Below are 576,716 nucleotides of genomic sequence, written 5' to 3' on the forward strand. Positions count from 1 at the left end.
CATGTCTCTGATCATCCATTTCCCGTGCTACTTCAGGAGAGCGACAGACGCTAATTTGCTCTAATAAATACAATGAGGCGCCACGAGTCACCTCAGTCCTAAGTGGTTACATCTCAACATTGTTTAACTCATAAGATCAGTGGACACTTTCCGAGCCCATAAAATTTTAGCCTTCTAGGGTCATTGGATAAAAAGTGGGCCTTGTAAACAAACCCATGAAAAATGGTCTGATGCTTGCTGAATTTTGCACCATGATCAGCAAACCTTGCCCCTTCAGGAGATGCCAAACCAGGAGGGATAGATATGTTCCCTTTTAAACTGCCAAGGGGATTTAAATGTCAACATCCAGTTATTTTAAGTTATGGCCATTGTAGCTATCCATGTTAAAAGACAAGATTTTTTGGTTTAATGCTAACATTTATGTTGCATCATTAGATTAGATCTGCTCTGTAGGCATCTCCTTATCTTGAGCATCTCCCCTGCCTTGTGCTTTATGCTCTGTGTTATGAACTGTAAATGTGTGTCCTCCCAAAAATCTTAGGTAGAACTTTTCAGCCCCCATATGATGGTATTGGAACTGGGGCCTTTGGGAGGTAGTTAGGTCATGAGTCCTTAGGAGTGGGATGGATCCCTTTATAAAAGGAGACACTAGAGAGATGTCTGCCTGCTGTGTGAAAAAAGAATCTGGCCATCTGCAGGCCAGGAAGTGGTTGTTCACTAGACACTGGATCTCTTAGCACCTTGATCTTAGACTTCTCAGCCTCCAGAACTGTATGAAATAAACATTGTTTAAGCCACCCAGTCTACAGTAATTTGCTATAGCAGCCTGAGATGCTCTATACTTGTGGAAGTGCTTGAACTTTAGCTGCTGGTTCCGTCTCTGCTGGGACCTCCTTCCTACCCCATTCACTTGGATGATTTAAATCCTCCCATCAGTGTGAGTATCACTGCCTCTTGGGACCTTCCCAGGCTGAACAACTAACCAGAACTGAAGAGCAAAGACCAAAACACTAGTGTAGGTTATGAATTTGCCAACTTGGAAATGGATTGGGCATTGTTGTTGTTGATCAGTGGCTAAGTTGTGTCTGACTCTTTGCAACCCTAGGGACTGCAGCATGCCAGACTCTTCTGTCCTCCACTATCTCCCAGAGTTTGCTCAAATTCATGTCTATTGAGTCGGTGATGCTACCTAACCATCTCATCCTCTGCCACATGTAAAACAGAAAAAACTGACTCAGGTTGGCTACCTGGGAGCCCAGATTTCACCCAGGGAAAGGCTCTGGGCCCTGAGCCTTACTGACAAAGAGGAGACTTGAAGACTCAGACAATGCTGACATCATGTCTTGTCTCCTACTCTGCTTAGCAACAAACAGCTTGCACCTCAAACTTCTCTCATTTTCTTGCTGCGTTTCTAAGTCTTTGCTTGACTTCTCTGCATCTCTCATTTTCAATCCATACCCAACTCTGGCATCTCTAGATCAAGATTGTCTGTTTCCTTGTCAGGCATCTCCTAGACTCAGGATTCGAAGCTTTGTGATTAGCTCAACTTTGCCAGAAGGCTTGGACAGCGTTTGCAGTATTCTCCATACCAAGGTCTCCTGGCCAGTCTCTGGTGATAAGGCACTGACTATATCACAAAGCAACTCCACGTACAGAAGCGATTTTAAATGGGAGATTTCCTTGTTCAAGTCTGAATCTGTCTCCCTGGGACTTTTCTAAGTCCTTGGGATTTGTTGAGTGAAGCTATCCAGAAAAAGGAACAGAATTAAGTTTGTTTCTTGTCTCACATGACAGCCCTGTGTGGATTTGAAGGCAGTGCTCTCAGGTCTGCACACTTTCAGCTTAAACATCCCAAGGCCTGTGAACTGTTCCCCATGTCTGTCATTCCTTCCCCATCTGAGTCACTACTCTCTTTAGACGTGTCTCCTTAAAGGGTGCTGCCCAGAAACGAGCCCACCACTTCAGCTATCCAGGGAGGATAGAGCCAGCCCAGCTCTTGTTCTGATCCTGGTGCTCTTGCTAATGCACTCCAGGAGCAGATGAACCCTCTGGCAGTCATGCTGCCCTCCTAGTTTCTACTGAACTTGCAGATAACTAACATTCCTGCCGTCTCTGCGTGTGCTGTTGCTAAGCCACATCTCCCTCTCCCATCCTTCTGTGTCTTGAGATAAGAGTAATCATTTAAGCATTCTGTTTATCTTTCATGATGAGAATGTGGGCCCAGCATTCCTGCTTGGTGAGATCTTTGGCCACCTGGTTTAGTTAACACAAGTTTGTGTGCCTGACACACAGTGGGCCAAACAAACGGAAATGCTGGAGTTGCCAGGTAAGGCGGTGGTGGGGGTGGGGGCAGTGTCTCAGGGTAAACAATCAGATCATGCACAATTCTGTTTGGCTGATGGTAAGGGAATAGGGTGGTGTTACAGGGTATAAGCCTCCCTAGGATCCAGGAGGCCAGGGGCTGTGGGCTCCTGGCAATCAAGTAGTTAACATCTTCCCTTTGGTGGGAGGTTTTCACATTTGCAAAACATCAGAGGAAGTTTGCTTCAAGTAGTATTATCCTAGTGCCTCAGAGAGGAGTTAAAGCAGAGGATACAGGGAAGGCCTGTCCCAAGATGGCCCCATAGGGTCCTGCAGGGTTACTGTTTTGCTGTGATTCCTTCATACCTTCTCTGATTTGAAGGGCAGGCCATGTCTGTCTTCCTGTGGGAAATGTGCAGGGTCTCAGACTGAGCAGCTTTGGCTACATTCTTTGAAATACACGTTGGGTCCAATTCTTCATGCCAGTAAAGCACCATCTGACTAAACCATCATCAGCCTGCATTTTTCCACCTTAATAATAGCAGTAAGGCAATATTTAAGGAACTTCTTCTATGTGCCTAGCCTCTGCTAGGAACCAGCCTTTTAGCAGCCAATTCTTGCCACAGCATTCTAATAGCTTTCAATATTATATATAATATATATAACCTCTGAGCCACCAGGGCAGACCCCAATATATATAATATTATATATTAAATATAATAATAGCTTTTATTATCATTTTTTTTCAGATGTGGAAACTGAGAATCAGGGAGTTTGAATACTTATTCAAAGTCACACAGCTAGTGTGGAGTGGGTCCATGACTTAACCATGACACCCATGCCCATGCTCTTAACCACTATACTATACCATCTGTTTTCTGAAAGCCAGTCTTTCCCAATTCAATTTTATTTCACATAATAAGTACATTTGGGCTTCCCAGGTGGCACTAGTGGTAAAGAACCCACCTGCCAATGCAGGAGATGCAAGAGACGCAGATTCGATCCCTGGGTCAGGAAGATCCCCTGGAGGAGGGCGTGGCCACCCACTCCAGTATTCTTGCCCAGAGAATCCCATGGACAGAGGAGCCTGGTGGGCTACAGTCCATGGGGTCGCAAAGAGTCGGACACAACTTAAGTGACTGAGCACGTTAAGTACATTCGTTGAGGCAGAGGGAAAAGATCAACAAATCTAAGGCAGAAGCATGTCTGATGTGTTCCAGATATTGTAAGAATACCAGCGTGGCTGAAACTGTGTGGGAAAGTGAGAAAGTGTGGCAGATATTTCAGAGAGGTCTTTGGGGCCTTAATGATGTAAGGATTGGTTAGGAATTTGACTTGTACTTTGACCGACATGAGAAACTCAGGGAGTTTTGAGCAGGGTGCTGACATGACTTGGATTATATGTTTAGAAAACCTCATCTGGCTGCTGTCTATGTTGTGAGTAGAGAGGGTGGAAGACATGAGCAAAGGGCTGGGGAGCTCAGTGGAGAAGGTTGTATTTTGGAGAATGGACTTGGAGGGGGAGGTCTGATAAGGCTATTTTCTCAGAGAAGACCCAAAGGAGATATGTTTTAATACGTTTCAATCAGAAATGCAACTTAATTCCTATCTATGAGAGATTTCAATTAAATCAGTTTTATTTAGCTTTTAGTTCACAAAGGATAACACTCTAGAATTAATAAATTCTCTTGTCTTGGGAGTACTTTTTCCCTGGGTCACTAGATGGCACTTGTGAGTACTTCTCATTTCAAGAACATTTACTCCAACTGCATGTACACTAGATGGCGCTGGAGTCATTCCCCCCCAAGGCTGCCTTGCTCCTGGTGTATGTTGACATAGAAACTTGGTTACCTCTTGTACACAAAGATTTCTGAGAAATTCGTCAATATTCCGTTCTGGTAAAACAATCCATTCTGACTACTTTTCTGTGCAGTGTTGAATCATACATACCTACTGAGGCGAATCTGAATCAAATTCACTGTTTAACTTAGATCCAGTTTATCTGCTCATAGACTGAGGAGGAGCCCCCAGCCACAGGCTCAGCTTTGTCACTGAAATTAGAGATCCTGGCCTAAGCTGAAAGTTGAGGTGGTTTTTCCTGTCTGAGGTCAGCAGTGTGATCTTAGGTAAGGTGTTTGCTTCCATACAGTTAAAAATCTCCTTGATGAAATGTCTCTGAAAGCCAGAAAACAGAATCTTGATTTCCTCACTTCTGCTAACAGTCATCTTTTTTTGTTTGTTTTTCAGGGATGGTCATTTATTTTCTAAGGAAAAAAATATTAGAGGCCACTGGTCTCCTCTTTTCCTCATGCTCAGTTCTAACTTTGTGTTTCTGTAGTTAAGATATACAACCTCAAGTGGTCCTTGAAATAGGAATGCATTCTCTATTCACAGTTTACCTTTCAAAGTGAAACTGACCAAAATGTTTTATACCCAGTCTCATCCTTTTAGCACTCAAATGTAACCCAAATTTCCTCTGGAGTTCTTCTGAAAAGAAGACCGGACTAAAAATTCATAAGACCTGAATTTAGGTTGGATCTTGCTCCTTATGAGTTGTGTCCTTGACTTGAAACATTTATTTGAGTTTCACTTTCCTCATCTGTAAAATGGGAGAATAGTTATAAATTACTGGCAGCTGCAGCATGCTCTTCCATATCCAGACTGCATGCTGATGAGAGTCTCTCTCTTTTTCTCTTAGGCTTCAGAAGCACTGCATCTCCTATGGCTAAGAAACACAGTGTCTGTTCTGAGAGACCACACTCTAAGAGTGCAAAAATTCACACATACACACACACACAACAACAACAACAACTTTCCTCGTGAGAGAGGAGAACAATGCAATTATAACCTCTCAATTTTGGAGTTTCCATAGCATGTTTGTATATCTTATTGTTTTGATTCTCCCCAAAATCCAGTGTGGGAGAAGGCATGAAGCCATCACAAGTCCTGTTTTACAGATGATGTATGTGAGTTTGGGGTTTACCAGGTGGCGTAGTGGCATGGAATCTGCGTGCCAGTGCAGGAGACGCAGGTTTGATCCTTGGCTCAGAAAGATCCCCTGGAGGAGGAAATGGCAACCCACTCAAGTATTCTTGCCTGGGAAATTACATGGACAGGGGAGCCTGGTGGGTTATGGTCCATGGGGTTGCAAAGAGTCGGATATGACTGAGCACACATGTGAGTTTTAGAAAAGTGAAGGGCTTAGCTCAAGGTCACAAGTTCCTGGGCCGTGAGCAAGGATGTAAGCCCAGGACTCTGTGAGTCCTGTGCCTCTGGGGACCCACTTGACTAATGCTGGCTCGTGTAGTTAATGCTGAGCAACGGGTCTTCAAACATTTGCCCTTTTTTTTTCAGGCATTTGACCTAATCCACACAGAAGGGGAAAACTGGTTGTCTAAGGTCACATAAAGAATCACATAAATAGAAAATTGAAGAAAAACTGAAATCCATCTAATTTCAATCCATGTTTATAACAAAACACCCCTCTTTGTAGTTAAGAGCCAACCCCTTAAAAAAAAGAGAGAGGTCTTTGTTCTTCTCAGAAGAACCAAATACATTTCCAAATGTTGTGCCCTTTATTAAAATCTTAGGTATAAAAAGCAAGAAATGTTTTCACTTAAAAAACAAAGCTCTCCCTTGATGTTGAGCAAATGGGAATCCTTTGATTCAGTACAAAATTTCTATTCTAGGTATGGTTACGTGTTTTTTTTTTTTTTTTTTTAAAGAAATAAAAATGAAAAACATTCAATGCTTTTAAATACCACCTTTCTCTTTCTCAGTTTGCTTGCTTATTATTAATACAATTTGAATGGATTCTTGCTTTGACATGGAAGTTTATTTTTAAAAGAACCATGGATCATCTGTTACTATAGCAATAATTTCTCACTCTGAAGCTATTTAATCTTAAAGCAACATGGGATTTTAAATGTCATGGTGGTCTGTATTTAGCATGACTGCAGTGCTTGACTCTACCAATAATTAAGGTGTTTGTGATGAAGAGAAACGGAACTTATGGGTTTGTTGTTTATTTTAGATTTTCTTACGGTGTCCCTCACCTAGGCATTCTCAGCAGTGGGGAGCCATTTTCATGGATGGTCAGCACAGGTGCCTATGATGCTGGCAACACAGGGTAGTGACCGCTGTGTGCGACCACAGCTCTTTGCATACTAGGCCACTTTGGAGAGCCAGAACTGGCCATGTACCACCTTCTAATGCAAACAGGTGCCACCAAGTAGAACAGTCAGTGTGTGGCAGAAGTCACCTCTGCTTTAGCAGGCTCTGAAGCCAGCATCTGGGAAAGGGCAGTCTTTCACCACGAGTAGACACCAAATTTTTTGGACATTGCTTTGGAGGAGGAACCCCTGCTGTGAGATGCAGTTCACGCAGTTTGGCATAGCTGTTACCAGCTTGTGCTTAGGTTCAAAGCCAGCTTACGTGTTCTTCCTGGTGTGACCTGCCTATGACTTGGTCTTCAAGTACCAGGATCAGCTGCCTGTAATAAAATATACCCCAAATAAATAGAAACATAAGTAAATAAATAAAAACATAAATAAATTTTATTCACCTGAAACGAGAACTTCAATAGAAATACAACCTAAATTAAATCCATCAAAGATTCATAGATCTGGATGGTATTCTTTCCTTCTGTTTCTGAGAAAAACCTCTAACATGAGCTCTAGGGACCTGTGGACTTGACCATACTAGTGTCTTGCCTACCTTTTCCTTCTTACTCTCCCTGCTCTAGCCATACCAAAGTTATTTTAATTCTTCAAATAGTCACGCTCTTTGTTGCTTCAGGGCCTGTAGACGTGCTGATCCCTTGCCTGTAATCTCGCCCATTCTTCCCATCTCTATTGCCATTTTCACCCAGCTGATGTGTTGTTTAGCTCTCAGTTCAAGGCCATTTCCTTAGAGAAGATTTCCCCAGATGAGGTGAGACTCCTCTGTATGCACTCCCATGGCACTCTGTGTTCACTATGACATAAAACTCATAAGCGTTGAGATTGTTCATCCACTGTCTATCCCCTTGGCTAGACTGAATTCAGTGATGTCAGGAATCTGTCTTGTTTCTCATGGTATTTCCCGTGTCTAGTTTAGATAGGCAATTAAATATTTGTTGGATTAATGAATGAATTACAGGAAGCTTTCATAGTAGAAAATCAAGGCTGCTTTGTTTTGGGGCTCAAAACCCTATTTTGAGATAAGCTACCTCTGTAACTGGCAGAGGCCATTTTAAATGTGCCACAGAGTTACTCCTGGTGAGCTGGGGAAAGGAATGCAAGCGATTTTTAACACAGAGATCAAAATGTAAACATACACATGTCGGCTATTTCCTCCAGATAATCTGTTTGAGAAGAGGCCTTTAGATCTTGTGATATATTATTTGTCCTTTGAGTGAAGATTTTTTACTCCTAAGAAGACTCAAAGTCTTAAATTCATACATGGATTCTTTCAACAAATTTCCATTTTTCTCAGAAATAAGGTGTGACTAGTAAACAATGGGACCAGTTATCTTATGTGACTCATAAGGTGACTGTTTAATGAGAGGCCTGGAGATTTTATTTTGCTGCTCATTTTAAAAGTTATTGTACAATCCAGACTTGTTGATGGACTTTGTGAATGAGGCAAGTGTCACTCAAGTATCTCATGCTTGCGTTGCATGTTTTCATAAAAGACATGTCAGGCTCCTGGACTACCTGACCCAGGCAAGTGGGATCTAAGGAGCAAACAGGATTCATCAATGAGGCTTGTGTGCTGCTCTTAGCCCTGCCTTGTGACCCTGTTTCTGCCCTCTTTACAGCCCATACCATACATGTTGAACTTTCTTCCTGGTAGGTGGGGGGTATGTTTTGCCCTGTCTAGATTCTATTTAATTCGTGTATGTTGAGCACAGTGACAAATCTTTTGCTAAGCACAGAGATTAAGGAAACTGAGACTATATAGGAAAACTACAGGGAAGTTACAGTCAGGGGAAAGCTGGTTAAGACATCCAAATAATTACCATAAACTAAATCAGAGATACCAAAGGAACATTTCAGGCAAAGATGGGCTCGATAAAGGACAGAAATGGTATGGACCTAACAGAAGCAGAAGATTTTAAGAAGAGATGGCAAGAATACACAAAAGAACTGTACAAAAAAGAGCTTCACGACCCAGAAAATCACGATGGTGTGATCACTGACCTAGAGCCAGACATCCTGGAATGTGAAGTCAAGTGGGCCTTAGAAAGCATCACTACGAACAAAGCTAGTGGAGGTGATAGAATTCCAGTTGAGCTATTCCAAATCCTGAAAGATGATGCTGTGAAAGTGCTGCATTCAATATGCCAGCAAGTATGGAAAACTCAGCAGTGGCCACAGGACTGGAAAAGGTCAGTTTTCATTCCAATCCCAAAGAAAGGCAATGCCAAAGAATGCTCAAACTACCGCACAATTGCATTCATCTCACACGCTAGTAAAGTAATGCTCAAAATTCTCCAAGCCAGGCTTCAGCAATATGTGAACCGTGAACTTCCTGATGTTCAAGCTGGTTTTAGAAAAGGCAGAGGAACCAGAGATCAAACTGCCAACATCCGCTGGGTCATGGAAAAAGCAAGAAAGTTCCAGAAAAACATCTATTTCTGCTTTATTGACTATGCCAAAGCCTTTGACTGTGTGGATCACAATAAACTGTGGAAAATTCTTCAAGAGATGGGAATACCAGATCACCTGATCTACCTCTTGAGAAATCTGTATGCAGGTCAGGAAGTAACAGTTAGAACTGGACATGGAACAACAGACTGGTTCCAAATAGGAAAATGAGTACGTCAAGGCTGTATATTGTCACCCTGTTTATTTAACTTATATGCAGAGTACATCATGAGAAACGCTGGACTGGAAGAAGCACAAGCTGGAATCAAGATTGCCGGGAGAAATATCAATAACCTTAGATATGCAGATGCCACCACCCTTATGGCAGAAAGTCAAGAGGAACTAAAGGGCCTCTTGATGAAAGTGAGAGTGGAGAGTCAAAAAGTTGGCTTAAAGCTCAACATTCAGAAAACGAAGATCATGGCATCTGGTCCCATCACTTCATGGGAAATAGATGGGGAAACAGTGGAAACAGTGTCAGACTTTATTTTTCTGGGCTCCAAAATCACTGCAGATGGTGACTGCAGCCATGAAATTAAAAGATGCTTACTCCTTGGAAGGAAGGTTATGACCAACCTAGATAGCATATTCAAAAGCAGAGACATTGCTTTGCCAACAAAGGTTCGTCTAGTCAAGGCTATGGTTTTTCCGGTGGTCATGTATGGATGTGAGAGTTGGACTGTGAAGAAGGCTGAGCGTTGAGGAATTGATGCTTTTGAACTGTGATGTTGGCAAAACTCTTGAGAGTCCCTTGGACTGCAAGGAGATCCAACCAGTCCATTCTGAAGGAGATCAGCCCTGGGATTTCTTTGGAAGGAATGATGCTGAATCTGAAACTCCAGTACTTTGGCCACCTCATAGGAAGAGTTGACTCATTGGAAAAGACTCTGATGCTGGGAGGGATTGGGGGCAGGAGGAGAAGGGGATGACAGAGGATGAGATGGCTGGATGGCATCACTGACTCGATGGACGTGAGCCTGAGTGAACTCCGGGAGTTGGTGATGGACAGGGAGGCCTGGCGTGCTGTAATTCATGGGGTTGTAAAGAGTCGGACACGACTGAGCGACTGATCTGATCTGATTGTGAAAAGTGCAATGATCCTTATACATGCAAGATTGTTCATCCACTGTCTATCCCCTTGGCTAGACTGAATTCAGTGATGTCAGGAATCTGTCTTGTTTCTCATGGTATTTCCAGTGTCTAGTTTAGATAGGCAATTAAATATTTGTTGGATTAATGAATGAATAGGAAGGATTTACTTCCCTTAAGGAGTTCACATGACAACATGTGCATGTACTGTAACAGGCACAAGTGTGAAGCAGGGTGCCTCAGAATCTGGAATGCAAGAGAGAAGGGTTGCCTGAAGCATGACACATCACCTTGGGGTGACAGCTTTCCCTGATGGCTCATGATGGCATCCAGAGACTGTGTTTGTTTCCTACTGCTTCTGTAACAAACTACCACTAACTTAGTGACTAAAGCAACACAAATTGTTTCTCTTTCATTTTGGGAGGTCAGAAGTTTTAAATCAAGGTCTAAGTAGGGCAGTATTTCTTCTGAGTTTATCAGAGGAAAATCTGTTCTGTTACCTTTTTTTAGCTTCTAGAGGCTACCTGTATTCCTTGGTTTGCAGGTTTCCTTCCTCACATTATTCCAGTCTCTGGCTTCTGTCTTCACATCTCCTGCTTCTCTGACCTTCCTATCTCCTCCTTGTAAGGACCTTGTGATGACATCTGGCTCACATAGAAAATCTAGTATAAGCTCCCCATCTCATGGTCCTTCATGTAATCATGTCTGCAGAGTCCTTTTTGCCATATGAGGTAAGGTCCAGGATCCAGAGCTCGCAGCACAGACATCTGTGGGGGTCGTTATTCTGTCTACCACAGGAACAACAGTGATGAGAAGAGAAAGAACAAGAAGGAAGCTATGTCAGTCTTTCTTCAGCTCATCAATCAATTGAATAAAAATCATTGTTGGTGACTCTTCCAAATATTTTCTCTTTTTATTTTTACTTCAAAATTCCCTACTTTTTTGAAACCTGTGTCATAAGGCTATACTACTCACTTCAATGGACATGAGTTTGAGTAAACTCCGGGAGTTGGTGATGGACAGGGAGGCCTGGCATGCTGCAGTCCATGGGGTCACAAAGAGTTGGACACGACTGAGCGACTGAACTGACTGACTGACCCACTTCATCTCCTTGTTGATGTCATCTGCCCACATCCTGATCACCACCACACCTCCCCCATTAAGACTTTAGTACCTGGTTCACTGTATTCCTCTTTATTCCTGTCATTTTTGCTGGCATGACCTGTCCAATACTCTGGCCTTCCAGTTGAGTGACCTTGTTGCCACTGATCATTTCCCTCAAGCCCAAATTAGCCACAAAGTTCCTGTCTACGATTCTGAAATTCCAATTTCAAGTATATCATTCTCTAATCATTTCCTCTTATTCTTCTGGCTTGCTGACTGCAATTCTTTCACTGATAATACTTCATTTACCCTTTCTCTTTATTTGTCTTCCCCATCCTGACCTCAAGTATCTCTTTACCCATTATATTTTGTGAGCCATCTTTATACACATCCATTTACTTAAGTACTAATTGAGTCATCTTTATTTACATCCATATCTTTAAGTACTAATTGAGCAACTACTATGTGCTTGTCTGGGATATAGTGATGAGGAAAATAAAGATCTTGGACTCATAAAACTTACATTTTAGATAACATATAATCACTCCCATATATTAATAACTGTCCATAACTCCCTCACACCATTTCTGATATTTTGATTTTAAACATCCTTTTCTAATTGAGACCTCCATTCTATTAATGCTCACCATTTTCTATCACTACTCTTTGCTACACATTCATCTTTTTGCTCCTGAAATAGCATGTATGTACTGTAGATTATATTTTACAATTATGGCATGTATGTACTGTAGATTATATTTTAAAATTAAATTGTAAAGAGAAACTAAACCAGGAATATTTAACTATCCAGTTCTTGTTTTATTATCATTTTTAGACTATCTACAATTTATTGTCTATACTATAAGAAAAATAGGACAGCAATAATGATAAATGGTGATAAACACACCCTCAGACTCAGAGTGGGGAATACAACTGCTGGTCTGTTTACTGTCTCCATGGTTTTGTCCTTTCCAGAATGTCACATCAGTGGAACCATAGTTTGTAGCCTTTTCACATTGGTGTCTTTCACTTAGTAGTATGTGTGTAAGGTTCTTCCATGTCTTTTATGGCTTGATGACTCATTCCTTTAAGTGCTGAAGGATATTACATTGTCTGGATGTACCACAGTTCATGCATACATTGACTGAAGGACATTTTGATCACTCTTAAGTTTGGTCAATTATGTGTAGAGCAGCTATAAGCATCCATGTGCAGACTTTTGTGTTGACATAAGTTCCCAATACATTTGTGTAAATACCCGAGGAACATGACTTCTGGATTGTATGGTAAGAGTATGCTTAGTTTTGTAAGAAATTTCCAAACTGTCTTTCAAAGTGGAACATTTTGCATTCCCATCAGTAACAGAAGAAGCTCTCCATTGCTTCACATTCTAACCAGATTTGGTATTGTCACTATTTTGGATTTTAGAAATGGGTCTGTCTAGACAAACTCCAGTACTTGGCCACCTCATGCGAAGTGTTGACTCATTGGAAAAGACTCTGATGCTGGGAGGGATTGGGGGCAGGAGGAGAAGGGGACGACAGAGGATGAGATGGCTGGATGGCATCACTGACTCGAAGGAGGTGAGTTTGAGTGAACTCCAGGAGTTGGTGATGGACAGAGAGGCCTGGCATGCTGCAATTCATGGGGTTGCAGAGTCAGACACCACTGAGTGACTGAACTGAACTGAACTGAACTGAGTCAAAGCTATGGTTTTTCCAGTAGTCATGTATGGATGTGAGAGTTGGACTATAAAAAAGCTAAGCACCGAGGAATTGATGCTTTTGAACTGTGGTGTTGGAGAAGACTCTTGAGTGTCCCTTGGACTGCAAGGAGATCAAACCAGTCCATCCTAAAGGAAATCAGTACTGAATATTCCTTGGAAGGACTGATGTTGAAGCTGAAACTCCAATACTTTGGCCACCTGATGCAAAGAACTGACTCATTTGAAAAGACCCTGATGCTGGGAAAGATTGAAGGCAGGAGGAGAAGGGGACGACAGAGGATGAGATGGTTGGATGGCATCACTGACTCAATGGACATGAGTTTGAGTGAACTCCAGGAGTTGGTGATGGACTGGGAAGCCTGACGTGCTGCAGTCCATGGGGTCGCAAAGAGTCAGACACGACTGAGCACCTGAACTGAATAGGCATTTAGTGATGTCTCACCATTTTGAGACATTTCCTAATGACATATGATCTTGAACATCTTTTCAAATGCTTATTTGCCATTGTTCCTTGATGAGGTGTGTGTTCTGATATTTTGCCCATTATTTTAGCTGAATAGTTTATATACTTATTGTTGAGTTTTAAGAGGTTTTTTTTTTTTTTCCTGTTATAGTTATCAGTCATTTATCAGGTAAATGTTCTGCTAAGATTTTTCTCCCAGTCCAGGGCTTGTCATTTCATTCTCTTAGCAGTGTCTTTCAGCAAAGAGAAGCTTTTAATTTTAATGAATTTCAACTTATCAGTTTTTCTTTCCTGGATCATGTTTTTGGTGTTAAACATAAAAAGTCATTGCCAGACTAAGGTCACCTAGATTTGCTCCTATGTGATCTTCTAGGAGTTTTATAGTTTTGCTTTTTATACTTAGGTCTATAAATCTCCTTGACTTAATTTTTGTGTAGGGTGTAAGGGTCTAGACTTTCTCTTTTTTTTGTAACTAGAAATTTATCTCTTTATTTTTTAATGTTAATTTATTTATTTTAATTGGAGGCTAATTACTTTACAATATTATATTGGCTTTGCCATACATCAACATAAATCCACCATGGGTGTACATGTATTCCCCGTCCTGGACCCTCCTCCCACCTCCCTCCCCATCCCATCCCTCTGGGTCATCCCAGTGCACCAGCCCAGAGCATCCTGTATCATGCATCAAATCTGGACTGGCGATTCATTTCACATATGATATTATACACATTTCAATGCCATTCCCCCAAATCATCCCACCCTCACCCTCTCCCACAGAGTCCAAAAGACTGTTCTCTACATCTGGGTCTTTTTTGCTGTCTCACATACAGGGTTATTGTTACCATCTTTCTAAATTCCATATATATGCTACTCCTGCTTTCTTTTCATCTCTGTTTGCATGGAATATCTTTTTTCCAGCCCTTCAGTTTCAGTTTGTATGTGTCCCTTGTTTTGAGGTGGGTCTCTTACAGACAGCATATCTAGGGGTCTTGTTTTTGTATCCATTCAGCCAGTCTTTGTCTTTTGGTTGGGGCATTCAACCCATTTACATTTAAGGTAATTATTGATAACTATGATCCCGTTGCCATTTACTTTATTGTTTTGGGTTCGAGTTTATACACCCTTTTTGTGTTTCCTGTCTAGGGAAGATCCTTTAACATTTTTTGGAAAGCTGGTTTGGTGGTGCTGAATTCTCTCAGCTTTTGCTTGTCTGTAAAGCTTTTGATTTCTCCTTCATATTTGAATGAGATCCTTGCTGGGTACAGTAATCTGGGCTGTAGGTTATTTTCTTTCATCACTTTAAGTATGTCCTGCCATTCCCTCCTGGCTTGAAGAGTTTCTATTGAAAGATCAGCTGGCATCCTTATGGGAATCCCCTTGTGTGTTATTTGTTGTTTTTCCCTTGCTGCTTTTAATATTTGTTCTTAGTGTTTGATCTCTGTTAATTTGATTAATATGTGTCTTGGGGTGTTTCACCTTGGGTTTATCCTATTTGGGACTCTCTGGGTTTCTTGGACTTGGGTGATTATTTCCTTCCCCATTTTAGGGCAGTTTTCAACTATTATCTCCTCAAGTATTTTCTCATGATCTTTCTTTTTATCTTCTTCTTTTGGGACTCCTATGATTCGAATGTTGGGGCATTTAACATTGTCCCAGAGGTCTCTGAGATTGTCCTCATTTCTTTTAATTCATTTTTCTTTTTTCCTCTCTGATTAATTTATTTCTACCATTCTATCTTCTACCTCACTAATCCTATTTTCTGCCTCCGTTATTCTATGTGTTCCCTCCAGAGTGTTTTGATCTCATTTATTGCTGCTGCTGCTGCTACTAAGTTGCTTCAGTTGTGTCCGACTCTGTGTGACCCCATAGACGGCAGCCCACCAGGCTCCCCCGTCCCTGGGATTCTCCAGGCAAGAACACTGGAGTGGGTTGTCATTTCCTTCTCCAAAGCATGAAAGTGAAAAGTGAAAGTCAAGTCGCTCAGTCGTGTCCGACCCCATGGACTGCAGCCTACCAGGCTCCTCCGCCCATGGGATTTTCCAGGCAAGAGTACTGGAGTGGGGTGCCATTGCCTTCTCCGTCATTTATTGCATTCTTCATTATATATTGACTCTTTTTTTATTTCTTCTAGGTCCTTGTTAAACCTTTCTTGCATCTTCTCAGTCGGTGTCTCCAGCCTATTTATCTGTGATTCCATTTTGTTTTCAAGATTTTGGATCATTTTCACTATCATTATTCGGAATTCTTTATCAGGTAGATTCTCTATCTCTTCCTCTTCTGTTTGGTTTGGTGGGCATTTTTCCTGTTCCTTTACCTGTTGGGTATTCCTCTGTCTCTTCATCTTGTTTATATTGCTGTGTTTGGGGTGGCCTTTCTGTATTCTGACAGTTTGTGGAGTTCTCTTTATTGTGAAGTTTCCTTGCTGTGGGTGGGGTTGTATGGGTGGCTTGTCAAGGTTTCCTGGTTAGGGAAGCTTGTGTCAGTGTTTTGGTGGGTGGAGCTGGATTTCTTCTCTCTGGAGTATAGACTTTTTTTTTTTTTTTTGCATGTGGATGTCTAGTTGTTCCAGCACCATTTGTTGAAAAGACTCATTTTTCCATTGAATTGCTTTTGCCTTTTTGTCAAAGATTAGTTGACTATATTTGTGTGGGTTCTCTATGCTGTTATATTGAGATATTTGTCTATTCTTTCACCAGTACTATACAGTCTTGATTACTGTAACATTATAGTAAGTCTTCAAGTTGGACAGAGTCTGTCCTCCAACTTCTTCAAAATTATGTTGGCTACTGTGGATCTTTTGCCTTTCCAAATAAACTTTAGAATAAATATCCAGAAAGTAACTTGCAGGAATTTTGATTGGGATTGCATGCATCTATAGATCAGTTTGGGAAAACTGACACCTTAGCAATATTGAATCTTCCTATCCATGAACATGTATTATATCTCCATTTATTAAATTTTTAAAACTTTGTTCGTCAGAATTTTCCCATTATAGATCTTGTACTTTTGTTGTTGTTGTTGTTAGAGATATACCTAACACTTTTATTTCTTGGGTATCAATGCTGTTGTTGTTGTTCAGGTGCTAAGTTGTGTCCAACTCTTTGTGACCCCATGGACTGCAACACACCAGGCCCCCCGTCCCTCACCATCTCCTGGGTGTCAATAGTGGTTCAATATTTGTGAATAAAAAAAGCATCACATTAATATAAGATGTTAATAATAGAACTCTGTGCAGGAGAAGAGTAATTTTAGAGGGGAAGATAGTGGGAATAATGAATATGGTTATATCTTACATTTCATAGGATTTTTTTAAGGTTTAAGACCTCAATAACATAGATTTTACTGTGTGGTCAAATAGATGATTTTATGCAATTTCCAAGATGACCCTGGTCAGCATTACTGTCTGTATTTGTAGAGAAGGAAACCTGATGGTAGACAACTTGTGTGTTCAGTAAGGGTGAATCTGATACCCCTTTTGTGAAGGAGTACCTGAGGGGACTGTCAATTTATCAGGGCTACTAAAACACTAAAAGATGGAATCAACACTATAAAAAAATTCATTTTGAGTTGGCAGGCAGGATCGTATTACACTGAAGTTTAGTATTAAATTTTAAGCTTTGTACTTAAGCTAATGATTACTTACTGTGAATGGAAAAATTTGTAGCTGAGTCAGATCAGATTTCTCTTTGATGGGCTGTGAACACAGGAAACAGGGCTTTGCACATGGCACTAGTGGTAAAGAACCTGCCTGCCAATGCAGGAGACCTAAGATACCCAGGTTCAATCCCTGGGCCGGGAAGATCCCCTGGAGAAGGGCATGGCAACCCACTCCAGTATTCTTGTCTAGAATCCCATGGACAGAGGAGCCTGACAGGCTATAGTTCATGGGGTCACAAAGAGTTGGACATGACTGAAGCAACTTAGCCCTGATGCTGCTCCTCTATTCCATACTCTATCCCTAAAGACAAGGATACAATCTTAACAACTACAATCTCTTTGCATTATATTTTGACTACTGAATTAACATTTTTCTCCATTCTATCATTTTCTTCCAATTTTTTATATCATCCAAAGTGTGTTTCTGAAGTATGTTCACAAGTACTAAATCTATATGATCGACCCTTGAATAATGCGGGGTTTAATAGTATATAACTTATAGTCAGCCCTTGGTTTTTAGTATCTGCCATTCCTCAAGCAGCCATGGACTGTGTAGGACTGTAGTATTCACTCTTGATAAGTGTCTGCATATAATTGGACCTGTGCAATTCAAACCTGCTCTTGTTCAAGGGTCAGTTGTACAATTTACTCCATTGAGCAAAGCATACCATTAGTGTAGTACATTGTGGCTGATGGAGTAAGTTATTTTGTTTCTCCTCTTTAACAACAACAGCCTTATTTGCTTGTAGAATTTCAATGTGTTTTATTTATCATCATAGAGTGTAGGCCAATTTTATAACCTTTGCTGCTGCTGCTGCCAAGTCGCTTCAGTCGTATCCGACTCTGCACGACCCCATAGATGGCAGCCCACTAGGCTCCCCCGTCCCTGGGATTCTCCAGGCAAGAACACTGGAGTGGGTTGCCATTTCCTTCTCCAATGCATGAAAGTGAAAAGTGAAAGTGAAGTCACTCAGTCGTGTCCGACTCCCAGCGACCCCATGGACTATAGCCCACCAGGCTCCTCCACACATGGGATTCTCCAGGCAAGAGTACTGGAATGGGGTGCCATTGCTCTTAGTACATGACTATTACATGTAGGGCAATCCATCTTTAAGTAGGGATCACTTACTCTAAAATTAATACTAGGTAGTTTTCTCTGAATGAAAAGTGTCTTATAATTTAAATAAACATCACATTTAAAATGAAGAGACATGTATAGTAAACAGCAATACTTGGGCTTGAAATATGTCTTGAGGCATCAAATTTCATGTTGATAGAATCATAAACCTGATGGAAATGTCAGGGATGGTTTAGTCAAAGTTTCTTATTTTACACTTATGGGAAGGGAATACTATAGAGAGTAAGTGGACTGCCACCTTTCTCTCCCCATCTCTCTCTTCCTTCCCTCCTTCCTGCCCTCCCTCCTTCCCTTCTTCCTTCTGCCTGGACATCACAGCTGGAGGTTCTGATTTAATTGTTGCAGGTTGGGAGTGGGGTAGGGGAGGACATTGTTTTTACAGGAAGCTTGCGTGTGATTAGTCTATGCAGAGAGCTGGCGATCCTGTGTGGTTTCTGGTGGGCTGCATCTCTTGTCTAGTTTTCTGTGTGTTTACATGACTGGGTAGCAGGAACAGGCTGAAGGTATCAGTAAGGAAACTTCCCTACAGCCAGTGCACTTCCATTAATGTTTTCCTAAGCTCAACTGGGATCTTAACAAGCTGTAGCTGAGTCCCTTCATTTTTACTGCTTTCTGTTTTTAATTCTAAGTTCAAGAGCAGTTACAGTTGGGTGGGGATGGCATGAAACTTAGGGGGAAAAAAGTGCCTGTCAAATTGAATATGGTGCTTTGCTATTTCCCAGATGTTTTGAGTTTGGTTTTGAGAATAACATCCCTCTGGGAGATCTGAAGAACACTATGACAAGATGAAATCTCAGTGAATCAGAGCTTTGTATCTTCTTGTTCAAATATTTTCTTGGAAACCACTTAATTAGAAATAATCTTTATTTTCTGACTTAATCCATGAGGAAAGTGGGACTCAGTGGAAATCCATGAGGAAAGTGGGGGTCATTGGAAACCTATTTTTGGGTCGTTTTGCTAAGTTTTCACCATGCTGTGTCCAGGAAATATCTAAGGGACATATTAATGTAAGCATTTATTGGTCTGAAAGTTCTGAGTATCACAAAGTGGGCGATAGTAGAGAGAAGATAGAAGGCAAGGTACACTCCCTAAGCTATGGAACAACACGCTGAGCAGAATGCTTTATTGCAGTTTTGGAGCATCTGCCTTGTCTCCTTTGTATTTACCCTACCACTTGCACAACAAACAAGCAGGCACACATGCATGTTCCTTGCCTTCTCCAGTCCTGTTCTCAATAAGTCCTGATAAGAAAAGAGCTTATACATCTCAACAGCCTCTGCTTCCTTATCTTGTCTGTCTGGGAAGTCTGAGGAATAGAGGTAGTTTCCCAAAATGAGGGTTAGGGCTCCAGTCAGCAGTGTATTCTTGTCCTCTCTTTTCCCTCCCTATATTCACCTCTGTTACCAAGTACATTTGGGCCAGGGAAAGCCCTGAGTCATTCACCCTCCTGCATGGCTGGGTCCTATTTGGGACTAATCTGGCTTCTGGCAGCCACTTTCCTCAGAAATGGATCCTACCTTCCCCACACTGGCCTTTGGGCTGGTACCTGCCACGTGTCAACAGGCCTATAGATGAGGTGGGAAGCACTGTGTGGTGTCTGAACATAGACTGTTCTGTTAATCCCCTGCTTTTGTCCCTACTCCTTCACTGGAATGCAAACAGAAGTGGCCATGCCTGTGTTATGACAGAACCTCCATACCCATCAGATCAAGGGGCCAGCCTCGGTCTCCTCTGTATCTCACTTGTCTCTTTCTCTGCCCTCCCTCACTCTACCAGCTGTGTGGGTGCCATGAAGCCTGAGTCTTTCTGAGCCCCCTTGCATGATACGAGGGAAGGAGTAGATGGCCTGGCTTACCTGGGCTAACCTCTGTTACCTAGCACTTAAGTTCATCACTCTGAGCTTGCTACGCTCTGGCCTATGGGAAACCTTGTGTATCAAGTTCAAACCTTTCAGATCTTTGATTTTCCATTGTGTTTGGATCCTTTGAGTTAACTTTTAGTCCTAGGGAAGGCTCCCTTGTCCCAATCTCCCCACTACCTGCAGGCCTGGGCACTGAAAAGTTGGCCTATTACCTTATAGGCAAAAATGGAACCAGTCTTTGTTCCCAGCCACTACCAATCACCACCAAACCAGTCTGGTTTTCCTGGATCAGGAATTTGAAATGTTGATATTATGTATAAACACATATAAATCTCTCTTTAGTTATTCTTTCCCCTTGATCCATGTGATTTTTATTCTTAAACTGTTTTCCTCATAAGATTCATAGGTTATAATATGTTTTGTATGTGCATTTATATTTTAGCAAAATACCAAAAATGCCTTTGGCTTCTAGATGTTATATAAGGAAAACATGCGATGTTATGACTGTTTCATTTTTATCCCCTTCTTGCTAAAGCTATTTTTCCTTTAGAAACTCATAGCAAGAGTGAGCAGCTGGGGAAGGAGGAGATCTGCTACTGATAAAGAATATTCCCAAGATCTTTCCAATACTGTTTATTTGCTTTGAAATAAATGTGCAAATCAGTTGCATTTAACTATTGCATAGTGGCTAAAAATCCATAATTTCACACTGGGTTGAGCCATCTGCTACACACTGAGCCTGTTCTTTTCTCAGGTCCCTGTGAATAGTTGAGAGTCATTATAAGATGACACATGAAAGAGGAGGGCACTTCATCAGAGAAGTTGGTTTGAAGAAGTTATTTCTGAACCATGATAGCTTTAACCAAAAAGGAGAGACAGAGAAGGGGAGGAGAGGTGAAACCTTATTTGTTGTTTTGTGTAATTATGTTCAGTTCAGAGGAAAGGGCCAAGACACTTCTTTTACAGTGAGAGACCCCTTCAAGGGCCTGGGAGAAGGCTCTTGCCTAACACTTGGAAATGAATTGTCTGAGGAGACACACATGCTGACAAAGCAAGAGACTTTATTGAAAAGGAGCATTCAAAGGGAGAGCAGCAAGGTAAGGGAACCCAGAACTCCTCTGTCACATGGCTCAGTCTTAGGTTTTATGATGGTGGGTTTAGCTTTCTAGGTAGCATCTGGGCAATCATCTAGTGTCCATATTTGGTCTGACTGAGGACCCTTCCTTGTGGCACATGGCTTCTTTTAGTCAAGATGTTTTTTTTTTTTTTTAAAAGATGTTTTCCAGTGCGAGAGTTTCTGAGGTTGGCAGGACATATTATGGGCTGCTGTCTCCTCCCTCTTTTTGGCCCCTCCCAAATTCCTCTGGTCAGTTTTGGCGGCAGCTGTTGCAACTCATCAGTACCTTGTTCCTTATCAAGACCTCCTGTTGTGAGACAACTCATGCAAATTGTTATTATTGTTATTATCATGCCTGTCCAGGGAGTGTAGTTTTAGTCATTGGTTCCCTAATACTGCTATCCAATGTACTAAGCAAATGTTCTTGATCTGCACGCAATATGGTTAATATTGGTTGCACGTGGCCACTAAATACTTGAAACGTGGCTAGCGTGACTGAGGGATTTATTTTAAGTCCCTCATTTAAGTCCATGCATTTGAAGTATCCAGTGGCTAAGAGTTTGAGGATTGGATTCCAGAGTGAGCAGCTCTTTGACTGCAGTGAGCGTCTCTGCCTGCACATACTTCAAGGCTGGGGATTTTCTGCACTACTGGCCTCCTCCATTGCTAGTACTTCTTGGGTTATTAGTCCATTTCATTTTTACTTCCTATGGATTCCTATTCACCATATTTGTTCAACAAATCTGTTCTAATGCATAGAGTATTGTAACATGTGCTATTTTTGAAGATAGGCAACTTTTATTCAGAATGACATTTACAGAGACTTTATTTTATTATTATTATTTTACTTTACAATATTGTACTGGTTTTGCCATACATCAACATGAATCTGCCATGGGTGTACACATGTTCCCCATCCTGAACCCCCCTTCCATCTCCCTCCCCATACCATCCCTCCAGGTCATCCCAGTGCACCAGCCCCGAGCATCTTGTATCATGCATTGAACCTGGACTGGTGATTATTAAATACATTTAATTTCCTCCTACTAAGTAACTTGTTTGGTGTGAACATGTGATTCTCATGTCACTGAGCATATAGACATGAGGAAGAGGTATAAACAGAGAGAATAAGTAGAGAGATATTTTTAATTTACCAAGATCTGGCTACCAGTATCTCATTTATTGCTGTTTACATTTTTATCATCAGATGTAAATGCTTGCTCAGTTGTATCCAACTCTTTGTGACCCATGAGCTGTAGCCCACCAGGCTCCTCTGTCCATGGGATTTCCCATGCAAGAATATTGGAGTCAGTTGCCATTTCCTTCTCCAGGGGATCTTCCTGACCCAGGAATCAAACCTGAGGCTTCTGTGGCTCCTGCATTGGCAGGCAGATTCTTTACCACTGAGCCAACTGGGAAGCCATCATCAGATAAGGTAAATCGACAAATCCAAGGCCTGTCATGGGTCATGGAGACATCTCATACAGCTCTAGATGTTTCTAGAATGTTTCTTTTCTCCTTACCATTTCCCATCCTCACTTCTTTTCCCACAATTGGCTACTTAGCCTCTTCCAGGAGTTTCAGTGGCAGGAACTCCTTCTCTCTGCTTCCTGAAGCTGTCCATTCCACTGTTAGTTGACTTCCATCCTTGGAAAATTCCTTATAGTGTGACACAATGTGCTTTCAGCCATGTTTCTACTTTTGGGATAACACAAGTACATCTAATTCTATTTCCTTGTATCAGTCCTCCAAGTCTTTGAAGATAAAAGTATTTTTACATATAATTTATGGATTTATTTCCAATTAATTTATTCATGAGAGAAAAGTGAAAGTGTTAGCCCCTCAGTTGTGTCTGACTCTTTGTGACCCCATGGACTGTAGCCCACCAGGTTCCTCTGTCCATGGAATTCTCTAGGCATGAATACTGAAGTGAGTAGCCATTTCTTTCTCCAGGGGATATTCCTGACCCAGGGATCAAACCCAGGTCTCTTGCATTGCAGGGAGATTCTTTACCATCTGAACACCAGGGAAGCCCCAAATTTTTTCATGCCAGAGTTTAAAATATCCTCACTTTCCTGTCCTGATTATCTTGAGCTGGACATATACTAGTTTGTCAATGGTATATTTGAGGTAATACTCAAAACTGAAACAGACATTCTGGTGAGATTTTATCAATAACAGAGTTGAGCAGAAGTCACACTAGATACTACACCTTTATTGATAAAGTTTGATTACTTTTGCTTTTTTATTTTTTAAAAAACAGAACCACAGCAATAATCATATTGATGATATAGTCAGCTAACGGGCCATATTGTCTTTACCATGAGTATTGAGTCATATCTTGCCTGCATTAGTATAGTTGTATTTGGGTGACCAAGTGCAGAACTTTATATTAACCTATCTTGATAACTTTGATGCATGTGGTAGATACTGGAATGCATTGCTAGATCTGTCTTCAGAGAAGAACTTGTTTCTCCTTCTGTTATGAATGTTGGTGTCAATGACCCTTAGCTGTTAGAAATCTTTGGAGATGGCCTCAGCTAAAGAAATCTACCTTGTCAAGATCACACTTGCTTTTAGGGGCAGCCTCCATCTACTGACTGACTGACTCAGGGTTAGAAAGAGCATTCCTTCAGTTTGAGGCCACTTTTCAGGACCATCACAGGTCCATTGCTCCGTCTAGGGAGTCAGCTAGACCTTCACTGGGACTATATCATATATCAGTTTCTTCTTCTACTAAGCCCTGGTTCCTTTCCTCTCATAGGTTTTGATCTCAAGAGCCCTCCCTAATACATCTCCTGCCTGCTCATTTCTAGCTCAGAGTCTGCCTCAGCTTCAGAGAACCCTGTTTGCACTCACATATTATTCCAATCTGAGCAGAAAATTCATTTTATATCCTGCATCTGTCATCAAAGGAATCAGATATTCTATTTTTCAGATATGATTCCTTTCCTGAGGTCCAGAACTATACGTGAAGCTCTTTATTGGATCCATCTACCTATATGTGTCACAGGCATCTCATTATTCCCACTATCTTCCTCTCTAAACTTACTCTTCTTACTACATCAACTCAGTCACCCACACTAGCAATCCTACTCTCCTCTCCCTCAGCCTAAATATTCAAAGATTCCTTCCGCCCTTTGCCATTTCCCTAATTCAAGCCCATATCACCCGCCACTTAACACTACTGTAAGAGCCTACTCCCTGGCCTCCTGTGTCACCCATCTTACCTCATGATATACCACCTCTTTTCATGTGACCACCAGAGAATCTTTCCACAACAGAGGTCTAATCATGCTACCCTCTGATTTAAAAACTTAGATGTCCTTTCCCCTACTCCCTTGTTTAAAGGATCAAGTGGACACTCCATTGGCTGCCCTTCAAGCCTTTTACCCATCCTTTCTCTCTTTCCTGTTTCATCTGCTTCTGTTGTCTTCATGTGTACTCTAGTCATAAACATTCTCCCAAAACTTTTTTCTCTACTCACTTTCATGGACAAATTCAACATGCTGGTGAATTGCTCTTGTCTCCCAGTAGACTATGAACTCCTTGTATGCTTGTATATGCTTGCTTTCAGGCTGTCTTTCCAACAATGTCTGACACATTGTGGTTCCACCGTGTCCCCAGTACAGTGCACAGGTACTTGGGTATGTCCCACAGGCTCTTGGGTATGTCCCTTCCATAGAGTTGAACCTTGGGCTCAAACTTAGCAGCTAAGAAAAGGTATTGAAACCTTATCATGACCAGGTCAGTCACAAATGTGTATGCATAGGCCTCTTTTAAGTACTTTTCCAATGGTTTGATGAGTGAATCTGAGAGGTTTGAACTTTTTATATCTAGTTGATAACTAAACTTGTGTGCCTTAGACTAAGATGTCATGGTAGATTAAAAGTGCATTTATGTAGAGAATGTTTTAGGTTTTAAGATTCTTAGAATTGTTTGGAGGGGAGAGGAAGAAAAAAAATACAAGTTGCCCAAGTAGTTTAATGAAATATAAAGCATGTTTTTCCCTGAGAGACACATGTAACCACATTTTTCTCTTAGAAGGCAAATGTCAGATTTAGATAGTGTTTCTTGGTTTGGATTTAGCATAAGGTACAAGTTCCAAGGGAAATAGATGAGGAAACAGTGGAAACAGTGTCAGACTTTATTTTTTGGGCTCCAAAATCACTGCAGATGGTGACTGCAGTCATGAAATTAAAAGACACTTACTCCTTGAAAGGAAAGTTATGACCAACCTAGATAGCATATTGAAAAGCAGAGATATTACTTTGCCAACAAAGGTCCGTCTAGTCAAGGCTATGGTTTTTCCAGCGGTCATGTATGGATGTGAAAGTTGGACTGTGAAGAAGGCTGAGCGCTGAAGAATTAATGCTTTTGAACTGTGGTGTTGGAGAAGACTCTTGAGAGTCCCTTGGACTACAAGGAGATCCAACCAGTCTATTCTGAAGGAGATCAGCCCTGGGATTTCTTTGGAAGGAATGATGGCCACCTCATGTGAAGAGTTGACTCATTGGAAAAGACTCTGATGCTTGGAGGGATTGGGGGCAGGAGGAGAAGGGGACGGCAGAGGATGAGATGGCTGGATGGCATCACCGACTCAATGGACGTGAGTCTGAGTGAACTCCAGGAGTTGGTGATGCACAGGGAGGCCTGGTGTGCTGCGATTCATGGGGTCGCAATGAGTTGGACACGACTGAGTGACTGAACTGAACTGAACTGAACAAGTTCCAAGGTAGTGATTCTGTGAAATTACTGGAATGAAGTGAGAGTTTTGTGTCTTCAATCTGGTAAACAAATGGACAGACTCAAAATCCTCCCAAATGACCCAGATGGGAATGCTGAGCTGAAATCAGGTGAAGGAAACTTATAAAAAAATAAATTCTGAATTTAATTTAGAAACATTATTATAAATAGAGGAGAGTTGACTTGGAAGTGGTTTATATGAAAATGAATTAAATATTTTTGTAATCCAACAGTTCGATGTGAATGTTAAAATGGGGATGTGATCCCTGCAAAGTCTAGATCACAGAATAAATAGCTAACCAATGTTTTATTGATTCAAACGTGCCAGGAATACTGTATTCACATTTAAAGGGAGCAATGGCAAATTAGGATGCCTCTGAAGGAAGGAGAGCTGGATGGGGAAGGCTTTGCTTTCAACTCAGAAAAGTTAAAACAGTAAAAATACAAAACTGGCGAAGAGGTAACTGTTATCATTGGAAACATGATAATGTAGAAGGACCAAGCACTGGGTTATATCAGTTGGCAATAAAACTTTGTAGAAGCTAAAGAAGGACAATTTTGGATCAAACTGAGACTTTATATTCTGTCTAAAGATATCCCAAAGCACAGGGTCTTTCGCTTTGTGGCAATGAGTTTATATCATTTGAAGCAAGCAAATTAAGGCTCTGTGGCATCTAGGAAGGCTGTTGAAAGGACCAGATGCGAAGTGGGACCAGATGGCAACCACGAGTCCTTTTAGTTTTCAGTTTAAGATGGTATGAACTCACCCAGTGTCAGAATGCATCACTACATATTGATGTGTTCTTGAAGAAGGTCATTTGGAGTCTCAGCTATTTTTAAAATTAAATTATGTTATATAATATCTCTTAATTTTTTAAACATTTAAATTTATATTTGAAAGAGCACAGTCCAGGTTCGATGCATGATACTGGATGCTTGGGGCTGGTGCACTGGGACAACCCAAAAGGATGGTGTGGGGAGGGAGGAGGGAGGAGGGTTCAGGATGGGGAGCACGTGTATATCTGTGGTGGATTCATTTTGATATTTGGCAAAACTAATACAATTATGTAAAGTTTAAAAATAAAATAAAATTAAAAAAATAAAATAAAAAAATAAATAAAAATAAATAAAAGCATAAAAAAAAAGAAAGAGCACATAGAGTGTGAATAATCTTTCACAGAAGTTAAGAGAAAGCTCTTTGTTCTTGTCCTGATTGTACCACTTGCTAGCTTTGTATAAACCACTTTGCTTCTCTGAGAATTAGTTGTTTTTCCTTTCACCATCAAATATGACTAAAAATAGTGCATAAATTATGGGTAGCTGTAACGATGAAATGAAACATAAAGCACTCAGGTCAGTGCCTTACATATAGTAAGGATTCAGTAAAGGGTAATTATTGTTATTGTGTTGTTGTTATTATTGCTTTTTTCTCTATATATTGGAGCTTAAACCAAAAATGTCTCCTCTCTCTTGAAATAATGGAGACTTTTTGCTCTTTGCTCATAACATAATAAGGCTTCCTTTGTGATTGCATCTTGTAATTATTTGATAAGTTATTCTTATTAAGTCTATGGGCAGTTTCAAACTTTAATTCGTTCATTTTTATTTGCAACATAAAGAATAACACAATTCATGAGGCAACAGATGAAAAACGTTATCACTTTTTGAATAATACATTCAGTTAAAAATTAAATGATTTAAAATATAATTGCTTCTGGAAATGACTTTATGAGCAGTGGAAGGATTTATTGGAGGAATGAAAAATAAAGCAATTGCAAAAAGCGTGGTTTGATTCCTTACCATGGCTTCATATGAAACACTCAGTTATTGCCCTGCTTTTTAGAATGTGGTTGCTTTGATAATAGTAAACAGCAGGGTTCTATTGTCTAGTTATAGATTTTGAAGTATGGTTAGTACGTGTTTATGTTGGTGGAGTTAGGATTCAAATGTAAGTTAATCTTTTCTCGAATGGAAACAAAATAAATTGTATATAAAAATTGTTTTTATTTGTTTAAAGAGATCTTGCTAATAATAAAAATGTTCTCATCTGTTAAGTCATGATGCTTTCTTCATGGGGTAATCATTTCAGTTCAGTCACTCAGTCGTGTCCAACTCATTGCGACCCCATGAATCGTAGCACGCCAGGTCTCCCAGTCCATCAACAATTCCCAGAGTTCACCCAAACTCATGTACATCAAGTCAGTGATGCCGTCCAGCCATCTCATCCTCTGTCGTCCCCTTTTCCTCCTGTCCCCAATCCTTCCCAGCATCAGGGTCTTTTCCTATGAGTCAACTCTTCGCATGAGGTGGCCAAAGTACTGGAGTTTCAGCCTCAGCATCACTCCTACCAATAAACACCCAGGACTGTTCTCCTTTAGGATGGACTGATTGGATCTCCTTTCAGTCCAAGGGACTCTCAAGAGTCTTCTCCAACACCACAGTTCAAAAGAATCAATTCTTCAGCACTCAGCTTTCTTCACAATCCAACTCTCACATCCATACATGACTACTGGAAAAACCATAGCCTTGACTAGACAGACCTTTGTTGGCAAAGTAATGTTTCTGCTTTTGAATATGCTATCTAGGTTGGTCATAACTTTCCTTCCAAGGAGTAAGCGTCTTTTAATTTCATGGCTGCAGTCACCATCTGCAGTGACTTTGGAGCCCCCAAAATTAAGTCTGACACTGTTTCCACTGTTTCCCTATCTATTTGCCATGAAGTGATGGGACCAGATGTCATGATTTTCATTTTCTGAATGTTGAGGTTTAAGCCAACTTTTTCACTCTCCTCTTTCACTTTCATCAAGAGGCTTTTGAGTTCCTCTTCACTTTCTGCCATAAGGGTGGTGTCATCTGCATATCTGAGGTTATTGATATTTCTCCCGGCAATCTTGATTCCAGCTTGTGCTTCTTCCAGCCCAGCCTTTCTCGTGATGTACTCGGCATATAAGTTAAATAAGCAGGGTGACAATATACAGCCTTGATGTACTCCTTTTCCTATTTGGAACCATTCTGTTATTCCATGTCCAGTTCTAACTGTTGCTTCCTGACCTGCATATAGGTTTCACAAGAGGCAGGTGAGGTGGTCTTTTTTTCCCATTTCGTGAAGAATTTTCCACAGTTTATTGTGATCCACATGGTCAATGGCTTTGGCATAGTCAATAAAGCAGAAATACATGTTTTTCTGGAACTCTCTTGCTTTTTCGATGATCTATCGATGTTGGCAATTTGATCTCTGGTTCCTCTGCCTTTTCTAAAACCAACTTGAACATCTGGAAGTTCACGGTTCACGTATTGCTGAAGCCTGGCTTGGAGAATTTTGAGCATTACTTTACTAGCGTGTGAGATGAGTGCAATTGTGCAGTAGTTTGAGCATTCTTTGGCAGTGCCTTTCTTTGGGATTGGAATGAAAACTGACGTTTTCCAGTCCTGTGGCCACTGCTGAGTTTTCCAAATTTGCTGGCATATTGAGTACAGCCCTTTCACAGCATCATCTTTCAGGATCTGAAATAGCTCAACTGGAATTCCATCACCTCCACTAGCTTTGTTCGTAGTGATGCTTCCTAAGGCCTACTTGGCTTCACATTCCAGGATGTCTGGCTCTAGGTGAGTGATCACAGCATCATGATTATCTGGGTTGTGAAGCTCTTTTTTGTACAGTTCTTCTGTGTATTCTTACCACCTCTTCTTAATATCTTCTGCTTCTGTTAGGTCCATACCATTTCTGTCCTTTATTGTGCCCATCTTTGCATGAAATGTTCCCTTGGTATCTCTAATTTTCTTGAAGAGATCTCTAGTCTTTCCCATTCTATTGTTTTCCTCTATTTCTTTGCATTGATCACTGAGGGAGGCTTTCTTATCTCTCCTTGCTATTCTTTGGAACTCTGCATTCAAATGGGTATATCTCCTTTTCTCCTTTGATTTTCACTTCTCTTCTTTTCACAGCTATTTGTAAGGCCTCCTCATACAGCATTTTGCTTTTTTCCATTTCTTTTCCATGGGGATGGTCTTGATCCCTGTCTCCTGTACAATGTCATGAACCTCTGTCCATAGTTCATCAGGCACTCTATCTATCAGATCTAGTCCCTTAAATCTATTCCTCACTTCCCCTGTATAATCATAAGGGATTTGATTTAGGTCATACCTGAATGGTCTAGTGGTTTCCCCTACTTTCTTCAATTTAAGTCTGAATTTGGCAATAAGGTGTTCATGATCTGAGCCACAGTCATCTCCCAGTCTTGGTTTTGCTGACTGTATAGAGCTTCTCCATCTTTGGCTGCAAAGAATATAATCAATCTGACTTCAGTGTTGACCATCTGGTGATGTCCATGTGTAGAATCTTCTCTTGTGCTGTTGGAAGAGCATGTTTGCTATGACCAGTGCATTATCTTGGCAAAACTCTATTAGCCTTTGCCCTGCTTCATTCTGTACTCCAAGGCCAAATTTGCCTGTTATTCCAGGTGTTTCTTGATTTGCTACTTTTGCCTTCCAGTCCCCTATAATGCAAAGGACATCTTTTTGGGTGTTAGTTCTAAAAGATCTTGTGGGTCCTTATAGAACCTTTCAACTTCAGCTTCTTCAGCGTTACTGGTTGGGGCATAAGCTTGGATCACCATGGGATTGAATGGTTTGCCTTGGAAATGAACAGAGATCATTCTGTCATTTTTGAGATTGCATCCAAGTACTGCATTTCAGACTCTTTTGTTGACCATGATGGCTACTCCGTTTCTTCTAAGGGATTCCTGCCCACAGTAATAGATATAATGGTCATCTGAGTTTAATTCACCCATTCCAGTCCATTTTATTTCACTGATTCCTAGAATGTCGATGTTCACTCTTGCCATCTCCTATTTTACCACTTCCAATTTGCCTTGATTCATGGACCTAACATTCCAGGTTCCTATTCAATATTGCTCTTTATAGCATCAGACCTTGCTTCTGTCACCAGACACATCCACAAATGGGTATTGTTTTTGCTTTGGCTCTATCCCTTCATTCTTTCTGGAGTTATTTCTCCACTGATCTCCAGTAGCATATTGGGCACCTACTGATCTGTGGAGTTCCTCTTTCAGTGTTCTTTTTGCCTTTTCTTACTGTTCATGGTGTTCTCAAGGCAAGAATACTGAAGTGGTTTTCCATCCCCTTCTCCAGTGGATCACATTCTGTCAGACTTCTCCACCATGACCCATCCATCTTGGGTGGCCCCACACGGCATGGCTTAGTTTCATTGAGTTAGACAAGGGTGTGGTCCATGTGATCAGATTGGCTAGTTTTCTGTGATTATGGTTTCATTGTGTCTGCCTTCTGATGCCCTCTCACAACACCTACCCTCTTACTTGGGTTTCTCTTACGTTGTACCTGAGGTATCTCTTCACGGCTGCTCCAGCAAAGCATAACCGTTGCTGCTTATCTTGGAGGAGGTCACCCATCATGGGGTAATAGTAATATGTAAAGAAGTGTATATGACATAAAAATTTTTATAAACAGAAAATTTAGATTAAGTAGTTTTTAATACATTTATTTCAGAAGTACTTGAATCCTTAAATATGAAAATGTTCAATGGGAAACTCCAAGAGAGGTATTTCCAAACTCACTTGATCATGGTTCCATTTTTTCTTTACTGGATCATCTTGAGTGATTAGTTCTGTGGATTTCTTTGTCAAAGACCCTCACTTTGTAGAGGCGATCTAGACTTTGTCAATATCAGCTAGCAATTTAGTGGAAAAGACAAAATTAGAATGCAAGTATTTTCCACTCATGGTCTAGTGTTCTTTCTTCTTGAAAATGTTAAATCCTTGATTTGACTATTTTCTTGGAAATCACTGGTTACTGGTTAATTCATCTTTATTTCTGCCAAATAGGGAAATTAATTGTATATCAGGATCTTATTCCATAAAACAAAGGCAGTGACCAAGGGCTCCCTTTTGAAGCATCAATGAATAAAACTTTTTCGGTTGAAATGTCTCCTTGGTGAAGATTTTCCTTTCTTGACTGTGTCCTGCAGGTATCCTTGGCTTTACTGTATTGACAAAGCAATTGTCTGGTTCATTTTGACACAATTTATTCATAAATGTAATTACATATGTTGATCTGTGCATTTATATAGCTAGATACAGAGACAGATATAATTTTACAAGTTGGGATTATATTTTACTGGCTGTTTTTAGTAGGTATTAGATTAAATTCTCTTTGATTAACAGAGAAGTAAACAGTGTTAACTCCCTAAACTTCAAATAAATATTGCTTCTCTAAAAGAGTTATTGGATTCTATAACCTCTATCTTGAGATAATAAAAACATTATGAAAAACAACGAGGGGTTTAAATTCTTATTTTTAAAACTACATGTGTGGTAGGTTGCCTGTAAGGTGGCCCCCAATGATTTTATTTTTGCATAGTTGAAATTTTTAGCATTTTTACAATGTCAGAGATTTTTTTTCTTTCTTTTATCTTTTTTGTTCTGTTCTGTAACCATAGTTCTCTCAGATATGGAGCCATAAGAGTGTCTCCCCACTCTTGTTTATGACTACCTTACTTTCAGTGGTTCATTTTCCAATGCCCTTTCTGTTATTCTTAGCCTGTCTGAGAGGAGGGAAAACCCACAGAACCCTGCAGATGATGGCAACTCTGAACAAATAATTTCACAGTTTTTATGGAAATACAAAAAACCTCGAATAGCCAAAGCAATCTTGAGAAAGAAGAATGGAACTGGAGGAATCAGCCTGCCTGACTTCGGGCTCTACTACAAAGCCACAGTCATCAAGACAGTATGGTACTGGCACAAAGACAGAAATATAGATCAATGGAACAAAATAGAAAGCCCAGAGATAAATGCATGCACATATGGACACCTTATCTTTGACAAAGGAGGCAAGAATATACAATGGAGAAAAGACAGTCTCTTCAAAAAGTGGTGCTGGGAAAACTGGTCAACCACTTGTAAAAGAATGAAACTAGAACATTTTCTAACACCATACACAAAAATAAACTCAAAATGGATTAAAGATCTAAATGTAAGACCAGAAACTATAAAACTCCTAGAGGAGAACATAGGCAAAACACTCCGACATAAATCACAGCAGAACCTCTATGACCCTCCTCCCAGAGTAATGGAAATAAAAGCAAAAATAAACAAATGTGCCCTAATTAAACTTAAAAGCTTTAGCAAAATGAAGGATAGTATAAGCAAGGTCTAAAGACAGCCTTCAGAATCTGAGAAAATTATAGCAAACGAAGCAACTGCAAAGAATTAATCTCAAAAATATACAAGCAACTCCTGCAGCTCAATTCCATGAAAATAAAGAACTGAATCACAAAATGGGCCAAAGAACTAAACAGACATTTCTCCAAAGAAGACATACAAATGGCTAACAAACACATGAAAAGATGCTCAACATCACTCATTATCAGAGAAATGCAAATCAAAACTACAATGGGTACCATCTCACACCAGTCAGAATAGCTGCTATCCAAAAGTCTACAAACAATAAATGCTGGAGAGGCTGTGGAGAAAAAGGATCCCTCTTATGCTATTGGTGGGAATGCAAACTAGTACAGCCACTATGGAGAACAATGTGGAGAATCCTTAAAAAAACTGGAAATAGGATTGCCATATGACCTAGCAATCCCACTGCTGGGCATACACACCAAGGAAACCAGAATTGAAACATGTGTACCCCTATGTTCATCGCTGCACTGTTTACAGTAGGCTGGACATGGAAGCAACCTACATGTCCATCAGCAGATGAATGGATAAGAAAGCTGTGGTACATATACACAATGGAGTATTACTCAAGTATGAAAAATAATGCATTTGAATCAGTTCTAATGAAGTGAAAAAAACTGGAGCCTATTATGCAGAGTGAAGTAAGTCAGAAAGAAAAAAACAATACAGTATATTAATGCATATATATGGAATTTAGAAATATGGTAACAATGACCCAGTATGTGAGACAGCAAAAGAGGCACAGATATAAAGAACAGACTTTTGGACTCTGGGAGAAGGTGAGGGTGGGATGATTTGAGAAAATAGCATTGAAATATGTATATTATCATATGTGAAATAGATTGCCAGTCCAGGTTCAATGCATGAGACAGGGTGTTCAGGGCTGGTGCACTGGGAGGACCCTGAGGGATGGGGTGGGGAGGGAGGTGGGAGAGAGTGTCAGGATGGGGAACACATGTACACCCAATGGCTGATTTCTGTGAATGTGTGGCAAAAACCACCACAACATTTTAAGGTAAGTAGCCTCCAATTAAAATAAATTTTAAAAAGTAAAAAAAAAATAAAAATAAAAAGGGAGGGGTGAACTCATTTGGGGTTTGACCCATTTAACATAAAAAGAAAGAAACAAGCAACTTGTTGAGGCATTTAGTCCACCTAAGAAATAGAGAATCCATCTGACCACAGTGTATAGTATGTGAAAGTGGCTTCATACAATAATATAAGCAGGAAGTTTCTGATCAAAATGGAAGCATAGATCATTTTTAAAATTCTCACATGAGAGCATCTTCAAACACACATAAAATTTTCTTATATTTTTAAATTAGAGATTTTTGTACATATGTGAATGCTGGTCTCTGGTTGCTTTTTCTGAGTCATAAATGAATCATTGAACATGAATCATAATAATTAACAAATCTATTTCCAGTGATATTTTGGTGTTTGTTTCTTACTCTCAGTGTTGCCTTAGAAATTACTGGAATACAATTGTTATGAAAATCCTGAGGAAAGGAGCTGGATTTTTTGGAGTAATTTTGTTTGTTTCTGTAATAATAGCTATCAGCCCATTGCATTTACACAATGCTGTATAGAACATTCAAGTCTGCTGTCTTTTTTGATTATCATTGCAAAATTGTGAGGCAAATAGATCAGATATTCTTCTTCTCATTTTATAGACATGCAAATTGAGATTCTAAAAGATCACACTGTTCAGAAAACTTTTAGTTCCAAATCCAACACACACTCATAACTGTGAAAAGGAATTTATTGGTTCGGGGTATGCAGGAAGGATGGATGTGTCTGGTCTCAGGATCTAATGTATCCAGGGTTGCATGTGGCCATTGATCTCTCTTTTGCTCCTTAGCTAGCTCAGCTTCAGTCTGCATGTTGCCCTTTTTCTCTGTTTTCTCCAACTGCCTAGGGACATGGTTCCCAGCAGCATGGGAGATAAATAAATAAATAAACTTTTTTCAAATCCAATGGGGAAAACAAAGCCTACTAGCGCTGACATGCTCAGCACCAACTCTGGAAATCCCAAAGATTCTGGGTGGCTTGGCTTGGGGTATATGCCATTTTTTGGATCAAAGTTCACACTCAAGGAGATACAGGATTTTGATAAACCTGGTCTAGGTCAGATAGACACACATCTGACAAGGGGAGCAAGGTCTGTGACAAGAGAAGACAAAGCCACAGAAACCACAGAGGGTAAATAATGGCTCAAAATATTTTTATCCTTGGTTTAGTCTTTCTTCCCAGCATGCCATGCTGTTGTATGCTGCTTTTGTTCTCCAGAAGGTTTCATCTTAGAAGGAATTGGATTCAGAATACACAAAGGTCCCACTCACTTATTTTCTTTAATATTTTAATTGTGAAATGGTTATAGATCTTTTGGAAACTGCAAAAATAGTATATTGAAGTCCCATGTATCTTTCATCCAACTTCTCCCAATAGTGTTGTTGTTCAGTCACCAAGTTGTGTCCAACTGTTTGTGACCCCATGGTCTGCAGCATTTTGGGTTCCTCTGTCCTCCGCTATCTCCAAGAGTTTGCTAAAATTCATGTCCATTGAATTGGTGATGCCATCCAACCATCTTGTCCTCTGTTGTCCCCTTCTCCCCCTGCCCTCAATCTTTCCTCGCATCGGGGTCTTTTCCAATGAGTTGGCTCTTCACATCAGGTGGCCAAAGTATTGGTGCTTCAGCTTTAGCATCAGTCCTTCCAATGAATATTCAGGGTTGATTTCCTTTAGTATTGACTGGTTTGATCTCCTTGATGTCCAAGGGACTCTCACGAGTCTTCTCCAGCACTACAGTTTGAAAGCATCAATTATTTGGCATTCAGGCTTCTTTATAATCCAGCTCTCATATCCATACATGACTACTGGAAAAACCATAGCTTTGACTATAAGAGCCTTGCAAAGTGATGTCTCTGCTTTTTAATATGCTGTTGAGGTTGGTCATAGCTTTTCTTCCAAGGAGAAAGCATCTTTTAATTTCATGGCTGTAGTCACCATCTGCAGTGATTTTGGAGCCCAAGAAAATAATTTCTGTCAATGCTTCCATTTTTTCCCCATCTATTTTCCATTAAGTGATGGGACTGGATGCCATGATCTTAATTTTTTGAATGCTGAGTTTTAAGCCAGGTTTTCACTCTCCTCTTTCATCCTCATCAAGAGGCTCTTTAGTTCGTCTTCACTTTCTGCCATTAGAGTGCTGTTATCTGCATATCTGAAGTTGTTGATATTTCTCTGGGAAATATTGATTCCAGCTTGTGATTCATCCAGCCTAGCATTTTTTGTGATGTACTGTGTAGATAAAGTAAATAATCAGGGTGACAATATATAGCCTTTCCCAATTTTAACCAGTCTGTTTTTTCATGTCCAGTTCTAACTGTTTCTTCTTCGCCTGCATACAGCTTTCTCAGGAGGCAGGTAAGGTGATCTGGTATTCCCACCTCTTTTATAATTTTCTGCAGTTTGTTGTGTTCCACACAGTCAAAGGGTTTAGTGTAGTCAATGAAGCAGAAGTAGATGTTTTTCTGGAAATCCCTTGCTTTCTCCATGATCCAGTAAATGTTGGCAATTTGATCTCTGGTTCCTCTGCTTTTTCTAAATCTAGCTTGTACACCTGCAGGTTCTTTGTTCACATACTGCTGAAGCCTAGCTTTAAGGATTTTGAGTATAACCTTGCTAGCATGCAACATGAGTAACATGCTACCCAATGGTAAAATCTTGCATAATGATAGTACAATATCAAAGTGAATAAACTGAGTTTACTTGGGCTTCTCTGGTGGCTCAGGAAGTAAAAAATCTGTATTCAATGCAAGAGTCCCAAGTTTTATCCTTGGGTCAGGCAGATCCCCAGGAGAAGAGTTTATTCAGGTTGTGTCACTTTTACATGGATTCCTGTCTGTGTAGCTTTATGGAATTTTGTCTCTTATGAAGATTTATGTAACTACCACCACAATCAAGATACAGAACTGTATCATCACCACAAAGATTTCCTTTATGTTAATCCTTTATATTCATACTTGAATCCCTCCACTCCATCACTAATGCCTGGCAACCAGTAATGTCTTCTCCATCTCTGTACTTTTCTCATTTGAGAGTGACATGTAAATGAACTCATATAGTATGTGACCTTTGAGATTGGCTCTGTGCACTCAGCATAGGTACATTCAAGTTGTTGAGTGTATCTGTAAGCTCTTATTTTTTACGGCTCAGAAGTATTCCATTGTATGGATAAGATCAGATAAGATCAACGCTCAGTCGTGTCCGACTCTTTGCAACCCCATGCATCACAGCACGCCAGGCCTCCCTGTCCATCACCAACTCCTGGAGTTCACTCAGACTCATGTCCATTGAATCAGTGATGCCATCCAGCCATCTCATCCTCTGTCGTCCCCTTTTCCTCCTGCCCCCAATCCCTCCCAGCATCAGAGTCTTTTCCAATGAGTCAACTCTTTGCATGAGGTGGCCAAAGTACTGGAGTTTCAGCTTTAGCATCATTCCTTCCAAAGAAATCTCAGGACTGATCTCCTTCAGAGTGGACTGGTTGGATCTCCCTGCAGCCCAAGGGACTCTCAAGAGTCTTCTCCAACACCACACTTCAAAAGCATCAATTCTTTGGTGCTCAGCCTTCTTCACAGTCCAACTCCCACATCCATACATGACCACAGGAAAAACCATAGCCTTGATTAGACAAACATTTGTTGGCAAAGGAATGTCTCTGCTTTTGAATATGCTATCTAGGCTGGCCATAACTTTCCTTCCAAGGAGTAAGCGTCTTTTAATTTCATGGCTGCAGTCACCATCTGCAGTGATTTTGGAGCCCCCCCAAAAATAAAGTCTGACACTGTTTCCACTATTTCCCCATCTATTTCCCATGAAGTGATGGGACCAGATGCCATGATCTTCATTTTCTGAATGTTGAGCTTTAAGCCAACTTTTTCACTCTCCACTTTCACTTTCATCAAGAGGCTTTTGAGTTCCTCTTCACTTTCTGCCATAAGGGTGGTGTCATCTGCATATCTGAGGTTATTGATATTTCTCCCAGCAATGTTGATTCCAGTTTGTGTTTCTTCCAGTCCAGCGTTTCTCATGATGTACTCGGCATGTAAGTTAAATAAGCAGGGTGACAATATACAGCCTTGATGTACTCCTTTTCCTATTTGGAACTAGTCTGTTGTTCCATGTCCAGTTCTAACTGTTGCTTCCTGACCTGCATACAGATTTCTCAAGAGGCAGATCAGGTGGTCTGGTATTCCCATCTCTTGAAGAATTTTCCACAGTTTATTGTGATCCACACAGTCAAAGGCTTTGGCATAGTCAATAAAGCAGAAATAGATGTTTATCTGGAACTTTCTTGCTTTTTCCATGATCCAGCAGATGTTGACAATTTGATCTCTGGTTCCTCTGCCTTTTCTAAAACCAGCTTGAACATCAGGAAGTTCACGGTTTGCATATTGCTGAAGCCTGGCTTGGAGAATTTTAAGCATTACTTTACTAGCGTGTGAGATGAGTGCAATTGTGCGGTAGTTTGAGCATTCTTTGGCACTGCCTTTTTTGGGGATTGGAATAAAAACTGACCTTTTCCAGTCCTGTGGCCACTGCTGAGTTTTCCAAATTTGCTGGCATATTGAGTACAGCACTTTCACAGCATCATCTTTCAGGATTTGGAATAGCTCAACTGGAATTCTATCACCTCCACTAGCTTTGTTCATAGTGATGCTTTCTAAGGCCCACCTGACTTCACATTCAAGGATGTCTGGCTCTAGGTCAGTGATCACACCATTGTGATTATCTGGGTCGTGAAGATCTTTTTTGTACAGTTTTTCTGTGTATTCTTGCCATCTCTTCTTAATATCTTCTGCTTCTATTAGGTCTATACCATTTCCGTCCTTTATCGAGCCCATCATAAAGATTTTATTTTATATCTTTAAAACATGTTATTTTATATCTTTATTTGATTTAATCTTTTTCCCACTGAAGGACAACTGGGCCTTATTTCCAGTTTTCAGCTGTTACAAATAAAGCTGTTAAAAACATTTGTGTACATAGTTTTATGTAGGCATGGATTGTCATTTTCTGGAGCACTTGCTCAAGACTGTAATTGCTGGGTCATATGGTAAGCACATCTTTAGTTTGTTTTTTTTTTTTAACATCTTTAGTTTTGTAAGAGACTGAAAAACTATTTCCCAGAGTGGCTGAATCATTTTACACCTGTAATGGATGAGTGATCCAGTGTCTTTATAGCCTTACCAGGATTTGATGTCCTTACTATTTTTTATTTTAGTCATTCTGAAGGTATAATGATATCTCACTGTGGTTTTATTTGCATTTCCCTGTTGATATTGAACATCTTTTCATGTGCTTCTTTCCCATCTCTATATTCTCTTCACTGAAATGTCTGTCCCTTGTTCCTATCTTTTGTCCATTTTATAAATGGATTTTTTAGTTGAATTTTGAGTTCTTTATATATTCTAGAAAGGCATCATATCTAGATATGTGGTTTAGAAATAATTTTCCCCAGTATGGAGCTTGTATTTTCATCCCTTTAACAGGGTCTTCTGTACATCAAAAGGTTTTAATTTTGATGAAGTCTAATTTACCCATTTTTTACTTTATGTGGCTGGCTTTTGGTGTCATCTCTAAGAACTCTTGGTTTAGACCCACGTCCTGAAGATTTTCTCCTATGAGTTTTTCTAAAAGTTTTATAGTTTTACATTTAGGTCTATGATTCATTTTTAGTTAATTTTGTATAAAGTGCAAGTTTTAGGTAGAGGGTTTTTCCTTCTATGGGCTTCCCTGGTGGCTCAGATGGTAAAGAATCTGCCTGCAGTGAGGGAGACCTAGGTTTGATCTCTGGATTGGGAAGATCCCCTGGAGAAGGGAACGGCTACCTACTTCAGTATTCTAGCCTAGATAATTTCAAATTCCATGGACTGTACAATTCATGGGGTAACAAAGAGTCAGATATGACTGAGTTACTCTTTCACTTTCACTTTGGGCTTCCCTTGTGGCTCAGCTGGTAAAGAATCCACCTGCAATGCAGGAGACCTGAGTTCCATCCCTGGATTGGGAAGATCCCCTGGAGAAGGGAAAGGCTACCCACTCTAGTATTCTGGCCTAGAGAATTCCATGAACTGTACAGTACATGGGGTCACAAAGAGTTGGACACTTTTACTTTCACTTTCATCACTGATTTCCCAGAAATTATTTACACAAACATAATACTCGATGATTTCAGTATCTTGTTGGTGCTTCAGACAGTCCTGGGCTGAGTGTAGAAGCTCAGTAAATGCTTGGATAAGGAAGCAGAAAGTTCTGGATTTGAATTTCCCACTCATTTGGGGGACTTTGAACAAGTCACTTAAGTCTGTTTCCTCATACATGGAATTGGATAACAATTCATACTTTGTCTCTCTCACAGAAGATCAAAAAATAATATATGTAGAAGTTTCTTTCAGCAATGAAAAACTTTTTAAAATGTGAAGTACTTAAATACCTCTAGGATGATCATGGATTTTATTAGTAAGCATAATAGAATACTGCTGTAACCCAAGTGTTTGTGGCTGCCTCCCTAGCTGTCCCTCATTTTTAAATGGGCAGCATTCCTTGGCTACAGGAGCAATCACAAGGTTTGGCTTTATTTACTCTTTTGTTTCCTACCTTTTCTGTCTTTTTGAGGTAGCTGTCTGTCAATCACCACCTGGAACTCTGACCTGCCATTTCCTTGTCCTTTATATAAGCTGGGGCCTTCTCCCCTGGAGCCTGGAAGAAGATAATATCCAAGACTAACACAACTGATGATATACGTTTGGAACTCCAGGGTACTACCACAGAAATTTTACTATCAATTGAGCAAATTTGTGTTAATGTTCATCGTGGTGCAAACATTCCCTTCCATTTTCCATGAATATTTCATCTTGAATGAGCACTTGAGAACTTCCTTCTCCTCCTCTGTGGTCTTTTTACCACCCTCCCTTCTCCCGTCTGCCCCCTCCCCCCTCCAGCCCCCCCTGCAAATCTTGACTTCATCCACAGGGGGGAAGCACCAAATCCTTGAAGTCCTATGAGATATGAGAACTTCCAATGATATAATGGAACTTCTTTGAAACATCTACGCTGACTATCCTTCCTCCAGAAATGCACTCAACACTCCCTATTCTATTACCCTGTTTTATTTTTTCTCAACACTGGTCACTATTTGATGATACATACATATTTGTTGTCTGTCTCCCCTACTAGAAGGTCTGCTTCATGAAAAGGAAGGATTTGGCCTGCTTTTGTTCACAGCCAAATTCCCAGAACTTTGAACACGGAATGTGCTAAATATTTTTTCAATGAATAATTTTCGAGTGAGCTCTTTGTAAGAAAATATTTGATCATCTTTTATCTCCTGGTTTATTTCATAGCAAAATCATATCTCATAGTTTAACTAGTTTAGTTTATATGCCAACAAAGTTCCTGTCTCTTTATTCTACCCTGAATTCCTCTTTCCTTATGAGGTGTGTGGAGCATAGAAAGGAAAGGATGAGGAGGAAGGAAAATCCTGTCCTGCCAGGAGACACTTTTGGTGGAAGTGAGATGGGAAGCAAGGACACTGTGATCAGGAGACTCAGGGATAATAATGAGATAATAGATTTCTACCCTTGAGAGGCAAGACAGCTGTGAACATAATAAACACATATAAAACTATGCAGCAGAAAATGACTATAAGTAATTAGTGGTGAGTGGCTTATTAATCAGGGAAAAAGACAAATGAAAAGAGGCTTGAAGATATTGCTGGGGAGGAACAGATACCAAATCTATGGCCCTTGTGGTCAGGGTATGGGACCTGCTAGACAGGGAGAGGCAGGTTTATGCAAGGACGATTTGGCTCCCTTCACAAAATGCATTATTCTTTCTCATAAATGCCTTCACTGTGTTAATAATGCTACTGATCACAATAATGATTGTAAAAGCTAACACTGAAGGTCTTCTTTGGACCAGTCACTGTGCTAAGTGCGTTGTATGTATTTGGTCTCATCATCATTACAAACCTGTGAGGTAACAGTCACTATAATTTCTGTTTTGCTATAGAGAAAACTAAGGCAAAATAACATGCCAGAGATAGTCATAAGCTCCTTCCAGCCAGTTAGGTTCATCGTACTTAATTTTGGTGGGGAAAATGGAATGCATTTTGATATGTAGAAGGATGTGATTATGATTTTAATGCATCAAAAAATTCCTCTAAGTCAGCAGAGCAGCTCTGAGAGACAGATCTTTTCACCTAGATTTTCCAGTAGTCTGGTAACCACGTCTGCATGGGCATCAGCATTTAAAGACCACTAAAGAAATTTCTGTATACAGTCTGCTCCTTGCTCTTGGTTAGACACCACAGCTTTCATGCTTGTCTCTTCATTTGTTGGATACCTTGCTATTATCAACACTATCCCTTATTCACTAACAAGACAGGCCCAGCTGAAGAGATATTGTGAAGGTGGTTGTGAGTCCACACTTTGCAGACACTTTCATTTCTTTCATTCATGCAGTAAATATCTACTGAGCACCTAGTATGTGCTGAGTACTCTCTGAGGTGCTGGGGGTATCCAGGGAACCAGAGTTCCTGGTTCCAGGAACCAGGGAACCAGGTTGCCAAGATTCCACCTCTCATGAAACTTTGGTTCTAAGGAGGGGAGAGAGAAAGAAGCCCTCAAAAGAGACACTGATGTATAGATCAGTCTTATGGACTCTGTGGGAGAGGGAGAGGGTGGGGAGATTTGGGAGAATGGCATTGAAACATGTATAATATCATGTATGAAACAAGTCGCCAGTCCAGGTTCGATGCATGATACTGGATGCTTGGGGCTGGTGCACTGGGACCACCCAGAGGGAGGGTATGGGGAGGGAGGAGGGAGGAGGGTTCAGAATGGGGAACACAGGTATACCTGTGGCGGATTCATTTCGATATTTGGCAAAACTAATACAATATTGTAAAGTTTAAAAATAAAATAAAATTTAAAAAAAAGAAAAGAAAAAGGGTAACAAATGACCTTTCAGAGTCAATGATCAGTAAGCTGAATCCTGAAAGATGAGAAAGGAAGAGAGTTGGAGAAAAAGTGTTCCAGAAAGAGGGGCTATCTCACATTGCTGTTTGAGACATTGCAATGGTGTCTTCCCAAAAGAGAAGTCTCAGTTCCTTAGTGTGAGACTCAGATGTCTTCAGGATCATACTCTTGCTTGCGTCTCCAGTCAGTCTTCTGTGTTGATGATGTTTTGCACCTTGCTGCCATTGCATATATTGTGTCCACAGCCCTGAATTCCTTTGCCAAATCTGCTTCTTGATAATCTGATATTGATCTTTCAAGGCTTGGATCGAGGGTCAGGTTCTTTTATGTCCTCAGGTAGAACTGATCACCTCCTCTTTTGTGATACCACTATATATAGCTCAATTGGTAAAGAATCCACCTGCAATGCAGCAGACCTGGGTTTGATCCCTGGATTGGGAAGATCCCTTGGAGAAGGGAAAGGCTACCCACTCTAGTATTCTGGCCTAGAGAATTCCATGGACTGTATAGTCCATGGGATCACAAGCAGTTGGACATGACTGAGCAACTTTCACACATATTTGGTAACTAGAGCTGTGTTAGCACTTGTCACACTGTAGTGCCTTCATCTATTATCATCAGACTTGTGTTCAGGATCTGACTTTGTCTCTTCCTCTCTGTGATCATCAGCTTTCTTGGCAGTAGACCTCCACCAGTGGTAGTCAGTATGGTTATTCATAATGTGGACAATCTGTTACAAGGCTCCAAGACTCTGCTTCATATTCCCATAGAATGTAGGAGTTGATCAGTAGCTTACATTCCTTGTATAATAAGCCAGAATGGAATTCCACAGAACCGGAAGGGACCTTGCTCTTGGTTTTTAAACTGCGCTTACAGAAATTTGGTGAGTCTCTCAGAGATATTTCTGGGGCTAAATTGGAAGAAATCTGGGCTGCTACCTTGCTTTACTCAGAGCTTTGGTTTATATATTTTTAATCTCAGTTATTAACTAAGTTTCCATGAGATTCACCTGTATTAAAAAAAAAATTCAACTATTTTTAAGAGTTTCAGTCATTCATCTCATCCAAAAGCTAATGGTAAAGAACCCGCCTGCAAATTCAGGAGACTTAAGAGATGTGAGTTTGATCCCTGGTTAAGGAAGATCCCCTGGAGGAGGACATGGCAACCCACTCCAGTATTTTTGCCTGGAGAATCCCATGGACAGAGGAGTCTAGCGTGCTACAGTCCATAGGGTCTCAGAGAGTCAGACATGACTGAAATGACTTAGTACACATGCACACAACTGGTTAGGGATAGTTCTCAAATCCAAGTCTTTCAGCTCCCACAAAGCCCTCAAGATAGGACTCAAACCTGTGGTTTTGAGATTCCAGGTCTTACTTTGTACAGAATGAGCAGACCAAGCCTCTGCAGAGAATTCACTGGAATCATAAGACTGCATGCTTTGTTTTCTCTTTAGAATTTGAAATTCCTGATTATCTACTAACAAATTCCAAAACAAATGTGCTTGATCTGTTCTTCACGTGCAAAGATATTTACACCAGAGAAGGAGCCAATGCATCAGCCAGTAGAAACTGCTGACTCATGGGTACCCTTTGAATGAGAGTACGAATAAGGTTGCCCAAGGCACACAAGTCTGGTTCATGCCAGAGGGAGAAGGGTGCTTCTTTTGGTCCTTGCTTTTTGTATCAATCAGCCTACCCATTGATATTTTGTGTGAACTGGGTTTGAATATGAAACCATCACTTTGTATTTTTCATGTTTGTAAAACTTTTCACTGTCCTCTTTCTTTCTCTTAAGCTAGAAGTTATTTTTATTTATCCCAGGGTGTTGGATATGATGATTGTCCCAGTTGCAAGTTTTACAGAGTCTATGTTTTAACTGAAGATTTGAAAGCTTAATTGCTAGTACCTTTTGTGTTAAAGTCCACGTGTTTGCTCTAAATAGCAAGAAGTGATTAACTGAGTCATTACGGCAACTGTTGCCTTATTCAGTGTCCGAGAAAGCTGAATGGAATGCTTGAGGTGAAAACTAACCACATTTATTTTACCTTTCACAGCACATGTGCACGTGTGTTTTCCAAGCAAATGAGTCTGCAGTACAAATTTGCAAACGATATGAGACTGGAAGAAATTTCTAAGGCTTTAGGAATGCGCAAGATCTTGACAGTTTAGGAGGAATGGCCAATTCCAACAAAATAATGAAGAAAATATGTCCACCTTGCCCCTGGCTCCACAAATCAACTTGATAGGAAAGATGCACTTTAAAATGAGAATTTTAGTTGGTCATAAATTCAGTGAGTCAATCTTAGCTACAGTAATAGAAGCATACAATCTGGAACAGAAGAAGTGATCATACTGATGTCCTTGTGCTGGGTGGACTTCCTCCTTCAGTCCTATGTGTAACCAGGCCCAGAAGTGGCTTGTTCTCTTTTGTTTTACTTGTTTGTTTTGGGAATGTGTTTGCTTGTTTGTTTTGGCCTCCTATACTATATCACCTTCAATGACCCCCTTTCCCTACGTCTCCCTGCAATCTTTGTTTTGGAGACTAGACATTTTCTCAGTCTTCCACAATGTGCTGTATACAGATAGTGTTTCTGACTGGAGCCCTTTCTTTCAACCAGATTGCCACCCAGAAATCCGGAGCAACATTTTTAAGGGGATATTGACATACCTGTAAAGGTTCAAGCCCTTGTCCTGGGAGGAACAGTTTGGAGAATTGGTAATGGTTAATCTGAGGGGAAATGGCATGCGAGTAGAGGCACTTGAGAGGCATGGATCTGAGAGACTTCCTTAGTCAGGGCTGCCCTACTTGGCGCTGGGTCTACGTGTCCTTATCACCTTGTCAGTAGTGAGAAGGTCCAAGACAGAGACTGTAGACGGCAGTGTCGGGTACGTGCATCTGCTGCTGCTGCTAAGTCACTTCAGTCGTGTCCGACTCTGTGTGACCCCATAGATGGCAGCCCACCAGGCTCCCCCGTCCCTGGGATTCTCCAGGCAAGAACACTGGAGTAGGTTGCCATTTCCTTCTCCAATGCATGAAAGGGAAAAGTGAAATTGAAGTCGCTCAGTCGTATCCGACTTGTAGCGACCCCATGGACTGCAGCCCACCAGGCTCCTCCATCTATAGGATTTTCCAGGCAGGAGTACTTGAGTGGGGTGCCATTGCCTTTTCCAGTAGGTGCATCTAGTCCTGGTATAAGTGTAACTGACGATGGTTTCACCTCAGTATTGTATACATCCTGCAATGGAAGGGAGGCAGTTGGAGTCACAGGTAACTAAAAGAATGTAATTCCAATGGGGATTAGTTAAAATATGGGGAGAGCAGTATTTTTACTGCAAATAGGGGAATAGTGGTTCCACGGGCTCTCATGTCTATCTTAAAGAGTTGATATCAAATGATTCTGCTGATAATATAAAACTTAAAAGGACTGATAATGTAAATAACACCTAGCACAATATTTGCCATGTAAAGTAAAGTAATGCTCAAAATTCTCCAAGCCAGGCTTCAGCAATATGTGAACTGTGAACTTCCTGATGTTCAAGTTGGTTTTAGAAAAGGCAGAGGAACCAGAGATCAAATTGCCAACATCCGCTGGATCATGGAAAAAGCAAGAAAGTTCCAGATAAACATCTATTTCTGCTTTATTGACTATGCCAAAGCCTTTGACTGTGTGGATCACAATCAACTGTGGAAAATTCTGAAAGAGATGGGAATACCAGATGACCTGATCTGCCTCTTGAGAAATCTGTATGCAGGTCAGGAAGCAACATATAGAACTGGACATGGAACAACAGACTGGTTCCAAATAGGAAAAGGAGTTCGTCAAGGCTGTATATTGTCACCCTGCTTATTTAACTTATATGCAGAGTACATCATGAGAAATGCTGGACTGGAAGAAACACAAGCTGGAATCAACATTGCTGGGAGAAATATCAATAACCTCAGATATGCAGATGACACCACCCTTATGGCAAAAAGTGAAGAGGAACTCAAAAGCCTCTTGATGAAAGTGAAAGTGGAGAGTGAAAAAGTTGGCGTAAAGCTCAACATTCAGAAAACGAAGATCATGGCATCCGGTCCCATCACTTCATGGGAAATAGATGGGGAAACAGTGGAAACAGTGTCAGACTTTATTTTTCTGGGCTCCAAAATCACTGCAGATGGTGACTGCAGCCATGAAATTAAAAGATGCTTACTCCTTGGAAGGAAAGTTATGACCAACCTAGATAGCATATTCAAAAGCAGAGACATTACTTTGCCAACAAATGTCTGTTTAGTCAAGGCTATGGTTTTTCCTGTGGTCATGTATGGATGTGAGAGTTGGACTTTGAAGAAGGCTGAGCACTGAAGAATTGATGCTTTTGAAGTGTGGTGTTGGAGAAGACTCTTGAGAGTCCCCTGGACTGCAAGGAGATCCAACCAGTCCATTCTGAAGGAGATCAGCCCTGGGATTTCTTTGGAAGGAGTGGTGCTGAGGCTGAAACTCCAGTACTTTGGCCACCTCATGCGAAGAGTTGACTCATTGGAAAAGACCTTGATGCTAGGAGGGATTGGGGGCAGGAGGAGAAGGGGACGGCAGAGGATGAAATGGCTGGATGGCATCACTGACTCAATGGACGTGAGTCTGGGTGAACTCCAGGAGTTGGTGATGGACAGGGAGGCCTGGCATGCTGCAGTTTATGGGGTCGCAAAGAGTCGGACATGACTGAGTGACTGAACTGAACTGAACTGAACATGCTAAAAAGTTGATTGTCATCACTGTGGTTATTATTATTATTGAGCGTGAACTTATATTTAAAGCCTATGAGCAGCTGCAGGTGTGAACTTCATTTCTGCTAGTGCTCTCTGAGCCTTCTGATCTGGCTTCTCTCTTTCATGGTCCTGTCTCTGACCCCTCATGTCTGTGGCTGCATCTGACCATGGTCCAGCTGGACAGAATGGTTTCAGTGTGGGAACATTCTCAGTCTATTTGTATTTGCACAAAGTTCTATCCTTAAAGTACACAGATCTCCTGACTCTATTTCATAGAGTTTGCTGATTGCATTTCTAATGCTGTCCCCTTGCTTATTTTTATTCTTAAATTGCAAGTGCATACATGCATATGATGCTTCTCTGCTGTGCTAATTCCCTTTTAAAGCTCCAGAATGCCTTCCATGAATGTACTGGAATGTGTCCTGCTTTTGTGCAGAGGGAGATTTTGTAGTCAAAACGTCATGGTTTTAGGCAAGAAAAGAATTTCCCCTGTGCTCAAGACTTCTGGGAACACAGTCACTTATTACTCATTCTTTTCTCAGGATACTTCCTAGCTATTAGGACAAATATCTCCACAGCAAACATAACATCAAAGGAACTGTCTGGCCCAGTATTTTACTGTTTCATATCTACTGTGTATACGTTGCAACAGTTATTCCTAAGGATCTAAATTCTGTGGCTTGGTTTCATTTTTAGATAAATTGAATGCTTTTTCCCCTGACCTAGAAATGGAAGGACAAATATCTATCTATAAGCCAAAAGCAGATTATAATGAGCCAGACCATAAGAGACAAATGACCCTGTTATCTGTGTATGAGTAGGAGCTACTTAACATTAACTTGGACAAAATAAATCATTTAAGCCCTTTATTTTAAAAAGTTGCATGTCCATTTGTTAAGTTCCATTGACTGTATTTTGTTGCTATTTTATCCTGCAAAAAACAGCCCAAAGTGGTTTTGTTTAGAGCCAGATTATCTACAAGAATATTATGGATTTTTTCCTTCTTATACCATTGTCTTTTTAGCTCTTTTCTTTATAAAAAATATTAACAGTACAAAAAAAATCCAAAAAAGGGGGGAAAATCGCCCCCAAATCCCATAATGCCCTTACTCAACAGTAACCATTATGGAAATTTTAAGTTTTTCTAGTCATCACTCTCTCTCTGGCTCTTTCTCTCTATTATTATTATATATATGCATGTGTATATTTTCTTTATATTTGTCATATTCATTAAGATTGTCATATACTATATATGTTAGTTTTCCATATTTGGGACTATGCTATGAACACTTTGTGATATCATGAATTACTCATTTAGTATTTCATTGTGAACGTTTCCCCATGTCATTAATATAATTTTATGACATACTTTTAAATGATTTCATGATATTCCATTAAAAATTTTATGGAATTTTATTTAACATCTTTATAACTGTAGGACGTGAGATTATTTCTAATTCGTTACTCTTATAAGTAATGTTGTGAAGGAAAACCTGGTAAATATACCTTTGTACAACTAGATCTCTTTATTTACCTAGCATGGATTCTTAGAAATAGATTAGGTGAAATGCCATGAACATTTTTCAGGCTCTTGATATTCACTCATTCTTTTACTCATTCACTTTTTCATTTCCCACATATTGAGAATCTCTTATATGCCTGGCTCTCTTGAAGGGGTTGAGTATATAGCAGTGGATTAAAAAAAAAAAGTTCTATCCTCATGGAGCTGACATTCTAGTGAGGGAAGTCATACAATTAAAAAAATATATATATATACATATATGCATATAAGATGTCAGGTGGTAATGTGTGATATGGAGAAAAGTAATACAGGGTGATAGAATGAGGAGCTCTGGGGTTGGGCATGGGTAGAATGACTATTTTTATAAAATAGTCAGGGAAGATCTTCCTACTGAGGTGACATTTGAAGGAGGAGCTGAAGGATAGGAAGGGAAGGAGGCACTTACATATCCAGAGAAGAACATTCCTATTCCCATCTGTGAGAACGGCCAGCATGTAAGCCAGGGGCCATCTAAGGTCCTGAGGAATTACAAGAAGTTATTGTGGCTGGAGAAGAGTGAGTGGGGAGAGAGCCACAGCCCACATGGCCAGGATGGTAGAGGGAAGGGAGACAAGATCATGTAGAGTCTCTTTTTTATGTAGTATCTCACAGGCCTTTTTTGCCTTTGGCTTTGACTCACAGGAGATAGGAAGTCATTGGAAGATTTTGAGCAGAGAAGAGATAATATCTGACTTATGTTTTAAAGTATAAACAAATTGCCCTCCAAAATGATTGTACTGATTTTTACCCCTCACTGGTAGCATGTCAGAGGTCTTTCCTGACAATAGATGTGGTCATTAAAAAAAAGGAACCAAAAAACTTCATTATTTATTTGACAAAAATTATTTGAGTACCTGTCATGTGCCAGACACCATGATAAGTACTGCATCAGTTCAGTCAGTTCAGTCACTCAGTTGTGTCTGACTCTTTGCGACCCCATGAATTGCAGCACGCCAGGCCTCCCTGTCCATCACCAACTCCTGGAATTCACTCAGACTCACGTCCATCGAGTCAGTGATGCCATCCAGCCATCTCATCCTCTGTCGTCCCCTTTTCCTCCTGCCCCCAATCCCTCCCAGCATCAGAGTCTTTTCCAATGAGTCAACTCTTTGCATGAGGTGGCCAAAGTAGATATTGGTAAATAAATGCTTTTAATCTTGTGGAATTTTTTGTTCAGTGGGGTAGACATAAAATAAACAAACGCATATATTAAGGTATGTGCTATGCAGTACAGTGTGCTGCAATTGTGAAAAATATGTGTGCCCTATTGAAGGTGTGTTGCTGCTGCTAAGTCGCTTCAGTCATGTCAGACTCTGTGTGACCCCATAAACGGCAGCCCACCAGGCTCCCCTGTCCCTGGGATTCTCCAGGCAAGAACACTGGAGTGGGTTGCCATTTCCTTCTCCAATGCATGAAAGTGAAGTTGCTTAGTCGTGTCCAACTCCTAGCGACCCCATAGTGTGCAGCCTACCAGGCTCCTCCGTCCATGGAATTTTCCAGGCAAGAGTACTGGAATGGCGTGCCATTGCCTTCTCTGATTGAAGGTGTGTGTGTTTATTTAAATAAGGGAGTTAGGGAAGTTCTCTCTGAGGAGGTGGCATTTATTTGTCATTCAGTTGCAAAGTTGTGTACAGCTCTTTGTGACCCCACAGACTATAGCACACCGGGCTCTTCGGTCCTCCATTATTTCCCAAAGACTGCTCAAGTTCATGTCTTTTGAGTGGATATTTCTATCTAAACATCTCATGCTCTGCCACCTGCTTCTCCATTTAAGCAGGGAGTTAAAAAGTAAGAAGGGATCAGTCAGGTAAAGAACAAGAGAAAGATAAATCCAGAAAAGAGAAAAAGTGATTTTGTTTGTTTTTATTACTTACAAGGTAGAAAGTAGTGTTATGTACTTGTTGGCCATTTGCATTTCTTTTTTGGTGCAATTTTGGTTTGTATCCTTTACCACTTTTCTTTGAGTAGTAGTCACTCTTTTCTTATTGGCTTGTAAAACAACAATAAGGACATTAACAATTGTTTTCTCTTATCTGCCATATTTGTTGTGATTTGTCCAAGTTGATTTCTTTTTTTGCTTCTACTTTTGTCTCCAACATGTTTGATTAAGTTTGGTTGATAAATCTGGCAACCCTAAGTGTATAGGGTCCATTTTAGGGTTCTGTATTCTGTCTTGTTCATCAGTTAGTCAGTCCAAGAACAGATATCTATGAAAGTATACTTACCTTTGAAAAGTCAACTTTGTGCATACGTGGCTGATTCATATAGATGTATGGCAAAAACCACTACAGTACTGTAATTAGTCTCCAATTAATATTAATTAATTAAAGTCAACTCTGGACTCCTCATTCTTTGCTTCAAATTTTTCTTATTCTCTAATATTCTTCACATGAATTTCAATCTTTTATGAGAACTTTAGTTAGTTAGTTCAGTCACTCAGTTGTGTCTGACTCTTTGCAACCCCATGAATAGCAGCACGCCAGGCCTCCCTGTCCATCACCAACTCCTGGAGTTCACTCAGACTCATGTCCATCAAGTCAGTGATGCCATCCAGCCATCTCATCGTCTGTCATCCCCTTCTCCTCCTGCCCCCAATTCCTCAAAGCATCAGGGTCTTTTCCAATGAGTCAACTCTTTGCATGAGGTGGCCAAGTACTGCAGTTTCAGCTTCAGCATCAGTCCTTCCAATGAATACCCAGGACTGATTTCCTTTAGGATGGACTGGTTGGATCTCCTTGCAGTCCAAGGGACTCTCAAGAGTCTTCTCCAACACCACACTTCAAAAGCATCAATTCTTCAGTGCTCAGCTTTCTTCACAGTCCAACTCTCAAATTCATACATGACCACTGGAAAAACAATAGCCTTGATTAGACAGACCTTTGTTGCCAAAGTAATATCTCTGCTTTTCAATGTGTTATCTAGGTTGGTCATAACTTTCCTTCCAAGGAGTAAGCGTCTTTTAATTTCATGGCTACAGTCACCATCTGCAGTGATTTTGGAGCCCCCCAAAAATAAAGTCTGACACTGTTTCCACTGTTTCCCCATCTATCTGCCATGAAGTGATGGGACCAGATGCCATGATCTTCGTTTTCTGAATGTTGAGCTTTAAGCCAACTTTTTCACTCTCCTCTTTCATTTTCATCAAGAGGCTTTTTAGTTCCTCTTCACTTTCTGCCATAAGGGTGGTGTCATCTGCATATCTGAGGTTATTGATATTTCTCCCAGCAGTCTTGATTCCAGCTTGTACTTCTTCCAGTCCAGCGTTTCTCATGATGTACTCTGCATATAAGTTAAATAAGCAGGGTGACAATATACAGCCTTGATGTACTCCTTTTCCTATTTGGAACCAGTCTGTTGTTCCATGTCCAGTTCTAAATGTTGCTTTCTGACCTGCATATAGGTTTCACAAGAGGCAGGTCAGGTGGTCTGGTATTCCCATCTCTTTCAGAATTTTACACAGTTTACTGTGATCCACACAGTCAAAGGCTTTGGCATAGTCAATAAAGCAGAAATAGATGTTTTTCTGGAACTCTCTTGCTTTTTCCATGATCCAGCAGATGTTGGCAATTTGATCTCTGGTTCCTCTGCTTTTTCTAAAACCAGCTTGAACATCTGTAAGTTCACAGTTCACATACTGCTGAATCCTGGCTGCCATAATTTTGAGCATTACTTTACTAGTGTGTGAGATGAGTGCAATTGTGTGGTAGTTTGAGCATTCTTTGGCATTTCCTTTCTTTGGGATTGGAATGAAAACTGACCTTTTCCAGTCCTCAGCCACTGCTGAGTTTTCCAAATTTGCTGGCATATTGAGTACAACCCGTTCACAGCATCATCTTTCAGGATTTGAAATAGCTCAACTGGAATTCCATCACCTCCACTAGCTTTGTTTGTAGTGATGCTTTCTAAGGCCCACTTGACTTCACATTCCAGGATGTCTGGCTCTAGGTGAGTGATCACACCATCATGATCATCTGGGTCGTGAAGCTCTTTTTTGTACAGTTTTTCTGTGTATTCTTGCCACCTCTTCTTAATATCTTCTGCTTCTGTTAGGTCCATACCATTTCTGTCCTTTATTGTGCCCATCTTTGCATGAAATGTTCCATTGGTATCTGTAATTTTCTTGAAGAAATCTCTAGTCTTTCCCATTCTGTTGTTTTCCTCTATTTCTTTACATTGATTGCTGAGGAAGGCTTTCTTAACTCTCCTTGCTATTCTTTGGAACTCTGCATTCAGATGCTTATATCTTTCCTTTTCTCTTTTGCTTTTTGCTTCTTTTCTTTTCACAGCTATTTGTAAGGCCTCCTCAGACAGCCATTTTGCTTATTTGCATTTCTTTTCCATGGGGATGGTCTTGATCCCTGTCTCCTGTACAATGTCACGAACCTCTGTCCATAGTTCATCAGGCACTCTGTCTATCAGATCTAGTCCCTTAAATCTATTTCTCACTTCCACTGTATAGTCATAAGGGATTGATTTAGGTCATACCTGAATGGTCTAGTGGTTTTCCCTACTTTCTTCAATTTCAGTCTGAATTTGGCAATAAGGTGTTCATGATCTGAGCCACAGTCATCTCCCAGTCTTGTTTTTGCTGACTGTATAGAGCTTCTCCATCTCTGGCTGCAAAGAATATAATCAGTCTGATTTCTGTGTTGACCATCTGGTGATGTCCATGTGTAGAGTCTTCTCTTGTGTTGTTGAAAGAGGGTGTTTGCTATGACCAGTGCATTTTCTTGGCAAAACTCTATTAGCCTTTGCCCTACTTCATTCTGTACTCCAAGGCCAAATTTGCCTGTTACTCCAGGCATTTCTTGCCTTCCTACTTTTTCATTCCAGTCCTCTATAATGAAAAGGACATCTTTTTTGGCTGTTAGTTCTAAAAGGTCTTGTAGGTCTTCATAGAACTGTTCAACTTCAGCTTCTTCAGTGTTACTGGTTGGGGCATAAGCTTGGATTACCTTGATATTGAATGGTTTGCCTTGGAAACAAACAGAGATCATTCTGTGGTTTTTGAGATTGCATCCAAGTACTGCATTTCAGACTCTTTTGTTGACCATGATGGCTACTCCATTTCTTCTAAGGGATTCTTGCCCTCAGTAGTAGATATAATGGTCATCTGAGTTAAATTCACCCATTCCAGTCCATTTTAGTTCGCTGATTCCTAGAATGTTGACATTCACTCTTGCCATCTCCTGTTTGACCACTTCCAGTTTGCCTTGATTCATGGACCTGACATTCCAGGTTCCTATGCAATATTGCTCTTTACAGCATGGGACCTTGCTTCTATCACCAGTCACATCCACAGCTGGGTATTATTTCTGCTTTGGCTCCATCCCTTCATTCTTTCTGGAGTTATTTCTCCACTCATCTCCAATAGCATATTGGGCACCTACCGACCCAGGGAGTCCCCTTTCAGTATCGTATCATTTTGCCTTTTCATACTGTTCATGGGGTTCTCAAGGCAAGAATACTGAAGTGGTTTGCCATTCCCTTCTCCAGTGGACCACATTCTGTCAGACCTCTCCACCATGACCATCCCGTCTTGGGTGGCCCCACACGGCATGTCTTAGTTTCATTGAGTTAGACAAGGCTGTGGTTTATTAAGGGCTTAAGCTATGATTGTGTTAAGTGTGTTAGTCACTCAGTCATGCCCGACTCTTTGCGACCCCATGGACTGTAGCCCACCAGGCTCCTATGTCCATGTGATTTTCCAGGCAAGGATACTGGAGTGCGTTGCCATTTCCTTCTTCAGGGGATCTTCCCAACCCAGGGATCAAACCCAGGTCTCCTATACTGCAGGCAGATTCTTTTCCGACTGAGCTACAAGGAAAGCCCCTATCACCACATGATTGTGTTAAACCTATGAATAATTAAGGGGAAAATTGATAGTTTTTCTGTATTAATTCTTCACATCCAGAAATATAATGTCTTCCCATTTATTCAAATGTGTTATACTGTCAGCAAAATTTAATATTATCTTTATACGGATCCCATGTTTAAATTTAGGCTACTGTGAGTGGAATCTTTATATTTTTATCAAATGCAAATATGATCATATTACCCCCTGCATTATCATTGAAAACATTCTGATATATTTTCTTATCATTTTTTAGTCTTTTATTTGGTAATATATATTTATGTAGCTTTGGTTATTTCCAGTTTACCAGTTTTAAGAATAATGTTATGATTATATATTTTCTTTTTATTTCTAACAGTTTCTTCATCTTAATATCTGTGACTGTTCTTTTCATTAGTGAACTATGACCTTTCTTTTCTCAATTTTTGTTCTATGTTCTGTTTGTCTGAATTTAATATTATCAAACCTACTTAAAATTTCCTTGCATTTACCTGACAAGTCTTTGCCCTTTCTTTTATTTTAGCATTTATTCTAGTTTTAATATGTAAATAGTAGCTATTGGAACATGTTGATTGAAAAATATAATAATGAATAACAAAATAAAATGCAATAAAAAATGCACAGATCTATGTCAGTCCTGAGAAGAACAATTCAAGAAGTCTATCAGAGTTTCTGGAATTGATGTGTTTGCCTATTTGGGAACTTCTCTCAGCATGTGACATAATTTCCATTTATAGAATTGAACATTGAAACTGCTAGCCAAAATTTTAGGACAGATTGTCCTCAAAGGTAAGATGTATTTGATGAACAAGTGCATTAGCTTAATCTGATTGAAATGGCAAACTGTATATTTATGGTACTGTAGAGAGGCAAGTATAGTTGATAACTTAAAAATCCAAATCATGTTATATGGAGTTCCGAGATTTCCCTCCTTTGATGTGACCTCAGTGGACTATGGTGAAGTTTGGTGACTCTATAGTAGCCAAAGCCAATCCCTCCTCATTTCCCCTCTATCCATGTGGGATGAGAGCAGACTACTAGGCCCCTTTGATCTTTTTGTTTTTTTCAACTGAGCTGGCACTTTCTTCTGCCCTCAGGTTTCCCTGAGGAAAAATGTCAGCAGCTTACTGACATTGTCCAGACTTTTGACCATCATGAGTTCTGTTACCTCTTCTTACCACCCAAACTAAGGAATACTTCCCCTTTGGGTTTCCTTGTACCATTTCTCTTCTACTATTCAGGTCATTCATTCTTCAGGTTCACTTTCAGGCTCTTCTTTTTTATCTGTCAACTCTGAAATACTCAGCACTCTCCTCCTCTATCTACACTCTTAAGAGGATCTCAGGTACACCCATGTCATCACATACACTTATATGCAGATGACTCACAAATGAGAGTAAAGAAAGGCAGGGGGAGATTAGTTCAACAACATTTTTATAGTATCTTACAATGACATTCATTAAACAATCACATTGTGCCAGGCATGGGGCTAAAAGCCTTCCTGGCATCATCTAATTAAATCCTCATAAAATTCTATAGGATGGCATATTATGCTATACTACACAATGGCATCACCAACTCAATGGACATGAGTCTGAGCAAGCTCTGGGAGATGGTGAAGGACAGGGAACTCTGGCGTGCTGTAGTCCATGGGGTTGCAAATAGCCGGACATGACTAGTAAATGAACAACACTATACTCCTCTTTTTCTCTGTTGCCCTTCCATTTATACTAGATCACAATTCCTTCTCAAATAGATTGTTTCAGCAGTTCTCCCCACCAATTACATTACCAATTTGAATCTCATGTATTCTTTATAATACCAGTATGCTGCAGTTTCTCTAATCTTGAGAGAAGAATCCTCTTTCCATACGTCCTTCCTCCTGGCACCTCATATCTCTGCCTTTTCTCAACAAAGCTCTTCCAAAGAGTATTTCCATTTGCTGTTTCCAATTCATTTCCCTTTTTCACTTGAACCCACACCAGTCAGGTTTTTACACCCACTATTTTGATGAAACTACTATTTTCAAGATCAGGGTTTAAATTAAAGCTGCTAAATCCAATGGTCAGTTATTAGCCCTCATCTTATTTGAACTATAAGTACTAGTGTATGAAGCTCATGGACTTCCCTGGTGGCTCAGCAGTAAAGAATCCCTCTGCAATTCAGGAGCCACAGGAGACATGTGTTCGATCCCTGGTTGGGGAAGATCCCCTGGAAGAGGGCATGGCAGCCCACTCCAGCATTCTTGTCTGGAGGATCCCATGGACAGAGGAGCCTGGCCGGCTACAGTCCATGGGGTCACAAAGAGTCAGACATGGCTGAAGTGACTTAGCATGCAAACATACAAAGCTCATCCCTCCCTCCGTGCCACAACACTTCCTTGGCTTCACTTTCACTAGTTATCTTGCTTGCTTATTATCTTACTGGCTTCTCCTCAATCCCGTTTGCTGACTACTTTTCCTTTTCATGAACTCTAAAGGTGGTAGTAGCTAAGGGTCCAGTTCAGTTCTTGGATATCTTTCTCTTTCCACATTTACTCATTAAGTTGATGTATTAGTTTGTTAGAGCTGCTGTCACAAAGTGTCACAGACTAGGTGACTTAAACAACAGAAATTTGTTGTCTCACAATCCTGGAGGTTAGAAATCAACCCTGTCAGCAGGGTTGGTTCTTCCTGAGGGCTCTGAGGGCAAGATCTGTTCCAGGTCTCTCTCCTGGACTTGTAGATGGTACCTTCATGTTTACATGGTGTTCTCCATGTGTGTGTGTGTGTCTGTGTGTGTGTGTGTGTTCAAATTTCTCCTTTTTCTAAGGACAGCAGTCCTAATGGAATAGAGTCGCCCTAATGACCTCATTTTAAATTAATTATCTCTGTAAATGCCCTATCTTCAAATAGGGTTACATTCTTAAGTACTGGAGGTTAGGATTTTAACATAAGAATTTGAGGGGAGGGGACAGAATTCACCTGTTGCTTTCATTAAATAATTTGACTTTTGGTACCATCCTAGATTATGTCTCCACTCTGTGTCCCTGCCATCCATTCCATCTGCCTATTCTATCATCTTGGATATCTAATAGACATCTCAGGTTTAATATGACTATATCAATCACTGTTCTCTGTACCCCACTCTCTGATGAAAATGCCCCCTCCTCCCTAGCCTTCTCCACTTGTTCACTTTTCTCTCTTGATAGTCAACATCAAATCCCACAGCAAATGCCATCTGTCCCATAGTCAGAATGTATCCGGAGTCTGATCACTTCCCACTATATCTCCTGCTCCCAACCTTATCCAAGTCACCATCTGCTTCCATCTCAATGAATGAAGAGAGCCTCTTTGTAGGTCTGTCCACTTCATCCCTCACTCTCTATGGCGGAGTCTAATCAAAGAAGCCATGGTTATTTCTTTAGACATAAGTCGGATCATGTCAGTTTCCTGCTTTCACCGCTCCGCTGCCTTCCCTTACAAGGGCTGACCAGATGCTCCATGATATTGGACCCCAGCTGCCCTTCTGACCTTACGTGCTGCCACACTTCCCTCTACTTGCTCTCCTCCAGCTACACAGATATTTTACTGTTCCTCAAACAGGCAAGCTCTCACATTAAGACCTTTGTACTAGTCCTTGCCTCTGCCTGGAATGTTTTTCTCCCATTTAACAGCATAGTTTGGTCTGATATCTCCCTCAAATCTTTACTCAAATACCACTTTCACAGTAAGACCTTTCCTGGTCTCCCTGTTTACAATTTTAAAGCCTCTTCCACCTCCCTAGTGCTTTCTATATCCCTGCCCTGCTTTTTTTCCCCACCACATGTACCATCATCTGATGAACAATATAATTTATTTTTATTGTCAGTTTCTATCTACAAAAACATCACTAACTCCCTTTGTCTAGAGGTTTATAGGTACAAATGTGCTTGATTTAAAGAAACCTAACTGGACTCACTTTTTCTTCACCCAACAGTCATTGCATGTGTTGTTTTCTGTGCCAGATGTTGTGCTGAACAGTAGGGACATGAGGATGAGAACATTAAGAGCTTTGTCCTTGTCCTTGAGGGAATCATAGTCTAATCAGGGAGAAAGGAGTCTTAGTTTTCCCAGAGGGAGTGACACATGGTCGTGTAAGTGGCAAATACCACTGCTCTGAAAAGGCTGTTCATAACAAACCAAGAAATAATCAGTCACCAAGTCAGACCCAAATGTGCCCTTCCCTAAGGCTCCTCTGACTTTGGGATTTTTCTGTATCTATAAAAATAGCACATGTTCATCTTCACAACATCTCTGATTTATATGCTTGTGAAGTCATAACTATGATTATTTATGCAAATGAAATTAATTGCAAACTTCATCAGAGTCTTTATTTAGTGTTTGGGAGACTAGGCCTCTGAACTACTATGGGGCTTCTCATTTTCAGTAGAATTCATGTCTAATTTCAAATGCAAGAAGAGAGCTGCTATCTGAAGGAATCCTGCTGTGAGATTTTTTTTTCTAAGCAAAGTCTTTTTATTTCAAAGTGAATAATCTCTCCCAATGTATCTTCTTTGTGTGGTTTGGGAAAAAAAATCAGTGCATGAACTTTTAATACATGGGATTTTGAATTTGTACATGGCATAGTTGAAGAATCCCTGGACTCAGCCTTTGCCTGAGTATTGCAACTTATTGATTTTGTGATGTTGAACAGTTTTTTTGTTGTTGTTGTTGTTATTTTTTTTCCACTTGTATCTCAGTCTCCCACTTTACTAAGCAAAGAACTGCACTCCTTGTTTCCGAAGGATATTTGCCATTCATAGAAACTGTGATTCTATTAGTCTTTGGTATCCTTGCTTTTTCCAAATACTTGATCGACCTCTGCCTACATCCTTGGTTAACAGTGAATTCTCACTGCATCCTGTGAATATAGAACCTAATTTCTTCCCTGTGGAAGCTACATACATTATGTCGAAGTACAGCCAAATTTTACTTCTATTTCTCTCATTTGTTACCAATTGCATGAGATTTTAGAATTTCTCCTTATGAACAGGACTTTGTTTCCCTTGCTATTATTTTTTAGTGTATTCATCAGGAATATAAAGGAATGATAATATACAATTTTATATATTTAATGCATTTGTTTCTTCCCGCATAAAACCCATGGGAAGTGATTTACCAAATCACTTTTCTGGGTGTTTAATTCTATTCCATTGATCTGTATATCTGTTTATCTGCTCATACCATGCTGTTTTGAGTACTATAGTTTAGAGAGGATTTTTTTAATCCAGTTTTAATTTTTTTAGAGAGGATTTTTTTATAGGCACTTACTTATGCCCTAAACACAGTATTTACAAATATTAACCCACTTTTAATCCTCATTTATACCCATGAGGAAACCAAAGCACCAAGGATTTAAGCAGTTTGTCCAAAGTCATGGAACGTTTAATGGGTAAAGCTAACACTTTGACTTAGGTAGTCTAGTCAGGATTGCTTTTACCCCGTACAGTCAACCAAGGAAGGTGCCTAAGTTCACACAGCCACTCCATTGGGGAACCTGAATTTCTATCTTTCCTTTACCTAAGTATCTACCAATCTGCATAACTGAGTGGGTTCACGCCTACATGTTGCCAGACTCCAAAGACACTATACGTTTGTTCTTCTGTGTCACCAAATGCCATGATCTTTCTGCATTTTGCAGTTCATATTAGGAAGTTAAATTATATTTCTTATCTATTTATGTGAAGTAACATCAGTTTATAATATTATACAAGCCATAGTACACAAAACAGCATGGTATGGGCAGAAAAACAGACATACAAATCAATGGAATAGAGTTAAACACCCAGAAATAAACCCCCACACACATATTGACAATTAATATAGAACAAAGGAGCAAAGAACATACAATGGAGAAAGGATAGTATCTTCAATAAATGGTGTTGGAAAAAATGGACAACCACACGCAAAAGAATGAAACTAGACTGCTATCTTACACCATTTACAAAAATCTAAATGGGTTAAAGGGTTGAATGTAAGACCTGAAACCATAAAACTCCTAGAAGAAAACATAGGAAATACACTCTTTGACATTGGTCTTAGCAAGATTTTCCTGCTATGTCTTCTCAGGAAGGAAAACAAAAGCAAAATAGACAAATGGGAGTACATCAAATTAAGAAGCTTCTGCACAGCAAAGCAACAAAATGAAAAGACAGCCTACCAAACAGGAGATTGATTTGCAAATTATATACCTGCTAAGGGGTTAATATCCAAAAAATACAAAGAACTCATACAACACAACAAAATAAAAAACAACTCGATTGAAAAATGGGTAACGTATTTACATGTCTTATTTGGAAAAAATGTCTATTATTTTTCCAAATAAGACATACAAATGGCCAACCAGCACATGAAAAGATGTTTAATATTACTGTTCAGTTCAGTTCAGTTCAGTCGCTCAGTCGTGTCCGACTCTGTGATCCCATGAATCGCAGCACGCCAGGCCTCCCTGTCCATCACCAACTCCCGGAGTTCACTGAGACTCACATCCATTAAGTCAGTGATGCTATCCAGCCATCTCATTCTCTGTCGTCCCCTTCTCCTCCTGCCCCAGTCCCTCTAAGCATCAGGGTCTTTTCCATGAGTCAGCTCTTTGCATCAGGTGGCCAAAGTATTAGAGTTTCAGCTTCAGCATCAGTCCTTCCAATGAATATTCAGGACTGATTTCCTTCAGGATAGACTGGTTGGATCTCCTTGTAGTCCAAGGGACTCTCAAGAGTCTTCTCCAACACCAGAGTTCAAAAGCATCAGTTATTCGGTTCTCAGCTGTCTTTATAGTCCAACTATCACATCCATACATGACTACTGGAAAAACCATAGCTTTGACTAGACAGACCTTTGTTGGCAAAGTAATGTCTCTGCTTTTTAACATGCTGTCTACGTTGGTCATTACTTTCCTTCCAAGGAGCAAGTGTGTTTTAATTTCATGGTTGCAGTCACTTTGGAATGACTTTGGAGTGACTTTGCAGTGACATCTGCAGTGACTTTGGAGCCCCCCAAAATAAAGTCTGCCACTGTTTCCACTGTTTCCTCATCTAATTGCCATGAAGTAATGGGACCAGATGCCATGATTTTAGTTTTCAAAATGTTGAGTTTTAAGCCAACTTTTTCACTCTCTTCTTTCACTTTCATCAAGAGGCTCTTTAATTCTTTGCTTTCTGCCATAAGGGTGATGTCATCTGCATATCTGAGATTATTGATATTTCTCCCAGCAATCTTGACTCCAGCTTGTGCTTCATCCAGTCCAGCATTTCTCATGATGTACTCTGCATATAAGTTAAATAAGCAGGGTGACAAAATACAGCCTTGACATACTCCTTTCCCTATTTGGAACCAGTCTGTTGTTCCATGTCCAGTTCTAAATGTTGTTTCTTGACCTGTGTACAGATTTCTCAGGAGGCAGGTCAGGTGGTCTAGTATTTCCATCTCTTTCAGAATTTTCCACAGTTTGTTGTGATCCACATAGTCAAAGGCTTTGGTGTAGTCAATAAAGCAGAAGTAGATGTTATTCTGGAACTCTCTTGCTTTTTCAATGATCCAATGGATATTGTCAATTTGATCTCTGGTTCCTCTGCCTTTTCTAAAACCAGCTTGAATGTCTGGAAGTTCACGGTTCACATACTGTTGAAGCCTGGCTTGGAGAAGTTTGAGCATTACTTTGCTAGTGTGTGAGATGAGTGTGACTGTGCGGTAGTTTGAACATTCTTTGGCATTGCCTTTCTTTGGGATTGGAATGAAAACTGACCTTTTCCAGTCCTGTGGCCACTGCTGAGTTTTCCAAATTTGTTGGCATATTGAGTGCAGCAATTTCACAGCATCATCTTTCAGGATTTGGAATAGCTCAACTGGAATTTTATCACCTCCACTAGCTTTGTTCATGGTGATGCTTTCTAAGGCCCACTTGACTTCACATTCCAGGATGTCTGGCTCTAGCTCAGTGTGTGATCACACCATCGTGATTATCTGTGTCATAAAGAGCTTTTTTGTATAGTTCTTCTGTGCATTCCTGCCACCTGTTCTTAATATCTTCTGCTTCTGTTAGGTCCATACCATTTCTGTACTTTACTGTGCCCATCTTTGCATGAAATGTTCCCTTGGTATCTCTAATTTTCTTGGAGAGATCTCTAGTCTTTTCCATTCTATTGTTTACCTCTCTTTCTTTGCATTGATCACTGAGGAAGGTTTTATTATCTCTCCTCGCTATTCTTTGGAACTCTGCATTCAAATGGATATACCTTTCCCTTTCTCCTTTGCCTTTAGCTTCTCTTCTTTTCACAGCTATTTTTAAGGCCTCCTCAGAAAACCACTTTGCCTGTTTGCATTCTTTTTCTTGCAGATGGTCTTGATCCCTGCCTCCTGTATAATGTCCGGAACCTCCGTCCATAGTTCTTCAGGCACTCTGTCTATCAGATCTAGTCCCTTAAATCTATTTGCCACTTCCACTGTATAATCGTAAGTGACTTGATTTAGGTCATACCTGAATTGTCTAGTGGTTTTTCCTACTTTCTTCAATTTAAGTCTGAATTTGGCAATAAGGAGTTCATGATCTGAGCCAAAGTCAGCTCCCGGTCTTGTTTTTGCTGACTGTATAGAGCTTCTCCATCTTTGGCTGCGAGAATATCATCAATCTGATTTCGGTATTGACCATCTTTGATTTCGATATTGACCATCTGGCGATGTCCATGTGTAGAGTCTTCTCTTGTGTTATTGGAAGAGGGTGTTTGCTATGACCAGTACATTCTATTGGCAAAACTCTATTAGCCTTTGCCCTGCTTCATTCTATACTCCCTGATTAGCAACTTTTTGAATCTGCCCTCAGGACCCAGGGAATGTCTAGGAAGCTGAATGAAGCCTATTTCCTACAAAAAGTAATTGGGAATACAGATAGGATGTGTACCCAGGAGGGCCCCAAGTGTCCTCCTCAGTTTCAAGGTTATTCTAGAAAGATAAACTAGTATTATGAATTTTGCTCATGACTGAAAATACATGATTGTGAAATACAGATGACTTTTGCAGGGTGTTGAGGATATGTTGGAACCGACCACTTGTGTGGCTTCTTTGGAGCTTCTTTTTCCTCACCTGAAATGAGGAAGATGAACTAAATCACCCTAAGGAACTTTCTGACTCTAATGCTCTTTGGTTAGTCATATCTAGGAAAGTCAGAAAAGGGAGCTATGACTTCGCTATATTCCAAGGGAGCGATTATATGAAAGTGGCACTTGTTTTGGAATAATTTGTTAGAAACGCACTTAGAGTTTGTACAATTCTATTAAAAGCTGTTAATGGAATTATTATTCTGATAATAAGCTGTTATTAGTTCTCAGTATTAATGATATTCATTGCAGCACAAGATTAATCCAGTACTAAAAATTTAAGCTCTCACTTTGAATATAAGGGCCCTTTTCAATGTGATAAGAATGCAGTGATTAAGAATAACACTGTAAGAAAAGATGTCTTTTTAGAATGGAAGAAAATGTGCTTGTGTGTTTTTTTCACAACACTGAGGAAAAACAATTTTGCTTTGTCCTGTAATCAGGAACTTTTAATAAGCAATCTTAACTTGCTCAATGAACTAGAATCTGAGCTTTTGTAATCAGTTCCTTGGTTAAACCAGCTGAATTATAATTGATTACTTCTATAACTTGTTTAAATTTTGTTGTTTTTATTCATCACTGATTTATCATTTGCAGTCTAAGTACTGAGTTTGAAGTGTGATGTTCTTTTATTAAAATACTTTTGTTAAAGACTCAAATGTTTTCTGGCACATCATATTTGTCCCTTCACTGTTGAACATGGCTGCTCTGGCAGCTCTTGGCAAGCCTGCTCAACCACATGTGACCTGTACTGAAGTGCTTTTCATGGAATGTATCATTCATTAATACCATTATCATTAGGGTGAGTTTGATGAGGGTCGGGGAGTTAAAGAGAGTTGCTAGTATTTTACAGGCTGTACCATTGCTTCATTATCAGTTTGATTAGGATGTGAACATTTCATTTATTTTGGTACCTCAACAATTATATGTTAAGGTTTATAAATATCCATTGTGCTTTCAAAAAAACTGTACTAATAATACCAATTAACTATATTTCATAATTTTTAATACAAATAGATTTCAAATATGTTATCTCATTGAATTACAAATACATTAGCTCACTGAATCTTCATAAGAGCCCTACAAATTGCTTGCTTTATATTACAGCTGTAGACAATAAGTCTCAGAACCAAGACTGCACAGGTAGAAAATGGCAGTCTCAGCTTGTTTAATGCAAGACACACCTTTCATACCACATTGCCCCCCACATGGGCAGAGGGCAGTGGTGAGTTTTAGGACTGTCCATTCATTAATCTCTTTCTTCTTGGTAATAAAATCAACTGACTCAAGACTTTTCTAAATAGGTTAACTTTGCATTTAGCTTTCTCTTTAAAAATGTTCACAAGGTTATTTAACTTTTTAATGTTGCATGGCATTTTAGCTTCATAAAAATGGCTTCAATCTCATTTAACGACTCCTAAGCCATTCATAGACTAATTACCAGTCATGGATGTTCTCTCTGAGCTACGGTCTTTCTAGTATGATGAATGCTCATCTCTACTAGGTTGAATGGATTCTAAATGAAGCGATTAATTTAAAAAATCAATTAGTATGGATGGCAAATATTGTACTCACAACAACCTCTAGTTTTGAGTAGCCCCCCTTGTATAGAGGTGGTTGTGTGGCAATTGAGGTGAACAGGGAGGAACCCATGCCAAGGGAACAACTCCTAGGGCACACTAACTGTTCTTTTTCTGGGTGGGGGCAGGGGGCAGTTGGGAAGGGATTTTCTCAGAGCTAACAACTTTCTCTTCCCTTGCCCACTGAGGAATGACCGCCCTTGACTTGTTGGCTCAGTTGGCCAATGATCAGATTCTGTGAAGGGATATGTATTATACTGAGTACCTCCCTGTCTTGTTCTCCCATTGTAAGTTAGAGAATCAGAAAGTAAAAGTTCCTCACTGGGTATACACTAATCTCTGTATAGAAACTTGCCCAAAACTCTGAACTTAAGGTCTGTCAGCCTCAGGATATTTTGGAAATGAACAAGATGTCAAAGTCAATTACATGGAGATAATTAACTTGGGCTTATTTTCTTCTGACCTTAACTTGTTAGTTTTGCAAGCTAATTGATAGCTCTAGTTAAATTAACTAGATTTCTCTAGTGGAACTAGTAAACTTTCTGATAGCGGACTTGGTTGATGCAGTTCAGGGGTGGGTAACATCCTTGTTTTTCATGTTTAAAGACACCACAAGTTTTAGTTTGTCCTGTTTTCATACTTACTGATGATTGAGTCTATTTATGTGTTTTCATCCTCAAAATTACCCCAGCATGGGTGATAAATTATATAGTTATCCTATTTGTTATTTTTCTTTTACTGCCTATAACTTGAAATAGACATGGGTACACTGACCTTCCAGGTAGGCTATAATTATTTATATATACCCTATTTTCTGAGATCCTCAAGCAGAGGTGCTGACCAGGAAGAGATGTATATGTGCAGTCAGCTTTATTATAAATGATTATTGAAATAGTTTTCTAGGGCTTCTCTAACAAAGGACCACAGTCTGGATGGCTTAACCAAAATTTATTGTGTCGCATTTCTGGAGGACAGAAGTGTGAAATCAAGGTGTGTCAGCAGGGTTGGTTCCTGCTGAGGGCCGTGAGTGAAGGATCTGCTCCAGGCCTCTCTCCTTGGCTTGCAGGTGTGTTCATATGCTCTTCTTCCTGTGTGTGCACATGGTGTACTTTCTGTATACATTCTCCTTGTCTCCACTTTTACCCTTATTTTATGGTCACCAGTCATATTGGTGACCTTATTTTAACTTTTTATTTATGTCTCCAAATACGATCACATTCTGAAGTATTGCGGATTAAGATTTCAGTATATGAATTGGTGGGACAATTGAAACCATAGAAATTATTATTTATAAAATATGTACCAGAAAATAGTTGATAAGGATCACTCCATTTAAATAAAGAAACATACTTATAAATAGCTTCTATCTCAGGCTGATTTTACAGTTGAGGGACCTATGGCTCAATGAGGTGACTCACCCAAAAACATATAGCTACTAAGTTGGGGCACCTGAGGATGAACTCAGAGCTTTGAGCTTTAGTCACTGTGCTCTGCAGCTCCTGTCACACACAGAGCCTGCTCTGAGATGGTGCAATGCTGGGGCTTGGGAAAGAATTTAGACTCCCCAATCTTTCCCTTATTGAGTTCAGTTCAGTTGCTCAGTCATGTCCGACTCTTTGCAACTCCATGGACTACAGCACACCAGGCCTCCCTGTCCATCACCAACTCCCGGGGTTTACCCAAACTCATGTCCACTGAGTCAGTGATGCCATCCAACCATCTCATCCTCTGTCATCCACTTCTCTTCCTGCCTTCAATCTTTCCCAGCATCAGGGTCTTTTCCAATGAGTCAGCTCTTCGCATCAGGTGGCCAAAGTATTAGAGTTTCAGCTTCAGCATCAGTCCTTCCAATGAATATTCAGGACTGATTTCCATTAGGATGGACTGGTTGGATCTCCTTGGAGTCAAAGGGACTCTCAAGAGTCTTCTCCAACACCACAGTTCAAAAGCATCAATTCTTTGGCACTCAGCTTTCTTTATAGTCCAACTCTCACATCCATACATGACTACTGAAAAAACCACAGCCTTGACTAGACAGACCTTTGTTGGCAAAGTAATGTCTCTGATTTTTAATATGCTGTCTAGGTTGGTCATATCTTTCTTTCCAAGGAATAAGTGTCTTTCACTTTCATGGCTACAGTAACCATCTGCAGTGATTTTGGAGCCCACTGTTTCCCCATATATTTGTCATGAAGTGATGGGACCAGATGACATGATCTTAGTTTTCTGAATATTGAGTTTTAAGCCAACTTTTTCACTCTCTTCTTTCACTGTCATCAAGAGGCTTTATAGTTCTTCTTCACTTTCTGCCATAAGGGTGGTGTCATCTGCATATCTGAGGTTGTTGATATTTCTCCCAGCAATCTTGATTCCAGCTTGTGCTTCATCCAGTCCAGCATTTCTCATGATATACTCGGCATATAAGTTAAATAAGCAGTGTGACAATATACAACCTTGATGTACTCCTTTTCCTATTTGGAACCAGTCTGTTGTTTCATGTCCAATTTTAACTCTTGTTTCCTGACCTACATACAGATTTCTCAAAAGGCAGGTCAGGTAGTCTGGTATTCCCACCTCTTGAAGAATTTTCCACAGTTGATTGTGATCCACACAGTCAAAGGCTTTGGCATAGTCAATAAAGCAGAAATAGATGTTTTTTCTGGAACTCTCTTGCTTTTTCCATGATCCAGCGGATGTTGGCAATTTGATCTCTGGTTCCTTTGCCTTTTCTAAAACCAGCTTGAACATCAGGAAGTTCACGGTTCACATATTGGGAATCTTACGAAAAGGGGTTGAGGGAGAGGTCACACTGATTTAAATGTCTAGTAATGTTTAAGTGGAGAGTGGGAGGAAAGATTGAGTGCATGATGAGATGGTTGGATGACATCACCGACTCAGTGGACATGAGTTTGAGCACACTCTGGGGGATGGTGAAGGACAGGGAAGCCTGGCATGCTGCAGTCCATGGGGTTGCAAAGAGTCGGACATGACTTTGCAGCTTAACGATACCAGAAGGAAACTGGGCTCCTGGAAGTTGGGGGGTGAGTGGTAAAGAGAAAAGAATCCCTTGCATGAGGAAATGACACAGAAAGGGGGCTATATATATGTGCACAGGTGTTTCTAGAATCTACTCCTACTGTTGCTGCCTCCCTGTTTCCCTAGAAGGAATATTTCATATAGACTCTATACCCTAAAGTGAGTAGGAGATTTAGGGACCAGAAGTCTTGTTTTTGGCTTATGGAGTGAGGGTGAGAGTGAAGGGGAAGGACAGGATCAGACTAGTACGTGTCATCAACGGCATGGCTTCCAGTAGAACCCATAATACATGGTCACTTGTGAGGCCACTCGACAATGATTGAACCTGTCACTTTAATTTCTGTGTGGCATATGGCCGGGTAGAAATATGTGTTAATTGAAAATAATTTTCCCTTGTGATTTAGGGGAGTTCTATTCCTGTTTTCAGGATACTATAAGGGAGCTGTTTTTTTAAAATATGTATTTGCTTCATAATGCCTCTTATTCCTCTGGAAATAAGTCTCTTTTCTAACATTGAGAGATGCTCTTCAGTAGAATGGTGACCATTCTTCCTTTGGGCCGGCAGACCTTAGCAATACAGTCAAGAGCCATTTGAAATATGGAAATTGTTCAGGTTTCTCACTGACTATAGAACCTGAGGAAGATTTACAAGGTTCTAGCTGAGAGACAGATGATGTGACATCTGTCCCTATGTTGCCACAATGCTCTCTGACTTAGGCGGCACTGATTTTCCTCTGCTTTTCCATTTGCCATGCAGGCTTCATCAATTGGATGAGCGTATATAAAACTAGCCAAGCGAACATTGCTGTTGTGATCTTTTGACCTTTGGCCTTTTGATTTTTCAGCTTTATTTCTCCTTGATAGAGAGGCAGAGCAGGCTGACATCATTAAGTGAAGTCTGAGAAAGCATGTTTGCACAGTCTTTCATAAAACTCTGTGCCAGTCCTAAGGGGAAAAACATACAGAGAATTCAGTCTTTTCCAGAAAGATATTACAGATCAGATAGGTGCTAAAAAAAGTGATGAAGTTCACAGTCATCTGAGCATACAGCTGGTCTCTGAAGACTCTTGAGAGGAGAGTGCCTTTAACAACTATTTGTAAACAATAAGATGAAACGCTCATATTTGAATAAATCTTTACAGGTTTTGCATCATTTTCATTTTTACTGTTCAGTTAATGCCTTTAAAAGCTATGTGAGCCTGGCAGAGTGGATGTCATTATTTGGGTGCTTAGAGATGAGACATATTGGAACGTTAGCATCGTTGGGTGGTAAGGAAGTAGAGGAAGGTGGTATGAGTTGAGATATAGTCTGGGGAGGGTATGACCAATTCAGTTGCAGAGTTGCCCACAGGGCATGGCTTCCTTGGGCTTTTGTCAACATCTGAGCCTAGCAAGTTCCAAGAGTTGGTGATGGACAGGGAAGCCTGATGTGCTGCGATCCATGGGGTCGCAAAGAGTCAGGCATGACTGAGCGACTGAACTGAACTGAGCCTAACACGGATGCTTTTTATGGGAGCCCTATCTGGTGAATAAACCATTGGAGTGGGGGATTTTAAGTGTTAATAAGAATCCAGTAGGAAGGAAGATGGTCCTGACTTATCAGAGTGGGCCTTAGAGAAGTACTAGGAAGAAGGTTAGTGGAGGAGGGATGCTCAGGATTCAGTAGAGCAGGCAGATTCAGAGGACCAGCATCACAGTTTATTGCTTGGCAGAGAAAATGAGACAGAGTTCTGCTCGTAATGATTGAGGCATACAGATGTAAAAGCTCATCCCTGGCACACTGAGCCCTGAATTGACGAGGAGATCACTTTCCAGATTCCACCAGTGAACAGGCTTGAGGCTGTCACCACACATGGGCTTGGCTTAGATTGGACCAGGAATTAATGTAGGATTAAATCTGTAGGTAAGGTTCAATTGTGACTCTGCTTGAAAGGGATTGTGGAAAGCAAATAGCAGGAATGTGAGGAAGGAATTAACAACCACCATTCTTCCCATTGGAGAAGGAAATGGCAACCTACCAGTGTTCTTGCCTGGAGAATTCCATGGACAGAGGAGCCTGGCAGGCTCCAGTTCATGGGGTTGCGAAGAGTTGGACATGACTTAGCGACTAAACCACCACCATTCTTCCCATTGTATGGAAACCCAAGCATGCCAGAGTTATGATCAGAAAACAGCCCATAAGATAGGCCAAGCACACATTTTTGGTTTCTTCTGTTCTTTCTTCTATATGCTATGGGAAGGCCTAAGGAAAAGCAGAAAGGCTTTACTGGTATTTTACACATTAAGCCGCAGGTATAGTTCCAGCATTAGGACAGCCGGCTCAGTGGTGAGGTAGAAGATTGGAAGTGAAAGAGAAGAAAAGTAGGCTGTGTCACAGAAAGAGAGGACAACCAGTGGGATGCTGGGAGACCTGAGAAGCTTGGTATATACTTAAAAATCCTTGCAGCAATTGCTTGTTTCAGTAAAATCTGATATATTTATCTGTTTTAGATTTTCTAGGAGTTTCCCTTAGCTTAGCACCTTGCTACTAAGATAGATGGCATAACAATGCCTTTGTTTTCTATATTCACTTATTCATTGTATATATTAGATCATTGTTATATATTTATTGCATACATAGAAATTATTTGGACAAATTAGAGAAGATCAAATGTACACTCATCTAAATTCTCATAAGATAAGGTGAACTAAAGTGTCTACAGAAGAGGGAATCAGGCCATGAGGATAAGCCCAGTGTGTTCTCGTGAGTAGAAATGTGCAGTCAGTGTTTTTCCAAAAACCTGGAGGTGGAAAACATCGAGATGATTACAAGTGTCTAAAATCCACAGCCAAAGGTTCCATGTGCTCAAGAATCAGTGAAGTGATGGACTCCAAGGCATGGAATACGCCTTGCCTGTGGTTCTACAGCGCTTGTTTGGTTCTGCTTTACATTGGTTCTTAACATGTCTGCTTCCTTTACTAGAGGAAAAGTTTCTCAAAGATAGGGATGAGGTCTTATTTCATTTCCTGTTTTTATAGCATATAGCAGCGTTCTGAACATAGTAGAAGCTAAATAGCTTAATGGATTTAAAATTAAGGTAACCTGGAAAATGGAAATATCTATGATAGTACTTTTATTTCAAAGATGGTTCTATTCTAATCTGAAAAGAGTCAAGTATTTAGAATCATATCCCCAGAAAGAAGGAATATAAATGAATATGTGGTATAATAAAAATACAACTAATGTAGCAGGCAAGAACACCTGGGTTCTTGTTCTAACTCCATTGACCATTTACTATATGATTCTGGGTGAGAACCTTCTCCATGAGCCTCTCTTATCCTTGTCTTCAAAATGAGCCCATTTAGTTCATCATTCCTGTGTTCCCTTCCTATTTAACAACCGGAATCCAAAATGTAAAGCAATGTGGAAAATGCACCAAGATGTTGAGTCTCGCTGTTCTTTGAGTCATATGATAGTGTTTTTCTGATTAGTGAGCCATACAAGTTCATTTCAGAGAATAGAAAATTGTAGAAAACAAACAAAATAAAAATAATCCTACCACCCATGGATAACCACAGTGGGCATTTTGGGGTATTTCCTTGTATTTGTTACTGTGTTGGGGGCAGGGGCAGAAAAAAGAGGAAGAGGAGGAAAGGGAGGGGAGGAGAGGGAAGAAGGAGACAAAAGAGAATGAAGACAGATTTGCGTTTATGCTTGGTATGCTTTAGTCACTTAGCATTACATTTTGAACATTTTTTATACCGTTAAATATTACTAGAGAAGTGATTTTTAGTGGTTGAATTACATTTCATTAATAGGCATCATAATTTATTTTACCAATTCCCTGTTATAATGTGATGCACTTCTTTTAACATCAGATCAGATCAGATGAGTCGCTCAGTCGTGTCTGACTCTTTGCGACCCCATGAATCGCAGCACGCCAGGCCTCCCTGTCCATCACCAACTCCCGGAGTTCACTCAGACTCACATCCATCCAGTCGGTGATGCCATCCAGCCATCTCATCCTCTGTCATCCCCTTCTCCTCTTGCCCCCAATCCCTCCCAGCATCAGGGTCTTTTCCAATGAGTCAACTCTTCGCATGAGGTGGCCAAAGTACTGGAGTTTCGACTTTAGCATCATTCCTTCCAAAGAAATCCCAGGGCTGATCTCCTTCAGAATGGACTGGTTGGATCTCCTTGCAGTCCAAGGGACTCTCAAGAGCCTTTTCCAACACCACACTTCAAAAGCATCAATTCTTCGGTGCTCAGCCTTCACAGTACAACTCTCACATCCATACATGACCACCGGAAAACCATAGCCTTGACCAGACGAACCTTTGTTGGCAAAGTAATGTCTCTGCTTTTGAATATGCTATCTAGGTTGGTCATAACTTGCCTTCCAAGGAGTAAGCGTTTTAATTTCATGGCTGCAGTCACTATCTGCAGTGATTTTGGAGCCCAGAAAAATAAAGTCTGACACTGTTTCCACTGTTTCCCCATCTATTTCCCATGAAGTGATGGGACCGGATGCCATGATCTTCATTTTCTGAATGTTGAGCTTTAAGCCAACTTTTTCACTCTCCACTTTCACTTTCATCAAGAGGCTTTTGAGTTCCTCTTCACTTTCTGCCATAAGGGTGGTGTCATCTGCATATCTGAGGTTATTGATATTTCTCCTGGCAATCTTGATGCCAGCTTGTGCTTCTTCCAGCCCAGCGTTTCTCATGATGTACTCTGCATAGAAGTTAAATAAGCAGGGTGACAATATACAGCCTTGACGAACTCCTTTTCCTATTTGGAACCAGTCTGTTGTTCCATGTCCAGTTGTAACTGTTGCTTCCTGACCTGCATACAGGTTTCTCAAGAGGCAGGTCAGGTGGTCTGGTATTCCCATCTCTTTCAGATCTTTACAAATCTTAGCCTATTTTCTTATGATAAATTGATAGCCTCTGAACTTTTTGCCTGTTATCTGATATCTGTGGCCAAGTTATTCTATAGGAAATTGTGCAGTTTATGCTGCCACCAGGAGCCCACGAGAGGACCATCTCAATATACTGCCTGCATGGAGTTTATCCTTATGTTTTATAACTTTGAAGTTTTGGTAGATGAACCTATTTCATTATTTTAATTTCATTATATTCCCAAAGTACTGATGAGGTAGAATATTTTCTATGGTGTTTATTGGATAAGTACATGTTTTCTTGTGACTTGTCTACTTGATCACTTTGCCCGTATTTTGGGGGGTGGGGTGGGAGTTGTCATTTTTCTTTTCTTGATTTGTAAAAGTTTTTTGTCTACTAAAGATACTAACTCTCTCTATATAATATTTTATAAATATTGACATTTTATCATTTATCATATTTTATCATTTGCCTTCTTTTTTTGAATGATTTTTTTCATGCATAAGCTTTATATTTTCAGATAGCCAAATCTATTAATCTTTGTCTTTAATTTTTTTTCTTTAGTGTTCTGCTTAGAAATGTCTTTCTTGCACCAAGATTTTATAAAAAAAAATGTAGCTATTTCTTCTCCTTTGCAGGGGGGATGGTGGGAGGAAGAGAATAGATACCCATGCTTGCTTTGTGATTGTGGGTGTCTAAAGTGAATGCATTTTTATTGTTTTTAATCAAGTAATTTTTTCCTTTATTGTCTTTGTTTTGTAGACACAGCTGTAAGATGGGAAAATTTATAAGTATTTTAATAAAATTGTGCAAGCCTATTTGATTCTAGTTCAGTGTAATCCCTCAGGTATTTTATTTTCTTTGCCAGTTGTATTTTATCTTATTTTTAATCAATATTTTAAAATATAGAACTTGTGTTGAACTTCTTTAAATCTAATTTTTCCTGTATAAGATTTCACACACAGATCACTTCTTTTTTCTTTTACACTGATATTCCAAAACCTATGAACAAGGATTTGGGGGAATTGGAACCAAGCATTGAGCTCTCTATATTAAGTAGACACTTGAAGAGCATGAGCTTTTTATCCTATGAACCTCTTAAAATAATAAATGAACAGATGAACTTAACCCTTTAGCCTAATCTTTTCTTGCTCCATGGCGCCACCCTGTGGCTTGAACCTGATCAGATTACTCCCCCTTTCCTCTGCCTCATAACCATTTCTGTCCTTTATCGAGCCCATCTTTGCATGAAATGTTCCCTTGGTATCTCTAATTTTCTTGAAGAGATTTCTAGTCTTTCCCATTCTGTTGTTTTCCTCTATTTCTTTGCATTTATTGCTGAGGAAGGCTTTCTTATCCCTTCTTGCTATTCTTTGGAACTCTGCATTCAGATGCTTATATCTTCCTTTTCTCCTTTGCTTTTCATTTTTCTTCTTTTCACAGCTATTTGTAAGGCCTCCACAGACAGCCATTTTGCTTTTTTGCATTTCTTTGTCTTGAGGATGGTCTTGATCCCTGTCTCCTGTACAATGTCACGAAGCTCAGTCCGTAGTTCATCAGGCACTCTATCTATCAGATCTAGGTCCTTAAATCTATTTCTCACTTCCACTGTATAGTCATAAGGGACTTGATTTAGGTCATACCTGAATGGTCTAGTGGTTTTCCCTACTTTCTTCAATTTAAGTCTGAATTTGGCAATAAGGAGTTCATGATCTGAGCCACAGTCAGCTCCTGGTCTTGTTTTTGTTGACTATATAGAGCTTCTCCATCTTTGGCTGCAAAGAACATAATCAATCTGATTTCGGTGTTGACCATCTGCTGATGTCCACGTGTAGAGTCTTCTCTTGTGTTGTTGGAAGAGGGTGTTTGCTATGACCAGTGCATTTTCTTGGCAAAACTCTATTAGTCTCTGCCCTGCTTCATTCCATATTCCAAGGCCAAATTTGCCTATTACTCCAGGTGTTTCTTGACTTCCTACTTTTGCATTCCAGTCCCCTATAATGAAAAGGACATCTTTTTTGGGTTTTAGTTCTAAAAGGTCTTGTAGGTCTTCATAGAACTGTTCAACTTCAGCTTCTTCAGCGTTACTGGTGGGGCATAGACTTGGATTACTGTGATATTGAATGGTTTGCTTTGGAAACGAACAGAGTTCATTCTGTCGTTTTTGAGATTGCATCCAAGTACTGCATTTTGGACTCTTTTGTTGACCATGATGGCTACTCCATTTCTTCTGAGGGATTCCTGCCGACAGTAAAAGATCTTCATGACCCAGATAATCAAGATGGTGTGATCATTGACCTAGAGCCAGACATCCTGGAATGTGAAGTCAAGTGGGCCTTAGTAAGCATCACTATGAACAAAGCTGGTGGAAGTGATGGAATTCCAGTTGAGCTGTTTGAAATCCTGAAAGATGATGCTGTGAAAGTGCTGCACTCAATATGCCAGCAAATATGGAAAACTCAGCAGTGGCCACAGGACTGGAAAAGGTCAGTTTTTATTCTAATCCCAAAGAAAGGCAATGCCAAAGAATGCTCAAACTACTGCACAGTTGCACTCATCTCACACGCTAGTAAAGTAATGGTCAAAATTCTCCAAGCCAGGCTTCAGCAATACGTGAACCATGAACTTCCAGTTGTTCAAGCTGGTTTTTGAAAAGGCAGATGAACCAGAGACCAAATTGCCAACATCCACTGGATCATCGAAAAAGCAAGAAAGTTCCAGAAAAACATCTATTTCTGCTTTATTGACTATGCGAAAGCCTTTGACTGTGTGGATCACAAGAAACTGTGGAACAGTCTTCAGGAGATGGGAATACCAGACCACCTGACCTGCCTCTTGAGAAATTTGTATGCAGGTCAGGAAGCAACAGTTAGAACTGGACATGGAACAATAGACTGGTTCCAAATAGGAAAAGGAGTACATCAAGGCTGTATATTGTCACCCTGCTTATTTAACTTCTATACAGAGTACATCATGAGAAATGCTGGACTAGAAGAAGCACAAGCTGGAATCAAGATTGCCAGGAGAAATATCAATAACCTCAGATATGGAGATGACACCACCCTTATGGCAGAAAGTCAAGAGGAATTAAAAAGCATCTTGATGAAGGTGAAAGAGGAGAGTGAAAAAGTTGGCTTAAAACTCAACATTCAAATAACGAAGGTCATGGCATCTGGTCCTATCACTTCATGGGAAATAGATGGGAAAACAGTGGAAACAGTGTCAGACTTTGTTTCTTCGGGCTCCAAAATCACTGCAGATGGTGACTGTAGCCATGAAATTAAAAGACGCTTACTCCTTGGAAGGCAAGTTATGACCAACCTAGACAGCATATTGAAAAGCAGAGACATTACTTTTCCAACAAATGTCCATCTAGTCAAGGCTATGGTTTTTCCAGTGGTCATGTATGGATGTGAGAGTTGAACTATAAAGAAGGCTGAGCGCCAAAGAATTGATGCTTTTGAAGTGTGGTGTTGGAAAAGGCTCTTGAGAGTCCCTTGGACTGCAAGGAGATCCAACCAGTCCATTCTGAAGATCAGCCCTGGGATTTCTTTGGAAGGAATGATGGTAAAGCTGAAACTCCAGTACTTTGGCCACCTCATGCGAAGGGTTGACTCATTGGAAAGGACTCTGATGCTGGGAGGGATTGGGGGCAGGAGGAGAAGGGGATGACAGAGGATGACATGGCTGGATGGCATCATTGACTCAATGGATGTGAGTCTGAGTGAACTCTGGGAGTTGGTGATGGACAGGGAGGACTGGTGTGCTGCGATTCATGGGGTCGCAAAGAGTGGGACATGACTGAGTTACTGAACTGAACTGAACTGAATCTGCTTTAGTTAGTGTACCAAATCAAATGTTAATCTCATCCAGAAACACTATCAAAGACACAACCAAAAAAATGTTTAAATATGTGGGCACCCTATGCTTAGTCAAGATGATACATAAAATTGACCATCACAGTGGGAAATAAAAGAATATTTAGAACCTCTTGCTTCAAATTGCAAGCAAAATCTGTTCTAGATAGCGGTTTCATTCATATAACCTCAAAAGAACTTGCAGGGTTTTTTTACAGGTACATTTTTGTCTTTGAGAAAGTGCCGTGATGTCTGATGAGACATGAGATATCATCTTTGTTAAATTCCCCATCAATTTGTGTGGCAGATACTTCCTAGAATAATTTCTGCCCAGTGCTGATGACTGAGTCATTGTCAGTTTGATTAGGTATATTTCTTTTGACGTAAATGTACTTTGGTGACATTTAAAATAGAATGAACATTATTCTGGGCAAGAGAACCAAGCAATAAATTTCTTGTGCTTTGCAACTCTGAGCCTTCTCAAGGTAGTATACCTTCAAATTCAAACATATGGGTGGTATAAGTTTATATTCTCCAACAATTCATTTTTCATACTTATTTCTTTATTTCATTATTTTTTTGGCTTTCAAAAGAAGCAGAGTTATAGTATAGGGCTCTGTAGTCCTCTGAGCCACATCCACAGTTACATATTTCCACTTAGAGTCTTAAGCCAATTTTTTAAAAGCTAAAACTGGTTAAGCTTAAGTTGCCATCTGAGTGCAGTGTCCTTTATGGCATCAGCATGGTAGCTCCAGAAGGCATAGTACAACACTGCAATGATGCTTATAGCAAGATTCCCACGGGTAAGAGAACAGGGTTAGAACACAAATTCCATAATGTGTGCTTCACAGGTTGGGTTAACTTAAAAGTCTCTGTGCCTTGAATTATTTTTATCTATAAAAGGTATTACCAGATGTCCCAACCACACTGAATGGTTTTGTAAAGAAAAACCAGCCTCTTGAAAAGCTGACATTATTATATACGATTACATGATTGAGTAGAGCTCTTCAGGCTTTAGAGAGCCTTTCTCCAGATGCCTTTCTATCTTTGCATGTCACTGTGGTGTGGTGAGTCAGGGCTTGTAATAATATGAGCAATTTGAGAGTCAGAAAGGTCATATGATTAGTTACTGGCACAGCCAGGACCTGGGCCAACATCTGATCAAGACCCTTACACTTTTCACTATATGTTTTTAGAGGAAAATATGTTTGAGTGTATGTGTGAATATCTGTGCGTGTCTGAGTATGTAAACCTGTGTGCATGTAACCATGTGTGTACATATTATAGATTTGTGTGTGTATGTTCAGGTGCTTGCACGTGTAAGTGTGCATGAGTACATGAGTGTTCACTGTACACGTGTGCATCTTTTTGAAAATGTGCATGTGGTTGTGGAATGTGTGTATATGGTTGCATGCAAGAGTATGTGAATATATGCATATTTGTGTAAGTATACATATGTGTGTGTTTTCTAGGAAAATCCCCGGTGGTCCTGGACAGTTTATTGGATGCTTTCATGTTACTGCATTGATTGCATTTGGCTGAATGTAAGGAAAAACAAAACCAAACTCAAAACCCTCACAAAGGTCATGCCACTTAAGGGCTTTACTTCCTCACATAATAAAGAATATGGAAGTAGTCCAGGCCTGAGGCCTGGTACAACTGCTCCAGAAGCCATGTTGTTCCTGGTTTTTGTGCTCTGCTCTCCCTAGCAAATGGACATGGGAATGGTTCAGGAGGGAATAAGTTCTTGAATGTCAGGAAATATAGGATGCTTGCACAGTTTGCAATCCAAAGTGATGGGTGGAGAGCATATGGGGCTTAGGAGGAACACAGTAAGCACCTGCAAATGAAAGGAGCACTGTAGCTTAGGATGTGGACCTTAGAGTAGGACATAAGCGTGAATCCTGCCTCGCAGTAACTAGCTGGCAAACTTTGGACAAGAGACACAAGCACTTGTAACACTGATTTCCTAATTTTAAAAAGTAGAGATAATCATAGTTGTCTCAGAAGATTGTTCTGGGTATCAAGTGAGGTAATGCATCTGAAGCTCCAAGAAGGACATCTGACAGGGAGTAGGGCATTACCTATCACCATGGATTTTCCTATTTTACAAACTTGTGGTTTTAAATGGTCGCTCTGGCTCATGTAAGAAAGGTAAACATTCATTATTCTGCTCCTTAGGCACTGAATCCTGAAAGCCTTCCATTCTGCTTTTAAAACAGCATAGAGCCACGTTGACCCACATTAACTCCAAGGCCAAGATGTATGCCATAGAAAGGTATTTCATGACTCCTCAGGGACAATTAGTTTACTAATTTGTTAAAGATCCATCCATCATTTTATAGAGATTTAAATTTCACAAAGGAAACCAACATGCCAATGAGGGCATTCATGTATCACAATGTGTGGAGCAGAGATTAAATGAACAATTTCTTGTTTGCTTTTTGATTCCCATGATGAGAGAAGTCAGGTGCCTTTATTTTCTGATAGCCACTTTTCCAGGCTGGACAGTAACAGTAGTGTGGTGAGCTCACTACTTTAAAAAAGCCCTGCAGAGGCCTCAGGGTTGCAACTGCATGGCCAGAGACAGGGCTGGCAAACCACCACCACAGTCCTTTCCTGAGGCCACAATAACAGGTTCCCAGAAGTCACAGAATATGGAGCTATGCAATAGACACACTGTGCTTTGTTTCACCTGTATTGGCCATTTTACCTTTCCTATATGCTCAGAGTTGTGTTAAACCAACAGCCAGAGACAGTAATTGTGGAGACTCTGGAAACTCTTCCCTAAAGAGAAGTGAAAGTCGCTTAGTTGTGTCTGATTCTTTGTGAACCCATGGACTATAGAGCTCATGGAATTCTCCAGGCCAGAATACTGGAGTGGGTAGCCTATCCCTTCTCCAGTGGATCTTCCTGACCCAGGACTTGACCTGTGGTCTCCTGCTTTGCAGGCAGGTTCTTTACCAACTGAGCTAATGGCCACCATTGATCTTAACTGAAAAAGTAACCTGCATGCTGACAGTGCCTGCTGCTGCTGCTGCTAAGTCACTTCAGTCGTGTCTGACTCTGTGTGACCCCATAGACGGCAGCCCACCAGGCTCCCCCGTCCCTGGGATTCTCCAGGCAAGAACACTGGAGTGAGTTGCCATTTCCTTCTCCAATGCATTAAAGTGAAAAGTGAAAGTGAAGTCGCTCAGTTGTGTCCGACCCTTAGCGACCCCATGGACTGCAGCCTACCAGGCTCCTCCATCCATGGGATTTTCCAGGCAAGAGTACTGGAGTGGGGTGCCATTGCCTTCTCCCTGACAGTGCCTAATCCGTATTTAATCTGGATAATTTGGTTGGTTGCTTGCAGTTTGAAAAGCTCCTTTAAATAGATGTTATGTTACTATAAAGAAGACTAGATATTAAGTGAATATTGAAAATAAGTACTGGCAATGCATATATCTCTCCTAGTAGCTTTATCATTTAAAAGGATGATAAATATTTACAGTCCACATTGATAGGAATTTCTCAGAATTAAAATGCATAGAACAGAGAACCACTGGAATATAAATTGATCAGATTATTTATTAGGTAAAATTCACCTCTGTGATGGCAGGGAATGAATCTGTCTTTTTCAATACTCTATCCTTGTTGCCTGGCCCAGTGCCTGGCACATGGTAGGCAGGGTTCAATAACTATGTATTAGCTGAATGAATAAATAACTTAAGCTTGGTGGAGAAAAATGTCAGATCCTACTGTTGTGGCATTTTGATTTCTCTATAAAGAGAAAAATCACATTTATCATCAATAAACACCTGATTAGGTATAGCCATATAAATCTATTTTTTTCCCTCTGGATGCTCAGTTCTTGACTCCAGTGTCTTGGCAGAGAAGAACTCTGACTAATTTCTCCTCCTCAGATATTCTGCAAGACAATCTAAGGCATTTTTTCAATTCATTCCTCTTCACCTCCTATATTTAATGTCACTAAGTCCTCCAGTTCCACTTAAGAAATCTCTACTATGTAAAACCTTGTCTCTCTCCCATCTGCCATTGCCTTAGGTCAGGCAGTCATTTCTCACCTAAATATATGTTTAAAATATACATAAATTAATGAACAATATTTTAACCAGACTTTCGGCCTCCAGTCTCTCTTCCTTCTAAACTACCATCAATGCAGCAGATAATCATGTTGATATTTGACTAAATTATTTTTAACTAGATGCAGAATTCTACCAGGTAAGACTATATAACATGTTACCATTCTGTTCAGTTCACTTCAGTTGCTCAGTTGTGTCCGAGTCTTTGTGACCCCATGAACTGCAGCACTCCAGGCCTCCCTGTCCATCACCAACTCCCGGAGTTCACCCAAACTCATGTCCATTGAGTCAGTGATACCATCTAACCATGTCATCCTCTGTCGTCCCCTTCTCCTCCTGCCTTCAATCTTTCCCAGCATCAGGGTCTTTTCAAATGAGTCAGCTCTTTTGACTCATCAGGTGGCCAAAATATTGGAGTTTCAGCTTCAACATCAGTCCTTCCAGTGAACACCCAGGACTGATCTCCTTTAGGATGGACTGGTTGGATCTCCTTGCTGTCCAAGGGACTCTCAAGAGTCTTCTCCAACACCACAGTTCAAAAGCATCAATTTTTTGATGCTCAGCTTTCTTTATAGTCCAACTCTCACATCCATACATGACTACTGGAAAAACCATAGCCTTGACTAGATGGACCTTTCTTGACAAAGTAATGTCTCTGCTTTTTAATATTCTGTTTAGGTTGGTCATAACTTTCCTGCCAAGGAGACGCTTACCATTAGTTAAAAGTTTTAAATAAATTGGCTCCAAGTTACCTTTTCAGTGGCAGTTTCTAGCATTTATTTCCAGGCTTTTTTCCAAATCTTTGAGCCTTTTCATACTCTTTGCCCCGTCAGGGTCCTGACACATGCTGATTTCTTATTATTGGATTCTTCCTTCTTCAGCTAGCTGATGGTTACTTACTACTAAGTGTTCAAAATTACTCAAGCCTTAACTAAGCCCTCTATTCTAGATTAGACTGTCCTGCTATAGAACCCTGTAATGTTCTGAACTACTTTGTAACACTCAAAATGCTTCTACTAACTTATTCAGTATCTGTCTTCTTTGCTAAATTGTAAAGGGACCATATTTGTCTTGTTTCTCCCTATGTTCCCTGTAAGAAATATGGTATTGGCAAATAGTGGGTACTCGAAATATATTTGTTGAATGAATGAATGTTAGCTGACATATGAGCACATAATTCACTGCTATGACTTGGTGAGTTGTTGAAGTATAGTTGTGATTTTCAATGTTGTGTTTATTTCCACTGTACAGCAAAGTGATTCAGTTATCCATATATATTTACATTTTTAAAATATTCTTTGCCATTAGGGTTTATCACAGAATATGAAATATAGTCCCATCTGCTATATAGTAGGACCTTGTTGTCTATCCATTCTATATATAATAGTTTGCATCCACAAATCCCTAACTCCACTCCATCCCTCTAACCCCCTTGGCAACCACAAGTTCATTATCTGTGTCTGTGAGTCTGTTTCTGTTTCATAGATAAGCTCATTTGTGTCATATTTTAGATTCTACATATAAGTGATATCATCTCGTATTTGTCTGTGGTTTTCTGACTTACTACACTTAGTATGATAATCTCTAGTTCCATCGATGTTGCTGCAAATGGTATTATTTCATCCTTTTTATGGCTGAGTAGTATTTCATTGTGGAGAAGGCAATGGCACCCCACTCCAGTACTCTTGCCTGGAAAATCCCATGGGCGGAGGAGCCCGGTAGGCTGCAGTCCATGGGGTCGTGAAGAGTTGGACACGACTGAGCGACTTCACTTTCACTTTTCACTTTCATGCATTGGAGAGGGAAATGGCAAGCCACTCCAGTGTTCTTGCCTGGAGAATCCCAGGGATGGGGAGCCTGGTGGGCTGCCGTCTGTGGGGTCACACACAGTCTGACACGACTGAAGCAACTTAGCAGCAGAAGCAACAGTATTTCATTGTAGAGAAGGCAATGGCACCCCACTCCAGTACTCTTGCCTGAAAAATCATATGGATGGAGGAGCCTGGTAGGCTGCAGTCCATGGGGTTGCTGAGGGTTGGACATGACTGAGTGACTTCACTTTCACTTTTCACTTTCATGCATTGGAGAAGGAAATGGCAACCCACTCCAGTGTTCTTGCCTGGAGAATCCCAGGGACTGGGGAGCCTGGTGGGCTGCCATCTGTGGGGTCGCACAGAGTTGGACACGACTGAAGTGACTTAGCAGCAGCAGTATTTCATTGTATATATGTACCATATCTTCTTTATCCATTCATCTGTCAATAGACATTTAGGTTGCTTCCATATCTTGGGTATTGTGAATAGTGCTGCTGTGAACACTGGGGTGCATGTATGTTTTTAAATTTTGAATTATAGTTTTGTCCAGATATATGCTCAGGAGTGGGGTTGCTGGATCATATGGCAACTCTATGTTTAGTTTGTTAAGGAACTTCCATACTGTTCTGCATAGTGACTGCACCAATTTACATTCCCACAGTATAGGAGGGTTCCCTTTTCTCCAGCATTTGATATTTGTAGATTTTTTGATGATGGCCATTCTGACTGGTGTGAGGTGATCCCTCATTGTAGTGTTGATTTGCATTTCCCTAATTATTAGCAATGTTGAACATCTTTTCATGTGCCTGTTGGCCATCTGTATGTCTTCTTTGGAGAAATGTGTGTTTCGTTTTTTTTACCAGTTTTTCTATTGGGTTGTATTTTTGTTGCTTTCAAGTTGTATGAACTGTTCAAATATTTTGGAGATTAAGCCCTTGTGGCATCATTTGCAAATATTTTGTCCTAGTCTGTAGGTTGTCTTTTCATTTTACCTATGGTTTCCTTTGCTGTGCAAAAGCTTGTAAGTTTGATTAGGTACCATTTGTTTATTTTTGCTTTTATTTCTATTGTTTATTTTTGTTTTTATTTCTATTGCCTAGGAAGACTGACCTAAGAACACATTTGTATTATTTGTGTCAGAGAATGTTTTGCTTATGTTCTCTTCTAGGAGTTTCATGGTGTCATGTCATATGTTTAAGTTTTTAAGCCATTTTGAGTTTATATTTGTGTATGGTGTGAGGGTGTGTTCTAACTTCATTGATTTACATGTGGGTGTGGTGACTTTTTAAATACAATATCCACATAAAATCCATATCCAATCTACCTGAAATATTCCCTAATTTTCCACTGAAATATTATGAGTATTTATTCTGCCCTAATCACATGCCAGTAACTGTGCTAGATGATGGAGATATAAAGACAGGTATATAGAGCCTCACATGAAGGAGTACAGGTGTAATTAAGAGACACAGACAGCTGAATGAATTATATAATTATCTGTGATGAGCACACTAATAGAATTTACTATAAAACATAGTAGTAGCACAAAAGAAGGATTATGTAATTATGAATACTGGTGGTGGGGTGACAGTGAAGAAGGAAGTTCAAGGAAGGTGTCACTAAAATGGTGATGCTTGATTTGATTCTTAAGGGCTCATTAGGTGTTCACTATGTGGATAAGTCGGAGAAGGCAATGGCACCCCACTCCAGTACTCTTGCCTGGAAAATCCCATTGACGGAGGAGCCTGGTAGGCTACAGTCCATGGGGTCGCTAAGAGTCGGGCACGACTGAGCGACTTCCCTTTCACTTTTCACTTTCATGCATCGGAGAAGGAAATGGCAACCCACTCTAGTGTTCTTGCCTGGAGAATCCCAGGGACAGAGGAGCCTAGTGGGATGCCGTCTCTGGGGTCGCACAGAGTAGGACACAACTGAAGCGACTTAGTAGCAGCAGCAGCAGCACATGGATAAGTAGAGGAGCATATTGTCCCAAAGAAGAAATAGCTTGTGGGATGGTGTCATAGCTTGGTTTTCCTGGGAATCAAACTCTGAGCTGGAGTTTAGTGTGCAGGCTATTTATTAAGGAGTACCCTTGGGTTCAGTACTTATGAAAGGAAGGAGAAGAAGCAGGACTGATCAGAGACAGAAGTCCACGCGTGATATAGGTCTTGGAGGATACCACAAGGACCTCAGAATCTGAGATGGTTTTACAGCGTTGTGACTTGTCCCCTTTTGGGCCAAAAAGTCCGTGTCTTTTTGCTCTTGCATTGGTCATTAGATGTGAATTGCCCCTGGGAAAGGGTGTGACCTTGGGCAAACAAGGGTGTGACCTAGCTCTCTGCAGCTGAGGCAGTCCTTCAAAGATCTGCCCCTTGAGGGCTGTCCACTGAAGAATTCCCATCAGTTGAGGCAAGAAGTACTTCCTTGAAGAGGGATCTGGGTGTATCATCTATGGTACATCTTATGTACCAAAAGGAAGATCTTATATTCCATCTATGTACCATCTTCAGTTCAGTTCAGTTCAGTCACTGAGTCGTGTCCAGCTTTTGAGACCCCATGGACTGCAGTATGCCAGGCTTCCCTGTCCATCACAAACTCCCGGAGCTTACTCAAACTCATGTCCATCGAGTTGGTGATGCCATCCAACCATCTCATCCTCTGTCGTTCCCTTCTCCTCCTGCCTTCAATCTTTCCCAGCATTGGGGTTTTTTCCAATGAGTCAGCTCTTCGCATCAGGTGGCCAAAGTATTGGAGTTTCAGCTTCAACATCAGTCCTTCCAATGAATATTCAGGACTGATTTCCTTTAGGATGGACTGGTTGGATCTCCTTGCAGTCCACAGGACTCTCAAAAGTCTTCTCCAACATCACATCTTCCTTAGATGTACTCATATAAGGAAGAGTAAAAGAGCATTGCAAGTTTAGAAGCCAGAAAGTAATTGCCTTTTTTTCTTATTATGGGGGCATAAGGTTATAATGTTAGACTGATGGCAAAAGATGATGTTGGTGAGATGAGTAGGAGCCAGATACTGATGATAAGTTATGCAGTTTCAACAAGCAGAGAGACAAGCAAATGTAAATTCCTGAAACAAGAATAAAATTTTCATATATTAGGGAAAGAAAGAAGGTACATTTAGGCAAAGATGATGACATTAGAGCAGTGGCAGTGGGGATAGAGGAGAGGTAATTGAATCAAGACATGGTAAGCAAGTAGAAATTGAAGAATATGTTGATTAATTGAATGCATATGTTTTGGGAGATTGATAAGGAGAAAGGAGTTTTTGAGAATGATGCATGGTTTTTAACTGGAACATTAGGCAGTGAATGGTTCTATTAACCAAGATAGGCAAAGGGGAAGAACAGATCTGAATAGGGGGTGAAGGAGGTACTGAGCCTAGGGGTAGACAGGTAGATTTGAAGTTATCTGTTATAACTTGAGGTTACTCATGGGAGCTGTTCTGTGGGGAGATGGGTATGAGATCTAGAAACATAGTCGATAGAGCTGAAGTCGTACATTTGGGATCTTTAGCACATACATGATAACTGAAGCTATGGTACCATATGAGAAAGAAGATCTGAGGGTTGAGGATTGAAGGGAAGAACCCCAACTCATAGATGATGGTCAAGGAATAAACTTGTTACAACCCCAGAAGGGTTGAAAGTAGATCATGGGACTTAATGAATGAAAGCAAAACAGTTTGTTCTTACAGCTTAACCAACAAGGTAAACATCAGCATAGTTGTCCAGTTTCCCATGCTTCTGAGCCCCTCAGGGTAATGTGAGAGGCCCAGAGAGATGCTAGGTACATGGTAGGTTCCACTGCACCATAGCTGAGGAAACCAGGGCCAAGGACTCATCACATTTTGAACAAGAAGCAAACATTGTAGCAAGCAGTAAACAAGCCAAGCTAGTAACACTTTCTCAGGGAGTGAGCACTTACACAGTAGTCACGCTGTGGTTGCCTTGACCTACATAGCTGCACATGTGACTAGCCACAGAAACAACTTAGTATTGGGAGACTCATAGCCTTGCAGTTTGGCTGGTGGTGAGCTGCCTCTCCCTGAAGGGATGGATGTGATTTCGTTTGACCCTCACGGAAACAAGCAGGTAGGCAGAATATGGATCTATGCCCCATATACAAAGGAGAAAATAGCTCCTTAGAAAGGAAACCTGGCTTTTCCTTCTCCAACATATGAAAAAGCCAGGACTGAAACCCAGGTCTTCTGACTTCTGTATAAACTTTTCTTGGTACTTAACCTGATAAGCATGACTCACCATTGGGAATTCAAGGCTCTGCCCAAGTTTGGAGCCCTCTGAAGTGTGTCTGATAGAGATGGGAATGGCCTTGTGAGTGTTTTTTATACTTTGGAATTCAATTCACTCCAGTGCAATTTCCCAGCAAGTGATATTCCCAAAGCCAACTCAGAATCCTGTGGGGACAATGCTCAAGGTTAACAAGAGGTGAATCCAAAAGGAATGAGCATTTCTATCTTGTATACACTTGCCCTTCCAATTTCCCAGAGCTTCCTCTACTGTGATTTCTGGTAATTGTATTAGAAAGTAACACTACACAGCTTCTCACTGAAGGCAATTAACAGTTTAATTAAACTTGAATTCATTAACTCGTGTAGATTTTTACAAAATCACCTTGCTGAAGCCTGCAGAGTGTGCCCTAATGACCCATGAACAAGCCACACATATAGTCTTAAAATTCAGTGGTGAATTTTATAAATAAACTCTGCAGTAAATGCAGTGGCTGGGCTGAAATATGTCATCTTGTGCTCTTTTAAAAGGTGCTTAATTTTTTTTAATGGAAAGTGCAATTTAGCTGACAGTCATCTCTTTGCTGCTGCATTGGAATAAAGTAGATTTAAAGGCATGGAGTAGAATGTACTGTAAAAAGTGGGTCTTTATGCAGAAAGGAATAAAATAGAAAATGTAAGGAACCCACAGGAAACTGAAGATTTGACTGTGAATATTGATGAAGGTGTTTGATTATTGACTTCTTTCATTGTTGTGACAGAGTGTTGGTAACGGTGGACAGTGTGTTAAGCAGGAAAAGTAGTTCAGGTAGAATGGAAATATCTTGATTGAAGAAGAGGTCATAAGGGGATCTATGATGATCAAATGAAGTTACATTGATGTTGGAATTGATATCTGGTTGGCACTAGACGAATGGATGAAGACCCATGCTAAATCCTGCAAACCAGACTGGTCCACTGATGCAGAATAGGGGAGATCTATAAACTAGGCCATAGTAAAAGTATTGGAAAGCAAGTTGAATGTCAGAGAAGTCAGATATGAGAACTCATGGAGATAAGAGTCAGCATCAGGCTGGTGCCATGGTGGGCAGGTAGAACTGGGTTTGGTCACAAAAAGACAAAAACCCATTAAAAGATCCAGCATTCAAGCTTGCAGGGGTTTAGGGTAGGGGTGGGGGGCAGAATAATTAAGACTTCATGTTTAGCTGGCTAGCTATTGGATATATGCCGAAAGTAGGAATGGGTTGTTGGAGGGGATGAGTAATCCCATATCTGTGGATGGGAAGAATTCAACTAGATCCAATGTTCAATTCTAAGTCTCTTCTAATATGACCTCTCATTACCTCTTCCTTGATAGGTCCCTTTTATTGCACCATTTTTCTTGGTTTTTCCTTTACCTCTCCAGCTTCTCCTTTTCTGTCTCCTTTACTGGCTAATCTTGACTCTTGCTTCACTTGTAGATATTAATGGTTCTCAAAGCTCTGTCATAAGCTTTTTCTTGTTCTCTCCTTATTCTCTGTGCTAGTCTCACACTTTCAATTCAATCTACAGATAGTTGATTCCCATATATATGTTGGAGAAGACAATGGCAACCCACTCCAGTACTCTTGCCTGGAAAATCCCATGGACGGAGGAGCCTGGTAGGCTACAGTCCATGGGGTCGCTAAGAGTCGGACACGACTGAGCGACTTCACTTTCACTTTTCACTTTCATGCATTGGAGAAGGAAATGCCAACCCACTCCAGTGTTTTTGCCTGGAGAATCCCAGTGATGGGGGAGCCTGATGGGCTGCTGTCTATAGGGTTGCCCAGAGTCAGACACGACTGAAGTGACTTAGCAGCAGCATATATATGTATCTATCTATCTATATATATAGCTATATCTTCAATTCAAATATGTCTTGAGATTTAACCCAGTGTTTCTCACAGTTGCTTTGAAAACTTGAATAATATGTTTATTCTTTTAAAAGAAAGATAATTTATACAGATGCCCAAGCACTGAGTTTGATTATTCTTCTTTGTTGAGTTTAATTATTTTTATATTCTTCTTATAAGAATTCTTCAAAGGTATAAATCCTATGTGTTTTCCTTATAATTAAATCTAAAATGATATTTCAAATTAAATATAGTAAAAACTATAAAATCATAGCTGAATGTGACAGATAATCTTGTTTCGTTAAAAATAAGTCACTTCCTTCATTGTGGATATGGTGTTGACTGCTAAAGGACAGATTTTTTTTGTCTTTAATTCAGCATGCCTATGCCTACACTATGTGCTCTGGGATGACTCAAGTATGTCACAATACTTCTTTTTTTAAACGATGGTGAAACTTTAAAAATTATATATAATAGACTTCCATGATATCAGTTGGCCTTCACTTGGCTTGAATGTACCATTTATTGTTAATTCCATTCCACTAGTTGATTACAAATGCTTATTTATATTTATAGCTTTTTACAGAAAATTTTAACCATCACAGTGAAAACAGAATAAAAAAATAATAATTAAAAGATCCTTGAGAATATGTCTATGGACCCCCACCTTGATATTGAGTACCTCACTTTCAAGTTTCATGGGAAAGTTAAAGTCTAAACTAAACTCATCATTTTCTTCTACTTCAGTCATGTCTTTACCCTACGTAAGCATATCTCATAAGTATCTCAGCAGTAGGTACCACCTGATTTATCTAGTCATAGAAGTGAGAAAATAGATTCATCCTTGACTCCATCCTTCTCTCTGCCATCTACAGAGAATAAAATACAGGTTTTGCTGAGCATATCTTCTAAACATCTCTAGAATTTACCTGACTACTGTTGCTCTATTTCATGGCATCAAAATATATTCTGTCTGGTTTCCTTGTTTGTAAAAACCTAGATGGTAAATTGGATCTTTAACCAAGTCTTACTCAAAATTGGTAGGCTGGGTGTTTGGGCAATTACTTTTTAGGATTTTTATTGACTAACTCATGGAAAGTACACTGCATGGACTTTGTAAGCCAGTGAACTTCTTGGTTGATTTGCTGCTGTTTTTTAGTTTATGAGCAATTGGCTTCACTCCAATGACTGAGCTACAGAAGAAACTACCATTTATTATCTCAGAGGAATATTTAAGTCACTTATTTCACAGTCAAAAAGCTTTGGGCAAATGAACTTGTTTAAGCAGAAGAGATTACTCTTGTAAAAAAAAAAAAAATATGGTCCTAAAGCATTAGGTCTTAAGGCACCTAAAGGTTTTCCACTTTATTCTGTATGTTTAGATGCAGTCTGCTTTTACTGGGGGAGGTGAGGATGGGTATAGTGAGAATGGAAGAAGGCTTGAGAGAATAGCTTAGGAAACCCATAATTTGCTCTGAGAATCTCTATGCTTTTTTACATGTTGTTTACCCACTCTTTCATAGTACCTGGAATATAGAAGACACTCGAATATTTGTTGAATGAAAGAATTCTCAACTCATCATTGCCCATATATACCCCACTGGCCCTGGAATCTAGTGAAAGACAAAATCAGAAAGGAATAGAATGCTAGGGGTGGCATAGACTTTCAGGAGTATCTAGTGCAAGAGTTTTTATGCTGTGTTCTATGGACTTAATGATATTCTCTTGCTCTCTCTTCCACCAGAGCAGAAACTCCTCAATTGGTTTTATATACTAGGGTTCCTCACAAGATTTTTGGTGGGGGGGATATTTTTGACATTAAAAAAACTAAAAGTGGAGCTTTTTCTTTTAAGTTCAGTTTAGTCCAAGCCCATCATTTGGCAGATAAGGAAACTGAGGCCTAAATGGAGGAACATATTTTTTCAAAGTACATAAACTGGAGTTTCAGTTCTAACCTTCCACCTCCAGAAAACAGGAGGAAGGTTCCAGGATCTTGGAAATTTGTTGCATACATTTCCTTACACTACCTTTGCTGAAAGTTTCAGAGTGATAATAATATCAAATCCTAGAATGGCTGAATTGGAAGAGATGAAGTAATCTAATTCAAAAGTTTTTACACTTTTCCCCACCCCCAAGAGTAATGAAAATAAAACAAAAATAAATGGGACCTAATTAAACTTAAAAGCTTTTGCCCAGCAAAGGAAACCATAAATAAGGAGAAAAGACAATCCTCAGGATGGGAAAAAATATTTGCAAATGAAGAAACTGACAAGGGATTAATCTCTAAAATAAACAGATAGCTTATGCAGCTCAATATCAAAAAAACAAGCAACCCAATCAAAAAATAGGTGGAAGACCTAAATAGATATTTCTCCAATGAAGACACACAGATGGCCAACAAACACATGAAAATATGCTCAATATCACTAATTGTTAGAGAAATGCAAATCAAAACTACAATAAAGTATCACCTCACACCAGTCAGAATGGCTATCATCAAAAAAAAAATCTACAACAATAAATTCTGGAGAGGGTGTGGAGAAAAGGGAAACCTCTTACACAGTTGGTGATGATATAAATTGAAGCACCACTATGGAGAACAGTATGGAGATCCCTTAAAAAACTAAAAATAGAGCTATCATATGACCCAGTAATCCCACTCCTAGGCAAATATCCAGAGAAAACCATAATCCAAAAAGATACATGCACCCCAATGTTCATTGCAGCACTATTTACAATAGCCAGGACATGGAAGCAACCTAAATGCCCATCAACATAGGAATATATAAAAAAGATGTGGTACATATATACATTGGAATATTACTCAACCATAAAAAGTAAAAATTGTGCCATTTGTAGAAACATGGATGGATCTAGAGACTGTCATACAGACTGAAGTAAGTCAGAAAGAGAAGAACAAACATTGCATAATATTACTTGTATGTGAAATCTAGAAAAATGATACAGATGAACTTATTTGCAAAGCAGAAATAGAGATACAGATATAGAGAACAAACATATGGGTACCAAAAGGTTAAGACGGGGTGGGATGAATTGGGAGATTGGTATTGACATATATACACTACTAATATACCACTATATATAAACTAGGCTTCCCTGGTGGCTCAGTGATAAAGAATCTTCCTCCAATGCAGAAGACCTGGGTTTGATCCCTGGTTTGGGAAGATCCCCTAGAGAAGGGAATAGCAACCCACTCCATTATTCTTGCCTGGAGAATTCCATGGACAGAGGAGCCTGGAGGGCAATAGTCTATGGTCGCAAAGAGTCTGGCATGACTGAGTGACTAACACTTTCACTTTCATAAAATAGGTAACTAATGAGAACCTGCTGCATAGCACAGGAATGTCTACTTGGTGTTCTGTGGTGACCTAAATGGGAAGGAAATCCAAGAGAGGAGATATATGTATATGTGCAACGGATTTGCCTTGTTGTACAGTAGAAACTAAAACAACATTGTAAAGCAACTATACTGGAATAGAAATTGATAAATAAAAAAAGTTTTTTTTTACATTTAGGCAGAAAAAAAGTCTTCATTCACATGAAATATTACATAGAAGCCTATTGTTTTAACATTCTTTTGATATTCAATAAACATTTGTTGAACACTGTTCTAAGGTCTGCAGATATAGTATTAACAAGACATGCTCTTTACTTTCATGAAGGTCACATTCTGTGAGTAGAGGAGAAAGCTATTAAACAACGAAACTAATAAACAAAAAGTGTAATCTGACAGAGGAAATAGAGGTAGACTTTAGTAATAAACCAATCATTGGAAATAAATCAAGAATCCAAGTCAGATACTGTGAAAGTAGTATGTGGTTTCCAAATTATTTTACTGCTTCTGTATTTCATCATGTTAATGAAATACCAGAGATCCAAATTGTATGCTGCTAAATGGTGATAAAAGCTTCCCTGGTGGATCAGACCTTAAAGAATCTGCCTGCAATGCAAGAGACCTGTGTTCAATCCCTAGGTTGGGAAGATCCCCTGGAGGAGGGTATGGCAACCCACTCCAGTATTCTTGCCTGGAGAATCCCAAGGACAGAGGAGCCTAGTGGGCTACAGTCCATAGGGTTGCCAAGAGTTGGAGATTGAAGTGACATAGCATGCAAATGGTGATAAAGAGGAATGTTTGGGTAAAGCACTGGTTTCTTTCTTATGAGGAAAAATAAGCTAGTTTTAAAAAGTGTACATAGCTTTTTCAGTTAGCTTAAATCTGTAATTAAAATTGTGATACATGATACAAAGGAAACAAAGAAGGTGCCATGATAGAGGATACCTGAGGCTGTGGCTATGGATAAAGGCTGGTGAGGGACAGTGCCCCATGTACACTTGTGTGGACTGGCACTATACACAGGTGCTCAGCTGAAGGGCAAAGTGAGAGCTGACACTGAGTTTAAACTCTGCTTGTCAGCTTAGTGCCCTGTGTCAGGTGGCATTTGCTTTGAGTTAGGGTCACCTTTTGCTTCCTCCAAAGGTACTGCCTGTTCTCCAAGGCCTGAGCCTGCAGGGATGAACCCATCCAAGAGGCAACTTTGCTCTGATTTACAGAAACAGGCTACATAAGGGAGCTACAGCACTGATCAGGAAAGATCTCTCTGAAGAGGTAGCATTTGAGATTTGACTTAGAAAGATAAGAAGAAGTCCACATGAAGATCTGTACTTGAGGTAGAAGGAACAGCAAGAGTTGCCAGGTTGCTGTTGAGTGGGCATTTGCCTGGTCTATTGAGAAACAGTAAATAGACTAATGTGGCTAGAAGAAGCAATAATGAAATTAGAGAAGTGATGAAGGGCAGCATTCTAAGCCATTGCACTTTGAGTTGGATGGGATATTATTGGAGGTTTATAATCAGAGCTGCTGTGGTTAAAGTGTTTAACCCCAATGGTGTGCTGCTCAGTGTTTAACAAACTACAATCTGGTTGCTTATTTTTTTGATGTAAATACCCCTATCATGGCTGTTTTCACATCACTAAATGTAGAGTTGAGAAGACATGGTAACAATTGGCATGGAGTGGTCTGGGCCAGTTGGAGCACCTCAATTTGCAGACGTGAAAACTGTGGAGATCAGTATGGTCAGATCAGAGAGGACCTAGCTTCCCAAGATAAGGGGTATAGACTTCATCCTGTAGAAAGCCCACGAATGGCCCAGGAAGCCATTGGTGAATCTTAAGCACAGAGAGCATGGCTAAATTTGTGCTTTGCAAAGTCTTGGGGTATAAATTAAGGGTAGTACCTGTGTTATACTCATAAATGAGAAATATGTATAGAGATATTAAATATCTTATAGCAATGGGTTTTGAAGAGAATATTGGCAAAACCAAAACCCATGAGTCAGTGACAATACTGAAATCTGAAGCCAGCTTTGCCAAATATTCCTTTTGATAAAGCATCAATAAGTGGAAAATAGGGAAAATATTGATTTTCTTTCTTGATCTGAGATGTTTAACAGAACAACAGTAAAAGGACATGTGGGAGAGTGGTGCTGACAACACAAAAGTATGCCTCTTGTCGACAGTCCAATAAAAATGTCACTATTGAAAATGGGTGACTCTCGAAAGCTGAATCATCTCCAAGAATTTTGAAACAGTGGAGAAGTTGGAATTAAAACAGAATTACTAATTGTACCTCTGTGTCCCTCTAGAAGGATAAACAAATGTCTGAGGATTGACACTCATAGTCCCATTAATAAACTATTTAACTTCACTAAAATATGCCTTAATTGCACAAGACAACAGTGTATAATCAACCTGACAGTGGAAATAGAGGCAGACTTTAGTAACAAAGTAATTATTTGAAATACATCGGATGAAAGTCAGACTGTAGTTAATTTATTGAAAATAGTATGTGATCTCCAAATTATTTTACAACTTCTATATTTCATTATGCTAACAATTAAATACCAGAATTCCAAGTTGCGTGTTGCTAAGTGGTATTAAGGAATGAGAAGTGTTTGGATAAAATGTTGGGTTCTTTGTCATGAGAAAAAATATGTGAGTTTAAAATTTATACATGGTTTCTTCAGTTGGCTTAAACCAGTATCAGGAGGCTTCTTAAACAAGGTGAAATTTGTCATTTCTTTTGGAACACAACCAAGAAGAACTAATTAGCAGGAAAAGTTTTCCCCTGCAGGCTGCAAAATTAGTCTTGAGGTCAAAATAAATGATAATGAGAAAGTTGGGTTATTAAGTCTAAGCATAGTTTCCAAAGGATAAATATAAAAGGTCACTGAATAGAATATTATCATAGGGAAGTTTCAGCTTGCAGATTGAGATTTAGTGAATATAGGTTGCTGAATTTTTAACAAATTTGCATCATATATATTTCCTTCATCTCTACTGAATCATTAAATTAGAAAATATAAGCTCCCAAGACATTTTAATATGAGTGTTGAATTCAATATGTGCTGGTGACTTAATTTTTCAATAGCAAACTGTGGGCTTATTTTCTCAAGAAATCATATTCTGGTTTAAATACTGAAGTACTTCCTGTAATTTTTATTCAGTGAGAAGGAAGCATAATTCTTTCTGCCTTCTGTTTGACTTGCATTCATATATTCCACAAATATTTATTGAGCATCTATTTTGTGCACAGTAGTGTGGCAGGCCGGAGAAGGCGATGGCACCCCACTCCAGTACTCTTGCCTGGAAAATCCCATGGACGGAGGAGCCTGCTAGGCTGCAGTCCATGGGGCCGCTGGAAGTCAGCTACGACTGAGCGACTTCACTTTCACTTTTCACTTTCATGCATTGGAGAGGGAAATGGCAACCCACTCCAGTGTTCTTGCCTGGAGAATCCCGGGGATGGGGGAGCCTGGTGGGCTGCCGTCTATGGGGTCGCACAGAGTCGGACACGACTGAAGTGACTTAGCATAGCATAGCATAGCATAATGTGGCAGGCACTGTGCTAAATGCATCAATGTATCCATTAAGAATGTAGCTTGGTTGGGGAAATAAAGTACATTCTTCAATTTGCATATCACAAGATGAAATGTTTCAAGTATCATGTGAGAAGTACAAATACCATACTCTGTGACCCCAAAGGACGAAGATACTACTAACTGGGACAAAAGTGAAGGCTTCTAAATTAAGATTGGAACACATGAAAATGAATGGTGGGAATGCATGCCAGGTAGAAGGAGTAAGTTTAAACAAAGACTTGGCACTGAGGAAATACAGAATGCATATAAGGAGAATGTAATTCAATGAAGCTGAGATGTGTATCAAGAAGAGTAATGGGAAATGAGGTAAAAATAGCTTTGTTAGTTAATTCATTCATCAACAAGTATTTGTTGAGAACCACCTATGTGCCAGGGACTGGTCTGGACAGTGGTGATGTAAGAGTGGATAAAGCAGTCTTTAATCTCATGTAATGTTGCAAAGTTCCTTGGATGCTAAATATAGAATTTTCATAGCCTGCAGGCAAGAGGATTATCAAAAGTAGTATGGCAGCAACATGATCATAACTTTTCATGAAAAAAAGTATTTTACAAAGCTACTAGAAATGTGTTTTCACTAGTAGAAACTGCTAGAAAACCTGTGCTATTCCCAGTTAATGCTTAAAAAAATAAAACAACTGGAATAATAACCTTTGTATGGAATATTACATTTTAAAGAATATATTTCACATCTATTATCTCACTTGTTCCTTCCATCAACCCCATGACCTCAGATGTCTTCATTATTTCCAGTTTATAGATGAGGCCTAGAGACAAAGTGACTTTCTGATAATCATACAGCTTTAATTAAGTATCCGAGCAGGATATGAAAACAAATATTCTGTCATTCCAAATCCCCTACTATTTTTTAGTCTTCAGCCTCAATAGACTCAAAGGCCCCCAAAATAATCTTCCCATGCATATTTTTTCCTTTCTCGTTTTCTATCACGTTACTCTCACACTAGATGCAATGAAACACTAAAAAGATTATTATGGGCATAGATTTCTGAAAATCTTTTCAACTGTCAGTTTGGATTTAAATGAAAAATAGTGTTGTGGGAATCATACGAGCGCATCACAAGGCTAGATCCCAGCTGCCTTATTAATGCTGATTGCTGACTTCTAGTGGGGTGATGTGTATGCTGTTTTACAACATTTCTGGATTGGTGTGGGTGAATCTACCAAGATCCCTTGTTGGCCTTCTTTTTCTCCCCCTTGAAGATCCTCCATAGAGATTTCATAGATCTTTCAAAAAGGTGACTTCTTTCAAGGGTAAAGCAACATTTATCTTTCATGGAGTGCAGGAATGGCATTTCCCTTGAGAAGAGCTATATTGATTATTTATTAGGGTTTTATCCCAGTGGTGCTGAGGTGGAGGGAGACTACAAAGGAGAATCAGGGTTCGGACAGCCATTTGGAAAGTTAAAAGGCAGCAACAACCTGCTCATGAATTTTTCTTGCTGATATAACATTTGCATTAAATGGCACAGGTATCTAGTCAATTGTATAACAGCTCCATCAAAGAGGTCTTTTGGCAGCACAAAGGTAAATCCTTCTGTAACAAATATTCTCTGCATGGCTCCATTGGTAACTATGGGGAGCCATTCCATATACTGGGATGCATGATCTTGTTGAATTCTCATAACTGCTTTATGAAAGAATTGGCATTATCCCCTGTATTGTTGGTGTGTGATTCTTGCTAAACACACCCTCTGCCTTTGCCCAAGCTGCTTATTATTCTGGGAATAACCTACTCCACCTTGTCTGTCTACTGAACTCTCTCTAAACGTTGATGTGTTCCCCACCCTGTGACTCTTTCCCTTGTCATATACTCTAGTCATTCTTTTCATAACCTTGTGCCTGGCTCCGGGCTAGGCATTTGGGATACAATAGAGCATAAAGTAGACAAAAAGTGATTACTGAGATGTTTTATAGTGAGGAGAGACAATATGCCAAAAGAAAATGTAAGACCTGCAGACTGATCAGTTTCAGTGCCCCGAAGAAAAGAATGCAGGGTAATGTAATACACGAGGAGGATGGGGGTGGTGGCTATGTGGTCAGGGAAGCTTCCCCCTGCCTCTGTTTCACTATCTTTCACTTGTTTTCTTCACTGTTCTTGACTCCACCTGTCAGTTTTCTTGTCTTCTCTCCTTAAGAGCCTGTAGACTTCTGGGCCATATGGGTGATTCCCATTTGCGAAGTTTCCCATCTTTGAATCCACTGGTGCAGCAGAACACTTGAGAAATACTTGTCGAAGTGACTTGAGGACACTTAGGCCATGAGCAGTCAAGTAACTTGCCTAAAGTTACACCACTACAGATGTAGACATCACAGTCTGAACCTGGTGCTGCTGACTCCGGATGCAGTATTCTTTCCCCCATATTGCAGCCTTCTTTATGTCCTTTCCCTGACCCCTAAGCCCCTACGTGATCTATACCACTACCACAGTCAACCCCCAGCTCTGACTTTGTCTCCTACTCTTCCCTCACTCTGCACAAACCTACCATCTGCCTTGCTGTTCTGTGAGTAGGCCATGCATGCTCCCACCTCTGGTGTGTTTACCTGTCTTCCTTGCCTGCAATGCCCTTTCTCCAGTGTTCTTTTCCTATACAGGACACTGGCCAACTTCCTTGCCTCCTTCATGTCCTCACCTAAATACCAACTTCCCAGTGAGGGGTCATCCTCTGTTGCCCCCTTCTCCTCCTGCCCTTAATCTTTCTCAGAATCAGGATCTTTCCGAGATGGTTGGATGGCATCACTGACTCAATGGACATGAGTTTGAACAAGCTCCGGGAAATGGTGAAGGACTGGGAAGCCTGGCCTCCTGCAGTCCATGGGGTCACAAAGAGTTGGACATCACTGAGCGACTGAAAAACAAAAGGAAGGGTAGGATCTTGTTATGTTTTATTTAACATTGTATCTTAAGGTCCTAGAACATAATAGTCTAGTAACTGTTGAATGAACTTTGAACAAATTTATGTTTAATCAGATATGGCTTATACATTCAAAAGCAATCCCTTCCTGTAGAAATTCAATAAAGAGAGCAAGCAAAGGTCATGCTGTATTACCACTGGTCCTTTGATGCTATAGCACCTATGCTAAGCATAGCATAGTTCTGGGGCTTGAGTGGGTAACAGGAAACGTGGTATATTCTTCAGAGTAAGTGGGTGAAAGTTGCTTAGTCGTGCCCGACTCTTTGCGAGTGTATAGTCACATGGACTGTATAGTCCATGGGATTCTCCAGGCCAGAATACTGGAGTGGGTAGCCTTTCCCTTCTCCAGGAGATCTTCCCAACCCAGGGATCGAACCCAAGTCTCCTGCACTGCAGGCTGATTCTTTACCAACTGAGCCACAAGGGAAGCCCAGGGTAAAATGCCTTATTTATATTTGCTGGATCTCTCTCCACTTGAGCATCAGGATAAAGCTTGTATGTCTGGCCAACTTCTACCTACTCTTCTGTTAGCACTTTGCTAGGCACACTGAACAGATGTGTTCATAAACTGTTCAGTGTACAGGTTCACAAACAATTAGCAATTGGGCATTTGCTGGGTTCTCTTCTAATACCTTTCAGAGTCTTTCCTCTAAAAGAATATCAGTACTTCATTCTCCAACTGGTCATGAATTTGTTCTGGACTTCCTTCCATTAGACATGGGGTAATAATGGGAGCGATGGGCTCTCTTTAAAATGACCCTTCTCTGCCTATTAATTTTACTTTTCTACTTATCCATGGAAGTCCTGCATCCTATAGCAAAATAGTGACCAAGATAGGCTCTCTTCAACTTGGCAAGCAAAGGATCTTCCAGAGCCAAATTGTATTTAAATAAATAGATCCTGACTTCTTAGCTCTTTGCTCATAATACTTCATTTGTTTTTCTGGGTGTTTTTAGAGGTCATCCAAATTTTATTTAAGTGCTTCGGCAGCATAAAAATTACTTCAAAATGAAATTTTGAAACATTCAGTTCAGTTCAGTCGCTCAGTGTCCAACTCTTTGTGACCCCCATGAATTGCAGCACGCCAGGCATTTTCAAATATGATGTTTTGGTGGTATGCTTTGTAATCTTCATTTATTTTTCAGAATTTGTCCTAGAACAAAGGGCTTTGAGGACATGGTCACTAAATTCAAATTAGGTACAATGAAATCTGACTTCTCTGGAAGTTTAGTAGCTGAAGCTCTGCCTGCTCATTTTTACCACACAGTCCAGTTGTATCCGGCCCCTCCTGCCATTTCCACACAGTTAGCTCATGCCAGCCTAGTTCCCTATCTTGCATAATTCTACAGAAGTCTAGTTCCCTTACACAAGACACGCAACATCACAGGAGATCACACAGCCATACTAAATCTCATTCCTTCAGATATATATTGAGGCAATAGGCTCTTTGTCACGTGACTGAGCTACATTCTGATGCACAAACACTCCCCTGTACTGTCATACTCAGGCCCCCCATGTGGCAATCTAGCCCAGTTTTCCCCACAGACACACAAATACACACTCTCCCTAGGGCTTGAAACTTTCCTCTTTCCCTTATAAGAGTCTCATCTATGATAGAAGGTGCAAGCCCTTCTTTAGATTGATAGTGTAGAAAATGATGGACAGAAGAGAAGTGAGTGAAGCACATTAGAGAAATACTAGGGAAAAAAAAGGTGGGGGATAATTGTTCATTTATTAGTTAATATCTACAGCATAGCAATGACCATTAAAATGCACAGAATCTGAGCAGTTAAGTAAGCACTTACTTTGTTTACTAAATATATCTCTTAGATTATGGTATTTTTTTAAAAAGGATATGAATTTCTTTGAGGTAATGATCAAAACTTCCTTCAGTAGCAAGTGTCTTTAAGTCATATACCACATTTAAATATGTGTAAAGAAAACACAGTAAGACTGAATTATTCTGAGAGCTACGTAGAGAAATAATTGTGAAGTTCCGTGGAGAGTTTACCATGATTAATCAATATAGTACTGATAGATACTTGTGTGGAATTACCTAGGGCTGGGGAAAGAACTAGCCAATAGCATCAGAGATTTATAGGCTGCCACATTTCTGACAAATACACTCATTTTTTCTGTTCTTTAAAAGCTATCTCTGGAATTCTGTGAAAAAGATATTTTGGTGAATGTTTTTATATATCTCTGAGAAAACAACAGAAATGGGAGTGGGAGCAGAGGAAATTGTACTGTTTAGAACGTATTACAATTTAGAATCTCATTATTTTTTCCAGGTTTATTGACCTATAATTGACATATAACATTGTGTAGGTTTAAGGTGTACAACGTGATGCTTGATACTTATATATTACAAAGTGATGACCACAGTAAGATTAGTTAACACACCCAGCACTTCACATAGTTACCCTTTGTGTGTGTATATGTGTATGTTTGGTGAGAGCATTTAAGATCTATTCTCATCAGTTCATTTCAGTCACTTAGTCATGTCCGACTCTTTGTGACCCCATGAACCGCAGCACATCAGGCCTCCCTGTCTATCACCAGCTCCCGGAGTCTACCCAAACTCATGTCCATTGAGTTGGTGATGCCATCCAACCATCTCATACTCTGTCGTCCCCTTCTCCTCCTGCCTTCAATCTTTCCCAGCATCAGGGTCTTTTCAAATGAGTCAGCTCTTCGCATCAGGTGGCCAAAGTATTGGAGTTTCAGCTTCAACATCAGTCCTTCCAATGAACACTCAGGACTGATCTCCTTTAGGATGGACTGGTTGGATCTCCTTGCAGTTCAAGGGATTCTCAAGAGTCTTCTCCAACACCACAATTCAAAAGCATCAGTTCTTCGGCACTCAGCTTTCTTTATAGTCCAACTCTGGGGACTATATATAGTCCACATCCATACATGACTACTGGAAAAACCATAGCTTTGACTAGATGAACCTTTGTTGGCAATGTAATGTCTCTGCTTTTTAATATGCTGTCTAGGTTGGTCATAACTTTCCTTCCAAGGAGTGAGTGTCTTTTAATTTCATGGCTACAGTCACCATCTGCAGTGATTTTGGAGCCCAAAAAAATAAAATCAGCCACTGTTTCCTCTGTTTCCCCATCTATTTGCCACTCTCATACTGACTTTCAGTTATAGAATTCATATTGTTAATTATAGCCAGCATGCTGTACATTAGATCCCCAGTATTTATCCATTTGTAGTGGAAGTCTGTATTCTTTGATCAACGTTTTCCCATTTCCCCCACTCCCAGCCCAGGGCAACCACTAATTTACTGTTTCTGTGGGTTTGGCTTTTTTAGGCTCCACATATAATTGAGGTCAGATTTTCCTGGTGGCTCAGAGGGTAAAGAATCCACCTGCAATGTGGGAGACCTGGGTTTGATCCCTGGGTTGGGAAGATCCCTTGGAGGAGGGCATGGCAACCCAATCCAGTATTCTGGCCTGAATAAGCCCATGGACAGAGGAGCCTAGAGAGCTATAGTCCATAGTGTTGCAAAGAGTCAGACACGACTGAGTGACTAAGTACACAGAACAGGACAAGAGGTTCCCAGCAGTTTGTGGGTGGGCTTCTTGATGGGATTGGTGATGTACTTAGTAGGATCCACTTCCCTTTAGTGCCTTCTGAGAGAGTCCTATCTGCCTGTCTTGTAGCTTCTTTGCAACCCCAGCCTTGCAGCTCCGGACTCATCCAATGGATAGGGCCAGAGGGAAAAGGGCCTATGGCAGCATCCCGTGCAGCTGGGAAGCCAGGCACTAACTCACAGGCCCCCACATTCCCCTTCATCACAGCTGAAAGCATTTCTGGGCATTGAGCTGTGCTGCCTTGATAGAGGGGTGGTGCGAGTCAGGTCAAGCTGCTCCTCTTACCCTCTTCCCCGCATCCCAACTCGGATAGTTTTTTTTTTTTTTTCTCCAATGAGGTGCTGGAGCTTTTCCTCTGGGAACCTTGACTTCCACAAAGGCTTCCTCATCTGTGCACAAGTGCCTGAGACCATGCTCTCCAGCAGCTCCGGGACCACGACCAGAAGGGCCCAAAGGGTCCACAACCAAGACCAGGTCTGTATACCCGTTACCCTACGAATGGGTTGGCAAGACTCCTCCCAGGGCCCTTGGCCTTCAGTGGTGGATCCCACAGCTCCCACAGAGGCACTTTCATCCAGGGATGGGGACAAATTGTTGTCCAGGGGAAGGCTCAGCTATGTTGCTGGTGGCATTTTTAAATCTCCATTTGGAAGTTGGAAGGTAGCTTCAGGCCTTCCTTTTGGAGAAGGAAGGGGCAGCTACAGATGCCCCGAGTCACTGCTCCAGTGTTTCCCTCAGCTTTAAAGAGCATTCTAACCAGAAAGCAAGTACCCAGCGTGACTTGCTTTACTGGGGATGTTTCTTACCGCACTGTGAAAATTAGTGTAGTTCCCCTGTGTCCATGCCAAGAATCCAGGCTGGTGGAAGAAAAAATAAGTTGGGCTAGAGAATCTTGATGGAATTCCATGACTGAGTTAAATTCTTATTCTGCCTTTTACTTCCATGGTCAATGAGAAGTAACTGGATACTCTTTGCTTTTTGTACCGTTTCATTTTCATTTTTAATTTTCTAAAATATATACTGTTTATATATATGTATACAAAAGCTTTCATGCTTGATAAAGAGTTGAGAAAGAACAACAAAGAGATGGATAAATTGGAAAATGTAGACTAAATGAAATGGGAGCACTGAATAAAATAGAAAAAAATGAAACAAATTAGATAAAGTAATTGCATATGTTCTTCCCAAACTCTACTACTTCTGGGTTGTTAACCTGATTGCTAAACTCAAAGCCTTCTTCTGGTAACTATGGATGGTTTCAAATAAGTAAAAATAATATGGAACAGGCAGGTTTGAAATTATTGGGGGGAAACTTTAGAGATCATGGAGAATGTTGAGAAGAATTGAAGGAGAAAGGGAAATATGCAAGTATATGCATATCCAATGTCTGCTTCTGAGAAAGATGCAAGGCACTATACAGAGAAGTATACGTTTTCTAAGAGGAGAGATCTGATCTTTGGCTAAAACATGTAAACCAAGTGGTAGAAGGAATGGAGTATGTTAAAAAAAAACTGTGTCTGAGGATAGCTCTCATGAAACACAGATCTAAACTTAAGATCTGTAACAAATTGGAAAACATGCATCATGTAGTTATCCTTATTTTCGTATAAGAAGTATATGAGTGAATTAGGTAAAATGAATGTTTTGCTTTCCACAAACTCCAGGACGATTTTGTCAAGAGGGCTTGGGGGGATTGTTAGTAGTGATGCGGTTGGGTATTCCCCTGTGCAGGGACTTGCATGCTGCCTAGGACAGCCGAGGGCGAAGACATTTTGTAGTTCGATAATGTTGACTTTTTTAGTGCCAGAGGGATGTGACCTAGGTATTGTTAAATATGCCAGCAAAAAAAAAAATGCATGTTTCTAAAAAAAAAATGCACTTCTAAGGGTTTATATTTTTTCTAGTATAGCAACCAATAAGTAATCATTTCATTAATAATTATGCTAAATAGGGCTGAGGTTAGGCTATCTCTTGCTGCTGAATGAATATATAGCCAAATGTATAATGGCCTGATTAAAATATAGATTCGTTTCTTGCTCGTTTAAAAATGTAAAAGAATGTTTCTGGTTGGGGAAGTTGATTCTTCTACAATCGTTCCAGGCTGGCAAAGACTTTGCTGTCATTATACTTGGCCACCTTCGTCTCCATGGTAATTTTCATTCAAATCAGCTGAAACGGGGATGGAGCATGAATACACTTGAGAGATTCTAATGCAGCAGGAATTAATATAGCACCCTTATTTCCTCTCACAGTTTGTTGGCTAGATCTCATTTGTATAACCACAGTTGATACAATGAGATTAGGAAATATAATCTATCATTGTGTGAATTGTTAACAGTTTCTGTGATGTTTGCCATCCTGGTTGAAATATTCCTTTGGATCCTTCTCACACATAGCACACACTGAGACCTCTTTAAGTGAGACAGCCTGAAATCTCACAGTCACTAAATCTTGCTTAATCAGATCCTGACATACTTATGTTTTGTATGTGTGTGTGCATGTTCAACTGCGTCCAACTCAGTGACCCCATGGACTGTAGCCTGCCAGGCTCCTCTCTCAGATTTCCCAGGCAAGAATACTGGAGTGGGTTGTTATTCCCTTCTCCAGGGGATCTTCCCAACCCAGGAATCGAACCCAAGTCTCCTGTGTCTCCTGCATTGGCAGGCAGATTTTTTACCACTGTCCCACCTGGGAACTACCTATGACTTAAAAAGACAAGCTGAATTATCAGCACCTCTACCTCATGGTACCCAATATAGAATGGTGGGATAGATTCAACGCAATCCCTATCAAGCTACCAACAGTATTCTTCACAGAGCTAGAACAAATAATTTCACAATTTGTATGGAAATACAAAAAACCTCGAATAGCCAAAGCGATCTTGAGAAAGAAGAATGGAACTGGAGGAATCAACTTACCTGACTTCAGGCTCTACTACAAAGCCACAGTTATCAAGACAGTATGGTACTGGCACAAAGACAGAAATATTGATCAATGGAATAAAATAGAAAGCCCAGAGATAAATCCACGCACATATGGACACCTTATCTTCGACAAAGGAGGCAAGAATATACAATGGATTAAAGACAATCTCTTTAACAAGTGGTGCTGGGAAATCTGGTCAACCACTTGTAAAAGAATGAAACTGGACCACTTTCTAACACCATACACAAAAATAAACTCAAAATGGATTAAAGATCTAAACGTAAGACCAGAAACTATAAAACTCCTAGAGGAGAACATAGGCAAAACACTCTCCGACATACATCACAGCAGGATCCTCTATGACCCACCTCCCAGAATATTGGAAATAAAAGCAAAAATAAACAAATGGGACCTAATTAACCTTAAAAGCTTCTGCACATCAAAGGAAACTATTAGCAAGGTGAAAAGACAGCCTTCAGAATGGGAGAAAATAATAGCAAATGAAGCAACCGACAAACAACTAATCTCAAAAATATACAAGCAACTCCTACAGCTCAACTCCAGAAAAATAAACGACCCAATCAAAAAATGGGCCAAAGAACTAAATAGTCATTTCTCCAAAAAAGACATACAGATGGCTAACAAACACATGAAAAGATGCTCAACATCACTCATTATCAGAGAAATGCAAATCAAAACCACTATGAGGTACCATTTCACACCAGTCAGAATGGCTGCGATCCAAAAGTCTACAAATAATAAATGCTGGAGAGGGTGTGGAGAAAAGGGAACCCTCTTACACTGTTGGTGGGAATGCAAACTAGTACAGCCACTATGGAGAACAGTGTGGAGATTCCTTAAAAAACTGGAAATAGAACTGCCTTATGATCCAGCAATCCCACTGCTGGGCATACACACTGAGGAAACCAGAAGGGAAAGAGACACGTGTACCCCAATGTTCATCGCAGCACTGTTTGTAATAGCCAAGACGTGGAAGCAACCTAGATGTCCATCAGCAGATGAATGGATAAGAAAGCTGTGGTACATATACACAATGGAGTATTACTCAGCCATTAAAAAGAATACATTTGAATCAGTTCTAATGAGGTGGATGAAACTGGAGCCTATTATACAGAGTGAAGTAAGCCAGAAGGAAAAACATAAATACAGTATACTAACGCATATATATGGAATTTAGAAAGATGGTAACAATAACCCGGTGTACGAGACAGCAAAAGAGACACTGATGTATAGAACAGTCTTATGGACTCTGTGGGAGAGGGAGAGGGTGGGAAGATGTGGGAGAATGGCAGTGAAACATGTAAAATATCATGTAGGAAACGAGTTGCCAGTCCAGGTTCGATGCATGATGCTGGATGCTTGGGGCTGGTGCACTGGGACGGCCCAGAGGGATGGTATGGGGAGGGAGGAGGGAGGAGGGTTCGGGATGGGGAACACATGTATACCTGTGGCGGATTCATTTTGATATTTGGCAAAACTAATACAATTATGTAAAGTTTAAAAATAAAATAAAATTGGAAGAATAAAAAAAAAAAAAAAAAAAAAAAAGAATGGTGGGATAGGGCAGCCCAATAAGAAATCCCGTTCAGACAGGGAAAATTGGGAAACATGCCAGAATCCCTGATCTAGAGCAGTAACGGGATTCTACTGGGCAAATACTGTATCATTTCCCTGCCATGGTAGTGAAGAAACTTTTGTGATAAGCCCTTACTTCTGCTTTCTCAGAGGAATTCCTTCTTTCTGTTACTCTCAGTGGCCCCTGGTTATCCATACATTCTGCAGTGTTCTTTATTGCTCATTCTTCTTCATTGCCACATCTGAAGTGAGTGAGAAAGAAATGAACAGCCCTGACAGCTGACAGCTGGTAGCAGGCCTAGTAACTAAATTTAGGCCATGGTGTTTACTGCTAAATAGCTAGGCCATGGTGTTCCCTGCTGAAATAAACAATTCCATACAATATCAACAATATTTGAAAAGAGATCACTCTGTGACCTTGATGAAATAAGAGGAAAAAACAAGACCACTCAGTTATCAGGACCAAACACAGACAAAAATCCAGAACACTACATAACCACAAAAAATAATTAAACTCTTCTCATTCTGGGTAATATAACGGCTTTACCAATGGCAAATCTAGCCCCAAATCATTCCTTCTACTTCCTGGATAAAGCATATGATCCTAAATTACAGAATTGTCCTTATTACCTGATAGCACTCAATCCAGAACAGACCCCCATTTATTTAAATTCTCCCTAAAATTATTCAGCACAAGCCCAAACGTTTCCATCTGCTAAATACTGAATTGTCCCTCCACCCCCCAAATTTGCAATCATAACCTCCCACACCTCAGAATGTAACCATAATTGGAGGTCCTGTATTTGAAGAGGTGATTGATACTAGTCGAATTAGATTAGGGCCTACTCTAAAGATCTCATTTCAACTGAGATCTGAGCTAAGTTTTCCCAGGCAAGAATACTGGAGTGGGTTGCCTCTCCATGAAATGAGATCTTTAGAGTGGGCCCTAAATCTGGTCTGACCAGTATCTTTAGGAAAGAGGAGATTAAGACTCAGACAGCAGACATGAGAGCACAGCCATGAGTAAGATAGGTAGAGAGGTGCTGGAAGAAACCAAACCTGCTGACACCTTGATCTCAGACTTCAAGCCTCCAGAACTTTGAGAAATATATTTCTGTGAAGCTGTCCTGTCTGCGGTACTTGTTATGGTAGCTGTAACAAACATGACTCCTCCTTCCTGTGGCAGCCAGTGATTGCTCTTGGTGTGTAGGCTTTCCTGTTGCAAGTTAGAAAACCTAACTTTGACTATAGGAATTTCCCTCGTGGTCTTTGGAACTGGACTTTATTGTGAATGTGGAGGGGACATTCTCTCTTTGGGAAAGGTACAGGTTTTGCAATATGCTTCTTTCTGGTACCAATTTGGGGGTCAGTTATTTTTTCAGACTATATGCACACTTTTGGAAATTTATTATATATATATATATATATGATAGTATCTTAACATATACTTTATCCTACAGAATAAAGGGAAAAAGTGAGTTGGCTCATGGGTAGATACTTATAGACAGTAACATTTAAGGAATCCCTCTGATTCTGAATCAGTGTCACAGGCAAGATAGTTTTTTTTTTTTTTTTTTTCCTCTGCCAGTAAAATAAACAAAAAACAAACAAAATTTTGTGTAATATCCTCGGATGCTGCAGTTCAGAGGGATTCTCTTCCATGACTCAGCTGAGGCCAGCAGAGTTGGTATTAACAATTGAGTGTAGCAGACGGAAGGCAGACGGTGGAGGGCAGTGGGAAAGAAGCTGGCTGTTCATGTCTGCCTATGAGTGGTAGGATAGCCCTGGTGAGGGATTTTACAGAGCAGCCAAGACCAGCATTTTCATAGGACAGTGGCAGACTGAGTTGATACTGGGGCTGTTTGTGTGCCCAACCTAAAAGATGGGAACCCAAGTCAAAGCTGGAATTCATACTCAGGCACGTCATGGCTTATCAAGTAGTAGCCAGGCCCCAAGGGAGTGTACAGGAGCCAGTTTACTTTGGTAACCATTCATGGCTCATCTTGTGGCCAAGAGAAGATTTGAAGGCCTTGGCCTGGTTTCTGAGTCTTGTCCTTCTGCTTCCTAAGGCGACAAGACCTTGACTTAACCCTGAGTTAGTGCCAGATGCTTTAGACCAAACCCATAAGAAGCTTGGTGTCTGTGGAAGAGGTTAGTCCCATTCCATTGTTAAAGTGCCGAAAAGGACGGATGCTGCCATTCCATTTTCCTTGTGTTTTCTGGATGTTCAGAAATCACCCATGAGGACATACATGAATTTCATTAGATACTATAAGTTCCAAGGATCTACTGTACATGGTAACTATAATTATACTATATCATATACTTGAAATTTGCTGAGAGGTAGATCTTAAACCTTATTATGACAAAAAGTTAACCATATGAGGTGATGTATGTGTTAATGAATTTGACTGTGGTGATTCTCTCACAATGTATACATGCTACTAAGTCCAAGCTTCTTCTGATCCCCTAGAGAACCGTCTTACTGAGGCCTGGCTGCTTGTTTCTTTTTCTTTTTTTTTTTTAATTTAATTTTAAATTGATAGATACTTACTTTACAATACTGTGATTGTTTCTGCCAGTTTCTTTTGTATTAATGGAACAAAGGGGGAGCCAAAGAGGTAAAGTAAAAAGGCCCTGCGTGCTAAGTCTATTCAGTCATGTCCCACTCTTTGTGACCCCATGGACTGTAACCTGCCAGGTTCTTTTGGCCATGGGATTCTCCAGGCAAGAATAATATGTAATATATGGCTGATTCATGTTGAGGTTTGACAGAGAACAAAATCTGTAAAGCAATTATCCCTCACTTAAAAAATAAATAAATATTAAAAAAAATTGTAAAAAAGAATACTAGAGTGAGTTGCTGTTTCCTTCTCCAGGAAATCTTCCCAACCTAGGGATTGAACCCTAGTTTCCTGTTTGGCAGATGGATTCTTTACCACTGACCACCTGGGAATTATGGTTATAAAATGCATTTCTGTGATAATTGATGGTTTTGAACATCTTTTCATGTGATTGTTGGCAATTTATTTATGTTTGTGAAACAACAGTGAAAATATGTTCCTAATTTTTATGGAGGTGTTTATCTTCCCTTTTTTGAGTTATAAGAATGCTCTGTGTATTCTGGATATACTATAAATATTTCTTCCTAATCTGTTGTCTTCTTGAAGAGATGTCTAGTCTTTCTAATTCTATTGTTTTCCTCTATTTCTTTGCATTGATCCTTGAGGAAGGTTTTCTTACCTCTCCTTGCTATTCTTTGGACCCCTGCATTCAAATGGGTATATATTTCCTTTTCTCCTTTGCCTTTCGCTTCTCTACTTTTCTTAGCTATTTGTAAGGCCTCCTCAGACAACCATTTTGCCTTTTTGCATTTCTTTTTCTTGTGGATGGTCTTGATCACTGCCTCCTGTACAATGTCAGGAACCTCTGTCCATAGATCTTCAGGCACTCTATCAGATCTAATCACTTGAATCTATTTGTCACTTCCACAGTATAATCATAAGGGATTTGATTTAGGTTATACCTGAATGGTTTAGTGGTTCAAAATAAAGGACAGAAATGGTATGGACCTAACAGAAGCAGAAGATATTAAGAAGAGGTGGCAAAAATACACAGAAGAACTACACAAAAAACATCTTCATGACTCAGATAATCATGATGGTGTGATCACTCACCTAGAGCCAGGCATCCTGGAAAGTGAAGTCAAGTAGGCCTTAGGAAGCATCACTACAAACAAAGCTAGTGGAGGTGATGGAATTCCAGTTGAGCTACTTCAAATCCAAAAAGATGATGCTGTGAAAGTGCTGCACTCAATATGCCAGCAAATTTGGAAAACTCAGCAGTGGCCACAGGACTGGAAAAGGTCCGTTTTCATTCCAATCCCAAAGAAAGGCAATGCCAAAGAATGCTCAAACTACCACACAAGTGTACTCATCTCACACTCTAGCAAAATATTGCTTAAAATTCTCCAAGCCAGGCTTCAGCAGTATGTGAACAGTGAACTAACTTCCAGATGTTCAACCTGGATTTAGAAAAGGCAGAGGAACCAGATATCAAATTGCCATCATCTGCTGGATCATCGAAAAAGCAGTAGAGTTCCAGAGAAACATCTACTTCTGCTTTATTGACTATACCAAAGCCTTTGACCGTGTGCATCACAACAAACTGGAAAATTCTGCAAGAGATGGAAATACCAGACCACCTGACCTGCCTCTTGAGAAATCTGTATGCAGGTCAGGAAGCAACAGTTAGAGCTGGACATGGAACAACAGACTGGTTCCAAATAGGAAAAGGAGTACATCAAGGCTGTATATTACTACCCTGCTTATTTAACTTATATGCAGAGTACATCATGTGAAATGTACCGATGTACTTCATTTGGGCTGGATGAAGCACAAGCTGGAATCAAGTTTGCCTGGAGGAAATATCAATTACTGTAGATGACACCACACTTAAAGCAGAAAGCAAAGAAGTAAAGAACCTCTTGATGAAACTGAAAGAGGAGCGTGAAAAAGTTGGCTTAAAACTCAACATTCAGAAAACTAAGATCATGGCATCTGGTCCCATCACTTCATGGCAAATAGATGGGGAAACAGTGGAAACAGTTACAGACTTTATTTTTGGGGGGCTCCAAAGTCACTGCAGATGGTGACTGCAGCCATGAAATTAAAAGATACTTGTTCCTTGGAAGAAAAGTTATGACCAACCTAGACAGCATATTAAAAAGCAGAGACATTACTTTGTCAGCAAAGGTCCGTCTAGTCAAGGCTATGGTTTTTCCAGTAGTCATGTATGGATGTGAGAGTTGGAATATAAAGAAATCTGAGTGCTGAAGAATTGATGCTTTTGAACTGTGGTGTTGGAGAAGACTCGAGAATCCCTTGGACTGCTAGGAGATCCAACCAGTCCATCCTGAAGGGTATCAGTCCTGAATATTTATTGGAAGGACTGGTGCTGAAGCTGAAACTTCAATACTTTGGCCACCTGATGCAAAGAACCGACTCACTGGAAAAGCGCCTGATGCTGGGAAAGATTGAAGGCGGGAGGAGAAGGGGACGACAGAGGATGAGATGGTTGGATGGCATCACCGACTGAATGGACGTGAGTCTGAGTAAACTCTAGGAGTTGGTGATGGACAGGGAGGCCTGGCATGCTGCAGTCCATGGGGTTGTAAAGAGTCGGACACGACTGAGCGACTGAACTGAATCTGTTGTATAACCACCCAGGAATTGAACCCATGTCTGCTGCATTGTTGGCAGATTCTTAACTGGCTGAGCCATCACAGAAGCCTCATAAGCTGTTGTTGCAAATATCTCTTGGTTTCAGGCGGGGGAAGTGATATGTTAATTTATAGCCTGTAGCCATTCACAAGTGGGCTGGGTCAGGATGTTTCCTGTGAGTTAAACAAAGTTATTTTAGTTTAACCTTTACGCAAGGGGGCTTCCCTGGTGTTTCAGACTGTAAAGAAGGTGCCTGCAATACAGGAGGCCTTGGTTTGATCCCTCAGTCAGGAAGATGCCCTGGAGAAGGAAATGGCTCCAGTATTCTTGCCTGGAGAATTCCTTGGACAGAAGAGTCTAGAGGGCCACAGTCAATAGGGTCAGAAGGAGTGACTAACACTCAGTCATGGGGGGCAGGGTTCCTGGAGATGGGTCATTATGCTATAGGTGGCTTTCCTTTAGCTATTAACTCAAATAGCAAAAACAATAGAAAACAAAGGGTAAACTAAAAGAAACATCTGCTTTACGGAAGTTTGTTGTTTTCTGCCAAATATCAACTTGAGTCAGCCATAGGTATACATATGTCCCCTCCCTCTTGAACCTCCCTCCCATCTCCCTCCCCATCCCACCCCTCTAGGTTGTTACAGAACCCCTGTTTGATTTCCCTGAGTCATACTCCAAGTTCCCATTGGCTATTTACTTTACGTTATCCTTCAATTAAAAAAAAAAATTTAAAAGCAATAAAATACATTAAAAAATAAGGAAAAAAAGAAACAGATCTAATATGAAGTCGAATTTGTTTTTCCTTATCACATACATATGGGCTTCACAGGTGGCACTAGTGGTGAAGAATCCACCTGCCAAAGCAGGAGAATAAGAGATGCTGGTTTACCCTGGGTCAGGAAGATCCCCTGGAGGACTGCATAGGAACCCACTCCAGTATACTTGGCTAAAGAATTGCATGGACAGAGGAGCTTGGGTCACAAAGAGTTGGACATGACTCAAGCAACTTAGCATGCATTATATACATATATCAAATCATAATGTTGTATACTTTAAATACATTCAGTTTTGTTAAATATATCTCAATAAAGCTGGAAAAATTTGTAATTATTTTGTTTATAAACTGGCAGTAATGGCCCTCACTATTCTGTACCTAAGTGCTTCTATTTTAGTTGATGATGATTCAGTTCAGTTAAGTCACTCAGTCGTGTCCGACTCTTTGCGACCCCATGAATCTCAGCACACCAGGCCTCCCTGTCCATCACCAGCTCCTGGAGTTCGCTCATACTCATGTCCATCGAGTCAGTGATGCCATCCAGCCATCTCATTCTCTGTCATCCCCTTCTCCTCCTGCCCCCAATCCCTCCAAGCCTCAGAGTCTTTTCCAATGAGTCAACTCTTCGCATGATGTCGCCAAAGTACTGGAGTTTCAGCTTTAGTTAGTATCATTCCTTCCAAAGAGCACTCAGGGCTGATCTCCTTCAGAATGGACTGGTTGGATCTCCTTGCAGTCCAAGGGACTCTCAAGAGTCTTCTGCAACACCACAGTTCAAAAGCATCAATTCTTTGGTGCTCAGCTTTCTTCACAGTCCAACTCTCACATCCATACATGACCACTGGAAAAACCATGGACTTGATTAGATGGACCTTTGTTGGCAAAGTAATGTCTCTGCTTTTGAATATGCTATCTAGGGTGCTCATAACTTTCCTTCCAAGGAGTAAGCGCCTTTTAATTTCATGGCTGCAGTCACCATCTGCAGTGATTTTGGAGCCAAAAAAATAAAGTCAGCTACTGTTTCCCCATCTATTTCCCATGAAGTGATGGGACCAGATGCCATGATCTTCATTTTCTGAATGTTGAGTTTTAAGCCAACTTTTTCACTCTCCTCTTTCACTTTCATCAAGAGGCTTTTGAGTTCCTCTTCACTTTCTGCCATAAGGGTGATGTCATCTCCATATCTGAGGTTATTGATATTTCTCCTGGCAATCTTGATTCCAGCTTGTGCTTCTTCCAGCCCAGCGTTTCTCATGATATACTCTGCATGTAAGTTAAATAAGCAGGATGACAATATACAGCCTTGACGTACTTCTTTTCCTATTTGGAACCAGTCTGTTGTTCCATGTCCAGTTCTAACTGCCACTTCCTGACCTGCATATAGGTTTCTCAAGAGGCAGGTCAGGTGGTCTTGTATTCCCATCTCTTTCAGAATTTTCCACAGTTTATTGTGATCCACACAGTCAAAGGCTTTGGCATAGTCAATAAAGCAGAAATAGATCTTTTTCTGGAACTGTCTTGCTTTTTCGATGATCTAGCGGATGTTGGCAATTTGATCTCTGGTTCCTCTGCCTTTTCTAAAACCAGCTTGAACGTCTGGAATTTCACGGTTCACGTACTATTGAAGCCTGGCTTGGAGAAGTTTGAGCATTACTTTGCTAGCGTGTGAGATGAGTGTAATTGTGTGGTAGTTTGAACATTCTTTGGCATTTCCTTTCTTTGGGATTGGAATGAAAACTGACCTTTTCCAGTCCTGTGGCCACTGCTGAGTTTTCCAAATTTGCTGGCATACTGAGTGCAGCACTTTCACAGCATCATCTTTCAGGATTTGAAATAGCTCCACTGGAATTCCATCACCTCCACTAGCTTTGTTCATAGTGATGCTTTCTAAGGCCCACTTGACTTCACATTCCAGGATGTCTGGCTCTAGGTGAGTAATCACACCATTGTGATTATCTGGGTTGTGAAGATCTTTTTCATACAGTTCTTTTGTGTATTCTTGCCACCTCTTCCTAATATCTTCTGCTGCTTTTAGGTCTATACCATTTCTGTCCTTTATCGAGCCCATCTTTGCATGAAATGTTCCCTTGGTATCTCTAATTTTCTTGAAGAGATCTCTAGTCTTTCCTATTCTGTTGTTTTCCTCTATTTCTTTGCATTGATTGCTGAGGAAGGCTTTCTTTTCTCTCCTTGCTATTCTTTGGAACTCTGCATTCAGATGCTTATATCTTTCCTTTTCTCCTTTGCTTTTTCCATAAAATATTAGGTTCATTTTTATATTTATCTTTGTATTTTCACATTAAAAGAAAAATGAAAACATTCTTCATAAAAGCTTTTATATTAATTTAGGTTTATGATTCATGCAGTGGTAGCTTCTTTTTTAGTTGATGATAATCACTGTTATTTTTATGGACTTACTATGTGCCATGCACTCTATAAATTTTATGTGTATGATATTATTTAATCATTAAGAGTCAGACTAGCATATTTTGGGGAGTATAAAATTTAGTAAAAGTGCTTAGATCAACATCCTAGATTCATCACTTACAAACTGTGCAGACTCCAGGCCTAGTTTTCAAGCACTGTAGATAGCACTGGGATTAACAAGAGGCATAGAACCTGATCATTGACCTTTTGGAGCTCACAGACTAGTCGAGGTATTCAGTCTAGCACAGGGGTAGGTAAACTATGGTTGCATTCACTAAATCCAGCCAGGTGCCTTTTGTTATAAATAAAGTTTTATTAGAACACAATCATGCCCATTTGTATACATATTGCCTATGATTGTTTCGATGCTACAGTGGCAGAGCTGAGTAGTTGTTACAGACAGTCATGTGGCTTACAAAGCCTACAGTATTTACTATCTGACCCTTTACAGAAAAAATTTTTTTTTTTTTGTCAAACCTTGCTCTGGTGCAGTGGTTTCAGGTCATCGTTCTAATGCATACCAATTAGTCCACTCTTTGCATGAGGTGGCCAAAGTATTGGAGTTTCAGCTTTAGGATCAGTCCTTCCAATGAACACCCAGGACTGATCACCTTTAGAATGGACTGGTTGGATCTCCTTGCAGTCCAAGGGACTTTCAAGAGTCCCTTTACAGAAAAAAAAAAATTTTTTTTTTTTTGTCAAACCTTGCTCCGGTGCAGTGGTTTCAGGTCATCATTCTAATGCATACCAGTGAACAACACAGGTTTAGTGTCAGACAGACGTGAGTTCAAAAAAGAGCTTGGCAACTTTATGCAACCATGTGACCTTGAACAAGTTCCTCTCAGTCCTTCAATTACCTCATCTGAAAATGAAGATGATAATAATACCTACCTTATTGGACAGTGTGAAGATGTGAGGGTGAAATGAGGTAGGCCATGTGAAGAATTTAGCACAGTGTCTGGCACGTAGTAAGAGCTCATTTATCTGGTATTATTACTGTTGTTGATGTTGTGAGCTCCTTACTGGAAGCTCACTACCTTTGCTAGATTGGTAAGTTGTGGGTGGGGAGGGATATCAGATAAAGTGATATTGGAATTTTGAATGTGAGACAGATTAATAGAAGCCACTGACAGGCTAAAAAGTTTCCATTGAAACATATGAGTAACAGGGAGGCATTGAAAGCTGATAAACAGTGGGAGAGACGAGCGTGGTAAAAAAATGCTGCTTGGGGAAGATTTTATGTATCTTCTTCTTTCTTTTTTCCCCACAGCATTTTCCTTATTCACACAGTATGATTTACTATTTATTATGCATATTTTTCATTGTCTAGCTCTTCAGTTCAGTCACTCAGTTGTGTCTGACTTTTTGCAACCCCATGGACTGTAGCACGCCGGGCCTCCTTGTCCATCACCAACTTCCTGAGCTTGCTCAAACTCATGTCTATCTCCTATGGCTAGATTTTTGGTTCCATGGGACCAGGGATCATTGTTTTGATTACTAATATATCCCAGGCACCTAGGCCAGTGCCTGATATGTACAAGGCTCTCAGTAACTGTTGAATGTATTTGGCCAGCAATGTGTACAAGGAGCATGATGCAGGAATATCACTTAGGAGATCAGTGTGCTCACCAGTAAGTGTGAGAGCATGGGTAGTAACTTAGGGTAGTGGCAATGATCATGGAAAGATAAGGATAACAGTGTTTTGTTTCAAGATATTTTCGGGACTTAGTAACTAATGACCAAGAAGAGTCAAGGAAAAGTTTGTCAAAGTAACATGTTTTTTTCTCTGAAAAAATTATACATATATAAAGTATTACACCTGGTTGGGTCCTCAGATCAGTTAACAGGTATAGTTTGGCAACAGGGAAATCCATATGTGAGGGGAAATACAATGGTGGCAAATACCTCCTACTGTTTTTTTTTTTTTTTTTTTTTTAATAAAATGAACCACCCAGTATCTTGTCCTGAAAGCATGTAGGGATGAACTAGTTCTAGCCTCTTACCTGTATCTGAATTGTTATGATTTCTATTACAACCTAGCCAGTTTTACTGCTTCAGTATAGTTTTGTGTGTCTTGTAGTCCTGATGCCTTGTTTAGTTTTGGTATAATTCTTATTCCTGTTTCTCTAAAGACTTCATAAATATACATTAAATTGCTAGTGCATAAAGATGCTGCTGCTAAGTCACTTCAGTTGTGTCTGACTCTGTGTGACCTCGTAGATGGCAGCCCACCAGGTTCCCCCGTCCCTGGGATTTTCCAGGGAAGAGTACTGGAGTGGGGTGCCATTGCCTTCTCTGGCATAAAGATGCTACGGATATTTAATTGCTTAAAATTTTCTGACGAAAATGCTCTTTTTGAAGAACTCTCTCCTTTAGGACCTAGGGTGAGTGGAAGTGTTGTCTAGAATGGTATATTTCTGTATCAGTCATTGTCTTGTGCCTTCCTTCCATGGTTCCAATTTTCAATGGTAGATCAACAAGTCTGGCTGCTGCTTGTTATGGATATGAATCAGATTCCCCTTTTAGCATTTTGTGACCCCCTTTATCATCTTATTCCCCTGAGGAGAGCAGTCCCATTCAATTCAGCATACCACAGGTTCCTGAATGAATGCACCCTTGTCATTTTGAAAATGCCATTGTCATTTTGAAGCATCTCTCAAGTTTCTTTATTTTGCTACAGGACAAGGGACAAAAGTGATTATGGTATAAAATGTAATTTATTGTTTCTAAAACTTAAGTTGCAAACCAAGGCAGAAGCCATGAGAGGACAAGAAAAAGAAGCAGAATGGTCAGCTGTTCTACAGTAAAAGGAAATATCTGCAAGACACTGTATTGCAAAAAATGGAAGATACTTGTTATTGAGAATTTTCAGGCAGATTTTCAGCTAGTACCATGCACTTACTAAACATGCACTTAGGTTGACTTAGTTGAGGAAGAAGCACATTGAAGATTTCCTCCATCTGGTGCCTTTCAGGCTCTTGCAGCCTGGCATTGCTAGAGGAGAGATACGGAAGGATGGCTAACGCTCTGGAATCAGACAGTCCTGGATCAGATCCTAGCTCTGCCACTTGTAATGTGACTCTGAAAAAGTCCTGCATCTTTCTAAGGCTCAGATTTTATATCTGTGAATTGAAGACCATACCAACTTCTCAAAGTTCCTGTGAAGATTAGAATAGATAATCCAGGTAGATGACTTTGCACCTTGTAAATCTATACTGTACTTATTATTACACGGAGTTTTTGCTTCTGCCCAAACCAGAAAGCTAATGTTTTTTTCCCTTCTCATATCATCAGGTTTCAAGGACACCACTCTCTCTGACCACATAGTTTCCTATGCTTGGTGGAATTTTCACCATCTTTTCATTTAAGACCTATTTTTAGATCCAGTGACACCCCACTAAAAATTATGCCCACATATGATGCCCACAATTAATTTTTGCTGGTACTATTTATTTAGGACCTAGCTGATAGTATCTGTGTCATAAGCAACTATCTTACATTACTTTCCTAGAACTGTAAATTGTAAGGCCCTTGAGGGCAGAAACTACATCATATTTAATTCTGGAGCCCAGATTCCTAGCATGGTACATGTCTTTCCAGATGCTCTATAATGTTTTTATTTATTTATCTGCACTGGCTCTTAGTTGCAACATGTAGAAACTTAGATCTTCATTGTGGCATGTGTGTGCACTCATGCTAAGTGGCTTCAATCATGTCTGACTCTTTGCGACCCTATGGACCATAGCTCACCAGGCTCCTCTGTCCATGGAATTCTCCAGGGAAGAATGTTGGAGTGGGTTGCCACGTCCTTCTCCAGGGGATCTTTCTGACCCAGGGATCGAACCCGCGTTTCTTATATCTCCTGCACTGACAGGAAGGTTCTTTACCATTAGCACCATGTGGGAAGCCCCTGTGGTGGCATGCGGGACCTTTAATTGTGGCATGTAAGATCTTTTTGTTGTGGCATGCAAACTCTTAGTTGCAGTGTGTAGTATCTAGTTCCCCAAGCAGGGGTCAAACTTGGATCCCCTGCATTGAGAGTGTGGAGTCTTAGTTCCTGGACCACCAGGGAAGTGCCTCTATAGTGTTTTTGAAAAGTGAAAGTGAAGTTGCTCAGTCGTGTCTGACTCTTTGCGACCCCCATGGACTGTAGCCTACAAGGTTCCTCCATCCATGGAATTTTCCAGGCAAGAGTACTGGAGTGGGTTGCCATTTCCTTCTCCAGGGGATCTTCCCCACCCAGGGATCGAACCCGGGTCTCCTGCATTGCACAGATGTTTTTACCATCTGAGCCACGAGGGAAGCATTAGGTGGTAGCAATTGTGATGTTGGTGAAAGCTAACCGTAGCATCACAAGTTGAGCATCAGCCTGTATATTCACAGTATTTGGGGGTATTAGTATGTTTTCAGCAGACCTGGGTTAAATCCAGGATTTTCTACTTCCTATCTTTATGACTTTGGATAAGGCATTTCACCTCTATACATCACCATAAGGATTAAATGAGTTAAAATGTTTAAAGTACTTAGAATACCCAAAACATAGGAATGACAAAGCAGTTTTTAAAAAAATTATTTTATACAGACATACACATTCCTTTCGATATTCTTTTCCATTATGGTTTATCACAGGGTGTTAACTATGTTGTAGTTCCTTGTGCTATACAGTAGGACCTTATTGTTTATCTATATCTAATGGTTTACATCTGCCAACCCCAAACGCCTAATCCAAAATCTCCATCTTTCCTCTCCCTCAGCAACCACAAGTATGATCCCTATGATGGTGAGTCTGTTTCTATTTCATAGAATATTTCTTCTGTGTCATGTTTTAGATTCCACATATCAGTTCAGTTCAGTTCAGTTGCTCAGTTGTGTCCAACTCTTTGCGACCCCATGGACAGCAGCATGCCAGGCTTCCTTGTCCATTACCAACTCCTGGAGCTTATTCAAACACATGTCCATCAAGTTGGTGATCGATGAACCATCTCATACTCTGTCACCCCCTTCTCCTCCTGCCTTCAATCTTTCCCAGCATCAGGGTCTTTTCAAATGAGTCAGTTCTTCGCATCAGGTGGCCAAAATATTGGAGTTTCAGCTTCAGCATCAGTCCTTCCAATGAACACCCAGGACTGATTTCCTTTAAGATGGACTGGTTGGATCTCCTTGCAGTCCAAGGGACTCTCAAGAGTCTTATCCAACACCACAGTTCAAGAGCATCAGTTCTTCAACACTCAGCTTTCTTTATAGTCCAAATATCACATCCATCCATGACTACTGGAAAAACCATAGCCTTGACTACACAGACCTTTGTTGGCAAAGTAATGTCTTTGCTTTTTAATATGCTATCTAGGTTGGTCATAGGTTTTCTTTCAAGAAGCAAGCATCTTTCAATTTCATGGCTGCAGTCACCATCTGCAGTCATTTTGGAGCCCAAGAAAATAAAGTCTGTAACTGTTTCTATTGTTTCCCCATCTATTTGCCATGAAGTGATGGGACCAGATGCCATGATCTTAGTTTTCTGAATGTTGAGCTTTCACTTTCATTAAAAGGCTGTTCAGTTCTTCTTCACTTTCTGCCATAAGGGTGGTGTCATCTGCATATCTGAGGTTATTGGTATTTCTCCTGGTGGTCTTGATTCCAGCTTGTGCTTCATCCAGTCCAGCATTTCTCATGATATACTCTGCATATAAGTTAAATAAGCAGGGTGACAGTATACAGCCTTTACGTACTCCTTTCCTGATTTGGAACCAGTTTGTTGTTCCAGTTCTAACTGTTGCTTCTTGACCTTCATACAGATTTCCCAGGAGGCAGGTCAGGTGGTCTGGTATTCTCATCTCTTGAAGAATTTTCCACAGTTTGTGGTGATCCACACAGTCAAAGGTTTTGGCATAGTCAATGAAACAGAAGTAGATATTTTTCTGGAACTCTCTTGCTTTTTTGATGATCCAACAGATGTTGGCAATTTGATCTCTGGTTCCTTTGCCTTTTCTAAATTCAGCTTGAACATCTGGAAGTTCATGGTTCACATACTGTTGAACCATGGCTTGGAGAAGCCTGGCTTGGAGAATTTTGAGCATTACTTTGCTAGTGTGTGTGATGAGTGTAATTGTTCAGTAGTTCAAACATTCTTTGGCATTGCCTTTCTTTGGGATTGGAATGAAAACTGACCTTTTCCAGTCCTGTGGCCACTGCTGAGTTTTCCAAATTTGCTGGCATATTGAGTGCAACCCGTTCACAGCATCATCTTTCAGGATTTGAAATAGCTCAACTGGAATTCCATCACCTCCACTAGCTTTGTTTGTAGTGATGCTTCCTAAGGCCTACTTGACTTCGCATTCCAGGATGTCTGGCTCTAGGTGAGTGATGACACTATCATGGTTATCTGGGTCATGAAAATCTTTTAAAATAATTATTCTGTGTATTCTTGCCACCTCTTCTCTATATCTTCTGCTTCTTTTAGGTCCATACCATTTCTGTCCTTTATTGAGCCCATCTTTGCATGAAACGTTCCCTTGGTATCTCTAATTTTCTTGAGATCTCTAGTCTTTCCTATTCTATTTTTTCCTTGTATTTCTTTGCACTGATCACTGAAGAAGGCTTTCTTATCTCTCTTGCTATTCTTTGGAACTCTGCCTTCAAATGGGTATAGCTTTCCTTTTTTCCTTTGCCTTTCATGTCCTTTCTTTTCTCAGCTATTTGAAAGACCTCCTCAGACACTGTTTTGCTTTTTTGCATTTCTTTTTCTTGGGGATGGTCTTGATCAGTGCCTCCTGTACAATGTCACGAACCTTAGTCCATAGTTCTTCAGGCACTCTATCAGTTCTAATCCTTTGAATTTATTTGTCACTTTCACTGTATAATTGTAAGGGATATGATTTAGGTCATACCTGAATGGTCTAGTGGTTTTCCCTACTTCAATTTAAGTCTGAATTTGGCAATAAGGAGTTCATGATCTGAGCCACAGTCAGCTTCCAGTCTTGTTTTTGCTTGGTGTATAGAGCTTCCCATCTTTGGCTGCAAAGAATATAACCAATCTGATTTTGGTATGACCATCTGGTGATGTCCATGTGTAGAGTCTTCTGTTGTGTTGCAGATGTAAGCGATCTCATGCTATAGTTGTCTTTCTTTTTCTGACTATGTCACTTAGTATGATAATGTCTAGGTCCATCCATGTTGCTGTAAATGGCATTATTTCATTCTTTTTTATGGCTAAGTAATATTCCATCATGTATATTAATATATACCACATCTTCTCTACCCATTCATTTGTAGATGGATGTTTAGATTACTTCCATGTCTTGGCTATTGTAAATAGTGCTGTTATGAACATTGAGGTGCATGTATCTTTTAGTGTTTTTTGGGTATATAGCCAGGAGTATAATTGCTAGGTCATATGGTGGGTCTATTTTTTAGTTTTCTGAGGAAACTGTATGCTTTTCCATAGTGTCTGGACCAAATTTCCATTCCTACTAACAGTGTACAAGGGTTTCTTTTTATCCAGATTGTTGTCAACTTTTGTTATTTGTAGATTTTTTTTGACAGGTGTAAGAAGATATCTGATTGTGGTTTTGATTTGCCTTTCTTAATAATTAGCAATGTTGAATATCTTTTCATGTGCCTGTTAGCAATATACATATATGCACACACACTTAGTGTGCTCTTCATTCCTTCTAGTGCATTTCTTATTTTAGTTATTGATTTCTTCCTTTCTAGTTCTTATTAAAATTCTCACTCTGTTCATCCATTCTTCTTCTTAGCTGAATGAATATCTTTATGATCATTACCTTGGACATTGGTACATTGTCCATGGTAATGGACATTGGGTACATTGTTTATCCATTTCATTTAGTTCTCTTTCTTAGGTTGGGTATTGCTCCTTTGTTTGGAACATATTCTTTTGTCTCCTCATTTTGCCTGATTCTCTTCATTTATTTCTGTGTATAAAGTAGGTTGGTTACATTTCCTGATCTTGGAGAAGTGAGCTGGTGTAGGAGACATCCTATGGGTCCCAGCAGCTTGTTACCTTGTGGTCATCAGAGTTAGATGTATCAGACGTGTGTCCTGTGTGGGATATGCGCACTTTTGTTGTGCTTAGGCAGACAGTTGTGGGTACAGTTGTAGACAGTGCTGGCCCCTGATCCAGCTGGCTATGAAGGGTACCTTGTGCATTTTCTGCGGCACACTGGTGGACATGGTCAGTCCTCTGCATAGCTGGTTATGTGGCATGGTACTACTACATGACTGCTATGGCCCCTATACGCAGGGTAGGCTTCCTGTGGGGCTAACTGTGTGACCTAGAAGTCTGTGACTATACTATAGTCCACTGTTTGGGGGGTGGCAAGCCCTCTGTGCTAAAAATAAGCTAGAGAAAAGAAAAGTGAAGTCACTCAGTCGTGTCCAACTCTTTGTGACCCCATGGACTGTAGCCTACCAGGCTTCTCCGTCCATGGGATTTTCCAGGCAAGAGTACTGGAATGGGTTGCCATTTTTTCTGCAAGCTAGAGAAAGGATGCCAATATGGTGCTTGCCAGTGCTGGTGTCATTGTTGTAGAACAAGATTCTACAAATGGCTACCACCAGTGTCTAAATCCCCAGGGGAGTCCCAGCTGTCTTTTCCCTCTTGGGGATACTCTTCATGATCAGCAAGTGTTTGTGACTCAGGAACCATTCAAACTCCTGAGCTGAGGCTTGGACCATGGGAGATCTTGTGTGTGCCCTTTTAGGGTGGAGTCTCTGTTTCCTATAGCCTTCCATCTCTCCTGAATGTAAGCCCAGCTGGTTTCTAAAGACAGACATTCTGGGGGCTCATCTTCCCAGTGCAGGACCCCCAGGAGGGGGCTCAGACATCTGGCTTTTGGGGGAGGACCTATACAGTTGTGTGATCCCTCTTGCTCTTGTGTCACCAAACTAGGGGTATGAGTCCTCACTAGACTGCTTCTCTGCCCCTCCTACCCATCTTGTTGTGGCTTCCTCTTTATTTAGCTGTAGAAAATACTTTCTTCTAGTGTTAATGACATTCTCATATGTACATCTCTCTGTAAGTGATTGTGATTTTGGTGTGCCTATAGGAGAAAGTATACAAAGGATCTTTGTATCCTTACCATCTTGAGCCACCTTTATTTTGCAGAAGTTTTTTTTTTAACTTGATACAGTTCCAGTAATTGATTTCTGCTTATGTTGCATATGCTTTTGGTTTCATATCCAGAAAATCATTGCCAAGACCAATGAGCTTATCCCCTGTGTTTTCTTTTAGGAGTTTTATGGTTTTAAGTCTTACATATAACTCCTTAATCCACTTTGAGTTAATTTTGTGAGTGGTGAAATAGAGGTCCACTTTCTCTCTCTCTGTCTTTTTTTTTTTTTTTTCGCATGTGAGTATCTAGTTTTCTTAGTAATATTTACTGAAGAGACTATCCTGTCCTCACTGAGTATTCCTGGCTTCCTTGCTTAGTATCAGTTGTCTACATATGCATGGGTTTATTTCTTTGTTCTTGATTCTATTCAGTTTATCTATGTATTTGTTTTTGCCAGTACCATTGAATTGTTGTTTTTTTTTTTACAATAACAGAATTATCTGAAAAAGAAATAAAATCATCCCATTTACCATAGTATCAAAAACAATAAAATACTTAGGAATAAATTCACCAAGGAAGTGAAAGATCTATACTCCAAAAACTATAAGACATTGATGAAAGAAATTGAAGATACAAATAAATGGAAAGATGTTGGCATGTTCATGAACTGGAAGGGTTACTACTATTAAAAATACTCATACTACCCAAAAGCTTCTACAGATTCAATGCAGTCCCTATCCAAATTTTAATGGAACAACAAAAGACCTTATAACCAAAGCAATTTTGAGAAAGAACAAAACTAGAGGTATCAACTTGTTGATTTCAAAGTATATTACAAAGTAATAAATAAAACAATATCAGCAGTATTTCTTTGTGTATATACACCACAATTTCTTTATCCATTCACCAGATGGTTGGCACTTGGACTGTTCATAAATTTTGGATGTAATGAACAGTGGTGTTATGAGCATACTTGTACAAGTCATTATGTGAAAATATATTTTTATTTCTCTTGGATGGATACCTAGGAGTAGATTCCTGTTTCATCTAAGAGTGTATGTTAAACTTTTAAATAAACTGCCAAACCACTTCCCAAATGTCTGAAACCATTCTACAGTCCCACCAGCAATGTGTGAGTGACTCTGTTTCTGCATATCCATACCAAATTTTGATTGTCTTTTCATTTTATTTATACTATTGGGCATGTAGTTGTATCACAGTGTCATTGATGTGTATTTCCTTATTGACTAATCATTTTGAGCGTCTATACAAGTGCTTATTTGCCATTTTTATATTTTCTTTTCAAAAGTACCCATTCAAGTGTTTTGTTTAGCATTGGGCTGTGTTGACTTATTAGTGAGTTGTAAGACTCCTCTATATATAGTGGATAGAAGTCTCTTATCAGATATGTGTTTTGCAAATATTTTGCTATGGGCTTTCATTTAAAAATGGTTTTCATTTTACAAACACTGTTTTGAAGAGCTGAAGTTTTCTTTTTGATAAGGTCCCATTTATCAATTTTTCTTTTGTTTATGCTTTTTGAGTCTTATTTAATTATGTCATGCAGAATCACATTCTTCTTTTATGTTTCTTCGGAAATGTAAAGTTTCAGTTAACTTTATTATCTTTTGTGGAAATTGATATGAGGAGCTGGTTGTGATTTATATTGATTTTCTATTTGTCTGTCAAGAGTTTGACTACTGTGTTTCTAGTTGTGATTCTCTTTGTGAATACTAGGCAGAGGGTCCACTGAACTTCTTGGATCTTTTAAATTGATGGATTTTTAAAAAGTAAAATGTAAGAGTTTTCGCCATTCTTTCTTCAGATATATTTATGCATCCCCCCCATTTTTCATTCTGAGACTTTTGTTACACATAGGTGGCATGCTTTACATTGTCTCATAGAACTCTGATGCTCTGTTCACTTGTTCTTTGGCTTTTAAAGATCTTTTAAAAATGGAGTAATTTTCTTTATCTACCTTTAAGTTGGGGCTTCCCTGGTGACTCAATGGTAAGGAATCTGCCTGCCAATGCAGGAGACACTGGTTCAGTCTCTAATCCAGGAAAGATCCCTTGGAGAAGGAAATGGAAACCCACTCCAGTATTCTTACCTGGAGAATCCCACTGACAGAGGAGCCTGGTAGGCTATAGTCCATGGGGTCGCAAAGAGTTGGACACGCCTGAGCAACTAACCTCTTCACCTTCAAGTTTACTGTCTTTATTCTGCAAACTCAAATCTTCAGTTGAATCCATGTAGTGATTCTTTCATGTAAGTTATTGTACTTTTAAAATCTTGAATTTCCATTTTGTTCTTTTTTAAAAAATTTTAATTCCTCTGTTGTGGTTTCAGATTTTTAAACTCACTGTTACCACATTATCCTTTAGATAATTAAACATGTTTTCTTCAATCCTTTAAGCATATTTATAACAGCTGTTTTGAGGCTACTGCTAAACTCAACATCTAGGTGTGGTCAACTGTTAACTGTTTCTCTCCTAAACTCTGGGTCACACTTCTTGTGTGCTTGTTGAGTAATTTTTGGTTGAAATATATTATTTTATATAATATAGCATCTCTGGTTTCTTTTTTTTTCTAGTTTTTAAAAATCATGTTTGTGTTTTTGTTTTTGTGTAACTTGCTTGGATTACTGTGAGGTCGGTCTCCTGCCCCTGTGTAGCCCCTAATATCTCAAGTATGTTTTCATTTTTCCTGTTTAAAAATTCTTATGTATATATTTTTAGTCTGACTTCTTAGGGGTTGTGCCTATACATAAATAGGGTAGTCATCAACCTTCAACTGGGGAAGAGTTAGTCCTCAGATACTTTGAGCCCATTAGACCTCCATCTATTTGCATACAGAGCTGTGTCATTTCAGAAATGCAATTCAAAGTTGCATTCAATTCCCAAGTTTCCCTTGGCTTTCATTTTTTTTTTTTTTAATGGTTTCTTCTGGATCTCCCCTGTTCATCTAGGGTTGTGTGAAAGCCAATCTCAGCGTGTCATGGCTCTTGAATTTCTAGGATCACCCCCTTAATTTTTTTTTCTTACCTATTCACCCTGAATCATTTTAGCATGGCTGGGCTTATAAGGCCCTGGGCATTTCCTTTGTGCTCTGACGTGACTCTGTCACTTTAAGCCAACCAAGCCTTCAATTATCTGCATTACTCCCTCACCCACCACAAAGCAATTTGAGTTCACCACCACTGTTTGCAAAGGTGCTATTTGTGTTGTCAGTCTCAAATCACTGAACTACACTCAGATAGCTGAGTGGAGATCGTATGGATGGGAGGAACTCAAAACAGGCAGTCTGTAGATTCACAGTAGATCATTGCCATTTTCACCCTATGTTGTTTGGGTTTTCCAGAACATATGTTTCTCAATGTGTTTGGCTGTGCTCAGTTTCCTATGTCTCAAAATAGTATGAAAAAATTAAAAAAATATTTATACTTGTTTTCTGCAAAAAGGGATCATTCTACTTTCTTGCCTTGGTATTAACATAAGTCCCACTCCTGTGGTTGACTGTGATTATGAATTTAGTTTGTTTTTAAAATATTATAGTTTTATATATCTATTTTTTTCAATGAGCTCTGGAAGTATTATATTTTGTTTCAAAACTTTATTTCATCTTGGTTGTCAAAATTATTAACATGGAGTTTTTTATAGTTTTCAGTTTTTTTTTTTTCATGCGACCATACTTATTTTTATTTATTATTTTTTTTTTTAATTTTTTTTTTTTTAAATTTTATTTTATTTTTAAACTTTACATAATTGTATTAGTTTTGCCAAATATCAAAATGAATCCACCACAGGTATACATGTGTTCCCCATCCTGAACCCTCCTCCCTCCTCCCTCCCCATACCATCCCTCTGGGTCGTCCCAGTGCACTAGCCCCAAGCATCCAGTATCGTGCATCGAACCTGGACTGGCAACTCGTTTCTTACATGATATTTTACATGTTACAATGTCATTCTCCCAAATCTTCCCACCCTCTCCCTCTCCCACAGAGTCCATAAGACTGTTCTATACATCAGTGTCACTTTTGCTGTCTCGTACACAGGGTTATTGTTACCATCTTTCTAAATTCCATATATATGCGTTAGAATACTGTATTTATGTTTTTCCTTCTGGCTTACTTCACTCTGTATAATAGGCTCCAGTTTCATCCACCTCATTAGAACTGATTCAAATGTATTCTTTTTAATGGCTGAGTAATACTCCATTGTGTATATGTACCACAGCTTTCTTATCCATTCATCTGCTGATGGACATCTAGGTTGCTTCCATGTCTTGGCTATTATAAACAGTGCTGCGATGAACATTGGGGTACACGTGTCTCTTTCCCTTCTGGTTTCCTCAGTGTGTATGCCCAGCAGTGGGATTGCTGGATCATAAGGCAGTTCTATTTCCAGTTTTTTAAGGAATCTCCACACTGTTCTCCATAGTGGCTGTACTAGTTTGCATTCCCACCAACAGTGTAAGAGGGTTCCCTTTTCTCCACACCCTCTCCAGCATTTATTATTTGTAGACTTTTGGATCGCAGCCATTCTGACTGGTGTGAAATGGTACCTCATAGTGGTTTTGATTTGCATTTCTCTGATAATGAGTGATGTTGAGCATCTTTTCATGTGTTTGTTAGCCATCTGTATGTCTTTTTTGGAGCAATGTCTATTTAGTTCTTTGGCCCATTTTTTGATTGGGTCGTTTATTTTTCTGGAGTTGAGCTGTAGGAGTTGCTTGTATATTTTTGAGATTAGTTGTTTGTCGGTTGCTTCATTTGCTATTATTTTCTCCCATTCTGAAGGCTGTCTTTTCACCTTGCTAATAGTTTCCTTTGATGTGCAGAAGCTTTTAAGGTTAATTAGGTCCCATTTGTTTATTTTTGTTTTTATTTCCAATATTCTGGGAGGTGGGTCATAGAGGATCCTGCTGTGATGTATGTCGGAGAGTGTTTTGCCTATGTTCTCCTCTAGGAGTTTTATAGTTTCTGGTCTTATGTTTAGATCTTTAATCCATTTTGAGTTTATTTTTGTGTATGGTGTTAGAAAGTGGTCCAGTTTCATTCTTTTACAAGTGGTTGACCAGATTTCCCAGCACCACTTGTTAAAGAGATTGTCTTTAATCCATTGTATATTCTTGCCTCCTTTGTCGAAGATAAGGTGTCCATATGTGCGTGGATTTATCTCTGGGCTTTCTATTTTATTCCATTGATCAATATTTCTGTCTTTGTGCCAGTACCATACTGTCTTGATAACTGTGGCTTTGTAGTAGAGCCTGAAGTCAGGTAGGTTGATTCCTCCTGTTCCATTCTTCTTTCTCAAGATCGCTTTGGCTATTCGAGGTTTTTTGAATTTCCATACAAATTGTGAAGTTATTTGTTCTAGCTCTGTGAAGAATACTGTTGGTAGCTTGATAGGGATTGCGTTGAATCTATAAATTGCTTTGGGTAGTATACTCATTTTCACTATATTGATTCTTCCAATCCATGAACATGGTATATTTCTCCATCTATTAGTGTCCTCTTTGATTTCGAATCATAGGGGTTCCAGAAGAAGAAGACAAAAAGAAAGACCATGAGAAAATACTTGAGGAGATAATAGTGGAAAACTTCCCTAAAATGGGGAAGGAAATAATCACCCAAGTCCAAGAAACCCAGAGAGTACCAAAAAAGGATAAACCCAAGGCGAAACACCCCAAGACACATATTAATCAAATTAACAAAGATCAAACACAAAGAACAAATATTAAAAGCAGCAAGGGAAAAACAACAAATAACACACAAGGGAATTCCCATAAGGATAACAGCTGATCTTTCAATAGAAACTCTTCAAGCCAGGAGGGAATGGCAAGACATACTTAAAATGATGAAAGAAAATAACCTACAGCCCAGATTATTGTACCCAGCAAGGATCTCATTCAAGTATGAAGGAGAAATCAAAAGCTTTTCAGACAAGCAAAAGCTGAGAGAATTCTGCACCACCAAACCAGCTCTCCAACACATACTAAAGGATATTCTCTAGACAGGAAACACAAAAACGGTGTATAAACTCGAACCCAAAACAATAAAGTAAATGGCAACGGGATCATACTTATCAGTAATTACCTTAAACATAAATGGGTTGAATGCCCCAACCAAAAGACAAAGACTGGCTGAATGGATACAAAAACAAGACCCCTACATATGTTGTCTACAAGAGACCCACCTCAAAACAGGGGACACATACAGACTGAAAGTGAAGGGCTGGAAAAATATTTTCCATGCAAATAGGGACCAAAAGAAAGCAGGAGTAGCAATACTCATATCAGATAAAATAGACTTTAAAACAAAGGCTGTGAAAAGAGACAAAGAAGGTCACTACATAATGATCAAAGGATCAATCCAAGAAGAAGATATAACAATTATAAATATATATGCACCCAACACGGGAGCACCACAGTACGTAAGACAACTGCTAACAAGTATGAAAGGAGAAATTAACAATAACACAATAATAGTGGGAGACTTTAATACCCCACTTACACCTATGGATAGATCAACTAAACAGAAAATTAACAAGGAAACACAAACTTTAAACGATACAATAGACCAGTTAGACCTAATTGATATCTATAGGTCATTTCATCCCAAAACAATGAATTTCACCTTTTTCTCAAGCGCACATGGAACCTTCTCCAGGATAGATCACATCCTGGGCCATAAAGCTAGCCTTGGTAAATTCAAAAAGATAGAAATCATTCCAAGCATTTTTTCTGACCACAATGCAGTAAGATTAGATCTCAATTACAGGAGAAAAACTATTAAAAATTCCAACATATGGAGGCTGAACAACACGCTGCTGAATAACCAACAAATCACAGAAGAAATCAAAAAAGAAATCAAAATTTGCATAGAAACGAATGAAAATGAAAACACAACAACCCAAAACCTGTGGGACACGGTAAAAGCAGTCCTAAGGGGAAAGTTCATAGCAATACAGGCACACCTCAAGAAACAAGAAAAAAGTCAAATAAATAACCTAACTCTACACCTAAAGCAACTAGAAAAGGAAGAAATGAAGAACCCCAGGGTTAGTAGAAGGAAAGAAATCTTAAAAATTAGAGCAGAAATAAATGCAAAAGAAACAAAAGAGACCATAGCAAAAATCAACAAAACCAAAAGCTGGTTCTTTGAAAGGATAAATAAAATTGACAAACCATTAGCCAGACTCATCAAGAAACAAAGGGAGAAAAATCAAATCAACAAAATTAGAAACGAAAATGGAGAGATCACAACAGACAACACAGAAATACAAAGGATCATAAGAGACTACTATCAACAATTATATGCCAATAAAATGGACAACGTGGAAGAAATGGACAAATTCTTAGAAAAGTACAACTTTCCAAAACTGGACCAGGAAGAAATAGAAAATCTTAACAGACCCATCACAAGCATGGAAATTGAAACTGTAATCAAAAATCTTCCAGCAAACAAAAGCCCCGGTCCAGACGGCTTCACAGCTGAATTCTACCAAAAATTTAGAGAAGAGCTAACATCTATCCTGCTCAAACTCTTCCAGAAAATTGCAGAGGAAGGTAAACTTCCAAACTCATTCTATGAGGCCACCATCACCCTAATACCAAAACCTGACAAAGATCCCATACTTATTTTTAATGGATTCACTGAGGTATGCTATGCTATGCTAAGTCACTTCAGTCGTGTCCGACTCTGTGCGACCCCATAAATGGCAGCTCACCAGGCTCCCCGTCCCTGAGATTCTCCAGGCAAGAACACTGGAGTGGGTTGCCATTTCCTTCTCCAGTGCATGAAAGTGAAAAGTGAAAGTGAAGTCGCTCAGTCGTGTCACTGAGGTATAATTGACCCAAAAAATGGTACACATTTAAATATACAAACTGATAAGTTTTGACATTTATTTACTCATGAAACTGTCAGTACAGTACATCCATCCCCCTTACAGGTTTTCATGTGTCATTTGATAAATTGCTCTCTGCTGTTGTCTCCAGGCCCCACCATCCCCAGACAATGGCTGATCTGTATTCTGTGAAATTTTTAGTTTAGATTGGTCTGAAATTTTTAGAACTGTACATACATTGGATCATATAGCTCTACCCTTTTCTGTATGGCTCCTTTCAGATAGAGTAATTTCAGATTCACTGGTGTTAATTCCCATGAGGCAAGGGTGGAGTGATTTGAGAAGATAGCACTGACAAATGTATATTACCACATGTAAAGTAGATGACCAGTTCAAGTTCGATGCATAAAGCAGGACACTTAAAACTGGTGCTCAGGGACAACCCGGGGGGATGGGGTGAGGAGGGAGGTGGGAGGGGGCTTCAGGATGGGGGACACATGTGCACCCATGGCTGATTAATGTCGATGTATGGCAAAAACCACCACAATATTGTAAAGTAATTAGCCTCCAATTAAAATAAATTAATATATTTTTTAAAACAGTGAAAGTATTAGTCATTCGGTCGTATCTAACTCTTTGCAACCCCATAGACATAGAGAGCCTGCCAGGCTCCTCTGTCCATGGGATTCTCCAAGCAAGAATGCTGGAGTGGGTTGCCATTTTCTTCTCCAGGGAATCTTCCCCACCCGGGGATCGAGCCCTGTCTTCTGCACTGCAGGCACATTCTTTACCATCTGAGCCACCAGGGAAGCCTGTATTAATTCCCATATCAGATAGTAAATTCCTCTTAAATGCTGAGCAGTATTTTATTATATGGATATAGTGCAGTGTGGTTACCAATTACTTGATGGACATTTGGCTTGGTTTCATTTTTTTTTAATTTATTTGTTTTAATTGGAGGCTAATTACTTTACAATATTGTATTTTTTTGATCCTTACAAACAGCTGCCATGAACATTTTTGTACAGGTTCTTGAATGGATGTTGCTGTTTGGTAAATACCCAGTAGTGGGTTGCCTAGATCATATGGTAGATGGATGTTTAAGCTTTTAAGAAACTGTTACACTCTTTTCCAAAGTGTTTGTACCTTTTAGTATACCTATCAGCTGAGTATTAGAATTTCAGTTCCTCCATATCCTTGCTAAAATCGGCAGTCTTTTTTTTTTTTTTTTTCCTTTTTGGCCATGTCACAAGGCATGTGAGATCTTAGTTCTCTGACAAGGAATGGAACCCATGTCCCGTGCAATGCAAGTGTAAAGTCTTAACCACTGGACTGCCAGGGAAGTCCCATGGTCAGTCTTTTAAATTTTAGCTCTTATAAATGTGTGTATCATTATTTCACTATGTTTTTAACTTGCATTCCTTAGACTAATGATGTTGAACATCTTTTATTTCTTATCCTTTTATGCCTTTTTTTCCAACACGCCTTTTCAAATCTTTTGTCCTTTTTTTTTTTTTTTTTTAGTGGCTTGCCTTCTTATTGCAAAGTTTTGGGAGTTCTTTATGTATTTTGAAAACAAGTTCTTTATTAAATGTGTGTTTTACAGATATTTTTCTTTCAACTTGTTTATCTGAAGTCTTTCAAGAGTATCATTCAAAGAACACAAGTTTTAGTATTGAAGACATTCAGTTGGTGATTTTTTTTCTTTTGAGTTGTGCTTCTGATGTATTTAAGAAATATTTGCCTAACCCTGGGTTTCATCTTTTCTTCTAGAAGTTTTGTAGTTTTATAATTTTGACTATAGGTATGTGATCTATTTTGAGTTAATCTTTATATATGATGTGAAATATGGATTTAAATGCTTTCTTTGGTGCTTATGGATATTCACTTGTTTCAGCACCATTTTCTAAAAATAAAGTTTCTTCTACTGAACTGTTTTTGCACCTCTGTTAAAAGTCAGTTGGCCGTAAATGTATTATCCATTTCTGAATTCTGTCTTCTGATATATTGATATTAGTATATCTTTACACCATTAACACAATGTGTTCATTACTGTAGCTTTAAAATAAGCCTTGAAATCAAGTTCTCCAACTTTGTCCTTTTTCAAAGTTATTTTGAAGTAATTAAAGGTATTTTGCATTTTCATGTAGCTATTAGAATTAATTTATTAATTTCTACTGAAAAAAAGCCTGGTATCATTTTGACTGAGATTACGTTAACCTTATAGATAAATTTGAGAATAACTGACAGCTCAATAATACCGAGTCTTCTGATTCATATCTCTCCATTTACTTAGATCTTTAGTTTCTCTGAGCAAATTTTATAGGTTTCAGTGTCTAGGTCTTCTTGCACAGTTTTCATTAGATTTATCTTTAAATTTCATATTTTTGATTATATAATAGTCATTTCAAATTAGTTTTTCAACTGTTGAATATTTCAATTGATTATTTAATTAAATTTTTTTTTTCTTGTGTCATTGTGCTATCTAGTACACCAGTTCAGTGATGAACGCTAACGGTGAGAACAGAAATCCTTGGCACATCCTGGATATTAGGAGCAAGCTGTTCAGTGTGTCACCTCAAAGTAATATATTAGTTGTGGTTTTTTCACAGATGCCCTTTATCAGGTTAGGTAGTCTCTTTCTCGGAGAAGGCAATGGCACCCCACTCCAGTACTTTTGCCTAGAAAATCCCATGGATGGAAGAGCATGGTAGGCTACAGTCCATGGGGTTGCTACAGCTGGACACGACTGAGCAACTTCCCTTTCACTTTTCACTTTCATGCATTGGAGAAGGAAATGGCAACCCACTCCAATGTTCTTGCCTGGAGAATCCCAGGGATGGGGAAGCCTGGTGGGCTGCCGTCTATGGGGTCGCACAGAGTTGGACACGACTGAAGTGACTTAGCAGCAGTCTCTTTCTATTTCTAATTTAATGAGAGATTTTTAACTGGAAAGGATGTTGGATTTTTTCAAATGTGTGTTGTATATCAAGATGATCTTGTGGGTTTTCTTCTTGGGTTTGTTAATATGTGAATTACATTAACTTTCAAATGCTAAAGCAATTTTGCATTTCTAAGATAAACTCCTCTTGTTTATGACATTTAATCCTTTCCTATTTTGGATTTGTTAAAACTTTGTTGTTTTTTTTTTTTTTGTACATAGGTCCATGAAGTGTATTCATTTGTATTTTTAAGTTATCTTTGTCTGGTTTTGGTACCAAGGTACTGCAGGCCTTAGGTAAAGAGTTTGGAACTACTCAATTTTCTGAGTTCATGTAGAACTTTATGTAAAGCTGCTATGGTTTATTCCTTAAATGTTAATATTCATCAGTATAGTTATCTGGGTCATTGTGAGAAGGATTTTTACTACTACAGTTGATCCTTGAACAACATAGGATTGAATTGTGCAGGTCCATTTATATGGGGATTGTTTTATGTGTGTGCTACAGTACTACATTTCTATGGTTGGTTGAATCCATGAATGTGGAACCACAGATACAGGGAAGTAACTGTTAAGTTCCATGTGGATTTTCAGCTGCACAGAGGGTTGGTGCCCCAGCTCCCTCATTGTTCAAGGGTCAACTATGATTCAATATATTCAGTAGATATAGATATCTGTTTCTTAAGTGATTTTTATTCACCTGTAGTTTTCAAGGAATTTGATAATTTCAACTAGTTTGTGAAATTTCTTATCATAAAGTTATTTATAACACTCCATGCTTATATTTTTAATATTTGTGGAATCTATACTTATGTCACCTTTCTCACTCCTGATGTAAGGTGATTAACTGTATCTTCCTTGTTTTTTCCTGGTCAGTCTCACTAGAGAATTTATTGATTTTATTGCCTTTTCTCGAAGATTTAGCCTTTGGTTTCTTCTTTTTTCTATTGTATTTTCTATTTTCTCTCATATTTATTTCCATAATAATGACTATTTCATTTTTTCCTGCTTACTTTGGGTTTAATTTACTCTTTGTTTTCATTCTAGTTTCCCTTCCCCACCCGTTTTATTAAGATAAACTGACATACAACATTAAGGTGTCTTAGTATTTCTTAATGTGAACATTCAGGTCATTGGTTTGCAACCTTTCTTTATTTTTAATATAAGCATTTAGAATTAAGAATTTCCCCAAATGTTGCTTTACCAAAATCCCAAACATTTTGATGGACAGTATTTTAATTTTCATCCACTTTAAAGTAATTCATTTTTCCTGTGACTTCTTTGTTCCAGAGATTATTTAGGTTTTAATTATCTCTAAATATTTAATTTTCTAGAAATCTTTGTTATTGACTTTTAATTTTATTCCTTTGTGGTCAGAGACTATGACGTGTGTGTCTTGAATCCATTTAAGTCTGTTGAGGTTTGTTTTATGGCCCAGTATATGATTTATATTTATGAGTGTATCCTATGTACTTGAAGAGTATGACTTTTGCCATTGTTGGGCTGACTGTTCTATAGATGTCAGTTAAGCCACTTACATGACTTTGCCATTCAGATTTTCCATACTCTCATTTCTCTTTCTGTTTACTTTCTGTCCAATGTGATCTTTTTCAAACTTCCTGGTGTGGAAGATTAAATCATTAATTTTAAAACTTTCTTCTTTGTTAATGAAGGACTTACTGCTTTACATTTTTATATAAATACTGCTTTACCTGCCTGCTACAAATTTTACTTTATTTTGTTTTCATCTTCCTTTAGTTCAAAATAATTTCTGATTTACTGTGTGATTTCTTATTTGGGCTATGAGTTATTTAGTGGTACATTGTTTAATTTATTAATATATACTTATTTTCTTGATTTCTTTCTGTTATTAAGTTCTAATTTAGTTTTATTTTAGTCACAGAACAGCATATGATTTCTTTCCTATTTTATAAATAGTGTCATATAAATGCCAAATAAGTTAGGTTGGTAACTTGTTCAATTTTTTTTTTCTCTAGTAAAGACCACAGTAATGGTATATTACTGGTGTAATGGTAATGAAATAAAATTATTTGTATATCTTCACAAATAAGTCAGATTAAATTCTATACATCCAGTTATGTTTATTACCCATTATGGTTGTGCTTGTAAGGAAATCATATCATATTTTTCTCTGCTTTTATTTATCTTCTTAATCTATGTTGAATGGGGAGGGAGAGAAGAAAGACGGGAAGGGTTGGAAAAAGAGAAAGAACAAGAGAGCATGAGGAGGGAGGGAGGGAGAAAGGAAGAAATGGGGAGAAAAATAATTTTGCTCTGTTTTCATGTACCACCCACTTTCTGACTCCTAAATATCCTCCAGCTCAGACTTGTGTACCTACCCTGACATCTCTACATTTATTTTATTTTTTTAAAATTTTAATTGGAGGCTAATTACTTTACAATATTGTGGTGTTTTTTTGCCATACATTCACATGAATCAGCTATGGGTGTACATGTGTTCCCCATCCTGACCCTCCCTCCCTCTTCCCTCCCCATCCCATCGCTCAGGGTCATGCCAGTGCACCAGCTGTGAACACCCTGCCTCATGCATTGAACCTGGACTGGTGATCTATTTCACATATGATAATATACATGTTTCTTTTATGTAGTCATTGATTTGCTAGTTCCCGATTACTGTTCTTGGTAGTAGAACTCATGAACACCAGTGCACAGCTGCCTTTTCTCTCAGCAATAATTCTCACTACTTAAGGATGTCACTCTTGCTGTTATATCTTATCTGGTACATCAGTGTTACCAGTTCTGCTGGATCATTTTAATTATGGCTACTTAAGGGCCTTTGAATTTACTCTTCCTTGTTATACCCTGCCCCTATTCTTTGCATACAGTGTAGTGGTAGAGCACATAGGCTTGGGAATGAAAATACTTACATTTGAATCTTGTCTGTACTTCCTCATCTTGTCAAGTTACTTAACTTTCTTGGTACTTCAGTTTCTTCATCTGTAAAATGAAAATAATGATAATACTTTCTTTGTAGGGATGCTATGACATTATATAAGTTAACATTTGTGAAGTGCTTAGAAATATGCCTGACACTAGTAAGAAAAAATGTTAGCTTATAAGTAGCTCAAATTTCATCTCCATAGCCCTGATGCTCTGCTTAAACATCCATCCAGTCATTCTAAATCACATTATTCTGCATATTTAAATCCAACTGTGTATTATAATCTATAATCATTTTGTTATTGTCTATTTCCATACCATCGTACCTCTTCCACAAACACAGACGAAAATTATCAACATGAAGACAGCTACTTAGTCTACTTTAATCGATTGTGTATTCCCAGTGTCTAGAAGCATCTGGCACATCAGTTCAGTTCAGTCGCTCAGTCGTGTCTGACTCTTTGCAACCCCATGAATCGTAGCACGCCAGGCCTCCCTGTCCATCACCAAATCCCGGAGTTCACCCTAACTCACGTCCATCGAGTTGGTGATGCCATCCAGCCATCTCACCCTCTGTCATCCCCTTCTCCTCCTGCCCCCAATCCCTGCCAGCATCAGAGTCTTTTCCAATGAGTCAACTCTTCGCATGAGGTGGCCAAAATATTGGAGTTTCAGCTTTAGCATCAGTCCTTCCAATGAACACCCAGGACTGATCTCCTTTAGAATGGACTGGTTGGATCTCCTTGCAGTCCAAGCACATAGTAGGTGTTAAGTAAAATTTGCTCAGCCAATAAAACATATTAAATGAATCCATGGTATTTTTTAAAAATCAGCCCTCTAGTGGTAGCATAAGTGATGCATAGCCCTTTTACAATAAATTTATTAATTTCAATAGATTGTTTATATTTACCCACTTTCCAAAGTAATTTTGTTTTACAAGAAAGTACTCAGGTACAAGGGAAAAGGTGGGAGAACCAAAAAAAAACCTGATTTAATATAATTGAGGGCTGCATGTGGTTCTTAATGCAGAAAAGAGGTGAGGATGTAAAAGAACAACGACATTTTGTTAGCATTGTACTGGGTGTCATAATAGGTATCTTGTATAAATTATACCATGCAATTTCCACAACAACCCTCTTAAGCAGACTCTTATCTCTACTTTGCAACTGAGGATAGTGACACTTAGGCAAAAAGAAGGGTATTTCATAGCCATTACTGATGAAAAGTAACCATGCCAAGCTGCAGATGGTAAACTTTGTCTGGTTTCTCTTAGAGAAATTTGTCACATGAATGCTTATATGTAAAGAACAGTGAACAGTACAATGGGTAGTTTCTTCCATTGTAGTCTTACAGAACATTCTGAGATGTTATTCAAGTGATCGTTTCTTATATATTGGCCTTTGATAGCAACATAATAACAAGGACAAATTGTTATTTGACAACAATAAAAATGAGGGAAAAGCAGTTATAAATAACAAGATGAAAGTGTTTCTAAAGGGAAGTAAAATATGGTGGTCGAGATACAGAACTTTTTGATTGTATAATTTCATGTAAGAATAGTTTGCTGAATCTCAACTAATATTACATTAGATTGGTAGCCTCAAATGTCAATTATCTCATTTTTTTTCATTTTTACAAAAGTAACACAACTTTTACCTTTATGTAGAACATTTGCAAATAGAGACATTTTTAAGAAAAACATGTTCCCCATATTCCTGCTTCCTATAAATTGTAGTTCTTTAACATTTTATGTTTCTTTCCAGATATTTTTCTTTTCTAATTGCATTTCTCTGTATGTGGATGCTTGTATTTATACACACTAAAAAATGGCATTCAGGATTCCTATTTATAGCCAAGTGGGAGACTAGATACTCTGAACTATCCTCCTGTGGCAAAACAACTAAAAATAGTAGATAAAGTATTTTTAAAAGCATATTTTAAGTTGCGTCACTAAACTCACAAGAAAATTAAGCAAAATCCTTAAAAGAGAGAAAGGAAATGAAATTGGGAATCCAGGAAGATAAATGAGCACTGAAACTATGTTTTTTTTTTTCCCCCAAAGGATATCTATCAAACCTTATGACTTTGAGCTTCTTAATAATGGCTACTCTCATGGGCAGGTAACCATGCATCTAGTGTGCCGACGGTACACGTGTGCATGCTCAGTCATATACAACTCTTTGCAACCCCATGGACTATAGCCTGCCTGGCTACTCTGTCCATGAAATTTTCCAGGCAAGAATACTGGAGAGGGTTGACATGCCCTTCTCCAGGGGATCTTCTGAACCCAGGAATCGAGCTCATCTTCCATATCTCCTGTGCTGGTAGGCTGATTCTTTTATCACTGGGCCACCTGGGAAGCTCCATGCTGAAGGTAGTCTTGGTTTATTCATATTGTTAGTACATAATTATTAATAGCATCCTTTTTCACTTATAAAAGTATCCTGGTCTGGGTAATAATTTATATTGTTGCCCTAGGCATGGGCTGCAGAGGAGAAAGATGCCTTCACAGACATGAAATCTTAACACTATCTCAGTGTAAGTCAGGATATAAGTAGAGAAAGCACAAATAAGTCCCTAAAATATGGTTACAAACACTGGGGAGATACAGACACCTCTAAACATACATAATTCAGATGCCATTTGGGATAAGACTGAAAAATCGTATACCACTTGCTAACCTCTTTGTGTCTCATATGACAGAGTTGATGTTCACAGTATTGAAACCAGTGATTTTAAAATGTTATTTGAAAAAGCTGAGTTAGATTTGCTATTAGTTTAAGAATATAAGGGTGTGTAACAAAGCTTCCTGAAAACATAATTTGATAGTAAAAAGGTTAATGCTTAAGTCCCTCTTAAGCATTAAGCAACAGTACGTGAACGGTGAACGTCAAGATGTTCAAGCTGGATTTAGAAAAGACAGAGGAACCAGAGATCAAATTGCCAACATCCGCTGGATTATCAAAAAAGCAACAGAGTTCCAGAAAAACATCTACTTCTGCTTTATTGACTATGCCAAAGCCTTTGACTGTGTGGATCACAACAAACTGTGGAAAATTCTTCGAGATGGGAATACCAGACCACCTGACATGCATCTTTTTTTTTTTTTTTTTTTATTTTTTTTATTCTTCCAATTTTATTTTATTTTTAAACTTTACATAATTGTATTAGTTTTGCCAAATATCAAAATGAATCCACCACAGGTATACATGTGTTCCCCATCCCGAACCCTCCTCCCTCCTCCCTCCCCATACCATCCCTCTGGGCCGTCCCAGTGCACCAGCCCCAAGCATCCAGCATCGTGCATCGAACCTGGACTGGCAACTCGTTTCCTACATGATATTTTACATGTTTCATTGCCATTCTCCCAAATCTTCCCACCCTCTCCCTCTCCCACCTTGAGAAATCTGTATGCAGGTCAAGAAGCAACAATTAGAACTGGGCATGGAACAACAGACTGGTTCAAAATTGGGAAAGGAGTACATCAATGCTGTATATTGTCACCCTGCTTATTTAACTTATATGTAGAGTACATAATGCAAAATGCTGGGCTGGACGAAGCACAAGCTGGAATCAAGATTGCTGGGAGAAATATCAATCTCAGATACGCAGATGACACCACCCTTATGGCAGAAAGTGAAGAAGAACTAAGGAGCCTTTTGATGAAAGTGAAAAAGGAGAGTGGAAAAGTTGGCTTAAAACTCAACATTCAGAAAACTAAGATCATGGCATCTGGTCCCATCACTTCATGGCAAATAGATGGGGAAACAATGGAAACAGTGAGAGACTTTATTTTGAGGGGCTCCAAAATCACTGCAGATGGTGACTGCAGCCATGAAATTAAAAGACGCTTGCTCCTTGGAAGAAAAGCTATGACCACCTAGACAGCATATTAAAAAGCAGAGACATTACCAACAAAGGTCCATCTAGTCAAAGCTATGGTTTTTCCAGTAGTCATGTAGGGATGTGAGAGTTGGACCGTGAAGAAATCTAAGCACCAAAGAATTGATGCTTTTGAACTGTGGTGTTGGAGAAGACTCTTGAGAATCCTTTGGACTGCAAGGAGATCAAACCAGTCAATCCTAAAGGAAATCAGTCCTGAATATTCATTGGAGGGACTGATGTTGAAGCTGAAACTCCAATACACTGGCCACCTGATGGGAAGAACCGACTCCTTGGAAAAAACCCTGATGCTGGGAAAGATTGAAGGCAGGAGGAGAAGGGGATGACAGAGGATGAGATGGTTGGATGGCATCATCAACACAATGGATGTGAGTTTGAGTAGGCTCTGGGAGTTGGTGATAGACAGGTAAGTGTGACGTGCTGCAGTCCATGGGGTCACAAAGAATCGGACACGACTGAGCGACTGAAGTGAACTAAGTCCATCTGGAAAATAAAAATGAATTTGATATCTAAACCTTCACTGATGCAAGCTAGATACAAATAAGTGTAATATATGGCAGGAGCTCCATCCATTGTGATGTTCAGAACCACCACACGAGGTTCACCTCTCTGTCCACTTTTGTTTCTTGCATTTTCCCTGGGAATAGTATTGGAAAGGCTTAATAGGTCGATGGAAAAACAGTTATCTGGCAGTAACCAATGGAAAGTAGATTAGACTTCCTGTTCATGCTATTATTTTTCTTCTTTCTCCTGCATTCTGCTGTGTAAAAGTCTATGAAAGTCACAGAACATTAGGGTTAAAAGGAACTTTCTTTTGTATACTTTTCTTGAGGGTATAGAAACTGATCAGATACAATCCTTAGTGGCTCAGATGGTAAAGAATCTGCCTGCAGTGTAGGAGACCCGGATTTGATCCCCGGGTCAGGAAGATCACCTGGAGAAGGAAATGGCAACCCACTCCACTATGATTGCCTAGAGAATCCCATGGACAGAAGAGCCTAGCAGGCTACAGTCCATAGGATCTCATAGAGTCTGACACGACTGAAGAGACTTAGCACACAGTCTTTGATATAGCTTTGTAGATTTTTTTTTTTAACTTCAGAGGAGGAAAGGGAAATTGGGAAGATTTCTAGCCAACTATCGAGTCACAGTTTCTACAGAAGCAATAATTTTATTCCCATAACTAGTTAAAATTAACAACTGTAACTCTAAAAAGACGAATTTCCATGATTAAAAATATAACACCTATGTCTAGATCACAGTAATATACTAGTTGTAAGTAGATATAATTTAAAAACTGATTATTAAAACCTATAACATCTATTTTTAAGGAAAATGTCAATTATTTTAGAAAATAAATAAAGTATAATGAATTGATGCTTTTGAACTGTGGTGTTGGAGAAGACTCTTGAGAGTCCCTTGGACTGCAAGGAGATCCAACCAGTCTATTCTGAAGGAGATCAGCCCTGGGATTTCTTTGGAAGGAATGATGCTGAAGCTGAAACTCCAGTACTTTGGCCACCTCATGCGAAGATTTGACTCATTGGAAAAGACTCTGATGCTGGGAGGGATTGGGGGCAAGAGGAGAAGCGGACGACAGAGGATGAGATGGCTGGATGGCATCACTGACTCAATGGACGTGAATCTGGGTGAACTCCGGGAGTTGGTGATGGACAGGGAGGCCTGGCATGCTGCGATTCATGGGGTCGCAAAGAGTCGGACATGACTGAGCGACTGATCTGATCTGATCTGATCTGATTAGATATTATAGGTTGCATGTAGATTTACTTTCACAATTTCAACCTACGAATAAAAATACTTTATACTGATTTTAAAATTTTATATAATTTTTTTCAATTTTACTGTTTCACTAATTGTCCTTCAGAATTACTCTTGGTAATGGCTCAATTAAATTTAAATTTCAATTATTTAAATTTAATGAATAAGTTTAAATTATTCCCTTTTTCATAGCATTTAGTTTCTCTAATTTTTGATTCTCATGATTAATATTGAAGTAAACATTCTATGCATAAATCTTTGAGTGTATCTGATGATGTTTTTAAGCTATAGTAGAGGTGAAATGGAGAATTTGGGATTGCGTTTCATAGGATTCAGATAGGATGCAAAATACTCAAATCCTGCCCTGCCAGTCGTCTTCTCCATGCAGTATCCAAGAGTGCCATGTATGGAGGGAGCAATGACAAGTAGGTACCATTTCAGAGATTTTTCTGGTAAGAGTGAGTTTGAGCTTCTGGCTCAAATTCAAAGCTTATGAAGACCTTCTCTCTCCTAAGTCCAAATCCAAACATCTCCAACAGCCAACTACTCAACCTGAGTTGATGGACACATCAATTTATAACCATTTATAGCCACACCTATCTACCTATTCCCATTTCAAGCCACTAGCAGCCATGGATTTCATCTCCATTTCTAAACTTTTGTCAATTTTAGAATGTTATATAAACTGAATCATATAAGTTGTAGCTTTTTAAGATGGGTCTTTTTCAATCGGCATAATCCCTCTAAGATCCATGTAAGTTTTTGCACATATAAATAGTTCGTTTCATTTTATTGCTGAGTGGTATTCCATGGTGGGGCTTCTCAGGTGGTAAAGAACCCACCTGCCAGTGCAGCAGATATAAGACACGCAGGTTTGATCCATGGGTCAGGAAGATCCCCTGGAGGAGGGCATGGCAACCCACTCCAATTATTCTTGCCTGGAGAACCTCATGGACAGAGGAGCCTGGTAGGCTACAGTCCATAGTGTCACAAAGAATCAAACATGACTGAAGCGACTTAGCATACATTCCATGGTACGGATATAACACAGTTTGTTTAACTAGTCATCTATTGAGGAATGTTTTGGTTCCAGGTTTTGACTGTTACAAATACAGCTGCTATAACATTCTTGTACACAATTTTATGTGGACATGAATTTTGATTTCTCTGGGGTATAGGCCCAAAAGCACAATTGCTAAGTTGTAAGGTTAACTCACATTTAGTTTTGTGAGAAAGAGTTTCCAGAGTGACTGTAACATTTTACATTCCCAGCACCAGTGTATGAATAATCCAGTATCTCTGCATCTTCATCAGTAGTTGGTGTTCTCATTGTTTTTTCTTGTAACCATTCAAATAGGTCTGTTTTAGGGTTATTTATTTTTATTACATGAATTTCATTCTATTTTGTGCCTGTTATTCTGTTAGAGGATGGATTTTTTTAATTTATTAAGAGCAATTTCTTTATGAAGTACATTAACACATCACCTGTTTTTGGAAAGTTTTTATAAATTAGTTATTTTCCTTAAAAATTTTTTGGCATACTAAAATATTAAACTTTTAGGTAATCCAATTTTTCCTTTGCCTTGCAAATTATTTTATTACTTTTATGTTTAGGAAGTTGTCTACTGAAAGATTAGTCACCTGTATATTCACTTTTAAGTTTTGTTGTTTTACATTTAAATTTTTGACTTATCTAGAATTTATATATTTCATATATAGGTTAAAGAACTCTCATGCATCATTTGCTGTGTAAATAATTATTTAAAAACTAGTTGAATAGTTGTTTTCTCATTGGTATATGCTATTTTCTTTATCACTTGCTCCATTTTTATTTAGACTTGATTTTGTTTTGCTTATGTCTATGAAATTCTATCAATCTGCCCATCAATTCTTGTGCCAGGACCATTTAGCTGGGATTTTGGCAATAACTTGCTAGCAGTCAAATTAAGACTGGGTTCCTGGAGCTTAGATATTCTATATAAATCACTGGAAGTGGGGCCATATGCTTTTGTAACCAAATGCCAAATGTCAGAATTTTCTTGTTATGAAAATGTAGGGACCTGACTTACTCATATTATGTAGGAAACTCTGATTGTGCTTCCTAAGAGGCTCTGCTCTGGAATTGTGTACTTTCAATCAGGTATCCAGGATACTTGGCAGTAATTCCCACCTCTTCCTTCAACTAGATCCAAATAGCCCAGGGTCATTCAGGCCTCTTGGAACAGCCTTGGATGTCCAGTAATTCCCCTTGATAGATCTTAACTTTAATCTTAACTCTCATTTATACTTTCACAGTATTTTAACATTTGTAGAGGAGTCTTTTAAGGAAATGAATGGAGTATACTCAGGTCAGTGCATTATAAGCAATGGAATCTGTCTCAGGTTCCCAGAATTGCACTCTGTAAAGGAGTGAAGATCTATCACCAACCGATAGTTTAAGAAATAATTCACCAGAGGGTGGAAAAGGACTTCAGTTCCTTCTGAAGGTATAATAAGGTTTCAGAGTCTATTCTATGGATTTACAAGTGTTTATGCAGAACCTTTGTCATTTTATTTATTTTCTCTCTTTTCAAGAAGACACTCTGAAAGTAAATCTTAGACTAAGTACCAGTTTCAGTTTCATTTCACAAGTACCACAGTATAAACAGGGATATTTTTGGAAGTGAATAACATACAACCCAACTCAAAATTGGTTATATAATGAGAGGAATTTGTAGAGTCATATAACTGGAAAATTCAGAGAAACTATGAGCTTTGGATAGTGTAATTCAATGACCAAACAGGATCAATGACCAAACCAGCCCCTAGTTTATTTTAGTTTTCCATGGTGTTAATATCATGCTAAGGCCAGTTACTGGAGAAGGCAATGGCACCCCACTCCAGTACTCTTGCCTGGAAAATCCCATGGACGGAGGAGCGTGGTAGGCTGCAGTCCATGGGGTTGCTGGGAGTCGGACATGACTGAGCGACTTCACTTTCACTTTTCACTTTCATGCATTGGAGAAGGAAATGACAACCCACTCCAGTGTTCTTGCCTGGAGAATCCCAGGGACAGGGGAGCCTGGTGGGCTGCTGTCTCTGGGGTCGCACAGAGTCGGACACGACTAAAGTGACTTAGCAGCAGCAGCGGTAAGGCCAGTTACTCCTGATGTCACAGGAGGTTGTGAGCAATCCCCTAGGAATATGTTTCCTTATACAGGAGAGAATGAATGTGTCTTACCATTCCCAGTGATATTGTGTTCAGGTACTTGGAAAATACTAATGTATTTAAGCCATTCAGAATTCACCTCCGGAAGTTGGGACTAAGGTTAATCCTGTACAAAATCACCTGGTAGAGCAAGTTCAGGATCCTGTTACCATGAAGGAGAGGAGATGGATGCTGGGCAGCAAACCAAAGTTGTCTGTTACACCCATTATTCAGCACTTTAGAGACAGTTTGTAAAAGAGCCTCTGAAGGATGATTTGTATTAATACAGCTGGCTGTTCTAGTTGAACCCTGTAGAGACTCTGAATACTCCTGGATCTCAATTAACAACAAATGCATATTTATTGACTCTGTACTACATGCCAAGCAGTTTCCTGCCATTGCACATATCCTGGGAAGAATAAAAGGGATTGTTTCTCATCAGAATACTGGGTTTACAGGGGTAAAATTTGCAAAATTTGTGCAAAATCCACTCTGTATAGATGAATCCTTTATTGGATAACTTGGTATGTGGTCAGCACAAAGGCAGCTGGGCTGCTCCAACTGCTCCTTCTCCTCAAGCCATAGTTGTTTATTGACTGGTGCTGCTAACAAAAATTAAATACAGAGGGAAAATATTAAAAGCTGCAAAGGAAAAGCAACAAATAACATACAGAGGAATCCCCATAAGGTTATCAGCCTATTTTTCAGCAGAAACTCTGCGGGACAGAAAAAAGTGGCAAGATATATTTAAAGTGATGAAAGGGAAAAACCTACAACCAGGATTACTCTATCCAGCAAGGTTCTCATTCAAATTTGATGGAGAAGCTAACAGCTTTGCTGCTGCTGCTGCTAAGTCGCTTCAGTTGTGTCCAACTCTGTGCGACCCCATAGACGGCCGCCCACCAGGCTCCCCCGTCCCTGGGATTCTCCAGGCAAGAACACTGGAGCGGGTTGCCATTTCCTTCTCCAATGCCTGAAAGTGAAAGTGAAGTTGCTCAGTCGTGTCTGACTCCCAGCGACCCCATGGACTGCAGCCTACCAGGCTTCTCCATCCATGGGATTTTCCAGGCAAGAGTACTAGAGTGGAGTGCCATCGCCTTCTCTGGCTAAAAGCTTTACAGACAAGCAAAAACTAAGATAATTCAGCACCACCAAACCAGGTTTACAACAAATGCTAAAGAAACTTCTTTATGTGGGAAACACAAGAGAAGAAAAAAGCCTAAAAAACAAACATAAAACAATTAAGAAAATGGTAATAGGAAGGAAATGGCAACCCACTCCAGTACTCTTGCCTGGAGAATCCCAGGGATGGAGGAGCCTGGTCGGCTGCAGTCTATGGGGTCGCACAGAGTTGGACACGACTGACGCGACTTAGCAGCAGCAGCAACAATAGGAACATATACATATCAATAATTATCTTAAATGTAAATGGATTAAATGCTTCAACCAAAAGATACAGAATGGCTGGCTGGATACAGAAATAATACCCATATATATAAGACCATGTGTGTGTGTGTGTGTGTGTGTGTGTATACACACACACACATATACATATATATATACATATAGCCCTACAAGAGCCCACTTCAAACCTAGGAACACATACAGACTGAAAGTGAAGGGATGGAAAAAGATATTCCCTGAAGTAGAAATACTCATATCAGAAAAAAATAGACTTTAAGGAGTATTAGACAAGACAAGGGAGGATACTACACAGTGAAAAGTCAAAGTTGCTCAGTTGTGTCCGACTCTTTGCAACACTATGAACTGTAGCCTGTCAGGCTTTTCCATGGAATTCTTTAGGCAAGAATACTGGAGTGGGTAGCCATTCCCTTCTCCAGGGGATCCTCCCAACTCAGGGATCAAACCCAGGTCTACCACATTGCAGGAAAATACTTTACCATCTAAGCCACCAGGGAAGCCCACTACACAGTGATCAAGGGATCAATCCAAGAAGAAAATATAACAGTTGTAAATATTTATGCACCCAACATAGGAGCAACTCAATACATAAAGAAAATGCTAACAGCCGTAAAAGGGGAAATCAACAGTAACACAATAATAGCAGGGGACTTTAACACTTCAATTATACCAATGGACAGGTCATCCAGACAAAACTAAGGAAGCATAAGCTTTAAATGATACATTAGACCAGGTGTAACTAATTGATTTCTGCAGGTCATTCCATCCAAAAGCAGAATACACTCTTTTCTCAAGTGCATATACAACATTCTCCAAGATGGATCACATCTTGGGTCACAAATGCTAATCACATTTTGAACATCAGGAGATTTTACTTTCCAGATGCACTGTTTATCTGACTAAACATGTTGTTAATTCCCATCAAGCCCTAGCAGCTTCACATCTTTGAGAACCTTTGTCTTTTTTAAGCAGATTGGACATTTTAAGAGCTATAGGAAAAAAAAAAAAGGTTTAAGCACAAAGACTTAAACAGATGATTTTCTCCAGTGATTTTTGTTTTCTTTCATATACTTAACAGGCTTATTGAATATTATTAAAAGAAAAACAAGAAGAAAAGATAAGGATATGGTCCATCCAAATCTTGGGAAAAATTAAATGAAAAATCAAATCCAGGTGTTTTTTTTTTTTTTTTTTTTTGTAATTTTAGTACAAGAGCATAGTGTTGATGTCCATCAATATGTCTGTCAGTCTTTATTATATGTGGCTATCCATAATGTAGTTGGGGGTTCCTAGGTAGCTCAGTGGTAAAGAATCTGCCTACCACTGAAGGAGGCTACCAGTGAAGGAGGCTTAGGAGACAAGCATTCAATTGTCCACAGGGTCGCAAAGAGTCATACATGACTAAGCACACACCACAATAATGTAGTTGGACGTGCAAAAGTAATCTGTGAGACATTTGAAGTGACTGAATTAGTTTGACTTTTCAAAATAAGCCCTGTGAGGCTTATTTCTTCCAGGTAACTTGTAGTCTTGAAGTAGCTTTGGCTCAAAATGTAAATTCACCCGCAGTGGTGTTGCAAACTCTCTAAATGGTAGATCATGTTTGTCCACACTTCAGTAAGCATTTTCTATCATTTTTTTTCAGATAGAAGATTTATTCAGTATCATCAACTTGGAAACATAAAAAATCTAAGGAAATTTATGACCTATAAATTTCTTTATTAGGTAAATAATCAACAAAAATGCACACATATGGTCACTAAATGACATGTGCAAGAAAGTTCATAGCAATTCTATTTATAATAACCCCAAAGTGGAAACAATCCAAATGTCCATCAAGAGTAGACTGGATAAACACATAGTCAGACTATACCAGACAACATTGAGAAGGAATAATCTACAGATTTTCAGAGCAATGTGGAGAAATTTCAAAGCATAATTTTGAGCAAAAGGAATCATCAAGGAGAAAGCATATAGTGTCTGATAACATTTATACAGAAAACACAGCAGAAACTTACCTATGCTGTTAAAAATTCAGGAGGGTAGTGATCTTTGGAAGAGTTGTAACCAACAGGGCATGAAGGGAGCTACCAGAGGCTAGTATGTTATATTCCTTCATCTATGTGATGGTTGTGGGTGCATTTGGTTAATGAAGAGTCATTGACTACTTAATATTTGTATAACTTATGTGTGTACATGTATTTCAATAAAAAATAATGAGAAATGGAAAAAGCCTCAAAGGAAAGTAATTTAAATTAATAACTTTAAAAATGATCATCCTTTGGAGTGGTGCCTTGTACCTGACTGAGGTTATAATGAATCCACCATGAAGTGATCCTTGTAACAAAGTTTTCTTTGATATATGCATTTCATTAGGTTTATCTCTTTTTAGGGTGAATTTGGTATGACTGTCTACTGGTGTCCAGGCTTGCCTTTGGAGCCTTACAAGGAATTCACTGGTGATCTTTTGGTTGATAATTGGAAATCTTCTCTGTTATTTTAAAGATATCACTAACAATTGAAGGGCTTTTTGGTTAGAAGTTTTCCATCTCAGGCATAACTGCATGGGGCTTAATTCTCAAGGACTTCCTGTAGAGAACTTCATTATTAGGAGGGCCTTTATACAGGGTGCCTTCTAGGGCCTGCAGCGTCTCTCCCAAAAGGTCTCCTTCCCTGTCAATCCTTGGATTCTGCTCTTGCAGTCAGAATATGTTACCCCAGCTCACAGTAGGACGGGGGCACAAACATGAACATAGTAGACATTACAAAGAATATATTTCTCTTTTCTCAACCAAATCTGTAGGAACTTCAGACTCCTCAAATTCATCCTACAGTGTTTTATCCTCGTGGGGAAGAAGGTCTCATGTACATTTATTTATCACTTCCTTCAACTTCTACATGGCATTTGTCACTTTCCTCTGATACTAAAGGTACCTCTGTTGGGTTTCTATTTCTTGCCTCTCCATATCTCATATTATTACTGGCCAGTCTTATTAGCTGCTTAGTTCACTGTGTGTCATGCTCTAAATGGCTGCACCCCACCTGTGTTATTTCTGTTCCCTAAGCTAATAATAGCAAGAGGAACATGTGTGTCACTTATTGAGCTCATGCTAATGAGTGGCCGTCTAAACTAAGCTCTTTAAATGGATTATCTCATTTGAATTTTATGACTACCTTCTGAGGAAGACACTCCTCATATCCCTGTTTTATAGATGAGAAAATGGATACACAAAGGCATTATATAACGTCCCAATTCACGCAGCTTGTAGGGAGTAGAACCAGGATATGAACCCGGGTCTGTCTCTCACAAAGCCCAAGCTCAACCCCTAATCTAAGGAATTTCTGAAAAAAAAAAAAAAAAAAAAAAAGGAGGAATTTGAATTGCCACTGTTTTTGACAGCTAAGAGACATAGTGTGCATTGTATTCAGAAGCGTTCCTTCAGTGACTGGACCATCACCTTTTGGCTAGATATTGCCTCTGTTCTTCCCTTGTAGTATGGCCTTTTCTAAGAGTGCCTCAGTCCTCTATGAAAAGCAGCTCTTTGCCCAGGCATGTTTGATCCTAAGCTTATTTTTATATATATTTACAGTATGTAGTTTTGTCACAAGTTCTTTATTTTAAACTATTTCGTTTTACTAGGTGATATTGTTAGTATATCATTTTAGCTAATGATGAATTTTACTTGTTTGTTCTCCAACTTTCTAGGTTTTGATTTATTTGCATGTAATAGTGTTTGTTTTATAGCATATTTAAACTTTTTTCTCTTCAAGTGTGGCCTCTAATCTCTTGGTAGGCACTATGTTATTGCTCAGTTGTGTCCGACTCTTTGTGGCCCCGTGGACTGCAGCACGCCAAGCTTCCTTGTCCATCACCATCTCCCAGAGCTTGCTCAAACTCAGGTCCATTGAGTCAGTGATGCCATCCAATGATCATCATTTGTCATCCCCTTCTCCTCCTGCCTTCAATCTTTCCCAGCATCAGGGTCTTTTCCAATGAGTCAGTTCTTTGCATCAGGTGGCCAAAGTATTGGAGCTTCACCTTCAGCATCAGTCTTTCCAATGAATATTCAGGGTTGATTTCCTTTAGGATTGACTGGTTTGATCTCCTTGCAGTCCAAGGGACTCTCAAGGGTCTTCTCCAACACCACAGTTCAAAAGCATCAATTCTTTGGCACTCAGCCTTCTTTATGGTCCAACTCTCACATTCACACATGACTACTGGAAAAACTATAGATTTGACTATACAGCCTTTTGTTGGCAAAGTTATATCTCAGCTTTTTAATATGCTGTCTAGGTTTGTCATAGCTTTTCTTCCAAGGAGCAAGCATCTTTTAATTTCATGCCTGCAGTCACCATCTGCAGTGATTTTGGAGCCTAAGAAAATAAAGTCTGTCCCTGTTTCAATTGTTTCCCCATCTATTTGCCATGAAGTGATAGGACTGGATGCCACGATGTTCATTTTTTAAATGTTGAATTTTAAGCCAGCTTTCTCACTGTCATCTTTCACTTTCATCAAGAGGCTCTTTAGTTCTTCACTTTCTGCCATAACTGTGGTGTTATCTGCATAGCTGAGGTTATTGATATTTCTCCTGGCAATCTTGATTCCAGATTGATCCATCCAGCCTGGCATTTCACATGATGTACTCTGCATATAAATTAAGGGTAACAATATACAGCCTTGATGCACTCTTTTCCCAGTGTTGAACCAGTACATTGTTCCATGTCTGATTTAACTGTGGCTTCTTGGTCTGCCTACAGATTTCTCAGGAGGCAGGTAAGGTGGTTTGGTATTCCCATCTCCTTAAGAATTTTCCACAGTTTGTTGTGATCTACACACTCGAAGGCCTTAGCATAGTTAGTGAAGCAGAATTAGATGTTTTTCTGGAATTCTCTTGCTTTTGCTTTGATCTAGCGGATGTTGCCGATTTGATCTCTGGTTCCTCTGCCTTTTCTGAATCCAGCTTTTACACCTGGAATTTCTCGGTTCACATACTGTTGAAGCCTAGCTTGAAGGATTTTGAGCATAACCTTGTTAGCCTGGGAAATGAGCATAATTGTATGGTAGTTTGAACATTCTTTGTCACTGCCCTTCTTTGGGATTGGAATGAAAACGTTTCTACTGCTGAGTTTTCCAAATTTGCTGGCATTTTGATTGCTGCACTTTAACAGCATCACCTTTGAGGTTTTGAAATAGCTCAGGTGGAATTCCATCACCTCCACTAGCTTTGTTCATAGGGATGCTTCCTAAGGCCCTTCATAGTGGTAGGTCCTATAAAGTCTCTTCAAAACCATTATTTCCACTTAGCATTTCATGTTTGAGCATTGGTTTTAAATACTTTTATTTCTTTTAGTTTTTATCTTGTTATCTTTGTTGTTTTCTGTTATAAAAGCATATTTTAATCTCACTAATAGCACAGCCTCTCTATCTTTCGTACTTAAGGGGGTGGGAGCTGGCCATGGAGATCTGTGTGGGATGGGAGTACAGTGGAGGTTTGTGTGTGTGCTTGTGCTCAGTCCAGTCTGTTCCCAGATATTAGAGATCCAGCTCCATAAGCTCACTTTGTCATGGTTCTCCTTTTACAAAGGGACTTTTTAAATTTCAGAGTAGTTGTGATAGTCCAATAGTAATGGTAGTTGTAGTAATAGTAACAGTAGCATCAACTATAATTTACAAAGCATCAGTACGCTAGGCATGGATCTAGGTGCTTTACTTCCACATCTTATTTCATTTCCCTATAAACCTATAAGTAGGCATTTTATTCATAAGAAGTTTAACTCCAAGAGATTAAGTCATTTGTAGAGCCTAGATTTGAATCTGATAGTGGTGGTTTAGTCACTAAGTCATGTCCGACTCTTGCAACCCCAGGGACTGTAGCCCACCAGGCTCCCCTGCCCATGGGATTTTTCAGGCAAGAATACTGGAGTGGGTTGCTATTTCCTTCTCTAGGGATCTTCCCGACCCATGTCACCTGCATTGCAGGTGGATTCTTTACCACTGAGCTACCAAAGAAGCCCATCTAGATCTGTCTAAATTCTAAAACCTTCGCTTCTGTTATGGTCTCCTGCACACAGATGCCTTGGGGAAAACAGAATGCCTAAAACCAGAGGAGATGGAGGACTTCCCAGGGTGCTCCCCGACCTGAATTTATTTAGTTCTTCCTGCAAAGGGAACCCTCCCCATCCCAACCAGACAGCTGGCTATGTTGTCGTGCAGGACCAAAGACCTTTCCAGACGAGCTGACACAAGGATCTGGTCTTCATGGGGACAAAGCAGCCTCTGGATGAAAGTCTGTCACCTTGGCTTGCTTCCCTACTTCCAGTCTGGCTCATATCAGCTGCTTCTGGGTATTCAAAAGCCCCTGTAGGCAGGCTTTCATCCCGGCTGTTTTATCAAGGCAGTGTATCAGTTTTGCCTCTCTGCTAATGAGCACTAGAAGTAGCTGTCCTCAGCAAATTCTGTTTCTTTCTGCAGACAGACCTGCTGAAGCCCTGAATGTTATCCTCTGTTTTCTCTCCTGGTTATTTAAACACTTTAAAATAGCTATAGGAAGAACACAGTGGCAAATATCCAACATCACCTCCTATTCACCACTCAGGATCAAGTTTACTTGTGCAACCAGAGTAACCAGTACCAGCTGCTGTGCAACTCATTCTTAAAGTTCCTTTTACATGAAGCCATTTAAGATTACTTAACCAAGCTATCAACCCTCATCTGCCTAGCTAAGACTTTATTTAAAAAATATAAACTTTGTTTATTTTTCTCTTTCAAAGTTTAAAAACCTATTCAGATATAACACAATGACTGCTTTTCTTTGCAGCTATTGGAAATTTCTCTAAAAGATTTGCAAGTGCGTTTTGTACTTGTTTGTAAAAGTTAGATTTGCTATCCTAAGTAGATGACTGAAAAAAGTACTAATATTGACAAGAGAGCATAAACATACAAGGTGGTGGTTTAAAAATGTTGACTTACTAGGGGAGGTAGAAAGGATCATTGGGAAAACCACAGTGCTGGAGATCAGAAAATCTGCTGTCCTAATGACCAAGCATGAGATATTGGACATGTCACCTTACCTAAATATCAGTCTTCCCCTTACTTAAATGAAGGTGGGGGGAATGAGACTAGATGGTCCTTTCGTTTCTAAGAGTCTTTATATATCATCTGGCAGAGGGAGACACCAGCCCCAACTCCCAAATGACAGGAGTACAGAAGAGTGGATTGGAACGGAGAGACAGTTGCTTAATGTGATAGTTATAAATTTATTTTCTCTCTTATCTGAATCCACACTTCTTTGCCTTCCTTTGTGTTACTGGAATTGGACTCAGTTCAGTTCAGTTGCTCAGTCGTGTCCAGCTCTTTGCTACCCCATGGACAGCAGCACGCCAGTCTTCCCTGTCCTTCACCAACTCCCGGAGCCTGCTCAAACTCGTGTCCATTGAGTCGGTGATGCCCTCCAACCATCTCATCCTCTGTCATCCCATTCTCCTCCTGCCTTCAGTCTTTCCTGGCATCAGGGTCTTTTCAAATGCGTCAGTTCTTCTCATCAGGTGGCCAAAGTATTGGAGTTTCAGTTTTGGCATCAGTCCTTCCAATGAATATTCAGGACTGATTTCCTTTAGAACGGATTGGTTTGATCTTGCAGTTCAAGGGACTCTCAAGAGTCTTCTCCAACACCACAGTTCAAAAGCATCAATCCTTCGGCGCTCAGCTTTCTTTATAGTCCAACTCGCACCTGGAATTGGACTATGCAGATGTTTTTCCTGTGCCAGCTGACTTGTTGCTAGGTTATACCAATAGAGGGCGCTAGAGGAACACCGCTGGACTAGAGAAGGAGGAAGCCTTTCTGCGTGCGGTTTTACCTTTGGGATTAATGTCAGCATGCTGATAGTGTTAACTTTAGTAGACTTCACTGTTGAGCAGTGGCCCAGTTCTTCTGGTATGGTTCTTTGCCACCACAGTGGCACTCGTCACAGTTCAGCTATGGCCCGTGCTTTCCAGCTGGTTTCTACTCCATCCAGTGATGGATTGCCCAGAGACTGAGATGTAGCTTTTGGCCTCTGGCAAGTGTTCCTGCACTGGCATACTGTGTATTTCTGGAGAAGTCATATCCCTCCTGTCAGATGTCTGAATCTAGCCTTGGGGAAGGCTTCTTTTAAATTTCTCAATTCTTTCTTGCTCCGTCTTCCTCAACCCTAGAGTCTCTTATACCTCTTCTAGAAGTTAACCATGTTTAACTACTTAACAATTCTTCATAATTCTCTTAATGGAAGTATTGGTATGGTTTCTATGTGTCATCTGAATGGACCCTGACTGATAACATTTAATAACTGGCACAGCAAGCAGTACACACACACACACACACGGGTGGCTTAGGACAGAGGTCAAAATAAACTGAACAATAAGACCTTTGGAGGAGGGAATAGAAAAAAAAAAAAAGGTGTCAGAGAAGAACATGAAAAATGTTACTTTCATACGTAGAATCTGCCCTATTTACAGCTGGGCTGGCTCTATTGGTAAAGGGGATGTGACTGAGTATGGAAGAGAGCTTAGGAAAATAAAACTAATAAAAACATGTTTATTGAGTTCCAAAACACTGACTTCAAAACAATTAAATTAATAAAGTAGTTTCACTCTTTTTTTAACTCAATGAAAGTCTTTAAAAATTAAATTGTTTTTAACTCATGATTTGTTAACTCAATAAATGTAGTTTTCAATTTAATTGCTTTTGAAGTTACTGTTTTTGAATGTAATAAAAGTTAAAATTTTTTCCCTTTTATTATCTTACTTGTTTTAAAGGCTCTCAATCAAGCTTTTCTCTCTACTTAACCCCAAAGAACAATTTGCAAAGTATCAGTGCCCTGCAGGGAACCAGGGATGCTGCCTGTAAGGAGTAACCCCACAAAGCTGTGAAATAACAGTGAGGAGACTAAATGCCATCTATAGGCAGATATTTCAAGCTTCCAGGTACTCTCTTGGTCATTCTCATGTATAGTACTTTTCCCACTGTCATTCTTGAATGATGACATTGTATCAGATTTTGCTGGAAAAGTAAAACCGTCAGAGGCATAGCTCATTTTCCTACTATCAGGCCTATAAAAATACTTACCATCTGTAGCTATGTCCCTTTTTTCCTTCTGCTACAACAGAAAAAGATGACTTTCTCATATCAAAGGCTGACTTCGCTACTTGCTCTCTGAATCCCATCCTCATTTGCTTTCTCAAGGCCTTATTGAGTCAATTATCAACCCATGTTTCTTTGCTTTATTATTTTCATTATTATAAAAATTATGTTTTTATGATAAAAATAATACATAAAAGACACATTTCTTGTCTCTGTTTTAATCTCAGATGCAGTATTGAACCTCGTCTTTTTGCCCCTACCCCCACTAAAATTGTTGAGTCAAAATCACAAACACATTCCTTGTCACAAACCCACAGGACACATCTCAGTCCCATTTTACTCAATCTTTGAAATAATTTGTCAGGTTGACCAGTCTTTACTTGAAACATGATTCATTCTTGACTTCTTTAACACAATACTCTCCTGATTATCTCACTGAATATGTAACCTCAGTCCCTTTGCTGGCAGTTTCTTGTCTAAATATTGGGGTTCTTCAGGGTTCAGTTCTAGAATCTTTTTTTTCCTTTACATTCTTTCCTGAAATGATTTCATCAATTACAATAGATATATATAAAACTATTATGGCTGAATTGTGACCCCCAAGAGTCTTAAGTTAAAGTCTTAATCATCAGTATGTGACTGTAGTTGGAGGTAGGTCTTTTAAGAGGTGTTGAACAAAACATATAAAATTTACGTATTATTAATATATCACCAGGATGAATTTTCTATATCCTCTTTTTCTCCATTTCCATCGTCAATATTCTTAGTGGAAAGGTATTTTACTTGTAACATTATATTAGCTCTGTACTTTCTCTTCCTCTTTCCATTCTTGCCTGCCTTCCAGTCATTCTCCATGCCATAGCCAGAGTGTTATACATGGAATATTTGTCTCCGCTCAAAGTTCCTATGTTGAAGCCTAACTCCTAAGGTGATGGTATTAAGAGGTGGGGTCTTTGGGAGGTGATGATGTCATGAGGGATGTCCTCATGAGTGTGATCAGTTCAGTTCAGTCGCTCAGTTGTGTCCAACTCTTTGCGACCCCAGGAACCGCAGCACACCAGGCCTCCCTGTCCATCACCAACTCCCGGAGTCCACCCAAACCCATGTCCATTAAGTCAGTGATGTCATGCAGCCATCTCATCCTCTGCTGTCCCCTTCTCCTCCTGCTCTCCATCTTTCCCATCATCAGGGTCTTTTCAAATGAGTAAGCACTTCACATCAGGTGGTCAAAGTATTGGAGCTTCAGCTTCAACATCAGTCCTTCCAATGAACACCAGAACTGATCTCCTTTAGGATGGACTGGTTGGATCTCCTTACAATCCAAGGGACTCTCAAGAGTCTTTTCCAACACCACAGTTCAAAACCATCAATTATTCAGTGCTCAGCTGTCTTTATAGTCCAGCTCTCACATCCATACGTGACCAATGAAAAAACCATAGCCTTGACTAGATGGACCTTTGTAGGCAAAGTAATATCTCTGATTTTTAATATGCTGCCTAGGTTGGTCATAACTTTCCTTCCAAGGAGTAAGCACCTTTTAATTTCATGGCTGCAATCACCATCTGCAGTGATTTTGGAGCCCAGAAAAATAAAGTCAGCCACTGTTTCTACTGTTTCCCCATCTATTTCCCATGAAGTGATGGGACCGGATGCCATGATCTTAGTTTTCTGAATGTTGAGCTTTAAGCCAACTTTTTCTCTCTCCTCTTTCACTTTCATCAAGAGGCTCTTTAGTTCTTCACTTTCTGCCATAACCGTGGTGTCATCTGCATATCTGAGGTGTTGAACAAATATTTCTCCCGGAAATCTTGATTCCAGCTTGTGCTTCCTCCAACCCAGCGTTTCTCATGATGTTCTCTGCATAGAAGTTAAATAAGCAGGGTGACAATATACAGCCTTGATGTACTCCTTTTGGTACTTGGAACCAGTCTGTTGTTCCATGTCCAGTTCTAACTGTTGCTTCCTGACCTGCATATAGGTTTCTCAAGAGGCAGGTCAGGTGGTCTGGTATGCCCATCTCTTTCAGACTTTTCCTCAGTTTATTGTGATCCACACAGTGAAAGGCTTTGGCATAGTCAATAAAGCAGAAATAGATGTCTTTCTGGAACTCTCTTGCTTTTTCAGTGATCCAGCTATGTTGGCAATTTGGTCTCTGGTTCCTCTGCCTTTTCTAAAACTGCTTGAACATCTCAAAGTTCACTGTCCAGGTATTGCTGAAGCCTTGCTTGGAGAATTTTAAGCATTACTTTACTAGCCTGTGAGGTGAGTGCGATTGTGCAGTGGTTTGAGCATTCTTTGGCAGTGCCTTTCTTTGGGATTGGAATGAAAACTGACCTTTTCCAGTCCTGTGGCCACTGCTGAGTTTTCCAAATTTGCTGGCATATTGAGTGCAGCACTTTCACAGCATCATCTTTCAGGATTTGAAATAGCTCAACTGGGATTACATCACCTCCACTAGCTTTGTTCGTAGTGATGTTTCCTAAGGCCCACTTGACTTCACATTCCAGGATGTCTGGCTCTAGCTGAGTGTGAGTGATCACACCATCATGATTATCTGGGTTGTGAAGATCTTTTTATACAGTCTTCTGTGTATTCTTCCACCTCTTCTTAATATCTTCTGCTTCTGTTAGGTTCCTACCATTTCTGTCCTTTATTGAGCCCATCTTTGCATGAAATGTTCCTTTGGTATCTCCACTTTTCTTTAAGAGATCTCTAGTCTTTCCCATTCTATTCTTTTCATCTGTTTCTTTGCATTGATCACTGAGGAAGGCTTTCTTATCTCTCCTTGCTATTCTTTGAAATTCTGCATTCAAATGGGTATATCTTTCCTTTTCTCCTTTGCTTTTCACTTCCCTTCTTTTCACAGCTATTTGTAAGGCCTCCTCAGACAGCCATTTTGCTCTTTTGCATTTCTTTTTCTTGAGGATGGTCTTGATCCCTGTCTCCTGTACAGTGTCACGAACCTCTGTCCATACTTCATCAGGCACTCTGTCTATCAGATCTAGTCCCTTAAATCTATTTCTCACTTCCATTGTTTAGTCATAAGGGATTTGATTTAGGTCATACCTGGTTTTTCCAGTGGTCATGTATGGATGTAAGAGTTGGACTGTGAAGAAAGCTGAGCACTGGAAAATTGATGCTTTTGAACTGTGGTATTGGAGAAGACTCTTGAGAGTCCCATGGACTGCAAGGAGATCCAACCAGTCCATTCTAAAGAGATCAGTCCTGGGTGTTCTTTGAAAGGAATGATGCTGAAGCTGAAACTCCAGTACTTTGGCTACCTCATGCGAAGAGTTGACTCATTGGAAAAGACTCTGATGCTGGGATGGGTTGAGGCCAGGAGGAGAAGGGGACGACAGAGGATGAGATGGCTGGATGGCATCACTGACTTGATGGATGTGAGTCTGAGTGAACTCCGGGAGTTGGTGATGGACAGGGAGGCCTGGCGTGCTGCAATTCATGGGGTCGCAAAGAGTCAGACACGACTGAGTGACTGAACTGAACTGAATGGTCTAGTGGTTTTCTCCTCTTTCTTCAATTTCAGTCTGAATTTGGCAATAAGGAGTTCATGGTCTGAGCCACAGTCAGCTCCCGGTCTTGTTTTTGCGGACTGTATAGAGCTTCTCCGTGTTTGGCTGCAAAGAATATAATCAATATGATTTCAGTGTCAACCATCTGGTGATGTCCATGTGTAGAGTCTTCTCTTGTGTTGTTGGAAGAGGGTGTTTGCTATGACCAGTGCGTTCTCTTGGCAGAACTCTATTAGCCTTTGCCCTGCTTCATTCTGTACTCCAAGGCCAAGTTTGCCTATTACTCAAGGTGTTTCTTGACTTCCTACTTTTGCATTCCAGTCCCCTGTAATGAAAAGCACATCTTTTTTGGGTGTTAGTTCTAGAAGTTTTTGTAGGTCTTCATAGAACTTTTCAACTTCACCTTCTTCAGTGTTACTGGTTGAGGCATAGACTTGGATTACTGTTATATTGAATGGTTTGCCTTGGAAACGAACAGAGATCATTCTGTTGTTTTTGAGATTGCATCCAAGTACTGCATTTCAGACTCTTTTGTTGACTATGATGGCTACTCCATTTCTTCTAAGGGATTTGTTCCCACAGTAGTAGATATAATGGTCATCTGAGTTAAATTCACCTATTCCAGTCCATCTTAGTTCGCTGATTCCTAGAATGTTGGTGTTCATTCTTGTCATCTCTTGTTTGACCACTTCCAATTTGCCTTGATTCATGGACCTAACATTCCAGGTTCCTATGCAATATTGCTCTTTACAGCATCGAACCTTGCTTCTATCATCAGTCCCATCCACAACTGGGTGATGTTTTTGCTTTGGCTCCATCCCTTCATTCTTTCTGGAGTTATTTCTCCACTGATCTCCAGTAGCATATTGGGCGCCTACTGATCTGGGGAGTTCATCTTTCAGTGTTCTGTGTTTTTGTCTTTTTATACTGTTCATGGGGTTCTCAAGGCAAGAATACTGAAGTGGTTTGCCATTCCCTTTTCCAGTGGACCACGTTCTGTCAGACCTCTCCACCATGACCCATCTGTCTTGGATGTCCCCACACAGCATGGCTTAGTTTCCTTGAGTTAGACAAGCTGTAGTCCATGTGATCAGATGGGCTAGTTGTCTGTGATTGTAGTTTCAGTCTGTCTGCCCTTGGATGTCCTCTCTCAGTGCCTACCGTCTCACTTGTGTTTCTCTTACCTTGGATGTGAGGTATCTCTTCACGGCTGCTCCAGCAAAGTGCAGCTGCTGCTCCTTACCTCAGACGTGGGCTAGCTTCTCTCTGCCACTGCCCCTGACCTCGGATGTGGGGTAGCTCCTCTTGGCCACGCTTGTGCACCACCGTGATGTGTATGAGTGTGATTAGTGCTCTTATAATGAGGCCCCTCCTGCCATGTGAGGTTGTAGTGAAAAGATAGTCTGGAATACTGAAGAGCTTTCTCACCAGACACCAAATCAGCCAGTGCCCTGGTCTTGGATGTCCCAGCCCCCAGAACTGTGAGCGATAAATGTTTGCTGTTTATAATCCACTACTTTGTGGTACTTTTGTATGTTATAGCAGCCTGAACAGACTAAAATAAAGTCATCTTTAGAAATATAAATATGATCTTGGTACTAAACTTCATAAAGTTCTCTAATGGTTTCTATCTAACTTGGAATAAAATTCCAACTTTTAATCTGGCTCCTTGCCTCTCTCTCTCTTTTTTCTTTTAAAACCAGTCTCCCTCTTACCTACAGAGCTCTAGCTAACTTGGTCTATTTTCAGTTTCTTGAATATGCTAAACTCTTTTCTGCTTCAAGACTTATCATGTTTCATCTCCTTGAAATGCTCTTTCTGCCATTTCTTGCATGGCTTGTTACTTTTATTAATGATAATCTCTTCAGAGAGGCTATTCATGATTGTAATATCTAAATAGACTTTGCTCTGTTGTCATTCTTATAAATACCCTTATTTACTTCCTTTGTAGCATGTGTTCAGTCTTACAATTATTTTAATTGTCAACACACTTGGTTATTGTCTAGTATCTCAACTTTCAGTCTTACAATTATTTTAATTGTCAACACACTTGGTTATTGTCTGATATCTCAACTAGAATGTAATTATGAGGTCAGGATTCATGCCTCTATTATGTTCTTCTTTGTCTCCAGAATCAAGAAATATTAACAATATTTGATGAAGGAATGAATGCCTTTCTTTTTTGCCTCTTTAGCTTGACTGTTTTCTAATTTGTGAGCCTTGATCCTTGATGTCTCCTCAACTGTGCTTAACTCCCTTTACTGTACTTTCTTTTCTGCTCCATATATACTTCTCAGAGTCCAATTTACAGCTATTTGAGTTCAGCCTGTTAACTTCAATCTAGGCCATAGGCAGCCTACTTGTTAGATGGTTGTCCTCTGTTATGTTTGATCCTCAACTGGTAAAATAAGCCTTACCCCCATAAAAGGAGGTGGAAATAGTGATTAACCCAAGACTAGAATTTTATTATTCTTGAACTTTGAGAGAAAAGAGTTATGCTGATCTGGGATACTCTCATTTTGAAACATCTTGATTCTTGATTCTGAGAATGCTAGGAGTCAACCAAGGGACAACATTGAGAGAGGGGAGTTTGTGCTAGTGACCCAGTAATGTCCTCCAAATTTGCGTAAGACTGCGCAGGAACATTCAGGACATTTTAACATTCTCTCATACAAAGCATGTGAGAAATAGTTAATATTAACAATAAAACAAAACGGGATTCAAAAATTCTTGATTCGGTTTTATTTTCCTATGAAGGACAACTACAGTATCTAATTAGTTTACAATTTTGTTACATGATCTACTTTGACGTTAGCAAAGGGGTTGAAGGGGCCAAAAGAATAATTACTCCACCCCTTTTCCTATTTGCTACTTCAGAAATATTTACTGTTTCATTAATAATCAAAGAAATGCCAATGGAAATAGCTAAGATTCAGTAATTAATTCATTTCAAAAATGTTTATTAAATACCAATTACACATCAGATAATAGGGGTATAACACTGAGAAATACCCTATTCCTGTTCACAAGGATTTTAGATTCTACTGGGAGAGATAGGTAGGTATCACCACATGCCTACAAAAGGTAAAACTCATGCAACTCTACAGTGAGGCCTAATAAATCAAATATGCAAATTTTTCAGGTAGTTTAGAAGTTGTCACAATCTTGTCAAGATTCAATGTTTGGTAATAAGCAGTTCAAAGGACATGAATAGATAGATATTCTCAGACCCAGAAATCCCATTTTTGAAAATGTAGCTCAAGAAAGTAACTCAAAAGGGGGAAAACAAGATTCTTATGTACAAAGATATTTATAGCTGCTCAGTGTACAACAAATTGGAAATAAAATTGCTATGTTGGGGGAATTGTTAAAAGGGTAATAATGTCTTAGCTGTAATTTTCATAGTAAACATATCTGGAGACTAGGATTAAAGCAAAATTAGTTTATCTGGGAGGTGAAAGTGATATCAGAAGGAAACTAGGGAAGTGAGACAGGGAAGCAAAGAAGGTCAGTAAAGCTTTCATTATCAAGGCATCCACAACTGAGAGTGAGACAGCTCCATGGGAAAAATATGAAAATGAGATCATATACTTTAGAATCATACTGCTTGTGGCATGCTGATTCCCAAGAATCCTAGGTTGGGCCCTGTTCCAAGATGGTGGTAATTCTTCATCACTTCCCACTGGCCCTGAGCATGGCCAGAATGGCTTTTAGTGGTTGGGGATGGGGTGGAGGAAATCCCTCAGATGCAGATACAGGCACTTATCCATAGTCTGGAGCACACTGAAAGATCAGCAAGTATAACAGTGCAGTGACATAATGTATTGCCATTAAATGAGAAAAATGAGTAAGCCATGTGCATATTTAGAAACAGAAAAAGTTGTCAAACAGCACAATACTATCATTCAGTGTCTATAACCATGCAAAAACTAGTTATGTCATTAGAATACATAGACTCTTATGAAACAGTACTGTTAAACTGAGACCATTTATATATATATTGTAAAGATATCTATAGACTTTATTTTTTTGGGCTCCAAAATCACTGCAGATGGTGACTGCAGCCATGAAATGAAAAGATGCTTGCTCCTTGGAAGAAAAGTTATGACCAACCTAGACAGCATATTAAAAAGTAGAGACATTTCTCCAAAGAAGACATACAGATGACTAACAAACATATGAAAAGATGCTCAACATCACTCATTATCAGAGAAATGCAAATCAAAACCACAATGAGGTACCATTTCACACCAGTCAGAATGGCTGCTATCCAAAAGTCTACAAGCAATAAATACTGGAGAGGGTGTGGAGAAAAGGGAACCCTCTTACACTGTTGGTGGGAATGCAAACTAGTACAGCCACTATGGAGAATAGTGTGGAGATTCCTTAAAAAACTGGAAATAGAACTGTTGTATGATCCAGAAATGCCACTACTGGGCATACACATCAAGGAAAGCAGAATTGAAAGAGACACGTGTACTCCAATGTTCATTGCAGCACTGTTTATAATAGCCAGGACGTGGAAGAACCCTAAATGTCCATCAGCAGACGAATGGATAAGAAAGCTGTGGTACATATACACAATGGAGTATAACTCAGCCATTAAAAAGAATACATTTGAATCAGTTCCAGTGAGGTGGATGAAACTGGAGCCTATTATACAGAGTGAAGTAAGCCAGGAAGAAAAACACCAATACTAACACATATATATGGAATTTAGAAAGATTATAACGATAACCCTGTATGCAAGACAGCAAAAGAGACACAGATATATAGAACAGTCTTACAGACTCTGTGGGAGAAGGCAAGGGTGGGATGATATGGGAGAATGGCATTGAAACATGTATATTATCATATGTGAAACGAATCACCAGTCCAGGTTCAATGCATGAGACAGGGTTCTCGGGGCTGCTGCACTGGGATGACTCAGAGATATGGTACGGGGAGGGAGGTGGGAGGGGGGTTCAGGATGGGGAACACATGTACACCCATGGTGGACTCATGTCAATGTATGGCAAAACCAATACAATATTGTAAAGTAAAATAAATAAAACTGAAAAAAATAAAAAATAGAGACATTACTTTGCCAACAAAGGTCTGTCTAGTCAAAGCTATGGTTTTTCCAGTAGTCATGTGTGGATGTGAGAGTTGGACTATAAAGAAATCTGAGCGCCGAAGAATTGATGCTTTTGAACTGTGGTATTGGAGAAGACTCTTGAGAGTCGCTTGGACTGCAAGGAGATCCAACCAGTCCATCCTAAAGGAAATCAGTCCTGAATATTCATTGGAAGGACTGATGCTGAAGCTGAAACTCCAATATTGTTGCCACTTGATGTGATGAACTGACTCATGTGAAAAGACCCTGATGCTGGGAAAGATTGAAGGCAGGAGGAGAAGGGGACGACAGAGGATGAGATGGTTGGATGGCATCACAGACTCAACAGAGTAAACTCTGGGAGTTGGTGATGGACAGGGAGGCCTGGCATGCTGCAGTCCATGGGGTCACACAGAGTCGGACATGAGTGAGTGACTGAACTGAACTGAAAGATAGCTAGTGAATAAAAATGATCTAATGTTAACAGAATGACTCTTAGATTAGAATCAATAAATTGGTGCCATTTAAATGCTAGCCATAGTGATGGCAAGGTACAGATACAATAGGTCTAACACAAGTGGAATCAGTGGAACTTTCTGACACCTTGGATTTGGTAAGGGAAGGAGAAAAAGTCATCAGAGATGATCTGAATATTTGTGGCTAATCAAATGGAAGGATGGTGGCAACTTGAATAGTGCTGGAAAAGTCAGGAGGAAGATCTTGCATTAGGGTAGAAGACTGGAGAAGGTGAAAGTCTGTGATGTTCTTTGGAGTATTTCTAAATATTGCGTTAAGTTTGGGGAGGCTAGAGATATTCACTGTGGATACCATTTTTGAAATGTAGAGAAAATTGGAAAAAATTTCCAAATAAAACGCACAACCCCCCCAAAAGTCCTGAAATGATACATGAGGAGGGAAAATGGTCCCTTTCAAAGGGAGTGGTTTTCTCCTTAATCATTCTAAACTTTTTTCCTTAACTTTCTTCTGTCCAATGGAGATTAGGAAGACAATCTTTGGTAATTAATTTTAACAATACAAGTTTTAATGAAAGGAGATAAAACACTCGAGGAGGCAATATAATTAGTGGATACTGTTAGCTTATAAATTTTATACTTATCGGAACATGAACATTTATTGCCTGGCTCCTTGGCTGGCATTAATCTCATCTTGTATCTCTGGACTTTTGCCATGTCTTAGTTTCAACAGAGCCGGAATATCTGCTCCTTGATTGTCTCTGATAAAAGGATGAAAGCAGAGATAATTATAGGAACCACTTTGTCACTACTTCCACAGTTTGACTTCAGATGCTCTAGACATTGACATAAGTACGCTGCAGTGTTTTATTGACCTCAATTAACAAGAAAGCAGCATTTCTTTTATTTGTGCCATTAATATGGGCAAGGATAAGAAAAGTGTAATAAATTTCTAATTTAAATTTGGAACCAATAAAGGGAGAAAGTTTGACTTGTACATGTTTGCAGTTCTGTGAGTCATGGCCAATTTTTTAAACATAAGCCATCTGCCAGCATAATACTTTTAATGATACATTTACTTGAAATTCTTTTCACGTGCTCCCCTGAGTCCCTATACCCAAACAGATCAGAAAGAGTATTTGGCTCAGGCATTGGGGCTTCTATGATCTACTGTCTCCACTGATTTGAGTTAACAATAACTTTCATCACTCAGTGTGTCTTCTCAGGGGCTAATATTCCATTTATCTTATCTCTTTTTAAAGGATCTTTGATATTATCTAACATTAGTTCCCAAACTTTGTTGGCCACTGTGTTTGTATTTTGCTGGAAAGTTGTATTTTTTACAGGAGGTAATAAGTGACCATCTGATGTTTTGAATCTTATCAACAGTAATATTTTGGTGGCAGTCTAAATAGAATGAAAACTTGATTTTCACAGAAGGGTTCACAGAGCTTCAGCTTTTTAGGCTATTTCTCAGAGTCATCTAGTGATTTCCCTTTGCTGTCATTTTTGTTTATTTTTCTGTCTGGATTTATTTTTCCCTAATTACTTCTGGATCAGAATATCTACAATATGCTTCATTTCTTTGTTTTGTTCTTACCAGTTCTTTATTTATAAACTTCATGTTGTCTCCAGTATTTGGAGAATAATATACCTCTTGTATTTTTCTTTTAAAATTTTCAGTGTTTTCAATACTTAGCATGAGACTTGTTTAATACCTCTCTTCAGACTCCTTTTGAAGTCCCAGAAGACTGTTTCAATATAGGTTCATTTAGTTATTCAGCAAATATTCAGTAAGGGCCTACTCTTTACTAGATTCAGTAGTATTAACAGTCACACATGACTGAAGTGACTTGGCAGCAGCAGCAGAAATAGAAATAGATGACCAAGGCACACATTCAATCCCCTGGGAGCAGCAAAATATAGTGGTTAAGGGCAGAGATTTCTGAGTCAAGCTTGGGTTTCAGTTTCAACTATGATGGTTAATGTCAACGTGGCTCCGTTCCACGGTGCCCAGTCCTTTGGTCAAACACCAGTCTATATGTTACTGTGAAGGTTTTTTTAAAAGATGTAGTTAATGTTTAAATCAGTTGACTTTGAGTAAAACAAATTATCTTGCATAAAGTAGGTGAGTCCCATCCAGTAGTTGAAAGGCTCAAGAGTAAATTGTAGTGTTCCCCAAAGAACAAGTTGTTCTGCCCTAGGAATAAAGAAGTTCTGCCTGAATTTTCAGACTGCTGCTCTGTGGAATTCAGATTCAAGACTGTGTCATCAACTCTGACCCAAATTTCCAGTCTGCTGGCTCACTCTATAGGTTTTGGACTTGCTAACTCCCACAATCATGTCAGCCAATTCCTTAAATCTCTCTCTCTCTCGATACATAGATATACATAAATATGTTATATCGCTATCCATATAAATATTTTACAATTGTATCCATATTCTATTGGTTCTGTTTCTCTGGAGAATTCTATTGTAACAGCTCTTTTATTTACTGATTAGACTGATGACTTTGCCTGTCTGAGCCCCAGTTTCTTTTTTGTTAAGTGGGTTTTAATGAGGATTAAATTGAAAGTGAAGTTGCTCAGTCACGTCTGACTCTTAGTGACCCCATGGACTGCAGCCTACCAGGTTCCTCCATCCATGGGATTTTCCAGGCAAGAGTACTGGAGTGGGGTGCCATTGCCTTCTCTGAAATGAGTCAATATATGTGAAAGCATATATTATCATAGTGAAAGTAGTGTTAGTCGCTCAGTTGTCTCTGACTCTTTGAGACCCCATGGACTATATAGCCTGACAGGCTCCTCTGTCCATGGAATTCTTCAGGCAAGAATCTTGGAGTGGGTTGCCATTTCCTCCTCTTGGGAAATCTTCCTGTTCCAGGGATTGAAGTCCGTTCTTCTATATTACAGGCAGATTCTTTACTATGTGAGCCACCAGGGAAGCCCATATGTTACCATACCTGGAACATGCAGTAAATGCTGAACAAAAGGTAACTGTAGCTTCATAAGTTGCTTAATGTGTGAAGGGTCAGATGTGATCCACAGTGCTAAGAGATGCAAAGGAGTGCTAGGAGTTAACAAGAGGATAATTATCTAAGACTGGGACGATCCTGATTAGGAAAGGCTTTCTGAAGGAATTAATACTTGAGGTGAGTCTGAAAGATTGAATAGAAAGACTCATTCATGTAACTGAATTATTTTGGAGAACACAGGGTGCATTTATTTTAGGCTCAACTCAGTGACAGGCAGAGAAGGCAATGGCAACCCACTCTAGTACTCTTGCCTGGAAAATCCCATGGGCAGAGGAGCCTGGTAGGCTGCAGTCCATGTGATCACGAAGAGTTGGACATGACTGAGTGTCTTCACTTTCACTTTTCACTTTCCTGCATTGGAGAAGAACATGGCAACCCACTCCAGTATTCTTGCCTGGAGAATTCCATGGAGAGAGGAGCCTGGTGGGCTGCCGTCTATGGGGTCTCACAGAGTCAGACATGACTGAAGTGACTTAGCAGCAGCAGCAGCAGTAGCAGCAATGACAGGCATCAAGACAATAAAGGTAAATGATATACAGACATTAGGTTCAGAATGACAAAAATGAAGAAGTTCTGCTGTGCTTAGTCACTCAGTTGTGTCCAACTCTTTGCAACCCTGTGGACTGTAGCCCGCAAGGCTCCTCTGTCCATGGGGATCCTTCAGGCAAGAATGCTGGAGTGGGTTGTCATTCCCTCCTCCAGGGGATTTTCCCAACCCAGGGATCGAATCCAGGTCTCCCACATTGCAGGCAGATTCCTTACCCTGTGAGCCATCAGGGAAGCCCAAGCTTAGAATAAACAGAGATCCAATCACTCTGGCAGAACCAAGACTTGTGGAGAGAAATCCAGGTACTGTAACTGACTCTTGAGATGGCATATGGCTTTTTAGCTGCCACGCATTAGAAATATTGCTCTCCTTGTAGTTGTGCCTGAGTCATAGAATCTGGGTCTAAATGATTTAATTCCAATTACAGAGCAAGGAAAGAGGTAAGAGTGGAGGGGAGGTGTGCATTGCATAAGCTTATCTTATGCAATAAGATAATAATCACAATAATAATCACAAAGCAACTTAATTTTTCATTTTTACCTTCTACTGAATCTTTAATAGGTGAATTCTTTTTCCACCTGGAGGAAAACTCAGTGCCACTATCTTTCTGATCATTCTTAGATAAATTTAAAAAAAGCTATTACTTTTATATATCAAGTTCACTTCAGTCACTCAGTCGTGTCCAACTTTTTGTGGCTCCATGGGCTGCAGCACTCCAGGTTTCCCTGTCCATCACCAACTCCCAGAGCATGCTCAAACTCATGTGCATTGACTCGGTGATGTCATCCAACCCTCTCATCCTCTGTCATCCTCTTCTCCTGCCTTCAATCTTTCCCAGAATCAGAGTCTTTTCCAATGAGTCAATTCTTTGCATCAGGTGGCCAAAGTATTGGAGCTTCAGCTTCGTCATCAGTCCTTCCAATGAATAGTCAGGACTGATTTCCTTTAGGATTGACTGGTTTCATCTCTTTGAAGTCCAAGAGACTCTAAAAAGTCACATCCATACTGGAAAAACCATAGCGTTGGCTAGACGAACTTTTGTCGGCAAAGTAACGTCTCAGTTTTTTAATGTGCTCTCTAGGTTGGCCACAGCTTTTCTTCCAAGGAGCAAGCATATTTTAATTTCATGGCTGCATTCACCATTTGCAGTGGTTTTGGAGCCCCCCAAAATAAAATTTCTCACTGTTTCCATTGTTTCCCCATCTATTTGCCATGAAGTGATGGGAATAGATGCCATGATCTTAGTTTTCTGAATGTTGAGTTTTAAGCCAACTTTTCTGCTCTCCTTTTTCACTTTCATCAGGAGGCTCTTTAGTTCCTCTTCACTTTCTGCCATAAGGGTGGTGTCATCTGCGTATCTGAGGTTCTTGATATTTCTCCCAGCAATCTTGATTCCAGCTTGTGCTCCATCCAGCCAGGCATTTCGCATGATGTACACGGCATATAAGTTAAATAAGCCTTGATGTACTCCTTTCCCAATTTGGAACCAGTCTGTTGTTCCATGTCCAGTTCTAACTGTTGCTTCTTGACCAGCATACAGATTTCTCAGGAGGCAGGTAAGGTGGTCTGGTATTCCAATCTCTAAGAATTTCCCACAGTTTGTTGTGATCTACAGTCAAATGCTGTGTCGCTCACTTGTTTATATATCAAACACTGTATCAATTCAGAAATTAGAATAAACCAACATTTCAAAGTTTAAATCTAGGGCTTTTTCAGCTCCCTTTGCTAGGGTTTTGTAGTAGAAAGTCTACAGTCATAGAAAGAGGGTGTAGTAAGCTTCATTTCTTTCTTTTTCACCTCCTTCCTTGAGGTTGGGGGTACATTGGCGAGAGCAATGAGGGGAAAAGACAAGTTCTTACTTGATGGACTTGATATGTTATCTAAACATAGGGTATGTGGGACCTTGGTTTATATCAGAGGTGACGTTACAAATAGCTCAGGGTAAACTATATTTTACTTAATACATGGAGAAAAAACATTTGGTCTTTCATGTGAAAAAGAATTAGGTTCCTTCATTAAACCAAAATTTCAGACAGATTAAAGAATTAACATGAAAGAAATAAGGAAAATATGTGAGAATATCTTAATGTCAATTTGTATATTATCTATTAATTTCTTATAACACGTTGCCCCAAATTCAGATACTTAAAGCAGTAATATTGTTATCTCCATCTGTTGTTAGGTCAGGAATTATGGGCATGCCTTAGCTCAGTTCTCTGTTTCAGTATCTCTCATGGGCTGTTGGCTGGGACTACAGTAATCTGAAGTTACCTCTAGAAAGTTCCACTTCCTAGCCATTCACATGATTTTTGGCAGGACTGAGTTCCTCACATGTTGTTGGACTGAAGCTTCTGTTATTCTTCAGCTGTTACTTGAAGGCTGCTTTCAGTCCTTTGCCACATGGGCCTCTCGTGTACAATATCTTGTTTCATCAAAGCAAGCAAATCAATAAAGCAGGAGATAGAATGCCAGAGAGAGAGGGAGAGAGGGAGAATATATACTCCTGAGCAAATGAGCAAGTGAGAGAATGCTATCAAATAGAAGCCAATTTTTTTTTTTATCAAATATTTATGGAAGTGATGGGCCTCCCTGGTGGCTCAGACAGTAAACAATCCACCTGCAATGCAGGAGACCTGGGTTCGATCCATGGGTCACGAAAACCCCCTGGAGGAGGAAATGTCAACCCACTACAGTAAATTCTGGGGATAGAGGAACCTGATGGGCTACAGTCCATGGGGTCGCAAAGAGTTGGACATGACTGAGTGACTAACGCTTTCACTTTCACTATGGAAGTGACATCCAAAGCTTGAAATAACAAAGGAAAAGACTGATATATTTGACTACATCAGAATTATAAATGAAATGAATACATGCCATAAAATGGAGAAGATATTTCCCACAAATTATAAGAAAAAGGAAAATAATCAAAATAGAAACAAATGGGCAATACACATGAATGAAAATTTACAGAACATAGACTAGCCAACAAACATAGTATGGCATTGTGATCAACTTCACCAGTAATTGGAAAAATACAAATTAAAACAGCAATGAGATTCCAGTTACACCATGAAATCAGCAAAAAAAAAAAAAAAAAAATTAATCGACATATGATACTACATGATGGTGTAGGGAACCAGGCAACTTGATACACTGCTGGTGTAGAATTAAACTGTTAAAACCACTTTCCAGAACAATTTGTAATATGTAATAGAATTGAAGGTGATAATCTGTAGCCCACAAATTTCACTTTTATATATTTGTTATTGAAAAACTCTAAACTGAAGTAAAATTTTAAGTAATCAAAAGTATCAATAGCATCCTTAATAAGGAAACAAGTAAGTTCTGATAGATTCCTAGTGCACAGAAGTTAAAAGAATGAACTAGATATTATATGCGATAAATCTGGATTTTGAATGAAATAAGTTACAGAACACCATTCACACAGATTAAAAATAAACATGAACATATACATATAGTGGTTGTTGATGCAAACATATTGCAAAAGTGTGAAAAACAAATGAGTACACAACAAATCAAGATAGTGATTGCATCTGAGGAGGAAGTTGGTGTTTAATCAGTAGTTCAGTTCAGTCGCTCAGTCGTGTCCGACTCTTTGCGACCCCATGAATTGCAGCACGCCAGGCCTCCCTGTCCATCACCAACTCCTGAAGTTCACTCAGACTCATGTCCATTGAGTCAGTATGATACAAAATGTTTCAGTGTTTGTTTCAAATGTTAATTCCTTAAAAGATCTATGGCAAATATTCCAACATATTGGTCAAAGTCAGAGAGTCAGATACAACTGAGCAACTGAACAACAACAACTTGGTCAAATAGGTTACTTTATGTTACATTAACAGATATTGAAGAAATTTCATTGGTTTAATCCATGGAAGACTCCCCCATTACCCACCCCCCACCTCCGCCCCAAATCTGACACCAGTCTTCTGCAGGTTGGCAGCTCTCCGAGGCTGGTGCTCTTCAGAGGCTCAGGGACTCCAGCTGCTTCCACATTGGAAGTACTCCATATCAAACTTGGGATGTGAAACATCACTACCGAGGGATAGGAGTAGGTACAAGCAGCATACCAGCTCTTAATGACCTTCTTTAAAATCAGTACCTGACACTTCCATCGGAGAAGGCAATGGCACCCCACTCCAGTACCCTTGCCTGTAAAATCCCATGGACGGAGGAGCCTGGAAGGCTGCAGTCCAATGGGTTGCTGAGGGTTGGACACAACTGAGCAACTTCACTTTTACTTTTCACTTTCATGCATTGGAGAAGGAAATGGCCACCCACTCCAGTGTTCTTGCCTGGAGAATCCCAGGGACGGGGGAGCCTGGTGGGCTTCCATTTATGGGGTCACACAGAGTTGGACACAACTGAAGTGACTTAGCAGTAGCAATAGTCTCTCTGTCATGACTGTTCATTTGGGGTGATAGGAACATAGATTTGTTCTGCATTTTTATTTATTTCAGCTTTGTTAAGATATAGTTGACAAATAAAATTGTAAGATAATTTAAAGTGTCAGTTCATTTCAGTCGCTCAGTCATGTCCGACTCTTTGCAACCCCATGAATCGCAGCACGCCAGGCCTCCCTGTCCATCACCAACTCCCGGAGTTCACTCAAACTCACATCCATCTAGTCAGTGATGCCATCCACCCATCTCATCCTCTGTCGTCCCCTTCTCCTCCTGCCCCCAATCCCTCCCAGCATCAGAGTCTTTTCCAATGAGTCAACACTTCACATGAGGTGGCCAAAGTACTGGAGTTTCAGCTGTAGCATTATTCCTTCCAAAGAACACCCAAGGCTGATCTCCTTTAGAATGGACTGGTTGGATCTCCTTGCAGTCCAAGGGACTCTCAAGAGTCTTCTCCAACACCACAGTTCAAAAGCATCAATTCGTTGGTGCTCAGCTTTCTTCACAGTCTGACTCTCGCATCCATACATAACCACTGGAAAAACCATAGCCTTGACTAGATGGACTTTTGTTGGCAAAGTAATGTCTCTGCTTTTGAATATGCTATCTAGGTTGCTCATAACTTTCCTTCCAAGGAGTAAGCGTCTTTTAATTTCATGGTTGCAGTCACCATCTGCAGTGATTTTGGAGCCCAAAAAAATTAAGTCTGACACTGTTTCCACTCTTTCCCTATCTATTTGCCATGAAGTGATGGGAACAGATGCCATGATCTTAGTTTTCTGAATGTTCAGCTTTAGGCCAACTTTTTCACTCTCCTCTTTCACTTTCATCAAGAGGCTTTTTAGTTCCTCTTCACTTTCTGCCATAAGGGTGGTGTCATCTGTATATCTGAGGTTATTGATATTTCTCCTGGCAATCTTGGTTCTAGCATGTGCTTCTTCCAGCCCAGCATTTCTCATGATGTACTCTGCATATAAGTTAAATAAGCAGGGTGACAATATACAGCATTGATGTACTTCTTTTCCTATTTGGAACCAGTCTGTTGTTCCATGTCCAGTTGTAACTGTTGCTTCCTGACCTGCATATAGGTTTCTCAAGAGGCAGGTTAGGTTGTCTGGTATTCCCATCTCTTTCAGAATTTTCCACAGTTTATTGTGATCCACATAGTCAAAGGCTTTGGCATAGTCGATAAAGCAGAAAAGATGTTTTTCTGGAACTCTCTTGCTTTTTCCATGACCCAGCAGATGTTGGCAATTTGATCTCTGGTTCCTCTGCCTTTTCTAAAATCAGCTTGAACATCTGCAAGGAAGTTCACGGTTCACGTATTGCTGAAGCCTGGCTTGGAGAATTTTGAGCATTACTTTACTAGTGTGTGAGATGAGTGCAATTGTGCAGTAGTTTGAGCATTCTTTGGCATTGTCTTTCTTTGGGATTGGAATGAAAACTGACCTTTTCCAGTCCTGTGGCCACTGCTGAGTTTTCCAAATTTGCTGGCATATTGAGTGCAGCACTTTCACAGCATCATCTTTCAGGATTTGAAATAGCTCACCTGGAATCCCATCACCTCCACTAGCTTTGTTCGTAGTGATGCTTTCTACGGCCCACTTGACTTCACATTCCAGGATGTCTGGCTCTAGGTGAGTGATCATACCATTGTGATTATCTTGGTCATGAAGATCTTTTTTTGTACAGTTCTTCTATTTATTCTTGCCATCTCTTCTTAATATCTTCTGCTTCTGTTAGGTCCATACCATTGCTGTCCTTTTTCGAGCCCATCTTTGCATGAAATGTTCCCTTGGTAGCTCTAATTTTCTTAAAGAGATCTCTAGTCTTTCCCATTCTGTTGTTTTCCTCTATTTCTTTGCATTGATCGCTGAGGAAGGCTTTCTTATCTCTCCTTACTAGTCTTTGGAACTCTGCATTCAGATGCTTATATCTTTCCTTTTCTCCTTTGCTTTTCACTTCTCTTCTTTTCACGGCTATTTGTAAGTACATTGTGATAATTTGATGTACATAAACATCATGTGAGGATTCCTTCCATTTAGTTAAACAACACATCCATCACTGCACGTATTTCTTTTTTTGATGTCAACATTTAAGTTCTACTCATTTTACAAATTTAAATTATATATATGGTGTTATCAGTCATATTCACGATGCTATTCAGTAAATCCTCAGACCGTATTTAGCTTATAGCTTGCATTTTAAAACATTTTCTTTGCTTTGTTTTTCAGTGTTTTAAAAAATCCTGACCTAGACAAAAAATGGGGAGCATATGAATACTCTGTACCATTGTTCAACAATAGATTCCCACATGTTAACATTACTTGTATATAAGTGGATTTTGAGTCAAATAAGTTTGAGTAATGCTGGGCAAAATAGGGCAAGCTTCTTTTCTATAGGACTTCCCAGAGCTTTTAATGAATTCTGCTGAGCATTATCTATGTGATTTTATTTTTTGTTTAGTTTGCCTTTTTTGTTCCTTGAAAAAGTTTTAGTATGTGTGTTTTATAGAAGTCTAGTTTTAAAATATTGCTTACATTGAAATGCAATTCACATTGAATGCTGACAGAAGCCCAGGAATCAGAAGATACGGGCTTGAGACCTGGCTCAGTTCTATCAGTGAAACACTGAGTGTAGGAAGAATTTTAGAGCTGAAAAGCATCTTATTATATCTGACTTATTTTTGATATAACTGTAAGGGAAGAATGGAAAAGTCTACATAAACATTATGTATAAAGGGTCAGTTTCTTCCTATAGTTTGTTAACAACAGCAATAAGAACCTGATATAAGCTTTGTGAGGTAGATCACCTTCTTTAACAGTTTTCTTTAATGTGTATCATTAAGTTTCAATACAAGATAATAATTAATTTGAAGCTAAAGTATAAGACTCTTAAGTGTGTATTGGAGTATGCATACAAAGAAACAAGTTTGATGAAAGTATGCCATAGCAGAAACAGAATTGATTAGAAAAAGAAAACACAAACAAAATTGGGTATTATCCTGCTGCTATCACAGAAATCTGATGTAAACATACACAAATCACTTCCTGTCACTTGGCTGAAGGTTATCTATTTGTAAAACGATTTCAGACTCATCTGAATCTAATGTATTCATAGTCTATACCTGAACAGGATTTAGTTAAGTCATTAAAAAATCTTGTATGTGAATATTAATCACTATCTAGCACTGACCTTGACATATTTTTAGTTTCTCTCTCTGAGAGGATATAAATGAAACTGAAGAAGAGATTTGGGAAGTGCATAGAGGAAAAGCATTTGGGATAAGGGAAGAAAGCGACTTCTCATATTCCATTTCTCTAGTTTGCAAAGGCAAAATAAAATTTCCAGCTCAGTAATTCTGTTTAGTATTGATAGACTATGAAATTAATCCCAGCAGAACTATATTCCACAAACCGAGCTACCCAAACTTTATGTACAATAATAAATTGGTGATGGGATCTCAAAAGAATACTATAGAATCGATAATTTCAGTGATGTAGCTTTATTCTTAAATCCCAGAGCTAGTCATGAAGTTAAAATATTTATATGAATATATTTTGAGTCGCATAAGTACAGTGCTCTTTTTTAGACCATCCAATCCATACATAAGGGATGTTGGGTAACATTAAAAGAACTCATATCATCTTTTATCATCTTGATTTCATCCTGAAGTGTTAAATCATTTGGCATTCATTCTTGGCTTTTAAAGGACTTGAAATATTGTGACCAGCAGAATCTACTGCAATCTATATTTTAATTTTGGATACATGCTATTATATATGAAAAAAATCAATTAGGTGAGTATTTGCTTAAGACAAAGTGTAACTACAGAGTATATACATATAATATATGCACTTTAGTAGGACTTCTTTCTAAAATTGCTAATAAATCTATCAACATGTAAATGGTGAGCTCATGTAAAGTATGTCCCAGACATCTCTGCACCCTCAGCAAAGGGTGGAGGTTCAGTGAAAGAGTTCCATGTTGTTCTGAGTGTTTTTCAAAAGCACAACATTATGCTGCCCATCCTGTAAACTGCGTAGTCAGTAAATTCAAAGGTACCTATTTTAAAAAGCACACCACAATATAGTTGGAGATAAAAGAGCTCTTAAGCATTGCTTTATTGAGCACTTAATATCTGCTAGTGAAACTCTTATGATGATAAGCAAATGTGAAACTATGAGGTGGACAGTAGAGCATTGAAAAGACTGGAGCTTACCCGCAGAAGGGTGGATTCATAGCAAGTACACACCATTGTGTCACATAAAATTATTCCACTTCATAATATTTGTGTAAATTGATCATTGCACATTGATCATTGACATTATTATTTGATCATTAAACATAATTTGAATAGCTGTTATATTCAACATAATGTTAATGCCAAGTGTATTTATGCCATTTCAATATTTGGGGGAAAAAAACTACTAATCTGTGTATTATATAGAACCTTCTTTATTTAGAAGGTTCAATTATCCAGAATAATAGATATTCTAAGTATTCAAATAGTTTCATATAGACACAGTCATAAGATTCTGTGATGTATATTTCATTTATTTTTATTCATTTATTCAGTATTTATTTATAGTTTTCCCATAAAAGTCATTGAATTTAGCAATATGTTAGCTGCAAGCAACAGCTATTTAACAGGTACTATGCGACCCATTCCAGGAGGGCATGGCAACCCACTCCAGCATTCTTGCCCATGGCCAAAAGACCCTGGTGGGCCACAGTCTATGGGGTCGCAAAGAGCTGGACATGACTGAAGCGACTTAGCTCACACACATGCACACATGTGTTAAATCTGCTCCTGGTCTAATGCAGAGAATTTACAGACATCAGTATATACACAGTGCCAGTCAACTGATTGAACTTACTGATAGAACAGAATGTGATGGCCGAATGGAACCTTAGAATCTCTGAATCTGAGATGAATCTGAATCTCTTACATATTCCAGTTTTACAGAGGAGGAACCTGAGGCCCACAGAAAAGTAACTGAGCCAAGATCATGTAGTAAGATAGGATCTTAGCTAGGTCTCTGATTTCTTGACTTCCAGGCCACTGTGATTTTTTTTTCCTTTTCATATACCCGGCTGTTTCCATAGTTATATGTTTCCTCGTAGTCTTCTTAATTAGCCTTTCTTTAACATTGTGTCCACACAATCCAAGAAAACGCTAAAATGCAGGGATACGATTTTGACCTTGAACATTTGAATTCTCTTTGGCTAATACAGTGGATGGGTAGAAGGACGTGTTGGGAAACGGTTCTTTGTGACTGTTTCATGACTCTGAATGGTTGCTGTCCTCTGATTCTTTGCAGTCCAGTTAAGAATGTTTGTATAAGGAGAAATTGTAGGATAGAAAAGCTTAGCGACCACTCCCTCCAAGGAGACAGTGGAGGGTAATAAAGATAAAGACTTCTTCCTTTTCCCAGATATGTGCTTGCCCAGGATTAATATGAGGTTGCATTCTCTCCAGAAAGAGAGGCTCAGCAGCGGCCCTCCATAAGACCAGAGTCTCCTTAGTTGGTGCTTCCTCTCCTTTGATGCGACTTGCTGTACATGCCAGTGCCATCTGACCCTCACTTTGTTACCCCAGGAGGATGTGGGCTCAGGAAGCTGGTGCTAAGGCGCTACTCTGACTGCGTCTGGTGTAATAAATGGCCTTTGTCTCTGATCCAGAGGTCTTGTTTCAAGTATATAGGCTAATTTGTTAGTTTGCAAGTAAGATAAAAGTTTCAATCTTCCAAGTTTCTAACTTGGCAGGCAAGAGGATGGTAAACTGTCTGAGTACTCAAATTAGTTCATGTTGTAATGAAATACACTATAATTACCCATGAGAACACAAGTGTTTCTGGGTTGTAGAACTGTCAGATACTTCCCCATTAATCACTAACAAATATTTTGAATTGCAGTATGTAGTTGTCTGTATTCAATTGCATAGTTTAGACACCAAAGTGTTCCTTGGGGACAAACGAAACAAAGTGGTGCTCTTTGAATTTATGTCTCTGGCATTCTAACTTAAGCGTGGAGTCATTTAATTTTTACCAGTGGCAAAATTACTTTCTGTACAAATGGACCTTAGAGATCAGTAGTCCAACCTGCTCATATTTAAACTTTCAAATTTGTAATTGATGGAAGTCTAAATTTTCCAACTTTTGTTGGGACCAGATGGTTGGAATGAAACACATTTAGAGCACATCTACTGTACAAATTAAAATCTATGAAAGTATTTCTAGAATCGCTATTGTAGTTTGAGTTAATGTCAACCACACAATTAACCAGGATGAGCACTATTTATTCTCAAAACTACCCTGTGGTGTAAGCAGCATTCTCACCATTTTGCAAAGGAGAAAATCCAGAATCAGAGTGGTTAGCAAGGACAGAAAATGTTAGTAAATAGAAAAGCTAGATTCAAGCACAGGTCTTCTAGGTCCACATTCTCTTAATTTGAACACTCGCCTTTCTTATTAACCTATGAATAAAAAATGAAAACTTTATAGGCATTATGGTATAATGGAAGTAACTCATTATTGCAGTCTGAAGGCCTACTTTTGAGTACTGATTTTTCCATGTAATATTTTTTTCTTAATTTGTGGAAGTCATTTGAAGAATGTGGAGGGTAAAGAGTTTATGGCACTAGAAGTAAATCACAGTCTCGGAACTAGTGTCTGGGTCCTGACTCCTAGTTCAATGTACTTACTATACCATGTTACTTACATTTACAACAGTTCAGATATGATGTGTGGTATTTTGTGTCTTCAAATTCCATCTACTTGCATTTCTAGCACAGAAAGTAGAAGGGAAATTCCAATCTAAGAGAAGAATTCTCCCAATACAGCTGGTAAAAGAACATAAAATTTTAGTCAAAGAAGGCCTGATATTTATTATTTGCAGAGGATAGCGATATTTTATTTTTGCAAATGATATCTGCATCCTTGAACTTATCATTTGATTTGGGGACAATTGGCTAGATTGTATTACACATACATATTTGAGTAATTTTTCAAATTCATTCCTAATTATTTTTCATACCTTTTTGTAGATCACTTAATTTACAGATAATTTCTTTTCTGTGATATTTTCCAACAACTTAATTTAAAGATAATTGTTTCCCATTTAGAACAAATGTACTTTGATCTCAGGAGAATAGGGTATTGGCTTCATAAAACTTGTTCCCATTTGAATTTGAAATGCAAACACACTGAAGTTATAAATATTCAGATATGAGTTGGATACATGCCTTATTTAAAACTCAAAATATAATAGATATAATCACACATAAGGATGTTCAATTCCTTTCCATGGAGATTTTCATTGCAGACAATAACAATGGATTTTATGTGTATATATATACAATTTTATATGTTTACACACACACACACACACACACACACACACACACACATGCACACAAAAGGTATAGTCCTGGGTAGGTACAAGCAGGTTTTAAGACCAAGGAAAATTTAGGTAAAAATATGAGTAAGATCCATTTGCTGCCTCAGAAATCACAGATAGCCAGGGAGAGAGGCCTGTAAATAATTCAAATACAAAATTAAAAGTGAAGATCCTTGAATTGTAGGCCAATGAGCAATTACGATCAACCCAAGGTTTGTGGCTCAGATGGTAAAGCGTCTGTCTACAATGCGGGAGAACCGGGTTTGATCCCTGGGTTGGGAAGATCCCCTGGAGAAGGAAATGGCAATCCACTCCAGCACTCTTACCTGGAAACTCCCATGGACAGAGGAGCCTGGTAGGCTACAGTCCATGGGGTCGCAAAGAGTTGGACACGACCAAGTGACTTCACTTTCACTTTCAAGGTTTGTAAGCAGCAAAGTAACATGATCAGGTTTATATTAAAAAAAAAAAATTCTTTGGTGGCTGATTGTGAGGTAGAGAGAAATGGCATTCAGGACATTGAGTTAGCATGACAGCGCCAAAGTCCAGGTAAGAGAGAACCTATAGGTGTGCCGATGTATCTGAATGTGGTGTCCGGGACAAGGACAGGTTTTTTATAAATTTCTTTCTATATTGAAGTATAGTTGATTTATAATGTATTAATTTCTAATGTACAGCAAAGTCACTCAGTTTTATACAAATATATACATTCTTTTTTATATTCTTTTATACTATAGGTTATTACAAGATATTGAATATAGTTTCCTGTGCTGTACAGTAGGTGCTTGTTGTTTATCCATTCTCTATATGTTTTGCTTCTGCTAATCCCAAACTCTCAATCCTTCCTTCCCCCTTGGCAACCACAACTCTGTTCTCTATGTCTGTGAGTCTGATTCTATTTTGTAGATGGGTTCATTTGTGTCATATTTTAGATTCCACATATTAGTGATATAATGTGGTGTTTGTCTTTCTCAAGGAAAGGGATTCTTTTTCCTGCTGGACAGATTACATCTGGAGCTTACATCATATATCTGGGTATGACAATTTAAGAGATACACTGGAAGTGTGCCTAAAGCATGGGTAACAATGAGCACATGCTTTTAGGGGCTGGACAAGTAACACAGATGAGGATGATTCATTCTAGAGCCCTGTTCAAGAAAAATAGTTTTGTGATAACTTTCTATTCTGAATCTCTCTGACTCTTTTGTAAATTTTTAGCTTAGCATGAAGAACCAGTTTAAAAAAACTGTCAAAAGTATAAGGATAAATGGAGACTCCATTAATAGAGATTATTACCTAGCAGTATTGAGTCATTTGAAATAGTCTTAAAATAGGGATTAGGAGCTTGAGCCCTGGTCTGCCAATTACTCAGTTGTGTGACCTTGGGTAAGTCACTAAGATTCTCTGGGTCTCAGGTTCATTATTAATAGAATGGGCAGTTTTTACAAGTCTAGCATTCTTATATTTTAATGTACCTTTGCATTATCTGGGGACTTTGTTAAAAATGCAAATTCACTGACCTTGTTGCCAGAGATTCTAATACAGTGAACATGTTACAAACAAGTAAATCTGTTACAAAAGGATTTGTGGATTTCTCTGCATTTGGATGGTTGGATTTTAAAAATTAGCTCTGATTCTTCAATCAGTAATTAACTGTTTTTATTTGCAACAGAACTACACCTTGTCTTTCAGGCACAGTTTTGAATGATCTATTTCTAGCTTTCCAGTTTTGCTCTTCTGTTCATTTTTTCTTTTACTTCATCCTGGGAACAATGGAATGGGAAGATTTTAAGAGTAAAAATCAGGGGAGAATGGTATTTTCTTACTGACTGTGACCATATTGCTTTTCCCTTCCTCACCTCCTAACACAGAGAATTTTAGAAAATTAAACAATGGAGAGAACTTCTCTACCCTAGTTATGCAACTGATTTGGTCTGCTCTCAGTTCAGTTCAGTTCAGTCACTTAGTTGTGTCCTTCTCTTTGCGACCCCATGAATCGCAGCACGCCAAGCCTCCCTGTCCATCACCAACTCCCGGAGTTCACTCAAACTCATGTCCATCGAGTCGGTGATGCTATCCAGCCATCTCATCCTCTGTCCTCCCCTTTTCCTCCTGCCCCCGACCCCTCCCAGCATCAGAGTCTTTTCTAATGAGTCAGTTCTTCGCATGAGGTGGCCAAAGTACTGGAGCTTCAGCTTTAGCATCATTCCCTCCAAAGAACACCCAGGGCTGATCTCCTTCAGAATGGAGTGGTTGGATCGCCTTGCAGTCCAAGGGACTCTCAGGAGTCCTCTCCAACACCACAGTTCAAAAGCATCAATTCTTCATCGCTCAGCTTTCTTTACAGTCCAACTCTCATATCCATACATGACCACTGGAAAAACCATAGCCTTGACTAGATGGACCTTTGTTGGCAAAGTAATGTCTCTGCTTTTCAATATGCTATCTAGGTTGGTCAAAACTTTTCTTCCAAGGAGAAAGCATCTTTTAATTTCATGGCTGCAGTCACCATCTGCAGTGATCCCAATTGCAGACATATATTTTATCACTCATAAAATTGTCTGCCTACAGTGCAGGAGACCCAGGTTCAATCCCTGGTTTGGGAAGATCCCCTGGAGAAAGAAATGGCAACTCACTCCAGTATCCTTGCCTGGAGAATCCCATGGACAGAGGAGCCTGTCAGGCTGCAGTCCATGGGGTCACAAAGAGTCAGATACGGCTGAGCAACTTCACTTTCACTTTCTTTCATGGAAATATAGGCTAGTCCTCAGCTCACTCAGCAATACAAGGGCAAAGGAATGACATCAGAGTGACAGAGAAGTTTAGGATCCTCCCAGAAACTACCTATAGATCTGCCTTTGTGTAGTGGCAAGAGAGTATCTGTGTTTTCAACTATGAAATATTGGTCAGTGAGAATTTGATTCAAGTTAAGAGATTGCTTTGGTGTCGGTAATTATGTCAATTTCATTACAATCATATTTACATTAGTATTGGCACTTTCATTTCCAACTTATCTTTATGACATGATAAAGGCACACACAGTCAAAACATTGAGAAAATGGCATCAAGAGGTATTGCTGTATAATATATAAAACATCCCTAGCTTCTGAAGTATCATTTTATTCAGCTAAAGCATTCTCTATATTTCTTTGTCGTATCAGGCACTGTTCAATAGAAACATAATCTGAACCACACTTGCAAACCATATACGTAGATTTAAGTTTTCTGGTACTGGTACTACCTTAAATTGGTACTACATTAAACAAGTAAAAAGAAATATGAATTTTGAAAATGTATTTTATTTGCCACAGTTTATTTGAAACGTTTCAAGTGTTGAAACTACATGTGGCTAGTGGCTGAGGCATTGGGTGGCACAGTTCTAATCAGTTACCTGTGATTTTTCAATCCTTTGTCACCAGCTCACTGTATTCCTGTCCATCCCTAGTTTGATCATGGTCCTAGCAGACTTCACTATCCATGTCTCTTGGTCTCTCTCTTCATCCTTAATAATGTGTTGTTCTTCCCCTCCGTCTCAGTCCCCTATCATTTCTGTGGACCCACCATGGTCCTGTTATCACTGATAACTTCTAATGTGGGTGTTGTTTTGATACATGTGTAGTGTGAAATGATGATCACAGTCAAGCTAATTTACATATCCATCAGCACACAATATTTGCTTTTTATCCTTTTTTTTTTTTAAGTGAAAACACTTAATATCTACCCTCTTAGCAAATTTCAAGTCAAGCATACAGTATTGTTAACTGTAGTCGCTGTGCTGTACCTTAGGTCTCCAGAACTCATTCATCCTGTGTAACTGAAACTTTGTACCTTTTAGTATCTCCTCATTCCCCCATTTTCTCAATCATCTTTTAAACTGTATTAAATTTTGTTCAGTTTTTTAAATGCACTAGGCTCTCTCTGGCCTCACAGCCTTCACCATACAATTTCTCTATCTAGAACATTCCTTTCCCTCTTCGCACAGGTTGTGGTTAAACATCACTATGAGAAGCTTCCTTTCCTCATCCCCAATCTCTGAGTGATTAAGTGAATAATAGTCTCTCAGTTGTGTCTGACTCTTTGTGACCCCATGAACTGGAGCCCACCAGGCTCCTCTGTCCATGGAATTCTCCAGGCAAGAATACTGGAGTGGGTTGCCATTTCCTTCTCCACCCCACCCCCCAACCTTTCTCTAGACTGGGCCAGTCTCTCCTGTCTTCTGTCACAAGCACTTTATACAGCTCCTGTTATAGCACTTATCACAAGGTATTTATTGTAGCTGCTTTTTGAGCTGATGTATTCTGTGCTAGACCATTGGCACTATGAAGACAAGGATTGTGTCAATAATATTATCCATGCAACTTTCCTTCATAGCAGTTTACACTATTACTATAAATTTATCTGAGATTTTTCTTTTAGGAAATGGTTGTTATAGATTGTAAGTTTCCTACAGGCAGGAACCATGTTGTTTTGTTGACTGTTGCATTCCTGATGCATAGAATGGCACCAGGTATATTATAGATGCCACATAGAGGACTTTTAAAGGGATGGATGGATAGACTGTATAAAACCAAACTGCATTGGTTGGTTTGCAGATGTACTACTGTGTGATAGATTGAAATACTTGTTTGCTAGCTACTATAGGGAAGTGGGAATAAGCATCTGAATGTATACTGGTTGAAAGTTCAGTTTATGTAGAATTGTAACATATAAAGACTGACGTCTAACTGTAGTACTGCAGTATTCACTTTTTGAGTGTTTGTCATGCACCCAGTAACATATTGGGCACCTACTGACCTGGGGAGTTTGTCTTTCAATATCCTATCATTTTGCCTTTTCATACTGTTCATGGGGTTCTCAAGGCAAGAATACTGAAGTGGTTTGCCATTCCCTTCTCCAGTGGACTGCATTCTGTCAAATCTCTCCACTGTGAACCTCCCGTCTTGGGTTGCCCCACGGACATGGCTTAGTTTCATTGAGTTAGACAAGGCTGTGATCCTAGTGTGATTAGATTGACTAGTTTTCTGTGAGTGTGGTTTCAGTGTGTTTGCCCTCTGATGCCCTCTTGCAACACCTACCATCTTACTTGGGTTTCTCTTACCTTGGGCGTGGGGTAGCTCTTCACGGCTGCTCCAGCCAAGCGCAGCCATTGCTCCTTACCTTGGACGAGGGGTATCTCCTCCCATGCTGTAAAGAGCAATATTGCATAGGAACCTGGAATGTCAGGTCCATGAATCAAGGCAAATTGGAAGTGGTCAAACAAGAGATGGCAAGAGTGAATGTCGACATTCTAGGAATTAGCAAACTGAAATGGACTGGAATGGATGAATTTAACTCAGATGACCATTATATCTACTACTGAGGGCAGGAATCCCTCAGAAGAAATGGAGTGGCCATCATGGTCAACAAAAGAGTCCGAAATGCAGTACTTGGATGCAATCTCAAAAACGATAGAATGATCTCTGTTCGTTTCCAAGGCAAACAATTCAATATCACAGTAATCCAAGTCTACGCCCCAACCAGTAACGCTGAAGAAGCTGAAGTTGAACGGTTCTATGAAGACCTACAAGACCTTTTAGAACTAACACCCAAAAAAGATGTCCTTTTCATTATAGGGGACTGGAATGCAGAGGTAGGAAGTCAAGAAACACCTGGAGTAACAGGCAAATTTGGTCTTGGAATAAGGAATGAAACAGGGCAAAGACTGATAGAGTTTTGCCAAGAAAATGCACTGGTCATAACAAACACCCTCTTCCAACAACAAAAGAGAAGACTCTATACATGGACATCACCAGATGTTTAACACTGAAATCAGATTGATTATATTCTTTGCAGCCAAAGATGGAGAAGCTCTATACAGTCAGCAAAAACAAGACCAGGAGCTGACTGTGGCTCAGGCCATGAACTCCTTATTGCCAAATTCAGACTTAAATTGAAGAAAGTAGGGAAAACTACTAGACCATTCAGGTATGACCTAAATCAAATCCCTTATGATTTTACAGTGGAAGTGAGAAATAGATTTAAGGGACTAGATCTGATAGAGTGCCTGATGAACTATGGAATGAGGTTCGTGACATTGTCCAGGAGACAGGGATCAAGACCATTCCCATAGAAAAGAAATGCAAAAAAGCAAAATGGCTGTTTGGGGAGCCCTTACAAATAGCTGTGAAAAGAAGAGAAGCGAAAAGGAAAGATATAAACATCTGAATGCAGAGTTCCAAAGAATAGCAAGAAGAGATAAGAAAGCCTTCTTCAGCAATCAATGCAAAGAAATAGACGAAAACAACAGAATGGGAAAGACTAGGGATCTCTTCAAGAAAATCAGAGATACCAAAGGAACATTTCATGCAAAGGTGAGCTTGATAAAGGACAGAAATTGTATGGACCTAACAGAAGCAGAACATATTAAGAAGAGATGGCAAGAATACACGAAGAACTGTAGAAAAAAGATCTTTACGACCCAGATAATCACGGTGGTGTGATCACTGACCTAGAGCCAGACATCCTGGAATGTGAAGTCAGGTGGGCCTTAGAAAGCATCACTATGAACAAAGCTAGTGGAGGTGATGGGATTCCAGTTGAGCTATTCCAAATCCGGAAAGATGATGCTGTGAAAGTGCTGCACTCAATATGCCAGCAAATTTGGAAAACTCAGCAGTGGCCACAGGACTGGAAAAGGTCAGTTTTCATTCTAATCCCAAAGAAAGGCAATGCCAAAGAATGCTCAAACTACTGCACAATTGCACTCATCTCACACGCTAGTAAAGTAATGCTCAAAATTCTCCAAGACAGGCTTCAGCAATATGTGAACCGTGAACTTCCCGATGTTCAAGCTGGTTTTAGAAAAGGCAGAGGAACGAGAGATCAAATTGCCAACATCCACTGGATCATCGAAAAAGCAAGAGAGTTCCAGAAAAACATCTATTTCTGCTTTATTGACTATACCAAAGCCTTTGACTGCGTGGATCACAATAAACTCTGGAAAATTCTGAAAGAGATGGGAATATCAGAACACCTGATCTGCCTCTTGAGAAATTTGTATGCAGGTCAGGAAGCAACAGTTAGAAGTGGACATGGAATAACAGACTGGTTCCAAATACGAAAAGGAGTTCATCAAGGCTGTATATTGTCACCCTGCTTATTTAACTTATATGCAGAGTACATCATGAGAAACGCTGGACTGGAAGAAGCACAAGCTGGAATCAAGATTGCCGGGAGAAATATCAATAACCTCAGATATGCAGATGACACCACCCTTATGGCAGAAAGTGAAGAGGAACTAAAAAGCCTCTTGATGAAAGTGAAAGTGGAGAGTGAAAAAGTTGGCTTAAAGCTCAACATTCAGATAACGAAGATCATGGCATCTGGTCCCACCACTTCATGGGAAATAGATGGGGAAACAGTGGAAACAGTGTCAGACTTTATTTTTCTGGGCTCCAAAATCACTGCAGATGGTGACTGCAGCCATGAAATTAAAAGACACTTACTCCTTGGAAGGAAAGTTATGACCAACCTAGAAAGTATATTAAAAGTGGAGACATTACTTTGTCAACAAAGGTCCATCTAGTCAAGTCTATGGTTTTTCCAGTGGTCATGTATGGATGTGAGAGTTGGACTATAAAGAAGGCTGAGCGCCGAAGAATTGATGCTTTTGAACTGTCGTGTTGGAGAAGACTCTTGAGAGTCCCTTAGACTGCAAGGAGATCCAACCAGTCCATCCTAAAGGAGATCAGTCCTGGGTGTTCATTGGAAGAACTGTTGTTGAAGCTGAAACTCCAATACTTTGGCCACCTAATGTGAAGAGCTGACTCATTTGAAAAGACCTTGATGCTGCGAAAGATTAAGGGCAAGAGGAGAAGTGGATGACAGAGGATGAGATGGTTGGATGGCATCACCAACTTGATGGACATGGGTTTGGGTGGACCCCGGGAGTTGGTGATGGACAGGGAGGCCTCGTGTGCTGCAGTTCGTGGGGTCACAAAGAGTTGGACATGACTGAGCAACTGAACTCATACTGTATTATGCGCTTCATTCTATTGTTACAAACAAAATTTATAACATGTAAGGAGCTGGTTCAAGTCATATATATAATCACTAATGGTTTATTTTAAATAAAATTAAAAGAAAAATGACAGATTTTGAACTTGTATGAAAATGGTTCAGAAGTAATCTATGAACTAAAAGAATTGTTTAAAAGGAATCTTCAATCATACAGGAAAGATATGTTTAATTTAAAAAATCAGTAAAATGTATTCTCAAATTTTGGAGAGATGAATAAAATATAAGAGAACATATTTATTTATCCCTCATCAGTCATGGTGAACTTTTCTCTCCCCCAAGATGCCATTTTATCTTATATACTTGTTGTAATAGCACTTATCATAGTCAGCTCTATATCAATTCTCTCTATATATAGAATTATTTAGGTTCATGTCTGGCATGTCCTTGAATATAGAATGTCATAAAAGCATTATCTCTTATATATTACTACCAGATACTGCAGCTGCACGTTCACATAAGAGCATAGGAGAGAAGGCAGTTAAAAATAAATAGGAAAGGAAAAAAATATATATGCTTTAAAACTGGTTGGTATACTGCTAAATTATAGCATTAGCAAAGTAAAGACATAAATATCATCATGAGCATGTACCAGTGGTATAAAGTGAGGCCAAATTCTGTGACTCATCTCCTCAGCTCTGTGTTTATAGGCTTTACATTGAGCTTTCCCTAAAACCTAACATCCTCCACCAAGGAGGTATAACTCAATTACGAGTTCTTGTTAGCATGTAAGATTGAGATTATCAAAAATTTTAGAATGAATTCTACTTCAGTCAGATTGATGGACTTGATATTCTTAAGAATTCTTCCAATAAAATAAAAATAGATTATGGATAAATTAAAACAAACTATCTGTTAAAACACCACCATGTTTCATGAAAGCAATGAAAGCCTCTAAGGGTTCAGAAAGGAGACTAATGAAACAGAAAATCAGTGAACCAAAACATCTAAAGGTGAGTGATAAGCAAATATGAAACTTAGAGTTGCTCTGTGAGCAAAAGTCAATTGTAGTTTTGGATCTGAGACTGCCCCATCTTCTCCTTGCCCCTGCAATATGCCAGAGAGGAAAGATTTCTGCATTCATTCTACATCACTGAAGAAGTCTAAGTGTCATAGTGGCAGAGGTGCCTAAGTATTCCTTGTCTTCTGATAAAAGGACATACCAGTTCTCTTTGGAGGAAAGCAACTCCCATTTAGATCTTCAGTGTTCTGACCAGTTAAATTCAGTCAAAATAAAGCAGCACCAAAAACATGAATTAATTGATCATGAGTGAGAATTAAAAAAAAAAACACACAATTAAAAATCCCTAAAAGTTTTAGACTTTGTATCTATAAGGACTCCCGATATATAATGTAAAGTCATGATTTAAGCAATGTTTAAAGACATAAAAACTGAATGCAGTAAAATTGACAATCAGTGAGAGAGTATACAAGATGACCAGCAGATTTGAAAAAGAACAAAAGAGAATTCTTAGTAATAAAATATCTTTGCAAAATGTTTGGAGATTGGCTTCTAACAGCTCTAGTTGTTTATGGTGATGCTGTGTGAGGCTGAGGAAGTGGTTATTAGATGCATTGTTTCCAGGAATTTCTGGATAATGGATAAAGCAGGAGTACCCAGCTAGAGTGTGGTCCACCCCACCTTTCTGAGGAAGGTGAATGGATATTCTTAACTTACCTAACTTCTTTACAACTCACTATTTGATCTTTTATGACCCACTTAACCTCTGTCTCCCTGTTTCATTTTTAAAGATTGAGGGTAAATCAAGAGCACATATATAACAATAAATAAAATGCATTAAAATAAAGTGCAGTACATTTTTATATGCAGATTAATCTTTTAAAAAATTGGCAATATCTACTATAGAATGGTGTAATTTTGTGATCAGTGAATAAAATACATTCACGATCATAATTTTACAATTTATATTTATAAATTTGGCTTTGTAATTTAACCTTGTGAAATTACTTATGGAATTCTTATGAATTTGAAAAATATTGTCTGGACTTTTTTTTTTTTTTTTAACATAACAGCCATAGCACAACCAAAGATTTACTTAACTGCTGAAGTATGAAAGAAAATGCTTCCTTTGAGTCTTCTCTAAACTCCAACATTTGCAGTTGTCTTTCCCCTAGAAAAGTAAATACTGATGGCTGGCAGTAAAACTTCCTTATTAAATTACAGTGATTAGTTTATGTTTTGTCAGATTTAACAATACCCGGTGAGAGAACATGAACCTAATTTACAGAAAGACTGAGAGATTTATGGACCATAGAGGCAAATTAGAATTAATATGATTCACATTTATAAATTAAAATTTGATCTACTTCTCCATAGCTTATTGTCTTCTGAAACCCTATATACATAATCAAAATAAGAATTGGGACCAGTGGATTTTAATCATGTGCTAAGTTAGCTAAGGATATTTAGTAGAAGATAATTCAGGCTGTAAGAGCCTGACTTTCTGCCATTCTCATCCTCACATTTAGTAAAGCTCTAAATTTTGCGTATCTTCTTCCTATGGTATCTTTTATGTTTATCTCTTCCTTCCCATCTCCACCTTTGTATAGATCCTTATCCCCTCACATTATGTGTTTTGCAGTTGTCTTTTGAATCACCTCCTTGCTTCTGAGATCCAAAGTACTGTTTCTGACCCTGTTCCTTACTTATTCCTGTTGAAATCAATGGTTGCCTTTCACAATATACAATCCTTCATCTGCTTCTGGTGTCTTCTATACTCCCTATCCTTCCAAGTTCGGTATTAGAATATTTCTGCTGCCCTCTCAGGTATTTAGATATCTCTCTTTGTCTGTAGGTAGACACTTTTCCCAAAAGCCATGCAATTTTCTTCCTCTCAAAATAGTAATATGGTACCACCCACCTTAAGGGTTTATTTTTCATTCACGATATTTTACATGACTTACAGTGTTGTTTCTCCAGATTCTGGACTCATGTTACATGAGAAGAACTTTTGTTGTTTTTCAGTCACTAAGTCATGTCTGAGACTCTTTGCGACTCCATAGACTGCAGCACGCCAGGCTCCTCCTCCACCATGTCCTGGAGTTTGCTCAAATTCATGTCCATTGAGACCTCGTGGACTGTAGCCCACCAGGCTCCTCTGTTCATGGGATTTCCCAGGCAAGAATACTGAAGTGGGTCACCATTTCCTTCTTCAGAGGATTTTCCCAACCCAGGTATTGAACCTGTGTCTCTTGCATTGGCAGGTGGATTCTTTACTGCTGAGCCACCAGGAAAGCCACGAGAAAAACTTTATACCTGTTTTATAATTCTTTTGGTGCATAATTTTCTCTTCTTGTTTTCTGGGTGGCTTTCATACATAATATTACAAACCACATGATATTGGCTTTTATAACTCTTTCTCCTCTAGATAGTTTTCTTCCTTTTTTCCTAGATCCATTTTATTTCTACAAACACTTCTTGTTCTCTACTGTATTTGAGGATAAGTATTTATTCTCCTAGTTTGTTTTGTTTCTGCTCTAGTGTCCTGTGTTGAAATTATAGTATCCATTTGGGTAAACATGCACAGAGCATATAGTATGTCCATTATTATAGAGTGTTCAGTATCCTTGCAGCATGTATATATAGATTTCTTTTTCTGTACTTACTATTTCCTGAAAGCACCATATAAGGATATATTAATCTTTTCATGTGAACTAAATTGCCAGCCTCTTTGTCAGCCTTATAAGTTCATACAATGTAAGCCGTTTTTCTAATATGCATTACACTTCTTTTCTTTTTTTTAATTTTATTTTATTTGACTTTACAATAATGTATTGGTTTTGCCATATATCAAAATGAATCTGCCACAGGTAACATGTGTTCCCCATCCTGAACCGTCTTCCTTCCTCCCTCCCCATACCATCCCTCTGGATTTTCAATGGGAAAGTATTAACGTGAGAATATGCTACATTAAAAGACTACTCAGTTAATTACAGCTATGTCTTCCAGTGCTATGCTGGCCTTACATATAATAGGCATTCAAATATTTTCTGAATGAAAGTGATATTTATATGTTTTTATGTTCTCAAAAAAAAAAAAGAGTGTTATCATGGGTTATACTCAGTGTTGTCCTAATGTTTTAGAGTCTTTCTTTGGAGATACTAAGCTCTCCATCTTTGAGATATTCACACTTACATTTGGTTGATCACATGATAAAGACTTTAGAACATCCAAGAGTGATTACTCTAGAGCAGAGGTTAATAAGCTATGTTGCACAGATCAAATCTGACCTGCTACTTGCTATCAGGTAAATAAAATTGTAAATAAAATTCTGTCAGAATACAGTCATGTTCAATTGTTTCAGAATTATCTATGTCTGCTTCCATGTTATATTGGTGCAAGTTAAATAGTATGAACAGAAAAAACCTAAAATATCTGCCATTTAGCCCTTTACAGAAAAAAGTTTGCTGACCCTTTTTCTAGACTAATATTGAGATGCTGTTGATACTGGTGTTTAATGTAAAATAATGTCGTAAGAAAGTAAGTCCCTTAATATATAAACTTCTTTGGCCGTAAAAATGTATATGTCCCACAGTGCTTTGTCCTTTATAGTCTAAGCAATAGTTCTTAACTGAGGGTATGCTAACATCTTGAAATTTTATTCACATTTTTTGTTTGTATATGTATATATGCATTCCTGTGGAGAGGGCCCACAATTATCATTATCAAATTACCCATGCTATCTGTGTGTGATAAAAAATGTCACTACTGCATATATTTCTTTTTATGATTATTATAAGATCTCATGTTAAAATTTGACAATGCCTATGATGACTTTCCCCCCATGTTGGTCACCTCTAACTTCTACATTGTTTAACCTGAATGCTTTGTTTCTACCAGACTATCAAACTGCTATAAGAAAATACAGACATAGCATGGCATTGTCAGATTCTAAATGTTGCATTCCTGTTGTCAACTTTTCTTCTTGAAGAAGAGTAAGTGTGAATACTGAAGAGAGCTCAGGGAGAAGTTCTTTTTGCAGAAACCATTTTATTGAGGTATGATTGACATGTAAAAAGCTGTGCATATTTAATGTATATGACTTGATACATTGGGGCTTCCATTGTGGCTCAGCTGGTAAAGAATCTGCCCGGCAATGTGGGAGACCTGGGTTCGATCCCTGGGTTGGGTAGATCCCCTGGAGAAGGGAAAGGCTACCCACTCCAGTATTCTGGCCCAGCGAATTCTGTGGACTATATAGTCCATGGGGTTGCAAAGAGTCATACGTGACTGAGTGACTTTGACTTTGGCTTTTGATGTACTTCTAAAAACATCACCACCACCAAGACTCTAGACATATCCATCACCTCCCAAAGATACCTCCTGTCCCTGATGATAATGATGTGTGTTAAGGACACTTAAGATCTACCTTCTCAACCAATTTTAAGTAAACAACTCAGTTTTGTTAGCTATAGGTACTGTGCTGCTTAGTAGTTCTCTAAAACTTCCTTCTAGTTTCCTAAAAACCTGTCCTGAAAGCAAAGCAATTACTGGAAAGGGATTTTATAAGGAAAAATGAATGTGTGTCAGCAAATTCTGTTTCCTTTTCCTTATGGACTTGCAACTATACAACATTTCCCATCCTCGCCATAATCAGTTGGAAACATTTGATTGAATTCTGAAAGATGGAGTGTAGACTGAAGTGATAGACCTCACATTCAGGGCTGGCTCCAGAACACTTCTGTGTGATCTTCTGTGCACTATTCCATTTTTAGACTGGGTAAATGGGATTTTTTTAGGCCTTAAGGGACAGTGCAGTCACTCTTTGGAAGAAGCTTTGATTCTTTATTGACTGTGTGGATCATACCACCATAGTTACTTTTGGAACTGTTTATTACCACCATGAATCTAGACTGACTACTTCAGGGACAGACTAATACACCAATCAGACTGTGAAGAATTGTCTCAATGCTTTTTTTTAAAAAGAAAAGATCTATAGTACTATTGAGGGGCCAGGAAGGCATTCAGTTGTTAAAAGGGCTGAATCACCCCCTTCTTTTTAACTACTTGATTATGATATTGACAGATTTTAAAACAGCCTTTACTAATACAATCATTAGCATATTTTTTTCTAAGCCAGAGACCATCTTTTCTTTAGTATATATTGAACTCGTTGTGTTTCCTCTGGCTAATATCCAGGTCATAAAAAAATATGAAATTTTATTTGTAAACAACTGAGGGTAGATATGGAGTTTCCCAGGTGGCATAGTGGTTAAGAATCTACCTGCCAATGTAGGAGATGCAAGAGATATGGGTTCAATCCCTGGGTCAGGAAGATCCCCTAGAGGAGGAAATGGCAACCCACTCCAGCATGCTTGCCTTGAAAATTCCATGGACAGAGGAGCCTGACAGGCCACAGTCCACGGGGTCACAAAGAGTCAGATATGACTGAGTACACAGGGAGGGTAGACCGACATCAAGGTAAACTCACATATGAATCTTTCTAGGCCAATGAAAATAGCAAAATAAAAGGAAAGTTAAATTAGAAACACTTGAATGAAAAACAAAAACCTAAAACTCAGCTTATGATCCCATAGGCAGACCTGAGTTCATTTTCTCTAAGGAAGAACTCCTGCTGACCATCCATAAATCTATGAGAATAGAGTTTTTAATAACACTTTCCCTCTTAAATAACCGTGGCAATTCCTTCACTAGGCTGAAGAGGAAGTATCTAGGGTCAAATTAGAGATCTCTTATAAAATGGCAAACTTTTCACATTTCTTTAGAGGAAACAGTAAACCCAAAGGTTGGGGTCAGTTTCAGCATACCTTCCTTTTCTGAAGAAAATGTCTTTATGTGTATGTCCACGTGTACACATAAGAGGACATGCATGGGCATTCATGTGTCGTCTCAATCCTACCAAATCCTACAGGAAGAAAAAAGCTATTCAGAAGAGTATGCAGCTAAGAATTGCAGGAGTTTGGCTTGCTAACCTGAAAAGATGGAACATCATATAAACTGTAAACACAGCAAGCGTCTTTTTAGCCTGTGAAATCATAACTTACTTTAACTACAGTGGAGCTTTCCCTTATTCCTCTCTTTAAGTATTCTTTTCTGGGCAGTGCAGGCTGCTGCTGATTTTCTGCTCAGCTCAGTTCAATCACTCAGTCATGTCCGACTCTTTGTGACCCCATGAACTACAGCACGCCATGCCTGCCTGTCCATCACCAACTCCTGGAGTCCACCCAAACCAATGTCCATTAAGTCGGTGATGCCATCCAACCATCTCATCCTCTGTCATCCCCTTCTCCTCCTGCCCTCAATCTTTCCCAGCATCAGGGTCTTTTCAAATGAGTCAGCTCTTCGCATCAGGTGGCCAAAGTATTGGAGTTTCAGCTTCAACATCAGTCCTTCCAATGAACACCCAGGACTGATCTCCTTTAGGATGGACTGGTTGGATCTCCTTGAGTCCAAAGAACTCTCGAGAGTCTTCTCCAACACCACAGTTCAAAAGCATCAATTCTTCAGTGCTCAGCTTTCTTTATAGTCCAACTCTCACATCCATACATGACCACTGGAAAAACCATAGCCTTGACTAGATGGACCTTTGTTGACAGAGTAATGTCTCTGCTTTTTAATATGCTGTCTAGGTTGGTCATAACTGTCCTTCCAAGGAGTAAGAGTCTTTTAATTTCATGGCTGCAATCACCATTGGCAGTGATTTTGGAGCCCAGAAAAATAAAGTCAGCCACTGTTTCCACTGTTTCCCCATCTATTTGCCATGAAGTGATGGGAACAGATGCCATAATCTTAGTTTTCTGAATGTTGAGTTTAAGCCAACTTTTTCCCTCTCTTCTTTTACTTTCATCAAGAGAATCTTTAGTTATTCTTCACTTTCTGCCATAAGGGTGGTGTCATCTGCATATCTGAGGTTATTGATATTTCTCCCAGCAATCTTGATTCCAGCTTGTGCTTCCTTCAGCCCAGCGTTTCTCATGATGTACTCTGCAAATAATTTAAATAAGCAGGGTGACAATATACAGCCTTGATGTACTCCTTTACCTATTCCAAACCAGTCTGTTGTTCCATGTCCAGTTCTAACTGTCACTTCCTGACCTGCATACAGGTTTCTCAAGAGGCAGGTCAAGTGGTCTTGTATTCCCATCTCTTTCAGAATTTTTCAGTTTATTGTGATCCACACAGTCAAAGGCTTTGGCATAGTCAATAAAGCAGAAAAGATGTTTTTCTGAAACTCTTGCTTTTTCTATGATCCAGTGGATATTGGCAGTTTGATCTCTGGTTCCTCTGCCTTTTTCTGAAACCAGTTTGAACATCGGGAAGTTCACGGCTCACGTATTGCTGAAGCCTGGCTTGGAGAATTTTGAGCATTACTTTACTAGCATGTGAGATGAGTGCAATTGTGCAGTAGTTTGAGCATTCTTTGGCATTTCCTTTCTTTGGGATTGGAATAAAAATAGAACTTCTCCAGTCCTGTGGCCACTGCTGAGTTTTCCAAATTTGCTGGCATATTGAGTGCAGCACTTTCACAGCATCATCTTTCAGGATTTGGAATAATTCAACTGGAATTCCATCACCTCCACTAGCTTTGTTCGTAGTGATGCTTCCTAAGCCCCACTTGACTTCACATTCCAGGATGTCTGGCTCTAGCTGAGTGTGAGTGATCACACCATTGTGTTTATCTGGGTCTTGAAGCTCTTTTTTGTACAGTTCTTCTGTGTATTCTTGCCACCTCTTCTTAGTATCTTCTGCTTCTGTTAGGACCATACCATTTCTGACCTTTATTGTGCCCATGTTTGCATGAAATGTTCCCTTGGTATCTCTAATTTTCTTGAAGAGATCTCTAGTCTTTCCTATTCTATTGTTTTCCTCTATTTCTTTGCACTGATCACTGAGTAAGGCTTTCTTTTCTCTCCTTGTTATTCTTTGGAACTCTGCATTCAAATGTGTATATCTTTCCTTTTCTCCTTTGCTTTCCACTTCTCTTCTTTTCATAGCTATTTGTAAGGCCTCCTCAGACAGCCATTTTGCTTTTTTGCATTTCTTTTTCTTGAGGATGGTCTTGATTTCTGTCTCCTGTACAATGTCACGAACCTCAGTCCATAGTTCATCAGGCACTCTGTCTATCAGATCTAGTCCCTTAAATCTATTTCTCTCTTTCACTGTATAATAATAAGGGATTTGATTTAGGTCATACCTGAATGGTCTAGTAGTTTTCCCCACTTTCTTCAATTTAAGTCTGAATTTGGCAATGAGTTCATGATCTGAGCCACAGTCAGCTCCTGGTCTTGTTTTTGCTGCCTGTATAGAGCTTCTCCATCTTTGGCTGCAAAGAATATAATCAATCTGATTTTGGTGTTGACCATCTGGTTATGTCCATGTCTAAAGTGTACTCTTGTGTTGTTGAAAGATGGTGTTTGCTATGACCAGTGCATATTCTTGGCAGAACTCTATTAGCCTTTGCCCTGCTTCATTCTGTACTCCAAGGCCAAGTTTGCCTGTTACTCCAGGTGTTTCTTGACTTCCTACTTTTGCATTCCAGTCCCCTATAATGAAAAGGACATCTTTTTTGGGTGTTAGGTCTAGAAGGCCTTGTAGGTCTTCATAGAACCATTCAACTTCAGCTTCTTCAGTGTTATTGGTTGGGGCATAGATTTGGATTACTCTGATATTGAATGATTTGCCTTGGAAACGAACTAGATCATTGTGTCGTTTTTGAGATTGCATCCAAGTACTGCATTTTGGACTCTTTTGTTGACCTTGATGGCTACTCCATTTCTTCTAAGGGATTCCTGCCCACAGTAGTAGATATAATGGTCCTCTGAGTTAAATTTACCCATTCCAGTCCATTTCTGTTCACTGATTCCTGGAATGTCGATGTTCACTCTTGCCATCTCCTGTTTGACCACTTCCAATTTGCCTTGATTCATGGAACTAACATTCCAGGTTCCTATGCAATATTGCTCTTCACAGCATCGAACCTTGCCTCTATCACTAGTCCCATCCACAACTGTGTGTTTTGTTGCTTTGGCTCCATCCCTTCATTCTTTCTGGAGTTATTTCTCCACTGAACTCAAGTAGCATATTGGGCACCTACCGACCTAGGGAGTTCATCTTTCAGTGTCCTATCTTTTTGCCTTTTCATACTGTTCATGGGATTCTCAAGGCAATGAGTTTCTGGTCATGTGAGTATTAAATGCTGAGGCGCTGCCTTGGAGTTGGCATTGTGATCAATCACAGCCTTACCTTGTAGAGCTTCTTCCCCACCTTGGTGACAGGACCTATATCTTTCAACACATATTGTTTTTAAAATCTTAGGGTCTGGCCTCTAAAATAAAATATGCTAATAGCCATTCTTTACCTTTTCTTCTTTTTTTCACTTCTCCTTTCCCAAAGAAAACACACAAAGTTCACAAAGCAACAGCAGTCTTAATCCCGTTTTGTGGGGGTAGGGCGGGGTGCCAGGGATGGAACTCTGCCTGATTAAGTGGTCATGTGATAAACAGCACAGTTTCTTTGTGTCTCTCAAAGGAATTTTTCATTAGACTGTGTACCCTTCCTAACTTTCTAGCCTTACCTCTGCCACTAAGCTGATGGTGACCTGTTACACTAAATAATTGTGAATTACTGCCACAAAAATATTTTCATGTGTGGCATATGTTTGTCCTAAAGTGGATCCACCCTGCCATCACTCCTCCAAATTCTCCTCCTCTCTAGCAACCAGCCTTCCTTCAAGTCAATGTTGAAATGTCCCTATCCACTGTGAAGTCTCTTTCCAGCCACCAAACACAGATGGTTATCCTCCTGTTGGTGTTCCCAGACTATGTAGTACATACCCTTTACTATTACGGTTATCTCACTTTATACTCGTTTGTTAATATGTTAGTCTCCTCCATAGGACCTTGAGGTCCTCAAGGGCAGAGAACACATCCTGTTCATTTATACAGCACCTAGTCCAAGCCTGGTATGTGCAGAGTAGTCGTCAGCAAATATGTACTGAAAAAATTTAAAAGTATCTCATTTCTGCAATTAATCAGCACAGTATAATAGTTTAGAGTAGGGACTTGGAGATGGACTGTCCAAGATTCAAATCCTAGCCTTTTTTGCATATCAGTCTTGTGACCTTGGGCAAGTTATTTACCTTCTCTGTTTAGTTATCTGTAAAACAGGGATGCAAATAGTACCTGCCTAATGGAATTGTTGAGTAGATCCAATGAAGAAATGGATATAAGATGCAATAACGTGTCTGAAACACTATATCTTTAACAGATGTCTGTTTTCTTACTTTCAAAGCTCCTTCCTCCGTGTCTCTCTTAACAAACCAAAACTGCTGCTGCTGCTGCTGCTAAGTCACTTCAGTTGTATCTGACTCTGTGCGACCCCATAGAAGGCAGCCCACCAAGCTTCCCCGTCCCTGGGATTCTCCAGGCAAGAACACTGGAGTGGGTTGCCATTTCCTTCTCCAGTGCATGAAAGTGAAAAGTGAAAGTGAAGTTGCTCAGTCATGTCCGACTCTTCGAAACCCCATGGACTGCAGCCTACCAGGGTCCTCCGTCCATGGGATTTTCTAGGCAAAAGTACTGGAGTGGGGTGCCATTGCCTTCTCCAACCAAAACTGCTTAGGGACTAGGAAGAGACTTTTTCCCCACCAGGCACAAGTCCCAGTCTGAAATAGGGAACAAATTTATATTGAATGAATATTCACCAGTACTTATGTCCTTTGTGATAGATGAAACTATGCAGTATTCTATTTATGTTCAACTACAAATTAAACCAAAGTTCATCAAATTTTCCCTTTTTCTGCAATTACAGAGGAAAGGGAGATGTGGGGTCAATTTAAAGACCCCACATAAAACCTTTAACCCCAACTTCCTGGTCAATTTCAAGATAAATTGTTGCATGTTATGCATGGGCCTATTCCATTTTTAAGAACATGTAAAATATCATGTAAGAAACGAGTTGCCAGTCCAGGTTCGATGCACGATACTGGATGCTTGGGGCTAGTGCACTGGGACGACCCAGAGGGATGGTATGGGGAGGGACGAGGGAGGAGGGTTCAGGATGGGGAACACATGTATACCTGTGGTGGATTCATTTCGATATTTGGCAAAACTAATACAATTATGTAAAGTTTAAAAATAAAATAAAATTAAAAAAAAAATAAAAGCACACACACACACACAAAAAGAATTCTTTTGCAGTGTTTTTCTTTAGATATGCATATACCCAGGAACAAGTGCAGGTTAACAGCTTGTATTTAAAGGCCAGTATGAATCAGAGAAGCCAATGGCAACCCACTACAGTACTCTTGCCTGGAAATTCCCATGGACGGAGGAGCCTGGTAGGCTGCAGTCCATGGGATCCTGAAGAGTCAGACACGACTGAGCGCCTTCACTTTCACTTTTCACTTTCATGCATTGGAGAAGGAAATGGCAACCCACTCCAGCGTTCTTGCCTGGAGAATCCCAAGGACGGAGGAGCCTGGTAGGCTGCCGTCTGCAGGGTCACACAGAGTCGGACACGACTGAAGCGACTTAGCAGCATGAATCAAAAAACCTAGTAGAATCTTGTTAACTTTCAAAAAATTATTTGAAGAATATCTTGTCATACTAATAAAACTATAATAACCCTTTATATTCTTCATATTACTCAGCAAATTGTATCTTTTCATACAAACTCTTTGTCCTTGAAAATAGGTTATTACCGCAAAGCAAACTCTAGGTTTCCAAGGCAGATAACTTTCCTGAGATATGTTTTAGATCATCACAGGCTGTCTTTGTTCTGTTCTTGTCTACACTTTTCAAAGAGTTAGAAATATCTACAATGTATTTGACACAGTTACAGCTGCCTTTAAAAAATGTTTCCTATCTGGTTGATGTAAAACAATATGACCAATGAGTTGGGTGGGGGGTGTGGATAGAAAGCAGACTGTACGCTTTAGAATCTCCAGAATATTGCTGTAATATAGTGATTATAGTAATACACACACATACATACACATACATATTATAGCCTGCCTGTCATAAGGTAAACGTTATTTTTAGTCAATAGGAATTCAACTCAAATAACCAAGGTTGCAAACAACCTTAGTGAACTTGAGTAGGGATCTACAAAGAAAGTTTATATTTTTATTTATGAATTTATTAACATTTTCTTTCAAAATATTTTATAATATTTTAGGAGAAAGTTTTCAGCTTCCAGTCTTACTAAATACTCTATTAAGAAACATGTGCCTACATTCACCTTTTTGAAGCAAGTCAAATCAAGCAAGTCATCTGAAGTCATTTTATTTCTGTAGGAAATCATGTGCTTTGACAGTTGTGCAGGAGGGAGGAAATGTGGTAAATTATGAATTTTAATAGCTATAGAATAGCAGGAACCTTGGGCTTTCCCAGGTGGCATAGTGGTTAAGAATCTGTCTGGCAGTGTAGAAGATTCAAGAGATATGGGTTTGATCCCTGGGTTGGGTAGATCCCCCAGAGGAGGAAATGGCAACCCACTCCAGTATTCTTGCCTGGGAAAGCCCATGGACAAGGGAGTCTGGTGGGCTACAGTCCATGCATGGGGTCACAAAGAGTCAGACATAACTGAGCACACAGGGACCTTGCCTGTATTTTTTTCAGTGATACATATTTAGAGCCTAGGGTAGGGCATGACACATATTAGGTGCTTAATAAGTATTTGTTGGATGAATGGATGAATATTTATCTAATTGTAAGACCCGTAGAGGACCATGGCATAAATTTTGGAAAATATAGAAATTACCCATAATGTCATCCATAATTCAGCCACTCAGGAGTGGTAATATATATATTTTTTTTATATTTGCCTTTGTTATATTCTTTTGGCTTCGAGAAAAATGAAGTCTTCTAATCCAACACAAAGTAGTCTCTTAATAGGAGTCTCTCATGGTGTCTCAAGGAGCTTGTGGTCTTTCATGTCTGCCTCTTTCTCTACCATTCCCTTGCTTCTTTCTGTAGACTTGTTTTTTTCCCCTGTGTTTCCTTATCAGTGTGTAATTGTGAGATGCCTTCCCTGCCCCCACCTCCCTATGCTATGCTATGCTATGCTAAGTCACTTCAGTCATGTCTGACTCTGTGTGACCCCATAGACGGCAGCCCACCAGGCTCCCCTGTCCCAGGGATTCTCCAGGCAAGAACACTGGAGTGGGTTGCCATTTCCTTCAACAATGCATGAAAGTGGAAAGTGAAAGTGAAGTTGCTCAGTCATCTCCGACTCTTAGCGACCCCATGGACTGCAGCCTACCAGGCTCCACTGTCCGTGGGATTTTCCAGGCAAAAGTACTGGAGTTGGGTGCCGTTGCCCACCTCCCTAGGACAACCTATTTCAGATAGATCAATTTAAGTGACTGCCATCATTTGATTCTGTTCTTTGTCTCTTAAGACCCAGGAGAAAAACTTTGCTACTTGGCCAGTTAGTAGATGACCTCCCTCTAGGGCACCTAAGCACTTACCTCTGTCCCATTCTGATCAACTGGAAGATTGTGGGTATTTTGCAGGATTTTGAGGTGTATTTAAGGACCTACCTAATAGACATTCAGTGAATTTAAGTTCTGTGAGATCAGTAACTGCACCTTTCACCATTTCTGATGCATAAAATTAGTTGCTCAGTCATGTCCAACTCTTTGCGATCCCATGAACCTCTGGGCCTACCAGGCCCATGAACCTCTGGGCCTACCAGGCCCCTCTGTCCATGGAATTCTCCAGGCAAGAGTACTAGAGTGGATTGCCCTATTCCTTCTCCAGGGGATCTTCCTAACCCAGGGATTGAACCCACATCTCCTGCCTTGAAGGCAGATTCTTTACCATCTGAGCCACCAGGGAAGCTTGTTTGATAGGTAGTTAATAAGCGAATGATGAATAGACAAATCAAATAAAGGGCATAAAGGTGGGAATCCTGGAAGCCATTTTTAATTGAGATATAATTGATACACAACATTGTGAAAGTTTAAGGTAGACAGTGTTGGTTTGATACACTTATCTATTGTAATAGGATTATGATAAAGGAAATAGGAAAGAGGTCATGGTGTGTACATGGAGAAGGAATCAGTTCAATTCTGTCACTCAGTCGTGTCCAACTCTTTGCGACCTCATGTATTACAGCACTCTAGGCTTCCCTGCCCATCACCAACTCCCAGAGCTTGCTCAAATTCATGTCCATTGAATTGGTGATGCCATCCAACCATCTCATCCTCTGTCATCCCCTTCTCCTCCTGCCTTCAATCTTTCCCAGCATCAGGGTCTTTTCTAGTGGATCAGTTCTTTGCATCACGTGGCTGAAGTAATGGTGCTTCAGCATCAACCTTCCAATGAAAATTGAGGACTGATTTCCTTTAGGAGTGACTGCAGCCATGAAATTAAAAGATGCTTACTCCTTGGAAGGAAAGGTATGACCAACCTAGACAGAATATTAAAAAGCAGAGACATTACTTTACCAACAAAGGTCTGTCTAGTCAAAGCTATTGTTTTTTCCAGTAGTCATGTATGGATGTGAGAGTTGGACTATAAAGAAAGCTGAGCACATAAGAATTGATGCTTTTGAACTGCGGTGTTGGAGAAGACTCTTGAGAGTCCTTTGGACTGCAAGGAGATCCAACCAGTCCATCCTAAAGGAGATCAATCCTTGGTGTTCATTGAAAGGACTGATGTTGAAGCTGAAACTCTAATACTTTGGCCACCTGATGTGAAGAGCTGACTCATTTGAAAAGACCCTGATGCTGGGAAAGATTGAGGGCAGGAGGAGAAGGGGACAACAGAGGATGAGATGGTTGGATGGCATCACCGACTCAGTGGACATTGGTTTGGGTGAACTCTGGGAGTTGGTGATGGACAGGGAGGCCTGCTGAGCTGTGGTCCAGGGGGTCACAAAGAGTCAGACATGACTGAGCAACTGAACTGAACTGGACTGAAAGGAGATCAAATCAGTCAATCCTAAAGGAAATCAGTCCTTCCAATGAACATTCAGGACTGAAGAGAATGAAGTTTTGACCAAAGGATAAAGTGGGCTGAGAAGTAGAAAGAGGCCACATTGTTTATGACTTTGAATTTCAGTCTAAACAGTTACTATTTTATTTCATAGGCAAAACTTTTGCACAAATAAGTGACGTAGTCACTTTTGAATTTCAGGACAAGTCCATCCATCAAGGTGCACTATGGTAGATGTGTTTAGGAGACATGGATATGGGTGTATTAGAAGGAACTGGGAAGGAGAGCTTGCAAGTAGCAAGTTCTTAGCTGCTCAGAATTTTCAACACACCTATTTATATTAGCTTCCGGTCAAGTTTATCCTATTGCCTGTGGAGTCCTTTTTTATTGTTGTTGTTTAAAGCTACTCCTGACATTTTCTCTTTTGATCTCTGTAAGTGCATAGATATTTACTGAGGTGAGAATGAACTGATTCCCTAGTGTTTGCTAATTATAATCATGTGTCAGCCAGGGCCAGAACACAGGGCTTCTATGGGGATTTGCTGCAGCATTAGCAAGCTATTGGTATTCAGAATACTCCGTTTGCTAGAACATTTAAAATTAAGTTTAAAAATATTTGTCTGTTGCTGCATTTAAATGTTTTAATTGTCTTAAATGCTTAAGAGTCTGAATACCAAAGTGCCTGGAGAACATTTGCATGGAATGGTAAATAAAACATATCCCCCCTACTGTGATTCATGGCAATCAGGTAAAGTTGCTTTGTTTGTTTGTACATTACCAGAAAAATGGGATGTGATCCCACAATGGTGCTACCAAATAGTGTCCAAGGACTATCATTTTTCTAAATCCAGCATGGAAAGGCAGACCTCCATATTTTCATTAAATTATTCTGTGAATCAGAAGCCACTCTTTTCAGTTCTACAATCAATTAACACCTGCCATTGTAAGGATTTGTGCTAGGAGAGATAAGCTAATGGAGTAGGAAATGGCAGCCCACTCCAGTATTCTTGCCTGGAAAATCCCATGGACAGACAAGCCTGGCCAATTACAGTCATGGGATTGCAAAGAGTTGGACATGACTGAGCATGCATGCACAGATAAGCTAAAGAGCAAGGCTGCTCAGTCTCCACAGTACCGACATTTCCTGTTGAGATAATATTTTTTAATTTTGGGATTGTCCTGTACACTACAGGCTACTTAGCAGCATCCATGTTCTCTTCCAAGTGGATGCCCTTAGTGACCCTCACATACTCAGTTGTTAATAACCAACAATATCTCTACACATTGTTAAATGTCCCTTGAGCCACAAATCACCCCTTGGTTGAGAACCACTGGTATAGAGTCTAGTATAAAGCACAGTTCTTATCCCCAAGTAGCTTACAATCAAGCCATTTTATGACCCAGATTTTAGAATCAAGAAACCTCAGGTTTGAATCTTCACCTTGCCAGTTACTTGTCATGTAACCTTAGCTAAGTTACTAAACTTCTCCGAGAAGAAGAAGATGCACTGTATTTACCTTTAAGGGCATTTAAGGAAATACTACTTAATTTGCAGAGTCATTGTGTAGATTATAGAAAAGTAAAGAATGTTATGAATAGCATCTGCTAAAATGGCTGCTAAAGTGTTCAAGACCAACTGTGCTTATTGCTGGGTTTTACTGCTTTCTACCTGGCCTCAATGAGATCCTTTTTCCAATTTAAGGCTGATGCCTCGTGTATGCACTGGTCCCTACCCCTTCCTGCTTTCTCAGTAATCTGATTTCATGATTTGTCTCTTCAACATTGCTTTTTCCCTTACAGATGGACTCTGGTCAGAGAGAGAAAATTATAACTATTAAATGAGATTATACCTGTGAATCATGTAATCAAAGAGGAATCTGCCAATAAACTGGAAAACCTAGGTCAGGCCAAAATGCTACTGATGAATCACATTTATTTTGAGGATTGGTAAAGGTTTAACATTGCATGTTGGCAACTTAAGAAGCTTTCATATTTCTCCCACTGTGACATATTCCATTCTTGTTTTCTCTTTATTACTAAGAGAATATAATTCAATTAATTAAATAAAGAATAACCAAGTTATATTAGGGGCTAGGTCATGCTGTGGTAACAAACAACCTAAATATCTCAGTGACTTAAAGTTTATCTCTTGCTCCTGCTCTTGGCTTTATCAGATGTTCAATTCCACACTGTCCTCACTCAGGAATCCAGATAGATGGGCTCTTTACTCTTTAGAACACCATGTCTCATCCTACCAGCAGGAAGGGAACATGGTGATTTGTTCATGATCTCTTTAAACAGGGGTTGGCATCTATAGTCTGCAGGCCAAATTTGATCCACCATCTGATTTATTAGAATACAGCTACCCTTGTTTATCTATATATTGTCTAGGACTGCTTTTGCACTATAAGGGCAGAATTGAATAGCATACACCTATAACGACAGATTGTGTGTGGCCCAGAAAGCCCAAGTACAGACTGTCTGGTTCTGTGCAGAATAAAATTTGCCACACCTGTCTTAAAGGGTTCTTCCCAGAAGTAAACATACCATAATTAATCACATTCTACTTATCCTAAGAAGTCATGTGGCCATCCCTACCAACATTTCATGCAAAAGAAGAGCCTAGTCTTGATCATTTACCTTCCAGTACCCCAAGGGTGTAGTTGTCTCTATCTTGCTCTCTTCAGACTCAGGGATACGTCTAAGAGATTTACCTGCAAGATGAATCATATTAATAATAAAATCTGTTGTATCTTTTCAATGGATGCCACTGATAGAATAAATCAGAAGTTGCTCTTACAATTAGGCAGGTAGAAAACAAGTTTCATATTTGGGAGTGGTATACTTAAATTACAAAAACTATCAGTTCTTCCTCTAATTTTAATTGTAGTACTTAGTTATGTGTGACAGATACTCTTGGTTGCCAACATGATGACCATTTCCCCTTCCTTCCTTGCTTGTAGAAGTATGGGTTTGTTAGGGCAGCACCTTCCCTTCTTCCCTGTGTTATTCCTGGCTTCCTGCCTCAAAGCTGCAGCAGTTATTTTGTGACCATGAAGCAACAAATCAGGGGACAAAAGGTTCACATACTAAAGGGTAAAGAGTAGAAATATGGAAGGAAAATGGGTTCCTAATGGTATAATTGAACTGCCAGACTGACTCTGGAATCACCAACTTTCAGACATCTTGGTGAGAAAATGTTTCCATTGTTTAAGCCCCATTAAATTGGGTATTTCCTAACTTTTAGCCGCCCAAATCCAAAGTCATAAATTGTGCCCTTGGACATACAAGTATTTAACTATTTTTAGTCTCCAGTCTTGACGCCTTTATTGGTAAAATAGAGATAATTATATGTCTTTCTGAGGATGAATTTCTATAACGTATGTGTATAAGAATGGCTCCACCACGGCACCCTGGCTACCTTGCATGTCTCCACAGTTTGACCTGAATCTTGGCAGAACACCTCACAGTCCTCTTACATGGCAAGATGGAAGTCTTGTGAAGATTGTCACAATCTGTTTCTCATCCTCTTCCCTGTTTTGCAAGAGGCTCCAGATAGTATGAAAGGTTTCCATAAGGCAGTTTATCATCTTTCTCTCTCTGGTTATAATGAATACAGGGCTTTCCACTTCACTTTACCCTTTAAGGTACAGCTCCAAGCTCTTGTGTCATTAATTCTACAAAGCACTTTGTATAATTAATGTTGGTTTACATTAATTAATTCATTAATTCATTAATTAATGCTGTTGCTCATTTACAACAGCAAACCAACATATGAGTCATCTGTCATCAGATCCCTCTGATACAGTGTCATCTTGAGGGTCCAAGGACATGTGAAAGGTGATACCATGCTGATTTTGCTTTTGCTCTCTCTGAAAGTAATAAAGTGAATCCATTTCTGCCGTTTATCTCCTTACTGGTCAAATCTATGGAACTGTGGCAAGCCAACCTAGTAGCTGTTGCATTTATGGATGCTTGCTTGGCTGAGAGCAAGGACTCGGTAAATGTTAGTGAAACATTACAGTAATGATGTTGTGGTTGTTTAGTCACTAAAGTCATGTCCGACTCTGCGACCCCATGGGCTGTAGCCTAGAAGGCTTCTCTGTCCATGGAATTTATCAGGTAAGAATATTGGAGTGGGTTGCCATTTCCTTCTCCAAGGCATCTTCCAGACCCAGGGATTGAACCCATGTCTTCTGCTTGGGAGGCAGATTCTTTACCACTGATCTACCTGGGAAGCAGCAGTATAGTAATACTAATAGCATTATTATAATTATAATAATAATTAATATTATAATCATGTTTCTGAACCTGAGGGTTTTTTTTTTTTTTTACATAAAATGGAGATTACATGAGAAAGAATTAACATTAAGCTCTTAAAGTGTCATTTGCATATAAAATAGTATTAATAACTATTTCCTCAGGTCACTGAAGACATTGTTTTTATTCATAGTTTTGATTTATGATATAAGGATATTATAAATATTAATCTCTATAGTATTTATTGTAGAAAATTATTCGATTGTCCAGAGAACCCCAAATCATGTGTCTTCCGACTAGAGGCAGATTGAGAGGTTTTATCACAACTATTGGCCTTGTCTTCTGACATCAGCAATATACACATGTCCTAGTTTGTTGAGATTCAGTTCATTCACTCAGTCCTGTCCTACTCTGCGACTCCATGGACTGCACCATGCCAGGCTTCCCTGTCCATCACCAACTCCCAGATCTTATTCAAACTAATGTCCATAGAGTCAGCGATGCCATCCAACCATCTCATCCTCTGTCATCCCCTTCTCCTCCTGCCTTCAATCTTTCCCAGCATCAAGGTTTTTTCCAATGAGTCAGTTCTTCACATCAGGTGGCCAAAGTATTGGAGCTTAAGCTTCAGCATCAGTCCTTCCAATGAATATTCATGACTGATTTCCTTTAGGATTGACTAGTGTGATCTCCTTGCAGTCCGAGGGACTCTCAAGAATCTTCTCCAACACCACAGGGTTCAAAAGCATCAATTCTTCGGCACCCAGATTTCCTTGTGGTCAAACTCTCAAAACTTATCCAGTCCTGTGGCCACTGCTGTGTTTTCCAAATTTGCTGGCATACTGAGTGCAGCACTTTCACAACATCATCTTTTAGGATTTGAAATAGCTCAACTGGAATTCCATCACTTCCACTAGCTTTGTTCATAGTGATGCTTTCTAAGGCCTACTTGACTTCACATTCCAGGATGTCTGGCTCTAGGTGAGTGATCACACCATCGTGGTTATCTAGGTAATTAAGAATCTGCCTGCAATGCAGGATACCCAGGTTCAATTCCTGGGTTGGGAAGATCCTCTGGATAAGGAAATGGCAACCCATTCCAGTATTCTTGCCTGGAGAATCCCATGGACGGAGGAGTCTGGAAGGCTGTAGTTCATGGGATCACAAGAGTTGGATACAACTTAGCAACTAAAGGGAGGGAGGGAGGGAGAGAGGGAGGGAGGGAGGGGGAGAGAGAGAGAGAGAGAGAGAATCTTTTTTGTATAGTTCTTCTGTGTATTCTTGCCACCTCTTCTTAATATCTTCTGCTTCTATTAGGTCCATACTGTTTTTGTCCTTTTTTGTGCCCATCTTTGCATGAAATTCCCTTGATATCTCTAATTTTCTTGAACAGATCTCTAGTCTTTCCCATTCTATTATTTTCCTATATTTCTTTGCATTGATCATTGAGGAAGGCTTTCTTATCTTTCCTTGCTATTCTTTGGAACTCTGCATTCAAATAAGTATGTCTTTCCTTTAGCTTCTCTTCTTTTCTCAGCTATTTGTAAGCCTACTCAGACAACCATTTTGCCTTTTTACATTTCTTTTTCTTAGGGATGGTCTTGATCACTGCCTCCTGTACAATGTCAGGGACCTCCATCCATAGTTCATCAGGCACTCTATCTATCAGATCTAACCCCTTGAATCTGTTTTTCGCTTCCACTGTATAATCGTATGGGATTTGATTTAGGTCATATCTGAATAGTCTAGTGGTTTTCCCTACTTTCTTCAATCTAAATCTGAATTTGGCAATAAGGAGTTCCTGATCTGAGCCACAGTCAGCTCCTGGTCTTGTTTTTGCCGACTGTATAGAGATTCTCCATCTTTGGCTGCAAAGAATATAATCAATCTGATTTTGGTATTGACCATCTGGTGATGTCCATATGTCTCTTTCAAAAGTGACTATTTATCAGTGTAACGAAGAAGGTGAAGGATGAAACCAAGTGAATATCCATGGGAAGAACATTTCAGGCACAGGAAATGGTGGATGAAAATATTGAGATGAGAGTGTGTTTGACATGTCCAAGAACAGTTGGCAAGATCAGTGGAGCTGGAAAGGAGTGAATAAGAAGGAAATGGTATGAGACAAGGTCAAGGAGGTAGCAAAGGGCCAGAGCAAGTAGGGCCTTTATGTCCTTGGGATAGTGTTACCTTTGACTCTGAATAAAATGAGAAGGCATTGGAGGGTATTAAGCAGGATATTGAAGTAATCTGACTGACCTTTTAGAAGGATTATCCTTGATACTTTGTGGAGAAAAGGGTACTGTGGAGAAAATGCCTACTATAGGGTAGGTAGGGCAGACTCAGTGGAGTTTTGTTTGTTTGTTTGCTTTTTAATATAGAAGATGTCATAGCATGTTTTTTATGCTTTGAGAATGTATGACATTCTTTGTAATTTTTCAACTGTCTTAATCCATCTTTCATCTTTTTATTTAGCTAACCAGAGCATGAAGACTTGAGTTTTTACATTCACAGATGTGTAGTTTTCTTTCCTGTGTTTTATTCCTTCTTAATTTCTTCCAGCAATTTAAACATACTAATTTGGTTGGTTGTTTTCTGATTCTTCATCTTGTAGGCTTGATTATATATGTGTTTTATAAATGTGAGTTGTGAGTTTCTGTTTAGCTTGGAGTTGTAGAAATCTCAAGAGCATTGGCTTGAGGATGTTTCCATTCTTGGAGAATTTGCATTTGCTTCTACTAATTACCCTAGGGTCAAAACAAAACTAATCTTCACTCCTTTAAGTTAATTGTTAGCTTGGAGTTTCACAAAACTTGCTAGAATTTCCCATTCAAAGACCACAGACTTTCTTTTTCTTGTTTTGCCTATAGTAGGCTTTTTATTAAGAGAGTCTGGACTTGGAAGGATCTTGGGTCTCATTTCTCACCTCGTGTGTATATAAATCCTGGTTTTCTGTTCTTTCATATTTCTCTATCCAAATGTCTTGCTAACTGAAAAGTACATATATAACTATAGTGCAATTTTAGATTAGTACTTTGTTTTTCAGATTCTTTGCGTGTCTGCCATGTTAAATTAATAACAGGTAGCACTTTCTGAGTGTGGATTATGTAACTGACACAGATCTCAGCTTTTTAACATGCTTTATCTCATTTGTACACCTAACAAAATTATGGTGAGGCAGTATTATTTTCTCCATTTTAGAAGCTGGGAATTTGGGAGATGAGACAAAAATAACTTGACTGAGTTTAACAGCCTATAACTGAAATTTTGTTAATTTTTTTCTTTTATTAGGTTGTAATGAAATCTATTGGTTGCTTATTGCTTTTAATAGTTTTATTAGTGATAACTGGCCTATAATAAACTGCTCATACTTACAGTGTATAATAAGTTTTGACACACACATTCACCCACATGTAACAATAACCATAATCCAGAAAACGAACGTATGTTTCACCACAATAAGTGTTACTGTGTCACTTTAATAATGATTCCCTACCATCTTCTCTAACTCCTGCCTTTCTTCAGGCAACCCATCATGTGCTATCTGGCCTTAGAGATTTGTTTTTATTTCTAAGAATTTATCGGCTCAGTTCAGTTGCTCCGTCATGTCCGACTCTTTGCGACCCCATGAATCGCAGCATGCCAGGCCTCCCTGTCCATCACCAACTCCCTGAGTTCACTCAGACTCACGTCCATCGAGTCAGTGATGCCATCCAGCCATCTCATCCTCTGTCGTCCCCTTCTCCTCCTGCCCCCAATCCCTCCCAGCATCAGAGTCTTTTCCAATGAGTCAACTCTTCGCATGAGGTGGCCAAAGTACTGGAGTTTCAGCTTTAGCATCATTCCTTCCAAAGAAATCCCAGGGCTGATCTCCTTCAGAATGGACTGGTTGGATCTCCTGGCAGTCCAAGGGACTCTCAAGAGTCTTCTCCAACACCACAGTTTAAAAGCATCAATTCTTCGGCGTTCAGCGTTCTTCACAGTCCAACTCTCACATCCATACATGACCACTGGAAAAACCATAGCCTTGACTAGATGGACCTTTGTTGACAAAGTAATGTCTCTGCTTTTCAATATGCTATCTAGGTTGGTCATAACTTTTCTTCCAAGGAGTAAGCGTCTTTTAATTTCATGGCTGCAGTCACCATCTGCAGTGATTCTGGAGCCCCCAAAAATAAAGTCTGACACTGTTTCCACTGTTTCCCCATCTATTTCCCATGAAGTGATGGGACCGGATGCCATGATCTTCGTTTTCTGAATGTTGAGCTTTAAGCCAACTTTTTCACTCTCCTCTTTCACTTTCATCAATAGGCTTTTTAGTTCCTCTTCACTTTCTGCCATAAGGGTGGTGTCATCTGCATATCTGAGGTTATTGATATTTCTCCCAGCAATCTTGATTCCAGCTTGTGCTTCTTCCAGTTCTGCATTTCTCATGATGTACTCTGAATATAAATAAGCAGGGTGACAATATACAGCCTTGACATACTCCTTTTCCTATTTAGAATCAGTCTGTTGTTCCATGTCCAGTTTGAACTGTTGCTTCCTGACCTGCATACAAATTTGTCAAGAGGCAGGTCAGGTGGTCTGGTATTCCCATCTCTTTCAGAATTTTCAAGAGTTTTTTGTGATCCACACAGTCAAAGGCTTTGGCATAGTCAATAAAGCAGAAATACATGTTTTTCTGGAACTGTCTTGCTTTTTTGATGCTCTAGTGGATGTTAGTGATTTGATCTCTGGTTCCTCTGCCTTTTCTAAAACCAGCTTGAACATATGGAAGTTCACAGTTCACGTATTGCTGAAGCCTGGCTTGGAGAATTTTGAGCATTACTTTACTACCGTGTGAGATGAGTGCAATTGTGCAGTAGTTTGAGCATTCTTTGGCATTTGCCTTTCCTTGGGATTGGAATGAAAACTGACCTTTTCCAGTCCTGTGGCCACTGCTGAGTTTTCCAAATTTGCTGGCATATTGAGTGCAGCACTTTCACATCATCATCTTTCAGGATTTGAAATAGCTCACCTGGAATTCCATCACCTCCACTATCTTTGTTCATAGTGATGCTTTCTAAGGCCCACTTGACTTCACATTCCAGGATATCTGGCTCTAGGTGAGTTATCACACCATCATGATTATCTAGTTCATGAAGATCTTTTTTGTACAGTTGTTCTGTGCATTCTTGCCACCTCTTCTTAATATCTTCTGCTTCTGTTAGGTCCATACCATTTCTGTCCTTTCTCGAGCCCATCTTTGCATGAAATGTTCCCTTGGTATCTCTAATGACCCAGCAATCCCACTGCTGGGCATGCACTCCAAGGAAACCAGAATTGAAAGAGACACATATACCCCAATGTTCATTGCAGCACTGTTTTTAATAGCCAGGACATGGAAGCAACCTAGATGTCCATCAGCAGATGAATGCATAAGAAAGCTGTGGTACATATACATAATAGAATATTACTCAGCCATTAAAAAGAATACATTTGAATCAGTTCTAATGAGGTGGATGAAACTGGAGCCTACTATACAGAGTGAAGTAAGCCAGAAAGATAAACACCAATACAGTATACTAACACATATATATGAAATTTAGAAAAATGGTGACAATAACCCTGTATGCGAGACATTAAAAGAGACACAGATGTATTGAACAGTTTTTTGGACTCTGTGGGAGAGGGCGGGATGATATGGGAGAATGGCATTGAAACATGTAAATTATGTGAAACAAATCGCCAGTCCAGGTTCAATGCATGAGACAGCGTGCTTGGGGCTTGTGCACTGGGATGACCCAGAGGGATGGGATGGGGAGGGAGGTGGGAGGGGTGTTCAGGATGGGGAACACATGTACACCCATGGTAGATTCAAGTCAATGTATGGCAAAACCAATATAATATTGTAAAGTAAAATAAATGAATAAATAAAAATGAAAAAGATATTTAAATCTTCATAAAATAAAGAGTTTTGAATTAAACATAATTCAAAAATGTTTAATTCATTATACAACTTGTTTTTTAAATTTCATTATGCAATCTATTACTGATGTCATCCCATATTGCAAAATATTTGTGATTCTTTCATTAAAAAGTAATAAAAAATAGAGCTTCAAAGCTATCACTAAATACTAATAGTTAACAAATGTTCTAAATATATTACTTACTTTAAAGGTCACAAGAACCCAGTGAGATGAATATTATCATCTCAAATTTACATAGAAGGAACTAAATTTCAGAGATGACATATATTTAAAAAAGACTGAAATCAGTGTGATTTGCCCAAGGCCCCTGAGTCAGAATTGGGATAAGATTTAAAAAAAATTTTTTTTGGTTCAGGGAATTCCCTGGTCGTCCAATGGTTAGGACTCAGTGCTATCATTGCCATAAGAGTGGGTTTAATTCTTTGTCAGGGATAAAGTCCATTTGGCGGCGCGCCGCGCGGGGGCTTCTGGGAGGGGCGGCCTCGGCCAATCAGGAAGCGCGGACGAGCGGAGCGAGAAGCGGCGGCCGCGTTCTCCAGCCGGGACCTGCGAGGGGGATACGGCTGCTGCTGCGCCTTTAAAGATTTATTTAAAAAAAAAAAAAATCCTTTGTCAGGAAAATAAGATTCTGCAGGCGGCTTTGTGTGACCAAAAAATTAAATAAACAAATAAAGATTTTTAGTTCAGTGCCTTTTTCATACAAAAAAAAAAAAAAAAAGATCTTCACTGAGCTACTATGAGCCAAAAGAATAAATTCCAAAGAAGTGTTAAATAATGAATTAGAGTTTATAAAATAAAAAACTGAGTGTGATTTTGTCTATCTAGACTTGCTCTCTCATTTACGTAGTATTTATTAGATGCTCTCCACCATCAGTGTTTATTAGAAGCTCTCCACTTAGAGAAAAATCTTGTATTTTCACTTTTAAATACAACCTTAAGTGTTGCTTGCCATTCTTTAGTTTTCCGTTCCCTCCTATTTAGAAAGCTGTGAGACAACAGCGAGTCATATTACATTAGAATTTCCAAGGAGGAGGTGTCTAGGCAACAGAATGGAAAATAAATGAAGGACTATATCTAACTGTCTTTTTGCTGCTCTCAACCTATAATTTACTTTAACATGGCTATTTATCATGAAGATACCTATGCAATGGATTTAACAGGCAAGGATAACCAATAATGGCTTAGTGAATGCATGTTCTTTTGTGTATTTAGAGCTGTGTATTCAGCTAGAAAGTGTGCTGCTCTCTACACATCGATTTTTTATGTGCATTCATGTATACATGTGTATACAAGTATGTGTGCTCTTCTATAGCAATGATATTAAAATATCATTGGTGTTTTTCCAGCTATTATAAATACTTTCCACCCTCGTGTTTTTGCAGCTATTATAAATATTCTCATTCAATCCTTTAAATGTGATTAATTACAAAATAGGAAACCGAGGCCAACATTACTAATCTGTGTACATCTGTTATGTTCCAGATAGAGTATCAGTCCCTGAGCCGAACAAATTCTTTATTGTACAATCCACCCAGTGGACCCCATGAAGTAGATTATTATTATCTCTATTTAACTCACAAGGAAAACATGACTCATAGAGGTTAAGGAATTTTCCTGGTATCTCCTGACTAGTTATTTGACAAGTTTGGATTAAATACAGATGTGCATGCCCCCAAAGTTTGTATTAATGCATACTCACATGACTCTTCATAGATCATGAAATAGTAAATAGTGGTGCTGGAACTCTAACCACATGTGCTGATGACTTGACAAGATACAATATTAGATCTCTTATTAAATGACAATATCACTTTGAGAAAAAATGAATTTAAAATTGCTGGTTTAAAAGCATTTTTTTAGGTTTAAATTATTTTGAATGTAACCGTTAAAGTGTTACAACTGGATTTCAAGGGAAAGCTTTAGTTAAAATCACCACATGCACCCCTCAATCTACTTTGGCTCACTAAGTGTTAAACAAATGTTGACTTTGGGTTTGGAATTATTTAATTGGAGGTTAAATAAGGTTCTTCTTTTAGGAATGTCTATTGAGCTCTTCCATTGTGGCTGCATGTATTAGATGTTCTATGCTCAAAAGTGATCATTTAATGTTATAGTCCATGATATAATTTTAAATGTAAACCATTAATTTGAATGAATAATAATGTAAATTACTTAAATTGATGAAATTATGTTACACAACCATTCTCCATGATTGACATAAATTAACCATTTATCACTGAAGTAAACACCATACTACTGCTATAGGTGTTGAATTGTGCTGATGAGATTTTATTTTCCTCTAATCATTAGTTTTATCTGCATATGTACCCATTGCACTTTTCAAACAGATACTACTGTAATTATGCAGAAATCAACTGCTGCTTTAAAGTAGGTGCTTATTTTGAGGAAAGCTTAATGTTATGATCTTTCCTTTAATTGAAGCATTAAAGTAATATTTGGTGAATACACACAATGGAAAATTTAGCAGCTATTATAAAGAATTTCAATGACATGAAAAAATGAAGAAAGATGAAATTCAGAATACAAAACTGTGTTTTCAGGTTGATCTCAGCCTAGTTGTTCAGTCACTGAGTCGTGTCTAACTCTTTGCAACCCCATGGACTAAAGTGTGCCAGGCTTCCCAGTCTGTCACCAACTCCCGGAGCTTGCTCAAACTCATGTCCATTTAGTTGGTGATGCCATACAACTATTTCCTCCTCTGTTGTCCCCTTCTCCTTCTGCCTTCAATCTTTCCCAGCATCAGGGTCTTTTCCAATTAGTCAGTTTTTCTTGTCAGGTGGCCAAAGTATTGAGCCTCAGCTTCAGCATCAGTCCTCTCACTGAATATTCAGGACTAATTTCCTTTTGGATTGACTGGTTTGATCTCCTTGCAGTCCAAGGGACTCTTAAGTGTGTTCTCCAACACCACAGTTCAAAAGCATCAATTCTTTGGTGCTCATGATTATACAAATAATTTAAACTCATTCCATACATTTTATGCTTGTATATTTTCTGCAGGAACACGAATCATCCATATGTTGACTTCTCTTTCTTGTCTTTACCCACTTCTGTAATCTTTCCTCTTTTTGTATTCTTTTCTGTGTAATATTCCTCTGTAGCCCACCAGGCTCCTCTGTCTATGGGATTTCCTAGGCAAGAATACTGGAGTAGGTTGCCATTTCCTTCTCCAGGGCACCTTTCTGATCCAGGGATCAAACTTGGGTCTCTTGCACTGGCAGGCATATTTTTTACTGCTGAGCCACCTGGGAAGCCCAAAATGTCTAAAAGGTACTGAATAAATATGGGTTAAAAGAATGAATTTTAAATTCAGCTCAGTGGTAAAGTTCATTGGCATATGTTTGACTCCAACTGTTTCTCTTTTCCTGCTTCCAGTAGAAAAGAGGCCCTCCAATTTGGGCTTTCCAGGTGGTGCTAGTGATAAAGAACCCCCCTACCAATGCAGAAGACATAAAAGATGTGGGTTCCATCTCGGGCTTGGAAAAATCCCCTAGAGGGGAGGACATGGCAACCCACTCCAGTATTCTTGCCTGGAGAATCCCATGGACAAAGTAGCCTGGCTGGCTACAGTCCATAGTTTTGCATAGGGTCAGACACGACTGAAGTGACTTAGCACACTTCAGATTTGGCAAATAATAAAGTAATGATAAATAAAATAATAAATTAAAGTTTTCTCATTTCTTCTCAGCTATACCAAAAATATTGGGGAACAGTTTCATAAAATCTGAGATAGAATCTGTCACAAGAACTGTGTCCTTCCCCTTAAACTTACTCCCTTGTCCTGTTGATTTCATCATGGATTATTTCAAATATTTAAAGGTGTGATCATCCTGATACTGTTTAAACTGTTCCAAATTATAGAAGGAGAATGAGAGCTGCCAATATTCTTTCGGAAATTGGAAAAATGCTAAGACTCAAAAAATAGTAGACAAGAAGATCCTAGAAGATTTAAATATATAAATCCTAAATGTAAAATATTAATGAGAGAATCCACTTGTGCATTAAAAGATTAATTTACTACAACTCAACAAGATTTATTCAGAATGTAGGGATTACTTGATACTAGAAAAGTATTAATATGTTTGTGTAATTCACCATATTAATAGGCCAATTCAGATTTTTTTCATTGTTGATAACCATGCATAGATGGACACTTCCTTAACATGTTTAGTTGTGAAATATTGACAAAGGTCTCATCAAAAAGAGGAATGAGGCAATAATGCCAAGTATCACCTTTTCCTGAAAGTTCTATAAGTACTAGTCAGTGCAAATAGTTAATACATGGGAGAATAAAATAACAGGTAAACCTATTAGGAAGGAGAGCAAGAAATAAGTATCATATACAGATGATAGGACTATATACTATTAATAATCCAAAATATAAATCAACTGAAACATTGCTGACAAAAGGAACAAACTGGTTGATCACAAAGTTAATATATGAAAATCAATAACTTTCCTAAATACAAATGGCCACTATTAGAAAATACAATGGAAGGACAGGTTCTCTTTTCCATAGCAGCAGAGTGATAAAATAAAAAGGAATAATATCAATACAAATTAACCTGTAGAGAAATCACAGCTCACAATGGATTTTCAAATAAAAATTCAGCAAAAATAAAACCACTTGGAAATTTTGAAGCTCTTTTTATGTGATTCTTAGAACAAAGCAGAAACCCAAACCTTAATCTTTGACTTTATAGGAAATCATAGGAATTAATCACACTGCAGTTTAAACCAGAGAGAATGTGAAAAATTCTATAGAGAAAAATCAATAACTTTAAAAGTTCTTATTTTAATACAAGAAGACTTGAAAATAAATTAAGCATGCAATTCAAGAAGTTAGGAAAAAATAAATTTAAGGATAGCAAGAAGTAATATTTGAAAAATATATCAGAGCAATTGATTAAATTGAATTATCAATAGAATAAAATTGTGGGATCATTAAATAAAAGGAGATCCTTTTATTTGAAAAGAGATTTGAAAATAACAGGAAAAGGCAAATTAACGAATGAGTTTAAAAATACAATAAAAAAGAGAAGAGATATATAAGATCTGATATTTTTAAAGGTCAGTATTGTAACCACAAATAAAATATGATAATAACTATGTACTATTTTAGGGTAATATATTTGAAAGCTCTGATTAAAAAGGTTGTTTTCTCAACAAATATATATTACCAAAAATGGTGCAGGAGACTTTCAACCAAGGTCATCCTATAAGCCTGTGCTTTTGTTTTCTACTCTGCTTCAAGTCCATATTCCTATAGAAATATTTTTTTATGGAATCATATTTTTAAAAATTTATCACTTTTTTAAATGACATAATGTAAATTGGATATATAAAAGTTCAATGGAATGTCACCACTATTCATATAGATTAATTTAAGAATTAATAAAAAGCAGGGAGTTTCTCTTAATGACATTAGAAGTCTAAGTAAATGGAGACAAACTGTTGAGGTGTAAAATTTTAACATGAAGGTAAAAGTCAATAACAACATTCTCTGTAATATACACTGTTAAAAAAACGACCAAGCTTGCAAATTTTATTTTTCTAATATCTCTACAGAGATAGTCTCCAGTTTGGAATTGTGTAAAGTATCTTTTGTCTTGAGTTTTCCATTTTGTAGTAGAGATTTGGAACATTTAGTTATCCTATTTTATCATTTAAAGGATACATATTTTTATTTTTATTTCCTATTTCCCCATTACATTAGCCCTGCTGTGAATGTGCATACACTCTTTGGAGTTTATGCTTTGTTGAGATGGATTAATCATATTAACTTAGGCTCCCAGAGAGCAGTTTTACTTTTGTTAATAAATATTATGTGTTCTAGATCTCAGACCCAAGGAATTTCTCTTCAAATGTGTTTTCTTGAGCTCTGTTCCTTTTATGTCATAAAAGAAACCCATCTCTTTATTTCCAAGTTTTCTTTTCACTTCTGTCTCAAATTGTGACTTGTACACACACAGAGTAAATCTTAAAAGTTATTATTGAATCTAAAGGATCAAGAAGGTCTGTTTATTTTCTGTTATATTTCTTATTAGGGTACAAATTTTAGAAACTTGCAACTAATCACAAAATAATAAAAACAGAACAATCTCAGTTTTCTGGAAACGTAAACAGTCTTTAATGTTTTTTCAACACCTCCCTCTCCACACACACATAAAGGCTATTTTAATGGACTTAATGGATAAAATAATTGAATATTTGTTCTCACCATCATCCATGCAATATCAACATACCTATTCAAATATATATGTACTCTAACTTCAAATAACATCCCATTTAGTAGCAAAAATTCATAAGCATATAATACAGAGACTGGTAGACAAATAATTTTTCCATAAATATGTGCACATTTAATCCCTGGAACCTATAAATCTGTTAATTTACATGACAAAAGGGACTTCGTATATGTGGAATCATACATGTGTATGTTTTAATGAATGGATATAATTAAAGTTATGGACTTTAAGACAGACTACCTAGATTATCCATGTGGGTCCAGTCTTATTCACATGAGCCCTTAAAAGGAGAGAATTTTCCTTTAGTGGAGACAAGAGATGAAAAAAGTCAGAGAGATTCTAAATATCAGGACCTGATCCACTTTGAAAGTAGTGGGAAAAGGCCACAAGCCAAGGTTTGTGATTGGTCTCCAGAAGCTAAGAACGAATCCTAGTCAACAGCTAGCTTTGAAACCACGACCTCAGTTCCTCAAACACAATATAAGAAATCGGATTTTCCCAACAGCTTCAGTGCACATGAAAGCCAAATCTATCCCCTAGGCCCACAGGAGGAGACACAGATGTGCTGACACCTCCATTTTAGCTTAGTGAGGCCCAAGCCAAACTTGCATCATGCAGAAAAGAAAAAGTGAAAGTTGTTTACTCGTGTCTGACTCTTGGTTACCCCATGGACTATACAGTCCATGGAATTCTCCAGGCCAGAATACTGGAGTGGGTAGCCTTTCCCTTCTCCAAGAGATCTTGCCAACCCAGGAATTGAACCCTGGTCTCTTGCATTGCTGGCAGAGTCTTTACCAGCTGAGCTGCTAGAGAAACCCTGTGACATAATCACTGGGTATTAGTTTAAGCTAATTTGTTACAGCAGCAATAGAGAACTCATCTCTGCAACATCCTTTCACAATTCTATGAAAAACAACAGCAAACAGCACAGTTAGCATATTTTTGCACTGAATAAGAAGTGCTTTGCTCGTCTCCTGGAGTTCTGTGATGTGCGTATGCTGGTCATTGTACCCTTAGAAAGGCAGGAAGTGGGGACAGGCTATCAGCTACAAGCCCGAAGTGGAAGAGGCATTTCAGTGTTTACTAGCCTCTCATTTACCCCATGTACTCAGATTAAGAGTATATTTACTGGTGTTCTTGCCCCAGAGCCAGATATTTAGAATATTTAATGTCAGCTCTTATAATTATGATGTTTTCACTTTGAGTCATTGGATTAAGTTTCAGCTTGCTACCATTTAGAATTAGCAACACTTTTGTTTCTTATCCTTTCTGGTTCTCACAATAACTTTGGGAGGAGAGGTCAGATGGATGGTCATCTTCGTTTAAAGATGAAAAAAGTAAGGGGCAGATAGATTACATGTTTTGTAGAGGGTCACAGAAACTGTAAGTGTGAGAGCAAGGATTTAAACTGCCTCCTAAGATGATTCAGTGGTCTGTTCTCCCTTAGGAAAGAGTTTACAAAGCCCTAGAGAAGGCTGCCTGGATTTCACAGTAATCTGGATTGAACCAGGTTGCTTTCCCCGCTCCTTTTCTTTTTCATGCTTTATCCATTAATCTTTTATCAATCATTTTAATTAAAGTTTTAACCCCTTCCCAAATGCACAGCTTCACATTTTCTGAAGGGAAAAACAGAAAGAAGTGTTCCTTTCTGAATTTTTTGATTAGTACTGAAAGCACATTTGACTGTCACTAAAAAGGTTCTCTAAAGAAAAGTGCTCCTCTTTGAATACCACTGTAAATATTCTTGGTGTCTTAATGTTTGTATTATTTATTATTAGATATGTGTGCTTTCTAGGAGGAAATATTAGAGAGTATATCTATATCAGGGTCCTAATTTTTATCAGGGCATCGAGGAGAGTTTCTTGAGGAAATGACCATTAAGGTGAGATATGAAGAATGAATGGGAGTTAGTCATGTGAGGAACAGAGAAAAGAAAGAAAGGCAGTGGCTTTGAGCATAGTGACTGAAGTGCAAGCTGAGGCCCAGAGGCAGGGAGACACTAGAGCTTGTAGAGTCTTATTGTCCATGTTAAGGACATTAGATTCTATCCTGAGAACAGGCATTTGTTGAAGGGTTTTAAGCCAGGGCAATGATACAGTTCAGTCTGTTTTTAAAAAGTTCCTCTCACTATTATGTAAATAGTGCTTTAGAAGAAAACTTGAGAAATCAAGGATGCCATTTAGATTTTTGGATTAGTGCATATGTGCTTAAGTTGCTTTGGTTGTGTCTGACTCTGCAACCCTATGGACTGTATCCCAGGTTTCCCTGGTGGCTCAGCTGGTAAACAATACGCCTGCAATGCAGGAGACCTGGCTTCAATCCAGTATTCTGGCCTGGAGAATTCCATGAACGGTATAGTCCTGCCAGGTTCCTCTGTCCATGGGATTCTCCAGGCCAGAATACTGGAGTGGGTTGCCATACCCTCTTCCAGGGGATTTTCCTGAACAAGAGATCAAACCTGCATCTCTTACGTCTTCTGCATTGTCAGGCAGGTTCTTTACCACTAGTGCCACCTGGACCACTAGAGAAATCAAAGATGGCACTAGATTTTGGCTTGAGCAATTGGATGGATAGAGGTATAATGTATTGAAATGAGGAGGACTGGAAGAGGAGCAGGATGGCAGAGAAAATGGAATTATGAACATGAAGTTTTGAGTTATCTGTAAGACTTCTATGTAGAAATGCCAAGTAATCAGTTGTATATGCAAAGTTGAATTCCAAGCTAGAATTAAAAATGTAGGATCATATGTGTGTATATATATATATATATTGTACTAGACAATTTGGGCATGAATGATATAGACTAGATAGAGAATATGAGATGAAAAGGCCTATGGGAGAAAGTAATTCCACACACAGAAAGGTCAGTTGTCAATTTTATTAGCAATTCTGAAATCACCAAAGCCATGAACTATATTTTAAAAACTTAATTGTAAGTAAAACTTGGACTGATCTTAACATATTTAGTGACAAAATCTAGCTAGCACTTATGTGAGTCTTTCAATGGCCTCTTTGTCTAACATGTAATCATTTAAATTTGGATGTGGTTTTCAACCTGAATATTGCTATGTCTGATTAGAGGCTACTGCTCCAAACCCACTAGGTTATTAGGTAATATGTTATATGTAATATATGCTCTGTGTTACTTCCTGATATCTAATATTTGATTTCTGTACATCTTGTCCTAAGTGAATTAGATAACTTACCTGTACTGTAGCATGTGCTAATGTATAGAAAGCCCGAAGAACGTGGCATGTGTCTGGGGCAAAATGTGAAATGGTCATAAAAGAAGCTGAAAATATAGGAATAGGAAAGGCCATGCAGATCTTTGTACATCATATTAAGAAATGTGATACTTAGATTAAATCTAGTGATACTTTTTGTATAGTTTTTATAGATAAATTTTTATTCCTATTGTGTAATCAGTGAACCTGAAACTCAGACAGGGTTACTAACTTGCCCAGTGCTACACGGCTAATAAATGGTTGGTTTCTCATTTAGGGCAAATAATTCTAGAGATCTCAATCTTAACTATAACACTGTAGTGCATAATAATCAGTGTGGATTGGCAAATATTTTACCTGTTATGAACAGTATATTTGTGTGTGTATATGCATGTTTATTTGCTACTTTTTTTTTTTTACACATTTAGTGAGGCATAATTTGCAAACAAATAATTGTATATGTTCTGCCATGAAACAGTCATAATAGTCTAGGTAATGAAGAGTTTGATCACCCACACTCTATACCCATCTCAGGGTAATCACAAGATCAGTTTTTATTACTGTAGATTAGTTTATACTTTTTAGAGCATTTTATAGATGGAATAATAATATATATAAAGGAATAAACCATATATATGTGTGTGTATACATATATAATTTCTTTTTATTGCTGAGTGGTATTCCATTCTCTGCATATATTGTAGTTTATCTCTTCACTTGTTGATGGACATTGCTTCCCCCCCACCCCAGTTTTTAGTCATAAAGTAAAGCTGGTGTGAATACTTATGCACAGACTTTGTATGGCTATATGTTTTCAGGTTTGTTTATTTGTTTTTTTTTTTTTAATTAAACACTTCGAGGTGAAATGGCAAGTTTGCACGGTAGATGTATGTTTAATTTCATAAACAAGCAAACAAACTAAAAATGTTTTGCAAAGAGATTTGATCACTAGTATTTTCCACTGCTCCACCCTCACAAACAATGTCAGTCTTTTTGGTTTTACCATTGTAAAGTTGTGTAGTGGTATATTGTTGTGGTTTACTTTGTATTTCTATGATAATTAATGATGTTTAATGTCTTTTCATGTGTTTATTGGCCATTTGTCTGTCTTTCATGAAGCACTTATTTAAATATTTTGCTGTTTTTATTGGAATGTTTGTTTTCTTATTACTGAGTTGTAGAAATCCTATTTTAAATGTTTGCTTCAGGGTTTAGGCTCAGATTTAATGGGTGGTTCAAGTATAATTTTAATTTTCTGAACATTTGCTACATTGTGTTGGACTTGTACTAAGCACAGATACTTTAGGGTTAATGCTGAGCCTTGTGTGGCTCCATGTACACTTAAGGGTTTCTGTTTTTCTGGATCTATCTCCTTTATTTTTTCCTTGCTCTCTATCTTGCTGAGTTTCCTTTACTTGGTTCATCTGGAAAGTTGGTATGATTTCTATTGGAGTTTTGGTTGCCAGCCCAGTCCTTGAATAAGGTCTGTCTTTAGAGTAAAGTTGAAGGAGAAGGGAGGAGGAGGAGAGGGGAGGGAAGAAAGAGAGGAGAGAGAGATCTCTACAGAGATCACCTCTCCAAGTTTTAACCTGTCTTCATAATCCACCTAGTTGATCTTTGTGCTCTGTATATGATAGTCTTTTTAAAGACAGAACTGAGAGATGACATTGGCCTGGACTAGAGTTGTGGTAGTAAAGTTGGAGAGTAATTCAGAGATGTAAAAAATATTTAGGAAATAAAATCAAATGTTGAATGCATTTTTTAATATCATATTGTTGCATTTTATTGGAATAAATGAAACACTGGAGGAATTCTAATTGGGGAAAGGGCAGATCAAGTGTTACATTTTAAATACTATAAATGTGGGATACTGATGGTAGAATAATATTTTGAAATATTAACCATCGGTTCCCTTCACATACACTTTCTTTACCTATTACTTGTCTGAACTCAGATAGCTGGGCTTACTGCCCCCATCATGAAATCATTATTGCATCCTAAGAAACACTAAGAAAAAGAAATGGACAAAGTTCATCCTGAGACTTCCAAATAAACTTCTGAAGATATAACTTTGAAAGGAAGCACTTTTGGATTGCCATAGCCTGAGACTTCCAACTTATAAGAATTGAGGTTCTAGATTTAAAAGTTGGTATAGAAGAATGTCTTTCAGATTACAGTACCACTGCTGAATCACAACTAATTGTTCCTGCCTTAGAACAAGGATCCTCCCAAATGGGGAGAAGGGCAATTTTTATGGTAAAGAAAGAGAGATGTAATGTTTCAGATTACAGTACCACTGCTGAATCACAACTAATTGTTCCTGCCTTAGGACAAGGATCCTCCCAAATGGGGAGAAGGGCAATTTTTATGGTAAAGAAAGAGAGATGTAATGTCTGGGAGGGAACTCCAAGACATATTCCAGTCCACTGGGTTTAGTTCTAATATAAGTACTAATAGAAATCCCCCTAAAGTTTGGGGGAATCTTAAAAGTGAGGGGGCTTGAGTGTTAATTCACATCCTGTTATCTCGGAATGGTATAAGTCTTATGGATTTCCAGACAAGCCTGAAATAAGACACTGACAGCTGGCTGAAATAGACAGTGCTCTCTTGGTTATGATAAAATGATACAATAGAGTTTATATGACTGGATACAAGAGGAGATGTATCTCAGTATTTGTAGAGGCCCAGTAAATGGCCAGCCCACTCTTCCATATGTCATGATAATAGGTAAGCGTTCTGGAACTGAGATATCATGCTAGGGAGAAGAAAAGGAGGAATGGATAAAATGACAACTTATTGTTTTTAAACCTAAAATGACTGAGAAATCCTTTAAATACTTGAATTTACCTGAAACTGCTATATAGGGTTTTCTGCTATTGAGTTAATAGTTTCTTAAGATAAAATAATTTTTTTAAATTTTATTTTATTTTTAAACTTTACATAATTGTATTAGTTTTGCCAAATATCAAAATGAATCCGCCACAGGTATACATGTGTTCCCCATCCTAAACCCTCCTCCCTCCTCCCTCCTCCCTCCCCATACCATCCCTCTGGGTTGTCCCAGTGCACTAGCCCCAAGCATCCAGTATCGTGCATCGAACCTGGACTGGCAACTCGTTTCTTACATGATATTTTACATGTTTCAATGTCATTCTCCCAAATCTTCCCACCCTCTCCCTCTCCCACAGAGTCCATAAGACTGTTCTATACATCAGTGTCTCTTTTGCTGTCTCATACACCGGGTTATTGTTACCTTTAAATAGATAAGAATAGCCATGTCTGATTTCATCAGTAAGTGTTATAATAACTGATAAATGTCAGTTAAGTCAGTTCAGTCACACAATTGTGTCCAACTCTTTGCGACCCCATGGACTCCAGCATGCCATGTCCATCATTAACTCCTGGAGCTTACTCAAACTCATGTCCATTGAGTTGGTGATGCCATCCAACCATCTCATCCTCTGTCATCCCCTTCTCCTCCTGCTTTTGTCTTTCCCAGCATTAGGGTTTTTTTCCACTGAGTCAGTTCTTCACATCAGGTGGGTGGTGTATTTAAATGTTTATAGTACAATTGCTCGGAGAAGGCAATGGCACCCCACTCCAGTACTCTTGCCTGGAAAATCCCATGGGTGGAGTAGCCTGGTAGGCTGCAGTCCATAGGGTCACTAAGAGTTGGACATGACTGAGTGACTTCACTTTCACTTTTCACTCTCATGCATTGGATAAGGAAATGGCAACCCACTCCACTGTTCTTGCCTGGAGAATCCCAGGGATGGGGGAGCCTGGTGGGCTGCTGTCTCTGGGGTCGCACAGAGTCAGACAAGACTGAAGCGACTTAGCAGCAGCAGCAGCAGCAGTACAATTGCTACTGTGGATGGTGACTTCAGCCACAAAATTAAAAGATGCTTGCTCCTTGGGAAAAAAGCTATGACAGACCTAGACTGCATATTAAAAAGCAGAGACATCATTTTGCCAACAAAGTTCCATATAGTCAAAGCTATGTTTGTTTGTTTTTTTCCAGTAGTCATGTATGGATGTGAGAACTGGACCATAAAGAAGGCTGAGCACTGAAGAATTGATGCTTTTGAATTCTTAAGAGTCCCTTGGACTGCAAGGAGATCCAACCAGTCAATTCTAAAGGAAATCAACCCTGAATATTTATTGGAAGGACTGATGCTGAAGCTCCAATATTTTGGCCACCTGATGTGAAGAGCCAACTCATTGGAAAAGGCCATTAGGCTGCAAAAGATTGAGGGCAAGAGAAGGGTACAACAGAGGATGGGATGGTAGGATGGCATCAGTGGACATGTGTGAGCAATCTCTGGGAGATGGTGAAGGACGGGGAAGCAGACATGCTACAGTCCATGGGGTCACACACAACTTAGTGACTGAACAACAATTGCTGCATCAATATGTGTGTGTGTATGAAATTTAGTCTCCTGGATACCATACTGGGGCTGGAATGATATGATAACCATCCTTACATTGTAAAGAGCAAGTGGCCATGGAATTTTTGCTAATAAGGATAACAAAGGCTCATTTCAAAGTTAACCTGAGAAAGAGGAATGAACCAAGGAGCATCTCATACCTAGCTTAATTTAAGCCTTTTTCATGATTTATTCATTACTTTATGTCTTTACTTTGAAAAATAATATCAGTCATTTCACAAGAAAACCCCACAGATTTCTTTTAAATCTCTAAGATTTTAATATAATACATTTAAAAATCAAGAAATTATGTGAAGGGGAGGCAGGATCAAGCTGTGGTGTTTTTTTTTTTTTTTTTTTTTTTAGTATTTTGTAGTTAATATGTCATCAGTGGGAAGGTTAGTTTCTACACAGATTAAATAGTCATATAAAAACTAGAGTCTGTTTAGCAAAGTCTTTAATATGTATTAATGTCTGAGAAGCACTTCAGGTATATTAAAAATTCTTAATCTTAGTTTCACATAAAAATCATCTGAGGAGATTTTTAGAAATTCTAATCCTCAGGATGCATCCCAGACCAATTAAATCAAACTTTTAAATTAAGGGATCCAATTATTGGTATATTTTAAATATTCCCATTTGGTTCCATTATATAGTCAAATTTGAGGGGCACTCCCTTTACAGTATCTTAACATATCTGTTGCCTCAGAAGATTTATGTGAAGGGGACCAAAATATCACCCCAAAATATGCCTCATTGGCATAAGGATTATTTTAGGCTGATTATTTTTAAGAAACAGCAGACATAGGAAAAACTCTGAAAACTTAGTAGAAGCTATTCTTTTGTAAGAGATATTTGCATTTATAAGGAAAATCTCCATTTGTAAGGGTGTCTCCCTTGCTGTACTAGGAAGAGAAAGTAGACTTTACATTTCTAGAATCTCTTGTTAATGCAGAGGTCAAGGACTTAAATCTGCATAACAGCCTTTACTCTTGTTTACTGTGCTCTTCTGATCACCTCCTAAAACTGGGCCCCCTTCCCACAGCCCCCAACATCTTGTTTTGTCTCTAGCTGGAAATGGTATTTAAGATGATGACTTGGACTGTTTCAGAAATTATCAGTTTTCTTGGGTCTTTCCCATGTGTACAGGAGTGAAAAATGTTATTAAAATTCTGTTTTTCTCCTGTTAATCTGACTCTTTATTATAGGGAGGTCTCAGCCAAGAACCTAGAAAAGTAGAGTGAAAATTATCTTTCCATTTCCATATATGACAGAGTTCTATCTGTAAATTAAGAAGCAGTTATCGGAGAGTTAATTTGTCTAGATGACTGGAAAGTAATTATTTAAAAAAATTATTTTATTGAAGTATAATAGATTTATGTTAATTTCTGCTGTACAGCCAAGTGATTCAGTTATACATATGTGTATACACACACACACACACACACACATATATTCTTTTTCATAACTTTTCCATTATGTTTTATCACAGAATGTTGAATATAGTTCCATGGACCTCATTGTTTATCCATTGTATATATTATAGTTTGCATCTGCTAATCCCAAACTCCCAATCCATCCCTCCCCTATCCCTGCTCTCCTCCTTGGCAACCAGGAGTCTGTTCTCTATGTCCACGAATCTGTTTCTAAAAATAAAGAATGCTTCATGAATTAGCCTGTCATCCTTGTGCAGGGGCCATGCTAATTTTCTTTGTATTGTTCCAGTTTTTAGTACATGTGTTGCCAAAGCAAGCAATTGCTGAAAAATGATTCTCAATCTAGAACATTATTTCACAAATACTGTGTGGTCCAGTGACCACCTGCATAAGAATTTTCCATGCCTATAAAATCCAAATACTGGGGTCTTATCTCAAACCAAAGCAACCAAAATCTTTTGGAGTAGAGTTCAGAAAAGGAAATTTTTAAAAGTTGTACTAGGTAAATCATACATACACTAAAATCTGAGTGGTCAAAGTTGTGCTTTACTGTGGAAATAAATGAGCTTGGATTGTATTTTTATATTCCATGAGATCTACCCTACATTTTTACACTGCTGGATGAGATCTTTAACAATTACCTTATAAATTTGCTTTGTAGCAAGTTATGAATTGTGAGCCTGCTCAAACTGTTGGACTTGTCTGCAAGCTAATAATGTGGTGATTTATTTAATGATTTGCTCATCTGTTTGGATGCTGATGTCTTTTTATCTGTAAGATTGTGCCAGCTGGTTCTGACTAGGAATTATTACATGAAATGCTTTGTTTGTGTTGGAATGTCATTATATTAATGATATTTAGTTATGTTTATTAGCACTTCATATTTTATATGTGAACATGTTCTGCAGAATTACTAGTATTTCAAAGGCTTCAAGTATAATTTGAGTACTTATTAATTTAAAATTTGACACCTCTAATTGAGTTAATATGTTGGCTTTTATTTTGACTCCTAGTATTGAGGCAAATAGTGACTTTTTTCTTGAACTATTCATTCTGTTCCCCTGAAGCACGTAGTATACCAGGTATTTCTGAAGAAAAGATGGGTTTGTCAGGCGAGTGTATTCTCCTAGGTTCTGTCTTGTCCCAACAAAAATTTGAAGCGACAGATGTTACAGCCCTCCTCACGTCATAGCTCTTGGACAGACCCTGTTATAGCTCTCGGGTCTTGGACAGACTGTTATAGCTTTTAGACAGATCAGTGTTACAGCTCCATGTTACAGCTCTATTTTATTTAGAAAATAGCAGGAAAATCCATCCTTGAGGCGTGAGGGCAGGCTGACCCAAAGACACGAAGAGAAGAGAGTGGGGGAATGTGCCAGCATGCAGGAGAGAGAGAGAGAACCCTGGGCCTTTGGCTCCTCTTTGTATATATTTTTTCCTCCCCCTGGGCCTGCGCTATGTAAATTGGGTTAGCCAGGAGTGCTGTTTTTTCTACCTGAGGTCCTCATTCTGATCCTCGGACCTTCCTTTGTTCTACTTTTGTGGGCTTTTCCCTTTCTTATCTTTTAGCCACTGCTATTCTGGACTCCTGTTTCCTATTCTATCCAACAAGTTTATTTAAGGTCAGCAGAGAATTGTACCTCAAAGTCTGTAACCATGGTGAGCCATGTGCAAGTTCCTGCATGACAAGGAAAGGAGAAGAGGAAGTTGGGAGGGATAGAGTAAACACAGAATCCATGGCTTTTCGTTGGCTGAGTCCTTGCCTGCAAAGAAGAATCTTTGTGTTGGGCTCTGCTGTCAACACAGGATCAGAGAGCTCCCCTTTCCCATCTACCAGCTCTATTTAATTGATATTTCTATTTATTAATATTTTATAATTCATTATATGAACTTTTACTGAGCAAATATTAGAGGTACAAAGAAAAGAATAGATATAGATTTATCTCTCAAGGAAATTATTGATCATCTCCCCAACCAGCTTTTAAGCTCAAGGAGAATAGAAACTATGTAATGTTCATCAGCACTTGGCATATTGCCTGAAACATTGAGAGTGATCTAGATATAATTGTTGAATAAAAGGATGAACAGTAATGAAAATAATATAGGTATAAATGATAGTGATCACTTCTTAAATAATATGGTCTGTGCTTTAAGAGAGACACATATACTACCCAAAGAAGATTCAAGAAGGGTAAAAATTATTTCAGAGTAGAAGGGCCATGAAAGATTTTGTTCAGAGATAATATATGAATTGGACCTCGAAGGTAAAAGAACCTCTTCTCACCTACTCTTTTATTTCTCCTTAAGGAAGGTGATGTGACTTATCTTACTAATGAGCTTTGGGGATAAGGAACAGAGTATATATGTTAGGGGAAGCACACTTACTGAAACCACCCACCCTGGCCAGGCACCATAGCATGAGTGGTTTTATGACCAGAGGTCCTAGTAAGGAACATGGAACTAATGAGCCTCTACCAACCGGAAGAGTTTGGGAAAGGTCAAAAGGAGATACCACATGTCTCACCACCAGGAAGGACTCTTGAGTCAGAATGATTGGCTAAAGACAACCGGGAAACTAATTCCATCACCATAAACTGCTCCCCCTCCTCCCCCTTCTTCTTTAAACCTAGCTTCCTTTCCTCCCTTTGAAATCTTTGAAGACCTGAGATATTTTTAATTACTCTGTTAGTACTTGGATCTGATGTTCTGTGTTTCTATAGGAGGTTTTCTGAGAGGCTGTATTATATTTAAGGGAGTGTCTGATAAGGACTGCCAGGTCTATGTGTGTGTTTTAACTCTATGTTCTGTGTTGTGATTTTTGATGACCATTTTGCTTTGGCCACCATTTGGTTTAGACCTGCCACCATTTTGTTAGAACTTGATTTTCTTTCCCTGTGCCTTGAGACTAGGACTCTAGCTCTGCTCTCAGGAACATTTACTATAGACCATCTCTAACTCCTGAGACTGAGGAAAAATGGGGAAAAGCCTTTAAATATTTTATTTATTCCAACTGTTTTTTATAAACTAGTAAACTTTATATTGTAATGTCTAACTCATGACTAAGCTTAGAAAATGAAGCTAGATCTTGCGTTGTGTCTGTATGTCTTTGTCTCTGGGTAATATTTTTGAGATTAATTTGTAAATAAGCTCTATTTAATTGACTTAAAGAAAAGCGAGACAGCAAAAGAGACACAGAATTATAGAACAGTCTTTTGGACTCTGTGGTGGGGGGGAACGATTTGGGAGAATGGCATTAAAACATGTATAATATCATATAAGAAATGAATCACCAGTCCAGGTTCGATGCAGGATACAGGAAGCTTGGGGATGGTGCACTGGGATGACCCAGAGGGATGGTATGGGGAGGGAGGAGGGAGGGGGGTTCAGGATGGGGAACACATGTACACCTGTGGCGGATGCATGTTGATGTATGGCAAAACCAATACAATATTGTAAAGTAAAAGAAAAGAAAAAAAAGAAAAGTAAGTAGTTACAAATCAAATAACTCTAAATTAAGCAATAAATTCCAGGTTCATGTGAACTGAGAAATATTCAGTTAAATACCTGATATTAATGTTTGTTGACCTGTCTAGACAGGTCAGACCTAATGTAGACATGTCTTAGAGTAGTTAACATTAAGTAGAATATTTTCATTGTACCTAGGTTTAATATAAGTTAAATATCATCATATCTGTTACAAGTTTGTCAACAGGAAAATTACCTTGAGTGAAGAAACTTCTAAAAAAAATGTAAATGAGATACGAGCTTCTAGATAAACTCTATTACGAATAATTATGCTTTAAGAATATCTGTCTAAAATAATCTCTCCAGATTGGGTTAACTTGAATTTCTAAGTGTTGTGCTAAACTAAGTGTTGGAAGTCTATTGAATAGTTAGGTCATTTCCAAATAAGATTTTGAAACATTTACTACTAAATACTAATTTCCTTTTATAGAAAAACTAAAGAGATTTGGGACTATAAATGAATAATGTTTGGTGCCATCCTAAAATGTTCTAAGAAAGCAAGGGTTTTAGAAATTATCACTGGTATTTATGCTCACCAATCTATAAAATGCTAATATAAAGTTCTTGGTTGCTAAAGGAAAGTAGGAAGTGTGTTTTTAGTAAAAAAAAAAAAAAAAAAAGTATGAAAAAATACTAAAAAGAGTTATACATGATCAGGATTTTCTAAAATTGGATTACAATTAGTTAGATAAATGGATTTTGTTAGGAATGACACAGGCATAGAAAAACTGGTTAGAGCCCACTAGGTCCAAGACGGTGGAGTCTTTCACTAGACTTTGAGCCTCAGTATAGATGCCCATTGTGACATATAAAGCTAAATGATACACCCATTGATATTGACTAAATCTGATCAAATGTTCTAAACCCTTTTAATTGATTTTTTTTGACAAAACTTCCTAAATCGAATTCTTTTGAAGTTCCTTTGATCTCTAGCTCACTTTGGGGTGCTTCAGTGGGCCCCTGAAACATCCCAAAGAGAGATATTAAACTAATTGTGTTTATTTGGTTGGTTAAATTACATGACAAATATTATCAAATGAGTAATAAACCCTCTCATGTTATAATGTATGGTAAATATTACTAATATAGATATCCTAGAAATTCTTAATTCTGATATGTCCTGATATTCTAATGGAAAGCCTGATGACTTCACACAAGTTAACAAAGGACTTAATGAACCAGCGAATATGCTTATAACTTTTATGGTTTCTATCTGAAAAATTATGGATTTGAATCTTATGTTTTCCAGGAGTAGGGAAAACCTTCCTCTCAAACTAATTATGACAATAATTTGGTAAAATTATACATTATAAACAAAACAACTATATTTTCTATCTGACTCCTCCAGAAATTGGAAATTCTTAGGTTTCCAGTGAGTTTATCAAATGACTTAGGAAGGTTATCTCACTAACAGGTACAAAAATCTCAAGGAATTTTTGAGACTTTAAAAAGGGAAGAATTCACCTAGATTTGTTAGATGAAATCTGTGATAAGCCTTTGGTGTGAGTTTCCCAGTTGAGTTCAGTTCAGTCTCTCAGTCATGTCCGACTCTTTGCAACCCCATGCACCTACAGCACGCCAGGCCTCCCTGTCCATCACCAACTACCAGAGTTTATTCAAACTCATGTCCATGAATCAGTGATGCTATCCAACCATCTCATCCTTTGTCATCCCCTTCTCCTCCCACCTTCAATCTTTCCCAGAATCTGGGTCTTTTCAAATGAGTCAGTTCTCTGCATCAGGTGGCCAAAGTATTGGAGTTTCAGCTTCAGCATCAGTCCTTCCAATGAATGTTCAGTACTGATTTCCTTTAGGATGAACTGGTTAGATCTCCTTGCATTTCAAGGGACTCTCAAGAGTCTTCTCCAACACCACAGTTTAAAAGCATCAATTCTTTGGTGCTCAGCTTTCTTTATAGTCCAGCTCTCACATCCATATATGACTACTGGAAAAACCATAGCTTTGACTAGATGGACCTTTGTTGGCAAAGTAACATCTCTGATTTTTAATATGATTTCTAGGTTGTAATTTTTCTTCCAAGGAGCAAGCATCTTTTAATTTCATGGATGCAGTCACCATCTGCAGTGATTTTGGAGCCCAAGAAAATGAAGTCTGTCACTGTTTCCCCATATTATTTGCCATGAAGTGATGGGACCAGATGCCATGATCTTAGTTTTCTGAATGTTGAGTTTTAAGTCAACTTTTTCACTCTCCTCTTTCACTTTCATCAAGAGGCTCTTTAGTTCTTCTTCGTTTCTGCCATAAGGGTGGTGTCATCTGCATATCTGAGGTTATTGATATTTCTCCCTGCAATCCTGATTCCACCTTGTGCTTCATCCAGCCCAGCGTTTCTCATAATGTTCTCTACATGTAAGTTAAATAAGCAGGGTGACAATATACAGCCTTGACGTACTCCTTTCCCTATTTAGACCTAGTCTGTTGTTTCATGCCCAGTTCTAACTGTTGCTTCTTGACCTGCATACAGATTTCTCAAGAGGCAGGTCAAGTGGTCTGGTATTCTCATGTCTTGAAGAATTTTCCAGAGTTTATTGTGATCCACACAGTCAAAGGCTTTGGCATAGTCAATAAAGCAGAAATAGATGTTTTTCTGGAATTCTTGCTTTTTCAATGATCCAACAGATGTTGGCAATTTGATCTCTGGTTCCTCTGCCTTTTCTAAATGCAGGTTGAACATCTGGAAGTTCATGGTTCACGTACTGTTGAAGCCTGGCTTGGAGAATTTTGAGCATTACTTTTACTAGCATGTGAGATGAGTAAATTGTGTGGTAGTTTGAGCATTCTTTGGCATTGCCTTTCTTTGGGATTGGAATGAAAACTGGCCTTTTCCAGTCCTGTGGCCACTGCTGAGTTTTCCAAATTTGCTGGCATACTGAGTGCAGCACTTTCACAACATCATCTTTTAGGATTTGAAATAGCTCAACTGGAATTCCATCATGTCCTCTAGCTTTGTTCATAGTGATGGTTCCTAAGGCCCACTTGACTTCACATTTCAGAGCTTTCCAGCCCTGTTTTATTTTAAAATTTCAGTCTGAGTATCTATAAATATTTCAGCAAAATAAAGAGTCTGTGATCAACTATGGTTATATAAATCGTCAGGCCAAAATCTATAAGAGCAGACCTGCCAACAAACTAGCCTTAATTTTGATATATTTGATAAAAAATAGGGTAATTTTAGATATAAAAAGATGCTTCAATAAATGTTAAATCCCAGTTTGCTAATGGAGGTCGGAATATAGTAAGACTCATTTCTTGGATAGTTCTTTGCTGTTCTGCGATATTAATGTACAATTTAGTTGAATTCTTAAAGAACACCTTAAGTTTATTTCTGAAGCTTATCTCAGTAACCTGTCTTTGGATTAAGATCAGATGCCTCATGACCTGTAACCAGGACTGGAAAGAGACATAATTTAAGGGACTGTCTCCAACCTAGATGGAAGGACTTTTTTTTTAAATTAGATACTCTTAACTAGCTCATGCAAAATGCAACAGAAGGGAAATTGACTGTTAGATTAATTCCCACTTCCAAAGGCCCCTAAACTGGACTGGTCTATAGAGAAGAGAGCTGACATGATCTCACCTTAAAATGATGCTCAAACAGAGGAGAAACTACACTACACCAGGATGAGAAGACGATGACATCACAGGTAGACAGTTTGCCCAAGATGCTGGACCTGATTCTTATGATCATTTATAATGTTTTCTTGACTTCTTAGACCTTTACATATAAATCAAATTCTTTTCTATCATAGGCCTGATTCTATGCTAGTTTTAGAAATCAATCCAATTTTTAGCTTTGTGGCCAATTACCTGTGTCTATTTCTGGGTTACCTTGGTAAATTTCTCTACTACAAGGCTCTAACTGGTTGGCCCTGAGAAAATTTACTTTAAAAAAAATCATAGTCATATTCAGGTCACTATTGATATTACTAGATGGGGTCCCCTCACTGGGCCAATTAATAATGCGTGCTCTGACTCCGGCCATAAATTTGATCTTTCTTCTATTATTCAAGCTCAATCAGAGCAATAAGCAACGTTTCAACAAAGGAGGAAAAAAATCTCCCACAATTATGGGATGGATTTATATAGATAACACCAGGCTATGGTAATTTAGGTTTAAAGTCTCCTCTATGTTGGAAACAATTAAATCATACTAAGAATAATCAGTCTAGTAACACTAGAAAACTGGGTATGTGCCTTATAGACAGTGCCAATATATAATTTCTCTGGAAGATAAAGATTTGTACAGAGTAGACTAAGTCAGATGACCTGGGATATACTGGGCTACATCTAATGGAACCTCTTAAGTCTTACCTGTGACTTTACTAGTACTGCTGGATATGTTATTTGTATTTCACCTGTTTTACAAAATTGCTGTTTTTTACACTGCCAAATGTGTGACTGGGGCCTCTGATAAAATAATATATAGTTCCATATGAGATCAATGATGGTAACAGTGTAACTCTAGATATGGGAAGAAGCAACAATAGGGAATGTTTTCCTGGACCAAGAGGCTAGTAAGACAGATGGTCCAGAGAATTTTGGATACTGTTTCATGGCCTAGTCCAGTAACAGCACATTGAGAGGCCTGTCAACAAAATTTTTGCCAAACTTGACAATGGACATTCTCACAACCATGGGATAAAATGGTCATGAAATGCCTCCTCTCAAAATCATGGTCAAGTTTTTGAGCAAAAAGGGGCTCTGCCAACTAAAAACTGACAGTTGCCATCTACATCTACAAAGATTAAATCATGGCCACTGCAACTGCTGACCTTCAACTCCCTTGAAAGGAGTTCAGGGTGAAAATCAAGAATGAGGCACTCTGTGCTCTGGGAAAAAACTGGCAGAACAGGCCTGCAGATAGTTAGATCTTTTCAGGAGAAGATTTTATGAGTCCCAATTCTTGCATCTTCTCATACCTAGAAGAAACAATGATGTCATTATTGGTGACATTCTGCTTTGGCTATTAAGGAAACTCTTACTATTAAAAGTCAAAATAGAGTAGCTGTGGTTCAGACATCCTGGGAAATAGATGATACTATGGGTGTAATTTCAGACTAGACCTTGTATTGCTAAACACTTGAGTTTTCTGAGTCATGTCAGGCTTGGATGCCACCATTCTCAAAACAATGTCTGCTGGAAGCTAGTAACTGCAACCTTACTTTTTACAAAACTCGGCAACTGCCTACCTGGCTGCTGCTGCTGCTAAGTCGCTTCAGTCGTGTCCGACTCTGTGAGACCCCATAGTCAGAAGCCCACCAGGCTCCCCTGTCCTAGGGATTCTTCAGGCAAGAACACTGGAGTGGGTTGCCATTTCCTTCTCCAATGCATGCAAGTGAAAAGTGAAAGTGAAGTCCCTCAGTCGTGTCCGACTCTTAGCGACCCCATGGACTGCAGCCCACCAGGCTCCTCCGTCCATGGGATTTTCCAGGCAAGAGTACTGGAGTGGGGTGCCTTCTCCGTACCTGGCTACAGGTCTCCCCAAAGTGCCAGGTCCAGACTGGGTTTCAAGCCTATTCTTCTAAAAAGAAATGAGATTTATTTTGTCTATTAAAATTCCAGTTATCACTCCTCCAACTACTTCTAATTGGGTCTGTTACACCAAAATGGCAGACCAAGGGACTGAGATTTTAATCATATAAGACTCAGATCTAGGACTTGCAACTCAGAAATACTTCCAACTCAGTGTCTATTCTCCAAGCTGAGGCAGTCCTATGCCCCATTTTGACAGGAAGTTATCACAGTCATAGTGACATAGTCCCCTAAATTAAAACGGAACAGGACTCTGTGGGGCTCTGGAGTAGAGATCTGTTCTGTGTTCTCCATTTCTTGTCTGTAGGATATAGGCTTCATTCAGCCTCCTTGACCTTCCCTAAGTTCCAAAGGGTGGATTCAACCAATTGCTAATCAGGGAAGGGAGGGTATACAGAAACAGAGGAGAAACAATCAAATGGTGGTACAGCCTTGAGACAGGGTCCTGGTTCCTACTAAAAAAAAAAAAAATGCATAATAATGTCTTTGAGTTCTTCTACAGAACTGGAGCCCCCATCCAGGTGGAGGATGGTAACTTCAGACTGAACACAAGATTCCTGGAACACAGCTCTGTTGCCTCGCCACCAACCGAAAAAAAAAAAAAAAAGTCACAAACCCTACAACCCTTACCCAAATGTTGCCTCCTGTTTCTAGGGACCAGAGATGACCCTCCTATTAGGTCTCCTGTTTGGCCCCTGTCTATTTCATCTCTGAGAGGAGCCAACAGGTTCAAGCTAAATTGCTGTTATTACAAGGGTGAGTGCTGGTTTCAGGCAAAAATTACCTTGACTTAGATCAAGTAGAGAGAGACTTTTGCTCTGCTAGGCAGGCCTACACCTAAGCACAGCAGGAAGAAGTTACAGAAGAAAGAGACCTCCACCCCAATTCCCAAGAAGTATCTTGAGTATGAAGTCTCTTAGGGGGAAGTTGTTAGGGGAAGTACACTGATTGAAACTGCCCACCCTGGCCAGGCACCATAGTAACTATTTGCATGAGTTGCTTTAGGATAGGAGGTCCTGGTAAGGAACACAGAACTAATAAGCCTCCACCAACTGGAAGAGTTCGGGAAATGTCAAAAAAGGGATACAACAGAATCCTTCTCTCTGGCATCCATCTTGGCTGAACAAGGTATGTACCACCAGGAGGGACTCTGAGCCAGAATGATTGGGTAAAGACAACCTAATCCCATCACCATAAAACCCAAGACTGCAAGCGGCTGGCAGAGCTGTTCTCCTGGATTCCCTTACCCTACTGCTCTCCACCCAGAAGCCCTTTCCCAGTAAAACCTCTTGCTTTGTCAGCATATGTGTCTCCTTGGACAATTCATTTCTGAGTGTTAGACAAGAGCCCAGTTTCGGGCACTGGAAGGGGTCTGCCTTCCTGCAACATATATATAGATGTTGACTAAAAAAATGCATAACCTAAAAGCTGAGAATTATGTTTTATTTTTTTGCTCAAAACAGAGAACTTAAGCCTGGGACACAGCCTCTCAGATAGCTCTGTGAGAGTGCTTTGAAGAGGTTAGGGAGGAGACGGGATATATAGAAGTTTTTGTAACAAAGACCAGGAAGTTGGAACATCAAAAGATTAATGTTAAAGAAGACTGAACCTCTCAAGTGAATGATTTTAGTGCTTTTCTAGCTATAGGAAGATGCAAAAGTCTGGGGCTCATTGAAATCATTTCTTTGATATGCACCTCCACTATCTGGGGCCAGTTTCCTGTGTTTCTTCATCCTGAGGGTCCTCTGGAACATTGTTGGGCTGCAGTGACTGACTGCCTGATGGCGGCACATCCTGTTTCTATTGGGAGTTTGAGTTCTCTCTCAAGGTTCACTGTGTGAGGCGGCTATAATGTGATGGCTTGATGGCTGTAACATCCTTTGTTTACCGACAGGGCAGGCAACATGTTTTTCATTAACATAGATTTCTTTTCTCCTCTCCCCTTACTGTTATTGGTAGTGTAGGGAAGAAAAAATAATTTTCTCTCTCCCTTTCTAGGTTCTTGGCTGAGACTCCACTGTAAAAAAACAATAACAGGAAACAGAAGCAAAACAAACAGAAGTTTAATAACAAGTATAATTCCAGTACACATGAGAGAGACCCAGGAAAACTGAGTAATGCCCCACATGACTCAAGCTGCCAGCTTAAGCATGAACTTCAGCTAGAAACAAAAGTTGTTGGCGTGGGAGCCAGCTATGATAGGCTATCAAATAACGCACAGGAAAGGAAATCAGTCCTGGGTGTTCATTGGAAGGACTGATGTTGAAGCTGAAGCTCCAATATTTTGGCCACCTGATGCGAAGAGTTGACTCATTTGAAAAAACCCTGATATTGGGAAAGATTGAAGGCAGGAGGAGAAGGGGATTACAGAGGGTGAGATGGTTAGATGGCATCACCGACTCAATAGACATGAGTTTGGGTAAACTCTGGGAGTTAGTGATGGACAGGGAGGCCTGGTGTGCTGCAGTTGATGGAGTCGCAAAGAGTCGGACACATTGAGCAACTGAACTGAACTGAAACAAGGGTAAATTTGTTATGCAGATTGAAGTCTCTGTCTTCCCTTTGATAAGTTTCTAGAGATGTAATCAACCCCTCTTTCTAGTACAGAGAGGGAGACAGGCTTACAAATGGATATTTCCCTTATTAAAGCAAAATGTCCATTACAAAAGGGTACTTGAATTCAGTTTTCAAAACTTTTCTTGTGGCTGCTGTTTCTTAAAAATAATCAGTTGAGGATAATGCTAATGCCAAAGAGATATATTTTGGGGTGACATATTCTGCTCCCTTTCAGTAGTAAGGCTGGATCTAGAGAGGGGAAACTGTATCATGTTTTTCCATGCCAAAAATTTTACATGATGCTTTTTGTAAGAATAAGCCTACAATTATCCATTGCTGCCTAGGACTGACTGGGTAAGTCTGCCTAATTCTAGAGTAGAGTATTAGGAAGCCCATTGTTGTTAAATATCTAAGCCTGATTCTTCCATATTAGTGTAACTGATTAGAGTTAATTTTGACTCCATACTGGATCTGCTTCTGTGACTGTAATGGTTATCTTGCTGCTTTTGTTATTATAGGTATAAATAATGGCCTGCCTAAAGGAGCCCTGCCTGACCCTTGGGCTAAGGTGCCTTTGTTTAGCTCACAGGGAGATAGCCTAACCCTGCCCACCTGTGAAGGACAGTGACATTCTTGAGTTCTTTGTGGGAGAAATTGACACTGCTTGTCTGCTGCTTGCTGGCTTGGCTCAGAAATTCACATCTGGTTGGGGCTGGAATCACAGATAGCTGTGGCATCCTTGTTTATTGGTATGGCATGAGATACTCCATTTCACACCACCTGTGAAATGGCTGTAAGAAAGCAAAACTAGCACATACCCCTGCCTGTGGCTTGCCACTCTAGGTGATGTTTGCAATAATTCAATGGTTTTTCCACTTTGTTTCCTTACCTCCTCCCATCTCTGATCCATAAAAGAAACTGGCATCTAGGCCATGACAAGATGGTTATTTTGAGATGTTAGTCTGTATTCTTCTGGGTCAGCTGGCTTTCAAAATGAAGTTGTATTCCTCACCTCAAAACTTTATCTCGCAGATTTATTGGCTTATCTTGCAGCAAGCACAGCAAGCTTGGACTTGGTAACATTAGTAGTATTACTTCTTTGTTATTCATCTATTTACTCCTTGGCCTCTTTCAATTATTGGTTGAGGAGTTATTGGCATGTGGAAAGTAGGAATGCCACACTGGCTCCCTAAAGCATAAACTATTACTATGTCTACTCTATGCCTGAAACTATGCAGTGATTAATGTGTACTTTTGCTCAGTCTTAATAACAATTCTATAGAGGCTACTAATAATTATTTTCTTTTTACATTTGAAGAAATTGATTTCATAGGAATTAGATCACTCATCCAAGGTCATACATCCATTTAAGTGATGAGCCTGGGGCTAAAACCAAAATATGTCTGGCTCTGATATATTATACAGCAAGAGTAGGGGTGAATGGCACCACTGACCATAGGCAAAGATTCAGAAAAATGTGAAAAAAATGATTTTAGGTTAAATAATTCAATTTTGTTATGCATCAGTTCAGTTTCTCAGTCATGTCTGACTCTTTGTGACCCCATGGACTGCAGCACACCAGGCTTCCCTGTCCATCACCAACTCCTGGAGCTTACTCAAACTCATCTCCATAGAGTTGGTGATGCCATCCAACCATCTCATCCCCTGTCATCCCCTTCGCCTCCCGCCTTCAATCTTTGCCAGTATCAGGGTCTTTTCCAATGAGTCAATTCTCCGCATCAGGTGGCCAAATTATTGGAGTTTCAGCTTCAGCATCAGCCCTTCCAATGAATATTCAGGACTAATTTCCTTTAGGATTGACTGGTTGGATCTCCTTGCAGTCCAAAGGACTCTCAAGAGTCTTCTCCAGCACCACAGTTCAAAAGCATCAATTCTTGGCTCTCAGCTTTCTTTATAGTCCAACTGTCATATCCATGCATGACTACTGGAAAAATCATAGCTTTGACTAGGCAGACCCATGTCGGCAAAGTAATATCTTTGGTTTTTAATATGCTGTCTAGTTTTGTCATAGCTTTTCTTCCAAGGAGCGGTTCAGTTCAGTCACTTGGTCATGTCCGACTCTTTGTGACCCCATGGACTGCAGCACGCCAGGCCTCCCTGTCTATCACCAACTCCTGGAGTTTACTCAAACTCATGTCCATTGAGTCAGTGATGTCATCCAACCATCTCATCCGCTGTTGTCCCGTTCTCCTCCTGCCTTCAATCTTTCCCAGCATTAGGGTCTTTTCAAATGAGTCCAAGGACCAAGGGTCTTTTAATTTCCTGGCTGCAGTCACCATCTTTGGCGACGTTGGAGCCCAAGAAAATAAAAGGAAATAGCAATAACCTCAGATATGCAGATGACACCACCCTTATGGCAGAAAGCAAAGAGGAACTAAAGAGCCTCCTGATGAAAGTGAAAGAGGAGAGTGAAAAAGCTTGCTTAAAACTCGACATTCAGAAAATGTAGAGCATGGCATGTGGTCCCATCACTTCATGGCAAATAGATGGGGAAACAATGGAAACAATGAGAGACTTGTTTGTGCATATGATCTGAATAGGTAGGCTATGGGCACATGGTTGAATTCTCTGTGTAATATACATATAATTGAACATAAAAGACTAAAAAGTTTTTTTTTTTTAAGAAATAAAACAAAAATGACTAGCACCATACATAGAAAGTTTTGAGTTAGAGTTAATGTTATTTGGTGGGGGATATAGGGTGGATGGATTATTGATATCATGACAGAGAGGGTAATAATTGTGTAAATTATTTCAGAATAGGGACTCTTCCATTTACCTTTCAAATTGGAAGATGTTATTTTCCATGATAAAGGAAATGAAAGTCTATGAAACTTCTCCCACTGTACCACCAGAACGTGATTTATAGTAAGGCATATCTAGACAGCTAGAGGTAGTTCCATGAAATATTTACAGAATTGAAGGAAAATTAATTTGTTCATTGGGATGGTAGTCAGGAATTTCTTAAAACTTTGAAATAAATTTTCCTTGAGTTAAATTAGGTAAGTTTCATGTAATAGCAAGATGAAAAATGTCCTTTTAGATTTAATCAATGATAGTGGCATATTGAAAGATACTGATTTAAAAATATAAAGTACAGAGGAATAAAGTCAGGACTAGCATGGAAAGAAGTTTATGCCCATTTTCAGTAGAGATTTTGCCCATAGTTGCCACTCCAGTACTCTTGCCTGGAAAAGCACATGGATGGAGGAGCCTGGTAGGCTGCAGTCCATGGGGTCAGGAAGAGTCAGACACGGCTGAGCGACTTCCCTTTCACTTTTCACTTTCATGCATTGGAGAAGGAAATGGCAACCCACTCCAGTGTTCTTGCCTGGAGAATCCCTAGGACGGGGGAGCCTGGTGGGCTTCCGACTACGGGGTCGCACAGAGTTGGACACGACTGAAGCGACTTAGCAGCACCATAGTTAGGAGTGGAGAGCTTGGTCTTGAATAGTATAAATTATACCTTGCCTTGATCCTGATCACACTTAATCTCTTGATCAGGAGTGGATTCAGTTCTTTTCAGCTAATCTTTGTTGTTGTCTTTATAATCTCTGAAAAGGAAAACAAACAAACAACAATCAGATCAGATCAGATCAGATCAGTCACTCAGTCATGTCGGACTCTTTGCGACCCCATGAATCGCAGCACGCCAGGCCTCCCTGTCCATCACCAACTCCCGGAGTTCACTGAGACTCACATCCATCGAGTCAGTGATGCCATCCAGCCATCTCATCCTCTGTCATCCCCTTCTCCTCTTGCCCCTAATCCCTCCCAGCATCAGAGACTTTTCCAATGAGTCAACTCTGCATGAGGTGGCCAAAGTACTGGAGTTTCAGCTTTAGCATCATTCCTTCCAAAGAAATCTCAGGGCTGATCTCCTTCAGAATGGACTGGTTGGATCTCCTTGCAGTCCAAGGGACTCTCAAGAGTCTTCTCCAACACCACAGTTCAAAAGCATCAATTCTTCAGTGCTCAGCCTTCTCCACAGTCCAACTCCCACATCCATACATGACCACAGGAAAAACCACAGCCTTGACTAGACGGACCTTTTTTTTAATTTTATTTTATTTTTAAACTTTACATAATTGTATTAGTTTTGCCAAATATCAAAATGAATCCATCTGGCAAAGTAATGTCTCTGCTTCTGAATGTGCTATCTAGGTTGGTCATAACTTTCCTTCCAAGGAGTAAGAGTCTTTTAATTTCATGGCTGCAGTCACCATCTGCAGTGATTTTGGAGCCCAGAAAAATAAAGTCTAATGCTGTTTCCACTGTTTCCCCATCTATTTCCCATGAAGTGATGGGACCAGATGCCATGGTCTTCATTTTCTGAATGTTGAGCTTTAAGCCAACTTTCTCACTGTCCTCTTTCACTTTCATCAAGAGGTTTTTTAGTTCGTCTTCACTTTCTGCCATAAGGGTGGTGTCATCTGCATATCTGAGGTTATTGATATTTCTCCTGGCAATCTTGATTCCAGCTTGTGTTTCTTCCAGTCCAGCGTTTCTCATGATGTACTCTGCATATAAGTTAAATAAACAGGGAGACAATATACAGCCTTGACGTACTCCTTTTCCTATTTGGGACCAGTCTGTTGTTCCATGTCCAGTTCTAACTGTTGCTTCCTGACCTGCATCAAATTTCTCAAGAGGCAGATCAGATGGTCTGGTATTCCCATCTCTTTCAGAATTTTCCACAGTTTATTGTGATCCACGCAGTCAAAGGCTTTGGAATAGTCAATAAAGCAGAAATAGATGTTTATCTGGAACTTTCTTGCTTTTTCCATGATCCAGCAGATGTTGGCAATTTGATCTCTCGTTCCTCTGCCTTTTCTAAAACCAGTTTGAACATCAGGAAGTTAACGGTTCACATATTGCTGAAGCCTGGCTTGGAGAATTTTGAGCATTACTTTACTAGCATGTGAGATGAGTGCAATTGTGTGGTAGTTTGAGCATTCTTTGGCATTGCCTTTCTTTGGGATTGGAATGAAAACTGACCTTTTCCAGTCCTGTGGCCACTGCTGAGTTTTCCAAATTTGCTGGCATATTGAGTACAGCACTTTCACAGCATCATCTTTCAGGATTTGGAATAGCTCAACTGGAATTCCATCACCTCCACTAGCTTTGTTAGTAGTGATGCGCTCTAAGGCCCACTTGACTTCACATTCCAGGATGTCTGGCTCTAGGTCAGTGATCACACCATTGTGATTATCTGGGTCGTGAAGATCTTTTTTGTACAGTTCTTCTGTGTATTCTTGCCATCTCTTCTTAATATCTTCTGCTTCTGTTAGGTCCATTCCATTTCTGTCCTTTATCGAGCACATCTTTGCACGAAATATTCCTTTGGTATCTCTGATTTTCTTGAAGAGATCTCTAGTCTTTCCCATTCTGTTGTTTTCCTCTATTTCTTTGCATTGATCGCTGAAGAAGGCTTTCTTATCTCTTCTTGCTATTCTTTGGAGCTCTGCATTCAGATGTTTATATCTTTCCTTTTCTCCTTAGCTTTTCGTTTCTCTTCTTTCCCAGCTATTTGTAAGGCCTCCCCAGACAGCCATTTTGCTTTTTTGCATTTACTTGTCTAAGAGATCATTAGAACTGGGCATGTATAGCAAGCAATTAGAAATAGTATTTTGGTAGACTCATAGATAGATCAAGAAAGCTGAACCACTCCAGACTGGTAACATAATAAGAATTCTTTTTAGCAGCTTAGTGCAAAATGTCTTGTAAGGTCTTTGGCTTTACAAAATATAATCATTATCATAACTATAACTCATGTAATAAAACTAAAGCATTTTAAAAGTATTATCACATTCATATATCATTTTATAAAGATGGCTTATTCTTATAGGTTTTAATCTAGTATATAACATGAACAATGATAACAATTTATACAGAACAGTTTCAATCTGAATATGGTAATTTTTGACTTAATAAAACTTCAGGTTATAAAAATACCAAAAGTAGGTCAGAAAGAGACATAGGTGCCTTATTTAGAGAAATGTAAACACATTTAATTGTTTGTTTTTCCTGCTATTTCAGTTACTGATATAATAAATACAAAATGCATCCAATTACACCACAATGGGATTAAATCTGGAAAGTTTCTATGTTGCAGGATTTAACATATCAACCCTATAAGCTTTCAATTTTCAAAAGCATAATCCATATTACCTGAAATGAATGTTAGCAATAGTATTTGGCAAAACATATTATAAGGAAATTGAATTTTTATGAGTATATATAAAAAAGGCAAGAGAGTTCCAGAAAAATATCTATTTCTGCTTTATTGACTATACCAAAGCCTTTGACTGTGTGGATCACAATAAACTGTGGAAAATTCTGAAAGAGATGGGAATACCAGACCACCTGATCTGCCTCTTGAGAAATTTGATGCAGGTCAGGAAGCAACAGTTAGAACTGGACATGGAACAACAAACAGACTGGTTCCAAATAGGAAAAGGAGTATGTCAAGGCTGTATATTGTCACCCTGCTTATTTAACTTCTATGTAGAGTACATCATGAGAAATGCTGGGCTGGAAGAAACACAAGCTGGGATCAAGATTGCTGGCAGAAAGTGAAGAGGAACTAAAAAGCCTCTTGATGAAAGTGAAAGAGGAGAGTGGGAAAAGTTGGCTTAAAGCTCAACATTCAGAAAACGAAGATCATGGCATCTGGTCCCATCACTTCATGGGAAATAGATGGGGAAACAGTGGCTGACTTTATTTTTCTGGGCTCCAAAATCACTGCAGATGGTGATTGCAGCCATGAAATTAAAAGACACTTACTCCTTAGAAGGAAAGTTATGACCGACCTAGATAGCATATTCAAAAGCAGAGACATTACTTTGCCAACAAAGGTCCATCTAGTCAAGGCTATGGTTTTTCCAGTGGTCATGTATGGATGTGAGAGTTGGACTGTGAAGAAGGCTGAGCACTGAAGAATTGATGCTTTTGCACTGTGGTGTTGGAGAAGACTCTTGAGAGTCCCTTGGACTGCAAGGAGATCCAAACAGTCCATTCTGAAGGAGATCAGTCCTGGGTGTTCTTTGGAAGGACTGATGCTGAGGCTGAAATTCCAATACTCTGACCACCTCATGCGAAGAGTTGACTCATTGGAAAAGACCCTGATGCTGGGAGGGATTGGGGGCAGGAGAAGAAGGGGATGACAGAGGATGAGATGGCTAGATGGCATCACCAACTTGATGCACATGAGTTTGGGTGAACTCAGGGAGGCCTGGCATGCTGCGATTCTTGGGGTTCACAAAGAGTCGGACACGATTGAGCGACTGAACTGAACTGATGATATTTATAAAATTCTATATTTTATATGAAATACTGAAAAAATCTTAATGATTTCACTTGTAAGGAAAGAAATAAAAATGTTACTGAGAGTTTGAAACTCCACCATATTTGAAAAGTTTCTGTTGACTTTAGCAATATGAAGACCATCAGTTAACTTAGCCAGAGCCATTGTAGTAGAGTGGGCAGAAATTGGACTGAATGGTTTGAGGAATAAATGGAAAATGAAGAAGAAGAGGAGGCAGTAATTGTAAACAGATTTTGAAAAGTTGTCAGTGAATGAGGAGAGAGATAAGGTATTTTATCTAAAGAAATTAAATCAATGAGGGGAGGGTTTTTTTTAAATTTTTTATTATTAACACTTTAGAGACTGGAATATGTTTTCATGTATTTGGGAAGATAAAATTCTATCCCAATGTGTTTATCTGCTCATCACTTGATAAATATTTGCCTTTTTCTTCCAGTTTCTGGTGACTATTGTTAACTGTTGTAAATATTTACATACATGAATTTGTATGGGAATAGAGCAAATAAAAGTGTAAAAGTTGCTCTTCTTATCTGTTTCCACTCTTTTTTTTTTTTTTTTTTTAATGTTCTTCATGTCATTACCAGAGAAGGCAATGGCACCCCACTCCAATACTCTTGCCTGGAAAATCCCATGGACGGAGGAGCCTGGTGGACCACAGTCCATGGGATCACTAAGAGTCGGACACAACTGAGCGACTTCACTTTCACTTTTCACTTTTATGCATTGGAGAAGGAAATGGCAGCCCACTCCAGTATTCTTGCCTGGAGAATCCCAGGGACAGGGGAGCCTAGTGGGCTGCCGCCTCTGGGGTCCCACAGAGTTGGACACGACTGAAGTGACTTAGCAGCAGCAGCAGCAGCAGCATGTCATTACAAGCCATTGGTTAATTTCTAGAGTTACTTAAAATTGGCTTTCAACCTCTTTACTTTTTTTTGTATGACTGTACTATATTTTTAAACTTTTTACTTTATTTTGCATTATAGTCGATTAACAATGTTGTGATAGTTTCACATGTAAAGCAAAGTGATTCATACTTATATGTATGCATGTGGCTATCAATTTCTTTTTTGTCAATATTCTTACTTCTGTTATGGATGAGTGGCTTTACAGAGTTTCAGCCATTTTTGTTTAATAAGTGCAACTTGGATGTCTACAAGCCTTCCATTCATTTCTAGAGTTTGAAAACTGTTGATTCTGCACTTTTTGCCAGTTTTTTCATTCATTTTATGGAGAATGGAATCTTTGAAGGTTCTTATTCTACTATATTTGCTAGTAACCTAGCCTTTACTTATTTTTTTTTTTCTGCCCCTTATCTATCTCCTTCTACAATTACATTAATTTTAGACCGTTACATATTCCCCTATACATCTCTCAGGCACTGTTCATATTTTTAAATTATTCTTTCTGTCTCTGGTTTAGGCTTAATAGTTTCTTTTGTCATGTCTTTAGGTTCAGTTGCTTCTTTTCTGTCTTGAAAGTGAAGTCGCTCAGTCGTGTCCGACTCCTTGCGACCCCATGGACTGTGTAGCCCACCAGGCTCCTCCGTCCATGGGATTCTCCAGGCAAGAATACTGGAGTGGGTTGCCATTTCCTTCTCCAGGGGAATCTTCCAGACCCAGGGATCAAACCCAGGTCTCCCACATTGCAGGCAGACGCTTTAACCTCTGAGCCACCAGGGAAGCTGTCTTACCTATCATTAAATCCAGACAATAAATTTTTCCTTTCAATATTGTATTCTGAGACTCTTGGAATTAAATTTTCTTTCTTTAATATCAATATATTAATATCAGTTACTATTAATGTTTACACTTTAACTTCTTGTGCATTGTTATAATAACTGTTTTAGTCTTCCTGTTGTTTTTATCATCTCTTTCATATCTGAGTTTGTTTCTAATGACTTACTTTTCTCCTTGTAACGAGTATGTTTTTCTGCTTCTTAATATGTCTAGGAACTTTTTGTTGTGTGTTAGACATTGCCATTTTACATTGTTGAGTGTCTCGATTTTCACATCTTTGTAAAAGAGTGTTAATATTTACTTTTTGGCAGCTTTTTGAGTTACTTGCAGACTTTCTTGGCTCTTCAGAAGCTGGTGTTTGGGCTTTCTTATATCATAAGACCCTGGAAGTGGTCTCTACTTAGTGCTATGAGTATTCAACACAGTCTCTTCATTCTGCCTGGTTGGATCTCAGAAGTCTCCCTGTCCTACATAAACTCTAGGAATTATTAAGCTTACCAATACCCAGGATGTGTTATTTGATCTCTTGGAGTTTCATGCTATACATGCACAGATTAATATTCAGTCATAAACGTAACAGCATCACTTTGCAGAAATCTGCAGTTCTTTCTGCATATGTCTTGCCTCTGTAGTTGTCTGCTCTGTTATTGCTAGATGTTTGATCCTCCCCAAACTCTGATCTTTGCTTCCTTAAATCAGCAAGACCACTACTTTAAACTTTATTTCTCTATCTCATGTTCTGTGGTCCAGAAATGCCTCCAGGTGTACACCTGTGGTGGCCTTTGTGCTCAGTTCACCTGTTTTCCTTATTTTGGAGGTCGCAGTCTTAAACTGATCGTTGTCCACGATCTGAAAACAATTGTGTCATATACTTTGTCCAGTTTTCTAGCTTCACATCAGAAGAAGTCTAGCATCAGTTAATCTGTCATTGCAAGTAGAGAATAGAACCCTCTTTGTAATTGACACATTTCTTCTGGAAAGCTCACATGTATCTTTCTTCAGCCTTGAAGTTCAGTAATTTCTTCCTGATAGGTTCTCATACTGAATGTTCTGTACCATTCACGCCCCCACCCCGAGATACAGTGTATCATTTTTCCCTGCATATTCAGGCCTTTGTTCTCCTTGATGTGTCTTGCTTCGTTCATCTTGCTTCATTCCTCAGGAGTGTGAGGTGGAAATCTTTTGTCTGGTTTTCAGGTATTGCTTTTAATATTATAAAATCCATTTTGTCTTTTGCTGTTATTTAGAATAATTTATTCATGCTTTATCTTTAGGCCTAACTGTATTTTCTATAAAGTTTATGTATAATTATGTTGTTTCTAATATGATCTTATACCTATACTGTTTAGATCTTTTCCATTTATTTTCTAGGTTCTACTAGTTTTTCATCTTCATCGTCATGTAATCTAAGTTTTGAACTTTAATTCTTATTGATGTTCTTTTTGTCTTATATAATTCATGCTATTAAAAATTTTTTTTCTTGAGAAAGTGAAGAAATAATTGTCTGAACCTGGATTCTGAGTCCTTGGATAATTTTTCTTATGATGTGTTGTTCACTGACATTTTGCTCATGTTTAATTCCTTCTTTTAATTAAACAAATAAGTTTTTAAGTTTCTTTGCATAGTTTAATATTTATTTTTTTGTTCAATATTATTATTTGTATTTTATTAAGTCAACCATATTTTAGTGGTGATGGCAGAGATAGTGATGTAGGAATACCAATATTTTTGATAAGGGTTTATTTCCTAGGCCAACTTCTTACCATGGATATCTGTCTTTTTCCCTAGTGTCATGGCTTCTCTCAGTTACTGGTATTCAAGTGAATGCTCCTTCATAGAAAATCCCTTATGCCATGGGCTCTCTGTTGTAGGCTTCAGTTCAGTTCAGTTCAGTCACTCAGTCGTGTCTGACTCTTTGCGACCCCATGAATTGCAGCACGTTGTAGGCTGAAATGATTATTGCTTTCCTTCTGTATTTATTCGATTTCCCCTCTGGCAGTCTCAGCTGGTTATAAGGTTAGATCATAGATAAGCATATTATATCAATATGGTTTCTTCTTCAAGTCCATATTTCATACCATTCTGCATATTTGCAGAAGTATTCTCTGTCTCTCCAGTTGTTTGTCCATCTTTCTCAGTCCAGTTACTCAAAAGCATTATTGAATATAATGCTGCTGCTGCTGCTAAGTGGCTTCAGTCATGTCCAACTCTGTGCAACTGCAGAGACAGCAGCCCACTAGGCTCCTCTGTCCCTGGGATTCTCCAGGCAAGAATACTGGAGTGGGTTGCCATTTCCTTTTCCAATGCATGAAAGTGAAAAGTGAAAGTGAAGTCGCTCAGTCGTGCCCGACTCTTAGCGACCCCATGGACTGCAGCCTACCAGGCTCCTCCATCCATGGGATTTTTCAGGCAAGAGTACTGGAGTGGGGTGCCATTGTCTTCTCTGGAATATAATGTTAAGTAGCATTAATTACTTTGGACAAACTCTGACTCCTTTTCAAGGTGTAAAAAGGTATGTACTTTATATCTGAATCTTCTCTTGTTTGCCTTATATTTCATAGTGTTTTGTAGACATATTTCAAATTTGTATGTTTTGGTTGTGGTCATTTCCTTATGGCTTTGAAGATAGATCCATCCCATGCCCAACACACACACTCACACTCTACTTTGTTCTTATGCTATTGAAGGGTTTTAAGACACAGTAGAACAGTGGGTTTCCCAGGTAGCTTAGTGGTAAAGAATTTGCCTGCCAATGCATGAGACACAGGAGATATGGATTTGATCCCTGGGACTGGAAGCTCCCCTTGTGGATGGCATGGCAACTCACTTCAGTATTCTTGCCTGGGAAATCCCATGGATAGAGCAGACTGGAGGGCTACAGTCCATGGGGTTGCAAAGAGTTGGGCGTAAATTAGCGACTGAGCACACATGTACACAAGTAGAACAGTAAGGCAACATTACTCTTCACATTTTAAATGGAGAAATTGTATTAATTTTAATAGGATTTCTAGTAGAATAAACAGCTTATTATTTAAGGAGGATTCATTATAGTCTATTTTATAGAAAAAAATTACAGTATATTTTTGTACTAGTCTACCACTAAAACAATAACCCGAAATCTATGTAGCAGATTCTTAAGAGCTTAGTTTCAAAACCAATAATTAAAGACTTTTGCTGGCAAAATTTCCCTCTCTTCCCTCTCTTGTTTAGCTGAAGGTAATTAATTAGATGTCCCATAATCCCTTACTCTCATGTGATCCTTGGACCAGAAGCATAGATTTCCCTGGAGATAGTGTACAAAATAGATAATGTCAGACCTTCTGAATCAGGATTTGCATTTTAACTATAGTCAACCAGTTTCCTTGATGTGAGTACTCTCACCGTGGCTAATTTCGAGCTAAAAATGTGGTGTCACTGAATGTGGAATTGCAGAGAGGTGAATAATCTATTCCTTCATGCCTTTATAAGCTGCCTGTAGGGCACCACTGCTGAGACTGTATTTATTGCTGTTGCTATTGTGTAAACACAAGCTGTCTTACCGAGTTTCATGATAGTTGGGGTCTTTTTGGATGTGCTTCTTTTGCTATTCTGTATCTTGGTTAAATGAAATAAGATGGAGTATTAAGACAGAATTGAACCTTGGAAAACTCTCTCTCCTTATCCATTTGACCTATACTAATTATATCTTAACATTTTATTTTATAATTGAAAGTTGTCATATATCTAGATTTTTGCTTTAAGTAAATAATATATAATATTTTGTCTTCCAAATAGAGAATGTTTTTCTTTTTTTCTAATGCATTTTAAACTTTACTACTTGGTATAATCATTTGGATACTCTTAGAGGACAGTGTGAGTATTTTGCCCTCCAAAATGGCTGACTTGGACAAGGTCATAAAGCAAATGGAGACAAAACAAATGAGAAACCGTAACTCCAGTTTTCCTGCATTCTAGTCATGAGAGTAGTTTGTGTCAAAGACATTTTAATGTAGAGAATGATAAATGGAATTTCTCAGAAACTATAGTTGACCCTCTTATGGATCTAAAATTCCTGGGCATTTTGAAACCGATTCATTGGCAAGTAACATTATGCATTATTGAACCTAACTGAGAAAGGTTAGATAACCAAACTTACCACTGTTGTCTCTGCTTTCCTTATTAAGTCTAAGATTGATCCAAGAAAATCAGTTTGGTATTTTTCTCTTATAGACATCAGCAACTTTGTTCATTATACATATGATGAAAGAGAAAAGTTAAACAAATTATTCAAGTAAATATAGTTATTTAGTAAATTGTAGAGCTATGTTATGGAGAAGGCAATGGCACCCCACTCCAGCACTCTTGCCTGGAAAATCCCATGGACGGAGGAGCCTGGTGGGTCGCAGTCCATGGGGTCGCTAAGAGTCGGACACGACTGAGCGACTTCACTTTCACTTTTTACTTTCATGCACTGGAGAAGGAAATGGCAACCCACTCCAGTGTTCTTGCCCGGACAATCCTAGGGATGGGGGAGCCTGGTGGGCTGCCGTCTATGGGGTCACACAGAGTCAGACATGACTGAAGTGACTTAGCAGCAACAGCAGCAGAGCCATGTTAAAATCTGGTTCCACTGGAATACTAAACCCATGTTTTTCTTTATTACATTGTACTTTATATGTTTAATGTCCTTTGTTTCTTATATTATAATGAGTATGAATTTTTTAACTACTCATACTTTTGAGGAAGTTGATCAAATAGCAACAGTGTGCAGTTACAGTTCAAAAATGTATCAATAAAGACTGTTCCAGTCTTGTTATTTGTAAAATATTCTCAGCTACCCACAATTACAAAAACATTTTACTTATAGAATAGATAAATTTATAGAAACAGAAAGTAGATTAGAGGTTTCCAGGGGCTGGGTGGAGGGGGAAATGGGGAGTTGCTGTTTAATAATTATGAAGTTTCTATCTAGGGGTGATGAAAAAATTTTGAAAATAAATAGTAGTGATGGTTTCATAACGTTGTGGATGTACTTAATGCCACTAAATGATACACTTCAAGTAGTTTCAATGGTAAATTTTATGTTACGTATACTTTACTACATTTTAAAAAAAACATTAAAACAGACATAAAGTCTCAAAAACACAAAAATTGACATAGTCATCATGGTACCTGTATTTATGGAGAAGAATCATCTTTGGAAATGCTCCAAATTACTTTTTCATAACCTAGAGATTCTAAGAGAATGTTCTGATTTTTAACAAACACAGCTAATGCTAGTAATAGTTTCTATATTTGAATGGACTTTTATAATTAAAGAGAAATTATATTAAATTATAGTGAGAATATTAATTTGTGTATGTTTTATTGACTCTCTTGGTAAGCTCAGTGACAAGAGAGATCACTGCTGCTGAAAAACCATCGACAGGAGAATGTTGGATCCCACCAGAAAAAGATAACGCTGCATCCAAGGGCAAAGAAGCCCCAACAAGAAGGTAGGAGGGGCGAAATCGCGTTTAGAATCTAACCCTATACCCTTCAGAGATGCTTGGAGGGCTCAAACAAAACCTTGTGTGCAGCAGGACCCAGAGACTAGCCCCACCGTAGAGCCACCAAGCAGAAGACCCACAAACTGGCGAGCAATCATATCAAATAAGTTCTCACACTGTTGCAAAAGTTCTAGGATCATATATGTTTTATTAGCTATTGCATTTATAACAGTTGGCCTAGGACCAAGGACAGAGTTGACACTAAAAAACATGTGTTTTCTGCCTATCTGCTTAGGATTCCTTTTAGAAGATGTGGACATGAATAATAAAAGTGAATAACTTTATAACAAAAATCTACATAGATAATGCTTATGTATTTTTTCTGATGTAGGTGAATGGTATTCTGTAGATATAGGCCAATAATAGTTCATATTTCCATTTAAAGTGAACTGTATAGTGCATAGTCAAAACAGTGGTTCTCTAATGAGAAGATTTACTATGTACACCTCCTTAAAATGGCACTTTACAGGGATTGAGATAAAGATCTCAACATCCTTCTGCATCTTCTGAAAGCTGAGAACTCCCTGAAGTTATTAGAGCAGTAAATGGATACTCCTCTACTAGTCATGAATATTCTGGAGCGATGCCTATCCACTAGTGAATATTTTTGAATTCTTTTTGCTTTGCATGTTCAAAAACAATATATTTTGCTTAAAATACTGATTTTTGATTATGTGTATCTTATAAAATTTTCCTCCTGACCTTGAGATTTTCTTGGTTAAAACAGTCATCCAGAGCTCTAAGAACTAAAGCATATTTTATTTTGAGTTTTTACCATAAGTGGCAATTTAATACACTCACTCTGGATTCTTCTGCCTCCATGGCATAGTGATTTGGTTTTAGGAAACAATGACACAGCTGCAGTGGATTGAGCTCAGAGCTTGTTAAGTCTTTGTCTTATGAATTGGGTCAGAAAAAATGTTTGGTCTGAGTATACTGAAAATTTAAAAGATGTATAAATGCATTTAGAGATTCATTTCTCTTTAACAATTCCCTGGAGTCTTTAAGAAAGACATATCATCTTAGAATCCTTGAAAGTTTAAAATAATATGAATAGGATCAGAATAATTCTTTCTCAAGTGCAGGCTGGCAATGGAAGAATATAAGGTGAATTCAGTTCAGTTCAGTCGATCAGTAGTGTCCAACTCTTTGTGACCCCATGAAGTGCAACATGCCAGGCTTCCCTGTCCATCACCAACTCCCGGAGCTTACTCAAACTCATGTCCATTGAGTTGGTGATGCCAACCAGCCATCTCATCCTCTGTCATCCCCTTCTCCTCCCACCTTCAATCTTTCCCAGTATCAGGGTCTTTCCCAATGAATCAGTTCTTTGCATTAGGTGGCCAAAGTATTGGAGTTTCAGCTTCAGCATCAGTCCTTCCAATGAATGTTCAGGACTGATTTCCTTTAGGATTGACGGGTTGGATCTCCTTGCAATCCAAGGGATTCTCAAGGGCCTTCTCCAACACCACAGTTCAAAAGCATTAGTTCTTCGTCACTCAGCTTTCTTTGTGGTCCAACTCTCACATCCATACATGACTACTGGAAAAACCATAGGTTTGACTGGACGGACCTTTGTTAGCAAAGTAATGTCTCTGCTTTTTAATATGCTGTCTAGGTGCATTAAGATGATAAAATATAGCCAGCATATATAGCCAGGGCTTCCCTGGTGGCTCAGCTGGTAAAGAATCTACCTGCAATGCAGGAAACTTGGATTTGATCCCTGGGTTGGTAAATCCCCTGCAGGAGGGCATGGCTACCCACTTCAGTATTCTGCCCTGGGGAATTCCATGGACTATTCCATGGGGTCACAAAGAGTCGGACACGACTGAGCGACTTTCACACAAAATGATAAAATATAGCCAGCATAGTATTTAGAGCTTAAAGAGCTCACAAAGATGATCTTGTTAAATTGATCAGCATGTGTAGAGGGGCAGATTCTTGCCTAAAGTTGCACAGTGAGTCAACAGCAGAACCAGTCTTTGAACCTAGTAAAATTGGTTCCCATATGGTGTGCATGTATACTCAGTTGCTCAGTCATGCCCAACTCTTTGCCACCCCATGGACTGTAGCCTGCAAGGCTCCTCTGTCCATGGGATTCTCCAGGCAGGAATAGTGGAGTGGGTTCCCCAGGTGATCTTCCCAACCCAGGGAGCAAACCCAGGTCTCCTGCATTGCAGGCAGATTCTTTACCAACTGAGTTAGGAGGGAAGCCCCTTAAGTAAGATTGATACTGTTACTTCCTGAATCTGCTCCCAAATACACTGCACACTAAATAGGATGAAAATTCAAAGTAAATTGCTTCTGAAAACTACAGTGCTTCATTGGGTGATTAATTACCACCTGGAAACTTTAACTATGTCCTAAATCAGAAGCCTTGTGCTTCACAAGTTTATAAAATCATTAGCCATTGAATTTAAAATAGGAGTGATAAGTAAAAGTCTTATTTTTTTTAGCAACTTGAAGATGTATGTAAAAGATAGCATCTAAGAAGTTTTATAACCATTAGAAATGTTTTATCAGTATTTTCACTTTTCTTTTTACTTTAAAAACATTTGCATGCTCAACAGTCTGGACTAGTCTCAGATTGCCAGATAAAATATAGGGCACTTAGTTAAATTAGAAACAAGGGATATGTATTCTTTTGGTATAAGTACCCAAATATTGTATGGAACATGTTTATATTAAAAATAATTTGTTTTTCATTTGAAATTCAAATCTGATTGGAGGTGCTTTTCTTTTCTTATTTTTTTGTGGTAAATCTGGCAACTCTAGACTGGTCAGAAAGGTAAAGCATTGCCTACATGTCCTTTTGTTTTGACAACTGGGGTGAAACCATAGGGAACATGCATAAGCACCTCCATTTTATCTTAGCAGTTATATAAAAAAGAAAATTCAGAAATAATAAGTGCATTTCACATACTCATATCTTATTAAACTATATATATAGATCACATATTATACATTTTTTTATCAGTCATGTTGTCAGGATGCATGTTTAACTACATATTGAAGTCACTGTGTCTTCAGTGTGTTAAGATCTTCAAACATGATCATGCATTAAACAAGTACTTTTCAAGCAATCACGATGAGTCAGAATTCACTGTGTTCAGTCAAATGTGAGTTTAAACAGAATAACAAATAATTGTTTTCTGTCTGCTTCCAGTGAATTATATGCCAAGAAAAGGGCAGGAAAAGGCACTGATGCTAAAGCAGTGATTGGCAACCCTGTCTTCACAATGGAATCACCAGGAGAACTTTAAATTACATGTGTGGGTCCCACCCTCAGATATTCTTATTTAATTGATTGGAGATTTATCCTGAGCACTGGGAATTTTTGAAAGCTCCTCCAAATGCTTCTAAATATGTACCCACGCTTTCCTAAATTAGTGGTTCTCAAACTTGTTTGCACCTTTAATGACCTAGGGAATCTTTAGGTAAATACTTGAATGATCAGACCACACCATAGACCAATTAAATAAAAAAGGGAGGAAGGTTAAGAATCAGGCTTCAGTATTTTAAATCTCCTCACATTTATTCCAGTATAGAGCCAAATTATAAAAACCACTGCTTTACAGGATTTGTGTACATGTTACACATCTCTCTTGGAGAAGGAAATGGCAACCCCCTCCAGTATTCTTGCCTGAAGAATTCTACTGGACAAAGGAGCCTGGCAGGCTACAGGGCTATAGTCCATGTGGTTGTAAAGAGTTGGACATGACTGAGCAACTATCACTCACTCACTACACATCTCTCTAAGAACAGGACTTTGAGTATTTGCCTTATTAAAATTTAAGAGAAATTAAAGACAGAGCTATAAGAGGTAATGGTGATATTCGTTCTTTCAAAGAGCTGTCTGCTATGTGAGCATCATAAGAGGAAAAAGAAAATAGGAAAGACAATGACAAAACATCAAGCATATACTTGAGACTTGCCTATGGAACTCTCTGCCATAGCTGGAAATCCATTTGGCTTCTGGGTTGCATTTTGGTGTATGAATTTTCCTGCACCAGGATGACTAAAATTTCCAAACTGAATGATCAACACACAAGTTTTGGAACACACACATAAAAACCTGCTGCTTCACCGAGTACTGAAAACCCTGCAGTTAGCTGTTTTCTGTCATGCATACGTGGCTGAACCAGCTCTGTGAGCTAGTCAGGTGTGCTTCATGAACCACAGAAAATTGTGGAAGCCCACAAGTAGGACTTCTGAATCTTTATGGTTGCATCAGTTTAAATGGATGGATTTGTTTTACCTTGAGCCATTATATCAAGTACCATCAATTTTGTAATTCAAATAGCTCTCATTTATATATATTAATGCACATTAATTTCTTAATTCATTTCTACCTATATGACCAGATAATAACTACCATAAAGGATTGGCGTGGGAATGTGGGTGCAATGGAAAGAGCCCTAGATCAGGATTCAAACAAAGTCATTTAGTTCTTGCTCTATCCAGTATTAAATATATCACTTCATTTTCTGAGCCTCAGCTTCTTTATTGTTCGAATGAGTGCAATACTTGGCTTCAGCCTCATAGAGTTGCTGTGTGAATCAAATTAGTTTGGTATGTCGTTTTTTGTGAGATAGCTGACAAGAAAAATCTAACAGCAGCAGGAAGAGCCAATGGAGAATTTGTGGACTTAGACGTGCCAGTTGAGATGGTACAAGTTCTGTGGGAACTGACCTAGGATAAGGTGCATTTTTTCAGGCAAGTGAAAGAAGTCATTCACTGGCAGAAGTTAGGGGCCAGAGGTTGCAGAAGGGACTAGAAGTTGAGAAGAATAGAAACATTGAATCATCTTTTCCTGATCTCTAGGAATGTAAGCTTTTTGAGTGAGGTTACCTGGAAGTATATAGGATATTGTTGGTTCACAGCCTCGTGAGTTCCCTGGGTGAAGTTCAGAACTGGACCCCATATAGACAGGGCAGAGACTGAAGAGAGAGGCAGACCACTCCATGTTTGTACCTGGCAGTGTTAATAAGCTAGAGAATTTATGTGGTGCCTGAAAGACAAGTACATCTGTGCATCTGCCCACCAGAATCTTAAAAGATTATATAGAGGTCTTCATGGGGTTCAGTCATGTATACAGTGCAGGTGGCCTCAATACTCTACTCTCTGAAGGCTGTGTCCTTGAAGTAACTCCTAGTGTGGGAACAGTGGGTAGAATGTACATTCCAAGGACAGGGAAAGGGATAAACAGCCCACAATTGCCTTTATCCAGCTCTAGGATCCTCTCAATGACCTCTAACAGATACACAGTTAATTTAAATTTGATTTAAAAAATAAAAGTTGTAGCATATTTAAGTCCAAACATTGTTAGGGAAATATACTAAGTCTACTAAAAATCGCTTCTTTATCTGACATTCAATTTTGTGTATCCTGTATTTTTATTTGCTAAATCTAGCAACCCTAATCTTGAGGGTCTTGAGATTGTCAGCTTTGCTTCTTCTCTCAGTCATTGTGGAGGAGATTGTTTCAGATATTGGTTTCTTGCTACCTGCCTCACGGTAGTGTTGACGGATAGTGTCAATATGATTGGATGTATAGATCTTGCATGGTCTGTACAAGGAGTTTCATAGTTAGGCATTTTCATCCCCACTTTACATATTAGGAAACTGAAAATCAGAATGATTAGAATGTTTGTCCAAGTTTTTATGTCTAATTAGTGGAATATTAGGTAATTAGTCACCATCACATTCCACATGCAGTGTTATTTCAACATGGCCCCAGCTGTCTCTTGCACTGATTAGGTCTTAGCACTTTAGGTTTCTTTTTAAAAATTGATGGTTTTATTAAGGTTTAGTTGATTTATATAAGTTGCAGATATACAACATAGTGATTCAAAATTTTTAAGGGTTATACTGAATCTATAGTTACTATAAAATATTGGTTATATTCTCTGTGTGATACAATATATCCTTATAGCTTATTTATTTTATACATAGTATTTTGTACCTCTTAATCCCCTACCCCTATCTTGCTCCTTATTCTTTCCCTCTCTCTACTGGTAACCAGGAGTTTGTTCTCTATATCTGTGGGTCTGTTTCTATTTTGTTATATTCACTTGTTTGTTTTAGTTTTAGATTCCACATGTAAGTGATACTGTTATAGTATTTGTCTTTCTCTTTTCTCACTCAGCATAATAATCTTGAAGACTATGTTGTTGCAAATGGCAACATTTCACTATTTTTTATGACTATGTAGTAGTCTGTTGTATATATGTATCACATCTTTTCTATGCATCCATCTGTTGAAGGAAACACTTAAGTTGCTTCCATATCTTGGCTACTGTAAGAATTACAAATAATGCTGTTAAGAACATTGGGATGCATATATCTTTTTGAATTAATGTTTTCATTTTGGATATGTACTGAGGAGTGGAATTTCTGGGTCATATTATTGTCCTATTTTTAGTTTATTAATGAATTTCCATACTGTTTGGCTGCTTTGCATTATCATTAAGAGTATACAAGGCTTCCCTTTTCTGCACATCCTTGCCAACATATGTTATAATATTTATGGTCATTTTGATGATAGCCATCCTGACATCTGTGAGGTGATATCTCATTGTGGTTTTGATTTGTATTTCTCTGATGATTAACAATGTTAAGCATCTTTCTGTATGACTGTTAGCCATCTTTTCCAAAGAAGGCTGTCTGTCTTCTTTGGAAAAATGTCTATTAAGACCTGCCCATTTTTTAATTGGGTTGCTTGTTTTTTTTTTTTTTTTTTTTTTAATGAGTTGTGTGAGCTGGTTTTTTTTTAATATTAAGCTTTTCATCAGTCATATTATTTGCAAATATTTCCCCCCATTCAGTAGCTTGTCTTTTAATTTTTGTCAGTGTTTTACTTTGCTGTGCAAAAGCTTTTACATTTAATTAGGTCCCATTTATTTATTTTTGCTTTTGTTACCTTTGCCTTAGGGAGAAAGATCTGACAAAGTATTGTTATGCTTTATGACAAGTGTCCCCACCCCTGTTTTCTTCTAGGATTTTATGATTGCATTTAGGTGTTTAATCCATTTTGAATTTGTATATGGTGTGAGGAAATGTTATAATCTCATTCTTTTACATGTAGCTGTTCTGTTTTCCCAGAACCATTTACTGAAGAGACTGTCTTTTCTCCATTGCATGTTCTTGCCCCCTTTGTCATAAATTAATTAACCATAAGTGTGAGAGTTTTTTTCTGGGCTCTCTATTCTGTTCCATTGATTTGTGTATCTGTTTTTGTTCCTATACCATACTGTTTTGATTACTATGTGTGTGCTTAGTCATTCAGTCTTGTCTGACTCTTTGTGATCCAATGGACTGCAGCCCACCAGTCTCCTCTGTCCATGGGGATTCTCCAGGCAAGAATACTGGAGTGGGTTGCCATGCCCCACTTCAGGCGATCTTCCAGTCCCAGGATTGAACCCAGGTCTCCTGCATTGCAGACGGATTCTTTACCAACTGAGAGACCAGGGAAGCCCTTTGATTACTGTGGCTTTGTATTTGAGTCTAAAATCAAGGAGCATGATTCCTCCAGTTTTTTTTTTTTTTTTTTTTTTTTTCATTTTCAAGATTGTTTAGGCTACTTGGAATCTTTTGTGTTTCAATACAAATTGTAGTTTTTTTTTCTAATACAGAATTAGAAAAATACAGAAAAATGCTATTGGTAATTTGATAGGGATTGCATTGAATCTTCAGATTTCCTTGGGTAGTAGAGTATTACAACTTGCTTAGCAAGTCGGGTAATGGACACTGCCAAAATAATGGAAAGAAAATTATAAAATTGAGTGAACAGATTTAATTGTTAAATGCAACTGTATGTGTTCATCTTTTTTGAATGGAGAAACTTACAATTAGTAAACTCTTTTTATGTGCTCTGCAGTTTTCATATATGTCTCATTTATTTTTTATAAACATTGTACCTTGAAAGTATTATAATGATCATTTAATAGGTGACAAAACTGTGCTCTGAAATACTAAGTATCTTACTCAAAGTCACATTGCTGGTTAGTCACCTATGTTTGGTTTATAATCTAGCTATAGCTTATCCCCTGTATGAGTGACCCTGGCCTCCCCACAGTATAATAACCATTTTCTATTGCCACATATCCTGAATTATTTCTCATCATTCTACAACGCATTTTTTAAAATGAACTTGGAAGTTGTCTTGAAACCAGAGGGTGAATATAGAAAAAAAATCCAAAGGATTGTACTGAAGCATTTTATTTTCTCACTCATGCCCAGAGAGACAGACTTTCTAGGAATTCCCTATCATAAAACAAATAAATATATTAATATTTCTATTTTATAGTTTACTAACATAAATGAATCAATGAGTCATGTAAGGAAACTTTGTAAGTATCAGAGATGGTATTAGAGATCAGTAGTCAAAGGATGGACTATTTAACGTGTGGCGTTTGAACAATTAGTTTCAAGGTAATTGAAAAAAACCTAAAATCCAATCCTTACTTCACACCATACACAATAATAAATTCCAAATGAATTAAAGACCTAATTGTGAATCAAAAACTTTAAACATGTTTAAACTGTGTCATAAAACATTTGCATGATCTTGTGGGAAACAAGATTTCTTTTAAAAGATTTATTTAAAATGAAAATGATATCAAGATTTAAAACATTCATGGGACAAAAAAAAGGTATCATGAAAAATTTAAAAGACAAAGGACATATTAGGAGAGGATATTTCCAACATAAACAATAGAGAAAGGAACAGAACGCAGTATAGCAAAATAATACCTGTCACATTCTAGGTCATAGATACATAGATGTTTGCTATAGTAGTCAAGCTTGACTGACAAAGGTGTGTCTAGTCAAAGCTATGGTTTTTCCAGAAGTCATGTATGGATGTGAGAGTTGGAACATAATTCTTTGGTGCCAAAGATTTAATGGTAGAGAATTTTCATGCTGGAGAAGACTCTTGAGAGTCCCTTGGACAGAAAGGAGATCATACCAGTCAATCCTAAAGGAAATCAACCCTGAGTATTCATTGGAGGGTCTGATGCTGAAGCTCCAACCCTTTGGCCACCTGATACGAAGAGCTGACTCATTGGAAAAGACCTTGATGCTGGGAAAGATTGAAATGGCAAAAGGAGAAGGGGGCGGCATAGCATGAGATGGTTAGATAGCATCACTGACTTAATGGACATGAATTTCAGCAAACTCTGGGAGATAATGGAGGATAGAGGAGCCTGGCATGCTGTGGTCCATGGGGTCACAAAGAGTAAGACAAGACTTAGTGACTGAACAGCAAGGAACATAGTAGTCTCTGTAGTTTTTGCATTGTTACCTTTTTCTTTCTTTCTTTTTTTTTTTTTGCCAAATTGAAAAAAACATCTTGAATCTCAGAGGTGTTTGTGAATTGTGTAAGACAAGCAAGGTAAGGAAATATATGACTCTGCAAAGGTAAATTCACATGCAATTGAAAAGGCTAATTACATTGACAGAAGAGCAAAGTATTCTAAATGGGCCTAAGGAGATTTTTGAGTCTTTTTCTTTGTGAAACATTATTGATTAATCCTTTGCAGTGTTCAGAAGGGGTTCATTATAAGCAATTGTTTTCACTAACTCTTACTTCCATCTCTGAATTTCAAAATATGCTGGAGTACTATTCTCTTTGCATCTGTAGGTTGATAACTAACTTATAGCAGACACTAAGACATGATTTCTTTGTCTTCACAGTATTACCAGATGATAACCCCTGCTCAAAGGAAGATGTGGTTAATTAGTGTTTTTTCCACCTTATTTCTAGAATTGATGGTTATGGTAATTGGTGGCACGCTGGTTTTCTGGGTATCTGGTGGAGTGAGATTTCAGAAGATCTAGGGTAATACTGATTGAGTTCTTAAAGAGGGCTTTTTATGAGAGCCCTCTGGAAATTTAAGGGCTTCCCTGATGGCTCAGATGGTAAAAAAAACCACCTGCAACGCAGGAGACACTGGTTTTATCCCTGGGTTGGGAAGATCCCTTAGAGAAGAGAATGGCAACCCACTCCAGTATTCTCACCTGGAGAATTCCATGGACAGAGGAGACTGGCAGGCTACAGTCCATGGGGTCGCAAATGGTCGGACATGACTGAGCGACTAACACTTTCATTTTCCCTAGATTTCAATGAACTATGTGAAACATAATGCTTAATATTTACTAAGGATTTTTGCAGTGTTGGAATTCTCAACTTGTTAATATACAATTCAAGACTTCTCAGAGAGGAAACCTAAATGATTGAATGCTGAGTGTTAGTGAAAAGCAACAGACACTCTAGGTTGGGTGTAAGGTGACTTGAGTGTTAACAGTAGGCCTGCCTCTAACTATCTCTGAGAATTGAAATCAGGTACTTCCCCAATGTGGGGAATCAGTCAGTTTCTCTATCTGTATATCGACAAGGATGGACTAATAAGAGATCACAAGTTGGCACTAAGAGCACAGTTTAGCTCGTAGGGAGGATTTATTTGATGTAGACAGGAGCAGCTTCTGTCACAGCTGATTGCTTCCTTATCCTGCAAATACTTTTCTTCCCTTTAACTTCTAAGGTACCACACTCCGATTTCCTAGGTTTCACTAGCACTTCCTTCTTAGTCTCCTTTGTTGGAAGTCACCTAAGACTAGTCCTTGGATCTCTTATCTGTTTGCTGCTGCTGCTAAGTCACTTCAGTCGTGTCCGACTCTGTGTGACCCCATAGACGTCAGCCCACCAGCCTCCCCCATCCCTGGGATTCTCCAGGCAAGAACACTGGAGTGGGTTGCCATTTCCTTCTCCAGTGCAGGAAAGTGAAAAGTGAAAGTGAAGTAGCTCAGTCGTGTCTCTTAGCGACCCCATGGACTGCAGCCCACCAGGCTCCTCCATCCATGGGATTTTCCAGGCAAGAGTACTGGAGTGGGATGCCATTGCCTTCTCCCTCTTATCTGTTTACATAGCATAAATTCTACTCACCCCCTTGTGAGTGTTGTCCAATGTCATGGTTTTAAAACCATATATTTATTGAGAATGCCCAAATATATATCTTCAGCCTTGACGGCCTCCCTGAATTCCAGATCCAATTGCCTACTTTATATGTTTGCTTTTATGTCTAATATATTGCTTAAAATCAACACAACTAAATCTGAACTCTCATTTCCCATTCGTCCTGTACTTTAATCTACTCTTCAATCTGCCTCCTCCATACTCATTAAAGAAAACTCCGTTCTTCTATTGCTCATGCCAAATAAATACCTTGGCATCATCATTGATCCTCTCTTTGTCTAATACCCCTTGCCTAATGCAAATCTTGTTGGCCCTAACTTAAAAATATGTTCATAATGTATTAAGCAGTAAGAAGCCTTACACTGAAGAGCCATTGAGGGAGCAGAATCCCAACTGCAAAAACCAGGGACATCAGGGTCAAAGGAAAGAGACAGTTGATATAAACAGTGGGGAAAGAGAACCAAGAGATTAGTGAAAAAATATGGTCATTTAGTTTGAACACTTTGCAGAAATCAAAGAAAGGGAACTTTATAACCATGAAGCAGGAAAATGTAGTATTCTAACCCACCCCAGCCCCCTAAAAGTTTAGGAAAATGAATCTCACATAAAAACAATCAAAAGTTATCAGGAAAGGCTACTATACCAGTGAATAATTTTAAAAATAGACTTATTCTATTTTTAAAGCAGAATAATATACTACAGGCAAGGAAAGCATTTGTAGAAAGACAGACCCACAAAGCAAAATGTGTTATCTAATATTTCAAAACAGGTTAAAAGGGATTGACAAAATAACATAAAATATGAAAGAACAATATAAATTTGAATTAAACTCAGGATGATGTGATTTTGCCAAGAAATAATTATAAATAAAAGTCATTTCAGAAATAAAGATTAAATTAGAAGGATTACAAGCACAAGTAAGTATAGAATGATGCTTTTAAGAGAAATAAAATGTGAGAAGTATAAATTTAAAAAATAAATTAAGAAAAAGATGAAAAGAATTCAAGAGAAGGTTTAGCTGGTTTGTTTTGAGAGTCAATAGGACCCAGACTGTTCTATTTTTTTAGACCTTACAACAGGCTCTTTACATCCACCCACAAAATGGATTGTGCGAAAAAATCCCTTCCAGTTTCAGCTGCTGTTCTCAAATAGACCCTGCATATTTTCCAAGAAATTTTAGGATTTGCCTGTTCTTACATAATCTTAGCTATTCTTAGCAAGGGAGCCCCTCACTTTATTCTGTTTCTTCTTAGCTTGATGTAAAATTATTGCCTCATATTTCTTTTCTTGAATTTTTAAAATTAGTTTTGCCATTGTCTTGTGGTTTAAAGTACTGCCGTTGACAATATTCATATAATAGGATTCCCCAAGGAAAAATTAAAGCAATTTAAAAATAAATTCTAAAAAATATAATGCAATAAAACTTTTATGAAATAAAAATATCTTAATACTGTATTAGGAAGGGTACAAAACAGACCTGGGAAAAGTAAACTGGAACAACAAACAAAGAAGTATATGCAGTAAAACTGTGGAATTTTAAAGGAGAAAAATAGAAATAACCTCTTGGGCATCTAGGCAAAAATATTTAGTCCCTTAAGAGAAAAGGAAAATCAGATTCTCATTCAGACTTTTTCAAGCCAAACTTACCTTGAAAAAAGTTGAGGGCCAAGGAAAAAAGTGTCAGAAATCAAGAGCAAACAAAAGTCAGGAGATTATCAGAGCATGCAGATAAAAATATGAAGCTGCTCATCAGAATTGTCTGCCCTGGAATTGATGAAGATAAACACTTAGACATGGGTTCACATTGTGCATTTTTTGAGAGTTGCCTTTGTGGTGAAAATAATTATTCTGAATTTCTGGGATGTACATTCCTGTATGACCAGTAGACTCTAACCACTGTATCAACTCATGGCCTCAGAGAAGGCCCAGGGCAGAAAACAAAGATTTTTGTCTGCTTGATAAAGTGTCAAGATGAAGTGAGTCAAAGTCCTCAAGAAATTTCCACAGCAACTGTTCCTTGGATCTGAGTTGACACCCAAAGGACAGAAGAGGAATCTGAGATACCATGTCAAGCATCACATGGGTCTCTATGAGAAGAGATCTCCTATGTGTTGCTAGGGCCTGTTCCTAGAAAACATAACAGGATCCTAGTACTGAATTTTCCACCTTAAAGATTCATGTCTCAAGGAGCCATTCTCATCTTTAGCCTGGCTAAGACTCCCCAACACTGAAAGAAACCTGGATTATAGAGTGTTATAGATAGAAAGATTCCCCTTCTTTCCATTCTATCCTACATCTTTTTTTTTTCCATATCTAATCCATTCCTTTCAGCTCCATCTCTTTTTATTGAGGCCCTTATTATGCTCTGTTTTCTTTTCTTGGGAAGAAGTTTTATAGTGTGAAGTTTAAGTCTATATCTACTGAATTAAGATGTCTGTGGGTTCCTCTTCTGACTTTACCATATACTTAGCAGCTTGGCAAATTACCTAAGCTCTCTGTCACCCAGTTTATTTTTCTGTAAAATAAGGATAATGATAGTTATTATGAAGCATAAATGAGAGAAGATATGCAAAGTACTCAATATATGTTAGCTTTTCTTATCAGCAGAAGTAGTAGTGGTAAAGTTAACTTTATGGGTGTGTTTCTATGTGTAAATCCAGTTAACATCTTTCAGATCTTAATTGACCTTTCAGTAAATTATGGTAAACTTTCACATAACTCTTGGTATCTATGACTCACACACATTTTTAATTTTCTTTTTGCTTTTCTGGGTGCTTTCCCCCCCTTCTTCCTATTCTCCTTTATAGGGTCATTTTTCACTCCCTGGTGTTTAAATGTTAGCATTCCTTGGAGCTCTGTTCTAGGCCCTCTTCTTAGTCCACCCTCTTCCTAGGTGAGATGACTAGGAGTCTCATTCTTGAAAAAATGCCTTCAGTTCAATTCAGTTGCTCAGTCGTGTCTGACTCTTTGTGACCCCATGGAATGCATCATGCCAGGGCTCCCTGTCCATCACCAGCTCCCAGAGTTTACTCAAACTCATGCCCATTGAGCCAGTGATGCCATCCAACCATCTCCTCCTCTGTTGACCACTTCTCCTCCCACTTTCAATCTTTCCCAGGTTCAAGGTCTTTTCCAATGAGTCAATTCTTTGCATCAGCTGGCCAAACTATTGGAGTTTCAGCTTCAGCATCAGTCCTTCCAATGAGTATTCAGTACTGATTTCCTTTAGGAATGACTGGTTGGATCTCCTTGCTCTCCAAGGGACTCTCAAGAGTCTTCTCCAATACCACAGTTCAAAAGAATCAATGCTTTGGTGCTCAGCTTTCTTTATAGTTCAAATTTCACATCCATACATGACTATTGGAAAAACCATAGCCTTGACTAGACGGACCTTTGTAGGTAAAGTAATATCTCTGATTTTTAATATGCTGTCTAGGTTGGTCACAACTTTTCTTCCTAGGAGCAAGCATCTTTTCATTTCATGGCTGCAGTCACCATCTGCAGTGATGTTGGAGCCCAAGAAAATAAAGTCTGTCACTGTTTCCATTGTTTCCCCATCTATTTGCCATGGAGTGATGGGACCAGATGCCATGATCTTAGTTTTCTGAATGTTGAATTTTAAGTCAACTTTTTCACTCTCCTCTTTCACTTTCATCAAGAGGCTCTTTAGTTCTTCACTTTCTGCCATAAAGGTGGTGTCATCTCAGTATCTGAGGTTGTTGATATTTCTCCCAGCAATCTTGATTCCAGCTTGTGCTTCTTCCAGCCCAGCATTTCTCATGATGTACTCTGCATATAAGTTAAATAAGCAGGGTGACAATATACAGCCTTGACGTACTCCTTTTCCTATTTGGAACCAGTCTGTTGTTCCATGTCCAGTTCTAACTGTTGCTTCCTGACCTGCATACAGATTTCTCAAGAGGCAGGTCAGGTGGTCTGGTATTCCCATCTCTTAAAGAATTTTCCACAGTTTGTTGTGATCCACACAGCCAAAGGCTTTGGTATAGTCAATAAAACAGAAGTTGATGTTTTTCTGGAACTCTCTTGCTTTTTCGATGATCTAGCCTTCAAATAAATAGTTCTAGACCAGAACCCTTTTCTGTTCAAGATCAATATTTAGATGTTATCGACCTGAAACACTTAGCCTGCCAGTTATTTCTCCAGCAGAAATTAGTTTATTCAGGATCAGCAGATAATTGCAATTGAATATCTGCAGCAATATCAAGCCACAAAAAATGTTATTGACAAAAAATTAAATGAATAAAAATTATAAGCCACACACAAATCCCCACAGGGCAAGGGAAGGAGGAGAATACTTTAAAAAATGGGGAAAAAGACAGGGACAGGAGAGGAAGTTTGGAGAGCTGTAGTAAGCAAAGAGTCTGTGACTTGTCATGGGGCTGAGTCCTTGACGGGAAAGAAGAATCTTTTTGTTGCTGTTGTTGGGCTCTGCTATCATTGCAGGATGTGAGAGCTCCCCTTTCTGGTCTCCCAACTCTACTTAATTAAAGTTTCCATTTATTAATATTTTACAGTGCTTCCCTTGTGGCTCAGCTGGTAAAGAATCCACCTGCAATGTGGGAGACCTGGATTCGATCCCTGGGTTAGAAAGATCCCCTGGAGAAGGGAAAGACTACCCACTCCAGTATTCTGGCCTGGAAAATTCCATGGACAGTCCATGGGTTTGCAAAGAGTAGGACACGACTAAGCAACTTTCAAACACTACAATGCTTATTACTCATTCTCACTTGGATATCTCCCAGACATCTCAACCTAAACATGTCCAAAATTGAACCCATCTTTCCACCAAACACATCAATTTCTACAAATGTAACCATGATCCATCTAGTTGTTGTTCAGTCACTCAGTTGTATCCAACTCTTTGCTACCCCATGGACTGCAGCATGCCAGGCTTCCCTGTCCTTCATCATCTCCCAGAGTTTGCTCAAACTCATGTCCATTGAGTCGGTGATGCCACCCAACCATCTCATCCTCTGTTGTCCCCTTCTCCTCCTGCCTTCAATTGTTCCCAGCATCAGGGTGTTTTCCAATGAGTCGGCTCTTCACCTCTGGTGGCCAAACTATTGGAACTTCAGCATCAGTCCTTCCAATGAATAGTCAAGGTTGATTTCCTTTAGGATGGACTGGTTTGACCTCCTTGCAGCCCAAGGGACTCAACAGTCTTCTCTAGCACTACAGTTGGAAGGCATCAATTCTTCGGTGCTCATCCTTTTTTATTGTCCAGCTCTCACGTTTATACATGACTACTGGAAAATCTAGTTATACAAGTCAAAAACCTAAACTGAATAGCAAGCCTAAACTAAACTAAATAACAAGCCAAAAACCTAAACTAAAAACATCAGTCAAAAGCCTAAAGATAATCCTTGATCCATACTTCTCCCCTCATCCCCACATATTATCCATCATGCTACTGCTGCTAAGTCACTTCAGTCGTGTCCGACTCTGTGTGACCCCATAGACGGCAGCCCACCAGGCTCCCCCGTCCCTGGGATTCTTCAGGTAAGAACACTGGGGTGGGTTGCCATTTCCTTCTCCAATGCCTGAAAGTGAAAAGTGAAAGTGAAGTCACTCAGTCGTGTCCGACCCTCAGCGACCCCGTGGACTGCAGCCTTCCAGGCTCCTCCATCCATGGGATTTTCCAGGCAGGAGTACTGGAGTGGGGTGCCATTGCCTTCTCCGATTATCCATCATAATGCCTTATCTATTCTACCTTTATAAAAGCTAGAATCTTACCAGTCTGTAGAATTTGCTACCAACCTGATTCAAGTCACCATCATTTCTGATGTTTTTATTAGCCTTCTACCTGGTATTTGCTTCCCATGCTTATCCCTTCTTTGCAATCTAGTTTCATAGCACACATGCAATTTATTTCATTGTACTTTGTAACAAATTCACAAGTTCTCTGCATCACTTGGACCATTCTTGTGTCTTTAGGGTCTTCTCTTGTCTTCAGGTTCTTCCTTTGTCTCTAAACTCATTTACTTCATTAATGTTTCATGCTTATTTCTGACTTCTTCACCTTTATAGATGATTTCTGTTCTGCTTGGAATGTTTTGTTCACTCTTATTCCACCCATGTTTGCTCAACTACTCACCCTTTAGTTCTCGATTAAATATCACTTTTAACAAAAAGCCTTCTTTGACCTCTCAGACCAGATTAACTCCCTCTATTTTGTGCTCCCATAAAACCTCAAATTTCATTCTCAATATTATCTTCACAATTGAAATAAATTATTGATATAATTATTTAATGAGCCTACAGCTTGAGAAGTAGTAAAGAAATTATAGTTATCATCATCATCATATTTTGAGTAATTTTGTTTGAAGGGAAGAGTTGTTAGCTATTCATAATTTTTGATTTTGGAATAGAGAAAAATATGGAAAATGGGGCTCATAGGCATGTGGAGACAGGGAAAACTTTCTAACCACAGCCTTGTTCCTGGCATATAGATTGTCACTAATTAGTTCTCTCTCTAAGGGTACATATTAAAGCATGTAATAGGTAAATTAGAAGCAGCCAGGTCATTATCTTCAAAGGGAAAAGATTAGTTTTCTGCTCTGCAAAGGCTTATGGTATAATAGTTAAAAAGAGTAGTGATCAGAATAATTGGCATCACTCCTTTGAGAGTGCCTATATGTGAATATGGATCCCTGCACAAGCCCAAGAATGAGTATCTTCAAACTTTGCTTCGACTTTGATTAAACTGTCTTAAGGGCCAGTCATATAAAATAGATCAGATGATTTCACTGTCATATACAGTAAACCTAGAGTGTGTTTTGCCTCTTTGTAGATTTGTTCCACAGCCTACAAAACTGCCGGGATTGTAGAGCAAAACCTGATCAGACAAACCCTGCTCATTTCCAGCATAGTGCAAAGAAACTCTCCAGCTGTGAACAAGGAAGTTGAGACCAAGGCTGCAAATGCAAACACTGTAACAATGAAGGGCTTGCCAAAACTCTGCTGTACTTCTCTTTCATTTTGCTGCTGTTCATTAACAAGTTATTTCTAGTTCATGAAGAATTTTATTTTTGAAAACATCAGTAGATTAAAAGGAATTAAATTCTAAGTAATATAAATCAAAAATCATTTTATAAAAATCAAGTTTAAAAGAAATACAAAAATGCTTACTGTAGGTTACTGAGGTCAACCATTGCTTAGAGTTTGCTTCAGTTCAGTTCAGTCACTCAGTCATGTCCGACTCTTTGCAACCCCATGAATTGCAGCACACAAGGCCTCCTTGTCCATCACCAATTCCCAGAGATCACTCAAACTCATGTCCATCGAGTCAGTGATGCTATCCAGCCATCTCATCCTCTGTCGTTCCCTTCTCCTCCTGCCCCCAATCCCTCCCAGCATCAGGGTTTTTCCAACGAGTCAACTCTTCCCATGAGGTGGCCAAAGTATTGGAGTTTCAGCTGTAGCATCAGTCCTCCAATGAACATCCAGGACTGATCTCCTTTATGGTGGACTGGTTGGATCTCCTTGCAGTCCAAGGGACTCTCAAGAGTCTTCTCCAACACCATAGTTCAAAAGCATCAGTTCTTTGGTGCTTAGCTTTCTTCACAGTCCAACTCTCACATCCATACATGACCACTGGAAAAACCATAGCCTTGACTAGACGGACCTTTGTTGGCAAAGTAATGTCTCTGCTTTTGAATATGCTATCTAGGTTGGTCATAACTTTCCTTCCAAGGAGTAAGCCTCTTTTAATTTCATGGCTGCAGTCACCATCTGCAGTGATTTTGGAGCCCAAAAAAATAAAGTCTGACACTGTTTCCACTGTTTCCCCATCTATTTGCCATGAAGTGATGGGACCAGATGCCATGATCTTCGTTTTCTGAATGTTGAGCTTTAAGCCAACTTCTTCACTCTCCTCTTTCACTTTCATCAAGAGGCTTTTTAGTTCTTCTTCACTTTCTACCATAAGGGTGGTGTCATCTGCATATCTGAGGTTATTGATATTTCTCCCGGCAATCTTGATTTCAGCTTGTGCTTCTTCCAGGCCAGCGTTTCTCATGATGTACTCTGCATATAAGTAGAGTTCAGTATACTATGTCTTTCCCTCTTCTGTCTGATATGATTTATCTGTCTCTGCAATGCCACAGAACTTACTGTGTCCATGATGTAATGAATCCTCAACACAGGATATCTTGTGAAATTTTGTGTCACTCATGTGCATATGTCTATAGTCAGAACACTACTGAAGTGCTCTTTTAAAATGAACTTTTTATTGAGATAATTATAGATCCATGTTGGTTGTAAGAAATACAACAGAGAGATTCCTGTATACTTTGCTGGGTTTACATGAGTGGTAATAGTTTGCAAAACTATAGTATGATAAAACAACCAGGAAATCTATATTGATAGAGACCCTATTTAGACTTTCTGTTTTGGGTGTACTTTGTGTGTATGCGTGTGTGTGAAGTTCTTTACAATTTTATCATTATCTGGTAGGTTCACATATATCTGCTACTATAATAAAAACACTGAATAATTCCAGCATCACAAGGATTCCTTATTTTGCCCTTTCATAACCTTAATACCACCCTCTTTCATGCCACGCCAAAACCTAATCCCTAACCCCTAGTTCACAATCTCATCCACTAACCTGTCTGCTGTCATCTAGTGTGTCACCTTTGGGAATTGGTTTTTATTCACTCAGCATTAATTTCCCTGAACATTCATCCAGGTTTCCATGTGTTATCAGTAGCTTAGTCCTTTCTACTGGTGAGGGGTACTCCATGGCATGGATGTATTACTGTTTGTTTGACCAATCATTTGTTGAAGGATATCTAGGATGATTCCAGGTTTTGTGGAATCATGTTTTCCTGTGAACATGTTTTCATTTCTCTGGTATCAATGCCTAGAAATGCAATTAATGTTTACTTTAAAAAAAAAAAAAAACTGCCAAACTGCTTTCCAGAGTGGCTATACCATTTTACATTCCCATAGGCAATGTATGATATGGTTTCTCCATAACCTTGCTAGCATTTGATTTCACTATTTTTTTCCAAGCCATTGTGGCATGTCTTGATATTGTATTAGTATTTTAATTTGCAATTCATTTACAGCTAATAATTTTTATTATCTTTTCATGTACTTATTTGATGGCTATGGATCCTTTTTGGTAAAATGTCTGTTTATGTATTTTTCAAAATTTTTTTCTTTAATTCTGAGTACTTTATGTATTCTGTATATGAGTTGAATATATAGTTTGCTAATATATTCTCCTACTTTATAGCTTATATTTTAATCTTCTTCAAATGAACTTTCAGAGAAAAAATTAATTTTTTAAGAAACTTGATGAAAAGCATTTTATGAGGTAAAATTTTGGTTTTTTTCCCTTTTATTGATTGATCTTGATGTTGAGCCTATGAACTCTTTGCTGTGCCCTAAATCGCAAAGATTTCTCCTATACTATTTTACCCCAGAATTTTACAGTTTTTTCCAAGCCAGGCTTCAGCAATACATGAACCGTGAACTTCCAGATGTTCAAATTGGTTTTAAAAAAGGCAGAGGAACCAGAGATCAAATTGCCAACATCTGCTGGATCATCAAAAAAGGAAGAGAGTTAAGAGAGTTCCAGAAAAACATCTATTTCTGCTTTATTGACTATGCCAAAGCCTTTGACTGTGTTCAGTTCAGTTCAGTCGCGTCCGACTCTTTGCAACCCCATGAATCACAGCACGCCAGGCCTCCCTGTCCATCACCAACTCCCGGAGTTCACTCAGACTCACGTCCATCGAATCAGTGATGCCATCCAGCCATCTCATCCTCTGTCATCCCCTTCTCCTCCTGCCCCCAATCCCTCCCAGCATCAGAGCCTTTTCCAATGAGTCAACTCTTCGCATGAGGTGGCCAAAGTACTGGAGTTTCAGCTTTAGCATCATTCCTTCCAAAGAAATGCCAGGGCTGATCTCCTTCAGAATGGACTGGTTGGATCTCCTTCTGTGTGGATCACAATAAACTGTGGAAAATTCTGAAAGAGATGGGAATATCAAACCACCTGACCTGCCTCTTGAGAAACCTGTATGCAGGTCAGGAAGCAACAGTTAGAACTAGACATGGAACAACAGACTGGTTCCAAATAGGAAAAGGAGTTTGTCAAGGCTGTATATTGTCACCCTGCTTATTTAACTTATATGCAGAGTACATCATGAGAAACGCTGGGCTGGAAGAAGCCCAAGCTGAAATCAAGATTGCTGGGAGAAATATCAATAACCTCAGATATGCAGATGACACCACCCTTATGGCACAAAGTGAAGAGGAACTCAAAAGCCTCTTGATGAAAGTGAAAGAGGAGAGTGAAAAAGTTGGCTTAAAGCTCAACATTCAGAAAACAAAGATCATGGCATCTGGTCCCATCACTTCATGGGAAATAGATGGGGAAACAGTGTCAGACTTTATTTTTTTGGGCTCCAAAATCACTGCAGATGGTGATTTCAGCCATGAAATTAAAAGACACTTACTCCTTGGAAGGAATAATGTTTACTTTAAAATGTTTTACTTTAATGTTTACTTAAAAAAAAAAAAATGCCAAACTGCTTTCCAGAGTGGCTATACCATTTTATATTCCCATAGGCAATGTATGATATGGTTAAGGCAAAGTTATGACCAGCCCAGATAGCATGTTCAAAAGCAGAGACATTACTTTGCCAACAAAGGTCCATCTAATCAAGGCTATGGTTTTTCCAGTGGTCATGTATGGATGTGAGAGTTGGACTGTGAAAAAAGCTGAGCACCAAAGAATTGATGCTTTTGAACTGTGGTGTTGGAGAAGACTCTTGAGAGTCCCTTGGACTGCAAGGAGATCCAACCAGTCCATTCTAAAGGAGATCTGAGTGTTCTTTGGAAGGACTGATGCTAAAGCTGAAACTCCAATACTTTGGCCACCTCATGCGAAGAGTTGACTCATTGGAAAAGACCCTGATGCTGGGAGGGATTGGGGCCAGGAGGAGAACGGGACGACAGAGGATGAGATGGCTGGATGGCATCACTGACTTGATGGACATGAGTTTGAGTGAACTCAGGGAGTTGGTGATGGACAGGGAGGCCTGGTGTGCTGCAGTTCATGGGTCACAAAGAGTTGGACACGACTGAGCGACTCAACTGACTGACTGAACTGATTATACATTTTACCCTTGTGAGTTAACTGTGTGAGGCATAGGTCATTTGGGGTGTGATGGTTAATGCATGTCCAATTGCTCTAGGACCATTTGTTGAAATGAACTGCATTGCTTTTGCAACTTTGCCTAAAATTAGTTGGGCAAGTTTTTGTAGGTTTATTTCTGGATTCTCTGTCCTATTCCATTGAGACATGTGTCTGTCCCTCTATAAATGTACTGTTTTGATTATTGTAGCTATGTGGTAAGCTTTAAAATATGAGGGACTGATTCTTCCTAGTTTATTCTTTTTTATCAATATTTTTTAGATGTTAGACAGCCTTTACATTTCTGCATAAGTTTTCAAATAATATTCTGTGTATATATAAAGAATCTTTATTTGGTTTTGATAAGGATTACATTAAGCCTATAAATAACTGAGGAAATGTATCTTTACTATGTTTTCTTTCAATCCATAATCATGATCTGCCTCTCCATTTATTCAGGTTTTCTTTTATTTATTTCATTAACATTTGTGATTTTTAGCATATGGATTTTGTACATGTTTTATTAAGTATTTTTATAAGTATCATTTAAAAAATTTCAATTTCCATATGCCCATTGTTGGTATATAAAAATATGATTAATTTTTATGTCTTTATCTTGTATCCTGCACCTCTGCTAAAATCATTTTTTACTTCTAGGAGTTTTTGGGTTTTTTTAGATTACTTGGGATTTTCTCTGTTGACAGTTGTCATTTGCAAACAGAGATTATTTAATTTTTCCCTTTCTAATTTGTTTGCCTTTTATTTATTTTTCTTGCATAATTTCACTGGCCAAAACTTACTGTTATGTTGAGTAAAAGTGGTGAGAGCTGACATGTTTGCTGCATTCCCAATTTTAAGGGAAAATTATCCAGTGTCTTACCATCGCTGCTGCTGCTGCTACTAAGTTGCTTCAGTCGTGTCCGACTCTGTACGACTCCATAGACGGCCGCCCACCAGGCTCCCCTGTCCCTGGGATTCTCAAGGCAAGAACACTGGAGTGGGTTGCCATTTCCTTCTCCAATGCATAAGAGTGCAAAGTGAAAGTTAAGTCACTCAGTTGTGTCCGACTCTCAGCGACCCCATGGACTGTAGCCCACCAGGCTCCTCCATCCATGGGATTTTCCAGGCAAGAGTACTGGAGTGGGGTGCCATTGCCTTCTCCGGTCTTACCATTAAGTTACTAGCAATATTTTGTAGATGGTCTTTATCAAGTTGAGGTAATTCCCCTCTAATCCTACCTTGATGATTCTTTTTAATGAATGTGTGCTCTAGGTTTTTTTCCATTATTTTTCTATATCTATTTATATGATTATATAATTTTTCTTCTTTTTATTATTAATATGGTAGATTATAATAGTTAATTTTAAATGCTGAACCAAACTTGCAAATCTAGAATGAGTGCATTTTGTCACAGTTATGGTATATAATTATTTTCATATATACATATTTTTATACAAATATTTTTATATTTTATGCTAGACTTTATATGTTAATATTTTGTTGAGTGTTGTTGAATGTAAGATCATGATATCATGAGCTCTATTGGTATGTAGTTTTCCTTTGTTTCTTTTTTTTTTTTGGTACTATTTTTATCTGGTTTTGGTTTTGGGTAATATGGTGTTCATAAAATGAGTTGGAATGAAAATTCTTTTTTAATGATGGAAAATGACATAATCTGATTTTTGAAATAATAGTTCTGAAAATGGGATGGAGGTTGGACAAAAATAGAATATGGTATTATGGAATCTAATTGAAATGTACTAAGTAAAAACAAGGAATGATGGCTGTACATAACTAACACTTATAGAAATTAGGAAGAGAAAACTAAATATATGAGGTGTATAACTTTGGAACATGGATATTTCAAAAGAGGATGGAGAAAAGTAAAACCAATGAAGTCCACTAAGATGGAAGCACTGGTATTATTTATCTATTATCTGACAGTATTACCACAAACAATCCCTTAAATAACACAGTTTTTCTCTCACTGTTTTTTGTGAGTCAGGAATCTGGGCATCACTTAGCTAGGTCCTCTGCTTCAGGATTTCACAAGACTGAAATCACAGTTTCAGCTGGGGCTGTGGTCTTATCTGAGGCTCAACTGAAAAAGGATTTACCTCCAAGCTCTTGTTATTGGTGAGATTCAGTTTTCTATAAATACTGTTGGACTGAGGATCTCATTTTTCTTGATAGCTGTTAGCTGGAGGTCAAATTCAACTCCTTCAGTCATGGGATTCCTGAACATAGGCACTTGTTCCATCAAAGTTAGCAAGTGAGAGAATCTTCTAACTACACAGATGCCACCTTTCTGTTTAGCGTAATCCCAGAAGTGGACTAGCATCACTTTCACTATATTCCTTTGGTCAGAATCAAGTCGTAGGGCTCAGCTACACTCAAAAAGAAGACATCATAAAAAGGCCTGACTACCAAAGGCAGTGACAACTAGGGGTCATCCCTTACTTTCACATTCACAGTCAGTTAAGAGGAAAATCAGGAGAGTTTTATCTGATAGATGAGAGTGGCCCCAAAATTGAGACAGTGGGGTAGAAAAATAAAGTAGTGATAAACAGTAATGATAAACAGTAGTGATAAAAGTAGTGATAAACAGTAACAGATAAACAGCTGGAAATGTCACACTAACAACCTCTTTGTATGCCACTGGGGAATCAAAGTCAATAAAATATTTTCTGGGACAGCATGGTACATGGAAGATTACATGTATAAATGCCTAGGGCAAGGCTTTGTACCCAGTAGATTTTCTTTAAATACTTGATTCAGAAGTGTATGAAAATGAATCAGTGAGTAAACAAATCACTGAAATTACAGAAGTCTGGAGTTCATGCAAGAAGCATAACTGGTATTCATCAGTAAAAGCACTTGAGAATCACATTGATGGCATGCATACAATGCTCAGTCACTCAGTCATGTCCAACCCTTTGCGACTCTATGAGTTGTAGCCCACCAGGCTCCTCTGTCCTTGACATTTCCCAGGCAAAAACGCTGGAGTGGGTTGCTGTTTTCTCCTCCAGGGAATCTTCCTGACCCAGGGATCAAACTCTTGTCTCCTGCATTGACAGCCAGATTCTTTTCCACTGGGTCACCTGGGAAGCCCGAAGTTGATGGCATATTGCATTAAAAGGGATGAAAATATTATTCAAAATAAAGATTGTTATCTTCATGGAAAATTATTTCTTCTGACAACCAACTAATCAATGGATAAAATCTATTAAAGGAGAACATCAAGTACATACCCAGTTGGAAATATCTGAACGTAAAAATTATAAATGCATGGGGCTATTAAGAATCTCTCATCCATTAGAGGTAATGCATTGTAATTTCCTATGTAATTCCAAAGAATTAGATGAACATTTCCTATTTCCAAGTACAGATATATTCTCAGCTATAATCCAGTTTCTTTGAATGTACTGAGAGTTGGTTGGTATTAATCTGAAGCCCTTTGTTAAGTAAATTTATTACTCTGTTTACACTTTCTGTCAAAAACAACCAAACAAAAAACCCCCTAAGTTTCTAACTTTGTCTCTTCAACTGAAGGAAGAAATCAACTATAATTAAGATTCTTGTGCCTTCTCTTACTGACTTACATGTTACCACATAATGACACATAATCCATTATCATTGGTTGAGTTGCCTTTCATTTTATCAAATCAACAAATATTTAATGATAACTCTATCATGTGTAATTCACCATAACAGCTTTGAGTAAATTTTCCTCAATTTTCTAATACTCTCCTCTCTTCTGAAGGGTGTTTAAGTTTGATTTGGGGAAACTTAGCAGGATAAATAAGCCTTTATATAAAGCTTTGAACTGATGTGTATGTATCTACAACAGTGTTCCCATGGTATGTCTCAAAAAGAATTTACAAACTCTTTTTAAAAATAAGAGGCAATAAAGTTTGCTGCTGCTGCTGCTAAGGCGCTTCAGTCATGTCAACTCTGTGTGACCCCATAGACAGCAGCCCACCAGGCTCGCCTGTCCCTGGGATTCTCCAGGCAAGAACACTGGAGTGGGTTGCCATTTCCTTCTCCAATGCATGAAAGTGAAAAGTGAAAGTGAAGATGCTCAGTCATGTCTGACTCTCTGCAACTCCATGAACCGCAGCACTCCAGGCCTCCCTGTCCATCACCAACTCCCGGAGTTCACCCAAACCCATGTCCATTGAGTCGGTGATGCCATCCAACCATCTCATCCTCTGTCATCCCCTTCTCCACCTGCCCTCAATCCTTCCCAGCATCAGGGTCTTTTAAAATGAGTCAACTCTTCGCATGAGGTGGCCTAAGTATTGGAGTTTCAGCTTCAAAATCAGTCCTTCGAATGAGCACCCAGGACTGATCTCCTTTAGGATGGACTGGTTGGATCTCCTTGTAGTCCAAGGGACTCTCAAGAGTCTTCTCCAACACCACAGTTCAAAAGCATCAATTCTTTGGCGCTCATAGAGATAATTTATATTGCTACTAAATATCTACATAACATATATAACCAAATAAGAAAGCTGCAGATGAAAATAACCTAAATTCAAATAATGCTATTTGGAGCAGTTTTGGCCTCCCTGGTAGCTCAGCTGGTAAAGAATCTCCCTGCAATGTGGGAGAACTGGGTTTGATCCCTGGGTTGGGAAGATGCCCTGGAGAAGGGAACGGCTACCAACTCCAGTATTCTGGCCTGGAGAATTCCATTGACTATATATGTCCGTGGGGTTGCAAAGAGTCAGACATGACTGAGTGACTTTCACTTTCACTGTTACAGAGAACAATGCCTCCATTTACATTGTCGGTATTTTTTTCCTGCATATATGCACTGACTCTGACTATCTGTCTATTTTTGTCAATGAATTATAATAGAAATGAATTTCAGATAATAAAATCATAAACATCTGGGCTTTGCAGCACATAATCTGCTGAGTTTTGAATATGAAATGATTTTGATTTCCTTTCTAATAATAAAAAGAAGGAGGATATCATGAGGTAATTTATGGTATTGTGCTACTAAGAAAGAAAGAGTCTCATTTGTACCATTGTTTACAATCTCCTTTATGGCCATCTACTGTTCTATGTTGAAGGAAGGGATATGGTGAACTTGAAATCTGAGTTATGTCAGTTTCTAGGACAGTGCTTGGTGTATGATAGGCACTAAGTAATATTTGATGAATGAATGAATAAATTGCAATGAATAGAATTTCATGATCAAATGTGAGAACCCACTTCAGGCAGGTACTGAGTATTAGCATTATCTTAAAATAATTTTACTAGGCACTGACTTGAAAAATCTGGAAATTGACAAAGCTGCTAACAAAATTGGCCCTTTCTCACAAGCAGGTAGAGAGAAGCAAAAGAAAGAAAAAAACTGTGTACAATCTTTTGTATACAATCCAGAAAAACTGTATACAATCCTAGTGCCAAGGCAGGTGGGTGAGAAGGTCCAGACTATGATGGTATAATCTAGATCTAGTTTAGATGGAGGGTGGTGGAGTAGGAGAGACAGGATTACAGTCTGGCAGGGGAGACATATAATCAAGCAATCCAAATACATAACATTTTCAAGAACCCCCCAGTGCTGCTAGTGGTAAAGAATTCACCTGCAATGCAAGAGATACAAGAGTTGCAGATATGATCCATGGATTGGCAAGATCCCCTGGAGGAGGGCATGGCAACTCACTCCAGTATTCTTGCCTGGAGAATCCCATGGACAGAAGAGCCTGACAGGCTACAGTCCATAGGGGTGCAAAGATTCGGACATGACTGAGCGCACACCCAGTTGTAGGTATAGCTTTGTATTATCACCTATACTTTGCATGTTAGCATTCAAGAAATATTTGCTAAAAAAATAAATCAGAGGAGTTTGAGAGAAGTGGATGATCTTGTGAAGGTCAAGGATAACAATAAGAGGAATATTAGATTTCAAGGATGACCAAAAATCTTTGTCTATACAACTGAGTATAGAAGTGAATTCACAGAAAGTATATTGAAGAACTAAAGGGCATAAGAAGTGGATATCTTGCAAACAAAAGAGACTGTTTCATGGAGAGGATCAAAATCAACATATTGTCTGAGGTACCAGTGAGGTGAGGAGAGAATTAGGAGGTCTGAATTGCAAAGGAGTATCTAGTCCCAAGTTTGGTTAGTGGATGATATGGAAATTGTTTGTTCACAGAGATTTATTAGGAATTCTTCTTATCTATTTACAGTGCAAGTGCTTAATGCTGAAAGGGTATCATATAATACATGTTATCAATTACAGTTCTAAATATAGCATTGTAATAAGAGGACTCTGATTTGCATCACTGCAGATGGTGACTGCATCCATGAAATTAAAAGACTCTTACTCCTTGGAAGGAAAGTTATGACCGACCTAGATAACGTATTCAAAAGCAGAGATGTTACTTTGCCAACAAAGGTCCATCTAGTCAAGGCTATGGTTTTTCCTGTGGTCATGTATGGATGTGAGAGTTGGACTGTGAAGAAGGCTGAGTGCGAAAGAATTGATGCTTTTGAACTGTGGTGTTGGAGAAGACTCTTGAGAGTCCCTTGGACTGCAAGGAGATCCAACCAGTCCATTCTGAAGGAGATCAGCCTTGGGATTTCTTTGGAGGGAATGATGCTGAAGCTGAAACTCCAGTACTTTGGCCACCTCATGCGAAGAGCTGACTCATTGGAAAAGACTCTGATGCTTGGAGGGATTGGGGGCAGGAGGAGAAGGGGATGACAGAGGATGAGATGGCTGGATGGCATCACTGACTCGATGGACGTGAGTCTGAGTGAACTCCGGGAGTTGGTGATGGACAGGGAGGCCTGGCGTGCTGCGATTCATGGGGTTGCAAAGAGTCAGACACGACTGAGTGACTGAACTGAACTGAACTGAAAAGTTTAGGAAAATGTATATGTGACTTCCTAATGCAAATTATGCAGGAAGATTCATGAAAATGTGCACGAGTAGATTTACAACATAAGCATGTTTCTATTGTTTCTTTATTCAATCTCAACAGTTGTTTTCTGTTTATAAAGAGAATCTTTTGAGATTTCTGACTTTAACTAGTAGTATTCCAAATAATCACATTTGGGAAAATAAGCAGTATGGTACAAATGGTACAGTATGGTACAAATCAGTGGGATTTTGACCAGACAGACCAGGTGTTAAATTTTTTCACTACCTGATATGTAGTGATGAATAAGTTACTTAGTGAACTTCAGTTTCCTCACTTGAAAATCACATCAATAATAGCATGTAATATGATATTGAATATTTGACTGTTGATTCGTAGGTAGACACTCAGGAATATGGTGATGCATTTCGCAATAAATCCTTGCCTAATCAGAGTCTCCGGTTATTTAGGAGACAGGTATTACAAAGATCATCATCTTTCTAGATGATCCTGGTACAGGAGGAAAGAAAATCAATAGGATGTACTGGGCCTTGGGTGTTCGAACATGTGACTTTGAGAAATGATCAGATTAGCTGCACCAGTAGAGTTTCAAGGTAGTCAGTGGTAGGTTGTTGGGGAGATGATCTTGAATTGAGATGCCAGCTGTAAGACTGGCACATGGGACAGAGAAGAAGGGTTCAGGATAGTATGAAGAATACTGATAGTCTTACAGAGGCTAGCTATTGAAGAATTTTCTCTTCCTTTATTTCTTTTGACTTTGCATCTCTGCTTTTTTTTTAAGCTATCTGTGTGTCCTTAGTGACTATAATTTATACTGTTTATACTATGTATTAAGCACTGCTATAGGCACTTTACAAGTTATATAGTACTTATGCCTATCACAGAAAAGGGAAAAGCCTATCACAGAAAAGGGAAAGATAATATCTCTCCCTTGGGCACTGGCAGCAGCAGTCCTGGGAAGCAGGACTTCCTTAGACTGTTGGCCTAAGCCCTTTTGGAGGTTGCCTTTTAACCCTACCATAGACCCTGTAGACTCCAGGACAAACAACTAAAAGGGAGGGAGCACAGCCCCACCAATCAGCATAAAATTGGATTAAAGATATATTGAGCATGGCCTTGCCTACCAGAGCAAGACCCAGTTTTCCCCACAGCCAGTCCCTCCTATCAGGAAGCTTGCACAAGTCTCTTCTCCTCCAGAGGGCAGAGAGAGGAAGCAAGAACACAGTGCCACAGCCTCCATAATGAAAAACACAAGCTAACCAAAATGATCATGTGGATCACAGCCTTGTGTAATTCAGTGAGGCTATAGAGCCATGTCATTCAGGGCTACTTAAGATGGATGGATCATGGTGGAGAGTTCTAACAAAATGTGGGCCACCAGAGAAGGGAATGGCAAACCACTGCAGTATTTTTGCCTTGAGAACCTCATGAACAGTATGAAAAGACAGAATAATATGACACTGAAAGATGAACTCTCTAAGTTCAAAGGTGTCCAATATGCAACTGGGGAAGAGTGGAGAAATAGCTCTGGAAAGAATGAAGAGGGTGGGCCAAAGCAGAAATGATGCTCAGTTGTGGACATGTCTGGTAGTGAAAGCAAAGTTTGATGCTGTAAAGAAAAATATTGCATAGGAACCTGGAATGTTAGGTCCATGAATCAAGGTAAATTGGTCAAGCAGGGAGACGGCAAGAGTAAACATCAACATTTTAGGAATCAGTGAACTAAAATGGATAGGAATGGGCAAATTTAATTCAGATGACCAGTATATCTACTACTATGGGCAAGAATCCCTTAGAAGAAATGGAGTAGCCCTCATAGTCAACAAGAGAATCCAAAAAGTGGTACTTGGGTGTAATATCAGAAACAATGGAATGATCTGGTTCATTTTCAAGGCAAACCATTCAACATCACAGTAATCTAAGTCTATGCCCCAACCAAACATGCTGAAGAAGCTGAAGTTGAACTGTTCTACGAAGACCTTCAAGACTTTCTAGAATTAAAACCCATAAAAGATGTCCTTTTCATTATAGGGGACTGGAATGCAAAAGTAGGAAGTCAGGGATACCTGGAGTAAGAGGCAGCTTTGGCCTTGGAGTACAAATTGAAGCAGGGCAACAGAATTTTGCCAAGAGAATGCACTGGTCATAGCAAACACCCTCTTCCAACAATACAAGAGACAGCCTTACACATGGACATCACTAGATGGTAAATACCAAAATCAGATTGATTATATTCTTTGCAGCCAGAGATGGAGAAGTAAAATCAAGTCAGGAAAAAAAGGCTGGGTGCTGACTGGCTCAGATCATGTGCTCCTTATGGAAAATTCAGGCTTAAATCGAATAAAGTATGGAAAACTACTAGACCATTCAGGTATGACCTAAATCAAATCCCTTATGATTATACAGTGGAAGTGACAAATAGATTTAAGGGATTAGATCTGATAGACAGAGTGCCTGAAGAACTATGAACAGAAGTTCACAACATTGTACATGAGGTGGTGACCAAAACCATCCAAAGAAAACAAAATTCCAGAAAGCAAAATGGTTGTCTGAGGAGGCCTTACAAATAGCTGAGAAAAGAAGAAAAGCAAAGGCAAAGGAGATAGGGAGAGATATACCCAACTGAATGCAGAGTTACAGAGAATAGCAAGTGGAGATAAGAAAGCCTTCTTAAGTGAAAAATGTAAAGAAATGGAAAAAATAGAATGGGAAAGACTAGAGGTCTCTTCAATAAAATTGGAGATACCAAGGGAGCATTTCATGCAAAGGTGGGCACAATAAATGACAGAAATGTCAAGGACCTAAAAGAAGCAGAAGAGAATAAGAAGAGGAGGCAAGAATATACTGAAGAACTATACAAAAAAGGCATAATGTCCCAGATAACCGCAATGGTGTGATTCCCTCACCTAGAGCCAGATATCCTAGAGTGTGAAATCAAGTGGTCCTTAGGAAGCATTACAATGAACAAAGCTAGTGGAGTTGATAGAATTCCAGTTGAGCTATTTCAAATCCTCAAAGATGATGCTGTGAAAATGCTGCACTCAATATGCTGGCAAATTTGGAAAACTCAGCAGTAGACACAGGACAGGAAAAGGGCAGTTTTCATTCTAATCCAAAAGAAAGGCAATGCCAAAGAATGCTCAAACTACCGTAAAGTTGTGCTTATTTCACATGCTAGCCATGTAATGCTCAAAATCCTTCACGACTGAATGACTTTCACTTTGGGAGATAGTGAAGGACAGGGAAACCTGGCATGCTGCAGTCCATGTGATCACAAAGAATCGAACATGACTTAGTGACTGAACAACAACAGCTGTTCTTGTTGCAATTAAAATGCAATTAATTCCATCACTTTTACCCTAGTTTTTTATTTATTATTGATGTATGTAGTCATAGTTTAAAAGACTATTATCCTTTCCTTTTTGAAAATAGGTTCAGGAAAACTGTCACTATTTGCAGATGACATGACATTCTACATAGAAAATTATAAAGGTGCTACCAGAAAGCTACTAGAGCTCTTCAATGAATTCTATTAATTTGCATGATGCAAAAATAATATACAGAAATTTGTTGCATTTCTATACACCAACCATTTAATGTCAGAAAAAGAAATTAAAGAAACCATCCCATTTATCATCGCTTTAAAAAGAATAAAATGACCATTCTACCCAAGGAAATCTACAGATTCAATCTAATCCCTATCAAAATACCAGTGACATTTTTCACTGAACTGGAATAAGAAATTTTAAAAGTTTGAATGAAACACAAAAGACCCCAAGTAGCTATAAAAATATTGTTACTGGCACAAAAACAGACAAATAGATCAAGTTTCTCATTTTTAATCAGAAATGTCTAGCTTTATGAATTTATTCAACAGTTAATTACAAAGAAAACTTTATTTCTTTAATGGATTTTTTTTTAATTTTTTAAAAATTTATTTATTTTAATTGGAGGCTAATTACTTTACAATATTGTAGTGGTTTTTACCATACATTGACATGAATCAGCCTTGGGTGTACATGTGTTCCCCATCCTGAACCCCCCTCCATCCCCATCCCATCCCATCCCTCAGGGTCATCCCAGTGTGCTGGCCCTGAGCACCCTGTCTCATGCATCAAACCTGGACTGGTGATCTATTTCACATATGATAATATACATGTTCCAATGCTATTCTCTGAAATTATCCCCCCTTCGCCTTCTCCCACAGAGTCCAAAAGTCTGTTCTTTACATCTGTGTCTCTTTTGGTGTCTCGCATATAGGGTCATCGTTATCATCTTTCTAAATTCCATATATATGTGTTAATATACTGTATTGGTGTTTTTCTTTCTGACTTACTTCACTCTGTATAATAGGCTCCAGTTTCATTAATGAATATTTATTGACTGTTACTCTCTGGCAGGCATTTTGGTGGTAGGCTCTAGGAATATAGCAGTGAACTAAATCAAGCCTCTGCCCTCATGAGGTTTGTATTCTACAACTATTAAATATTTCCATTCAAGGAATCCTTTTCACTCAAATGTTAGTGGCAAAGAATTTGATGAAATTCTTTGATTTAATGATTATTTTAAATGTAATTATTTTGAAAAGCCTGTTTATTTTGTTTGCTCTTTGTAGTCATCATTTATCAGGAAGATATTCCCTTCTATTCATAGTTTGCTAAGGAATTAATCATGAATAGGGGCTGATTTTTTCAAATACTTTTCTCCATTAATTTAAATAATTATCCAGTTTTTCTTATTTTTTTATGAAGTAAATTATATCAATATTTGAATGTTACACCAGCTGTGCATTCATGGAACACACTCCACTGAGCTATAATGTATTATGCTTTTATATTGCTAGGTTGGTTTGCCAAAAAAATTGTTTCTAAAGATAGTTGTGTTGATGTTTATGAGAAATATTGTTTGTAGTTTGTTTTTCCTTCTGAGGCACATGTCTGGTTTTAGAACCAAGATATGATGGCCTGAAAAATGTAGAATTGCCAGTGGACACATGTGGATTCTGTTTAATTAGAAGATGTATATTAAGAGATTTGTAGCAAAGAGTATTAGTAGGAGATTATAATTATGTATTAATGAATATGAGTACATATAATTATATAATAAATGGCAAATATATAAATGATGTTTTATGTATATATCAACATAAAATCAAACAATGAAGCAATTGAAAGTGAAATCAAACAGGAATACATACACACACATGTGAAAAGAAGGAAGAAATGAAGAAGGAAAGGAAGGAAGGAATATTTATTAAATTTAAAATAAACCTTGTGGCTTATTCTGAGTTGCCTGAACGATAAACTATCTGTGACTCCAGGTTTCTCCTTCTCTGAGCCATACTGGTTGCATTGAAGTTCAGTGCTTAATGAGGAAAATAAGCTGTATCACCCTAAGAAACCCAAGTTGTTTAAAGTCTGGAGAGCTGGAATTCCCATATAGCTCCTATATAAAGCTGGCATCTTAAAACAGGCTGCCTTGTGCCTAGGGGGTTGTTTGTAACCCATTTGACAAGGTCATGTTGTTTCTCTGCCTCGAAGAGGGGACAGCAACTTCACTCATGCTGTGTGTCCAACAGGATCAGACCCTGACCTATGTTTTTGTGTGGTAATGGAATAATGGTGGGTTTGTAATTTATCATTTCTTATTGATTCAGTTCTTGAAATGTTTACTTCTCCCTAATAATTCCTTAACTCTTGCTGTTTGATATTTTGGAATATGTCCTGAGCTTTCTTCAGTGACAGGTGGTAACTACAAGTGGATCAAACATGTTCTTCTCTGTATTACCTTCACCTACTACCAAAAGACCACTTGCTCTTCCCTTCTGGTAAGTTTGTGCACTCAGCGGCCTATATCTTCCCTTCCTCTTTTCTCTTCATTATTACTGCAAGAAACTTATACCCCTTACCCTAAAAAAGCTCTCACTAAGGTCAACAATGATGGAAGGATATTTTAATTCTGTTACCAAACAAATCCCAGCTCTTAGGAGCCAGAGTCCTGGTGGTATTAGTCTTGTATGGATCTAAGAGTTTATGGCCAATGTTGTATGAATGACTATGGAAGAGATTAACATAAGTAGTTTTGTAACTCATGAAATACAATTTAACTAATATGGTGACCATTTTCAAATTAAATTATCAAAATCCTTTGTCTACATTGTGTATTATCTGTGGGTAATATAATTGGATATTTCCAAAAATGCTAGGCCAGGTTTTGTCCTTCTTTATAAATTTCATCCTTACCAGTTTCCAACACAATTTCTAGCTCACTATACAATAATTAAAATTCCATGGCCAAGAGGCACATGAAAAAATGCTCAATATCACTAATTATTAGAGAAATGCAAATCAAAACTATGATGAGGTATCACCTCACACCAGAGTGGCCATCATCAAAAAGTCTATAATAAATGCTGTAGAGGGTGTGGAGAAAAGGGAACCTTCGTACACTGTTAGTGGGAATGTAAACTGGTAGAGCCACTATAGAGAACAGTATGGAGATTCCTCAAAAAACTAGGAATAAAACTACCATATGACCCAACAGTCCCACTACTGGCATATATCTGTAGAATAATCTAATTCAGAAAGAAACATGCACCCCTATGTTTATAGCAGCTATTTACAGTAGCCAAGACGTGGAAGGAACCTAAATATCTAATGACAGAGGAATGGATAAAGAAGATGTGGTACATGTATACAATGGAATATTACTCAGCCATAAAATGAATGAAATAATGCCATTTGCAGCAACATGAATGTACCTAGAGATTATGGTATCCAGTAATACAGAGAAAGACAAATATCATATGATATCACTTATATATGGAATCTAAAAAAAAATGAAACAAACTTATTTACAAACCATAAATAGACTCACAGACATAGAAAACAAACTTATGGTTACCAAAGGGGCTAGAAGGGAGGGGGAGAGAGAGAAATTAGGAGTTTGGGATTAACATATACACACTACTATATATAAAATAGGTGAACAATAAGGACCTACCACAATAAGTATACCACAGGGAATTCAATATCTTATGATAACCTATGATGGAAAAAAATCTGAAATATATATACATATATATGTGTGTGTATACATATAAATGAATCACTTTGCTGTACACTTGAAACTAGCACATTGTAAATTAACCATACCTCAATATAAAAAAACAAAAATCCAGCTTAGTGATCCAGATTCTATGGAACCTCCTAACTTCCGATTTGCTGTAGTAATACATGGTCAGGGAAAGTGATGTGTGATTTAATGTAATAAAATTTGTTACGTGCATCTTCATTCCCCATGAGATATCAAATGACACATTTCAGTGATTTAAGAAGCTATGACATCACAGACGTTTCTTTTTCTCACTTATGTGAAGTGACTGTTTTTCATATTTTACTGTGTAAGCAACGAAGCTTGTTCATGTGATTCTTTATTCTCATGTTCACAATATAGCACTGTAAACACTAGTTAATAGCATAGGTATAAACATACTGCCACTTACATTGTAAAAGATTATTGTCATAATCCATTCACTACTACCTCAACTTGTTCTTTGGCCAAATACAAATATAAAGCTGCTTATTTTTGTGTTCCATTTATATTTTTTACAACATGGTTTAAATCATTATATCCTAAGTTTCAGGGCCTATGTGATATATTTGCAATTTTGCCATATTCATATTTTACCGCTACTAGTATTTACTTCTTACTTTTTATATCAAATTCTTTTTGTGCTTGGTTTCTTCCTGAGAAATAATATCCCTGAAGACAAAGGTTTTATGTATTGATTAGTTTTTTCTAATGTCCATTCAAATACAGCATAGTTATTAGCCTACACTGCTTGTCAACATGCCAATCAAAATCATTTCACACATACCCAATGATCAGTTAATTACCACTTTGAAAAAAACAGGTTATGAAACCATTGTCAAATCTAAATATATTCCTTTCGTGCACACATACCTCAGGCCATATGCCAATACATGTATGGACACACTCATATACACACAAAGACATACAACTACATATACATATTAATGAAACAGACCTTTCCTTGATAATTTTGTTTTCCTTTTTGTATTTGGGTTTTATGTAGAAATTCAGAATTAACATAACAAGCTTCAATTTAAAAACAGTGAAACCATGATGGTATTAATGTAAATGACTTGATTTACAGTAAGCTTTTCTAAAAAACAGCATTTAGCAAATGAGAATTAGCATTCCTGTTGCAATTGCAATCACTACTTTGCAATTTGCTAAAGAATTAGTACTTTTTACTAGCAGGTGTTAATTTGTAAATAAAATGAAAATTCATGAGATCCTTGAATTACCTAGAGTCAGGGTCTTTCTAGTACAGAAATCTTCCCATGGAATGAGTTTTCATAAAAATTATTGACAGATTTGGAGAATAAATTCCTGTTTTTGTCATTTCTGAACTGGAGTTTGTAATTTTTTACTTTTCTATGGAGTGATTATGATGATATCTGTGTGAGAAACATTAACCTTCAGAGACAAACCAAGGCTTGATTTCTAAATAGGAAAAAATGCTCAGTGGTGGTGCTGGTCTAGTATTATACTTCTGAAATTACCACTGACAAACTGTAGACTTAAAAAGATAAATTTTTGTGTATCATCATGTAATTTCACACTAAATGAAAATAGTGTTAATTGGAGGGTAAACGAAAAGAAGTTCAAAGCTGTTAGATTCAGAATAAAACCAGATAGGGTTGTAGAGGCTAGGGAATGAGGATTTTATGAATCAATTGGTCGTAGGTTGGTCAGGGCTTGAGAATTCCCCTTAGCTTTTACTGTGGTTGTAGTGTTCTGTGGCCACTGAGTGGCTCACTAGATGGCTGTTGAATGAAAGAATTATAGGAAAAGGTATTTAGCTGGCCCATGATAGAGTGAAATGTGCACAATTAGATGATACAACAGTTCTCCAAAGTCATAATCACACAAAAAGCATAAAGACAAAGTAACATTCACTTTATTAGGCTTAAGTAATTGAGACATCTGTTTAGAACATTAAACATTAAAATAGTAAAATGCAGGTGATGATTGACATTCTTATGTGAAATTGGGTTTTCTGGTCAAAACATGACAGCATTCATATTCATTTCTATTGTCTTCCCCTTTCATTTACTTTATGTATGCCTTTCAAAGCCTTTTCAACTAAAGAGATTACAGTGAATTCAATGATAAACAATTTTTTTTTTTAACATGGTGGGTTGAGCCCTGTAACTTCCAAGAGACCTAGCTGTGGAACTCTTAAGAGACTGTGCTTATAGGAAAAGTGTATAACCTTAGAGAATATTATTGTACACTAATCATCCTCTTCAAACATTTGTGATACAACTTTGCAATTAAACGGTACTTTTCTTTTTTCCCCAAAAAAGCTTGACTGTAAGAACATGTATGTGCTCAGTCGTGTTCGACTATTTGCAACCCGTGGATTATAGCCTGCTAGGCTCCTCTGTCCATGGGATTCTCCAGGCAAGAATACTGGAGTTAGTTGCCATTTCTTCCTCCAGGGGATCTTCCCAACCCAGGGATTGAACCCGAGTTTCCTGCTTGGCAGGCAGATTCTTTACCACTGAGCCACCTGGGAATTCTGCATTTCTGTGATAATTGATGGTTTTGACCATCTTTTCGTGTGATTGTTGGCAATTTATGTTTGTGAAACAACAGTGAAACTTATTTCCTAATTTTTATTGAGGTGTTTATCTTCTCTTTTTTGAGTTGTAAGAATGATCTGTGTATTCTGGATATACTATAAATGTTTCTTCCTAATTTGTGGTCTAACCCCTTTTTTCTAATGATATTTTTAAATTAGCACAGAATTTAACTTGGTGAACGTTTTTAATCAATATTTTAGCTCAAATTTAGTGCTTTTATGTACTCTGTAAGAAACAGTTGCTTACACCAAGGTCACAATGATGTTTGCTTTGTTTTCATTTTGAGGCTTTGTTATTTTACCTTAATAGTTAGGTGTTTCTATGATTGATCATCCTGGAAGATGAGATTTATATTATACCTGAGAATATCCAGATTTATATTAATATTTATTGAAAAAGACTTTACTTTTACCTTTAGGTTGCCTTGCTAACTTTGTCAAAACCAGTTGGCCATACAGTTAAACATATAGAGAAATAAACTCTTCTATGATGTTCCATTGATGAATCACTATTTTCTTCTCAAATACTTTAGCTTGATTGGAAATCTTGGAACTGAGTAGTATGATACCAACAAATATGTTCTATTTTTTTCAATATTGTTTTGATTATATTTTTTCATGTGAATTGGATTGATTTTCATAGAAATTTTAAGACTCAACTGCTGAATTATTACCAAAAAAAAAAAAATACAGCTGGCAAATTTGACTTACATTTTTTAAGTCAGAAATTCTTTTTTTTTTTTTTTTTTAATTTTTTCTCTAATTTTATTTTTAAACTTTACATAATTGTATTAGTTTTGCCAAATATCAAAATGAATCCGCCACAGGTATACATGTGTTCCCCATCCCGAACCCTCCTCCCTCCTCTCTCCCCATACCATCCCTCTGGGTCGTCCCAGTGCACCAGCCCCAAGCATCCAGCATCATGCATCGAACCTGGACTGGCAACTCGTTTCCTACATGATATTTTACATGTTTCATTGCCATTCTCCCAAATCTTCCCACCCTCTCCCTCTCCCACAGAGTCCATAAGACTGTTCTATACATCAGTGTCTCTTTTGCTGTCTCGTACACCGGGTTATTGTTACCATCTTTCTAAATTCCATATATATGCGTTAGTATACTGTATTTATGTTTTTCCTTCTGGCTTACTTCACTCTGTATAATAGGCTCCAGTTTCATCCACCTCATTAGAACTGATTCAAATGTATTCTTTTTAATGGCTGAGTAATACTCCATTGTGTATATGTACCACAGCTTTCTTATCCATTCATCTGCTGATGGACATCTAGGTTGCTTCCATGTCTTGGCTATTATAAACAGTGCTGCGATGAACATTGGGGTACACGTGTCTCTTTCCCTTCTGGTTTCCTTAGTGTGTATGCCCAGCAGTGGGGTTGCTGGATCATAAGGCAGTTCTATTTCCAGTTTTTTAAGGAATCTCCACACTGTTCTCCATAGTGGCTGTACTAGTTTGCATTCCCACCAACAGTGTAAGAGGGTTCCCTTTTCTCCACACCCTCTCCAGCATTTATTATTTGTAGACTTTTGGATCGCAGCCATTCTGACTGGTGTGAAATGGTACCTCATAGTGGTTTTGATTTGCATTTCTCTGACAATGAGTGATGTTGAGCATCTTTTCATGTGTTTGTTAGCCATCTGTATGTCTTTTTTGGAGAAATGTCTATTTAGTTCTTTGGCCCATTTTTTGATTGGGTCGTTTATTTTTCTGGAGTTGAGCTGTAGGAGTTGCTTGTATATTTTTGAGATTAGTTGTTTGTCAGTTGCTTCATTTGCTATTATTTTCTCCCATTCTGAAGGCTGTCTTTTCACCTTGCTAATAGTTTCCTTTGATGTGCAGAAGCTTTTAAGGTTAATTAGGTCCCATTTGTTTATTTTTGCTTTTATTTCCAATATTCTGGGAGGTGGGTCATAGAGGATCCTGCTGTGATGTATGTCGGAGAGTGTTTTGCCTATGTTCTCCTCTAGGAGTTTTATAGTTTCTGGTCTTACGTTTAGATCTTTAATCCATTTTGAGTTTATTTTTGTGTATGGTGTTAGAAAGTGGTCCAGTTTCATTCTTTTACAAGTGGTTGACCAGATTTCCCAGCACCACTTGTTAAAGAGATTGTCTTTAATCCATTGTATATTCTTGCCTCCTTTGTCGAAGATAAGGTGTCCATATGTGCGTGGATTTATCTCTGGGCTTTCTATTTTATTCCATTGATCAATATTTCTGTCTTTGTGCCAGTACCATACTGTCTTGATAACTGTGGCTTTGTAGTAGAGCCTGAAGTCAGGTAGGTTGATTCCTCCAGTTCCATTCTTCTTTCTCAAGATCGCTTAGGCTATTCGAGGTTTTTTGTATTTCCATACAAATTGTGAAATTATTTGTTCTAGCTCTGTGAAGAATACTGTTGGTAGCTTGATAGGGATTGCGTTGAATCTATAAATTGCTTTGGGTAGTATACTCATTTTCACTATATTGATTCTTCCAACCCATGAACATGGTATATTTCTCCATCTATTAGTGTCCTCTTTGATTTCTTTCACCAGTGTTTTATAGTTTTCTATATATAGGTCTTTAGTTTCTTTAGGTAGATATATTCCTAAGTATTTTATTCTTTCTGTTGCAATGGTGAATGGAATTGTTTCCTTAATTTCTCTTTCTGTTTTCTCATTATTAGTGTATAGGAATGCAAGGGATTTCTGTGTGTTGATTTTATATCCTGCAACTTTACTGTAGTCATTGATTATTTCTAGTAATTTTCTGGTGGACTCTTTAGGGTTTTCTATGTAGAGGATCATGTCATCTGCAAATAGTGAGAGTTTTACTTCTTCTTTTCCAATTTGGATTCCTTTTATTTCTTTTTCTGCTCTGATTGCTGTGGCCAAAACTTCCAAAACTATGTTGAATAGTAATGGTGAAAGTGGGCACCCTTGTCTTGTTCCTGACTTTAGAGGAAATGCTTTCAATTTTTCACCATTGAGGATAATGTTTGCTGTGGGTTTGTCATATATAGCTTTTATTATGTTGAGGTATGTTCCTTCTATTCCTGCTTTCTGGAGAGTTTTTATCATAAATGGATGTTGAATTTTGTCAAAGGCTTTCTCTGCATCTATTGAGATAATCATATGGTTGTTATTTTTCAATTTGTTAATGTGGTGTATTACATTGATTGATTTGCGGATATTGAAGAATCCTTGCATCCCTGGGATAAAGCCCACTTGATCATGGTGTATGATCTTTTTAATGTGTTGTTGGATTCTGATTGCTAGAATTTTGTTAAGGATTTTTGCATCTATGTTCATCAGTGATATTGGCCTGTAGTTTTCTTTTTTTGTGGGATCTTTGTCAGGTTTTGGTATTAGGGTGATGGTGGCCTCATAGAATGAGTTTGGAAGTTTACCTTCCTCTGCAATTTTCTGGAAGAGTTTGAGCAGGATAGGTGTTAGCTCTTCTCTAAATTTTTGGTAGAATTCAGCTGTGAAGCCGTCTGGACCGGGGCTTTTGTTTGCTGGAAGATTTTTGATTACAGTTTCAATTTCCACGCTTGTGATGGGTCTGTTAAGATTTTCTATTTCTTCCTGGTCCAGTTTTGGAAAGTTGTACTTTTCTAAGAATTTGTCCATTTCTTCCACGTTGTCCATTTTATTGGCATATAATTGTTGATAGTAGTCTCTTATGATCCTTTGTATTTCTGTGTTGTCTGTTGTGATCTCTCCATTTTCGTTTCTAATTTTGTTGATTTGATTTTTCTCCCTTTGTTTCTTGATGAGTCTGGCTAATGGTTTGTCAATTTTATTTATCCTTTCAAAGAACCAGCTTTTGGTTTTGTTGATTTTTGCTATGGTCTCTTTTGTTTCTTTTGCATTTATTTCTGCTCTAATTTTTAAGATTTCTTTCCTTCTACTAACCCTGGGGTTCTTCATTTCTTCGTTTTCTAGTTGCTTTAGGTGTAGAGTTAGGTTATTTATTTGACTTTTTTCTTGTTTCTTGAGGTGTGCCTGTATTGCTATGAACTTTCCCCTTAGGACTGCTTTTACCGTGTCCCACAGGTTTTGGGTTGTTGTGTTTTCATTTTCATTCGTTTCTATGCAAATTTTGATTTCTTTTTTGATTTCTTCTGTGATTTGTTGGTTATTCAGCAGCGTGTTGTTCAGCCTCCATATGTTGGAATTTTTAATAGTTTTTCTCCTGTAATTGAGATCTAATCTTACTGCATTGTGGTCAGAAAAAATGCTTGGAATGATTTCTATTTTTTTGAATTTACCAAGGCTAGCTTTATGGCCCAGGATGTGATCTATCCTGGAGAAGGTTCCATGTGCGCTTGAGAAAAAGGTGAAATTCATTGTTTTGGGATGAAATGACCTATAGATATCAATTAGGTCTAACTGGTCTATTGTATTGTTTAAAGTTTGTGTTTCCTTGTTAATTTTCTGTTTAGTTGATCTATCCATAGGTGTAAGTGGGGTATTAAAGTCTCCCACTATTATTGTGTTATTGTTAATTTCTCCTTTCATACTTGTTAGCATTTGTCTTACGTACTGTGGTGCTCCCGTGTTGGGTGCATATATATTTATAATTGTTATATCTTCTTCTTGGATTGATCCTTTGATCATTATGTAGTGACCTTCTTTGTCTCTTTTCACAGCCTTTGTTTTAAAGTCTATTTTATCTGATATGAGTATTGCTACTCCTGCTTTCTTTTGGTCCCTATTTGCATGGAAAATCTTTTTCCAGCCCTTCACTTTCAGTCTGTATGTGTCCCCTGTTTTGAGGTGGGTCTCTTGTAGACAACATATGTAGGGGTCTTGTTTTTGTATCCATTCAGCCAGTCTTTGTCTTTTGGTTGGGGCATTCAACCCATTTACATTTAAGGTAATTACTGATAAGTATGTTCCCGTTGCCATTTACTTTATTGTTTTGGGTTCGAGTTTATACACCGTTTTTGTGTTTCCTGTCTAGAGAATATCCTTTAGTATTTGTTGGAGAGCTGGTTTGGTGGTGCAGAATTCTCTCAGCTTTTGCTTGTCTGAAAAGCTTTTGATTTCTCCTTCATACTTGAATGAGATCCTTGCTGGGTACAATAATCTGGGCTGTAGGTTATTTTCTTTCATCATTTTAAGTATGTCTTGCCATTCCCTCCTGGCTTGAAGAGTTTCTATTGAAAGATCAGCTGTTATCCTTATGGGAATTCCCTTGTGTGTTATTTGTTGTTTTTCCCTTGCTGCTTTTAATATTTGTTCCTTGTGTTTGATCTTTGTTAATTTGATTAATATGTGTCTTGGGGTGTTTCTCCTTGGGTTTATCCTGTTTGGTACTCTCTGGGTTTCTTGGACTTGGGTGATTATTTCCTTCCCCATTTTAGGGAAGTTTTCCACTATTATCTCCTCAAGTATTTTCTCATGGTCTTTCTTTTTGTCTTCTTCTTCTGGAACCCCTATGATTCGAATGTTGTAGCGTTTAATATTGTCCTGGAGGTCTCTGAGATTGTCCTCATTTCTTTTAATTCGTTTTTCTTTTATCCTCTCTGATTCATTTATTTCTACCATTCTATCTTCTAATTCACTAATCCTGTCTTCTGCCTCTGTTATTCTACTATTTGTTGCCTCCAGAGTGTTTTTAATTTCACTTATTGCATTATTCATTATATATTGACTCTTTTTTATTTCTTCTAGGTCCTTGTTAAACCTTTCTTGCATCTTCTCAATCCTTGTCTCCAGGCTATTTATCTGTGATTCCATTTTAGTTTCAAGATTTTGGATCAATTTCACTATCATTATTCGGAATTCTTTATCAGGTAGATTCCCTATCTCTTCCTCTTTTGTTTGGTTTGGTGGGCATTTATCCTGTTCCTTTATCTGCTGGGTATTCCTCTGTCTCTTCATCTTGTTTAAATTGCTGAGTTTGGGGTGTCCTTTCTGTATTCTGGCAGTTTGTGGAGTTCTCTTTATTGTGGCGTTTCCTCACTCTGTGTGGGTTTGTACAGGTGGCTTGTCAAGGTTTCTTGGTTAAGGAAGCTTGTGTCGGTGTTCTGGTGGGTGGAGCTGTATTTCTTCTCTCTGGAGTGCAATGAAATGTCCAGTAATGAGTTATGAGATGTCTATAGTTTTGGGGTGACTTTGGGCAGCCTGTATCTTGAAGCTCAGGGCTGTGTTCCTTTGTTGCTGGAGAATTTGCTTGGTATGTCTTGCCCTGGAACTTATTGGCCCTTGTGTGGTGCTTGGTTTCAGTGTCGGTATGGAGGCATTTGATGAGCTCCTGTCAATGAATGTTCTTGGAGTCAGGAGTTCCCTGGAGTCAGGGTTTGGACTTAAGTCTCCTGCTTCCGATTATCAGTCTTATTTTTACAGTAGTTTCAAAACTTCTCCTTCTATACAGCACCATTGATAAAACATCTACATTAAAGATGATAAGTTTCTCTACAGTGAGGGTCACTCAGAGGTTCACAGGGTTACATGGAGAAGAGAAGAGGGAGGAGGGAGTTAGAGGTGACCCAAATGAGATGAGGTGAATCAATAGTGGAGAGAGTGGGCTAGCCAGTAGTCACTTCCTTATGTGCACTCCACAACTGGACCACTCAGAGATGTTCACGGGGTTATACAGAGAAGAGAAGAAGGAGGAAGGTAACAGAGGTGGCCAGAAGGATAAAAGGGGGGAATGAAAAGGAGGGAGACAGATCCAGCCAGTAATCCGTTCCCTAAGTGTTCTCCACCGTCTGGAACACACAGAAATTCACAGAGTTGGGTAGAGTAGAGAGGGGTTAGGGAGGAGACACAGGCGACCTGGTGGAGAAAAAGGAGGGTCCAAAGGGAGAGAGAGCAGTCAAGCCAGTAATCTCACTCCCTAGTGAAAAATGGGACCTGAAGATTGGGTCCTTATAGGTACAAAATTGGTAACAAATACATAAAAGCAAAAATTAAAAATCTAGAGTAGAGTTTGGAATTTCAAAAATACGATGTTAAAGAAAAGAAGAAGGAAAAGAAAGAGAGAAAGAACGAACAAACAAAAACAAACAAGGTCGCGAAAATTATAGAGAAAGTACAGGTACAAAATTGATAACTAATACCAGAAAGCGAAAATTAAAAATCTAGAGTAGAGTTTGGAATTTCAAAAATACGATGTTAAAGAAAAGAAGAAGGAAAAGAAAGAGAGAAAAAACGAACAAACAAAAACAAACAAGGTCGCGAAAATTATAAAGAAAGTACAAGTACAAAATTGATAACTAATACCAGAAAGCAAAAATTAAAAATCTAGAGTAGAGTTTGGAATTTCAAAAATACAATGTTAAAAAACATAAAAAAAAAAAAGAAGAAAAATAAAGAGAGAAAACAAACAAACAAATACGAACAATGTCACAAAAATTATAAAGAAAATACAGGTACAAAATTGATATCAAATACCAAAAAGCATAAATTAAAAATCTAGAGTAAAGTTTGGAATTTCAGATATACAATGTTATATAAAAGAAGAAGAGAAAGAAACCAGAGAAGAAGAAAAAAAAAAAAAAAGAAAGTCACAGAAATTATATAAAGAAAAAACTATAGGTACAAAATTGATAACATATACCAAAAAGCGAAAATTAAAAATCTAGAGTAGAGTTTAGAATTTCAAAAATACAATGTTAAAGAAAAGAAGAAAAAAACAAAAACAAACCAAAAAAAACAAGGTCAAAAAATTATAAAATATATATATATGAAGTTTGCTGAAGAAGAAAAAAATAGGGTCTTTTTTTTTTTTTTTGCAAAGTAATAGGATATAAAGGTGAAAATTAAAGGAACAATAGAGGACTTAAGATTTTTTTTTTTTAATTAAAAAAAAAAGAAAGAATGATTGTAAAAATAATAAAAATATATCTAGGACTTTTTTGTGTTTTTTTTTTTTTGTGGGTGTTGTGGTTCAGTTCATTTTTGGCTAGTTCCTTGGTCAGATTTATATTTCTCAAGATCTATAGGCCCCTTCCTATGTAGTCCGTAGTAACCACAGGGTTTTGATCTATTGCCTGTAGCTTCCAAGGCGTTTCCCTCTGTTATATCTTCTTCTGTTTGCTAGTCTCTTCAGTATCTGGTTTCCGCCCTGACTCAAAGGGCACGGTGGAGGACACTTTTTTTTTTTTTTTTTAGGCTTACTTGTTCAGTTGCGCTGTGGGGAGGGAGGGAGGGATGCTGCAAACAAATAACACTGGCGTGGGCTCGCAGTGCCTCAGCCACCCTGGGTCTGCCCCCGCTCACGGCGCGTGTAGCCTCCCTGTCCACACTGCTCGGACTCTAGGTTGTTCCGCCGGGAACAATCCGAGGCTGGCCCTGGGCTGCATGCACCTCCCTGGTCCAAGCCGCTCAGGTTCAGGCACTCAGGTAGTCCTCAGAGGCGCAGACTCAGTTGGGCCTGCGTTTTGTGCTCTTCCCAGGTCCGAGCGCCAATTTGCTCTTCCCAGGCGAGCGCCAATGCTGCGACTTATCGCCTCCCTGCCACTCGGTTATCTGGATGTAAAACCGGCGCACCTTCTTAGGCAGATGTTGACCGTCCAGACCCCCAAGAAGTTTTAGTTAGCAAAGAAGCCTGCTTACAATTTTATAGATAATGTCTCTCTGGGGCTGCGATTGCCCCCTTCCGGCTCTGGCTGCCTGTCACCGGAGGGGGAAGGTCTGCAGCCGGCTATCTCTGTTCAGTCCTTTGTTCCGTGCGCGGGCCTGGCGGTCTTAGGTTAGGGCTGGCTTTTCGCGTGGTAGGTATCCCACAGTCTGGTTTGCTAGCCCAAATTATTTCGCTCAGATAGCGCTCAGGGTATTCAGGCCAGATTCTTACTCTCAGCGATGCAGCCCACGCCGCGCCTCCCTGCCCAGCCCCGGTTTGCTAATGGCGGATGCAGGCGTCTGCGCTGCTTCTCTGCTGGGGGAGTTACCGTAGGGCTCGCAATCTGCGAGTTTTAAATTGTTTATTTATTTTTTCTCCCTGTTATGTTGCCCTCTGTGCTTCCAAAGCTCGGCACAGATTCGGCAGTGAGAAGGCTTCCTGATGTTTGGAAACTTTTCTCTTTTTAAGATTCCCTTCCCGGGACGGAACTCCGTCCCTCCCTCTTTTGTCTCTTTTTTTTTTGTTTTTAATATTTTTTCCTACCTCCTTTCGAAGAGTTGGGTTGCTTTTCTGGGTGCCTGATGTCCTCTGCCGGCATTCAGAAGTTGTTTTGTGGAATTTACTCGACGTTTAAATGCTCTTTTGATGAATTTGTGGGGGAGAAAGTGTTCTCCCCGTCCTACTCCTCCGCCATCTTGGCTCCTCCCCTTAAGTCAGAAATTCTTATTTCTTTGAATTTATAGACAAAATTGGGGAAAATTGGTATCTAAACAGTAGTGAGTCTTCCAATCTTAGTCCAAAATAATACACTTAATTGTTTTCTTTCAAGATTAGACTCAAGATATTGAGTTTCAGAAAATATATCAGAGATGCAGTGCCCATCCCCCATTGTATCACCTCAGGGGATCCATGGCATATATCTGACATCACTGATGTGATCAGCCTGTATCACTTGGTTATATTAGTGTTTGTCACATATCTCTACTGAAAATTAATATCTTTTCCCTTTCCATGCTTTATTATTTGAAAGTAAATAACAAGTCAAGTAAAGTAAGTAGAGCCTATACTCCAGGATTGTGGGAGTGAGGCAAAAAAGAAGATTAAGTGCCACTTCTGGGAGGAGTACTATATATAGGTATTTTTTGAAATTATTCTATAAAAATTTTGTATCTTCTCTATTAAATTATTTATATCAATATGGACTCATATATGTTTACTTTGTCTTTGGGGTGATAATCCAGTGGTAAAGTATACATTCTATTGCTACTGTTATTCCAGATTTGGCCATTGGGAGCTCTTTCAGGTTGGCTCCTGTGTCCTCTCAATTGTCCCTGTCCTTTTGTTTTCTTGAGCTCTTCATAACTTTCTGTACTATAAGATGCTCTAGTCTTGTCTCCTAATTTCCCTGCCCCATCCCTAAATTTGGTCATTTATCCAAGGATCCCTGGTTCCTTTTCTTGGAGAATTTCAAGTCCAATGAGGGAGGTGATCATTGACCTTCCTCTTCACATCAAAGGGGCAGAGTGAAGTGGAGGGAGACAGCACTAATTGGCACTCTGCTTTCCTTCTCTCCTTAGAGCAGCAGGGCCCAGTGAGGACTGAGAGTGTCAGGGTTTTGACTGAAATGGCATGGGGAGGGCTGTTTGAATAGGGCTGCAGTTGCCACCTTCAGTGTGTCTGTGTGCTGTACCCCATTCCAAGGCTTGCCATTCATCTGGCTAAACTTGTGATTGGCATGTCTTGGAATGAAGTAACGTACAACAGTGATGGTGATCCTGGAGGAGGAGGTACGGCTGCCTGAGTCTTTCCTTGAACCATAGCACCATGTTTTCAGTGCTGGGCTGCATCAGGGGACCATTGTGCATGCCTTCTAAGGAATAAGATACAGGGAATTAGGGCACCCTAGGAAAACCTTCATATGTATGTTCTTGAGGGTTTAAAAGTTTGATAAAAAAGGGAGCTGGGTATATGGACCACAACATGGGAGAAGTTATAATGCTCCTCTGTCTTACCATTGATATTTCTCTCTGCAGAACCAGATTTTCCCTTTCTTGGATTCACCTTCAATCGTAATTGAAGTCACCAAAGAAGTAGGGGTAACCATTAAGTTAGATGAAGCTCTGTCAGTCTGATATAGTATTCAACATTTATTTATTGATTTATTATGTGTATGCTTGTTCACTTATTTTTTAGTTATATGAAAAATGGATGGGCAATGGGTAACTATACTTTAAACTCTTTTTTTAATTAATTTATTTTAATTTGAGACTAATTACTTTACAATATTGTAGTGGTTTTTGCCCTACATTGACATGAATCAGCCATGGTAGAACTGTTGATAATGATAAAATGCTTCTATTTTTCCCTTTTGTTCACCTTTGGATTTCTATTCTTGACCCTGCGCACAGAGGGAGACAAAGAAGATAGTAGTTGGGTAGTTGGAGACCATCTGCAAAACTGGAGCAGTGCATGGGAAGCAACTTACACATTCTTTTACAACTTTTACATTCTTCTATGGAAGCATAGTCTTGAGCTCTGTAAAGGTAAGCCTTCTTCAACCAAATTAGTGGTTATGGAAAGCTAAGGGTTTTGGTATCCCTGCATCTCAGGTGGCCACAGGTTTCACTCTCACCTCAATTCTGGGCAAAAATTTAGGTTGTGATCAAAGGATGGAAATTTCTTTATCTGTCTCCTAACATTATTCAGTTCAGTTCAGTTCAGTTGCTCAGTCGTGTCTGACTCTTTGTGACCCCATGAATCGCAGCATGCCAGGCCTCCCTGTCCATCACCTCCCCCCGGAGTTCACTCAAACTCATGTCCATCGAGTCAGTGATGCCATGCAGCCATCTTATCCTCTATGGTCCCCTTCTCCTCCTGCCCCCAATCCCTCCCAGCATCAGAGTCTTTTCTAATGAGTCAACTCTTCGCATGAGGTGGCCAAAGTATTGGAGTTTCAGCTTCAGCATCAGTCCTTGCAATGAATATTCAGGACTGATTTCCTTTAGAATGGACTGGTTTGATCTTGTAGTCCAAGGGACTCTCAAGAGTTCTCCAACATCACAGTTTAAAAGCATCAATTCTTCGGTGCCCAGCTTTCTTCACAGTCCAACTCTCACATCCATACATGACCACTGGAAAAACCATAGCCTTGACCAGATGGACCTTTGTTGGCAAAATAATGTCTCTGCTTTTGAATATGCTATCTAGGTTGGTCATAACTTTCCTTCCAAGGAGTAAGCATCTTTTAATTTCATGGCTGCAGTCACCATATGCAGTGATTTTGGAGCCCAGAAAAATAAAGTCTGACACTGTTTCCCCATCTATTTCCCATGAAGTGATGGGACCAGATGCCATGATCTTCGTTTTCTGAATGTTGAGCTTTAAGCCAACCTTTTCACTCTCCTCTTTCACTTTCATCAAGAGGCTTTTTAGTTCTTCTTCACTTTCTGCCATAAGGGTGGTGTCATCTGCATATCTAAGGTTATTGATATTTCTCTTGGCAATCTTGATTCCAGCTTGTGCTTCTTCCAGCCCAGCGTTTCTCATGATGTACTCTGCATATAAGTTAAATAAACAGGGTGAAAATATACAGCCTTGACATACTCCTTTTCCTATTTGGAACCATTCTGTTGTTCCATGTCCAGTTCTAACTGTTGCTTCCTGACCTGCACATAGGTTTCTCAAGACGCAGGTCAGGTGGTCTGGTATTCCCATCTCTTTCAGAATTTTCCACAGTTTATTGTGATTATTACTCATGTACAAAGGCTTCCCAGGTGGCTCAGCAGTAAAGAACCTGCCTGTCAGTGGAGGAGACACAAGGGATGCTGTTTTTCTCCCTGGGGCAGGAAGATCCCCTGGAGAAGGCAACTGCAACCCACTCTGGTATTCTCTATGATGAAGTTGGTTAGCGTGTTTGGCCATTAACCGAAAGGTTGGTGGTTTGAGCCCACCCAAGGATGTATCTTTCCTACTATAGAATGTAAAGGATTCATAGCTCTACCTAGGGCTTCCCTGATAGCTCAGTTGGTAAAGAGTCCGCCTGCACTGCAGGAGGCCCTGGTTCTATTCCTGCGTCAGAAAGATCCCCTGCAGAAGGGATAGGCTACCCACTCCAGTATCACGACTGAGCGACTTTCACTTTCACCAGTATTCTTGCCATGGACAGAGGAGCTTAGCAGGCTACAGTCCATGGGATCGCAGACACTTACATGACTGAGCGCACATGCCTACACAACCTGTGTCTACTACTTATGATATTTTCTTTCTTACATCACATGAGCTAAGGCTTTCTCTGCACAATTTCACTACTCCAGATGTGTGTAGGCAGTGACTATGACACCATTGAAGGTTGTTCTCAGATTTAATTGTGGGTTTATTATGGAAAGGTGTGAGAGTTTATGTGTGAGTGTGTTTGTGTATAATTGTCCTGAAATGTGTAAGGATTCTTATTTGACACTGAAATGGCCATGGATGGTTTTCAGGAGTAATGTATGTGGAGAAAGCTGATAAAAATGGTACAACTACTTCAAAGATGGCTACAGAACAGCTTATAAATAAAAGTAATATGTTCCATGGAATATGAAAATATTACAGCTGGGTGTGGCCTTTGGATTTTGTCATGGATCAAGGTGCCTTATAAATGGTCTCAGTTTGATTGAAAGTAAATCCTAAAGGAAATAACCTGTTTCAAAGGACCCATTGCACAAAGAAACCCATTTCAAATATTCAAAGGAATATTTTAGAGACTTAGGTCTGTAAATAACTTCATGATTCAATATTTGAATAACAATAGCATGTAAGGGCAGCAGAGGGAGCATATAAGAAGAGTGAGCATAGAGGGAAGGGGTCAGTGGTTCAGTTGTGTCTGACTCTTTGCAACCCCATGGACTGCAGCATGCCAGGCTTCCCTGTCCATCACTGATTCCTAGAGCTTGCTCAAACTCATGTTCATTGAGTCGGTGATGCCATTCAAACATCTCATCCTCTGTCATCCCTTCTCCTCCTGCCTTCAGTTTTTCCCAGCATCAGGGTCTTTTCCAATGAGTCAGTACTTCTCATCAGGTGGCCAAAGTATTGGAGTTTCAGCTTCAGCATAAGTCCTTCCAAAGAACACCCAGGACTGATCTCCTTTAGAATGGACTGGTTGGATCTCCTTGCAGTCCAAGAGACTCTCAAGAATCTTCTCCAACACCACAGTTCATAAGCATCGATTCTTCACCACTCAGTTTTCTTTATGGTCTGACTCTCACATCCATACATGACCACTGGAATAACCGTAGCTTTGATTCCATAAACCTTTGTTGGCAAAGTAATGGTAGGAAATAGATTTCTCGAGAGTAAGGGAACCAATGTGAATGTGTGTTAAGAATGGTTCTGTGTACAGCAAAAGGATTCAGACACATAAACATACACGTGTGGGTGTGTGTATATATATATGTATGTGTATATATATATATATATATATATATTCTTTTCTGTTATTGCTTCTTACATGGTATTGAATACAGTTCCCTGTGCCATACTGTAGGTCCTTGTATATATCTTTTATATTTGGTAGTTTGTAACTGTGTGGATCACAATAAACTGTGGAAAAATCTGAAAGAGATGGGAATACCAGGCCACCTGACCTGCCTCTTGAGAAACCTGTATGCAGACCAGGAAGCAACAGTTAGAACTGGACATGGAACAACAGAATGGTTCCAAATAGGAAAAGGAGTTCATCAAGGCTGTATATTGTCACTCTGCTTATTTAACTTATATGCAGAGTACATCATGAGAAACGCTGGGCTGGAAGAAGCACAAGCTGGAGTCAAGATTGCTGGGAGAAATATCAATAACCTCAGATAGGCAGATGACACCACACTTATGGCAGAAAGTGAAGAGGAACTAAGAAGCCTCTTGATGAAAGTGAAAGTGGAGAGTGAAAAAGTTGGCTTAAAGCTCAACATTCAGAAAATGAAGATCATGGCATCTGGTCCCACCACTTCATGGGAAATAGATGGGGAAACAGTGGAAACAGTGTCAGACTTTATTTTTCTGGGCTCCAAAATCACTACAGATGGTGACTGCAGCCATGAAATTAAAAGGCACTTACTCCTTGGAAGGAAAGTTATGACCAACCTAGATAGCATATTCAAAAGCAGAGACATTACTTTGCCAATAAAGGTTCGTCTAGTCAAGGCTATGGTTTTTCCTGTGGTCATGTATGGATGTGAGAGTTGGACTGTGAAGAAGGCTGAGCACTGAAGAATTGATGCTTTTGAACTGTGGTGTTGGAGAAGACCCTTGAGAGTCCCTTGGACTGCAAGGAGATCCAACCAGTCCATTCTGAAGGAGATCAGCCCTGGGATTTCTTTGGAGGGAATGATGCTAAAGCTGAAACTCTAGTACTTTGGCCACCTCATGCGAAGAGTTGACTCATTAGAAAAGACTCTGATGCTGGGAGGGATTGGGGGCAGGAGGAGAAGGGGACGACAGAGGATGAGATGGCTGGATGGCATCGCTGACTCGATGGACGTGAGTCTGAATGAACTCCGGGGGTTGGTGATGGACAGGGAGGCCTGGCGTGCTGCGATTCATGGGGTTGCAAAGAGTCAGACACGACTGAGCGACTGATCTGGTCTGATCTGTTAATCCCCAAATCATCTAATTTATCTCTCCCCTAGTTTGGTTCTTGTGTACACCAAGGTCAAAGATGAAAGTTAGGTTCAGCAGTTGGATTGGGAGGTAGAGTAGGTGCTCCTTCTCTCACAAAGAGAAGAGGACCAGTCAGCCTAGGGAGTTGGTAACCTGGGAATATATTATTTTTGTCTTCTGGTCTCCACTAGAACCGAAATACTCAAGTACAGTTAGGCCAGTACTCAACTGCCCACTTTAGGAACTCTCTGAATTCTTACTCTGCTGCTCAAGATAAACACAAAGGTATGCAGCTGTTTTTGTCTTTTTTTTCTTTGTTCACTAGGCAAGAACATTCTCTGTGTTCCATTATATTTATATGAAGAAACTCGACTGGAGGGCATGGCTGAGGTAGTAATAAGTACCAGCCAAAAGACTGTCAGAGCTGAAAGAGGTTACAAGGATTGTGCCCATAACAAACCCCTTATCACAGACCAGATACTTGGGTTATAGATGATTTAGGTATTTACTGAAGATGTGAAAGTTCTAACATTTTTGTGAAATGGGAACTACTGAACCTGTCCAGGTTCGATGCATGGTACTGGATGCTTGGGGCTGGTGCACTGGGACGACCCAGAGGGATGGTATGGGGAGGGAGGAGGGAGGAGGGTTCAGGATGGGGAACACATGTATACCTGTGGTGGATTCATTTTGATATATGGCAAAACCAATACAATATTGTAAAGTTAAAAAAAAAAAAAGACCTGGGAAACTCCAGTTTATATGTCCCCTCTCCATAGCAAGTGACAGGTGGAAGTGTGTTTCCAAATCCTCTTTCCTCTCTCTCTGAAGGATTGGCAAAGATGACTTATTCTCTTAGACTGTGGCTGGTCTGTGGTCTCCTTTCACCTTAACATGCTCTCTTTCATCTTCTATCAGGTTCAGTTGGTCATCAAAAATCAGAGTCCTTGGTGCCTGTGTCACAGAATGGAAAATTGGAAAAATACATTATCAACAGCCAAAATTTTTGATCAAGGGCTGAGATAATCTAAAGCTGAGAGGAAGAAAATATATCTCTAGGATTTCACCTCATGTCTCTCTTAGCATTGAAGAGCAAAATATTAAATGGTTAGTTTCTTTTAAAGAGACACAAGAGATGGAATTTCTGCCGTCTCAGTATTTGCATCCCTGACTGATGCCCCCTTTCCTTCCTAAGAGTTTTACTGTGCTTTCACTGATGTGGATTTGAAATGAAGGAATTTGGGGGGACTATGGAGTATGGGGGTGTTTTAAATATTTTGTTCTTGTTTTGTTTGGGTTTACTTTGGGGCAAACATATTTTCAATACTTAGTTCCTAATAACTTGAAAGACAACATGTTAGAGTAAAGATATTTCTTAAATGAGGAAGGAAAGCCAGGAAGGGGCTCATTCTCTTTGGGGCATGAGAAACTTCCAAGGGTACACAGATGAAGTGAGGGGAAACTTACTCATGTAGAGATGGAACTTGTCAGGCAGTATGTTTTTATGGAAAATGATGGCTATCATGCTGTGGCAGTCACTATTGGGTAGATATTAGGAGGGCTATATTGATGTAAGGTGGATTGGGCAGAGGTGCCACCTTGAGCCATGCTATGTGCACTGCCCTATTTAGGAAGACGCCATTGACATATACTCTATTATCAAGTGTGCCTTTCTGTAGAGAGTAGTGCTCAACAAGTACACCTTAGTTGGTGGCTTAAGTCCCTGAGAAAAATTTGTCTCAAGTCATTCATGAGTCTATAACCCTTTATTATAAAGAGATATGGCCACAAAGAAGGAGGCATGCACAGGGATATAAGCCTACCTAAATTCTGCTATGAAAAATTCCCTGATTTAGACAGTATCAAGACTCGATTAATATGATGCTCTCCATACTCGGCAGTGTAATGCCACTCCATCTTCACAGAAGGAACAGGGTTCCCTGGTGGGCTGTCTATGAAAATTTCACCATGGTTTTAGGTCCTATATACCACAGGACATCTGAAAGCCCAAGATTGGATATGGATGTGGCAGCTGAGGCTGGATGGAAGGAATATTCCCTGATTTTTCAGATCAAAAATTGCTAAGCACATACAGTGTGCCAGTCCTCATGAGAGGTACTGCAAATATTGTAGGAGAACAGGAGAGGCAAAACTTCAAGAAGCACTTAGTACAAATATACAATAGCTAGTAAAAAAAAAAAAAAAAAAAAGAATGTGAACTGTGCACAACAGCCCAAAGTACTCTGGCCGACAGTAAAGTGTATTGAGGATTGGACAGTACTCCAGAAAGAAGTTGTGGTCGTTTCAAAGACAGTGATCAGGGAAGGTTTCTCTGAGAAGACACTGAGTAAAGTCCTGTGTTATGAAGGGAGAGAATCAATCCCTAATTTCTCAATGCTCCAAGACTTCCTTTCTGCCTTAGTGATGGAGCTAATCCCAGTTTTTCCTGTTGATCTTTTCTTACTGTCCAGTTTCACCTCCAACACACATAGTTCTACCCTGGCCCAAGGGATTTTGTGGTGCAAATTCATGGAAATATTGAGATACTTTGGTTAAAGAAGTGGAAAGGAAAGGGGATCAAACAAAGAACCTGTCAAGTTGAATCATATATCTCCATGATGGGAGAATAGGAGTTAATGGAAATAAGAAAAAAAATTAACTGCTGCCATGATGCTTTATGTAGAGGGTATATCTCTTCTCTAGGAGGTTTCCAAAAATCACCAGCAAGAAATTGAGTGTATTTTTTAAAAGGGAAGAAAAGACATTGAAGACATTTGAAAATGATGCTTTTGCTGGTACTGATTATCCTTGAACGTGAGAAACCCAGATCAGGGACTGAGCCATCAGTTTCTTGTCTCAAAGGAGTTGCAGCTGCTTGTTAAACTAATAGTACATGTGCACAAGTATTTTCTGCGAGACTTAATCTTACTTTTTACCCTCTGCCAACTTAAAACCAGTGCATGGCTACTATGGCTGTTGCTTGTGCTTCTGCATTCCTGCTAGATTAAATTGAGAATGACCTAGTGCAAGACAGCATGGTGGTAAGAGAGAAGGCTGGGTTGGACAACAGACTGCAGTCAAGCTCTGTGATGACAGAGCTCAACACATCTGCAGTGTCAATAGGAAATTGACCCTCTGTATTACATAATACAGGGGGCCCTCTGTATTATGATTTCCTTTCTCTCTTATAGGAAATAGAAGGGAAAATGGTGTTTCCTCATTTTGGGTAATCTGCACAGACAGAACAGAGATACAAAGTGGCCAGTGGTCCTTAAGACATACAGCTGGGAAGAGGAGCATTGGGATGAATAATGTTGAGAGGAGTTAAAGTCTTCTTGAAAATACTGGTACAGTTGGCCTCCATATTCATGGATTGCACATGCACAGATCCAATGAAGCACAATCAAAAATATTTGAAAAAAATTAACAAAATTCCAGAAGGCAAAACTTGAATTTGCTGAGGACCAGTAGCTATTTATATAGCATTTATATTGTATTTACTACTATGTACGTAGCACTTACATTGTATGAGGTATTATACATAATATAAAGATAATTTAAAGTATACAAGATCATACTAAGAGAAGTTAGAAAGAGAAAGACAAATACCATATGCTATCACTTATATGTGGAATTTAAAATATGATACAAATTAACATATCTATGGAACAGAAACAGACTCAGAGTACAAACTTGTAGTTGCCAAGAGGGAGGGGGTTGAAGGAAGGATGGATTGGGAGTTTGGGGTTAGCAGATGCAAACTATTATATATAGAATAGATAACATCAGGTGACTCAGTGGTAAAGAATCCACCTGCCAAGGCAGGAGCCATAGGAAATACAGGTTCGATCCCTGGGTCAGGAAGATCCCCTGCAGGAGGAAATGGCAACCCACTCCAGTATTCTTGCCTGGAAAATTCCATGGTCAGTAGGAGCCTGGCAAGCTACAGTCCATAGGGTTGCAAAGAGTCAGGCACGATGCAGCATGCCCCCACCACCATGCAGATAACAAGGTCCTACTGTATAGCAAAGGGAACTATATTCAATATCCTATAGTAAACCATAATGGAAAAGAATATGAAAAAGAACATATATAGTTATAACTGAATCACTTTGCTATACACCACAAACTAACACAGCATTGTAAATCAAGTATACTTCAATTAAAAAAAAAAAAAACAAAAAAATGTAAAGTATATGAGAGTATGCATAGGTTATATGCAAAAACTCTGCCATTTTACATAAGGGGCTTGAGCACCCTCAGATGCTGGTGTCCGTTGGAGATACTGGATACCAAGGGATGAGTGTACTTTTTGGAAAAATGTGGGACTTGTGGCTACTATAGTAATATAGACCAGGTATTTTCCCTATTAAGGAAGATTTCAAGACTTTCAGACATCAAGACAATTTCCTTTATCTGTCTTGATTATTGTTTCAATAAAAATTTATAAACTAGATATAATTTCCCATACTTGTCCACCTACCTATTTGAAAGATCTTCAGCCACTAGTTATTAAGATCTAAAAAAAAGAGAACAAAACTCAAATTTTAGACTGGCACCATCTCACCTGTACTGCCAGCATTTTCAGGTTTGTGTGTGTGTATACAACTTAACATTTCAATGTATGCACAATACTATAGCTTCTTTTTAGTGAACACTTATGCAAGTTTAGATGAATGTGAAATTTGTATAACAGTGACAAAATTCAAGATATAGAATAGTTACCACCACGTAAAAAAAAAAAAAAAAAAAAATCTTACCAGCTCATAGAGTAAGAACGTCCCATAATTCCCAGAGTCTAGAATCCATTCGCCATATTTGTTTCCCTGCATTTTGGTGTCCTAGGCTTAGTCTTTGCAGAGAAACACAGGCACCTAGTAGCATGTGTCTAAGATTTAAAGAAATGGAAAAACATGCTCAAGGAAAAGGCTCAGAAAACCCAGATCCTGAGAGGGATATAAGGGCATCCTTAGGTCCCAAGTTCCTATCTGTTTTGTACATCATTCTCAGTAAGTAAAAATTTTACTCCAGAGTCTGAAAAAAAAAGGGGGGATTTCTATTCTTTCCATCCCAACAATAAACAATCTCCCCCCCAACTTTGTTTTTAGGATTTTGTGTGTTTAACTGCTTATTTTGTAATTCTAGAGTTGAGGTAAGAAGCTCAGGTACAGGGCCTCAGATATTTGAGAGATAAACTTGGGGTTGATGTGATAGTGTGTATTTTCTGCCTAAGTGGATGTGAGGAATGTAAATTGCTTGTTAGTAACTCATTATATTAATAAGTAATAAAAGAGGCTAAGATAATTCATGCAAGGATATTTCTTCCATGAGCAAGAAAACCTAGTAGAAAGGTTTAAAGGTTTTCAGTTCTTAAAATTGTCACATAAAACCTGCAACATGGGAGATCATCGCACTCAGGAGGGTTGGATGAAAAAGACAGCGAGGTGGGTGCTCTACAGGTCCCTTGGTCAAAAATCTGTGGCCACTCACTGCCTGAAAACAATGAATGTTTGTTTCAGAAGAGCATGAGTGGATCTTTAGGAAAGGTTTAGACGTTTAGAATGACATCTAGACGTTCTTTGTGTGACCATTCTAAAAATAGCTAGTAATACTGATCATAGCACTTTATGGCTTAATTTTGTGTTTTTGTTTCATTTTTTTGTCTTTTATTTTTTCACAAGTGTTTTTTGAGACAAATTTTGGATATTTTATATATGGGGTTTGGATATAAATTTTTAAAAATACATTTACTTATTTTCATTTTGAGTCTTTGGTTATTTGGTTGTTGTTGATTTGCCTGATCTACAAATAACTGGGATAATAAACAACCCCATGTCCCAAGGCCCTCCCTGATTTTCAGAGAATACCATAGGCATAATTTTGTTCTGAGGACACTGATCCTGAAAAATAAACATTTAAAAATCAACATAAAATAAGGCTCTCCCTTTATGGTGAATAAGTCTATGAGTTTTGAAAAATACATATAGATATATAGTACTGTATCCACCAATGTGGTCATGATTTTCTGCCTGGATGATCTATCCATTGATGTAAGTGGGGCTTTAAAGTCCCTATTATTATTGTATTATTGCCATTCCTAGTTGGATTTCGCCCTTTCCTATGAATTCTTTTCCACATAGAGAATACTCTTTAACATTTCTTTCAGGTTAGGTTTAGTATTGATGAACTCTTTTAGCTTTTGTTCATCCTAGAAGTTCTTTATATCTCCTTTTATTCTAAATAAGAATCCTGCTGGGTCATGTATCCCAGGCTGCAGGTTTTTTCCTTTCAGCACTTTGAATGTGTTGTGCCACTCCCTCTGGTCTTCAATGTTTCTGCAGAAAAATAAGCTGAGTGCCTTATGAGCATCAGTTATATATAACTATTAATTTTTCTCTTGTTGCTTTTAGAATTCTCTCTAACTTTTGCCATTTAATCATGTTATGTCTTGGTGTGGATTTGTTTGGGTCCATTTGTTTGGTACCCTCTTTGCCTCCTGTACTTGAATATCTGTTTCCTTCTTCAGAGTCGGGAAGTTTTTAGCTGTAATTTCATCCAATATATATATATATATATATATATATATATATATATATATATATATTTTATTTTTTTTAATTTTACTTTATTTTTAAACTTTACAATATATTTTTGATCCCCTCTCTCTCTTTTCTCCTTCTGGGACTGCAAATGTTGTTATGCTTAATGTTATTGGAGCATGGCCTATGGTGTTGTGACTGCTGTCAGAGTTTAGGGTTGCTTCTAATACACTGCTTGAGTCAGCACTAAAAATGGTTGCTGTCACCCCACTCAGGCTTACCCTGGGATCTCTGAGTCTTCTTCCTGGTCATGGTCTTGTTCTACCCAGATCCAGTGCTCAGCTGTGACATGGAGTGAGCGGGGCCGGTGCATGCACTCACCTAGCCCTGGAGTGTGTGGTGAGCTGGTTGTGGGAAACCCAGCATCTGCTAGAGCAGTCATCTCTCTGCCCCCAGCTCTGCTTTAGAGAAGCCAGCATGCACACAGTCCTCATGGGTGGAATCCAGGCTTCCTACAGTCCTCTTGTTAGTCCCAGCAATCTTCCAACTAGCCAAGGGGGCCGATCTCCCCAAACTATGACCCCAGGATTGTGGCACCCAATTTGTGCCAAACAGAGACATTACTTTCTCAAAAAAGGTCCATCTAGTCAAGGCTATGGTTTTTCCAGTGGTCACGTATGGATGTGAGAGTTGGACTATAAAGAAAACTGAGCACTGAAGAATTGATGCTTTTGAACTGTGGTGTTGGACAAGACTCTTGAGAGTCCCTTGGACTGCAAGGAGATCCAACCAGTCCATCCTAAAGGAGATCAGTCCTGGATATTTATTGGTAGGACTGATGTTGAAGCTGAAACTCCAATATTTTGGCCACCTGATGTGAAGAGCTGACTCATTTGAAAAGACCCTGATGCTTGGAAAGATTGAGAGCTGGAGGAGAAGGGGATGACAGAGGATGAGATGGTTGGATGGCATCACCAACCGGATGGACATGGGTTTGGGTGGACTTTGGGAATTGGTGATGGACAGGGAGGCCTGGCGTGCTGCGGTTCATGGGGTCGAAAGAGTCGGACATGACTGAGCGACTGAACTGAACTGAACCACTCATTCCCCAGGGCAGGTGTTTGCCTATGTATTCTCCCTTTCCCCCCTGAGTCCCTTCTCAGGGGCTTGGGTGCCAAACTGATCACTTTTCTTTCTTACCTGATTATTTGTGGGTCTTTCTTTGGACATGACTGAGCAACTGAACTGACAGCCTTTATTGTATGGTATTTTTCTTCCAGCTTCTAGTTAGTTTTCAGTGAGAATTATTCCACATGTAGACATATTTTTGATATGATCATGGGAGAGAGAATAAGCTCCATGTCTTCTTATTCTTCCATAAGAGCCTTTAGTCTTAGACATATGAATTTGGGGATAGAGATTTTTTTTTTGCATTTTGAATACATTATCCCTTCGTCTTCTGATCTGCATGGTTTCTGATGAAAAGTCAGCTGTTAATTTCATTGAGGTTCCCTGGTATGCAATGAGTTGCTTTTCATTTGCAGCTTTGAAAATTCCCTAAATTAAGAAAAAATAAATTCAAAGCTCCCTTTTCCTCAATCTCTTTCTCCCCAACTTCTTTATTTTATCCCAACACCAAGAGATTGAATGTAATGTCTGCCAATTTGGGTTTCTTTATGTTTATGCTGCTTTGGATTTGTCACACATTTTTGATATGAATAGATTAATATTTTCATAATTTTGGGTAAGTTTTAGCCATATTTCTTTGAATATTTTTTTCTGATTTATTCCCTTTCTCCCTCTCATTTTGGTGTTTCTAATATGCATATTTTTTGGTTCCTTCAGATATTCCATTTTTCTCTGAGACTCTACACATTTTTCTGCTTTTCGTTTACTCTTTGTACTTTAAAAGTATTATCACTCTCAACCTGATTTCAAGTTTCTGATCTTTTCTGCTGCCAATTCAAGTCTCTTGTTGAGCCCCTCTGTTGATTTTTTTTTTTTCATGTCTGATCCTGTGCCTTGAAACTCCAGGATATGTTTTACTTTAAAATTATTTTTTGCCATTTTTGATATGCATGTTTGATGAGATGTACATCTTGGTATACATGTCATCATAACTTCCTCTGCTTCTCAAATTATGGTTTATTTCTTTGAAAATATAATGTTTACTTTAAATTCTTTGTTAGTATGATATTTGGAATCTGTCACAGGAATTTTCTTTTGCCTGCTTTTTTCCTGTGTGTGGAATATTTTTTTTCCTTTCTTTTCATAATTCCAGTTAAAGGATGATTGATTGTAGCAACTCTGGATGATAATCGCCCCCTCCCTGGGATTGTTTTGTTGTTGTTGTTTTCTGCTTCTATATTTACTGACTTGGCAATACCGTATCAGTGAAGTTTTGCCTACAACATGGAACAGTTTGTATTTATCCTATTAGGGCCCAAGTTTTGTTATCCACAATAATTCTGAGAAGACAGTGGTTTTAGCAGAACTTTCTTTGACTCTTCCTAATCTCTTTGTCAAACTGTCTGCCTTCATGTGTATCACACCCAGTCCTTAGACTTCCTAATTGCAGACAGATTACTGTGTAGTTTTCAAAATGTTATAGGCAAAAATTGGTCCAGAGTTTAAATAGTTTAGACCCTTTGGCACAGGTAGTTCTGAGGCAAGTCTTTGAGGTTTTTTTAGATACTGTGAGGGCTAATATTGGCTATCTGTACCCTTGTTTCTCTCCGGTAAACAAGCTGGACTATTTTCAACTTATTACTCTCAGATTACTACAAGCTCATTTTATTTACTGACCACTAAAATCTATATTGTTTTTGAGAATGTGGCTAGGTTTGACATTCCCTTCACTCTGTTACAAATAGTCTTGTCCCTTAGGGAGAGTGTTAATATTCTGTTATTCAGGGCAGCCTCTCACACTGGGCAAAAATAATAGAATCACTAATCTGCAGTTGGCACTAAAGGCAGATCTACTTCTCTCAGAGTGACATTTCTGCTTTACAAGTAGGGTGCTTATCATGTCAGGAGATTTTGTTTTTCTCTGGTTGCCTCATGTGACGTGGAACCTAAATCCAATGATCAATCCAGGGCAAAGTGTACTAGAGATCCAGTATTTTTAAGTGCTGCACCTGTAGTGGATATTATAGTAGGCTCTATCATAGGAGGCTGAGTGGTGGAAGTGTCCCTGAACTCCCACCACATGTACCTCGTATTTAGCCTCTGAAACATTAAGCTGGTTTTGTGGAATGGATGAGAAATGCTGGAGGGTTGCAACTTCCACAAGTACATTGTAGCTCTTGAGTGGGAACTAGATGTAGAAAGAACCCATTTTGTAGGCCACAGTCACTTTAAGTACTAAAACCCCAGCCTCTGGCATCCATTTACCTTATCTGTGTACTTATATTGTGTCTTAGAAATAAGACAGAGAAATCCAAGCATCATATAATTTATGTCAGAAATGAAATAATGCTATAACATATTCTAAACAATCTTGTTTCAGATAATCACCCAGAAAATGGAAGAGCTGAAAGAATATAAAATAAGGGCATTTTCATGTGTCAGTTATATTTTACATCTTGTAGATCACTCCAATTTAGTGAAATGGGCTTTCTGTCCCCCAGGGTCTGAGGATGAAAAGGGATTTCTACTTTCTCCATCCCACCACCTACTATTTATTCTCTCTTTATTTACATCTAGGATCATGTATACTTTTCCTGATTATTATTTTTCACTGGATTTGAGGTAGAAAACTCAGGTAGAGGGACTCATATCCAGTGAGTCAAATATGGGTTGGTGACTTGAAGTATATTTGTTGCTTAATTAATGGACCTGGGGAATGCAAACTTCTTTGTAATGGGAACAAGACAGTGGGAAAAGAAATAGGATAAGACATGCAAGGGTATTTCTTATATAAGAAACAGAACCTATAATAGTAAGAATTAATATTTAGCAGTTCTGAAAAACTATGAAAGCTCTAGCATGTGGGTAGATTCCACCCAGGAGGAAAATATGGGAAGAACAGTGGAGTTGGTGCTATAGAGATCCTAAATGACAAATTCCACTGATCACTCACAGCCTGAAAACACTAAGGGTTTGCTTCAAAGGTGCATTAGTGGGTGTTTAGGCATGGCTGTCATCTCTAGACATGCTGTGTGTGGTACCCTACTGAAGAGACTGGCAATCGTGTATAATTAAAAATGATTGGCATCTCTGCTGGTGAAGTAACACGTGACATGTGTGACATACGTGATAACACTGTGGGTGCACTGAGAGTGGTTAGTTACTTGTGGGGGATGATTTCCCTAGACGGCAAGAATACCACTTTCACACACCTTCCATACCTGTACTGGACTACTTCAGAGCACTCTTTTAGGTGCCTTCTCAGAGACAGCGACAAAGAATGTAAGGTGCCTTAAAAGTATCCCATTGAGTTCTGAGACTCCCATCCATTTTTCTGAAGTTACTTGATTGAAATAGTAACAAGGCTTTCTGTGCTATTCTGTTGTTCCATTATGCCTGGAAAGCATTGTTCCTTTTGTAGAACCTATTCTCTACTCCAACCAACAGATATATTGAGCTATTCTCATCTATTAGCTTCCTTCCCCTTTTAAGGCTTTTCCTTAATCTTCTGGAGCTCAAAATGTTTTCTATCTTAGGTATGCATGCATGCATGCTCAGTTGCTCAGCCATGTCCAATTCTTTGAGACCCCAGGGATTGTAGCCCACCAGGCTCCTCTGTTAATGGGATTTCCCAGGCAAGAATACGGGAGTGGGTTGCCATTCCCTTTTTCAGGGGATTTTCCTGACTCAGGGATTGAACCCATGTCTCCTGCATTGACAGGCAGGTTCTTTACCACTAACACCACCTGGGACGCCCAGCCTTAGAGATAACTTTCTTCCTTTCTCTCTCCCTCCACCCCTCCCTCCTCCCTCTCTACCTCTCTCTTTTTCTTTCTACATGTGTCTAAAACATGATCATTCTTTTGAGAGAATGTTTGAATCCTATGTAAGTCACCAATTTATTATGGTTTGTACATCATACTGGGAAAATTGTACTCTTTGATAGTATTTTTCTGCTGTTGTCACTTAAAAAAAATTCACATATCCTTAGTTTTTCTCTTTCCTTTGCTTTCCCTTCCTAATACAATGAGGAAAGAGTAAAAAGAGAAGGGAGGAAAGAGAGAGAGGAGATAAAAATAATTAGATCAGTACTTCATTTCGTTTTCTTATTGTGCAGGGTACTTGTCACAGGTGAAGGATATCTAGGTTTTTTTCTACTGTTTAGAAATTTTGAATAAGTCTACTCTCTATTTGCATACAAATGTGCATTTGAATGCAAGATTCATTTATTATCAGTTTATGATTCTGCAGGTAAGAAGCATAGAAGTTGCCACTTCATGCTTACAGCAAGGAATCTGAAGAGACCAAAAAATAAACTCTTCTTAATTTTGCAAGAAAAACACAGAGCAAACAACTACCACCAAAATTGGAGAGACAAAGAAGCAAATACAGAGGGTGTCAGCTTACAGAGTCAGAGACTCAAGAGTGGACTTCTTTGCCAGGGTAGGAAAACAACTGTAATTGATTAGTTGCTACAAGCTCAGTGCAGACAACTCTTGAAAATTAAAACCCCCCAGGGGACCCAGTCATAGGGGACCCCACAATTTTGTAAGATTTACCTCCAGAAGATTGATAAGATTCCCACAAGAATTGTCAGATAAATATTTCCTTGGTCTCCTGACACAGGGAAGGGGAAAGGATCCATTTTGAAATACACCAGAGCACTCTGCTCTTTTTTTTTTTTATTTTTATTTTATGTTGGAATATAGTTGATTTACAATATTGTGTTAGTTTCAAGTATACAGGAAAGTTAATCGGATATATTGTTTTTCAGATTCTTTTCCAGGTATTCAAGATATTAAATATTGTTCCCTCTGCTATACAGTAGGTCCTTATTGTTTATCTAATTTATATATGGTAGTGTATCTACTGTAAATCTGTAAAAATTTGGGATCTGTTAATCCCAAACTCATAATTTATCCCTCCCCACACTTCCCTCATTGGTAACCATAAGTTTGTTTTCTATGTCTGTGAGTCTATTTCTGCTTTGTAAGTAAGCTGATTTGTATCATATTTTAGATTCCACATATAGGTAATATCATATGGTATTTGTCTATCTCAGTCTGATTTACTTCACTTAATATGCTAATCTCTAGGTCAATCCTCATTACTTCAATGACATTGTTTCATTCTTTTTTATGGCTGAGTAGTATTCCACTGTATATGTGTACCACATCTTCTTTATCCATTCATCTGTTGATGGACATTTAGGTTGCTTCCATGTCCTAGCTATTGTAAATAGTGCTGCAATGAACACTGAGGGTGCATGTATCTTTTTGAATTAGTTTTCTCAGATAGAATAGATACCCAGTAGTGGACTTGCTCAGAGAAGGTGATGGCACCCCACTCCAGTACTCTTGCCTGGAAAAGCACATGGATGGAGGAGCCTGGTAGGCTGCAGTCCATGGGGTGGCTAAGAGTTGGACACGACTGAGCGACTTCACTTTCACTTTTCACTTTCATGCATTGGGGAAGGAAATGGCAACCCACTCCAGTGTTCTTGCCTGGAGAATCCCAGGGACGGGGGAGCCTGGTGGGATGCCATCTATGGGGTCACACAGAGTTGGACACAACTGAAGTGACTTAGCAGCAGCAGCAGCAGCAGCAGCAGTGGAATTGCTGGATCATATGGTCTCTAGTGGTAAAGAATGTGCCTGCCAATATATGAGACTTAAGAGACAGTGGGTTTGATCCCTGGGTCAGGAATATCCCCTGGAAGAGGGCATGGAAACCCACTGCAGTATTCTTGCCTGGAGAATCCCATGAACAGAGTAGCCTGGCAAGCTATAGTCCATAGGGTTGCACAGACGTGGACGTGGTTAAAGCAACCTAGCCCACACTCATGGTACACTATTTTTAGTTTTTAAAGAAACCTCCACACTGTTCTTCATATTGTCTGCACCAATTTACATTCTCATTGACAATATATACTTTAGTGTCATCATAACATTCTTTACTTTTCAAACATGTCTCTGATTGGAAAATTTTGTAATGATTGCTTTAAAGACTTTGTATGTTAGTATAACTTCTGGGCACTCTCTTGGACAGTTTCTGTCATGTGTTTTTGTCCTGTGTAAGGGTTATGTTATCTTTTCTTTGCATGTTTCATAATTTCCTCTAGATCAGCACATTTGGTACTCTGGATATTTATACCCTACTGCCAGGGATTTTTGGAGAAGGCAATGGCACCCCACTCCAGTACTCTTGCCTGGAAAATCCCATGAACGGAGGAGCCTGGTGGGCTGCAGTCCATGGGGTCGCTAAGAGTCGGACACAACTGAGCGACTTAGCAGCAGCAGCCAGGGATTGTATTGTTGTTCTTGTCTGCTTTTTTATTTGTTATTTTTGAATGGGCTGGGGTATGTTAGTGAAGTGTCTTTTGTGTGCCATAAGCTTTCTTATGTTGTTCCTCAGAGGGCATAGCCTTGTGCAGGTATATAGTCACTCTGATATAACAGTGATTTTTGTGAGTTTTCTTTGTTTCTTTGCCTGATCTCTCTGTCAAGCTGTCTGTCTCTGTGTGTATCATACCCAGGTACCTGCTTTCCTAATTGAAGGCTTGCTTTTTATGGTTTTCAGAAATGCCATGGGGAAGAAAATCCCTCAGAGTTAAATAGTTTGGATCACTTTGAGCAAGTAGGTTTTGAATTAAGTCTTTCATATTTGTTCTGATATTAGGAGGGTTCTTAATTACTTTCTCTTTACCTGGTGCTCTCTGGTTAGACAAGCTGTCATTTGGTGTAGCTTGTGGCTCTCATACAGCTACCAGCATCATCTTACATCTTATTTACTTATCTCTCAACCTGTATTGTTTTCTTGAGTGCTGTTAGGCTTGACTTTTTCCACACTCTGTTACAAATGAATTCATATTTTTAATGAGAACTTTAATAGCCTATGTTTTTTGACCAGACTCTCATACTTGGCAAAAATCTCTAATTCACTGCTCTGGAACTTGGGGAGGGGCAGTGAGGAGGAGGAGGAAGAAGAAAGAAAGAAAGGATTATTCTGTCTCAGATGAAAACCTGCGAAACATGCAGCATGTGGGGGGATACTCATGCAGGGGGAGGTAGAGGAGACAGGGCATAGAGTAGGTGTTTTTCATATACATTTTGTATAAATCCTGGTGGCCAAACATGGAAGCCTCCAGTGACTATGAAAGTAACACAGCTGTAGAATCACTTGGGCAGAGTCACCACATTTAACCATACTTTGTGCAGTAGCCCACCCCAAAGAGTGTCATTCAGGTATACTAAAATATGATTGGCGCTCTTTTGAGTGTGGTAAATCACAACATGTACAGTCACATGTGGTGGCCCTGTGCAGAGGTGGTATGGTTGTTTCTTCATAGCTGTACTCACTTTGAGTGCTTCTGGAAAGACTAGACCTGGGATCTGAGGGCTCTTGGGAAAACTTCCCATCCAGGTTCTTCAAAGATTCACATACCTTTGTCCCAAAAGAACCCGAGACCTCGGAACAAGTTATGGGGTGGGTCCACTGTTCTCTCTCTCTTTCCCCCATTTCCCTCTTGTGCACTAATGCCACTTTTCTTCTAAGGAACATAGAACCTCCTTCTTTTTTTTAATATCCTCTACAGATCACTATATCAGCAATGGTTCAGATGGTGATCATAACTTTTTATTCAGTTAGTCCCTCTGCACATTTTAAGTATTTTTTTGTGTCTTATGTGAAATATATCATTTGTTGAAGTAATTAGAGATATTACTTCTCAGACCTTTAGAAATAAAGACATATTGCACAGACTTTTCTCTCTGTTCTTAAAGAGCCCTATCTTAATTCAGCTCCTTCAATGAGAGACCAGAAGAGAGAGACAGAGAAAGGTAAAAGATAGCAAGCATCACAGTCCTGGAGACCATTTCAGCACTGCAGCAATTCTTGGGAAGCACTTTATATATTGTATATGCCTATGTTGAAAAATTAGTATATCCTGATTTCCTCAGCTTTTGACTCCCAACAGAGCACTGAGTTGGCAAGTGGTGTTTGTCAATACTGCTGTGTATTTCCAAACATCCACTTGTCTCACTTCACCCCATATCATATGTATTAACCTTTTACAAATATGTTCAGTAGTGTAGCTAACACCCAAATATTTCTGTCAGTCCCTAGATTCCTTCATGTCCATTTACAGTCAATATCTTTTTCTCCCTCTTAGACCCTGGAAACAACAAATTGGCATTTTACCATTGTAGATTTTTTTCCCCATAATTTTAGGAAAGTGAATTCATCTAAAAATAGTCTTTATGTAGGCTACTTTCACTTAGCATAATGCATTTGATATTCATGGAGTTGTGTGTGCTCCTTTTTAACTGCTAAGAAATATTCCATGATATGGACATAGCACAGTGTTTTTATCCATTCAGCTAATGAAGGATATTTGGGTTGTTTCCAATTTGGGACAATTAAGAGTATAACTACTATAAACATTTAAGTACAATTTTTTGTGTGAACATAAACTTTCATTTCTTTAAATATCTTAACTTATAAAAAGCTGCCAAACATTCAGAGGGGCTTCCCTGGTGGCTCAGTAGTATAGAATCTGCCTGCAATGCAGGAGACGTGGGTTGGATCCCTGGGTGACGAAGATCCCCTGGAGAAAGAAATGGCAACCCACTCCAGTATTCTTGCCTGGAGAATTCTATGGGCAGAGGACCTGGTGGGCTACAGTCCATGGGATCGCAAAAGAGTCCAATATAACTAAGCAGCTGAGCATGCACAAACATTCAAAGTGGATGAACTAATACAGCTTATCACTTCTGCCAGAAATATGTGATATCTCCTGTTAATTCACATCCTACTTTTAAACTATTTATAAGGATCATTTCTGGGCTCTATTCTATTCCATTGATCAATTTATTTCCTCATCAACACCATAGTCTCTTGATTACTGTAAGTGTTGAAATCAGACAGTGTTAGTCTTACAACTTTGTACCTATTTTGAAAATTGCTTCGTCAATTGTGGCTCTTTTGTATTTCCTTTTAAATTTTAGAATCAAATTGTTTATATTTATACAAGTTCCTGATGAGGTTTTTGATTAGGATGAAATTAAATTTATGGATGCATGTGGAAAGATTTGCTATCTTACCATACTGACTCCTCCAATCATGAGCACAATATATGTCTCCATTTTTTTTTTTTTTTTTGGCTTCCATGATAGTTTAGTTGGTAAAGAATCTGCTTGTGATGCAGGAGAACCACGTTTGATTCCTGGGTTGGAAAGACCCCTGTAGAAGGGACAGGCTACCCACTCTAGTATTCTTGGGCTTCCCCTGTGGCACAGCTGATAAAGAACCTGCAATGTGGGAGACCTGGGTTCGAGATCTGGGTTGGGAAAATCTCCTGGAGAAGGGAAAGTCTACCCACTCCAGTATTCTGGCCTGGAGAATTGATGGACTGTATAGTTCATGGGATCGCAAAGAGTCAGACGTGACTGGGCGATGTTCACTTCAATTCACATATGTAATATCAATTCTATTGGCTTAAATGGTGCCATATAAAAATGTTTAAATTGTAATTGTTCATTCCCAGTATACAGAAATATTATTTATAGTTTGCTACCCATGGTTGGATAGCATCACTGATTCAATGGACATGAACTTGGGTGAACACCAGGAGATAGTGAGGAGCAGGGAGGCCTGACTTGCTGCAGTCCATGCAAAGAGTCAGACATGACTGACTGACTGAACAACAACAACCCATGTCTCAGGGATGAATCATTATCCTTTACTGCCTGATTTCCGATGTCTTATAATATGTTGTTTCCTATATTTTGATAGTTCCTTTTTTAATTAACTTTTTCTCTTTTTTTAATTTTATTTTTTAATTAATTTATTATTTTTTAAATTTAAATTTATTTATTTTAATTGGAGGCTAATCAGCCATGGGTGTACATGTGTTCCCCATCCTGAAACCCCCCTCCCACCTCTTTCCCTATCCCATCCCTCAGTGTCATCCCAGTGTACCAGCCCTGAGCACCCTGTCTCATGCATAGAACCTGGACTGGCAATCTATTTCACATACGATAATATACATGTTTCAATGCTATTCTCTCAAAGCATCCCACCCTCGCCTTCTTTTTTTTTTAATTGTTTCAAGTGGAAGAATTAATTAGTTTACTGTAACACCATGTTGGCAAAACATACACTAATAAGTGGAGGCCCTAAAACTCCAGCTGCTTTTGCAACATTCAAAGAGCTCCTCTCCAGGGCTACCCACGTGGTGCTGGTGGTAAAGAACCCAACTGCCAATCACATCTGAGTCTTTGCACCCGGATGGACTGTAGCCCTCCAGGCTCCTCTGTCCATGGGATTCTCCAGGCAGGAATACTGGAGTGGGTTGCCATGCCCTCAGCCTGGCACTCTCGACCATTCGCATTCACATTGCTTTGTAATCATCACCACTATCCACATCCAGAACTTTTTCATTGTCCCAAACTGAAACTGTTCCTATTAAACAATAACTCTCAATTAACCTCTCACCGCTACCCTTGGTAACCTCTAGTCTACTTTCTGATTCTGAATTTGCCTATTCTAGATACCTCATGTAACTGGAATAATATAGTATGTCTTTGTGATTGACTTATTTCACTTGGCATGTCTTGAAGGTTTATCCATGCTATAGCATGAAGAATTTGCTTCCTTTTTAAAGTTTAATGATATTCCACTTTATTGCATACCACATTTTGTACATCCATTCATCCACCAATGGTCCTTTGGGTTGTTTCTACCTTTTTACTATTGTGAATAATAATTCCGTTATAAATATTGATGTACAAATATATGTTCTAATCTCTGTTTTCATTTGTTTTGAGTACATACCCAGAAGTGGAATTGCTGGATCATATGGTAATTTTATTTTTATTTTCTTGGAAAGTGGCCATACTGTTTTCTGTGGTGGCTGTACCATTTTACACTGCCCCCCACACCCCCGCCCAGCAATGCACAAGGGTTCCTATTTCTCCATGTCCTCACAAATACCTGTTATTTCCTGGTTTGTTTTGGTTTTCCATAATAGCTATCCTAATGGTTGTGAAATGGCATCTCATTGTGGTTTTGATTTTGTTTCCCTAATGATGAGTGATGTTGAGAATTGTTTCATGTCCTTATTTTCTGGGAGTTTTAAACACACACACACACACACACACATATATAGTTTGTTTTGGAGAAGGAAATGGCAACCCACTCCAGTGTTCTTGCCTGGAGAATCCCAGGGATGGGGGAGCCTGGTGGGCTGCCATCTATGGGGTCACACAGAGTTGGACACGACTGAAGCAACTTAGCAGCAGCAGCAGCAGTTTGTTTATTTCAGTTTTGAGTTGTTGCTTAGATGGGGATTTGATATTTAGACTTGAGTCGTTTTAGTCTATTGACAGCCATGGAGGTTCCTGAGTGCTGCTGCAAGACTTGGGAACATCCGGCTAAAATGCCCCTCATCTCATTCTCCCTCTCTCTCTCTCTCTCCATGACAAATGATTTAGGTAATTGTGTATTTTACTAAATATACCTATCTGCATCTCTACAGACTCATGTTTAACTCATCTCCCTAGCTCTTAAAACTGTTTTGAGTGTATGGGTTTCTTTCCTCTACTTGCTTCCACTTTCCCTCAGCTTCAGTTTTAAAAGAGAAAGACAGACTCCTGGAGGCCTGTGTCTCCGAATGAAAAGACAGGAGGATATTCTCTCAACAATGGGGAAAAGTTGAAAAAATCCAGAGCTATGAAGGAAGACTCGGATACTCCCAGGACTGGTGGAGAAAATGGAATTTCTGCCCTGTGAATCATGGCACCATCTAAACAATCTTGCCTGTTCTCTTGAGTTTCCTCCATGTTAGCCTTGCTTCTTCCAGGGTTTTGCAGTTAAGTTATAGAACTTCCAGGAAGACTCAGAAGGTTGGGGCATAGCAGGATGTGGATGTGGTGGCTGTGTTGGGTGAAGTTTTAGCTTTGGTGGAAAGCAAACCATTTTTTAATATGCCATTTCTCCCAACTTTGAAATCAGTAGGAAGATGTTGATGTTATCTCTTACCTGAGGAAAAGAAAAAAAAAGGAGGCTTGTTATCTCTCAGACCTCAAAACCAACATGTTAAACATGTAGCAAGTAAGGCGGTACTCGCTCAGGAAGAGTAAGAGAAGGAAAGTGGGGTGGTCATGCACATGCTGGAAATTCAACACTGAATGAAAATTGCATTTATGTATTTGGGCAGGGCCACCAACTTCAGCTGAGTGTAGTGCCTTACTCCAGAGGGTGTCATTCAGGTAAACTAAAGCATGTCTGTCACCTTCTTGAGTGGAGTAATGCACATCATATATGAAGTATGTGGTGGCCCTGGGGGTGCAGGTACATAACTGTGTACACAGAACTGCCCTTCCTTGGGTCCAAGCACCATCCTCCCCTTTTTGGGATACCTCGATTGACTCTGCTAAGCAGGTCTTGAAGGTTCCTGGGAAAAGTCATCCATGAAGGCTTTCCAGGGATTTATCTCCCCTTGTCCAAGGAGGTGTGCCCACACAGGCTTAAGATTTGTACTGAAGATGTGGCTTTCCCTCTGCATTCAGAGCTTCTACTGTTTGCAGAACCTAGTACTTTGTATGGGAGAAGGCAATGGCACCCCACTCCAGTACTCTTGCCTGGAAAATCCCATGGATGGAGGAGCCTGGTGGGCTGGGGTCCATGGGGTCGCTAAGAGTCAGACACAACTGAGTGACTTCACTTTCACTTTTCACTTTCAGGTATTGGAGAAGGAAATGGCAACCCACTCCAATGTTCTTGCCTGGAGAATCCCAGGGATGGGGGAGCCTGGTGGGCTGCCATCTATGGGGTCACACAGAGTCGGACAGGACTGAAGCGACTTAGCAGTACTTTGTATGCCCCTCCAAACCTCTAACCTATTCTTTCCTAGCAGTATTCTTTTCTTAAAAATAAATAAATATTTATTTATTTATTTGGCTGTGCTGGGTCTTAGTTAAAGCACACTGGATCTTTAGTTGTGGCATGCTAACTCTTAGTTGTGGCATGTGGGACTTACTAGGTTGGTGCAAGCATAATTGTAATTTTGGACCGTGAATTTTAAATCATTATAACTAGGCTCAAACACATCTTTATTAATCAAAATAAGAACCATTACAGTGAACAGATTTTTGCCAGAAGAAATGTTTGTTTATTGCTGCAGCATAAAAATCTGTGATTTAGGATTGAAAGAACTCTTAGAAAACATTTTCTTCCTCCTCCTGGTTGTGGAAGCATTTTCTCTGCAAAAAGTTGTCGAGGTGCTTGAAGAAGTGATAGTCAGTTGGTGAGAGGTCAGGTAAATATGGCAGATGAGGCAAAACTTCATAGTCCAATTCATTCAACTTTTGAAGAGTTGGTTGTGTGAAATGTGGTTGGGCATTGCTGTGGAGAAAAATTGGGCCCATTCTGTTGACCAATATCGGCTGCAGGTATTGCAGTTTTCAGTGCATCTCATCAATTCTCTGAGCGTGCTTCTCAGATGTAGTGGTTTCACCAGGATTCAGAAAGCTGAAGTGGATCAAACAGGCACTAGACCAACAAACAGAAACCATGACCTTTGTCTGGTGCAAGTTTGGCTTTGGGAAGTGCTTTGGAGCTTCTTCTCAGTCCAACCATTGAGCTGGTTGTTGCCAGTTGTCATATAAAAAATCTACTTTTCGTTGCACATCACAATCTGGTTGAGAAATGATTTGTTGTTGTTGCATAGAATAAGAGAAGGTGACATTTCAAAATGATTTTTTTAATTTGCGAACAGTTCACAAGGCACCCACTTATCAAGCTTTTTCACTTTTCCAGTTTGCTTCAAATGCCAAACGACCATAGAGTGGTTGATGGTGAGTTCTTTGGCAACTTCTCTTGTAGTTGTAAAGAGAATCAGCTTTGATGATTCTCTCAATTGGTCATTGTCAAGTTCCAATGGATGGCCACTTCATTCCTCATCTTCAAGGCTCTAGTCTCTGTTGCAAAACTTCTTAAACCACCACTGTTCTGTATGTTTGTTAGCAGTTCCTGGGCCAAATGCATTGTTGATGTCGTAACTTGTCTCTGCTGCATTACGAGCCATTTTGAAGTCAAATAAGAAAATCACTTGAATTTGCTTTTGGTCTAACATCATTTACCTAGTCTAAAACAAATATAAAATACACAGCAAATAATAAGTCATTAGCAAAAAAACAAAGTGAGAAAGGCACATTAAAATGATGTATAACATAACTACATTTAAGAATGTATTCCAATATCAAAGGGCAAAGTTGAACAATGCAAAAGTGCAAATACTTTTGCACCAACTTAATAGTTCCCTGACCAGGGATTGAACCCTTGCCTCTGCATTGGGTTCCTGGAGTCTTAGCCACTGGGCCACCAGGGAAGTCACCTAGCAGTATTCTTTATAGTTCCCAAGCCTTTCCTTTTTCCTTTGGGGTTTTCAAATTTCCTCCTGTGTTCACTCTGTACCCAGAAGCTCTTTACTCTCTCAAGACTGAAATTGAGTTGTTCCTCAGGAGTTTAAATATTCTTCTTTCCTTAGAAAGATATGCATGTTTCCTTCCAAAGTACATATTTTAAATAAATATTTACATGTATATGTATACATGTAAATATTTATTTAAGTTTTTGTATATCTATAGCAATTCTTTTTTTACTTGAGGTATAGTTGATTTACAGTGTTTCAGGTGTATGGCAAACTGATTCAGTTATCAGTTCAATTCAGTCACTCAGTCGTGTCTGACTTATTTGCAACCCCATGGACTGCAGCACGTCAGGCTTCCTGGTCTAGCACCAATTCCTGGAGCTTGCTCAAAATCATGTCCATCGAGTTGGTAATGTCATCCAATCATCTCATCCTTTGTCATCCCCTTCCCCTCCTGCCTTCAGTCTTGCCGAGCATCAATGTCTTTTCCAATGAGTCAGTTCTTTGCATCAGGTGGCCAAAGTATTGGAGTTTCAGCTTCAACATCAGTCCTTCCAATGAATATTCAGGACTGATTTCCTTTAGAATGGACTGGTTTAATCTCCTTGTAGTCCAAGGGACTCTCAAGAGTCTTCTCCAGCAAAACAGTTCAAAAGCATCAATTCTTTGGTGCTCAGCTTTCTTTATAGTCCAGTTCTCACATCCATACATGACTACTGGAAAAACCATAGCTTTGACTACATGGACCTTTGTTGGCAAAGTAATGTCTCTGCTTTTTAATATGCTGTCTAGACTGGTCATAGCTTTTCTTCCAAGTAGCAAGCGTTTTTTAATTTCATGGCTGCAGTCACCATCTGCAGTGATTTTGAAGTCCAAGAAAATAAAGTCTGTCACTGTTTCCATTGTTTCCCCATCTATTTGCCATGAAGTGATGGGACCAGATGCCATGATCTTTGTTTTTTGAATGCTGAGTTTTAAGCCAGCTTTTTCACCCTGCTCTTTCACTTCCATCAAGAGTCTCTTTAGTTCCTCTTCACTTTCTGCTGTAAGGGTGTATCATCTGTGAAGTTATTGATATTTCCCCTTGCAATCTTGATTCCAGCTTGTTCTTAATCCAGCCTGGTATTTCACATGATGTACTCTGCATATAAGTTAAATAAGCAGGGTGACAATATACAGCCTTGATGTATTCCTTTCCCAGTTTAGAACCAGTCCATTGTTCCATGTATGGTTTTAAGTGTTGCTTCTTGAACTGCATACAGATTTCTCAGAAGACAGGTCAGGTGATCTGGTATTCCCATCATTAGTTATGCTATATATTCCTTTTAAGATTTTCTTTCATTATAAGTTATTGAATATAGTTCCCTTTGCTTTACAGTAGGTACTTGTTGCTTATTTATATATATAATCTATATATATATATATATATATATATATATATATAAATTCTTTTTGAATTTGCCATAACCATAGAGGTTAGGAAACTGCCTAGAACATTTAATTTGGTTAGTTCCTTTTACTCTGTTTAATGTTTTGATTTTTAAATTCTGTGAAAGGATGAAGGGAAGGGAAGGTACTCATCTCAGACCTCTTATGAATGAAGTCTTTTCCCTTCCATATTTCTTGAGTTGTCTTTTACCTTCCATATATTTTGTTTGTTTTATCCCTCCCATATTCTTTTTTTTTAAATTTTATTTTACTTTTTAAACTTTACAATATTGTATTGGTTTTGCCATATATCAAAATGAATCCGCCACAGGTATACATGTGTTCCCCATCCTGAACCCTCCTCCCTCCTCCCACCCCATACCCTCCCTCTGGGTCGTCCCAGTGCACCAGCCCCAAGCATACAGTGTCGTGCATGGAACCTGGACGGGCGACTCGTTTCATACATGATAGTATACATGTTTCAATGCCATTCTCCCAAATATTCCCACCCTCTCCCTCTCCCACAGAGTCCATAAGACTGTTCTATACATCAGTGTCTCTTTTGCTGTCTCATATACAGGGTTATCATTACCATCTTTCTAAATTCCATATATATATATGTTAGTATACTGTATTGGTGTTTTTCTTTCTGGCTTACTTCACTCTGTATAATAGGTTCCAGTTTCATCCATCTCATTAGAACTGATTCAAATGTATTCTTTTTAATGGCTGAGTAATACTCCATTGTGTATATGTACCACTGCTTTCTTATCCATTCATCTGCTGATGGACATCTAGGTTGCTTCCATGTCCTGGCTATTATAAAGAGTGCTGCGATGAACATTGGGGTACACGTGTCTCTTTCCCTACTGGTTTCCTCAGTGTGTATGCCCAGCAGTGGGATTGCTGGATCATAAGGCAGTTCTATTTCCAGTTTTTTAAGGAACCTCCACACTGTTCTCCATAGCGGCTGTGCTAGTTTGCACCTTCTCCAGGATAGATCACATCCTGGGCCATAAATCTAGCCTTGGTAAATTCAAAAAAATAGAAATCATTCCAAGCATCTTTTCTTAACACAATGCAGTAAGATTAGATCTCAATTACAGAAGAAAAACTATTAAAAATTCCAACATATGGAGGCTGAACAACACGCTGCTGAATAACCAACAAATCACAGAAGAAATCAAAAAAGAAATCAAAATTTGCATAGAAACGAATGAAAATGAAAACACAACAACCCAAAACCTGTGGGACACTGTAAAAGCAGTCCTAAGGGGAAAGTTCATAGCAATACAGGCATACCTCAAGAAACAAGAAAAAAGTCAAATAAATAACCTAACTCTACACCTAAAGCAACTAGAAAAGGAAGAAATGAAGAACCCCAGGGTTAGTAGAAGGAAAGAAATCTTAAAAATTAGGGCAGAAATAAATGCAAAAGAAATAAAAGAGACCATAGCAAAAATCAACAAAGCCAAAAGCTGGTTCTTTGAAAGGATAAATAAAATTGATATCCCTCCCATATTCTTTAAGTTATTCCTTCTTAGCCCAAAGTCTTTGCAAAGAAAAAACAAGAGTCACAGAGACACGGTAGATGGTCTCAACCCCCTGGGGACCATCTATAGGACTGGGGCAGCGACTTGGAGACAGGTTGCATACACTATGGTGCTGGGAAATGAAGGTGGGGAGCCATCATTCTGATGCCCACTCCCAGATGAGCCCCTATCAACCACATTACATCAGTGGATTGAATGGACAAGTGGAAGTTTGTGGAATTTCGTTGTCATCTCAAATGTGTTGCATGTATTACCCTACTCCAAATCTTGGGGGAAACGAGATTACAAACAAGATGAAGGGGAGTCCTCTATCTTGTCTCCTAATATTACTACTCATGTATAGCCAGTGTCTACTGCTTCAGAGGTGTGTTCCCCTCTCATGAACTCTACAGGTTTCCCTGGGCAGAAAGTCTCATACACTTAGATTAGTCTCGGTCAGTGACAATGATGCTACTGCAGATTGTTCTTAGATTTGATTGTGTGCGTTTTTTAAAGAAGGTATGAGAATCTGTGTGTATATTGGTGTTCTTGTTAGATGATTGGTTCATGTACATATTGTCCGAATTTGGTTTGAGCTGCAGGTTGCTTTTGTTTAGTAATATTGTTTACCTGGACTTTGGTACCTGATTTTATTTTCAATTTGCTTTTTGATTGTTTTGTTTTTGATATTGTTTTCATTTGAAGAGTCTGTATATTTAAAATTCGGCTTTTTGTGTTTTTTTAATTAATTTATTTTAATTGGAAGACAATTACTTTACAATATTGTGGTGGTTTCTGTCATACATCGACATGAATCAGCCACAGGTGCACGTGTCCCCCTATCCTGAACCACCCCCCACATCCCTCCCCATCCCATCCCCCTGGGTTGTCTCTGCACCAGGTTTGAGTGTCCTGCTTTATCCATCAAACTTGCAGTGGTCATCTATTTCACATACAATAATATACATGTTTCAGTGCTATTCTCTCAAATCATCCCACCCTCGCCTTCTCCTGCAAAGTCCAAAAGTCTGTTTTTTACATCTGTGTCTCTCTTGCTGCCTTGCATATAGGATCGTCATTACCATCTTTCTAAATTGGCTTTTGCTTTTTCATTAGTGCTTTTTTTTTCTATTTTAGTATTCATGGCATTTTTGTTGGTATTGTTTGCTTGTATGCTTGAGGGTTTTTTTTCCCCTAGAATTTTGGCTTCTTCAGTGAATTTTGATTTGGGGGCTTGTGGGGTGTTATTTTTGAACTATTTGTTTTTAGTTTAAGTCTAAGTTGGTCTGGTTTTGATTTGTTCATGTGCTTTAATTTGTTTAGAGATGTGCTTTGTGGTTTTAGGTGTGGTTTTTTGTGTGTATATGTGTGTTTCTGTGTGCATTTTCCTTGTGTTTTGGGATTTAAAATTTGATATGAATTTTGCTTGCTCTTATTTATTTTGCTGTTTTTCCCTTTAATATTTGTGTTGGATTCTAAGTTTTGTTTTGTGGATATTTGTGTATGTGCATTGTATTTGTGTTTCATTTATGCAACTTGTAGGACTTCATTTCAGTTTTATATGTTTTGCCTCAGTTTCTATGTATGCTTGAATGGCTTGGTATTTGTAGTATTATTTTTGTTTGGACTTTGTGTAGTTGCTTTATTATTATTATTTTAATCCTATCTATTGAGCTTGGCTTATAAAGAGGATTGTTTGTAAGGATTTTAAAAAAATCTTATTGGTTTTGTTTTATTATTGACTTATTTGTGCCTTGTTTTCTTGACTGAGTTTTTCATTGTTTATAAAGGTTTTGTTGTACAGGGATATAAATAGTTTTCTTAGGGATAGATTATTTGTATTCTTGTTTGTTGATTTTTTTAAAGCTTATTTTAGGTATTTGTATTTTGAGTTGTGTGTATGAGTATATATTTGGTATAAAGGACTTTTCATATTAAGAAATAACTTTATTTGGGGAAATGACTCTATTTGGGGAGATAACGCCTTTTCATTTCCATTTAAAAAACATTATTAAGGAATATTTGGCACAATTTAAAGGCTACAGTTTGATACATTCTAGCATGTTTATAACCATGAAACCATTCAATTCAGTTCAGTTCACACTCAGTCGTGTACGACTATTTGCAACCCCATGAATCACAGCACGCCAGGCCTCCCTGTCCATCACCAACTCCCTGAGTTCACTCAAACTCATGTCCATCGAGTCAGTGATGCCATCAAGCCATCTCATCCTCTGTCGTCCCTTTCTCCTCCTGCCCCCAATCCCTCCCAGCAAGAGTCTTTTCCAATGAGTCAACACTTCGCATGAGGTGGCCAAAGTACTGGAGTTTCAGCTTCAGCATAAATCCTTCCAATGAACACCCAGGACTGATTTCCTTTAGAATGGACTGGTTGGATCTCCTTGCAGTTCAAGGGACTCTCAAGAGTCTTCTCCAACACCACACTTCAAAAGCATCAATTCTTTGGCACTCAGCTTTCTTCACAGTCCAACTCTCACATCCATACAAGACCACTGGAAAAACCATAGCCTTGACAAGACAGATCTTTGTTGGCAAAGTAATATCTCAGCTTTTCACTATGCTATCTAGGTTGGCCATAACTTTCCTTCCAAGGAACAAGCGTCTTTAATTTCATGGCTGCAGTGACCATCTGCAGTGATTTTGGAGCCCAGAAAAATAAAGTCTGACACTGTTTCCACTGTTTCCCCATCTATTTCCCATGAAGTGATGGGACCAGATGCCATGATCTTCGTTTTCTGAATGTTGAGCTTTAGGCCAACTTTTTCACTCTCCTCTTTCACTTTCATCAAGAGGCTTTTTAGTTCCTCTTCACTTTCTGCCATAAGGGTGGTGTCATCTGCATGTCTGAGGTTATTGATATTTCTCTTGGCAATCTTGATTCCAGCTTGTGCTTCTTCCAGCCCAGCGTTTCTCATGATGTACTCTGCATACAAGTTAAATAAGCAGGGTGACAATATACAGCCCTGAGGTACTCCTTTTCGTATTTGGAACCAGTCTGTTGTTCCATGTACAGTTCTAACTGTAGCATCCTGACCTGCATATAGCTTTCTCAAGAGGCAGGTCAGGTGGTCTGGTATTCCCATCTCTTTCAGAATTTCCCACAGTTTATTGTGATCCACACAGTCAAAGGCTTTGGCATAGTCAATAAAGCAGGAATAGATCTTTTTCTGGAACTCTCTTGCTTTTTCCATGATCCAGAGGATGTTGGCAATTTGATCTCTGGTTCCTCTGCCTTTTCTAAAACCAGCTTGAACATCTGGAAGTTCACGGTTCATGTATTGCTGAAGCCTGGCTTGGAGAATTTTGAGCATTACTTTACTAGTGTGTGAGATGAGTGCAATTGTGCAGTAGTTTGAGCATTCTTTGGCATTGTCTTTCTTTGTGATTGGAATGAAAACTGACCTTTTCCAGTCCTGTGGGCACTGCTGAGTTTTCCAAATTTGCTGGCATATTGAGTGCAGCACTTTCACAGCATCATCTTTTAGGATTTGAAATAGCTCAACTGGAATTCCATCACCTCCACTAGCTTTGTTCATAGTGATGCTTTCTAAGGCTCTCTTGACTTCACATTCCAAGATGTCTGGTTCTCGGTGAGTGATCACAGCATTGTGATTATCTGGGTTGTGAAGCTCTTTTTTGTACAGTTCTTTTGTGTATTCTTGCCACATCTTCTTAATATCTTCTGCTTCTGTTAGGTCCATACCATTTCTGTCCCTTATCGAGCCCATCTTTGCATGAAATGTTCCCTTGGTATCTCTAATTTTCTTGAAGAGATCTCTAGTCTTTCCCATTTTGTTGTTTTCTGCTATTTCTTTGCATTGATCCCTGAGGAAGGCTTTCTTATCTCTTCTTGCTATTCTTTGGAACTCTGCATTCGGATACTTATATCTTTCCTTTTCTCTTTTGCTTTTCACTTCTCTTCTTTTCACAGCTATTTGTAAGGCCTCCTCAGACAGCCATTTTGCTTTTTTGCATTTCTTTTCCATGGGGATGGTCTTGATCCCTATCTCCTGTGCAATGTCATGAACCTCCGTCCATAGTTCATCAGGCACTCTATCAGATCTAGTCCCTTAAATCTATTTCTCACTTCCACTGTATAATCATAAGGGATTTGATTTAGGTCATACCTGAATTGCCTACTGGTTTTCCCCACTTTCTTCAATTTACATCTGAATTTGACAATAAGGAGTTCATTATCTGAGCCACAGTCAGCTCCTGGTCTTGTTTTTGTTGACTGTATAGAGCTTCTCCATTTTTGGCTGCAAAGAATATAATCAATCTGATTTTGGTGTTGACCATCCGGTGATGTCCATGTGTAGAGTCTTCTCTTGTGTTGTTGGAAAAGGGTGTTTGCTATGACCAGTGCATTTTCTTGGCAAAACTGTATTAGCCTTTGCCCTGCTTCATTCCGTATTCCAAGGCCAAATTTGCCTGTTACTCCAGGTGCGTCCTGACTTCCTACTTTTGCATTCCAGTCCCCTATAATGAAAAGGACATCTTTTTTGGGTGTTAGTTCTAAAAGGTCTTGTAGGTCTTCATAGAAGCGTTCAGGTTCAGCTTCTTCAGTGTTACTGGTTGGGGCATAGGCTTGGATTACCGTGTTATTGAATGGTTTGCCTTGGAAACAAACAGAGGTCATTCTGTTGTTTTTGAGATTGCATCCAAGTACTGCATTTCAGACTCTTTTGTTGATTCTGATGGCTACTCCATTTCTTCTAAGGGATTCCTGTCAACAGTAATAGATATAATGGAGGAACTTTGTCCATTGTCTCCTAAAGATTCCTCCTGTTCTTTGGTGATCCCTTTTTCCTTCCCCTCCTGTTACCACTATATGCTGAGGCAACCACTGATCTGTATTAATCATTACAGATTATGTTTTATTTTCCAGATTTATATCAAAATGAAACCATAAAGTATGTAGCCTTTTTGTCTACTTAATTTTCTACTGCATAATTATTTTGAAATGATTTCATATTGTTGTGTGAATCAATATTTATTTTTATAGCTGAATAGTATTTCTCTGTATGGATATACTATAGTTTTTTTTTTTTTTTTTTTTAATGCGTTCACCTGTTAGTTAACATTTGCCTCGAGTTTGAAGTGACTTGAGCTTTGGCTATTGGAAATAGAAGAGATATGAGCTTTGGTGTACAAATATCTGTATGGAAATGTGCTTTAATTCTCTTTGAAAAGCTGGATCATACAGTAGTCATATATTTACCTTTTTAAGAAACTAACAAGGTGTTTTCCAAAGTGGTTTTGTGTACTGATTTATAGTCCTACTACCAGTTTATAAGAGTTCCAGTTACTCTGCATCTTTGCCAGTACTTTTTCTTGCCTGTCGTTTTAATTTTAGTAATCCATATAGATGTATTCTGGTGTTTCCATGTGGTATTAATTTGTATTTTCCTATTTGATAATGATGTAGAGTGTCTCTTCATATGATTAATCCTCATCCGTCTATCTCTTTTGGTCAAGTGCCTAATTAAATCTTTTGTCCATTTTTAATTGCATTTGACTTGTTAAGAGCATTGAGAGTTCTTTATAAATTCTGAGTACAAGTTCCTTATCAAGTATGTGATTTGTATGTGTATGTGATTTCCTCCCATTCTCTACTGTGTGGTCTTTTTATTCTCTTCAACAATATCCTTCAAAGACCAGAAGAATTTAATTGGATGAAGTCCAGTTTTTCAATTTCTTCTTTTATGGATCATGTTTTTTATCTAAGAAGTGTTTCCCTAACCCAAATTGGGAGATTTTAAGAGGACCTTCATAAAAACGAAAATATGTTGTCACCTGATCTCAGACCTCCAACCTGTAGAGCAATACATTTCTGTTGCAATACATTTCTCTTGTTTACAAGCTATCCAGTCTATGTTACTTTTATAACAGTGTGACTAGACTAAGACAAAAGGGATGAGTGAGAACTCTGCTACCTCTCTCTTCAGGTGTCCAGTGAGAGTGTTAGGGCTGGGATGAGGGTAAGAGTTTTGTAAGGTGGCGGTGGTGGAAAAAGCCAGATATGGGTATATCTGATTTCCTGTATTCCCCTGTTTCCCATTTCAGTGTTTACAATAACTGCTTTTGACTAAATAGTCATAAATATCCTATTATTACTACTTCCTTTTCTCTCTTCTAAAACGTTGCCTAGGAATGCTTGTGGCAGGGAGACGATATTAGCTCCCTCATCATCAGAACTATCAGTCAGTAGTTGCCATGGGCTTAAAACCAGAATTCACAAAACAAAAAACAAACAAACAAACCAAAATCAAAAACATATTGCACTGAAAATCATTGCAAATCCAAATCTCGCCAGTAGAATGAGAGACTTCACATTCAGACAGTGTGGCGTAGCCCAAACCCTGCACAGCTCAGCTAAATACAACTGTTATTGTTCAATCCCTACGTTGTGTCCGACTCTTTGCGACCCCATGAACTGCAGCATGCCAGCCTTCTCTGTCCTTCACTCTTTCCCAGAGTTTGCTCAAACTCATGTCCATTGAGTCAGTGATGCCATCCAACCATCTCATCCTCTGTTGCACACCTGCAATGCTGGAAATAACACAAAAGAAAGTAAAGGAAAACTCAAAGTTGGAAAGAAAGAGGTGAACTGGTTAGAATCTTCAAGACTGGAGATAATCTTATAGTCTCTCAGCCAACACAAAAGTCAGCGTAGGCATAGTGTTTTTCAATTCCCATCTAGCAACAGAAAGTGAGCCGGGTAGGCTCTTTATTCCTCTCCTTTGATCATTAAAATGAAAGCAATATCCTCATGTGATTCGTCTCAGTTATTCTAAGGTTTCTGTTATCAATGATGGATATTGAGTAGAAGAGTCCAAGGAGTTGGAGTCATTTGTTTCTATTACTTTACCCCAGTTTTCCTTTTTCTTTCAATGAAAAGTATTACAACTAGGTATGGTGCTGGTGGTTTGGTCATTAAGTTTTGTCCAACTCTTGCAAATCCTGTAGCCCACCAGGCTCCTCTGTCCATGGAATTCTCCAGGCAGAAATACTGGGGTGGGGTGCCATTCCCCTCTCCAGGGGATCTTCCTGTCCCAGGGATTGAACCCAGGTCTCCTATATTGCAGGCAGATTCTTTGTTGCTGAGCTACTAGGGAAGCCCACAACTAGGTATGGATTTCCCTAAATCCTCCCACTTCTCTATCTATAAGAACTTCAGATTCTAGTTGTTAATCTGTCAAAGTCTTGTTTATTTTTGGAAATTCTTTACCCTGAACTTCATTCTGAGTTTATGCAGTTGCATGTTGTCATAAGAGTTAAAAACACCTGAGAGACAGGTGGAAAGGTGGAAAAAAATGCTCTCAGCAATCAGGTCTCACATGAAAGCCTAAGAAATTCTGTTTTGTCAACCACTTTTGTTTGTTTATATGGGCTGTGTGTGTCTGTGTGTTTTTTTTTTTTTTTTTTTTCTTTCCTCCAATATCCTCCTGAGGAAGAAGTGGGCTTTCTGATCTCACCATCCTGGCACCTGAATCCCCACTCTTCTCTCCAAGGAGGTTCTTATTGCTATTCTCTGGCTTATGTGTGGGTTGGAGTTTAAGTAAAGAATACTTTAAAAACATCAGGAATTTTGCAGTGCAGGAGTCTGGAGAATGAGGTGTTTGACTTTCTTCTTAAAGGGTTACTTTGGGAGGGGTGGTAAAGCGGTTTTTAATGAACTAAGCACTAATATCATTAATAATTTGAAAATCAAGACAATAATGCAGATACAGATTGTTATTCCTAAGTAAGAAGAGAGAAACAGATTTATTCTACCTTGCTCCTGAAACCAGGCTCATTAAGGATGCCATAGGGGAGGGGACTTTCAGAGAAGGACGGAAGATGAAGAATAGTGATATGGAGGTTACAGAGGCACTTTGGATAATGCTGGTGTCTGTTAAAAGGCATAAAGATCTGCGAGATGGAATGAAAGCTACGTGAGATGTCCTTGAGCAGGGCTGCCACATTATATGCAATGAGATGGTGTACAGTGTACCACATGAACATGTGGTATTTCTGGAAGTGGGGCTGAAGCTTCAGCCATAGAGCTGCCTTCCCTTTAGTAAGGTACCACCTTTCATACTGAGCTGTTGTTACTCAGGACCCTCAGAAGCACATCCCAAATACCCCAGACACTGGGAGTTCCCTGGTGGTCCAGTGTTAGGACTCAGTGTTTTCACTGCTGTGGGCCCAGTTCAATCCCTGGTCAGGGAACTAAGATCCTGTAAGATGTAAACTGTGGCCACAAAAAAAAAAAAAAAAAAAAAAAAAATAGGCAGACCCAGAATATGAAGGTCCCCAGGAAAAATTTCTCATACATATTCTTCAGAGATTTGTAGCCCATTGTTCTAAAAAGGCCTGACCAAATTGGAAAGAATTCTGCTGGGGATGTGGCCCTCTCTATAATCTCAAGAGTTCCTTCTTTCTAAAGAACCTAAATACACCTCCAGTGAACCTAAATACACTACTCTATGATCAGCTTTCATATTTCCTCACAGAAGCCTTGTTCCTCTCCTTCACCCAAATGCTATCTTACGTTCGAATCTTCCTTTGCTGAACTCAGAAGCCCTTTACACTTTCAGGGACAGAATCTACCTGTTTTTTCAGTCTACATGCTCTCTCTTCCTGTAAATATTGCTTTGTATGTTGTCTGGTCACCATATCAACAGGGGGTTAAGGTGGCACACATCATGTACTAGATCTGTTTGCATTTTAATTATTATGTGATACCATATAATATTTGTCTTTTTTGGTCTGTCTTATTTCACTTTACATAATGCCCTCCAGGTTCATCCATGCTCTCAAATATGGCAAGATCTCCTCCTTTTTATGACTGAATAAGTCGCTCAGTTGTGTTTGACTCTTTGCGACCCCATGGATCTTAGCCTGTCAGGCTCCTCTGTCCATGGAATTCTCCACGCAAGAATACTGGAGTGGATTGCCATTCCCTCCTTCAGGGGATCTTCCTGACCCAGGGATTGAATCCAGATCTCTTACATCTCCTGAATTGGCAGGCAAGTTGTGTGACGTGTGTGTGTGTGTGTGTGTGTGTGTGTGTGTGTGTGTATAGGAGCAAGAGCGAGAGAGGGATAACATAGGTTGTTTCCCTATCTTAGCTATTGAGAATAGTGCTACAATGAATGTGAGGATGCAGATATCTTTTTGAATTAGTGTTTTCATTTTCTTTGGATATATACCCAGGAGTGGAATTCCTGGATCATATGGTAGTTCTATTTTTAATTTTAAAAAGAAGCTCCATATTGTTTTCCATAATGGCTCTGCCAATTTACATTCTCACCAAAAGTGTACAAGGGTTTCCTTTTCTCTACATACTTGCTAATATATTTCTTATCTTTTGATAATAACCATTTTAATAGGTGAGGTGATATCTCATTGTGATTTAGATTTGTTTTTCCATGAGGATAAGTGATATCAAGCATCTTTTCATGTGCCTATTGGCCACCTGTATGTCTTCTTTGGAAAAATGTCTATTCAGGTCCTTTGCTTGTTATTAAATTGGATTATTTGGAAGATTTGCTATGGAATTATATGAGTTCCTTATAGAATATTAACCCCTAATCAGATATGACATTGGCAAATGTTTTCTTCCATTTCATAGGTTGCCTTTTCAATTTTCTGTTTCCTTTTCTGTATAGAAACTTGTTAGTTTGATATAGACCCACTTGTTTACTTTAACTTGTGTTGCCTGTGCTTTTGGTGTTTCAACCAAAATAATCACGACTGAGACCAATATCAAGATTTTCCCTATTTTTTTCCCTAGGAATTTTAGCATTGCAGGTCTTGCATTTACGTTTTTAATCCGTTTCAAGTTAATTTTTGTGAATGGTGTATGATATGGGTCTGACTTCATTCTTTTGCATGTGACTATCAGTTTTCCAATACCATTTATTGAAGTGACTGTTCTTTCCACATTGTGTGTTCTTGGTGCCCTCATCAAAGATTAGTTGACCATACACATGTGGTTTTATTTCATGTCTCTCGATTCTGTTCCTTAGGTGTATATACTTGTTTTTATGCCAGTTATTTTGCTCATTTTGAGGTGTCATTCTTAACCTACGGCTGTCACAGGAAAGGGCAGAAGACAGTGAGTGAGCACCACCCCTTTGAGGCTACTATAGGACTGAAGCACAACCTGAGAACCAAGGCGGAAGTGTTATGTGCATCTCTCCAGGAATGGGATGTATCCTGATAACCTGATGCCACATCACCTCCTAGGTAAGCTCTTTTACGTCACATCAGGGTGTTGACTTGGCAACTAATATTTGTGGATTTTATTGCCTGTCTGTAAATCCCCATAGATCCAAAAGCTTCACCCAGAGGCACGAGGACATTTGAGCTGTAGTGAAAAGGAGGGAAATTGTTCTGCTCTGTCTGTTAACAGTGTCCCGTAACCACATCTGATTACTTATCAGTGTCCACGCCTCATTTTCCTGTATCCTCAGCATTTTCCTAGAAGTGAATGGCCTCCATTCTTAATATGTGCTAGGTTGCATAGGGACTCCATTGAGAAGTTTGCTTTCAGGCTTTGTGTTTACTGAGGAGTACTCTTGCCTGGAAAATCCTATGGACGGAGGAGCCTGGTAAACTGCAGTTCATGGGGTCACCAAGAGTCAAACAGGACTGAATGACTTCATTTTCCCTTTTCACTTTTATGCATTGGAGAAGGAAATGGCAACCCACTCCAGTGTTCTTGCCTGGAGAATCCCAGGGACAGGGGAGCCTGGTGGGCTGCCGTCTATGGGGTCGCACAGAGTCGGACACGACTGAAGTGACTTAGCAGCAGCAGCAGCAGCAAAGTCATTTTTAGTGCATATGTTTTGGGAGTTTTGTACTTGTGTGTGTGAGGATATACTCTATGGCTGGGTTTTTTTTTTTAATTTATGAATTAATTCTTGTTTTTGTTTATTGTATGTTCATTAAAATTTAGTTCATGCATTATTTTTTGTTGCTGTTTTATTTGTGTTTGCTTACTTTGGTTTGTTTCTTGTGTTTTGTGTATTTGAATTTGTTGTATTTTGTGCATTCTTTTTTTAACCATTCTGTTATTTAAATGTGTTATTTAGAATATTCCATAGTAATTTTAATTTCTTGTTGTTTGCATTGCACTGTTTTGTGTGGATTATCTTTTGGTTTGTTTCATTATCTGCATCTTTATTTGCACATATTGGTCTATCTGCACATTGATTTTCAGACTTTCATATTTGTAATGTTGCCTCTATAGTCCTCCATCCACGACCAGAGGGTGCCAAGCAGAAGCCCACATGGTGATATAAGGAAGACTCAAGGTGTGAAGAAGATAATTCTATCCAACACTGTTCCAACTGAGATTTATGTAGTCTGCAGTATTCAAATAAAATGAGTAAGTCATGTGATTCTTTTAATTGCACAACTAATACATGGGAAATACAAAGTACTTTTGCATGATCCAACCACATTACATTAAAAATAAGCAGGACTCAGGACTTTGCTGGTGGCACAGTGGTTAATACTCCATGCTTCCAACGCAGAGGGTATGTGTTCAGTCTCTGGGTGGGTAACTAAGATCCCACATGGCCTGTGGCCTGACCAAAACAAACAAAAACTCCTTCCAAACCAGAAAACTTTAAAAAGTTTAAAAACGTAAGAAAAATAATGTAGGCAAATATTCTATATCCAAGAGAAATAGGGAAAGGGAAAGGAAGAAGGCTTATTCTCTCTCAGATGTAGATTCTGTCCCACTAAATTCACAGCAAGTGAGGAGAGAAACACTCAAGGAAGGGGAAGAGGGAGGAGCACAGTGATTGTTCTCCAGGTCTTTTGGCTCTATTCTGTCAATTCCTCACTGGCTGAGAATGTTGTAATGTTGACAAAGTACCATAGTGAGGGAAGGTTTTGTAGCTTGGGCAGGGTCACCACGTTTCACTATGCTGCGTGCAGTGCTGCACTTCAGGAAGTGCCATCCATGTGGATAGAAATATGATTGGTACTTCTTAGAGTGGAGCAATACACAGCAAATCCATCAGTGCTGACCCTGACGGGGGAAGTTGGTCATTTCTGGCACCTTGAAACCACTGAGCTAGTGCAGGTTCAACTCCTGGGATCCTTTACAGAGCCTTCTATAACCTAGAGAAGGAAGGCCCTAGGAAAAACTTCACCTAAATGTTCTTCAGGGTTTTGTATCACTTTGCTATAAAGGACAGGGCTGCCACGTTCACCTGTGTTTTGCTCCGTGTTCTACTCAGGAAGGCGTTATTCACTTATATTGATTTTTGAGTCGTGCCTCTCTGAGTGTACCAATGTGTATATGGACAACATTTGAGGTGGCCTTAGTGATGGTGGGTGGATATTTAATTACAGAGCTCCACTGGGATGGGTCACCTCTTCAAAGACCTGACTGGGAATTTGAAAAGCTCTGGGAAAAGTCTCCCATGTGGGTTATTCCTGTATTTTAGCTCTTTGTCCACAAAATAATTGACCACACATGGAACAATATTTGGGGTACAAACATCCTTCTCCCATATTTCTTAATTTTTTCCCTCAATGTACAACCCAAATATACTTCCTACTTGTGATACTCCTGAAAAGTTTACACCTATTTTTGTTTTTCCCACAATATTCAAGGTTTTTTCCAAAGCAATTGGAAAAATTAAAAAATTCCTTTGAATATTTTTATGTCTCCTTGATGATATCATTATATCAGTAACTCACATATGCACACTGATACCTGCCACCCATGAGAAAGAGAGATTTATTTCTTGTAAAAACTGGCTCACATTATTAGAGTGGCTGTTAAGCCCCCATATGCTACTTTCCAACATCTTCAGGGTGAACTAGAAAGCTGGGGACCTAGGGGAACTAATGATGTAGTCCCTGTCTGAAAGTTGGCAGGGTTGAGACTCAGAAAGAGTTAATGTTTCATTTAAAGTCTAAAGTCAGGGAAAAATTGTTTTGGCTCAGTGGAAGTTGGGCAGGAGAAGTTCTCTCTTACTCAGTGACAGTGAGCCTTTTTCAGGCCTTCAACTGATTTGATGTGGCCCACCATTAGGGAGAGCAGTATGCTTTACTCCATCTACCAATTTAAATCTCATCCAGTAATACCCTTACAGAAACACCCAGAGTATGTTTTACCAAATACCTGGACACACTGTTGCCCAGTCAAATTGACACCTAAAATTAATCATCAAAATTTCACCCCTTATCAATTTGGAATCCCTATGTATCTCCTTAAAGCACAATTAACCTCAAAATGAACAAAATAACAAGGTCATAATTCTCCCTAATGTGATACAACATGATCCTACATAGAACTGAAAATGCATTAACCCCTTTCCCAGAAGAGGAGGTTAATTCTTGAGTGATGTTTACTCTTCTCTTTAGTATCTTACAAATGAAATACTATGATGTAAATTTTATAATATTTAATTAATATGTTTTAATTTTTTATATGATTTCATGTTTCAGGATAAGGGGGCAATAGAATAAAACAATAAATTTACTATAAAATGCAAATATGTATACAACAAAATGTCATATGACATTTGTCATATTTGCACATATGACAATTGTCATAATTGCACATTTTTGTAACTGTTTATATGGTTTTGGTATCATTTATAATGACCTTCTTCCACTACCCATTCTGTTTTCACTCTGCCTTCAGTGAATACCTCACCTGGTCATGGTTCTTTATTTGATGGGCTTACCCAAACCTTTCCTGAAGGGCCTTAGCCATTAGTAGTCCTGGATTTGGTGGTTGTATTTTCATTCACATTAATCACAGGTCCAGAAATACTAAGAGATGTCCTATGGGATCTCTTATATTCCAGAGATATTTTTCCTTATCTTTGATTTAGAATAGAAGTTCCATGGGGTTGCAAGAGTCGGATATGACTTAGTGACTAAAGAGAGTGAGAGAAGTTCAGTTTACCCTTGGCAATCTGGATTAGTCACCCTAACTCCCCTCTAAGATGTTTTAAAAATTAGAAAAAATTACATTGACTTTTACTTCTCCATGTTTTGAGGGTATCTATTCATAAACCACAGCTGTCATCACACACACAGACACACAACAGAGAAATGAAACTTACTGTACATTGATGTATTGGGAAATGTGGTTTAGCCTGATGCCTTCCTCCAGGAAAATTGAATTAAATCACAATCAAGTGTTGGTAAATGGTGCTTAGGTGATTTGCAACCCATCTCCAAACATCCTCATGTCCCTCCTTATCCCAAGGAGTTGGGGGATGTGTAGGTTGTAAAGAAATGGAAGGAAATTACTTTCTTTCTCAATAGTATTATGATATACCACATATGTTTACTAATCATAGTGTCTATTCCCATCTTTTCTTCACTTAGAAGGGTTTTCTGAGCACTGGGTCTCATTACCCTAGTCTATACTTATTGGTGACAGTGATTTTGACATTTATTCTAAGACTTTTTTGCATTTATATGGTGATGGGAAGAGTCAAATATGTGTTTGCATATGTTTTGGTGTATATGTTCATATATATTTGTGTGCATGGGATATGGTGTATGAGAATTTTGTTATGAGGTTTTTAGAGTTTGGAGTTGTGGGTTTGCTTCCTGTTCGGTTTTTGTTATACTTTTCCTATCAATTTGTTTCATGTGTAGGGTTTTGCTTTGTTTGACTTTTGCTCCTTTTAGATTTTATGAATTTTAATTATTATTTGACTTTGTATACTCTTTCTTATTATTATTTTGATTGGTAATTTTTGTGTGAGTTGATTGGAATTTTGTATTTTCTTTTTTTTTTTTTTGTATTTTGCTGTGTTTTCTGTTGTACTTTAATTTACATATTGATTTGTGCCTATGTCAGTAGTTTGGAAGGCTTCCCAGGTGGCTCTGTGATAAAGAATCTGCCTGTCAATGCAGAAGACACAGGTTTGATCCCTGTCTGCACATTGATTTTTCTGACTTTCATGTTTGTAGTGTTGCTACTGCAGTCCTCCATCCATGACCAGTGGGTGCCAAGCAGAAGCCCACATGGTGATATAAGGAAGACTCAAGGTGTGAAGAAGAAAATTCTATCCAACACTGTTCCAACTGAGATTTATGTAGTCTACAGTATTCACATAAGATAAGTAGGTCATATGATTCTTTTAACTGCACAACTAATACATGGGAAATACAAAGTACTTTTGCATGATCCAACCACATTACATTAAAAATAAGCAGGACTCAGGACTTTGCTGGTGGCACAGTGGTTAATACTCCATGCTTCCAACGCAGAGGGTGTGTGTTCAGTCTCTGGGTGCGTAGCTAAGATCCCACATGGCCTGTGGCCTGACCAAAACAAACAAAAACTCCTTCAAAACCAAAAAAACATGAATAAGTTTTAAAAATATAATGTAGGCAAGTATTCTATATCTAAGAAAAAGAGGGCAAAGGAAAGGAAGGCGGCTTATTTTCTCTCAGGTGTAGATTCTGTCACATTAAATGCACAGCAAGTGAGGAGAGAAACACTCAAGGAAGGGGAAAAGGGAGGAGCACAGTGATTGTTTCCCAGGTCTTTTGGGTCTATTCTGTCAACTCCTCACTGGCTGAGAATGTTGTAATGTTGACAAAGTACCATAGTGAGGGAAGGTTTTGTAGCTTGGGCAGGGTCACCACGTTTCACTATGCTGCGTGCAGTGCTGCACTTCAGGAAGTGCCATCCATGTGGATAGAAATATGATTGGCATTTCTTAGAGTGGAGCAATACACAGCAAATCCATCAGTGCTGACCCTGACGGGGGAAGTTGGTCATTTCTGGCACCTTGAAACCACTGAGCTAGTGCAGGTTCAACTCCTGGGATCCTTTACAGAGCCTTCTATAACCTAGGGAAGGAAGGCCCTAGGAAAAACTTCACCTAAATGTTCTTCAGGGTTTTGTATCACTTTGCTATAAAGGACAGGGCTGCCACCTTCACCTGTGTTTTGCTCAGTGCCCTACTTAGGAAGGCGTTATTCACTTATATTGAATTTTGAAAGGCATCTCTCTGAGTGTAGCAATGTGTAATATGAACAACATTTGAGGTGGCCTTAGTAATGGTGGGTGGATATTTAATTACAGAGCTCCACTGGGATGGGTCACCTCTTCAAAGACCTGACTGGGAATTTGAAAAGCTCTGGGAAAAGTATCCCATGTGGGTTCTTCCTGTATTTTAGTTCTTTATCCACAAAAGAACTGACCACACATGGAACAACATTTGGGGTACAAACATGATCCTTCTTCTCCCATATTTCTTAGTTTTTTCCCTCAATGTACAACCCAAATATACTTCCTACCTTCAATATTCCTGAAAAGTTTACACCTATGTGTTTCTCCCACAATATTTAAGGTTTTTTATTTTTTTGTTTTTGGTAGCTTGAACACCTTCGCGCCCTTCCCTACAGACCTCCAAACTCTTTTAACCCTCTCATGGAGTGATGCTGCCTCTCTCTTCAAGGCTTAGATACTTCAAAATTCCTTTGAATATTTTTATTTCTCTTCAATGTTGTCACTATATCCGTAACACACACATACATACACACAGATATGCGCACTGATATCTGCCACCCATGAGAGAGAGAGATTGACTTATTATAAAGAATTGGCTCACATTATTAGAGAGGCTGTTAAATCCCAGTATGTTACTTTCCAATATCTTTGGGGTGAACTAGAAAGCTGGATTTGTTTCATGTGTAGGATTTTGCTTTCTTTGACTTTTGCTCCTTTTAGATTTTATGAATTTTAATTTATTTTTAGACTTTGTATGCTCTTTCTTATTGTTATTCTGATTAGTATTTGTTGGTCTGCATTGAATGGTTTTTTTGTATTTCCTTTTCTGTTCTTTTTTTTTTTTTGTATTTCACTGTTTTCTGTTGAACTTTAATTTGCATAATGATATGTGTCTATGCCATTTGTTTGGAATACTTCCCAGGTGACTCAGTTGTAAAGAATCTGCCTGCCAATACAGGAGACACAGGCTTATTCGCTGGGTCAGGAAGATCCCCTGGAAAGGGACATGGCAGCCCATTCCCATATTCTTGCCTAGGAAACCCCATGGACAGAAAAGCCTGGCAGGTTCCAGTTCATGGGATTGCAAGAGTTGGTCACAGCTTAGAGAGTAAACAGCAACAGCAGCAATATTTGTCTGGACTTTGAACTGTGTGTTGCTGGAGTTTTTTGTTGTTGTTATTGACTTATGAGTTTGGCTTGTGGTTAGTTCTTTGTGTTTTTCTTGTGAGATTTCATCGTTTGTTTTAAATTATTGTGTGATTGGATGTGTCTATGTGTGGTTTTGTGGGGTATGGGGTCTTAAAATTTTTTGCTGTTTGATAGGTTCCTACAAAGAAGACTTCTTTGAAGCTCCTGAGGCATAAGGTATGTAGAGGAGAACTTTTACTTATGGCTGACAGTTGAAGGAGAGTTCTGAGTTGTTATTCTTTTCCCTTGAGAAGTTTGGAGAGACATGTCAAGGGCCCAAATACTTCAAGGAAGAGAGAAGTGGACAAAAGAGAAATTGGTATATATAAATATTTCTGTGGAATCTAACTTCGGTTACTTTTCAAATTTTTTGAATTTCAAGAAATTCAAAGAAAGGATCAAGATATTTAGAATTGTTTATTTTCTGAAACATGTTTCTGAGAGTTAATTCTTAGGTAGGTTGATTAGAAGTCTGGGGTCCCTGAGGAAGAGAAAAGGGTCTGAGGCTCTCAAGGAGGAGAAAGGACAAACTGTTTTTTCTACACTCCTTCGATTTAGTCACATAAAACAGTTTTTTTTTTTAAGCCCAGGGCTAATAATTACAGAACAAAACAACTCATATTGCTCAAGGGTATGTTTTTCCTTAAACTCTGTATGATGATTATATAACAGCAATGTATCCTGAGGACAGGTTTCTCCTTAAGAACCTTCTGACTAATCCTGCCATCTTATATATTATGGGAGTGGAACTGGTAAGATCTTTCTATTGTTAGTTCTAATCCTATTATCTTAAAATGTAAATTGTGAGAGTGGGTCTAGTAAGACCTTTACAACCTTGAAACATTCTTTTGATTTATTTTAATAACCAACTGATGCTTTTGAACTGTGATGCTAATAATCAATTGATGCTCTTGAACTGTGGTTTTGGAGAAAACTCTTGAGAGTCCCTTGGACTGCAAGGAGATCCAACCAGTCCATCCTAAAGGAAATCAGTCCTGAATATTCATTGGAAAGACTGATGCTGAAGCTGAAACTCCAATACTTTGGTCACCTGATGTGAAGAACTGACTCACTGGAAAAGACCCTGATCTGGGAAAGATTGAAGGCAGGAGGAGAAGGGGATGACAGATGGTTGGATGGCATCATGGACTCAATGGACATGAGTCTGAGTAAACTCCAGGAGTTGGTGATGGACAGGGAAGCCTGGCATGCTGCAGTCCTGGGGTCACAAAGAGTCAGATGCGACTAAGCGACTGAACTGAACTGAATAACCAAGTGAAAAAGTTTAAAGCTCCCTTGCTGAGACTAGTGAGGGGGCACTCTCCATCCTCTTCTGATGTCTATGTCAGAAGCTTTCTCTGTCCCTTTTCACTATAATAAAACTTCCGCCACACAAAAGCTCTGAGTGATCAAGCCTTGTCCCTGATCCTGAAGCTAAATCTTCTTTTTCAGAAATTACAAATCTGACATTGTTCACTGTAAGCTATCATTTCCTTCACCATGACTAAGCTCTGAGACTGAGCTTTGTGCTTTCCAGTCTTTTGGGAGTCGTAGATGTTTAGTAGGGTGATGAGAATGGTACACAGGAACATCTGAGACAAAGAATGTTCATTATTTCCCCATATCAACTTAAAATGAGTACATGGCTACTGTTTCATGGCTACTTCAAAATAATTTAGCCTTATTAAACTGAATGCAGAATAATCCAGCCCAGTAGTATATGCATGGAAGCAGAGAATTCTATCTAGCTTTCCAAAAACAGTTTCATCATATCTGTAGTATATACATTGGGCTTCCCTCATAGCTCAGTTGGTAAATCATCTGCCTGCAATTCAGGAGACCTGGGTTCAATTCCTGGGTTGGGAAGATCCCCTGGAGAAGGGAATGCAACCCACTCCAGTATTCTTGTCTGGAGAACCCCATGGATAGAAGAGCCCGGCAGGCTACAGAAAGTGAAGATGTGCAGATGACACCACCCTTATGGCAAAAAGTGAAGAGGAACTAAAGAGCCTCTTGATGAAAGGGAAAGAGGAGCATGAAAAAGCTCACTTAACTCTCAACATTAAGAAACTAAGATCATGGCATCTGGTCCCATCACTTCATGGCAAATAGATGGGGAAACAGTGACAGACTTTATTTTGGGGGGCTCCAAAATCACTGCAGATGGTAACTGCAGCCATGAAATTAAAAGACACTTGCTCCTTGGAAGAAAAGCTATTACCAACCTAGACAGCATATTAAAAAGCAAAGGCATTAGTTTACCAACAAAGGTCCATCTAGTCAAAGCTATGGTTTTTCCTGAGTGCTGCATAATTGATGCTTTTGAACTGTGGTGATGGAGAAGACTCTTGAGAGCCCCTTGGACAGCAAGGAGATTCAACCAGTCCATCCTAAAGGAAATCAGTCCTGAACATTCATTAGAAGGACTGATGCTGAAGTTGTAGCTCCAATACTTTGGCCACCTGATATGAAGAACTGACTCATTAGAAAAGACCCTGATGCCAGGAAAGATTGAAGGCAGGATAATAAGGGAAAGACAGAGGATGAGATGGTTGGATGGCATCACTGATCGATAGACATGAGTTTGAGCAAGCTCTGGTAGTTGGTCCCTACCATTTCTGTCCTTTACTGTGTACATCTTTGCATGAAATGTTCCCTTGGTATCTCTAATTTTCTTGAAGTCATCACTTATCTCTTTCTATTGTTTTCCTCTATTTCTTTGCACTGATTACTGAGGAAGGCTTTCTTTCTCTCCTTGCTATTCTTTGGAACTCTGCATTCAGATGGGTATATCTTTCCTTTTCTCCTTTGCCTTTCACCTCTCTTCTTTTCACAGCTACCTGTAATGCCTCCTCAGACAACCACTTTGCCTTTTTGCATTTCTTTTTCTTGGGGATGGTCTTGATCACTGCCTCCTGCACAGTGTCATGAAAGTGAAGAATGAAAGTGAAAGTGAAGTCACTCAGTCGTGTCTGACTCTTTATGACCCACCAGGCTCCTCTGTCCATAGGATTTTCCAGGCAAGAGTACTGGAGTGGGTTGCCATTTCCTTCTCCAGGAGATCTTCCCGACCCAGGGATTGAACCCAGGTCTCCTGCACTGTAGGCAGACGCTTTACCATCTGAGCCACCGGGGAAGTCCGAACCTCTGAACAATGTCATGAACTTCCGTCTATAGTCTTCAGGTACTCTGTCTATCAGATCTAATCCATTGAATCTATTTATCCCTAATTAAAACTGAATTAAAGTGCCTTAAGTTTGGAGTATAGTGTTTTTGTTGTTGTTGGCTTATTTACAATGTCTTTCTTTTTCTTTTTTTTTTTTTTGGAGAAACATTTTTCAGTTAACTTTTTAGGGGGCTTTCTGGATGTCTATTCCTCTTTGCACGAGGCACTAAATACACACCAAAGTTTTGTTTACATATATTTTGGCATTTGCATGTATTTTGTTGACATATATTTTGGTATACACAATAGCACGTAGGAGGAGATAGAGATCAGATACTAGTCTTTTTCACATATCCAAAATAATTGCTTTTTAAGTGTTACAAGTAAGTTTCCTGATAAGTGTCCACCTGTTATTAGGAAGACTGGACCATCATTGTAGCAATTTTATCCCTTAAAAAATTTAAGGGATTTGTAGAATGCCTGTACTATGCAGATTTTTGATATGAGGTGATGCATGGCTGCAGAACTGGCCCTGCCTTCACGGAACTTGCAGTCATGTCAGAGAAGAGGAGGCATACAAATTGAAAAGCAAAATATATACAGCACAGTTGCTTCTCCCTTGGTGAAGATGGCAGTAAGTAGTCCAGTACTGTTCATGTTGACCAGATCTCAGGACCTGAGAGGCTCCAGTCACTTACCTCATGCAAAGCTCACTACTTTACTAGAATTTAGTCTCTCAGCTAGTCCAGAATTAGGCTCTCTGTCATAGAATTTGGGGAAGATCCTCTCTCCTTGGTGAATCTGGGTGAAGAAGACTTGTGCTCAGTGCTGTAAAGCTATGGTAAATTCTGAGTTGAGGACTTCATATTCTCTCTCTTAGGTTCTAATTATTCATAGTCTTGGGGCAGCACTTTCTCCAGAAAGCAGGTTAATCACAGCTGGGCTGAGAATACAAATAAATGGTTAGTGCTTTCCCCAAACTCACTTTGTAGTTATGGTTCTGGTAGTTACACATAATATACAGACGGTGTCTATCCTCAATGTATAAACAATAGGACTACATAAGGAACCTGCCTTATTCTGGAAGATCTATTTTTTTTTCCCTCTAGCCACTCCAGGTGGTTTATGGGATCTTGGAACCCATGCCCCCTGCAGTGGAAGCACAGAGTCTTAACCACTGGACTGCCAGGGAAGACCCTCAGTAGATCTATTTATTCATAGTATTCAGGTCTCTTATAGAATTGCTAAAATTCTGTCCTTACACAAAAAAACTTTAAACACCAAATCTCTTTACTCTCTAACTCATTTATTAGCCTTTCTTCTCAGAGCCTAGAACCTTCCCAGTGGTTAGAAACTCCCCTCTGATTTCACCATATATTTAGAGATTAAGACGGTACCGTCCACACAGCAAAAAAAACAACCTACAGAATCGGAGAAAATGTTTACAAATGATGCAACTGACATACAACTCAGTATCAAAAAATCAACCCAGTCAGGAAATGAGCACAAGACATGAATAGACAATTTTTTTTGTCCAAATAAGACATACAGATGGCTAATAGGCACATGAAAAGATGCTCAACATCACCAATTATTAGAGAAATCTAAATTAAAACTATGTATAAAATAGTTAAGCAACAAGAATATATGGTATAGCACAGGTCATTATAGCCATTATCTTATAATAACATTTAATCAAGTGTAATTGTAAAAATTCTGAATCACTGTTATACACAGGCAAATCAACTATACTTCAATTATATAAAAAAAATAAAATCACTGGGCACAACATACAATAAAACTAAGAAAAAACTTTAGACTACTATAAAATTTTATTTGAATATAATCAATTTTAAGCATTGATTATTAGAACATAATAAGTGACTTGAATTTGGCAATAGGGACCTAACAGAAGCAGAAGGTATTAAGAAGAGGTGACAAGAATACACAGAAAAATTGTACAAAAAAGATCTTCACAACCCAGATAATCACAATGGTGTGATCACTCACCTAGAGCCAGACATCCTGGAATGTGAAGTCAAGTGGGTCTTAGGAAGTATCACTATGTACAAAGCGAGTGGAGTTGATGGAATTCCAGTTGAGCTATTTCACATCCTGAAAGATGATGCTGTGAAAGTGTTGCACTCAATATGCCAGCAAATTTGGAAAACTCAGCAGTGGACACAGGATTGGAAAAGGTCAGTTTTCATTCCAATCCCAAAGAAAAGCAATGCCAAAGAATGGTCAATGTATCGCACAATTGCACTCATCTCACACACTAGTAAAGTAATGCTTAAATTTCTCCAAGCCAGGCTTCAGGAATACATGAACCGTGAACTTCCAAATGTTTAAGCTGGTTTTAGAAAAAGCGGAGGAACCAGAGATCAAATTGCCAACATCCACTGGATCATAGAGAAAGCAAGAGAGTTCCAGAAAAAGGTCTATTCCTGCTTTATTGACTATGCCAAAGCCTTTGACTATGTGGATTACAATAAACTGTGGAAAATTCTGAAAGAGATGGGAATACCAGACCACCTCACCTGCCTCTTGAGAAACCTGTATGCAGGTCAGGAAGCAACAGTTAGAACTGGACATGGAACAACAGACTGGTTCCAGATAGGAAAAGGAGTACATCAAGGCTGTATATTGTCACCCTGCTTATTTAACTTATATGCAGAGTACATCATGAGAAACGCTGTGCTGGAGGAAGCACAAGCTGGAATCAAGATTGCCAAGAGAAATATCAATAACCTCAGATATGCAGATGACACCACCCTTATGGCAGAAAGTGAAGAGGAACTCAAAAGCCTCTTGATGAAAGTGAAAGTGGAGAGTGAAAAAGTTGGCTTAAAGCTCAACATTCAGAAAACGAAGATCATGGCATCTGGTCCCATCACTTCATGGGAAATAGAGGGGGAAACAGTGGAAACAATGGCTGACTTTATTTTTCTGGGCTCCAAAATCACTGCAGATGATGACTGCAGCCATGAAATTAAAAAATGCTTACTCCTTGGAAGGAAAGTTTTGACCAACCTAGACAGCATATTAAAAAGCAGAGACATTACTTGGCTAACAAAGGTCCATGTAGTCGAGGCTATGGTTTTTCCAGTGGTCATGTATGGATGTGAGATTTGGAGTATAAAGAAAGCTGAGCACCAAAGAATTGATGCTTTTGAACTGTGGTGTTGGAGAAGACTCTTGAGAATCCCTTGGACTGCAAGGAGATCCAACCAGTCCATCCTAAAGGAGATCAGTCCTGGGTGGTCATTGGAAGGACTGATGTTGAAGCTGAAACTCCAATACTTTGGCCACCTGATGTGAAGAGCTGACTCATTTGAAAAGACCCTGATTCTGGGAAAGATTGAGGGCAGGAGGAGAAGGGGACAACAGAGAATGAGATGGTTGGATGGCATCACTGACTGGATGGACATGGGTTTGGGGGGACTCCAGCAGTTGGTGATGGACAGGGAGGCCAGGTGTGCTGCGGTTCATTGTGTCACAATGAGTTGGACGTGACTGAGTGACTGAACTGAACTGAAGTGACTTTGATTGGTTAAGAGAAAGGAAAATATGGTGCCCACATCTTTTCAGTTTATCTCCTTACAATTTTAATGTTAATTATAAAAATACTACATATGAAGGGATGAAGTGGCAACAGGATCACTTAAATCTGGATAAATATTGCAGCGTTCTTAAATGTGAATAAATAATACATTGACTTTTGCCCTATTTTTTTCTACAGTTGTTATTTCTTAATAAAAATGCTACATAAAAGAGAAAGAGAATGAGTGACCGAAGAGCCACACACTTTTGGACATGATCACAGGGCTGGAATAGTGCCTGAAAGGTATGTTGTAAATTTTATATTCTTCTGTTGGGTAATGGGATTAAGAACTGGTGTCACCTCTGATATAAGCTTGTTCAAACCATTTTAAGGGTTGAATTAGCAATTATGTTTGTGAAATTTTTGCCCAGATCTAATACCACATTGCAGCCATGAAATTAAAAGATGCTTAGTCCTTAGAAGGAAAATTATGACCAAACTAGATAGCATATTAAAAAGCAGAGACATTACTTTGCTAACAAAGGTCCATCTAGTCAAGGCTATGGTTTTTACAGTGGTCATGTATGGATGTGAGAGTTGGACTGTGAAGAAAGCTGAGCACAGAAGAATTGATGCTTTTGAACTGTGGTGTTGGAGAAGACTCTTGAGAGTCCCTTGGACTGCAAGGAGATCCAACAAGTCCATCCTAAAGGAGATCATTTCTGGGTGTTCATTGGAAGGACTGATGTTGAAGCTGAAACTCCAATAGTTTGGCCACCTCATGCGAAGAGTTGACTCATTGGAAAAGACCCTGATGCTGGGAGGGATTGGGGGCAGGAGGAGAAAGGGATGACACAGGGTGAGATGGTTGGATGGCATCACCGACTTGATGGACATGAGTTTGAATAAACTCTGGGAGTTGGTGATGGACAGGGAGGCCTGGCATGCTGTGATTCATGGGATCACAAAGAGTCAGATGTGACTGAGCAACTGAACTGAACTGAATACCATAGTAAATCTGATAGAGTGCCTTAGGAACTATGGACAGAAGTTCATGACATTGCACAGGAGGTAGGGATCAAGACCATCCCCAAGCATAAGAAATACAAAAAGGCAAAATGGTTTTCTGAGGAGGCCTTACAAATAGTTGTGAAAAGAAGAGAAGCTAAAGGCAAAGGAGAAAAGGAAAGATATGCCCGTTTGAATGCAGAGTTCCAAAGAATAGCAGGGAGAGATAAGAAAGCCTTCCTCAGTGATCAGAGCAAAAAATAGAGGAAAAGAATAGAATGGAAAAACTAGAGATCTCTTCAAGAAAATTATAGATACCAAGGGAACATTTCATGCAAACTTGGGCACAATAAAGATAGAAATGGTATGGACCTAACAAAAGCAGAAGATATTAAGAAGACATGGCAAGAATACACAGAACAAATATACAAAAGAGATCTTCACAACCCAGATAACCACGATAATGCTCACTCACCTACAGCCAGGCATCCTGGAGCGCGAAGTCAGTTGGGCCTTGGGAAGCATTGCTATGAGCAAAGCTAGTGGAGGTGATGGAATCCCGGTTGAGCTATTTCAAATCCTAAAGGATAATGCTGTGAAAGTGCTGCACTCAACATGCCAGCAAATTTGGAAAACTCACCAGTGGCCATAGGACTGGAAAAGGTCAGTTTTCATTCCATTCCCTAAGAAAGGCCATGTCAAAGAATGCTCAAACTACTGCAGACTTGTACTCATCTTACTCGCTAGTAAAGTAATGCTCAAAATTCTCCAAGCCCGGCTTCAACAGTATGTGAAACGTGAACTTCCAGATGTTCAAGCTGGATTTAGAAAGGGCAGAGGAACCAGAGATCAAATTTCCAATATCTATTGGATCATTGAAAAAAGAAGGGAATCCATAAAATGGTATATTTCTGCTTTATTGACTATGCCAAAGCCTTTGCCTGTGTGGATCACAGTAAACTATGGGAAATTCTTTAAGTGATGGGAATACCAGACCACCTGACCTGCCTCTTGAGAAATCTGTATGCAGGTCAGGAAGCAACAGTTAGAACTGGACATGGAACAACAGACTCTTTCCAAATAGGGAAAGGAATACGTCAAGGTTGTATATTGTCTCCCTGCTTATTAAACTTATATGCAGAGTACATCATGAGAAACACTGGACTGGACGAAGCACAAGCTGGAATCAAGATTGCCAAGAGAAATATCAATAACCTCAGATATGCAGATGACACCACCCTTATGGCAGAAAGTGAAGAACTAAAGAGCCTCTTGATGAAACTGAAAGAGGAGAGAGAAAAAGTTGGCTTAAAGCTCAACATTCAGAAAACAAATATCATGGCCTCCGGTCCCATCACTTCATGGCAAATAGATGGAGAAACAGTGGAAACATGGCAGACTATGTTTTGGGGGCTCCAAAATCACTGCAGATAGTGACTGCAGCTGAAAAATTAAAATACATTTACTCCTTGGGAGAAAAGTTATGACCTATCTAGACAGCATATTAAAATGCAGAGATGTTACTTTGCCAACAAAGGTCCATCTAGTCAAGGCTATGGTTTTTCTAGTAGTCATGTATGGATGTGAGTGTTGGAGTATAAGAAAAGCTGAGTGCTGAAGAATTGATGCCTTTGAAGTATGGTGTTGGAGAAGACTCTTGAGAGTCCCCTGGATTGCAAGGAGTTCCAACCAGTCAATCCAAAAGGAAATAAGTCTTGAATATTCATTGGAAGGACTGATGTTGAAGCTGAAAGTCCAGTACTTTGGCCACCTGATGCACAGAGCTGAGTCATTTGAAAAGACCCTGATTTGGGTAAGATTGAAGGCAAGAGGAGAAGGGGATGACAGAGGATGAGATAGTTTGATGGCATCACTGATTCAATGGACATGATTTTAGTAAACTCTGGGAGTTGGTGATAGACAGGGAGGCCTGGCATGCTAGGCCATGGAGTCACAGACAGTCGGACATGACTGAATGATTGAACTGAACTGAAATGAAATATAAGACAAATCTTGAGCAGCTTGGAGTATCAGTAATTAAAGAAGTGTTCCCCAAAAAGCATGGGGCATGATAAATGATTCAACCTGAAAGAACTTCTAATTCCCAAAGCTGAATACTTTGATTGGCAAATAGCAATCAGTTCAGTCATTCAGTCGGGTCCGACTCTTTGTGACTCCATGGACTGCAGCACACCAGGCTTCCCTGTCCATCTCCAGCTCCCAGAGCTTACTCAAACTCATGTCCATCTAATCGGTGATGCTATCCAACCATCTCATCCTCTGTCATCCCCTTCTCCTCCTGCCTTCAATCTTTCTCAGCATTAGGGTCTTTTCCAAGGAGCCTGATAACAATAGCACTTGATTAAAACCCAAATAATAAAATACTCATGAATCCATAGTGATATAATGAAATTATTTAAGAAGTGAATACATGTGGGAGAAGGTACAGAATTCTAAATAATATATGTAGATACTTCCTTCTCCAAGAGGTGTACTTTAATGCCTCTGCACTATGTTGGGTAGGCTTAGTGACTCACTTCCAGAATGAATAGTGTAGGCAAGGTGAAAGTAGTGACTTTACATTATGGAAATCTGGAACACAGATACTATCTTAAACAAGAATTTAAAGTTAATAATACCAGTAATTAAATTATGTGGATACACCTCCTGATAAGATGCAATGTGAAGAGTACTTCATCTCTGTGGTATTCCCTCAAACTCAGAACCCCAGTATATTCAAAAGAAAACATCAGAAGAACTCAGCTTGAGGGACTCTGTAGAAAATGCTTGACCAGTACTACTAAACACTATACATGGCATGAAAAACAAACAAAAAAAAGGACTGGGAAATTTTACTTGTCAGAGGAATAGAAAAGGAAGTTATTCATTATCAAAGAAATGCAAATCAAAACCACAGTGAGGTACCATCTCATGCCAGTCAGAATGGCTGCTATCAATAAGTCTACAAACAATAAATGCTGGAGAAGGTGTGGAGAAAAGGGAACCCTCCTACACTGTCGGTGGGAATGCAAAGTAGTACAGCCACTATGGAGAACAGTGTGGAGATTCCTTAAAAAACTGGAAATAGAACTGCCATACGACACAGCAATCCCACTACTGGGTATACACACTGAGGAAACCAGAAATGAAAGAGACGTGTGTACCCCAATGTTCATCACAGCACTGTTTATAATAGCTAGGGCATGGAGGCAACCTATATGTCCATCTTCAGAGGAATGGATAAGAAAGTTGTGGTACATATACACAATGGAATATTACTCAGCTATTAAAAAAGAATGCATCTGAATCATTTCTAATGAGGTGGATGAAACTGGAGTCTATTATACAGAGTGAAGTAAGTCATGAAGAAAACCACCAATAGAGTATATTAACACATATATACGGGATTTAGAAAGATGGTAATGATGACCTTATATGTGAGACAGCAAAAGAGAAACAGATGTAAAGAACAGACTTTTGGACTCTGTAGGAGAAGGCGAGGGTGGGGTGATCTAAGAGAATAGCATTGAAACATGTGCATTAACATATGTGAAATAGATCACCAGTCCAGGTTCAATGCATGAGATAGGGTGCTCAGGGCCAGTGGACTGGGATGACCCTGAGGGATGGGATGGGGAGGGAGGTGGGAGAGGGGTTCAGGATGAGGGACACATGTACACCCATGGCTGATGCATGTCAATGTATGGCAAAACCACTAATTGTACAAAATTGTAAAATATTGTAAAGTAATTAACCTCCAATTAAAATAAATAAATAATATTTTAAAAGAAGTTAGTGGGGAAAATGCCAAGCAATGTGTATAGTTTTGTTGATATTATTATGCTTCTGTTAATCTCTGAGTTTTTACTAATGTCCCATGGTTATATAAGATGAGAAGCTTATGGGAAGCTGGGTGATGGGTGCATGAGAACTCACCATACTCTAGTTATATACAACTTTTTTATAAATCTAAAATTATTCCAAAATAAATGGAGGAGAAGCTAAGAAATAACAACTAGAAGGCATACATCCAATTCTGCTTCTGCATGGTATATAGAACAGTGTATGATGTGACATGAGAGAGTCAGATAAACAACAGACTCATAATTTTTCTTGAACCCCTTGGGGATCTAAGGTCTTAGATCTGCTAAGTAGCTTGACTTTAAGGACAGATATCCCCTCCCATGAGAAATGGGATACAGGGACTGGTTTACCAGTGCAAGCAAAAGTAAATGAATTGTACTGGCCTAGAAAGCATCCATGATGCAAACAAGAGCACCCCTGGGAAAGGGGTAGGGGCCTGGAGAGAGATCACTGTGTGGTTTAGGTGTGATGGGTGTCTGAGATCAAGGACTAAAGCAGAAAGTACTGAGAAAAACCCTCTGGAGCCCTGACATAACCTTAAGCACAAAACAGTGCTTGAAGAATTCAAACCTGGTGTAGCATGTAAGCTAACTACCACAGCGATTAAGTTAATACTGCTTAGATATTGACACCATTCCCAAGTTAATAACTGACAAGACTGACTCACCTGCCCCATCACAGAAGCAAAACCTGATAGCAGAAGTGGTATGTTCATTTCCAAGTGCAAAGATTAATCTCATTTTTCACTGTTGTAGGTACACATGATGTTCAGCATCACATGAAAGTTTTAAAATGCACACTCTAAAGAAAGACAAAAAAAAGCTCCTATCAAGAGACAAAGAAAAGAATAAAACCAGATTCCAAGATCATCCAGATTCTTTGTGATCCCATGAACACTAACCCACCAGGCTCCTCTGTCCATGGAATTCTCCAGACAAGAAGACTGGAGCCATTCCCTTCTCCAGGGGATTTTCCCAACCCAGGAATCGAACCCAGGTATCCCACATTGCAGGTGAATTCTTTACTGCCTGAGCCAATAGGGAAGCCCCATTCCACCTATCAGACCAGGACTTTACCATAACTATGATGTATTTAAATATTTAATAAAACAAGTAGACATCTTGTGTGAGCAGATGGATAATTTTAGCATAGAAACAAAGACCATAAGAAAGAGGTAAAAGAAAATACTACATATACAGAAAAACAACAGACTTCTTTCAGAGATAAAGGGTAATTTTGATGTGCTCATAATTATTATCTCAATGCCATGTAAAGGCAGAAACCTGTGAAAACTTAAATAAAAGCCTTTCCATTTAACTTTTTTACAGTTTCTATCACTGTGCTAAAATTCCCCATGTTTTCATACTAGATGCTTACTTTTCCCACTGGATATTAAATAGATTGATCATATTTTGATTGGGCTACCACACTAAGCCATTCAGTGTACAGTGCCTTTCATAGGAAGGTGTCATTCATGTGGTCTACAATTTGAATGCCACTTTTTTGTGAAGAGTAATGTACAACATGCAGGGCATGGTGGTAGTCTGGGGGTCGGGCTTTAGCTGTGAGCACACGTGCCTCTTTTGGAGTGCAGGCACCCACTCTTCAGGGTTGGGCTACCTCGAGGAACTTTTTATTCTATGTTTTATTCTAACTATTTTATTCTAAGAGAATATACATGGAAACTATGGGCTCCTGGGAAGGCACTTCCACTTAGGTCCTTCAAGAATTTATACTTTTGCAAGTTGAGGCTTGACTAAAACTGGAAAAACATTGTTTTGAGAAAACAGTCCTCCTTTTTCAGCTGGGCATTTACCCCTATATTGCAAAATTCCCTAACCTTTTCCCACCTATCAACTTCTCATTGGCCATGCTTCTCTTTTAGAGCTCCTCAAATACTCTCCTGTCTCAGATTTCTCTACTGCTGAAGCCCAACATTGATTTTCCTCTCAAAGACTGAAACCTGTTCTTATTTTTTCCCAATTTTATTGAAGTATTATTGGCAAATGAAATTTGTATATATTTAGGTTGGACAATATGATTTTTTAAGCTATACCATATGATGGTTTGAAATATATATAGATTGTGAAATGACTACCAAAATCAAGTTAATTAATGTATCCATTGCCTCATGTAATTACCTTGTGACAGTGTGTGTGTGTGTGTGTGTGTGTGTGTGTGTGTGTGTGTGTGTGTGTGTGTTGATAACACTTAAGGTCTACTCTCTTGGCAAATTTCAAATGTAAGATACAGTGTTATTGACTACAGCCACTATGATTGTATTAATATAGAAGATCCCTAGGACTTACTCATCTTATGACTGAAACTTTGTACTCTTTGACTAACATCTCATTTCCCCCACCCTCCAGAACCTGGCAATCATCATTCCATTCTCTGGTTCTATGAATTTGACAATTCTACATATAATGAAATCATAGAGTATTTTTCTTTCTCTGTCTTGCTTATTCCACTCTTTGGATAGCTCTCTCAGTTGCTTCCAAGTTTGTGAATTTCCTTTCTTATGTTCTTATTAATTGATTTTGAAAATACCCTTTAAACATTTGTTACCAGTTTATTAGGGGTTAAGCTTAGTCTCCCAGGAAACTTTTGCTTTTTTAATATTCTTTAAAAAATATTTTAAAGTTATATTTGAAGAATATGAGGACACAATAGAACCAATATTCAGGAGGTATTGCCTAGGCTGTTATCCTCATGTATGGTGATGCTTCTTAACTCTTAACCTAATGCCGATAGGAAAGAGAAAGAGGAAAAGGAGAGAGGCAGTCAGACAGATGGATGGAAACAGCAAGCATCAGACTATTGTAGACCATCTACCACATCTGAGCAATATGTGAATTTGGGAAGTAGATTGTCAATGTTGCATCTCTGTGTTGAAAAATAGGGGAAGATCTTTACGGCCACTCATGTGTGATGTGGTCTCCCTTTGATTAAGTCAGGGTTTTTTATGAATAATATGTTTGTAAAGTTTTGCTACTAATCTCAAAACAGCCTCATGCCACACCATACCCCAATACTTGGAGGAATTTAGGTTTTTGACAAGGATAGAAATAATTTGTTATTCTTTCCAGACATGTTTGCTGGAGGACAACCTGTCTCTCTTCCTCACAGTGTCTACATTCCTTCTTTCTGTACTTTGAGGGTTTTCTGAAGTAGTTAATCTTAATTACCCCTAGTATATACTATTGGGTTGGCCAAAAAATGTGTTCAGGTTTTTATGTACCATCTTATGACACATCCTCCCTCTTAGCCCTCTGTCTCCAACCTCAGGCTCCTTAGTCTTCCTTGGAGAGGGTATCACAAAGCCAGAGCCCTGATTAAACTTTGGGTGTGGGGATGAGAAATTGAAAGGCTTAACAGGGAAATGCTGGGGTGCCAGGATCATTTAATGAATGTGGGTCGAGCACCTATTTCTCTAGGGCAGGGGTGTTGCTAAGTGCTGTGTGTACACACAAATTCACTCTCAGTGATGCTTTGCTGCTCTTAGGGGTAGTGAGAAAATGTGCCAGGAAAGGAAGAACAGGAATATTTGTTAGCATCATTAATATTGTGCAAAAATAGAACTAGTTAAGATGAAATGAGGGACTGGCTGAGAATGGTTGGAACCAGAAATTCCTCTTTTTTAAAATTGTTGTTTTAAAAGGAATGCAAAAGAAAGACATGTAGGTAATTATAAATTAAAATTAGTGGGGGGAGGCGGTCCTAAGATGGTGGAGGAATAGGACGGGGAGACCACTATCTCCCCCACAAATTAATCAAAAGAACATTTGAACGCTGAGAAAATTCCACAAAACAACTTGTGAACACTGGCAGAGGACATCAGGCACCCGGAAAAGCAACCCATTGTCTTCAAAAGGAGGTAGGACAAAATATAAAAGATAAAAAGAGAGAGAAAAGAGTTAGGGATGGAGATCCATCCCAGGAAGGGAGTCTTAAAAAAGGAGAAGTTTCTAAACACCAGGAAACCCTCTCACTGGGGGGTCTGTGGGGAGTTTTGGAATCTCAGAGGGCAACATAACTGGGAGGAAAAATAAATTTAAAAAAGCCACAGATTACGTGCCTAATGGCAACTCCTAGCAGAGAAGTACCCCAGACACTCACATCCGCCACCAGCAGGTGGGGGGCTGAATGAAGAGGAGCGGGTTACATTGCTTAGGGTAAGGACCAGGCCTGAATGCCCTGAGGGCAATCTGAGGGAGCTAACATGAGATAGCAACCTAAACTGTGGGATAGCCAGAGAGAGAGAGGAAAAAAAAGAGAGAGAGAGAGGGAGAACTATCCTATGAAAAGCCCTAACCTAAGGCACTGCCAGGCAACTCACAGAAAAAGGACTGAGCAAATACCAGAGGAGAGCTAGCAGGCTGCAGACCAGCCCGTCTCCCACTGGAGGCAGGGGGCAGGCAGGCGCCAGCTAGAGCTGGAAAGGAGCAAACTCGGCCCCAGAGATGCCATCCCCTACCAAACTGCGAATAGGACTTCAGTTTCTAACCAAGACTTCCTGGGATTCTGGATAGTTGAAATCCGCTAGGAGGGTTGCAGCCAGAGATCAGCTCCCCAGAAGAGACACACAGCACACTGGAGACTGGTGTGCCTGCTGCCACCCAGGAAACCGAGAGGCTGGGACCAGGGAGTCAATACGACACACTTGCTGCCTGAGGAGAGTGCGTTCACCTAGAACTCAGTTGCCTGAGCTGCTAGGACCTGGGAAGGGCACAAAATGCAGGCCCAACCAAGTCTGTGCCTTTGTGGAGTACCTGAGAACCTGAACCAGAGTGGCTTAGACTTGGGAAGTGCACGCAACCCAGGGCCCATTCCCTGCAGAGCAACCTGAAGCCTGAGCAGTGTAGACTGAGAAAGCACACCTGCCATGAGCAGGGGCAAACCCAGTGTGGCCAAAACACTGTGAGCACTCCCCACACATGCCAGTGGTATTTGTTTGCAGTGTTCCTCCCTCCCCATAGCACGACTGAACAAGTGAGCCTAAACAAGAGACCACCTTCTCCTCCTTGTGTCAGGGCAGAAATTAGACACTGAGGAGACCTGCAAACAGAAGAAGCCGAATAAACAGAGGGAATCGTTTTGGAAGTGACAGGTGCAACAGATTAAAATCCCTGTAGTTAACACTGACTACAATGGAAAGGGCCTATAGATCTTGAGAAGTATAAGATGGAACAAAGAACTATCTGAAAATGAACTGACCCCACACTGCCCGCAACAGCTCCAGAGAAATTCCTAGATGTATTTTTACTATTATCATTTAAATTTTTTTTCTTTTTTTTAAGTCCTCTATTACTCCTTTAATTTTCATTTTTACAAACTACTATTACCTTGCAAAAAAAAGACCCTGTTTTTTAAGCAAACTTCATATATATTTCTTATATTTTGTGTGTTTTTTTTTAATATTGTATTTTTGAGAGTCTAACCTCTACTCTAGATTTTTAATCTTTGATTTTTGGTATTTGTTATCAATTTTGTACATTTAAGATTCCAATCTTCAGTACCCATTTTTACTTAGGAGTGTGATTACTGGCTTGATTACCTTCTCCCCCTTTTGACTCTCCTTTTCCTCCCCCAGGTCACCTCTATCTCCTCCTTCCCCCTTCTCTTCTCTGCCCAAATCTGTGCATCTCTCTGTGTGCTCCAGAATGTGGAAAACACTTAGGGAACAGAGTATTGCCTAGATCTATCTCTCTCCTTTTGATTCCCCCCTTTCTCCTCCTGCTCACCTCTATATCCTTCCTCCCTCTTCTTTTCTCTATGTAATTCCATGAACCTCTCTGAGGGTTCCAAACTGTGGCAAGCATATAGGGAATTGTTTACTGGCTAGCTTGCTCTCTCCCCTTTTCATTCCCGCTCTTCTCCTCCTGGTCACCTCCATCTCCCTCCTCCCTCTTCTCTTCTCCATGTAACTTTGTGAACCTCTCATGGTGTCCCTCACTGTGGAGAATCTTCACCATTAACCTAGAAGTTTTATCATCAGTGCTGTATGGATGGAGAAGTCTTGAGGCTACTAAGACTGAAAACCAGAAGTAAGACCCAAAGCCTGAGAACACCAGAGAACTCCTGACTCAAGGGAACATTAATCTATAAGAGTTCATCCAAAAGCCTCCATACCTACACTGAAACCAAGCACCAACCAAGGGCCAACAAGTTCCAAAGCAAGATGTATCATCCAAATTCTTCAGCAATGCAGGAACATAGCCCTGAGCTTCAATATAGAGGCTTCCCAAAGTCACACCAAACCCATAGACATCTCAAAACTCACCACTGGACACTTCATTGCACTCCAGAGAGAAGAAATCCAGCTCCATCCACCAGAACACTGAGGCAAACTCCCCTAACCAGGAAACATTGACAAGCCACTCGTCCAACCCCACCCACAGGGAGGAAACTCCACAATAAAGAGGAACCACAAAATGCCAGAATACAGAAAGCCCACCACAAACACAGCAATCTAAACAAGAAGAAAAGGGAGAGAAATACTCAGCAGGTAAAGGAACATGATAAATGCCCACCAAACCAAACAAAAGAGGAGGAGATAGGGAGTCTACCTGAAAAAGAATTCAGAATAATGATAGTGAAAATGATCCAAAACCTTGAGAAAAAAAGTGGAGTTACAGATAAATAGCCTGGAAACAAGGATTAAGATGCAAGAAATGTTTAACAAGGACCTAGAAGAAATAAAAAAGAGTCAATCAATAATGAATAATGCAATAAATGAGATAAAAAACACTCTGGAGGGAACCAATGGAGGCAGAAGATAGGATAAGTGAGGTAGAAGATAAAATGGTAGAAATAAATGAAGCAGAGGGGAAAAAGAAAAAAAATAAATGAGGACAACCTCAGAGACCTCTGGGACAATGTGAAACACCCCAACATTCGAATCATTGGCATCCCAGAAGAAGAAGACACAAAGAAAGGCCATGAGAGAATACTTGAGGAGATAATAGTTGAAAACGTCCCTAAAATGGGGAAGGAAATAGCCACCCAAGTCCAAAAAACCCAGAGAGTCCCAAACAGGATAAACCCAAGGCAAAACACCCCAAGACACATATTAATCAAATTAACAAAGATCAAACACAAAAACCAAATACTAAAAGCAGCAAGGGAAAAACAATAAATAACAAACAAGGGGATTCCCATAAGGATAACAGCTGATCTTTCAACAGAAACTTTTCAGGCCTGAAGGGAATGGCAAGACATACTTAAAGTGATGAAAGAGAAAAACCTACAGCCCAGATTACTGTACCCAGCAAGGATCTCATTCAAATATGAAGGAGAAATCAAAAGCTTTACAGACAAGCACAAGCTGAGAGAATTCAGTGCCAGCAAACCAGCTCTCCAACAAATGCTAAAGGATATTCTCTAGACAGGAAACACAGACAGGGTATATAAACTTGAACCCAAAATAACAAAGTAAGTGGCAACAGGATCATACTTATCAATAATTACCTTAAATGTAAATGGGTTGAATGCCCCAACCAAAAGACAAAGACTGGCTGAATGGATACAAAAATAAGACCCCTATATATGCTGTCTACAAGAGACCCATCTCAAAACAAGGGACACACAGGCTGAAAGTGAAGGGCTGGAAAAAGATATTTTATGCAAATGGAGACCAAAGAAAAGTAGGAGTAGCAATACTCATATCAGATAAAATAGACTTTAAAATAAAGCTATGAAAAGAGACAAAGAAAGACACTACACAATGATCAAAGGATCAATCCAAGAAGAAGATATGACAATTATAAATATATATGCACCCAACATAGGAGCACCACAATATATAAGGCAAATGCAAACAAGTATGAAAGGGGAAATTAACAATAACACAATAATAGTGGGAGACATTAATATTCCATTCACACCTATGGATAGATCAACTAAACAGAAAACTAACAGGGAAACACAAACTTTAAATGACACAATGGACCAGTTAGACCTAATTGATATCTATAGGACATTTCACCCCAAAACAATGCATTTCACCTTTTTATCAAGTGCACATGGAACCTTCACCACCATAGATCATATCCTGGGCCATAAATCTAGCCTTGGCAAATTAAAAAAAAAAAAAAATTGAAATCATTCCAAGCATCTTTTCTGACCACAATGCAATAAGATTAGATGTCAATTACAGGGAAAAAAAAAAAAAAAAAACTATTAAAAATTTCAACATATGGAAGCTAAACAACATGCTTCTGAAAAACAAACAAATCACAGAAGAAATCAAAAAAGAAATCAAAATATGCATAGAAACGAATGAAAATGAAAACAACCCAAAACCTATGGGACACTGTAAAAGCAGTTATAAGGGGAAGATTGATAGCAATACAGGCTTACCTCAAGTAACAAGAGAAAAGTCAAATATTTAACCTAACTCTACAACTAAAGCAGCTAGAAAGGGAAGAAATGAAGAACCCCAGGGTTAGTAGAAAGAAAGAAATCTTAAAAATTATGGTAGAAATAAATGCAAAAGAAACAAATGAGACCGTAACAAAAATTAACAAAGCTAAAAGCTGGTTCTTTGAGAAGATAAATAAAATTGACAAACCATTAGCCAGACTCATCAAGAAACAAAGGGAGAAGAATCAAATCAACAAAATTAGAAATGAAAATGGAGAAATCACAACAGACAACACAGAAATACAATCATAAGAGGCTTCTATCAGCAAGTATATGCCAATAAATTGGAGAACTTGGAAGAAATGGACAAATTCTTAGAAAAGTATAACTTTCCAAAACTGAGCCAGGAAGAAGTAGAAAATCTTAATAGACCCATCACAAGCACAGAAATTGAATCTGTAATCAGAAATCTTCCAGCAAAGAAAAGCCCAGAACCAGATGGCTTCAAGGCTGAATTTTACCAAAAATTTAGAGAAAAGCTAACATCTGTCCTACTCAAACTCTTCCAGAAGATTGCAGAGGAAGGTAAGCTTCCAAACTCATTCTATGAGTTAACACACAGAAATCCCTTGCATTCCTATACACTAACAATGAGAAAACAGAGAAATTAAGGAAACAACACCATTTACCAATGCAACAAAAGAATAAAATACTTAGGAATATATCTACCTAAAGAAACAAAAGACCTAGATATAGGAAACTATAAAACACTGATGAAGGAAATCAAAGAGGACACAAATAGATGGAGAAATATACCATGTTCATGGATTGGAAGAATCAATATAGTGAAAATGAGTATACTACCCAAAGCAATCTATAGATTCAATGCAATCCCTATCGAGCTACCAATGGTATTTTTCAGAGAAATAGAACAAATAATTTCACAATTTGTATGGAAATACAAAAAACCTCGAATAGCCAAAGCAATCTCGAAAAAGAAGAATGGAACTGGAGGAATCAACCTGCCTGACTTCAGGCTCTACTACAAAGCCACAGTCATCAAGACAGTATGGTACTGGCACAAAGACAGAACTATAGATCAATGGAACAAAAGAGAAAGCCCAGAGATAAATCCACACACCTATGGACACCTTATCTTTGACAAAGGAGGCAAGAATATACAATGGAGAAAAGACAATCTCTTTAACAAGTGGTGCTGGGAAAACTGGTCAACCACTTGTAAGAGAATGAAACTAGAACACTTTCTAACACCATACAAAAAATAAACTCAAAATGGATTAAAGATCTAAATGTAAGACCAAAAATTATAAAACTCCTAGAGGAAAACATAGGCAAAACACTCTCCAACATAAATCACAGAAGGATCCTCTCTGACCTACCTCCCAGAGTAATAGAAATAAAAGCAAAAATAAACAAATGGGACCTAATTAAGCTTAGATGCTGGGAGCCAGCATGGGAGTTCCCACCCATGACAAAGGTCATGTGGAGAGGCCTGATATGCAAAGGTGAGTCAGGACTCGAGGGGCCTCCCCTGGATCTGCCTGGATCTGGATTCTGATAATCCAGAATCTGTCTGTTTTACTATTTTATGATTTTCACCAACTCCTCTGACATTAACGGGGGGCTATTCCCGACCACCTTTCTCTGAAGGAAATCAACTTAGAGCTCTAGTTAATTAGCCTCCTGGGCATAATAGGAATGTTTCAATCCAAACCCCTCAGATGGCTCTCTAACTTGCCTGACAGGTTTATCCAGACTTCTACAGCTACACATAAGATTGTTTACAGTCTCCCAACCGCGAGAGGCATGGGAAGCTTAAGATATTCAAATAGTATAGAGCCTCTCAGGGAGTTAGAAATTGTTAGAATAGAACTAGTAGAGGATTTCATTGTTGAGCCAATGCTTGCTGCCAAGTTTCCACATCCCCTATATTGTATCCTTGTAAGTATATTAATTAATATAGTTGGTATTTGGAAAAATTAGTAGTGGCCTTGGTGCTAACAACTTTAGACCCTTAAGGTAATAAATTATTTCCTTTGTTGTAAGCCCACTGCACCTTTGGCCTATAGGAATGCAACTTTATCTTACACCTTCGGAGGATGGCGCCAAACTTTAAAATAATTACTCTTAGAGAAAATAAGTCTTATGGTTGACAAACCTTTATCAGAATCATAAAATGTTAACAGGCCATCTGGCCAGAAGATGATGTAAATCACCTAAACCATTTGTATACGATAAGTTTGCAGAAAAGAAAGCCTGGTCTGATAAGGATCAAGGACTGCTGACTTTGCATGATTTTACACTCCCTATTATCCTCTATGCACAACTTAAGGTATATAAGCTCCCTTTGAAAATAAAGCTACGGGCCTTGCTCATCAGGCTTGGTATCCCCGTGTCATTCTTTCTTGCTTCCTTTTCTCTCCTTTTCTCCTCTGTTCTTCCTTCAGGATGACTGACTTGGAGCGCGGGGGCTCTCTGAGACCACTTACTTGCCTGGGCTTCTAAAATCCACTCAAGAAGGTGCCTAAGGTGGGATACCTTCCACGATTCAAGAGGGCGCCTGCAGCCTCCGTGGTCAGAGCAAACCTGGTGTCACAGGTTTTATTAATTTTCCACGTAAACCAGTCAGATCAAGCCTCTTTCTCTCCCCTTTTGCTATCCTTTTGCCTAAGCCGTCCTCCTGAGGGAATCCCTGGATCCAACCGGGGCTGGACCCCGGGACTTAGAAGCTTTTGCACAGGAAGGAAACTATAAGCAAAGTGAAAAGACAGCCTTTAGAATGGGAGAAAATAATAGCAAATGAAGCAACTGACAAAGAGTTAATCTCAAAAATATACAAGCAACACCTGCAGCTCAATTCCAGAAAAATAAATGACCCAATGAAAAAATAGGCCAAAGAACTAAACTGACATTTCTCCAAAGAAGACATACAGATGGCTAACAAACACGTGAAAAGATGCTGAACATCACTCAAATGTAAATCAAAACCACAATGAGGTACCATCTCACGCCGGACAGAATGGCTGATATCCAAAGATCTACAAACAATTAATGCTGGAGAGGGTGTGGAGAAAAGGGAATCCTCTTACACTGTTGGTGGGAATGCAAACTAGCACAGCCATTATGGAGAACAGTGTGGCAATTCCTTAAAAAACTGGAAATAGAACTGCCATATGACCCAGCAATCCTATTGCTGGGCATACACACCAAGGAAACCAGAATGAAAGTGACACATGTACCCCAGTGTTCATCGCAGCACTGTTTGCAATAGCCAGGACGTGGAACCAACCTAGATGTCCATCAGCAGATGAATGGATAAGAAAGCAGTGGTACATATACACAATGGAATATTACTCAGCCATTAAAAAGAATACATTTGAATCAGTTCTAATGAGGTGGATGAAATTGGAGCCTATTATACAGAGTGAAATAAGTCAGAAAGAAAAACATCAATACAGTATACTAATGCATAGATATGGAATTTAGAAAGATGGTAATGATAACCCTATATGAGAGACAGCAAAAGAGACACAGATGTATAGAACAGTCTTTTGGGAGAAGGCAAGGTGGGATGATCTGAGAGAATAACATTGAAACATGTATATTATCATATTTGTAACAGATCACCAGTCCAGGTTCGATGAGTGAGACAGGGTACTCAGGACTGGTGCACTGAGATAACCATGAAGGATGGGATGTGGAGGGAGGTAGGAGGGGGGTTCAGGATGGGGAACACATGTAAACCCATGGCTGATTCATGTCAGTGTATGGCAAAAACAACTACAATATTGTAAAGTAATTAGACTCCAATTAAATAAATTTAATAAATAAATAAAATTGGTCTTTTGAAACAACTAAGGCAGTAGTGTCTTAAAAGATTCCTGTTATATCTAGAAGTAAAGTACAGGACAAAAAAGAAAGAAAAAGCAAGAAGTAATAAATGGAGATTAACTGTTTGTAGGCACTTTCCTATTGTGGTAAGAGTATTAGCTTAAGTTAGACTGTAGCTTCCCTTGTGGCTCAGCTGGTAAAGAATCTGCCTGCAATTCGGGAGACCTGGGTTCAATCCCTGGGTAGGGAAGACTCCCTGGAGAAGGGAAAGACTACCCACTCCACTATTCTGGCCTGGAGAATTCCATGGAAGTGTCCATGGGTCGCAAAATGTCGGAGTAACTGAGCGACTTTAACTTTCAGACTATAATAAGTCACTGTTACATATTTTAGTCACTAAGGAAATCATAAAAGAATAACAAAGATCATGGAAATATAAAACAAATAGAGAAAAAAATGGAATAATGGAAAAAAAATAACTGACTAGTCCAAAAACAGACAGGATAGATAGAAGGAAGCAATTGACAAATATCACATGAGACAAATTAAAAAAAATAACTTGATAGGCTTAAAAATAATTATCCTAGAATCATATTAAAACAAATAAGAATACTCCAATTGAAAGAAAATTTTAGGCTAATAAAAATAAGTCAGCTGTATATTGAATACAAGACACTTTATGTACAGTGATACATGTACATTGAAAGAGATATGAGAGAAAACAACTGTCTTCAATGCTTTATTTTTGCTGAGACATTATTTACAAATATGTAACACATGGTTTGATAAGTTCTGAAAACTGCACAAGCTCAGATCATCCAAATGAAAATATGAAACACTTCCATCATCCCAGAAACTTGCTTTGTCTGTATCCCTCAAAAAGGAAAACAGTGCTCTGATTTCTAGAGTCATGGATTACTTCTGCCTCTTGATTTTACTAAAAAGTCTAACCATCTGTTATATATTCAGGGATACATACAGTCAATCCATACTATTGACAGATTCATATTTGTGAGTTTGCCTCCTCACTAAAATTTATTTGTTAAATCCAAAATCAACACTTGTTGTACTTTCCTAGTCATTCACAGTGATGTATGAAGTGGTAGAAAATTTGAGTTGCTTGACACCCATGTTCCTAGTTGAGGGCAAAGAAGGGAATTCTCTGCTTTTGTTTCAGCTCTAACACTGTAAACAAGCATCTTTTTTGCAGTCTATTTAGTAGCACATTTTTCACCTTCTCATGCTTTTTCTTGGTGATTTCACTGTTTTATAATAGCCCCCAAGTGTAGTGCTGAGGTGCTGTCTTGTGTTCTTAAGTGAAATAATTCTGAGATGTATCTTAAGGAGAAAATATGTGTGTTAAATAAACTTCATTCAGGGATGAGTTATAGTACTGTTGGCTGTGAGTTCAATGTTAATTAATCAACACTATATATTAAATAAGATGTCTTTATAGAGAAACACACATAAAACATTGTTATGTATTGATCTGTTGACAAAATTGTTTTGAGCTGAGGCTGACAGGAAACTAACCTTGTGTTCCCCCTAGGAGCAATAGCTCAATATTTGCTAATTCAGTGCTCACGGTTACTTTATAGAACATAACTGCTACACATAACAAAAATTGACTCTATGATAAATATTTATCTCAGTCTATGGCTCGACTCTTTATTACTTTAACCATATCTTTTGATGAGAAGAATTCTTAAATTTTGATGAAACCCAATTGATCAATTTTCTTTTACAGCTAATCACTTTTTGTATCTTTTTAAGGCAAAATGTGCTTCCCTAAGGTTAAAAAATTATTGTTTTTTCTTTTCTTCAAAATCTGTATAGATTCTAGATTTTATATTTATGTCCCTGATCATATAAAAAGAATTGGGGCCTTTCTGTGAATTAAGGGTTGTGGTTCATTTTACCATTCAGATACCAATTGTTCCAGTACCATCTGTTGAAAAGCTTTCTATTTTGCATTTAATTTCATTGGAATTTATCTCAACAATCAAATACATACTTTAGTTTGGGTCTATATATGGAGTCCCTCTTCTGTTCCATTGATCTATTTGTCTGTATTCATGCTAATAATGGACTGAAATGTCTTTGACAAAAATCACTCTCCATTCTTCAGAAGCTTTTGAGAAATTAGAAATGGATGTATAGTTCCTATTTCCTTAAATTCTAAGTATATATACTCAGTTGCCCCTTGAATAATTCATGGGCTAAGGGTGCCAACCTTCTGCACAGTCAAAAAAATCTGGGTATAATTTATAGTTGGCCCACTGTATCCATGGTTCCTCCGTATCTGTGGTTCAGCATCTGTGCATTCAACAAATCATGCATTGTGTAGTACTATAGTATTTACTCTTGAAAACAGTACATAAATAAGTGGACCTGAGCAATTCAAACCTGTGTTATTCAAGTGTCAACTGTATACACACACACACACATAATTTAATAAGGAACTATTAGAGGGATTCCCATAAGGCAATGATGCCCAATTAACATGTTCTGGAAGTGTTAACTAGTGAAATTAGTCAGGAGAAATTAGAAGCCCAAGACTTGCGGGGAAAAAAAGAAGAAATGTAACTATATTTATTATGAAATGGCAAATAGTACTTCTGGAAAATCCTAGTAAATCTATATTAAGATTATAAAATAGTTTTGCATGGTAGTAGTATACAAAATTAACATGGAAAAGCAATAACCATTATGTTCACAAATTATAACCAACTAGAATTGGTAAAGAATCTACCTGCAATGAAGGAGACCTGGGTTTGATCCCTGGGTCGAGAAGATCCCCTGGAGAAGGAATAAGTACCCACTCCAGTATTCTTGCCTGGGAAACCCCATGGACAGAGGAGTCTGGTGGGCTACTGTCTATGGTGTCTCAAAGAGTCAGACACAACTGAGTAACTAACACTCTCCTTTTCAGAAGATATAATGGAAGAGAAAATCCCATTTATGAGAGCAACAAATAAGATAAAATATCTAAAAATAAATTTAATAAGACATTTTATTTATTTTTTAAAGAAATTTTATAACTATATATAATGAAAGCTATAATATTAGCCATTCTTGAAGGAAACAAAAAATAAGGTTGAACAAATATAAACACATCACTTATTCTTAGTTGAGGTGAAGTGAAGTGACAGTTGCTCAGTCATGTCTGACTCTTTGTGACCCCATGGATTATACAGTCCATGGAATTCTCCAGGTCAGAATACTGAAGTGGGTAGCCGTTTCCTTCTCCAGGGGATCTTCCCAACCCAGGGACCGAACCTGGGTCTCTCGCACTGCAGGCAGATTCTTTACCATCTGAGCCACCAGGTTGTCTCAATATCCTCATAATGTCAGTTCTATCTAAATTACTTAATAAATATAACACAATCCTGACAAAAATATATTAAATTTCTTTAGGGAGCTAGAGAAGTTGATACTGAAGTTTATGTGAAAAATAAATGTGCACACTCAACTATAAAACACTGAATGAAAGGATATTAGGGGTTATAGCACTACCAGACACTAAAACATAATATGAAGCCTGTATAGTTAAAACTGTGTTACTAGCAATTGAGTGGATAAATAGATCAAAGGAATAGAATGGCAAGTCCAGAAATAGACCCAAGTACACACAGAAATTTAGTATATAGTGAAGATAGTATCTTAAATCTTTTAATCAGAGATTGATTTTTAATAAATGATGTTGGGAAAATGGATAGTCATTTGGACAAAAGAATATAATTCCTTCTATTTCTCTCATTGGACACAAGCATAAATTTCAAATGAATAAGGGCTGAAAATAAGAAAAAAAGCACTATGCAACAAATAGGATAAAACATGTCAGACAAGAGCAAATGTGTCAGTGAAGTGGAGTGAAGTTGCTCAGTTATGTCTGACTCTTTGCGACCCCATGGACTGTAGCCTACCAGGCTCCTCCGACCATAGAATTTTCCAGGCAAGAGTACTGGAGTGGGGTGCCATTTCCTTCTCCAGGGGATCTTCCCAACCCAGAGATCAAACCCAGGTCTCCTGCATTACAGGCAGATACTTAGGTGTCTGAACCACCTAAGGAAATAATGTGTCAATAGTTACAGTAAATGTAAAAACAACTAAGCTATGTAACAGGCAGAGATTTTGAGACTAGATAAGGCAAACTACGTGACAAGAAACACCTTATATATAAAAGCACAGTTTGAATGTAGAATGTAGGAAAGTTGATTAAGTTCACTTTTTGTAATGGATTCTTATTCATTTAGATACACAATTCAGAGAACCTTTTTCCCACAGAGTCTTTCTTGGTTTGGACTTCCCTTGTTTCTCAGCGAAGAATCTGCCTGCAATGTGGGAGACATGGGTTTGATCCCTAGCTTGGTTGGGAAGATCCCCGGGAGAAGGGAAAGGCTACCCACACCAGTATTCTGGCCTGGAGAATCCCATGGACTGTGTAGTCCATGTGGTCGCAGAGAGTTGGACATGACTGAGTGACTTTCACTTCACTTCCTTGGGTTGCCTTACCTGGCCTAATTATTATCCTTTGCTCCCCTGCTAAGCTGCTAAGTCACTTCAGTCGTGTCTGACTCTGTGCGACCCCATAGATGGCAGCCCACCCGGCTCTGCTGTCCCTGAGATTCTCCAGGCAAGAACACTGGAGTGGGATGCCATTACCTTCTCCAATGCATGCAAGTGAAAAGTGAAAGTGAAGTCACTCAGTCGTGCCCGAATCTTAGCGACCCCATGGACTGCAGCCTACCAGGCTCCTCCTTCCGTGGGATTTTCCAGGCAAGAGTACTGGAGTGGGTTACCATTGCCCTAGTCTTACTACTTTTCTCTCTTTTTCTGTCTCCAATACCAGATAATGAGCTCATTGAAAGTAGGATGTTTGTCCAACTTGTATTTTTTTATTTATACCTTTACTATTTCACTTTCCCACTGGCTTGACACATGGTAGGTGCTTAATAGGTATTTTTTGAAAAATCTGTATATGCTGTCAGGATCAGAAAGAGAAGTCTACTTCTTATCTCTTCTTTGCTTTTCATGTTCTGTATGTGGGAGAAACATTTGATTGGCTAGCTGGAAGGAGATAATTGTGTTTGCTCTATTTTAATTATACCTCATTAGAAAATAGATATAACATAAATGGAGTTGTCTCTCTTCTGCAAATGGGGACATATCAGTGTTTACATCCCATTAAGCTTTATAAAATCTTGTCACATCATATAATGTGACAAGTAAGAGAAGTTCATAGCTTAACCACTGGAATTGTTTGAATTGTCTTTTTTTGTGGGATTACAACATTTTTATTACAAGATTATAGGAGACAAGTGACCTTTTATTTCAGAGTCACTGAAAGGTGTTTCCCACTGTGCAAATATGTGGTTGAAGGTCAATATCTTTCCATTTGTGTGTAATGGTAAAATATGCATCTTCCATGTGCCTACCTTTCAAAACACAGTTTTCTGCAAAATGTAAGATGCTTCTTTTCAAGGGATATTTGCATCAGTTTTCTGTAGTGATTCAGAATTTCTAATTCTAGGCTCAGTATGGCTTATATAACCATAGACGTAGAGAAGTAGGCTTCTCTATAAGCTACTAATGTCGAAAAATGGACCATGTCCTGCCTTAACCAGAGATTCAAAGAATTACTAAATTTTCACTTGTTAAGGAATTAAAGAAGTGATTCAATACTTGTAAAAATTATCCCAAGCATGAGTGAACATTAACAGATAAATTATGCTGGATCACTTGGCCTGACTTCCTAGGTGGCTCAGTGGTAAAGAATCAGCCTGCCAATGCAGGAGACACAGACACGCAGGTTCAATCCCTGGTTCAGGACAATCCCCTGGAATAGGAAATGGCAACCCAATCCAGTATTCTTGCCAGGGGAATCCCATGGACAGAGGAGTCTGGTGGGCTACAGTATAGGGGGTCCAAAGAGTCAGACATGGCTGAAAGACTAAGCATAATACACATCACTTGGCCCATAGGATAATAATCTATTCATTAAAATATGAATACCCCAACATAACACTGTAACAGTCCCCATAAGATAACTAGATTGTTAATCTTTAAAACAGAAAGACTGGTATTAATATGAATAACAGAATTTCTTCCATCATGATTGATATATTCTAGAGGACCTACATGAAACAGTCCCCCTCTCCCCACCTGTTTTTCATGCCTACTTAAATTTGACCCGACCAAAAGTTGACCACAAAAAACATAAACTGTCTTTAGTAAATAACTCTACTGCAAAAAAAGATACTAATATTCTGAAAACTGTTCTCAGTTACAGTTCCCATTGTCCAGGTATTTGAATGTGTTATTGCATTGAGAAACCTTACCAAAATAATATCTTCACTGGAAAGATTTCCAGGTGGTGACACAGGTACTTTTGGACATTCTAGTCCAATGCTCTCTTGCCCCTAAAGAAGTTATGCCTGTATCTACAAAGTGAGTAGAGTGGTCAGTATGAAAGTAATGAAGTTCGGTTCAGTTCAGTCGCTCAGTAGTGTCCAACTCTTTGTGACCCCATGGAAGGCAGTAGGCCAGGCCTCCCTTTCCATCATCAACTCCTGGAGCATACTTAAACTCATGTTCATTGAGTCAGTGGTGCTATCCAACCATCTCATCCTTTGTCGTCCCCTTCCCCTCCCACCTTCAATCTTTCCGAGCATCAGGGTATTTTCAAATGAGTCAATTCTTCGCATCTGGTGGCCAAAGTATTGGAGTTTCAGCTTCAGCATCAGTCCTTCCAATGAATATTCAGGACTGATTTCTTTTAGGACGGACTGTTTGGATCTCTTTGCAGTCCAAGGGATTCATAAGAGTCTTCTCCAACACCATAGTTCAAAAGTATCAATTCTTCGGTGCTCAGCTTTATTTATAGTCCAACTCTCATATTGATATGTGACTACTGGAAAAACCATAGCTTTGACTGTGATTGGCAAAGTAATGTCTCTGCTTTTTAATATGCTGTCTAGGTTGGTCATAACTTTTCTTCCAAGGAGCAAGCGTTTTTTCATTTCATGGTTGCAGTCACCATTTGCAGTGATTTTGAAGCACAGAAAAATAAAGTCTGCCACTGTTTTCACTGTTTCTCCATCTATTTGCCATGAAGTGATGGGACCAGATGCCATGAACTTAGTTTTCTGGATATTAAGTTTTAGGCCGGCTTTTTCACTCTCCTCTTTCACCTTCATCAAGAGGCTCCTTAGTTTCTCTTTGCTTTCTGCCATTAGGGTGGTGTCATCTCCATATCTGAGTTTCTTGATATTTCTCCCCGAGCAGTCTTGATTCCAGCTTGTGCTTCATCCAGCTCAGCATTTCTCATGATTTACTCTGCATATAAGTTAAATAAGCAGGGTAACAATATACAGCCTTAACATACTCCTTTCCCTATTTGGAATTAGTCTGCTGTTCCATGTACAGTTCTAACTGTTACTTCCTGACCTGCATACAGATTTCTCAGGAGGCAAGTCAGGTGGTCTGGTATTCCCATCTCTTGAAGAATTTTCCACACTTTGTTGTGATCCACATAATCAAAGGCTTTGGAATAGTCAGTAAAGCAGAAGTAGATGTTTTTCTGGAACTCTCTTGCTTTTTCCATGATCCAGCAGATGTTGGCAATTTGATCTCTGGTTCCTCTGCCTTTCCTAAATCCAGCTTGAATATCTGGAAGTTCACAGTTCATGTACTGTTGAAGCCTGGCTTGGAGAATATTGAGCATTACTTTGCTAGTGTGTGAGATGAAAACAAAGGTGTGGTAGTTTGAGCTTTCTTTGGTATGGCCTTTCTTTGGGATTGGAATGAAAACTGACATTTTCCAGTCCTGTGGCCATTGCTGAGTTTTCCAAATGTGCTGGCATATTGAGTGCAACACTTTCACAGCATCATCTTTTAGGATTTGAAATAGCTCAGCTCAAATTCCATCACCTCCACTAGCTTTGTTCATGGTGATGCTTCCTAAGGCTCACTTGACTTCACATTCCAGGATGTCTGGCCCTAGGTGAGTGATAACACCATTGTGATTATCTGGGTCATGAAGGTCTTTCTTGTATAGTTCTTCTGTGTATTCTTGCCACCTCATCTTAGGTCTCTTAGGTCCATACCATTTCTGTCCTTTATTGAGCCCATGTTTGCATGAAATATTCCCTTGGTATCTCAATTTTTCTTGAAGAAAATTGCTTCAGGTATGAAAAGAAAATTACAGTATGAAAAGTAATGATGATGGAGCTGCAATTAAGACTTAGATGGTCAATTGTACTGTATCTTTTTAAAGATGAAAAATAGCTACAGTTAGATGACTCCTCTGGTGATGTAATATGGTCAGTGTCATGGATAACAGAAATGTTTGACCCAAATCCTCTAAGTTCTCTGAAGTTTTATGAACTGTAACAGAAGCCACAGTAATTAGTGACTCTATCCCTATTTCATGTATATATGAATGCCTTGAATAGTTTGGTAAATGCAGATTCAGAAAATTTGTATTTTTTATCAAGCTCCCTGGGTATCCACATGTAGGTGGTATGGGAACACAGTGACAAATTTCATGACTCTCCAAGAGTCAGTCCAATAAAAATCACAACAGCCTAAAATCTGGGCTTTTTGGATTTCTTGCTTCACATACCTCACAACTTACCTTGTAATTAGCTATGAAAGAGGCAAATAGAGGGCCCATTGAAAAGGGTATTGGAATAGTAAGATTCTGGCAGAGGCTAGACTTCTGAACTAAACCTAACAGTTACAAAATGTTTTCTACTGTCCACAGAGAAAAGGGTCCAGTGGCTGTATATTTTTGGGAAATAGACCTAAGTCTATTTTTTGTCCCCACAAAGGCAAATCAATTGTTCTCCTACTGGACAGAATTTATTTGCATGTCTATGAGCAAGAGCCATTTACATGGCTATCAGTTATCTCCAAAGTACAGAATTGTAAAAAACTTAAAGGCAAAACCCATAGAATCCAAAAATTCATTTAGGCAGTATTTAGATTTCCATTGTATATACAGATTTTTTTGGTCCATTTCAAAGTTTTTCACAATCTTTCTTAACAGTGTCACCTGTAATCTTAATAATGTCATAGAAAAATCGTTCTTAGTCACAAAATAAGACTGGTTTCAGTAGATTTGTCCTGTTTACATAGGTGCAGCAATGGTGTTAATTTCATATAGTCTTCCATGAGTTTGTTTTGCAAATCTAGAGACATACCTTGTTGAAAAAATTATGAAGGCCACAAAATTAGTTTCTATCTTGATATTTACATAATTAATCTCAGATTGAATTTTAAAAAGGCTCTGGTGTTCCCAAGTCTCTCTTTTGCTATTCTAATTCTAGGGGATAAATCTCAAAAACCCTCTTCACGAGATTGTATGTATACTTCATATGGATTTGAGTGAATTTCTGTTTTTTCAGGGTCCTCAACATGTCTCAAGCTTCTTGGCCTAACAGAAAGACTTTTCTTAAAGCCTCTAAGTCTGGCACCCTGAAATTCAGGTAGCAAGCCAGTTTTCCTAGGAAGGTTTTATAGGCATTGACATCAAAGTTAAAGCCAAACTATTTCAATAAAAGTGATTTGTTATACATGAATTAAAGAGCATTGCTCTCCTATATGGCCTTTCAGGTAGTGCCTTGGTTGTATAATCAACTTGTTAATAATGTCCCTATAAGAAGGAAGGCAGATTCTTACTGAGCCAATGTAAGTATCAATATTGTAATGAAAAGTTAGGTGATTTGGTAAACTTTTAGTACACTTTCTGGAAAAATAAAGTGAATGTCACTCAGTTGTGTCTGATTCTTTGTGACCCCATGGACTGTAGCTTGCCAGGCTCCTCTGTCCATGGGGCTTCTCCAGGCAAGAAAGCTGGAGTGGGTAGCTATTTCCTCCTCCAGGGGATCTTCCCGACCTAGGGATCGAACCCGGGTCTCCTGCATTGCAAGCAAATTTTTTACCATCTGAGACACAAGTAAGTGAAAATGGATGTAATTTTAAAATATTTAATTTCAGATTACAAAAGCAAAATTTATGAAATTATTGTTTAATTAGCGATAGCTTTAAGAAGAAAAGGCTACATTATATACTTAGAATATAAAGCATTAAAATAGTATCAACAATATTTCAAGAAAATAGCTGCAATAAAATTTCCTTCAGTCTACATAATTAATTCTCATTCTTCTGAATCTTGGGTTGCTGTGAAGCTATCTGATTCTCTGCTAAAAAAGTCCAGGGTGTCCTAACTCAGTCTACTGGTACAACATGACAGTTGTCTAACTGATGTCAGTTTGAAAGTTGAGATATTTTTTCTTTTTCAAGTGTCAATAGTTTGAAGTATTTGGTACAGTCCTTCTTCATAAGACTGAGACTGTCCTTTGTTGAAGATAAAAACTCTGTCCTCTAGCTTATTGAAGAGCCTTCATACAAGCATCAAAACAAAGCAAAAATTATCTATAGAAAGCACACACTTAAAATCGCTGTGGTTAATGTATTATTGACAGTTTTTCAAGTGTGATATTTATTATGACATTCACAATAAGAATAATGCAACTGACAAGGAAATTTGGTTGTCTGGTGGCATATAAGACAAATGGAATAAAATCATTAAGAAAATCAGATATAACTTGTATCCAAGTAAAATGATTAAGCCTAATTTCAAAGCAGACATGAATGCTACAACAGTAATAGTTTATTAAAATGGACAAGCCTAATATTTAGAGGGAAAAAATCTTAAGATGTAACATCAAATAAGTTTTATACCAATATCATTAATATGAATCAATTCAGTAATACTAGAGTAAGGCCTATGTGTATGCATTTTTATGAAACTCCATGGTTAAGTCTGATGTGTATCTACAGTTGGAAACTACTGCCCTTGAAAACGCTAGATTCAAATTAAAGGGGAAAAATTCTGACTAATCAACATTTTAGATAATCACTGAAATTATGAGGGGTAACCTAATACTGATTTCTTATATAATATCATCAGAGAAAATAACAGCACTCTGATATATAGTACAGGAAAACTTGACAGAACTATTTCCTAATATTCTTGATCAGTGTTTCTCATGAAACTGCAACATACTATAGAAGGCAAAGGCATTAACAGATCTCCAGGGACTTCCTATAAAGCATATACTTTCTGAAATATTTATATAAATCTTATTTTACCTATACAAATTTAACATAGGGGAGGTTGAATTTATATTGTGATTTGACAGCTCTTCTCATGTAACACTTGAAAGAGTGACAATATGAAGCAAACTACTTATTTTTAAGCCTCTCTGATTATAAGGCAAAAGAAATCTTTCCCTCTGTGAAATTTCAGATGTAGTTTTTTGTATAAAGATACCCTGAAAGCTTACATTGTTTGTTTTTATATTTAGGATCGAAGGAATGGAAAGAAAAAAAAAATTAAGTTGTTGAGAGGAGATTTGAACACTAGATTAGGACCATGAGTGTCTCAGAAATTAACTGTGTTTAAGCAAAAATTCAACTGAGTAAATCTGGCTTTACTAAATGGTTCATGAATCAGGCAACATCCCATCATGAAACAGAAAGTTGCTCCATGGATTTGTCAAAAAGTAAAGGCTAGGTGTAAAAGAAGTAGAAAAAGTATATTATTAGCAAGGATGCATTGTTTCAGGCAAGGTCACCCTGCTAAGGGACCTATAGGACAGGATATTTCATTAGTGCTGACCAGATAATTTCAGGTTGATTGGTTAAAGGTTACAGTCCTTGGGGTGGTTGTAACTGCAATTAGGTTAGGTATTAAGTCTTGATTTGCTGTCATGGGGCCTTAGCACAAGTGATTCCATTATGGGCCTATTATAATTCCCAGTTGCCTATTTAATCAAAGTGACAAAACATTTAAAAATAAATATAGAAGCAGAAGGAGGACACTAATTAGTAAACCAAAGAAGCAGAAACGTCAAAATTGAGTAAACTTTGCTGAAATTTTAATAGCTTCTTTTCAGTAACAGTTAATACAAACCATGGTAAATATTCTTTCCAGGATTTGACATTCATTATGCTTTTCCATAACCTGGAATAAAGTGATAATTTAAGACATATCTCTGGGGTCCATGATGTCAAAATTAATTTCACATTAATTCTAAAATGTTATTCATGTTAACATTTGGAACATTTATCATTCCTATTTTCACATAAATCAATAAATATATGTTTAAAAATTCTCAGTTTTGGATGTCTAATTCAGTAAATATTTACTTTTATAATCTATGGGAAAAGAAGCTCTTTGGAATATACAGTAATTTCCAGGAGTATGATGGATCCAGAGACCCCCAAAAAGGCTGAGAATATCTGCTATAGGACAGAATGTCCTTTTTTTGAAAAGCATAATGAAGTCTAGGACCAACTACAAAATTAGAGAAAACTACCCTCAGTTCTGACATCATCTGCAAATTTGAGGCTTCCCCAAATCAGTCTGAAGTTTTATATTTCACTGGATGGAAATGACAGGACTCACCACAACTGTTATACTTACCATTATGGTTTATTGCAAGGAGAAAATACAGAATAAAATTAGGCATGGGAGAAAATGCATAGAGCAGAGTCCAGGAGAACTACCAAGGTCAGAGTTTCCATTTTCCTTTCCCTATGAAGTCAGGACACATTACTCTCTTGGAATTGATTTGTGATAATATGCATGGAATATTGCCAACCAGGGGAATTCACATGAGCTTTGGTGTCCAGAGATTTTATTGGGGCATCATCATGTAGGTGTGACTGATTAACTAATAATCTCAGCATCCAGGTAGACTGATACCATACGACCCCCAATTTAAGTCACATTGTTGATCTTTTTGATGTGACTAGCATTCACCTTAAGACTATATGGATGTGGCTAGCTCCCAGTCAAATTACATTGTTATACCATCCAGTATGATGCAAGGCTCCCAGGCAAACAAAAGCAGATGTTTTCCAAGACCCTAGAGGTGACTTCACAGATACCAAGAATAAAGGCCAGACCTTCTTTTTAGGCAAGTTCAAATTCTTTCCAATACACACAAGTGCATATTTGTATTCTTCTATAAGCTTTACTCCAAAATATAGTGTTAATTATTCCCATGGGGTCACAAATAGTTGGACATGATGGAGGACACCCACAAATAAAAACACTCATGTACCAAAATACTATTTCATAGGGAAAATTGGGGGTAATACTTGAGAACTATATTATAGAAATATTTTAGCCAGTTACCAAAATTCATGAGCACACACAGCACTATTTTGAATAGTCACACATATCTTTTACACAGACTTTTAAGTTGCAGAAATCAACACATTAACATGGTCCATATTTTAAAACCCTATAACATAAAAAATGAGGCAAAAGCATATAAGCTAAAATTATTCTTAATAATATTTCAATATTCTTGTTGCTTAGAAATAATATATATATTCAACAATTTTTCATATTTTTACTAAATTTAATGACAGTCCAAGGTTTTTAAGTTACATAACCACCCGGGCAATTATCCTTAAGCTGACACAGTGACATTCTACAAAATATAATTACTGTTGAAATAAAGTCTGGCAGAATAATGATTCAATATTTTTGAGCACAGGTTGCAGTTTTCATAATTTTAATTATTGAGAAGTGATATTACTTTACTTGATCAAGGACAAATCTGAGTAGGGTAGGATAAAATATATCCCTGCAGTATACTTAATGCTGATAAGTTAGAAAAGACATAGATATTTTATTTCAAGTTATTAAACTACTCTTGTTTACCAAAGATTTACTTTCATTATGTAAAGCTGAATTTCCTAAAAGGTTTCTGAGTTAGTTTCTATAAGAATAATTATTTTTAAGTCTAGCATATTTAATGAATTAGAAGCTCAATTTCTCTATTTTCTGGGAATTTACTGTATATTTGATTTTGTATGTGCTTATTTATCTGTATAAACCAACAAGGACAGATCTCTCTTAACTTAAGTGTCCTTATAATCTAATTTTTTTAGTTCTCTCTGGAAGATAAAACATTGCACACTCAACACAATGAGACATAATAGCCTTTCTGGATTATCATACAGAGATAGAAGGAACTTGCTATTAAATTGTCTAACTTTATCTTGAAATCAAGAAGCACAAGAGATTTAGAAACACAATAAACTCATAGTCCAGATACCAAAAAATTCAATTCCTTCCTAGTGGTTACGAAGTTCTTAATTTATTTTATCTCAATAGATACAGACAAAAGTTAGCAAGCTAGATTCTTTGGTTTCTTTCACCCACCAGAGATAAGAACTTTGTAACCCATTAATTCATTTACTTTGCTGTGCTTAGTCGCTCAGTTGTGTCTGACTCTGTGACCCCATGTCCTGTGTCCTGTATCCTACCAGGCTCCTCTGTCTATGGGGATTCCCCAGGTAAGAATACTGGAATGGGTAGCCTATCCCTTCTCCAGGGAATCTCCCCGACCCAGGAATCAAACTGGGGTCTTCTGGATTGCAGATGGATTCTTTACCAGCTGAGCTACCAGGGAAGCCCAGTTCATTTACTGCTGCTAAGTCGCTTCAGTCATGTCCGACTCTGTGCGACCCCATAGATGGCGGCCCACCAGGCTCCCCCGTCCCTGGGATTCTCCAAACAAGAACACTGGAGTGGGTTGCCATTTCCTTCTCCAGTGCATGAAAGGGAAAAGTGAAAGTGAAGTCACTCAGTCGTTTCCAACTCTTTGCGACCCCATGGACTGCAGCCTACCAGGCTCCTCCATCCATGGGATTTTCCAGGCAAGAGTACTGGAGTGGGGTGCCATTGCCTTCTCCACAGTTCATTTACAGAGATCACCAAATAAACCATAAGACCAAATTCCCAGTCATTCCTGCCATCAACGGAATCATTCATAAAAGGAAAAAAAAAAAGTTAAATCATCAGAGAGGTGGGAAAAAAGACTAAAAGGACACTTGGGATTCACATTTGGGAGCCAAGAAAAGAGATGATACGGTTTAAGCTATTAGTCAGGTATACTTCTCCAGTGACAATCCACTGGGAGTACTGAAAAATGACCTTCAAAACTGTTGAAGATACTGCAAAAGTAAATGATAAAACCATGACTCACACACATATAAAATTACGATTTCATTTAATTCTTTAATTAGTAAAGGATCTAGTAAGATGTTACAGCTGATTGAAAGGAGAAATCTGAGTACCACACTTATAGAATTTACAAGTACAGCAGATGCGAAATTGATTTTATCCACTGGATAGAGAAGTGATTTGTTTTTCCACCGGAAGGAAAGAAGTCTTCAGATAGGGGCTAAAGTTGTCCCTCCATATTCACTGGGGATTGGTTCTAGGACCCCATTGGATACCAAAATGTGCTCAAGTCCCTTATATAAAAGGGGGGAGTACAGTTGGCCCTCCTTATCCACATGTTCATGTAATGCAAACTGAACTTCATCTGGACCATATTTGCATTTCTATCAGTTACCTACAATATTAAGAGTTGTAAGTACCTCAAAAGACAATGAGAGAGGCAAACTTTCTAAAATCAGAGTTAGATAATGACTAATTTCCCTGAATAAGCTTCTTTTGGTCCAGTTCAGAGTCTTTCACAAGTTTTCCTGGTGAGGTTCAGGGATAGTTCGGCATCTTGAGTTACAGTTCCCCACAAAAAGAAGCTTATTAGCCATGTATAAACATATTTTATATATTTCTTATGAGGCAGTATGAGGTAGACTCTGAAGAACCAATATGATGCTCAAGTTTGAACCTGTGACTATTGTCTTTCCAGTGTGAGTGATAGCATCACATGTAGAACCAGAGCACTAGGGCAGTTATTTGCCTACATATTTCCTCCGTATTTGTCTGAAGCCAGCTGTGTAGAATAAACCCAGTGATGGACTCCAGACTATTATAAAGGCCACTAAATTTTAACACTTTAGATGTAAAAAGGGAGAAGGCAATGGCACCCCACTCCAGTACTCTTGCCTGGGAAATCCCATGGATGGAGGAGCCTAGTAGGCTGCAGTCCATGGGGTCGCGAAGAGTCGGACATGACTGAGTGACTTGACTTTCACTTTTCACTTTCATGCATTGGAGAAGGAAATGGCAACCCACTCCAGTGTTCTTGCCTGGAGAATCCCAGGGACGGGAGAGCCTGGTGGGCCGCCGTCTATGGGGTCGCACAGAGTCGGACATAACTGAAGCAACTTAGCAGCAGCAGCAGCAGATGTAAAAAGAGTACATTTTATTTTATGTGTAAATAGAAAAGGAGCAATAAGAAAAGCCAATCAGAAAAAAATTGACCTGATTCACAGAAATGAAAATAAGATCTATACATGTGTTGTTGACCTATATGAGGACACATGTGAGTCATTTGAGATTTGGTTAAAAAGATCAAAATGTCAAAAAAAAAAAAAAAAAAAAAGGTCCTACTTGTGGATTAATTTTTTTAAGGGAATTCCAGAAGAGGAAAATCACTCCACGAAAGATAGTTTAACTTTGTAGAATGCTATTGAGGATGATTATATAAGGAAAGAGACATTTTTATAGAGTTAGTAATATGGATGTCATTGATAATGTTGACAATAGCATTTTAAGTATAGAATTATAAATTGGACTGAACTGGGTAGAAAGGAAATTGTGATGTTTTAAAAATCCCCTATATTTTTTAAATAATGTTTTCTTCATGTAACACAAATAACTTTGAATATATACACAAATACATTCATATAAGTAATTTAAAATAGAATAAATATGTGTTAAATATTTACTTTAAAATATAATGTGTACAGTACGTTACTATGCAATGAAACAGATACTCTTAGGAACTTAGTGAGTGTGAAAATTTTTGCAATGTATTAAATAAATATTAGACTTGAAAAGTTTCTTGCACTTTACAAACTTTCAGTTTTTCTACCCCCACCTCACATTTGTATATATTTTGTTTACTATTTCAACTAGTGAAAATTAATGTTGGTCTTTAAAAAACTTGAAGCTTTGAATATAAAAAATGCATTATACCTGTAAAGTATTTTTTTAAAAATAAATGAGAAATGTGGAAAGAGAATCACCTGAAATAAATCCCATGAAATAAATCCCATCAACTAGAGAAAATCAATGTAGAATTCTTAGCATAATCTATGGTCTATGTGGCCAAGTCTCTGCAGGGAGTTGCATTACAGAATTAGTATAGTTGCTAAAAGAAATTTATAAAGAACTCCACATTGATTTTCATCACCTTGAAAAACATTATAAAGTATTCTCTCCATGCACCATAACAACACTTTATCTTTCCTTTTTATCCAAACTCTCTCATTCTTGGAAACTACTTCATAGTTTCTCATTCACCAAACCACAGGTTTTCTCTGGTAACCAGCTAGTTACTACTGTTCATGCTTGCTTCTCTTTTTTGGGTCTTAAGGAAGTTGATTAAATAGATCATCTGGGTTCTTTTCTGGTTTTCTTTTTCCCTCTTTGATATTGCATCACTAAAATCTCATGTGTCAGTTTGGCAAAAACTGACCCATACTTATGGTGTTGGGAAGGGAAAGAGCTGACCTAGCCAAAGCAAAATTTATTTGGAGAAAGAGTGAATACTCATGTTAATGTACTTTTCCCTACCAAATATTTAAGTTAGTCAGTCTTTATTACATGTGTATGGAAATATGTCCATTTTAATTATTCTATCAAGATTCTCTAATATTAATTCAAGCCTACCCCCATCTACTTCTACAGAGTGAATCAAATTCCTCTTGGATACTTTTGAAAATCTACCACTCTCCACTGGTTTAGGCTCTTCTTGCAAATCTGTGTTTAAATTGTGAGCTTCTAGGTGGGCAGTCAAGCCACTATTCTTCCCTCATACACACACTTTTACCTAGGTCTGTCTCAGCCCCAGACAACCACTAATCTGCTGTCCCTGGATTTACCTATTATGGATATTACCTATATGGATATGTCGTGTAAATGGAATCATGCAACATGTGACATTTTGTGAGTGACTTATTTCACTTAGTGTATTATTGTCAAAGGTTGATTTATGTTGAAGCATGTATCAGCACATATATCATTTGACCCTTGAACAAACAGGTTTGAACAGTGCAGGTCCATTTATACATGGACTTTTTTTCAATAAATACATACTCTAGTACTATATTATCCACAGTTGGTGGAATCTGTGATTGTGGAACTGTGGATATGGAGGAGCAAAAACATTTGGGTTGTTTCTACTTTGAAGCAGTTGTGAATAGCACTAGTACGAATATTATTTGAACAACTGGTTTCAATTATTTGAGATATACAAGGAGGAGTAGAGTTGCTGAGTCATATTCTATTTAACTTTTGAGAAACCACCAAAGTTATCCCATAGCAGCTACAGTACGTTCAGTCATTCTGTCATGTCTGACTTTTTGCAACCCCATGGACTGCAGAATGCCAGGCTTCCTTGTCCATCACGAACTCCCGGAGCTTCCTCAAACTCATGTCCACTGAGTTGGTGATGCCATCCAACCATCTCATCCTCTGTCATCCCCTTCTCCTTCTGCCCACAATCTTTCCCGGCATCAGGGTCTTTTCAAATGAGTCAGTTCTTTGCATCAGGTGGCCAAAGTATTGGAGTTTCAGCTACAGCATCAGTCCTTCCAATGAATATTCAAGGACTGATTTCCTTTAATATGGACTGGTTGGATCTCCTTGCAATCCAAGGGACTCACTCTCAAGAGTCTTCTCCAACACCACAGTTCAAAAGCATCAACTCTTCGGTGCTCAGTTTTCTTTATTGTCCAACTCTCACATCCATACATGACTACTGGAAAAACCATAGTTATGATTAGATGGAACTTTGTTGGCAAAGTAACGTCTCTGCTTTTTAATGTGCTGTCTAGTATGGTCATAGCTTTTCTTCCAAGGAGCAAGTGTCTTTTAATTTCAAGGCTGCAGTCACCATCTGCAGTGATTTTGGAGCCCCCCCAAAATTAAGTCTGTCATTGTTTCCATTGTTTCCCCATCTGTTTGCCATGAAGTGACGGGACTGAATGCCATGACCTTAGTTTTCTGAATGTTGAGTTTTAAGCCAACTTTTTCACTCTCCTCTTTCACTTTCACCAAGAGGATCTTTAGTTCTTCAATTTCTGCCATTAGGGTGGTGTCATCTGCATATCTGATGTCACTGATATTTCTACTGGCAATCTTGATTCCAGCTTGCGCTTCATCCAGTCCAGCGTTTCTTATGACGTACTCTGCACAGAAGTTAAATAAGCAGGGTGGCACTATAAGGCCTTGATGTACTCCTTTATTAATTTGGAACCAGTCAGTTGTTCCATTTCCAGTTATAACTTTTGCTTCCTGACCTGTATACAGATTTTTCAGGAGGCAGGTCAGGTGCTCTGGTATTCCCATCTCTTAAAGAATTTCCCACAGTTTACTGTGATCCACACAATCAAAGGCTTTGGCATAGTCATAAAACAGAAGTAGATATTTTTCTGGAACTCTCTTACTTTTTCCTTTCTTTCTTTCTTTTTTTTTTTTTTAGTTGAATTATTTATTTATTTATTTTACTTTACAGTATTGTATTGGTTTTGCCATACATCAACATGAATCTGCCATAGGTATACATGTGTTCCCCATCCTAAACCCCCCTCCCACCTCCCTCCCCATACCATCCCTCTGGTCATCCCTGTGCACCAGCCCTTAGCATCTTATATCATACATCAAACCTGGACTGGAGATTCATTTCACATATGATATTATACATGTTTCAATGCCATTCTCCCAAATCATCCCACCCTCACCCTCTCCCACAGAGTCCTAAAGACTGTTCTATACATATGTGTCTCTTTTGCTGTCTCACATACAGGGTTATCGTTACCATCTTTCTAAATTCCATATATATATGTGTTAGTATACTGTATTGGTGTTTTTCTTTCTGGCTTACTTCACTCTGTATAATAGGCTCCAGTTTCATCCACCTCATTAGAACTGATTCAAATGTATTCTTTTTAATGGTTGAGTAGTACTCCATTGTGTATATGTACCACAGCTTTCTTATCCATTCATCTGCTGATGGACATCTGGGTTGCTTCCATGGCCTGGCTGTTATAAACAGTGCTGCGATGAACATTGGGGTACACATGTCTCTTTTGGTTTCCTTGATGTGTATGCTCAGTAGTGGGATTGCTGGGTCATATGGCAGTTCTATTTCCAGTTTTTTAAGGAATCTCCACACTGTTCTCCATAGTGGCTGTACTAGTTTGCATTCTCACCAACAATGTAAGAGGGTTCCCCTTTCTCTGCACCCTCTCCAGCATTTATATGTTGTAGACTTTTGGATAGCAGCCATTCTGACTGGCGTGAAGTGTTATCTCATTGTGGTTTTGATTTGCATTTCTCTGATAATGAGTGATGTTGAGCATCTTTTCATGTATTTGTTAGCCATTTGTATGTCTTCCTTGGAGAAATGTCTGTTTAGTTATTTGGCCCATTTTTTGATTGGGTCATTTATTTTTCTGGAATTGAGCTGCAGGAGTTGCTTATATATTTTTGAGATTAGTTGTTTGTCCGTTGCTTCATTTGCTATTATTTTCTCCCATTCTGAAGGCTATCTTTTCACCTTGCTTATAGTTTCCTTCGTTGTGCAGAAACTTTTAATTTTAATTAGGTCCCATTTGTTTAGTTTTGCTTTTATTTCCAATATTCTGGGAGGTGGGTCACAGAGGATCCTGCTGTGATTTATGTCGGAGAGTGTTTTGCCTATGTCCTCCTCTAGGAGTTTTATAGTTTCTGGTCTTATGTTTAGATCTTTAATCCATTTTGAGTTTATTTTTGTGTATGGTGTTAGAAAGTGTTCTAGTTTCATTCTTTTATGAGTGGTTGACCAGTTTTCCAAGCACCACTTGTTAAAGAGATTGTCTTTTCTCTATTGTATATTCTTGCCTCATTTGTCAAAGATAAGGTGTCCATAGGTGTGTGGATTTATCTCTGGGCTTTGTCTTTTGTTCCATTGATCTACATTTCTGTCTTTGTGCCAGTACCATACTGTCTTGATGACTGTGGCTTTGCAGTAGAGCCTGAAGTCAGGCAGGTTGATTTTCCAGTTCCATTCTTCTTTTTCAAGATTGCTTTGGCTATTCGGGTTTTTTTTTTTTTTTTTTTTGTATTTCCATACAAATTATGAAATTATTTGTTCTAGCTCTGTGAAAAATACTGTTGGTAGCTTCATAGGGATTGCATTCAATCTATAGATTGCTTTGGGTAGTATACTCATTTTCACTATATTTATTCTTCCAATCCATGAACACGGTATATTTCTCCATCTATTCATGTCTTCTTTGATTTCTTTCACCAGTGTTTTATAGTTTTCTATATCTAGGTCTTTAATTTAGGTAGATATATTCCTAAGTATTTTATTCTTTCCATTGCAATGGTGAATGGAATTGTTTCCTTAATTTCTCTTTCTATTTTCTCATTATTAGTGTATAGGAATGCAAGGGATTTCTGCCAGTTGATTTTGTATCCTACAGCTTTACTATATTCATTGATTAGCTCTAGTAATTTTCTGGTGGAGCCTTTAGGGTTTTTCATGTAGAAGATGATGTCATCTGCAAACAGTGAGAGTTTTCCTTCTTCTTTTTCCAATTTGGATTCCTTTTATTCCTTTTTCTTCTCTGATTGCTGTGGCCAAAACCTCCAAAACTATGTTGAATAGTAGTGGTGAGAGTGGGCACCCTTGTCTTGTTCCTGACTTTAGAGGAAATGCTTTCAATTTTTCACCATTGAAGATAATGTTTGCTGTGGGTTTGTCATATATAGCTTTTATTATGTTGAGGTATGTTCCTTCTATTCCTGCTTTCTGGAGAGTTTTTATCATAAATGGATGTTGAGTTTTGTCAAAGGCTTTCTCTGCATCTATTGAGATAATCATATGGCTTTTATTTTTCAATTTGTTAATGTGGTATATTACATTGATTGATTTGCGGATATTGAAGAATCCTTGCATCCCTGGGATAAAGCCCACTTGGTCATGGTGTATGATCTTTTTAATGTGTTTCTGGATTCTGATTGCTAGTATTTTGTTAAGGATTTTTGCATCTATGTTCATCAGAGATATTGGCCTGTAGTTTTCTTTTTTTGTGGCATCTTTTTCACGTTTTGGTATTAAGGTGATGGTGGCCTCATAGAACGAGTTTGGACTCATAGAATGAGCTTTTTGTGTGGTAGCTATCCCACAGTCTGGTTTGCTAGCCCAAGTTAGTTCCTTCAGGTTTCCCTTGGGGCATTCAGGCCCGGTCCTTACTCTAAGCAATGCTGCCCGTGCCTCCCTGCCCAGCCCCCACTTGCTAGTGGTGGATGCAGGCATCTGGGCTGCTTCTCTGCTGGGGGAGTTACCACTGGGCACATAATCTGTGGGTTTTAATTATTTATTTAAATTATATTTTAAAATATACAAATATATAGTAATTTTAATTAATTAATAATTGATTCATTAATTATTAATATTTATTAATTATTTATTAATTAATTTTAACCAACAATTAATTATTTAAATTATATATAAATATATTTATATGTGTGTATATATATACATGTGTATATATATATATATACACATGTGTGTGTGTATATATATATGTATGTGTATAAATATATATATATATGTATGTGTATAAATATATATATATATATATATATATATATATATATATATATATATATATATATATTGCCCTCTGTGGTTCCAAGGCTTGCTACAGACTTGGCAGTGAGAGTGTTTCCTGGTGTTTGGAAACTTCTCTCTTTTTTAAGACTCCCTTCCCAGGACAGAGCTCTGTCCCTAATTCTTTTGTCTCTCTTTTTGTCTTCTATATTTTTTCCTACCTCCTTTTGAAGACAATGGGCGCTTTTCTGGGTGCCTGATGTCCTCTGCCAGCATTCAGAAGTTGTTTTGTGGAATTTACTTAGTGTTCAAATGTTCTTTTGATGAATTTGTGGGGGAGAAAGTGATCTGCCCATCCTATTCCTCTGCCATCTTAGGACCGCCTCCTTCTCTTGCTTTTTCAATGATCCAATGGATGTTGGCAATTTGATCTCTTGTTCCTCTGGCTTTTCTAAAACCAAGTTGAACATTTGGAAGTTCACGGTTCATGTACTGTTGAAGCCCGGCTTGGAGAAGTTTGAGCATTACTTCGCTAGTGTGTGAGATGAGTACAAAGGTGTGGTAGTTTGAGCATTCTTTGGCATTGCCTTTCTTTGGGATTGGAATGAAAACTGACCTTTTCCAGTCCTGTGTCCACTGCTGAGTTTTCCAAATTTGCTGGCATATTGAGTGCAGCACTTTCACAGCATCATCTTTTAGGATTTGAAATAGCTCAACCAGAATTCCATCACCTCACTAGCTTTGTTTGTCGTGATGCTTCCTAAGGCCCACTTGACTTTGCTTTCCAGGATGTCTGTCTCTTGATGAGTGATTACACTGTCGTGGTCATCTGGGTCATGAAGATCTTTTTTGTATAGTTCTTCTCTGTATTGTTACCACCTCTTCTTAATATCTTCTACTTCTGTTAGATCCATACCATTTCTGTCCTTTATTGTGCCCATCTTTGCTTGAAATATTCCCTTGGTAACTCTAATTTTCTTGAAGAGATCTCTAGTGTTTCCCATTCTACTGTTTTCCTCTATTTCTTTGCATTGATCACTGAGGAAGGCTTTCTTATCTCTCGTTGCTATTCTTTGGAACTCTGCATAGCAAGTACACCATATTATATTCCTGTTCACCAATTTATGAGGATGCTATTTCTCTGAATTGTCCCCATCACTTGTTATGTTAATTAAAAAAAATTGTATCCCTCTTTCTTGGTGTGAAGTCTTCCCTGATGGCTCAACTGTAAAGAACCTGCCTGCAATGCAGGAGAGCCAAGTTGGAAACCTTGGTCGGGAAGATCCCCTGGAGAAGGGAATGGCTATCCACTACAGTATTCTTGCCTGGAGAATTCCATGTAGAGTGGAACCTCATGGGCTACCGTCCATGGAGTCACAAAGAGTCAGACACAACTGAGTGCCTAACACTTTACTTGGTTTGAAGTAATATTTCAGTGTGGTTTTGATTTGCATTTTTCTAGTTAATGATATTGAACATCTTTTCATGAATTTGTTGGCCATTTGTATGTATTCTTTGGAGAAATAATTATTAATGACCTTTGTACATTTTTGTTTTTAATTGAGTTGTTCATTCTTGTTGAGTTTTAAGAGATTTTCTGAAATTCTGGATACTAGATCCATATCACATATGTGTCTTTTTGACCCCATGGACTGTAGCCCACCAGATTCCTCTGTCCATGGGTTTTCCCAGGCAAAAATACTAGAGTGGTCTGCTATTTCCTTCTCCAGGGGATTGAACCTGGGTCTCAGATTCTTTACCATCTGAGCCACCAGGGAATCCTATCAGATATATGAGGTTGTCTTTTTAACTCTTTTTCTAGTGTCCTTTGATGCAAAAGTTTTTTAACGTTGATGTTCAATTTATGTGAAATTTTTTATGTTGCTTATGTATTTGTTGTCATATTTAAGAAAGTTTTACCAAAACCAAGATCTTCCTAAGTATTTGTCGTGCTTCTCCAGGTTTGTAGTGTTCTGCCTAGCCTATTATTCATCATATATTTACTTTTTAATTTTGTGATTTTAATACTTATATCTACATCTTTGGTTTATCTTAAGTTAAATTCTGCAGATAGTGTGCAGTAAAGTCCAATTTCATTCTTTTCCATTTGAATATATACATAGGACCATTTCTTAAAGAGACTATTTCCCTCCATTGAATGATCTTGATACCCTAGTCAAAAACCACTTGAATATAGATACATGGCAGTGTTTCTGAAACATGAATTCTAATGTATTTGTTTACATGTCTATCTTTACGCCTTTAATACACTATTGTGGTTACTGAAGATTTGTAGCAAGTTTTGAAATTGGAAAGTGTGAATCCTCTCAGTTTTGTTATTTAATTTCAAGGCTGTCTATTCAGTCTTCAGAATGAACCAACCTTGCCAACACTTCATCTCAGATTACTAGCTTCCACCATGGGCAAAAGATTAGAGTTGCCAAAAACCATAGACTATGCTAAAAGCCTAGGATGACAAGGTGGAGAGAGTGTTGATTAGCTGAATATGGACTTTGAAAAACACCTGTGTGACTGTGTGATATTATAGTGTTTACAATTTACTCTGTTGATGTGGTAGATTGCATTGCTCAGTTTCCCAGTGTTGAACAAGCCTTGTATCCCTGTAATAAACACCACTTGCTAGTGGTATATAATTCTTTCTATACATTGTAGAATTTGCTTTGCTAATAAATTGTTAAGAATTTTATATCTATATACATGAAATTATGAGAAAAGTTAGATAAAAATGAAAGAAGATACTAAAAATGGAAAGATACATCATTCTTATTGGTGGGAAGGCTTATTATTTCAAATATTTCAATTCTTTTCAGATTAGCCTATAGATTTATAGTAATTTCAGTCAAAATTCCAAGTAGGTTATTAAATACACTAGAAAATTGATTCCATAAATGTAATTGATTTTGAGGGACCTAGAATAGGCTAAACAATCTTGAGAAGGAACAAAAAACATGGAAAGACTTACATAAACTAGGAGTAGCTCTAACAAAATATGTAAAAGACCTCTACAAATAAGCTATTAAATACTGTTGACAAGAATTATATGGATCATTTAAATAAAATGGAAACCATTCCATGTTTATAGATGGGACACTTTGATATATAAAATATCATTTCATTGATAATGAATCTGTTGGTTCAACATAATCCCAATCAAAAGTCCAACAGGTTTATTTTGTGGAAACTGACAAGCTGACTTCAAGATTTTAATGGAAATTCAAAGGACCAACTATAAGTAGGCAATGCAGGTTTAAACAGAAGAACCAAGTTCCAAGAATTTAGTACATATAAAGATTATTAAGCCATGGTAGTTAAAATTGTATGATATTGGTGAAAGGACAGTTCAGTTCAGTCGCTCAGTTATGTCCAAATTTGTGCAGCCCCATGGACTGCAGCATGTCAGGCCTCCCTGTCCATCACCAACTCCGAGAGTTTACTCAGACTCATGTCCATTGAATCAGTGAAGCCATCCAACCATCTCATCCTCAGTCATCCCCTTCTCCTCCCACCTTAAATATTTCCTGGCATCAGGGTCTTTCCCAATGAGTCAGTTCTTCGTATCAGGTGGCCAGAGCATTGGTGTTTCAGCTTCAGCATCAGTCCTTCCAATGAATATTTGGGACTGATTTCCTTTAGGGTGTACTGTTTGGATCTCCTTGCTGTCCAAGGGACTCTCAAGAGTCTTCTCCAACACTACAGTTCAAAAGTATCAATTCTTTGGCTCTCAGCCTTCTTTATAGTCTGACTTTCACATTCATACATGACTACTGGAAAAACCATAGCTTTGACTAATGGACCTTTGTTGGCAATGTCTCTGCTTTTTAATATGCTGTCTAGTTGGTTATAACTTTTCTTCCAAGGAGCAAGCATCTTTTCATTTCATGGCTGCAGTCACCATCTGCAGTGATTTTGGAGCCCAAAAAAGTAAAGTCTGTCACTGTTTCCACTGTTTCTCCATCTATTTGCCATGAAGTGATGGGACCAGATGCCATGATCTTAGTTTTCTAAATGTTGAGTTTTAAGCCAACTTTTTTACTCTCCTCTTTCACTTTCATCAAGAGGCTCTTTAGTTCTTTGCTTTCTGCCATAGGGGTCGTGTCATCTGCATATCTGAGGTTATTGATATTTCTCCCAGCAATCTTGATTCCAGCTTGTGCTTCATGCAGCCTAGTGCTTCTCATGATGTATTCTGCATAGAAGTCAAATAAACAGGGTGACAATATACAGCCTTGAAGTACTCCTTTTCCAATTTGGAACCAGTCTGTTGTTCCATGTCCAGTTCTAACTGTTGCTTCCTGAGCTGCATAGAGGTTTCTCAGGAAGCAGATCAGGTGGTCTGGTATTCCCATCTCTTTCAGAATTTTCCACAGTTTATTGTGATCCACACAGTGAAAGGCTTTGGCATACTCAATAAAGCAGAAGGAGATGTTTTTCTGCAACTCTCTTGCTTTTTTGTTGATCCAACGGATGTTGCTAATTTGTTCTTTGGTTACTCTGACTTTTCTAAATCCAGCTGGAACATCCGGAAATTATACAGACTGAAAAATGGAAGAGAATAGAGATTTCAGAAGCAGACCTACCTATATATGTTTACTTGATTTGTGAATAAGTGAAAGTCGCTCAGTTATGTCCAACTCTTTGCAACCCAATAGACTATACAGTCACTGGAATTCTCCAGGCCAGAATTCTGGAGTCAGTAGCTGTTCCCTTCTGCAGGAGATCTTCCCAACCCAGGGATCCAAACCAAATCTCCTGCATTGTAGGTGGATTCTTTACTAGTTGAGGCACCAGGGAAGCCTAAGAATACTGTAGTGGGTAGCCTATCTCTTCTCCAGGGAATCTTCCTGACCCAGGAACTGAACCAGGGTCTCCTGTATTGCAGGCAAATTCTTTGCCAGCTGAGCTACTAGGAAGCCTGATTTGTAACTAAAGGAACACTGAATTATAATGATAAATTTGAATACATGCATACCTCTTGTCCTTGAATCCCATTCTTAGGTATATACCCATATGAAATATTTTTGTATGTGAAATATTTTCACAAAATTCCTATTCATAAAAGTTAATTGTATGCTGAATGAATAGTTCAATTGTGGTATAGTCACATAATGGAATACTATGTACTTGGTGTGCTAAGTTGCTTCAGCTGTTCTGACTCTTTGCAACCCTATGGACTGTAGCCCACCAGGCTCCTCTGTCCATGGAATTCTCCAGGCAAGAATATTGGAGTGGATTGCTGTGCCCTCCTTCAGGGTTTCTTCTTGACCCAGGGATCGAACCTGTGTCTGTTATGTTTCCTGCACTGGCAGGCAGGTTGTTTACCATTAGCACCACCTGGGAAGCCACTCTGTACTGTAATATTATACAACAATGAGAATTAGCAATTTGGAACTACATGCAAAATCATGAATGCCTTACAGACATAGTGTAGAGTGAAATGCCAGACACAAATAATATATGCTCTATGATTCCACTTATATCGAGATGAAAACTGGCAAAACTCTATGGTGTTAGATATCAGAAGAGTAGTTACTCTTGGGAAAATAGTATGTTGGAATTAGCACAATAGCGTATTGTGAGGTGTTGGTAATGTTCTGTTTCTTGTGTGTGTGTGCTAAATTGCTTCCATTGTGTCTGACTTTGTGACCCTATGGACTGTAGCCTGCCAAGCTACTCTTTCCCTGGGATTCTCCAGGCAAGAATACTGGATTGGGTTGCCGTGCCCTCCTCTGTTTCTTGATCTAGGGGCTAATTGCATAAGTTTGTTCAGTTTTGAAAATATTTTTAGCTGCTTACTTATGATGTGAGTACTTTCAGGTATGTGTATGGTATTTACATTAAAAGGGAAAAACAAAACCTTCCTATATAAAGAAAATCTGGGAGTAAGTTAGGCTCTACATTTTCATAAAATGAATTTCTAGGACAATTCTAATGGATGCAAATTTGTATGCAAGTAATTGAAGAAAGTATTTATTGGCAAGGCCATGATGGCATACACAAAACAATTTTGAGATAGCTGGAATACATGCACAGGATGAAAACCCTGATATATTATTCCATACAATAGTGTTTATCATACAGTGAAAACTGTAAGTCATAAACCTCGTTAGAAGTGGTATAACTTCCTAGAAATTTTATATCAGATATGTCATTTACTGTGCAAAATATATTTTTTTCTGAGTTGTACCTGTTTAATACCTAATATCTCATACATTCTATCAGAAATATAATGCAAGTTTTGTGTATTTTTTCACTTTTCACTTCAGTCTTGATACATATTTAGCCATTTTTAAAGTTTATACAGAGAGGAAATAAAACAGAATAGAGATTACTATGCAGACACCAGCAATGATGTGATTATCTAGGGAAAATTACATCCACTTGTTTTGTAGTTCTGTTGGTTACTCACACTTTGCATTCTAATTCCTCTGCTCTGTTGCCCATTATAATGTGTTGGAAAACACTCTTGCTGAGAGAGTTTGGCTTCAAAATCTGGTAGTGCTGTGTAAGATATACTCCATAATTCATTGAATCAGGAATAGACTGTAAGTATTTGGTTTATTTTAGTAGTATCTTGTAATATCTGTATATTTTCACCTTGCTTATTTAATTTATAAACAGAATAAATCATGCAAAATGCCAGGCTGGATGAAGCACAAGCTAGAATCAAGATTGCAGGGAGAAGTATCAATAACCTCGGATATGCAGATGACACCACCCTTATGGCAGAAAGTGAAGAGGAACTAAAGAGCCTCTTGATGAAAGTGAAAGAGGAGAGTGAAAAAGTTGGCTTAAAACTCAACATTCAGAAAACTAAGGTCAGGGCATCCAGTCCCATCACTTCACGGCAAATAGATGGGGAAACAATGGAAAGAATGGCAGACTTGATTTTGGGGGGCTCCAAAATCACTGCAGATGATGACTGCAGCCTTCAAATTAAAAGACACTTTCTCCTTGGAAGAAAAGCTATGACCATACTAGACAGCACATTAAAAAGCAGAGACATTACTTTGCCAACAAAGTTCCATCTAATCATAGCTATGGTCTTTCCAGTAGTCATGTATAGATGTGAGAGTTGGACCATAAAGAAAGCTGAGTGCCGAAGAAATGATGCTTTTGAACTGTGGTATTGGAGAAGACTCTTGAGAGTCCCTTGGACAGCAAGGAGGTCAAACCAGTCCATCCTAAAGGAAATCAGTCCTGAATATTCACTGGACAGATTGATGCTGAAGCTGAAACTCAAATACTTTGGCTACCTGATGCGAAGAACTGACTCCTTGTAAAAGACCCTGATGCTGGGAAAGATTGAAGGCAGGAGGAGAAGGGGATGACAGAGGATGAGATGGTTGAATGATATCACTGACTCGATGGTCATGAATTTGAGCAAGCTCCAGGAGTTGATGAAAGACAGGGAACCCTGGTGTGTTGCAGTCCATGGGGTCCTAAAGAGTCAGACACGACTGAGCGACCAAACTGAACTGAACTGTAGTATTTGGACATGTAATTTTTGGTGGTAGAACAACTCATTCTGGAGTCATTGAAATGCTACACTGTGGATATACCTGTTTCTAATTGTTGAAGCCGTCTTGCTTTACCTATAGTCTATTGTAGTCTACCTACTTGACCTGGGGTAGATTTTTGAGCTCTTTTGGATTTCACTTTCATATGTAGAAATATAAACAAGTATTAAGTGGCCTCCATCACTGATTCACTTAATAAATATTTATCAAGCATCATGAATGCTGCTGCTGCTGCTGCTAAGTCGCTTCAGTCATGTCCGACTCTGTGCGACCCCATAGACGGCAGCCCACCAGGCTCCCCTGTCCCTGGGATTCTCCAAGCAAGAACACTGGAGTGGGTTGCCATTTCCTTCTCCAATGCATGAAAGTAAAAAGTGAAAGTGAAGTTGCTTAGTCATGTCCGACTCTTCGCGACCCCGTGGACTGCAGCCTACCAGGCTCCTCTGTCCATGAGATTTTCCAGGCAAGAGTACTGGAGTGGGATGCCATTGCCTTCTCCAGCATCATGAATAGGGATGCAAAAATGAAAAATACATCCCCAGCCCTGTGAGACAAAAATTTAATTAAAAAAGAATAAACCGTTGCATCAAATTCATGTTTCTCATTTATTATTTTCCTCATTCCATTTTAGAATCAGGCTATTTGAGGAACTTCATCATGCCCTATCTTTATGGCAGAAAAGTGCTACTGTGTTGATCCCCTAACACCAAAACAATAATGCCTTAAAGTTAAGGGCTATCATTTTCTTGCTGATAATTATCTCTCTTCTAGTTTTAAGATGCTATAATTTTACACTATTTGAACAGCAAAATCAATTGAGGTTTATCCCCCATTCAATTGTTTGCTGAAATAGTAGAAAGGGATGTGAACATATAGAGTTGGAAAATTAAGTTTAAATAAATATAAGCAGCCTTTTTTACATGAGAGCTTTCATGCAAGTGCTAATGTATACTATGAATCTCTGAGAAACAAACAAACTTTGAAACTTCCCAAAATGATTTGACCAGAGAAATATTTCCTGAGAAGCACATTTCCATTAAGATCCAAACCTGGATGAAATCTGTCCTGCCTCACACTGATTATCTGTTATTTCTACAGAATCTACTCAATGCCACTTGCATTTGCCCTGCCTTTGTAATCTTACTATCAGTATTCTTGCTAAAGTCCAGATTACATGTTACCAGGACTACTGCTCTGGCTTTCTAATGCATGGATGTATCAGACATCCTCAGGGAGCAGTGGTTGTGCAGAACAGCACTTCTGGCTAGCAGAGTCCATGTATTGCTTCTATGAGACTTCATCTTCATTGCCTTGTATACCCATTCTCATCTCCAGGAAACTTGTCTCTCTTTATGCAACTATATTTCTAGGACATACTATATGTTTAGAAATATCAATAGATTGCTTCTTAGGGAATAATGAAAGTGAAAGTTTTAGTGGCTCACTTGTGTTACAACTCTTTGCAACCCTATGGACTCTAGCCCGCTGAGCTCCTCTGTCCATGGGATTCTCCAGGCAAGAATACTGGAGTGGGTAGCTATTCCCTTCTCCATTGGATCTTCCTGACCCAGGGATTGAACCCCAGTTTCCTGCATTGCAGGAAGCTTCTTTACCATCTGAGCCAGCAAGGAAGCCCATAATGTATGAATACAATTAGATTTGCCTTCATTATATGGTTTCTCAGAATTTTTCCTATGTCAATATGCAGAGTGAAAGTGAAAGTTGCTCAGTTATGTTCAACTCTTTGCAACCCATGGACTCCAGTCCATCGAATTCTCCAGGCCAGAATAATGGAATGGGTAGCCTTTCCCTTCTCCAGTGAATCTTCCCAACCCAGGGATTGAACCCAGGTCTCCCATATTGCAGGCATATTCTTTACCAGCTGAGTCACAAGGGAAGCCCAAGAACACTGGAGTGGGTAGCCTATCCCTTCTCCAAAGGATCTTCCCAACCCAGGAATTGAACCGGGATCTCCTGTATTGCAGGCAGACTTTTTACCAACTGAGCAATCAGGGAAGCCCAATATGCAGAGTAAATATTCAGAAAAAGAGAATATATATATATTTTTTTACCAAAATTTGGGGGCATAAAAAGTTGTGTTTTGCTTTTGCAGAAAATTCATTCAGATCAGATCAGATCAGATCAGTCGCTCAGTCGTGTCCGACTCTTTGCGACCCCATGAATCACAGCACGCCAGGCCTTGCTGTCCATCACCAACTCCTGGAGTTCACTGAGACTTACGCCCATCGAGTCATTGATGCCATCCAGCCATCTCATCCTCTGTCGTCCCCTTCTCCTCTTGCCCCCAATCCCTCCCAGCATCAGAGTCTTTTCCAATGAGTCAACTCTTCGCAGGTGGCCAAAGTACTGGAGTTTCAGCTTCAGCATCATTCCTTCCAAAGAAATCCCAGGGCTGATCTTCAAAATGGACTCATTGGACCTCCTTGCAGTCCAAGGGACTCTCAAGAGTCTTCTCCAACACCACGGTTCAAAAGCATCAATTCTTTAGCACTCAGCCTTCTTCACAGTCCAGCTCTCACATCCATACATGACCACAGGAAAAACCATAGCCTTGACTAGACGAACCTTTGTTGGCAAAGCAATGTCTCTGCTTTTTAATATGCTATCTAGGTTGGTCATAACTTTCCTTCCAAGGAGTAAACGTCTTTTAATTTCATGGCTGCAGTCACCATCTGCAGTGATTTTGGAGCCCAGAAAAATAAAGTCTGACACTGTTTCCACTGTTTCCCTATCTATTTCCCATGAAGTGATGGGACCAGATGCCATGATCTTCATTTTCTGAATGTTGAGCTTTAAGCCAATTTTTTCACTCTCCTCTTTCACTTTCTTTTCTTTTATTTTATTTTTAAAATTTACAATATTGTATTAGTTTTGCCAAATATCGAAATGAATCCGCCACAGGTATACCTACGTTCCCCATCCTGAACCCTCCACCCTTTCACTTTCATCAAGAGGCTTTTGAGTTCCTCTTCACTTTCTGCCATAAGGGTGGTGTCATCTGCATATCTGAGGTTATTGATATTTCTCCCAGCAATCTTGATTCCACCTTGTGCTTCCTCCAGTCCAGCGTTTCTCATGATGTACTCTGCATATAAGTTAAATAAACAGGGTGACAATATACAGCCTTGATGTACTCCTTTTCCTATTTGGAACCAGTCTGTTTTTCCATGTCCAGTTCTAACTGTTGCTTCCTGACCTGCATACAGATTTCTCAAGAGGCAGATCAGGTGGTCTGGTATTCCCATCTCTTTCAGAATTTTCCACAGTTTATTGTGATCCACACAGTCAAAGGCTTTGGCATAGTCAATAAAGCAGAAATAGATGTTTTTCTGGAACTCTCTTGCTTTTTCCATGATCCAGTGGATGTTGGCAATTTGATCTCTGGTTCCTCTGCCTTTTCTAAAACCAGCTTGAAAATTCATTAGCATCTTACAAAGCATACTTCAGCCAGCATGCCTTGATATTGTTTCTCTCTAGCTGTTGTCTAAAAATGAACTCTGTCTTTTCAAATTCTACTAATCCGTTCCAAAACAAGATTTTAGGATTTTCATTCGTTATGAAGACAGGAGCAAAAAAAATAAAGGAGGGAAAGTCAATCATACTTATGTATTTAATGTTCTTCCAAATCATAGCTACGTGTCTTCATTCACATTCTGGAAAAGGTGCTATATACTCCGATGAAATAAACACATGATAAAATTAATATGGAATGGTATTTCAGCCTGGTGAAAATCAGCCAAATGGATATAGAGGGACAGCTCATTTTTGTAAAGAATATTAAGAGGAGGCTGGAGGACAATACTGGGGGGCTTTTCTAAAATTGAGATCGTTTGTCTTACAGAGAGAGGACTATGTAAAAATCAAGATATTCCATTTTAATTGGATTTTTACAATTCTAATTACTTTTCTTATGGAATGTGCAATATCTTTCTGAATGGAATTGTTGTCAAAATCAAGAACTTATTACTACAGATTTAAAGAATTGCAGAAATAAACTCTAACTAATTCCAATGAGTGATTGATACTTGGGGAAGATGACTAAAAGTTTTGAATCAGATTGTACTCCCCACATATGTTACATTTTCTTAAAATAATTATAATACAAGGGATGTGGAAAATACTTATTATTTACCTCAGGAAGTCATGCTTCATCTAAAATCACTTCATAATCCCTTCCACAGGAGACCAGCACAATAAACACCCCTTGCATCCCTCTTCTGTGTTTCTAGCGGAATATTTGGCTCTTTGATAGGATACAAGCTGGTTAAAATACAGTTTCTGTATCTAGGCTGACTGAACTTGAAGCCAGTTTATCAGCTGTTGAACTTGGGCAGGGTGTTTAACTTCTTTGTGCCTCAGTTTCCTTGCTGAAGGATAGGGTAGTAACAGAACTTCAGAATTGTTATTGCATTTAAGCAAGTTAATATTCATAAAACACATGATAGTGCCTGGCTCATGACAGGTGTATATAAATGTTTGATATATGAAACAAAGACAGTTTTCAAAACAAAGGGGTGAACAAGAGTCAAGTATATTTGGGGAAGCATATTGCTCACTTTATGAATAGTAAAAGACTAGTGTTTAAATCTTCTGGAGAGTTAGAGAACACTATTCTGTTTTCACACCACATTGAAAATTCAAAGATATAAATCACAGCAAGATCCTCTATGACCCACCCCCCAGAGTAATGGAAATAAAAACAAAAATACACAAATGGAACCAAATTAAACTTACAAATTTTGAAAAAACAAAGGAAGCTATAAGCAAGGTGAAAAGGCAACCTTCAGAATGAGAGAAAATAATAGCAAATGAAAGAACTAACAAAGAATTAATCTCCAAAATATACAAGCGGCTCATGCAGCTCAATACCAGAAAAATGAACAACCTAATCAAAATATGGGCCAAAGAAATAGATATATTTCTACAAAGAAGACATACACATGGCTAATAAACACATGAAAAGATGCTCAACATCACCCATTATTCAGATCAGTTTGGGTAGTCTCTCAGTCCTGTCCCACTGTTTGCAACCCCATTGACTGCACCAACCAGACTTCCCTGTCCATCACCAACTCCCAGAGCTTATTCAAACTCATGTCCATCGAGTCAGTAATGCCAGCCAACCATCTCATCCTCTGTCGCCCCCTTCTCCTGCCTTCAATCTTTCCCAGCATCAGGGTCTGTTCCAATGAGTCAGTTCTCATCAGGTGGCCAAAGTATTGGAGCTTCAGCTTCAACATCAGTCCTTCCAATGAATATTCAGGACTGATTTCCTATAGGATTGACTGGATTTTCTTGCAGTCCAAGGGACTCTCATGAGTCTTCTACAACACAACAGTTCAAAAGCATCAATTCTTCGGTGCTCAGATTTCTTTATTGTCCAACTCTCACATCCACACATGACCACTGGAAACACCATAACTTTGACTAGATGGACCTTTGTTGACAAAGTCATGTCTCTGCTTTTTAATATGCTGTCTAGTTTGATCATAGCATTTCTTCCAAGGAGCAAATCTCTTAATTTCATGACTGCAATCACCATCTGCAGTGATTTTGGAGCCCAAGAAAAGAAAGTCTGTCACTGTTTCCATTGTTTTCCATCTATTTGCCATGAAATGATGGGACATGATGCCATGATCTTCATTTTTTGAATGTTGAGTTTTAAGCCAGCTTTTTAACTCCCCTCTTTCACTTTCATCAAGAGGCTCTTTAGTTCCTCCTTACTTTCTGCCATAAGGGTGGTGTCATCTGCATATCTGAGGTTATTGATATTTCTCCTAGCAATCTTGATTCCAGCTTGTGTTTCATCCAGGCCAGCATTTCGCATGATGAATTCTGCATATAAGTTAAATAAACAGGGTGACAATATACAGCCTTGATGTACTCCTTTCCCTATTGGGGACCAATTCATTATTCTGTGTCTGGTTATAACTATTGCTTCTTGACCTGCATACATTTTCTCAGGAGGCAGGTCAGGTGGTCTGGTATTCCCATCTCTTTAAGAATTTTCCACAGTTTGTTGTGACCCACACCGTCAAAGACTTTGGCATAGTCAATAAAACAGAAGTAGATGTTTTTCTGGAGTTCTCTTGCTTTTTCTGTGATCCAACGGATGCTGGCAATTTGATCTCTGGTTCCTCTGCCTTTTCTAAATCCAGCTTGAACATCTTGAAGTTCACAGTTCACATACTGTTGAAGCCTGGCTTGGAAAATTTTGAGCATTATTTTGCTAGTGTTTGAGATGAGTGAAATTGTGTGGTAGTTTGAGCATTCTTTGGCATTGCCTTTCTTTGGGATTGAAATGAAAACTGACCTTTTCCAGTCCTGTGGCCACTGCTGAGTTTTCAAATTTGCTTTTGTATTGAGTGCAGCACTTGCTCAGTATCGTGATTTTTGTTTTAATTTTTTTTTATGTTGTGTTTTTTTAAATTTATTTTTTTAAATTTTATTTTATTTTTAAACTTTACATAATTGTATTAGTTTTGCCAAATATCAAAATGAATCCACCACAGGTATACATGTGTTCCCCATCCTGAACCCTCCTCCCTCCTCCCTCCCCATACCATCCCTCTGGGTCATCCCAGTGCACTAGCCCCAAGCATCCAGTATCGTGCATCGAACCTGGACTGGCATCTCGTTTCATACATGATATTTTACATGTTTCAATGCCATTCTCCCAAATCTTCCCACCCTCTCCCTCTCCCACAGAGTCCATAAGACTGTTCTATACATCAGTGTCTCTTTTGCTGTCTCGTACACAGGGTTATTGTTACCATCTTTCTAAATTCCATATATATGCATTAGTATACTGTATTGGTGTTTTTCCTTCTGGATTACTTCACTCTGTATAATAGGCTCCAGTTTCATCCACCTCATTAGAACTGATTCAAATGTATTCTTTTTAATGGCTGAGTAATACTCCATTGTGTATATGTACCACAGCTTTCTTATCCATTCATCTGCTGATGGACATCTAGGTTGCTTCCATGTCCTGGCTATTATAAACAGTGCTGCGATGAACATTGGGGTACATGTGTCTCTTTCCCTTCTGGTTTCCTCAGTGTGTATGCCCAGCAGTGGGATTGCTGGATCATAAGGCAGTTCTATTTCCAGTTTTTTAAGGAATCTCCACACTGTTCTCCATAGTGGCTGTACTAGTTTGCATTCCCACCAACAGTGTAAGAGGGTTCCCTTTTCTCCACACCCTCTCCAACATTTATTATTTGTAGACTTTTGGATCGCAGCCATTCTGACTGATGTGAAATGGTACCTCATAGTGGTTTTGATTTGCATTTCTCTAATAATGAGTGATGTTGAGCATCTTTTCATGTGCTTGTTAGCCGCCTGTATGTCTCCTTTGGAGAAATGTCTATTTAGTTCTTTGGCCCATTTTTTGATTGTGTCATTTATTTTTCTGGAGTTGAGCTGTAGGAGTTGCTTGTATATTTTTGAGGTTAGTTGTTTGTCAGTTGCTTCATTTGCTATTATTTTCTCCCATTCTGAAGGCTGTCTTTTCACCTTGCTGATAGTTTCCTTTGATGTGTAGAAGCTTTTAAGGTTAATTAGGTCCCATTTGTTTATTTTTGCTTTTATTTCCAATATTCTGGGAGGTGGGTCATAGAGGATCCTGCTGTGATGTATGTCAGAGAGTGTTTTGCCTATGTTCTCCTCTAGGAGTTTTATAGTTTCTGGTCTTACGTTTAGATCTTTAATCCATTTTGAATTTATTTTTGTGTATGGTGTTAGAAAGTGTTCTGGTTTCATTCTTTTACAAGTGGTTGACCAGATTTCCCAGCACCACTTGTTAAAGAGATTGTCTTTAATCCATTGTATATTCTTGCCTCCTTTGTTAAAGATAAGGTGTCCATATGTGCATGGATTTATCTCTGGGCTTTCTATTTTGTTCCATTGATCTATATTTCTGTCTTTGTGCCAGTACCATACTGTCTTGATAACTGTGGCTTTGTAGTAGAGCCTGAAGTCAGGTAGGTTGATTCCTCCAGTTCCATTCTTCTTTCTCAAGATCGCTTTGGCTATTCGAGGTTTTTTGTATTTCCATACAAATTGTGAAATTATTTGTTCTAGGTCTGTGAAGAATACTGTTGGTAGCTTGATAGGGATTGCATTGAATCTATAAATTGCTTTGGGTAGTATACTCATTTTCACTATATTGATTCTTCCAATCCATGAACATGGTATATTTCTCCATCTATTAGTGTCCTCTTTGATTTCTTTCACCAGTGTTTTATAGTTTTCTATATATAGGTCTTTAGTTTCTTTAGGTAGATATATTCCTAAGTATTTTATTCTTTCCATTGCAGTGGTGAATGGAATTGTTTCCTTAATTTCTCTTTCTGTTTTCTCATTATTAGTGTATAGGAATGCAAGGGATTTCTGTGTGTTGATTTTATATCCTGCAACTTTACTATAGTCATTCATTAGTTCTAATAATTTTCTGGTGGAGTCTTTAGGGTTTTCTATGTAGAGGATCATGTCATCTGCAAATAGTGAGAGTTTTACTTCTTCTTTTCCAATTTGGATTCCTTTTATTTCTTTTTCTGCTCTGATTGCCATGGCCAAAACTTCCAAAACTATGTTGAATAGTAATGGTGAAAGTGGGCACCCTTGTCTTGTTCCTGACTTTAGAGGAAATGCTTTCAATTTTTCACCATTGAAGATAATGTTTGCTGTGGGTTTGTCATATATAGCTTTTATTATGTTGAGGTATGTTCCTTCTATTCCTGCTTTCTGGAGAGTTTTTATCATAAATGGATGTTGAGTTTTGTCAAAGGCTTTCTCTGCATCTATTGAGATAATCATATGGTTTTTATTTTTCAATTTGTTAATGTGGTGTAGTACATTGATTGATTTGTGGATATTGAAGAATCCTTGCATCCCTGGGATAAAGCCCACTTGGTCTTGGTGTATGATCTTCTTAATGTGTTGTTGGATTCTGATTGCTAGAATTTTGTTAAGGATTTTTGCATCTATGTTCATCAGTGATATTGGCCTGTAGTTTTCTTTTTTTTGTGGGATCTTTGTCAGGTTTTGGTATTAGAGTGATGGTGGCCTCATAGAATGAGTTTGGTAGTTTACCTTCCTCTGCAATTTTCTGGAAGAGTTTGAGCAGGATAGGTGTTAACTCTTCTCTAAATTTTTGTTAGAATTCAGCTGTGAAGCTGTAAAAAATAATAATAATAATAAATTAAAATTTTAAAATTATTATTATTTTTTTTTTACTTTACAATATTGTATTGGTTTTGCCATACATCAACATGCATCCACCATGGGTGTACATTTAGAAATTGAAATAGCTCAGTTGAAATTCCATCAACTCCACTAGCTTTGTTCGTAGTGTGCTTCCTAAGGCCCACTTGACTTCACAGTCCAGGATGTCTGGCTCTAGGTGAATTGTCACATCACTGTGATTATCTGGGTCGTGAAGATTTCTCTGTATAGTTCTGTGTATTCTTGCCAACTCTTCTTAATATCTTCTGATTCTGTTAGGTTAATACCATTTCTGTCCTTTATTGAGCCCATCTTTGCATGAAATATTACCTTGGTATATTTAATTTTCTTGAAGAGACCTCTGGTCTTTCCCATTCTATTGTTTTCCTCTATTTCTTTGCTTTGATTACTGAGGAAGGCTTTATTATCTCTTCTTGATATTCTTTGGAACCCTACATTCAGATGGGTATATCTTTCCTTTTCTTCTTTGCCTTTAGTTTCTCTACTTTTATCATCTATTTGTAAGGCCTCCTCAGACAACCATTTTGCTTTTCTTTTTCTTGGGATGGTCTTGAGCACTGCCCCTTGTACAATATCACAAACCTCTGTCTGTAGTTCTTCAGGCACTCTGTCTGTCAGATCTAATCCCTTGAATCTATTTCTCACTTCCACTGTATAATCATAAGGGATTTGATTTAGGTCATTTCTCAATGGTCTAGTGGTCTTCCCTAATTTCAATTTAAGTCTGAATTTTAGAGAAATGCAAATCAAAACCACAATGAGGTATTATCTCACACTGATCAGAATGGCCACCATAAAAAGGTCTACAACAATAAATGCTGGAGAGGATGTGGAGAAAAGGGAATCCTCTTACACTGCTGGTGGAAATGCAAACTGGTACAACCACTATGGAGAACAGTGTGGAGATTCCTTAAAAAACTGGAAATAGAACTACCATAGGACCCAGCAGTCCCCTGCTAGGCAGACACACCAAGGAATTCATATTTGAAAGAGACACATGTACCACAATATTCATTGCAGCACTGTTTACAATAGCTAGGACATGGAAGCAACCTAGATGTCCATCAGCAGACGAATGGATAAGGAAGTTGTGGTACATATGCACAATGGAATATTACTCAGCTATAAAAAAGAACACATTTGAGTCTGTTCTTAATGAGGTGGATGAAACTGGATCCTATTATACAGAGTGATGTAAGTCAGAAAGAGAAACATCAATACAGTATATTAATGCATATATATGGAATTTAGAAAGATTGTAATGATGATCCTATATGCAAGGCAGCAAAAGAGATACACATTTAAAGAACAAACTTTTGTACTATGTGTGAGAAGGGAAGGGTGGAATGATATGTGAGAATAGCTTTGAAACATGTATATTACCAAGTGTAAAACAGATAACCAGTGCAAGTTCAATGCTTGAAGCAGGACACTCAAAGCCCGAGCACTGGGACAACCCAGAGGGATGGAATGGGGAGCGAGGTGGGAAGGGGTTTTGGGACAGGAGACACATGTGTACCCATGGCTGATTCATGTTGATGTATGGCAAAAACCACCACAATGTTGTAAAGTAATTATCTTTCAATTAAGATAAATTAATTAACACAAAATCCAAAGTTAGAGGCACAAATCAGTTCATAGACAGTGAAGCAGAGACAAGGCAGTGACTCTGGGTACCCCTGGGCCTTGGAGACAAACCAAAGAGAAAAGCCATCTGGTTTGATGGGAGCAATAGAAGAATGTGTAACCCTAACTTGGTCTGTGCTTCTGTAATCCATACAGGCAGCACTCCCTAAAGAGAGCAAGCATTGGTCAGATTATTATATCAATATATAGAATATATAAATAACAACATCCTACTGTATAGCACAGGGAACTATATTCAATATCCTTTGATACATTATAATGGAAAGGAATATGAAAAGGACTGTTTGTATGTATATTGTATATATATACATATAATATATGCACATATATAGCTGAATCACTTTGCTGTACAGTAGAAGTTAACATGACATTGTGAACCAACTATACTTTTTTTTAAACTTAAGCAAAGAAGGGTATTTATTGATTCACATAACTGAAAAGTCCAGGGGATATACTAGCTTCAGGCATGGTTTGATCCAGGGGCACAAGCATTGTCTTCAGGACTCAATCTCTCCATCATTTGTCTCTGCTTCCCTCTGTACTGGCTTCATTCCAACTATACTTCAATAAAAGAAATTTTAAACAAAAGAGATCAAGAATCAGGACAAGTTTGCAGACTATCTTCCAAGCATAGTTTGGAAGTAGATACATTTCCTATCATTTTCTTAGACTCATTCAACACAGGGCAGTTATTTACCAGTTGGGATTAGGATGAGTGGGAGCAACTTTACTCCAGACTAGAGAAGATAAACCTGAGGCATATGATATTCAAAGATGGACTGATTTTCTTGTTTTCAGGTCGTATAGGAGTTGGAAAAACATCTCATAGTTGACTGATGTTATGTTTCTTATCAAACCCATGCATTACACTGCTTCACTTTTAACTCAAAGTTTGGATAGCAAATTGAGAGAAACTAACTTCTGAGGTTATAAAACTTGCCCAGTGCAATTAGAAAACCTTCTTTCTCCAGTGCTTTGGAACTCCCTAGCCCCATTCTTCTCAGTTAATGTTTGTTGGACCCCAGTTATTACTGAATACTTCTTGGGAGTCTTTGATCTTTTTTCCAGAGTAATCCTCACTGCTTTTTATCAATTCCCTTATCATATAGGCATTACCATTAAAGTAGGAGGTGAATTTCTGATCTCTCCATTTTGATAATAATGCTATAAGAATCAGAGGAAATGAAATATCTGAGCTTGCCATTCATAGGTATAACAGGCATACTCCCCCCCCCCCACAATTTGTATGCACTCAAATTCTATTCTCTTGGCTTTTAATTAACTGGGAAAAAGTCATCTGGGATTTAGAACAAAGTGGACTTCTCTTTTTTTGAAATTAATTATAATTTTCAAAGACTATATGTTAAACTTCACACAAAATTATTCCTTTCTTATTCTGAAGAAACAGGAGTAAGTGTTAAAACAGAGGAGATTATCAGTGGGTAGGCAAAGTAATAGTATATTACTTAATAACATAAATGAGCTAATATTAAAGAATATTAATCAAAAAGGAAAGAAATACAATGATTATGAAGACACGCTTTATTTGAGGTTTATTTTGGAAAGGACTTTCATGTGTAATTGGAGGAGCCATGTTGAACTGGCTTATAAATCTGTAGCAAGATATGATTTGGTTAATTATTTTTCCTTTTGTTGTGCAGTGTTAATAATTTTTACAACTCTACAAGATCCCATATACATTCGTTAATTTAACCCAGAGAAGCCTGATAGTAACCTCTAGATCCTTTTCTTTTAGAAACCCTTACTTACCTGGTGTGTGAGAATTATGCAATTTTAAGATTGCCTGGTGCATGAATGATTAATATAAAGTGATATGCTTAATTTCAAAATGCCAAGTGAAGGTGGATTCCATGTTTGATGCCCATGAATGGGTCCCATAATGTCCCAGTTATCTATTACTACATAACAAGCCATCTGTTTGTTTGTTTTTTTGTTAGTGTTCCTTCATAGTGTCAACTCCCTGTGGGAAAGATTCACGTCTATACCAATAGTGACTATTAAAATACATAGTACCACGTGACTCAATGAATAAGGCTGATGCAGTTCATTTATTCATTTTTTTCAATCATCTGTCTACATATTTATCAAGAGAACAAGTCCATTTAGTGGCAGTGTTAGGATTCAAACACATCTTCTCATTCTATTTCTATTTAGTGTTTTTTCTATTTCACCTTTTCACTTTTTTCACAGGGTATCACATTTTGTAAAGCATTTAAAATACAATATTATCTCACTTAATTATCACAAATGCTCTGGTAAATTGTCAATATTGTTCTCACTTCACAGATGTGGCTCAGAGAGGTTAAATTCTTTGCCCCAAATAACAAAGTTAATAAGTAGTTTTACTGATAGAGCTCCATCTTGATCAGACTTCTCACACCATCTGTTGATTTTTTCCCCCCACTTAACCACAGTGTGAATTAATTGATTAGCTTTTTTATTGGTTTAAAAATGAATATCAGTAAGTGCATTGGCAGTGTTTATTTATAAAGATCTTCTAAGATGTTAATTTGAACAACTTTAGGATTGTGGATATTTTTCCCCTTCCATTATACAATCAGTGATTTGAGGCATCTGTTTTGCAAGATGAACATGTTGAAAACCATTTTTAAATGACCTTCTTTTGGTATTGAACTTCAGGTTGACAGTAAGACATCATTCAAAAGTAACATCTCAATGATGGAGTGTTAACATAGACTTCTTTACAAATATTTATCAGTTAGTTTGTTGTTTGACCAACATTTTAGAATTTAGGACTTCCCTGGTGGCTCAGACAGTAAAGCATCTGCGTACAATGTAGGAGACCCAGGTTCAATCCCTGGGTCAGGAAGATCTCCTGGAAAAGAAAATGGCAACTCACTCCAGTATTCTTGCCTGGAAAATCTCATTGAAGGAGGAACCTGATAGGCTACAGTCCATGGGATCACAAAGAGTTGGACATGACTGAGCGACTTTCACTTTGGAATTTATTGTGTGTGTGTGTGTGTCCACTAATTTATTAGAAGTAGTTTATCAGATGATATCTAAAGTCAAATGTTTGAGTTCCACATGCCTTTTTACTTTGTTCCTCAAACATCTGCTATTAATAAAAACAGACTATTTTGACATGAAAATATTTAATCTCAGCTGGTTAGTTCGAATAGTGATTTAATGAGAACTAGCCCAGTACATTGGAGAAGGCAGTGGCACCCCACTCCAGTACTCTTGCCTGGAAAATTCCATGGACGAGGAGCCTGGTAGGCTGAAGTCCATGAGGTTGCTAAGAGTCGGACACGACTGAGCGACTTCACTTTCAATTTTCACTTTCATGCATTGGAGAAGGAAATGGCAACCCACTCCAGTGTTCTTGCCTGGAGAATCCCAGGGATGGCAGAGCCTGGTGGGCTGCCATCTATGGGGTCGCATAGAGTCGGACACGACTGAAGTGACTTAGCAGCAGTAGCAGCAGCCCAGTACATTAGATGGCTATATTTTGTGAATATGAAGTCCTCTCCATAATCATCTGGATACATCTTCAGATCATATGAGTGAAGGTTGGTGGTAGAAATGCTAAAGGATGACCTGTGGCTTCTGCTTTTCAGACAGGGACTTTAGATAAACACAAATATGCTTATATGCAAATGAACTTGAAGAAACACCGAGGTCATTAAAAAGACCCTAGCGCTAGAGGAGACAGTTTTCATTTCTCTAAATTATTTCTGACCTGATTCTTTTTTATCTTGCTTATAATAAGAGATCTGTTAGATATAGTATATTGGACACCAACTTAGGCTCAACTTCTAAGGGCAGTTTTCCATTCTTAAGGTATAATTATCTATAGACAATTAGCTGCAGGTGGTAAATTAATAGACACAGTTCATTACACATGAAATTAGCCAACTGTTGGCTTTGGGGGCTAGTTTCTGGAACAATTGACCACTTAAACCTTATTTAGTGAGTTCAAGCAGCCGATTACGCATAACAATTATTTGATCATCTAATTTTTCCACAAGCAGTTAATCTGGAACTGACAATTGTATGTGATTAATAGAATGGCTGTGTAAGCTCTTTCATTATAAAGGTGTCTTGTAAGCTTGCCTAGAACACTGAGGGGAGAATGCAAGAGGATCAGAATAGATTCAGTCTGTACAAGAGGTATCATGCAGCTGTCACAGATTCGTGCAGGCAGGCAAGAAGGTTTAGAAATTTAGATTCAGTCAGTAAACATGAGCTCCAATACTTTGGCCACCTGATGTGAAGAGCTAACTCCCTGGGAAAGACCCTGATGCTGGGAAAGATTGACGGCAGGAGAAGAGGGCGACAGAGAATGAGGTGGTTTGATGGCATCACCAACTCAAGGGACATGAGTTTGAGTAAACTCAGGGAAATAGGGAAGGACAGGGAAGCGTGGTGTGCTACAGACAATAGGGTCACAAAGAGTCGGACAGGACTTAGAGACTGAATGACAACAACAAGTAAACATGTACCAAGTGCCTACTTTGTGCCAGGCACCATTGTTGGTACGAAAATACAAAGAGAGAAAAAATACATTCTGTGTTTTCAAGTAGCTTGCAATCCAGCTGTGTATATATCAAGTATTATATGACAATAGGTATAAAATCAAAGTGCTGTAGAAGTTTTGATGAAAATGATAAATTGTTTTAAAATTATGTACTCTATCTCTACTGTTAGTCTAAGCCACCATAATTACATGTCTGAATTTCTACAAGGCTGGCCAATTCTTGGTTATTTGGTTGTCTGCCCACATACTATCTCCTCAGAGAAGCCATTCTCATCACCTCCATTGAAATAAACTCACCACTCTAATCCTCAGTCACTTGTTTTTCTTCATAGGTCTTATCATTACTCAAGCTTATATTGTGTATTTATCTTTTGATTAAACATCTCTGAAGTAGACTGTAAGTCTTCTGATAGCAGGATCATTATATATATTGGTCATTGCTCTATGAGTTGCCAGAACAGTGTGTTTCATAGATTATCTTTTCAATATTTTAATTATATGACTTATAGACTAGATCATCATTGAGGGTTTCAGGAAGAAAATGTTATTTTACCTTAGGTATTTTTGGATTGTTACCACTGATTAAGTACTGCTGTGTTTCAGTCAATGCAAATATTTGGCCTTGTGGAATGAGCTTTCACTTCATAGGATAGAGAAGATGAGCAAGGGAATTTCTAGCAAGTTAAGAAAACTTTTTGAGCAAGGAAGGGATGTGTTCAGAGCTACATTTGAAACAGACAGGCAATAGGACTCTGCAGCAGGCCCTCACAGTGGCTGATATTAGAGAAGAAAAAGTGGGCAATATAGTCATTTCAACAGTCTGAAATTAAAAAAGGTTTATTAAGTAGAATACAATATTCTAGGATTCAAATACTATAACATGTGTCTGCAGTTGAATTTTTTCAAGGCCTAATGAGGGAGACACATGGCATTGTCACAAAGACTAAACATATTGACTCTGGGCTGAAATATAGGGTTTATATTATGGTTAACACCTTGCCCCCTGGCCCCCAATTGCAAAGCTTCCAGAGGATGTCAAGCTCTCCCAGTAGTAATATAGACAAAGAAGGTAAAACCTCATAGTGGTAAAAAGGAAGTTGAAAAAGTTACTCATGTCTACCTCTCTGCAGGTTCCAGTTTCTGATGTTTTTGAAAGATTAAGTCTCTGGAACCAGTCAGAGGCTAGAGATTAGATGGTTCTAAATAGAGGTCTATCACATGGCTCATTCAATTTTCTTTTGTCCCCACCTTGGCCACCATTTTGAGGCCTTCTGACCTGAAGGGCTCTCACTGGAAGCAACTGCTCCCCACTAGCTTGTCTGTCAAGGTGGGGATAGAAAGTCCTACCTTTTGGATAAACTGCTTCATCCACATACTGAAGCATCAAGGTTGTCTTCTAATAGAAAGGACTTGTATGACAGAGTTGAGAGCCAAACTGGCTGCTTTCTTTTATAGAATCCTATTGTTTCTAGAAAGAGTAACTGACAGACAAATATGGTCATTCATTCATCTCTCCTCTTTGGCAAGCATTTTATCAAAATGATATAAATGAGCTTATAACTTCAAGGAAATTAACTGACAACATTTGTTCCCAACAGTAAAAATCAAGCTTCCAACTGTTAAAGTATAAACTTTTGGAAAATTTCTGTCTGTTGCTATAAGTTTGACAGCTTCCCAATACATGAAGTTTTTCTCTGATCAGACTGGTAGTAATCTTAATAAATGTGATTTTTGATACTGTATAGTGAAATATTTCAATATTTGGAGGATCTATATAACTCTAGGAGAAGGCAATGGCACCCCACTCCAGTACTCTTGCCTGGAAAATCCCATGGATGGAGGAGCCTGGAGGGCTGTACTCCATGGGGTCGCTGAGGGTTGGACATGACTGAGCGACTTCACTTTCACTTTTCACTTTCATGCATTGGAGAAGGAAATGGCAATCCACTCCAGTATTCTTGCCTGGAGAATCCCAGGGATGGGGGAGCCTGGTGGGCTGCCGTCTATGGGGTCGCACAGAGTCGGACATGATTGAAGTGACTCAGCAGTAGCAGCAGCATATAACTCTATGAACATTTTCCAAATGACCCATGTAGGATGTTGCTATTGCTGCTGAGTCACTTCAGTCGTATCCGACTCTGTGCGACCCCAAAGACGGCAGCCCACCAGGATGCCCTGTCCCTGGGATTCTCCAGGCAAGAACACTGGAGTGGGTTGCCATTTCCTTCTCCAATGCCTGAAAGTGAAAAGTGAAAGTGAAGTCGCTCAGTTGTGTCCGACCCTCAGCGACCCCATGGACTGCAGCCCTCCAGGCTCCTCCATCCATGGGATTTTCCAGGCAAGAGTACTGGAGTGGGGTGCCATTGCCTTCTCCAATGTAGGATGTTAGAAATCACAAATGACCTATTCAACATGCAAGATAGTCCCATGGATTTTAATGTAATCAAGGATGAAAATTTAATCTATATGACTTCAGAGTCCACAATCAACTAATCTTGGCTATGTTAAGGGTTAAAAAGTAATATCTCAACTGATAGCCTTACTTTCTTTTCCCAATATGACAAGTATTCTAAAACAATTTGATTTACGGTACTTATAAATTTTTATTTGGGTACCAAAACCACAATTCAAAAATGCAGTCAACATCTGAGGGAAATGGCTTCAAAAAGTGTTGAAAAATGTGACTTCAGGCTTTTGGGGAAGATTAATTCATGGGCATTCTTTTCCATGAGGATTATCTTGCTGCTGAGTATAAACCTTTAAAAGACTGTCAGTTCCAGGGCTTAATCTTGAGAATGTGACTGGAGAGCTCGGAGATGGCTGATGTGATGCACCCGAAAAGCAAGACATGTCATCTCTTAGCTGCATGGCCAAGAGATAGGAAGACAAAGCTGTGACTCAGTCAGCATTTCTTTTTACTGAGATGACTTCTAAATTGCCAGGCAATCCATCCAGCTTTGTCTAAGTAATCCATCTCTTTATTTTCAAGCAAACAAAATGAGGATACTATTCAATCAAGACATAACTGTATTAAAAAAGATAGTTGATAAAATAAGTTTTTGACTTCCTTAGAAATGGTTGTTGTTGTTTAGTCTGTAAGTCATGCCTGACTCTTTTGTAGCCCCAAGGATAGTAACCCACAAAGGCTCCTTTGTCCATGGGATTTCCCAGGCAAGAATACTGGAGTGGGTTGCCATTTCCTTCTCCAGGGGATCTTCCCAATCCAGGGATTGAACCCACGTCTCCTGCAGAGGGTTATTGAAGCCATGAAATTAAAAGACACTTACTCCTTGGAAGGAAAGTTATGACCAACCTAGACAGCATATTCAAAAGCAGAGACATTACTTTGTCAGCAAAGGTCCATCTAGTCAAGGCTATGGTTTTTCCAGTAGTCATGTATGGATGTGAGATTTGGACAAAAAGAAAGCTGAGTGCAGAATTGATGCTTTTGAACTGTGGTGTTGGAGAAGACTCTTGAGAGTCCCTTGGACTGCAAGGAGATCCAGCCAGTCCATCCTAAAAGAGATCAGTCCTAGGTGTTCATTGGAAGGACTGATGTTGAAGCTGAAACTCCAATACTTTGGCCACCTTATGTGAAGAGCTGACTCATTTAAAAAGACCCTGATTCTGGGAAAGATTGAGGGCAGGAGGAGGAGGGGACGACAGAGGATGAGATGGTTGGATGGCATCACCGACTCAATGGACATGAGTTTGGGTAAACTCTGGGAGTTGGTGATGGACAGGGAGGCCTGGCATGCTGCGGTTCATGGGGTTGCAAAGAGTCAGACATGACTGAGCAACTGAACTGAACTGAACTCCTGCAGGCTGATTCTTTACCACTGAGCCACCAGGGAAGCCCCCAAGCAATGGTACCAGATCATTTACTGTTTCCTTGGAATATGATGAAAGACTGTTCTATCTGTAAATACAGGAAATTTCCAACGCACTTTGCTTTGCTTATTTGCTTTACTAAAGTTGTATAAGGTTTTGCAGGGTAAGGTTTATCATACAAGTTTTAGATGACTTATTCCCAATTCTATCAAAAACAAAAGACAACAATGTCTGTAAATTTCAGCATGGGGATTTAAAATTTCACATAATGTAAAATTCACTGAGCCTGAGAATCCATGGGACAGTTTACCAGGTGCTGGGAGTGTAAATCTCCCCAAAGCCCTTTAGTTATTCTGTCTTCCTGTCTCAGTTCATGTATCATCGCTAAAGGCAGGGATTTTTAAGGCTTAAACCCTGCAAGGATATTGTAATTGCTAATACTAAAGAATTCTCCTACATCAGCTGCCATTGGGTTACTGAATACATTGTATTTACAAAAAAAATGTTCAGAGAGTTTGTCTTTTCCCATCTTATACTTTTAAAAAATTTTTATTGCAGTTGATTTACATGTTGTGTTAATTTAAGCACTCCTGCAAAGTGATTCAGTTATACACCACACACACACACACACACACACACACACACACACACACATATACGTGGGAGACCTGGGTTGGGAAGATCTCCTGGAGAAGGGAAAGGCTACCCACTCCACACTCCAGTACTCTAGCCTGGATAATTCCATGGACTGTACAGTCCATGGGGTTGCAAAGAGTCAAACATGACTGAGTGACTTTCATATATATATATATTCTTTCCCATTATGGTTTATAACAGGATACTGAATATGGTTCTCTTTGCTATACAGTAGGACCTTGTTGTTTATCCATTCTCTATATACTCATTTGCATCTGCTAACCCCAAACTCCCAATCCTTCCCTCCTGTACTGCCCTCGTCCTTGGCAACTGGAAGTCTGTTCTCTATGTCTGTGACACTGTTTCTGTCTTGGATAAGTTCATTTGTGTCATATTTTAGATTCTACATACTTCTTAAACTTAAAAAAAAAAAAAAAAACTATAAAAATCCCCACTGGCTGTTGGGGATTTTGAGTTGAAGATCCAGTTTTGATGCCAGTAATTAGCTGTACTCTTAGACAGCTTGCCCATAGACTTTGCATATTTGATCATTCACTCTTCTAAAGTGGTAAGTGTAACTCACTGGACCCAACCACTGAAAGTAGCTGGTTGTTACAATAAAAGGGCATGATAGAGGTGAGAGTTGTTTTACTCAGTCTAAAATTAGGGACAGCCTTCACATGTTTCAAGACCCAGTTCACCCACCTGATACCTGTGGTAACATGGGTAAGTTACTTTAAATACTTTAGTTTTTAATATGTAATATAGTGATCATAACAAGTTTTATCACATAGGTCCAAAGAAAAAACTAAGTAAAACTATCTGTTGGTAATGAACACATGTAATAAATGTTTAAAACAAGTTAGTTGTAGGACCACAGGATTTATAAGATTATGGGATTTTTAGTTCAATAGCGGGCATTAACTGCATCTAATTTTGTTCTTAAAAATGAATACAGCCTACAGCATCCATTATAAGGATATTTGAATTTTTCTAGTTATAGAAAATTGAGTGTTTCTAGTTATATGCCTGAGTTCTTAGGAATGTCTTTCTTTTGGTTTACAATTCTTATATTTTTATTTATTTGTTTGAATGCTGTCGATGTATACAAACAAATATCTTTCATATAACAAGATGATAGCTGTCAACCAACTACAAATTTTATATTTTTCAGGATAATAATTACTAAGTTTCCACTGTTCTTCATATTGCATGATTGTACTGTTCCGATCTGTACTGTGTAGAGAACATGCAAACACACACACGTTTTTGAGATTCGTCTCTGTGTCAGAACCTATCCTTGAAACTTGGGAAAAAACCATGAAATAGACATGGACTTAAACTTGATGGAGGGCATCTATTGTAGCTCTCATTCTAGAAGCAATCAATCAAAACAAATTTCACAAAACAAGAAAAGAAAGCAAGAGGTTCATATCTGAGTACAAACCTTTAGTTTCAAAATGCACAAAGCATATAAACTTTATTATTTATAAAATTCTATAAATTCCGCCCTGGTTATCAGAGAAGGTAATTTAAGATTGGCTGTTGGTTTTTAAACCAAACAGCAGGACTTCCCTGGTGGCTCAGACAGTAAAGTGTCTGCCTACAATGTGGGAGACCCGGGTTCAATCCCTCAGTCAGGAAGATCTCCTGGAGAAGGAAATGGCAACCCACTCCATTATTCTTGCCTGGAACATCTCATGGATGGAGGACCCTGTAAGCTACAGTGCATGGGGGTGCAAAGAGTTGGACATGACTGAGCAACTTCATTTTAAACCAAAAGTTTACATGTAATATAATTCTTTTTGACATTTGAATACTGTATACAAAGTAAGCCCAAATCAGAATAGGGAGCTTGGATTTGTTTCTTTTTGGCCACATTCCCCTTCTAGTAATGAACATATCTATCACCTCATGTATCTATGCTTTTTTAGTGAGAGTCTGTAAGTTCTTACTCTCAGTAAATGTCAGTTTTACAATATAGTATTATATCAAATTATAGTCACCATATTTTACATTAGAGCCTCAGATCCTGTTAATCTTTTAGTTGAAAGTTTTTAACATTTTATCAACCTCCCATTTTTTCCCCACTACTTGCCCTGGCCCCTGGCAACCACTTTTCTTCTCTTTGTTGCTAAGAGTTTGACTTTTTCTTAGTTCCACGTATAGGTAATACTATGTGGTGTTTGTCTGTCTCTGTCTGGCTTATGGGACTTAGCATAATTCCCTCAAGTTCCATCCATGCTGTCACAAATAGCAAGATTTCCTTTTTTCTCAAGGTTGAATAATATTTTGTTGTGTAGATATACACACACATACAAACACACATGCATGTGCATACACACACACCCCACACACACATCTTATTTATCCATTGATTTGTCCATGGACACTTAGGCTGTTTCCATTATCTTCAATATTGTGAATAATGCTGCAGAAACATGGGAGTGAAGTATCTTTGAGCTCCTGTTTTATTTTTTTTTTAATTTTTTTTGTATTTTCTTTTTTTTTTAATTTTATTTTATTTTAAAACTTTACATAATTGTATTAGTTTTGCCAAATATCAAAATGAATCTGCCACAGGTATACATGTGATCCCCATCCTGAACCCTCCTCCCTCCTCCCTCCCCATACCATCCCTCTGGGTCATCCCAGTGCACTAGCCCCAAGCATCCAGTATCGTGCATCGAACCTGGACTGTCATCTCGTTTCATACATGATATTTTACATGTTTCAATGCCATTCTCCCAAATCTTCCCACCCTCTCCCTCTCCCATAGAGTCCATAAGACTGTTCTATACATCAGTGTCTCTTTTGCTGTCTCGTACACAGGGTTATTGCTACCATCTTTCTAAATTCCATATATATGTGTTATTATACTGTATTGGTGTTTTTCCTTCTGGCTTACTTCACTCTGTATAATAGGTTCCAGTTTCATCCACCTCATTAGAACTGATTCAAATGTTTTCTTCTAATGGCTGAGTAATACTCCATTGTGTATATGTACCACAGCTTTCTTATCCATTCATCTGCTGATGGACATCTAGGTTGCTTCCGTGTCCTGGCTATTATAAACAGTGCTGCAATGAACATTGGGGTACACGTGTCTCTTTCCCTTCTGGTTTCCTCAGTGTGTATGCCCAGCAGTGGGATTGCTGGATCATAAGGCAGTTCTATTTCCAGTTTTTTAAGGAATCTCCACACTGTTCTTCATTGTGGCTGTACTAGTTTGCAGTCCCACCAACAGTGTAACAGGGTTCCCTTTTCTCCACACCCTCTCCAACATTTATTATTTGTAGACTTTTGGATCGCAGCCATTCTGACTGATGTGAAATGGTACCTGATAGTGGTTTTGATTTGCATTTCTCTAATAATGAGTGATGTTGAGCATCTTTTCATGTGTTTGTTAGCCCTCTGTATTTCTTCTTTGGAGAAATGTCTATTTAGTTCTTTGGCCCATTTTTTGATTCTGTCATTTATTTTTCTGGAGTTGAGCTGTAGGAGTTGCTTGTATATTTTTGAGATTAGTTGTTTGTCAGTTGCTTCATTTGCTATTATTTTCTCCCATTCTGAAGGCTGTCTTTTCACCTTGCTAATAGTTTCCTTTGATGTGCAGAAGCTTTTAAGGTTAATTAGGTCCCATTTGTTTATTTTTGTTTTTATTTCCAATATTCTGGGAGGTGGGTCATAGAGGATCCTGCTGTGATGTATGTCAGAGAGTGTTTTGCCTATGTTCTCCTCTAGGAGTTTTATAGTTTCTGGTCTTACATTTAGATCTTTAATCCATTTTGAGTTTATTTTTGTGTATGGTGTTAGAAAGTGTTCTAGTTTCATTCTCTTACAAGTGGTTGACCAGATTTCCCAGCACCACTTGTTAAAGAGATTGTCTTTAATCCATTGTATATTCTTGCCTCCTTTGTCGAAGATAAGGTGTCCATATGTGCATGGATTTATCTCTGGGCTTTCTATTTTGTTCCATTGATCTATCCTGTTTTAAATTCCTTTAGATATATACCCAGCAGTCCAATTGTTGGATTATATAGTAGCTCTATTTAAAAAATTTTAGGGACTTCCACATTGTTTATCAGTGACTGAACCAGTTTACATTCCCATACACAGTATACAAGGGATCCCTTTTCTCCACATCCTCTCCAACACTAGTTATTTCCTGTCTTTTTGATGACAGCCATTTTAACAGGTGTGAGGTGATTATCTTGTTGTTTTGTTTTGCATTTCCCTGATGATTACTGATGTTGAGCACCTTTTCATATACCTGTTGGCAATTTGTACACCTTTTTGTGGAAAAAATGTCTATGCAGTCCTTCTGCCCATTTTTCAATCAGATAGTTTGTTTTTCTTTTGAGTGGTAGGATTTTTAAAAATTACTTTTTTAGACATTAACCCCTTCTCAGATACATGACTTGCAAATATTTTCTCCCATTCTGTAGGTTGCCTTTTCATTTTGTCGATGGTTTCCTTTGCTGTGCAAAAGCTCTTAATTTGATGTAGTCCCATTAATTTATTTTTACTTTTGTTGCTTTTATTTTTGGTGTCAAATCTAAATAACATCACCAAGACTAATGGCAAGGAGCTTATCCCCTATGCTTTCTTTTAGGAGTTTTATGATTTCGGGCCCTATGTTCAAATCTTTTATCCATTTTAATTTGATTTTTGTATGTGGAGTAAGATAGCGATCTAGTTTTACTTTTTCTTGTTTTGCATGTGGCTATCTTGTTTTCCCCACCACTATTTATTGAAGAGACTATCTTTCCTCATTGTATATTCTTGGTTTCTTTATTGTAAATTCAGTTCAGTTCAGTTCAGTCGCTCAGTCATGTCTGACTCTTTGCAACCCCATGAATCGCAGCATGCCAGACCTCCCTGTTCATCACCAACTCCAAGAGTTTACCCAAACCCATGTCCATAGAGTTGATGACGCCATCCAGCCATCTCATCCTCTGTTGTCCCCTTCTCCTCCTGCCCCCAATCCCTCCCAGCATCAGAGACTTTTCCAATGAGTCAACTCTTCGCATGAGGTGGCCAAAGTATTGGAGTTTCAGCTTTAGCATCAATCCTTCCAATGAACACCCAGGACTGATTTCCTTTAGAATGAACTAGTTGGATCTCCTTGCAGTCCAAGGGACTCTCAAGAGTCTTCTCCAACACCACAGTTCAAAAGCATCAATTCTTCAGTGCTCAGCTTTCTTCACAGTCCAACTCTCACATCCATACATTAGTTGACCATATATGTAGGAGTTTATTTCTTGGATCTCAATTCTGTTCCATTGATCCATGTTCCTGGTTTCATGCCAATACCATACTGTTTTGATTACTGTGGCTTTGTAGTATAGTTGGAAATCAGAAAAAAATAATTACTTCAGTTTTGTTCTTTCTCAAGATAACTTTAGCTATGTGTGGTCTTTTGTTATTCCATAAATTTTACAATTGTTTGTTCTATTTCTGTGAAAAATGCCATTGGAATTCTGATAGGGGTTGTATTGAATCTGTAGATTGCCTTGCATAATGTAGTTATTTTAACAATATTGATTCTTCCAATGTATGAACATAGTTATATCTTTCCATCTGTGTTGCCTTCAATTTCTTTCATCAGTGTCTTATAGTTTTCAGTGTACAGTTCTTTCACCATCTTGGTTAAATGTATTCCTGTTTTAAAATTCTTTTTGATGTTATTGTTATTAGGCCAATTGGTTAACTATATTATGGTAACAGTCAAGAGCAGTACACTCTGACTAGAAATAGTAGTGAGTTTAAGTCATTGAATATCCCCTTGTCTTCATTTTCCCATTAAGTATGGAACAGCTTTCCAAAGTTTGGATTTCTAAGAAAACTTAGGTATATCACCAAACTTTCCTTCCCTTAAATACAAAAAAAATAATGAAAAAATTACGTGTGAATTCCAGAAGAAAAAGACAAAACAGGTATATCACCAAACTTTCCTTCCCTTAAATACAAAAAAATAATGAAAAAATTATGTGTGAATTCCAGAAGAAAAAGACAAAACAGGTATATCACCAAACTTTCCTTCCAGTAAATACAAAAAAATAATGAAAAAATTATGTGTGAATTCCAGAAGAAAAAGACAAAACTAACAGCACTAAATTATGTAAAAGGTTCAACTGGGTCAACTTTGTAAGTGGAAAATTGTGGAGTTTAAAAAGATTCCAAATTTTGATGTGCTGCTCTTTCTTCGACATGCTGAGAACCAATCACAGAAGAATACAAAAACCTTTATTAATTTAGCAGCAAATATTTATTGAGTGTCTACTCTATGTCAGGTATTGTTGTAGGCTAAAATGAAGCAGTCACCCAAAGAAAATAAAGGTTCCTGCCATTACGGAACATATGTCCTCATCATTGTTGTCGTTTAGTTGCTATGTCATTTCCGACTCTTGCTACCCCATGGACTGTAGGCTGCCAGGCTCCTCTGTCCGTGGGATTCTCCAGGCAAGAATACTGGTGTGGGTTGCCATTTCCTTCTCCAATATGTCCTCATAGCTATTCTGAAAATTTGTAAGTGGGTGCTAGGTAAATGTATTCCTCACTTATAGGTGCCTTTAAATATATATTTGGAAAGCTTTGAATAATGAAAATATTGTTAATTCCAACTTACTTTTGAAAATAAAAGATGTCTGATATAAAATGATTCATCTTGTTATGAGCTTTAAATATATTTATTTTCAAAATAGTGGGGTTGCAGATTTAGCCTATTAAAAATTTGGCAACCAACTTGTCAAATAAACTAATTATCAAAGGCAGTCTTCATTGTCAAACTAATCAGTCTCTGTCAGAAAAAGTCTAACTTTTTTTTTCTGGTTTAAGTAACAGTATTAGTATACTCTCCATTACTGCATCTTACTTTTGAATTCTAAATCTAAGATGGGTAGGGCTTCCCTGGTGGCTCAGAGGTAAAGAATCTGCCCACAGGGCAGGAGACCTGGGTTCAATCCTAGGTTGGGAATATCCCCTGAAGAAAGAAATGGCAATGCACTCTAGTATTCTTGCCTGGAAAATTCCATGGACAGAGGACCCTGGCAGGCTACAGTCCATGGGGTCACAAAGAGTCAAACATGACTAACAACTAACACTTTACTTACTTTTTAAGATGGATAAGGCACAAAGCACTATCTTGAGTTCATCACCTATCTGAAATTAAGTACCATTGCTCTCAATATTTCTTAACAGTTTTTTTTTTTCTTTTGTTCTCACAAAACTTTACTGATAATCAATTCTTTGAAAATACTTGGGATATGGATGAAGAGAGTTCATTAAGCAATCTTTTTCTTCATCACCCCTTTCTACAATATATCCCGATTGAGAGCTTTCCAAGATAACTCCAAATACCACATTTCAATTCCATTCTTTGTTTAAAGGGAGTGTTATGGTACTGCAAATTTCTCTCTTGTTTGGCATCTGGGAGGCTATCAGTAGAACTGAAGCCACTACAGTAAGATTCCAGATTTATGAGTTGGATGCCTTTATTTTGTAAGTGGGAGGGAGATTTTGAAGTGAACATGTGAAAGGAGAACCAGCATAAACCTACATCATGCAGGTTAGTTTTAGAAAGGGTACATAAGGTGGTAGAAGATCTGAAAAATGATGTCCTTAGATGTAGTCATGCCTATGGACCATTTGGAGATTATCTGTGTACCCCAAGAACACATACCTCATAGTAAACCCCACTGATTTAGCAGACATCCACTAAGGATTGTTGTGTATAAACCTGTAGGTTAAGCATTGGGTTGTGGGAGGTTAGAGAGACTTCTTACCTGTTGTTTCTGCCCTTGCCAAGGGAGTGAAATCAAGGCAAAGTCAATATTCGGTTTGGGCTAAAGATAAAAATAGCCTGCTGTCAGGTTCTAAAATATAATACTAGTATCATGTTGTACAGGTTCTTGTTTGTGTTTTTATATTTGTTTTAGCAACGTGGATGATGGTAGTATGTATATAGGTATGGTGTAGACTGTGGATAGGTAGAATTTCATATATTCACAATTGTAAATCTGAATATTTTCTCTTTTTCTATAATATCCCACCCCAAATTCTTTTATCCAATAAATGGAATGCTTCCCCCTGGAATGGTGAGGGGCTGAGCACACAGCAGAGGTATGCTCTGAACTTCAACTTGTGGTACTCTGTACTAGGTCCTGGGTCTGCTGAAAGATAGATGACTTGGGCAGCAGCACAAGATAAATACCACCCAAGTGGCACACATAAAATTTGCTGTAGACTTTCTGAGCTTTAAAGCCTAAGCCATCAAGGAAGCCTCTCCAGGGAGGTGAAAATTAAACTGAGGAAACATTGAGGTAAGCAGAGGGAGCTTAGAGGAGGACTCCAGGAAGAAGACTCTGTATGCCTGGGAGATCCAATGCTCAGCAAATATACAAACTCGAAAAGCATGGCATATAGACACACAGCAATCATTGGACCAGGAGAGCTGGTACAGATTTGGACATCAATTCTACTAAACTGCTCATTATATAACAGCTTGTGGATAATAGTTGCTTTATAATGAACTTAAGGGACACAGAATTTGCCAGATTCTTTATCATTATGCCCTAAAGACACTAAGGCCATATGTGGTCTTTTATTCCTTTTTCTCACTTGAAGGTATTGAACAGCATCCCTATCAAATATTTGGTGAGTCACTGAAAATATGAATGTGTCCACAAAACAGCACTAATGCATACTAATAAAGGCAATGCAGAGAATCCCCGTCTCTTACATTCATCTTTGACATTGACGAGCTTGTGGATATGCCTGGAGGGGATTGACTTTTCAGGTGATAAAATATTTGTAACATGGAAACAAATATTCCATCTCAGTGCCCTGGACAGGTATTTCCTGTTCTGAAATGTGAGTTGCCTATAGTCAAGTATAGTTTTGCTGATCACATATTCCATTATGTGAGTGTCTTTTGGTTTCCAGGCAGTGTACTGTATTCTTGTCTCTCTCTCTCTCTCTCTCTCTCTATATATATATATATATATATATATGTGTGTGTGTGTGTGTGTGTGTATGTATATATATACATACATATATGTATGTATGTATGTATATATGTATGTATGTATATATATGTATATATATACATACATACACACACACACACACACACACACCTACTTGTCTCTCACAGATAAGAGTTTGGTAGAATAGCTAAGCATAAGAAGTTACTGCATGGTAAGAACACATACAGGTAGGATCTGAAGTTTTTACTGGTTTTGCAGCAAAGCAAATTTTGTTGTTGTTGTTAGAGACCAGCAGTTAGGTCCCAGACTGCTCAAGGATTGGAGAAGAAGCAAAATCATTTGATTGATGGTCCTGTGTCTGGAGAAAAACTGTGTTCACTGCCTAGAGTGGCCTCTATTTGGTATACTGATCTTAGGTAACGTGAGTTGATAGAATGTGGTATGAAACATATTTTTTTTCTTTTTCTCCTCAAATATTTTCATAAGCGTGTAGAAGACTAAAGACGTGCAGCTTGAGCAAATGTGGATTCAAATGTACTTCCAATTGTTATGAATACAGGTAAAGAATTAGAGATAAGTACTTTTCAAAATATGAGAAACAATACTCTGTCTAGACCCGATCATCATGGTTAATGTTTAGGATTAAATACTTTTTGGCAACCTCAAGGGAAAAGATGCTTTGAAGAATCTTTCCTGATGCTCTAGATCCACAGTTTCTAACTAGTGCTGAGATAAAGTGAACGGGATTGAGGACACCCATTTTTGTTATGTTACTGCTTTCATGCTGGCTGCTGAAAATTCTGTAACAATCAAAAAGACCAAGCGGAATCTCTACCAAGTAAAAACTCTGACTGCGATTAAACACTTCAAATATGGGAAACATCACAATCTATCCACGCAGAACACTCTGTTTTCAGAGAGCTATAATTACTAGAGAGCTCTTGGATTAAATTTACAGTCAGAATGAGTAGTGTGTCATGACTCTCTTATTTTTCACCCTGTGCTTCTAGTTTTGGAGCCCATCTACTACTCTGAAAGACCTAATGGGATCAGTCTCAACCTAGAGGTAAACTCCATGTAACTCAAGAGACATTGCCCAGTTATCACTTTAGATGTATTTTGTGTCAGAGTGAATCCAACTTATGACGAAGTATCAGTTTGCAGCCTACAACATCAAACTCATGGGATAGATCTGAATCTTTTACGTCTTTCAAAACAGTATTTCACTCGATACAAAAAACAATTTTTTATCACAAAAGATGGCATTCCAGCTATGTCAGGTAGAACCTCTGGATTTATTGAAGGAAGTTTCTCTTATTACTGAATTTTCAGCATGGTGCATATTAAAGCTATTTTGCTCAATGTTCTGAAGTAAACTCTATAGAGAGTACAGAGGTGAAGTTGTTTACTGTATTCCTGCAGTGTTATGAATCATCATCAGTTTATAGAACTCTTAAAAGTAATGAAAGACAACAATTTTAACGATCTGTGGTCTTTGCCAATGCCCATTGGTTGAGCTGTGAAAGAGTTTTGCAAAGATCTGCACCACCATTAATTTCAAGTCAAGATTTCCTTTACAAAGGAGGGGAGATATTTGCCAAATATTCAATAATCAAAGCCAAATTTGATGCTATGATTTGCATTTTCTCACCAATACTACATTGCATCTTAATGAGATAGAATTGAAGCTCCAAGGAAAGTAAAAGCTTCTGACACACCAAGAGAGATACACAACTTTATACAGAAATAGGCACTTTCTGAATATGTATAAATAGTAATGACATTACACATTTTCCTATCCTGAATCAACATGATAGTATTAATTATAATTGATAGTACTATGTATTATACACTGACTGCAAAAACTTAAATATAAAGAACATTTTATATTTATTGATATGTTGAAAGTACTTTCAATTTATGACATATTCATTTTGAATTCAATATTCATGATATTGAGTTGATACAAGAATTGAGTTCAGTTCAGTTGCTCAGTCATGTCCGACTCGGTGCGACCCCATGAATTGCAGCATGCCAGGCCTCCCTGTGCATCACCAACTCCCAGAATTCACTCAAACTCATGTCCATTGAGTCAGTGATGCCATCCAGCCATCTCATCCTCTGTCGTCCCCTTCTCCTCGTGTCCCCAATCCCTCCCAGCATCAGGGTCTTTTCCAACGAGTCAACTCTTCGCATGAGGTGGCCAAAGTATTGGAGTTTCAGCTTTAGCATCATTCCTTCCAATGAACACCCAGGAATGGTCTCCTTTAGAATGGACTGGTTGGATCTCCTTGCAGTCCAAGGGACTCTCAAGAGTCTTCTCCAACACCACAGTTCAAAAGCATCAATTCTTTGGTGCTCAGCCTTCTTCACAGTCCAACTCTCACATCCGTACATGACTATTGGACAAAACATAGCTTTGACTAGATGGACCTTTGTTGGCAAAGTAATGTCTCTGCTTTTTAATATGCTATCTAGGTTGGTCATAACTTTCCTTCCAAGGAGTAAGTGTCTTTTAATTTCATGGCTGCAATCACCATCTGCAGTGATTTTGGAGCCCAGAAAAATAAAGTCTGACACTGTTTCCACTGTTTCCCCATCTATTTCCCATGAAGTGGTGGGACCAGATGCCATGATGTTCGTTTTCTGAATGTTGAGCTTTAAGCCAACTTTTTCACTCTCCTCTTTCACTTTCATCAAGAGGCTTTTTTAGTTCCTCTTCACTTTCTGCCATAAGGATGGTGTCATCTGCATATCTGAGGTTATTGATATTTCTCCCGGCAATCTTGATTCCAGCTTGTGCTTCTTCCAGCCCAGCGTTTCTAACGATGTACTCGGCATATAAGTTAAATAAGCAGGGTGACAATATAAAGCCTTGACGTACTCCTTTTCCTATTTGGAACCAGTCTGTTGTTCCATGTCCAGTTCTAACTGTTGCTTCCTGACCTGCATATAGGTTTCTCAAGAGGCAGGTCAGGTGGCCTGGTATTCCCATCTCTTTCAGATTTTTCCACAGTTTATTGTGATCCACATAGTCAAAGGCTTTGGCATAGTCAGTAAAGCAGAAATAGATGTTTTCCTGGAACTCTCTTGCTTTTTCAATGATCCATTGAATGTTGGCAATTTGATCTCTGGTTCCTCTGCTTTTTCTAAAACCAGCTTGAACATCTGGAAGTTCACGGTTCATATATTGCTGAAGCCTGGCTTGGAGAATTTTGAGCATTACTTTACTAGCATGTGAGATGAGTGCAATTGTGCAGTAGTTTGAGCATTCTTTGGCATTGCCTTTCTTTGGCACGTCCAAGGGGCATTGGCTGCACAGGCACAGTAGGGCCGAGAGGAGTTACTCCACGATCAAGGTCAGGAGAGGTGGTGGTGAGGAGATACCCCTCATCCACGATATAAGAATTAGTGAATTTAATTTATTTGGACATATGTAATTTGAAATTGATGCATTTTTACCTCAAAGTAAAATCAATTTTTCTAAAGGAGATAAGCCAGTTTTGGCCATGTGGGTAGAAATTTAAAAAATGCTTTTTTGGTAACTCTTTCATTTATTGTAAATATTTAAGTATGTTTGGGATTACTTGAACATGTTAATCTAATTTTTCAACCTTAGATTTTATGAACTGTAAATAGAGAGCAAGCATAAATCAAGTATTCTGAGGAAAATGAGCATCTGATTTGAGATATACTATCCATATAAAGTGTGAAATGAGTGAAAGTCGCTCAGTAATGTCCGACTCTTTGCAACCCCATGGACTATACAGTCCATGGAATTCTCTAGGCTAGAATACTAGAGTAGGTAGCCTTTACCTTCTCCATGGGATCTTCCCTACCCAGGGATTGAATCCAAGTCTCCCCCATTGCAGGAGGATTCTTTACCAACTGAGCCACAAGGGAAGCCTGAGAATACTGGAGTGTGTAGCCTATCCCTTCTCCAGCCGATCTTCCCGACCCAGGAATTAAACCGTGGTCTCCTGCATTGCAAGTGGATTCTTTACCAACTGAGCTATGAGGGAAGCCCTATCCGTCTAAAAGGGCTTCCCAAGTGGCACAGTAGTAAAGAATCTGCCTGCAAGGCAGGAGACGTGGGTTCAATCCCTACGTCAGGAAGATCACCTGGAGAAGGAAATGAGAACCTGTTCCAGTATTCTTGCCTGGAGAATCCCATGGACAGAAGAGCCTGGCGGGCTATAGTCCACGGGGATCACAAAGTTGGACATGATTGAGTGACTAACACACATCTAATATAAATATACACCAGACTTTGAAGGCTTGTACCAAAAAATACCAAACATCGTATTACTATTTTATATTCATTACATGTTGAAATAATGTGTTTTAAATGAAATATATTATTGACTTGGTTGCATCTGGTTTGTTTTTAATTAAATTTTTTATTTTGAGATAATTGTAGGTTCACGTGCAGCACTAAGAAATAATAATTAGAAGATGTTTCCTGATTTGGTAGTCTGGAGCTACAGATAATTAACAATTTCTGACAAGATAAACAATATGATTCAATGACTGTTAATTGAATTATGTCTATGTGTTTGTTACTTCCTTTTGTTTGTCTACATCAATTTAAGTTCACAATAATAGATACATTAAAACTCCTTACCACTCAAAAAAAAAAAAAAAAAGAAAGAAATAATACAGACAAATCCTGTGTCCTCTTTACCTAATTTTCCATGATGATAATGTCTCCTGTGCTTCACTGGCTCAACATATCTACCCTCTCTGAACTCCCTGTCAATCACTGATCTTTTTCTGCCTCAATATTTTTGTCTTTTCTGAAATGTCATATAATTGGAATAATAAAATAGGTAGCCTTTTCAGACAGTCATCTCTGAGTTAGAAAATGCCTTTGAAATTCATCCTTGTCTTCCTTGGGCTTCCCAGGATGCTCAGTGGTAAAGAATCTGCCTGCCAGTACAGAAGATGCTGGTTTGATCCCTGGGTCAGGAAGATCCCCTGGAGAAGGGCATGGCAACCCACTCCACTATTATTGCCTGAGGGATTCCATGGACAGAGAAGACTGACGGGCAACAGTCCATAGCGTTGCAAAGAGTCAGACACAACTTAGCAACTAACGTTTTCATTTTATCTGTTTTCCTTACCTGATGGGTCATTTCTTTGTATTGTTGAATAATATTCCATTGCATGGATGTATCACAGCTTGTATATCTATTCACTTATTAAAGGACTTCTTGGTTGCTTTCAATATTTGCAATTATGAATAAAAGTTATCTAAATAGTCACATGCAGATAATTGTGTAGGTATATGTTTTCAAATCAGTTTAGTAAATACCTAGGAACAAAATTGCTAGATTATGTGGTCAACTATGATTAGCTTTGTGGGAGCCTGCAAAATTGTTTTCCTAATAGTTGTTCTGTTTTGGATTCCCACCAGTAATGGATGAGAGATTCTTTTACTCCACATCCTTAATAGAAATTCTTGTTTTCAGGTTTTTTAAAATTCAAACATACCAATAAATGTTTAATGGAATATCTTCATTGATTACTTGGAAGTTTCATAATAATATATGATCTTGGGCATTTTTTCATGTGCTTATTTGCAATCTATATATTTTCTTTGGTAAAGTATCTATTTACATCATTTTCCTTTTCTTAATTGGGTTTTCTTATTTTTTAAATTTTTAATATGTATATTTTGGATACAAGTCCTTTATTAAACATGTGTGTTATAAATATTTTCTTCTAGTCTGTGGCTTAATTTTTTTACTAGAGCAAAAGTTGTTTTTCTTTTTAATTTTAATGAAGCCCAACTATCAGTTTTTCTTTCATTGGTTGTTCTGTTGGTATTTTATCTTTAAAACTCCTTTGTTTTCTATTAGAGGTATTATAGTTTTGCATTTCATATTTAGGCCTATGATCTAGTTTTAGTAAATCTTTGTGAAAGTATAAAGGGTGTGTATAAGTTCTCTTTTTTGTATATATGGACATTCAATTGTTCTAGAACCATTTGTGTAAAAGACCATCATTTCCCCACTGAGTTACCTTTGATACTTTATTAAATAGGATTTAATGATTTCAAAAATAGCGTTTTGTCACTGACCTAGCATGAGTTTTCTGGGATCTTAGCACCAGCCTCTTCTACTTTATCCCTAAGGAGGTAAAAACCAGGGAACTTGATTGGAATGTACAGACCTAATTCATGGCTGTGATCCATGTTTTGCTGGAACTTTTCTAATGAAAGAAAATGAGACCAGTGAAATACAAATTAATATTGAGTAGATTATTTCCCTTTTTTTAAAAAATAATGTTGCTCAGCAAGTGGTTTTCTGGCCATAGGAAGTAATGTTTGGGAAAATCAAGTGTTAACTTTTTATTTTTTGGCTGTGCTATGCAGCATGCAGATTCTTGGAGCCTGTGCCCCCTGCATAGACAGTGCAGAGTCTTAACCACTGGACCACCAGGGAAGACCCAAGTGTTAACTATTTTTTCACCTTGTAAATCCTAGAAAATGGAATGAAATTTTATCTGGAAAAATGAAAAGGACATATCATCCTATTTCCAGCCTCTTCTAGTTTTTTTTTTTTTCCTGACTGTTTTCTATTTAGTGTAAAACTGAAATTCCTTAACACTATTAAAGCATAATTCCAATGAAATAAACATTTCTATTACTAAATTTAATTGGATTTTTCCCTTTTTATGCTTTGTTCTTCATCAGAGTCTTTTCTACTAGTATAATTTGCAAAACAAAACCAAAAAACTTTAGGTAAAGTTTCAGTAAAAATGCTCTTATGTTGTAATTGGTTAGAGCAGCAATATCTCATTTTAGTATTACTGAATAGGTTTAGTCACAACAGACTATTTATTGTAAACATATTTAAAATGCATTTTGAATCTCATAGTTAATTTCGGTTCAGTGATATTGACACACCTGCATTTAACCTAAAACAATGGTATTTCCTCCTGACACCATTTTCACATTTTAACACTAAATATGATAGATGTTCACTGAGTTGAGTAAGGATCTGAATTTGGGAATTTCACAAGGTCTTTGTTGCCTTCCTTTCTCTATCCCCTACCCTTTTAGATGAAATGGAAAGGTGGATCTTCAGGTGCTGATTTCTCTTTCCTCCTGTATTTGTATCTGGAGTGAAATACCAACTAGGATCACCATGTTTGTAAAGCATGGAGGGTCCAACTGAGGTAGAAGTTTTTCTGAGATCTTTGTGACATTCTGGAGACTTTAGCTCCTTGAGACTAAAAGAGAGTAGAGGGAGAAACAGCAGAAGAGAAGGTTTGCCTCTCCTCAAAGCTTACAGGTAAAATCCAGTGTTTCAGGGTTTCCTAAGGGACTTCAGTCTATGAATCCCCTCAAAGAAGAACTGAACTTGTATATTTATTAATTTTCTGTGTAGTACTTGATTGTCCTTCCCAATCCCTGACGAACCCAGAGAAAATGATTCGGGTAGGATGTTTCTGCTCTAGAAGAATTGGTCCTGGTCCATGAGGGGGCCTACAGCTACACAAAAAAGTAGCCAAGTTTCAACATCAGAGAGAGGAAATCCAGGAAGCGTTAATGGAAGGATGGTTCAAAGACATTGCCTGTACCTGTGGTTGATTAGTGTCAAAGGAAGCACATTAAAAGCCTCTTTATCTTCTCTTTGAATTCTACTCTTTTACCTTTATAGTGTTTAACATTCTTTCCTGAGAATTGTGATAAACATTGTATCAATTTATTGTCCATTATACATATTGAAAAGGCAATTCTTTTAAATAATATGCTCATTTGGAGAAATTGCTCTTTCTTTTCAATTAAAAGTTTGGTTTATCTCTCTAAGAAACTTGGGAGCATAAATTTTTCATTCCTACATCTCAGCATATTGTCTAATTTCCTCTATATTCAATAGTGACCCACAAAACCACTACCTTCTGCCACTGGAGTATTTGCCACTTCTCAAAAAGAGACTCTAACTGACTTTTATGGGTACTAGAGGAATAGAAAACTGTGGCTAAGTAATGAGAAATATAGCTCTCTTATAGAATCTCAGTAACATGAAGGAAGTCAATATAACTTTCAATATAGATGATCCACATTATCGCTCAGTCATGCCTGACTCTTTGTGACCCCATGGATTATACAGTCCATGGAATTCTCCAGGCCAGAATACTGGAGTGAGTAGCCATTCCCTTATCCAGGGTATCTTCCCAACCCACGGATTGGACACAGGTCTCCTGCATTGCAGGCAGATTCTTTACCAGCTGAGCCACCAGGGAAGCCCAATCCACATTTAAATAGAATTAATTAAAGATGACAGAAGTTAGCTCTTGAAGAGATGCATTTAGAATATATCAAAAATTTCTTGTGAACATTATTTTTTGCCACTTTATTGTTTAATTGAAGGATAATTGCTTTCCAAAATTTTGTGGTTTTCTGTCAAACATCAACAAGAATCAGCCATAGGTACATCCATGTCCCCTCCCTCTGGAACCTCTCTTCCATTTCCCTCCTCATCCCCTCTAGATTGTCACAGATCCCATGTTTGAGTTCCCTGAGTCACACAGCAAATTTCCATTGGCTATCTGTTTTACATATGGTTTTGTAACTTTCCATGTTACACTGTCCATACATCTCACCCTCTCTCTCCACCCCTCATTCCGTGTCCATAAGTCTGTTCTTTATGTCTGTTTCTCCATTGCAGCCCTGCAAATAAATTCATCAGTACCATCTTTCTAGATTCTATATATATGCATCAGCATATGATATTTATATTTCTCTTTCCGACTTACTTCACTCTGTATAATAGGCTCTAGGTTCCTCAACCTCATTAGAACTGACTAAATGGCTCCTTTTTATGGCTGAGTAATATTCCATTGTATATATGTACCATAGCTTCATTATCTATTCATCTGTTGATAGACATCTATGTTGCTTCCATGTTCTAGCTATTGTAAATAGTGCTGCAATAAACATTGGGGTATGGATGTCTTTTTCAATTTTGGTTTCCTTAGGGTATATGCCTAGCAGTGAGATTGCTGGGTCATATGGTGGTTTTAGTTCTAGTTTTTTACGGAATCTCCATGCCATCTTCCATAGTGGCTGTATCAATTTACATTCCCACAAGCAATGCAAGAGGGTTCCCTTTTCTTCACACCCTCTCCAGCATTTATTGTTTGTAGACCTAATGATGTGGCTATTCTGACTGATATGAGGGTATCTCATATGAGGGTATTCATAAAATCAAATACTTTTGATTTGCATTTGAACATGATTTTGAATTTAAAATTGCAATAGACAAAATGGAAAAGAATATGATCAATGCTGAAAAGGGAAGTGAATTAGTAGGCTAAAAAATGAAATTGAAGAAAACCTAAAACAACATAAACACACAAAAACAAAATCATGAAGGGAAAAATAATAAACTTTAAAGATAGATCTAGTGATTATTTGAGTGACTGCTTTTTCTAGAAGAGAGTTCCTTTGAAACGGCAGACAGTCAGCTGGAAGCCATCAGTTTTTTGCCTTTTTTTTTTCTGGAAAAAAAATCCATCAGGTTTGCAGCCTTATCATCCTGAGAAATTTGAAGATATGTATGAATCTCCTACATATACATACAGACTATATATTTCTGGATGCTGTGCTGTAAAGGGCATTAGAAACCTACAGAGAATATTTATGGCAGTGAAGCTCTTCCATATGATATTGTAATGAGAGACACATTATATGGTGGATTTTTCAAACACATAGAACTGTGTGGGGCAAAGAACAAACCCTAATGTATGGAGTAGAGTTAATTGTAATATATTAATAATAGCTCATCAACTGTAACAAATATACTATACTAAGGCATGGTGTTAATAATAGAGGAAACTGTGTAGGTAGGGTAAGGAGCAGGGGTATATGGGAAGTAATGTTCTGTATTCTATGCTCAATTTTTCCAGGAAACCTAATACTGCTCTAAAAAATAATAATAAACTTAGATCCAAGAAAATGAAAAAATTCAGGATAAAATGGATCAAATGGAAGAGGTAGTTTTATTCTTCCTCATTTCCTATTATATATATAATTGTTTTTTGCCTGTCTAAATTTACTAATAATTCTAATATAAATTAAAACAGGAGGCAATATAGTAGAAATCTTTGCCTTGTTTCTTAACGGAAATAATGCTTATGTTTCACTATTAAATAAGATACTGACTTTAGAATACATTTATCTATATATCCTAAAGCCTGTATCTTCTTTTGTGTTTGGGGGCTTGTCAAATGCCTTTTCAGGACCAATGGAAATAGTAATATATCTTTTCATTATTACTGTAGTACAAACTTTTAATGATTTGCCTACTGTTGAACTAACCTTGAATTACTGGAACAAATCCCAGTTGATTATGATGTGTTATTTCCTTAATGTGGTATTGGATTCTATTTGCTAATATTTAGCATTTTTCTTTAGTATTCATGAGTGATGTCTGTAGTCTTTTGTTTTATTCCATCTGCTTTAGACAATGTTATACTTAGTTAAGTAAAGAATTTCAGATTTATTTTTTATTTTCAATGCTCTGGAATAATTTCTAGAGCATTTGATTATCTGGTATTTAAAGATTCACTATATTTCTTCTGTGAAGCTTCCTTGCCCTGGTGCTTTTTGAGGGGGCACTTACTTAATAAATTCCTCTATTTATTCAATGGAAATTTGCTTGAGCCTTTTAAACAAAGAAGATAACTTCTGGTATTTCCTTAAGAAATTACCCATTTCGTCTGGGTTTTTAAACCTATTTGCAAAGATATTTACAAATTAGTGTCTTGATTATTAATTTTTTTCTCTATTTCAATACTTCTTTCCTGTCATATCATTTTGCAATTTTGTGCTTTCTTCATGTTTTGTTGATCATGTTATCTAGTGATTTATGTTTTCCCCCCCAAAAAAGCACAGTATTTTGATGTATTATTTATAGTCTTTTATTTACCTCATATATTTTTCATTTTTTGCACTTTCTATTGACTTACTTTTTAGTTCTTTATTTTATTTTATGAGTCAGGGATTCATTCATGTACATTTTTCATTTTTACTGATAAAAAGCTTTAGTGCAGAGAATAACCTTCTGGCTCTAGGTGCATACATGGCACTGGACCTTTGACTTTAAATTGGATTACACTATATACCTTGGACGAGGGGTAGCTCCTCACAGCCGCCCCTCCTGACCTTGAACGTGGAGTAGCTCCTCTTGGCCCTACTGCACCCGCACAGCCACTGCTCCTTGGACATGGTGTTGCTCCTCTCGGCCACCACCCCTGACCTCGGACATGCAGTAGCTCCTCTTGGCCGCTGCCCCTGACCTTGGGCAAGGGGTAGCTTCTCTTGGGCATGCTTCTGCTGTGCAGTCTGTTGTAGCCAGTGCACTTTGCACAGGGGCAGCCAGCAGGGGCAGGGGCAACCTTGAAGAGATACCCCACGTCCAAGGTAAGAGAAACCCAAGTAAGACAGTAGGTGTTGCGAGAGGCATCAGAGGGCAGACACACAAACCATAATCACAGAAAACTAGTCAATCTAATCACACGGACCATGGCCTTGTCTAACTCAGTGAAACTATGCCATGCCATGTGGGGCCACCCAAGATGGGCGGGTCATGGTGGAGAGGTCTGACAGAATGTGGTCCACTGGAGAAGGGAATGGCAAACCACTTCAGTATTCTTGCCTTGAGAACCTCATGAACAGTATGAAAAGGCAAAATGATAGGATACTGAAAGAGGAACTCACCAGGTCGGTAGGTGCCCAATATGCTACTGGAGAACAGTGGAGAAATAACTCCAGAAAGAATAAAGGGATGGAGCCAAGGCAAAAACAATGCCCAGTTGTGGATGTGACTGGTAATAGAAGCAAGGTCCGATGCTGTAAAGAGCAATATTGCAGAGGAACCTGGAATGTTAGGTCCATAAATCAAGGCAAATTGGAAGTGGTCAAACAGGACATGGCAAGAGTGAACATAGACATTCTAGGAATCAGCCAACTAAAATGGACTGGAATGGGTGAATTTAGCTCAGATGACCATGATATCTACTACTGTGGGCAGGAATCCCTTAGAAGGGATGGAGTAGCCATCATGGTCAACAAAAGAGTCTGAAATGCAGTACTTGGATGCAATCTCAAAAATGGCAGAATGATCTCTGTTCATTTCCAAGCAAACCATTCAATATCACAGTAATCCAAGTCTATGCCCCAACCAGTAATGCTGAAGAAGCTGAAGTTGAACGGTTCTATGAAGACCTACAAGATCTGTTAGAACTAACACCCCAAAAAGATGTCCTTTTCATTATAGGGGACTGGAATGCAAAACTAGGAAGTCAAGAAACACCTGGGGTAACAGGCAAATTTGACCTTAGATTATGGAATGAAGCAGGGCAAAGGCTAATAGAGTATTGCCAAGAAAATGCACTGCTCATAGCAAACATCCTCTTTCAATAACACAAGAGAAGACTCTACACATGGACATCACCAGATGGTCAACACCAAAATCAGATTGATTATATTCTTTGCAGCCAAAGACAGAAAAGATCTACACAGTCAGCAAAAACAAGACTGGGAGCTGACTGTGGCTCAGATCATGAACTCCTTATTGCCAAATTCAGACTTAAATTGAAGAAAGTAGGGAAAACCACCAGACCATTCAGGTATGACCTAAATCAAATTCCATATGATTATACAGTGGAAGTGAGAAATAGATTTAAGGGACTAGATCTGATTGATGGAGTGCCTGATGAACTATGGGAGGAGGTTCATGACATTGTACAGAAGACAAGGATCAAGACCATTCCCATGGAAAAGAAAAGCAAAAAAGCAAAATGGCTGTCTGGGGAGGACTTACAAATAGCTGTGAAAAGAAGAGAAGTGAAAAGCAAAGCAGAAAATGAAAGATATAAGCATCTGAATGCAGAGTTCCAAAGAATAGCAAGAAGAGATAAGAAAGCCTTCCTCAGCAATCAATGCAAAGAATTAGAGGAAAACAACAGAATGTGAAAGACTAGAGATCTCTTCAAGAAAACTAGAGTTACCAAGGGAACGTTTCATGCAAAGATGGGCTTGATAAAGGACAGAAATGGTATGGACCTAAAAGAAGCAGAAGATATTAAGAAGAGGTGGCAAGAATACACAGAGGAACTGTACAAAAAAGATCTTCACGACCCAGATAATCACGATGGTGTGATCACGCAACTAGGTCCAGACATCCTGGAATGTGAAGTCAAGTGGGCCTTAGAAATCATCGCTATGAAGAAAGCTAGTGGATGTGATGGAATTCCAGTTGAGCTATTTCAAATCCTAAAAGATGATGCTCTGAAACAGCTGCACTCAACATGCAAGCAAATTTGAAAAACAGCAGTGGCCACAGGACTGGAAAAGATCAGTTTTCATTCCAATCCCAAAGAAAGGCAATGCCAAAGAATGCTCAAACTACTGCACAATTGCACTCATCTCACATGCTAGTAAATTAATGCTCAAAATTCTCCAAGCTAGGCTTCAGCAGTACATGAAGTGTGAACTTCGAGATGTTCAAGCTGGTTTTATAAAAGGCAGAGGAAGCAGTGATCAAATTGCCAACATCCGCTGGATCATCGAAAAAGGAAGACAGTTCCAGGAAAATATCTATTTCTGCTTTATTGACTATGCCAAAGCCTTTGACTGTGTGGATCACAATAAACTGTGGGAAGTTTTGAAAGAGATGGGAATACCAGGCCACCTGACCTGCCTCTTGAGAAACCTATATGCAGGTCAGGAAGCAACAGTTAGAACTGGACATGGAACAACAGACTGGTTCCAAATAGGTAAAGGAGTACGTCAAGGCTGTATATTGTCACCCTGCTTATTGAACTTATATGCAGAGTACATCATGAGAAACGCTGGACTGGAAGAAACACAAGCTGGAATCAAGATTGCCGGGAGAAATATCAATAACCTCAGATATGCAGATGACACCACCCTTATGGCAGAAAGTGAAGAGGAACTCAAAAGCCTCTTGATGAAAGTGAAAAAGGAGGGTGGAAAAGTTGGCTTAAAGCTCAACATTCAGAAAACAAAGATCACGGCATCTGATCCCATCACTTCATGGGAAATAGATGGGGAAGCAATGGAAACAGTGTCAGACTTTATTTTTCTGGGCTCCAAAATCACTTCAGATGGTGATTGCAGCCATTCAATTAAAAGACGCTTACTCCTTGGAAGGAAAGTTATGACCAACCTAGATAGCATATTCAAAAGCTGAGACATTACTTTGCCAACAAAGGTTCGTCTAGTCAAGGCTATGTTTTTTCCAGTAGTCATGTATGGATGTGAGAGTTGGACTCTGACAAAAATTGAGCACCAAAGAATTGATGCTTTTGAACTGTGGTGTTGTAGAAGACTCTTGAGAGTCCCTTGGACTGCAGGGAGATCCAACCAGTCCATTCTAAAGGAGACCATTCCTGCATGTTCTTTGGAAGGACTGATGCTCTAGTTGAAACTTCAATAGTTTGGCCACCTCATGCGAAGAGTTGACTCATTGGAAAAGACTCTGATGCTGGGAGGGATTGGGGGCAGGAGGAGAAGAGGAAGACAGAGGATGAGATGGCTGGATGGCATCACTGACTCAATGGACATGAGTTTGGGTGAACTCCGGGAGATGGTGATGGACAGGGAGGCCTGGTGTGCTGCAATTCATGGGGTTGCAAAGAGTCGGATATGACTGAGCGACTGAACTGAACTGATACTGAACTGACACTACATGTTATATTTAGTCATTTTCCACCATGAGAGTCTTTAGTGTTTTGTAGCATAATCTAACCCATTTGTATTCAGTATTACTATTTTTGATAAAAATTCTGTAATTAAACTTTATGAATTCTATTTTTATCCCTCTATATAAATAACTTCTTTTAAAGGCATGAACTCTATTTCATTCTTCCTTTCTGTGCTCACCTCTATGCTCTTATTATCTTTAGTATTATCAAATGCTTTGAAATTTTTTAATTGAAGTATAGTTTCTGTACAATATTATTTGTTACAATTGTACAATATAGTAATTTACAGCTTTAAAAGGTTATATTCTATTTATGGTTATTATAAAATATTGGCTATATTCCCTGTGTTGTACAATATATCCTTGTAACTTATTTGTATTATACATAATAGCTTGTACCATTAATTCCCTTAATCTCCTTCCTTTCCCTCTCCCCACTGATAACAAAGATTGTTCTTGATATCTGTGAATCTGATTGTTTTTTGTTATATTCACTAATTTGTTTTATTTTTTGATTCCACGTATATGTGATATCATACAGCATTTGTCTTTCTCTGTCTAACTTATTTCACTTAGCATAGTGCCCTCCAAGTCCATCCATGTTGTTTCAAATGGCAAAATTTCTGCCCCTATTTGTACTCTTCATTTGTATGTCAGGAAGCTCCCTGCATTTCTCTTCCAAAACATTGCTTTAGTCTTCTGACACATTGGCTCCTCTATGTAGGATTTCTCATATGCAGTTTTTAATTTTTAATTTCTAGAAATTCATGTATTATTTATGACATCTCATTTTTAATTTTCTTTACCTCTCATTTATACTTTAATTTTTAATTTTATCTTGTTGCTTATTCCTTAATTTTCATTTAGTTTAATAATGCCTTTGCTTTCTTGAATGATACTGAGCTTGAAGAAGGTGATGTAGATGAAAATACATACTCTTTTTCCTGCAATGGCTAATATACTTTTTATCTATTATGAATGTTACAGTCAACTCAGTTTTATGCTATGGGAACTATGATATGATACAGGACCTATGATAACAGGACATCATTTTGATTTTGTTATGTTTTATGTTTATCTATCTTGGGAAAATAAGAGAGATGTCTTGGTCTGTGATTGACCCAAATAAACATGAACAGAGTATTTGATTTGATCCTTTGACTTTTCTCCTGGATGTTGTTATTACTCCTTTCTCATGATAGAGTGCAAGTCCTTCTAAGATCGATTATGTTCATGTGCAGCTGTGTGTTTTGCCCTACTGTACTTTATATACAGCAGGTAAATGGGTTGGGGTCCTGTCACCAGTGTCTGAGAGGACTACTATGCCCTACTTGTTTTGTAATTGATGTAACGAGGTGCTTTCAAAGGTCAGTTTGTAGCCATTGAAACAATTCTCAGTAGTTAGGTTCCTCTATATTTCTTATCCACTCTCTCTTCCAACCCTATTTCTTACAGTGTATGATATTCACTCTCTCTCACTAGTCAATTAATATTTTGGAACATATATGTCAGTTTTCTCTAATTGCCTACTCATGTAGGTTCCACCCTATTTTATTGTGTCTGTTATCTACAAATGGTGGAATGTTAAATTCCTTTTCCATGGTTATCATTTCACAAAGAAACTTTTGGAAATACTCTCTCTTTATCTTAATACTGTTTATAATAAGGCAGATTGACGTACCTATTTTAAACATGTGAAAGTTATGAATTATAAAAAGTAAATAATTCAACTTAAGTTGATCTGGATATTAAAAGGCAAAGCTGAGATTAGAGTCCAGGTGTTCTTACTTCTAGCTTAGTGATTTTTCCTTTATATATCACTAGTTTTTTTCTGAAACAATTTTCTCAAGCAGTTTGAAGAGAAGAATAGAATGACTCAGCAGATTCCAATTGTCCTTTGGGAAATTGCATGGCATTATATTCTGATATTTCACACTCTTACATGATGGTTAACCTCTGTGTACTAACAAAAGATTTAAATGAAACCACAGTTTAACTAGCATATATAAACAAATCATAATTCTCTAACTTCTCAACCTCAAAAATCATGTTTCCTATGTGAATATCAGCTGTGGAAGTTGGTTGCTATTTATGTTTTTACCCATTTGCTTTAGAAAACTAATGGTTTACCAATTTTATTTATATAGTACTCTGCTGCTGCTGCTGCTAAGTCGTGTCAGTCGTGTCTGACTCTGTGTGACCCCATAGACGGCAGCCCACCAGGCTCCCCCGTCCCTGGGATTCTCCAGGCAAGAACACTGGAGTGGGTTGCCATTTCCTTCTCCAATGCATGAAAGTGAAAAGTGAAAGTGAAATCGTTCAGTTGTGTCCAACTCTTAGTGACCCCTTGGACTGCAGCCTACTAGGCTCTTCCGTCCATAGGATTTTCCAGGCAAGAGGACTGGAGTGGGGTGCCATTGCCTTCTCCAGATAGTACCCTAGGAAGTGATTAAAATATAATGTGATGCCCACACGGGATTTAATGACAAAACATTTTCTGGTGGGCAATAGTCATTCAATTTAGCAAAAACAGGGTCAGACATTTGGAAAACTTTGACAATAAAGTACTGTAAACTGTGACAGGGTGAAGGAAACCCAAATGAATCATGAAGAGCATAAACAAAACAGAAGTTAGCTTTATACCCCAGTAGTATCTTGAAAAATTGGTTTCTGGATTAAAATTTTCTGTTTGCTGCAGTTGAATGCTTACTTATATATTTTGCTTATGTGACTCATATCCTGTATTCCTCAATGAACTACAGATGCCAAGCTTTGAGTCAAAGTCCTGTCTGGGACTGACTCACATGACCTAGGAGGCCTCCAAGGGGAGGACACTCAGGTTCTGTGATCTGTGCTATGACCTGTGGCTCTAGGACCCCTTGAGGAGTGGTGGGGTTAAAGGGGGGTGCACCAGGGCCCAGGGGCACTACTGTAGGCCTGGGGAGGCTCCTGGCCCTACCACAAGTGGCACTTTTGGGAATATACAGAAGATAATTGGTTCCAAGATCTTTTTGACCTTAAAATAGCCTATTTTCTATTATCTCTATTTTCATCATAAAAACATTCAGTCTTGTAACTCCTACCAAGTCTTTCTGAAAATTTTTGAGAGGATATCTGTATTTAAATAACAGTGCTTTTTAAAAAGTATGATTGCCACTCCATAGAAGTGTCCCCCCCCACAAAAAAAAAAAAAAAAAAACAAAGGAAACACTCAAGCAAAAATCTTTCCAGCAGCAGCTTCACACACGAGATCATTATTTCATCATTCATATATTTCCATTGAGTTTAGAAACAAGCATCATCTTGTTGAAGAAAACTTTCTGAGTGTTGGAAATGAGTAGCAGTATATGTGTCGTTCTGGTTCAAGTGAGCAGTCGTATCATCTTGTGGGAGCCATCCAGCCCTTCTCATTTCAGTTACCATACTGGAAAATTGGAAGATTGTTGTAAGACTATTATAATTACCAAGTGTTGTATGATGTTGGTAGAGGTAGTGATTTTGAGAAATGATGGAAGTCTGATTAATTTTGAAAGTAGAAGCAACAGAATTTGCTATTAGTTTGGATTTATGGTGTGAGTTATTCACATTTGACACAGCTATCTTCATCAGCTAAATGGGGATAAAATTGAAGAGTTTCTCTCTCATGAGGAGATTGTTTGATTAAGGAAGTTAGTATATATAAAATGCATAAAGCTTTTGACATAGTGAGTGATCAACTAAGATAATTATATTTTAAGAGACTTCAAAAAGGAAGCCTTTGGCCTCAAGGGTAGTACTTCATCATATCCAATTCAGTTCTCCTACTGTCCAGAAACCCAGATTTATTCTGACTTTGCAGCTATGATGTGGAGAAAAGAAAATATCTGAAAATATTTTTCAGTCTCTTTGCCTTTTGTTCTGTGGGTAAGGATTATTTCTTGCTAAAAAATCAGGCATGCCCTTTCAAAACGATGGCATTTTGAGGTCAAGGTCAATTCTTCGCCTTGGTATTACTGGTCTAGACTAAAGAGCAAAGCTTCAAAGATCTGGCTCATTTCTGAAGACATTTTTATTTTTTATTTTATATACTTAAGTGGCAGAACTCCACTAACAAGCTTTCCTCTCTGATTCCATTTAAAGTAACTTGAAGAGCTAATGGAAGTGTATGCATCAGTACTAGTCATAAAAATAAGGTGCTTTCTATGCACAGTATGTCCTTTTATACGCTTTCTTTTCTACATCAATGCTAATAAAGTATTGTTTTCCCCACTACTTCAGCTTTCTTCATTTAACGCTACTGGAATGTTTCATAGTGGTTTGTCATATAGTTTTTTCTTGCATGTATGTTCTTGTTGAAAAGTCCCTAAATGCCCATAAAGGCTTTATTTTCTCAATATAGTGCTTCATGGACATATAAAATTTAAAAATTCAGTCCTTGGAAATGTTCTGTGATTTCACTGTACCATTATTTTTGATTCCTTTGTCAGAAACCTATTCTAGGCAACTGATCTGACTCTTAATAAAATTTACCTTAGATTGTTCCACAAGAAATTAGCCTGAGTTTCTCAGTCAATAGACTCTAATCCCCATCTAGTTTTCTGCTATTTTGATTACCACAGGCAACACCAGCCTAAATGGAAAGTAGATCAGCCCTCTGTGCTCCAAGCAATTGTCCAGGTTATATATGAGCTCTGCCTTGGCTAGTTGTATTTGAGTGTACATATGGGTATACATATGAGCTCTGTGTGAAATAATGGTACAGTTGACCCTTGAACAGCAGGGATGAGGGGGTTAGGGGTGCTGACCCTCTGCACAATCAAAAATTCATGTATAACTGACAGTTGGCTCTCTGTATCACTGGTTCATTCATATCCATAGATTGAACCAATGCAGATCATGTAGTACTCTGGTATTTATTATTGCAAAAGATCCATGTATAACTGGACATATGCAATTTAAACTCATGTTGCTCAAAGGTCAAGGTAGTATTGCAAGGTGGAGGAGAAGTGATCTTATGATACCAGTCAGCAATGAACACCAGTCAACTTGAATCCTCTTCAACTGTAGGCAAAGCATGCTTTAGAAGAGAATCAGTGTCTGAATAGAACTCTGATTTCCGAACTTTCACATCAACTAAATGCATAAGTATAAGATGCAATTGTAAGATGCAATTGAATGGAGATTGACCATAAAAATCAGTCTGCGGTTACAAAATAATTTGTACTGTAAAGTACAAAAGACTTATTGAATTTTAATCCTGAATATGTAGGCATGTTTATAAGACAAAGATCTTAAAGAACAACCTTGGAATCAAGATAATGGAGCAGGGAGTTCTAAATTATGAAGAAAATGCTCTTTCAACCTGACTGTATCTCTGCCCGACATTCGGTACCTGGTTCATACTACACATCTGGCAAATGTCTTGAACTTGGTTGGCTCTATATTTCCTGGGACTCACTGCGAATCTGTGTACTGATTTTCCCAACGGAGAATGTTACAAAATTTCAGGGAACCTGAGAACTGACTTTTCAGCTTTAACCCTGTGAGTCTTTCTTTAATAGTGGTGATGTTCTCCTTTCTGACATAGCTCATTTTATGCTTGCTACTCAGTTCTTCAACATGAGGCAAATTATTACCTTGGAACACATACTTAAGTGGCAGAAATATAGGGGAAAATGAGAATTATTATTATCTCAAAAATCAGGATATTGATTATCTGTGGGGAGGAGGAAGATATGAGGGACACTAAAGTGCTGCTAAGGTAGTTTTTCATAACTGTGAATGTGATATCAGTGATGGCTCCTCCAATTTGTCTACTCCCTAATCCCTGGAACCTGTGAATGTATTAGCTTATGAGGCAAAAGGGACTTTGGAGAAGTGACCAAGGATCTTTATCTGGGAATATAGGTATCCCTGGCTTTTTCAAAGTTTGCTTTATGCCACTTTGCTTTTATGAAAGACCTACATTGGTACCTTTTTTCACTAATCAAAAGAAATTTGAAGAGGATTTTCACTTTGATGCTCAAAAGTTTTTTTTTTTTGATGTGAACTTATTATATTTTATTTTTTTTAATTTAAATTTATTTATTTTAATTAGAGGCTAATTACTTTACAATATTGTATTGGTTTTGCCATATATCAACATGAATCCACCACGGGTGTACACGTGTTCCCAATCCTGAACCCCCCTCCCACCTCCCTCCCCATACCATCCCTCTGGGTCATCCCAGTGCACCAGCCCCAAGCTTCCTGTATCTTGCATCGAACCTGGACTGGTGATTCGTTTCTTATATGATATTATATGTGTATAATATCATATAAGATGCTTAAAAGTTTTTAAAAATTTGATGTCTAATTTATCTGTTTGTATTTGTTTTTTCCTTGATTGTTTGCATTTCTTGTGTCAGATCTGGAAAACTATTACCAATCCAGAGCCCCAAGTACTTACATCTGTGTTTTCTTCTAGGAGTTTTATAGTACTAGTTGTTACATTTAGATATTTTATCCATTTTGAGTTATATTTTGTACATGGTGTGAGGTATGGGTTTCTGTGATTGAAGACTATTCCAGAGCTGATCTTGGAAATCAGCATATCATTCATGGCCACACCATCTACTGTATGAGATTTGTATGAGGATATCTTATTGGGAGATTTTGTCTTAAAAAAATAGGAGCTCTTACAATTTGAATCCCAAACTTAGTCCTCTGGGAAGAGTCCAATGAGCCCTATATTTGGCATGTATCATTATAAAATCAAACAAGAAAGTCACAATTTCAAACAGGTACGAAATCACTATATTATCACTAGAAAGAATGCATGCAAATGATTCACCTAGTTAAGCGCCTGGCATATAAAAGGCACAAATTCAAGCGAACCAATAATCATTACTTTTCTCTTATGTAACTAATTGTGCAAAGATATAATCACTAAGGATGGTTCAGTAAACAGTCAAAGCATTCATGGCAAAAGAATCATTCTTGAAAATAATTGATTAAATTGGCTTGAGGAAGCATAGATTTTTACTATTAAGCAAAACAAAGCTTAATGTTCTAGATTTACAACTACTAGATTTAACTGCAGCAAACCAAACATATTAAATAGTTTATTCATAATTCAGTAAAAATCATTCACAGAAATTAACTGCTGCTAATATAATAAAGAGATAATCTATTTTCATTTAGATAAGTTCTTAGTTTTTCAAGATTCAGTATAAAGAAAAGTCCTTTTGATGTCTTGAAGGTGAAAATGGAGATTACTCTAATGTTCATTGTTTCAATTAAATATACCAACATCCACTCTTGCACAAATGTTTTTAACATAAACTTCATTATAACCCCCAAATAACAAATAATGTTTCCTCTGAATGAATTATACTTATAAATCCTCTTCCCTCTATTATTCTATTATCTTCAGTTAAAATTAATCTGTTTCATTTATTGTGACCATACAATATATGTGACCTGGTCACATCTATTGTGACCATAAAGAATAATGATCACTTAAAAACATCTATCTCAATTGCTTTCAAATAAAAAAATACTAATTTCATTGTCCTTTATACTTCTATTATTTGACTTGTATGATGCTTAATATAGGTTGTCCTCCGAAGCATTATTTGATTTTATTACTAAATACATTCATTTATTCCTATTTTGAAAGAATTTTACAGTGTAATTTGGCAATAAATTAATGTTCTTTCAGTGCTATCAGAAGGAATATTATTAAATGAATGTATTCCTTTGGATTACGAATAATTGGTCTAAATGATATACCATGTTCTAAAGAAATAGTTTCTTTTATTAATCTCAGTTTTGATGATACAAATCTCAAACCCAATCTCACAGATGTTGTAGGGGAGAGTTACAGAGACTAGGAAATGTGCTCAGTGAATTTGGATGTAAACAAAAGCACAAATTAATTAAATACTCATGATTCAGAGATGGGCTAGTGAGTGTGTGGCTCACGAAGGCCCTGTGTTCCTACCACAGTTAACATTTAGGCCTTTCCAGTGCCCATAGCTTTGGCACAAAGTGGAAATAGCATCTCCAGATGGTAATACTGTTTTATGTCAGTGGCACTAAATAATTACTCAGTACCTTATCAGGCAAACCATTCAATATCACAGTAATCCAAGTCTATGCCCCAACGAGTAATGCTGAAGAAGCTGAACGGTTCTATGAAGACCTACAAGACCTTTTAGAACTAACACCCAAAAAAGATGTCCTTTTCATTATAGGGGACTGGAATGCAAAAGTAGGAAGTCAAGAAACACCTGGAGTAACAGGCAAATTTGGCCTTGGAATACAGAATGAAGAAGGACAAAGACTAATAGAGTTTTGCCAAGAAAATGCACTGGTCATAACAAACACCCTCTTCCAACAACACAAGAGAAGACTCTACACATGGACATCACCAGAGGTCAACACCAAAATCAGATTGATTATATTCTTTGCAGCCGAAGATGGAAAGCTCTATACAGTCAGCAAAAAAAAAAAAAAAAAAAAGACCAGGAGATGACTGTGGCTCAGATCATGAACTCCTTATTGCCAAATTCAGACTTAAATTGAAGAAAGTAGGGAAAACCACTAGACCATTCAGGTATGACCTAAATCAAATTCCTTATGATTATACAGTGGAAGTGAGAAATAGATTTAAGGGACTAGATCTGATAGATAGAGTGCCTGATGAACTATGAACTGAGGTTCGTGACATTGTACAGGAGACAGGGATCAAGACCATCCCCATGAAAAAGAAATGCAAAGAAGAAAAATGGCTATGTGGGGAAGCCTTACAAATAGCTGTGAAAAGAAGAGAAGCAAAAAAAAAAAAAAAAAAGGAGAATAGGAAAGATATAAGCATCTGAATGCAGAGTTCCAAAGAATAGCAAGAAGAGATAAGAAAGACTTCCTCAGCGATTAATGCAAAGAAATAGAGGAAAACAACAGAATGGGAAAGAATTAGAGATACCAAGGGAACATTTCATGCAAAGATGAGCTCGATAAAGGACAGAAATGTTATGGACCTAACTGAAGCAGAAGATATTAAGAAGAGGTGGCAAGAATACACAGAGGAACTGTACAAAAAAGATCTTCACGACCCAGATAATCACGATGGTGTGATCACTCACCTAGCACCAGACATCCTGGAATGTGAAGTCAAGTGGGCCTTAGAAAGCATCACTACGAACAAAGCTAATTGAGGTGATGGAATTCTAGTGGAGCTCTTTCAAATCCTGAAAGATGATGCTGTGAAAGTGCTGCACTCAATATGCTAGCAAATTTGGAAAACTCAGCAATGGCCACAGGACTGGAAAAGGTCAGTTTTCATTCCAATCCCAAAGAAAGGCAATGCCAAAGAATGCTCAAACTACCACACAATTGCACTCATCTCACACACTAGTAAAGTAATGCTTAAAATTCTCCAAGCCAGGCTTCAGCAATATGTGAACCGTGAACTTCCTGATGTTCAAGCTGGTTTTACAAAAGGCAGAGGAACGAGAGATCAAATTGCCAACATCCACTGGATCATTGAAAAAGCAAGAGAGTTCCAGAAAAACATATATTTCTGCTTTACTGACCATGCCAAAGCCTTTGACTGTGTGGATCACAATCTGAAAATTCTGAAAGAGATGGGAATACCAGACCACCTGATCTGCCTCTTGAGAAATTTGTATGCAGGTCAGGAAGTGACAGTTAGAACTGGACATGGAACAACAGACTGGTTCCAAATAGGAAAAGGAGTACATCAAGGTGTATATTGTCACCCCGCTTATTTAACTTATATGCAGAGTACATCATGAGAAATGCTGGGCTGGAAGAAACACAAGCTGGAATCAAGATTGCCAGGAGAAATATCAATAACCTCAGATATGCAGATGACACCACCCTTATGGCAGAAAGTGAAGAGAAACTCAAAAGCCTCTTGATGAAAGTGAAAGAGGAGAGTGAAAAAGTTGGCTTAAAGCTCAACATTCAGAAAACAAAGATCATGGCATCTGGTCCCATCACTTCATGGGAAATAAATGGGGAAACAGTGGAAACAGTGTCAGACTTTATTTTTTTGGGGTCCAAAATCACTGCAAATGGTGACTGCAGCCTTGAAATTAAAAGATGCTTACTCCTTGGAAGGAAAGTTATGACCAACCTAGATAGCATATTCAAAAGCTGAGACATTACTTTGCCAACAAAGGTCCATCTAGTCAAGGCTATGGTTTTTCCTGTGGTCATGTATGGATGTGAGAGTTGCACTGTGAAGAAGGCTGAGCACTGAAAAATTGATGCTTTTGAACTGTGGTGTTGGAGAAGACTCCTGAGAGTCCCTTGGACTGCAAGGAGATCCAACCAGTCCATCCTGAAGGAGATCAGCCCTGGGATATCTTTGGAAGGAATGATGCTAAAGCTGAGACTCCAGTACTTTGGCCACCTCATGTGAAGAGTTGACTCATTGGAAAAGACTCTGATGCTGGAAGGGATTGGGGGCAGGAGGAGAAGGGGATGACAGAGGATGAGATGGCTGGATAGCATCACTGACTCGATGGATGTGAGTCTGGGTGAACTCTGGGAGTTGGTGATGGACAGGGAGGCCTGGCGTGCTGCGATTCATGGGGTCGCAAAGAGTCGGACACGACTGAGTGACTGAACTGAACCTTATCAGGGCCAAGAACTACATTGGTTAGACACCATGTGATTTAGACACATGGTCTTTTTCATGGGGCTTATGAGAGTTTGGTCATAGAGAAAAATATTAGACAATTGTTATACAAACTATAATAAACTTAACAAGGATTTTTGTGAGATGTTGTTCAGTCGCTAAGTCATGTCTCACTCTGTGACCCAGTGGACTACAGCATTCCAGGCTTCCCTGTCCTTCACTGTCTCCCAGAGTTTGTGCAAACTCATGTGCACTGAGTCAGTGATGCCATCCAACCATCTCATCCTCTATCATCCCCTTCTCCTCCTGCCTTCAATCTTTCCCAGAATCAGGGTCTTTTCCAATGAGTTGGCTCTTCACATCAGGTGGCCAAGTATTGGAGCTTCAGCTTCAGCATCTGTCCTTCCAATGAATATTCAGGGTTGATTTCCTTTAGGATAGACTGGTTTGATCTCCTTGCTGAAGGCTACTGTTAATCTGGATGAAGTAAAAAGCCAGATTTTGCAGTAAGTTCAGTTTTCAAAAACAAATAAGTGTAAGCTGTCAAAGAAGAAAGAGAACAATTCCTTCTTGAGAATATATGGAAACTTCCCAGAGACTGACATTTGGGTTGTTGGATATCATTGAATGTCTGTGGCTGAGCTCAGGGCAAGCTCTGGCTCCCTATTTCACATGATCACAGCAACAACAGTTGATATATCACATAGAATTTGTGTATTACGTAACAGTATCCAAAGACATGTATGGAAAAGGGAATCGCTCAGTCTTGTCTGACTCTTTGCGACCTCATGGACTGTAGACTACCAGGCTCCTCTGTCCATGGAATTTTCCAGGCAAGAGTGCTGCAGTGGGTTGTCATTTCCTTCTCCAGGGGATCCTGACTCAGTGATCAAACCCAGGTCTCCCACATTTCAGGCAGATGCTTTACCATCTGAGCCACCAGGGAAGCCCATCCATTTTCTAATTTGTGCTTTCCAACAATCTCATTTACGATAGCGGCAATTTTATTTTCCCCCCATATTCAGTTCAGTTCATTTCAGTTCAGTGTCCGACTCTTTGCGACCCCATGAACCACAGCACGCCAGGCCTCCCTGTCCATCACCAACTCCCAGAGTCCACCCAAACCCATCTCCATTGAGTTGGTGATGCCATCCAAACATCTCCTCCTCTGTCATCCCCTTCTCCTCCTGCCCTCAATCTTTCCCAGCATCAGGGTCTTTTCAAATGAGTCAGCTCTTCACATCAGGTGGCCAAAGTATTGGAGTTTCAGCTTCAACATCAGTCCTTCCAATGAATACCTAGGACTGATATCCTTTAGGATGGACTGGTTGGATCTCCTTGCAGTCCAAGGGACTCTCAAGAGTCTTCTCCAACACCACAGTTCAAAAGCATCAATTCTTCTGTGCTCAGCTTTCTTTATAGTCCAACTCTAACATCCATACATGACCACTGGAAAAACCATAGCCTTGACTAGATGGACCTTTGTTGGCAAAGTAATGTCTCTGCTTTTTAACATGCTGCCTAGGTTGGTCATAACTTTCCTTCCAAGGAGTAAGCATCTTTTAATTTCATGGCTGCAGTCACCATCTGCAGTGATTTTGGAGCCCAGAAAAATAAATTATGGGGGATTAAATAAGGCCTATGATGAGTTGTGACTTGCACATAAGATTTCTGGGCCCATATTCTTTTTACTATGTTATTCTATGTCAGTATTTGCTAATATTTTAAAAATGACATACAGGTACCAAACCTGATGTGAAGGGAAGAAACAGTGTTCAGGGGACTGGAGAGAAAGTTGACATAGAGGCTTTTGTTGAAGTGAATAATAAATGAGAAGCTGACAGAGTTGTTCTTGATAAGATGGTGAATGAAGCTAGGCTACTATCTAATTTCCACAGCCCAACCCTGAATTACTATAGGTGAAATAGGGAGGTTGATCAGATTCAGATTCAGAGATGCATTTCACAACAAACCCAGTCTTGAATGAGGTGCCTAACATGATAGAATATAGTTGGACATGTGTGTGTGTATGTGTGTTGGGGGGGGGGTGTTATGGATAGCATGTTTGTGTTTTGAAATCCTGATCCTCAATATGATGGTATTCAGAGATAAGACCTTTGGAAGGTAAATTGATTATGGCAGTGGAACCCTCATGATGGGATTAGCACTCCTATATAAAACAGAAAGAAAGAGCTTCCTTCATTCTCTCCTCTTTGCCATGTTATGACACAAGAAGATAACTATAAAGAGGTCTCTTCTCAAGAGCCAGATCTTTTGGCACCTTGATCTTGGACTTCCCAGCTGCCAGAACTATGAGAAATAAGTGTTTGTTGTTGAGGTTATCTAGTTGATAGATTTTTGTTTGTTTGTTTTTTAATATGGCAGTACAAGGTAAGAAGGAAGCAAGGCAGTAGGTGTGGAGGCAGGAGTGAGGTTGGATTTACCCTTTATAGTTGTTACTTTTGTGCTTATTTCCTTGGATACCAGCTGTGCTGGGTCAGAGTAAATAATAAAGGAAAAGGGTGAAGAGGAGAATGATGAGGAACAGAAGTATAATGAGTTGAAGGAAAAACATAGATAAAGATGAAAACATAAGAAAGTATATTAGTATCAATGAGGGGATATGGTGAATTAAACAGGTATGGAGGAGAGAAAGGGGAAAATATCATTTGAGGTACTGAGGTTCTTTTCTAAATGGAAGCAAAACATGGGTATTTTATATAGTGGGACACTAATAATGAACAATAAATATAAATATGTATCTTAATAGAATAAGGGCAACCAATATAGAAGTGAAAGTAGAATGCATATAGTTAAATAAGCCGAAGAAATCAGCCTCTATATAATGGAAGATAAGACTGAAGAAAAGGAAGAACATTGTCTAGATATAAAGTATCAATGAGAGATATATTTAAGGTAAAAATGATATGGAGATTGAGAATAAAAGGATGCCATTTGGTGAAAGATTAAAATAGCAAAAGAAAATAAAAATTGGAAAGGATATAATAAAATGACAGAAGTAAGGTCAAATAAGAAAAAATAACGAAGGAATAAGAAAATACACCATAATATGTCAAAAGGAAGGTGAACATCTTATTATCTGATGAATGAGATATGAAAGCAAAAAATAGAAGATAAAGAAGGAGAATATGTGCTGGTAAAGAACAATAGAAAAATAGATCAAAAAGATATAAAAATAATGGAACTAAAATGCCACCTCAAAGTATATAAAGCACATTGAGAGAATTATGGGAAGAAGTAAGTCATTAATTTTGTAGAGTTCAGCATAATCTATAAAATGATCAAGAAGACAAAATTAAACAAGTAAAAATTAAGTAAATATATATAAAATACAGCTACATTAATAAAAGTCTAATGAATATTACATATTTAATGCATATTGATATATTACAAATTTTTTATACATATGTATGTCTTTATCCCTATCAACAATGACATACATATTCTTTTTTGTTTTTAGAGAGGGCTGATGACTCCGGGCGGCTGGGCGGCACTGCGTGGCTCTGGAGCGAGCAGCCATGAGGAAATACCCCACATCCAAGGTCAGAGAAACCCCAGTAAGACGGTAGGTACTGGAGCAGCTGTGAGGAGATACCCTATGCCCAAGAGCAAAGGAAAAGCCCAAGCAAGATGGTAGGAGGGGCAAATTCGCATTTAGAATCCAACCCTATTCCCACCAGAGACGCTCAGAGGGCTCAAACAAACCTTGTGCACGCCAGGACCCAGGGACCCCACAGAGACTTAGACAGAACTGTGTTTGAGCATCTCCTGTGGAGGTACGGGTCAGCAGTGGACTGCTGCAGGGACAGGGGCTCTTGGTGCAGCAGACCTGGGTATGGCATAAGCTCTCTTGGAGGAGGTCATCATTAACATCACCATATAGCTGCCAGAACTTACACAGGACTGGGAAATAGACTCTTGGAGGGCACAAACAGAACCTTGTGTGCACTGGGACCCAGGAGAAAGGAGCAGTGACCCCCAAAAGAGACCGACCCAGACTTGCCTGTGAGGGTCCAGGAGTCTCCAGTGGAGGGGTGGGTCAGTGTCAGCCTGCTGCAAGGTTGGGGGCACTGATTATAGTATGTATAGTATGTATCCCATACATGTATATTATACATGTATGGGATCTTTTGAAGGAGGTTGCCATTATCTTCATTACCTCCACCATAGTTTGGCCCCAGGTAAATAGCAGGGATGGAACACAGCTCCACCCATCAATAGAAAATTAGATTAAAGATTTACTGAGCATGGCTCCAACCATCAGAACAAGACCCAACTTCCTGCTCAGCCAGTCTCTCCCATCAGGAAGCTTCCATAGCCTCTTATTCTTCTTCATCAGAGGGCAGACAGACTGAAAACAACTGTCACAGAAAACTAACCAATCTAACCATATGGACCACAGCCTTGTCTAACTCATTGAAACTATGAGCCATGCTGTGTAGGGCCACCCAAGGCAGATGGGCCATGGTGGAGAGTTCTGACAAAATGTGGTCTACTGGAGAAGGGAATAACAAACCACTTCAGTATTCTTGCCTTGAGAACCCCATGGACAGTCTGAAAAGGCAAAAAGATAGGACATTGAAAGAAGTATATTATAATATGTGAAACAGATTGCCAGTCCAGGTTTGATACATGAGACAGGGTGCTCAGGGCTGATGCACTGGGATGACCCTGACAGATGGGATGGGGAGGTAGGTGGGAGGGGGGTTCAGAATGGGGAACACATGTACACCCATGGCTAATTCATGTCAATGTATGGCAAAACCCACTACAATATTGTAAAGTAATTAGCCTCCAATTAAAATAAATAAATTAAAAAAAAAGAAGAAAGATGAGCTCCCCAGTTTGGTAGGTGCCAATTATGCTAGTGGAGATCAGTAGAGAAATAACTCCAGAAAGAATGAAGAGACAGAGCCAAACCAAAAACAACACCCAGTTGTGGATGTGACTGGTGATGCAAGCAAGGTCTGATGCTGTAAAGAGCAATATTGCATAGGAACCTGGAATGTGAGGTCCATGAATCAAGGCAAATTGGAAGTGGTCAAACAGGACATGGCAAGAGTGAATGTCGACATTTAGGAATCAGAGAACTAAAATGGACTGGAATGGGTGAATTTAGCTCAGATGACCACTACATCTACTACTGTGGGCAAGAGTCTCTTAGGAGAATTGGAGTAACCTTCATAGTCAACAAAATAACCTGAAATGCAGTACTTGGATGTAATATCAAATATGACGAAACTCTGTTCATTTCCAAGGCAAACCATTCAATATCACGGTAATCCAAGTCTATGCCCCCATCAGTAATGCAGAAGAAGCTGAAGTTGAACAGTTTTATGAACCTCCAAGACCTTCTAGAACTAACATCCAAAAAAACATGCTCTTTTCATTATAGGGGACTGGATTGCCAAAGTAGGAAGTCAAGCAACACCTGAAGTAACAGGCAAATTTGGCCTTGGAGTACAGAATGAAGCAGGACAAAGGTAATAGAGTTTTGCCAAGAGAACACACTGGTCATAGTAAACACCCTCTTCCAACAACAAAGAGAAGTCTCTAGACATGGACATCACCAGATGGTCAACATCGAAATCAGATTGATTATATTCTTTGCAGCCGAAGATGGAGAAGCACTATACAGTCAGCAAAAACAAGACCAGGAAATTACTGTGGCTCAGATCATGAACTCCTTATTGCCAAATTCAGACTTAAATTGAAGAAAGTAGGGAAAACCACTAGACCATTCAGATATGAGCTAAATCAAATCCCTTACGATTATACAGTGGAAGTGAGAAATAGATTTAAGGGACTAGATCAGAAAGACAGACTTCCTGATGAACTATGGATGGAGGTGCATGACACTATACAGGAGACAGGGAGCAAGACCATCCCCATGCAAAAGAAATGCCAAAAAGCAAAATGGCTGTCTGAGGAGGCCTTAAAAATAGTTGTGAAAAGAAGAGAAGCGACAAACAAAGGAGAAAAGGAAAGATATGCTCATTTGAATTCAGAGTTCCAAAGAATAGTAAGGAGATATAGAAAGACTTCCTCAGTGATCAATGCAGAGAAATAGAGGAAAACAATAGAATGGGAAGGACTAGAGATCTCTTTAAGAAAATTAGAGATACCAAGGGAGCATTTCATGCAAAGATGCGCTCAATAAAGGACAGAAATGGTATGGACCTAAAAGAAGCAGAAGATATTAAGAGGTGGCAAGAATACACAGAACTGTACAAAAAAGATCTTCATGATCTAGATAATCACGATGATGTGATCACTCACCTAGAGCCAGACATCCTGGAATGTGAAGTCAAGTGGGCCTTAGGAAGCATCACTACAAACAAAGCTAGTGGAGGTGATGGAATTCCAGTTGAGCTATTTCAAATCCTAAAAGAAGATGCTATGAAAATGCTGCATTCAATAAACCAGCAAATTTGGAAAACTCAGCAGTGGCCACAGGAATGGAAAAGGTCAGTTTTCATTCCAATCCCAAAGAAAGGCAATGCCAAAGAATACTCAGTCTACCACACAATATCACTCATTGCTAAAACTTCTCCAAGCCAGGCTTCAACAGTACGTGAACAGTGAACTTCTGGATGTTCAAGGTGGTTTCAGAAAAGACAGAGGAACCAGAGATCAAATTGCCAACATCCACTGGATCATTGAAAAAGCAAGAGAGTTCCAGAAAAACATCCATTTCTGCTTTATTGACTATGCCAAAGCCTTTGACTGTGTGAGTCACCACAAACTGTGGAAAATTCTGAAAGAAATGGGCATACCAGACCATGTGACCTGCCTCCTGGGAAATCTGTATGCAGGTCAGGAAGCAACAGTTAGAACTGAACATGAAACAACAGACTGGTTCCAATCAGAGTAGGAGTATTTCAAGGCTGTATATTGTCACCCTGTTTATTTAGCTTCTATGCAGAGTACATCATGAGAAACCCTGGGCTGGATGAAGCACAAGCTAGAATTAAGATTGCCAGGAGAAATATCAATAACCTCAGACATGCAGATGATACCACCCTTATGGCAGAAAACGAAGAAGAACCAAAGAGCCTCTTGATGAAAGTGAAAGAGGAGAGTGAAAAAGTTGGCTTAAAGCTCAACATTCAGAAAACTAAGATCATGGCATCCAGTCCCATCACTTTACAGCAAATAGATGGGGAAACAGTGGAAACAATGGAAAAAACAGTTTAGTTTTGGGGGCTCCAAACCCACTACAGATCATGACTGAAGCCATGAAATTAAAAGATGCTTACTCGTTGGAAGAAATGTTATGACCAACCTAGACAGCATATTAAAAAGCAGACATTACTTTGCCAACAAAAGTCCGTCTAGTCATAGCCATGGTTTTTCCAGTGGTCATGTATGGATTTAAGAGTTGGTCTATAAAGAAAGCTGAGTGCCAAAGAATTGATGCTTTTGAACTGTGGTGTTGGAAAGGACTCTTGAGAGTCCCTTGGACTACAAGGAGATCCAACCAGTCCATCCTAAAGAAATCAGTCCTGAATGTTCACTGGAGGGACTGATTTTGAAGCTGAAAGTCCAATACTTTGGCCACCTTATGTGAAGAACTAACTCATTTGAAAGACCCTGATGCTGGGAAAGATTGTGGGCAGGAGGAGAATGGGACGACAGAGGATGAGATGGTTGGATGGCATCACTGACTCAATGGACATGAGATTGAGTAAACTTCAGGAGTTGGTTATGGACTGGGAGGCCTGGCATGCTGCAGTCCATGGGCTTGCAAAGAGTCAGATACAACTGAGCTATAGAACTGAACTGAACTGATGAGTCCCAAATAACTCTGAAAAATTTGTGAACTTTATTGGCTTTTTCTTCCTCTCTCTCTCTTTTTTTTTAAAAAAATATTTATTTACTTTGGCTGTGCTGAGTCTTCACTGCTCCACAGGCTTTCGCTACTTTTGGCCAGCAGAGGCTACACTGTAGTTGTGCATGGGCTTCTCATTGCAGTGGCTTCTCTTGTTGCAGCACATGGACTCTAGGGCAAGCAGGCTTCAGAAGCTGAGGCATTTGGGCTCAGTAACTGCAGCTCCCAGGCTCTAGATCACAGGCTTAGTAATTGTGGTGCATGAACTCGGTTGCTCTGCAGCATGAGGAATCTTCCTGTACCAGGGATTGAATCCACATCTTCTGTATTGGCAGGTGGATTCTTGACCACAGAGCCACCTGGGAAGCCCTTATATGTGTCTTGCTTGTGTCCAATTGTGAGTGATGTGGTGAAAAACCCCTTTTTCCTGTTTCTTTAAAATCTGGTTCCTCCACAGCAACTCTTCTATCCAGTCCTTGCCTTTTCCCACCAATCTGGTTTCTTGTCACTTGTATACCTTCTGAGGGAGCTATGTTATCAGTGACTTTAAATATTGCTGTTTCCTAGAACAATAATTCTGTGACGACAGACCAAAACACTGGATAAGATCCAGAAAACATTAGTTTTATTTTTGATTATGTTACCATTTCATTCTGTAACATTTCCCCATCATTTTTCTCAGAATCCCCATTTCTTTCTCTTAAAATGAGAGAGTAGGGCTATATGATCTCTGAGACCCCTGCAAGCTTCAGTGCTTCATGATTCTATCTACAAATCAGGTTTAACATTAAAAGTTTAATAAGGAGCCTCATGATTTCTAAATCATGTTTTCATCAGGATCCTATTTGCTAATTCATTAGTATGGATTATTCATGCATATAAATTTCTTCAGGCATATTTTTTCAGTTTGCATTAAGTCTTTATTCAGAGCTTTGATCTTTTTTGAAATAACCCCCTTTAGCACAAAATCCATCCAAAGGCAGAGCCAAGTTGATGATCATTTGATAATAGGAAGTTACATAGTTCTTCTGAAAGTATGAAGCTCATTCTCATCTTAGTATTTTCTACTTTCAGTTTAACAAATGTTTATGAAACTCACTAAGTAACTGTATCTATTGCAATCAAAAGTTTTTGTGCAGGGTGAAACATATATTTCATTCATTAAGCAGTTAGTGAACTACTGAAATGTTCAGTCAGGGATTTCCACGGTGGGAGGGGATGGACATATCAAAATCCACTACAATTTATTGTTTTTCAAAATTGCCTAAGTGTAGACTTAGCAACTGAACAACTGTAACAACCTCTAACACAAAGATTTTGGCATGTTCTATAATAACATTTTCTAAACTATTTCATCATGGCACCAATGGAAAGATGATATTTGTACAGCCTATGGGATAAATAGACAAGGCAGCTCAGGATACTTAATCAGTCCATGAGATGCAACTGCCTCAGGTGCCAATTAGTAATTACCTTATGTGCACCAACCAATTAGTTAAACTGATGACAACTTCACACACCTGTAGACCATTTGTAATGTGTGGCTCTGCACTGTACTCCACCATCATCCACAGTTGGTTCAGTTCAGTTGCTCAGTCATGTCCTACTCTTCATGACCCCATGGACTGCAGCATGCCAGGCTTCCCTGTTCATCACCAGCTCTTGGAACTTGCTCAAACTCATGTCCATTGAGTCAGTGATGCCAGCCAACCATCTCATCCTCTGTTGTCCCCTTTTCCTCCTGCCTTCAGTCTTTTCCAGCATTAGGGTCTTTTCCAAGGAGTCAGTTCTTCTCATCAGGTGGCCAAAGTATTGGAGTTTCAGCTTCAGCATCAGTCCTTCCAATGAATATTTAGGACTGATTTCCTTTAGGATGGACTGGTTGGATCTCCTTGGTGTCCAAGGGACGCTCAAGAGTCTTGTCCAGCACCACAGATAGTAAACCACTGTTTCAGGGAACTCAAACCCAGGCTCTGTAACAACCTAGAGGGGTGGGAAGGGGCAGGAAGTGGGAGGCCAACTCAAGAGGGAGGGGACATATGTGTACCAGTGACTGATTCATGTTGATGTATGGCAGAAAACAGAACATGTCTGTCAATGCAGGAAAGATAATGAGATGCAGGTTTGATCCCTGAGTTGGGAAGAGTCCCTGGAGGAGGGCATGGCAACCCACTCCAGTATTCTTGCCTGGAGAATCCCCATGGATAAAGGAGCCTGGTGGACTATAGTCCATAGTGTCACAAAAAGTTGGACACGACTGAAGAGACTTACCACACACATACTTATGGCAGAAATCAACACAATATTGTAAAGCAATTATCCTTTAATTAAAAATAGTTTTTTTAAAAAATGGAAAAAAATAAACAGTCACAGCCCCCAAAAGAAATCATCATTAGAGTATAGTATAAGTGCCATAAAACAATTATACATAAAAGTGATATGTGTAACTGGAGCATACAGAGTATATTAGTTCGGGTCCTCTGAGAAGCAGACACCAAGGCATGTTGAGATATGCAGGAGATCTACTGGGGCAAGTAGGTGTATGCAGGATGACAAAACAGGTGTAACTTATATAAAAGAGAATGGGAAGGGGGAGAAATGAAAACTGCATAGAAAGTTTCATACTGTACTGCATTTTTAGGAAAAGTCTTGCCAGGCTGATGGGGGAAATCCTCAGGCCAAAGTTATTTACTATAGGAGTCTCACCTTCCACAGGAATGTGACAGAATTTACAATCAAACATGCTCAATCATTGGTTAGATACTGCAGGAGACCTCAGCTGAGCACAAAGATGAAATACCAAGTAAGGTAAAATGGAAACAGTTTGCTATTTTTATTTTATCATAAAACTTTGGCTCCATAATGAGGAATATTGTTGTCTATTTCAGTATCTGATTGTAGTCATAGAGTGTGATGTTATCTATAAGTTTTTTATGTATTCCCTTTGTCATGTTTGAGGAAGTTCACTTCTATTCTTAGTATGTTGGGTGTTGTTTTTTATCATAAAGATTATGGGATTTTGTCAAGTTTTTTTTTTTTTTCTGTATCAGTAGAAAGGATCATTTATAGTAATTTTTCTTGGTTCTGTTAATGTGCTATATTACCTTGATTTATAAGTTGAACCACCATTGCATCACTGGTATACATTTCATTTTAATATGCTGCTAGATTTGGTTTGCTGGTGTTTTGTTTAGTATTTTTCATCTATATTCATAAAGGTTATTGGTCTGTAGTTTTCTTTTTATTGTGGTATTGTCCTGGTTTTGGTGTCAGAGTATTGATGGCCTCATAGAATTATTTAGAAAGTATTCCTGCATCTTACATTGGTAGAATTTACCCAGTGAATCCCTGGGCTTGATTTGTTGGAAGGTTTATGATTACTGACTCAAAATCTCTACTTATTATAATTCTCTTCAGATTTTCTTCTTTTTTCTCTTCAGATTTTCTTCTTTTTAAAGTAAGTTTTGGTAGGCTTTGTGTTTTTGGTAATCTATCTTACCTATGTTAAATAATTTGTTGGTATATAATTGTTTATAGTATTGTTTTGTAATTCATTTTATTTTAGCAAACAGTAGTAATAACCCCGGTTTCACTTCCAATTTTAGTAATTTTAGTCTTTCATTCTGAGATATTCTGTCTAAATATTTGTCAATTTTGGTTTTATTGAAAACCAACTTTTATTTTTATTAATTCTATTTTTCTATTCTCTCATTTATCGCTGATCTTTATTATTTCTTCTCTTCTGCTAGTTTTAGACTTTTTTTTTCTAGTTCCTAATGTTAGCTTATGGATTTGATACTTTGCTTAATTTTAAGAGGGGCTTTCACAGTAGTTCTCTCTGCACAGTGCTATGATGGAGAGTTTTTGTTTTCTTTGAAGTATTTTCTACTTTCTCTTGTGATCACCTCTTTGACTCATTGAATGTTTAAGACTCTGTTGTTAAATCCCCACATGATTGTGAATTTTCCAGTTTCCCTATTTTTATTCCATTTGCCTGGAGAAGATACTTTGTATGATTTTCATTTTTAAGATTTGCATAGACTTAAGTAGTAGGGCTTCCCAGGTGGCACTAGCGGTGAAGAACCTGCCTGCCAATGCAGGAGACGTAAGAGATGCAGGTTTGATCCCTGGGTTCAGAAGATCCCCGGGAGGAGGAAATGGCAGCCTACTCCAGTATTCTTGCCTGGAGAATCCCATGGACAGAGGAACCTGATGGGCTATGGTCCATTTGCCTGAAGAAGATATTTTGTATGATTTTAAAATTTTAAAAACTGTATAGACTTAAACAGTGGCCTAAGATATAGTCTATCCTGGAAATGTACTATGTGAACTTGAAAAAAATGTATATTCTGCTGTTGTTGAAGTCTTCTATTGATGGCTGTTAGGATTCTTTGGCATATGGTATTGTTCAATCTAGTATGCCCTCACTGATAATATATAGATTTTCTGTTTATTATTGGAAAAATTTTTCTTATTAATTATAGAATATCTATGTCCCCATTCAATTCCATCAGTTTTTGCTCCATATGATTTGGGGCTCTGTTGTTAAATGTGTATGTGTTTGTAATCATATCTTCTTGGTTAATTGAAATGTTTATAAATATATAATATCCTTCCTTAACTCTTATAACAACTTTTGACCTAAAGTTTATTTTGCCTTATATTAGTATAGCCACTCCAGAATTCATAGGTTATTATTTGCATGGAATGTCTTTACCATTCCATAATTTTCAACAAATTTGTGTCATTGGATGTAAAGTGAACTTCCCATAGACAGCATATATTTGGGTCATGCTTTCTAATCTGTTCTGCCAGTCTCTCTCTTATTATTTTTTAATTGAAGTATAGTTGATGTACAGTGTTGTATTAGTTTCTGGTGTACAGTAAATGATTCAGTTACATGTATACACACACACACACACAGATATATATATATATATATATATATATATATATCTCAGATTCTTTTCCAGTATAGGTTATTAACAAGATATTGATTATAGTTTCCTGTGCTATAGTAGGACGTTGTTGTTTATCAATTTTATATATAGTAGTATGTATCTGTTAATCCTAACCTCCAAATGTATCCCTTCCCCCCTTTCCTGCAATTCAGGAAAACTGCCTGCAATGCAGGAGACCCTGGTTCAATTCCTGGGTTGGGAAGATCCCCTGGAGGAGGGAACAGCTACTGACTCCAGTATTCTGGCCAGGAGTCCATGGGGTGGCAAAGGGTCAGGCATGACTGAGTGACTTTCACTTTAACAATTCCCCTTTCCTATTTGGTAACCATAACTTTGTTTTCTGTGTCTTTGAATCTATTTCTCCTTTGGAAATAAGTTCATTTGTATCATTTTTTTTTATTCCACATATAAGTGATATCATGTGATAATCTGTCTTTCTTTGTCTGACTTCACTTAGTATGATAATTTCTAGGTCCATCCACGTTGCTGCAAATGGCATCATTTCATTTTTTTTGTGTGGCTGAGTAATAGTCCATTGTATATATATACCACATCTTTATGCATTCATCTGTTGATGGACATGTAGGTGGTTTCCCTGTTTTGGTTATTGTTAATAGTGTTGGTATGAACATTGGGGTACATACATCTTTTTGAATTAGAGTTTTCTCCAGCTATATGCCCAGGAGTGAGATTGCTGGATTATATGGGAGCTCTATTTTTACTTTTTTAAGGAACCTCTATACTGTTCTTCCTAGTGGCTTCATCAACTTACATTCCCACCAGCACTGTAGGAGTGTTCCCTTTCCTCCATGCTCTCTCAAGAATTTACTATCTGTAGACTTTGATCATGGTCATTCTGACCAGAGTGAGGTGATACCTCATTGTAGCTTTGATTTGCATCTGTCTAATAATTAGTGATGTTGAGCATTTTTTTTCACATGCCTGTTGACCTTCTGTGTGTCTTCTTTGGAGAAATGTCTATTTTTGTCTTCTGCCCATTTTGTTTGGCTTATCTTTTTGTGATATTGAGCTGTATGAGCTGTTTGTATATTTTGGAAATTAATAATTTGTCAGTTGCATCATCTGAAAATATTTTCTCAAAGTCTGTAGGTTGTCTTCCTGTTTGTGGTTTCCTTTGCTATGCAAAAGGCTATAAGTTTGATTAGGACCGTTTGTTTATTTTTGATTTTATATTTATGGCCTTGGGAGACTGACCTAAGAAAATATTGCTATGAATTATATAAGAAAATGTTTTGCCTATACTCTCTTCTAGGAGTTTTATGGTGTCACATATGTAAGTCTTTAAGCCATTTTCAGTTTATTTTCATGTATGGTGTGAGGGTGTGTTCTAACTTCATTGATTTACATGTGGCTCTCCAGCTTTCCCAACACCACTTGTTAAAGAGACTGTCTTTTCTTCATTGTATATTCTTTCCTCATTGTCAAAGATTAATTGGCTATATGTGTGTGGGTAATATCTTCCACTTTTAGTTGGAGAACTTGATCCATGTTTATTTCAGGTAATTATGGATAAGGAGCGAGTTACTTCTGCCATTTTGCTATTTGTTTTTTTACATGTCTGTGTCCTTTTGCTCCCTCAATTCCTCCATTTCAATTTGATATTTTCTTGTGTACTGTTTTAATTTTTTTACTTCTTTTACTATACTTTTGAGTTATTTTCTTAGTGTCTGCCCAGGAGATTACAAGTAACATCTTAAATGTATAACAGCCTAGACTGTGCTAATACCAACTTAATAAAGTGAAAGTTGCTCAGTTATGTCTGACTCTTTGTGACCCCACGGACTATGCAGTCCATGAAATTCTTCAGGCCAGAATAATAGAGTGGGTAGCCTTTCCCTTCGTCAGGGGATCTTCCCAACCGAGGGATTGAACCCAGGTCTCCAGCATTGCAGGCGGATTCTTTACCAGCTGAGCCACAAGGGAAGCCCTATGTACACAAATGTCTGCTACTGCATATCTACATTCACCACTTCTTTATGTTGTTATTGTCATAGATTATATCTTCTTATACATTGTATACCCATCAACTTAGACTTATAATTATTGCTTTAATAAATTGTCTTTTAAATCAAATAGTAAAAAATAATTTATAAAGAAAAACATATTTATCTTTATATAAAAATATATTTACCTAGGTAGTTATCTTCCTTGGTGTCATTTCTTTATATAAAATTGAGTTACTATCTAAGTCCTTTTAGTTTAGGCTGAATGACTGCCTTTAATATTTGCTGTAGGCAGATCTGGTAAGGATAAACTCTCTTTCCTAGCAGTGTCTTAATTTCTCCTTCAGTTTTGAAGGATAGTATTTCTAGTTATGGAATTTGTAATATATCTTTCAGTGAATTAAATTTGAATCCCATTTCCTTCTTGCCTCTATGGTTTCTGATAAGAAATCTACTATTAATTTTATTGTGATTGTTTGTTTCATGACTTACGTGTACTAAATTCTGTAATGTTTGTATTATTTTTCAAGTGTGGCCACTTAAATCTCTGCTCTGTTAGTTCAGTGGTCAACTAATAATTGTACTGAAGTTTCTTTAAACACCTATAACCAAAATACTCTTCCAGTATTTTTTCCAGGGACTGTCTCTGTGTGTTGAGGCGTGGCTTTAACACATAGCTATGCACTGTACACATAGTTTAGCTTTTACTCCTTCCACTGTGCTTCACCATAGTGCTTCAGGTCAGCAGGAGGTAAAAGCATAGAGCCTTCTCATGTCTTTCCTGAACACTTGCATGACACTGAGCATGTGTGTGGCCTTCTAGATTCCCAGGAATATATTTAATGTTTCCAAAGCCCTGTGAACATCTCTTTCCCCACCCTTTCGTTCCAAGGTGTTTTGTTATTGTTTTGACTGGTGGAAACTTTATCATCTCAGGCAGAAGCAACCTAAGGCATTAGTCTATAAATGTATGCTTATTGCAGCCTTAGCATGGGCCTACTTAGTGCAGCTTTAGTGCTAGGCCAGTTTCCAGTTAAGTGGAATAAAGACAAGTCTTTGGAGCAGGCCTTCCAATGAATCACTATGCAGGTCAGAGCCAATAATTACAGTTGACCTTTGAACAGTGTGGAGGTTAGGGACGCTAGCTTTCAGTGCAGTGGCAAATTCATGTGTAACTTATAGCTGGCATTCCATACCTGTGATCCTTCCATATCAATGGTTCCGCATTCACAGATTCTAGCAAGTGTGGATCATGGAGTACTGTAGTACTTACTATTGAAAAAATTCCACATATAAATCGACCTGCACTCTTCAAACCCATGTTGTTGAAGTTGTTGTTAATTCACTCAGTCTGGACTGCAGCACGCAAACTTCCACATTCTTCACCATCTTCCAGAGTTTGCTCAAACTCGTGTCCCTTGAGTCAGTGATACCATCCAACCATCTCATCCTCTGTCGTCCCCTACTCATCTGACCTTCAATCTTTCCCAGCATCAGGGTCTTTTCCTATGAGATGGTTCTTCACATCAGGTGGCCAAAGTATTGGATCTTCAACTTCAGCATCAGTCCTTCCAATGAATATTCAGGGTTAATTTCTTTTAGGATTTACTGGTTTGATCTCCTTGCAGTCCAAGGGATTCTCAAGAGTCTTCCCCAGCACCACAGTTGGAAGGCATCAATTCTTTGGTGCTCAGCCTTTTTTATTGTCCAGCTCTCACATCCATACATGAGTACTGGAAAAACAATAGCTTTGACTATATGGACCTTTGCTGGCAAAATGATGTCCATGCTTTTTAATACACTGTCTAGGTTTGTCATAGCTTTTCTTCCAAGGAGCAAGCATTTTTAATTTCATGGTTTTACTCACCATCTGCAGTGATTTTGGAGCCCAAGAAAATAAAGTCTGCCACTGTTTCCATTTTTCCCCATCTATTTGCCATAAAGTGATGGGACCAGATTCCATGATCTTCATTTTTTGAATGTTGAGTTTTAAGCCAGTTTTTTCACTCTCCTCTTTCAACATCATCAAGAAGCTCTTTAATTCCTCTTCACTTTCTGTCATTAGGGTGGTGTCATCTGCATATCTGAGGTTATTGATATTTCTCCCAGCAATCTTGATTCCAGCTTGGGATTCTTCCAGCCCCACATTTTGCTAGATGTACTCTGCATATAAGTTAAATAATCAGAGTGACAGTATACAGCCTTGACGTACTCCTTTCCCAGTTTGGAACCAGTCTGTTGGTCTATGTCCCTTTCTAACTGTTGCTTTTTGATCTGCGTGCAGGTTTCTCAAGAGAGAGGTAAGGTGGTCTGGTATTACCATTTCTTTAAGAATTTTCTACAGTTTGTTGTGATCCACACAATCAAAGGCTTTAGCATATTCAGTGATGCAGAAGTAGATGCATTTTTGGAGTTCTCTTGCTTTTTCTGTGATCCAGTGGATGTTGGCAATTTGATCTCTGGTTCCTCTGCTTTTTCTAAATCCAACTTGTACGTCTGGAAGTTCTCGGTTCACATACTGTTGAAGCCTAGCTTGAGCATTACCTTGCTAGCATATGAAATGAGTGCAATTGTACAGTAATTTGAACATTCTTTGGCATTGCCTTTCTTTGGGTTTGGAATGAAAACTGACCTTTTCCAGTCTGTAGCCATTGCTGAAATTTTCCAAATTTGTATTGTTAAAGGGGTAACTGTAATTATGAGTATCATAAATAAGGTCTCTTCTGCTCCCTCCAGTACTGGACACTACTACCTAGAAAGCACTCTGTTATTTTCATGGCTACTGCTGATAGAGGGAACAGAAGATTAAACTGGAGTAAGTTAAAGTGCCACAGGTTTCATTGCTCCCCTACCAATAATCAGCATTGTTCCTCCAGCTTTACTGAGAAATGATTGGCAAGTGAAACTTTTATGTACTTAAAGTATATAGTGTGTTATTAAGTAAATACATTGTGAAATATTTGCCAAAAACAAGAAAAGTGACAAATCTATCATCTCACAGTTACTTATTTATTTTCAGTGAGAATACTTGAGATCTACCCTCTTAGCAATTTTCAAGTATACAGTACATTGTTAACTAGAGTCATCATGCTATACATTAGGTCTCCAAAACTTACTCATTCTAGAACTGAAACTTTGTACCCTTTTGACCTACATCTCCTCTTTTGCCCAAAACTTCCCTCCTAGTTCTTAGCAGCCACCATTCTTCTCTGCTTCTATGAGTTCAACTTTTTAATATTCCACATGTAAATGAAGTGATATAGTATTTGTCTTTCTGTATCTGTCTTTTTCCATTTAACATAATATCTTCTAGGTTCATCCATGTTGCCACAAATGGCAGGATTTCCTTCATTTTAAAGATTGAATAGTAATCTATTGTGTGTGTGTGTGTGCATGTGTGTTTACCACAATTTCTTCATCTATTGATGGACATTTAGGTTGTTTCCATATCTTAGCGATGGTGCATAATATGAACATGGGAGTACAGATATGTCTTTGAGATCCTGATTTCATTTCCTTTGAATATATACCCAGAAGTGGGATTGATGGTTCATATGGTAATTTTTTTAAGACCATGTATACTGTATTCTTTATCTGACTCTGCCACTTTACATAAAAATCTGTTAAAATTACCTGTTTGTTCTTGTACAGTTGTCTTAAATTTTTCACTTATCAACATTGTGATGGTTGCTGTCACTTTTGTAACGATGATAATTTCTTAATTAACCTAAGTTGAATCCAGCTCCACTGTATTATTTTCTTTAGATTCAGGTTTCATTTCAGAATTTTATATCTTGATCCCTTCTTAATTTGTTTTGTTATTGTCTGTTTGCTTTTTAAAGCACATCAATATTCAAGTATTAACTGTATATCAGAAACAGTATGGAACTCCTTTTGGCAAATATTTATTTAAAGCTTAACTGTAGTATGATACTTTGTCCACCTTAATTTTTTTCTGATGTACCATTTTCTTTTTAATATCCATGAAAATGTTATTGTCTGTTCAATAATGGTACTGCAGTTGTATGTTGATGCTTCAGGGTTTGGGTATCCCTTTGCCTCTTACCCATGGAAGTTCAGTAGTGACTGTTGCATATCTAGGTCAGTCTTGACCCACAGGCGAGAGCTATGCTTTTTTGACTAAATCGCTTTGTGTGTCCCCAGGGAGTTTAAGTAGTCTATATATGAGTGGTGTGCTTCATGAGGGCGTGACGGGACAGAAGACAGATTTCAGTGAGATAGTCTTACTCTTACAGCTATACATTGACTATTAAATACATTTTAATATCAGCACAATGAGAATCTAGACCATCAACTAGTTCTGTTACCAAGTCCAAGCTCACTCTGCTTGCCACATGACAGGGCAGTGAATCCCAGAGACGAGCTGTTGAGACAAAGAAGAGACTTTATCTGGAAAGCAGCCGACCGAGAAGATGGCAGGCCAGTGCCTCAAAATAACCATCTTACAGGGTCTGAATGCCAGGTTCTTTTATAGATCAGAGATGGGGGGAGGTGAGGAAGCAAAGTAAAAAGACTGTTAGTCTTGCAAACATCTTTCAGAATGTCAAGCTTCAGTCAGGGGATGTGTTATTTTCTCCTTTCTGCCATCTGCAGGTGGACAGGGTTCTGAACAAAGGCACTTTAGTTTATAGGCAAGCACAGGGCCAGGGTCCTCCAGCCAAGCCATTAAGTATGATCATAATAACAGAAGCAAGTCAAAGAAACCATTTCCAACATGGAGTCAGGATTGGCTTCCTCCCTGCCACAGTGTAATTATTAAAACATAGTGTTGTTGAGCAATATTTGGGGGTGGGGATGCATAGCTTTTGTTCTTGGAGAAGGAAATGGCAACCCACTCCAGTGTTCTTGCCTGGAGAGTCCCAGGGACTGGGGAGCCTGGTGGGCTGCTGTCTATGGGGTCTCACAGAGTCGGAGAAAACTGAAGTGACTTAGCAGTATACTGTTGTTCATAATGTTTGGAACAATTTATATTTCCAGCAAAGGTATATGAGGGTTCCCTTTTCTCCATCCTTGCCAATATTTATCTCTTTCCTTTTTGATAATACATCCTAACAGGTGTAATGTGATATTCCACTGTAGTTTTGACTTACAGTTCCTGGGATAACAGAGGATGAGATGGCTGGATGGCATTACCAACTCGATGGACATGAGTTTGAGTGAACTCTGGGAGTCAGTGATGGACAGGGAGGCCTGCCGTGCTGCGATTCATGGAGTCATAAAGAGTCGGACACAACTGAGCGACTGAACTGAACTGAATTAGTGATGAGCACATTTTCAAGTACTTCTTGGCCATTTGTAGATCCTTTTTTTTTTTTAAATGTCTATTCAGTTCCTCTGCCCATTTCTCAGTCTGACTGTTCAGTTTGGTATGGAGCAGCATGGATTTGCGCATGTATGTGTGTGTATGTGTGTGCACATGTACCGTGCACGGGCATGCATGGAGAGATGATGGCTCCAGAGTTCAGAGTGCTGGCATTTCCAGTGATTGGGGCTCAGGTCCTCTAACTGCAGCATTACTACAGGTATGCAAGGCACAGTCCGTTGCGGACCGGTCACAGAGTGAAGGTCCAGAGTGTAGGCATTCACGGAGCAACAGTGGCTTCAAGATTGTGATACAGGTGGCTCTGGCAGCTGTGGCTCAGACATCCTGAGCTCAAGTGATTTTAGAGCAACCTTAGAGCTGGCATCTAGTGAACAGGCACATGAGGAGTGACCTGTGTTCTGGACACATGGCATAGACACATGGCATGGGCATATCTGCTGTGGCAGCGGCTCCTGTGCCAATGTATGGACACTCATAGAACCAGGTTGTCCACACATATATATTATTAGAAGTCTTTCCAATTTTCTGTTTACTTACTCAGTTGTGGTAATTTGCATCTTTTTAGGAATTTGTCCATTTCATTTATGTTCTCATTTTTTGGTACAAAAATATTCTTAATATTCACTTATATAAAATGTATTTTATATATTTATATATTTTCTGCAATTGTAAAGAAAAACGTTGGAATAAATGTGAGTAAGTATATATATATACACACACACACACACATACATATATACATATATGTATATATATACACATCCCCACGCAGGGTGAATATATATGGATATATGTATGTGAGTATATGTAGATATACACTTACTTGAGTGTTTTCTTTTATAATTTCTCAAATGTATTAATACCATACTATACTTTTTCTCTTGCTATTCCTTATCTACCTGTAACCACGTAGGCCTGGATAATGTGTATTTATCTCTGACAATGTAGTATGAGCATCACCACATCTAAGAAGCATCCTTATACACATTTAGGCAGGTTTAACATAATCATCTCTGCTCCCATACCATACCTGTCCTTTCACATATATCTTGTCTTAAAATAAACTGTTGCTCATGAATAACTTTCCCAATTGACTATGACTTTGGAACAAGGACTAATTTTTCTTTTAATTTAGTGGCTAGAAGGGTGGTTAGCACATAGTTTGTTATCAGTAACTACTAAACTAAACTGAACTTATTTAAATCAATGTGAAGGATACACAGATGCTAGCAAATCCAGAAATTGTGGAAATCATTTTTCATTGTGAATAATGTCTGATTTATTATGTGCAAATAATAATAATGAAACCATCAACAGTAACAATGGCCTCCTTTTATTGAGTTGCTAAAATGGGCCAGGTGTGGAATATAAGCTTTATGTCTGTCCTCATTTCATTTCACAACAATTACAAGAAATGCCAGCATTTTTATCTTTTTGATTTGGAACCAAGAACATCTAAATATGAGATTTAAGCAGCATGCATTTTATACTTACTAATATGACTTTCATTTGTTTTTTCTCATTTCTATTCATATTATGCTTTGGATAAACTCTCTAAGCATATGTCCTTCCAAATGCTTTCATAAATCTTCTATAGTTGCTGTCCTCTACAGCTTTAATGTGTTAGGTAGATTTTTCTCTCTTTAATTAGTAGAAGTTAAAGTGGGAAAACTGTTTATATTCACATGTTTTAGACAGGCAATATATTTTATCAGAATTCTTTAGAGTTAACTGGTAGAAGATGCAATTTCCCTCATTTTAAAGTGGAAAATATTCTTACTATGAATGCTAATGTGCTTTGGAAGGGGAAAAAAACCCTACCCTTTGACTAATAAATAGAAGAATGTCCTAGTCTCAGTTCTTTTCTTTACTAATTTATTATCTTAGGAGTTGCTTCTCTTTTCTGGCCTCAATTTGCTCAGATTGTTAATGAAGGCATTGAGTTAAATTATCTAATAATTACTTCAATTGTTTCAAGTTCTAATATTTTGTGATATGTAACCCACAATAGTCATATCTGTTGAATAAATAAATTTGTTGGTGTTCAGTCACTAAATCACGTCTGACTCTTTGTGACCACATGGACAGCAGCATGCCAGGCTTCCCTGTCCTTCATTATCTCCTGGAGTGTACTCAAACTCATGTCCATGAGTCAGTAATGTTATTCATCCATCTCATCCTCTGTCGTCCCCTTCTCCTCCTGCCTTCAATCTTTCCCAGGATCAAGGTCTTTTCCAATCAGTTGGCTCTTCGTATCAGGTAACCAAAGTATTGGAACTTCAGCTTTAGCATCAGTCCTTCCAATGAATATTCAGGGTTTGTTTCCTTTAGGATTGAGTGGTTTGATCTCCTTTCTGTCCAAGGCACTCTCAAGAGTCTTCTCCAGAACTGCAATTTGAAAGCAGCAATTCTTTGGTGCTCAGTCTTTTTATGGTCCAACTCTCACATCTGTGCATGACTACTAGAAAAACCATAGCTTTCACTGTATGGATCTTTGTCGGCAAAGTAACGTCTCTGCTTTTTAATACTTTGTCTAGGTTTGTCATAGCTTTCCTTCCGAGGGGCAAGTGTCTTTTAATTTCATGGCTGCAGTCACCATCCACAGTGATTTTGGCACCCAAGAAAATAAAATATGCCACTGCTTCCACTTTTTCCTTTTCTATTTGCCACAAGTGATGGGACCAGATGCCTTGATCTTGGGTTTTTGAATGTTGAGTTTTAATATGTGACTTTAAGTTTATCATCAACTACACCAATTGTTTATGTTTTTTTTTTTTAATTTTATTTTATTTATTTTTTTAATTTTTATTTTATTTTTAAACTTTACAATATTGTATTAGTTTTGCCAGACATTGAAATGAATCTGCCACAGGTATACCTGTGTTCCCCATCCTGAACCCTCCTCCCTCCTCCCTCCCCATACCCTGCCTCTGGGTCGTCCCAGTGCACCAGCCCCAAGCATCCAGTATTGTGCATCGAACCTGGACTGGCGACTCATTTCATACATGATATTATACATGTTTCAATGCCATTCTCCCAAATCTCCCCACCCTCTCCCTCTCCCACAGAGTCCATAAGCCTGATCATACATCAGTGTCTCTTTTGCTGTCTCGTACACAGGGTTTCATGAATCTCCCTTCTCTTTCTCTTCTGTTCTTCCTGACGTCAGACTTAAACAATTGCAGTGACCTCTCAAATACTGTCTCTGACTTTTATCTCATGGTCCTCCAAATACTTTTGCATGTATTATATAATAATACCATTATCATGACAAAAAATTTCTCAGAAGAAACCTATACAATCCAAGTAAAGTTCCAAATTATTCACAGACTAAGGCTTTTTATGATCTAGCTTTAAACTATGTTTCTACACTCAAATCTCTTTCCATGATTCACATGTGTTCCAAATTCCATCAGTGGAGCATTGTTTACCATTCCTTATAAGTGTCATAAATTTTATACCCTGTAATTTTTACATATTAATTTTAGTTCCCATGATGTACTGTCCATGCTTTCTCTCTCTCTCTCTTCCCCACCCATATTGTTAAGCCCAAAGTGACACTGAGTACGTCAACTTATGTCAGCTGCCCACGTCTACAACAATGTATTATGGCCAGAAGCATGGTGACAAAATCAAATATATGGTTTCTAAAAGTTCTGCCCTATTTTTCAAGTAGGCAATTCCCAGAAGAGATGAGCTGGACACCAAGTAGGTGTTCATTGTAGTCATGATTTCAAAATATGACTAATCATTATAATAAGATGAAAAATTATTTTAAATGTACTGTTCCAAGTCCTAAGCTTTTGGAGATTTTACAAGATGATAAATAAATAATACCCTCTGCTTAACCAAGTTCTGAGCCAGTTAAGAGGCAAGACAAAGAATCTACATATAGATACCAAAATATCACCTTATTATTAACAAAGCTATTATTAGATAATTCAGCTTATATCTGAAAACAATCAGACTTCTTAATACTGAATTCCACAGGTAGGCAGAGTTGTCTATCCAGTCATTGACAACAATACTAAAAATCAGTACTACGATTGGAGAGCTTGCAGACTGTGAGATCCCAGGAAATACCAGGAAATGTTTGAATGCTGAGGAAGCCAATCAAGTAGAGAGGATTGAAGATGCAGGAGAAAGAGTAGATACTTGAAGGAGCAAAGTCCTTTAAGGGTAAAGAGAGATGGGATGCAGACAACTCTTAGAGAAAATGATGTCCAGTGGGAGGTGTGTGTGTGTACATGGGCATAGGCAAACACATATCAGTCAGAATTCAACCACAGAAACAGAACTTGTAGGACTGGATATGTAGGTAGCTAGAACACAGACACACACATGCACACACATACACACACACATGCACACACATACACGGACTTGGCTTATATAATTGTGGGCAATGACCCAGGTAGAATTTTTTCTCTCTTAAGGAAGCCTCAGCCCTGGTTTTCAGGCCTTACAAATTATGTAGTCAATCCCACCGAAGTAGTCCTCCAGAATAATCTTCCTTAAAGCCCTTCCAAACATCCTGGAATGTGAAGTCAAGTGGGCCTTAGAAAGCATTACTACAAACAAAGCTGGTGGAGGTGATGGAATTCCAGTTGAGCTATTTCAAATCCTGAAAAATGATGCTGTGAAAGTGCTGCACTCAATTTGCCAGCAAATTTGGAAAACTCAGCAGTGGCCACAGGACTGTAAAAGATCAGTTTTCATTCCAATCCCAAAGATAGGCAATGCCAAAGAATGCTCAAACTACCGCACAATTGCACTCATCTCACACACTAGTAAAGTAATGCTCAAAATTCTCCAAGCCAGGCTTCAGCAGTACGCGAACCATGAACTTCCAGAAGTTCAAGCTCATTTTAGAAAAGGCAGAGGAACCAGAGATCAAATTGCTAACATCCGCTGGATCATCAAAAAAGCAAGAGAGTTCCAGAAAAACATCTATTTCTGCTTTATTGACTATGCCAAAGCCTTTGACTGTGTGGATCACAATAAACTGTGGAAAATTCTGAAAGAGATGGGAATACCAGACCACCTGACCTGCCACTTGAGAAACCTGTATGCAGGTCAGGAAGCAACAGTTAGAACTGGACATGGAACAACAGACTGGTTCCAGATAGGAAAAGGAGTACGTCAAGGCTGTATATTGTCACCCTGCTTATTGAACTTATATGCAGAGTACATCATGAGAAACGCTGGGCTGGAAGAAGCACAAGCTGAAATTAAGATAGCCGGGAGAAATATTAATAACCTCAGATATGCAGATGACACCACCCTTAATACAGAAAGTGAAGAGGAACTAAAAAGCCTCTTGATGAAAGTGAAGGAGGAGTGGAAAAGTTGGCTTAAAACTCAACATTTAGAAAATGAAGATCATGGCATCTGGTCCCATCACTTCATGGGAAATAGATGGGGAAGCAGTGGAAACAGTGTCAGACTTTATTTTTTTGGGCTCCAAAATCACTGCAGATGGTGACTGCAGCCATGAAATTAAAAGACGCTTACTCCTTGGAAGGAAAGTTATGACCAACCTAGATATTCAAAAGCAGAGACATTTGTCAATAAAGGTCCATCTAATCAAGGCTATGTTTTTTCCAGTAGTCATGTATGGATGTGAGAGTTGGACTGTGACAAAAGCTGAGCGCCAAAGAATTGATGCTTTTGAACTGTGGTGTTGGAGAAGACTCTTGAGAGTCCCTTGGACTGCAAGGAGATCCAACCAGTCCATTCTAAAGATCAGTTCTGGGTGTTCTTTGCAAGGAATGATGCTAAAGCTGAAACTCCAGTACTTTGGCTACCTCATGCAAAGAGTTGACTCTTGGAAAAGACTCTGATGCCGGGAAGGATTGGGGGCAGGAGGAAAAGGGGATGACAGAGGATGAGATGGCTGGATGGCATCACCGATTTGATGGACGTGAGTTTGAGTGAACTCCGGAAGATGGTGATGGACAGGAAGGCTTGGCGTGTTGCGATTCATGGGGTTGCAAAGAGTCGGACATGACTGAGCAACTGAACAGAACGGAATGGGATGGAAAGCCTTTCCCAGCAACACCTATGTTAGTGTTTGATTGAATACCTACCTGGGGACTGTAGCTTAGCCAGGATGACTCACTAAAAAGAACATTATAGCACTTGAAAAATCATTCCTTTTAAACTAATACAATTACGTAAAGTTTAAAAATAAAATAAAATTTAAAAAAATAAAAAATAAATAAAAATAAAATAAATTTATTGCCTTTGTAACCCTTAATTATTTGAACAATGTACAATCCCACTATCCTTGTCATCTATTATATCATGAGAGTTGTAAAAGTTGACATTTCAGCCCATAGATTTAGCAATTAGAAGATCTCATTAAGATTTCTGGAGAGTTATCTGGCTAAACACCTGTACTTTATCTGTTATTTTTTTTAATCTTTTTTTTTCTATTTCTGGGTGCATAGAGATGTAATTGATACACAACATCAAATAGGTTTAATGTGCAACATGATGATTTGATATACATGTATACAGATTGTCCTCAACTTATATCCCAATAAACCCATCTTAAGTTGAAAAATATTGTTAAATCAAAAATGCATTTAATACACCTAACCTATGGAACATCATAGCTTAGCCTTTTGTTGTTCAGTCACTCAGTCATGTCCAACTCTTTGCAACCCCATGGGCTACAGCACACAGGTTTCCCTGTCCTTCACCATCTCCCGGAGCTTGTTCAAACTTGTGTCCATTGAGCCAGTGATGCCATCCAACCATCTCATCCTCTGTCATCCCCTTCTCCTCCTGCCTTCAGTCTTTCCCAGCATCACGGTCTTTTCTAATGAGTCGGCATGCTCAGAACACTTCTCCTTAGCCAAGAGTGTGGCAAAATCTTCTAACATAAATCCTATTTTATAAGAAAGTATTGAATATCTCATGTAATTTATTGAATAATGTAATTAAACTGAAAAATAGAATACTTTTCTGGAGACAGAATGGTGGTAAGTGTGTGGGTTGTTTATCCTCCTGATTGAATGGCCCAGCCATGGGAGAGAGAATAGGACTGCATATCACTAGCTGAAAGAAGATCAGACATTGAAATACAGTTTCTACTATATGCGTCTGGCTCTTCCACCACCATAAAGTCAAAATATCATTATATCAAATCATGAAGTTGGAGACTGCCTGTATTGTGAAGTGATTACCACAATAATGTTAATTATTGCATCTATTATCTCACATCTCACATATGTGAGATGTCTATGTGGTGAGAACTTTTAAGATTTACTCTTCTAGTAACTTTCAAGTGTACAGTACAGCATTGACTATAGTCACCATGCTGAATATCAGATCCCCAGAAATTACTCATCATATAATAGAAATTTTATTCCCTTTGACCACCTTAACCCAATACCTAAATTCTACCACCCCTGGAAACAGCAAATGTACTCTCTGTTTCTATAAGTGTCTTTTTAATTTCACATATAATTGATATCATACAGTGTTTATCTTTCTCTGTCTGGCTTATTTCACTTATCATAATGCCCTTAATCTTCATCCATATTGTCACAAAATGGCAAGATTTCCTTCATTTTTATGGCTGAATGATAGTGAATTGTGTATATACAAATATACACATGCATACATATACATACAGTATTTCTCTATCCATTCATCCACTGACAGACACTTACTTGTTTTCAGTTTTGGTTACTGTGAAGAATGCTGCAATAAGCTTAGCAATGTATATGTCTTTGATATAGTAATTTCATTTTCTTCAGATACACACACACCTACACACACACACACACACACACACACATTCTTATATACCCAGAAGTGATGTTTCTAGATCATATGATACCCTTGTTTTATTTTTTTTGAGGAACTTCCATATGTTTTCCATAATGGCTGTACCAGTTGACATTTCTATTAACAATACACAAGGGTTCCCTTTTCTATACATCCTGACCAGCACTTGTCTTTCTTTTTTTGAGGTAATACCTCACTGGTTTTTTTTTGTTTGTTTGTTTTTAATTGAAATACAGCTGATGTACAGTATTACAAGTTATAGGTGTAGGGTCAGAATGTCAAAATGACTTATTCAAAGTCATAGTACTTTGAAGTCAAATTCACCTTTGATTCTCAATCCAATTGTTTTCCCCTACATAAGTTTTAGGCTATGCTTTGTGGAACTTTAGACATCTTAGTAGCCACCAAGGAAAAGGGATATCGGAAAAGATGAGAAGTTTTTCTGTTTTATTTTTCATATTTGGATTTTAGATTTGGTCTGTGCAGACTCCCTTCAAGTTATAGAAACTGCACTATTATGAGAACTACATCATACTTTATCCATAGAGTCATTATGGAGGCTGCTATGTTAATAGCACATGATTAAATCCTTGGCCCATTTATGGTACCAAAGGTGAGTGTGGCCAGTGTTTCTGCCTTAGTTCTTTATGCAGCTGACTACAATCAATAGTATGTAACAAAATTAAGGTTCAGGATAAAATGGGCCCATATGTTTCTAAAAGCTATCAAACTCATGAATACAATGGAATGCTAAAATTAGGAATCATAATACTATATTTAATAATCATTTCTACTACTAGAGCTATTGAAAGTTATAGTGAAGGCAATATAATTAGGAAATGGCTCCTGGAGCCAGAGTGCCTCTGTTCAAATCCTAGTTCTAATACAGGTTAGTTGTGTGATTGTGGAAGAGTTACATATCACCTCTGCATATCAGTTTTTCATCTTAGAAGTCAGTTTTTCATCTTGTTCAGTCACTAAATCATGTCTGACTCTTTTGAAACCCCATTGACTATAGTCTGCCAGGTTCCTCTGTCCATGGGATTCTCCAGGCAACAATACTGGAGTGGGTTGCCATTTATTTCTCCAGGGGATTTTCCCAACACAAGGATTGAACCTGAGTCTCATTTTGTGTCTACAACTTAGGCACTTAATAAATATGTTTTGAATGAGTAAATGAGCAAAATAGTTAATGAAGAATACTCAAACATTAAAGTCATTTTGAGAAGTGAATAATTAGAAAACTAGAGATGGTTCCTGATTTACGATGGTTCAACTTTAAATGATTTTTTTGGCTTTATGATGAAATGAAAGCAATGTGCATTCAGTAAAACTAGACTTTGAATTTTTGTCTTTCCCTGTGGTAGCAATATGTGGGACAGTACTTTTTGTGATGCTAGGCAGAAGTAGTGAGCCACAGCTCCTGGTCAGCCTCATGATCACAGGGATTAACAACCCATATACTTACTCCTATTCTGTACTCAGATAACCATTCTGTTTTTTTTTTTTTTTCCCCCACTTTCAGTACAGTAGCCAATTACATGAGATATTTAACACTTTCTTATAAAATGGACTTTCTGTTAGATGATTTTGTCAAACCCTAGGCTAATATAAGTGTTCTGAACATGTTCAATGTAGGCTAAGCTCAACTATGACGTTTTGTAGGTTAGGCATATTAAGAACATTTTGACTTAAAATATTTTCAACTTACGATGGGTTTATTGGGACACAACCAGATCATAAGTTGAAAATACTCCATAGTAAATCTCAAGTCATTTGTAAAACACAAAGTATAGTATCACTTCATGATGTGAAATCATGATGTTGCTTTGTAGGTTACAACACATTAGGACTAAGCCTACCCACCTGTGGTCTTCAGTTTATTTTAATGAATATCACTGCTTTTAAAAGATCTCTGATATCTTTCATTAAAGGTTTATAGTTTTCCTCATATAGATCTTGAACATGGTTTTTTTTTTTTTTGGCTTATAGCTGATCATTTCATGTTTTTGTTTTCATGTACATGGCTTGTGTTTTTAATTTTAAATTTCAGTTACTCATTGCTTATATATAGAAAAGCAATTGACTTTTGTTTATTGACCTTGTATCCTACACCCTTGCAATAATTGCTTATTTTTAAAAGGAGACTTTATTTTTAGACCAGTTTTAGGTCCACAGAAAAACTGAGGGAAAAGTATAGATATTTCCTGTATATGTTCTGCCAAGACTTATGCAAAGCCTCCCTATTGTAAACATCCCTTATAGAGTGCTTCATTTGTTACAATTCATGAACCTAAATTGACACATCATTATCACCCCAAATTTATACATTATATTAGGGTTCACCCTTAGTTAATTCATCTTGAGTTTATTTGTTATATATTGTGTAAGATAGTGGTCCAGTTTCATTCTTCTTCATGAATCTTTCCAGTTTTCCCAATACCATTTGTTGAAGACACTGTCTTCTCTCCACTGTATATTCTTGCCTCCTTTGTCATAGATTAATGTGCTATATGTATGTGGATTTATTTGGGAGTTCTCTGTTCTGTTCTACAGATCTATGTCTCCATTTTCATTACATTATAGTACCATTTTGATTACTACATCTTAGCAATATAGTTTGAAATCAGGGAAGGTGATACCTCCTTGTTCTTCTTTCTCAAGATTGTTTTGGCTATGGAGTCTTTTGTGGTTCCATATAAATTTTAGGATTCTTTGTTCTAGTTCTGTGAAAAATGCCATGGTATTTTGATAAGGATTGCATTTAATCTTTAGATTGCATTGAGAAGTATGGCTGTTTTAATGATACTGATTCTTCCAGTCCATGAGTATGGCATATAGTTTCATTTATTTCTGTCATCTTCAATTTCTTTCATCAATTGCTTATAGTTTTCAGAGTACAGGTTTATTAACTCCTTGGTTAAGTTTATACCTAGGTTTCATATTCCTTTTGATGCATTTCTAAATGGGATTATTTTCTTAAATTTTCTTTCTGATAGTTTATTTGTGTATAGAAACAACTGATTTCTGTATATTAATTTTGTATCCTGCAACTTTATTGGCGAAGGCAATGGCACCCCACTCCAGTACTCTTGCCTGGAAAATCCCATGGACGGAGAAGCCTGGTGGGCTGTAGTTCATGGGGTCGCTAAGAGTCGGACACGACTGAGCGACTTAACTTTCACTTTTCACTTTTGTGCATTGGAGAAGGAAATGGCAACCCACTCCAGTGTCCTTGCCTGGAGAATCCCAGGGACGGGGGAGCCTGGTGGGCTGCCGTCTATGGGGTCACACATAGTCGGACACGACTGAAGTGACTTAGCAGCAGCAGCAGCAGCAACTTTATTGGGTTCATTTATTAATTCTAATAGCTTTTCTGCTGGAGTCTTTAGGATTTTCTATATATAGTATCTTGTCATCTGAAAATATTATTTTACATTTTCCTTTTCAATTTGGATGTCTTTTTTCTCTTGCCTAAGTTGTGGGTAGGACTTCCAATACTATCTTCAATAAAAGTGTCAAGAGTGGGCATCCTTGTCTTGTTCTTCATCTTACAGGGAAAATTTTCAGCTTTCTATCACTGAGTATGATGTTAGTTGTGAGTTTGTCATATATAGCTTTAATTATTTTGAGGTATATTGCCTCTATATACAGTTTGTTGAGAGTTTTTAATCATAAAGATTTATCATTTGTTTATCTTTTCAAAGAATCAGCTCTTCATTTCATTGATCTTTCTATTGTTTTTCAGTCTCTATTTCATTTGTTTCCACTCCGATCTTTATTGTTTCTTCAATCAACTTGTGCTTTTCTTTTACATTTTCTAGTTCCTTTTTGACTTTAGGTATTTTTTTAAAATTTCCTCTTTGATTTATTAGTTAATTCATTGGTTGTTTAGTAGCATGTTCTTTAGTTTCCATGTGTTTGTGTTTTCCTGTTTTATTCTTGTAATTGATTTCTAGTTTCATACTGTTGTATTTGGAAAATCTGCTTGATATGATTTCAGTCTTCTTAAATTTACTAAGACCATTTTTAAAAATTTATTTATTTTAATTGGAGGCTAATTACTTTACAATATTGTAGTGGTTTTTGCCATACATTGACATGAATCTGCCAGGGGTGAATATCTGTTCCTCATCCTGAACACCCCTCCTACCTCGCTCCCCATCCCATCCCTCATGGTCATTCCAGTGCACCAGCCCCGAGCACCCTGTCTCATGCATCAAACCTGGACTGGTGATCTATTTCACATATGATAATATATATGATTCAGTGCTATTCTCTCAGATCATCCCACCCTCGCCTTCTCCCACAGAATCCAAAAGTCTGTTCTTTACATCTGTGTCTCTTTTGCTGTCTCACATATAGGGTCATCATTACCATCTTTCTAAATTCCATATATATGTGTTAATATACTGTATTGGTGTTTTTCTTTCTGACTTACTTCACTCTGTATAATAGGTTCCAGTTTCATCCACCTCATTAGAACTGATTCAAATACATTCTTTTTAATAGCCAAGTAATATTCCATTGTGTATATGTATCACAGCTTTCTCATCCATTCATCTGCCAATGGAAATCTAGGTTGCTTCCATGTCCTGGCTATTGTAAACAGTGCTGCGATTAACATTTGGGTACACATGTTTCTTTCAATTCTGGTTTCCTCGGTGTGTATGCCCAGCAGTGGGATTGCTAAGTCGTATGGCAGTTCTATTTCCAGTATTTTATCTCCACACTGTTCTCCATAGTGGCTGTACTAGTTTGTATTCCCACCAACAGTGTAAGAGGTTCCCTTTTCTCCTCACCCTCTCCAGCATTTATTGTTTGTAGACTTTTTGATAGCAGCCATTTTGATGGGCGTGAGATGATACCTCACTGTGGTTTTGATTTGCATTTCTCTGATAATGAGTGATGTTGAAAATCTTTTCATGTGTTTGTTAGCCATCTGTATGTCTTCTTTGGAGAAATGTCTGTTTAATTCTTTGGCCCAGTTTTTGATTAGGTCTTTTATTTTTGTGGAATTGAGCTGCAGGAGCTGCTTCTATAGTTTTGAGATTAATTCTTTGTCAGTTACTTTGTTTGCTATTATTTTCTCCCATTCTGAATGCTGTCTTTTCACCTTGCTTATAGTTTCCTTCATTGTGCAAAAGCTTTTAAGTTTAGTTAGGTCCCATTTGTTTCTTTTTGCTTTTGTTTCCAATATTCTTGGAGGTGGATCATAGAGGATCTTGCTGTGATTTATGTCGGAGAGTGTTTTGCCTATGTTTTCCTCTAGGAGTTTTATAGTTTCTGGTCTTTTAGATCTTTAATCCATTTTGAGTTTACTTTTGTGTATGGTGTTAGAAAGTGTTCTAATTTCATTCTTTTACAAGTGGTTGACCAGTTTTCCCAGCACCAGTTGTTAAAGAGATTGCCTTTTCTCCATTATATATTCTTGTCTCCTTTGTCAAAGATAAGGTGTCCATAGGTGCATGGATTTATCTCTGGGCTTTCTCTTTGGTTCCATTGATCTATTTTTCTGTCTTTTTGCCAGTACCATACTGTCTTGATGACTGTAGCTTTGTAGCATAGCTGAGACCATTTTGTGACTTTACATGTGCTCTGTCTTGGGGAATGTTATATGTGCACTGTAAAAATATGCATTCTGAAGTTTTTTGAGCCATGTACTGCATAAATCTATTATATTCTTCTGTTCTAATGTTGTTTAAGGCCAATTCTCCCTTATTGATATTCTGTCTGGATGGTCTATCCCTGCCAGGTTGCAATTTGCTTGTGAGTTTTCCTCTTTTCAGCATTTTGCATGCATTATACCACTCCCTTCTGGCCTGAAAAATTTCTGCTGAAATATCTGCTGATAGTCTTGTGGACTATATATACCAAATTGTTTTTCTCTCACTGCTTCTAAAGTTCTCTCTTCAACATTTGACATTTTAATTATAATGTGGTTCTCTTTGGGTTCATCTTGTTTGGGCCACTCTGTGCTTCCTGGACCTGATGTCTGTATCCTTCCACAGGTTAGAGAAGTTTTCAGCCATTGTTTATTTAAATAAAATTTCTTCCCCTTTCTTTCTTTGTTCTCCTTCTGAGACCCTTATAATGTGAATGTTAGTATGCTCAGTGTTGCCTAGAGGTACCTTAAACTATCCTCTTTTAAAAAATAGTTTTCTTCTTTTTGCTATTCTGATTGGGTGATTTCTATTACCCTGGTCTTCCTGGTTGCTAATTCATTCCTTTGCATCAACTAATCTGCTGTTGATTCACTATAGTATATTTTTCATTTCTGTTATTTTATTCTTCAACTCTGACTGGTTCTTTCTTATAGTTTCTAAGTCTTTGTTGTAATTTGCACTGTATTCATCCATTATTCTCCTAAGTTAGGTAAACATTTTTATGACAATTCAATTTTTTTTTCCAGGTTGATTTTTTTATCTTTATAACATTAAGGTCATTTTTTTCTGAGGTTTTGTGTTGTTCTTTCATTTGGAACATATTTCTCTGTTTGCTCATTTTTCTTGGCTCTCTGTGTTTATTTCTATGTATTAGGCAAAACTGGTACCTCACACTTGATGGAGTGACTATTTAGGTGACATTCCTCCTTGTTCAACCCTTCCAGAGCTCTTGTTTATCTTTTAAATATTTGTGGTTATGTATGCTACCTAATTTATTCTTGATATGTTCCTGTTTTGTATGCAGAGACCTGTCAGTGTTCCAAGGGGAGGAGACCCTTGCTGCTGCTGCTGCTAAGTTGCTTCAGTCGTGTCCGACTCTGTGCAACCCCATAGACGGCAGCCCACCAGGCTCCCCTGTCCCTGGGATTCTCCAGGCAAGAACACGGGAGTGGGTTGCCATTTCCTTCTCCAATGCAGGAGAGTGAAAAGTGAAAGTGAAGTTGCTCAGTCGTGTCCAACAGCCAGACCCTTAGGCAGTGGATATTTAAGGATGCTTGTATCTACAGTTCCATGGGGATGTAATTCTTGATGGCTTCGACCATGAGATCTAGAGGTGTCCACTGGGTGACAGTTGCAAAACTTGAGGCTGCTGGATGAGTGTGTAATCTCCTTTCTGGGGAGCCTTGTTGAGCTGGAGTAAGGCCGGTGGGGTGCACAGGGATGATGTCTTCCTATTTATGCTCCATGGGGGTGTCTCCTTAGCCTCTAGATGTGTGGGAAACCTGAAGTTTGTTTCTCAGGGTCGAGCTCCACAATAAGAGGACTTTTTCACAGAAAGACTGCCGTTGTGTTTCAGTCTGCTGTCTGTGCAGTACCCTGGGGGTGGTGATCTGATGAGAGCTATCTATCCAATTTTTACAGTCCTTTGGAGCCCAGGAACACTACCCTTTTGGCTACCAGGGTCAGGAGATCAAGAGGTATCTTTTGTGGATTGCTTTTTCTCCCTGGCTTTAGCTAGGCAGCTGGTAAGAATAGGGGGTGGAGCTTGCATTCTTGATTCAGAAAGGCAGCTGGAAAATGACTTGACTGTGCACACCTGCAGGCTTTAGCCATGCAGCAGGAGGGTGCCTTGGCTATATGTGTGCATCAGCTTTAGGCCAGGAGTAGGAGGATGCTACTACTGCTTGTGCTTGCCAACCCTAGCCAAAGGGCAGGGGAGTATTAAGTCAGCTTTAGACTAGGAGACGGATAATGTGGTGATGGCTCACACCCACCAGCCCCAGCCAGGGCTGGGGGGAGTGTTGCAGTCTCCTGCACTTGCAGAATTTAAATAAAGAGCAGAAGAATGGCTGTTTACCCCAGCTAGGAAGTGAGCAGGCATTGCAACCACCAGAGCACTCCTGCTTCAGCAAGACAGCATGATAGTGCTGTGATGACTTGCTTCTGTGTCCAAGCTCACCTGCCTGTGCTAGCAGGCTAGGGGTGGAGTGCAGGTTAGGTGGTATCCGAGTGTTTCATATTATTATAGCTATACCAAGTGTCTTTTAGATACTGTTTGCATGGTATAACATGTTCATGTTTCAGTTAATTTTTTTCTTTGAGTCTAGAGTGAATCTTTTATAGAAAACTTATAGTTGGATAAAGTTATTTTTTGTTATCCATCTGGCAACATTTGTCTTTGTTTTATTTTCTTTTTTTTTGTATAAAAGAACTTAGTGGCTTATTCACTATAGGAAAAGTGGAGAATTATCACCTAATATAATTGTTTAATAACTACCTGATATTTTATTTTTTAATTAATTAATTTATTTATTTTTAGAAGTTATTTTTTATTTAAATTTATTTATTTTAATTGGAGGCTAATTACAATATTGTATGGTTTTGCCATACATCAACATGAACATGTGTTCCCCATCTTGAAACCCGCTCCCACCTCCCTCCCCATACCGTCCCTCTGGGTCATCCCAGTGCACCAGCCCCAAGCATCCTGTATTCTGCATTGAACCTGGACTGGTGATTCATTTCTTATATGATATTATACATGTTTCAATGCCATTCTCCCAAATCATCCCACCCTCTCCCTCTCCCACAGAGTCCAAAAGACTGTTCTATACATCTGTGTCCCTTTTGCTGTCTCACATACAGGGTTAATTTATTTATTTTAATTTGAGGAACACTTGTCTTTAAATTGGAGTGTTTAATCCATTAACATATAGTGTAACTACTGGTGACATATGATTTATGTTAGTAAATTTGCAATGTATTTTCTGTGTTTTATTTTTATCTTTCTATTATTCCTCCACTACTTCCTCCCTTTGTGCTAATAAGTTTCTAGTAGATGGTTTTAATTACTGTGTTGGTTTTATATATATCTACTAGTCCCATTTTATCCATAGTTTCACTTTCCACAGTTTCAGTTACCCATAGACAACTACTCCTCAAATATACGAAGTGGAAAATTCCAGAAATAAACAATTCATAAAATTTAAATTATGTGTTATTCTGAGTATTGTGGTGAAATCTCATGCCATCTCACTCTGACCCACCTGGGATGTGAATCATCCCTTTGTCCATTACATCTCACCCATTAGTAAATTAGTAGTTGTCTCACTTATCAGATCAACTGTCACAATACTGTGATGCTTTTATCCAAGTAACCCTTATTTTACTTAATAATGGCCACAAAGTACAAGAGTAGTGATGATGGCAATTTGGCTATGCCAAAAAAGATGCCATACAAGTGCTTCCTTTAAGTGTAAAAATTAAAATTATCAACTTCATTGGGAAAGAAAAAAAATGTATGCTGAATTTGCCAATAATCTACAGTAAGAATAAATCCATCCATGAAATTGTGAAAAAGGAAAAAGAAATTCTTGCTAGTTTCTCTGCTTCACCTCAAACTGCAAATGATACAGCCAATGTGTGATAAGTGCTTAGTGGAAAAGGCATTAAATTTGTACAGTAAGATATTTTAAGGGAGAGAAAGAAATCATATTCACATAACTTTTGTTATAATATATTGTTATAATTATTCTATTATTATTGTTCATCTTACTGTGCCTAATTTTTAAATTTTATCATAGGTATGTATGCATTGGAAAAATACAATATAGATAGGGGTTGATACTATCCATAATGGTTTCAGTCATCCACTGGAGGTGTTGGATTATATCCCCTGGAGATAAGAGGGGACTACTGTTTTTTAGTTTTTTCCTTAGTGTCAGCTAATGGTATTACTGTTAATATCTTCATTTACAAAGATCTAGTTTAGTTTAATAGCCAACTAAATTCAATAGCATACAAAAACTTTTATATGCTATAGTTCCAGTCTCTTTTCCTCCTTTGTGCTATTATTATTACATAAGCTACATCTTTGTGTTCTATAAGCATTAGTTCAGCCAGTTCAGTTCAGTCACTCAGTTGTGTCCAACTTTTTGTGATCCCATAGACTGCAGCAGGCCAGGCTTCCCTGTCCATTACCAACTCCCGGAACTTGCTCAAACTCATGTCCATTGAGTTGGTGAAGCCAAACATCAATATTGTATTAAAACTACTGATTTATGAAATTGTTCTTATAATCAGGGTTGAAAAGTAAAGAGTTTTTTTACTTTTCAGGAGGGTTCAGGATGGGGAACACATGTATACTAATTAAATAATTTTCTATTAAAGAAAAAAAAATTCAAAAAAAAAAAATGAAAAGCTCTTCTAAATAAAAAGACCATATAAAAATGGGCAAAAAAAAAAAAGAAAAGTAAAGAGTTAATTTATATTTATATAAATATAATTTATACTGTCTTATAATTACCTATGTAGTTACTTTTATTAATGCTCTTTATTTCTTTGTATTCAGATTTTTACCTAATATTCATTTATTTCATGGTGAAAAACTCTAATATTTCTTCTATAGCATGTCTTCTAGTGACATATTCTTTCAATATTTGTTTCTGTGGAGATGTTTTAATTGCTCCTACATTTTATGAAGGATAGTTTTTCTGGATATAGATTCTTAGATTATACTTTTTTCTTTCAACACATTGAATATACCATCCTACTTCCCTCTGCCTCTTATGATTTTTGATGAGAAATCTTATGGAGACTATCTTTCATGCAATTAGCTGCTGCTTTATTGTTACTTTAGAAATTCATACTTTGCATATATATGGAATTTAGAAAGATGGTAATGATAACCCTATATGCGAGACAGCAAAAGAGACACAGATGTGTAGAATAGTCTTTTGGACTCTGTAGGAGAAAGCGAGGGTGGGATGATTTGAGAGAATAGCATTGAAACATGTATATTATCATATGTGAAACAGATCACCAGTCCAGGTTCAATGCATGAGACAGGGTGCTCAGGGCTAGTGCACTGGGATGACCCAGAAGGATGGGATGGGGAGGGAAGTGGGAGGGGGTTTCAGAATGGGAAACACATGTTCACCTATGGCAGATTCATGTCAATATATGACAGAAACCACTACAATATTGTAAAGTAATTAGCCTCCAATTAAAATAAATTAACTAAAATTAAAAAAAAAAACCCACACACAAAAGAAATTCATGCTTTTTCTTTGGCTTTCAATGTATACCTTGGTGTGGGTCTCTTTCAGCTTATTCTACTTAGATTTTTCTGCACTTGTGGTTGTGTAGATTTATGTAGTTTTTCATCAAATTTGGAAAGTTATGTGTATTATTTCTCCAAATATCCTTTATATTCTTTTCTTATTCACTTCTTTTTTTTTCTTTTTTTTAATTTAATTTTATTTTTAAACTTTACATAATTGTATTAGTTTTGCCAAATATCAAAATGAATCAACCAATACAGTATACTAATGCATATATATGGAATTTAGAAAGATGGTAACAAGAACCCTGTGTACGAGACAGCAAAAGAGACACTGATGTATAGAACAGTCTTATGGACTCTGTGGGAGAGGGAGAGGGTGGGAAGATTTGGGAGAATGGCATTGAAACATGTAAAATATCATGTATGAAACGAGTTGCCAGTCCAGGTTCTTATTCACTTCTTATGTTAGACTTGTTTTTATGCATATGTTGGTCTACTAGATGTTTCTACACAAGTTCTGAGGTTCTGATGATGTTTCTTCATATTTTTTTTCTATTTATCAAGCAGGAAAATCTCAGTTGGTTCATCCTCATGTTCACTTATTCTTTTTCACCTCAAACCTGATGTTGAATGCTGCTAGTGAATTTATCATTCTAGTTATTACATTATTTAACTTCAGAATTTCTATTTGGTTCACTTAGTAATTTACATCTATTTATGGGTATTCTTTATGTGATGAAATATTATACTTTCTCTTAGTGTTTAGACATGGTTTAATTTTCTATGTGAATGGTTGGTGCCAGCTTTCTCACTGCTCTAGTAGAACAGTACAATTATTCAAGGACAAGAATTTTGAGTGATCTGTGGGATAATGGATTAGAGTTGCAGATATCAGTAAGAAATTGTTCTTTATGTAGCTATAGTTAAGTACATGTAGACATATTTATGGAAATGTGTCTATATATGGCTTAGGGTACACACATATATTTCTTTGCTTTGTTATCTGAGAGAGCTTAGAAGAAATGACACACATACACACCCATAGCAGCACATTTAGAACCCATGTCTTCATTTTTAATACCATTTTTCCAATAAAATGACCCAAATATCCTTGTAGAAATGGATGATTCTTGGAGTTCAGTTCAGTTGCTCAGTCATGTCCAACTCTTTGTGACCCCATGTACTGCAGCATGCCAGGCTTCCCTGTCCATCACCTTGGAGAGTGGCAGGAAATAAAAAGATGAATCCAGAGCATCATGTAGTATTGGAAAATATGATAACACCCTTCCCTGTTGCCAAAAAATAAAATCCCCACATGATGGGAATATGTCAAATTGGAAGTGCAATCAATTAAAAGAGCTGTCAATGGACCAAAGCTGAAATGCTTTGAGCAAGAAAATAAGCTAATAGTGGATTTTAACCCAAGGCATAATAAAAATATCCATGAGTCCATACTGAGGTAAATAAATGATTAAATAAACTAACAAAAGAGAAGAGACAATCTCCTATTTGGAAGAGTTCCAAATGATTTATACAGCTACTCTTCCCTTAAGGAGGAAGAATATAACTCCCTATCCTTAAGTACAGGCTGAACATTCTGATTTCCATAGAATACAGTACAAAAAGGGACAAAATAACTAAAATGATTAAATGCAATGTGGTATCCAGATGAGACTCTAAATAGGAAAAAAATACATTAAACAATAGCTAAGAAAATCTGCATTAAGCATCAACTTCAATTAATAATATAGTATCAATATCAGTTAATTAATTGTAACAAATATACTAATATAAGCTCTTAAGAGGTGGAAATCAATGTGGTGTTTATCATACCTCTCTTTATTAGCTTCTCGATTTTTCTTTATATTAAAAAAACTAATACAATTATGTAAAGTTTAAAAATAAAATAAAAAACATTCTAAAAATTAAAGTTTATTTTAAAGATAACATAGAAGGCAGTTATATATCCAAGATTTCAGGAGACCAATATATCTGCTTTCTCATGCATGAATACTCTGGTCAAAAGGCAACAAAAAATCTTACTGAGAGCTTTGAAAAGTAAACAAAAGCGGATAAATTTTGGAGGAGAGTCAAAAGTTGGAGATATGACTATAAGACTTAGTTTATCACTTGTTTTATTCCCTCATGGCTTTGCCCTGAGGGCAGAGCCCAATTGTGAAGCAAAACAATACCAGTGATGCGTCAGGTGGCTAAAACACCATTAGAAACTTGAACTTTCTGGCTAAGGGGAAACGAGAAGGGAATCTTTTGGGGCTGAAAATGACAGAAGTATCCTTGAGGAGACAAAGTAGGTATTGTTTCATTCTGTGTATGAATCTGCACAAATCTCAAGATAATCCCTTTAAATGTATGAGAAGAGAGATTTACACTAGTATAATAAAAGCTTAGAGAATCTAAATAAACTATAAAATACCACACAATGCTCAGGCTAATCCCTGAGAGACAAATGTATGGGACAGACTTAAACTAGCACAGCAAAGTTTTCGAGAAAGACTATATGATATGAACAAATACTTAATGAAAAGGAGACAGAACTTGTAGTTTGAAGTTAACAGGGTTTATTGCCAGCTAAAATTAAAACATCATATTCCAGGTCATAATGGAAAACTGATTCTACACAATAGAATTCTCACAATGTTCAAGATGTAACTAAAAACTACTCTATGAAGGAATGATACTAAAGCTGAAACTCCAGTACTTTGGCAACCTCATGTGAAGAGTTGACTCATTGGAAAAGACTGATGCTGGGAGGGATTGGGGGCAGGAGGAGAAGGGGACGACAGAGGATGAGATGGCTGGATGGCTTCACTGACTCGATGGATGTGAGTCTGGGTGAACTCTGGGAGTTGGTGATGGACAGGGAGGCCCGGCGTGCTGCGATTCATGGGGTCGCAAAGAGTCAGACACGACTGAGCGACTGAACTGAACTGATGGTAATAATCACTTTGTAATATATAAGTGTATCAAATGAAGACATTGTATACATTAAGCTTACACAATGCTATATGTCAATTACCTCTCTCTAAAGCTAGAAAAAGGAAATTAAGAAAAAAAAAAAACCTTGAAAAAAAGACTGTGCAGCAGCTATTATAATTATGCACTATAAGGTCAAGGAAAATATACCTAAAATGAATAGAGACATTCTCTGGAAAGACAGAGGGGAAAAACAAAACTTTAGAATGAAGAAGATTTCAATGAGAACTGAAAAATATAATACTTGAAATTGAAATCCACTCTATAGAGTCAATACAAGAATAGAGATGACTGTCAAAACAAAATTTATAATGATGTCTGCTGGTATTCTTGATGAACTCGGTAACAAAAAAATTCCCAGTCAAAAAAGAGGAAGAAGGTCTAAATACACACTTCTCCAAAGAAGACATTATTTCAAGAATGTCAACAAGGAAAATTTCAGGTCCACAGGGCTTCATACTTATCCTATACCAAATCTTTCAGAAATTAGAGAAGGAAAAATTATTCTGCAAGTAAATGTATCAGGTCAAGATTATCCTTACACCAAAGGCAGAAGAAATGACAAGTAAAATAAAATTTAAAACCCCCTCATTAACATAAATGCAAAGTGAAGAGAAGTGAAGTGAAAGTTGCTCCTCATGTCTGACTCTTTATGACCCCATACAGTCCATGGAATTCTCCAGGCCAGGATACTGGAGTGGTTAGCCTTTTCCTCCTCCAGGGGATCTTCCCAACCCAGACATTGAACCCAGGTCTCCCACATTGCAGATGGATTCTTTCACAGCAGAGCCACCAGGGAAGCCCATAAATGCAGAAATCCTTGCTAAAGTATTAGCAAATTAAAGCCAGAAACACATTAAAAAGTGATCATCACTCAAGACCCATTGAGGTTTATCCCATGAAATCAAGATAGGTTTAATATGCAAAAATAAATTTTAACATATTTTAATAGAAGAAAAGATGAAAAAAACCTCAAAAGTGATTTAATATATGGATGTGCATAAAATAAATAGTCCATTTGGGAACATGCTGTCCAAAAAAAAATAAAAAATTAAAAAATTAAAACTCAACAGCTATTCATTAAACAAGAAATAGAAGGGAAGTTCCTCAACCTCAAACCCCTACTAATAGGAAAAGACAAGGATTGTCAGCCCTACATAACCAGCTCTACTCATCATCATATAGGAATTCAAACCAGTGCAATGAGTGAAAAACATTTCAAGTAAAGGGCAATCTATTAAATGTCCTACATTTTGTGTACCACATAGCCTCTGTGAAACTGCTCAACTCTTCTGCTATAGCATGAAAGCAGCCATAGACAATATTTATGTGGCTAGGCATGACTATGTATAAATAAAATTTAATTTACACAAACAAGAAGTGGCCCGTGTTTGGCCAATGGGCTGTTGTTTGCTCACCTCTGTACTAAGGCAAGAAAAATAAATAGAAAGCATAAATATTTGAATAAAAGGACACTTGTTTTATTTGAAAAACAAAAAACGTAATTATCAATACAGAAAACCTTAAGATAACTACAAGATGCTAGAAGTAAATAAGAAAATTCTGCAATGGTGTAACACAACAGGTCAATATGCAGAAATCCGTTCTATTTCAACATATTGGCAATGAACAACTATCAAATGAAATAAAAAATACAACTCTGTTTATAATAGCATAAAGAAAAATAAAATATTTCAGAATAAATTTTATGAAAGATGCTGAAGACCTGTATGCTGAAAGCTGTCATTTCTTCCTCCTTGAGACACTCATGTCCTTAAATTCTCCAGAGCATAATGGTTAGGAGAATAAGCTCTTTAGCCATACAGTTTGAATCCAGGCTCTGCCACTTATTAGTATCTAACTTTGGGCAAGTTAATTAACCTCTTTGCACTTCATTTTATTTATCTATTAAATGGAGATGATAGTATCTATCTACCTCTTAAGGTTGTCAAGAAAGATTTTATGTGCTAATGTGTATAAGTAGCCTTCTTGGCAAAATAATGTGTGCTTAAATACTTACCATGAAAATATCTATCATCCTACAGTGTTTCAATATTGTGTGTGTGTATGGACATGTACCCATGCATTTATTCTCTGTCTCTTCTTGGTCTCCTTCTGAGGACATGATCTGTGCATACATTAAAGTTGTGTATTCCCTGTGATTATTTTCTTTACCCTCTTCTCACTCTGTACCCTTTCTTAGGGTTATCTGATTTACTCAGATGACTTTGTTATTTAATTATTGATAATTCTCCTGTCTATATTCCTAGCATAAATATTTCTTCTAAGCTCCAGATACATGTATCTATTTTCTTATTGAATATCTCCAATATATGTAAAACAGGAACCTCCACATCAATATGTGTAATACTAAACTCATTATCTCCATAATCCCAAACATGGTTTACTGCCAGTTCTTTCCATCTCTGGAAATGTAACCAATACCCACCCAGTGTTGCAAGGCAGAAATCTAAGAATTTTCCTTGAATGCTCCAATATTTTTTCATCTGTTGGTCAGACATGCTGATACTTTTTGGTACAGTTTCAGACATAGAAAGATGAATTTAAAATTGGGCCCTGCTCTCAGGAACCTCAGAGTCTATTGAGGTGTGTGTGTATGTTAGTCGCTCAGTTTTGTCCAACTCTTTGCGACCCCATGGACTGTAGCTCACCAGGCTCCTCTGTCCATGGAATTCTCCAGGCCAGAATACTGGAGTGGGTAGCTATTCTCTTCTCCAGGGGATCTTCCCAACCCAGGGATCAAACCCAGGTATCCTGCATTGGCAGTCAGATTCCTTACAGTCTGAGCCACCAGTACAGATATGTAATTTCAGTATAACCCAGCAAGTGCTATCCATAGTCTAGCATTCTTTCTATAATGGGCCCCCATTCTATTCTCCTCTTATTAAATGAAATATCCATCTACCCAGTTGACAAGGATAAAAACATAAGTCATCCTAAATTGAATTCCTCTGTTTCCACTTCCCCTATATATAGTAAATTACCAAATTCCTATCAATTCTGTCACCCAAAACGCATGCAGGAAGCTTTCACTTCCCCCATCCCACTGTCATCATTCTCATTTAGTGGCTGTCACTTGGAGAAACTTTGTCCCCTCTGGGGGACATTTGCCAGTCACTGGAGACATTTTTCATTGTCACAACTGGGGGAGGATTTATTGTCCTCTAGTGGCCTCTAGTAGAGGCCAGGGTTGCTGCTAAACATCCTGAAATAGATAGTACAACCTCCCATGGGGCCTGGGGAGGGGGATGATCTGCCCAAAATATCAATAGTGCTTTGTTTAGAAACTCCCTTCTAATGCAAGTCAGGAGTATCTCTTATTCATACTACTGTGACTGCCTCTGAACCGGTTTTCCTCTATCCTTTCTCTCTTCACCACCCACATGGCCATCCACCCCCCACAGAGCAGACAGAATGATCCTAAACACAGTTCTGACAAGTCATGCCCCTGCTTAAGTTGTCAGTGCTTTCCACTTAAAACCACCAACAGTGATCCTTTACCATGCCTGCTGCTGCTGCTGCTAAGTCACGTCAGTCGTGTCCGACTCTGTGCGACCCCATAGATGGCAGCCCACCAGGCTCCCCCGTCTAGCACCATGTTTTGCACATGGCAATAAAGAATTTCAGCAGTGTCTGAGTCGATGAATAAAGTGATTAACTGGTCACCTTGAGTTCTAGTTTGCTGGTCTTTCTGCACGTCCTTAGTAAAACAGATCTAACCAACGAATCTGCAGGGATGACATATAATAAATTTTCAATCTATTAGTTGAATGGTTTTTTAATTACTTAATTACTGGGTGACAGAAATCAGATACCACCTCTTCTTTCCCTGCCTACCAAGTACTGTGATAGATAAAGAAGTATCGGAGGAAAGAGCAGAGAAATTTTGAAATACTGTAATCAGAGTTACTTTTCTTTATCTCAAAGGACTGCCTTTCTTTCTCCTTTATTTTTACTTTTTAAAGATTGATATAATTTATGTGCAATATTATATGTTACAGGTGTACAACATAGTGATTCACAATTTTTAAATTTTATACTCCATTTATAGTTATTATAAAATATTGGCTATATTCTTTGTATTGTACAATATATTCTTATAGCTTATTTATTTTTTTATGATTGCTTCTACCTCTTAATCCCCTTCCTCTAACTTTCCCTTCCCCTTTTCCCTCTCCCAACTGATTTTTATTTTTATATGGTTTATCCTACTGCTAATATTTCTGTATTATCTTGGCCTTCTACTACTTTATTGGGGTTATCCAAAATAATGGTATATATCTTTTAAAAATATATCAGGCTTTTTAGTAAGGTGTTATATAATATATATGACATTAAGATAATACATTTACCTCAGTGTTTCCAAACAGAAACCATTGATTAGAAACTGTCAGGAATTTAGAGGAGATGAAACTATGTTACTACATGAGGTTTGTGGGCTCTAAAGTTTGGAAGGGTTTCCCTTGCCCTTTGTTAATCTTTTTAATTTGGAAAGCAACTTCCATTGACTGCCACTTTCCTGAATGTTAAACTGTAAAATAATAACCTGGTTGAATACACAGTTGGGCTGGACAAAAACTTATAATCTGATGTAGCCTTTTCTACTTTCCTTGGGAAGGTCATTTCACTTTTAGGTCCCAGTTTCTGTACTTGTAAAATGGCACTGTCACCACAGAAGATTCTAGCTTGAATTCTATTGTCTTGTTTTCATAAACTTTCCCCATTTCTTCTTCTCCTAGGATATGGAGTTGTGATATATATCATACTGTTTGACATATAGTGGGCAAAGCTCTTCTGCCAAAGTTGGTGGTGAAATGTCAAGAATATTACTCTTTACTCAATGTCGGAGTTGTGCAACATATTATGTTTGTTTGTGTATGTGTCTGTATTTTTTGTTCAGTCTTCCATTTTGAGAATGTAGTTCAAAGTAATGATTTTTTTGGGCAGAGCTACTACCTTCTATCCATTCTTCCTTTGCTTTCTTAGAAAGTATAGGGACATATAGAAAAATTATATTAAATACTACATTGCCTCTGATTAAGATCAGGTCAGGAAGAGTCATTTAATACTTACTCATTGGCAGGCTATGTTTTCTCTACTGAGATAGCTGCTTCTCTCCCCATGTCCTGGACCAGGGGTACAGAGAAGGTACCTTCATGTTTCCTTCTTCTTCATCATACATATTCCATTATTTATTTCACATCTAGTTGTTCCCTTGTATGAAACACTCTTTCACTTTAAACAATAGATACTACTTTAAAATGAAAGATAGAATTTAGATTTTGATTAAAGTTATCATTGATTACTGTATTCCTTTGTACCAATCATTGTTCTTTAATTCATGAGCATGAAAAGCTCACAGTTTGATACATGACTGACAGGGGATGATGGAAAATATTGCTTTTAAAATTTCTCTTTCTAGTGTTAGGAATAAAAATGTATGGAAAAGGAAGAATTATGGTACTTGATTTTATAGGTAGCACTATCCTAGAAGTTCCATAACCCCTATTTCTAACAAAAAGATAGGAGATACTTAAAATTGTAATAAAGGTAGCAAAATATTTTATTAATCAGATTGCTTACTGAAACTTTATTTCTAATTATAGATTTTATAATTACTAGATATCTCTATCAATCTATTATTTCATAAACATGACACATTTAAGAAGTGAATCATTATACAAATTGTCATCTTTGCATGCCAGCACTAGTGGCATACTTTCTTAACAGTAGGGTGTTTATCTTTTAATTTTGAAATATACCAAAATATTATCATTCTCATTTTTAAACTGCTTTAAATTACAAACTTTTATGATAAGTTCACCTTCCTCTTCTAAAATATATCCTTCCATCCAAGTTAAAAATTTTGCTTCTTTGATGAAGCAATATTAACTGTTGTGTTTAGGGAAAAAGAGTGATCACCTCAAAGACTTTTTCAAAGATGCTTTTGATTCATGTTGATGTATGGTAAAAACCACCACAATATTGTAAAGTAATTATCCTACAATTAAAATAAATTAATTTAAAAAAGTAACATGGATACCTTTTCAGCAAATATTGTGACTTGCACCCCATTGTAATTTTTCTATATTGCTTAGAGACCTACCTGATTATGTCTAGCGAGGTTCAAGAACTCAGCAGAAAGTCTAAAAGAGACAAGGAAAGAGTTGTTACATTACTAATAGAGGTCCATATGAAAAGTTTATAGTAAGTCCATAATCATGGGTGGAAAAAAGAAGAAAGATGACCTACTGAATGACAACTGCTGGTGAATCCACACATCTCTCATTTACAAAGTTCTATTTGTTGTTCTGTTGCTCAGTCATGTCCAGCTTTTGCAAATACATGTAATGCAGCACATCAGGCTTCCCTGTCCCTCACTATTTCCACAGCTTACTCAAAGTCATGTCCCTTGAGTTGCTGATGCCATCCAACCATCTCATTCTCTGTTGTCCCCTTCTCCTCCTGCCTTCAATCTTTCCCAGCATCAGGGTCTTTTCTAATGAGTTAGCTCTTCTTATCAGGTGGCCACAGTATCGGAGCTTCAGCTACAGCATCAGTCCTTCCAATGAATATTCAGAACTGATTTTCTTTAGGATGGACTGGTTGGATCTCCTTGCAGTCCAAGGGACTCTCAAGAGTCTGCTCCAATACCACAGTTCAAAAGCATCAATTCTATGGTGCTCAGCCTTCTTTATGTTCCAACTTTTAACATCCGTACTTGACTACTGGAAAAACCATAGCTTTGAGCATATGGACTTTTGTTGGAAAATGATGTCTCTGCTTTTTAATATACTGTTGATTTTGTCACAGCTTTTCTTCCAAGATGCAAGCTTCTTTTAATCTTTGTCCATGGAATTCTCCAGGCAAGAATACTGGAATGGGTGGTCATTCCCTTCTCCAGAGGATCTTCCCAACCCAGTGATCAAACCTGGGTCTCCTGCATTATAGGCGGATTCTTTACCATCTGAGACACCAGAGAAGCCCACAAAGTTCTATTAATTTATACCAAATACAGTCTATTATCCAATTTAAAAGTAATTTGTCCTTATTTTCCATATGAGTAGAATAGCTGAATATTCTTGCACGCTTTCATAATTAACAGTTATAATCTATTTTGCACTTTTAAAATTAGATAAAATTGAATATTTTACTTTCTTTCCCTCCTTTCTCTTTCCCACATATTTCTTCCTTCCTATTTCTCCTCCTGTCTTTCTTGTCTCATCTACATCTCCTTTTTGTCTTTTTCTTTCTCTATGTCTCACACTCTCTCCCCTCAATACAGCTCTCTCAGATAGATAGATAGACATTGATATATATATATATATATATGTATATATATATATATATATATATATATATATATATAATTACACACTATACAGACATTTTCTCATGCATACACATATTTGTACATACAATTGATCCTTGGACACCTTTGGGGTTGGGGCACCAGTCTCCTGTGCAGTCAAAACCCTTTGTACAACTTTTGACTCCCCTAAAATTTAACAATAATAGCCTACTGTTGACTAGAAGCCTTACTGATAAGATAAATAGTTAACACATGGTTTGCATGTTATCTGTATTATATACTATATTCTTACAATAAAGTAAGCTAGAGAAAAGAAAATGTTACTTAAAAAATCATAAGGAACATAAAATGTATTTATAGTTGTGTACTACATTTATCAATACTGTAAGTTTACCTTGTCTGCTCCCAAGATGAATCATCTGTTAATGTATATCTCAATATTTTCTTACATGATACAAAATACTGTAGATGTTGTACATATTCCTAACCACAGACATCAAAATGAAAAGATAATATGAAAAATAAATTTGTATTTATTCACATATATAATGATTCATGCATTGATAATGGAGAAGCAGCAATATGGTAGATTTATGGTTAGAAATATGTACAATATCTACAGTATTTTGTATCATATAAGAAAATATTGAGATACACATTAACAGATGATTCATCTTGGGAGCAGACAAGGTAAACTTACAGTGTTGACCGGAGAAGGCAATGGCACCCCACTCCAGTGCTCTTGCCTGGAAAATCCCATGGACAGAGGGGCCTGGTGGGCCGCAGTCCATGGAGTTGCTAAGAGTCGGACACGACTGAGTGACTTCACTTTCACTTTTCACTTTCATGCATTGGAGAAGGAAATGGCAACCCACTCCAGTGTTCTTGCCTGGAGAATCTCAGGGATGGGGGAGCCTGGTGGGCTGCCGTCTATGGGGTCGCACAGAGTCGGACATGACTGAAGCGACTTAGCAGCAGCAGCAGCAGTATAGTTGACATGGTAACTTATACTCTAATGAATGAATTTTTATAAAGTTTTTATGGCATACCACATTACAGTCATATTTGTAATACAGTCTTGTCAACAGTGTTGCATTTTAAAAAAAAATCCACATATCTGTTGATAGGCTGATACAGTTTGGCCAGTTATAAGAGAGAGAGACATACTGTATGGTAATGTAATTCTTTGAAAGCAAAGTTATAAAATGGTAAGCAAGCAACACACTATTAATTATATTAAAAGTCATTCACTTTATACCTGTGTAAGGATAGACTATTCATTTCAGTAAAGTTCTTACACATAATGTTCTACACAGTGAATCCTTAAGCAATGATGATAACACAAAAATGTCTCATACAATTATTACCATATAGTTATTAGATAGTCACATGAAGACACTTGCATACATACACAATAGAAAATTTTATTAACTGTACAGCATGATGATTATTTATGGTTCATTCAATGGAAGTGGATCATCAGAAAGGTCTTCAACCTTGTCATTTTCATGTTGAGTAGGCTGAGGAGGAGAAAGAGGAAAAGTTGGACTTGCTGTCTCAGGGGTGGCACAGGTGGAAGGGAAGGCAGGAGACGCAGGTTCACTCACTGTAACTTTATGAAAATACATCACAGTTTCTGCTTGACTTTTTTATGTTTTAATTTCTCAAAAAAAAGTTTCTATACAGTACCAACCCTTCTTCCACTGTTTAATTTCAGGGACCATATCATAGAAAGGTCCAAGTCATAAAAAAAAAAAGTAAAAAAAAAAAATAACTAGAATAATCAGAACTCTTTTGCCAGATTGATGTTGATCTGTTTTCTGGCACTGCTTTCTCTTCAGCTTCCTTATTATCTGGCCTTGGTTTGGAAGCATTCATCTCCATCAAGTTGTCTTCTGTTAATTCCTATAGTGCATTGTCTATTATCTCTTGAATTTCTCCAAGATTCATATCTTGAAACCCTTTAACCCACACCATGTTTGCCATGGCCACAAGATCTTCCAGTGGTTTCCTTGACTGACTCTTTTGTAAATCTTGTGAAGTCATGCACAATATCTCAATAGTTTTCTCCAGCAGGAATTTATTGCTTAAAGTTTGATGGCTTCCACATGGCTTTTTCTGGAACAACAATGGCATCTTCAGTGGTGCAGTCTTTCCACACTTTCATGATGTTCTCTCTGTTAGGATACTCTTCCACAGTATTAGCAACCCTTTCCATAGAGTACTAGGTACACAGAGCCTTAAAGGTCCTTATGACCCCTTGATGACCCCTTATGACCCCTTGATTTAGCAGATGAATTAACGACATTGTGTTTGGGGCAAGTAGACCACGTGAACACCTTTGTTGTTGAACTTATGGGGTCCTGGGTGACCAGGGGCATTGTCAAGTATCCAAAGAACTTTAAAATGCAGTCCCTTAACTGGCAAGGTACTTCCTGACTTTGAGGAGAAAGCAATGATGAAATCAATTCAGAAAAAGGGTTCTTGTCCAGGCCTTCTTGTATAACCAAAAGACTGGCACCTGGTGTTTATGTTTTTCCTTCAAGCCTCAGGGGTTAGCAAGTTTATATATCAGGTAAGTCTTGATCAGTAACTTGACTGCATTATTGCACAAATAATAGAATTGTTTGTGTATTGCACATTTTGTGAAATATGTGTTTATCTTGTCTTGAAAAAGCAGCTTTTATGTGGGTGCAAGATTGCTAAAAGAAATGGACACCTATGATTTGAGAAAAAGCAAAGTCATTGTATGACATCTTAAAGCAAAAGAAAGATAAAGGATGTAAAGCCAGAGAATTTTATGCCAGCAAAGAATGATATAATTTTGGAAAGAGGTTTGTTTTAAAAATGTCAAAATAACAGGAGAAGCAATTTCTGCCAATCAAGAAGCGGCAGACAAGCTCCAAGATGCCACAAAGAATAACATCTAGGGGCTTCCCTTGTGGCTCAGTGGAAAAGACTATCCCTTCCTGCCTTAAATCCTGGTGCTCACCTCTCTTTCTTACTATTAAATGTCCTTTGTAGCATTTTATCTCCGGAATAGAGCACTTTAATCTGCATCAAAAAACTATTCAGGCAAATGTCCTTTCTCCTCAATGATATTCTTTTTCTAATAATTTTATTTATTTACTTATTTATTTTTGGTCATGCTGGGTCTCCGTTACTGTGTGGGCTTTTCTCTAGTTGCAATGCACTTGACTTCTCATTGTGGTGACTTCTCTTATTGCAGAACACAGGCTCTAGGGCTTCAGTGGTTGCCACACGTGGGCTCAGTAGTTGTGGTTCCCAGGCTCTAGAGCACAGGCTCAATAGCTGTGGTGCATGGGCATAGTTGTCCCATGGCATGTGGGATCTTCCCAGATCAGGGATTGAACCCGTGTCTCCTGCACTGGCAGATGGATTATTTTCCACTGAGTGACAAGGGAAGCCCCTTGATGATATTCTTTATGGCATCTTGGAGCTTGACTTCTGCCTCTTGATTGACAGAAATTGCTTCTCCTGTTATTTTGACATTTTTTAAAAAACAAACCTGTTTGCAAAATTATATCATTCTTTGCTGGCATAAAATTCTCTGGCTTTACGTCCTTTATCTTTCTTTTGCTTTAAGATGTCATACAATGACTTTGCTTTTTCTCAAATCATAGGTGTCCATTTCTTTTAGCAATCTTGCACCTACGTAAAAGCTGCTTTTTCAAGACAAGATAAACATGTATTTCACAAAATGTGCAAGGTTTTCATGCCTCCTGGCATAGCTGTGGTGACTGCTTTTCAGATTTCCTTCTTTCTTTATTTTTTCTTTTTCTTTCCTTTTTTACATTGGTCCTTATGCTAGATGCATTTATGTTGAAATGGTGGGCAACTGAGATGCAGACCTCACTCTATGGTACATATCAAGCAATTCAACTCTTCCTTGTAACGTTATGATTTTTCTCTGCTTCTGGTAGCACTTCCAGCATAACTAGTGGTCCCATGGTGTTTTTCAAGTTTTACAGTGTTGCACTAAATACAATGAAAATTATGGGAGAACCATATGTGATCACTTTTACTACGATTCACAATCTACTGTAGAGAGGAACTGCTCAGGTGGAGATGATGAGCATGACATAGCATTTTTAATTGGATACTTACAACACTTGAGCTCACTGCAAAAGCAACAGTAGATATCTATGAAATTATTACAGTAGTACAGTGTGTACCACAGTTAATTTTATGCAGTTATGACTTAATGCTACATCTTCACATTTGTTTACATTTCTCTTGATTGTGAATTGTGCCAAATATGATCCATAAGTGTTTGTGTGTGTGTGTCTAAGTTTTGATATTTGAACTTTTAATAATAGATTTGCTCCTTGGAAGAGAAGCTATGAACAACCTAGACAGCATATTAAAAAGCAGAGACATTACATTACCAAAAAAGGTCCATCTAGTCAAAGCTATGGTTTTTCTGGTAGTCATGTATGGATGTGAGAGTTGTACCATAAAGAAAGCTGAATGCTGAAGAATTGATGCTTTTGAACTCTGGTGTTGGAGAAGACTCTTGAGAGTCCCCTTGGACTGCAAGGAGATCCAACCAATCCTTCCTCAAGGAAATCAGTCCTGAATATTCATTGGAAGGGCTGAAGCTGAAGCTGAAACTGAAACTCCAATATTTTGGCCACCTGATGCAAAGAACCAACTCATTGGAAAAGACCCTGATGGGAAAGATTGAAGATGGGAGGAGAAGGGGACAACAGATGTTTGGATGGCATCACTGACTCAATGGACATGAGTTTGAGTAAACTCCAGGAGTTGATGGACAGGGGAGCCTGGCATGCTACAGTCCATGGGGTCGCAAAGAGTTAGACATGAGTGAGTGACTGAACTGACCGACTGAAGAATAGACTTGTATACATTTTATGGTAGGAAATAATAGATTTATCTGCATATACTTTATGCATTCATGACTTACCTAACTTTTAAAAATTTTTGATATTTCTAGACCATGTGGTTTATCTGTGAGTTTTTCAAATTGTTGCAAATCTCCAAAACATTTTCCAATATGCTTATTGAAAGAAATGAGACTGTAAGTGGACCTGTGCAGTTCAAGCCCATGTTGTTCAAGGGCCAACTGTATATTGTGAATAGTTAGATAGTAATGTGAAAAAGGCTTTAATGCCTTTCATATATATATGAATTTTAATGATCTTACTGTCTGGGACTATGTGTTTGGTTTAAAAAACATTTAACTTTCTTGATATCTGATACAGACACAAACATGAATATTAAATTAATTTAAAAATCAGTTTAAGTTAATTGAAATTATTTTATTTCTTCTTTTATCTCTTTAAGCATTACAAAGATACTTGTTTCAGTCTCTTTCACATCCTAACCAACGTGTTTCCTGGCATGAGAATTGTCCTGGTTTGTCTCCCCTGAATCTTATGGCATTTTCTCCCACTTATATGTATTACATTTTAAAAATTCTGAGTTCTTCAGTGGGAGTTGTTTTCTGTTGGAATCTTGCCTGCCCTAGTTATGAAGGCAAGTTATGAGTCAGTTTCATATTTTCCTCTTGAGGCCTCCATGGATATCACTTGTAATGGACAGTTTTAATGTTGAATTTATAGTCTTGGAATATTCACACCTCCTGGGTAATAAGTATTTGCATCCCATTGTCTGTATGGTAAAGGTCTATGATTTTGAGTTCTAATAAATTACTGTTTCCCAATCATGGCTCAGGACAATTGGCAGCTTTCCTTCTTCAAACAATGGCCAGCTTGCTGACCTTCTCAAGGCTTTATACAGAGAGCTCAACCTCAGGACCCCACACCCAGAGCCAACAGCCTCTACAGCAGTCTGTGTTTTGGTAATAGCAGGGAAGTAAAAATCTTAACCCTGTACCTAAAGAATCATTGTAATATGATGCAGTCTTTCTCACTCTTAGTTAGGTATCAGCACTTTGGAATCAGCAACCTGACTTCAATTATTTTTTTCCCTTTTTCCCAGATATATTTTTCTTTCCTATCCTACTGATGATTATTTATATAATAATTCTGCATTTCTATGCCTTTTCAGGGCTATGATAGGGATCATTTTCTGCACCAGCTCAGTATGATATATTGCTTGGAATTCAAGTTTATTAATTGAGATGTTTAGCAAAGATTCTAGAGTACCCATAAGTAGGTAGGAAAGTCAACTTAAGGAATAAAAGGTCTAGCTCTGGGAAATTTCCTCCTTATATGATTTTGAAAGTCAAACTCAAAATGAGCCAGTCTCATAAAGCAAAGATTATTATATATTTGCCTTATCAGAGAGTGGCATTTAAGTAATACACATTCTAATTTGCTGGCTAAATCCTCAAATAATGCTTTGATCCTTTAATTCAAAAACTTTCAGAGGATTTTTCCACACAAATAATATTCTACCCTTTCATAGAGAGAAAAACATCTCATTCTCACTCCTTACTAATGTCCATAAAGCAGAATAATTATCCAAAACTGAATACATAGTTGCACACTATCTAGTAATATTTTTGACTCGAGCAACTAGGTGAGTTCAATTTCCTGCTTGCCATTGCTATTTCAACATTTAATTAGTATAAGCAAAATATACAAGTCATTGGAGAGAATATGGAATAATAATGTTGTTCAGTCTCTCATTCATGTCCAGCTTTGTGACCCCATGGACTACAGCACATCAGGCTTCAGTATAAGTCCTTCCAGTGAATATTTAGGACTGATTTCCTTTAGGATTGACTGATTTGATCTCCTTGCTGTATAATATAAAGAAATATTGTTGTTTGATTTTTAGTTGCTAAGTCATTTCTTACTCTTTTGCAATCCCATGGACTGTAGCCTGCCAGGCTCCTCTGTCCATGGGATTTCCCAGGCAAGAATAATGGAGTGGGTTGCCATTTCCTTCTCCAGGGCATCTTCCTGACCCAGGAATTGAATCTGAATTTCCTCCTTGGCAGGCAGATTATTTACCACTGAGCCACCAGGGAAGCTCATATAATGAAATATATTTTACTATAAAAAGTTTCTCATATTAGATATAATCAATGTATTTGTCATTTATATTCTATGTGTAGAACTATGGTGGTGGTGGTTGCATCACTAAGTTGTGTCCAACTTTTTTGCAACCCCATGAACTGTAGCTCACCTGGCTCCTCTGTCCATGGGATTTTCCAGGCAAGAATACTGGAGTGGATTGCCATTCCCTTCTTCAGGGTATCTTCCTGAGCCAGGGATTGAACCCATGTCTGCTGCATTGAAGCTGGATTCTTTACCAACTGAACCACCAGAGACTAGCTGTAGAGCTATAGTAAGAGATATATATCATTTGCTGCTGCTGCTGCTAAGTCGCTTCAGTCGTGTCTGACTCTGCGACCCCATAGATGGCAGCCCACCAGGATCCCCCGTCCCTGGGATTCTCCAGGCAAGAACACTGGAGTGGGTTGCCATTTTCTTCTCCAATGCATGAAAGTGAAAAGTGAAGGTGAAGTCTCTCAGTCGTGTCCGACCCTCAGTGACCCCATGGACTGCAGCCTTCCAAGCTCTTCTGTCCATGGGATTTGCCAGGCAAGAGTACTGGAGTGGGGTGCCATTGCCTTCTCCGTATATATCATTTAGTAGGGTGTATATGGATGTACACACACACACACATACACACCTGCCATGTGTTGATAGACATGCACCTGCATAGTAATCCTTTTTATATTAAGGTAACAGCTCTGAACATTTTGCTGATTTTGCACATACACATACGCCTTCAGATATAAATGTGCAGAAAAGCGTACTGGAGCTTCTTTATGTGTTTACACAAACAAATCCAGGTGTGTGTGTGTGTGTGTGTATCTGCATCATGCATTCATATATAACAAAATTAATTACCATACAGTCTGTCTTATTCTACTTGGGATACCATAACAATACACCACAGACAGTGTGGCTTAAACAGTCCTAAAGCTAGAAAGTTCAAAAGCAAGGTTTTGGCAGGATTCAGTTTCTTACAAGAAACTCTTATTACTTCCAGAAGGACACCCTTTCAGTGTCTTCACAAGACAGAGAGAATGAATTCTGGTGTCTCTTCCTCTTCTTTTATAAAGGAACCAGTTCTATTGGATGAAGGTTCTACCCTTATTACCACATTTTTAACCTCAATCATAGGTATTATCTCCAATATAATCACACGAGGGGTTATAGTTTCAATGTATGAATGGGCAGAGCACAATTCAGTCCACAGCACAATCATTAAAATTTAATTGTTTTTTCTACCAACATTATAATGTGAACATTTTAATATTTTTCAGTTCTATATTTGAGCTATCTCTTTTCTATATTAATGAACTCTGAAACTTATGGAATGACATAGATAATAAAATGAACACTCAGAGTTCTTCCTGCATAGTGTTGATATTTTCATTTGGCTATAATTGCCTAAGTTCTGTGTTTGTTTGTTTTATTATTTGGAAATCATGTTACCAGTTCAGTTGAAGCCTTCTTGTGTAATCTCTCTGGCACATTAATCCCCCCTTCCCCTCCATAGAAAATCATAATCTTTATCTTGGTGATCACTATTCTGTCCTTTTTCAATATGTTTTTCCTACATTGTTACTTGTATATTAAAATTCAATACCATTCTGCATGGTTAAAATTTTTATTTAAATTCTGTTTTACATATTCAGGTCTCTTAGTTTTTACTAACATTATGCTTTAGGAGTTTACTCAGTTTAATATAAAGTACTTCATTGATTTTTAGCACTGAGTACAATTTTGATGTAAAGTCACACCACAATTAGTTCATCTATTCTCATTTTGGTTAATATTTCTGTCTTCTGTTTTTTGAATTGTAAATGAATGCTGAAATTAATCTCATTCATGTATCATGTGCCAGAGATTATGCTGGAGCAAATTCCTGGTTCTAGATCCTTGCTCCCCTGTGTGTGTGTGTGTGTGTGTGTGTGTATGTGTGTGTGTGTGTCTTCCTGTATATGTTTTTATTTTCTTCATAAAGGAGAAGTATGCAAAAATACATGTATGTGTGTGCTTAGTTGCTCAGTCATGTCCAACTCTTTGTGACCCCATGGACTATAGCCTGCCAGGTTCCTTTGTCTGTGAGGATTCTCTAGGAAAGAATACTGGAGTGGATTGCCATGCTCTCCTCCAGAGGATTTCCAGCCAAGATATGGAAGCAATCAAAATGTTCATCTATAATGGAATATTATCCAACCATAAGAAAGAAGAAAATCATGTCATTTGTGATAGATAGCACAGATGAAACTTGAGAACTAAGTAAAAAAAGTCAGCCAGGGAAAGAAACATATGGTATGATATAACTTATATTTGGAATATAAAATAGTCAAACTCACAGAAACAGAGTAGAATGGTGGTTGCTAGTTTCTGGGGTTAAGGGGGAGTTGTGGAGATACAGGTCAAGGGATACAACTTCCAATTATGAAATGAATAAATTCTGGGGATCCCATGTATAGATAGCATGGTGACTATAGTTAACATTACTATATTATATACTTTAAAGTTGCTATGGGAGATTGAGATTGACAAATAAGAAGCAGAGACATCACTTTGCCAACAAAACACCATATAGTCAAAGCTGTGTTTTTTCCAGTAGTCATGTACAGATGTGACAATTGGACCATAAAGAAGACTGAACACCAAAGAATTGATTCTTTTGAACTGTGGTGCTGGAGAAAACTCTTGGGAGTCCCTTGGACAGCAAGGACAGTAAATCCTAAAGGAAATCAACCCTGAATATTCACTGGAAGGACTGATGCTGAAGCTCCAATACTTTGGCCACCTGATGCAAAGAGCTGACTCATTGGATAAGACCCTGATGCTGGGAAATATTGAGGGCAGAAGGAAAAGGGGGTGACAGAAGATGAGATGGTTGGATGGTATCACTGACTCAATGGACATGAGTTTGAGCAAACTCCATGAGATAGTGAAGGACAAGGAAGCCTGGCATGTTGTAGTCCTTGGGGTTGCAAAGAGTTGGGCATGACTTAGAGAGTGAACAACAACATGATATATATATATATATATATATATATATATATATATATATACACACACACACAGAGACACACACTATTGATACTGTATATAAAATAGATAACTAATGGGAAGCTACTGTATAGCACAGTACTATAGCATAGTACTTAGTGCTCCATGGTGACCTAAATGGGAAGGAAATCCAAAAAAGAGAGGGATATATGCTTACATATAGCTGATTCATTTTGCTGTATAGTAGAAACCAACACAACACTGTAAAGCAGCTATAATCCAATAAAATTAATTTAAAAACAAAACAAAAAGCACAAAAACCCCCCAAAGAATTCATAATCTAATCTATATAAAGTGTATGTGTGCAAGTACACTTCTAGAAGAACATACTCTTTCTTTTTTTCCTTATATTCTGTTTTACGGCAGTGTTTTCTGCCACTGTCTTCTGGGTCACTTATGTGTTCTTTTGCCTCAGTTATTCTGCTATTAATTCCTTCTAGCATATTGTTCATCTCTGTTGGAACATACTCTAAGTTTTAAATGCCTTTAAAACATTTATGAAAACAAAAAATGTTTTAAAATAAAAAAATAAAGTTTCTAGGAGATAAGATCTTAAATATCCTCACCACACACACACACACAATGGCAACTAAATGAAGTCATGTAAGTATTAACTAGTCTCATCACTTTGAAAACTATAAGTGTATCAAATCATCACATTATATTCCTTAAACCTACATGATATTGTGTTACTTATATTTCAGTTGGGATAGGGAAAAACAGATATTTGAAATTTTGTGGCAAAAAAGCATGAAATAAAGTAGAAATAAAGGCAACTCAAATGAGATACTTTGAGGGAACATATAATTCAAATCTTAAAGTTAGGAAAAGTGTAATTTGTACTCATAAAATAAACAATAACCTATACATTTTGGGCACTAATTTGGCTAATGAATATAATTTTAGACATTGATATTACCTAACAAATCTCCATAATTAGGAGTATATGTCCAAATATGGTCTGGTCCCTTGCACTGTACTCTACTTGTGACTACCTGCTTCATACATTAAGCAGTGTTGACAGACAGAAAAAAAAAAAAAAATCCTGGCTCATTGAGAACTGGTAATACATCCAATACCTGGTTTTAATGTAGCTGTTTCCTTTTTGAATTTATTATGTTAGGAAAGGAAAATAAATAATGTGCCTTTTGTCAGCCTTAAATTAATCCGGCCTCAGGTCATGATTCCCTTCTTTGCTCCATAGCTTTCAGTGAAATCTTATAAAAATGTCAAGAGAATTACTTTCAATACTGTTCCCTAAAGCCTGTTGATTCCCCAATATCCATTCTAAAATCATGATTCATGATGTTGTGAGAAGACCTTATAGGTAACCTTTTTCTCGGATAGATTTCCCATCATTTCCTGAGCAGACATGTCTGTCATTTTATTGCAGTTTCTCCCTGTAGTCATATTTAGACAAGTTAACTTCTGGCAGCTGATAAAATGTTGCTTATGATTTTATGTTTTTCACAAATGGCATTGCATCTAATGTTGAGAAACCTTCCTTCAATGGTTTGATGGTTTAGATGGTTGCTAAACCAGTGGGTAAGCAATACATTTTCCCCAAAGCTAGTCATAGAAAATTGACCCCAGTTTGTGGTGTGCATGCCTGTGTGCATGCATGTGCTTAAAGTTAAATCAGGATGTCTGTCTGTCAGTCTATATATCTCCCCCAATCATTCTCACTCTGCCTAAAGGTTTATCAGTTTTGTTGACCTCTAAAACTTAGCTTTTTGTTTCATTGATTTTTCTCTATTGCTTTTCTACTTTATTAATTTTAGTTGTGATAATTATTGTTTCCTTTCATCTGCATATTTTGGGTTCAGTTTACTCTTCTTTATTTTCTAAGCTGAAAGTTCTATTCTTTGATTAAAGGGCTTTCTTCTTTTCTAATATCAGAATTTAGTGTTAGAAGTTGTTCCTTAACTATTGCTTTAGTGGCATTCCCCCAAATTAAACAAATTGTATTTTTATTTTCCTTCAATTTTTAAACAAAAAAATTTAGTTAATTACAATGTTGTGTTAGTTTCAGTTGTATAGTAATGTGATTCCATTATATATATATATGTATATATATATGATATTCAGTTATATATATGTAGAATATATATATATATATATATTTTCAGATTCTTTTCCATTTATAGGTTATTATAAGACATTGAATATGGTTCCCAGTAGGTCCTCATTGTTTGTCTATTTTATATATAGTGTGTGTATTTTCGGAGAAGGCAATGGCACCCCACTCCAGTACTCTTGCCTGGAAAATCCCATGGATGGAGGAGCCTGGTAGGCTGCAGTCCATGGGGTCGCTAAGAGTCGGACACGACTGAGCGACTTCACTTTCACTGTTCACTTTCCTGCATTGGAGAAGGAAATGGCAACCCACTCCAGTGTTCTTGCCTGGAGAATCCCAGGGACAGGGGAGCCTGATGGGCTGCTGTCTATGGGGTTGCACAGAGTCGGACACGACTGAAGTGACTTAGCAGCAGCAGTAGCAGCAGCAGTGTGTGTATGTTAGTTCCAAACTCCTAGTTTATTGCCTCCCTCCTCACCCCCACTATCTTCTCTGGTACCCATAAGTTTGTTTTCCATGTCTATGAGTCTATTTCTGTTTTATATATTGTTTAATTTTTTAGGTTACACATATAAGTGATATTACATGATATTTGTCTTCCTCTGTCTGATTCAGCTCACTTAATATGATAATCTCTGGGTCCACCCATGTTGCTACAAATGACATTATTTCATTCTTTTTTATGACTGAGTAGTTTTTCATTGTACACACACACACACACATACACACACACACACACACACCCCATCTTGATTATCCATTCATCTGTTGATGGAGACTTGAGTTTTTCCCATGCCTTGGCTATTGTAAATAATGCTGCTGTGAACACTGGGATCCATGTATCTTTCTGAATTAGAGTTTTCATCTTTTCTAGATATATGTCCAGGAGAAAGGCTGTCAGATCATATGGTAGCCATATTCTTAGTTTTTGAAGCAACTTCCAGACTGTTTTCCATAGTGATTGCACCAGGTTTTATTGCCACCAACAGTGTAAGAGGATTCCTTTTTCTCCACATCCTCTCCAGCATTTGTTGTTTATAGCCTTTTGTTGTGGAGAGGGCAATGGCACCTCACTCCAGTACTCCTGCCTGTAAAATCACATGGACGGAGGAGCCTGGAAGGCTGCGGTCCATGGGGTTGCTGAGGGTTGGACACGACTGAGCGACTTTACTTTCACTTTTCACTTTCATGCATTGGAGAAGGAAATGGCAACCCACTCCAGTATTCTTGCCTGGAGAATCCCAGGGATGGGGGAGCCTGGTGGACTGCCTTCTATGGGGTCACACAGAGTCGGACATGACTGAAGTGACTTAGCAGCAGTAGCAGCAGCAGCCTTTTGTTGATAGCTATTCTGAACAGGATGAAGTGATACCTCACTGAGGTTTTGATTTCCATTTTTCTAATGAATAGTGATGTTGAGCATCTTGCTATGCCTATCAGACAAATACATGTCTTCTTTGGAAAAATGTCTATTTGGGTCTTCTGCCCATTTTTTTGATTGGGTTTTTTATTGTTTTTAAATTAAGCTATATAAGCTGTTTGTGTATTTTTGAAATTAAGCTCTTATTGGTAGCATTGTTTGCAAATATTTTATCCCAGTCCATAGGTTATCTTTTTGTTTTGTTGATGGTTTCCTTTGCTCTGAAAAAGCTTTTAAGTTTAATTATGTCCCAATTGCACTCATCTCACATGCTAATAAAGTAATGCTCAAAATTCTCCAAGCCAGGCATCAGCAATACGTGAACCGTGAACTTCCAGATGTTCAAGCTGGTTTTAGAAAAGGCAGAGGAACCAGAGATCAAATTGCCAACATCCACTGGATCATCGAAAAAGCAAGAGAGTTCCAGAAAAAACATATATTTCTCCTTTATTGACTATGCCAAACCATTTGGCTGTGTGGATAAATATAAACTGTGGAAAATTCTGAAAGAGATGGGAATACCAGACCATCTAACCTGCCTCTTGTGGAACCTGTATGCAGGTCAGGAAGCAACTGTTAGAACTGGACATGGAACAACAGAGTGGTTGCAAATAGGAAAAGGAGTACATCAAGGCTGTATATTGTCACCCTGCTTATTTAACTTATATGCAGAGTACATCATGAGAAATGCTGGGCTGGATAAAGCACAAGCTGAAATCAAGATTGCCGGGAGAACTATCCATAACCTCAGATATGCAGATGACACCACCGTTATGGCAGAAAGTGAAGAGGAACTAAAGAGCCTCTTGATGAAAGTGAAAGAGGAGAGTGAAGAAGTTGGCTTAAAGCTCAACATTCAGAAAACTAAGATCATGGCATCCAGTCCCATCACTTCATGTAAATAGATGGGGAAACAGTGGAAACAGTGACTGACTTTATTTTTCTGGGCTCCAAAATCACTGCAGATGGTGACTGCAGCCATGAAATTAAAAGATGCTTACTCCTTGGAAGGAAAGTTATGACCAACCTAGACAGCATATTCAAAAGTAGAGACGTTACTTTGTCAACAAAGGTCCGTCTAGTCAAGGCTTTGGTTTTTCCAGTAGTCATGTATGGATGTGAGAGTTGGACTATAAAGAAAGCTGAACACTGAAGAATTGATGCTTTTGAACTGTGCTGTTAGAGAAGATTCTTGAGAGTCCCTTGGACTGCAAGGAGGTCCAACCAGTCCATCCTGAAGGAGATCAGTTCTGGGTGTTCATTGGAAAGACTGATGTTGAAGGTGAAATTCCAATACTTTGGCCACCTGATGCGAAGAGTTGACTCATTTGAAAAGACCCTGATGCTGGGAAAGATTGAGGGCAGGAGGAGAAGGGGATGACAGAGGATGAGATGGCTGGATGGCATCACCGACACAATGGACATGAGTTTGGGTAAATTCTGGGAGTTGGTGATGGACGGGTAGGCTTGGCGTGCTGCGGTTCATGGGGTCGCAAGGAGTTGGACATGACTGAGAGACTGAACTGAACTGATCATTTGTTTTTGCTTTTATTTCCATTACTCTAGGAGATGGATTCAAAAAAATACTACTGTAATTTATGTCAAAGTGTGTTCTGCCTATGTTTTCCTCTAAGAGTTTTATAGTATGCAATCTTCCATTTAGGTCTTTTATCCATTTTCAGTTTATGTTTTTATATGGTGTTAGAGAATGTTCTAATTTCATTCTTTTACATGTAGCTATCCAGTTTTTCCTGCACCACCTGTTAAAGAGACTGTCTTTTATCTATTGTATATTCTTGCCTCCTTTGTCATAGATTTATTGACCATAAGTGCACGGGATTATTTCTGGGATTTCTATCCTGTTCCATTGATCTGTATGTCTGTTTTTGTGCCAGTAACATACTGTTTTGACTACTTTAGCTTTTGTATTATAGTCTGAATTCAGAGAACCTGATTACTATAGCTCTGTTTTTCTTTCTCAAGATTGTTTTGGCTATTTAGAGTCTTTTGTGTTTCCATTTAAATTTAGGATTATTTGTTCTAATTGTATGAAAAATATCATTGATATTTTGATAGGAATTTTATTGAATCTGTAGATTTCCTTGGGTAGTGTGGTCATTTTAACAGTATTAATTCTTAAAATCCATGAACATGGTATATCTTTCCATCTGTTTTTATCATCTTCAGTTTCTTTCATCAGTATCTTATAGTTTTCAGGGTACAGTTTCCTCATTTCCAATTACATTATATTTTCAGTTTGATTTCCTCTTTGACCCATGGTTTATTTAGCAGTATAGCTTTTATTCTTCAATATTAGATTATTTTTCCAGACAACTTGCTTTTATGAAAGATGGAAGGATTTAATTCCATGGAAGGAAACAATTTAGAGTTTATGTTGTCTATGGACACTTAGGTTGTTTTCATGTCTTGACTATTGTAAATATTGCTGTGTAAAACACAGGGGTGAAGATATGCCCTCAAGATATGATTTCAACACATATCTACTAAGAACAAGGGCATTCTCCGAAATAATCACAATACCATCATCACACACAAGGCACTTAGTGTTGGTCTAATTATATTATACAATTGTCTCTATATTGGGCAGTCTAGATGAAGATTATTGCAAGAGTTCATTGTAAACTTTAATCATTCCTTAGGTTTAAAATGGTTAAAATTAAATTTTAGGCTCACTTTAAATGTTGCAAATTATGTACAAGTTTATCAAATAAAAAGTTAAAGTCCTTTGTTGTACCACCCTCTCCTATCCTCTAATCCTCCCAAACTACTTCCCAGTAGTAACTGCTGTTAACAGTTTGGATTGCATCTTTTATACATTCAAACATAGTCAGAAATAGAGCAAGTTTAGCTTACAAAAAAAGGATCATACTTTTACATTTTTCTCTCTCTCTTTTTTTAATTTGGTCACTTTGCTAGTGTTAATAATTATATTCCCATGCATTTGCTATATAGGTATGTGTGTGTGTGTGTGTGTGTGTGTGTGTGTGTGTGTGTATATATGCATGTGTATGTGTGTAACACACACAATCATATCATATACAAATAAAGGCTATGCTTTTATTATCTTATTCACACTTTTTCTATTATTATCTTATTCATGCTTTTTCTATTTATTTTATTGGCTTAATGCATCAGGTAGGCCCTCCATTACATTATGAAATAGAAGAATAAATAGTGAGCTCCTATGTCTCAGTTTAATGCGATTACTCCTAATTTCTTCATTTCCTTTGTGGGTATTATGACAACAATGCATTTCAGTACATTCCATGTTCTTCCTCTTGATTCTTAATATAAAATATAACTGCTTTGTCTTTAAGCTCACATGTAAAGAAAACCTATATGACTAAACAGTAAATATTCTAAAGAACCTAATCTCTAAAATCCCTGAAATTGCCAATTTCTCCAGAAAGCCTAGTAGGGCAGGAAAACTTTTCCCTTCTTATTTTCTTGGTTCTTTGGCTGGTCTAGTAAGAAATGATATAATTTTGTATGTACTGCTGCTGCTGCTGCTAAGTCGCTTCAGTCGTGTCCGACTCTGTGCGACCCCAGAGATGGCAGCCCACCAGGCTTCCCCGTCCCTGGGATTCTCCAGGCAAGAACACTGGAGTGGGTTGCCATTTCCTTCTCCAATGCATGAAACTGAAAAGTGAAAGTGAAGTCGCTCAGTCGTGTCCGACTCTCAGCGACCCCATGGACTGCACCCTACCAGGCTCTTCTGTCCATGGATTTTCCAGGCAAGAGTACAGGTTCTCATAAAAAATGAGACTCAAGGAAGTTACCAAAGTAGGCAGCTTTTATACCTTGCAGACAAATGATTTATTAAGAATTAAAAAGACAAAGAAGTTTAGTCTTGGGGTAGCAAATTAGTGAGGCATTAACAAGGTATGTTTATATAGCCTTCATGGCTCTAAATTCCCTGATTTTGGTGATCAGGATGCCTTCTACTCTTCTTTTATTTTTCACCTACTTCTGCAGAATGTCCTTCTTGTATTGGCTGTTTCTTTTTTTTAAATTTTATTTTATTTAACTTTACAATGTTGTATTGGTTTTGCCATATATCAAAATGAATCTGCCACAGGTATACATGTGTTCCCCATCCTGAACCCTCCTCCCTCCTCCCTCCCCATACCATCCCTCTGGGTCGTCCCAGTGCACCAGCCCCAAGCATCCAGTATCCTGCATCGAACCTGGACTGTTTCTTAAATAACTTTAATTCAAAATAATCAAGATACCAATGAGGCATATTTTGGAGTGGGATATTTTGTTCCTCATTAGCTTCTTTTCAGTCTGTAAAAACCTGTAAGTATTACCTCATCATCTTCTTAATTTAACCTAATTTTCTTCCTACATCAAGCTATATGTATTACTGGTTTATTATTCATTTAACAATTTGTATTAAAAATTATCACAATTACAAATGTTTCTTTGTAAATTTTATTTAAAATAAATACCTGATATTCAGTGAGCATGTAGCTTACATACATTTTCAAAGGTAATTGTCTAACACACTTATCATTTAGAAAATTGTTTCTATTGGAAAATATCCTAATCTCCAAACAAGTAACATACAATTGAATCTTCAACCTGCTTCTGAGTTGGGGAATGTGTGTTGTCAATAATGGAGAGATCTGATGTCTAAGGAAGAGAGATTGACCAAGTCACTAATAAGATCCAATTGCCATCAGCTGCCATCTACTCAAATTGTAGAGGGAACTTCAAAATAAACAGGTTTTGAAAGATATATTTGCCACAGCAGTGCTCATATATTTCTTTTTTTAAAAGAAGCATTGACCCAGTTAAAAGAATTTTAAATTTTTTAAAAAAAATTTAAAAAAGAGTACTTTCCTACAACTTTGCAATGCCTCATATACCTCCTCATATAGGAGGAATATAGGAAGAACCAAAAAAGTGCTGTGGGGTGGAATTTATCACTCTCTGGGTTATGGTGACAAAGAATGGAAATATTATTATATTTTTGAGAGCTAACTGAGATAAAGTAGAGATTCAATTTGACCTTTAGTTAAAGTTTTTCCATTCTTAGTTTTCTGAAAGCTATGTTTACAATATTCTTAGAAAAGTTATTTTTAACAGTTTCTCATTAAAGTTTTCAATGTATATTTTCGTTAAAGCTTTCAAAGTACAGCTACATTCCCTCCTCTGTGCTTCCATAATATTATGTTGATGTCTGATTAGAATGGGATCTGAATCCATATTTCAGCAACTTATTTTTAAGGACTTTAAATTTAAGTACATTTGTTAACTATCAAAATTTCTTTGGGCACGATATTTAATAGGGTTGTAAAATAATCCAAGAAGAGACTGCATCTCAGTGATATAAACATAAAGAATAATTTTGTTTACTTCTTTATTCACATGTGATATTTGAGGTTTACTCTGGACATGTATCTTTTTAGAGCACTGTAATTCTTATAACTCATAAGTGCACACTGTTGATTTTCACCTTACCTCTAAGTATTGTCTTCCCTTCTTCCATATATCAAACTTAGATATCCCACCTTTGCCTGAAAAACCATTTGAATTGTAAAACTTTTATCATTCCTTCTTAGTTTGCCTTTCTTTCAATTTCACTGTTTAGAGAATAATTAAGTACAGTGATATAATCTCTTCATTGTACTGAGTGAGAAGCAAAGCTCAGAATTAATGTGACTTGTTTTGGTTTACACATCTAATTAGTGAGAGAACCAGATAAAAACTATACTGGATGCTTGGGGCTGGAGCACTAGGGTGATCCAGAGGGATGGTATGGGGAGGGAGGGAGGAGGAGGGTTCAGGATGGGGAACACGTGTATACCTGTGGCAGATTCATGTTGATATATGGCAAAACCAATACAATATTGTAAAGTTAAAAAATAAAATAAAATAATAAAAACAAATGGTGTTTTTCTCACTCTACCATTCTTATGTCTAGGGCTTTTCTAGTCATCCTTGACTTCAATCTTCCATTTATCTTCATGGATCAAAACTATTATAAAGCCTTATTGGTTATTAATGGAATAACTTTTAACATTTTTTTTTATTTCAGTTATTACTACTATCACCTTAACCTAGGTTCCCTATTTTCTTACATCTGAGGAAATACAATAAGTTCCTTGACTGTCAAGAATTTCTTATCTATTTATCCCCACCTATCCCCCAAAACACAGATGTTTAAAGATTATTTTTCTGGAATCTCATTATTCTTCAGCTCTGCTTTAAGATATCTATATTCTAGCTGCAAATTAAATTTCCTTATTTTAGCATGTAACATTGATTCTACTTTCCTAGGCTGGTTTTCCTTGGCCCATTCAATTTTAGCCTTGCTGTTCCTCAACTTGTATTTCTTTTTTTTTTTTTTTTTCTTTTAAAAGGCACACACCAAGCTCCTGGCGCCTCGGCCCCGGCCGCCGCCATCTTGAGGAGCTTTCATTCAAACTGGCGCGGTCTGACGGGATAGCTCAGTTGGCCCAACGCCCCGCCCCCGCACAGCCCGCGCGGTGTATTTCTTAATCTTAGAAACACCATCTACTAATTCCCTGATACCTGTCAAATTTCCTTTTCCTTTTGCCTCTTGACACCCACTATCTCCTTAATTGGAAATACTGTTTCCATCTTTGCAAAGATCATCATCTCAAGTTCTAGACATTTCCATGAATTTTTCCCCTTCCTGATCATGCCATACACTTTCTTTAAAATACTTTTGATATTTCACTATGATCAGCTTAGGACGTATTTCAATTCTATCCAATATTGATCACTTTTCATTTAGCCAGTGTCAGTCTTACCTACATTCAGTATAAAGATCAAAGCTTTTACTTCATATGTCTTTTACAACCATCTGAGCACTAGCATGACATTAAATAATAATAAAATTCAAGAAACACTGACTGCTACATTCATGCTTGCTTTTTCATGCCCAGACATAATAAATGGTGTAGGCAGTTTATGAAGGTTCTTTTTCCTACAGTATGGTATATTGATGGGAAAAAATTGGGGAAGTATCTTAGAAGAATAGGTAAAAATACAAGATAAGGCAATATACTCTATGAATAAACCCCTATGAAAATACTTATTGATTATGTTTTACATCTAGTTTTCCTAATCAAAGCAGAAATAAGATATTGAGTTTTAATGTTATCAGCAAATTAATTTGAAAGTAATAATTTTGAGATACATGAACTAATATATTTAAATGACTCAGCACTCAGTCATTTAAATTGCTAGAAGGTACTCAGTAATAATAGTCTCTTCTCTGTCCTCATATGAAATAAAATAAAATAAATATTGGTTTGACCAAAAAGTTCATTTGGATTTTTTCCATAAAATGTTACAGAAAAACTTGAATGAACTTTCTGCCAACCCAATATTAACAAATTTTGTATATTTTTCCAGATCTGTGTACATTGAATGTATACTATGGAGTGTACTGTTTTTCTCCTTGTGTTTAATACTGGATATTTCATATCAAATAACTCATTGCTTTCTGATTTTTATCTTTTATGAAATGCTTAATAGGCACCTTGGTTTCTGATATTTAGCCCATTTTGCACAATTTAAGTTGATGTTGCTGTTCCATTCAGATACCAGAGTCTTTTTATGATATTTAAACACTTCATTTTTATTTTGTTCTTCTGTATACTAAAATTGTGTTTTTTGTATCTTTTGGCACCCTGGGATATTTTGGAGATAAAGAATGTCTTTTTAGATTTCCACTGAGTTTTTCTGCAACGTTTTCTCATTTATGGTAATCCTTCTTTTAGATTGCTTGGAAAGGATTTACAGTGCATTGTTTGAACAGAATAAATATAACAGTCTTGTCCTTTGCAAGTCAACTTAATCCATATGAAGCTGACATTTTTGTGGAACTCATAAAAAAAATCTGTTGATGTATATATATCATTTTTAGAAGAAAAGTACTGGCCACATTTTGTCAATTATCCTGAGGGTTTGAAACAAACAAAAAAAATCATAAAATAGTTTCTGCATTAAAATATATCTCTAAAACATACTTTCTTCCACTTTTGTCTCAAAGATGTTAAATATATACTCATTTAAGAAAATATGCTATTGATCAATGTACAGATGCATTTTTTCAAGCTTGTTTCACTCAATAACCATCTGGACCTCTGCAGCTGCAGAAAAAATATTGAGGACCTAATAAGGCTCTGAAAATTTGATTTCCCCCAAAATACTAGTGCAACAAAATATAACCAAATCCTAAATGTATGAATCTGATTCAAAGTACTATTTGCTGCCGACATTGATTTTACATGCACTGAAACTCTCTAACCCAAAATAGACCATCAAAAGTGCCTCGTTGACACTCTAAATTTGCCTCATCCTACTGTTACTAAGAATTAGAAGCAGCACAAGAAAATGCTGACAAGTTTTTTTTTTTTTTTTGCATATTTGGCTGTCTTCATTTCAAGTAAAATCTGCTGAAAGATCTCCCAAAGCCAAGTGTTAGCTATAAGCTTTAAATGTGTGAGAAATCATCTTATTTAATAGAAAAATATATTGGATGCAGTCCTGCATCGAAGTTACACACACCATGAAAATTTCTCAAAATTCCAATTGATGTGTTCATATTCATTTAATTTTAATCAAGTTTAATTGTAGAAAATAGTACAATTGACAGAAGACTCTGTTCCCATCTAGGGTTTCTGGATATTTTCTTCATTTCCCTTTCTTAGTAGCTCACCCAAACTCTAAATGTACAAGAAAATTAGAAAGAAAACAGTAATCCTAAAATAATTCAGTTTGTTCAATTCTTTGAAAACTTCTCTTTGGTTTATGTACAGAATTTTATGTTAATCTATTTTAACTCTTTCATTGAGATACCTTTTAAAATATTATTTAGATAAAGGTCGCAATAGGTCACAATTTACTTTGTCTTTGTGTACTAAATATAGGCCTCTTCTTTACTGAATAAAGGGAGGATATATATGTAGGACCTCAGGAAGCTGAGCTGTTTGTTGCTTGTATGACTCATTGGTTGATTTGACCATATTAATCAAATCAGGAACTTTAATTTTGGAAGATAGTAACACATCTAATAGTCTCAGGAGCTACTCAATTTTATCTGCATTTGAATCTTTCAATTTATTATGCTTCAAGAAAGAAACAAAAAGGACATTTTAGTATATTGCGTTAGTCCAAGTCATCAAGTCCTCTCTCTTTGGCATGCAGAAATGCTACATGAATGTACAATTTAAAGGTGATATTCAGTTAATGAAGATCTTCTCTGTAGAAGTATTATTCTATTCAAGATGCTTTTGAAATATGCATGTTCATTTTAAAGCATGCTATATTTTTAAAAGAGAAATATGAGAGTGAATTTTAGGAGCAGCCAGATTGATGTACATAAGGATTGCACCATCCTAAAAACTCATGAAGTTGATAAGGAATAGCATAAATAAAATGTATCGTCAGACATGTAAGAGTTAGCAGTAATAAAAATACATGGCATTAGGACTTCTCTTTCTGGAGAATTTTATTCACACTTGTAAGGAAACATCAATACCACTATAACAATAAGAACAAGCAGGATGCACTGCAGAATAAAGCTTTTCTAACCAATTAGGAAGCAGAAGTTTAAAGAAGTATGATGTATAAACTAGAAATGACTTTCCCCTCCTAGGAGTAAAAACACCTTTTGTTATTTAGTCACTGAGTTGTATCTGATGCTTTTGCAACCCCATGGACTGCAGCTTGCCAGGCTCCTCTGTCCATGGGATTTTCTAGGCAAGAATACTGGAGTGGGCTGACATTTTAAATGCTTTAATAATTGGTATAGCAGTGGAGAGAGGAATAGATGTTTGTCATTTGACAGGGGTAGGAAGAAAGCATTAATAAATATTTTTTACCAAGTGTGGACTTCATGATAGTTTTAAATGGAAAAATATATATTGAAACATACAAATTATCAAAACTGACACAATAAATAAAAATTTGTAAAAGCCATATAGCCATTCAGAAATTATTTCACTATTGAATTCAATGTAACATTTAAGAAAGAAATAGGATCAATGTTTTGCAAAGTTTTCAAAAATAGAAAAAAAATCACAACTCCACTCTTTTTATGAGGCTATTATTACCCTGAAACCCAAACCAAAAATATAAGAAAGATATGATAAATATTTTCACTAACATAGAGAAAAACTCATTATATAATAAAAAAGAATACCAAATCTAGTGTAGCAAGTCATAAAATTGCATGACCAAGTACAGTTTCTATTAATATAGGAAAATCATTCGGTGGTGGTTCCAGGTAACATTTAGTAAAATGACTGCATTGTTAATTTAGAATCATTGGTAGATAAATAGCAGAAATCTAATTGTTTATTCTATTTATCTATGTATCTAACTCTACACACAGTGTTTTCTATAAACTCTTTACACACAGATATTCCCTTAAAAATATTGGAAGAATATGTTTATACCATTTTAATCTAGCTCCTGTTTCATTAAATAATTCTCAAAAGTTTGTGAAAGAATGAATTGTGCCTCTTCAAATGAACATGATGAGGTAATGTAATTAGTCAAACCCATATTTAGAGACACTTTTTGTCATCTCAAAATTATTTATTATAAAATACTGTTGTGATGAGCCTTGCATACCTTTTTATTAAATATAACTTTTATTATTCCATAAATTTAAATTAGTAAAAGTAATTTTCAAGGTCAACTGAATACAAAGGCCTGCTTGGCACTATATGTCTAAGTTTGAAATGCTTCTACTGATCAAAACACCACCCAGCAAATCTGAAAACTAAAGTGATAAAAGATGTCAGATCAGATGAGATCAGTCGCTCAGTCGTGTCCGACTCTTTGCGACCCCATGAATCGCAGCACGCCAGGCCTCCCTGTCCCTCACCAACTCCCGGAGTTCACTCAGACTCACGTCCATCGAGTCAGTGATGCCATCCAGCCATCTCATCCTCTGTCGTCCCCTTCTCCTCCTGCCCCCAATCCCTCCCAGCATCAGAGTCTTTTCCAATGAGTCAACTCTTCGCATGAGGTGGCCAAAGTACTGGAGTTTCAGCTTCAGCATCATTCCTTCCAAAGAAATCCCAGGGCTGATGTAGTCATACTTAAAAAGCAAATTACAATCTTTATAAGATAGAAATCAAACGTAAGTACAAAGTGGTAAGGAGATGAGGCTAAGAAACTTGTGAGATCTGGCAAAGATGAAACCAAGGCAGGCAGGAATTCAAATCCCAAGAGAAGGCAAAGACTAATAGTAAAGAGAAAGTGTGATAGGAGTAATGCTTTAAACCAAACATATAGGCAGGAGTCAGCCACTCATGAGAGGATACCAAGAAAAAGCTGCAAACTCAGACCAGGGGTAGGATTTATCTGGGGATTCTGAAATAGGAAACACAGCCTTACAGCTAGGACCTTGGCTAAGCTGCCCACTCACTTACAGACTGCATCCACACCAAGAAATCAATGTATAATAGTGTTTTCTTTTGTGCTTCTGTTCTCAGGGATAAAGTGGAGGCAATATCAAATCCATTTGTCAAGGAGATTTGAGCACATGAATAAGGGAAAAAAAGTTCTCAATAAATTGGCAAGCCATGTTACAAACATATGGGAAAAATTAGCATTAGAAATGCCAGTAAAGTTAAAAAAATTAGGAGATGCATTCACTTCAGAAGAAATGGAGCTTATGAATAAATATGATTAAATATGAGTTTTAACTTAAATGTGAATAGACTATTCAAGGAGATAAAGAAATTTCATGCATGAAAAGACACTTTGGGGTAAAAAGAGGCACTAATTGAAACAGGAAGAGGTAGATATGAAAAATGTTGAAACAGGAAGAGGTAGATATGAAAAATGTCTATAAATTCTGAAAATTAAATGGGTTTTCATCAAAAACTTAAAAAAATCAGTATATGAGATAAGACACAGAAAAGAGTTCAAGTAAAAGGAAGAAAATATTGTGTTTTTAACCAATATTTTTTAAAATTTTGGAACAGTTAGATTTATAGAAAAGTACTACAGTCCATAGAGTTGCAAGAGTTAGACTCAACTTAGCGACTAAATCACCCACCACTAACAGTACAGAGTTCCTTTGCATAGTGCAGAGAAATCTCATGCTCAATTTCCACTATTTTTAACAACTAATATTTTTATAGTACTTTTATTACTGTAAGTGAACCAATACATCATTATTAACTGAAGTCCATTCTTTATTCAGATTTCCATAGTTTTTACATAATGTCCTTTCTCTATTCTAGGATCTCATCCAGGATATCACATACTAAATTAGCCATCATGACTGTGAAGGTTTCTCAGACTTTCCTTGTTTTTGAATGACCTTGAAAATTTTGAAGGTTTTCAAGTTAGATATTTTGTAGAATGTCCTTCAGTTGGAATTTGAGTGATGCTTTTCTTAGATTTAGGATGAAATTATATTCTTTTGGGAGGACGACCACAGAGGTAAGGTACCTTTTTCATCACATATAGCAGGGGGACATACTATTAGCATGATTTATCACTATTGATATTCATTGGTCATCTGGCTGAGGTAATGTCTTTCATGTTTTCCAGTGGAAAGTTATGATACTTTTTCCTTCTTTAAATATTATACAATGTTGAAAGAAGTCACTATATGTAGCCAAAACTTAAGCATTAGGAAGTTATGCTCCACCAACTTGATGAATGAAACATCTACATAAATTATTTAGAATTCTTCTATAGGGATACTTGTCTCCTCTCCATCATTTATTTATTTATGCAACATTTTATTTATAGATGTATGGTCTCAATATTTATTTCATAATTCCAGTTATAATCCAATGTACAATATTTATTTTATTATTCAAATTGCTCCACCTTTGCTATTGGGAGCTCTTTCAGTCCAAACTTGTATCTCTTTTACATACCTCTATCAATGTTAGATTGAGAGTTTATGTTTATTGGCACTTTCTTACTTTATGGCATTACAAGATGTTCCAGGGTGATACGGTATATTTCCTGATCCATTACTAGAATCAGCCATTTTTTCCAAGGAGTCTTTAGTTTCTTTTAATGGAGAATGGTATTACAAACCAAGAGGTACTTATTATGTTTGCTCTTTGATACAGAAGTGTCATTGTTTCTACATGCCCTTAGTTGATAGAAGGAACTATATATGTGCACACTAATTATATATATTATATGTGTGTATATTATATGTATATATGTTTATATATATGTATATATGTGTATATATATACATATACATATATGTATATATACACATATGTATATATACACATATATGTATATATACACACATATATGTTGGGCTGTAGCCAACATATGTCAGAGTCCTCTGTCCATGGGATTTTTCAGGTAAGAATATTACAGTGGGTTGCCATTTTCTTCTCCAGGGGATCTGCCTGACCCAGGGATCGAAACTGTAACACCTCCTGTGTCTCCTGCATTGTAAGTAGATTCTTTTCCCGCTGAGCCTCCAGGGAACCCCATGTATATACACTAATGTCTGTAAATATTTTTATATATTACATAAATATATCATTAATTGTTCCAGTTTTATTGAGATATAGTTGACATTGTACTAGTTTAGGTATACAACAGTGATTTGATATAGGTATATACTGTGAAATGGTTACCACATCACATCCATCAGCAGTTTTAGTTACTTGTTTTTCCTTATAAGAACTTTAAAGATTTACTCTTAGCAACTTTTCAATATAAAATAAAATATTAACTATAGTTACAACATCTATACACTAAATCACCAGAACTTGTTTATAACCATACGTGTGTACCTTCTGACCACCTTCACTTAGTTTCCCCACCCCTGACACCACCAATCTGTTCTGTTTCTATGAGTTCAGTTTTTTTTTAGCTATCACATATAAGTCAAATTATACAGTATCTGTCTTTATCAGTCTGACTTATTTCAATTAGCACATAATGTCCTCTGGGTTCATTCATGTTGTCACAAATGACAAAATTTCTTCTTTATGGCTGAGTAATATCCAGTTCACCCCCCTATTCCTCCCTCCACCTCCCTCTCACATATATCTCAGTCACACAATTTATCTATTAATTGTTTGGTGACCACTTATGTTGTTTCCATATCTTGGCTATAGTAAATAATACTTTTTTGAACATAGGGGTGCAGATGTCTGTTTGAGATATACTGATTTGTTTTCTTTGAAACCTCAAAGTGAGATTGCTGAATCATATTGTATTTCTACTTTTCATTTTTTGAGGAACTTCTATAGTGGCTGCACCATTTTATTATTCCTACCAATAGTTTAAAAGAGCTTTGATTTCTCTACATCATCAATAAAACTTGTAAACTCTTGTCTTTTTGATAATAGCCATTCCAAGAGGTGTGAGGTGATATCTCTTTGTGTTTTTTATTTTAATTCCTCTGATGATTAGTGATGTTGAGCAAATTTTCATCTACCTATTGGCTGTCCATAAGTCTTCTCTGGAAAATAAATCTATTCAGGTTTTGTCCATTTTAAAAATCAAGTTATTTGTTTTGTATACAAATCCTTTCACAGGTAGTTGTTTCTGAAATATTTTCTCCAGTCTGTGATGTGCCTTTCTCTTCTTTTAAGTCTTTAATAGAGTAGAAGGTTTTTAATAAATTCCAGCTAATCAATTTTTCTTTCTTTGTGCTTTTTTTGTTGTATTTGAAGACACTTAACGAAACCTAAAGACACTTGGATTTTATCTTTGTTTTCTAGTAGAAGTTTTATATTTTTGCATTTTATGTTTAGAGTTGTGATCTATTTTGAGGAAATTTTTGTGAAAGTTGTAAGTTCTTTGTCTGCATTTATTTTTTTGCATGTGAATGTCCAGCTGGTTCATCACAGTTTGTTGAAAAGACTGTCACTTTCCCACCGAATTGTCCTTTGTCAAAGATCAATTGATTATATTTGTATGGGTCTATTTCTAGGCTCTCTATTCTGTTTCTTTGGCCTTTGTGTTTACACTTTCACTAATATCACAGTGCTCTGATTGTTGTAGCTTTATAAAAAGACTTGTAATCTGCTGATGAGAGCCCTCCAACTTTACTCTTAAGTTTCTTTTAAGTACTGTGTTGGAATTGTAGATCTTTTGCTGCTTGGTATAAACTTTAGAATCGTTTTGTAATGTCTTTATCTGGCTTTAGCTTTGGGTAGTCCTGGCCTTATGTAATAATTTAGGAATAATTCCCTCTGGTTCTATTTTCTGGAAGAGACTGTGGAGAGATTGTAATACTTCTTTACATATTTGGTATATTTTAACAGTGAAACCATGGTGCTTTCTTTCTTGGGTATTTATTACTTATTGATCCATTGTTTTAATACATATAAGCATATTAATATTATTTATGTCTCCTTGTGTGAGTTTTGATAGTTTATGTCTTTCAAGGAGTTGGTCAATTTCACCAGTGTTATCAAATTTTTGAGTATAGAGTCATTTTAATATTGATGTATTTTCCTTTGACGACCTGTAATCAGTAATGCTGACTCAACTTTGTTTGAAATATTGTTAATTACATCTTCTCTCTTTTTTCTTTGGTTTCTTGTCTTGAACCTTATAACTTTTATTGATCTTCTCAAAGAATTTGCTTTGGATTTCCATAATATTTGCTATTGTTTTATTGTTTTCAATTTCATTGATATCTGCTGTAATTTTCATTATTTTTTTTCAGCCTGCTTTAGGCTTATGTTGCTCTTCTTTCTGTAATTTCCTAAGGTAGAAGATTATATTATTGATTTTAGACCCTTCACCCATTTGAATGCTTGCAATTAATGCTATTAATTTATCTCTAATCACTGCTTTCACTGCATCCTACACAGCTTGATAAGTTGTATTTTCATTTATCTTTAGGGACTTTTAAATTTCTGTTGAGACTTCTATGACCTTTGTGTTATTTAGAAATGTGTTATTTAATTTCCAAATATTTGGAGAATATTTCCAACAAATGGTCAGGAGCAATTGGACATGTACATGGGAAGAAATGAATGTAGGCACAGACCTTATGCTCTTCACCAAAATTAATGCAAAATGGATAACAGACCTAAATGTAAGATCCAAACCTGTAAAACTCATAGAAGATAAACAGAGGAGAAAACCTAGATGACCCTGGGTATGGTAATGACTTTTCAGATACAATGCCAAATATATAATCCAAAAGAAAGAATAAGCTAGACTTCATTAAAATTAAAAACTCTGTTCTCTGAAAGAGAATGTCAAGAGAATAAAAAGGTAAGCCATGAACTAGGTGAGCCTGTATTCAAAGAAATCTTAAAATTCAGCAATAAAAATATGGGCCAAAAACCTTAAGAGGCACTGCACCAAGGAAGATACTCATATGGCAGATAAGCACATTAAAAGATTCTCCACATCGTTTTTCATCAAGACAATGCAATTCAAAACAATAGCAAATACCACTATACACTGATTAGAATAGCTAAAATCCATAACACTGACAACACCAAATGCTGGTGAGGATGTGGAGCAATAGGAATTTTTATTAATTGCTGGTGGGATGCAAAATGAATGGTACAGTAACTGTGGAAGACAATTTGGTGGTTTCTTAGAAAACTAAACATACTCTTAACATTCTATTCTACATTCATGCTCCTTGGTATTTACCTAAAAGAGTTGAAAATCATGTTTACAAAAAACCTGCACACACATCTTTGATTGTTGTTTAGTCGCTAAGTCATGTGCAACTTTTTTCTGACCCTATGGAATGTAGCCTGCCAGGCTCCTCTGTTCATGGATTTCCCAGGCAAGAATACTGGAGTGGGTTGCCATTTCCTTCTTCAGGGGATCTTTCCCACACAGTGATCAAACCTGTGTCTCCTGCTTTGGCAGGCAGATTCTTTATTACTGAGCCACCAGGGAAGCCCACACAGAATGTTTATAGCAGTTTAATTCAGTTCAGTTCAGTCATCACTCAGTTGTGTCGCAAAGCTCTTTGCGACCCCATGGACTGCAGCATGCCAGGTTTCCCTGTTCGTCACCAATTCCTGGAGCTTACTCAAACTCAGTCCATAGAGTCAGTGATGCCATCCAACCATCTCATCCTCTGCCGTCCCCTTCTCCTCCTGCCTTCAATCTTTCCCAGCATCAGGGTCTTTTCAAATGAGTCAGTTTTTCACATCAGGTGGCCAAAGTATTGGAATTTCAGCTTTGGCACCAGTCCTTTCAATGAATTATTAGAAGCTTTATTAATAGTTGACAAAACTTGGAAGCAACAAAGATGTCCTTCAGTTAAATAAACAGTTGTCCATCTACAGAGTGAAATGTTATTCAGTGCTAAAAGGAAATGAGCTATCAAGCTATGATACTACATGGAGGAAGCTTAGATTCATATTACTAAGTTAAAGAAGTGAATCTGAAAAGGCTGCATACAGTATGATTTCAACTATATGAGATTCTGGAAAAGACAAAACTATAGAGGCAGTAAGAAGATCAGTGGTTTCCAAGGGTTGGGAGAGGATGTAGGTTGAATAGGTGGAATTCAGAGGACAATTTGGGCATGGAAATATCCAGTATGGTACCATAATGAGGGATATATGTCATTATACATTTGTCCAGATCTGTAGAATGTAAAACATCGAGTGAATCCTTAGTAAACTGTGGACTTTGGGTGATTATGAGGTGTCAGTGTAGGTTCATCAATTATACCAAGTGTATCTACCACTCGGGTAGGGGATATTGATAATAAAGGAAGATCTCTCTGTATCTTCCTCACAATTTTGCTGTAGACCTAAAACTGATCTAAAGATAAAGTCTTAATTTAGAAAAAGCTTATTTACTTGTTAAAAAAACAAACTAACATGGTATTTAAGGGCATCATTTTTATAATCAAAAAGATCTGTTTTTAAGACTTGTTTCTGTAACTTATTAGCTTTGTGAGTTCAGCCAATTTATCCCTATGAGTCTATATCCTAGTGGTGATCTTTAAACTGTATTATGTTATCAAACTCATGGGTGGTTATAATATATATAATAATATAATATAATATATATATATATAAAATGCATGTGAAACATAGTACTTAGGACATACTAAGTATTCAATTAATCTTATTGTTAATTCTTAGAATAATAATACATTTACAATAAATTGTTATGTTAGAACATAGGGCTGATGGTCCAAGATTATATTCTAACATTAAATACAATTTTCAGGATATCAGATACAAATAGAACTTAGGAGAACCAATGTATTGACCCAAAGCCACCAAAGAACTGCCAAAAGATGGCAGTTGAGCCAAATTTCAGAAAGGATACCTTTCTGAAAATCTGACATTGATTTCAAAATTAAGTACTGAATAATCTTTGCATTAAATTAATTGTGAAATGTATTTTAATAGAAGGACTTTCACATTGCCAGGATATTTGAATTTGGCTACAAAGACACTAACAATAATCTTTAAGACTAAAAATTCTCATTAGAGATAAGTGAGAAATCCCAAACTCATGTTTTTATGTATTATCACTTCCATATAAATCCATATAATTTGATAAATAATCAGATTTAGGAAATAGTGTCCTGGATTTACATAAATACTTGGTGTTTGCTTAGTAAAGGGTAATAGATAATCATCCAAAATATTTCCTAAACTTGGCAGATGACTCATTAGAAGAAAATTAAGATTTACTCATTTTGATAATATAAAAGTATGTCAATTTTGATAAGTTAGAAACTATAAATGGGCCCTCTAGGAATGTTAGTGTTAGTCACTAAGTCGTGTCCGACTCTGCAACCCCATGGACTATAGTCTGCCAGGCTCCTCTGTCCATGGGATTTCCCAGGCAAGAATACTGGTGTGGGTAGCCATTTCCTTCTCCAAGTTAGTTGACTAAATATATAATATAATATAATCAGTTGATATATTTAGACTATTTACATTTGTTTTTATCATTGGCATATTTTTATTTGTTTTCTGTTTGAAAACTCAGCTTTGTATTCCTCTATTGCACTTCAACCCTTTCTTATGGGTCACTTGAACATATTTTAGAATTCCATTTTGGAATATCTGTTGAGTTTTTTATTTCTTTGTATAGATTATTTAGTAGCTTCTGCAAATATTACATTATATATATGTAACTTATCAAGTCTATGATTTTTCCAGTGGTCATGTATGGATGTGAGAGTTGGACTGTGAAGAAAGGTGAGCGCTGAAGAATTGATGCTTTTGAACTGTGGTGTTGGAGAAGACTCTTGAGAGTCCCTTGGACTGCAAGGAGATCCAACCAGTCCATCCTAAAGGAGACCAGTCCTGGGTGTTCACTGAATGGACTGATGCTGAGACTGAAACTCCAATACTTTGGCCACCTCATGCAAAGAGCTGACTCATTGGAAAAGACCCTGATGCTGGGAGGGATTGGAGGCAGGAGGAGAAGGGGACAACAGAGGATGAGATGGCTGGATGACATCACTGACTTGATGGACGTGAGTCTGAGTGAACTCCGGAAGTTGGTGATGGACAGGGAGGCCTAGAGTGGTGTGATTCTTTGGATCGCAAAGAGTCGGACACGACTGAGTGACTGGACTGAACTGAACTGAACTGATCATAGTCTGCTGATATGAGCATTTAACAAGTCTGGGTAAAGTGTAGACAACTTATCTCCATTTAATTTCTTTAATTCTCTATTTTGAGCATTCTTTTCTTAAATGTCCTTCTCTATGTATACTAAGACTGCACTACACAATGTTGTCATGTTTTATGCAATTTGTGACATAATTTGGAAAGCTCAAGAGGAGGAAGGTATATTGTATATACTCGATTTATTGATATTCCCGTTGTTCTTTCTTTCATCCTGATAATCTTGGATCCCTTCTATTTCATTTCCTTTTTTGTGTGAAGAACCTCCTTTAGCCATTTAGCCACTACTGCTCATCTCCCTCTATGGCATTAATGACATAGATGCTAGTTCTTTTGTTATTTTCCCGTAGGTATCTGAGGCTCTGTTCATTATTTTTTCAGTCTACTTTATCCTATTTTAAGGTTTGGAAATTTTACTGATATGCCTTTACGGTCACTGATTATTTCCTGTCATTTCTACTATTGAGCCCTCACAGTAGGTTTTTTAAAAAAATTTGGTTATTGTATATTTCATGTTTTTAATTTTTCAATTGGTTCTCTTGTATACATTTGATTTCTTTGGTAAAATATTGTTTTCCTTTGTTGCAAAAGAATTCATAATTGATTTCTTAAGAATTTTTATCATTGTGAAGTCAATATTATTTTCAGAAAATTACAGTATCTGATTCATCTTCGTGTTGGCATCTGTTTATTGTGTTTTCTCATTCAAGTTGTGATTTTCCTAGTTGATGGTCTGATGAGAGATTTTTGTTTCTATCCTGGACATTTTGGGTATGATGTCAGGAAACACTGGATCCTACTTAAATCTATTTTAGCAGGCATCCACCCAGTTTAGGGTTGGTGCATGGGTCTTGGCCTACTTTTGTGGGCTGTGGTTCAAATGACATTGAGCTTTTCAGTTCAGTTCAGTTCAGTCTCTCAGTTGTGTCTGACCCTTTGCAATCCCGTGAATCGCAGCAAGCTAGGCCTCCCTGTCCATCGCCAACTCCTGGAGTTCACTCAAACTCATGTCCATGGAGTCGGTGATGCCATCCAGCCACCTCATCCTCTGTCATTCCCTTCTCCTCCTGCCCTTAATCCCTCCCAGCATCGGGGTCTTTTCCAATGAGTCAACTCTTCGCATGAGGTGGCCAAAGTATTGGAGTTTCAGTCTCAGCATTAGTCCTTCCAGTGAACACCCAGGACTGGTCTCCTTTGGGATGGACTGGTTGGATCTCCTTGCAGACCAAGGGACTCTCAAGAGTCTTCTCCAACACCACAGTTCAAAAGCATCAATTCTTCGGCACTCAGATTTCTTCACAGTCCAACTCTTACATCCATACATGACTACTGGAAAAAACATAGCCTTGACTAGAGGGACCTTTGTTGGCAAAGTAATATCTCTGCTTTTCAATATGCTATCTAGGTTGGTCATAACTTTCCTTCCAAGGAGTAAGTGTCTTTTAATTTCCTGGCTGCAATCACCATCTGCAGTGATTTTGGAGCCCAGAAAAATAAAGTCTGACACTGTTTCCACTGTTTCCGCATCTTTTTCCCATGAAGTAATGGGACCAGATACCACGATCTTAGTGTTCTGAATGTGAGCTTTAAGCCAAGTTTTTCACTCTCCTTTTTCACTTTCATCAAGAGGCTTTTTAGTTCCTCTTCACTTTCTGCCATAAGGGTGGTATCATCTGCATATCTGAGGTTATTGATATTTCTCCCGGAAATCTTAATTCCAGCTTGTGCTTCTTCCAGCACAGCATTTCTCATCATGTACTCTGCATATAAGTTAAATAAGCAGGGTGACAATATACAGCCTTGACATATTCCTTTTCCACTTTGGAACCAGTCTGTTGTTCCATGTCCAGTTCTAACTGTTGCTTCCTGATCTGCATATAGGTTTCTCAAGAGGCAGGTCAGGTTGTCTGGTATTCCCATCTCTTTCAGAATTTTCCAGTTTCTTGTGATCCACAGTCAGAGGCTTTGGCATAGTCAATAAAGCAGAAATAGATGTTTTTCTGGAACTCTCTTGCTTTTTCGATGATCCAGTGGATGTTGGCAATTTGATCTCTGGTTCCTCTGCCCTTTCTAAAACCAGCTTGAACATCTGGAAGTTTACAGTTCACATATTGCTGAAGCCTGGCTTGGAAAATTTTGAGCATTACTTTACTTGCGTGTGAGATGAGTGCAATTGCGCAGTAGTTTGAATATTGTTTGGCATTGCATTTCTTTGGGATTGGAATGAAATCTCACCTTTTCCAGTCCTGTGGCCACTGCTGAGTTTTCCAAATTTGCTGGCAAATTGAGTGCGGCACTTTCACAGCATCATTTTTCAGGATTTGAAATAGCTCAACTGGAATTCCATCACCTCCCCTAGCCTTGTTCATAGTGATGCTTTCTAAGGCCCACTTGACTTCACATTCCAGGATGTCTGGCTCTAGGTGAGTGATCACACCATTGTGATTATCTGGGTCGTGAAGATCTTTTTTGTAGACTTCTTCTGTGTATTCTTGCCACCTCTTCTTAATATCTTCTGCTTCTATTAGGTCCATACCATTTCTGTCCTTTATCGAGCCCATCTTTGCATGAAATGTTCCCTTGGTATCTCTAATTTTCTTGAAGCAATCTCTAGTCTTTCCCATTCTGTCGTTTTCCTCTATTTCTTTGCATTGATCACTGAGGAGGGCTTTCTTATCTCTTCTTGCTATTCTTTGGAACTCTGCATTCAGATGTTTATATCTTTCCTTTTCGCCTTTGCTTTTTGCTTCTCTTCTTTTCACAGCTATTTGTAAGGCCTCCCCAGAGAGCCATTTTACTTTTTTGCATTTCATTTCCATGTGGATGGTCTTGATTCCTGTCTCCTGTACAATGTCAGGAACCTCTGTCTATAGTTCATCAGGCACTCTATCTATCAGATTTAGTCCCTTAAATCTATTTCTCTCTTCCACTGTATAATCAGAAGGGATTTGATTTAGGTCATGAACCTCTGTCCATAAATTTAGCTTTTAGAGCCTTGTAATGCTATTCTTGTGTGCTTCATTTTTATGCTACATGGAGGCCACTCTGAAAAGCTGGATGGTATTCCAAACTTTGTTTCAGTTCTGAAACTTTTGACATGCTTATTCTAAACATTTTGTGTGAATTGGTCAGGGGTCTTTCTAGTATATTAGAGTTTTAGAGTTCTTTTTTTTCTGCTCTCCTCTCTCTGAGTTCTCCCCTTTATAGTTGAACTGGTGAGAGATACTTGCCTTCTTTTGTCTCATGTTGAGGTGGGGAGTGACAAAATGCAAGCTTCCTTACTCAGTTTTTGCTATTAACAGTGGCAGTTTTTGCTGTTAACAGTGGCAGAGGAGAAAAGTGTTTCTCTGAGCTGACTGCTTGCAGTGATTGAGGGTCATGGTCCAGACTCCCTACTCAATCTCCATAGATACCATGGGGAGAAATCTTGGTGTGATGTTATGGTCTAACTATTATTGTGATATGTTTTGATAATGTACATGTATGGTTATATAACATTTTAATACTTACACTTTTCTACAAAGAAGTTAATATGGAGGCTTCCCTGTTATGCAACTGGACTCAGACACAGGTTGATTTAGCTATTTCTGTTGTTTTATAAGGTTGATTTCTTAATGGTTTGGAATTGTTAAAGCTTGCTTCTATTTCACATCCAGTCTGAAATCCCTGTGCAAATATATATAATACAAGTATATTATGCAAATACCCCTGAGTTTAAATAGTAATTCTGAATAAGCAATAATAGCACAGTGATTTGAAAGAACAAGAAAACTTGGGATTAGTTCAGTTTTATCGTTCTATGTGACATATGTTTTTTAGTTGAAGTATAGTTGATTTATAGTATCATATTAGTTTGGGGTTTACAGCATAGTGTTTAGTTATTTTGGCAGATTATATTCCATCATAAGTTATTACAAGGTAATAGGTATAATTCTTTGTGCTATAGAGGATATCCTTGACTGTTATCTATTTTATATATAGTAGTTTGTATTTCTTAATCCCATACCCCTAATTTGTCCCCCTGGCTTCCCTGTCCCCTTTGGTAACCACAATTTTGTTTTCTATATCTGGTTCCATTTCTATTTTGCATACATATTCATTTGTATTTTTAAGATTCCACATATAAGTGATATCATACAGTATTTATCTTTCTCTGTTTCATTAAGTATAATATTCTCTAGATCCATTCATGCTATTGCAAATGGCAGAACATTATTCTTCTTTATGGCCAAATAATATTCCACTGTATATAGGTACCATATCTTCTTTATCCATTCATTTATCAATGGGCACTTAGGTTGCTTCCATGTCCTGATGTAAATAGTGCTGCTATGAACATTGGAATGCTTGTATCCTTTCAAATGAGTGTTTTCATTTTTTTTTTTTTTTAGATATATACCCAGGAATGGAATTTCTGGATTATATGATACTTCTATTTTTAGTTATTTAAGGAACCACCATACTGTTCTCCATGGTGGGTACACCAAATTACATTCCCACCAACGGTCTACACATCCTCTCCAAAATTTCATAATTGTAGACTTTTTGGTGTGAAGTGATATCTCATTGTGGTTTAGATTTGCATTTCTGTACTAATTAGTGACATTGAGCATCTCTTCATGTGCCCATTACGCATATGTATGTCTTCTTTGGGAAAATATCTATTGAGGTCTTCTCATTTTTTGATTGGGTTGTTTTCCTGATATTGAGATGTATGAGCTATTTGTATATTTTGGATATGAACCCCTTGTTGGTTGCATCATTTGCAAAATACTTTCTCCCATTCTATAGGCTTTTTCCATTTTCCATTTGTTTCCTTTGATATGCAAAGGCTTTTAGGTTTAATTGGTGAGGAGTTCTCACTGTGTCTGCTTTAATTGTCGCTTCTATATATCTTGTAAAGAAATGAAGGGAGGGCAGGTAGGTCAGACCTTCTGAAAATAGGGAAATGCCATTCTGTATTTTCTCCTCCCCATTGACTTTGTGTGTGTATGGAAAGAAGGGGTACAGTTGGGTGGGACAGTGTGAGAGATAAAAGAGAGGGTACAAAGTTCGGGAATATGGAGGGCATCTATGGGAAAGCAACTCTTCTGTCTGGGAAGTAGGCACTGCATTTCTCCACTCTGTGTTGGGAATGGGGGATGTCCTGATTCCTCCATCCTGGTATGCTTCCTTAAATCACATCAGGGAGTTTCATGGCCGACTGGTGTTTATGCAGTTTTAGGGCCAACCTCCAGAGAATTCCGAATTGCATTCTACTCCAGAAAAGGAAAGGGCTCCATCCTGCCCGCTCACAGCCTCAGCAGCCTCCTTTAGGCATGGATTACTCCAGGTGCCCCCTCCCATCTTCCTAGAGCTCTATGCTATTCCAAGGGCTAAATCAGATCATGGGATCAGGTCATGCAGCCCAGAAAGGGCCACGCAGGGACATGCAGGCTGACCATGGAAAGATCTGTGCTCTTATCTACTGCACTATACTGGCTCTGGAGACTGGCAGGAGGGGAGGGAAATGCATTGGCTGGAGCTTTTCTTCATGCTGTGATTCTTCCCGGGATGTCAGTTGTGACATGTAGGCCATTTTCAACTTCATGTTTCCAAAATGGTATGAGTGGGACAGAATGGTGTCCTGGGATAGTTGGAGGTGTCTGTGCAACCCTCATCAAAACACTTTGCTGTCTCCAAAGACCTGTGCAGGTAATTGGTCTCATGAAGTATTTCTCAGGCACAGTCAGAAGTCTTTGAAAAATTCACCTGTTGCACTGAATCCTGCTCCCTTCAGTCAGAGCTTTCAATTAGAAGGGTCTCTGAGAATTAGGAAGCAAGGGTGTTGTGTGAAGTTGGCTCTGAAAGCAGATATAGGGCAGTTATTTGTCAGGGTGAGAGGGTGGAGGTGTGAGCACATCAAAGTTATATGAAATGCTTTCCTTTCTACACCCTCAGGTATTTCTTCCTCATAACAAGTAACATGGACAGTTTCCATCCACCAAGTCATTGGTTCACAATAGCATTCCCTATTATTTTACACTGTTTGAATTAACTCTTATCCCCGAGAGAGGTATTTCCTAGGAATTCTTAGTATTCTGTGTGTTTGTGGGGAGTGGCTCCCCTTTGTAGTCCCTCACTTTGTGCATTTAAGAATAATTTCCCCAGAGTCTATACTAGTATTTGGGGGTCCTTGAAATCCCTACGGGCTTATTTACACTTTTGTTGTGAATATGGACATTGTCTCTCATTGGGAAGTGTGGATCACAGGCTAGTGTCCTTACATATTCCCAAAATTCCAAACATATTATTTTATGTTTATATGAACTCTTAAAACCTGTGTCCTGCTATGAATGAGCTGGGAGGGGCATCTATATCCCTCATAGGGGCCTGTACTCATCCATGGCAATTGGATCCCTGCCTGTAACTTGTCGGAATGGTGGCCATGATGCTGATGGAAGGCTGATGCCCAGCAAGACCCTGCTTTCAAGGCACTTGCAGTCAGGATAGGGGAGGAAGAGACTGGTGTCCAAACAGGTGAAATGAAAGGAGGTCATGCCAGAGTTGGAGTTCAGTCCTCTCCCTCCCCATTCACAAGGGCATGTGGGAATGAAGACCCCTGGCTTCAGACTCTGGTTTCTCAGCAAGATAAAGTGAAACCACTGTCTCTCTGTCCTCAGTTGCTTGTTTCCACTTGGGTAACACAACTGGGTCTTTTTTGTCTTCTTCTTCCCAGGGCACAGTTGACACAGTGCTTGCATTATCAATACGATGTCCCTTCCTTCTTGATGGTAAACACAGAGTGTCTTACAGCCCAAGGTGCTTGAGTTTTCATGAGATGTGGATACCCCAGCACTGCTGTAGAAGGGACACTGCCCTATCCTACCCAAACATGGGAAGGGTAGCACTGGAAGAATGAAAATAGGTAAATAGGGAGATGGGGGCTTCTGAATGAACAGGATGGAATAACAGCCAGGAGAAAAAAAAAGGATTTTCCCAGAGGAAGGGCATGGTTGGTGATGGTCTTTGATTGTTCAGTTTTCCTTTGATGCTTACTTCATCTTCTCCTGGTTCATCTTCTCCTGGTTCACAAAGCAAGTTCATAACCCTCTGTGGGGAATGACACAGCATCTCAATGGTGGTGACTGTGATTCCTCATCCTCACTGCTCTTCAGTTGATTTGCTGAGGCAGCTGGTGGAAGTGAGGCAGGAGATGGAAGGAAAAGGAGGCCTAGGAACCTTGCCACCCTCTGTGTCCTGGTAACGCCCCCCACCCCCAAGAGGGGCAGCAGCAAGAGTGACAGTGATGTGGGTGGGGGTGTGGGATGAAGGCAAGTATGGGATCCTGTGTTTCCCCAATTCCTCTGACTGGCATGGCAGCCACTCATATTGATTCATCAGTCCTGACTTTTTCATTTTCTCCCTTCCTATGCCCTTAAATCTCAAACATACTCCTCTGATACAAGCTGCTGGCTGAAGATATCTCAGAGCTGCCACATAGTTGCTGTGCAGTTCAAGTCAATCAGCTCAAGCTCCTGTCCCCAAAACCACTCCAACTGCAAATTTTGTCAACACAAGGAAACCTGCCATTCGTGGTCAATTAGGTGAGCTCTAGTGCATTTTGTCCTCTCTATCAAGCAACACTGAAGATGGGGAGAGGGAGGACTAGATGATTAATAGAACAAACAACTTCCTCTCTCACTCAAAATGGAGACACATAAACTAACAACTCAGTGTTTTCAAGCAATTGACTGGAAAGCATGTTAGGAATCTAGCAATATTTGGTCACAAACTACCCAGGCTCCTTCCAACTCTAAGCAAAAAGTATGATTAATGAAGTGAAACATGACTTACGTCAATAATTGTGAAGACATTTTAAAGGTGCTTCATTCCTTTATTCCACCATACAAGCTCTTGGTCCTTGAATCCTAATCAACAGCTTGATGATCTTTGTTAATTAGAGAGCCCCTTACCCCTGCTTTGCTTCCTTGGTGGCTCAGACGGTAAAGCGTCTGCCTGCAATGTGGGAGACCCGGGTTTGATTCCTGGGTTGGGAAGATCCCCTGGAGAAGGAAAGGCAATCCACTCCAGCACTCTTGCCTGGAAAATCCCATGGACGGAGGAGCCTGATAGGCTACAGTCCATGGGGTCGCAAAGAGTCAGACAAGACTGAGCGACTTCACTTTCACTTTTCACTTTACCCTTGCTTTTACCACAGCAAACTGTGAGGTTTCTTTTTAAGAATAACAAGAAAGGCATACATGGTAAATAAATATGGAAATACATTATGGTTTGGTAGATTGTTATGTCAATACACAGTGAATCTTGTGTCCCAGTGGACACACCGTTTAGTAATAGGATTTTTCTCCTCTTCCTTTCAGGGCTTGAATTTATTTCCTTACCTGGTGATTTTAGGCTGACTTTATAACTTGTTTCTCTCAATGGGAATATTCAGGTGTGACACTGCTTATCTTCCTTGGCTCAGCCTTAAGATATTTGAGGTCTCTGCCTTTGCCATTTGGAAACTTGAGCTCACTATGTTCCAAAGAATTCGAGAATGGACAACCAAGTGGAGGAGAAGCCCAGCCAGCCTTACTGTTCCTGTCATTCTAGCTCAGCAGACTGCAGTCACAGAGGTGAGCCCAGTAGAAGAGACTCCAAATTGACTTAAGAAGTTATGGGAAATAGCAAGTGATTCCATTTGAGGCAATGAGGTTCGGGATGGCTTGTTCTGCAGCCATAGGTTGACTGTTGACTGTGGTATCCTTTAACCAAATGGGCAACCCTGGGATCAGACTGCTTATTTGGTTCATAACTGTTTGCAATTAATTTAACTTTTCCAAGCTTTAATCTTTTTTGACAAATGTGGCATAAAGATACATACTGCCTTATTGGTGGTTTTAGGTGATTAAGTGATATAATACATGTGTTTAACCAATTCATAGTACTGCCACTGTAGAACAAATTCTAAAGGTAAATGAGTGTTGGAAATGACTATGTCTAATTGAAAATTTTACTATGTCTTACTTTAAAGTTTTATTTATTTTTAAAATAAATTTATTCATTTTAATAGGAAGCTAAATACTTTACAATATTGTAGTGGTTTTGCCATACATTGACATGAATCAGCCATGGGTGTACATGTGTCCCCCATCCTGAATCCCCCTCCCACCTCCCTCCCCATACCATACCAATGGGTCATACCAGTGTACCAGCCCCAAGCACCATGTCCCATGCATTGAACCTGGACTGGCGATCTGTTTCACATATGATAATATACATGTTTCAATGGCATTATCCCAAATCATCCTACCCTCGCCCTCTCCCACAGAGTCCAAAAGACTGTTCTATACATCTGTGTCTCTTTTGCTGTCTCACATATAGGGTTATCATTACTATCTTTCTAAATTCCATATATATGCATTAGTATACTGTATTGGTGTTTTTCTTTCTGGCTTACTTCACTCTGTATAATAGGCTCCAGTTTCATCCACCTCATTAGAACTGATTCAAATGTATTCTTTTTAATGGCTGAGTAATATTCCATTGTGTATATGTACCACAGCTTTCTTATCCATTCGTCTGCTAATAGACATCTAGGTTGCTTCCATGTCCTAGCTATTATAAACAGTGCTGTGATGAACATTGGGGTGCACGTGTCTCTTTCAATTCTGGTTTCCTCAGTGTGTATGTCCAGCAGCGGGATTGTGGGGGCATATGGTATTTCTATTTCCAGTTTTTTAAGGAATCTCCACACTGTTCTCCATAGTGGCTGTACTAGTTTGCATTCCCACCAACAGTGTAAGAGGGTTCCCTTTTCTCCACACCCTCTCTAGCATTTATTGCTTGTAGACTTTTGGATTGCAGTCATTCTGACTGGCATGAAATGGTAGCTCATTGTGGTTTTGATTTGCATTTCTCTGATAATGAATGATGTTGAGCATCTTTTCATGTGTTTGTTAGCCATCTGTATGTCTTTTTTGGAGAAATGTCTATTTAGTTCTTTGGCCCATTTTTTGATTGGGTCATTAATTTTTCTGGAATTGAGCTGCAGGATTTGCTTGTATATTTTTGAGATTAATTCTTTGTCAGTTGTTTCATTTGCTATTATTTTCTCCCATTCTGAAGGCTGTCCTTTCACCTTGCTTATAGTTTCCTTCGTTGTGCAAAAGCTTTTAATTTTAAGTAGGTCCAATTTGTTTATTTTTGCTTTTCTTTCCATTACTCTTGGAGGTGGGTCATAGGGGATCCTGCTGTGATGTATGTCGGAGAGTGTTTTGCCTATGTTTTCCTCTAGGAGTTTTATACTTTCCTGTCTTACATTTAGAGCTTTAATCCATTTTGAATTTATTTTTGTGTATGGTGTTATAAAATGTTATAGTCTCATTCTTTTACAAGTGGTTGACCAGTTTTCCCAGCACCACTTGTTAAAGAGATTGTCTTTTCTCCATTGTGTGTTCTTGCCTCCTTTGTCAAAGATAAGGTGTCCATAGGTGCATGGATTTATCTTTGGGCTTTCTATTTTGTTCCATTGATCTATAGTTCTGTCTTTGTGCCAGTACCATACTGTCTTGATGTCTGTAGCTTTGTAGTATAGCCTGACATCAGGCAGGTTGATTTCTCCAGTTGCATACTTCTTTCTCAAGATGGCTTTGGCTATTCTATGTTTTTGTATTTCCATACAAATTGTGGAATTATTTGCTCTAGTTTGTGAAAAATACCATTGGTAGCTCTGTAGGGATTGCATTGAATCTATAAATTGCTTTGGGGAGTATACTCAATTTTACTATATTGTTCTTCCAATCCATGAACATGGTATATTTCTCCATCTATTTGTGTCCTCTTTGATTTCTTTCACCAGTGTTTTATAGTTTTCTATATATAGTTCCTTTGTTTCTTTAGGTAGATATATTCCTAAGTATTTTATCCTTTTCGTTGCAATGGTGAATGGAATTGTTTCCTTAATTTCTCTTTGTGTTTTCTCATTGTTAGTGTATAGGAATGCAAGGGATTTCTTTGTGTTGATTTTATATCCTGCAACTTTACTATAGTCATTGATTAGCTCTAGTAATTTTCTGGTGGAGTCTTTAGGGTTTTCTATGTAGAGGATCATGTCATCTGCAAACAGTGAGAATTTTACTTCTTTTCCAATCTGGATTCCTGTTATTTATTTTTCTGCTCTGATTTCTGGGCCAAAACTTCCAAAACTATGTTGAATAGTAGTGGTGAGAGTGGGCACCCTTTTCTTGTTCCTCACTTTAGGGGAAATGCTTTCAGTTTTTCACCATTGAGGATAATGTTTGCTGTGGGTTTGTCATATATAGCTTTTATTATGTTGAGGTATATTCCTTCTATTCCTGCTTTCTGGAGGGTTTTTTTTTTTATCATAAGTGGATGTTGAATTTTGTCAAAGGCTTTCTCTGCATCTATTGAGATAATCATATGGTTTTTATCTTTCAATTTGTTAAGGTGGTGTATTACATTGATCGATTTGTGAATACTGAAGAATCCTTGACACTAACCTACAAACTTTATATAAGCACAGTTAAATGTATGCAGTAGTGCACATCATATTTTTAAATATTATATCCACATTATGGTATTATTGGTATTTACATTCCTCATAATCTTTAGGGTTTTTTTGAATTGTTATACAATGAATAGAAATTAACCTCCTAATTAGGAAAAAAAGGTTAATAAATGCAGTTTTTCTTTGGCAGGATCCGGAAAGAAGCATACTTTGGAAGAATATATTGTAAAATTTTTGGCAATTATTTTCCCAATTTTGAGATTCATGAACCTGTTTAGATTCCTTGCCTTTCCATTTTCCTTCCTCTCAACCATAAGTGTAAGCTTGTTAGAAATTTTGAAGATAAATTAAAATATGAACTTTAACAACATGACAGTTACTATTTAGCAAGAAATTTCCCAAAGGAACATAACCACTAAGTATTAGCTGAAGTTGTGAGGATTTGAGGGGCAATGATGTGGGCCTTTTGATTATATATGATTTCATATCACCTTTGTTTTTATTTAGCATATACATCCCTCCTCAACTATAATCATTGCATAATTAAACTGCCCAAACTCAACATCTATATAAATTTCATTTATTATCTCACCAGTTTGTGACTTGACAAGAAATAACTTGGTATTTGGTGGACTTGGCTAAAAGTGAATTTGTTCCAATTGTGTCTCATCATGCTCCAGAAACCAAGAGGTGAGCCTGTGAAAGGTTGTTGCTGAACCATGAAAGACGCTGGGATTCTTGGCCTCCGGAGGAGAAGAATTCAATCTGGGGCCAGAGACAAGGCTTGATCACTCAGAGCTTTTGTGTAATAGAGTTTTTTAAAGTATAAAAGGGATAGAGAAAGCTTCTGACATAGACATCAGAAGGGGGCAGAAAGAGTACGCCCTCACTAATATTAGCAATGGAGTTATATACTTTTAATTAGTTATTACAGTGAATCAAAAGTATGTCTGGAGGATGTAAAGACCTTACTAGACCCAGTCCCATAACTTACATTTTAAGATGACAGGATTAGCCAGAGTTGTTGTTTTTTTTTTTTTTTCCCCAGAAACTGCTCAAACAGGATACATTATTGTTATATAATCCTAAGGAATGTAGAGGGGAAAAAAAAGTTTGTCCTTTCCTCCTCCTTGAAAATTCCAGACCCCTCTCTCCTTGGGGACCCCCGCACTTCTTATCAACCTGCCTAGGAATTGTCTCTCTCGCCTGGACATGTCTTTCTCAGGGTGCTTGCAGAGGTATAAGAGAATTTTCAGAAATATGCATGAAGCCTAATTTGGAACTGCTATATCATCAACTGGTAATTTATTCTGTTTACCAAGAAAGTTTATGTGGCCAAGGTTAGAGTCAAGGGGTGGAAAAGGAGCCATACCAAGCATGAAAGTATATTAAAAATTTCATACATGGTAAAGGGAATGGGTACAGCAAGGGGTGAAGTGTTGAAGATATGTTTACAGTTTGCCATATGAGCCTTGTATCTATTTATTGTATTATAAAATATATTCTCTTTGAATGGTAGACTAGCTTTATTTAGGCTTATGCAATACATACTTTTCAGAATAATTAAAATCACTTATTAGTGTATAAGGTTATCTTTAAAATTTTCAAGCTAAAATATCAATAATACTGCATATATAATTGTAAACATCTATTGATGAAAGTGAAAGTGGAGAGTGAAAAAGTTGGCTTAAAGCTCAACATTCAGAACACAAAGATCATGGCATCCAGTCCCATCACTTCATGGGAAATAGATGGGGAAACAGTGGAAACAGTGTCAGACTTTATTTTTCTGGGCTCCAAAATCACTACAGACGGTGACTGCAGCCATGAAATTAAAAGACACTTACTCCTTGGAAGGAAAGTTATGGCCAACCTAGATAGCATATTCAAAAGCAGAGACATTGCCAACAAAGGTTCGTCTAGTCAAGGCTATGGTTTTGCCTGTGGTCACGTATGGATGTGAGAGTTGGACTGTGAAGAAGGCTGAGCGCCAAAGAATTGATGCTTTTGAACTGTGGTGTTGGAGAAGACTCTTGAGAGTCCCTTGGACTGCAAGGAGATCCAAACAGTCCATTCTGAAGGAGATCAGCCCTGGGATTTCTTTGGAAGGAATGATGCTAAAGCTGAAACTCCAGTACTTTGGCCAGCTCATGCGAAGAGTTGACTCACTGGAAAAGACTCTGATGCTGGGAGGGATTGGGGGCAAGAGGAGAAGGGGACGACAGAGGATGAGATGGCTGGATGGCATCACTGACTCGATGGACATGAGTCTGTGTGAACTCTGGGAGTTGGTGATGGACAGGGAGGCCTGGCATGCTGCGATTTATCGGTTTGCAAAGAGTCAGACATGACTGAGCAATTGATCTGATCTGATCTGATCTGATGTGCTAAGCAAAGTATTAAATTGAAAGTTGCTCAGTCGTGTCTGACTCTTTGTGACCCCAAGGACTCTATAGTCCATGGAATTCTCTAGGCCAGAATACTGGAGTGGGTAGCCTTTCCCTTCTCCAGGGATCTTCCCAACTCAGGGATCGAACCCAGGTCTCCTGCATTGCAGCAGATTCTTTACCAGCTGAGCCACAAGGGAAGCCCAAGCAAAGCAAAGTATACATTATTTCAATTAACAGAATAACATTTTGAAGTAGTTATCTCTACCTCTGTTTAAGAAAAGGAAAAAATATGAGGGTAATAGGAAGTAATATGAGGCAAAAGGGTAATATAATTTGCCCAAAATAGTATTGCTAGAAAGTGGCTGAGAGAGCATTCTAAAAACATGGCTGCCTCCTTCCTAACCCAATAGTCTTTTACAATAAAGTGAACTGTTTTTAAGCTAATATCTTCTAATTTACTCTTTTTTGGTAAATATTAGAATTCTTACATCATGTTTTATTAAACCCCAGGTTGGACTAAATATATAAAAGGTATGTACCCTTTAGTTTCCTATTTGAACATATTGCTGACTCTCAATCCTTATTGCATATGACATTGATATTTTCATGCTGAGAATGACACTATTTGTTGAGGAAAGAATTACAAAGTGCTGCAAAGCCATTGGTCACTTCTCATGTGTCCCTGTGGCCTCATTCTTATTTTTATGTGTGTAGGGAACATACAAGCAGGGTTGTCCCTTCCCGCATTATTTCAGGTGCATGTGGGAAAATAATGTGCTTTGTGTATGTGAATCCCCTATGCAATTTTGAAAAATTACTCCCTTGTCCATATTTCACCAGAACTAAAATGAGATGCCCAAGGTACATGTTCATAGTGTTTAACATCTGATCAGCTTCTTGTGATGCCTCTTATTTCAATAAAATCCTTGGAATGTTTCCAAATACAGTCACATCAATTCCCAGAATTCTTATAAAAATTTGCTTTTAATATGATCCAAAGATTAAAGTGAAGAAAGTGATATGTAAGCAAAACATTATTATAGTGGTGGCTGGAAGCAAGCATTTGTGGCATCTCAAACTAGTCCATTGTTATAGTAACATTTATTTCTCTTTTCCTGTGTGGAAATATACTCCAACCCATTTTTAATGCTTGTGCCATGTGAGTCACTATGTTAAGCATGGGGAAAACACATGAATAGACATGAAGAGAGACATTTATGGGTTAAGGATAGCTATTATCAGAGCAATAATGGAGGTATAAAAAGTGATATGGAAACATAAGATAGCAAGATATGACAGAATGTCATAAACTAGCTTTTGAGGTCTGAATAGGGTTCTGCAATGGTACAGGTAATAAGCATCCATGGGTGACAGATCAGCAAAAACAGACGAAATGACACAATGCACAAATGTGGAGGCAAATAAAGTTGTTTGGATAGGAAAAGATGCTTGATATAATTTCCATTTTTTAAAATATACCAAGGCTTGTTTTGTGGCCTAGAATGTGGTATATTCTGGAGAATGTTTCATGTGCACTTGTAAAGATTGTGTATTCTAGTGTTAAGAATGTGTATTCTATTGCTTTTGGATGAAGTGTTTCATATATTCAAAGTCCATGTGGTCTAATGTGTCATTTAAGGGCTGTGTTTTCTTACTGATTTTTTGTCTGAATAATCTGTCCATTGATGTAACAAATGGAATGTTAGAGCCCCCCCCATTATTGTATTTCTGTCAATTTCCCCTTTTATGGAAGTCTGGATGCTATTAATATAAAACTCCTATTGTAAAACATTGGAAGAACACTCTTTGACATAAATTGCAACAATATTTTTTTTTGCACCAGTCTCCTGCTGCTGCTGCTGCTAAGTCACCTCAGTCATGTCCCACTCTGTGCAACCCCAGAGATGGCAGCCCACCAGGCTGCCCTGTCCCTGGGATTCTCCAGGCAAGAACACTGGAGTGGGTTGCTATTTCCTTCTCCAATGCATGAAAGTGAAAACTGAAAGTGAAGTCGCTCAGTCGTGTCTGACTCCCAGCGACCCCATGGACTGCAGCTTACCAGGCCCCTCCATCCATGGGATTTGCCAGGCAAGACTACTGGAGTGGGTTGCCATTGCCTTCTCCCACCAGTCTCCTAGATAATGGAAATAGAAGCAAAAAATAAACAAATGGGACATGATTAAACTTAAAAGCTTTTGCACAGCAAAGAAGGTTACAAACAAAAAGACAACCTACAGAATGGGAGAAAACATTTTCAAATGATGTAACTGACCAGGGGTTCATATCCAAAATACATAAATTATAGCTCTTAGAGCCCAATATGAAAAAACAAAGAACCCAGTCAAAAAATGGGTAGAAGACCTAAGTACACATTTCTCCAAAGAAGATATACAGATGCCCAACAGGTACATAAAGAGGTGCTCAGTATCACTAATTATTAGAATTGCAAATTAAAACTACAGTGAGTGAGGTATCAGTTCACGTTGGTAAGAATGTCTACAAAACGTCCATCAAAACGTCTACAAATAATGAATGCTGGAGACAGTTTGGGGAAGAGAGAACCCTCCTATACTGTTGGTAGAAATTTAAATTGGTGCAGACACTATGGAAAACAGCATGGAGGTTCCTTACAAAACTAAAATTGGAGCTACCATATGATCCAACAATCCCACTCTGGGCATATATCTGGAAAAGATGAAAACTAATCTTAAGAGGTATATGCACCCCCAATGTTCATATATAGCATATGTTCATATATAGCAGCACTATTTACAATAGCCAAGACATGGGAGCAACATAACTGTTCACTGATAGATGAATAGATAAAGAAGATGTGGTATATATACACAATAGAATATTACTTATAGAAATAATGAAATAATGCCATTTGCAGCGACATGAATGGACCTAGAGATTATCATACTAAGTGAAATGTCAGACAAATATATGATATCACTTATTTCTCTAATCTAAAGAAAATGATACAAATGAATTTATATACAAAACATACCTTCATATATCTATGAAGACACAGAAAGTAAACCTACCTTAGGGGACAGGTAGATAATTTAGGAATTATGGAATAACATATACACAGTACTATGCACAAAATAAACAAGATCCTACTTTATAGAACAGGGAACTATATTCAATATCTTGTATTAACTTCTATGTGGAAAGAATCTGAACATAGATATGTATAATTGGATCACTTTATTGTACACCTCAAACTAATACAACTTTATAAATTAACTATACTTTAATAAAAAGTCATTTTGAAAAAACAGAACTCATATTTGACATACCCATAAGAAAGTTCCAGAATAACAAATGTACACTAGGCCTAAAGAGTAACCAACCAAACTGGAAGAGGAAATTATCAGGTCCCCAAAAGGAAGAATCTAGGAAAATATTTTTTTTAAAAATTGCTGGACGAAATTTATCTTGTGGAAGAGAAATCTAGAGATTTTGCATTACATACAGAAAGAGTAAAAAGCATATGTGTAAGTAAGAAAAAAATGGAGACAGAAATTCTTACCTCCAGGAAAATCGGAAAATTGTATAAAAGAGGAAGTATAGTTACAGTGTATTACCTGGTTCTGCAGGGAATACATTTTATGGAATAACAAATAATCAACAGACATTACTGATACCCCTGACTGAGCCCAATAAATAGCCATTCTTTTTCCTACCTTGAATATGAGAAAACTTGAGAGATAAAGACCAGCAGATTGGAAGCCAGAATACCATATGATTACTTGTAAATGGGGAAGATACAACTTAGGGAAGAGCAAAATAGCCCTCCTAACTAACTTGCAGGCAAGCATGCCCACCCACCCATAGAAACCTTGGAGGAGGGAACCCCTGCACCTTAGAAAAGCAAAGTATACCCGGAAGGAGCTTTGGGAAACAGTGTTTTCTGTGGACAGGTCATTTTGAAGAGGAAGAAAGGCCGATCGAGTACAACATGCTTCATTATTTTTCTAAACAGTTGTCAAATAAATATCTCTTGGTATGGAGCTCCTGGTATTTGGCTTCCCTGGTGGAGCAGATGGTAAAGAATCTGCCTGCAATGTAGGAGACCTAGGTTAGATCCCCTGGAGGAGGGCACGACAACCCAGTCCAGTATTCTTGCCTGGAGAATTTCATGAACAGAGGAGCCTGGCAGGCTACAGTCCATGGGGTTGCAAAGAGTCAGACACGACTGAACAACTAACACACACACAACTGGCATGGAGTTAAAAATAGCAGGAAACAAAGGCCAAAAGCAAGAGTAGGCCAAATGGGGCTCCATCTACTTGGAGAGCATATTAAACCTAGGCAGCATATTAAAAAGCAGAGACATTACTTTGCCAACAAAGATCCGTCTAGTCAAAGCTATGGTTTTTCCAGTGGATATGTATGGATGTGAGAGTTGGACTATAAAGATAGCTGAGGGCTGAAGAATTGATGCTTTTGAACTGTGGTGTTGGAGAAGACTCTTGAGAGTCCCTTGGACTATAAGGAGACCCAACCAGTCAATCCTAAAGGAAATCAGTCCTGAATATTCATTGGAATGACTGATGCTGAAGCTGATGTGAAGAACTTACTCATTTGAAAAGACCCTGATGCTGGGAAAGATTGAGGGCAGAAGGAGAAGGAGATGACAGAGTATGAGATGGTTGGATGGCATCACCAACATGATGGACATGAATTTGGGCAAGGTCTGGGAGTTGGTGATGGACAGGGAAGCCTAGCATGATGCAGTCCATGGGTCACAAAGAATTGGACATGACTGAGTGACTGAACTGACTGACTACTTGGAGAGAACAGGAAACTATAACTCAATTTTAAAATACTAAATTAAAATACATTTTTAAAAAGAAAAAATGCTTTTATCTGCAAATAACAGAAAAATCTAACTTTCAATAATTTTAACACACCCTCTTCCAACAACACAAGAGAAGACTCTATACATGGACATCACCAGATGGTCAACACTGAAATCAGATTGATTATATTCTTTGCAGCCAAAGATGGAGAAGCTCTATACAGTCAGCAAAAACAAGACTGGGAGCTGACTGTGGCTCAGACCATGAACTCCTTATTGCCAAATTCAGACTTAAATTGAAGACAGTAGGGAAAACCACTAGACCATTCAGGTATGACCTAAATCAAATCCCTTATGATTATACAGTGAAAGTGAGAAATAGATTTAAGGGTCTAGATCTGATAGATAGAGTGCCTGATGAACTATGGACAGAGGTTCGTGACATTGTACAAGGGACAGGGATCAAGACCATTCCCATGGAAAAGAAATGCAAAAAGACAAAATGGCTGTCTGGGAAGGCCTTACAAATAGCTGTGAAAAGAAGACAAGCAAAAAGCAAAGGAGAAAAGGAAAGATATAAGCATCTGAATGCAGAGTTCCAAAGAATAGCAAGGAGAGATAAGAAAGCCTTCTTCAGTGATCAATGCAAAGAAATAGAGGAAAACAACAGAATGGGAAAGACTAGAGATCTCTTCAAGAAATTCGAGATACCAAAGGAAAATTTCATGCAAAGATGGGCTCGATAAAGGACAGAAATGGTATGGACCTAACAGAAGCAGAAGATATTAAGAAGAGATGGCAAGAATACACAGAAGAACTGTACAAAAAAGATCCTCATGACCCAGATAATCACGATGGTGTGACCACTGACCTAGAGCCAGACATCCTGGAATGTGAAGTCAAGTGGGCCTTAGAAAGCATCACCACAAACAACATCACTATGAACAAAGCTAGTGGAGGTGATGGAATTCCAGTTGAGCTCTTTCAAATCCTGAAAGATGATGCTGTGAAAGTGCTGCACTCAATATGCCAGCAAATTTGGAAAACTCAGCAGTGGCCACAGGACTGGAAAAGGTCAGTTTTCATTCCAATCCCAAAGAAAGGCAATGCCAAAGAATGCTCAAACTACGGCACAAATGCACTCATCTCACACACTAGTAAAGTAATGCTCAAAATTCTCCAAGCCAGGCTTCAGCAATATGTGAACCATGAACTTCATAATGTTCAAGCTGGTTTTAGAAATGGCAGAGGAACCAGAGATCAAATTGCCAACATCCACTGGATCAAAGAAAAAGCAAGAGAGTTTCAGAAAAGCATGTATTTCTGCTTTATTGACTATGCCAAAGCCTTTGACTGTGTGGATCACAATAAACTGTGGGAAATTCTGAAAGAGATGGGAATACCAGACCACCTGATCTGCCTCTTGAGAAATCTGTATGCAGGTCAGGAAGCAACAGTTAGAACTGGACATGGAACAATAGACTGGTTCCAAATAGGAAAAGGAGTTCGTCAAGGCTGTATATTGTCACCCTGTTTATTTAACTTATATGCAGAGTACATCATGAGAAACACTGGACTGGAGGAGGCACAAGCTGGAGTCAAGATTGCCAGGAGAAATATCAATAACCTCAGATATGCAGATGACACCACCCTTATGGCAGAAAGTGAAGAGGAACTAAAAAGCGTCTTGATGAAAGTGAAAGTGGAGAGTGAAAAAGTTGGCGTAAAGCTCAACATTCAGAAAACGAATATCATGGCATCCGGTCCCATCACTTCATGGGAAATAGATGGGGAAACAGTGGAAACAGTGTCAGACTTTATTTTTTGGGGGTCCAAAATCACTGCAGATGGTGACTGCAGCCATGAAATTAAAAGATGCTTACTCCTTGGAAGGAAAGTTATGACCAACCTAGACAGCATATTCAAAAGCAGAGACATTCCTTTGCCAACAAAGGTTCGTCTAGTCAAGGCTATGGTTTTTCCTGTGGTCACGTATGGATGTGAGAGTTGGACTGTGAAGAAGCCTGAGCGCCGAAGAATTGATGCTTTTGAACTGTGGTGTTGGAGAGGACGCTTGAGAGTCCCTTGGACTGCAAGGAGATCCAACCAGTCCATTCTGAAGGAGATCAGCCCTGGGATTTCTTTGGAAGGAATGATGCTAAAGCTGAAACTCCAGTACTTTGGCCACCTAATGCGAAAAGTTGACTCATTGTAAAAGACTCTGATGCTGGGAGGGATTGGGGCAAGAGGAGAAGGGGACAACAGAGGATGAGATGGCTGGATGGCATCACTGACTCGATGGACTTGAGTCTGAGTGAACTCTGGGAGTTGGTGATGGACAGTACGGCCTGGCGTGCTGTGATTCATGGGGTCGCAAAGAGTTGGATACGACTGAGCGACTGATCTGATCTGAAAAAGACTGAAGGTAAGCTGCAAAAAAGAAACAAAGAAATGGAAAATGGGGAGTAAGCGATTCACAAATGATAACTAGAAATTTGATTTTATCTTGGCAAAGATGTAGGTGATGAATGAGAGTTAGAGGCATTAAGGGAGCTAAATTTTGTCTTTCACAGTAAGGCAGTATAAAATGTACAAATATATCATTTAGAACCATAGTGAGATGAATACCAGATAAAAGAGCAAAATGAGTCAAAGTTTCTCAGGTCTGGCGTGTGGGATTGTAGACTGAGAAACTGTGGGATAGGAAACAATGTTGTTACACAGATTATAGTACTATTTGATATTATAAAACATAGGTATATATACTTTTGATCAAACAAGACTCTTCTTTATAAAGAGTTGTCAAGAACAGAATCTTACTATATGAAAATACTGCCCAAGTGTGAAAGTGAAAGCAGTAATGTAAGGATAGTCCTCAGTCATGTCTGACTCTTTGCAACCCCATGAACTGTAGCCCACCAGACTCCTCTCTCCATGGAATTCTCCAGGCAAGAATACTGGAGTGGCTTGCCATTTCCTTCTCTAGGAGATCTCCTGGACCCAGAGGTTGAACCCATGTCTCCCACATTACAGGCAGATTCTTTTCCATCTGAGCCACCAAGTTTGCACCAACTTTAAACCTCAAAAGAGAAAAGGTATTCTCCAAATTTAGAGAATGAAGAGAATGATACCTTTTGGATAAGCAACAGAAGGTCAAGGTTAGTTCAAACAAATGACTATTGTTAACTGGTATTGTAACCTGCTATATTTTATTTCAATTTCACCTAAATCTAAAATTATGTACTTAGTACATGCTGTCATTTCTTCATAAGTATTTGTCTACATTTGTATTTCACATGACTAATGTTTTATTCTTAAATTATTTTTTGTGAAAATTATGAAACATATACTGTACAGTAACTAGCTTAATAACCTGCCCCCCCCAAAAAAAACAAAAAAACATTCCGTAGCCTTATGACCAATCTTGTTTCATGAATACCCCCATATTGGACTGTTTTAAGAAAAATATTTTTCATTGATTTAATATCAAAAATATATGCTGTCCATTATGCCCAAAGAGAATAGCTGAGTTCTTAAATTTGATTATATTCATATGGGTAGAATTCATAATAAAAACTTGTTTACATCATAATTTTACACTATAACAAACTAATACTAGTACTTAGTTGAGCTATTGGGTTCATTTATTAAAGGAAAATGCCAATATTAGTGATGAAGTTATTAAATTTTTAATATAACTATACGAATATAATACTGGTTTTGTTTTGGTTTGCCAATTTTATAAACTCATGTGCTTGATTTTTGAATGCTGGAGAGCTGAGCTCAGATCTGTGGTTGCTGGCTATTTTCTGACTTTCCTGTGGGAAGGAAAATCTGAGGGTTTACAGGAGCAGGAAAGAACAAGGCCAGGCCTCAAAGAGACAGAGAGGTGAAAATGCAGTATATCTAGGGCTATGCCTATTCATATTGATGAGCTTTCACATTGGAGATTCTAACTGGAGAGATAAGACACATTGTTTATTGTGTTCATCCTGGTGGCTGACACAGGCTCTGTGATGGATTCAGCTGTTACTACTGGGATTGACTGTAAATGCAGCAAAATCTCATTAATTTTGATCTAACTGATTTCTGTACTTACATAACTAAACTGTAAGTCTTTTGCCAGGAAAAGAACATTGGCAGTGCTCAACTGGCAGTATTTGATTATTAGTCGATATCAGGAGAGACCCATCAGTCACCACCATTCAGTTTTGCTATTGGTGGTGACGTCAGCCTGTTGTGCAGAATGCACTGCTGTACTCCAGCCTACATTGCAAGGGGGCAGGGGGAGAGAGAGGGAGGCAGGGAAGCAGATGGATAGGAAGGAAAAAAAAGATGGGACTTGACTTCAAGTCAACCATAAACAGCTTTGGTGATAACTATGAACAGTATGAAAATGCAAAATGATAGGATACTGAAAGAGAAACTCCCCAGGTTGGTAGGTGCCAGATATGCTACTGGAGATCAGTGAAGATATAACTCCAGAAAGAATGAAGGGATGGAGCCAAAGCAAAAACAATACCCAGTTGTGGATGTGACTGGTGATAGAAGCAACGTCTGATGCTGTAAAAAGCAATATTGCATAGGAACCTGGAATGTTAGGTCCATGAATCAAGGCAAATTGCAAGCGGTCAAAGAGGACATGGCATGAGTGAATGTTAACATTTTAGGAATCAGCAAACTAAAATGGACTGGAATGGGTGAATTTAACTCAGATGGCCATTATATCTACTACTGCGGGCTGGAATCCCTTAGAAGAAATGGAGTAGACATCATGGTCAACAAAAGAGTCTGAAATACAGTACTTGGATGCAATCTCAAAAACGACAGAATGATCTCTGTTCGTTTCCAAGGCAAACCATTCGATATCACAGTAATCCAAGTCTATGCCCCAACCAGGAATGCTGAAGAAGCTGAAGTTGAATGGTTCTCTGAAGACCTACAAGACCTTTTAGAACTAACACCCAAAAAAGATGTCTTTTTCATTATAGGGGACTGGAATGCAAATGTAGAAGTGAAGAAACACCTGGAGTAACAGGCAAATTTGGCCTTGGAATACAGAATGAAGCAGGGTAAAGGCTAGTAAAGTTTGGCCAAGAGAACACACTGGTCATAGCAAACACCCTCTTCCAACAACATGAGAGAAGACTCTACACATGGACATCACCAGATGATCAACACTGAAATCAGATTGGTTATATTCTTTGCAGCCAAAGATGGAGAAGCGCTATACAGGCAGATTAAAAAAAAAAAAAAAAAAAAAGACTGGGAGCTGACTGTGGCTCAGATCATGAACTCCTTATTGCCAAATTCAGACTTAAATTGAAGACAGTAGGGAAAACCACTAGACCATTCAGGTATGACCTAAATCAAATTCCTTATGATTATACAGTGGAAGTGAGAAATAGATTTAATGGACTAGATCTGATAGATAGAGTGCCTGATGAACTATGGACGGAGGTTTATGACACAGGGATCAAGACCATCCCCATGGAAATGAAATGCAAAAAAGCAAAACGGCTGTCTGGGGAGGCCTTACAAATAGCTGTGAAAAGAAGAGAAGTGAAAAGCAAAGGCGAAAAGGAAAGATATAAGCATCTGAATACAGAGTTCCAAAGAATAGCAAGAAGAAATAAGAAAGCCTTCCTCAGCGATCAATGCAGAGAAATAGAGGAAAACAACAGAATGGGAAAGACTAGATATCGCTTCAAGACATTTAGAGATACCAAGGGAACATCTCGACAAAGGACAGAAATGGTATGGACCTAAGAGAAGCAGAAGATATTAAGAAGAGGTGGCATGAATACACAGAAAAACTGTACAAAAAAGATCTTCACAACCCAGATAATCACGATGGTGTGATCACTAACCTAGACCCAGACATCCTGGAATTTGAAGTCAAGTGGGCCTTAGAAAGCATCACTATGAACAAAGCTAGTGGAGGTGATGGAATTCCAGTGGAGCTATTTCAAATCCTGAAAAATGATGCTGTGAAAGTGCCGCACTCAATATGCCAGCAAATTTGGAAAACTCAACAGTGGCCACAGGACTGGAAAAGGTCAGTTTTCATTCTAATCCCAAAGAAAGGCAATGCCAAAGAATGCTCAAACTACCTCACAATTGCACTCATCTCACATGCTAGTAAATTAATGCTCAAAATTCTCCAAGCCAGGCTTCAGCAGTACATGAACCATGAACTTCCAGATGTTCAAGCTGGTTTTAGAAAAGGCAGAGAAACCAGAGATCAAATTGCCAACATCTGCTGGATTATGGAACAAGCAAGAGAGTTCCAGAAAAACATCTATTTCTGCTTTATTGACTATGCCAAAGCCATTGACTGTATGGATCACAATAAACTGGAAAATTCTGAAAGAGATGGGAATACCAGCCCACCTGACCTGCCTCTTGAGAAACCTATATGCAGGTCAGGAAGCAACAGTTAGAACTGGACATGGAACAACATACTGATTCCAAATAGGAAAAGGAGTATGTCAAGGCTGTATATTGTCAATTGCTTATTTAACTTACATGCAGAATACATCATGAGAAACGCTGGGCTGGAAGAAGCAGAAGCTCAAATCAAGATTGCCAGGAGAAATATCAATAACCTCAGATATGCAGATGACACCACCCTTATGGCAGAACGTGAAGAAGAACTAAAAAGCCTCTTGATGAAAGTGAAAGGGGAGAGTGAAAAATTGGCTTAAACTCAACGTTCAGAAAACTAAGATCATGGCATCTGGTCCCATCACTTCATGGCAAATAGATGGCAAAGCAGTGAAAACAGTGTCAGACTTTATTTTTTTAGGCTCCAAAATCACTGCAGATGGTGATTGCAGCCATGAAATTAAAAGACGGTTACTCCTTGGAAGGAAAGTTATGACCAACATAGATAGCATATTCAAAAGCAGAGACATTACTTTGCCAACAAAGTTTCATGTAGTCAGCGCTATGGTTTTCCCACTAATCATGTATGGATGTGAGAGTTGGACTGTGAAGAAAGCTCAGCGCCGAAGAACTAATGCTTTTGAACTGTGGTGTTGGAGAAGACTCTTGAAAATCCCTTGGACTGCAAGGAGACCCAACCAGTCCATTCTGAAGGAGATCAGCCCTGGGATTTCTTTGGAAGGAATGATGCTAAAGCTGAAACTCCAGTACTTTGGCCACCTCATGCAAAGATTTGACTCACTGGAAAAGATTCTGATGCTGGGAGGGATTAGGGGCAGGAGGAAAACTGGATGGCAGAGGATGAGATGGCTGGATGGCATCACTGACTCGATGGACGTGAGTCTGAGTGAACTCTGAGAGTTGGTGATGGACAGGGAGTCCTGGCGTGCTGCGATTCATGGGGTTGCAAAGAGTCGGACATGACTGAGCGACTGAACTGAACTGATATGCAGTACTGTGACAGAAAAAAGTGAGGTCTTAAAAAGAAGTGAAAGTTTTTTTTTTTTTTTTTTTTTACAGAATTTCATGGTATGTTTACTTAAAAACAAAAAAATATACAGTTATCCCACGTATTTTACACGTTTGAAAGGGCATATAGAGAAGCACCTTTGAAGAAATCTGTCCTTGATTGACTGCAATCCTCTTTTTCTTTTCTGTGATGTGGCCTCTCCAAGCTTTTATAGATAATTTGTTCCCTGAAGGCAGAAGATGGCAAGGTAAAATAGTTTTCCTATATTATATATCTGCATTTATAAATATATAACAGTATACATATGTGAAATGTATGCATCTAATATAAACCACATATACCATATGTATTACTATGATATGTATTATTTTTTTAGTCCCTGTAACATAGTCATCTTCACCCTGCAGTAGTAAGGTATTCCCAAACTCTGAAAACTCATGGATTTTATGGCAGTCTCTCCATTCAATTTAATTGAAGAAACTTTTGATGATATTGGCTTTTGCTAGTTAGAGAACATTCACTGAATCCAATGCTAGACACCAAGTGTTTTATTTTCAATATCCTTATTCATTAGCAATTCAGTATGAATTTACTGCTCACCTGTTATGTATCAGGCACAGTGAATACAGAGGTGAACCAAACAAAGTCCTCACCTTCCTGGAGTTTACATTCAATCAGATAACCCAATAAGAAAAGGATTGCTCAATATACTAGTCTTTTCTCATAATTTGTCAATCATTTATGATTCGGTTCAACTCCATGTTTTCTAACAGCCTTTAGAGATATAATTTATATGCCATAAAATTCACCCATGTAAAGAGTACCAGTCGATGGAATTCCATATGTATATACACAGACATCCTGAAGTGTGAAGTCAAGTAGGAAGCATCACTATGAACAAAACTAGTGGAGGTGATGGAATGGCAGCTGGGCTATTTCAGATCCTAAAAGATGATCCTGTCTAATGAGGTGGATGAAACTGGAGCCTATTATACAGAGTGAAGTAAGCCAGAAAGAAAAACACCAATACAGTATACTAACACATATATATGGAATTTAGAAAGATGGTAAGGATAACCCTGTATGTGAGACAACAAAAGAGACACAGACACAGTCTTTTGGACTCTGTGGGAGAGGGAGAGGATGGGATGATTTGGGAGAATGTCATTGAAGCATGTATATCATATAAGAAAGGAATTGCCAGACCAGGTTCGATACAGGATTCTTGGGGCTCGTGCACTGGGATGACCCAGAGGGATGGTACAGGGAGGGAGGTGGGAGGGGGGTTCAGGATGGGGAACACGTGTATGCCCGTGCAAGATTCATGTTGATGTGTGGCAGAACCAATACAATATTGTAAAGTAAAAAAAAAAAAAAAAAAGTGCTACACTCAATATGCCAGCAAATTTGGAAAACTCAGCAATGCCCACAGGACTGGAAAAGGTCAGTTTTCATTCAAATCCCAAAGAAGGGCAATGCCAAAGAATGTTCAAACTATTGCACAATTGTACTGATTTCACATGCTATCAAAGTCATGCTCAAAACCCTTCAAGCTAGGCTTCAACACTACATGAACCAAGAACTTCCAGATGTTCAAGCTGGATTTAGAAAAGGAAGAGGAACCAGAGATCAAATTGCCATTATCCGTTGGATCATCAAAAAAGCAAGAGAATCCCAGATAAGCATATAATTCTGCTTCATTGACTTTTTACTAAAGCCTTTGATTGTGTGAATCACAACAAACTGTGAAAAATTTTTCAAGATATGGGAACAGCAGACCACCATACCTGCCTCCTGAGAAACCTGTATGTGTGTCAAGAAGTAACAGTTAAAATTGGATATGGAACAACAGACTGGTTCAAAATTGGGAAAGGAGTATGTCAAGGCTGTATATTGTCACCCTGCTTTTTTAACTTATATGCATAGTACATTATGTGAAATGCTTGGGTGGATGAATCCCAAGCTGGAATCAAGATTGCTGGGAGAAATATCAATAACCTCAGATATTCAGATGATACCACCCTTATGGCAGAAAGCACAGAGGAACTAAAGAGCCTCTTGATAAAAATGAAAGAGGAGAGTGAAAAAGCTGGCTTAAAACTCAAAATTCAAAAAACTAAGATTATGGCATCTAGTCCAATCACTTCATGGCAAATAGATGGGGAAACAATGGAAACAGTAACAGACTTTCTTTTCTTGGGCTCCAAAATCAGTGCAGATGGTGACTGCAGCCATGAAATGAAAAGACGCTTGCTCCTGGGAAGAAAAGCTATGGCCAACCTAGAGAGCATATTAAAAAGCAGAGACATGACTCTGCTGACAAAGGTCTGTCTAGTCAAAGTTATGGTTTTTCCACTAGTCACACATGGATGTTAGCACTGAACCATAAAGAAGGCTGAGCACTGAAGAATTGATGCTTTTGAACTGTGGTGTGTGGGAAGACTCTTGAGAGTCCCTTGGTCTGAAAGGAGATCAAACCACTCAATCTTAAAGGAAGTCAACTGTGATATTCATTGGAAGGGTTGATAATGAAATGGAAGCTGTAATTCTTTGGCCACAAGATGTGAAGAGTTTAGTCATTGGAACAGACCCTGATGCTGGGAAATATTGAAGACAAGAGAAGGGGTTATCAGAGGATGAAATGGTTGGATGACATCAACTCGATGGACATAAGTTTGAGCAAACTCTGGGAGATGGTGAAGGACAGGGAAGCCTGCAGTGCTGCAGTCCATGGGCTTGCGAAGAGGTGGTCATGACTGAGCGACTGAACAATAATACAGAGTTTTACAACAATCATTACAGTTAACTTAAAAACATTTCACCATCCTAAAATGAGACTAAATACCCTTTATCAGTTATCCATCTACCTCTCTCCATAATCTCAATCCTAGCTAAACACACATTATTTTCTGTCTGTATGCATTTGTCTTTTAAGACCACTTCATATAAAATGAATTATACAGTGTGTACTTCTTTCATTTAGCATGATGTTTTCCAGGTTCATCCATATTGTAGCATATGTCAGTACTTCATTCCTTTTTCAGGCTGAATTATATTCCATTGTATGACAGAATGCACCACAGGTATTGATCTGTTCACCAACTGCTGGGCAGTTGAGTTCTTTCCACTTTTTGGCTATTATGGATAATGCTGCTATGGACATTCATGTTTACATATTGTATAGTCATATTTTTTTTTCTCTTGGGTATATTTCTAGAAGTAGCATGCTATGTCATGCAGCATCTCTATGTTTAACTTTTGACAGAACTACCAGAATCCAGTCTGACTTACAATTCTAATCATATATCCTTTTCAAATATCCCCCCTTCTCCTAGAACAGGCTAACCTGTGGCTCTGTTACCTTGGAGTCAGGAGGGCAATATCACCAGGCATTTTCTGTTTCAGTCTAATGTGAGGGTCCTGATGAGATCTGAGGATTCCTGTGCCCCAGGTTTCCATCCCTCTGTGTTGCCTGAAGCCACAGTAGGCACTGGGGTCTTGTGAGGTCACTGAGGGCTCAGGGGCCTGGAGTAAGGGGTGCCTTCATTTTATTCACCCCTGAAAACAGCCGTGTAGTTCCTCACAGCCCCTCACCCCAGCACAAGATACTCCAGTGAACACCCCCCCTTTCAGAAACTTCAGGAAATAAGCAGATATTAATCTCTACATAAGGGCACTCTGAAACTTTAAGGATGTGTGTCCAGCATCCTCTTCTCCCCAAGAACAAGAGAAGAAGAGGACTGTATACAAAATGATCTCAAGAAGGAAGAACAGACCTCAAGGAATTATGCTGCCTAACTGTGGGAAGGTACTACAAAGCTACAGTAATCTAGGCACCATTAAGTGACGTGAAGTGAAAGTCGCTCAGTCATGTCTGACTCTTAAGAATACTGGAGTGGGTAGCCTTTCCCTTCTCCAGGTGAAAGCACCATGGGCTTGGCTAAAAAAGACACGTAGAAAAATAGAACAGAAGAGAGCCCATAAATAAACCCATGCATTCACAGTAAGTGAATCTACCACAAAAGAAGCAAGAATGTACAATTAAGAAAAGGCAGTCTCTTCAATAAGCAGTGCTAAGAAAACTGGACAGCTACATGTAAAAGAATGAAATTAGGATATTTTCTAATACCGTATAAAAAATAAACTGAAAATGGGAAAGAGGCCTAAATGGAAAATCGAATACTATAAAACTCTTAAGAGAAAAACATAGGAAGAACACTCTTCAACATAAATCGTGGTAACATATTTTTTGGATCTGTTTCCTAAAGTAAAGGAAATAAAAGCAAAAATAAACAAATGAGATGTAATTAAACTCAAAAGCTTTTGCATAGCAAAGGAAACTATTGACAAAACTAAAAGACAACCTACTGAATCAGAGAAAATATCTGCAAATGATATTACTGATTAGGGATTAAAATCCAACATATATAAACAGCTCATACAACTGAAATAACCCGATTGAAAAATGGTCAGAAGAACTGAATTGACATTTTTCCAAAGAGGAAATGCAGACAGCAAACAGGTGCATGAAAAGATGTTCAATATCACTACTATCAAGGAAATGCAAATCAAAAACATGATGAGATACTACCTCACCTGTCAGAAGTGCTATGATCAAAAAGAACACAAATAACAAATCTTGGCAAGCATGTGGAGAAAAGGGAACCCTTGTACACTGTTGGTGGAAATGTACACTGGAGCAGCCACTGTGTAAAACAATAAGGAGCTTTCTTATAAAACTGAAAATAGAACTATCGTATAACTCAGAAATTCCATTCCTGAGTATATATCTGAAAAAAAAACTAATTCAAAAAGATACATGCACCTCAATGTTCATAGCAGCGTTACTTATAAATGCCAAGCTATGAAAGCAACTTTAGTGTCCATCAACAGATGACTGGATAAAGCCATAGAAAAATTAAATTTTGCCTTTTGCAGCAACATAGATAGACTTGGAGGGTATTATGTTAAGTGAAATAAGTTTAAGACAAATACTGTATGATATCACTTATATATAGAATCTAAAAATACAACAAACTACTGAATATTACATAAAAAGAAGCAGACTCACAGGTTTAGTACAGAACTAGTGGTAACA

At 38.4% G+C, this 576,716-nt stretch overlaps 1 non-coding gene across 1 annotated transcript; it reads right to left on the minus strand.

The window, feature by feature from the left end:
* Window positions 1-232,676: 232,676 nt before the first annotated feature.
* Window positions 232,677-232,782, minus strand: LOC113888241. Its single transcript, XR_003509882.1, has one exon. It is a non-coding gene; the product is annotated as a U6 spliceosomal RNA (small nuclear RNA).
* Between the last annotated feature and the right edge of the window lie 343,934 nt (window positions 232,783-576,716).

The sequence above is a fragment of the Bos indicus x Bos taurus genome, chromosome X (assembly GCF_003369695.1).
Source record: "Bos indicus x Bos taurus breed Angus x Brahman F1 hybrid chromosome X, Bos_hybrid_MaternalHap_v2.0, whole genome shotgun sequence".
In the NCBI taxonomy this organism is placed as follows: domain Eukaryota; kingdom Metazoa; phylum Chordata; class Mammalia; order Artiodactyla; family Bovidae; genus Bos; species Bos indicus x Bos taurus.